Source organism: Caretta caretta, chromosome 1 (assembly GCF_965140235.1).
Source record: "Caretta caretta isolate rCarCar2 chromosome 1, rCarCar1.hap1, whole genome shotgun sequence".
Lineage (NCBI taxonomy): Eukaryota > Metazoa > Chordata > Testudines > Cheloniidae > Caretta > Caretta caretta.
This window is the reverse complement of record NC_134206.1, coordinates 63,864,695-64,441,410: the sequence shown is the minus strand read 5'-3', so window position 1 is coordinate 64,441,410 and position 576,716 is coordinate 63,864,695. Positions and strand designations below refer to the sequence as shown.

The window sequence follows — 576,716 nt, the reverse complement described above, 5'->3', positions numbered from 1 at the left end:
ATCCCAAGTGTAACTCACTGGACTTACAACAGGGATGAGTCTCATTCACAACGTTTACTGTTAGGTATTCTGAGGAATAAGTTTACTTTTAAGCAAGAGATATATTCTTCAGCAAGCCACAGACAGACCTGTGCCACACAAGTCACATTTCAATTCCAGTCCAAACTTCTCCAAGAAGAAGAGGTTTTCTGGATATCCAATTTTGGTCTGGGCACTTCTTTACTTACAGTAACATGCAGTACATTCTCAGTAAACCTTCTCTCTAGACCTTTTGTATCTGCACTGCTTCTGTCTTCCAAATCTTATGGACTGTCACTTACCATATATCAGTACAGTTCCCAGCACAATGTGGACCAAAGCTGTTTGAGGTCTGTAGGTGTTACCAAAATATAAATGTTAATAACTATTGCTTTCTGTTGCTTTCTGCTTTCATGCCACAATCCATGCAGAAAACCCTTAGATCTGATGTAATGGCAAAAGCACAGGGCTGAGAGTCAACAGACCTGAATTCTAGTGCCAACTCTTAAAATGACCTGCTGCTGACCTTGGGTTAGCCACTTACCCTCTCTGTGCCTCAATTTACTCATACATATAATGGGGATAAAATGCTACCCCCTATTATAAAGCACTTTGAGTTCTAAAGATAAAAGGCCTTATAAATGTAAAGTGGCAGTAGGCGCTCAGATATGGCAGTGCTGAGAGTTATAAATGCCAGGATTTCAGCCTCTATGTACAGTCAAAGCAACTCAAATAGCATATTCTTTACATCAAATACCTGAAGTGATACTGCCAGAAAACAGTTCATGAGCTATCCAAAGACTAAAATATATTCACACCGAATATTCATCTAATAATTCAAAGCAATTCATAAAAACTCCAGTCTATTTGAGGATAATTCACCTACAGAAAAAAGGGCAAAATCCATTGAATAAATTATTCATTACAAATGATTTGCCCAACTCTACTCTGTCAAAAGAAGAGCAAAGAAAAATTAATGCCAGAAAGGAATAGTAGTGAAAAGAGAGGACAAAAATGATCAATGCTGAGCTGATGTGAATAGAAAGTCCTTTCACCAAAACTTGAAGAGAGGTACAAAAGGACAATGAAGGTCATCCTGAAGGAAGGAATTTTCTAGATGAGGTCTTGAACCTAGGAGGCCCTTCTCCTATCCAATCTAGATGAAAGCGTGTTGTGATGACTAAAGACAACCCAGTCAACCTTGTGAGCCTAGGAGGGAAAGAGAAGGGAAGACAGGCATTCAAGAATCTTAATCCTAATGTAATGTTGACCACTCAGTCAACTATAACCTTCAACTGCTTTGATATTCATGTTAGGTCAATAAGAAGAGAAATTCATACACAGTACCTCTAATAAGAGGTTGATCTTTCTGTGTGATATTATGGAAATTATTATAATCTGTTAATAGTACTTTACTAAAAGTTTCCTCAATGTAAAAATCACTCCCTCTACTTGGGTAGCATGTAAAAGCTGAGATTTTTAAAATCTCCTCTGGTGGCTTTAAAATTAATGAAAATTGGATTGCCGACGTGGCTGTGAAAAATCTCAGTCAAAATGCATAAAATGCATATACAGTGGCCGTCTGTAAAACCTTTGCAATTTTGCCTTTCTTACATTACATTCTTCCTGCACCAGTGTCAGAGCAGAGGATGGAAACTATCTCTTCCATTCCTTTCTGTCATTTGCTGCTGCTTCTGTCTGCTCTGTGATGCTGAGATGGACTGTTCTGCTAAGAGTTCTTCTCCAGGGTTTCTCTTGGAGGTACTAATTTCTTCACACCATGTGGTTTCCACTTGACAGCTTCACGTGGGAGTCTGTGTGCTGGCATCTGGAGTACCTGCTCCAAATATGTCCAGTGCATCCTTCTGATTCTGAACAAGCTATTTGTTGGTGATTTCTTGGATCTCTTAGTTGGTGATGAAGTCTTTCCAACCAATGCCCGGAATCTTTCATCGGCATTTATTTTCAAAGGTGTCTAGTTTTCTGTGTAATATTTTAGTAGATCTCCAGCTCTCGCAGCCATATGTTAGCTCTAAGGTTACGTTTGAATTGAAAATTATCTGTTTTGTTCTGGGGCTGTGTATTGTTGATTTCCATATGTTGCTGAGTTTAGTGAATGCTGTGGATACCTTTCCTACCTTGATGTCACTTCGTTCTTGTGGTCTTCATGGGCTAATATGCTGCTGCCGAAATTGGTTAACTGTTCTACTTGTGTAGTATTTTTGCCTTCTAATGTGATGTTACCACTTGATGTCTGGGTTTCAAGGATATTTGTTATAGTATAAAGAATGTTGAGTTCTGCTTGTCCTGCTGTTTTTGCCAAGTTGTCTGTGTGTGTTTGTGTTTATTCACGGGTGTTACTCAGTAGCACAATATCATCAGCAAAGTCTAGGTCTTCAAGGCATTTTCCATTTACCCATGCTATACAAGTATTTGTGCTGAAAATACACTTCTTCATTATCCTGTCTATGGCAAGGACAAATAACAGGGGAGGTAAAATACAGCCATGTTTCACACTAGTGTCTACATCAGAGGTGGGCAAACTCTGGCCCGCAGGCCACATCCAGCCCGCGGGACCCTCCTGCCCAGCCCTTGAGCTCCTGGCCAGGGAAGCTAGCCGCCGGGCCCTCCCCTGCTGTCCCCCCTCCCCCACAGTCATGCCACCACACGGGCAGCACGAGCGCGGTGGCGAGGGAGGTTGGGTAGGGGTCCTGGGGGGCAGTCAGGGAACAGGGAGCAGGGGGCAGTTGGATGGGGCAGAGGTTCTGTGGGGGGGCGGTCAGGGAACAGGGTGGGTTGGATAGGGCGTAGGAGTCCGGGGGGCCTGTCAGGGGACAGGGGTGTGGATAGGGGTCGGGACAGTCAGGGGACAGAGAGCAGGGGAGGTTAGATGGGGGTGGGGTTCCAGGTGGGGTGGTTAGGGACGGGGGTACCAGGAGGGGGAGGTCAGGGGACAAGGAGCAGGGGGGTTGGATGGGTTGGGGGTTCTGAGGGGGGCAGTCAGGGGGCGGGAAATGGGTGGGGGTGAATAGCGGGCGGGGGCCAGGCTGTTTGGGGGGCACAGCCTTCCCTACCTGGCCCTCCATACAGTTTCGCACCCCGATGGGCCCTCGGGCCAAAAAGTTTGCCCACCCCTGGTCTACATTGTCCGGTTGTTCACCTTTACGGAGAACTTTATACCTCTCTACTTGGCCTTGATGATGTTGATAACTTTAGCTGGGATTTGGTAGGACTGATGAACATTCCACTACATATGTCTGAGGAGGCTGTCAAATGCCTTTTGAAAATCAATACAAATTGATGAAAAGATTATCTCAACTGGACCAATGTTAATGTCAAGCTGATTGGGTTCGGATATTTCATCAAAATCTGGTACTGAAGTGGGGCTGAGACTGTTGCAAACATTTTTCCATCTTTGCTTTTTATTGGCCCGTTTCCTGTTTTGAAATTTCCATACAGAGTTTTAGTCATTGGGTAAACAGCTCCATGGTTTCCTCTCATAGCAGCAGCTTCATCTCCAGTTGCTAGGTCTTCAACATATTTCCATTTGTATTGCTTGCCACTGCTTTGTCTGCAGTCTTGCGTCCCTCTGTTTCTTTTTCCAATATTGTGCTGGTCATAGCATTCAGGAGTTTTCCTTTCAGTACTTTTCTTTCCTCAGTGAGAGTCCATGTAACTTCGCATCCAGTTCTTACTCTGTCTATGATGCTTTCCAGCTGTGACTGTTGCAGCTTGAACCGCATTTTCTTTGGACCTTGCCCATTTTTCTTCAGGTCCAGTCTGTGTCTCACCTTCCTCTGCCTCTGGCAGTGCCTCAAATCTGTTTCTTAGTTCAAGTTGCAACTTCTCACAATACTATTTTGTTTTCAGTTCTGTACTGTTGTTTTTCTTTACCGGCTTCTGTTTAAATTTGATCTTTCTCAATTTTAATTTCAGTTTAGCAATGCAGAGATTATGGTCACTGCTGACATCTGCTGGCCAATATGCCCTTGTGTCTTGGAAGGATGACCTGAATCTCAAGCCTATGCAGATGTGGTTGATCTGGTTTTTCATTTTGCCATCTGGCAAATTCCATGATTCTTTGTGTATGTCTTTGTGAGGGAACAGAGTGTTTGCAAGAACTAGGCTAGACATCAAGCACAATTCAAGGAATCTCTCGCTATTTTGGTTGATAATTCCCTATCCATGCTTCCCCATTGCTCTTTCCATTCTTTAGTTGTCACATCCTACTTTAGCGTTAAAGTCGCCCATCACAAGGAGTAAGTCATGTTTTGGTATTCTGTCAATCATACTTTGGAGCCAGTTGCAGAACTCATCTTTATCCTCATTGCTATGTTCCTGTGTCAGAGCACGGCACGGTATGATTGATATCTTTAGGGATCTGGTTTCAAGTAGGGTGTATACAATTCATTGATTAATAGGTTCCCAGTTGATGAGTAATTTCTCTGCAAAATCTGTCACTATGACCACTACTGCCTCTGAGTGTTTGTAGTCACTATGACCTGAATAAACTAGCTGTTTCTTCTCTTGCTTAAAGGGCTTCTTATGCAGGGGTGCTGGAACTAAGGAATTAGGTTAGAAATTAGCTGAAGCTAAAACAAAATAAACTGCTCTTAAACCAAAATAAAAGTGTCCACAGAGGAATTTGCACCTGTTTAACTTAAATAGATTAAAAACCAAGCCAAGTTACACTAGTGCAAGTTACTCACTCAGAGAAGGCTTCACTTACAAAGCAACTTCAGAGTTCATTTGAGTTAGTCTGGCTTTTCACCTACATAACTGACAATTGGACCTTGTCTTATAGATTTAAAAGAGAGATGATCCACCCCATTCAAACCAATGGGATATTAAAGATGAAGCCTTATGAAAATGTTAAATATCAGCATTCTTAGCCATTTCACTGTTGAATGTTTCAGCAGAAACGTGATTTGATGGGGCTGTGAGTGGAGATTACGAAAAGTACCACTGCTTCCTCCCACAGGGTAACCATATGTCCCAATTTTATAGGGACAGTCCTGATATTCAGGGCTTTGTCGTAGATAGATGCCTATTACTCCCCACCCCCGCGCTGATTTTTCACACTTGCTATCTAGTCACCCTACCTCCCCACCTCCTGATTCTGACCCCGATCTACAGTAGTCTCCATACTACCCACCGCCAGGGCAGTTAGCAAAAGTATTATTCAGAAGAAGTTATAAGAGGGATGAGATGCGAATAGAATAGAATTTGGTTCCATATAGCTCTTTCCATAACTCTAGATCTTTATGAAGAGCTAGATTGTGACTTAGACTAAATGCCTGTGCAGTGGCATAAAGGAGAATAAGAATCCCATCCACCCTTTTGCCACTGTGTGGATTACCCAGTCCTCAGGTCTGATCCCAGAGGCATAAGCAGGCACTGCACCCGCCATTTGCCCCCAAAACAGGTGGTCAGGGAGTGGACAAAGAGGGGTGGAGAATAGAGAGAGTTTTGGCTCTGCTCCCAAACACCTTGATCAGCACAGCTGAGATGGACCAGGGCATGCTGTAATTCGCTGCCACCATAGGTTAACAGTTAATTACTGTCCCCAGGAGCAAGGATGAAGCAAGGAAGCATGTCACGGAGGCACAATGTGTCCCATGGATATCCTGGGGGGGATGCAGCTACTCATCACCCCCGTTTTCTCAGGGTGGTGTCTACAGATACACAGTAGCCCAAAGGAATGAGCGAGGCTCTGACAATAAAGTGACTGTGGTAGTAAAATGCAACAGCCATTATGCACTTGGCAATAGTTCTAGCCTTGATATAATAAGCTGTTTAATTGAGCCTGGGAATGTCTCCAGTTGTATATTATTTATGAGTCTAATGTGTATTAATAAAAATTACATATCTTGGCAAAAACAATGAGCAAAAGTCATCTTCAAGAACACTCTTCAGTGTGTGGGTATTTTTCTAGGGAGGTATTAATTTATTTTAAGTACCGGTGTGCTCCGTTACATAATGACACTCATACAGATAGCAGAATATTGGGAGATCCTTTGCAAACATAGGCAGAGCTCCTTTGACCACGTAGGTTTACAATTACAGTCCTAGGCCTATGTGCTTGCGTAGTGACGTTCACTTAGCTTCTGATCACTACATCTTCATAGATTTACTGACCTCTTCCAGCCCTGTACTCAAGCACAGATTCCAGCTAAGGCAGTGGTCCAAAGAAACCAAGCACTGCTCTATGGCTTTAAAGTGTCCATCCCTGGCAGAATTTGGTCCCACTCCTCCATAAAGGAAGCCGTAAAAATTGCTCCCAATTCCTTTTTATGCTTCGATGCACTGAGTACAGGCCCAAGTTCTATTGAAAAAATTACGGAAAAATAGATGTGTCTACTTCATCAATTTTTAATTGCTAGAGATTGTAAAGTCATTCTTTGGAAAATAAATACTTTACTACCTTCCTCTTACATTTTCAGTGCAGCAATGGATTTGGTTACAAGCTGTGGTTTATTAATAGCTTATTTTTTTAGACTGGGTTTTTGTTGGAGGGGTTTTTTAATTGCTTTTTAAAATGTTTGTCCCAATATTCTAGCACTGCATTACTCATGGGAAAACTTGAGAAAATGGCTTTTGTGTGAGTGCATGTGTGTGTACAGAAAGAGAGGGAGATACATCACTTAAGTGATGAGCCAATCCTTTAAAAAGCCCTGTAGTTTCTTCATGTGATGAGGTTTTTACCCACCATGCCTGGGTCACAAATATGCTGTTTAACACATTGTGTATGACTCTAGCAGCTGAAATGTAGGGCTGTGTGTGAACAGATTACCTTAGAACTTGTCTATAACCAACAGGTCTTGCATTTGAAATGGGAATAAGGCTACCTCTAGCTACCTCAGTCTGACAACTGACCTAATCTTTTTACATGTATTTGGGTCTGCAAGCCAAACATTGATAGAATTAGAAGAAAAAAGATAAAAATGCTGCATCCATAATGTAAAATTCATGTTTAATTAGAATAACTGAAGAATTGTGGCCAGAAGAAACCATGTTTCTCTGTAAGTGGTTTTGAATAACACCAAAGACAAATATAATAAGGCTGACAAATACACCTTGGGGGGCGCCTGCAAGGATAAAATTGATTTATTTAATAATTTAAAAATAGCTTCCAGCCATATCTCCCATTAAAATCTGAAGGCCATTGTATTCTATGTTTCTTTGGTCTTTTTTCTTCCTTTTAGTTATGCTCCACCAGCTTTAATAAATAAGTAATACAGTGGGGGGAAAAACACTTATCTCAAGTGCTTTGCCACAACCCTGTAGGGCTCTTTGATTCTTTCTAACTCTAAATAGATAAAGTCAGAAACAATCATCTCCCCAAAGAAGAATGATGTTTCCGGGTTAATACACCTAAATATAATCAAGGAAGTCCAAGAACTGAAATTGTTGCACACATTAGTGATTATAAGTGATCTGAGCAAGTAAATAACATATTCTGTGAAACTCAGAGCAATTTTTAGTTCCAAAGGAAAAATGATTCTCCAGCATGTAAACAGCTTCAAGAGGTTATGCGCCCTTGTATAGAAATTGGTGAAGGTGAATTATAATAATAATATTTAGTCCTTTAGTTTTTTGTTGACTCATTTGTTTGAAGTTTACTTCTAATAAGTGTAACTGTCCTGCAGTACTTTTCCTGAAGGTATTTTGAAGGTAAATGTTAAAGTCTCTTGTTTTTATACTGTATATTTCAGAAAGCAAATAAGGTGGACAACCTAGCACTATTAATCAATTAAACATTAGGTTCTCACCCTCCTTTTCATGAAAAAGCAAATGCAGTCCAGTCATATCTCTTCTGCAACTATTTTATGCAAAATTCATAGTGTGAAATCTATAAACTATTCATAAAGTCAAATATAAGTTTGAGATGGGTGCATACCAGCAATGTAGGCCAGCTTCATTTACACAAGAAAATGAAATGTAAACGTGGAATACGCCTTTTTGCCCACACAAGTTTGATAAGGCCAATAGCATGGTCAGGGGGGTCCTTTTGCAATATAGCTACAATGTGTTGCTTTCACTGATTAGAACAACTGAGAGATACATGGCAATAACACTCAGCACCCATTAAGTCTTTGCAGCCATGGTTTCCATTTTCCCTTAGTATTGTTCTTTTTAATCATTCTAAGAGTAAATAAGACAACAACCAAAGAGTGCACAGCAAAACAATTATAGAAGAGCGCACTGAATGGAAATCTTCCCAGAGACTTAAATGTACTTTGGATTAGGCCCCAAATGAAAAATTATATCAGTTCTTAAAATATACTGCTCCAAAAAGATGTCATGTTTAAGAGCTTACATAACATTCCTACATGAGTTTCCTTTAGCAGCTCTACCTCCGGTAGCACTTTACATGTTAGCTGTACCCGTGGGTGCAAGTATGGACCCTGATCCTGTAGTCTTTACTCACAGCAAAACTCCCATTCGATTTCAATGGAACTTCAGCCTGCACGAGGTCAGGAGGGTGAAAAGCACTGTAAAGCATATCTAGAGGTACAGTAGCATCCTTTTTTAGAGAGAATCCCGCTTATACACCACATACTTTCTATAATTCATAGATCCTGCTCTTTATTACTAAGGTTATTTGCATGGAAACTGGTGCTTTGTACTTGTGGAAGGTGGAAGCTGATGCTACTGCGTATTCCTTACCAGAAGTCATGGGGCCAATCATTGAGGTCAATGGTAAAACTCCATTACTTCAATGGTAGCTGGATAGGGCCCAGTGGCCTCATTTCCTGAGCCCACAATCTCTCATTTTCACACAGCTAACCATGCTGTCATAGTGTCTAATTTCAGGTACAGAAGGTAGTAGCAGGAGCTCCAGCCTAAAACGTGTATATGCCTGTTTTCTCCACACGTGAGTAATCCCACTGAATGGGTGAGCAGGGCTACTCCTATGAGTAAGACTTTGCAGCGTGGACCCTGAAGAGCAGAGGAACTCCTCAGCAACAAAAGTCCTTTTGTAATCAAAACAAAATGTGTGAAGGAAACCAAAACAGATCCCTACTCACACCAAACTGCAGACCCAGACCCACAGCATGAGGGCAGAATTGTTTCCCACAAGATATTTTAAAGCTTTCCATGAATCAACAACAGCTCTTTAGGGTTAACAACAATGCCCACCATTCCCAGGATGCTGCGCTGGACTAATAATAACATTTTGTACTTATTTAGGGCTTGATCTTGAACAGTGCAGCTGCAGGGTGCTGCACGGATAAGAACAAGGTAAATGAAGAAGCTGGACAAGGAGTGCTGAGGAAATGACCCGACTTCTAAGTGGCCCTCATCTGTTCCTGTTTGGCAGCAAAAGTGCAGCCAAAGAGGGGAGCACATAGCTAAGAGACTGGCTCACACTTAATCCCATCTCTCTTCAGACATGTCCATTCCCTGCCCCCTTTTTATGCTGCACTCTTGTGAGGCATGCAGAGGGATTGATAGTTCCTACCACTCAGTTCGAAGGACCGTGCCTAATGCTTACCTTCCTTGTGCCCACATGGGGCCTCTAATCATTCTTGCACTGGAGGGCAGAAACCTCACACTCCCTGCCATGAGAAGACTTTCAGGTTCAAGACCATAGCACTTTTCATTGGAGGATCTCCAAGAGCATTGGAAAATTACTCAGGTCTGGCCACAGATTTTATGGGGCCCTGTACAATCATCTCAAAGAAGGGCCCCACACCCTCCAGCCGGTTATGAGAACTTTTGAAGCCTTTCTTCCATCAAGCCCTCGAGAACACGATGCCGAGGGCAAGCCCCATAGACCTGTAAGCAAACACTGAAACCAGTCACTGTCTTTCTATTTTCAGGCCTCAGCAGGGAATGCAGAGAATTTAGCCTTGAAGAGAGAAATAAAATGCAGGGCTGTGTGTGTGGCTAGAAAGCCTGCTTCACCTCCTATTCCTCGCAAGTGCCCCGCTCATTTCTCTGGCCTGCTACCGGTGAGTGGTAGGGTACTGCTGGCAGGCACTGCCTCCCTGACATATTTCAGCACCAAGCCTCTCCTCTAATCCTGATTATCCTCAGAGCTGAAAAAGAGGCGGTGGGATTTTGTGCTGTGTGTCTGTGTAAAGTTGTTTCTTCTCCCTCGGCTGCGGAGGGGCCAGCTTGCTGCTCCTGTGTGTGACCTGCAGGAGCTCAGAAAGAGGGAGGGGGAGGAGGCGCCGCTGAAGCGAGCAGGGGACAAAAGTGGCTCTGCTGCTACCTAAGAGCCCCCCACGCCAGACATTACCATTGAAAAGCCATTAGGAATCTGTCTGGCATGTCCACGGCACAGATTGCAACCCCCCTTCCTCCACACACACACACACAACTGCATGGGGTGGAGGCTTTCCGTCCCACATAATGATGGAAATGAACTGGCAAGGGGATGGATTGGAGCACAAGGCCGGCAGGCCTGGGGGGAGGGGGCTATGCGAGGGGGAGTTGGTGACAAAGTTTGCCCCTTCCTTCAGGGTGCTGGGGGTTTTTTTGTAGGTTTTATTCATGAGTTGTTAACCATTTTGTTTAGCAAATCGGTTTATTCCAATGACCTTTCCCTGCTTTAATTTTCACGATGGCAGATGGCACTAAAGAAAACCCCCTAAATGCAGACCCAGACCCAGCCTGTTTGCTCACACACTGGCCAGCCATCAACATGCCAAGCACAGCTCTGCAGAGAGCTCCAGGTTTGGCTTCTTTTTTTTTTTTTTTAATTTTCAAGAGTTACAGCCTTTTCTCCGCTGCTGTCAGCAAACCCCCAGTCAGCGCTATTTGCACACAGCCAGCTCTCCAGGAAGGAAGCCCTTTCACATTCAGACCCTCAGGTCTCCATTTCAATTGCAAAGATATGAACACATGAGAGAGGCAAAACAACACCAAGTGACAGGGAGTGAGAGGGGCAACTGCAGAATGGAGGGGAGGTGGGCAGGGGAGGATCAGAGATTACAATAACCAGGCTGATCATGTGCACCTGTATGAAAATACAAATGTGAACAGCGTGTGGAAGGGAAGAAAGCTATATAACTTTTAACACCCTGTTCAGCCAATAAGCCTATAGTGTCATCTAACACCATCTGGTCCACATACTGTATAGCAAAAGAGGGCTAGACTTTCCAAAGCTGCCCTAGCCCAGACTCCTGTAAAAGGTTCTGAACATGAGAATGCAGTATGAAACATTGCCCAAGAGATTATTCCCTTTTTTTCCCTTTGCCATTAGTGTCTGAGATCTAGTCCATGAAGTTCAGGGAAATGACTGCTTCGATGAATAAATGAAATATCACTTCACTCTTCTATTTACTGACAGTTACTACATTATTTGGTAAAGTCAGGAGGAAGTGTGAAGCTACATTTCACATCTTCTATGTAATAATATTTAAATTTTCCTTGATGCAAAATATACCCTGTAACTTAATTCATTTTATTCCACTGTAATTTGGGTCTCATTGAAAATGGCCAAAATATTCCTTGTGAAAAAATCTGAAGTGATGAAAGTATGCAAATGAGAGCACTGGCTCTCAGTCATGAGTTAGTTTATACTTAAAAATAGGGCACTCTGAGTGGAACTCACATCTTGTGATGATAGCAATATTCTTCAATCGCTTATCTTTAGTGGCTTTATAGATATTGTATGACCCCAGTTCAGCAAAGAATTTAAGCACATGCTTGACTTTAAGCACATAAGTGATCTCATTGACTTAAATGGGACTACACATGTGCATAAAGTTAAGCATGTGCTTTTGTGCTATGCTGAATCAGGACCTATATAAATAAGCTTTGGCCACTTTGGTCTATGCCTATGGCAAGATTTTAGTCAATGAATTATATTCTATGGCTCTAGTTTACTAGCTAGATAGAAGATCGATGGAGCTAGGTATGGAGAGCCTCCTGACTGGTGTTGAGCAGCCTCAATCCCTTTGGAAATCAAAAGATTTGTCTACACTGGATTTGTCTATACTGCCCCACTGCAAATTGTACCATAGAATCATAGAAGGTTAGGGTTGAAAGAGACCTCAGGAGGACATCTAGTCCAAACCCCTGCTCAAAGCAGGACCAACACCAACTAAATCATCCTAGACAGGGTTTTGTCAAGCCAGGCCTTAAAAACCTCCATGGATGGAGACTTCACAATCTCCCTAGGTAACCCATTCCCGTGCTTCACCACCCTCCTAGCGAAATAGTTTTTCCTAATATCCAACCTAGACCTCCCCCACTGCAACTTGAGACCATTGCTCCCTGTCCTGTCATCTGCCACCACTGAGAACAGCCTAGCTCATCCTCTTTGGAACCCCCCTTCAGGTAGTTGAAGGCTGAAATCAAAGCCCTCCTCACTCTTCTCTTCTGCAGACTAAACAATCCCAGTTCCCTCAGCCTCTCCTCATAAGTAATGTGCCCCAGCCCCCTGATCATTTTTGGTGCCCTCCGCTGGACTCTCTCTAAATTGTCCACATACTTTCTGTAGTGTGGGGCCCAAAACTGGACACAGTACTCCAGATGTGGTCTCACCAGTGTCAAATAGAGGGGAATAATCACTTCCCTCGATCTGTTGGCAATGCTCCTACTAATGCAGCCCAACATGCTGTTAGCCTTCTTGGCAACAAGGGTACACTGTTGACTCATATCCAGCTTCTCATCCACTGTAATCCCCAGGTCCTTTTCTGCAGAACTGCTGCTTAGCCAGTCAGTCCCCAGCCCCAAGTAGTAGTGCGTTGGATTCTTCCATCCTAAGTGCAGGACTCTGCACTTGTCCTTGTTGAACCTCATCAGATTTCTTTTGGCCCAATCCTCCAATTTGTCTAGGTCACTCTGGACTCTATCCCTACCCTCCAGTGTATTTACCTCTCCCCCCAGCTTAGGGTCATCCACAAACTTGCTGAGGGTACAATCCATCCCATCATCCAGATGATTAAAGAAGATGTTGAACAAAACCGGCCCCAGGAAAGACCCCTGCGGCACTCCGCTTGATACCGGCTGCCAACTAGACATGGATCACTAGCTGTTGAGCCCAATGATCTAGCCAGCTTTCTATCGGCCTTATAGTCCATTAATCCAATCCATACTTTTTTAACTTGCTGGCAAGAATATTGTGGGAGACCGTATCAAAAGCTTTGCTAAAGTCAAGAAAAACCATGTCCACTGCTTTCCCCATATCCACAGAGCCAGTTATCTCATCATAGAAGGCAATCAGGTTGTTCAGGCATGATTTGCCCTTGGTGAATCCATGTTGACTGTTTCTGATCACCTTCCTCTCCTCCAAGTGCTTCAAAATGGATTCCTTGAGGACCTGCTCCATGTTTTTTCCAGGGACTGAAGTGAGGCTGACCGGTCTTTAGTTCCCCAGATTCTCCTTCTTCCATTTTTAAGGATTGGCACTATATTTGCCTTTTTCCAATTATCCAGGACCTCCCCCAATCCCCAAGAGTTTTCAGAGGTAATGTCCCTGCAATCACATCAGTAAAATCTCTCAGCACTCTCAGATGCATTAGATACAGCCCCATGGAATTATGCATGTCTAGCTTTTTTAAATAGTCCTTATCCTGTTCTTTCACCACTGAGGGCTGCTCATCTCCTCCCCATACTGTGCTGTCCTGAGCAGCAGTCTGGGAGCTGACCTGTCTGTGAAGACGGAGGCAAAAAAAGCATTGAGTACTTCAGCTTTTCCCACATCATCTGTCACGAGGTTACCTCCCCCATTCAGTAAGGGTCCCACACTTTCCCTGACCTTCTTCTTGTTGGTAACATACCTGTAGAAACCCTTCTTGTTACCCTTCACATTCCTGCTAGCTGCAACTCCAATTGTGCTTTGGCCAACCTGATTACACTCCTGCATGCTTGAGCAATATCTTTATACTCCTCCCTAGTCATCTGTCCAAGTTTCCACTTTTTGTAAACTTCCTTTTTGTGTTTAAGCCCACCGAAGATTTCAGTTAAGCCAAGCTGCTCGTCTGCCATATTTGCTATTCTTTCTGCACATCGGGATAGTTTGTTCCTGCACCTTCAATAAGGCTTTTTTAAAATACAGCCAGCTCTCCTGGACTCTTTATATTAGCCTCCCAGGGGATCCTGCCCATCAGTTCCCCGAGGGAGTCAAAGTCTGCTTTCTGAAGTCCAGGGTCCGTATTCTGCTGCTCTCCTTTCTTCCTTTTGTCAGGATCCTGAACTTGACCATCTCATGGTCACTGCTGCCCAGGTTGCCACCCACTTCTACTTCCCCTACCAATTCTTCCTGTTTGTGAGCAGCAGGTCAAGAGAAGCACAGCCCCTAGTTCTTCCAGCACTTGCACCATGAAGTTGTCCCAACACTCTCCAAAAACTTCCTGGATTGTCTGTGTACTGCTATATTGCTTTCCCAGCAGATGTCAGGGTGATTGAAGTCCCTCATGAGAACCAGGGCCTGTGACCTGGAAACTTCTGTTAGTTGTCCGAAGAAAACCTCGTCTACCTCATCCTCCTGGTCTGGTGGTCTATAGCAGACACCCACCACAACATTACCCTTGTGGCTCTCACGTCTAAACTTAACCCAAAGACTCTCAACAGGCTTTTCTCCAGTTTCATACTGGAGCTCTGAGCAATCATAGTGCTTCTCGTACAGACAGTGCAACTCCTCCACCTTTTCTCCCTTGCCTGTCCTTCCTGAACAGTTTATACCCATCCATGACAGTGCTCCGGTCATGTGAGTTACCCCAATCATATCATAGTTCCTTAACTGTGCCAGGACTTCCAGTTCTCCCTGCTTGTTTCACAGGCTTCTTGCGTTCGTGTACAGACACCTAAGATAACTAGCTGGTTGCCTACTTTCTCAGGATGAATTAGGAGGCCTCCCCTTTTGCACCCTCCTCCTTGTGTTTCCTCCCAGTATCCCACTTCCCCACTTACCTCCAGGCTTAGGTCACCATCCCCTGGCAAACCTAATTTAAAGCCCTCCTCACTAGGTTAGCAAGTGAGACTAGAGCGGTGCATTCTGCAATGGTGCAGAGTACCTACCCTGGGCATTCTGGTTTGGGTACACACGCAGTGCACAGAGTCCCCTCACAGCAAGTGTTCTAGATTATGTGCATTTTTGCATCTTTCTCAGAATGCCCAGCACAGATTCCTGAAGCAGTTACAGGATACCTATGGCACATAATGGCTATTTGCATGTATAAACTTCTTTTGGTTTGCTTGACCACCTGCCTCATTTGCTTCTGTCCTACCCCAGGAACTGTAAATGCAATGTGGAGACAGAGGCACACCCTGCTGTGTCCTGACACTCACCATACAGATGCCATGGTAGAGAGTCAACAGCTCACTCAACAACTATAAACCAACTCTGTAGCTGTTGGCCCAGGGTCCACTGATACTGGCAAACTGAAGGGGTTCAGAATTTGGGAGCTGTTCAGAAAATATTGCTCAGGCTGCTTGCATCCTCTCATCCAGTCGTGCTCCACCATCTCCACCACAGTATTCTGCTCCTGTCTTCTAGCCCACTGCTTCTGATTTCCAATGCCTCTATAGTTCCCACCCACTTCTCCTAAATAACATGTCATTGCAGCCATTGCCCACACCCCAGTTTATTTGCCCACTGAGCTGTAATCCTCAGCTTGGCTCCTGCTAAAGCCAAGCCCCTGCTAAAGGACTATCAATGAGGGTTCAACCCTGCAAACACTACGAAGCATGGGGCCAGACTGTCAAAAGAGATGAGCCCCCATATGAACACACATATAAAGGTCAGATTTTCAAGAGAGCACAACACCCAACATGCTGAATTCTTCTGACTATAATGGCTTCAATATAGCTGAGCTTTTTTGACAATTCTAGCCCTAGTGCTTATTGCCTGGAGTAGTCCCTTTGAACTAAATGGAAGTCACTCATGGTAGATAGAAAGCATTACACCTAATAACGTTTGCAGGATCAGACTCCAAAAGGTTCTCCTTGTCAATAGTCAATGCAAGGAGACAACATCATGGATAACTTTTAGGACATGTAGTACTTGATGCACTTATGTCATCTGACAGCACCAGCTACCTGAGGAGGAAGTACTCCTCAAACAGTGTGGTACTCCTCAAACAGTGTGTAGTTGCAGTAAGGCACCACTTGGCAGAAAGGCTGCTATATGGTTTTGTGGTGGGATTATGAACTGTGGGGGCCTCTGCCACCTGAGGATACCACTTCAGTACTGAAATAAAGGAATGAGGTTTTATTATGATGGGAAATCCCATGAGGCCTTCATTTCACACCATGCATCCTGAAAACATTGTTCTGATCATTCCATTTGGAACACTCCAGCAGATAAATTCTAAACGATGACTCCAGTCAAAATAATCACTTAAAAATCTTCCAGTAAACACAACGTTGGTCAACCTCCATGGAGACTGACATATAGATTTGTCAGCTTGCCTCAAGCCTCAACAAAATTTTAATTTCTGTTCATAGCCTCAAGTCAACTCCATTGGCTAAGGCAAATCTCAAAAATCATTTTGTCTTGTCTCTCAGATGGAAAGTTGCTTCCATCTCCCAGGGTTAATTTTGTTTTAAAATGTTGGATAGAAAAATCTTGCCATTCTCTATTTGGACACTCTTTCCAAACATCTCGAAGCCTAAACCACATTTATGTAATATTAGGCTCTTCAGAATATGGTTTCTGGTCTACTTGTATCAAGGTTGTCTTCATTTTTTTAATAGAAATAGGCTAAGGCATCTGTAGAACTTGTATTAGACATACATATTTAGTACAATTGCATATTGCCAGACTCAGCCCACTGCACTGGGGCTGCATTCTTGGTCAATGTACACTCACCTAGTTCCACTAAGGTCTGGCCCAAAGGGACATGTAACGTTAGAACTTTTTGAACTCTGATCTCAGCAAGGTTGATCAGATGGAAACTGGTTGAGACAAAGTCAAGATTATAGTAGCAGTGGTGGTGGTGGTAACATTTGTAATACTGTAGCACATAAGAGCCTCACATATGGACCAGGAGCCCACTGTGGTAGGGCTGTACAAACACAGAACAAAAAGACGGTCCTTGCCCTAAGGAGCTTACAATCTAAGTTTAAGCCAAGAGGCAACAGATGGATACAAACAGCTGAACAGAGGCGGTCAAGAAAACAGTGAGACATTATTGGTCAACATGATAGGCAGTGGTCACAATACACCAGTAGCCTAACCACTATCAATTTTTTGTTTGCATCACGGCAAAGGAGAAGTTTGAGGAGGTATCTGAAGGTTTATAGATTCGTATTCATAGATTCATAGATTCCAAGGACAGAAGGACCATTATAATTATCTAGTCTGAATTCCTGTATAACACACACCATAAAACTTCCCCAAAATAATTTCTAGAGCATATCTTTTAGACAAACATCCAATCTCAATTTAATAATTGTCAGTGATGAAGAATTCACTCTGACCCTTGGTAAGTTATTGCAATGGTTATTTACTCTCACTGTTAAAAATGTACTCCTTATTCCCAGTCTGAATTTGTCTGGCTTCAACTTCCAGTCCCTGGAATGTGTTATACCTCTCTCTGCTAGATTGAAGAACCCATTATTAAATATTTGTTCCCCAGGCAGATATGTATAGACTGTAATCAAGTAACCCCTTAACCATCTCTTTGTTAAGCTAAATAGATTGAGCTCTTTGAGTCTATCACTATAAGGCATGTTTTCTAATCCTTTAATTATTCTCGTGGCTCTTCTCTGAACCCTCTCCAATTTGTGAACAGGTGTATAATGAAGTAGCTTTGCAGATGTTTACAGAGAACACCTCCCTAGCGTTAGGGAGAAAGCACAAAGGTGCTTGTTTGAAACCTTACCAGGTTGGTGATAGAGGCTGACATCATGGGCAGAGCAGAGGCAAAGCTGTCAGTTAGAATAGGAAAGTTTCAACACAGAGAATTCACAGTTTTCTGGGGATCTCTGCACCCCACCTATTCTTAGAGTATGTCTACACTTGAGGAGCTCTGATTGAGCTAGACCACTAAAAAGACAGCGTACACACAGCAGCCCAAGCAGCAGGAGGGGCTAACCACCAGAGTACTTTCCTAGTGTCTCAGATAAGCTCATACCTGGTGTTGCTAGCCGCTCCCATGGCTCGCACTGCCATGGCTAAACTAAAGTTAGTGCACTAACTCAATCCAGTAGTGTGGATATGTCTCCTTGAGCTGGAATTTTCACTTCCACTCAAAGTGTAGACCTGCCCTTTGTTAGAATTTTCTTTTGCTTGACCCTCAAACTTGGATATTGCAAATCTGTCGAGGGGGAAGGGGGAATTGGAGATCTCTATTCCTTGGGGAATCCCTACCCAGTCAGCGTGCGGTGTTCCCTGTCCACAAGAGTGGCGTACTTACATGTGAGTTCTTGGTTTACGCCCTCTGGGGCAGGGACCGCCTTCTATTATGCATGTAGCGTGTCGAGCACAATGGGGCCCAGCCTGGTTGTAGCCTTAGGCACTACCACAATACAAATGTTTATTAAATAATAATAATATTCCCAGCTCTACCTGGCTACTCTGACTAGAACTATTTGAGTAGAGGTCATCGAAGTGGACTATATACTTGCCAAGGAAGTTACATACCACTTTCTGTGTCTAACGAAGTGCCTCAACACAACAAAGCCAGCTGCCTTCCCCTAAGTTTGCTGTGTGTCAATGTCAGTTTCAAAATGTTAAAAGAACAGTATGAATCCCAGTGATGTGACAGTCACAAACAGAGGGTACCATTAAGTCATTCACTTGATTGTTCCACAGTAACACTGCCTGAGAAATGAGTCCCAGTCATGCAGCCAAATTCAAACTGTTGGATTTAGGGTTCCCATTCAGGTCCATCTATCTCTACAGGAAATGTTTACCTAACCAAGAACTCACAACCCTGATACTATTAGATATGAGTCACTAATTTTCAGCAAATAATTTACACACAGCATGTAGTCTATTTTACTGCTCCCGCAAGCAGATTGTACTTTCCTCAGATGGGTCCATTATTCTGCTTTACTCAACACTTTTTTTTCAAATGTTTTAATTTTGGGCAGTGTTGGTCAGTTGTGATTGGTCACATCAATCATATGTAGTTACTTCTGTCCCGTGATTGGACAGAGATAAAGCTTATAATCAGAGGGAGGGCCTGAACAAGCCAGTGGGACTTTGAATCTCTCAGAGAGAGGTAGCAGTTAAGCATCATTAGGAAATTTCATTAAATATTAAAGTTCCTACTTTCTGGGCCACACAGTCCTTGCCTGAGGCATCATTCCTATAAAAGTTAAGCTATTACAAGATTTATTGCCTGGGTGCAAAGTTTAAATCTAATTTTCTTTCCTCAAACCGAAACACAATGGTTGTGTGTGAGTGTGTGTGTGGTCCTAGTTTTGAGAGGTGAAGTCAGATGCTTATCTGGCTTCTTTCAGTGCCTCTGTGCTAGGACTCTAAAGAGGAGGTTGGAGACCTCCCTCCTGCCCCCCACCCCCATCACTCTGATGTGTCAAGTACTGCCTCTTACCCTGTAAAATATCCAAGAGTACCGGATTGTACAAACTTACCATTCACTTTCGCTGGGTATTCGTGTGTGTTAGACTCAACCACTCAAATATTCATGTAAATAGATAAACAAGAAAGGGATGAGTCTGACCAAAGTGAATTGATTTTAAAAATCAAGGTAATACTTGCAAAACATCTTTTGTACTATTTGTCCAGCTCTAATTATTATATACCAGGTGGACTGTTGGCTCCATCAGTTCATATTCTGCATGACCAAAAGGTGACAATCTAAAAGGAGCACACAGAATGCAAGTTGAAGCCTCAGTCAGGCTGGAACACAGAAAGAATATCCTCCTGATAGCTCCAGGAAGGTCCTGGAGATGGGCAGAGAGACAAACACAATAGTCCTGGCAACCCAGACTGTTCCAAAATAAAAACCAACACCAACATGTAAACACCCATGCAACATAAATACCCCTTCACATAACACAGGAACTAGGGGTCACCCAATGACATTAATAGGCACCAGGATTAAAACAAATAAAAGGAAGTACTTCTTCATACAATGCACAGTCAACCTGTGGAACTTGTTGGCAGGGGATTTTGTGAAAGTATAGCTAACAGGATAACCATATTCAAAAAAGAATTAGATAAGTTCATAGCAGATAGATCCATCCATGTCTATTAGCCAAGATGGTCAAGGTCACAAACCCATACTCCAGATGACCCTAAACCTCTGACTGCCAGAAAATGGGACTGGATAACAAGGGATGGGTCACTCAGAATTGCCCTGTTCTGTTCACTCCCTCTGAAGCATCTGGCACTGGCCACTGTCAGAAGAAAGGATACTGGGCTAGATGGGCCATTGGTCTGACCCAGTATGGCCGTTCTTATGTTCTTATAATGTATCCACATGAAAAAAGGTCAGAGTAATCTGCAGTCCACACATATTGTGCTGCTTCATCAATACAAAGGATTATGATTACCACTTTTTACTGGATTAATCGCCAAAGTAAAAAACCATTACAGAACAAGGTGGAATAGTGATCCAAGGACAGACATTCATCACTCACTGACAATGCCTTCAGTGGCCATAAGTTTAACAATGTAGTAACATACTGTGCTCCAGATGGGAAAGGAGTATCTGATGCTTGGGATGGAAAAGTGTCATTTTATATGAGTCACACCGACTGTACTCAGTGAAGATACACAGACCACGTTTCTCAAATGATTCCTCAGCAAGATGTGCATTACCAAGAGCTGACACGAGTCACTTTTCCTCTGTGTTTCTCACTGTCTTCATGCAGACAGATGATTTTTCCCAGCATGCGCATGTGAGAAACGTGGGCGCATGGGAACTTGGAGTCCTGGGTCCCTTTTCATCCGATTTTAGGAGACATATGAAACCCAGACTGAATGTTTGTCCATAACCTTAATGGGACTCACTCTGTCATAGTGGTTGCACACTCGTTGTTTCTCCTTAGGATATGCCTACACTGTAGCAGGGAGTGTGCGTTCCAGCACTGTACACAGACATGTGTTCGTGTCGCTCAAGCTAGCATACGAAAAATAGCAGGGTAGCCAGGGCAGTGCAGGCGGCAGCTCGGGCTAGCCACCCAGGGGGTGTGGGCAGATTTCTACTCAGGCAGCTAGCCAAAGCTGCTGGCCATGCTACCCTGGCTACACCAGTATTTTTAGCACACTAGCTTGAGCAGACTGGGTGCCTGTCTGTCTCCGGGACTGGGAAGCACATGCCCAGCTGCACTGGAGATATACCCTAGAAATGAGATATTTGTTGTGATTGACAAAGCCTTCTACTCAGGCAGATCTGAGATAGCAGTATTCAGAAATTAGATCCTGATTCACCCTCTCTGTTACACCAACTGGCATAAAACAGAGGTCGTGGACTTGTGACTGGGGGGTGCTGGGAGTTTGAAGGCACACAAAAAATTCCTTTTTGGCCAAGGCATGCCCTCACTGCAGAACCTTTGTGTCTAACATGGCTCTGGTATGCACTCAGGACCAAATCCTGATCCCTCTGTTCATGGTGCCAAAACTTGGACTTCAGTGGGATCGTGATTCCCATCTTTCCCTGCCCTCACCCTAGTGCAATTCCTTTCGGACCAGTGTCTGATCAGTTGCACCTCTAATTTGGAGATAAATCACCATTTCTGCCATCAACCATAGATTCACTCTGCAGATTGAAAGTGGCTTTCCTCCCTGTCTGTCCCCCCTCCCCGCCATATTACAACATTTGGTTTGAAGCACATTTCTTTGCTATTTGGCTGCTTTTTTAGATTTGACAGCCACACAATGGGGAAGCAAAGCTTATGAAAATGCTACTGTAATCTACTGTTCTGGCTTAAAGCACTACAGGAGAGCGGTAGGCTGTAACTGATGCAGTGGGTATTGGATGATTGTTGTAGGACATGAGGGCATGTTTTTCTGGGGGAAAATAAGGGGAGTGGGGTGGACAAATGAAGTAAAAATGAGACAGAATTGAAAATAAATTGTATATTTTAAATACTTCTATCAGATATCAGAAGTTGTGCCAAAAAATGGTCTGAGTAAAAATAATTTTTCTACATTAAGTTGAATGACAGAAGCTGTAAAAATCAAGGAGAATGTTTCCTTACCTTAATAAAACAATGGTTGCTGCAATTACTGGTAATAACAAAAAGCTTTCTTGTGCACATTTAAATTCACAGATGCACTCCTCATTCACATTAGTCATCTTGCTGCCTTCCGTGGGACTGTCCGTGGGAGTAGGGTTTGCAGGATCAGGCCCAAAATAAATGAGAAGAAGAGCACTTATACAGCGCTTTACATGTGTACAAGCGCTGACTAATGAATTACTGATGGCAGTTCTGCTGTTGACTGAGAAAGTCCCATGTAATCTCAGCAGTAAATGAGGCAACAACACATTTAGGGCAAAAAACTTGAATGGAACATACACTAAAATACATGGGGCTACGTTAATTCCTGGTATCACTCCTTTGAAATCACTGGACCCTTCTTTGTATCCAGGAAGTTTTACTTTACTGTGAAAACTATTGCCCTTTGGATTGAAATACCCTCAGTGTTTGACACTAGTGTAGATCACCATCAGTCATTTTAACCAATAGGACAATAGTAGTTGAGTTTGTTTGGGTTTTTTCGGTCCAAACCTCAGCTCCACTTAATGGACCAAATTTAACCCTGGTGTAATTCCTCTGATTAGGCGACAGCTGCAGTGCACTCTGACTGGGTGCGATACTTGAACTGAACTGCTATGGCAAGCTGCTATCTCATTTAATTGTAATCCAATGCTTATCAGGGCTTCCAGGACTCCACTGTAGTTGCAGTGGCTACATATTTTGATAGCCTCCTGAATCAAAGCCTCCACCATACCATCAGCTTGTTTTCTTCTTCATCAGGCTGCATCCACAAGAGTGGAGAAGGAAGGGCTGGATTTGTTCTTAACATGGACAATTATCTGTTGGAGGGTGAGCATGCCTTTCAGATGAGATGTAAAACCAAAGTCCTGACCACTTGTGGTTATCAAAAATCCCTTGGTACTTTAAGCAAGTTATGACTGTTAGTCCCAGTGACCTGGTTAATTTCCAACTTGGGTAATTACATTCCACCTATGTAAAGAAATATTCACTGGGTACTTTCTACTAAATATAGCATTACTCTTCACTTCTTCTCCTAACCTGTTGTGTAGCTGTAATGAACGTCATCTTAGTCATCACTAGGGACTGAACCTCCATGGCTAAAAGAAGGCGCTTGTACAGCTAAGCATCCTAGCTGGGAACCTTACTAGAGTCATATCCTTTGTGGCTCCAGCACAGAGGAGGCTGTATAAAAACACTGCACAGTGGGCTACATAGAGTTATGATGTGCTGATAAAAAGCTGCCACATTTCACCCTAATGGTGGCTGCATTTCATGGGTGAGGGAAGTGATCCCTCACTTAGATGATGTCAAAAATAAAGTTCTGGGACCCTTTCAAGTGAAAGATGCTCTATCAAGGTAAATTTATTAGACTGTGATTTATAGATGTGCTCTGATAAGTCATCGCCAAACAAGTGAGGGTACATCTATACCGGGAAAACTAGAATTAGTGTAGATACAGTGCTGATTTTCCATGCATCTGTTCTTTTTGTGAGCCATTCCCACTATGTCTTGCTGCCCTTCTGGCTGTGTTTCTTGACTCCTCAAGCCCTGTGTCTCAGATTCCTCCATCCTGTGCTTTTTTTAGCTCCCTAACATGCCCCCACGACTTGTGTCTCACAGATCCACCTGGCCACCCTCTCAAAGCCCCAGGCATCCGAGTGTGCTGAAACACAACATGTTGAAATTATCTCTAGGAGTTTCCTTTTTAATTAGGAGACTATATCACTCGTCCCTGTTGTGCATATATGTATGTATATAGGTATACTTTTAAATGTGATTTATTTATTAGTTGTCCAATGCACCAGTGCCTCTCTCCCCTCCTTTCTTAAGCACAGCTTTTCACTTACCTACAGCTCTCTACCACTTAATGAAAAAGAATGGATTAGGTGAGCCTGATAACAGTATCATAGCATTGCTCTGTGGCATGGAAATGAACAGCTGTTTCTTGTTTTTAAAAAAAGGGTTTTGTCCTTTACAGAATGACAGAGGGCCAAACTCAGATACCCTGGCTCATGTTAAAGAGCCTCTTACCCCACAAGAAGTCCCAATGGGACTAGATGTGGACTAAGATACTGCTCAGTGTGAGTAAGGGTGTCATAATCAGGCTGTTATGTAATAGTGTTGACTCCCTCACTGCCTGTTCCACAATAATGTTACAACTTGCCAGGGGAGAAAGGTTAATCACACAACTCCATTACGCAGGAAAACACCCATTACAGACTTATGTGCAAAAGGACTGCAGAACTGGGAATAAATTAGGCTTTGGGAGGATCCTGAATGTCGCATTTTAAATGTGAGAGACGGTGGCTGAGGTAATATCTTTTGTTGGACCAACTTCTGTTTTTAATTTCAAAATTACATAGAGGGCTGACCTAAGCTCCAACCTGTTTGCACTGCTCAAGCATGACAGAACCTCCACTTCCCTCGAACCAGCCTGTCTAGAGATTGGTCACTAGCAAAGGTGAAAAACTTTCTGTCAGATGAGAAATGTTTATCCAGCTGTCACTTTACATGTAAATTCAGTATTGCATAGTTCACAATAGGTCCCCTCTCACCAGTCCTAACTGAATGTTAATGAAGGATTGTAAAACTTCCAAGGGAGAAAAGTACCAGGAAGAAGAAAACAGAGTATGTATGTGGGGAGAAACTTATTTTGAAGGGCACATCAACTGTTTGCTCTACTGTACTTGGGAAGCAAAGAGGACACCCTACCACCCTTCAAAGAGGAAGTAAATAGCGAGTTTGCTTCATGAAAGCAGGATTTCAGCCAGGCTTGGCTGAAAATGCTGGAGTGAACCTCAGATGAGAGAACTTCTTTAGACAGGAGACAAACCTGTTAGTTAAGTTTAGTCTCCAGAAAGCATGTAATGATTTTATTTCATCTGTAACCATTTGTTTCCAGTGTTCTTACTCATTGTCACTTGAATCTCTACTCTCTGATAATAAACACCCTTGTGTTCACTATACATATATCTAGGTGCTGTGGTGTTAAGCAAAGTGGTGGTCCTGAGCTGAATCTTACAAGCTGGTGTGTACAGTTCCTTTGGGAACAGCAAGCCTGGCAATTCTGTGAGTGTTCAGTGGACAAGGGGCTGAACACTACAGGGAATGTTTGGCGGGCTTGTTGGTTGGTGTGTATCTATCTCTAACATGCACAGAGGGAGCAAGGCCCGCAGGGGCCTGAAAGGTAGTGCTTATGTTGCCGGAGGCTGGTGGTTTCAGAGAGCTGATCCACATCAGACATAGTCAAGACTGCTTAACACTAATGACGGGTGGTGAGCAGGTGTCACACCAACCTGGGTATCCCTAGGAAGGGTCCCAGGATGTACATATTGCCCTTTCTAAGGTCAAATCTATCCCCCTTAATAACAGTTCATGGATTTTTTTTATTGTTACACCTTAGGACAATCTGATCTTTAATGAGCTAGTCTTTTAATATTCCATGTTCACAGAGCTGAACTTCTTAGTTTTAAGTCTGTGACAAACTCTTCTCTGCGTTTTCCCTTCATTCTGTGTTCTCATCTGGAACACACAAGTCTCATGAGTAGCATTTTTTCAAGGGACACAATGATCCTCAAACATTTTTATAATTTGTGAAGAGCTTTCTTCTCTCTCCACACCATCATCTGTATGGAATACATTGAATACAGCTAGGGCTTCTGGCCCTGCCACTCTAAAGAGCAGAGCAATCTTTGCTCATCCTCCACATTATTTGCCCAGTGGCTTTCCTATACAGCTCAAATTGCTGTTTGAACCTTTTCCAGGCATATTCAGCTTTTCCCTGGAGGTTCAGGGCTGGTGGGAGAGTAACTCGCAGATGCACAGGCTCAGTAGCAGCTATTGCAATGTTACCTCTCTAACCACGTCTTCCAGCATGCTGTGCCTTCCACTCCTGGTACCACGTTGTATCTTGCTGACTAGCAGATGGGTGTCAAGAGAAACCCTTTATTGTGATCAGAACTCTGTACAGAAATGAGGTAACAAACTTTCTACTGCTCTGAGTAGCTACAGCCTGTGAGTGCCCTGTCCTGGGCTTCTTTGTGTCCGCCCCAGCAAGAAGTGTCACAGAGAAACCAAAGATGGCATCCAGAGTGTGCAGGAAGTGTGGTATCTCTACCTGTCCTGAAACACATACTCAAAAGCATGCCCTCTGCCTGTGAGGACCTGCTCATGGAACTGGAAGTATTTCAGAGAACCTGAGAACCTCAGCCTTCTACCCAGTAGTTTAAATTTAGCTTCCAGGACCTCTCTCCTACACCTCCTACTATGTCATTGGTACCAACATGCACCACAACCACAGCCTCCTCCCCTGCACTCAGCAGACATCCGTCTAGTGGTTCTTATGCCAGCTGGGGAACCATGGGAACATGGAGCACTCCAGCCTCACCTTCTTGATCACTGATGTCTCCTACACGAGTGGAGAGCGGGCAGAAGGGTATGGCATAATGCTGAACAGACCTTATAAACCTATTTTCAGTATATGTACATAACTCCTTACATATATTTCACAATATACATATATTTCACAATGCTACTGATGACCAGAATGGCACAGACTGTTATCAGAGACCTCACATGACATGCTTTTGGTGAGTTAGAATGTAAATGCAAGACTCAGGAGCTTTCTGTGCTACCTATGCACCCCCTCTGTGTCCCTGGCCTATGGGCACTTAGAGGTTCTGGCATATCTCACATATTCCAAGCAGCAGAACAAACAGAAACACAAATAAAAAGCCTAAAGAAAGGCACAGAGCATATGTAGTTAAACCAGTAAGAGAAAAGTTCATAGAAATTAAATTGGCCAGGACAGACAAATGGAAAGTAGGAAACAGTGCCAGTATATAAAATGCCCAACATTCAGGCAAATATGTAAACTATGTAAATATGTAATAAACCTAACCATTATGCTAAATGTGTAGAGAATGCCTCGATTAAGTGCAAAAATGGATCCTAAAGTGAAGAGGCAGAGCTGTTTTTAAATACAATAATGGAGGAGGCTGATGCAAAAAATTGATTAATTAAAATGTGCACAAATGGTACATGTGTGACATACAAGACAGACACTGAGGCACAAGTAAATGTAATAACAGAAACTGAAATAGAGGGATACAGAGGACATAGAAGTGGAAGGGTCAAAAGTGCCTTTGAAAGTGTACAGTGGAGGTACAATCCCAGTGTTGGGAGAGTGCACATTGATACTTAAATACAAAGGGGAAATGATAAAACAAGAGTTCGTGATGGTACACAGACTGGCAAGCAGCCAGTTTTGGGCCTCCACACATGTGAGGTGCTTGGTCTCACTAAGAACATGTACGCCAAGGAGCCACAGAAGGACAACACAGAACCAGTATGAAAGTATTAATAGCATCATATGAAGATGCACTCGCAGAAGATGGTAGCCTCCCAATAACATGCAAGAAATGGTTGAGAGAAGATGCAGAACTTGTAATACACGCTACATGAAAAGTTCCACAGGCCCTAAAGGAAGAGGCTAGAAGAAGAGCATCAAAACTTGACAGCAAATGGTGTCTTTTAAAGACTAGAAGAATGAGCAGATTGGGTTCACTCCTTAGTCATTGTAGAGAAAAAAAGAAGGGGGCGGGGGACGCGAGGGCCGTGTATGAACCTGGGGAACTGACCAAAAACAGAAAAGTGAACTGAAAAATACTGAAAAGCGAAACGTAAACACTAGTCACGAACTGTTGTCTGAGATGGCAGGAGCCAAATTCGTCAGCAAATTAGATGCATCGGCTGTATTTGGACAGCTCCCCTTGGACACCAAGAGCTACACTTTCACCACACCATTTAGGACACAGATAGTGTGTCCTAAAACCACATTTCAGCATATGCCCAGCTCCAGAAGCATATGACTGTACAATGAGCCAGATGCTAGAGGATCTAGCAGGCGTGAAAATGTACATTGATGACATAATCATTTGGGACAGTGCTACCACTGAACATCCAGAAGAACTGAGGAGGGTACTGGAAATTGCGATAGCTAATAATCCTAAACTGAATAAGGCCAAATGTCAATTTCAGACAGAAATAACATATTTGGGAGAGAATCTGACCTCAAAAGGAATCTTGCCCAATGACTCAAAGCTTCCGGCAATACTGAACCTGAAGATAAAAGGGAATTCAAAGGCTGGTAGAATTATGTTGAATTATGTCAGCAAATTTATACCTAATTATACAGCTCACACAACTCACCTAAGGCATCACCTCACGGTCATGGAATGGGCATGGAAGCAGAACATGAAAGGGAGTTCACCGATTTAAAGCACATTCTGACATCGGTTCCGATGCTGCAATTTTTTGACCCTTTGAAAGACTTCAAATTCTCCACAGATGCATCACAAGGTGGGCTAAGAGTTGTACTGTTACAGTGTCATGGAAGGTTTCAGAGTAGCAGCCGTGTTAGTCTGTATTCGCAAAAAGAAAAGGAGGACTTGTGGCACCTTAGAGACTAACAAATCTATTTGAGCATAAGCTTTCATGAGCTACAGCTCACTTCATCAGATGCATTCAGTGGAAAATACAGTGGGGAGATTTATATACATAGAGAACATGAAACAATGGGTGTTACCATACACACTGTAACAAAAGAGTGATCAACTGATTCTTCTAAGGTTATGACAGCCACAGAGAAGATGTACTCACAAACTGAAAAACAGACACTAGGTCTGGTGCATGGATGCATAAGATTTCGTTACTTTCTCTCTAGTCGTAGCTTTAAAGCAGAAATGGATCGCAAACTACTGATTGCAATACACAAAAATTGACTTGGAGAACCACCACCAAGTTCACAACAACAACTTTTGAAACCACAGAAATATGCTGTGAACCTAGATTTCCAACTTGTATGTCACTTAGTAATGACAGGCACACTCTCAAGAGCATATGCTCCATCTGATAATACACAGCCTGATGATCTGGAACAAGCAGTAAACAAACATGTGAACATGATAAAAGCACCCTATGCTGTATCTCCAGGCATATGGGATGAACTGGAGACAGAGTCAACTCAGGATGAAATGCTGCAATCAGTGACAGAAGCAATAAGGAGGAAAAAATCAGCACTTCCCAACTGTGTATTCCCACAATAAAAATAAGTTGTGGGTGATCTAAGGAGAAGTTGTAAAAGGGACACAGATTGTAGTTCCTACAGCAAGGAGAAAGAAAATATTGGAAGAATACGTACGTGGGGATGACGAAATCAAAACAGAGCGGTAGAGAAGTTGTATTTTGGCCACAGATGTACAGTGACATTGAAGAAATGATGAGCAGGTTTGGAAGTGTCAGCAGGCATCAGAAGTACTGAGATTCCCAGCAGAAGGAACTAATAATACCGCACAAACAAATAACAATTCCACAGGACAAAATCAGAATTGACACATTCAGGCTGAGAGGACATGATCACCTGGTTATAACAGACTACTTTACCAATTTCCCAGTAGCACTCACATCTGAAGATACCACAGTTGTTAGGCACAACAGTTGTTAGGCACATTAAATCTGTAGTTGCACACCAGGGAATTCCAAGAACAGTAATAAAAGACACATCATAGTTCAGAACTAGGGAATTTCTGGACTATGTCAGAATATCTGTATGATGGGGTCTACAGATCCCACACTGAACCTGGGCAAGGAATAGAGCAATACCGGGCTAGGATGGCCTCAGCCTTCAACGGGTCCAAGGCATGTTCCCAGTGGAGGAATAGCTTAAAAGGACACTGGTAGCCCAGAAAAAGCAGGGAAAGAGTTGCAGGCTGCACCAGGAAGCAAGGCTGGTGCCAGGTGCGGTGCTAGGAGTGGCTACCGCTTTGTTAAGGCTGCTCCAGCAGCAGGGATCTGGATTAGCCCACACACAAACACCTTTAGGAGACTGATTTCAACAGTTGTTGCAGTGTTATGGTAGTCCTGTTGGTCCCTGGATATTACAGAGCCAACAATGGGTGAGGAAATATTTTTTTATTGGACCAACTTCTGTTTCAAGATTTTGAGCTGTTCTTCTTTGAACAGGACATTAAGAGAGCAAGAGGAGTCTTCTAAAACAGTGACCACACCCCAAACAGAAAAGCTCCAGTGGGGTAGGAAGTGACTCAGGGGAAAGTGTAACTTGGGGTAGATCAAAAACTGGTCTGGACACTTTGACAAACCTCCTATGGCTTTGGGTCAGGACTCAGTCGAGTGGGGGGGTCCCGGGTCTGCCTACCTTGTCGCTGCTCCTCTGTAGCAGCAGAACCCCAAGGGGAGCACAGAAGCACTCAGGAGGGATTGAGGCCTGCTGCTTACAACTTGGCTGGGATCTCCGTCTGGGATGACTAGGCCGTCAGACACTGTAAGTCTATTTTCTGACCACTAAACCAGACTGTCCTGCTACAGTACACCTTTGAGACATCTAGTGCCAGATAGCCTCAAGCCAATGTATTAGTGGAATGTGGAGTACATATAGTGAAAAACTTGTTCAAAAAAGCAATAGATGCAAGAGTACTCAACTATAGAGCCACACTGCTGCAATGGAGAGTCACCAGCTGAATTTCTACAACAGATGTGTAAATACTTCATTACCAGATATGGAGAAAAAACAAAAGATGACTAAGGAGTCTATGTAAATAAGGGAAAGACTGAAAAAAGTCCAGTCAGACACAATATTACAATAAAGGAGCAAGATCTTTTTCGCAATTAAAAAACAAAGACTCGGTGAGAATCTGGCAGGATGAGCACTGGCCAGTCAAAGCTACAGTGATCAAAGAAGGGTCACCTCACTCATACTCAGTGATCACAGATGAAGGCAAAATCTTACAGTGGAATCATAAGCATCTGCTCAAGATACCTGACAACTTTTCCAAGCCAGACGAATTGTGAGCAGACATAGAAGGTGAAAACAAGTCACAAACTGACCCTGTTATTGACCAAGAGACTAAACAGTCTGTTACAGACAGGGACTTGCCTAATGAGGGTTTGCAGTACAGCAGATTGGGAAGATGGCTGAAATGCCCTAAGAAACTGATCAAAACAGTTAATTTGAGCTAAAGAAACCTGAAGAATTGTATTTGTTATAGTTTCTTATTTTTGTTTAATAGTGTTTTAGTTCAACAATGGGGTCTAAAAAAGGGAGACTGGGCTATAGTGTAAGTTCTCCAGGAAGAGTAGAAATGCCACACTTCCAGTACACTCTGGATGCAGTCTATGTCTGCTTCCAAATCATTAATAAAAATGTTAAATATTGGATGGCTAAGAACCAGTTCCTGCAGGATCCCACTAGAAACACACCCATTTGATGATAATTGCCTGTTTACAATTACATTTTGAAACCTACTAGTCAGCAGCTTTTTAATCTAGTTAATGTGTGTGCCATTTTAATTTTATATTCTAGTTTGTTAATCAAAATGTCATGCGTTACCAAGTCAAATGCAATACAGAAGTATAAATATATTACATCAGCACTATTACCTTAATCAACAAAACGATATCAAGATATCAAGTCAGTTTGACAGGATCTATTTTCCATAAACCCATGTTGATTGGCATTAATTATATTACTTTCCTTTTATTCTTCATTAATCGAGTCCTCTGTCAGCCATTCTATTATCTTGCCCAGGAATCATGTCAGGCTCAGGTCATTCCAACGCCCCTTTTTAAAAACTGGCACAACATCAGTTTTCTTCCATTCTTCCAGAACTTCTCCAGTACTCAAAGGTTTATTGAAAATCAACATTAATGGTCTAGCAAGCACCTCTGCTAGTTCTTTTGTCTTTTGGATGCAAGTTATCTGGACCGACTGATTTTAAAAAGTCTGGCTTTAGTAGCTTCTTTTTAACATCCTCCAGAGATACTACTGGAATGGAAAGAGTGTTATCATCACTATACAATGAGACTGTATTGTCTGGTTTTCCCCAAATATAGAACAGAAATATTTATTGGACCCTTCTGCCTTTTCTGCATTATTATTGATCATTTTACCATTTCCATCTAGTACCTGACCAATATCAGTGTTAAGAGTCTTTTTGTTCCCAATATATTTTAAAAACTCCTTCATATTGTCCTTAAGTCTGATGGCTAGACAGTTCTCTCTTTGCTTCCCTTATCAATTTTCTACAAGGCCTAACTTCTGATTACATTCATTACTTACTAGCAATACCCCCTTTCTTATATTTGTGTGTGTGTGTATATATATATATATATATAATTCCAAGAATATTTTCATACTGGCAGCCTGAAACTTCCAGCGTATGTCACTCAAACTGTTCTCCCATATCATGCAGGTTTTTTTCCCTACACGTTATAGATAGATGCATAAAGAGATGATCATCCTATTCTGTAGTGTGAATTGGTGCTCTGTAGCAGACGCCAACTAATACCCCATCTTTTGCTTTATCTATTAGAACATTGATCCAGAAGCATTTAAGATCATTTTCTTCTGAGTTGTCAGTGACCCTGAAACAGTTAATGCCATATTTGACATACAGTGCTATTCCCTCATCCCTTTTGCCCACTTGATCCTTCCTAAATAAGTTATAACCATTGATTTTGTCATTTGTATAGTGGGAATCATCCCATCAGGTTTCCATAATACCAACTAGGTCTCATTTATTCTCATAAATTAGCAATTCCAGTTCCTCTTCTTTGCTACCCAGGCTCCTAGCATTGGTGTATAGGCAATTCAAGAATTTCTTTTCTTTGTGTCCTTTTTTCCTTGATTAATTTTGTTCTCAGCATCTCACTTTTGTGCTAAATAAGTGCTCAATTCTTCCTTCTTTTTACCCTCCCCTTTTACTATGAGTTTAACACTCTCCTAACTACGTCAGCCAGTCTGTCCCTGAGAAGATTGATTCCTCTTCTTCTGAAGTGGAGACCATCCAAACTACATAGCCCCCTCTCTACATAGAAGGTGGATGAATGTTCCACAATACCCAAACCCTCCACCCAACACCACCTACCACCAGTTCACTTCCAGTATCTTCTGCCCTCTGTCTTCCTTCACTCTTTGGAGAGAAAGGAGCTGTGAGATGATTACTGGGATGAAAAACTTGATATAATAAGCATTGTGGAAACTCGGTGGAATGACAAAACACAATGGTGTTAACTGTAATATCTGGTTACAGATTACACGGGAAAGACAGAGTACACTGAAGAGGTGGGAGAGGAGCACTGTGTCTGAAGGATTCTGTAGAATCTAGTGAGAGAAAAATTCTGACTGGAGAGGACCACAAAGTTGAATGTATATGGATAAAAAACCCAAGCTGTAAGAATGTAAATATATTAGTAGGACCATACGAACAGCTTTTGGATCAAGAAAAGGAAATGGAGTACACAGTGTGGAGAGAGACCAAAGAGGCAGCAAAATCCAACAAAATTATGCTAATGGGGTACTTCACCTATTCCTATATAAACTGGTCAAATAGCCCAGCGGGACAAAGCCTAGAGAAATAATTTCTCAACACTCAACACATGATTGGTTCTCGGAACAGCTAGTTCTAGAGCACACAAAAGGGGAAGCTATTCCTGACTTACTTTTAAGTAACACATCGGAGCTAATTAAAGAAGTGACATTGGCTGAGCCACTAAGTAATAGCAATCACAATATATTTGGGTTCAACATCCAAAAAGTGACTGTGACCCTGAACTTTAGAAAAGGAAACTTCAGTAAAATGAGGTTTGTCAAAAAGGCCTTAACATTTAAAGAAAAGGAAGTAAAATACTTAAAGGTGGTGGCATGGATGATACTTAAGACCACAATAACAGGGTATCAGAAGGCATGCATACCTCTGAACAAAAAGGGAACTAGAAAGGAAAGGAGTAGACAAACATGGCTACATGGCAAGATTTGAGAGGCTATTTGAGCCACACAGAAATCCTTCAAAGTTTTGAAATCTGACCCTAGCGAACCCAGTAAACAAGAGCACAAATTACAACAGGCAATACATAAGAGGGAAATTAGAAGAGCCAAAATTGATCTCAAAGAACAAATAGCTAAAGGTAGAACGCAAACAACAAGGATACTTAAGGATCAGGAAACCTGTGAAAGAATCGATAGAGTCGCTGGCTCACCAGGGGTTGAAGGGAGTAATTAAGGGGCCAGTGCAGGCAGTGGGAGTTAGAGCAGCTTAAATTATGCCAGTGGTTAACTTGGCAGTTGATATTTTGTTAACATTTAAGAGAATAATCTGGAATTGTAATATTTTCAGTGTGTTTTATGATTATGTACAGTGTTCCAAATGAATGGACAGGCTTTATAAAAACCAATTATTAAGTATTATTATTATTATTGTTACCTACATGTGTCATTGCCAAACCACTATGTCGTTATCCTAATGCTTCTATGCTGAACATTTCTTAACAATCAAAAAACATAGTGGTATACTGAACAGGGAAACATATGTTAATTATATCTAGGTCGAATTACATTCACTGCTTGAAATGATTGAATATTTAAAATATTACTATAAAAATAGCAATCCATTATTGTACATTATCATCTCCCATAGTGAAACTAAAGGTTATAAAACCTTTTACTTTCCTCAGCGCTGACGCTGCTAGAAACCATGCTAATAGCTTCATTGTTACTGCAACGCTGCTGCAATGTTTTACACATATCTACAATTTAGATATTAACCTTGGCTCATAACATTAGTTCACCAGCATATGGCCGTGAACTTTCCCTTTATCACTTGAGTTAAGCTGTCTGGCCCAAAATAAAAGATGTTTGCCAGTTTCTTGGTGAGACAGAAGAGCTCTTTATCGAAAGCATATTAGCATATTTTGCCTCATTAATAACTTCACTGCAGCATTAATTTGCTTAATTATCAGATTTAGAATTCAACATGATAGCTAATTAATTCAAAGGCTGAAAAACAAATCCAGACTTATAAAACACACAAACATATTCCTGTCTAAGCATTGCTTTGTGTGTTTGTGTTTGGTCTGCTCCCGTGCAGCACCAAGTCTATGCACATAGTAAGGCTAAGAGTTATCTTTTCAATATTTCATTGTAATGCATCAACTCAGGTTTGCCTTTTTACGCCACTTTCCTGATGAATCTTTCTTAGGATAAGCAGGATTAATGCATTCATCACAGCCTAGTATCCGGACTTCCACTGCCATTCCCTACTATTAAGATCTCGTAGCCTTCTTTTACCAGCTAATATTTTGGTTCAGTTTACTGGTAATGGTCGACAGGCATTTTAAAACCGTATCCCTGTTCACTTAAAACATGGAGCCAAACTGTAGTTCTGATCTACCCGGCCCAAAAAGAAACAGAAAAATGTCGAGACAAAATGCTCTCCTTTTTCTATGGCCTTTATTTTTACAAGCGAAAGAGATACGACTTTGTGATGAAATGTGCAAACCCCACACTAGAGAAGGGGTTAAAGAGCCCTGACTGCAGCTGGATGGCATGCCACTCTTAGAGGCAGAGCCTTTAAAAGGAAGAAGCTCAGTTCAGAAGGCCCCAGCCTGGGGATGTGGACAGACCTCTCATCCTCAGCTCCTACAAAGAAGCACAGCTGAAAGCCAAGAAGCACAGTTGTCTGGAAGCACAGAATGAATTGGGGCTTGACCCTGGGACTCACGCTCACACACACACATAGACACATGCGCCGTTAAGGATACAAGGCCCCTGAGAAGAAGGTCAATGTAGGAAGTAGCCCAGGGAGGAAGCAAGATGTCTGACCAGACGGACCTTAACCATTTGCTGGAACCCAGGGTAGAGGGGAGCTGGGGTTCCCCTGCAGCCTCAGTGGGAAGATCCCATACACAAGGGGCCAGAAGGACTATTGGGTCTGGACCTGGTATGAGGTCCTGGGACTAATAGGTAAAAACTCTTGGTTAACCCAAAATGGCTGAGGTCAAAGATGACCCAGCCAGAGGGCCAAGTCACAAGGCAAAAAGGGTACCACCAGCAGACCTGGTCAGAAGGAGTACAGAGAAAGAAACTGGCAACCCCACACCTAGCCACAAGGTAGTGCACCAGCTGGGGAGTCACTTTGCCACAAATCTCCAGAGGTGGTTTTTTTTGGTCCTCAAAAATCAAGAACCATCCTGTAGCCAGAATCAAGAGGAATGTTTCCACCACAGCAACTTTCTCGCCATTCATTTACCTGCCTTACATCTCAGCAAATAAACTTACTAACAGTAAGGTGTAAGAACGAGTCCATCACAAGCTGCCTGGTATGACAGTACTATCCCAAGCTGCCTTTCAGTCACGATTGGAAAAACTGCCTGACTACACTAGGGAAATGCAATGATGCCTTAGATGGTAGAATGAATGAATTGAAGAAACATGAGGCTACGCAAAGTGATGCAGTAGCTTAAGGTTGCAGGGCCCAGTCCTGCAAAACTTTACCCATGTGTGGTCTTTACTCATAAAAATAGCTCAACTGACTTCAATGGAGTCGCATAAATAAAGGTTTTCAGGATCTGGAAACCCAATAGCTTTTCACCTCTGGAAAGCCAGGGTCACATCTTCGATCAGGCCACAAGAGACATAATGTAGTGGCTCTCTCACCTCAGTCCCAAGGATCCTCATGATACAACTGCCACTTGTTAGCATATTTAAGGACCTGTGAAGTCTGTAAGAAGCTGGACTTTAATTCAGTGGTAAGGCTCTGGCTTCTGAAGCACTGAGATACAGTAGTCTGAAAAATGTGTGGCAGCTTAATATTTATTACAAAATGGAGGTTTGTTGAATTAAGTGAGCATCAAAAATGCAAACATACAGTACATCCCTGTGTCATTTATATGGATATTTACATTTCATTTATGTTGTACCAGCCCCTGCATTTTCAGTGTCCCACATATTTATATATTGATAATGCATAATTATATCATAAATGTTACCGGGGAAGACAAGAGGTTTTGGCATCCAAGAAGAGAGAGAGATTGGAACAGTGGAATAAACCCCCTGACTGGATGTTTCTGCTGAAATGATCAGCAGTGCATTAGTTAATTAACAGTTAGTTAGTTAATAGTGTAAACCCATTGGATGAATGGGGCAGTTCATACCTTTCCAAACTATTGTTTTAGGCTGTTTGCAGACTCAGGAAGAGCTAACTTCACCAGTTTAAATTCAGTTCATTTTTTTTTATTATTATTATTATCTTCACAGCAGTAGGAGTAGGAACTTGTTTTTAAATGAAAACTTGAGATTCTGGAGCCCAAGTCTGGCAGCATCTCCAGCAAATTCTGCAGCCACAGATCACACAATAGACATAGCTTTGTGCTTACACAAGAAAGACCCAGGCCAAGCAGAGAGCTAGAGTTTAGTTCAATTAGCAAAGAATTATTTAAGCATCTCCTTTATTGTGCATTTGTGCTGTAGCCCATGCTGTGGAAGTTTCATGAGCATAGCATTCACACAAATATTCTGAAACACACACACATACAAAATCACAGAACCCAGAGAAGATTTTTTATTTTCCTCATTTGTAAATCTTTATGAAAGAGGATCCTATTGTTTAAAATTGCCACACTGGTCAAATAAAATAAACAAAGGTACAACCGCGATTATCCAGACATCATGGATACATTTGGATAACCTAGGGACTTTTCAGAGGAATTAATAGACACCAGGAGACAGGCCCTTATTTCAGATAACTGAAACCTGGATAACTGAGGATGGAATGTACTACATTATACATGAAAACACATGTTTAAATGCTGCTAATAATGACACAATCTAACAAGACAGGAGAGTCTGTCCTTGGGCTAGTCATCCCAGCAGGCAAACTGCACCTCCTCGCACCAGCTAGGCAGGCTGTGCTCCAGGCGAGATACACCCAGTGGGAGGGCAGTTGTCTCCACCGCCACCCTCCCTCAAGAGTTCCACCAGCGGGCACACAGCTGTAGTCAGAGCTCATTCAACCAAATCGAGGGCCTCCTACTGACCCTTTCCATCTGGGGCTTCCTTCCCATGTACTCACTCCTGTAACAGCTTGTACTGGGAAGTGGCGAAGAGCAGCCTTCTGGCCCCACACTCCTGGGCTCTAACTCATCTTCTACAAGCCCTGATTAGAATTATAATTGTTAGAGGGGCTGCAGGAGCAGCAATTGACCAGGGTGGGAATGGAGGGGGAAAGAAGGGATCCAGAGGCAAGGAGAGGAAGTAAGCAACATCCCCGCAGTGGCCATGGGGCCGTAGTACAGCCTCAGTCATGGGCAGCAGCTGCATCATCCAAGCCACAGCAGCTGGACCCCTGAAACCGAGAAAGCTACCTGCAGGCAAATCAGCTAGAGGGGGAAAAACCCTGACCACCCCTCAGCCCAAACAGCAAAGCCCCTCTCCCCCTTGCCCTCACCTCTTTCCCAGCAGGAGTGTGGACATCTGGGTGGGGCCTTGGGGATAGTCAGGGGTGAGTTCTCCTCAGAGTTCACTGGATACAGCTTAGCCTGTCACTGTTTCTGTGATCTGACAGCAGAGTGAAAAGCAATGTCTTAAAACGTTTCCCCATCAACTACTCACCCAAGCACTGACCCTGCTACCCCAAGTGAAAAATACTGACAATGCCACAAAATCCACTTCCCCGACTCCATCTGTTCGATCCCCTGTCTCTTTGTGGGGCTCCTTGCTCCTGTTCCAGCCCCACTCCTGGAGTGCAGAAGGCTCTTTGACTCCTTGCTTCTCCGCCTGCACCTGAGCCCTCTGTTCTTTGCTCTTCCACTCTTAAAGAAGAAGCAGCTCGCAGGCTGTACCTTCTTTCCACAGTCCTCCTGGGCAACTAATGGTGGCACTTACATCACTCCAGTGCTTTTCTCCCTCTCCCCTCCACCAGAACCAGCAGCTCCCTGGTCCCACTAAGCTCAGTCCCCTCACGTCTCTTTCCCCCTCCCCCACCCCCAGTGCAATGTCGACTTGCCCTGAGTAAGTGGTTAGATTTCTCAAGCCTTGATGAGGAGCAGGCACATGACTCTATCTTCTAAGGGCTCTGCCTAACCTGGCTCCCCTGCCACTGCAGGCTTCTCTCATAGGATTGCTAGGTGTCTGGTTTTCGACCAGAACACCCAGTTGAAAAGGGACCCTGGCGGCTCCAGTCAACGCTGCTGACCGAGCCGTTAAAAGTCCTGTTGGTAGCACAGCGGGGCTAAGGCAGGCTTCCTGCCTGCCATGGCTCCACATGACTCCTGTAAGCAGTGGCAGGTCCCCGCTCCAGCTCCTATGCTTAGGGGCACCTAGGGGGCTCCACATGCTGCCCACTCCCCAAGCACCGGCTCTGCAGTTCCCATTGGCCAGGAACTGCAGGGAGTGGGAGCTGTGGGGTGGCACTTGTGGATGGGGCAGCACACACAGCCACTTGGCCATGCCTCCACATGGGAGCCGGAGGAGGGACATGCTGCTGCTTCCAGGAGTTGCTTGACGTAAGCGCTGCCCAGAGCCTTCACCCCTGACCCCCTCCCATGCCCCAATCCCCTGACCCAGCCCTGTTCCCTCTCCTGCCCTCCCATACTCTGACCCCCTCGTCTCCTCCCCACAGCCCAGAGCCCCCTCCTGCACTCCAAACCCCTCATCCCTGGCCGCACCCCAGAGCCCACACCCCAGCCAGAGCTCTCACCCCCTCTCACATCCCAACCCACTGCCTCAGCCTGGAGCCTCCTCCTGCACCCTGAACTCCTCATTTCTGGCCCCACCCCAGAGCCCACACCCTCAGCCAGAGTCCTCACCCACTCCCACACCCAAACCCGCTGAGCCAGCCTGGTGAAAATGAGCTAGTGATTGAGGATGGGGAGAGCGAGGGACAGAAGGAGGGGGGAATGGAGTGAGCAGGGGCGGGGCCTCAGAGAAGAGGTAGGGCAGGGGTGGGGCCTCAGAGGAGGGGCAGGGCAGGGGGTGGGGCAAAGGTGTTTGGTTTTGTGTGAGTAGAAAGTTGGCAATCCTATTCTCTCGCCCTAGCAATAATATCCATAGGCTCTTGCTGACAAACGCTGCAGTGAGGATACATTTGCACAGTACAGTCCTTGAGTGCTCTGGCCATACCAGTGCTGCGGCCAGCTCCGCTCACTCTTCAGGCTGCAGTGGCCCTCTCGGCTACCACAACCTTTCCCCACCTGCCTGCCTGCAGATGGTTCTGTAGCCATGGGGACCCATCACTGACATCAGGAGGAGGGGTAACCAGGGACAGATTAATGCACAGGCAAGCTAGGCACTTGCCTTGGGCCAAAATCCATGGGAGTGGGGCAGGGGGGGATCAATCAAAGCAATGCAGTGACCCTGTGTGCCAGGTCATACCACTCTCTCAGATTTGGCCTGGCCACCCCACCGTCATGACAGGAGCAGCCGAGACATACCTGCGTGGGCAGTGGGGTGGCCAGCACAGCTCCTCCTCACCACTGCCATGGATCAAGCTCCTGCACCAGAGCTTCCCCCAGGAGCTTGCCTGGCCTTCTCCTCCTTCTAGCCGCCCATGTCCCCTTTGGTCTGCCCATGGGACTCACTCAGAGACAGCATCAGGACCTGCTATATCAGTGGTGGGCAACCTGCGGCCCGTCAGGATAATCCGCTGGCGGGCTGCGAGACAGTTGGCTTACATCGACCATCTGCAGGCATGGCCGCCCGCAGCTCCCAGTGGCCACACCAGTGGCCACTGGTTTCCCACCAATGGGAGCTGCAGAAAGGAGAGGGTTAACTAAACAACATCCGTGCAGCAGAAGCTGGATGTGCTTGGGGTAATAGATCACTAGTGCAGCTGTGCTGGCCAGGAGAGGGTTACTATAATATAAATGCATCCATATAATGAGAGCATCTAGTTTAACTGCCCAGGAGAGGGATCCAGAAGTATGTGTTTGCCTAATGCCCAGTGATGGGTTAATCTGGCCCTGCATGTAACCTGGGACTCTGAACTGCATATATCTGAGGTCTGTGTGGGTAAAAGTTTTCAGCACCTATCCACTATACCCTTTTACCCCTGGAAACCTGGGGTTACATCTTAAGCTCTGGCCACGTCACTCCCCTCCTTGAATCCCTCCTCTGTCTTCCTCTTGAGCTTCTTGTCCTCACCTTAAAAGTTCTGCCCCTGCTTACATCTCAGTCCCTATTTCTTCCTACTCCCTTTGCCTGCACCTGCTTAGGTAACTCCTAATGTGTTTGTTTTCATTCTTCTTCCACGTCACTCATTCCTTCTCATGCCACCCTCTCTTCATTCAAACCTCTCCAAGGAAATGCAGCAATGTTAATCCATCAAACAAGGTAGCGAGGGTGGTTCAAATAATATCTGAACCTGCCTGAGAATAGCTCCATCTTCTGATAATCAAATACCTTATGGGTTTTATTCAGAGCCCAGTGAAGTCAGTGGAAAGTTACCCATTGATTTCAGTGGCCTTCAGGCCAGGCCCTAAGTGTCTTTAGACCAGACTGGCTATCTAATTTTGTGGGTAGGATCCACATCTTTCTGTGTCTGTTTATCTGCATATACACACCATGCTCATCAGTAAGGTATCTCAGCATCTTACGAGTAACTAAAACAGGAGTCTCATTGCCAAGTGTTTCTCCCTTCTGAATGGTAGTTTGACTTATACAGCAGCAAGCAAACTGATGACTCGCAGTAATAAGTAATAATGATTAATGTCCTGACTGTTGCTTGACAACCTCAGCCTTCTTAAATGCTGGATTTTCTCTTTAAAAACCATGAAAAACTACTCTGGATAAAATATTTTAAACTATGTATTATTTCCCCCAGAGAAGAGAGCTTTAAAAAACAAAATAAACACACCACTAATATTAAAATCTACCCAACGTGATAGAACAGAATGTCTCCTCTGGAATTGTTTCAATCTTTTAAAATAAGGCCCAGCCCACAAAGTCCCTGTACATTTCCAATTGTGAAAATCAAAGCTTCCCCTTCTGCCCAGTAATAGAGAGTACAAAATCAGTGTCCAAAAAGGATGGGCATATTTTTGCACTGTTGTAACTCCACACAGGACTTGACATTTTTCCATTTTCAGTGGGGAGGCAGGATGGAATTGTTCCTCGAGCCATATGCTGAGTTGCATCTTGGATCCCATTTTAAGGGCTGGGGTTTTTCAAAGAGGTACTAATATAACCTTAACTTAATGGTGTGGCTCTGCTTTATCAAAATTATCAACTGCTCCTCATCCTCTTTGTTAGTCTCTTTGTTTATCTGCCGAGAAATGAGTTCCAGCTCCCATAGCCAGAGAACAAGCCAAGAATAGCCAGATCCAGAGCTGTGAAAGATATTCTTCCAGCATCATCTGGCTCCTTGGCAGTCTCTGCAGGCAGCTGTACTAACAGCCCTGTAGTTGCCTCTGGGTATGTCATGTGGTCACGCTATAGTGGTACTGGCTGAACATCTTTGTCCTCCTGGACATAATTTTCCTTTGATTCACCTTGAATCTGAGGAATCCGTTATCTGACTGAAAATAAGTTTTTGCACAATGTTTTTTTAAAGGAGTTCTCTTACGATGATCCCTTCTAAAACACAATGATGTTGTATTTGTGCTGCAGGTGTGTATAAATCTACATATTATCTGTAAGGACCATTCACCACATAGTATAGGAAACACTTGTACTGCACTTTTACACAACCCATGAACAGGAATAATTTATAGCTGACCTGCACTAAAATAGAACAACTTTAATTTTTAAAAATTATTTCCTATATTATTTTTTGGAGAAAAATACAAAAAAACAAACAAGCAAAAATGTAATAAGCAGGCCATACTTATTGACATAAAGAATGCAAACATGCAAATCCAAATGCTTGGTTGTTTTCCACAGAAAAGACCCACCAAAGGATCATAAGATCAGCATATATTACTGACAAATGTAATCTATAAAAATGTTGTTGTTAAATATAATAATTTTCATCATACATATTATCTGTGTTCACAGGACATTTCTTAGGAAATACAGCACTCAATGCAAGGTACATTGCATTAGCACTGTATTTTTGGCAGAAATTGTATGAACTAAACAAAATCTGTCTTTGCTTCTACTAGTCTGGTCAACGTTCCTGATTTTTTAGGATACTGTAGGTAATCCTTAAACATAAGTTTGTCCTTTCAGTTGCTCTTTAAAGTTAAATTGGTTTAATAATTCATGGCATAACAAGCATTAAAATATAAGCATTTTCTACCTAAGGAATTAACAATTTGTCAACCTCAGCAATAGATGTGACACAGCTGAGCACTTGAATAAAAAAGGAGCATATTTCCATGCACTGTGACTAATGCATTTGCATTCAGGCATTTATTTGTCTGCTCCAAGTTTCGACCCGAATCCCTTTTTCCTTCTTCTTGTATTTGTCTGAATTCAATTGTAAGCTCTTCAGGGCAGTGATCTGTCTCCCTATATGTTTGTAAAGTACCATGTACACCTATGGCACTCTGCAATAAGCAATTTCCTCTATGTTTATGAATAAAAAGGGTTTTAAGAGAAAAGCACTGAAATTGAAATGGACAGGCTAAGGGCCTGCTTACATTACAAATGTTATTGAATGAGGCCCTGTGATTAACAAGGTGGGGCTGTCAATATGTTGATACACTATTTGATCTTGCCACGTGGTGTTATAGCCATGCTAGAGAACCATTCTGCTGCCATTACCCATATGTTATCAGTGTCCCAAACAATACAATGTGTGGTATTGATAGGCCCTGCATTAAACACTGTGTACAATATTATTCTTTTGACTGTAAGAGTATCTATCGTGTTTTCCATATTATTTCACACCATTCACAAGTGAGTCAGACATATTACAAAGCAAGTGAAAGACAGCATCCTTGCCCCAAACAGTTCATGATCTGGATCTGAATCAGAACACAAAAAGTGAGGATAATACAACAATGTTGGGGGGCGGGGAAATAAGGCAAGAGCTACAATAATAAGATATTCACTGTAGGCACGTGCACCTCTTGATGGCTCTGCTGTCTACTTCATTGAATTGATTTGTGTAGGTGGCAGAGGAAAGGGGAGCCCGATTGCACCTTCTTCATCCAGGCACAGAGAGGAGTCTCTCTACACTGATCTCACCCCTCCCATGGAGAAGGTAGGCTCCAGCCACCGCTGTGACAGTTTTCCCCCTTCCTCAGAGGACTCTCTGAGGACACAGGGATGGTAAAGGCACTGAGCCAGAGAAGAAGCAGGCAGGCAGGCAGGGAGCTCTTTGTCCTCTTATTGTCCCCATGGGGACTGGGGTAGAAAAGTAATAGAGACTAGGGCTATAGTAATTATGATACATGATACGATACTTCATGCTTCTATAGCATTTGCCATCCAGCCCAAGCTCTGTCCATGACAGAGCTGGGCATAGACACGATCTATTGAGCCATGCTGTCTCACCTTTTGATTTCCCATGGCTCCATTCTATGGTGGAGATTCCCTTTTAAAAGGAGTTGCTGGGGCAATTACCAACCAGGGAAGCCCTGACAATGCAGCTACAGTAGACGTCCACCTGCAGTTGTCCCTGGGATCCATGCGTAATCCCAAGAGGTCCGTGAGGTTTGGAGGCCAGCCTGATGCCCTGTCCCACCAGGTGAGACCCTAATACTCCTCCTTCTACCCTCATCCACCTGAAAGGGCAATTCAGGAGGAACCCCTGTAGGAAGAACCTTCCTCCCCATCCCCTTCTTGTTGTCAGACCATGAGGTTTCTAGGAGGAAGAAGAAGCTGGTAACTGGGAAAGAAGCTGGTAACTGGGAAAATATGTTGTAAAATCAATATTTGTAAAACACTCTTAGTAAATGAAGCTCTGCACAGCCATAGCCCCCTTTACCTATGGGACATGAGCACTCTGTAGACATGAATCCTCTTGATCCCCTGTGACTATTCTCATCATTCCCATTTCACTTAAGGGGAAAGAGAGAGAGAATGAGATTAATGCATCTTGCCCGGGACAGTTTGGGAAATCTGGAACAGAGCTGGGAAAAGACCTTACATCTCCTAGCTACCAGCCCCACGCTTTGATGCTAAGACCATCCAGCAAAGGCAAATTTTAACTGAGCTGTGACTGAGGATCACTTTGGGCTGCCTTGGGCGGCCCCCTGGCTTGACTACTATAAAGCTGAGCTCAGCTTTGCCTCAGGGCCAATCTGAGTCTTCAATGTTTGAATATTTTAGAAGGTGGGTGGGGGTGTTTTGTTTGTTAAGGGAAGCTGCTGTAACCCTTTTAACTGGGTTTAAGAGCAGATCAAGGAGATTTCTGAGCTGTGATGTTTTCAAACACCTCCCTGCTGACACAACAACACAATGGAGCCCAGCACAGAGGTTCAGTCATCACTGACGGAAGATGGGAGAATGGGGGCAGCAGATTTGTATAATTTTTGGTGGTGCCCAGAACAGGTCCAAATCCCCCCCCCCGCCCCTTCCCCCCCACACACACACACACCTGCCTACGGCCGTGGGATGGGGTTTGGGATGCGGGCTCTGGGCTGCAGCAGGGGGTTGGGGTGTGGGAGGGGTGAGGGGTCGGGCTCTGGGAGGGAGTGTGGGTGTGGGATTTGGGCTCTGGGCTGGGGCAGGGGGTTGGGGTGTGAGAGAGGGTGAGGGGTGCGACACTTATCTTGGGCAGCTCCCAAAAGTGACCCGCACGCCCCTCTGGCAGTGACTCCTAGGCGGGGGAGTCAGGGGGTCTCCGCGTGCCGCTGCCCTCAGGGACTGCCCCCACAGCTCCCATTGGCCGCAGTTCCTGGACAATGGGAGCTGTGGAGTCAGTGCTCAGGGTGGGGGCAGCGTGTGGAGACACACACCCACACCCACACCCCAGGGCCATAGAGCTGTGCCAGCCGCTTCCAGGAGTGGCACGGAGCGAGGCCAGGTAGGAAGCTGCCTTAGCCCCACTGTGCTGCTGGTGGTGGTGGCTGGGGGGCACCAGGCCCTTTTAAATCTCCCGAGGGCAGCAAACGGGGCCGGGAGATGCTCCGGGGGTGGAGCGTGGTGGCAGCAGTTGGGGCCGGGGGAGAGACCTGTCCCTGAACACTGGGGGAGCCGGGCCCCCAGGTCCTGAATATTCCTGGAGCACGGGCACCACAGGCCCATATAACTCGCCACCCCTGGGGGAGAAGGTTTCTGGCTATAAGGAAAGAGAGGGAAAGGAGGTCACTGGAGAAGAGTATACGCAGTGAATACAGGCAACCTTATTTCTGGCCTTTCCTACATTTTGAATGCTTGACTGTTCCACCTTAATAATGTCCCTTTAACTTATTTGTGTGTGTAATTTCCTAGGTTTTTATAAAGGAAACTGAAAAAACAGAAATGCCATCATGTGGCATCATATTGACTCCTACATGGTTCATTAGCAGGGCTGGAACCTTTAGATCCACAGCACAAACTTCTGCCACTTGGGCTGATGGAGTAACTGATAACAGTAGTGGGTTGTCATCCTCGAAATGGACTAGCATTAGAAGGGGCTGGGCTATTTTGCTAGTGGGTTTCACAGATATTTGCTGACAGCAGAGTGGTGAAAGTAGGTTCCATTCTGGGCTCTGGAGGAAAGTGTGCTCTAGTGGTAACTGTCTCTTCTGCCCATTCCCCCAAGCATGACCCATTCTTGCCTGTCCCCCCGAACCTCTCCCTGCCCCATTCCTCTCTACTCCCCACCCGATTCTTCATAGCCCCCTCCATTTCCATCCCCAGCTCCTAGTCCCAGTCTCCTTGCCCAGCTGGTCCCAGTCTCTCCCCCAGCTCCCAGTCCCAGTTTCCCTCTTCCCCCACTGCCAGCTTCCCATCCCAATTTCCACCCTCCCTCCCAGGCTCCTTGTCCCATTCTATTCTTCCCACCACCTTTGCAATTCTGGCACTTGTTCCTTCTGCATTCGAATCAGACAATTTAGTTTTCACACTACCTGGGCCCAGCATGGAGGGTCACTGACAGCACAGGAGAGACGAACTCCCTGCTCTCAGTTCAGATGCCTGAACCGAACATGAAGTGCAGTAGCCCAGAGCCGCAATTGCAAGGAAAGTCCTGCTCAACACTGGGCTGGAGCATGCCCAGTGCATACAGAATCTTCCAGAAATTTAGCTGTTAAAATATGTCTTTACTGAGCATGTGCAAACTGTGCTTTTTCAAAGGCCGCTAACTTGGCCAAATTTGGATGGATTTTCACTGATGGCAAAAGGCACATCCGAGATCCAAATGCCACCTCCTCCCTAGCAAATTTCAAAACCCTGCTTCACAGCATAGAGGCTCTAGGGCTTTTCAAAGAAAAGATCACCAGAGTTTTTTAACCTGGGCAAATCAATGTCTTTTTCCTAGCCTTGTTCTTGGAAATGGCTGAAGTGTTTTGGATAGAACTTTCTAAAACTTCAGCTTGAGGCAGACACCCAGCATGGCTAATTTCAACCCAAACAGTTAAAGTTTGACAAAGTTATAAGATATTGAAAACAAGGTCTTATAATGGGAAGTGTCTGGCAATCCTAATAATAGGCGGTGCTAGAAAGAAAAACTATGTAGTGGAGCAGCTATGCTAGCTAATGTCTCTGTAAATGTAGGTGTTCAGGGAAACTTCAAATTGTTATATATTTTTTTGGTTTTAACTTTTGTGGTTTTACCCATAAATCACCTTTCTCTTAAGAGCCATGTCTGACAGCACTATTCTCCACCCCTCAACCCTCAGCATCTTTACATCACAGTAGCTTTTCAGATCAGCTTGCTGCAGACAAGTATTTGTTTAGACAGCAACATGTATTCAGTACTTAGTACAGAAGCAGACATGAAAGTCACTTGAGCCATCAGCCCTCATTTTCTTGGCTAATACAGATATTATGCCAGTCTTTCCTCTAAAAGCCAATGTGTTTCTTGAGGAGGCCTCCCTCTAAACCTTAGGTCCTTCTGCTAAGTCATTCCATGCATTTATTACTGCATATAAAATGTTGTAATATTTTTCTCAAAGTGGAATTCGGTGGACATTGTGGCTAAATGTTTTTTCCAGTGATCTGGAAAGCTTTATATTTGCCATCCAGTGAATGTAAACTTACAAGACTTACATACTTTCCCTGCTTGTCATTTACAGAATCATAGGCCTCAAAAAAGACAGAAACACAGGTTAGGAGTCAAATTGGCCACAGCTTTTAGAAGCATTTAGAATAAATAAATGAGCCAACTGACCAAACCTAAAAACCAACAGGCAATTCCTGCCACACTTGATGGCCACATCATCATAAAAGCTGTGGGTGGTTTCAAGCCCATATCTATGCCACAGCATAGCCCCACTGGTGTGATCTCTTATGTATTTTCAAAGTAAACAGGTGCCACAGGTGTCCCACCTTGGAGCTCATTGACTATAGCCTAAAAATGGCCCAAAATATTATGATGGGCCTTTGTATAGATGTGTCCCACAATCATTGCTCATTTCCCAACTTGCTCATAACACTTGTGGCTCTGTATTTGGTAATGATACAATCTAATATCATGCTTCAGGACTTCATCCAGTTGCCTGCAAGAGTCAGGAAGGAACTGTTTCACCCAATGCATAATCTATAATCTGGGGGGCATTTTTTTCCTTCCTCTGAAGCATCAGAGAGTTGCCACAATTGGAGACAGGATACCAGTTATCATAAGAACTGCTATAATTGGCAAGACCAATGATCCATCTAGTCCAGTATCCTGTCTTCTAACAGTGGCCGGTGCCAGATGCTTCAGAAGGAATTAACTGAACAGGGCAATTTCAAGTCATCCATCCCCTGTTGTCCAGTACCAGGTTCTGGCAGTTGGAGGTTAAGGGATACCCGGAGCATGAGACTGCATCCCTGATGATCTTGGCTAGTGCCATTGATGGACCTACCCTCCATGAATTTATCTAATTCTTTTTTGAACCTCGTTATACTTTTGGCCTTCACAAAATCCCCTGGCAACAAGTTCCACAGGTTGACTGTGCCTTGTGCGAAGCAGTACTTCCTTTTGTTTGTTTTAAACCTGCTGCCAGGTTTGGGTGACCCATAATTCTTGTGTTATGTGAAAGGGTAAATAGCATTGGCCTATTCACTCTCTCCATACCATTCACAATTTTATAGGCTTCTAACATATTCCCCTTAGTCCTCTCTTTTCTAAGATGAACAGTCCCAGTCTTTTTAAGCTCTTCTCATATGGAAGCTGTTCCATATCTCTAATAATTTTTGTTGGCCTTCCCTGTAGCTTTTCCAATTCTAATATATCTATTGTGAGACAGGGCAACCAGAACAGCACACAGTATTCAAGGTGTGGGCATACCACGAATTGATATAGTGGCATTGTGAAGTTTTTTTTGTTTTTATTATCTATCTCTTTCCTTATGGTTCCTAATAATCTATTAGCTTTTTTAACTCCTGCTGCATACTGAGCAGATGTTTTCAGAGAAATATGTACAGTGATTCCAAGATCTCTTTCTTGAGTGGTAACAGCTCATTTCGACCCCATTATTTTGTGTGTATAGTTGGGATTATGTTTTCCAACGTCTATTACTTTGCACTTATCAACAGTGAATTTCATCTGCCATTTTGTTGCACAGTCACCTGGTTTAGTGAGATCTCTTTGTAACTTTTTCCCATCAGCTTTGGACTTAACTGTCTTGTGTAATTTTGTATCATCTGCAAATTTTGCCACCTCACTGTTCACCCCCATTACCAGATCATTTATGAACATGCTGGGGACCCTGCTATTTACCTCTCTCCATTACGAAAACTGATAATTAATTCTTACCCTTTGTTTACTATTTTGTTACCAGTTACTGACCCATGAGAGGATCTTCGCTCTCATCCCATGACTGCTTAGTTTGCTTAAGAGCCTTTGGTGAGGGACCTAGTCAAAGGCTTTCTGAAAATCCAAGTGCACTATATCCATTAGCTCACACTTGTCCACATGCTTGTTAACACTCTCAAAGAATTCTAATAGGTTGGTGAGGCATGATTTCCCTTTACAAAAGCCACGTTGACTCTTCCCCAGCATATTGTGTTTATCTATGTATCTAAAAATTCTGTTCTTTACGATAGTTTCAACCAATTTGCCTGATAATGAAGTTAACCTTATCGGCCTGTAATTGCCAGGATCACCACTGGACCCTTTTTTTTAAATTGCCATTACATTAGCTACCCTCCTGTCATCTAGTACAGTGGTTTTCAAACTTTTTTTCTGGGGACCCAGCTGAAGAAAACTGTTGATGCCCCCAGTGGCGCTGGGGATGAGGGGTTCGGGGTGTGAGAGGGGCTATGGGCTGGGGCAGAGGGTTGGGGTGAGAAAGGGGGTCAGGGCTCTGTGCTGGGGGTGCAGGCTCTGCGGTGGGGCCGGGGATGAGGGGTTTTGAGTGCAGGAAGGGGCTCCAGGTCTGGGGGGGGGTGAGGGTGGAGCAGGGGATTGGGGCGTGGGGTTGGGATGTGGACTTGCCTCCAGTGGTGCCTAGTCAGCAGCGCAGCTGGGGTGCAGAGGCAGGCTTCCCGCCTGTCCTGGCACCTCAGACCATGCTGCGCCACGGAAGAAGCCAGCAGCAGGTCCGGCTGCTAGGTGGAGGTGCGCAAGCAGCTCTGCATGACTCTCTCCCACAGGCACCCCCCGCAGCTCCCATTGGCCGGGAACCAGCCAATGGGAGTGCAGAGCCGGTGCTCGGGGTGGGGGCAAAGCCCTGTGGCTCCCCAGCCTAGAAGCCAGACCTGCTGCTGGCTGCTTCCAGGGCGCAGCGCGGTGTTGGAACAGGTAGGCATTAGCTTGCCTTAGCTGGGCAGCACCGCCGATGGGACTTTTAACATCCCAGTCAGCGGTGCTGACCAGAGCTGCTACGGTCCCTGGGTGCAGAGCAAGGTGACCCAGTGCCTTACATGCTGTGACCCAGTATTGGGTCGCAACCCAAACTTTGAAAAACACTGATCTAGTACAGAGGGTGATTTACACGATAGGTTACACAACACAGTTAGTAGTTCTTGCAATTTCATATTTGAGTTCCTTCAGAACTCTTGGGTGAATACCATCTGGTCCTGGTGACTTATTACTGTTTAGTTTATCTATTTGTTCCAAAACCTCCTGTATTGACATATCAATATGGGACAGTTCCTCAGATTTGTCTCCTAAAAAGAATGGCTCCTGTATGAGGTTTTCTGCAATGGCCTTGTCTTCTTTAATTGCTCCTTTAGGACCTCGATTATCCAATGGACCCACTGATCATTTGGCAGGCATCCTGCTTCTGATGTGCTGTTAGTTTTTGTGTCTTTAGCTAGTTGCTTTCTTGGGGTGGATCAGTGTTTAGAGGTGGCACAGAGAATCCTTTGTCATAGATGCCTGGCTGCATGGGCAGCAGGTATTAAAGGCCAGAGCAGACTAAGCCTCCCCTAACCCAGGCTGTGGCCCCACCCATGTTCCACCTGAGGCCCCGCCTCCCTTTCCCTCTCCCTTAAAGCAGAGGGGGCTCAGCTTCAGCCGGGGGCCTGGAGCTCAGGCCCACCAGTGGCCAGGAGCTGGGGCTACCCTGAGTGGCTTAGGCTGGCCCAGCAGGCTACCAGCAGGCTACCAGGAGTTGGGCCAGCAGCCTGGGGTGGCACTCGGGCCAGCCCAGGGGTCAAGCCAGTAGCTCAGGACAGCAGCTCAGGCCAGCAGCTTGGGCTGGCTGGGGTGGGCCAGTCAGTGGCTTGGGGCAGCTGGGATGGGTGGACCAGGGCTCCTCCGGTGACCAGGGGGGCCCCTCGGGGCTCCTCTGGTGGTGGGGAGGGCTGCAGGCAGAAGGGGCGGGGACGGCAGGTTAGCCTCCCAAAAGTTCACCCACCGCCCATGGCTGGCTTGTGTGTCTTGCTCATATGTTCAGGGTCTAACTGATCATCAGATCTAGGTTTCAGAAATAATTTTTCCCCAGGTCTGATTGGCACTGACTTTGAGTTTCCTCTGCAGCATGGGGCATGGTTCGCCAGCTAGGATCATCTGGCCATGTCTTCCATAATCAATTCCCTGATATTGCAGGCACTGGTGGTGCCTCTGTCTGTTCTGGTCTCTGCCTGTAGCACGCAAGAGTTTAGTCTGCTTCGGACTAAAATGCTTGGTTTAACTGAAGTCGTTGTGGTCTCAACATAGGGGTATCTGGGGGGAATTTCATGGCCTGTGTTATGCAGGAGGACAGACTAGAAGGTCTAATAGTCCCATCTGGCAGTAAACTCTATGAAACTGACAATAGCAAGCTCTTACCCATGCTGCTACTAGTTCCAAGTCCCGTCCCTGCACATGCATGGGTTGGAGGACAGCTTCTTCCCTGGATCCTGCTTTACAGTAACTCCTCACTTAGTGTTGTAGGTATGTTCCTGAAAAATGTGACTTTAAGTGAAATTATGTTAAGCGAATCCAGTTTCCCCATAAGAATTAATGTAAATGTGGGGGTTAGGTTCCAGGGAAATTTTTTTCACCAAAAAAAAACTATATATATATATACACACACACACACACACACACACAGTATAAGTTTAAAACAAACAATTTAATACTGGTACACAGCAATGATGATTGTGAAGCTTGGTTGAGGTGTACTTGAGGTGAAGCCAGAAGGTGGGGATATTTCCCAGGGAATGCCTTACTGCTAAATGATGAACTAGCACTTGGCTGAGCCCTCAAGGGTTAACACATTGTTGTTAATGTAGCTTCACACTCTACAAGGCAGCATGAATGGAGGGGGGAGGCAGCATGGCAGACAGAGACAGAGACACACACCCTGTGTGAGAGAGAGATGTGCATTGCCCCTTTAAGTACACTAACCCCACTCTAAGTACATTGCCTTTTTAAGTAGATCAGGAAGTTGAGACAGCAGCTGCGGCCAGCAAGCTCCCTCCGTCCTGAGATCTGTCCTTTCCCCACCCTGCTCTATATGGAGAAGGAGTAAGCGGGGGGCAGGAGTAGAGGAGCAGCAGGCACCCTGACATTAGCCCCCTTCTTCCCCCCTCCGCTGCACAGCAAACAGGAGGTTCCCGTGAGCAGCTCCAAGGCAGAGGGCAGGAGCAGCACAGGGCAGTGGGGGGAGGGACAGCTGAACTGCCGGCAATTGGTAGCCTGCTGGTAGCCTGCTGGTCGGCTGCTGCACAGGGAACTTATGGGAGAGGGGAGCTGATGAGGGGCTGCCGGTCCACCCTGGTTCCAAGCCCCCACCAGCTGGCTCCAACGGGTTGCTCTTCCTGCAAGCAGTGGACAAAGCAGGCGGCTTTAAGTGAGGAGTTACTGTATCTAATAGGGCCATTTGCCACATTATAACTGAGAACAAGTGAAGTCCAAATGTGAAAGGTTAGCAATGTATATGTGAGTGTTTAGAGTCTCTGGATCACCAAGGATAGACCAAGATAGAGATAGCAAGTCAAAAAGTCACAAGGGGGTACCAATTCTTTCCTTGGCCCATGATGGCAATCTGAGCACGTTATGCTAAATTCATGAAACACAGTACAGTATGTGAGCCCTTAAAATAAAGGTCTTGGGTAACATTTTCAAAAGTACCTAAATAATTTAGGAATTGAAGTCCTCCTGACCCCTTAAGTCACTTAGGTGCTTTTGAAAATGTTACCCCTTGCCTACCTGCATGACTATTAAAAGCGATGTTTTCTCTTTTAGCCAAAATTTCCCCTTCTTTCACTACTATGTGCCTGTGGCCTCCCCTACTCTGCCTCCATTTCAGGGAGTTGCATGCAGGTAGGTTATGAAGTACTTTGTAATCACTTGGGAAGAAAGACACTACATAAGTGTTAAATAGGACATCAAAATCAAACAGCAGATGGACAACATATATGGAACTCTTGCACATTAAAGACTGAATTAGTAAGAGTGGTTCTACATGGCAATCCAGCATGTGGATGGAAAAGAGAGGCAGAATCAGGTGTTAAACAGGAGAGAGGCCTCACTGAACCTGAGGACACTCCTTTCTTACCAGACCCAGGGGAGCCCTTAGCCATGCAGGAATTAGACCCTGGGCCCAGCCAATCCAGTTCTGTAGTATAAAACAAGCCAGAAATTAAATTCTGACAACAATAATAACTGGGGACCTGATCCAAAGTCCATTGAAGTCAATGAGAAAACTTCAGTTGACATCAGTGGGCTTTGGATCAACTCTATAATGCTGTAGGCACAGATGCACACTTCATCTGACCTTGAAGCAAGAGGAGGCTACCGAGAAAGTAGAACTATGGTAGCCAAGAAAAACAGGTTAATGATGTAATTGGAGAGACCAGCCCTTGGTCCTTCAGGGTCCAAAGCTACAAGCTGTTCCTTGGAAGAGGCATGCTTATGATCAGGCCCTTACTTAGTACTTGAAACAGAAAGACTGTCATCTCCCAGTTTCCCTGATTGCCTGTCTCAGGAAGCCCAGCTTGTGAGGCAGATGTGGCTGCCCCGAGCCATAAAGAACAGGTGCCAAACTCCTTCTGGTGTAAGCTGCAGAAATGGAGCGAGGAGGGAAAGATTATAAAGAGCTAGTAATGCAGGCTTCCCGGCCCTGTGAAGAATCAGGAGGCCAGCAACCCCAAACAAACCCATGGATTCCTACTCCTTCCTAGGGAACCAGGGACCTCAGCCAGAATTAGTTTGGAAAGTTCCAAATGGAACTCAGCACTCCTGGTGTATTAAGCTTAATGGGACCCATACCCAGGTCAATCAAACTACCCTCCACAACAAATCAAAGTGCTTCTGGCACTCCGCGATCTCTGCCAATGTTACTCCCTGTTCTACAGTCTCCGTGCAGAACCCCAACACTTTATGTGGGTGCCCCACCAAGGAATCCTTGAATGCAAACTTTGGGGGTCAATGGATTTTGCCTTCATCCAGCCCTCCTCAGCACTCACCGGCAAGAGTCTGCAATTGCCAGATTCCAGAAGGCCTGGATGAGCCTGGGTGCCAGTGTGTGTGATCATCTCCCACACAAAGATAGCCAAAAAGAAGGCATGCTGTGACCATGGGCACTTGGATCCCTGAATACCAGGCCGTAGGAGAAGCCTAGTCATTGTTAAATTGCTGCTGCTCATCCTGGAACATACCTTCCAATAAGTAGAACGAAGAGAACTTGCTACAAGTATTAGGACATCCCACTGCCTGGGAGCAGGACGACACCCCTATTATGCAGGAGACAACTGTCAACAAGACCAAATTGTGAGAAAACTGAGCATGGGATCTTCAGGGTTGAGCCACTCAGCCTGTGTTAGACTTCCTTTAGTGCTCAGAACTTCATCAGTCCTGCCCTATAGTGCATGCAGAATCTTCTGTTTAGCCCATAACAGCAAGGTTTAGAGAGGGAAAAAAACTCTTGCCCACTCGTCAGTAAGGAATAACATACATTCTCTAAAAGAAAAGGAGTACTTGTGGCACCTTAGAGACTAACCAATTTATTTGAGCATGAGCTTTCGTGAGCTACAGCTCACTTCATCGGATGCATTCTCTGGCAAGTGCAGCAGCAGCCTGTCTGGTCAGTTCCATTGCTCTCGCAGCCTCCTGAGCAGCAATGACATGCACCAGAGCCAGACTCTGTTCTGACTCTACAGCTGCCTGGGAGGCTATGCGTGGTAGGGACTCAGTCCTTCAGAGCTGGAGGCACTCTGCAAGAAAAAACGTATGGGGGAAGGAAAGAAGAGATGGAGGAAGAGACTCCTCTTCACTAGAAGTATTAGACTGAGCACTTGCCTCTGCTGCCCATAGGATTCTATCTTAGGGATTTATACTGATGCCCCTCACCTAAAATACTGGGAGCAATGGCAGACTCAAATTTAGCTGTGGGAGAGCGTGTGTGAAAGTAGGATAGGCTGAGGGGAGACAGAGGTGGAGTGACATTATGATTGGCCTAATCACAATATATTTGTGTGTAGACACTATCATTACATTTAAATAAATAGATTCCATCCAACTCTATATGAGCTTAGAACCACCAAGGACTGGCAGGCAGAGTGGTGCTAAGTGCTACTATAATTAGCAGTACATTAAATTAAATTAAAAAGGGGAAAGTGCGTAGTGAATATCCTGGTGAGATTTACTAGTCGGTGGAATAATCTCCCAAGGCGAATGATGGAAGGCCCATTACAATGGGCGTTTATAAGTATACAGGGCAATGCACTAGCAAATAGTGGCAGGAGATGCCTGGACCTGCGAAGTCCTTTCCTTCTCTTGTTTATATGTCTTAAATTCTAAACTCTCCTTCAGAGAGGAAGAGACTGTAGGCAAGACCACAGAGAGGGAGGAGAGAATGCAATGTTATCCCACAAGCCAAGAAACTGGAAGGGGAACTCCAAATATACCAGACATTAACACACAAGGTTCAGTGCAAAATACAAAGCACACCCCCAAGCAGTCTTCAGGAACATCATTGTAATGGAATACCCAGTGACTCCCCCTCTGCTCCATTCCCTGCAGCCAGGGCTGCGAAGTAGTGCAGGACACTTCACCAGGGCACATTCCCTGGACATTGCTGGGCCTTCACCAACAAGCTATTGTATCAGGTCCTAGCTCATATGTTTGGCTACTGGATGGTAGTAAGTTGGCTTGTATTTCTTTTCCTGCATCAGGGACTGGTGTGAGTGACTGATCAACCTATTGTGTGAGCTCCCCAAACCCTAGGTAGTAAGACAAAGAAGCTTAGAATAGGCTGCTTTAAAAGCACTTATCCCTGATGGATGCCTCTGATCCAGCCATCTCCAGCAACAAACGTGATAGGACTGGGGCACGCATCTATCTAAGGTACTCACAGTCTATAATGTATTTAACCTCACAACACTCCTTTGAGGTAGGGTGGTCCTATTATCCACATTATGCAGATGGGAAACTGAGGCAGAGAGACACTAAGTGACTTGCCCACAGTCACACAAAAAGTCTGCAGCAGAGCAGGGAATTAAACTTGGGATCCCAGCTAGTCCTGTAATGCTGGACCATCCCTACTCTCTGCTCCTCTGTGAAAAAAAAAGTGGACAGTAAAGAGAAGAGTTGGAGATGATAAAAGGGGGCAGAGGAGAGGAGGGGGAATAGTGAGCAAGGCATGGGAGAGGGCTAGAGATGAGAGAGAAAAACAGAGAAATGATTGGTTTCAGAGTAGCAGCCCTGTTAATCTGTATTCGCAAAACAAAAAGGAGGACTTGTGGTACCTTAGAGATGAACAAATTTATTTGAGCATAAGCTTTTGTGAGCTACAGCCCACTTCATCGGATGCCGATGAAGTGAGCTGTAGCTCACGAAAGCTTATGCTCAAATAAATTTGTTCATCTCTAAGGTGCCACAAGTCCTCCTTTTCTTTTTAGAGAAATGATTGCCTCCCTGCCCTGGGGGGGGGGGGGAGCGTACAGTGTGGGAGAGGAGAAGGACAGTCAACAGAGAGAGTGAGTGGCAAGATTTAAGAGGAGATTTTATGAGTGAGGGGCCAGGGATAGAATGTGGGATGGGAGCGAAACTCAAACATCGTTGACTTCTAATCAGTTCACTTTTGGTTTGTGCCTGGGATCCAGTCAAATCTTATTAGCATTTAGTACCGCCCACTTCGCACTGGGGAGCCGAGATGAACGGGGAAACTGTGAGAACCTCTGTCAGCTCCCAGGTCTGCTAGCAGCTCTGACTCATGTCTGGGGCCCACCTTTGGAATGTCCTCACTCTGGACCTGATGGAGTGATCCCTTCAGGGCATGATGCATGTACTTTGTTTAGCATTTTATTAATTGTTATGTGGTTTTGTTCTCCTTTTGTTTTCTCCTCTTGAATCACAGCCCCAGCTGCCACTCCAACAGGGGCTAGAAATTAATCCAATAAAAATCTTTCCTTGTGGAATCAAAACTGCTTGCTGACGTTTATGTGATTTATTTATTCCAGTCTATAAACTCATTTTGCATAGTCTACATTTCATGTAGCAAAGAATAACAGCCCAATAATAAGGGTGATTTATAATCCTGATCCAAAATTGCAATTCACATGAAGGTCTGCAGCCTCTGCCGTCTATAGAGTACATGGCTAAAGGCAGAAGCAAAACACTGTACACAATCCTCCAGTGCAAACACTGATAGAACAACGAAAACGTTCCTCCTATTAGTTCCAGTCTTTGTTTTCATCGGCTTTTGATCAGCCTAGCCTTGTGGGGTTTGACAGGTTAACCCCACACGTCCTCGGTTGTGATCGAAATGATTAAACAGGGCGATTGTTTAGTCCGCAAAGCGTAAGGAAGTCTTTTGTTTTTGGAGATCACTGAAGCAAGATCAGAACCCTCCACGAAGCTGCCGAGGAAAGAGGGACCATGGAGATGAAAGCAGCATTTCAATAGAGGGAGAGGGCATTCCAGTCCTCCCCAGACTACGAAATCCGGGTTGGGGTTGCTTCTGAATTCTGTGTTGGGGAGATGCGTGCGCAGCTCGGGGATGTATAAACAATGTGCTCCCTACCCACGCCTTTCAGCCAGCTCGCAGTCGAAGTCAGGTGGTTCTGCTCTGAGCCCCCCTCTCAAGAAATTAGACCAATTCTTTCGGGGCATGGCAGCAATGCATTGTTTACGTGTTGCCTGCAGTTAGGGAAAGACTCCCTGGTCTAAACCCCTACGGAGTCCCAATCTGCCTTCACACTGGCGGCATAGTGTTCCCAGTGAAGCCACAGGGTCTGGTTAACTCAAAACAGACTTTGTCAATGGCTCACTGCTCACAATATTCCCTTCTGACAAACTAACCCATTTTCCCTCCATTGGGATCATCATAGGGTTGAAGAGGTGTGGGGTGAATCTACTCAAATCCGCTTCTAGCGAGCCCTATGGAAAATGAGAGTTACAGCCTGGACCCTGTAGCGATTGTGGGGGCCGGAGTCCAGCGGAGATTTACCTTCTTTCCAAGGTTTCAGAGTAGCAGCCGTGGTCGTCTGTATTCGCAAAAAGAAAAGGAGGACTTGCGGCACCTTAGAGACTAACCAATTTATTTGAGCATAAGCTTTCCTGAGCTACAGCTCATTTCATCGGATGCATTCAGTGGAAAATGCTGTGGGGAGATTTATATACATAGAGAACATGAAACAAGGGGTGTTACCATACACACTGTAACCAGAGTGATCCAAGCGAACCTTCCTGCAGTGAAAACTAAAATTGTACAGGCAGGATTCTCACGGGAGTTTCTCCTCCGCGTAAGTGACCCGAGGCTATCCTAAGCAGTCGGCAGCCTGCCCCCCCGTGGGCGCCCTCGCCCCCCTGTGCGCTATGAGCCTTCGGGGGGCATGCCCCCCAGTTTCTATAGTGCTCTGTGAGCCAAGCCGCCAGCGGAGCAGAAAGCCCGCGCATGCTCTAGGAACCCTGACCATCGTGTCTTTCACTTGGAGGTGTATATCGCTGATGAACCAGGTAGCGTGAGCTTGTGAGTTTCACATTCAGGCCAGGGTGAGGAAAGCGCTTTTGTTGTATTCATAGGACCGGTAAAGTGGGGTGGTTTGTTCAGCCTATGCCAGGAGTCCTCTCCTTTTTTCATCTCCGACAAACAAACGTTGATTTAGCGGGTCTGGATCAAAAACTGGGGGTTATTTAAGACCTGAGTTTCTTCCGCAGTTTCTAGATTCAGGGATCTGTGACAAACAGGGTAACGGTGTGAACAGAGAATGAGGGTTTCACCGACCAACCCGAGTTAGCGTTCTTTTTGAAGAGATCTATCTATATCTAGACACACAGATATTTAACCGCAGACAGTCACTGGGCAATTTACCGGCCATCAATCCACCTTGATTGTTGGTGACACGAAATTAATGGTATAAAAATGTTTTCACTTTTTCGGAGAAATTTCTAACACCAGTCTTCAGTTTGCACTGGGTGGAATCCAGGTCCTAAAGTGTTGTGGCATAGAAACCACCACAGACAGCAGGCTTGATTTCCATATCAAAAGTGGATCGGGGAAGGTTTGGAAGCAGAAAGCTCAAGCCATCGGACATGAAGAAATGTCTGCTTCTAGAGTGCTCTGCGACTCCAAAATAATGGCTTTATGCAAGAAAGCCAGTATCTTTCTTTCTTAATATCTTGCACAGCTATGGAAAAACCTCCAGTTGCCTGCTTCAAAGAAATTATGCGGTGTGAGAATCTCTATTAGTAACAATACGAACAATTTGCAAGAACATATATCCCCACGTGAAGCAATCAACCGGTCTGGGCTGTTTAACTAATATTTCAGAGACGGGTTTTTAAAACAGAGTTTCCGTATGTTTAATTTTTTAGCTGTACACATAATTCTGCTGTAGTCTTTTAGAACCTTGTGAATGGATTATCTCCAAACTACAATACAGTACGTTTTCTGGGAAGGTTTCTACAATAGAGTGATTGATATATATTGCCCAAAATCAAAACTGGTACGAACAGACAGAAAGACATACAGACAGAAAGGATATTCTGCCTCGCTCTACTTCTAAAGGGCAGTGGAACAAAACACCCCATTGGAACTCTCTGAAAAACGATCGAATTCTGTATTAGACATAAAAATAATGCCTCTCAAAGCCTCTTCTGATTTATTCTTGATTATGCATTTAAAATACACTTCTTTCCGCCGTTTCTCTTGTGAAGTGCGTGGGAGGCAAAACATGGTTCTGTTTTATTGACTGGTTTATTTATTTGTAAAGAATAAGAACGCCTCTCCTTCTCTTAGAATAGCGCTGCCTTCTCAGCAAAGTCTAGTTTCCTTTCCTGGCAGAGCTAATCCTAATTAAAAATAAATTACATGCTGTATAGAACTTGAAATGGAAAAGATAATCCTATTACATATGAGAATATACCCTGCTTCTCTTTCCCTCTAAACTGTGGGAGATATCAGATCAAGCTGAGCCACTCATTGTAAACTCTTTGAAAACTTTCCTATAGATCTAATCCATCACGTGACGGCCATGTCAATCGTGCTGTCTGCACGCGAGTTTCACAATGCTGGTATTAGGCAGAGTCAGAGAAATCCAGCTTTTCTGAGCCCACCACATTTGCATTCCGAGAAAATGCCAACCATTGTGGCCATGTTTGTTCTCATGATCGCGAGACAGTTGTCTGCTAAGTTGCTAAGATAAAGAGAAAGGGGCTCCTTTGAGACAGCCAAAGCCTTTTGGTATGATAACAAGGCGATTTGGGGCGCTTTTGTTGGACCAGATCAGCGCTGCGCGAATTCCCCCCCCCCCCCCCCAGTGGGGATTTGACTGAGGCGCTGATGCGCTGTTTTAAATCCCATTTCCATAATCGGGTTGCTGCCCGCCAGGCTGGAGAATGCTGGCAATCCGCACGCACCCGAGCTCACTTCACTCGCGTGCCATCACACCTCTCGGGGTAATTACTCTTAACACAGCTCCTCGGCAGTAATTAGGAAGCTGGGTTTTGGGACGCTTGGCACGCCCTGCTGCTGAAAGGCAGCAAAGCGCCTTCCTAGCGCTGCTTCCACTCGTTTTAGATCTAACGGTTCGCCACAGCTTTGAGTCAGACGCCTGAATGATCCGTGCCGTAATGATTTCTTGGTAGTTTGTGCCACTCAGAATTAGGACTACTGCAGCTACGACCAGATAGGAGACTAAAGCAATGTCATTCATTGGCCAAGCACATCCCGACTTCCGGATCGCTGTGATTGTCAGATGTGGGGCCAAATTACCCTCTCATTTACACCTCCAAAGCCCCACTGATTTCAAAGAAATTACTTCGGATTTACACCAGACATATCAGAATTTGCCCAATAATTACTCCGGATTGGTAGCTGTGTAATTGAAATCAGAATCCGGACTAGCGGGAACAGATTTTGGACCGTTGTCTTCAATTCCCTTAAAAATACGCCAACTTTGTTCAATTTCCCTCTGGTCTTTTTTGCTCCAGTGAGGTCCTTTGTGTCCTCGGTTGAGGTTACGCAAAGGCTGTGAACACTGAGAAGTCGGTAGTATTAAGGCAAACTGGTAATTTAACTTGGCGATCAGATCTGGATGTCAGGAGAGGGCCTTTGTTGTTCACGTGGAGCCCGATCCAACTTCCCTTGAAATCAATGGGAGACTTGCCATTGACTTCAGGGGGGATCCGAACGGGCCCGGGGACTGGCTCATGCGCACAGCTGGAACAAATGGACAGATGTTTCTATTCACTGTAAAGTACTAATACAAGTCAGCTTTGGCTGCATTAGTAACCAGCCCTTAAAAGCTCGTAGGATGCCTGTTGTGACTAGGGCTGTATACAGCTGTACATGTAAGTACTGGCCAGTGACAAGTTCGTTGTCCTGCAGGGGTCCCACTAAGGCATGATCAGCCCCAAGGGGGAAGCTTCTGGTGACAGAGGGATTAGGGAGGACTCCAGCTACTAGAATGGGACATTCTCGTCAGACGGGCTGAGGGGATCGATGTGTGGAACGCGAGCAAAGGGGGAGAACTATCGCAATCAGCGTGAGGGGAAGGTTACTAGAGAGGATGCCAGGAGACCAATGTGGTGTTGCGGTAGATGCTTTGTATTTCCCATACACAATGCCTGCCGCAGCTGCTACGGCAATTGCTCTTTTTCATCCTTGAAATACACAGCGAAGGATACAAATAAGGGGAAGAGCACCAGAAGGCAGAGCGCTTCTGGGCAGCATTAACTCATGCAGCCTCGTATCTGTAGATGTCTTTACATTTATAGATATACTCGAGTAAGGGCTCTCTTTCTTGCACATTGTAGGAAGCTTCGAGCATGCCTCCGTCTCCCTCCCCCACCCCCCCAGTCTTGCAGCCCGATTCTGCTCTTTCTTACTGGCACGGTAACCGCTTGAAGCGCTCAACAGAGCGGATACCTTTTATACAAAGTTTACAGAGCAAAACAGTACTCAGTTCAATTTGAAGTGCATATTGTCTTTTTCTTTCACCATCGCGGTACACAAAGTCATGGTGTACCAGTTGCAACGTGTATTTCTGTTTCGGAATGTGACCTAAAACGTGGGATCCATTTAAGGGTCGGCCCCTCAGGAGAGACTATTGATACAATGTTCTCTCTTCTCCCACTGAGTTTATTTCAATGGTCTCTTTCACCAGGACCGTATCTGGGATCAGGTACGAATTCTCTTAGCCCGCTATTCCCCCACAGTGCTTAGAGCTAACATAAAGCGGGGGGGACCCCAATGAATGCACGTGCATGCGCTGTCTCAGTATCCCCTTGGACTGCAGGACTAGTAAAACTTGGTGACTCACTGCTATGTCTTCATACTTTTCAAGGCAGATGGTTTAGTTCCCCACGGTTCGTGCCAGGTTTCAACCTCATGCTGTTATTTTGTTCTTCTAGAACGAGACTAGTGTTGCTTCCCAGAGAGGCCCTATTAGGACAAAAAGAAAATCCTCTAAATAGGCGTAACAGGGCATCAGGAGGGATAGATCTTAAATGTATTTTAATATGAGCTGGGCATTGTGTGTAATTCAGCGCCCATCATCGTTTAGTCAAAGAGTTATGGCAGTGATTGGGAATGAATAGAGGGACATAATGGATACATGTGGCGTTTGCTCATTATATTCAACTTAGCCCAAGTCCTCTGTGGAAACTGTTCAACTTTCTTTCCCTTTAGCTTGTCATAGTGAAATAATACAGACATTGGTGCCTCAAATGGGATAGCCTGCCATGCTATTATATTGCTACAGCTAACGAGAGCTTCATAAGCCTTTGATACAGTCTGATCTTTGAAACCTTTCCAAATCTCCACAAGCTTATGCTAAATCCTATTTGGAATTTTTTTTTTTTTTTTTTTTTTTTTTTTTGCTTGCTAGTGCGCAAGGCTTAAGAAAGCCACTTGGTCAGTGACATGCATACTAAAGCATTCTAAGAATATCTTCTGAAAGGCAAATTACAGGTCTGATCACAGGATCTCACGCGAGTAAAGCACAATTATGTGCACAAATCTGAATAAAATCAATTTTCAGTTAATCCTTCAATCTCGTTTAGGGGCTTGCTCTGATGATCAATACAGAAATCAACGGAAAGAAAATCAACCCCCGCTATATATGCATTGCGCAGCACTTTATTAATCGATAATCATAGGCAGACACACATAATAAATACACATTCACGCGCGCGCACACAGCCCAAGCAAGCTATTTCTCTGCGTTTTTAAGTGAGTAGCTCAGAAGAGCAGATATTCACACACAAGGCACCTGTTCAACAGCAGGGTGCTGAAGTGGTACAATTAACAAAACACTCCGCGCATTTTACTCCACGCTCCCTGTGCCAACTCATTTGCAGCTAGCCTTCAAAAAAAAAAGAGTTAAAGAAAACAAAGAAGAGATTCCCTAATTTTCCTTTCTTGTTTTCCTCTCTAAGCCTTTTCCACATTAAAGGGATTTTCTGCGAGGCTTTCAGGAGAGCAGTGTGAAAAGAGCGCCTGCCATTGGCTGCTTGGCTCCGTAAAATTTGCATATCTGCGTCTATTAAAGAGCCTCAGGAGACGCAGTCCGCCTTAGAAGCTGGATAAACTGAGCCTGGCGCACCGGCATCGCTGGCACCTCTCGGGTTAGGGCAACTGTAAGCAATCGGCTCATTTGCCTTGCAGAGCAGAGCATGCATGATCTGCGCCTGGGAGCAGGAGAGTTACCCTCCCCTCTCCTCTTGCTTTAGGGGCCGACGCACGCCCTAACAACTGGACAGCCGTTTCTCCGCATCCTCAGCCCCTTTCAGGTTAGCAATTCTGTGCAGGTGACATGGGTCTTGCTAGGGACGGGCGCAGCCTCTCCTCTCCGCCGCGCCTCCTCTACCTCTGCTGGCTGCTCTCGGTCACCCTCTGCAAGACGGTGAGATACCGCACTTACGAGGAGGACGCGCCAGGCACGGTCATCGGCACTTTGGCAGAAGAGATGCACGTGAAAGCGCCCGGAGAGATAAGTTTCCGCCTGATGGAGCAGTTCAGCAACAGCTCGCTGGTGCGGGTGCGGGAGGGGGACGGGCAGCTGAGCATCGGCGAGGCAGGGATCGACCGGGAGCGGCTGTGCGGCCCGTCCCTCCAGTGCGTCCTGGCTTTCGACGTGGTGAGCCTGTGGCAGGAGCAGTACCGGCTGGTGCACGTGGAGCTGGAGGTGCGGGACATCAACGACAACGCGCCGCGCTTCCCCCAGGCGCACATCCCGCTCGAGGTGTCCGAGAGCGCCGCGCCCGGCACCCGCCTGCCGCTGGAGATCGCCCTGGACCCGGACGTGGGCTCCAACTCCATCCAGAGCTTCCGGCTCTCGCGCAACAGCCACTTCGGCATCGAGGCGCAGACGCGGGCGGACGGCGGGAAAAGCGCCGAGCTGGTGCTGCTGCAGGAGCTGGACCGCGAGACCCAGGCCGCCTACACGCTGGAGCTGGTGGCCCAGGACGGCGGCAGCCCGGCCCGCTCGGGCACGGCCACGGTGAGCGTCCGGGTGCTGGACGCCAACGACAACAGCCCGGCCTTCCCGCAGGGCTCGGTCACGGTGGAGCTGGGCGAGGACGCGCCGCGGGGCTCCCTGCTGCTGGACCTGGAGGCGGCCGACGCCGACGAGGGGCCCAACGGCGAGATCGTCTACGGCTTCGGCAGCCAGGTGCCGGCCGAGGCGCGGCAGCTCTTCCGGCTGGACCCGCTCTCGGGCCGCCTGACGCTGGAGGGGCCGGTGGATTACGAGCGGCAGCGGACCTACGAGCTGGACGTGCAGGCGCAGGACCGGGGCGCCAGCCCCCTGGCGGCCACGTGCAAAGTCATCGTGCGCCTGGCCGACGTGAACGACAACGCGCCGGGCATCAGCGTCAGCCCCCTGAGCGGCGCCCCCGCCGGCGCCGGGGTGGCCTACGTCAGCGAGGCGGCGGCGCGCGACAGCTTCGTGGCGCTGGTCAGCACCTCGGACAGGGACTCGGGCCCCAACGGGCAGGTGCGCTGCGCCCTCTACGGGCACGAGCACTTCGCGCTGCAGCGCGCCTACGCCGACAGCTACGTGCTCGTCACCGCCGCGCCGCTGGACCGCGAGCGCGTGGCCGAGTACAACCTGACCCTGGTGGCCGAGGACCTGGGCTCGCCGCCCTTCAAGACCGTCCGGCAGTACACGGTGCGCGTGAGCGACGAGAACGACAACGCGCCGCTCTTCTCCAAGCCCGTCTACGAGGTGGCGGTGCTGGAGAACAACCCGCCGGGCGCCTACCTCGCCACCGTGGTGGCCCGCGACCCCGACCTGGGCCGCAACGGGAAGGTGCTTTACCGGCTGCTGGAGACACAGGTCCTGGGCGCCCCCATCTCCACCTACGTCTCTGTGGATCCGGCCACCGGGGCCATCTACGCCCTCAGGACATTCAACTATGAGATCCTCAAGCAGCTGGACCTGAGGATCCAGGCGAGTGATGGGGGCTCCCCTCAGCTGTCCAGCAGCGCCCTGATCAAGGTGAGGATGGTGGACCAGAATGACAACGCCCCGGTCATCACCCACCCCGTGCTCGCCAACGGCTCCGTGGAGATCGGGGTCTCCAGCCAGGCACCCCCGGATTCCCTGGTGGCTCAGATCAAAGCCAGAGACGCGGACGATGGGGTCAATGCGGAGCTCACCTTCTCCTTCGTGGAGGAGCCGCAGCAGCCAGAGCTCTTTGCCATCAACAAGAAGACAGGCGAGATTGTGCTCAGGGGGGACCTGTCCAAAGAGCTGGGACAGGTGTTCAAAGTCATCCTCACCGTGACTGACAATGGCAGGCCCCCTCTTGTCACCACAGCCACAATCAACTTCCTGGTGACTGCCACGGCACCCTCCAGCAGCCAAGAGGTGGCCAAGCCAAGCTCCTGGGAGGGGAAGGCTTTGGAGTGGGACATTCCCCTGATTGTCATCATCATCCTAGCTGGGAGCTGCACCCTGCTGCTGGTGGCCATCATCACCATTGCAACCACCTGCAACAAGCGCAAGAAGGAGACCGAGATCAAGAACAACGGGCCCCTGACAGAGCAGATCGACATCTCCCACCTAGAGAAGGGGAGGCAGGAGGATAGCAGCCCCAGAGGGAATGTGTTTGAAGCGCGATCCTTTCCCAGCAAAGCTTCTTTCACCAGCCCAGCCCCTTCTCCACCTGCAGAAGAGGTCTCCTCTTCTGAGACCAGTACTGTGAATGCCTGTCTCTACGAGGGTCAGAAACGACTTAGGGCAACTAACGGGGAGGTAAGGTCGTACTGCACTCATCTGGGGGACTGGAAGGAGGTATGGGCGGTTTGGAAGAGGGGAATCTTAATAAGGTTGTGATGTTGACATATGCTTATTTCTCCCGCACTCCCTTCCAATCCCCTCCAGTCCTATGTCCCTGCTCCTAATTATAGCAAAGAATCCACCCAACCAGTGGCCATCTGGAAGGGTCATTCTTTCAACACCATATCGGCCCGAGAAGCGGAAAAGTTCAGTGGCAAAGATAGTGGCAAAGGCGACAGCGACTTTAACGACAGTGACTCTGACATCAGTGGGGATGCCCTGAAGAAGGATCTCATCACTCACATGCAGAATGGTAAGGGTTCGGTCCATTTCACAGCACAGACTGGCTGCAATGAAAATAAAAACTGGCCCAGGAGTAAAAGGATCTATCTATCTATCTAAGGTACATTGAGTTGACTGGACCAGTTTTATAGCAGTCACACCTTTTACATCTTTCCAAGGCAGCACTCACTGCAGAAGTAGCCCTGCCAGCATTTTCACAGCATGCAACTTAAGTATCTACGTGCATGTCGAGCACATAGTGCAAATTAGAAGCAGCCAGCCTATTATAAAATTCATTTTCGAAAAGCTCTTCCTGCTGACATACATTGTGAGTTAGGGCTTGCTAGCTAAATGGAATAATAATAGCTTGCAGAGTATGCTTTGTAGCAGTGTCCTGAAGTATTGTTCCTCCACCTCCCCCGCCCCCATCGTTCTAAGCTTTTGATGATCTGGGCAGTAACTCTCTGATGAGCTCAGAATTATGTGGCTGTTTCTCCAGCGATTACAGGTCTAAGGTTTTTGTTTGTATTTTTAGGATTATGGGCTTGTACTGCTGAATGCAAAATCCTGGGCCATTCGGACCGCTGCTGGAGCCCATCCTGTGGCCGATCCAACCCTCACTCGTCTCCTCATCCCTCAGCTCAGCTGTCCACCTTCTGCAAAAGCACCTCCTTGCCCAGGGACCCCCTTCGCAGGGACAACTACTACCAGGCCCAGCTGCCCAAGACAGTGGGACTGCAGAGTGTCTACGAGAAAGTGTTACACAGAGACTTTGACAGGACAATCACATTGCTGTCCCCTCCTCGCTCTGGGAGGCTTCCAGAACTTCAGGAGATTGGGGTGCCCCTATACCAAGCCCCTTCAACTAGATACCTAGCCCCCCAGACTGACACTAGTGAAAAGGTTTAATGCTGCACGCTCCCCATCCAAGCACACGCATACACATACACTACTAGGTCATAAGAGCCCTTAAGTTATTGGCCAGATTCAGTGTTGTACATATAAATATGCAAGACGTGCCTTAAAAATGAAGCTGTTGGGAAAGATTGCCAATCACATCAATACTGTTTGGTATTTGCAAACAAAAAACTGTATGTAGTTAATGTAATTTTTATGAAATGTGCAGTATTTAACTTTTCCCCTATCCTGTTCTTTTGCTTTTAGTTCACCTATGGCCTGCTATTTTTGTAGTGTTTTTAACCTGTATATTGTGTAATGTAATGTTTGTATATAAGGAAAATTTGTTATATTTTTATATAATAAAAGCTAAACAAATTGAAATTATTGCCAAAGGAATTGTCTGAAAGACACAAAATAATGATATCCTGAATTATTTAGAATCAAATAAGGGAAATTCCTCCTTCACAGCGTAATAATAACTTAAGCAACCCAGTGTATTGAAAAGTTTGCCTTGCCAACTGTGACCTGTATTTCTTGAGTCTGTGGTCAATTTCAAGTTAAATGTTATTTAATTCCATTTGGTTTCTGTAATCCGTGTCACCAATAAACACACTAATAAAGGTTTTGTGATGTGTTTGAGGGGTCTGCTTGTGGATTTCATCCTTCAAAGATTACAGCCCTCAACAGGTAAACAAAATCCATTTGTATAAAGAATTATACCTTAATGAGAATTACTGTTACACTTCCAGGGTTACCCTTTACTTGTGTTTAGTGGCACCTTACTCCACATTTAGCCCCATTGATTTCAATAGCACCACTGATGGATGAAGATGCTACTCAACAAGATCAAGAACGGTAGAATCTGGTAGTAACTTAGTGTTCGTGGAATCTGTGCCATCTCAGTGGCCTACAGCCAGATCCTTAGCTGGTGTAAATCAAGGTAGTTCCATTGAAACCAGTGAAGACATGATGATTTTCACCAGCTGAAGATCTAGCCCTTAGTCTAGCCCTTAGTCTCCCTTAAAATGGTTTAGGATTTGATCCTGCAAACACTTATCCACAAAAGTAGTTTTACTCAAGTGTGTAACTCCACTGAAATCATTGGGTTTACTCATCTGAGTACAGTGTGTGTGTTTGTAGGCTTGGATCATTGTTACAGAACATTAATATGTACACACTAGATTAAGAAGGCAAGATGGCCCAATATACATGTGTGATAATCAAGAGAAAGAAAAGTTTGAAAAAAATTATATTTCACTTTCAACACTACTCCCATGATTTGCATTCTCAAACAAACAGACATTCTTGAATCTTAAATGGAATGACATTTAAGAAATACCAGGGGTGTAGAACAAGATTTTTTTTTTCCCTAGCCAGTTGTTCAAAAATGACCTAATAGCTTTTAATACCAGTGTTAACTTTTGCAAAGGACAGTTGCATACTCTGAGTTAAGTTATACATGTACACATGTTTTACATCAAACAGTAACATTTTGTGCTAGAACATTGGCAAAAAGCAATGCATGTTGGTTTTATCTGCAATTCTTCAGTGAGAAAAGTGTAATATTAATGGCTATATTCATACTGTCTCACACAGAAAACTTAATGACCTTTGCGTTAAAGATACTAGACTCTATGACCCATGAATGCAAATGAAAAGTCCTATCTCATCAAAATTTAAGTCATCAATTTCCCTTCTCAACCTCACCCAGTTCCCTTCCAGTCCCACAGTGAACATCTCTCCACCGTCATCCTGAACAAACAATCTGTTATATGCTGACCATATAAACGTGTGTGTTTTGAGAAGTAATATAGGTTTCATGAATTACGTTGTATGTAGGTTTAATGAATTACATTGCCTTTGATTTTGCATCATTGTGTGTAAGTCAGTGAGGTGCAGTAGCAGAAGGTCTGATCCACAGCTCACTGAAGTCAACTGGAATCTTTCCATTGACTGGTTCAGCACTAGATTGTAAATGGTGAGTGTGCTGCATGATTTTCTGTAGTGTTTGGGGAAATTTATGTGAATGGGTGATATGTGTCATTGGCAAGTGTTCTAAATTTGGTAGTAATAATTATGTAGCAATTACAGAACTGAAATTTGTATTACATTATATTTAGAGTGGATGTTAAGGCTGCATGTTGGTCACTAAGCAGGGTGGAACTAAATAATTTTATTGACTAATTTTCCATAACTCAAAACAGTAATTCTGAATGTAGTGTAATTAATTCTGGTGGATATTGAATATTAATCTCTTTGTTAAAATTGGAATGCAGTCCTAAAACAGTTAGGAGTCCTTAAAGGAAAGAAACTAGATTATATTGATGTGACTTCCTTAACTCATATTTCCATACAGTTTCACTGTATATGTTGCTAATATGTGCTCTTAACTTTGTTAACAGACTACACATTTTCACCATATATTAGCTTTGTGCTGCACTAATAACCCAATAATAAACTCCTAGACAAGCTAACCCTATAAATTACTTAAAAGTCTGATTCTGTGTGTCAGATTCTCTGCTGGCATAATTCCACTCACTGCAATAAAGTATTGCCAGCAGAGAATTGGTCCCAACAAGTCTATCACCATGTTCAAGAATGGAGGACTGGATGTCCCATGGGGATGGGGATGGACTAGCTCACATCTGGTCCATTTCACTGTAGTATATTATGCTACACATACAGAAAAGATGACTACCGTACAACTGCCTTACTCTGATATATGACTTCTACATGGGAGTTCATCTCTACATGACTAAGGGATTGACCCAGAAGAGGAACTGGAGTCAGAGGACCAGCTGCTCTGCAGAACACGTCCCTTTTCAGCGCACAGGAACTTGTGATGCAAATGTTATAAGTTACTTCAGTCCTCTTTATAAAGTTGTACCTCTCTTAGAACAGATCACAGAGAGGGTAGCAGTGGCTGAAGTTATGGGGCCAGCCAACGGTCACACAGCAGGGATTAACGCTAGGCTGCCATTGATACGGGAGGTGTTACAAGGGGAAAGGCTAGGCTCTATGGCTAGGAAAGGCTAGGCTCAGTTATTCCCAGGGATCTTGGCCTTATGTGACAATAAGCAGTCTTGGCTGTGGTTGTTCAGTTCTATCAACAGCCCTGAAGCCCAGAAAAAAAATGCACCTCTCTGGATGTCTATATCTACCTTCTATATGGTTATCTATGAAAGGAACAAAACCCACTAATATCACATCTCTGACACATGCATCATCCACAAGACATACCCATATTTTTCTAACGATTGTCCTCCAACCTTGCTTTCCCAGTGTTTGTAATCACCACTTGTCACATTACGTCTTCATCAGGCCCCTATCCTGCAAACTCTTACTCAACCTAGGAGTCTCAAAGAAACCAAATTCTGCCATGGACTTCAGTGGGCTTACTAGCATGAGAACTAGTCACATGAGTAAACATTTGCAAGATGTGAATTCTTCAGATCACAGACCCTGGGTGAAATCCTGGAAAGCAATGAGACTTTTGCCACTGACTTCAGTTGGGACAGGCTTTCACTTCTGTATTTGTATTTGTCTACTAAGAGCAGTGCTTATTTATGGCATTACACATAATGAAAGCAACGTGGGCCACAGTTAGTAGTGACCAAAAGTCCCAATACCTATTCAGTGACCTATATGAGTTGGTGGGCTCAGTCTAGTTCTTAGCAAACAGCTGTTCAGCTCCCCCAAACTAGCAGCAGAGTTGGCATTTTTGTGGCAGTCCCATCAGAGAGGACAAAGACTGAATGGGCAATGAGTTTAAACACCCTGGAGATGGTCCGTCCATAAGTTAGATGAGGCACAAATATGGCCAGAGGAAGGACTGATTTGATGGTACACATTACAAGTTCTCATAAAGAGGTTTAGCTGTAAGACAAAGGGTGGGCTTGTTTACAGTGCTGTCATCTCTGGATTTCTATCCACAGGAATAAAAACCACTCAAGAGAGGGGTGTGTGAAGCACAGGGGGCATGTGGCTAGGGTTGGAGGGGACTCAGCCACCCCCTTTCTCAATCTCTCTTTTGTCATTTTCTAAGCCACGCTACCACCAGTGGGCATGCCCAACTCGAGCAGGCAAAGCCCTGTGTCTGGCAGCACCAGGGCCAGGAAGAAGGCGGGGAGGGATTGGGTAGGACACCATGGGAAGGAGGGGCCCTGCCTGTATGGGAGAGGACCTATTTGGAGGGGAGAATCCTGAGGTGATTGGGGAGAGAAAGCGGTCACTGGGAGGGGGATCCTGAGCTGATTGAGGTAAAGTGGGAGTCCTGAGGCAAGGGGAGATCCTGAGGTAACTAAGGTGGGAGAAGGGGGTCCCAGAGAAGCGGGATCCTGAGGTGATTGGGGGGGAAAGGAGGGTCTTGGAGGAAAGGGGATCCTGAGGATGTTGGAGGGGAGAAGGCGGGTCCTGGCAGAGGGAGGATCCTGAGGGAATGGGGGTGGGGGAGATGGGGTGTCTTGTAGGAGGGAGGGATCCTGAGCAAGTGGGGGAGAGAGAGTGGGTCCTGTAGGAAGGAGGGGATCCTGAGGGTAAGGAGCAGAGAAGGGGTGTTCCAGGGGAGAGGGGACAGGGCCAGAAAGGGGGGTGCAGCAGGGCAGGGCCTCCACGCTGACCCACACATCACGTGACACTGTGGCATGCTCCTCCAAATCTGTGAACAATGAGTCAATGGGCCAGAGTGGGAAGCTGGGCCCAGCCCCGCAGGACAGGAGCCCCGTTGTGCAGTTACTGTGGGCAGTGGAAGATTAGCTACAAGGTCCACAGAGCCTGTGCCCAGGGACCCTGGCCAAACGGGGGCCCCCAGAAAAAATCCCCCACCAGCGGCGGAAGCCTGGAGCCCCAGCCACCAGGCGGGTGGGGTGGGGGAAACCCTTGCGCCCTGATCCGGCTCTGTGGCATCAGTGCTGGGCGAGGGAAGCCTCCCCTCCCCAGAGGCCCCAGACCCCATCCCCAGCAGAAGTCGCAGGTTAGGGGAAGCCCCCCGGCTCTGTTGGGCCAGTTCGTCATTTTTGTTTTCACAGTTGCTGTTTCCCTCCATTTGGGTCCCCTGTTCTTGTTCATTAGTTGACGGTCTTTTTGAGCTAAGGCGGGGATAATAGTGCCAGGAAAGAGTCACGTGATATGGGTAATCTACCCGGCAACAGGAGATTATAAAGGAACGCTGCACCCAGTATCAAGGGCTGTCTGCCCCCGTGCTTGCAGTATCATCAAGAGAGAAGAGGAGAAGAAGACTTCACTGACCTGCCCTGCTACCATCCTGTTCCTGCCTCTGTTGATCCTGACCCTGTGTGGTGTCCCTCCTGATTCTGTGTGGTGTTCCAAATGGTCCTTGGTGCCGTCGTTTCCCAGTGGTTGTCTGTGTTCCAGTCATGGTCAGTGATCTGGGGTGTTTCTGGTCCCAGTGTGTTTCTGCGGAGATGGCGATGTACTTGATTATTTGGTTTTCTCTGTACCCACTTATTTGTTCTGGGGTCCTGGCTTAATGCCAGTATTAGGATGTTAATTACTGAGTGGTTTTATAGTTTGTGGTGGTTTGTTTAATAACATGCTTGGTTGTTTGTACTATACCTGCCTTTCCACTGCATTATTGGGATAAAGGCATCACCACTGGTGATAGATACAGTGGAGGAAAGACCTGTGGCAGGGAGGGGTCCTTTATAAATATTGTTTCCCCAGGTTAAGCTACTGTTCTTGTAGTTTTTTCCAGTTCACACCTCCTCCCCAGCAGAAGTCGCAAGGTGGCAGGACAAGGCGTTCCCCTCCCCCCACCTCCACCCCAAGCAGACCCTGTCCCCAGAAGAAGCACAAGGGGGGTGGTTGGGGAAGCCCCAGCACCCGGACCCCCGCTGCAGCCCTGAGACTGGAGGAGCTCTCACTCCCCGCTGCAGCCTCCAGGCCTGTGGTGCAGGGACAGAGCTTCTCAGGTCTTGGGGCCGCAGTGGGGGCAGGGGGCAGAAAGGAGCAAAAGGGGTTGTGGGGTTGCAGTGGAGGGTAGAATGGGGGGAGACCATGAGTGGAACAGGGGCAGGCCCCAGAAAAGGGGCAGAAAGGGGTGGAGCTGTGGGCAGAACCTCAGGCGGAAGGGGTGGGGAGGGCACCTCACTTGTTCTGGCCCAGGGTCCCAGGAAACGTTAATTCACTTCTGAGTGTGGGGTGGGTTCAGCCCCTCAATGAATACCTTCACCAGCCACCTATGATGTGAACGATTTCCCAGAAACATTTGTGTGTAAAATGGCATCTTTGTGAAGCACATTCAAAACAGACCATTAATTCATGGCAAGATCAGGGGGCTCACAGTGGTTTTTCCACCAAGTAAGCTCTGAGTAATAACTGCCTTTAGGAACATTCTTTAGGAAACCCATCTCCCTTACAAGGGAATCTCTCAGTAGCATATATGTAGGAAGTGATATATTTTAGAATATAGGTCTGCAGTGCTGGGCAAGGAAGGGTCCAATGCTCTTAGACACACGGTGGACACTAATTCCACTGGTTGAAATGATTTACAGTGAGTGGGATTTTCAAAAGAGCTCTACATAGATCTAATTCTGCTCCAATTGAAATCAGTGGTAAAACTTCCATTCACTCCAGTGGAGGCATTGAACATTTTTGAAAATCATGCCTAGGTTACTGTTAGTAACCTCACTGAGTACACTGAGTATACTGACAATGTATACTGACACAGTATATTGAACTGAGTATACTGACAATGCATACAAAGGTTTCTCACTAAAACTAGTGCCCAACTCATCAAGACAATATTGAATAGCACCAGGCCAGGCCACTAGAAAGCAGCAAACTCTCAGCCTGATGTCCATGCCAATATATTGCAGAAGTAGGAAAATTTACACTGAGGAGTAAGGAAACCACAGCATGGTGGAGGCAAACACCAAGCAGTAGTTTATTTCTGGCTCTGCCACAGACTCTTCCATGTGACTTTGAGCAAGTCACTGAGGTGCATCCACCCTGCAATAAAAAAACCTGTGCAATTGAATCTCAGATCCCGGGTCACTTGACTCAGGCTCACAGGGCTTGGGTTCCAGGATTAAAAATAGCAGTGTAGACGTTCGGACTCAGGCTGGACCCTGGGCTTTGAGACCCAGTCCCCTTGCAGGGTTTCAGATGAGCAAAGGCAATGAACTTTGGGGGAATATCTAGAAGGCAAAGAAGACCTACCTTCATCCTGCACCTAGGAAGTAAGCAGATAGCTCATTTGCATGCATGAAAATGGAATCTCAGCCAACCTTTTTTGGAAACACTGAAGAGGATTTTGAGTGAGGACTTTCTTTGGTCAGGAGGTTAACCCACTGTGTCATTATCTGATTAAAATATGACCATGTAGATCATTGTTGATACCTCTGTTATATAATTGCAATGAATCTTAATCAAAGTGTGTCAAGTAAGGCGTCAATAGAAAGGGTATGATTTGCTGGTTATGATTATGCTATTTGCATGCATGTACCATTTTGATATTTGAAGTTATGACTGTTGGCTCTATACCTGTATTTCAAAATGTTTGCTCCTGGGTAGCACCCACAAGGTAGTTAGCCAGCACATCTTGGAGGTACTATTCAAATTGAGTGGCCTATCAAAAGAACATTTAACTTACAATGGAAGACACCCACCTACCCTGAATGGACTTTCCTGTGAACTTGCTGGTTGAAGTATAGGTAATGACTTCTACTGTGACTAAGCAGAATCATGCATAGACATGTGACTTGCCCATGTGACTCCAAACACCATCTTGTCACCTGTGATTTTCCACTGGCTGTGCTGAGGGCTTCATTTGAAACAATGGGTTTCCCTCCACATGGCAGAAGCTATAAAAGGCCCTGGAAACACCTCCATTTTGCCTCTTTCCTGCTACAGACTCTGGACTTATACTAATGGGAGCATTCTAACCAAGGGATTTAAGACCTTCCAATGATTTGGAAGCAACCAGAGCCTTGACTTAAGCCAGCAGTTGATTCCACCACTGCTACAAGCCTGATCCAAGAACTTTGCAATTGTTGTATGTATTTGATTCCTTTAACCAATTTTAACTGTCACCTTTCTTTCTTTCTTTTTTATAAACAAACCTTTGGATTTTAGATACTAAATATTGGCAACAGCATGATTATTGGGTAAGATTGGAGTGGTATATTGACCTGGGTGTGTGGTTGGTCCTTTGGGATCAGAAGAACCCTTTGTTTGATGAAACTGGTTTTAAGGAAGCATTCATCTGTAAGTCTAGTGTTTTGATGGTGATACAAGGACTGGAATAGCTAAGGAAATTGCTTTTCTGACTTCTTGTTAGCCAGTGTGGTGAGAGAGAAGTTTACTTTTGTTGCTGGTTTGATATATCCTATGGGAAATTAACTACCAGTTTTGGGGTGTATCTGCCCTATTTCTCAGCAGTTTGTCCTGAATTTGGCATTCTCGGTTGTGACCCACTGAGGCATGGTTACACCCTCTAATTAAGTTTAGTCTCCAGAAAGCATGTTATGATTTTATCTGATAGGTAACTATTTGTTTCCAATGTTCTTACTATCTCCTGAATCTCCAGTCTTTGATCAGTCATTTATTCTCATTGTCACTATAAATATACCCCAGCTCTGTGGTGTTAAGCAAAGCACTAGTCCTGAGATGAATCTTACAACCTGGTGTGTACACTATTTAGGGTGACCAGATGTCCCGATTTTATAGGGACAGTCCCAATTTTTGGGGCTTTTTCTTATATAGGCACCTATTACCCCCCAGCCCGTTCAGATTTTTTACACTTGCTGTCTGGTCACCGTAACACTATTCCTCTGGGAAAGCAGGCCTGCTATTTCTGTGAGTGTTGAGTCGATAAGGGGCTGGACACTACAGGAAACATTCAGAAAGGGTTCAGGGGTTGGTGTGTGCCATTCATTGAACTGCACACAGGAAGCAAGGCCTGCAGAGATCTGGACGCAGTGCGTGTGCTGCCAGAGGCTGGTGGTTTTAGGGAGCCAAGCCACAGCAGGCACAGACAAGACTTCTTCATGCTAAGAACAGGAGGTGGTGAGGTGCCTGAAAACCTGGGGAGCATCACAGGTAGATGTCAACAAGAAAAGACCAGGAATCACTGGGATTAGGAAATGGAAGAAGAGAACTGAGCAAGAAACAAGACACGACATGAAGCCACCAGGCAGACTTGAATTTATTTGTGTTGATGTGTGTTACCTCTCCCTGGCAGACCTCCTTTAAGATGAGATAAAAGGGATTGGTAACTATTCTGACAATCACTATTGCTGCCTACTCTAGATTCTATAGTTAAAAAAACTGGAGGCAAAACCCAGAAAAAATGGCCTGATATTCAGCAGAATGTACACAATTCCACTCCAGCAGCTGATGGCCTAAAGGCCCCCAGCCACCAATATTATTTGGTAGAACTGTCCCCTAAAAATAACCCTCAAATGTTGTCAACTTCATATGAACGTCAGCAAAGGCAGTGAGGCTCCATTTCTCCTGCAACAAAGATCCTTCTTCCTTTTTATTCAAAATGAGTCAGTTACATTTGGGGAAGTCAGAGAATCCTCAATCTGACCCTTCCAAAAACCCTCTGACACACCTTAAAAGCAGCTTTGCTTAACAACTGACTAAAGGACAACATCAAAAAGCAGTAACAAACACTGGTGCTTGCCCAGAGGCCTGGTCCTGAAATCTTTTTGCATGTGAATCTCCCACTGGTTTCATCTCAATTTCTACTTCTGGAACAACTGTGCAGTCAGCATTTTCCAACTGGCCTACAGTGAGATTGTCCAGAGACTCCAAAGATCCCTCCAAGATGTGGCACATGGAGCACAGATCCATTTGATCTGTGGATTTAAGACTTGATTGTGCAAGGACACAGCCTCAACAGAACCCACGGATCTATCAGGGAGGCCAATCACTGGGGAAAATGTGGGGCCAGGTGACATGGGAAGTAGGATTCTGCTGGGGTTGATGCCAGCTACCTTCTGTTGACTTCTGTGGATGAATTCAGCATGCTGCTGAGTTATGCATGATGAGATGAAATCTGATACACCGCATAATGCAGAGCATGGCAGCATGCTAAATTGAAACACATTAATTAATAACACCTTCGTCTTACATAGCACTTTTCATCCATAGATCTCAGACCATTTTGGGTTAATATTGTTAACCTCACTTTACATGGGGGGAACACTAAGACACAGGAAGGTGAACTGATTTGCCCAAGATCCTACAGTAGGTCTGTGACTAGAACCAAGGTCTCATCACTTACAGGCCAACACAGTCTACTGGACCACAATACAGCCACAACCAAGGATAGAGACAGCTGGGTCCCGCAGAGAATTACAACATGAAACAGTAGCAAAGGGGCTTCCACCTCTTAATATGAAGGAAGAAAAGACCATTCCCCATAGCATAGTCCACCCCAGCCAAGAGGCCTTTCCTCTCTGCTTCTCCTTCTGGCCCTTGGCTTTCCCATCTGATGCTAACGGTTTAGTCTAGACATTCAAACAGGTTTATAAATTCTGCTCTGGATCCCACTATGGTTAAGGCTTTGTTAGCTCTTATTACCTCCACATGACCTGATTTTTATTGGAGGTTGTTTATTTTTTTATATTTTATTTAACTGCACAACTGATTATCCATGTAACAACTTTAATCAATTATCTGTGGCAAAGAACTTCTATGCAAGTTAATTAGCAACATTCTTCCCTGACCTAGCAATATCTGATTGCATCATGGAAGAGCTTAACTTTGAAATGGCAATACACTTCATTAAAAATAACTAATAGCTTCAGGGTTTAAAGATGTAAATGTTCATTTTCTTAATGAGAAAAAAAGGAGAGGGGGCACACACAGAATCTACCTGTCTATATTCATTATACTATGAACACATGGGATGACTCGCATTTGCAAAACGCAAGTTTAATTAACAGGCTTATTTTACAATGATATTTCTCATTACACTAAATTAAATGTTTAAACAGCCAGTGCAAACATTTTGATCCCAGACAAAAATGCTTGCACGGTGCTAGTCTAAGCATTTAATGTATTATAATCCTTTCCATAGGAAATGCCTTAGAAGTTGGTTTTTGCACCATGAAAGCCATTAGTATTATTTCTTCTGGTCATGTTTAATCCAAGACCATCAAAAACATTAGGCGTGAATGAAATTGGACTGGAAGCAATGGTGATAAATGAGATAGTAAAGGAATTTTCCTTCTTCACTGGCTGCTCTGGAGCCTGCAGCAGGTGCCAGTTCTGTAGCTAAACTAAGCTCTGTCAGGCGGCATTGTCATTAAGAGATTATACAGAAATTAATCAAATAATGTGTGTGAGTCCAAAGCATGTTTTCATTCTGTGATCTCTTACCTTCACCGCATCTACCCTACTTCTGCTCCCTATGGGGACAATTTCTTGAGGAGATCTCATGCAATAAGTGTGCTTTATTTTAAAACCCTTTAACCACCAAAAATTCCCCTAGGGATAATTTGATAGATGTAAATCCCAATGAGATAAGAAGCGCAAGAGAGCAACATCCCAGTGCTGTGGGTTGCCTGTGATGAATAATGTGGCCTTTGGACTGATGGAAAAACTCCAGTATAAATGCCCCTCTCCCTCCTTTCCGGGACAGGGAAGCCACTAGGTGGCGCTGTAGTTCTTGCAATCTTTGACCTGTTTGACAGGGACAGTCCAGGACACAAAGGAAGTGAGTGGATTTTTAACTTACAAAAATAGTAATAAAGATAATTTAAAAAATGAATTGAGGCAGCATCATGATACTTCTGCAAATCCTGCTACATGAAAGCTGAAAAGCGAAACCATAGGTTATGCTGTAAGAAAGAAGAAAATACAATATTACAAAGCTTTAAAATTAACTTGAGTTCCTTTTAATTTTATTACATTTCTGCCCTTGATTGAATTTGTGTGAGATGCTAGGCGTGTGGGCAGGCCCCATGTCCTATTCCGTAAAAGCAGGAATCTCCTCCACCCCCTACATTGGAGGAAGTCAGCAAGAGAGTCCTCAAGAGCTCCTTCCTCATGAAATTTCTGCAGGAGAGGGTGATTTAGATCTTACACTGTAATGTTCCATTGGACCAACTTCAAGCCATAGCAGTGTAAATAGAAAGAATAGTGTCATTTATCAGCTTTCCCATGCAGAGAGGGGTAGGTGTACAGAGGTGAGAAAATCTTGCTAAAAGTCAATAGAGATCTTATGTGTAATTTATTAGACATCAGAGCAGCGTGAAAATACCATGGAATTAAACCTGCAGAAAGAGAGAGAAATGCAAAAGAGGATTTGGGGTGCTGTTTTGCTGACGATCTCATTTTCTGATTTTCTATCCCATTTACTATTTTTATTCAGTTTTACAAACATAGACCATGCAATATTATGCAGCCATGTCAACAGAATGACACCAAAAAAAAAAGAATGATCAAACAACCAACTATGAGATGCTATTTTTCCAATAAAATATTAAACCGAGATAGTCAGACAAGTGGAAGCAAACAATCCAGCCTTCCTTTTATAGGAAAGATAATGGTTTTGACCAGCATCATTCATTCATACTCTCTCTTTCTCCTACAATATAAAGCCACAAATAGACTGGCACTGATGTAAATAATTGTAGTATTTTGGTGCTGCATAAAACTTGTCGAATTTGCCTGCATAGTCACTCAAGTTTAGCACATTATTAAAAGGTGAATAATCAAAATTAATAAGTAAAGCCCTTTAGGAAATCTAATTATGTTGCAAAGAGCACTATCAAAATGCAAGTTGTTGATCTATTTAGTCAGGTGACAATGAACTAGAAACCAGTCAATGCAGTGACTGATTCATGCTGAATTAGTCCTCAGAGAAGGAGAACCAAATAAATCTTTCCTGGCTTTACGTTAGTTGAATGATCACACACCAGATTGTTGGGTTTGTTTGTTTGTTTTAAACAGACATCTTAAATATTCAGATACTAACTACTGAAGCTACCCAAACTGCAGAATTAAACTCAGGGTCGGCTTATGATCTGACAAATATTCTGCCAGCAAATCTCCATTTATTTTTGGTTTCTTTCTGCTTCATAAATCACTGCTTTTACAAAAACTAAGCAGATTAACAAGCTGATCCCTCTGCTTAACTAATTGCCAACTGGGAACAGCAAAAATTCATTCAAGTTGGTAAGATGGTCATTACAAAAATATCAGCTGAGTTTGGAAACTGAGGGTACAGTCTTTTTCCTAGGATACTCAAAGGGCAGCTTTATCTAGGCCACAAAAGGCCTTAGGTATTTCTTAGCGCATTCAGGTTTATTCATTTATTGTTTCCTTAGTGTAGATATTCAGTATATCTTTCCAGCAGGCAAGAAATTGAGACTTCTGAATACAAAAAGAAAAGGAGTACTTGTGGCACCTTAGAGACTAACAAATTTATTTGAGAATAAGCTTTCGTGAGCTACAGCTCACTTCATTGGATGCATTCTGTATACAAGTTTCATCTGCTGAGACTGTGAAAAAAAAATCCCATTAGTTCATTCTGGTACAGTATGTACCAAATATGTAGATTTAAAAATAAAATACAAAACTCTTTCTTTCCTAAAAGGGAGTTGGGGAGATGAGTGGGCTGCAGAAGGTCTAGACTTTGATTGTGGAGATGTCTAAAAAGAAATGGTGGCCTGGGGTCATTTTAATCAGGTTGCATGTCAGCTTGCAAAATCTCTAAATTAGCTACTGCTCGAGGAAATAAAGATGTTTTTATTTCTTGAAGAATGCAAACAGATTGCTGTGACATGTTCTCAGTCATTATGACAGATCAGATCCACTCTTTGTGCTGTGAGTTTGGGGAAAAAATCAGCCACTCTGGTGATTCCTACTGAGATTTGGATATCTCCCAATTTGTAAGATACATTGACGGAGTTTATAAAAATCCTTCTGAAAGTGAAGTTTATATGCAAAGACTCTGATAAAAGAGATCGACCATAATTGGGTATCAAGTTTCTTTCACATTTTTAATAACCTCTGGGCCTTCATAGCAGTCTGATGAAAGGGAAGTTGTGAAAAGAAACAATCTGTATTTATGCAAAAAAACCTCCTATCATATCTTGAGTTGTGCAGAAAATGACAAGAAACCAACTCAGCCTTTAAAAAGAAGGATTCATTTGCCATTTTCTTACTGACTTTTTAAAAACTAAGTCTCGTGGGTGAATGTCAAGGGAGCTAGGATAGATTAGTTGGTAGATTAGCCAGTCTCAGGAGTCAAAAGACCTACATTCTATTGTAGACTCTGCCCCTGGTCCAGTGTGTAGCCACTGATTTTGCGTGCTCAATTTTGGGATGCCCAACTCAAGAACCTTAGGCCTATATTTTCAAAAGTGGCCTATGACTTGGGGTGCCCAATTTGATGTCTCAAGTTGAACACCCAAAAACTGAGGCCATTTTTTAAACATGTGGCCTGTGTCTCAGGTCCCCCATCTGTAAAATGGGGCTGATGATACTTACATACCCATACAAAGAGCTTTGAGATCTATGGATGAAAGGCACTAGGTACATGACAAGCATTAACATTTGTTATTATGTATTTGAGTTTTCTTTTGGGTCACTCCTTTCACACGTTGCAGTTCTGTCCGTGTGTAGCTTCCCTACTATTAGCAGGGAAATAATGAGTTGTGAAAAAAACAAATCAAAAGAAGTTTTAATCACAAAGGGCAAGGCAAGGAGGAAAGTCAGGAATGGTAGAAGTGGCTATTTTTAAGTGTACTCCTAACAGACCACCGATGGAGCAACTGAGCGTGAGTTCAGGATAACAGACTACAACTAGTTAACCAAGGGCTCAGTTCTGACTCCAGCTATGCACCTGTTAAAAGGAATAAGAACCTCTTTCTTTATGTCTCTACACAGGCTACCCAGAATCTGGTTTTAGGTCTGTAGGCCTCAACCCACTTCCCCAATTACTCTCTTCCCGGAGCAGCTAGGTTGGGAGGTGCAGAAGTGAGTGGGGAATGAGTGAAGTCTTGGCTCCACCCTCTATCTGGTGGCCAGGGCAGTTTGAGTCAATCTGTAAGGGGATAGTAACTTACTATTGATGTATGTCCTACGTATCTTCCCTGGGAAAAAGAAAGAAGCAGGAGAGGAGTTGTGATGCTGAAGTGTGTCTGAAGCACAGTGCATCCTAGTGCAGCTTCCACACCACCCTTTGCACAGGGCTATGTGAAGCTACAGTCTAGCCCCAAGGATGTAGAAGAGTTATTTAGAGTGCTACATGGGGATAGAATTAGAAGTAATTGGGTTAAATTAAGAAAAGAAAAACAGGATACCATGAAAAAGTCACATGCGAGTGAAATGTTTGCATTCAGCTATCAGAGTCATACCAAAGAAGTGGAGTAAGCATCATCCCTTGGGACTTTTAAAACTAGATTGGATGAGGCGCCAGAGGATGTGTTGTGGGGACAAGCCCACGCTGGCAGAGCAATGGTCTAATAGGTTGTTTGCTAGTTTTTCCATTTCTATGATTCCACAAGTGAAAAGAAGCCGAGATTGTTTCCTCCTGATGCAAACTGCCACTTGCTTTCTCCCAAAGGCCCTGCCAATGACAGCAGAAAATCCTCATCTTCCATGTTATAAGAGCTTTAGGATTTTTCTTTGGCTTTCTGCGATCATCTCTTGTGGGAACCCAGGGCAATGAGGTGGTGCCAGAGCCTAGATGTCATTAATTCATTAATTCCAAGGGACAGTCCCCTGGGGTAAGAATCTTGCTGAAAGTTCTCCAATTAAGAGGCTTACCTTATACTTTTGCATATCCATTTTGGAAGGTGAACCTAACATATTTTAGTCATTGTGTCTTCTAGTTAAATTTAGTGGAAAGCCTGGGATGTGAGTGTGGTGCTATTACTGGTTATACAGAATAGTCAGCACACTGACTCTACTTGATTTTGCTGATGAAGTTGCAAGATAAATCTTTTGACTCTGCATTCTTCTTTCACCAGCATTAGCCCCATGAAGCCCTCTGATATCAAAGTCTAGTGATTAGAGCAAAGGTTTGGGAACAAGCGTCCTGAGTTCAAATCTTAATGAGTCTCCTGGTCAATGTATTAGACCTCAGGCACTTGACCTCTTTGTACCACAGTCAACTCTGCTTTAAAACTGGCTAAAGGATCGACCTCACGGAAACCAGATGCTGCATCTCAGTTGAGCCTGAAGTCAAGTTTTTGTGGGTAAATAGATTAAAATTGTTGATTTTTCTTTTTTAAGTCTGTAGCGACTCTGATACAATGTCATTATAATGTCAGCTTTTGCCATTTCAGTGACAGTCTCTGGGGGGCCCCCGTTTCAATGTCAAAATAAAATTACGTGCTGTCAGAGAAAGCTATATTAGAGTAGAAATAATGTCACATAAAACTGTACAAAGAAAGCCACACAGCACCCTGAGCTTAGGCACTCGTGTGCCTCGGCATTTCAGCACAGACAGAGCTGAGTCCTACCCTGGCCAATGCAGAGATGAGGAGCAAAGACGGCATGAATCCCAACAGCTGGGGGAAAAGATCCCTCAAAGTGAGCCTGGGGTAGAAGCTCAGGGGCATACTTTGCTGCCTCACTTCATTGCTCTTACTGGTCTCCTGTGATCTGCATCCAACCCCTGGTTTCTGCCTTGCTCCTGCTCCATTCCTGATCCTTGCCTCATCTCTGGCTCCCGCCCCTGTGCTCCACTCCTGACCATTGGCTACCAATCCCGGCTCCGATCCTGGTTTGTCTTCTGGCTACTGACTCCAACTTGACTCCCGAGCCCTTATCCCAGCCCTTCTATTGGGCCAGACTGCCTACGCCCCAGATCCTAACAGTAAGTTGCTGCCATGAGAGGGTCTGACTTTGTCACTGGGTGGTGCATTTCCCTGCAATATTACGCAGCATCCTTTTCTTCAGGATTCAAGGGTAGGTCCCAGAAGGGCAGTTGCATTAGGGCCAGACTTACAACTTTGTGGGCCCCAAGCAAGAGTGAGGCCCCAAAGCTGCCAGGGATTTGGATCAGGCCATGGATGCCTCCTATGTGGTTCAGCTGCCAGAGCTGGGTGTGTCTGGCAGTGAGATAATTCTTCTGCCTTTTGTCGTCCTGCCAGAGATAATGATTGGGCAAATGGCATGGGATGTGGGTCATGCCAGTGCCCATCTACTTTGCTTATGCTTAAGATTATTCCCAAGTTTATTTACCTCGCACATGGAGAGAGCGTCTCTTACTAGCCGTAGCTCATTGCTGATCAGTATCTGCAGCTTCAGTGTTGGTGACTGCCCAGATTCTGTCCTTTCCTGGAGGTGGGTGGCAACAGCAGTGATAGCAGGAGAGATGTATTCACTCCATTGCAGTCCATCAGCCCAGCCCTGTATCAAACCAAAGCAGTAAAGAAGTGAGCTCCATGTTAATTGCACAGGGTCACAAAACAGCTCAATGCAGAACTGATTAATACTGTAATTTTTAAACCTCTCCGGGGGCCCCTTTGCCATCTGCGTAGGCCACTTCCCTATAATGGCCAACCTGTTAGACAGCCATCAGGGCTATGTGTGCTTAAAGAACACATCTGTTTAGAGAACAGTAATCATTCTCTTTCAGTACCTAGGGCATATTTATTAAATACAGTCAGCAGTCTGTGCCCCTGGTTAGCACGTGTTGCTCCTTAACAGATGTGAACAGGCAGCTAGTTCTCTGGTACAGCTTGCTTCCTATTTAACACCTTCTAGGGTTGCTGGCAGAGAAAGTGAACAAGCCATCAGGCAAGAAGGGTCCAACACCTGCCCACTCCAGACTCCAGATCAGGATTTTTTTCCCCTCAAAGTAAAAAACTTGTTAAACATCATGGGCCAGATCTTGATCTGCTGTACATCAGCCGATTGACAGCAGTTGAGAATCTGGCCCCTCTACTGTTCAAGAAAGCAGAGACAGTTCAGCATGCATCTGATTCTACACCCGTGGAAGTCAATGGGTTATTGACTTCAGTCGGTGCAGGATCAATCCTTATTTCAAACAGCTGTCTTGTTTGTTTTTACATTTTTGTTCTGGAAGTCATCAAACTTAAGGCCAGAAGGGACCACCAGATCACCTAGTTTCACCTTCTGTATATCATAAGCCACTAAACATCATCCAGATCAACCCCCCAAAACCAAGCCCAGAAACCAGAATTAGATCAAAGTATTACTGCCTTCAGGAGACTAAACTATTGTGCGCCACAGGCAGAGAACAAGAGGGACCAAGGTACACAAGTGCCCAAGGCCCCTGCAATGGCAGGGAATTGACTAAATGAGATACACCCAGCTGGTCCAAGCAAGTGACCCCACACCCCCTGCTGCAGAGGAAGCTGAAAACACTCAAAGCTCCCTGCCAATCTGATGTGGGCAAAATTCCTTGCTGACCCCACATATGGTGATCAGTTAGACCCTGAGCATATGAGCAAGTCGCACCAGTGAGTAATACTTCACAAAATATTATTGACAGAACAATGACAGTCAGATGAAACAGACATGTTAGCTCATCTGCCTGCCAACACTGGATTGTTCCCTACAATCCATTCTCTAGTGCTTTGTCATAGTCTAGTATTAGTTGGGTTGGGTTTTGAGGTGGTGTGAGTAAGTTCTCTATTTTAATAAACCTCCTCCATAGCATGCACATACCAATTACACCCAACTTATTCACTGAGAACATTTAGGCATCACAGAGAAAGTGGGTCTTGAGGAGGGATTAGAAAGAAAACAGGCAGGGCTATGTCCCATATGCATCCTTTGGAGTTGGAAAGCTTAGTGTTTGCCCTGATTTTTCAGCCTGGAATGAAAAAGGATCAGTGTTCAGTGCTCGTGTGCAAACTAAGTCCCTTGCCACATAACAGAGAGCTCTATTTCTGCTGTAAGGATCCTTCTGCAGTAGCTTTACCCTCCCTCAAGGAAAATATTTTATCAAAGTTTAAATAATTAAACAAATCGTATAACATGAAAAACTCAATCTGATCTTTAAAATGCATTATCTGAAGGAGCTGAGAAAATTCTTTCTACTGCTCAGCACTTTCCACTTTCTGTGCCCCATACTGACATTAACTAATGAATTACATAAAGGAAAGGGACCACCCTGCTGTATCCCAGAACCATCGGATGAAGAAGAAACCAGTTACATCAATCTCTCAAACCAGTATTACCACAGCTGGGGGCCAGGTTCCTTCAGAGTAAACAAGGGAATGCAGAGAAGGAAACAAAGCCCTTTTCATTAAACGGAGCTGGTTTTGTAAAGGGCAATTCATTCACACAGGGGCTCATTCTGCTTTTAGGCAAAGGGTAGGTTTCACTTAGTCCATTTAAGGACCAAACGCAGCCCTGAGGTAATCAAGTGTGGTTCCTTCCAAAAGACTGAATTTAGCTCTCTGGGATTCTTGTAAATGGGGAACTCGACAACCTTAAGCTACTGCTGTCTCTGCTGTAGATGCAATATTCAGTGTAAGACTACAAGGAAGACCATAAAGAAGCTGGGGGAGCAGTTCTATAAGGCCCAATCCAGAGAGCTCAATATGGTCACTGATTTATCAGGTTCTTTTCCGAAGCAACTCCCAAAGCTACCCAAATATAGAACTTCACTTGTCTCTGTTCAGACAGCCTCTAGAAAGAAGAGCATGAGCCACTTGAGACAACATCTCCAGTTAGTGTCTGGAACAGCTACAGGGGGGCTATTGTGCTTTACGGTCAAATCCAGAATTAATTCCCCCATTGTCTGGCCGGCCACAGCACCCCTAAAATCTCACTGAGGTCCAGTCACCTGGTGTTTGTTCATTTGAGCTTCCAGTACTCCAGCAAAGGGGAAACCATGCAGGATAGCCACTGCTCCCCCTGCTGCAGTTAGTTTGGCCGCATGTCGGCATGTTTTCCACTCCTTTGCTCCCTTTCCATGCCATGCCAGGGCCCTAAATAGCCAGTTCTAAAGGCATTTATAAAATGTGATAAGAATGTAAGAGCTGCCATACATGGTTCAGCTTTCCCAGTATCCTGTCTGCGGCAGTGGCTCGTACCAGAGCTTCAGGGGGAGTGTACAGAACAGGGCAATTATAGTGTCATAGACTTTAAGGCCAGAAGGGACCATCATGATCATTTAGTCTGAGCTCCTGCACATAGCAGGCCACAGAACCTCACTCACCCACTCCTGTAACTTCTGGCTGAGTTACTGAAGTCCTCAAATCTTGATGAATGGACTTAAAGTTACAGAAAATCCACCATTTACTCACATTCAAACCAGCAAGTACCTGTGCCCCATGCTGCAGAGGAGTGATTATGGAGTGATTTACCCATCTTCCACTCCTGACTTCTGGCCATCAGAGGTTTAGGGTCATCCTGAGTTTGGGTTGCATCCCTAAGCATCTTGGCTAACAGCCATTGATAGACTTGTCCTCAATTAACTTATCCAGTTATTTTTTTAACCCAGTTATACTTTTGGCCTTCACAACATCCCATGGCAATGAGTTCCATAGTTTAGTACTTTTTGTTTGTATTAAACCTGCTGCCTGTTTCATCAGGTGACCCCTGGTTCTTGTGTTGTGGGAAAGGGTAAATATCACTTTTCTATTCACTTTCTCCACACCATTCATGATTGTATAGACCTCTATCATATCCCCCCTTAGTCACCTCTTTTCTAAGCTGAACAGCCCTAATCTTTTTAGTCTCCCCTTGTATGGAAGCCGTTCCATACCCTTGATTGTCTTTGTTGCCCTTCCCTGAACTTTTTCCAGTTCCACTATGTCGTTTTTGAGATGGGGCAACTAAATTGGACACAGTATACAAGGTGTGGGCACACCATGGAGTTATATAGTGGCATTATGATATTTGCTATCATATTTTCTATTCCTTTCCTTATAGTTCCTAACATACTGTTAGCCTTTTTGACCACTGCTTAAAGTATTTGACAATCTCCCTTGAATGATCCAAGAATGTCCCGGAACTACAAACTTATCAAAAAGCCCTGGAAAAAGTCCAGGAAGGTAGGCCTGTGCAGCGGATCTCCCCGGAAGCTGAGGTGATGGAATCCTCCCCAGGGAAAGGAGCACCAGCTCAGCTGCTACTTTAGCTCGTGGGCTGCAGTAGTAACCCACTATGGGCCCTTCCTTTCACCCCCTTTGCAAGAGTTTAGGCCAGCGATTCCACATTGTTGTGAAATCATTGGCCCTTTCCCCACTATCCTCCTCCTCTGTGCCCAAAAATCCTCCCTGCTGTTCCCCAGCTGGAGGGGTGCAGATTCCTCCATGTGGCCTCTGTACTGCCCACCTCCTCCCGGCCCCTGCAATGGAACCATATGGTTCTGTTTAACTAGGACCACCTGCTTCCACAGAAAAGGAGCCATATTCAACACCCAATAGCTAAATGTTTTTTTCTTGCAAGACCAAGACAATGTACTGATAACTGCTGGGTTATTACAGTTAGAGAGGAGATAGCAAGGAAGAATTATATCGCTGTGTCCTCCTCTCATCCCTTGCCTCTCAGAAGCTGGCCATTGAGAGATAAAGAATAAGCTATAGGTTCTCAGGTAATAGAGAGTGGGGTCTGGAAAAGCTGGGTGTTAAAGCTGATTTTGGAGGGATTAACTGAGAGTGCAAAACAGAGAACAGACTTGGAGTGAGAAGTGACACGATTTGGAATAATGATTAATCACAGCCTGTCGCGCCCCCCCCCCCCTTCACCATCATCTCTCATTCACTATCAAGCTGTTGATGCTCACCTCCAATCAGCCTCAATCACACATTTGTTACATTTTCAAATGGGCACCTTCGTGCTTTCTCCCATGCAACCCCACATACTTGGGAAAAGCTCCCTGTAAACATCTGCAAAACGAACTCATTAGCCTCCTTAAAACTCTCCTTTACCATGATGCCTACAAAAAGCTTGATAGTGGCTGGTGCACTCAGACCACTGCCTAGCATATTGACCAGTGCCTCATAGTTTCCTTGTCTGTCTGTCTATATCCATCTGTTGTCTTTTGTCTGATACTTAGATTGTAAACTCTTTGGGGGCAGAGACAATCTTTTTGTTCTGTTTGTACAGTGCCTAGCACAGTGGAGTCCTGGTCCCTAACAATGGCTCTTAGGCATACAGTCATGTAGATAATAAATAATAATTCTTATTTATATAGTGCTAGTTGGAGAGCAGCCATCCTGACCAATGCTGCAGGGATTGAACTAGGGACCTTCAGACCTAAAAAGTTTAAGTTGATATAGCCTGAGCTAAAGAGCCTGGCTTTGTAAGTAGGAGCAGGGCTGTCATATACTAATATCCTCTATGGATTGGGCATAGAAGGGACACATAGGTTACATCAGCACTGTGCTGAGTCCTTTCAGACATGTGGCCTCTAATTCTGTGTGACTTAATTTCACTGCCTAGGGCCTGATTTCGAGAAGTTCTGAAGCTCTCATTGACTTCAACTGGAGTTGTAGGTGCCTAGCATCATCTGAAAACCAGGCCCTAGCTGTCTAGAAATGTAATCACACAAACTTAACAAAAAGAAAAGGAGTACTTGGGGCAGCCATCTTTGAAAACCAGGACCCATACAAACACAAAAGAAGGGATGTGAAATGACAAAAACTTGTGATGGATGTGAAATGAGCTGGGACGTTTAGCACACAGTACCTCTGTGATTTTTCACTGGTTTCTTTTTTTCTCAATTGTCTAGTGTCTTAATTCCCATCTGAAGGAAGTTATTCTGGAAAACCATGTATTTTAAGGAGAGACATGAAGGACAAAGGGATGGAGGAATGGCAGTGAGAGCCTGGTTAAAGGAGCTGTATGAAAGAGCTGAGAGAAGGAGAAAAGAGAGAATAATATACTGAAATCAATGGCACAATGTGTCACAGAGGCAAAAAATACTTCATTGGTGTTCGGAATTGCAAGTACAATATACATTTCAGGAGACTGCATTTGTGAAAGATATTCTGGCATTGCAAATGGCTCATTTGAAATATTGTTTTGAGTCTGGTCATCAAATTATTAGAAGAATAGTGCAGAAATCAAAAAGGGGAACAGAACTGATTCATAGGTGCCTTCTAATGAGAAAAATAGCCAGACTTGGCCTGTGCTACAGAGAAAAAAAGAAACTTAAAAAGTTCTCCTCAAAGTATAAGAAGCCTCCGGGAAATGAGCAGATTGATACCACTAAGTTGTTTGAGATAATAACTACCTCCCAAGAACAAAAACAAGGTTTGAGGTTAAGGAGGAGACTAGCCTACAAGCAATTTACACAGAATGGCTAGCAAACAGAACACATTGCATATTGTCAAAGGCAGGAATAGAAGCATGCAATGTCAATCAGTTATTTTATTTTATATCTTTGGTTCAAGGAAAACAGAAGGCACAGCTACTAGCTAAATTTGGGGACATAAGATGACATATGGGTTGCTTTGATTCAACCTTGGGGAAAAACAAATTAATCTTCAGTGTCTCAGGGTTATGAAGAGCATACTTTGATGGGCCATATGTCCTTATCCTGTTCCATGAGATGAGAACAAGTTTTCAGGTTTCTAACTGTCCTGAACCAATATCTAGGCATCTCTTACTTAGCCAGTACTTTAGAATGTTATTACTACAATATATTGCAGCTTTTGCTGGAGAATATTTGGATCTATTGTACCTCCAGAGACTGAACCTTAGAGAGCAGTTCTACTCAGAAGAGCAACAGTAACAATAACATTTTGTGGATCTCTCAGTACCCTCCACATCAATTTTTCTCAGCTTATAAGTTAAAAAATATGGGTTTTTTTCTAACTGCCAGCCCTGCCAACACAGCTTGAGATCTGACAGCCAGGCTAGGTTTGCTCAGGTTTCACCACCATAATCCTGATCCGAGCAAAGTGCATTATAATTGTATGCTCCACTTGCACCTTTACACTTATAGTACATGAAGCTTACAGAAAGAGAGACAAAGGAATACAATCAGAGCAAAAGGGGGCATGAGAACACTGGGAACAATGGTAGAATAAAGGAAGGGCAGCAAAGGGGAAGACATAACCTAATATGGGAATTAGTAAAGGGGTGAACAGGAGAAACTGAGGTTAATAGAGAAGAGGAAGAAGGGAGATGCTGATTTTCAAAAAGAAAGAAAGAAAGAATGATAATAAAAGAGAGTTACTCTCTGCATCTCTAGACATTGCAATTTATGTATCCTTTCTCACCGGGTTTTACTGCATGCGGCAATCTTAAACTTTCCTTAAAATCCTTTGTACTGTACTGTCTAGGCACAGGAAAGATAAAAACATGGAGAGATGCTCAAGCCAGAATTTTCTTATAACTAATCATATTTTCCCTAATGAAACTAAATAGTTTATTTTTGAAGTAATATTTGTAGATGACACAAGTCCCGCAGTAAATGTGGTCAGTTCTCCCCATCAAATGGATATTTTCATACACGTGGCTTGCTTGGCTATTGACAAAGCTTCCTGAAGCATATTTTATGTCCCTCAAATACCTGAGGAAATCATTATAAGGTCATAGCTTTTTGCATCTTGCCAGTCATTCCAAGGTTGGTTCTTGAATTACCCAATTTGCTAAGCACCTAGAGCAGATAAGGAACTCTGGCCTATTGCAATAAAACTGTCGCTGAGAATCACAACACTCCTGAGAAGATTAAATTTGTTTATCTTCTTTGGTAAAATATAGGGCCTACATCAGCATTGAGTTACTCCATATTTATGCTGGTACAAAACCACTGGGTAACAGAGTGATGAATCACACAGTCAGTGTCGTTATCTCCTGGAAATTTTTATTATCTAATGTAGATTTTAAGCATACATTTGGCACTTAGAAAATCAGCAGTAATATAAATGAAGCTACAACAGAAATATTGAAAGATTTATCTCATCCAACTTGCAGGACACTTGTCACCATATATTTCTCATGTGTTACCCTTCTTCTTCCTCTAAACTTTTTATAGATCTGAAGAAAATAGGAAAATATGTTTCCTTGAGACAAGTCAAGTACTTTCAAATGAGCAACATCACATTCATTGTTACATTCTAAATACTCTGGAATGCTTTTCAAGCCAGGGGGTAATGGTGTTAGGCTATCAAATGTCTCATAAAAGACTATTATTACAACTGTTAGTCTGAGACAGTTGGTTTAATCCAGCTGAGCATACACACGATTTAGAGAGAAGACTACTTTCAAACATCAGTGTCATTACCTTCTTTATTTCAAGTGAAGGATTCACCAGTGAAGGCAAGTCACGTTTTTGTCCTAACCCCTGCAAACACTGCCTGTTACACTAGTCTTTATATTCCACAGAAATCATTTGGTGTTGCTGAATGGTAAGCCATTTGTACTGCTTTTATATCTGTGCAAAATCCTGTTTTATCTGTTGTCACCTAATCAGTCAAATGGCAAAAAATGTGTTCCCTTTACCGCTCCATGCATGAGCACATGCAAACGCACACACAAAAGACTTAGCATTTCAGAGCCATCGTTATAAGGCTTGACTAGGGATGGTAGACATTGGGACCTACAGTTATATTCCTTTATCTGCTTGAAAGATGTTGCTAATTTTGATGTGTGTGAGTCTGGAGGTGGGAGGGAAACTGAAGGAAACAACCAAACAAGTCAGTGTTGCTTACATTATTTAAAAAAAAAAAAAAAAAAAGACCCCAAATTGTTCCTCGATGTGAGGAAAATGTGTGCAGAGAATTAGAAACTCTGCAAGGTTCCCCTCCAAGAGTTGTCGTTACATTGCTCAATCAGGGAGGAGGGGGTTCACACACCTGCAGAATGCAAACTTGCAGCGCTCCCAAGGGAGGGAGATTTTGGAGTATGGAAGGAAACCTGAGGGCACAGAGAGAGTCCTGGCCACAAGTTTTTCTCCCCAACTCTGGTTCCTCCAGAAAATGAAAATCCCTTTTAAAAGGGCTATCTATAGGCCTTCCATTGTTGGAGCTGAAGAAGGGCATTCCCAGTCAGGGTCAGGAGATGTGGCCTGCACATTTATGTACATTCACTTTCTGAGCTAGCAGTGACATCAAGCATCCTTCATTTCCCTGGGCAGATTATTCCTGCCCCTAGCAATAGATCATTGTGAAGGGCTGTTGCCTTGTCTGTAACTTTGAATCTAGAGCCTACCTATGTTGTTCTGGCCAAACACTCTGCTCCTTCCACAATGCTGCTGGTCCCATCTGCCACAGGGAATCGGGCACAAATTAATTCACTCAGAAGGAACCACTGATCTTCCAAGTGAAGTTCTCATTCCCCAAACATTTTTACACAGGAGATGAACATACGGTCCTTAAAATAAATCTGTCAGTTTAAACCAGAGTCTAATGGAAGTTCAAGATCAAAGCCTGGAATTCTCACATTTTGCCAAGATATCAGTACACAAGATTTTGGAGTAACAAAATGCTTGCTAATGAAGATCATTATGCTTATTATCAGAACTGACCTTCAACAGTATATCATCCAAGAGAAGGTCAGACTATGCCCTAGTTTTAAAATCATACATCATACTTTGCTTTTGATCTAATGAGCTCTGATTATGTTTATTTTCAGCACCATCTAGTCTTCTTAATATTTTTTTAATCTGATTGTTAATGACAGAAATTGACAGCAAGGATCAGCCTGTATTTAAGGAAAGGGAAAATTCTGATCTAGTCTCTAAGATTCATTTCTTAACAATATGGTGGCATAATGCCCAATAGCTCTTGACAGGTTTCAGAGTAGCAGCCGTGTTAGTCTGTATTCGCAAAAAAAAAAAAAAAAAAGGAGTACTTGTGGCACCTCTCTAAGGTGCCACAAGTACTCCTTTTCTTTTTGCGAATAGCTCTTGAGTTTATTCTAATTTTGGACAACTTGATATTTTTTAAGCTACTGGTCATGGCAGTGATGGGTTCTGAAGAAATGAGAAAAGACAAAGATTTGTGCATTTATGGAGCAAGATTCAGAAGAAAGAGAGGTTAATTTTGGAGGGCCAGATCCTGCTGTACAGAACTGCAGGCTACAATGGGATTTACAGGCATGGAAGGGTCTGGCCTCGGGTGTTTTGATTGGCTAAGAGCTTAGAAGGTTAGGATGCTGCAGTGTTGTTTGACAGGAGGTTGATTGTGCATGTCATGGAGCTTCTATAGGAGATGGCGGGATGAGGGGGCTCATCTTTAACTGTGGAACTAAGAGCCACCAGAGACCTCACCAGCTTTCATTCCTACTGCAAAGTGAATTCTTTTTTACCTTGCCTTTTGTCGTATAAACACATCGCACAGTGTTCATACCATAATAAAAGCCCATCCTGCACCCACTATTTTTCTCCTTGGGAGAGGATGAAATAGAGTGAAAGAATGAACCACACAAGACAGATCTTAGTCACATCACTTAATGCACTACTGGAAGGCGCTCAGATATTACAGTGCTGTTGGTGGTCTAAGGACCAGTACATAATGGAATCTTCTTGATCAGGGGGATTATAATAATGTTCAATATCGCCACTGCTGAGGAGGTTAGAGATAAGAACTAATCAAAGGAGAATGCATGTTCATACATGTTCTATGAGTAGGAAGGGAAAGGATGGGAGAGATTAAAATAAACTGAGAATAACAGAGTGGTATATAGTCAAAAAAACAAGTTGGAAGATGCACGCGGACCCAAGCGGGACCTGTTGAGAAGAAGCTTCCAGAGTTTCCCATTTGTGATCTCTTTTAAATCTGGCTCCTCCTGAAATTGGTTTTGTTTGTTTCTGGCTCTGTGAGGGACACTTTACACTGGCCATGGGCTTGTGTTTAATGATAGTAATATCAAAGTTGTCATATATAATTTATTTTTCCAGATTCAACAGAATGGGAGCGGGAAGAGAGAGAGAGAGAAATGATATGGGGTATGTCTACACAGCAACTAGACACCCGCAGCTGGCCTGTGCCAGCTGACTTGGGCTCACGGGGCTGGGTCTGAGGGGCTATTTCATTGCTGTGTAGAAGTTCAGAAGCCAAGACTTTAGGACACTCGCACTGTTTGTGCCAATGTCATTAATGAAAATGTTAAATGTTAAATAAGTGGTCCCAAGATTGATCCCTGAGGAACTCCACTAGTAACCTCCCTCCAGCCTGACAGTTCACCTTGCAGTATAACTTGGTGTAGTCTACCTTTTAACTAGTTTCAGAGTAACAGCCGTGTTAGTCTGTATTCGCAAAAAGAAAAGGAGTACTTGTGGCAGCTTAGAGACTAACCAATTTATTTGAGCATGAGCTTTCGTGAGCTACAGCTCACTTCATCGGATGCATACCGTGGAAACTGCAGCAGACTTTATATACACACAGAGATCATGAAACAATACCTCCTCCCACCCCACTGTCCTGCTGGTAATAGCTTACTTTGGATGAGCTATTACCAGCAGGATAGTGAGTTTGTGTGTGTGGTTTTTGGAGGGGGGTGAGGGGGTGAGAGAACCTGGATTTGTGCAGGAAATGGCCCACCTTGATTATCATGCACATTGTGTAGAGAGAAAAGGAGTACTTGTAGCACCTTAGAGACTAACCAATTTATTTGAGCATGAGCTTTCAGTGAGCTGTAGCTCACGAAAGCTCATGCTCAAATAAATTGGTTAGTCTCTAAGGTGCTACAAGTACTCCTTTTCTTTTTGCGAATACAGACGAACACGGCTGTTACTCTGAAACCTGTCATTGTGTAGAGAGTTGTCACTTTGGATGGGCTATTACCAGCAGGAGAGTGAGTTTGTGTGTGGGGGGGTGGAGGGTGAGAAAACCTGGATTTGTGCTGGAAATGGCCCAACTTGATGATCACTTTAGATAAGCTATTACCAGCAGGACAGTTGGGTGGGAGGAGGTATTGTTTCATGATCTCTGTGTGTATATAAAGTCTGCTGCAGTTTCCACGGTATGCATCCGATGAAGTGAGCTGTAGCTCACGAAAGCTCATGCTCAAATAAATTGGTTAGTCTCTAAGGTGCCACAAGTACTCCTTTTCTTTTTACCTTTTAACTAGTTCTTTGTCCACCTTTCCATTCTCATTTTAATCCTGATCTTCTCCAATTTAACTAATAATTTTCCATGTAGAACTATATCCAGTGCCTTACTGAAATCTAGGTAGATTAAAAAATCAGTTATTTTCTCGAAGAAAGAGATCAGGTTGGTCTCGCACAAACCATTTTCTGGAGTTAACGGAGCCACATTGATTTACACCATCTGAGGATCTGGTTCATTAGCATTTACTTTGCAACCCTATTGTCTGTCAGACTGATATAAAAACTCCTCTCTCCCCACCCTACACCACTCCATCCAAACCACAGGCATGGAAGGGCTGACCACAGTCATGTCACATTCAGCTTGAACCTCTGCACTAGTTTCCATTTTCTTCCAAACTCTGCTTCTCATTCTCCGTAACTTATTTACCAATAACTAAGACTATGCCATGGAGGACACGGATTCCAGGACTTCCAGAGACCTCAGCTCTCAGCTGATGCGGGCAGCGGGGATACCCGAAGCTCTGAGCCACGGCTGGGGGCACCCGCAGCTCCAGAGGAACTGCAGAGCTGTCAGCCACAGAGTCGGTGGGTGCTGGACCACCCCCCCACTCCCCTCCGGCAGCAGGACTTGGGCTCTCATCTCCCCATCAGACCCATTTTGTCAGTTATTTTTTTAATAAAAGTCTGGGACAGGTCACTGGCTTCCATGACTTTTTGCTTGTTGCCCTTGACCTATCCCAGACTTTTACTAAAAATAACCGTGACAAAATCTTACCCTTACCAATAACCATCCTCTTCCAGAGAGGGGAAGAGGGCTCAGCTTCCCTTCACCCATGAGGCTCCCCAAGATCTTGAGGAGCTTTCACCCACCTCTTTCCTTTTGATCATTTCTCCCCCCTGATTCCTCTTCCCCATTTCCACGTCACCTAATGGAGGAGCTGAGAGGACAGGCACCGCCTGGGCAGAGTCATCCTACCTCGGGCTCCGGGCAGCTGCTCAAGGAGCCCCCCAAAGGTGTGAAACCCTAAGGTGTCTCCACTGCTGAGGATCGCCAAGCACCCGCAGGTGGCAGAGCCGGCGCCAGGCAATTGCTTAGGACTCCAAGCAGCTCCAGGGGCCCCCTGCTAATTATTAGTATGTGTTGTGGGGCAGGCGGGGGTCTAACGTATTCCTGCTTAGGGCCCCCAATGGGCTGGGCACTGGGAGGCGGGCCTGGGCCAGCTGTCAGAGGGCTCCCCATTGCACCTGGCCGTGCCGGCCAACACACCCACGCTTTGGCGGCTCTCTCCTCCGCGCGGAAGGCAAGAGCGGCGGAGAGTTACTGCCCGGCGGGCGGACGGCAGCAGCCGGGGGGCCCGGGAGGTGACTGAAACCCTGCTCGGGTTGAGGCCGGTCGCTCCGGCCCCGCGGGGCAGCAGCGTTCAAAGGGGGCCATTGTATCCCGAGCCTGGCGCTCCGGCTGGGGCGGGGAGGCGCGCCTGGGGGCGGGGAGGGGCTGCGGGCTCCACGCCTCTGTGTGCAGCCGAGCCCGGCCGTGCCTCTCCCTCCGGGGCCACAGGAGCTCCGGGTCCAGACGTGCGCGGGCAGCCATGGCCGAGAGCGCGGAGAAAGTGCCCATCGCCCTGGCGGGGCCGGAGGACGTGGAGCGGAGCCTGCCGCCTGTAAGTACCGGGGCAGAGAGAGGGAGTCCCGGCGCTCGGCCCCAGCTGCCTCGCGGGGCAGGTCACCGCTCTGGTGAGGGCGGGAAAGTGGCGGGCGGCGGCGGCGGGGGTCCGGCAGGGGCTGGCCCCGCCAAGCGCCAGCGCTGCTGCTTCCCTCGCCCGCCCGGCTCGGGGCTGAGCTCCCGGGAGAGCTGGGCTGTGAGGCGAGCGGGCTCCTGGGCTGCCTGTCCCCCTTTGCTGCAGGCCTACACGGCGGTGCCGGTGACACCCGCCAGCCCGGGGCGGCTGCTGAAGATCGGGGCCGTGGTGCTCATCGCCGGAGCCCTGCTGCTCCTGTGCGGAGCCATCGGAGCCTTCTACTTCTGGAAGGGGAGCGACCGGCACGTGAGTGGCGGGCGCGGGGCGGGGGCGGGCCGGCCGAGCGGACCTGGTGGAGAGCCGGCCGCAGGTTCCTTGGCTGAGGGTCCGGCGGGGCTGAGGGGTTCCTCTGGCTGTGAAAAGCTACCCCAGGCGCCCAGGCACCGCAGCGGGAGTGGGCGGGACAAGCGCCCGCGCAACGCCAGCAAGGGGGTCGCTGGGTGGCACCCTGTAGAGGAGCTTGTGGGGAAAGTCGGCTGTGGCCGCGCTGCTCAGGGACCAGTCAAGCGCTGGTCCCTGAGATCTCCCTGACACCCTGTAGGAAGGCAGCAAGTTGGTCCCTGTTACCAGAAAGGTTGAGAAACACTGGTCTAGCGCATCTGTGGCTAGCTTAAGTCGTGCGCCAGCGGCTGGGCTAGACGCTTGCTCAGTTTGAGAGTTAAGAGCCAGCACTTTCAGCTGCAAAACATGATCCGAATTCTAAACAAGCCATTCTTCCCCCGCCTCCCATCCAGAATGCTTGGTAAATATTCCGAAGTGGTTGGAGCACAGAAAATATAGGGGAACAACAATCAGAAAGATCAATCTTGGAGTAGTGGAAACTGGGTCACCGACTGTACTTAGAGTATTGCTAACTGGGACAGGCAATAATTAAACAAAGGTGGGCAGGAGGTGTCAATTCCAACAGTAAACCCATCTGTTTACCAAGCTGGATAGTGATAGTCTTGTAAGAAGGTATTGCACTGAAGTTTTTAAATCTGATTTAAATCTGAGTGAAACAAAGACAAGAATTATGAACCCAAGTATTTACATTTTGGAAACAGACATTTTTCTATTAAACCAATTTTTAAATTAACTGCTTGAATTTAATGAGAATCACAACCACACTGGAAACATTACTTGACTGGTTGCCAAGTTCTGTAAGTAGCATACCTCTCTCCCCCATACCTCAGTATAAAAATTCTTTTCTTTCCTGTCCATTTGGTGTAGCATGATGGAAACTGATTTCAGGAATAAACATAAAATGTATCCTTGGGATCACAGACAAAAGCTACATCTACTTTTGCTCATAAATCTTCAAAGCATTCACTGTTTCCCCCCATCCTTTCCCAGGAGATTCACATAATAAGCAAATTTCAAGCATCTGGACAAAATGGTGGTGAAAGAAATGCCACGTCATCCCAATGCTGATTGCACATCATACTTTGACACTTAAATATATGGTGCACCAGACTGTATTTAGTCTACTCATAGGTTTGATTAAGGACCAAAATTATTTCACTATGTACCTAGTAGTTTAAATGTGTGCTGAACATGGACACAAAAGCTCGTAGTATATTAGTTGCAAAATGATTTTAAAAATCTTGATAATTTATATTTGGGTGGAGAGAACTTTTCTCAATTTAGGTTACATGACAAAATCCTGTGTCAAAAGGGACAGAGATGAAAACTCAGGGGTTAGTTTAAAGAAGCAAACTTTCAAGGAATAGTGATCATCAGAATAATTCTAAATATTATCTTTCCTTTATGTTTTCAAAGATTTTTAAAATATGAAATGCCAGATATGTGAATTTGATTTTCATTTGCTCATCATTGGGGGGGAGGGATAGCTCAGTGGTTTGAGCATTGGCCTGCTAAACCCAGGGTTGTGAGTTCAATCCTTGAGGGGGCCATTTAGGGATCTGGGGCAAAAATTGGGGATTGGCCCTGCTTTGAGCAGGGGGTTGGACTAGATGACCTCCTGAGGTCCCTTTCAACCCTGATATTCTGTGATCAGTGACAAGGAGAATGAGTCTCATTGAATTTACCAAGGAGCCTTTTCTGCACTCCATGCTCAGGCAAGACTCCTATTTACTTCAGCAGGAGCCTTGTCTGAGTAAGGAGTGCAGAATCGGTCCCTTAATTTGTAGGGAAAGTGTTTCAATATGATATACATTTTAGCCTGTAGGGTACAACTGCTTGACATTTAATATTTTTTTAAAGACAATTTATAGCAAACCCAAAATCCAGAGAGAAAAGAAAAAAGTTACAGTAAAAGCTGTGTTATCCAGCACTTTACCAACCGTAAAGCTCTAGAAACTGGCATTTCTGATGTCTCCTAATACAAATCTTCAGTAGAGTTGCCAGGTATCCAGTTGGCTTGGGGCGGGCAGCTCCCTACCTGACTCCGCGTGGCTCTCTGGAAGCGGTGACATGTCCCTGCTGTTCCTAGGAGGAGGAACGGCCACAGGGGCTCTGTCCACTGTCCCTCCCCCGCCCCACCCTGATCGCTGGCTCCACGGCTCCCATTGGCTGGGAACCGAGGCCAATAGAGGCTGCATGGGCAGCGCCTGCATGCTGAGGCAGCACACAGAGCCACTTGGCTGTGCCTCCGCCTAGGAGCAGCAGGGACATGTTGCCACTTGCGGGGAGCGGCCCAAGGTGAGTGCTGCCCAGATCCAGCACCCCAAAACTGCTCCAGTGCCCCAACCCCCTGCCCCGAGCCCCCTCCCACACCCAAACTCCCTCCCAGAGCCAGTGCCCCGAGCCCCCTCCCACACCTAAACTCCCTCCCTCCATTGGTAAGTATAACTCTTAGTTAACTAAAAGAAAAGGAGTACTTGTGGCACCTTAGAGACTAACCAATTTATTTGAGCATGAGCTTTCGTGAGCTACAGCTCACTTCATCGGATGCATACCGTGGAAACTGCAGCAGACTTTATATATACACAGAGAATATGAAACAATACCTCCTCCCACCTTATCGGCACCCCCCCATTCCCTTAACAGGCCAGATAACGAAGCTTTTCCTTCATAGTAAGAAGACAGGCTGCTTCAGGACTCAGTGTAAGAGGGGCCTGAATGGGAGATGGGCCAGAGAATGTGTAAGGTGTTAATAGTCCAGTTTGCACTGATGGTTTTGATAAATAGATAGCAGATCAATTATAGGACAGAGTCTCATTTTTTGGTCTGTTTAGTTTCGCAACACTTGCATTATTTTAGCGTATTTCTGCTTTTTGTTCAAACAGATGCATTAAAAATATCTTTTTTAGTAAGTGGGTTTCTTTTCCCTTACCTAAGGCTCTTGTCCCATCTCAGGAAGCTGGTAGTAATGCCATCAATTAAGAACTGAATCTTTTTTTAAAAAAGAGTAGAGTGTATTCTGATTGGTACAGAAATAGATAAAATGTAAACCTTAAGCTGCAGAGTCAACACCCAACACTAAGCTATTGTTTCAGACTTCCCTCAGACTCAGGAAGCCAACGCTTTGTTGATTCACATTTGGAAGGTTTTCTTTGCAACCATAAGACTTATGATTTTTTTAAAATAAAAATAAACTCGAATTCTACTGCAACGAATGGGGCTCACAAAAAAGTGTTATCATCTTATACCAGCTCAGTCTATATACTTTGGATATGGAATTAAGTACTATCTATATAGACCCAGTCTTGCATTTCTCATGCAAGAATTCAGTGGAAGTCTTGGATGTATGAATAATACAGGATTGAGTCTCTATTTGTAAAAGACAATCAATTACGTTTAGCACCTTAATTTTTTCCCTAACAAAGAGTTGCAAGCAGAAAAAATTGATTTCTAGACTAATACTGTGAACTTTATTGAAACTTTGTTTATATACAGACTTTTTAAGAATAAAAGTAAACTCCTTCTGTTGGTACTTATGGAAGTATTGATATTTAAACAACGCTCACCCCACTCAGAGACAGCTACATGCAGCTTGCTACATTCAAGAGACTCTCTTTCTAAGTACCTAAACAGTATCTAACTTCTCCAAGCAAGAGTCCCAACAGATCAAACTAAGGAGTACAGTGGGGATGACCTCTGGGGGAAATCAGCCTTCTTCTGATCCTCCCATACAATACGATTTAGACCAGTTCCTAAACCCCATGTAACCTTGGAACCAAATTATTCTACATTCAGTGCATATGGATGTAAAGCTGGCAGGATTGATATTGCCTGAAACCATCAACGTCTGTTTTATTAGTATGGTCTTGACTGCTGAGGATTCTGTAATAAAAGTGTAAGTATGGATAAAAGCCAGTAACCTGAAGAGGGACATGACAATCAGATTGGCACCACACTTGTTCTTGATAAAAGCTAGGAAGATACAAAAATGCGTGCTAATGTTCTTTATTCAATTACAGATTTACAATGTCCATTATACTATGAGTATTAATGGAAAAGTACAAGAGGGATCAATGGAAATAGATTCTGGGAACAACCTAGAGACCTTTAAAACTGGAAGTGGAAATGAAGAGGCTATAGAAGTTCATGATTTCCAGATAGTAAGTACATTTGACAGATCTTGCAGATAAGACAATCTCCAGTGTTGGATTCTAAAGACATGTCTACAATGCAATTAAAAACCCGTGGCTGGCCTGTACGAGCTGATTCGGGCTTGGGCAGAGGGGCTGTTTAATTGTGATGTAGACGTTCAGGCTCGGGCTGGAGCCCAGGCTCTAGGAGCCCTGTGAGGTGGGAGTGTCCCAGACCTCAGGCTGCAGCCCACACCCGAACATCTACACCGCAATTAAGCAGCTCCTTAGCCTGGGCCCATGTCAGCTGTCACGGGCCAGCCATGGGTTTTTAATTGCAGTGCAGACATAGCCTAAAAAGGGGCCCAGTCCTACACCTATTGAAGTCAATGGCAAAACTACCATTGACTTCAAAGGGAGAAAGGTTGAGCCCTAAATGAGATAAATGCAGCATCTAGAACAAAAGAAACCATTAGTTCCAGGTAGGGTTGGTGAGGGAAGCAATGTGGGTCTTTCTGGCCCTGCCCCTCCCCATCTGTTGGTTCCATGAACGAGGCGGAGATAACTGGGCCTCCCTGCTTTTGCGCAGGCCAAGGGAGATCCATGCACATACACGTGGGATGCATAACCCCCACATCATCTGAAAGCTGCTCTTCAGCCCCTTGTGAAACTTGTGGTAACATCAACCTTACAACTTTGTTGGCAACTGAATTAAAATGCTGATGATAAGCCTCTTGTCATTTACCTTCACTATTCCACATCTGCACAGCAGTCCCAGCTCAGTGGAGAGTCCATGAATTCTTCCATCCTTGGACCCTCATGACAAATATGAGCTGCTGGGTAAGTGCAGCCAAAAATACCCACCCCAGAGCGGTTGTGACAATGTGTTGTGCATCTAGGTTGATGAGGGTGGTGGAAAAACTGGCGCCAAAAAATACCTGCCTTCAGTTATTGAGTGCCAAGGGTCAAGCTCCAGGAAAGCAAATGGACCAAGCCAGTTAGGTTTTGACCCTGCAAGGAGTGGAAACAACTTGAAGTGTAAGCTGGAAAGAATACCAAGGAGATAGAGAAGTACCTGTTGCAAATGCCATATACTAGGAACTCTGGGATAAGTTGGCATGTGAACCTATTTACACATTTGGAGCAATAGAGTTCTAAGCTAGGCAGAGCTGTGACATGGAGATGGCTAGGTTATGTATATCACTAAGGTCAAGAAAGTCCCCATGTGTTAAGTGATGCTTTGATCACTGGAGCAGGATCATTGAACAAGGCCAGGGTGACCATTTTAGGAAAACAGCCTGCATCCTGGGTGACAGGAAGGTATCACAGAAACATATCTTGACTATCTCAAAGTGGCAGAGCTACATCCTGGGGGGCCTACTTTTTCTCAGCCTCTCAAGAAAAGAATGACCCCAGTGACATTGTATATATCCATCAATAGTCAGCAGAAGGGCTCTTGTCATGCTGTAGCTTGTACATAAAGATCTGTTCACCTATTTCCTCTGAAGCGAAATAGAACAAAATGGTGGATAGACAAGACAATTGCTGAAATTACAAGGGTAGGCTCTCTGTGTCCTGTAGGGAGAATCAAACCCACATGGCAGCACAGAAAATGCTACATTTGAATTGGAGGGAGAAGACTTAAGAAAGGCTACCCTGTAGTTACCATATATCAATGAATGGTCTCTAATGTCAGTATGTTTGAAATACAGGGACTTTTTGTGTCATTTATTTAGGATTAGAAACCACATTACATTTATTTATTTATTTATACATTTATTTAGGATTAGAAATACATTACAACAACACTGGAATTCTGTCTTGGTTATCATTTCATTATGAACTTCTGTGCATAAAAAGCATCATGGTATAGAAAAAAAAAATCAAAGTTGTATGTCTAAACTTAGGCACCTACATCCATACCTATGACCTGATTTTCATATCTTTAATAGTAAGTGCCTCAGATAAGTGCAGAGGTCTGTCTAGACTGGGAAAAAGTTACTAGGTTATAATACAAATGGCTAACATGATTTTAAGGATGTTAAACTGCGTCAATATTAGGTGCTAAGTGATGTGTCAAATCTTGTTAGCTAACTTCTTTTTCCCTAGTCTAGACAGGCCCTCTCCAATAGAAATTGCAGATGCTCAGCACCTCTGAAACTTTAGCCACTTCTTTGGGTACCTAAATTAGGTGCCTTCATTTAGGAACTCAAGATTAAAATTTCACCTGGTTTGTTTAAATGTTTACAGCTAAAATAGTGATACAACAGAATTTGGGTCAATTTCAGAGTGGACTTTTGTTTTTAAAAAATCAAAAAACATGTTTTATTGTCAGTTTTTTGTTGTTTTTTTAAAAAAAAAACAGGAACTCTGAAGTCCCCAAATTCAGTGAATACCTTAATGTTATATGAACAGAGTTTATATTGTTTTGTTTTAAGCAATTGGGTGACATGTCCATGCATGTAACCACAAAAGGTCTATTTTGTAGGGCATCACTGGAATCCGTTTTGCTGGAGGAGAGAAATGCTACATTAAAGCACAAGCTAAAGCTCACATCCCCGATGTCAATACTATGACTAAAGAAAGCCTCTCGTTTGATCTGGTAGGGAGCAATTTAAAAAAAATTCTTAACTCTATATAAATAACGATTTTAAAGGTCATTTAAATATACATATCAAATGATCTCGTAGGTCTTTTGGGGTCCTGGAAGGGAGGAGTGAGCGCTTCTGGCAGGCACTGATGGGCACTGCTTCTACTGTTGCTGGGATGGGTTGCATGAGAGAGACTAAATGTCTAACAGAGACTCACAGAAAAATCATCCCCCCACCAAAACTCCTGCCTCATCATCAGGACAGGAGAAAATCGTGGTGTACAAAAATTGCAGAACTTCCAAAATGAGGATGTCCCAACTCTGCCTATTTGTTGTAATCTAGAATATGCAGTAATACATACTCATTTACTTAAAAAAGAAAGAGAAAACTCTCTCTAAAACCAACAAGAAAGTGCCATGAGTCAGATCCAAAGTCCACTGAAGTCAGTGGGAATATTTCCAGTGACTTCAGCAGGCTTTGGATCAGCCCCCAGAGGTAGGTACCGAGATCGCCTCTACCCTCCCTTGTTATTTTAAGGATGTATGGACTTCATGGCCTAATTGGAATAATTTAACATAATTAAGCACAGGCAATTTTTCTTTTTATTAAAAAATAAAAGGACATTACATTCATCCAGTATTAAATTTCCACTGTTGAAAAAATGTCAGGTTTGCAAAGTTAAGGTTCCAATTCAGTATTAACTTGGTCACATTACAGATGTGTAGAGTGTTTTGTTCCTGCTTTCTGTGTACTGTTTAAAAGATGTATTATATGAATTTTGCTGTTTCTGTGATAAAACATATGCATCAAATAGATGGGATGGGCAATCCAACGCAACTTAATGCTACTGTTAGAACATTAAACTTCCTTTGCTGCCTAATTTTTCTGATCAAGTGTGCAACCGAAATGTTGAGTTAGTCTTCACATTTATTTTTTTTTACTATAAATAAATTAAAAATTAACTTGTTTCTGGTCTAATACATATTTGATCATGACCAACACTGAATACAAAATGGTAAATTAAAGTAAGTTTATTGCTACTTAAAGTACATTTGCCCACAAATCTGGGGTAATTTCATTTAAGATAAACAATTGGATTCTTTTTATCTTCAAATGTTAGCTCCAGTTAAGTTATTTCAGATGCTGACAAAAGCCCAAGTGGGAGAATATAAATGATGTGCTGCTCTCACTGGATAGTGAATTTAGATGACTCAAGACATCCTACAAAAATCAATAAATACATTAAAGGAATAACTTGGCAAAATAAATTGATCTAGTGGATTATCAATCCAAATATCAGATACTTATATGGAGGGAATTCAGAAGTTTTACTTCAAAATCATATTGATTTTCTTGATGAACAAGACTTTTTGAGGATGTTTCACTGCTGCTAAGAAATAGCTAACATGTTTTATGTAAAATAATACTTTGAACTAAAAACTATAAAGAATAAATCACTGGCATTTTCCTACATTACTTTGAAGATATGAAACCAAAACCTGCAGGGTACACTTCAAAATGAAGGCTCCTTTAACTTCTAGCTTTTGGGCAACTGAATTGCTGTTATTGAACAAGACCTTTAGTCAGACCCATCATATTAACTTAAAATTGTAGCTGTATGCAAACTAAAACTTTCACTAACTCTCAGGAATATGTCTATTATGGAAGTGCCCTAACATTTCTATGAATTCAGAACAATGCAAGCAAACACACCTAAAAAATTATGGGCCAGATTCTTAGCTGGTATAAATCAAGATAGTCGTTCTGAAGTCAGTGGATCTACACCAATGTACACCAGCTTAGAATCCGGTCCTATGGGCTGACTATTAGCCCCATTAAAGACAAAGGAAGTGAAATCCTGGTAGTTTTGCAATTGATTTCAGTGGTGACAAAATTTCACCCCAGGAGTCTTTCCATTGATTTCAATTGGAACAAGATTTGGCTGTGTGCGTGTAGTACATAAAACAACATTTCATATCAGTTCCAAGCGAAGCTTCTATGTTTGGCATTTGGCTATTAACAGAAAGCTGCATCTACCGAATACACAGAACCCCTGTTCATTGAACTAACAATGGATTTTATGCTGCCTACTTACAGGAAGATGAAATCATGCCAGTTAAATTTGATGAAAATTCCCTTATCTGGGTGGCTGTAGATCAGCCGGTTAAGGATAACAGCTTCCTAAGTCCCAAAATTTTAGAGCTTTGTGGAGATCTTCCTATTTTCTGGCTTCGACCAACATACCCAAAAGGTAATTTTTCTTTCACTTAAACACTACCCTCCCTTCCTCCCCTCTCTCCCCCAATAAACGTACACCAGCAGGGTGTCTAGCTAGTAGAGCTGCACAGTTGTGGCCCTCATTGCTCTTCTCCCATGTAGGCTGGTGCTGAAACCCCCTACCCAGTACACAGAGAATGCTAAGGTCTCCATGTGGAGCTGCTCAGCCTGGGCTCCCCCCCTCAAACAGACCCACCACACAACTTCAGTGGAGGGGAGGGCTAAAGGGTTTAACACCTCAGGGATGGCCAAGGCTGGAGATGGGACATTGGACAGAGCTCTGAGATGGCACTGCACATTCTCTCTCTCAGGTGGTTGGTTCTTGCTCACCCGTATGTGAAGTTGGGAAGGAATTTTCCCCCAGGGCACATTGGCAATGACCTTGCGTGGGGGGCGGGGGGCTTTAACTTTCCTCCACTGTATGTGGGTGCTGGTCAATTGCCAGGATTATCTGGGTATATCTCACTTAATCATTTCGCATCATGGGGGCCTTGGGCACTGGTTACATCTGTGGCACCTAATACAGTAGGAACCCATTTATCTGAGCCTCCATTATCCGGCTCTCCGTATTAACCAAACCACCAGCTGCCCAGGGCTGACAGTGGTGGAGCTCAGGCTCTCAACCCCAGACAACTGGGGTTTGGGCTGTCAGCCCTGGGCATGGCAACAGCCCGAGCCCTGCCATACGTGGGGCTGACAGCTAGAACCCAACCAATTCTCCGGTTTATCCAGATTTTTGGTTATCCAATCTGACCCTTTTCCCAATGAGAACTGATAACCGGGGTTCCACTGTAGCCTAATCTCCTGTGGGCTGTAATATTTTGGTCTCATTTGGGTTGGTGGGTGAAGTGTGTGGGTGGTGTTGGTGGCCTGTGGTACAAAGGAGATCAGGCTAGATGAATTAGTGGTCCTTTCTGGCCTTAAACTCTGACTTCTAACTTCCTAGGATTTGTAGGTGGCCTGTGGGGGATTGAGGGCATATACTTTGCTAGGGAGACCTTGTGAGATTCGCGAGGCAGGGCCAGCAGCATAAGAGGAGGTGGGCAGGGAATGTGCTGCTATACAGGAGGCAAGGGGTGGTGTTCAGGCACTTGCCAGGGAGATTAGCAAGAGGGTCCTCATTTAGTTCAGGGGAGGGAGCAGGAGGAAGGGATTCCTCCCCAGGGGTTGGAGGAAGAGGATGAAAGGAACCAGAGAAGAGTTTGCTCCCCCTTGGTGGTCTAAGGGTATATCTACACAGGTGCTGTGAGCTGTACTTCTTAGCTTGGGTAGCCATCTGTGCACTACCTCTGCTCAAGCTGCTGCCTAAAAATGGCAGTGTGGCCACTGCAGCATGGGCAGCAGCTCAGGCTAGCTGCATGAATATGTAGCCAAGGGGTGGGGCAGGACTGGACTCAGGTGGCTAACCCAAGATGTTGTGGCCACACTGCTATTTTTAGCATGATAGCTTGAGCAGAGCTCGCGTATGTTTGTCTATCCAAGTTGGGAATTATACCTCCTGGCTGCTGTGTAGCCGTACCCAGAGATTTAATACTGATATACAAAATACAGGCTAGAAAAATGAAATAAGTGGCAACGTTGAGTATTTTGGGGATGAGAGTTGCTAATATTTTTTCATGACTAATGGGAGCCAAATTTGCTAATTAAAATTTCCCACTGTTTTCCTGTGGCCTTGCACATGGCCATTATGCATCAAAAGAGTATTGTCAAAGTTGGCCAGGAGTATTTTAAACAATGTTTACAATCAGGTCATTTGGAGCTGGACACAAGTCTGTCTCCTTCCAAATGTTTCTTTCTATCAAAAATGCACAGTAATGACATGAAGATAGTTGCTCTGGTTGACTGCTGGCATAGCTATTCATTCTCTTAGCATCTCTGGCCACTCACTGCGTCCAGAGGCCCTTCCCCCATCCTGTTCTTTGGGCCAGCCATCCATTTGTTTGGGGAAAAAAAGACAAATCTCTCACACATATAGACAGAATGATATAGACTGTGTATGGAATGGGTGGAAGGACAAGTAGCTCCCATTTGAAGCCGATTAATCTTTGCAGTACAGCTATGCAATCACACTTTCATGAATGGGTAACAAAATACGGTCCTTGAACTAGTGGAAGAACATGTTTTAAACCACCTATGTACTCCTATGACTGTTTCTGCAGATAGCCAGAGAAAGAAGCGAGAAATCAAGAGAAAAATACGTCAAGCTCAATCAAACTTTGATCTGGACCAAATTGAAGCTACTACTGGCATAGTAAATACCAGGTCACCTACTACCCAGACAGTTCAAAAACCAGAACGCCAATCTAACGCTACTGGTCCCAGTGAGCAAGATTCTAGTTCAAACTTTAATCCAGAAAATCCATATCATGTGAGTACATATCTATTTGCCTTAGAATCCCCTTCAGAGCATTTGATTTTGCAGGTAGGTATGTAACTTTATTAAGTACTCATTTCTAGTTATCGATCCATTTCAAATGGACTTAAAAAAAATTATAACACCAATTTGTCGATTCAAACTTTCATTCGATAGTGCAGTTATTTATAAATTCCATTCACCAGAAGTAACTAATATAGTTTTTGTTATCATTAGTCCCCAAAGTATGGTGAAGAAGTAGATACTGTGCTTAGGCTGGTGAATTTAAGATAATTTTGCAAGACTGCTGTAGTGAGTCCAGTTTAATACAGAAAACTAGATACATCTGATACAGATAATGCATTACCATAACGACAGCAAATTTAATCTGCCTCAGGCAGATAGTTGACACTGATCATTAACTGATAAAAAGAAAACAATAAAAATGCAGAGTCAGCTAGTTAGAAACTAGCTTATTCATGAAACATGTAAGAGTATGTGTGTGTGAGAGAGAGTGTGAGAGAAAGAGAGTGTGCATACAACTTTTTGGATAAAATGCATTGTGACTAGCCACACCTGTAATGGGACAAGTACTGTTGCCATTGAAGTCAATGGAAATTTTGCCACTGATTCTTCAGAAATCAGGATCAGGCTAAACTGTGGCTGTCAGACAGTTCACAGAGCCCTTTCTGGCAATCTGCAGAATGGAATCCTTTTAAAATAATGCAGTGAAAGAACTTGGAGAAAGATGGGTCCAGGACAGAATCTTATTTTCTCTCTCCTATGAAGAGATCAACAGAATGAAAATGTGAAGAGTCCCGTTTCCCTAAGCCCATCACAATACTGCAAAACAATTAACTGTACAGCAAGCCACTTCCACTCTACTGCACCAACATCAGACAATTTACAGGACTGTTTGGTACAGCAGGGATAAAGTTATTTTAATAGAATGTTGTCACAAGATCAATGTCTCCTGCTTTGAAAATAAGTCACAGCTTTGTCCTGACATTTATGTAACAGCAGGAGATCGTTATCCCGTGACAGTGTTCTACTCAGTTGACATCTCTTAATTAGGCTTAAGCTAATCACTCCAAAGAAGAACTAAATTGACTTTATTTCTTATGAATTCAGTTAAGTAGAAGCAGCATTGGTCCCAAAAGCAGCATCAGAACTAAACCCTGCCACTGAAGGGGAGGAACTATCTGGGATAAGAGCCATAGAGATGAGACAATGGGGCCTGAGAAGTAGAGCCATTATCCCTCTGGAGAGTGGGAGCAGTACAGTTGGTATAGGATCCCCTGCAGAGCTCTCTCTGACAGTCTCTCTGACAGTCTCTTCCTGCCAGTGGGAACCTGTGTTACCCCAAAACCAGATTTTAGGTGCTCCCCAGAGTAGCTCACCTAGTGCCTCCTTCTGGATTTACCAAAGGCTCCCTCAAAACAGCTCACCTGTTAACCAATCTTTTCTCACCAGGTCTGGGTCTCCCGGGTGGCTAAGGAAATAACTGGAGGACACGGATACAGCCTTTTGATAAATGATTGTCACAAGCAGTATTCTTTCCAAAACAAGGCACCCCTTTATTGGTGCAAACACAAATCCTTAACACAGTAGCACAAATCCCCGACACCACAGGCTAAGCATCCCAACCCACAGGAACATAAAGTTAACGTGATCCTAAGTGGCTGTGCCCCCCTTCAGATGGCCAGTCTTGCACAGGTTGCTGCAGCTGACAGGTCTCATCTTTCTCTGGTCTCTGCTTCTTCTCTCTCTCTCTCTCTCTCCCCCTGCGTGTCAGTCTCTACACTTCTCGCACCTTCTCCTCAGCTGTCTGTGTCTCGGACACTCTTTACATACTTTGCTGATAGGCTTGATTGACAGTTGTTTTGCTTACTTTTGCTAATATTTTCCTGTCAGAGTACTGCAGACTGCATACCACACAGCACCATTGTTTCTAATGTACCCAAACTCATCCTCAACAACTGCCTCACCACTGCTTTCACTGCTAATTTCTTAGTGCCACAAGCTCCAGTTTTCAGCTAATGGTGGTGAAGTGGTACCTCAGTGATGTACTTGCCCAACACAAGATGGAGGCAAGGAAACAAAATAGAGTCACTCAAGATCTCCTGTATCATCTGCTCATTTGGTGTAGGATCCCCTGGAAGATGGTCTCCAAAATTTTCTTTAGGCACTGGGAATCTACACCACTGGTTTACCAGATAGATGTGTAGTCTTAGCCTTAGCTGAGCCATTTTCATTCCCCACTCCCCACTTCTTCCCTCTGATGGGGAAGTTTGGCACAGTGCATGGTGGGCAACCTTGAGCAAGTTACTCCACCTCCCTGGGCCTCAGTTTTTCAATCTCTAAAATGAGGGAAATGCTATTTACCCCCTTCATGAAGTACTTTGAGAACTGTGGATGAAAAGAGCAATGCAAGAGTGAGGTATTCTTGTTTGATTTGCCCTTGTTCTTCTCCTCTAATCCTATTGAGAAAGCACTAGAGAGAAAGAAAGAACTGGATTCAAAGAACTGAGAACTCAGCTCCATGTTTTCAGGAGAGGAGGCAAAGAATTTTGAGAGGCTAGTCTGCCTTTAGATATCCTCTGCCATCCACTGTGTGGTAACTGCTTCCTCGTCAGATGGTGCTACAATGCTAGTTGTCTAGAATCCATCACACAATGGGAAAAGAGGTGGTTAAAGGAAAGGTAAATTTAATCTGAATATCCGGAAAGCCAACAGTAATAGGCTGTGGAACAGTCCTCTTGGGAAAGAGGTGAAAGGTCCATCACTTGGGACTTACTTAAAATTAGACTGGATGGAACAGAGGTGGGCAAACTACGGCCCATGAGCCACATCCAGCCCATGGGACCATCCTGCCTGGCCCTTGAGCTCCCAGCTGGGGAGGCTAACCCCCTGGCCCCTCCCCTGCTGTCCCCCATCCCCCACAGCCACGCCACCCTGCGGGCAGTGCGGCTGGCTCCGGCCGAGCAGCACGGCTGCCAGTCCTGCCGCTCTGAGCGGCATGGTAAAGGGGCGGGGAGCAGGGGTGTTGGATAAGGGGCAGGGGGTCCCAGGGTGCAGTCAGGGGATAGGGATGGGGTCCTGGGTGGCCTGGCAGGGGTGTGGATAAGGGCCAGGGGATAGAGAGCGGGGGGGTTGAATAGGGGGTGGGATCCCAGGTGGGTGGCTGGGGAGGTGGGTCCTGGGAGGGGACAGCCAGGGGACGAGGAGGGCGGGCTGGATGGGTCAGGGGTTTTGAGGGGGGCAGTCAGGGGGAGGAGGCGGATAGGGGGCAGGGCCAGGCTGTTTGGGGAGGCACAGCCTTCCCTACCCAGCCCTCCATACAGTTTCGCAACGCCGATGTGGTCCTTGGGCCAAAAAGTTTGCCCACCCCTGGGATAGAACATTAGACAATGCAAAGTAGGGCACAGTCCTGCAGATACAGGCAGATGGACTGGATAACCCAGGTTTTTTCCGATTCTTAAGTTTTACTGTTATTAAACTCTCCATAATTAGAGCTTTCACAAAAAGTTGGGAAAGTAAAATAATGATGAAACTCAGACAGCCTGATTCCCCATTGTGTTCCTCTAGTTTTATAACGGAGAGTCCAGTGTAGATGTGGAGTAATGCAGTGGCGAATCAGGCCACTAAAAGCCTGGCCCTCTTGAAGTCAACAGGAGTTTTGCCATTGACTTCAGTAGGACCAGTATTTGACCTGTTATCTTTTACGGAGATAATATGAATGCAGGGAACTTCATCTTCTCTCATTTTGTATTTTACATTTCAGCAACTTGAAGGCGAAGGGATGACTTTTGACCCAATGCTGGACCACGAAGGTGTGTGCTGTATTGAATGTAGACGAAGTTACACACAATGCCAGAGAATTTGTGAACCTCTCATGGGCTATTACCCATGGCCCTATAACTACCAAGGATGTCGTTCTGCCTGCCGAATTATTATGCCCTGCAGCTGGTGGGTTGCCCGTATCTTGGGTGTCGTGTGAGATGGAGTATTCAGATCATTGATGAAATAAGCAGGAGTCCAACAAACTGATAAAAGACTACAGCCAAAGCCGCATTACCAATCTCAGCTTTTAAAACACTAAGTGTATGTTAATGTATCAAAATGAGGTCAGTCATTCTAGATGTAAATAAATAAAACCTTTAATTAATATTTCATTAGCTTTACAAATGCTGAGCATAATTTGCATTCTTCTAGAAAACTGTACACTAAAACCTATTGAAATGTGGAATTTAAGACTCCCCAAAACAGATTATAGTAACTGTGCTTATGATTTAGTTGAGCAGTATAGACACTTGCTTATAAATTCAAATTCAGCATCTCATGACATAGCCCTCTGTTCTGAAATAAGTGTGAAAATTTACATCCAATTACGTGACTAGCTAAACTTGTGCTCTTGGGAGAACCTTTCAACCATGTAGCGCACTTAAATAAATCACAAGTGAAGTTGCTCCCTGTTGTTCATGCAGTGTTCCCAGATCATTATGAACAGTTATAGACCAATTACAGCATACCTTTCCCACAAAGCTGCCCTGGGGGATGGAGGAATATGCACATTATGTCAGAACCAAAAACAAATGGCAAGGAAAAGGGGCTGCTGAATGGAATGTGCATGGTGAGGAAATCAAAATGCTTTGTGCATCAGCACTTCAGAGTAGCCTTAGTGTCAAAAATCTTGTATCGTTGGTACTGTCTAACAAGTGTCAGCTCTCTAAGACTATAACATAATTACACATAGCTGTGGACCAAATAGCCTCAAGGCACAGTATAATCAGAACCCACAACAGCCACTATACGTATACATCCTCAAACTATAAACATTCAGGGCCACGCTGTGAGCCCTTTATCCCCCCTAGGGGAGCAGTTTCTCACACAAGTAGTTCCATTGGCTTCAGTGGGACTACTCATGTGAGTAACTGCTCGCCACTGGAAATAAAGGACTCACTGTCTAGCCCTCGGTGTTTGAGTAGGCAGTAGGCAGTGATGGGGCTTGCTCCTGCATGGTGCTAAGCATCTCCCTATTGAAGTTACTGGGAGCTGAGACATTTGCAGGATGGCTAGTGATTTATGATTTTTACCTTTAAATAACAGGTCAAATTATGCCTTCCTTACACTGGGTAGGACTTGAACAGTCCTATCAAAATCACAAAGTACTCCCTATCACGAAGAAGGGGGGCACAATCTTGCCTTGAATTTGGAGGCTGAAGTGGTTGTGGTTGCAAATGCACCTATTCTGACACGTAGCTAACCTGCTTCTAACACTGCTTGCCAGGATCAGAAGAGGAGGAATAATTTGACATACTGATGGTTAAAAAAAAACAATAAAAAAAAACATTGCATGAAAAATAAGCAGCCAATCTAAAAAGCAAAATGTTAAATGAGGAAGGTAGAATGAGTGCAGAATAAATTTTATATCTTATTAGCTATTCATATGATCACTTTTTACATTAACTCCCCTCCCCTGCCTTAGTATGGGAAAAATAGAACTTTTTTAAACAAATTCTGCTTTAAAGATATAACTGAAGATTCTTTGATGGAATTTTAAGGTCTGTTAAACTTGAGATTGGCTTTTAAATCAAGATCTAACCCTGATCATTGTGTGTGTTTTAAAAGCACAGCACTTGTACGCTGAGGCATAAAGGAAAGGTGGTTTCCCCCCCACAAATAAATAATTTTTATTGCAGATTAAAGAAATGTGTAAAAAATGTTCCTCTGTTTTCTGTGCTTGTTTAAATGTAGTGTACTGAGCAGTTACCGCCAAATGTGTGGTCAAAAAATATAGGAGGATGGGGAAGCAGCAAACTGAGCACCGGAGGGGAAGAGCAGAAGGCACATACTGTGTATGAAGTGCAAGTTGGTAGCTATGCTAGAGAAGAATCTTAGAAGACTGGGCAGGGATGGTGTCCCTAGCCTCTGTTTGCCAGAAGCTGGGAATGAGGAATGGGATGGATCACTTGATGATTACCTGTTCTGTCCATTCCCTCTGAAGCACCTGGCACTGGCCACTGTCGGAAGACAGTGGGCTAGTGGATACTGGGCTAGCTGGACCTTTGGTCTGACCTACTATGGCCGTTCTTATGTTAGATTGGAGGGACAAGTAGAGATGCTGTTGAAAATTAGAAAAGCAGAGGCATTCCTAGACAACCAGGTTCAGGAAACACCCGTACCCCAGATTCAAGGAAGAAAAAAGGTAGGAATCAGAGAGAGAGAGAGGAAGTCAGACAGGAGTTCCATCAGAGTTGTAACCATCAGAGGCAAGAGGTCACTGTGGTGTTTTACATGGCTTCAGAGAGACAAGGATGGGCAGGCTGCAGCCACCAGAGAGAAGAGGACCAGGAGGAATTCCACAAAGCTAAAAGTTTCCAGTTGACACCAGGGCCTCAACATGGAAACTGTGAAAGATACTGTGACACTCTGTATCTCAAAGAGCACCATGGACTCCCATATTCACCACTGTGATAGTACTGATTTTTTTTTTTTTTTTGTACAAAGTATGACTTGTAAGGTGTCATTTTGTAAGTCTTGACCTGTTGAACAATAATAACCTGTTGGATTGTATGTACTATCATTGTATGTGACATTATGAAGTATTGCTATGTGTGTTACTGAGATATGTTGTGAGGTTAGGAACACCTACAACCAGCCTTTCAGTTACAACAAAGGAGTAGCCATCAATATCCAGATGTTCATTAATGGCTCATCAACACACAATCCACTATCCCAGAGGCTTCTTGGAGAATACTCATACACAATGGAGACTGCTTGACTAATGGGGACCCCCATGTCACAACAAGGATCTTTCCAGCAGCTGGAAGAAGGTATAAAGAGAGAGGAATTGACATCTTCACTTGGCCTCTCCTTCTCCCCCCCGCATATCTCAATACCTGGAGGAACGTCTGGAGGAAAAAGACTTAACTGGGGAAGCATGTATTGAAGAACTGTAACCTGCTTGTACCATCTGTCAAGTGAGAAAAGCTGTCCGATTCAACTCTTGCTTAGACTAAAAGTTTAGGATTTAGAAAGCGTGTTTACTTTTTATTTTCTTAAGGTAACTCTCTCTGATCTTTATGCCTACCACTTATCACTTCAAATCTATCTTTCTGTAGTTAATAAGCTTATTTTAATATTTTATCCTTACCAGTGAGTTTGTTTAAAGTGGTTGGGAAATCTGCTCAGGTTACAAAGGCTGGTACATGTCCACTTTCCTATGAAGAAGTGGCAAACTAAGTAATGAATTTACACTGGTCATGCTTCTGACCAGTGCAAGATAGTACAGTTCTGAGGTGCAAGACTGGGGAACTGGGGGAATTGGCTAGAGCCTCTCATGTTGGTTCATGAGTGTTTGGCAGACCATTCACGTAACTCAGTTGGGTGTGTCCCTGTCTAAGTGCAGTGCCTGTCAGAGGCTCATAGCTTGACTTTAGCATCACAGTGTGAGGGATACTACACCAGGCTGGTGGGTTTTGGAGGGCTCTGCGGTCCCACAGTCCAGGTTGCACCGCAAGGACCCCATCACAGATACCCCCTCAAGATACAGCTGTTCCAAGGCAATGGAGAGATGTACAGGAAACAACTGTGGATGAGAACTTGGCCCAGCGTGTGTGGGAAAACTTGATTTTCTTAAAGAGTTCTCCAGCCATCCAAGGAAGACAGATGATCCTCGTTGGGGATTCAATAATCAGAAGCATCAAAAGAACATTCTGCAAGGGACAGGCAGACAACACGATAGTATGCTGCCTTCCTGGATCCAAGACGTCATGCTAAGTTTAGATAGGCTTTTGGAGACAATGAGAAAGGATTCTTTGGTGATGGTTCATATCAACACCAATGACACTGCGTTGCGGGATATCTTACAGATAGTAGATGGCTTCAGGGGACTCAGAAGGGTGCTGAAGAACAATCGTCTCTGAAATCCTTCCCCAGTCCCACGAGCAGGACAGAAGATTTTGAAAGTGAAAAACCTACCACTGGGTAGGTAAGTGGTATAATGTCAGTGGTTTTGTGGGACACTGATCCACTTTCTATGAGGAGAGCAAGCTATATAGTTTGGATGGCCTCCACCTCAGTAGAAGGGGGCCAGTCTTCTCAGGAACAGACTGGTTAGAGTAGTCAGGAGGGTGTTAAGCTAATAACAAAAGGGAAGGGTAAAAAGAAGGAAGATATGAATACTCAGCACAACAGCGAGCAGTTGAGAACAAAATTAATCAAGGAACCAAAGGACATGACGAGACCAATGCTAGGAGCTTGGTTAGGGAATATGAATGGGGATTGCTCATTTATGAGAATAAATTTGATTTAGTTGGTATTACTGCAACCTGGTGGGATGATTCCCATGACTGGAATGTTAAAATTGATGGTAAAAATCTATTTATGAAGGACTGAGAGGGCAAAAGGGGAGGGAGAGCAGCACTCTGTCAAAAATGGAATTACCTGTTTCTGAGGCACTGATAACTAGGAAGAAAATGATTTTGAATGCTCACAGTCCAATCTCCTAACAGATAAAGCAAAAGATGGGCTATTAGTTGGTGTCTGCTACACACCACCAAATCACACTAGGGACAGGATGACTTGCTCCTTACACACCGAAGTGTAAGAATAAAACCTGAGTGCTCATGGGGGACTTCAATTTGAGTGACATATGTTGGAGGTCTTGCTGCCAGTACAAAAACATCCTTAGAATTTCTAAATATTATAGATGACAATTTCCTAATTCAAAAATTGTTGTATCCAACACAGGGGAATTCTATATTAGACCTTGTCTTGATAAAGAGGAACTGACCATAGAACTAAAAATTAACGGTAACTTAGAGACAAATGATCATGCCTTGATCACATTTATAATGTGAAAAGAAAAAACAAAAGGAGTACTTGTGGCTAGTCTCTAAGGTGCCACAAGTACTCCTTTTCTTTTTTCTTTTTGCGAATACAGACTAACACGGCTGTTAAATGACAAGTTTCAGAGTATCATGTGAAAACAGAATAAAGTCCTGTAGCCTGATTTATAGCTTATGTATTCATTATATTTATTACTTTGAGGGTTGACAGGTTCTTGTCGCAAGATCAGAATTACTTAAAAATTAATTAAAAATTACTATATAGTTGGGAACCCTGATATGCCTAGCTGCAACACACACACTATAGAACCTCTTCTATATTTACAAATAGTTTATTAATACATTTAGCAAAGTCACAAACACTCTAACTCAGTGAGGTAAACAGAGAACTACAGAATGTCTATCTGAACATCCATTTACTCACACCATCCTGTAGAACAACCTGAAATGTTAGCCATCGTCTTCCTCAGCACCACCAGTGGCCACCATTTTGGCACCTCCCAAGGGCTACATCTCTCTCTCATACTGTTCACAGGCTGGGATACAACTTTTACAATATGTCTAATGTATATTCAGTAGGAGTATTTCCCCTCTTCCTTATTTGTATTTCCTCAATCTACTATGTTGAGGTGTCCTTCTATAGTTTAGTATACTGGTACATGTAACTATCATTTCAGCTCACGATCATACCTGTCACCTCTTGCTTCAATGGATTTTCATGTTCCTTGCAGTAGCACTTAATGGAATATTCTACCTCCTACCATTGAGCAAGTTCTCCTTAGTTCCCAAAATCTAAAGGTAACCGTTAATTTATGCCAAGGTTATGCCCTACTTAACCATACTTATGATAATTTATGCTTCAACTAATATCTTACAGAATACAGGCCTGTAGGTTTCTCACGTTATGGCTGAATATAATGAAAGCAGCTAAATATAATGAAGGCAGGGCAGTGAATACAGTAAAGGCAAGCTAGCCCTATGGGCTACAGTCCAGACCAGTGATGTATATACTTGGTGCTTTAAAAGGACAGTTTCACAAAGATGAAAATGATTATGAGCCAGTTCAGCAGGGAGGAAGAATTTAATCAGAGAAATGTGAATAATTGGGAATTCTTTAAGAAAACTTTGTTTAGGGGGCAAGTGAAGATAGCTCTAAAAATAATATATAAGAAATGGAAGAAAGGGGAAGTTGACAGTAATGAATATAAACAAGAAGCTAGAAAATTGTAGAAAACTGATAAGAAAAGCAAAGGGGCAAAAGGAGAAATCTGTGGCCAGCAGAGTTAAAGACAATAAGGAGTTTTTAATGTCTATTAGGAACAAAAGGAATCCTAGCAATGGCACAGGCCTATTATGAGATGCAAATGGTAGAATTATCAATCATAATGCAGAAAAGGACAAGTGTTCAATACATATTTCTGTTCTATATTTTGGGAATAAACACACATGATGTAGTCATTTTATAGGACAGCACTCTCCACTCTACTTGAATCTCTGGGGGATGTTAAACAGAAGCTACCGAAGTTAGACATTTTCTAAATCAGCAGGTCCACATAACTTCCATCCAAGAGTTTTAAAACAGCTGGCTGAGGAGCTCACTGGACTAATTAGTGTTCATTTTTAATAAGTCTTAGGACATTGGGGAAGTTCTAAAAGACTGGAAGAAAGCTAACATTGTGCCAATATTTTAAAAGGGTAAACAGGATGACCCAGGTAGCTACAGCCTTGTCTGACATCAATCCCAGGCAAGATAATGGAGTGGCTGATGCAGGACTTGACTAATAAAGAATTAAAGGAAGGCAATAAAATCAATGCCAATCAACATGGGTTTATGGAAAATAGATCCTGTCAAAAGAACTTGATTATCTTTTTTTTTAAATGAGATATCTAGTTTGGTTGATAAAGGTAATAGTGTTGATATAATATATTTAGACTTCTGTATGGCATTTGACTTGGTACCGCACAACATTTTGATTAACAAACTAGAATATACAATTAACATGTCACACATTAAATAGGTTAAAAGCTGGCTAACTGATGGTCTCAAAATGTAATTGTAAACAGAGAATCAGGGGTGTGTTTCTAGTGGGGTCCTGGTTCTTAGCCCTATGATATTTAACATTTTTATTAATGACTTGGAAGAAAACCTAAATTCATCACTGAAAACATTTGCAGATGACACCAACTGGGAGAGAGAGTGGTAAATATTGAAGAGGACAGGTCACGGATACATAGTGATCTGGATCATATGGTACGCTGGGCTTCAGAGCCCAAGCTCCAGCCTGATTTGCAACATCTACACAACTATGTATAGTGTGCTAACTCTGCTACCATGAGTTTGCGGACCTGGGCTAGGAGGCTCACTCCCAGATTCAGAGCAGACATACCCTTATACACTCCTGCAAAGCTCCTCCCACTGGTGCTACCATACATATAAGATGTGCAGCAGGGGTGTCTGTCATTCAGCTGGTGTTGCAACAAAAAAGAGAAACCCATACAAATTAGAAGACTGAGCCTGTTTGTGGTACCTGATCTGATCAGTGGACTTTCTACTAGGGAGGAATGCAATTGTCAATTCCTTATGCACAAATAAAGGCAGATTCTGGAGAGCTGCTGTCTGGATTGGATACCCTCCTATTGTCTTGCCAATCAAGTAAACTGGGAAAAATCTATAATCCATTTTCTCACTTTAGAAAGATACAAATGGTATTTGGGCGCTTTTTTTTTTTTTTTTTTAAAAGACCAGGTGTCATATAGGGCAAAAGTAGCAATCTGCTAGCCTGATGCAATGGGGGTTGCCGGTGTTGCTATATTCTTATGGAACAAAACGACCGAAGACACTTACAGAGGGTTCATTTGTCTGTACTCCGAGCCACACGCATGTAGTATCTTTAGCTCTACAATCCTAGCTCACAGAATTGAGCTGGATGGGAGCGTTATACCTTGATCAGTTACAAGTTTTACCCTGAGGCTAAACCATTATACTTGCATGAGTCAAGGGTGTATAAGCACCAATGCATATTTCTTTTTTTGCCCTAAGCTAAGAAAGTGAATTAAATCCTAAAGTGGTGAAATCGTACTTGGCTAATGCAGAGAACATCTTAGAGGCTCCTGTCGCTACTTTCATTTAATGAAAGCCTACAGGAAGGTTTTTATCAGACAAAACCAGAAATGTCTTGAAACTAAGTACTGGAAAAGGACAACTTGACTTGTAGGAAAAATCCCTAAATTAACTTTTTTGCCTCAATTTTTAAGAGCGGATATAATTTATTTAGCTTTTTTCTTAACAGCACCTACCAGATTCTCTAAATGCATTTACAAGGGTTATAAACAGCCCATATGTAATACACATTAAGAAGACATTCAAATATAATAAACCTCCTACAAGACCTTCCTCCATTGTCCTGCCTAACCAATCTCCCATCACCAGACAGACTAGGAGAACAGGTGACCGTTACGGTGGGCCCTGAAGGTCACCACATCCAGGATCTGGGAGATTTAAGTGGAAGAGTGAATTCCAAAGCCAAGGACCGCTCTGAGATCACCCTGCTGTCAAATCTATTGTTATAAGATGGTACATCAAGACCACCTCACTTACATCTGTGGTAAGACATGTAAGCCAACTTCAGTTCATTCCCACACAATATTTGCCATATTCCAAATAAAGTTCTCCGCATAACTTTAAGAAACGTTACCGCCTCTGTGCACTGTCACTAAGGCCAGATCGATAGTAGGAAAAAACATGTTTTTACAACATATTAGCAAACACTAACACCATCGTAAATTGCAGAAACCCCCCAAACAAACAAAAACCACCCACACCTTATTTCCTCATGTACACATGGCTGAGAGTTACGGGTTCCATGATCTATGTCATTAGAGTCAATTGCTATGTCAGTATTGGACTCCTGAACATTTTTTTCTGTTAAGATGCCTATTACACTGCTTCTCTTCAATGTGTATCATTGCTTCCAATCCTGCTTGTGCAATGGGACAGTTTACCCAGTATGAGAATGGGTTATGGATTAAGGTAGGGCGTGCACAGGCATTTAAATATGACCGCTCTTGGAGGGGTACATTAGAGCAGTGGCTGGGGACTGGGTCAGTGGCCATGGCTGGGTCTGGGGTCAGCACAGCAGCTGGGGCAGCGAACAGCGGTCAGCTGCCGGGGGTGGAGCAGCGGCTGGGGCTGAGTTAAGGGCTGGAACAGAAATACATTTTTTAGATATTTGGGAGAGGCCGTGCCCACACTCCCCATGCATGCCCCTGAAGGAAGGGCAAATTGGTTGAGACTCAACCTAGATAAGGCTGTGATAAAGCTTATAAAACTCAGGGAAGCAAGCAAAATAAAATAGCAACATTTTATCAGCACCCCATGCTTAAAGGGGTTGGGGGTGCTTTGAGTTGGTTGCCAAGGATTGCAACACAAGGTCTTTTTGGCTCCCTGGATGCTTCTGAACAACCAGGAAATAGCTGTTGCCCGACTTGGCAAGAAGATTGTATCAGCTCCTTTCAGAGGCAAGACTTCTCTTCTGCATATGGCTAAAATGTCGACCCTGAAAATGTACAAAAGGCAAAGGTTTCAGAGTAGCAGCCGTGTTCGTCTGTATTCGCAAAAAGAAAAGGAGGACTTGTGGCACCTTAGAGATGAACCGATTTATTTGACCATAAGCTTTCGTGAGCTACAGCCCACTTCATCAGATGCATGCAGTGGGGAAAAAAACAAAAAACAAACCAGAAACAAAGCTGATCTTGATTTTTTTCCCCCACTGTGGAAATTTTTGATAAAAGCAAAACCTTTTAATTTTTGTCTACATTTTCCATTCAAAAAAGTTTGATTTTTTAGACAAAAACAATAATATTTTGGCCAAAATATTTCAACACAAAAAGTTGTCCACAGAAAACACGACTTTTGCAAAAAAAATTTTGTTTAACCAGAAACCTAATTTCCCATCCAGCACAAAGTTTTGATGGAAAATTTTTGACCAGCCCTTGGTAGCTGCACCACATACACTTCCGTACGTGTGATTTTATAGAGCAGTCACGGGAGAGCACCCTACTTACTAACAACAAGTTTTCATGGCACGGTGGTAGAAATATTTGAGCCTTTTCTCCAAATAATGGCTTGGCCCTGGTACAGCAGCTGTATTAGTGGTACTAGTTCTGACATACATGTGGGTCAACAGACACTACCATGAACAGTTCTGGCTCATGGCGCACATGCGCTCCCACAACTGGAATTCACAGAGGGACTGTCGTTCAAAGAAGTTGTTCCCATTGCAGCAGCAATAATGGGTACGCCTGTGGGGTGCAGCAGCTGCTTGAATTCACAAACTGATGGCTCAGCCCATTAGGGCTGAAAACTCTGAAAAAGCAGAGCCTGCCACAGCATTCTAGGGAAGGCTTTCAAAAGCCTGGAATCCCCAAACAGAACCGTTTCCTACTCACTATCCTCACACCACAATGCACCCGGCTTGCCTGAGGATTCTGAAGAGGGTTGGACGGGTTACGAAATGTCCCATACATAATGGTAGACTCATTTTCTACAAGGCAGGGGAATTTTTAAATCTGCTTCTGCTGTGGATGAAAAGCCCAGGTGTTTGTTCCTTTAAATTCCGGCAATCTTTTCCCTCACCCGATTCCTTAGAAAGAAGTTGTAAATGATAGCTGAGACTTCCCTTCATTGGATACAATGGGGCAGCTCAATTAACAAGGCACTCTTAAGAGCTGCCCTTCACCTCTGTGCAATGTAAGTATTTACATATTCAGCGTGCCGGGCACTAAATGGGTGAACCCTGCTGATGTGCACTAAAAGTTCCCTAGTGCGCACTGATGTGCCACTGATTCAAACAAAAATCCTCATATGCCTTGGATTATAGAGTGTTGTCAAGCACTGATAAAGACAGCAGCTGTGTCCGACTGAAGCAGCTGCGTCCGACTGAAGCAGCTGCGGCATTGCCGTGATGGGTGAAGTCTCTCCCATATGTATAAGCCAGTTCTGCCCTTAATTACATCTTCAGTTGAAGCAATGGGTGCTGCACTTGTGAAAAATGAGGAATACAGTCCTACAGCTTAGAACGAAAATTGGCATACCACACCCATCACCGTCCGCCAAATGCCTCTAGCAGCATGGAACAAACATTTGTCCATTCATCTGTAACAGACCCACCAGTTAAACCAGTACAGGCTCCGTACCATAGCCAGCCCTCTAACTGGACTGACCAGGGTCAAGAAAATCAGACACATAGGTTTTGAGTGGGGATTTTTTTTTAAAAAAAAAAATCACCTTCTTTAGACCTTTCCCCACAAGAGGAAGATTAGAGACTGGGCAATAATTGCAGAGAATATCAATGTTAAGAGTTTGCTTCTTGAGCAAGTTCCTAAGAATTTCTTCTTTAAGAAGCATGTTTATTCTGAAGTTCCAACAATCTAGATCTTATAAAAGTTGCAATATTGAAACTTCACAGATGTAGCAAAAAGAAACTAGACTGCGTTTTGGCATTATTAGCTGGATATGAGAAAATCGGTCTCCCTCACCCCAAAACTGTAGCGGCCTGGGTACATAAATTCAGCAGTGATGGGTTCTTCAGTCCCCACACTGTAGCGGGCAGCGTCATATGTTTTTGATTGGCTGGGCTGACTCTCCAGGTAACTCCTCCCACTGGAGAACCCCTCCAGAGAGTCACTTCTAAAGATAATAATTGTCGTAGCTGAATAAAACATTCTTTCAAAATGCACTAACAGATAAAACTGCCCATCATTAAGTAGTAATAACTGTCCAACCTGAGGGGAAAAAACAACATATACAATGGGATGATCCCAAGGGGCACTGATTAAATATAAGATGGAAAAACTATCAGCTCTCCCTAAAAAGAAGGAAAAATACACAACACTTTTGAAAATTAACCCCCCTAAGAAGGAAATGAAAAATATGGGAAGAATTTATGGACCCAACCCCCTGCTAGAACTAAACAATGTCAGCTGATGCACATTTCCTCATTTTCATGGGTCCATACGTTCAGCAGTGATGGGACTTTTGGAGCAGTACTCCTCCCTTCCCCTGTTACTATCAATTATTGGGTGGGCTAAGAGAGAACTGCCAAAGGCTGCCTCGCCTGACTGAAGTCTTATCAATCTGAGAGACTTTTGTGAATGAATGCAGGGACCTCTCGCCAAGTTGCTGCCCTGCACATTTGTTCATCTGGTGTAGTGGACCTGCCACCCCCTGAATTTGCCGTTACCCTTGCGGAAGAGGTTTTTATCGTGAACTGAGTTTTCCCCTTGGCTTTATATGCCTCTAAAATTCCCCACCTAATGTATCTCGATATGAAGGCCCTGAAGGCTCTCTGTCCCTTCCCTCTGTGGTGTATTAGAACAAATCAAGCGGATGTTTTTCTGTAGGTCTTTGTTCTACTATAGATATAAATTTGCCCTCCTGACATCTAAGGTGTGCCATACCCTTTCTTTCAGGTGGGCTAGATTTGGGCAAAAGAAGGGGAGCAAAATCTCCTGGGACCAGGGAAAAAAAAGAATTTATCTTTGGGGTGAATGATGGGTCTGTCATTATGGAAAATATGATTCTGAGGGACAACAGAGAGGGCTCCCAACTCTGAGAACCTTCATGGGGATATTCTGACCACTAACAAAGTAACTTTAATTGTCACAAAATACACACAAACTTTGGACAGGGGTTCGAAAAGTGAACTTGAGAACTTATTCAATACTAGGAAAAGAGCCCATGGGGCTACCCTAAGAATAGGAGATGGTCTGATTAGTTCTGAGGAATTTTTTGATGTGAGGGTGATGGGATAAGGGAGATCAACCCTCAGCTGCCAGAACTGAATATAAAGAACCACCGCTTGCGTTCTAAGTGTGTTGTACTGCAGCCCCAGAGACAGACCTACTTGTAAGAATTCTAGGACCAATTTGATTGAAGTTGATCCTGCCATATATCCTCTTAATGTGCACGAAGAATCATATCTTCTCCATAATACTGTATAATGAGAATAGTTAGAAAAATTTCTGGACATCAGTAGGGTTGAGATCACAGCCTTCGAGTATCCTAGGTTATATCTCAAAATCAAGGCAGTCAAGTTCAGGGATGCCAGGTTGTGATGAAACAGACAGCCCTGAGATAAAGTAGATCATAGTGGTAGTGGGGGCGCTGTGGACAACTCCACGAAGTCTGAAAATCGGGGATGTCTGGGCCAGTGTGGTGCAATCAGAATCACGGTAGCCAGTTGTCTCAGTACAGGTTGGATGGTGTTATCAGGGCTTTGGAGATGTGCTCCGGCTCCACTCCAGGCAAAAACCTGTAGCTCCACTGCTCCGGAGCTGCTCCACGCTCCAGCTCTGGGCTCCGCTCCAAAGCCCTAGGTGTTATCATAGGAAAAGGAAGAAATGCATATAGCAAAGCCTTGGGCCATACCTGTGAGAAGGCATTGATTCCCCTGACCCCATGGTTTCTCCTTTTGGCATAAAAGTTTTTTGTTTTGGCATTGGAGCTGGATGCAAAGAGATTGCATGCTGATTTCCCAAAACACTAGACTATGCAATTGAACTCCCTCTGATGGAGACACTGTTCCCCGGGTCTGTGATTTTGCAGCTGAGCCAGTCTACCATAGCATTGTTCTTTGACATGCATGGCTCAGACTGGCAGGACATCTCTCTCAACCCACCTGAAGGCAGCTGTGGCTTCTGCTTGTAACAAGCTTGACCTGGTGCCCCTTTGTTTGTCTACGTATGCCACGACAGTAGTGTTCTCTGTGAATCCAAGTATCCATCTGGAGTTTAAAGGTAGGGAGGAGTGCCTGAAGGGCTAGGCTAGGCATATCACCCACAGTTCCTAACAGTTTATACAGCAGTGAGATTCCATCTGCAACCACAGAAATTGTACTACGTGCCAAGTTGCGTGAGCTTCCCAGCCCTCTAAGCTAGCATCTGCCTTCATGGTATGTCTCTGTGATATCAAATGAATACTGCTCATGAATCTTGTCAGAGGTCATCGCCATCCAAAGAAGGGAAGTCTTACAGCGAGAGACTGAATTGTGATTGCAAGCAGGGAAGCTCAGCAGGTAGTACTGCAGACACCTGAGATGAAACTTCACCCATGCGAGTAGGTATATGCATGAAACTAACATGTCTAAGTACACAGTCAGTCCTTCACATGGGAACGTGGACTGTGAAGCATATGGATGCAGAATTCATGCCAGTCATGTCTGTCTCTGGAAAGGAAAGCCCCGTGGAGTGTGGTTTCAAGCCAAATCCCCAGGTGTCCTATTGTCTGTGTAGAGCTGAGCTATCTTTTCTCCTGATTGAGTATAAACTTAGGTTGTGGCTTGGGGGAGGGGACCGTCCATTGCCTGTTCCTGACTGACTTCCATAGGGAGGGGACTTATTAGGATGTTGTTGAGAAAAGGGTACAGCTGTACCCCTTTCTAACACTGGAATGTCACTATTGCTGCCAAGATCTTTGTGAATAGCCGTGGGGTAGTGGCACCGCCAAAAGGGCTTCATACTGCATGTGCCAAGTACAAACCTCCGGTATAGTCGGTGGACTGGAATGGTGGGAATGTGGAGATGTTCCTCCTTCAGGTCCACTGGGATTAGGAAATCCCCCTGGGTGATAGCCACCATGGTGGTCTGAGCAGTCTCCATTTTTAACTTGTGGGAGTGGATTGATTTATTGAGAGTCTTGAAATCCAGCAACACCCTGTCCTCCCAATTTCTTGTGAATCAGAAAAACCAGGGAGCATAAGCTCTGACATCATTCCTGGTTTGGGATAGGTTACACGGCCCTGACTTGATGATTGATTTGCCTGAACATGGTCTTCCTCTTGGAGGGGCTGAGGGAGAAAGGGAAAATTTGAAGTATGGATCCTTTTGAATGCTATGGTGGACCTTTGGAAATGTCTCTTACCCATTTGTCTGTGGTAGTCATGATTTAACATCTGTCATTTTAGATTGGTAAAGCAGACACCATTTCAATTTATGTCCCTCTTACTGTATAAAAGTGGAATTTAATTTAATTTTAGACTATAGCCAGAACACTAAAATAGTTATTCTGTTTTCAAACTTTTGTAGACAATACCCAAGACAATTTGTAATTGCCCAGTAAGCAATCCTGGAGTTGAGTTAAATGCAGTAATTTATGTACAATGGGAGATTTAATACTCCAACACTGACATGGAGGGATTTTTTGGAACATGGTGATATTCTGTTTTCTTCACTCATTCAACGGTCCACCATCAAAGCCTATCCACCTTCAGAGCTTGTCAATAGCGCTTCATGCAAGAGCTAAAGAGCAGTAGGACATGTTTCTTCCTTATTTTGTAAGTGGCATCATTATTGTCTGGTCAAATAATAAAGGATCAAATTGACATCTTCTGCGTGGTAGCATAAAACACTCCCTGGAGCAAGCTGTTGACCAAGCCCCAATAATGGAAATTCAATGTACGTGTATCGTATATGGGTTTTGTAAGTTTCCCTCCAGATGCTTAGTTTCATTTGGAACTAAATTTTACATGGAGGAAAGTACTGATGAAACATGCCTCCATAAGACAAAAGTAGAAGAAAATTCATGTGCAATTTTACTGCTTTGGCTTTTTTTTTTATTGTATGCCCATCTCCTTTCACGCAGGTGTCTTGAAGATATCTTGCTAATTTAGAATGGCAGGTGAGCAGCAGTTCTGTTCTCCATAACCTTCAGAGAAAGCATGCATTTACATAGTGTATCATAGTTTAATTTTTGGCATATTTGCTGGCTCAGTGGATGGGAGGGAAGCAGTAGATGTGATATATGGTAGGTAAGGCTTTTGACAGTCCCGCATTACATTAATAAGCAAATTAGCGTGGTGTAGGTGGATGCACAACTGTTTGAATGACTGTACTCAAAGAGTAGTTATCAATGGGTTGCTGTCAAACTGGGAGAACATATCTAGAGGCATCCCACAAGGGCCAATACTATTCAATATTTTCATTAATGACTGGATTATGAGTGCTTACAAAATTTGCACGTGACACCAAGCTGGAAGGAGTCTGCAAGCCCCTTGAAGGTCAGAATTAGAAATCAAAATGACCGTGACAAATTGGAGTTTTAGTCTGAAATCCACAAGATGCAATTCAATAAGGAGTGCAATTACTACCGTAGGAAGGGAAAAAAATCAAAAGCACAACTATAAAATGCAGAATAACTGGCTAAGTGGTAGTAATGATGAAAAGGATTGGGGGTTATAGTGATTCATATTCAGTTTGTAATTCAACAATGTTATGCAGTTACTAAAAAGGCTATCATCATTCTGGGGTGTATTTACTGGAGTGTCATATGTAACACATGGGAGGTAACTGTCCTGCTCTACTCAGCGCTGGTAAGGCCTCAGCTGGAGTACTGTGTCTAATTCTGTTGAGTAAAGGGTCTAAACACTTTAGGAAAGATGGACAAATTGGAGAGTCCAGAGAAGAGTAACAAAAATGACAAAAGATTTAGAAAAACCTCACCTAGGAAGAAACGAACTGGGCATGTTTAGTCTTGAGAAAAGACGACTGGAGGGGAGACCTGATAACAAGGGTTAAGACAGGAGTAAGTCAATAGGTGGACCATGGGCCAAATCCAGACTACCAGACATTTTTGAATGGACAGTGAAATCTTTTTACTTACCTATTATCACTCTTGTTATTGTGGTATGAAAAATGTTTCTCTGGAGTCTATACCTTGACTATATCTTGACCAAGAAATTTGGACCTTCACAAATAATAATTGACCACCCCTGTGTTAAGGGCTGTTTACGAATACAAGGATGGTCAACTGTAGAACATGTAGTAATGGTCTTACTCTGCAGCAAGGGAGATTTATGTTAGGTATTATAGAACACTTTCTAACTATAAGGGTACTTAAACTTTGGAATAGGCTTCCAAGGGACAGTGTGGAATCCCCATCACTGGAGGTTTTTGAGAACAGGTTGGACAAATATGTTAGGGATGATCTAGGTTTACCTGGTTATGCCTCAGCCCAGGGGGCTACACTAGATGACCTCTTGAAGTCCCTTCCAGCCCTACACGTCTATGATTCTATTACACTCATTATAAAAGCTTTATTTTACGGATATGTTTCATTAGGAAAATTCGTTTTTCCCCACCACCATTCTGATCAGTTTCCCCTTCCCACCCAGACTACATGAAACTTCTACTATTTTGGTGAACTGTGCTTGCAACAAATAGTTAACAGATCAAAAGAAGGACACCTCACCAATTTTGGCAGCTGCTGGCACAGGTCTCAATGTTGCAGTGATGGAATAAGGCATGAAAAGAGGGATAAGAGAACACATTTATATCCCTTTGAAGGCGCACAGCCAGCCAACCAAAGTGTGCATGCAGAGATAGGATGGGGGCTCATCCCAGAGGATTCTGACCCCCATTTCTATAAATATCGCCTTTTAAAACTTTATCAGGATGGAAGACCTGTATTGGTATAGACCAAAAGTGAAGGATGCTGGGGCTCGTCTCTAAAAATACTGAAACACAATGCAATGTCCTGCATTTTAGAAGATCAATACAATCAGAAAGAGATGGTAAGCAAATCTGTGCATTATTGTTTTTCTACTCCCTTTCCTCATGAGTAGAAACAGAGGACTGGCAAAGGACACATCTGCCTATAGAAGAGGCAGATAGAGCTTTTCCAGATCTAGGAATCCTCTTCCCACCCCACCCTCCCACCCATCCGGTGCTGCAGATCCACCCACAGGTAGGAAGGATGGGAGCCCTAGCAATTCCTCAATCCTGCTGCTTCTACTTCAGATTTCCTTCTCTGGTGATTCCTCTCCCTCCAAGAAAAGAACAGGGAGCTCATTCTTCTTTTAGCAGAGCAGGAGTCTTGCTCCTATGTACTTGCAAGTTTGATTCCCAATATCTGTACTACTTAGCTATGACTTCTCCAAATGTAAATTTTGACTATGTTTTTTCTTCCATAGCTGAGTTTTCAGACTTAAAAAATAAAATGAACCAAACTTCTTTATGGAAAAATGTATATTTTACAGTTTTATTCTTAAGCAGAGTTAGAGAGCAAACAATTAACACTGTAGTTGAAAAGTGTGTTTACCCAAAGTTGCCAGAGCTAATAAATTATTCAACAGCAATACTGTGAATTAAAAATAAGGCAATAATCCTAAACAGCCCATTAAAGGTCTCCTCATCCCCCAAAGTACAGAACTGATAAAGCTAGTAGAAAATGTGTATTTATGACTTAGTTCAATCTGTTTCTGAAAACTCCTCATGGACAGGAGGGATGAAAAATAGGCTTCCATTCCTGATTAAACCTTAATACCTGCAGTCAAAGGAATTACTAAAGCACGCAAGATGTAAAGACGATAATTCCGATCTTCAAGGGAACATTCAGTGTCTTAAATCCAAGAATGCTATGTCCATACACAATGGTCAGTATGTGAATATGGGCAACACAAAGATGCCAAATCAACAGATTAGAATTTTTTCCATTCCATGTCATCAGGAGGATTTACGTCTACCTTTCTTTTCCCCACATCAGACCAGTTGGTGCTCAGAACAGTCCCTCCAGACTCCATCTGCAATATGGAAAAACATCTGTTTAGTCTGCCAAAGTTAGTTATAGCCAGTCATTTAAAATAATCCACAGTTTTTATAGCAGATTAAGTTCTGCAAGACTAGTGCACTGTTTCCTACAGACTCTAACTCTGAAATTCTCCAGACCTTCTCAAACCCTTCCCTATATACTATGTGCAATTATGATTATATTAAACGAAGATGACTTGATCTAGACATAGGATGTGCACATGATCTTTGTATCAATCTTCGCATATTTTGCACATAAGACTTCTGACATTAAAATTTAATAAAGCAATAATTTCTGTTGTCATATGTCCACTTTTGACATGATTAAGGCAAATAAGTAGTGACACTGCTTCAATATACAGTAGCCTCTAATGGTCCAATCACGCATTCTTGTGCACTCAAACTCCTATTTGAAAATTAGCAATTGACAGAAAAATGAGGAGGAGTTAGGTTCTCTCCTCTTATGACCAACCAGGAAGTGGCAAGTTGCTCCCACTGACATTAGTATAGACTCAAACAAAAAATGAGCAAGGATGGAGTGCAATCTTTGTGCTCCAAGTCTAAGCTCACCACTCAGAATTAACAATACGGAGAAATGCAACTCTTCCGATTGCCAGTACATAAAAATGCTATCATAGCAACATCACTGGATCATTTGTTTTCATACTCAGTAGGGGCTGAGTTTCCAAATGCTAGAGACTCTCATATATAAGTTCTTGTGCATTTATGCATTTTACCACAATTGCAGGTGCAAACAGAGAAATGTCTTAATATTTATTTGCCTTCGATTACCGCATTTGTATATGCAAATGACTTGGCCCACAAGATCTGGCCTCAAGGTATTTATAGCATTCACAAAAATGTAAGGATAGACTGAAGTCTTACGAAGGACTTGTTCATGGCACGTTTCACTTCATCTGTGCCATCTGAATAGATTTGCTGAAAGAGTTTATTTAAAGCAGCGTCCCCCTCTAATTTTTCATTCTTTTCTTCTTCTTTGATCTCAACCACCAACTTATCCCAGTTCCTTGTATAATGAGAGGATGACGGATATAGGTGTTTGGAGTCTGGAAAGAACAGCTGCAGTAAGTTAAATCGGCATTTTTGGCAACATTTAGAGCATGAAATAAATAACCCCACCCAGAATTGAACAAAAAGTACCATGGATCTGTAAGTACAGATCTTGCCAGACAAGCCTGATTGCTTTTTTGGACAGAATTTTAAAGCTAACAAATGAAGGGAATTGTAGGAGGTGGATTTTCTGGTGGATCATCTGATACAGCACAATATCCTATCTTGTAAAATTCAGTCTGATTGGGTTGAATAGGAGCCAAGTTTAAGGATTAAAATGGGCTGAACATCATGAAAAATCATGAACTGGCAATGTATCCATATGTCACAAGGTAATTGTCAGAGCTGGTGTTATTCAAGATCTTAGGACCTGATCCAATGACCAGTGAAGTCATTGGGAGTTCTTCCATTCAATGGGTGTTGGATCCAGGGCTTTCGAGCTGTGCTCTGGCTCCGCTCCAGCTCCAGGCAAAAACCTGCTGCTCTGCAGGCTCTACCCCAAAGCCCTGGTTGGATCACAGTCTTAATGATCTCTGGAAGGCTAAGTAATGGTCACATTAAAATATCTTGCAGTTCATACTAAAAATCAGGAGGCATTGCAAACATCAGGGAGGGCAGGCAAAAAAGGAACCTAAGCAAGGCTGAAAACAAGGGGAGAAATGAGGATCATCTTGAAAAGTTATCTGAAGCAAAATACAGTGGGAGGCAGAAACCAGGAACGCAGTAATGCTGAAAAGCCCTATATGATATAAACAGAGAAGCTGAGCTTGCACTGAGTGTGGCAGCAAAAAAAGCTAATGCAATTTTGGGCTACATATGCAGAACCATCACAGGGAAGTGACATCCAATACTCTACAAATCTGAGACTGCAAACAGAATAATTCTTTCAGGTTTGGATGCCTCAACAAAAATATGGAGGTAAATCAGAAGGAAGAAGATGAACATGACACCAGGGATTAGGCAGCTATAGAGACTTATTTATAAGGAAATATTAATGAGCGCAATATGTAGCTTGGCTAAGCAATGATGGGAGTGGAGGAGCGCAGAGCATACCAGACATGTAGAAATGACAAATGTGAAAATGAAAGGGGAGAGTCATTTTAGATGGTACAAGGGGTATAAGTAATGAGCTGAAATTAAAGGAAAATTAAGCCAAGTATCACGAAAATCTTTTGATGTATGTGAGCGCTATTAAACTAAAATTTTCTCCAAAAGATGCAAGCTCCTCTCAATGCAACAAAGGAGAATACAGTTTAACTAGGCAGCCCAGTAAAACGATAAGCTCCCAGAGAAACCCAGATGACAAGCACGCATCCTGAATAATCCCCTCAGGTGGATGAAAGCCACGAGCAGAGTGAACAGCTGAATTCTTAGGGCTTTACTACCAATCAGAATCCATTCCCACTACCCATGAAGTTCATGAAATTAGAGTATCAGAATTACATGTTTACATTTACTATAGGTAAACCTATTACTACAAAAAGAAAAGGAGTACTAGTGGCACCTTAGAGACTAACAAATTTATTTGAGCATAAGCTTTCGTGAGCCACAGTTCACTATATCGGACGCATTATGCTCAAATAAATTTGTTAGTCTCTAAGGTGCCACTAGTACTCCTTTTCTTTTTGCGAATACAGACTAACACGGCTGCTACACTGAAACCTATTACTACAATATATCATATGTATAAGATGTTCTATGTAATTGGAAAGAATGTTAATAGGATAATATGTATATTTACATTAAATGCTAAATGAGGTCAAAAAAACAAACCTACCTGATGTGTATTGTTTTAGCTTAGGAGAATCTCCTTGCCCCTCCAGCTTCTCCCATCTTATAGCCTCTGGCTTCTTCATTTTTATCTCAATCTATAGAACATACAAGATGTATAAAGACCAAAACCTATAATTCCAGATCACAATAAATAGTTTTGCAGATTAAAGTAGGCTAGGTTGCAGAACAGTCAGAGGTCGCAGATACTAATTTATGAGTAAAAAATCTCAAATCTATGTCATTCAGTTACACAAAAGTTAACCTCTGCATAATTTTATTACACTGATTCTCCTCCCTTTTTACTCCCTATTGTTTATTATTCACTTGAGTCTTGTTTCAAATTAAGATTGTGAACTCTTGGGCAAGGACTGTGTCTTTCTGCATGTCAGTACAGTATCTAGCAAAATGAATCCCCATTCTTAGAGCCTTTGAGCACTATAGCAATACAAGTTATTCAGAAGAACGAAATGCAACTTTTACATCGATCAGAATTCAGTAGCTTACCTCAAACTTCTCTTATATCTAAAGGTTTAGTATTTGAAGCACAATACATAATTACAGACCTCGCAATAGCCTGAAGCTATTAACAGTTTCCAGAAGACATTAAAAACTCTATGGTGTTAGCTGGTTTCGTGGATAAATAAAAACCAAGTCTTTAAGACTGCTGGGGGAGAAAATGTCTGGTATTCATTGCATTTATCGTGTCCACTCTCACTGCCAAATTTGGCATCTAAAACAGCTCTCTAAACAGCCATATTCAGATGCCTTCTCACAGTTGTTAAACTTATATTTTTGCTTTGCAACTTTGTAACTCAATAGCCAATGGGAAAATCCAAAACAGATACAATTTTCCTAAATGCTACAGAAGTCAGTATTTACATTTAAGACAAACTTCACCTCAAAACAGAATTATACTGTTCACTTACAAGAATGCAGTTAGTACAATGCTACAGTACCTTAAATTGTGTCTTAATTATTAAAAATTCCCTATTTTGTCTGATCAGAATACATAGTTTTACCTAAAGCCACTATAACCTGGGGATCCCTGCAGACCTAAGAACAAAGAGACCTTTATAAAATGCTAGCCCCAAAGCTCCTAGCAACAAGCTGCTTAAACACCATCATGCTGATCAGAAATTTGAACTTCTACCTCATCCATTCATCAAATCATCTGCAGGTAAGCAATAATTTAAGATGGTTTTTAAAACAGGAAGTAAACTCACAGTCATTTGTTCAATCCCTAGGTTTCTGCTTTGAAGTCCAGCATATTCAAAGCTGTATGTTGGGTTTTAAAATGCATGAAACATTCAATTATCCCTGCATTTTCTTTGGGTGGGCTGCACACCATCATTTCCCTTTCCTACATAAGTTTACATAGAGATTTACTTTGTTTACCAACAACCTGGAAAAGTGAAAAAACACGGAACTTTAGTGGTAAGTGATGAGAACACCCCCAAAAGAGGCAAGGACTTCAACAGATGTGTTTTAACATACTCTCTGGTCTAAGAAGATCAGCCCAAAGCAAAACAATGCTTCCTCCTCCACCATATACTGTGATCTCAACTGCTGTTCCTAAGCGCAGGAACACATTGCCTCAACAGCTTCTTATGATGTCACCTCCTCCCACCAAGTCAATATTCAGAAAACTTAGTACAGTATCCCCCTCTATTCTTGTTATTTGGGAGTGTGCAGCACCTTACTGCAGCAGTTTCTGAAAAATATTTAATTCAGTTTCTTTTGAAACTTTCTTTTCTAAAAATGAAGTCACTTGCTATTGCTGCGGTCTGCATTTCTAGCAGTAAAGCCTACAAAATGAAACTATCTAGAAAATGCTATTTAGTAAGTAACATTAGTATTAGTAATCAAACAAGGCTATTTGAAACTTAGCTGGTGTCACTCCTGATCAGAACAAACTGAAGAATACTGGTGGCCTTGCGATTCCTGCTTCTGCACCACCTTACACAGAAACCAATCTTCAGTTTTGAAGAGACAGAAGAGGAGAGAAAGGAGCATGCCACAGAAAAACTAGAAGTCTTAGGTGAAGCACTTAGGTGAATCAGCACCTTTTTTTAAGCATTGCAGGCCCCAGCAAAGAATTTTGGTACATCTGTCACAACTGAATTCTATTTTCTGAAAAGGGGGTAGAACTAAACTTCGATTCTAGAAGCTTGTTGGTGTGTGTGATGCTCAAGAGTAGTACAAACTAGTATTCTACATAAATCTTAGTCCCAAACTGTTTCCCCGCTTTAACATTAAACTACATTTGCTCTCTGCTGGCCCAATTACCTACGTGATGCAAGTCCTTTTGAACTTGGATGCACTGTTCATTTGTTCTGCTACCAAATTTAGGAACTACACATTGAAGATGTTTCCCAGACCATGTCCAAATACTTGAGGTGTCAGAATGAAGTTCCCCTACTTCCTCCTTCCCCCACAAAATATAGACCACGGGTATACTCTATAAAACATGGAGTTTTATGGCAATCTTTACCTTCTGCTCTTAGAAAGTCTTTTCTCCCCAGCACCTATATGTATTTTACTTCTTCCATTCTTCTAAATTAGGATTTCCAAAGAGTCTGACAAGGTTACAAATCAGAACGAAATCACTAAGTGTTTTACAGCGCATCAACTGATCCTCTTTAATAGCTAAGGGTGCCTCAGTTACAGAACTAAGAATAGTCAGAAACTGTTAGGATATAGATATTCAGGCCTGTCTGTATTTTAAGAATTTAGGTGTATTCTTATCACTTGGCTAGTTATAGAGATATTAAAGAATCAAAATCACTGTCTGCCGGTGTAAGGTCCTTCTCTTACTGTGACAGTCTGAGGCCCTGTTCTTAGGCTAAGGCCTTTGGCTAAGCAGCAGAGGCAGCCATAAGCTGGGAAGGACCGGTCACATCCACACATTCCAAACTAGTCACATTGAAATAAGGTGCTACTGGGCTCTTAGGAATACAATCCTGTCCTGATAGTGCCTATCACCTCCAGAGAAAGGGAAGTGCCTAGAAGATGGAAAAGGAAACTTAGTTTGATAGCATCCTGTCTGGCAAGAACTCACTTATCAATAGCTGGGATGTGAAATCTCACTTCTGTATTGTTTTGTCATTATAGTTCCCACTTTGCTATTTCAGAGTAACAGCCGTGTTAGTCTGTATTCGCAAAAAGAAAAGGAGTACTTGTGGCACCTTAGAGACTAACCAATTTATCTGAGCATAAGCTTTCGTGAGCTACAGCTCACTTCATCGGATGCATACTTCCCACAGTATGCATCCGATGAAGTGAGCTGTAGCTCACGAAAGCTTATGCTCAAATAAATTGGTTAGTCTCTAAGGTGCCACAAGTATTCCTTTTCACTTTGCTATTGTTTGTCTGTATAATCTGTCTGATTCTGTGATTGTTTCTGTCTGCTGTATAATTAATTTTGCTGGGTGTAAACTAATTAAGGTGGTGGGATATAATTGGTTACATAGTCATGTTACAGTATGTTAGGATTGGTTAGTTAAATTTCAGGAAAATGATTGGTTAAGGTATAGCTAAGCAGAACTCAAGTTTTACTATATAGTCTGCGGTCAATCAGGAAGTGAGTGGGTGGGTATGGGGAGGGGAAATGGGAACAGGGAATGGGGGTGGGGAAATTGGAATCACGTTTGGCTAAGGGCAGGAATGGGAACAAGGACACAGATGTAAGGCTCTGTGGTGTCAGAGCTGGGAAGGGGGACACTAAGGAAGGAAACTGCAATCATGCTTGCTGGAAGTTCACCCCAATAAACATCGAATTGTTTGCACCTTTGGACTTTGGGTATTGTTGCTCTCTGTTCATGCGAGAAGGACCAGGGAAGTAAGTGGGTGAAGGAATAAGCCCCCTAACAGTCACCCTTCCAGCTGCTTAACCTGTCATTCAGGAAGAGAAGTCTGTACTTGAGTCTAACCTGATCATGAAGAACCAATAGTGAAATTCATGGGGGAAATGTCAAATTTAAAAAGTTATGGAAGAATGGAGGAACGGGGGGCAGTCAGGGAACATCCATGATCTATGCCAATATGACTAGCCTTCAGTAAAAGTCTACAATAGTTCTAAGTAAGATTTGGAAAGCAGATAAGAGGAGTGTCGCTAAAAACAGACAGACAATCACCACACTTTTCGGTTTTCAGACATTAAAACTCACTAATCTATAGTTTTGTGATTAGTTTTAAGATAATTGTAAGGTCTGTAGAGCTCCATGTAAGTCATGGAGAGATAAAAAGGCTTCTATGCTGCCAGGTGTGGCAAGTCACACCACCTCAAAGAATGGCTCAAATGTCAATTAATAAATTTGAAGTGCTCCTTACCTTCTAAGCTTTCATAATGCTGGATTGGGTAAAGTGAGTAAAAAGTTTCCCCTCTAGTGATATTAGAACAGACTAAACCAGTCATTTAACTCCCTGCTTCTTCAGCTGTGCAGAACTTGATTACAACATCATTCTACATCCTCCCCTTTTCTATTACACCCTTCTGCACAGACTGTGAAAAGACAGTGGCCCTTCCTCTCACACTATAAATAATGACTCTCCATCCTTACTGCTAAACCTCTGTCCGTGCCCTAAGCATTTCACCTTGATGGTTGCAGCCTCTTCTGATACGAATGGGGACCGGAGGGTGGGAGAGACAAGAAACCCATTTAACTGAACCCTTCACTGTCTTCATCTTTCTTTATATTTCACATTCCCTGCCACAGTTTGTCAATGTTGGCTTATGCTTTAATTTACCGAGACGAAGTCTACATTTAAAAGGCTGCAGGGGCACAGCAGGAAAAGCCTTCCCATCAATGTAGTAAATCCACCTCCCCAAGAGGTGGTAGCTAGGTCGACAGAAGAATTCCTAGCACTATCTATATGCGGATTTAGGTTAGCTTAACTATGTTGCTCAGGGGTGTGGATTTTTCACACCTCTGAGTGACATAACTGGGTCAGTTTAATTTTCTAGTGTAGAAAATAAGATCACCTTGAGCTCCTCAGGTACAGGTACTGTGTCTTCCTTTACTTGTCAAGTGTTACGCATGACTATGCCACTATACAATTGATATTGTATAATACCATTCCATTAACTCATGTTAGCCTGCGGCCTGTTAGTTTGCTTTGGCTGTCTGGCAGACTTAGATCCATATTCTTAAATTTTTATTGTAGGCCTTTAGAGTTTAACTTTAGTTCTTATTTTTGAGACCTGATTCAGCCAGTAACAGAGTAAGTGACTAATGTACGGCCAATCACCACTACTATTTGTACAATCTAAGTATTGTACTTTTGCCTATTTAGTTCCATTGTGCAGAATTACCTAACTAGATATTTGTACACTAGGCAATTAATTTGAGCTAAAACTTTACTTCTAACAACTGTTATGTTTACACTCAAGAGTAGAACACCTTTTAAATTAGGTACATATGCTTTCTTCTAATTATTATTTTTGAAACCGAAATGCTTTCCCTTTCCAGCATACCTCGACCTCATGGATTCCTTCTGAAGGTCTTGCCTGCCCATCACAGTACTCTCCCCATGCTTCAGGAAAATGCAAATCAAGCTTTACTGTTGTTTCTGCTCCACTGATACCGGTATTTGTTTGTAATGTTGTAGCTAATTCTTATTACACTTCCCTCTACTGCAAATGGCCCTGAGCCAGAGTCTTATTATATGACAATTATCCCTGAAAGGTGGTTTACAAAACAATACCTAACACATAAGATGCAGCCTTCTTAATCTTTAAATCTTTTCAATAAAAGCTGACTAAAAGAAAGCTGACTAAAAGCTGACTAAAAGAAAGAAAGATGAAAACATTTGAGCGAGAGTAGTGATAACATGGTTAGACCTCGACTCAAGTCTCCTTCCATTGGAGTAACTCATTAGCTAAAGCAGCAGGCAGGAACAGAAAGGAGGGAAACGTGCACACTATCACCATACAACCACACTTTCTAAAAATAGAAACCTATGAACTTGGGAAAGAATTTCTTGAGAGCTTGAGAGTTGATCTGATAAACACTCTTGTGAACAACACATCACTATTTATATAAATAGGATTTAAATGTGTTTAAAACAAGCATTTTTTAAATGAATGCTGCTGACTGACAGATTACAGACTAGAGTCTTGGTTTCTGACAAACACCATGTCAGATTGGATTTTCACTGCCTGGACAAAGGTGAACACATTTTACAATTTATTTTCATAGATTCCAAGGCCAAAAGGGATCACTGTGATCATCTAGTCTGACCTCCTGCATAACACAGCCACAGACCTTCCCCCGCAAATAATCCCTACGTCCTATCTTTTAGATAAACATCCAGTCTTGATACAAGAAAAGGAGTACTTGTGGCACCTTAGAGACTAACCAATTTATTTGAGCATGAGCTTTCGTGAGCTACAGCTCACTTCATCAGATGAAGTGAGCTGTAGCTCACGAAAGCTCATGCTCAAATAAATTGGTTAGTCTCTAAGGTGCCACAAGTACTCCTTTTCTTTTTGCGAATACAGACTAACACGGCTGTTCCTCTGAAACCAGTCTTGATACAGTAACTCCTCACTTAAAGTCGTCCCAGTTAACATTGTTACGTTGCTGATCAATTAGGGAACATGCTCGTTTAAAATTTTACAATGGTCCCTTATAATGTTGTTTGGCAGCCGCCTGCTTTGTCCACTGCTTGCAGGGAGAGCAGCCCGTTGGAGCCAGCTGGTGGGGGCTTGGAACTAGGGCGGACCAGCAGCCCCACTATCAGCTCCCCTAAGTTTCCTGTGCGGCAGCCACCCAGCAGGCTATCAATTGCCAGGCAGTTCAGCTGTCCCTCCCATCACTGCCCTGTTCTGCTCCTGCTCTCTGTTTTGGAGCTGTTCCTGGGAGCCTCCTGTTTGCTGTGCGGGGGGGGGGAGAGAAGAGGAAGAGGAAGAGGGGTGCTAATGTCAGGGTGTCCCCCCCTCCCCGTTACCCCATCTCCACAGAGCAGGGGACATGGACAGACACACACACACACACACACCCCAGGGCTCAGGACAGAGGGAGCTTGCTAACAACAGCTGCTGTCTCAATTTGCTGATCTACTTAAAAAACAATGTACTTAGAGTGGGATCAGTGTCCTTAGAGGGGCAATGCACGCCTCTCTCTGTCTCCCCTCCCTCCATTCGTGCTGCCTTGTAGAGTGTGAGGCTACATTAACAACCTGTTAACCCTCGAAGGCTCAGCTGAGTGCTAGTTCATCATTTAGCAATAAGGCATTCCCTGGGAAATATCCCAGACTCTGACTTCACCATCTCAACCAAGCTTCACAATCATCATTGCTGTGTACAATATTAAACTGTTTGTTCAAAACTTATACTGTGTGTGTGGCTTTCCCTGGAACCTAACCTCCCCCCCCATTTACATTAATTCTTATGGGGAAAATGGATTTGCTTAACATTGTTTCGCTTAAAGTAGCATTTTTCAGGAACATAATTAAAACGTTAAGTGAGGAGTTACTGCATATATATGGTCAGTGATGGAGACTCCACCACAACTCTTGGTAAATTGTTCCAATGACTCATTACCCTCACTGTACAAAATTTACACCATATTTCCAGTCTGAATTTGTCTAGCTTCAACTTCCATCCACTGGATCATGTTATACTTTTCTCTGCTAGACAGAGGAGCCCATCATTAGATATTTGTTCCCAATGTAGAAACTTGTGGACTGTAATCAAGTCACCCCTTACCCATCTCTGTTAAGCTAAACAAATTCACCTCCTTCAGCCCATCACTATAAGGCATTCTAATTCTTCAATCATTCTCATGACTCTTCTCTGAACCGTCTCCAATTTGTCAACATCATTTTTGAATTGTGGGCATCAGAACTGCACACAGCATTCCAGAAGCGGTCACACCAGTGTCAAATACAGAGGTAAAATAAACCTTTCTACTCCTACTTGAAACTCCCATTTATGCATCCCATGATTGCATCAGCATCACATTGGGAGCTCATGTTCATCTCACTAGCTACAACGACCCCCAAATCTTTTTCAGTGTTACAGCTTCCCAAAACAGAGTCCCCCATCCTCTGTGTATGGCTTACATTCTCTGTTCCTAGATGTATACCTTTACATTTAGCCATATTAAAATCATAGTTTGCTTACGTCCAGTTTGCCAAATGAACCAGATTACACCGAACCCATGACCTGTCCTTTGTTATTTGTGTGTCACAAATATTATCCATGATGATTTTATGTTTTCTTACAGGTCACTGATAAAAATGTTAAAGAGCAAAGGGCCAAGAACAGATCCATATAGGATCCTACTGGAAACAAACCTACTTCCCAGTTATTTTCTGATTTCACATTTATAGCTGATAAAATTTATGTTTGTGCACTCATACCAACTTCTGCTGTGAAGTTCTAATTTTGTGCTTGTAACAGAGGATGTTATGGATCTTACTTTATCAATATTAAACATTATCTAAATATTAATATTTATTCTAATTAACTGGTTTTCTATTTTGCTTAAAAGTTAGACACTTGAGAGAAAGTACTTGTACCTCAGATTTTGTTTCAGTAGGACTGCAATATATTAAAGATCAATTTATTTTTGTTTCGACACATATTCATAACTTAAGAGCACAAGAGTAGTTTCTTGACAGGTTAACTTTAAGTGCTGATTACAGTATAACTAAATCCAGTTTGTAGCCCATTAGCAATATGAGTAGCTCTCAATATCATTTAGGCCCCCAACCTACCATGGTTACTCCTTGGTTAATAAGTGCAGCAGCTAATTACATATTACTGTCCATAGTCACAGCACTTGATCTATAGGTCAGATTCACGTGCAGTGAAGGGAGGGAAAGAGAATAAATCGGGAGTTTAACAAAAATAGAGAAAGTGGAATTTCAAGAAATGTTTAACCTATACTAGATGTATACACACTTCTGTAGGTCAAGGTTACCCTACAGCAGGGACTTCCCCCAAACTCTTTGTCTGCCACACTCCTACCTCCCTCTATTTCAGGGATTCCCTACAAACCCACTCACCTCCATTCCAGGGGCTCTCTGTTCCCCCACCCCCAGGCCCTTCCTCCTGTTTTGCCCCTCCCCTCTATGTCTGAGAGACATTTCATTCAGGATGTCAATATTTTAAACTCTATTAGGACAATGGGCAAAGCCAAGATGGTGGGGTGTTATGCTGGAATTCATTAGTGGATGCCACCTTTATTCTATAGACAATAAGAGGTCTGATTGAAGCTGATGGTCTTCTAACCAGATGTCAGGGGCTCCAAGGGTACCATTTTTTCCATTCCAGTTTTGCATTTTTCACAAAAATGAATAGGGTTTTGCCTATTGATATCTGTAACAGTCCCTACATTTGGAAATTGATTAGATGGCCATCCAAAAGTTATGTTACAGACAGATACCATCATGTTGAGTCTAGCGCCTCACTTTGTTCAGCTAAAAATTCAATTAACAACTTCCTTGGAAGTAAACCGCCCCCCCGCTTCCCGTTAAAGGCCCTTTTTTAAGGCAAAAAGGCTTCACCTGGAACTCCTAACTGAAATCTAGAAGCTCTAGGTCCTAGTCTGGGCTGAACTAATCTACATTAAATTTCTCAAAGAGGGATAGGCCCTCTGGACTGGAATAAGCATGTCATAAATATAAAGGGAAGGGTAAACCCCTTCAAAATCCCTCCTGGCCAGAGGAAAACTCCTCTCACCTGTAAAGGGTTAAGAAGCTAAAGGTAACCTCGCTGGCACCTGAACAAAATGAGCAATGAGGAGACAAGATACTTTCAAAAGCTGGGAGGAGGGAGAGAAACAAAGGGTCTGTCTTAATGCTGCCTTTGCTGGGGATAGACCAGGAATGGAGTCTTAGAACTTTTAGTAAGTAATCTAGCTAGGTACGTGTTAGATTAGGATTTCTTTAAATGGCTGAGAAAAGAATTGTGCTGAATAGAATAACTATTTCTGTCTGTGTATCTTTTTTGTAACTTAAGGTTCTGCCTAGAGGGAATCTCTATGTTTTGAATCTAATTACCCTGTAAGGTATCTACTATCCTGATTTTACAGAGGGGATTTCTTTACTTCTATTTACTCCTATTTCTATTAAAAGTCTTCTTGTAAGAAAACTGAATGCTTTTTCATTGTTCTCAGATCCAAGGGTTTGGGTCTGTGGTCACCTATGTAAATTGGTGAGGCTTTTTATCCAACATTTCCCAGGAAAGGGGGAGGGTGCAAATGTTGGCAGGATTGTTCATTGTTTTTAAGATCCAAGGGTCTGGGTCTGTAGTCACCTAGGCAAATTGGTGAGGCTTTTTACCAAACCTTGTCCAGGAAGTGGGGTGCAAGGTTTTGGGAAGTATTTGGGGGGAAAGACGTTTCCAAACAGCTCTTCCCCAGTAACCAGTATTTGTTTGGTGGTGGTAGCGGCCAATCCAAGGGCAAAGGGTGGAATATTTTGTACCTTGGGGAAGTTTTGATCTAAGCTGGTAAAGATAAGCTTAGGAGGTTTTCATGCAGGTCCCCACATCTGCACCCTAGCGTTCAGAGTGGGGGAGGAACCTTGACAGCATCTATAGCTAGAACACATTTCTGAGCTAAGCTGAACTCCCAGGCTTAAGCAAACTTCCATGATACACCAAACTTCCAACCAGAGTGAGCTTCTAGGCTATGACACTTTCCTGACTAACGTATATTTCTGAGTGATGCTAAACCCCTAAACTGGATAGCTCATTACAGCTGGAGCAGGCTTCTGATTAGCCTGAGCTCCTAAACTGGAGCGAGCGCCTTCCTAACAAGTTCTGACCAATCAACTCAGTGCACCTCACTGAAAATGAAGACACTCAATAGCAAACATGCAGCATCTTCCAGTACCAAAAGAAATCACATATTATCAGAAAGTTTATAGTCTAATTTAGGGCTGTCAAGCGATTAAAAAAATTAATCACGATTAATTGTGTTGTTAAACAATAGAATATCATTTATTTAAATATTTTTGGATGTTTTCTAACATTTTCAAATATATTGATTTCAATTACAATACAGAATACAAACTGTACAGTGCTCACTTTATATTTATTTTTCATTACAACTATTTGCACTATAAAAAACAAAAGAAATAATATTTTCAATTCACCTAATAGAAGTACTCTAGTACAATCTCTATCATGAAAATTGAACTTACAAATGTGGAATCATGTACAAAAAAATAACTGCATTCAAAAATAAAAGAATGTAAAACTTTAGAGCCTACTAGTCCACCCAGTCCTATGTCAGCCACTCTCTCAGACAAACAATTTTGGTTACATTCGCAGCAGATAATATTGCACGCTTCTTGTTCACAATGTCACCTGAAAGTGAGCATAAGCATTTGCATGGCACTTTTGTAACCGGCGTTGCAAGATATTTACATGCCAGATGCACTAAAGATTCGTATGTCCCTTCATGCTTCAACCACCATTCCAGAGGATATGCATCCATGCTGATGACAGGTGCTGCTCGATAATGATCCAAAGCAGAGCGGACCAATACATGTTCATTTTCATCATCTGAGTCAGATGCCATCAGCAGAAGGTTGATTTTCTTTTTTGGTGGTTTGGGTTCTGTAGTTTCTACATTTGAGTGTTGCTCTTCTAAGACCTCTGTACCCCAGAGTTCAGAGTGGGGAAGGAACCTTGACAATCATCATTATGGAAGTACGTCCTCTGGAATGGTGGCCGAAGCATGAAGGGGCATATGAACCCCCTGTTTAGCATATCTGGCACGTAAATACCTTGCAACGCCAGCTACAAAAGCGCCATGCGAATGCCTGTACTCACTTTCAGGTGACATTGAAAATAAGAAGGGGGAAGCAGTATCTCCCGTAAATGTAAAGAAACTTGTTTCTCTTAGCATGGCTGAACAAGAAGTAGGACTGAGTGGACTTGTAGGCTCTACAGTTTTACATTGTTTTGTTTTAGAGTTCAGTTATGTAACAAAACAAACAAAAATCTACATTTGTAAGTTGCACTTTCATGATAAAGAGACTGCACTACAGTACTTGTCTGAGGTGAACTGAAAACTAACATCTTTTGTTACTCATTTTTACAGTGCAAATATTTGTAATAAAAAATAATATACAGTGAGCACTGTACACGTTGTATTGTGTTGTAATTGAAATCAAAATAGTTCAAAATGTAGAAAAAACATCCACAAATATTTAATACATTTCAATTGGTATTCTAAATGCTTAACAGTGCAATTAACTGTGATTAATATTTGAGTTAATTGCATGAGTTAACTGCGATTAATTGACAGCCCTAATCTAAAATCTCTATTTCATTAGAAGGAAGCCAAAACCAACTCTGCAGTTGGGTTCTACTTTCCTCTCTTTTGGGACTCATTTAGGAATTAATACATACATTTGACACTTTCAGAAACCTTTCACCTGAGCCTCCACAATCTCAATTCTCAGCTCCCTTACCATTATTGGCAGTTTAAGTCAGCCCATAGTTATCCCCTTGTAATCAGGGTAAAACCTATTTTTCTGAGTAAACAGGATCACCTGACCACATCTGTGTACCCAGGTTGTCCTGTGCTCCTTCTCATCTCTCCACAGGCCATCCAGAGCACAATGCCCTACATACTACTACAGTAGACAACTGTTAGTAGCAACATATTGGTGCTGTCAAGGTTCCTTCCCCACTCTGAACTCTAGGGTACAGATGTGGGGACCTGCATGAAAACCTCCTAAACTTACTTTTACCAGCTTAGGTTAAAACTTCCCCAAGGTACAAACTATTTTACCTTTTGCCCTTGTACTTGATCGCTGCCACCACCAAACGTCTAACAGATATGTAACTGGGAAAGAGCCCGTCTGGAAACGTCTTTCCCCCCAAAATCCTCCCAAACCCTATACCCCCTTTCCTGGGGAAGGTTTGAGAAAAATCTTCACCAATTTGCAGAGGTGAACACAGACCCAAACCCCTGGATCTTAAGAACAATGAAAAAACAGATTCTTAAAAGAAGAATTTTAATAGAAGAAAAAGTAAAAGAATCACCTCTGTAAAATCAGGATGGTAAATACCTTACAGGGTAATTAGTTTCAAAACATAGAGAATCCCTCTAAGTAAAACCTTAAGTTACAAAAAGACACAAAAACAGGTATCTACATTCCATTCAGCACAGCTTATTTTCTCAGCCATTTAAAGAAAACAGAATCTAATGCATATCTAGCTAGATTACTTACTAATTTCTAAGACTCCATTCCTGTTCTGTTCCTGGCAAAACCATCACACAGAGAGAGAGAGAGAGAGAGGCTTTGTTTCTCCCTCCCCACAGCTTTTGAAAGTATCTTGTCTCCTTATTGGTCATTTTGGTCAGGTGCCAGCGAGGTTATCCTAGCTTCTTAACCCTTTACAGATGAAAGGGTTTTTCCTCTGGCCAGGAGGGATTTTAAAGATGTTTACACTTCCCTTTATATTTATGACAGGTGCCGTTTTGCTATGTTGTGTCTGAGTGGCTGTTGCTGTTACGGGGATAGTCATCTGACCAAAGGCAGCCTGCTTTTTCTGATCAGTAAAACAGCTACAGTACATGCTAACAATCTATAGTTGTAACAATACCATGTATGTTTATTATTCCTACAGTAATATATTAGTATACATACTGTACATTTTAAACACGTGCTTTGTTAGGCATTTGTAGCCTACCACCATATTGTATCAAAACAGCGGTATTAACTGATTTAATGATATAAAAATATTGAGTTTTATTTTTATGTTTTAAGAACAATAAAACCTCAACCATGACCACAAACACAACCTCCTGATCTCACTTGTAAACATTTTTTGTACTTGCACTTAACTGTAATACTTTGTACATACTGTAAGTCACCCGGATAAGGTGTCTGTTAAACAAATAATGTAATAACCTAAATTAAAATATTCCACATCAGTGTATTCTATTTATACAGTAAGTATGAACTGTTTGCAAGCATGGCTTTGATTTTTGGCTAGGGAAAGGCCCTGTCATCAACCAAGTGCCTTTTGCTGGTGCCATGGAATTCCATTCAGATTTGTTAGAGTTAGAGAACTGATGACTTTCATCAGTTTACGCTACAGTTTGAATCAATTGCTCATTGATTTTGACAGCATTCCAAAACTCCCTAATGTTCTAAGGCTAGGGCCTACCAGCTGCAGTATACACTGCACTGAGAACCACCAGGAGAATAAACTCAGCCTGGCTGCTGCCAAAACCGACATAACAGCAGGATGGAAGGAAGAAAGCATGCACTAAGCTGGCCCCCTGTCCAAAACGTGGGAACCTGCAGCACATGGCCTCAGTGACCCATCCTCCCCATCAGTGAGCACCACCTGGGGCAAGAGCACCCCTCTTCTGGAGGCAGAAGAGAATCCCTGAAAATGGAAGTAGTAAGAACCAGGAGAAAAATGAATTCTAAAATCACTTCTGCTGACTCATTCATTCTCTACCCTTCACGGCTATTAAGAAATGCCTTATATCACACAGAAGTTCCGAATACAATCTAGCTCTGATTTGGCATACCCAAATCCCATACACTTAGCCACACTGCCTCGGTGTCCTTGTCCTTTTCTATTGTATGCGTAAAACTGGGATAGTCATGCATAGGTAATCCACTGTTTCAGTGCATTGTATATAATCCTCCAGTGGCTGGTTCAAGGAGGATTCAGCAGGGCGGGTTGATCCACCTCAATCAAGGGAATTTAAATCATCAAGTGGAAAGCCTCAATTTAATTCACTGATTTTAAACAACTTTTCCATTTGTGCATCAGTTATTTTCTAAAGAAAGGTACAGTCATTGGTTGAGACAACCATTAAAACATGTTGATTTACAACTAAATAGAGTCGTTACCCTAGATTTGGTACATATTTTTGCTACCTAGGAGGATACGTTATAACTATATACATTTATTTAAGCAATGATACAACTTAATATTTTCAAATTCCTATTAATTGTACGTTTTTAGTATGTTAGAAAATGGTGAATGATACATTCTTTTTTTTACTACATAATTAACTTTTTGTCCATGGTTTTGTGTCATACTGCATTTGAAAGGTAACTGGAATTTAATTAAACAGACAAAACAGTATTTATTTTTTACTTAAATGTTTTAAGAGATAAGTTTAGGTCTAAGCATATTAAAATTAAAGCAGAATATAAAACATTGACAGAAATTATATTTCAAATAAAAAAATCTAATTTTAAATCAAAAATCCCTTTTTTTTCCATTTGATTTTATACAACTCAGATTAAAACCTTCTCCTGCCACCAGCTAATATAGTTATTTCTATAGCTCAGGTGGCAGAAAATTCAGGATGCAAGCCCTGATAATGATGCAGGCAGGATGGGGCCTGATGACAATTGCACAAAAACAGAAATTTTTTTAACCTTTTTCCTTTCATGCATTCCATAATTTAAATAAAATTTCTTTTAACAGTTTCTTATATGCAAGTTGGTAAATTCTTAGTCTCTTCCCACCACATTTGTTTGACAAAGAAGAATCAAGAATCTTGACTAACATCCAATTAATATACTCAGCACAAAGAATATTAAGTATTTCTTTATTCTTTCCTGGAGAAAGAATGGTGAATAAGATTACTTTTTGCCCATGAAATTTGAGAGAACCATATAAAGTGGAACTGTCCAAGTAATACAAGTGATCTAGACATAAGCACTGCATTTTGGCTCCCCCTGCTGGAAATAAGTCTTTAAAACAACTGATGCTATTAATGCAGTTAACTCTCCTTCACAATTCTCCCACAAAAGTAAGGAGTGAGTAACTAAGTTTGTGGCTCTAGCCACCAAAGATGCATGACCTACGTTACTACAATTAACAGTTAAAGTGGTAATCTGTAACATACACAGCACCTACCTATGCATTTCTCAGATACCTGATTCAAAAATTTTGTATTAGAAATATGAGCTGGTCTGATGTCTATGTACTGATGCCATTAAGTATATATACACACACAGTAGAACCTCAGAGTTACGGACCCCAGAGCAACGAACTGACCAGTTAATCACTCACCTCGTTTGGAACCAGAAGCACACAATCAGGCAGCAGCAGAGACAAAAATAAAAACAGCAAGCAGTACAGTACTGTGTTAAACAAACTACTAAAAAATAAAGGGAAAGCAGCATTTTTCTTCCGCATAGTAAAGTTTCAAAGCTGTACAAGTCAATGTTCAGTTGTAAACTTTTGAAAGAACAACCATAATGTTTTGTTCAGAGTTATGAACAACCCCAATTCCTAAGGTGTTTGTAACTCTAAGGTTCTACTGTATCTGTATGGTGGCCCACAATAACGTGTTCAAATAAACAAGCTGAGGGCTATTAGGGAAACAGTAGTTTCTCATTACAGGTATGCTAAATGGAGGAGGAGGCAAGTGGATAGCTTCAGATTACATAGTTTACACAAATGCTCTTTGCAAAAGGAAAACCTATTGATATACAGGTATTGGAGGATATTAATGGCAAAAGCTAGAGACCAAATTGTGGTTCTGCTCCCAAGAATGATTATGCAGAAATGGTACCTTCCTCAGCAGATCTGTTCTATGTATATTCAGTCAGACGAGTTCTTCCAAAAAATTGTTTTGATATTTCATCATTATCACAGCAGAGCCAACACAATTCTAGAAAAAAAAACTATATTCTTTTCTGAATCCAGTACCAAAATTGTTTAATTTTGATTGCAGAGCCTTTATTGCTGGCTGTGAACAAGCCAGAAGATAGTTTCACTTTCAGATCCCAGGTACCCTTTGCAGATCTAGCAGACTGAGTACACTTGCCCAAGCCAGATCAGGCTACATAAGACAAGAATTCTGGTTACAAGCACACATGGGACAAGGAAGCTGTTTAAGAGAAGACAATTTTGCAGCAAATGGTGTAGAGAATTTTCTTTCATGTAAGACAGATAAATATGTCTGAAACAAATTTAATACCAAACACAGCTCTCTCTAATAGTCACCTAGAGATTTAGGTTTTTCTGTATTGCTATAAAGTTACAAGTAATATTTTAAAACAACCTGGATCAAGTCAGAAATATTAGGATAGTTTGAAGGACAACAGGAGAGAAATTCTGACCTTGGAGGAGTAAGAAGTAGGTAACAGTTTAAGTTCTAGGAGGTAGATGCCACAAGAAGAGATGGGTACCAAACACTGGGCACAAGTAAGTGTTACATACACTGAAAACTATTTGTATATGCAAAAAGAAAAGGAGTACTTGTGGCACCTTAGAGACTAACCAATTTATTTGAGCATGAGCTTTCGTGAGCCACAGCTCACTTGGCTCACGAAAGCTCATGCTCAAATAAATTGGTTAGTCTCTAAGGTGCCACAAGTACTCCTTTTCTTTTTGCGAATACAGACTAACACGGCTGTTCCTCTGAAACCTGTCATTATTTGTATATGGTTACCCAACCTTCCAAGAGGTCAGCTCCACACCAAGAGAGAATGTCAAACGGCCAGAAAATTAGATTGGTAAACGACAGTAGGATATAGATGAGTTTTCTTTCCTCAGAGATGTGGAAAGGACAGAAGCTCAGCATTGCTACCTTCAGAAAAACCTATAGCTCACTAATAAGGAAGCAGTACTGGCAATGACTTGAAGTTATTATTTGGTTGAGAAAATGCCGTAACTACTTATAGCCAGATTATGAGAACAGTGGGAGTTTTCAGAAATGCGTGGCACCCAGCCAGAGTTTTGCTCCAATTGTGAGTGTGCTGCTGTTTTATTAAATCTGGGACTTAGTCTCCCAAATTTTGGTGGCCTGGATTTTCTGCAGGACATAGATTGTGGGAGAGTCTGACTGAGTTTAAAGAGTCTGAACTGCTGTAGCCATCAAGGAAAATGGTAGCTGGAAAAAGTATTCCTATATTCAGAGTTGTTATCAGATATGTACTTTGAAGCCTGCCCAAAGGCGATCAGTTGGGACCCATATTAGTGTTGAAACTGTTTAAGAGATTTTTTTATGTTTTCATCACACTTTTGTTGCGTCTAGACAATATTCACAGAACTAAAAAAACTTCATACCAAACTTCAAGATTTTTTTTCCCTACTCAAAAATGAGCTATATACAAGTAATACACTCCCAGTACATGTTCTCTATTCTTGCACAATGTCCGAGATATTTGTATAAATTAGACATATTATACTGTCGGCTCCATTACCAAAAGGACACATACCAGAAATCCCAGCTTTAGGGTGTTAAAAGTTAAATCTACGTAAGATAGCTCTGCTTTGTTCTTTTAAGACAGTTCTCAAGCAGCATGAATTAGGAAGTTTCTCAAGATAGAGCATTACAAATATGAACCTCTTGGATAAAAGACAGAGGTGTTCTAGACTCTCAGACACTAAGATCAGTAATTTAACTACTACTGAAGAAAGTTACACAGCTCATGTTTTACTTGCTGCAGTGGTACCTGCATAGTTAGCATGTGACCCACGTTCTACACAGTTGTCATGAGATACATAGACTACATTTGTTTTCACCTTTTTAAAACAGCAAAAATAAATTACAGAAGTTGTATTTCCTCTCTTATCATGCAATATTAAAACAATTGTAAGTGCCAGTCAGATGTTGGCACCACACAAGAAGGTAGCATCATCCAAACCACATTCTGACCTTTCCACAAAATCAAATATTTATATTAGTGTGCGTCTAACACTTAAGCTAAGTGTACAATATCACCCTATTGGAAGAAGTCGGCTCTGGTTTTGAATATTAAAAAAGCCAACCTGATGCTTCTTAATTGCCCACAATGGTTAAAACACTACCTTCAAACAAACTCACCTAAATCAGGAAATCCATCTAGGAAAGGTCTTGAATATGGTTATTAAAAGAATTAAAAAACAAAAAGTGCATTTCTAGCTAAAAATAAAATCCACTGGGAGGCAAGACATCATTTTAAAAAAAACTAGGAAAAGCCAGGAGTAAGCTATCAAGCATTAATCAGTATATTACAAAATCTTAGCCTCAGATTTTCTTTAGCTCTATAGGATTTAAGTTTTGGGGGTGGTTTTAAACTTGACTAACAAGCTAAAACCAGAGAACCATGAAAGTGGAACTTGCAATCACTGTAAACTTCAAGTGTTATCTGAGTACAGCTTCACTTTAATAAGGCCCGAAACGTGTGCCTCACAACCCTTGTAAATTCCATATATTGTGCTATCAAAGCTTATAACTTTCACTGAAATCACGAACTTGGTTTTGTTCATAATGCAAACTTGCAACATGCACCTCTCCCCATCTTTCTTAACTCCATCCTGAGAATCAGTTCTCAATTCAAGCTGCATAGCTTGTAACTCACAAACAGAGGTTTTATAATTAAATGTAAAGTTCGCTTAGTCTTTCCAATTTGAGGATAAGCATGAATACATTTTGCACTGTGAGAGATGTAATTCCAAGACTGAAAAAAGCTTTATTTAGATGGAGTTAAAAAGAGCCTACCAACTTGAAAGGAGTTCACAATTCCATCTAAAATTTTGTATCTGCCATTGTTTCAAGTAACACTTAGAATAGCTATCAGATTAGTAAAAATTTCAGTAAGTTTGTTTACTTTGCATTTGTCAGCATTTTGTGTACAATTAGTTTTATTCATGGTGCACACACTTTAGGCCTTCCAAAACACTGTTTATCAGTAAACAGCTATAGCTGAGCTGAAAAACTTAAATGGCAGCAAGTAAAAATATAAACAAAAGTGGTGAGAGAGGTGGTAGTACTGGGTATGTTCTTAGGACTGCTGTAAGATTTTTAAAAATAAAGCAGGGAAGAAAACTTCCGATTACATTTTTTTAATGGAATTTAAAAATATTCAGGTTATATCAGGCCAATGTTTTTGAAAGGTTGCTCTAATAGTCAACATTAAAAAAAATCTAATGACAGAACCATTTAAGACTAAGAATGCATTACCTTTTAAAATTCAGTGGTACCAACTCAGAAAAATTCAATGTAGTTTCAGAAACGGTCTTCACTCTGCACCTATACCCACGGATTATCTGAAAACCTTCACCAGTGACAAACAAAAATTAATTCTGCCCTCTTAAATATATGAATTCCAACAATACCAATGTTGACTATTTCACTGTTGATCATATTGACATCCAGTTTATTTACTTATCCCAAAATTTCAGACTCTCACCTGACACCATCCCTAATCTCAAAATGCCCCAAATCTCCTTTAACTGCCAGAACCTCTAGCTTCTCCATTCATCCCCCTGTATAACTTTTGACAGAGTTATGCATATTCCTAGAAGATTCTGAATCAGCCTCAAAGTTAAAAATTTAGGGGCATAGAAACATTTCATATTATATTCATTTTAACAGAATATGCTACAATGATTTATTGAATTAAATGAGAATGAATACAAAGCCTCATTTCTTAGCATATATGAAATTGCCACAGAATCTCCAGTTTGCTGCAAAGAGCACTACAAAAACTACAAAATTCAAGCTTGCCATTGAGTACATGTTGACGAAGTGGGTATTCACCCATGAAAGCTTATGCTCCAATATGTCTGTTAGTCTATAAAGTGCCACAGGACTCTTTGCCGCTTTTACATATCTAATCAGGGAAATTGATGCTCTCAGCCCATAAAGGATGGGATAAGGTAAATTGGGCTCTCCAGCCCATACTGGAGGTGGTTGTGATTTCTGGACATCACCAGAAGGGTAAGATGCAAGATGTTGTAGGCTGTGGTCTGTAGCAAGTATGAACACTTCGGTCTAAGTGGTGGTTGACTTGCTGAGTCAGCATGTAAAATAACAGTTGGAGCAGCAGTTTGTGCTTCATATAGTTAGTGTGAGTGGTTATCAGCAGGAGTCAGTGTTAAAGCAGTGCTGAAACGTTAACTGAGACATCAGAGTTTCAGGTGTTTCAACAAAAAACTCAAAACACACCCGTCTTCCTAAAAACATCTAATATTTTAGGAGACAAAATAAAATACTCTGCCTTAGTTTTTGAAAGATTTTGTAAGGGGTTTTTTTTTTTTTTATTAAAGCAACTACATTTGAGACTAAGCTACCTTACTGTGTTTAAGACCGTTCAATTCATTCCAGTTAGGCTCCACCAGCTGGTCAAAACTTATAGCACTGATTTCAGTTATCACAAACTTCAACTTAACTTAGAGTTTCGTCACACTTCAAGAGGGCACACTTCAACTATTATCTCCACAATGAAAGATTCGAGCAACTAACTACCAGAATAAAGCTGAGCAGAATAAGAATTTCTGCCATAATGCGGATAAGAATCAAGGTTGTACAGTCTCAGCGTACTCAAGTGGAGAAGAAAAGGAATTGCAAGATACCTAAACCAAAACCTAGAATGGCTTTAAAGTCAACCAAAGAGATTATGGATTGCTCAACTCCAAACCAGCCAACTCAGATGAAATGCCTCCACATGGGGCTGTAGATGCCCACTTTATCTTTTAAAAAGTTACTGTTATTTTTATAGTGCTCAAGAGCATGTGAGGTGCTTTGCAGAACAGATACAGTGACACAGTTCCTGCCTCAAAGAGCTTACCATATAACTTCAGACATGATACAATGAGTATAATACTAACAGTAAGGTCAGAAAGGACAAGGGGGTCTCCCTCTCACTCCTCTCCTTGGGCCTACCTGCCCCCCCCCCCCCTCGACACAGGTGTTATCACAGCTCTAGAGCTGCAAGTTTATCCTGGTGTTCCCCGTCTCTCATCTCCCATGCCAAAACAGCTCTAATGCAGAGTACTGCTTAGTTCCTCCATGCACCCGTTCACAACAGCTTGGCCACCCACAGAATTGCTCCGAACACTGTGGAACCAGTGTAAGTAGAAGTAAAAGGCCAACACACCCCTCTTTCCTACATAAGGCCCTTCAGACTTTGGACCTACAGGGCATGTCGACATGGCAATTAAAAACCCCTGGCTGGCCGGGCTCGGGCTGTTTAATTACAGAGTAGACACTGAAGCACAGGCTGCAGCCTGCGTTCGGGATCCTGTGAGGTGGAAGGGTCCAAGAGCCTGGACTCCAACCTGAGCCTGAACAGTTACACCACAATTAAACAGCCCCTTAGCCTGAGCCAGCTGGTACAGGCGTCCAACTGCAGCATAGACACATCCATAGATAAATCTCTGCGTGTATTAAGGTAAAGGTTCAGGCTTAGCCCTATGAGTAAAACTCTGCTTGTATTAATGAAAAGGGGCTAAGATACTAACAGTCATACTGACGACCTATACTGATCACTGAAAACCTTCAAAAAATTCCTGAAAACATTTTTCAAAAGCAAGTATTTGGGTTTTTATCTATTTAAACCCCAATTTTTCATGTCCTGGATCTCCACAGACTTGCTCCCCCCCACACTCTCAAGAGTCTCTGCCAGATGGTTCAGCGTACCTGTACAGAGAGAACAAAGAGGGGAATTGCTGACCGGCGGCTGTTGCTGCTGGCCAGTTGGGGAAGCAAGACAGGTAGGGAACCTGGTCCTGATAGCAACAGGACTGCAGGGAGCAGAGCACAAGGCTGCACCCAGTGAGTACTGGCCCCCCAATTGCTTCCCCTGCCCTTCAGCATGGCCCAAGGGAACAGAGCCCCGTTTGCTTTCCCGTTTGCCACAAGTGTCAGGCACCTCCTCCCCTCATCTGCTGCCTCCCCCAAGAGTACTAGGTACCCCATGTCCTCTGTCCATTGAGAATACTGGACACACCTTCCTCCTCCTCCCATCCACAGTACCTCCTCTTCCCCCCTCTCCGCACCATGAATACCGGGCACCTTCTTCCATCCCATCCAGAGTGCTGGAGTCAGGGACACCCATCCGCTCTCCCTGCCAGACAGAGCCACCCCTCCAACTCTAGCTTGTCTACGGAGCTGAGAAGGTCCTTCATTTCCTGGGAATTTATGAGTGTATTACAAAAATTGATAAACACTGATAAATTCCCAGGAAATGAAGAGCCTCATTTATACACAAACTATGCTACTGCATAGACTACCTCCTTGTCTCTTATACTGAGATTTATCAAAGATGCTGAAATCATGCTGCCTTCAAGTGCTTAAACACTGTTTCAAGTATAGCATGGATTCATGAAAAGCATTCAAGAGTTAACTACATGGCAATTTTTTGCAAGCAGTCATCTGAAGAAAGCCTACATTAAGAATGCCTAAATTACTGCAACACTTAGGTTTTAAGTCAAGTCTTGTTTGCTGTATCTACATAAAGTTGCCTCGAATGACAAGCAACCTTTAACTCCTAAAAGTTTAGGAAAGGTTTTGTAAGAAGTTTATAAACGTATAAAGAGATGAGCACCACAGTGCTAGTGGTAGGTAAAAACATCCACACTTTATAAATGAAGTCATTTGCACTTAAGTAAAAGCTATCTTAGATTTTGCTAGCTTCTGATATTTACAAGTCTGTTTAGAAAGTCTTCTGTTGGCTGAAGGGCACCTTGAAAAAAAAACAATTCTGTATGAAAAAAACTAATCATTATGACTGTCAGTAGGAACACAAGACAAAAGAGCATAAATGTTTTCAACACCAGAAATATTCAAAGAAATAATTTACACTTTAAAAGCTTACCTTTGTTGAAAGCACTTTAAATGTACTTTGCTCTGGTACTATGGAATGCAGAAGAACAAGCTTCAAGTTGTAGTCTTCTCCGGATGGAAGTCTCACCAATGCATTCAGCTGTTAACAGATAAACATCTCTTTGTGATGACCACAGAGTACACTAGCTGCAATTTTCGATCTTAGCATTAATTTTAATCCTCCACTGACAACTTTCAGCGATTAAATGAATGACTCTTCACTTGGAATGTTTTAATGAAATGTCAAGCACAAGACAGGAATTTCAAACTGCACTATTTCTTACTGCATTATTCAACAATGATTTCAAAGTGCACTAGAAAATAAATAGGAGATTGTTGTTCCTAGCCTCCAACTAGCTACTCAAAAAGGCTGTTATCTCATCAGTTTGATCTGCATTCTTTAGGAAAGTGTTGCATGACAATAAGAAGATAGCAAAACATTAACAATGGAACACAAAGATTATGCAACTTCCCTCTTCCCACATACTTCAAACATTTACTTATGAAGTGAGATGTGTGCATGTAATCTGGACTGAAGTGAGCTGTAGCTCACGAAAGCTTATGCTCAAATAAATTGATTAGTCTCTAAAATGCCACAAGTCCTCCTTTTCTTTTTGTGAATACAGACTAACATGGCTGCTACTCTGAAACCTGTCATTAAAGTAGATACTACCTGAACATGTATGGTTTTGTTCACCAAGAATTAACAGTTAAGCAACACAAACCCATGTCTGGTGTCAGAATCAGAGAAACCTAGATTAATACGGTGCCAGTAATATACTGAACACAAATATACTGATGCTAGATTGCAATGCTTCATTTAAACTGGTTACCTCATGTCATGATTGTCAGAATAGATCTGAGGATACCAAAAGCATGGGAAGTAAAATATCAACATGCACTTTACACCATGTTCTCTACAACTTCCTACAAGAATGTTAACACTTTATTCTGCCTTTTTCATGGCAATTGAATGGACTGAATGATGCGATACAGAATGTCTGTATCAGCAAATAGATGTCCTGAAAGATAGAGATGCATATCAACTAAGAAGTTATTTTTCAGTGAACTCATAATGTAATCACCTCTTTCTCAGAAAATTGTACACTGATGTCATCCTTCTGTGCGTTCTTGATCATGAGAGTTACAATTATTTGAGATTCTGTTTGGTACCAGTCATACCTTTAAAAAGAGAAGGACATCAAAACTAAGTTTTCTTGCACGTGGTTCAAAAACATGTAAGTGAAAAATTCTCACAGTGCGAGAAAATACAAGTACTGTAGACCACAGTAACATTACAGGGTTTTGTGTTAATTGTTTTGAATTTACACAGCACAAAAGTCTGAGGTTTAGCAAGCAGAATGAAGTTATGAGTAGATTTTCCCTTCTTCCCCAATAGTTAGTTCAATGCACTTGAGCAAACAAGAACTGCTGGTGGAACAGAAAAAATGTACAACTGCTCTACCAAGAAGCAAAAATCTAAATAACTAATTTAGACACTTAAGTCTTCAAAAAAATCGATTTATTTAGAGGAAGAACAGTCTTATGCAGCAAGAGAGCAGGCTGGGTGGCTTGATGGTGGAACGTAAAACAAAAGGGACAGAGGACTGACTGCAACTGTCTGCAGAGAACTAACTCCAGAGGAGGGCAAATTAAGGTAAAATTTGGGGGCTTAGACAAATGGACAGCATCCCTTTAAAATTGCAGTTCTTAGACTTCTAGTGCTCTGTGTTCTTTCACCATTAGACTTCCTATTTAGCCTCTTCAGAACTGAAGTCACTTTTGAGACAATAAGTCATGAACATGGACAGCTAGTGAACTAGCCATTGGCGGGAGTGGGTGGGGGGGGAGAAAGAGCCCCCGGTCCCTCCCCTTCCACCCTGTCCTCTCCGCCCCCATCCCCTGCAGGAGCCCAGAGCACCCTCACTGCAGCCCCTAGCCCCAGAGTGCCAGGCAGCGTGGTCCCAGCACCCCCAGTCCCGGGCGGTGCTGCCCCGAGTTGGCAACAGACCGGCTCTCCTCAGCCCCAGACAAAGCCAGCCTGGGCCATGGGAGAGTTCTGGAAACTGCAGGAGGCAGCCTGGGGCCAGGGCCACGCCAAGCTGTTTGGGGAGGCACAGCCTCCCCCGGCCTATAACACCCATAACATGTGGTCTGGCTTAAACCTTAAAATGCAAAGAGAATGACCCAAAACCATTTTATTACAAGCAACATATAGCAGTCAGTCATCAATTACCACAGTGGTACTAGTTTCACCCTATACTTAATATCAGGGAACAAGTATCTGTCAACTATTACTACAAAGTTCACTTTTTCATCAATTTATATTGTATGAAGCATATATGAGAATCTCTCTGTTCTGATGCCTAAGCAATACCTAAGGTAGGTACAACTGAGAGGCACTATGTTTTGCCCCAGTTGAACATCAGTTGGGATACCTAATCCCAAATCCCTAGATATGTTCTGTGAGCTGATCATCTTCAGTGGAGAGTTCTTGGCTTGACAACAGCCTGTGTACATGGACTTTTTAGGACATACTGAAAAGCTGATCTACCAATACATTTTCTGAGAGGACGGGTTGGGGAGTTTAGTGTTGACATGCTAAATAAAGTCATTGCTTCCGAAGATTCTGAAGCTTATACTCGGAGGACAGGCACACTAAGCATAGCTAAATAAATTAATATATTAATACATTAATAAATAATGTAATAATACCAGGTTAAACAGTCTGAAGTTTATGATACATTAGGGCTCCTTACCGCTTCAGAGAAGATTTGGTATTTACCCATATCCAAACCATAAACACAATCAGCAAACATATCTGATCCAGTGTACAGAATTTAGTTTTAACATGTGCATTACAGAACAGACTAAATTTACAATTTGGAATAACGGCTTAATACAAATGCTATATAAAATGATTGTTAAATTATGTAAAGTGTAATAAAGCTAAAAAAGACTTACTTGATTTTTGATGGCTGAGTTTGCTGTTGTGTAGTCTGATTGTGGCATATGACATTTGAAAGACATTAAAAAGTTAAATTAGTATAGTTCACTGTATCATGATGTACTTTTCAAAGAAACATTCATAACATTATATACACACATTGTACATTAACAACTAAATTGCCTTTTTCTCCTCTTGATGCACAGTGCATTAACAAAGTTAAACAAACATTTTGAAAACAAATCTCCTGATTAGTCCCATAACCATTTATGTAGGAACCAGCAGAAAATAAACAACTGGAATGTGCTGAAGTCAAAGTGCTTTATAAATAGTAATTCAACTTCTCAGTTCAGCCATCTTCTCAGGCAGTAAGTATTACATCCATTTTGCAGCTAACGAAAGAGACAATGGTTAAATGGGTAACCTAAAATCACAAAGGAAATCTACAGTAGAGCTGGGAATGTAACCCAGAGTTCTTTACTTCCAATCTTTTCCTTTTAACCACAAGGCCACTGTCCTTGTGTATAACACTACTCTTGTCAGACTTTCCACATAGTACCTGTTTTCAATATGCATAAGTTGGGAGTAGTTTGAGAGTAACAGTCTCAAGGACCAACATAAGTTTCGAATGCCAGATACTATTGATACTGTTTCTAGAGACACAAGTTCAAAGGTTTTACCATGGTGCACAGTAGGAAGAGGCAACTGAAAAATGAACTAGAGCATCAGCAGAATAAAAATCTGCTTAAGTAACAGTTCATGCACTTTTAAGGCACTTAATAAATTACAATTAAAAGCAATTAGAATGCTTAAGTGGAATTGATTAATCTTGCAAGATTAATCATCCATTGTCCAAAGGAAAAAATTAGACTTGCTTTATTATAAAACGTATGCACATTGATATAACTGCTAGAACTGTGTGCTCGTTTAATCCTTTGTAAGAGCCTCCATAAGCCTGACATCAACAAAGAGCAGGACTTTAGGCTAAAGTTAACCCCCCACAAAAAATGCTATACAGTAGGAAGGCTTAAGTTAGTTAGTTTTAGAGCCTGTTAATATGAAGCAACTAAGAAAAGTCTCAAAACATGCTCTTGTTTAGTGCCACAATTAAGAGTAAGCCGCAAGTATGTTAAGGAAAACGCCTTACCATTTCAGTCTGTGATCCTTCTGTAGGGACAAAAACAAGTTGCATTTTTCAGAAAAGAGCAACATGTTTAATTTACAAGGTAGATTTGCTTCTTTCAACTTTCTTCAATTATTCAGAAAGATTCTGTATTTGTATCATAACACTATTTGTATCTACGGATTTAATTTCAAATGTTCAATTTCAAAAGTCATGCGAAAGGACAACTGCAACAAAAAGTATGTTCTGATTAACAGAATGATTGCATCTTCTGATCAGTAGTTCCTAACAAGTGAAGATGTAACAAACTTCTGTTATGACATGACGGCTTTGGCAAATCAGCACATAAAGCTTTGGTTTAAGATCTTTTACAATAGTTGGTACCTTGTTATCCATACCCTAGACATTCATGCTCAAGTTTGTAAGATAATTCTGATAAGGACTCTAGTTTCACAGAAGAGAGTGATGACGTTTAACCAACGAAGAGTTAAAATTATTTGGGCAACCTTAACTGTGCAATACCATACTATGAGAATTTTTTCCATACAAACCTTACAAATTTTTTTTTGCCAGAAATTCTAATTTAGAGATATTTAAGGTTAGTCCCTCTTTCAAGAAGTGAATAGCAAAGCAAAAAAATCACTGCTTTTTGCTTCTTTATAATGCACGAGGGTGCCTCAAAGATTGTTTTAAAGAACTCTGCTTTACTAACATTAAAAATACCATGTTTTGAATTCTAATTTTGCTAGAAAATCCTCTGGAGAATAGGTAAAATGACATCACAAGATGACTAAAACATGAACAGCTGAGAGGGGAGAAAGGTGTTTAAGCAGATTGAGTAAAACAGGGACAAGAACAAGCTCAATACTTGGAAGAAAAGCTTGGTGTGGCATATGACATGACATCCTCTCCCCTTCGAGAATGGAAAAAAACTCCAACCACAGTCCAAAGTGTTCCTCCAGCAAAATCAAGACAGCCAAGACTTGATATTCTTGTTATTTCTTCAGCAAAAGAGAGAAACCACTGAAAAATCTTGAGGCCATCTTTATATGATATAAATAGGGCCCTACCAAATTCATGCCTATGAAAAACGCATCATGAACCGTTAAAGGTGGTCTCCCCTCCATGAAATCTGGTCTTTTGTGTGAGCTTTTACCTATACTATACAGATTTCAAGGAGGAGACCAGCATTTCTCAAATTGGGGGTCCTGACCCAAAAGGGAGTTGCGGGGGGTGGGGGGGTGTCCACAGAATTATTTTAGGGAAGTTGCCGTATTGCCACCCTTATTTCTGCGCTGACTTCAAAGCTGGGCGGCTGGAGAGCAGCAGCTATTGGCCAGGCGCCCAGCTCAGAAGGCAGCACCTGTCAGCAGAAGTAAGGGTGGCAATACCATAGCATGCCATCCTTACTTCTGCGTTGCTGCTGGTGGTGGCTCTGCCTTCAGAGCTAGGTTCCCAGCCAGCAGCTGCCACTCTGCAGCTGCCCAGCTCTGAAGACAGCGCCACCACCAGCAACAGTGCAGAAGTAAGAGTAGCAGTACCGCAATCTCACCTACCTTGTGGCCACCCCACAACTCCTTTTTGGGTCAGGACCGCTAGAATTACAACACAGTGAAATTTCAGATTTAAATAGCTGAAATCATAAAATTTACGATTTTTAAAATCCTATGACCAGGAAAATGACCAAAATGGACCGTGAATTTGGTAGGGCCCTATAAAGGATAAGTACCAGACCGACAAAAAGAGTTATGTTCCTCTGCTGTTTGTTGTTAAATTAATATCAACTTATACTGCCCCCACTGATCTTTCTTTCCCAGTGCACACCAGGAAGGGAGTAAGTCTGCAGATAAAGTCACAGTGGAGGAGAAAGTAGACTTATGAGCTACTCCTTCATATCCACAGGCAACACATCTATGAAGCCCCTGGGCAACTTAGGAAAAGTAAGCTGTGCCAAAGTGCGGGAAAAGCTGCACTAAGTTGCATGCTCTGTTAGACTGGTCAACCCACATGAAGAATTAGTAAAAAGTTGACCACTGCTTCAGACAGTGCTCTCACACTGAACACTACATTACTACTCCAGATCAAAGCTGGTCCCAGCAACTAGTAGGAGCATGGCTATTGTTACTTTATCATGGTGTCACAGCTAGATGGATGAGAATGGTTCTTTTGATGAAGGAAACAGCCTTCAGAGAACTGGAGGCCCAAATCTTTAACTCTCCATTGTTTTTTTCCAGTGCCGCACCTATCAATCTTGCAAGCTTCTATTTTGGGGTACAGAGCGCAAGACATGCTCCAACATCACTACAGAGCTCTTACATTAAGTTCGTCTCCATGTACTTCTACACAAGGGCAACAGGAGTCAAAACTGTGTGGCTCCTAATATAAATTGGATTTATTTAAGATTATGTTCATTGGCAGATTTACCAACACAGGATTTGTATTAAAACTATGAAAGTTTCTGAAATATCTGGATTTTTGTTCTTGAAGTCTGAACTTGAAATAGGTACTTTTCCCATCTGCATGACTAATTCTCACATGGATTTTTTCCTTCAAAAATCTAAAGAAACATTTATAAAAGTTAAGCAAAAAAAGTCCTCACAGAAACAATTGGAGCACCTAGTAGTTTATTGTAAACAAAGACAAGTGCTATAAAGATTTCAGATTTTGAAAAAAAATGTTTAAAAGCATGGCAAATATCAAAACAAGTACAAAATAAATGAAGCCACTCTTACTGTTTAGTGTTTCTTCGCATCTTTTAATCCAAATAGTAAAAGAAGTATCCACATCTAGAAGAGATTGAATATACAACATTTCACTATCTCAAATCTACTACTCTAAAAATGGGTACTATTACTTGTCATGAGGATGCATAAAGGGCAGACTTGCAACAATGGAACTGTTTTGTTTTGATTCTTAAATATAGAAGGCTAGATATTAAGTGTCAGGACTCCTTCAAACCAATTATACTATGTTTGATATTAGTGTTTAATTACATAACTAACTCCCCAGCTTTGTTGGGCTGGATGTTAATACACTTAGAACTAACTAGTAGTTCAGTTAGCAAGTTAAATTAAGTTTGAACTGACCCAAATCTAGTATTCAGCTCTCAGGCTTCTTCACCACTTCCATTTAACTGTTCCCAAAGATGGTAAACATCTCTCCTCTGTTCTTAGAATGATCTCCTCAAATACTCATCCACATGAATTCCACTTGAACAAGTACAGAAAAGCCACTCTATTTGAGGGTACTCCAAAATTGTGAAGAAAAGTTTACAGATGACCCACAATTTAATGTGTTTTTCTAGGGGTTTCTAGTTGTATTAGAAAGTAAAGAGGGAAGAGAAATCAAGATTCTAGCTCTCTATTAAGCAACAATAAGACAGGGAGAGAATTTGCTAGAAGCCCCAAATTACTGGGTGAAGTCACTGGTGATTAGCAAGTAGGGACTGGGGTGCAGCTGTGGATTACTAGGCCTGGTCTTCACTTAACAGTTTTGCCAGCATAGCTAGGTCACTTAGGAGCGTAAAAAAACAAAATCACAACCATAATTGACATAGTTATACCAGCAAAAGCCCTAGCATAGACATAGCTTATCTTATTCAGGAAACTGGGTTTTGCTGGTATAAGATGTGTCTCTTCTAGGAGTGTTTGCCAGCATAGCTACACTGGCAAACCCTTTCTAGCATATTCAAGATCTTAATGGGGCTTTGTTTGCTAGAATCTAGCAACATCTTGAAGGTGGCAGGGCATCCTATGACACAATTCTATATAAAGCTGGCTAATATTTTTCTGTCTTTACATGGTTGAATATACTACATGATTAGTCTTTATGATTTTAGTAAAGGTGAAATTTGCAAATAGGTGATTAATTTATATTACTACTGTAAGACCACTTGCCTAGAGTTGAAGTGGTTGGAATATAAGTAACTCAATAGAATAAAGATCATAATAAGTAAAACAAATACTGTCAAGAGTTGATAGCGACAACAAAACAGAATTTATGATCATCTCACCAAAGGCTGAAAAAACCCAATTAATTGAAAATCAAGTCCACCGTTAAACAAAACTTTGTCTGTTGATATGAAACAACATAACGTGGAGCCTACAAGCAAGACATTTTCATGACACCACTGAAACGTACAGTAACGCCTGCAGGTTGAGCCATTGAGCTTCATGATTATAATCTTTCATTCTGAAACATCATTCAGATCAGAAGTGGATGGACCATAATACTGAGTTTCTTCCTTCTTTTCTCACATTTAAAATTGAAGATCCAGATTTCTAAAACAAGTCTGTTTGCAAAGGAGGTTGTATCAGTTAGCTGCATGAAAAAGGTCAAAAATGGTGCAAATACAAAAATCACAGAAGCCAAGACAGCTAAATTCAAAATCTCATCAATTTTAAAAGGGACTTGCACTCACTTCCAGTCAGATTAATATCAAGTGCGATCTTAGCATAACCTGATTGGTTTTGAAGAAACTCTATAGAGAATGAAAAGAAAATCATCATTTAAGGGAAAATCCAAAAGACTGGCAGACCTACCTAGTAAGCCAGGGACTCAAGTGTATTCTTTTAGGACAGTGTGCACATTTTGTGTTTGAATAATACATATGCTTACAAAGTAAATCATATTTGCAAAAGGTGTAAGGAATAAAGAGATTCTGTAAGTATATCAGCAAGTACATCATAAGCAGGAAGCCTGTGAAAGAACTGGAGGATCTGCTATATTACAGGGGATTAAAGGAAGCAATTAAGGAAGATAAGGTCATTGCTGAGAAGCTAAATGACTGTTTTGCATCAGTCTTCACTTCAAAGGGTGTTGGGGAGATTCCAATCTTGGCCCTGCTCTTCTCTTGAAATAAATGAGGTATTATCAAAGATTAAAAAGAGATGCTAGAAGAAACTGATAATTTAAGAGAGAAATAAGTCACTACACCCAGATGCTATACACATTAAAGTTCTGAAAGAGCTGTGCTAACAAAAGTATGAAATTTAACTATAAACCAGCCCTCTGGAACAAGAGTGATATAAATGCTGTACCTCTATTTTAAAAAAGTCTTAAGGGGTAAACTGGAGAATTACAGACCAGTAAGCCTTACATCTGTACCAGGCAAACTGGTTAAAACTATTATCCAAAATACAACATACCTGGAAGGTGTTATATGAGACAAGACCTAACCAGCATAATTTCTGCAACAGAAAATAGCATCTCACTAGTCAATAAAGTAGAGAGTAAAGGAGAACAGGTTTACAGTTTATTTTAGACTGGTTTCCAAAAGGCCTTTGACAAGGTCCCTAGTCTCACATGAATAAACAAAAAAAAAAGTTAAGCCGTTACAGGGTGAGAGAAGGGGGGGGGGGGGGGGAAGGAGGGGACTAGTGAGATAACTCTGACATCTGCAAATTTTGCTATTTAGATTAGCAAGGATCAGAGAAGACTGTGAGGGAACTTCAGAGACACCTAAACAAGCCAGGTGAAGCTAGGCAACATGATGGCAAATTAAATTAAATATCTGTAAATTCAAAGTAACGCATGCCGGAGAAAAAAATTTAAACTACTCATACACCTTAGGGGGTTCTAAATTAACAATCTGCTCAGGAAAGGGACCTGGGCATTATTGTGACCAGATCAATGAAGACCCCTGCTCAATATGCCACTGCAGTCAAAAAGTTTGAATTCATAAGAATGGAATGGAGAATATAATACCTTTATATGCTGCAATGGTATCGGGAAGGCTGTGTACAGTAATGATCACCCATCTCAAAAAGAATATTGCACAATTAAGTAGAAGGAGTTCAGAGAAGGGCAACAGGAAAAATCAAGGACATGGAAAAACTCTCATAAGAAGAAAGATTGCAAAGATTGGAATGGGTTACTGTACAGAGAAGATAAATAAGAGGGGACACAATGAAAGTCTATAAAAATAATGAATGGCATACAGAAAGTAGATTGGGAATTTCTGTTCTCCCTATCTCATAAAACAAGGAAACACTGAATGCAACTGAAAGGTAGAAAAGTCAAAACTGACAAAGAAAACATTTTTTCTCCCAGTGCATAATTAGATTATGGAATTCCTTGCCACAGAAAGTCATTGGAGGCTGAAAATTTAGCAAGATGCAAAAAAAAAAAAAAAAAAAAAAAAAAGTTGGAGAAAAGGCCAGTTTTTCAAAAGCTCCATACTTCACCGATTTAAGAGTTCAGGAATCCAGAGATTAATGTATTAGTAACTCCATATGACAGAAAACTAGGCCCTTAGCCCAACCAAAAAGTAAGTTAAGAGATGAAAAAAACAGGGGATATTAAACACTCTTCTGTAGTTTTCAGTATAATCTAAGGTAAGAGAGTCACAAACATAGTTTATGAGCTCAGACATATATCTGGAGTTGTGTAAATTCCAAGAAACTGTGCAGACAAAGTTGTGTTTTACTTAGTTTACAACTTCACCTTGTATAAGAGGAATTCAGTCTATTTGTAGGCTTTTCCATGATGCTCATCACCATAATACCAGATCACCTCAAACACCTGAATTTATCCGCAACGTATGTCTGAAGCAGGGAAATATCCTCATTTAACCCATACGGAACTGAAACACATGGGCTTACATTTTGAGAAGTGACTACTGATATTTTGTGGCCAATTCTAGATGCTTTAAAAGGGCTTGATTTTTAAGTGAGGGGGTGCTCTGTGCTTCCCAAAAGTTACGCCTGTTTCACACGAGTCTAGCTGGGTATACAAAAGTTGCAGCACCTAAGTCACTTCTGAAAATCTTGTTCTTCAATTTAACCTGAGCCTCATATAAAACCTTTTAAATATTTACTGATTAGTGTGCAAAAAGAAGTGTAGTTTCAATACTTACTGTCCAATTTCTGTCCTTCTTTGAAAGACTCTAGAGCAGAAGCATAGTTTTTGCTATGGTATTCACTTATCCTGACATGCACACAGGAAAAACAAGGGCACAGTAGTTATGTTTCCAATCGAATTCACACTTCCGCTAAGCATAGTATATTTTACTTTACACTGTATCTGGATGGAAAAGTAGTACATGACTTATTAAATTCGCTGTTAATAAACAAAAGCTACAAATTTGCCACAACTGTAATTTATAAGTTACAATTAACTGGGATGCTAAGAACAGAATAACATTGTAAAGGTAGAAATGTGGGGGAATTTGGCACATTGTCTAATAATACAAGAGCTCTATTACAGATACTTATAAAGATCCAAATGATTAAAGCTATGAATGCTCCCCCCACCCACTCCTCGAGACTGACCCTCACTGCATTAATTTATTTAGTCTGCCTTCTATAAAAGGGCAATTGAGACCGCAATCTGATGCAAACTGTAGTAGAGCTAGAATGAGTACAATATATTTCAAAAATGGAAAATGGAAACTTTCTGCCTGTGGCTTCTTAAATGGTTACATACCCTTTCCTGAGAAAAGCTGTGGCATTATTGGGATTGAGTTCTAGGGACTTCTTTGCATCTGCAACAGCATCTGTAGGAAGTCAATTTTGCATGTTAGTCTCTTAAGAATTGCATTATTCCAGTTACGTATCTTAAAGTAAAGATCTAAAAGGCAAAGTGACAATTCAGTCCCACCTAAACATTTAGCCATAATCTCACACCTTCAAAAGTATGGCAGAGATCCTACAAATAAGCAGTCATGTTTTTTTAATGTAAAGTACATTACTCTATTCTAGAAACACTAAAGGCATTGCCTAAGTGAACAAGTAGCTTGGGCTTAATGCTACAGTTAGATTCCTGAGCTCCGTTTTCACATCTTAAATGAAGAGTGTTTAGTATTAGTTTTCTCAGTTTATGCAGAAAAATTTATTGAACATGCTATTGAAGTACAGAAATTATCTTATAATATTTTCACCACTCAAATCTGCTACAGCTACTCACGGGGGAATTCTGCACTACTGTGCAATGCAAAATTTTGAGAAATTAATGTTGGGCACACAGAATTTCCCTTTTTCCCTAAGCAGTGTTTCCCAAATTTACAGCAGTTGTGTACCCCTTTTGAGACACTTGTCTTACTGGCATACGCCTTCTCCGGTGAAGATAATTGGGGTGAGGGGTTTGGTAGCCACATTTTTATAACACACCCCTAATTCGTTTCATTCTGGATTAAATGAATATTAGAAATAAATACAAAATTATATTACATGCAGTTGAAACAAAAGATTTTAATAGAAATAATAAGTACATATAGAAAGTACTATAAATAATTAAAATAATAGAAGCGAATCAACAGTCTGGCAGAACAGCGTGTGTGTGTGTGTATATATATATATATATATATAAAAAAAAGTGAATGTGTGTCATTCCGAAATTAAAATACGTTGGTTTGGTTAGGTTAGTCAAGAAAGCACTAGTTTTAATACTTACTCTTTAAGTATTGAAAAATTTTCAGTACAAACCAAACTATTCAGTGTGAGGGATGGAACTGCTTTTGACCAGACACTATTGCAGCGATATCTGCGTCGATGTTTGTGATCTTAAGACAAAGATGGGGCTCCACGTCAATAAAGACAATTTTGTTTTTTTGTTTTGATGCCCACCAGCGCACAGAATCCAATCTCGCACAAATACGAGGTCGGAAAAGGCAGAAGATACTTGACAGCTTTGCCCGATAGAGCTGGATATTCAGAGCTAACCCCCAACCAAAATGACGTCAGTGTATTTTGCTCAAATTTTGTTTTCAGGAAGCTATCTGAAGCCAGCTCCAAGAGCTGTTCTTCTGAAGCAGAGAGGTTATTTGGCAAGGTTTGAACATTGATGATAAAAGGGTTCCTTATCCATTCAAAGATGCCATCCTGTTCAAGGAAATACTTACAAAGATCTGTCCGCAAGCTTTCCAAATGCTGCTTCATGATTTGCAACACATCGTTATCAAGTTCGTTAGTCGAGTTTATTACTAAATCATGAAGAGATGGAAAGGAATCCAGTTCATGACGACTAAGACGTTTATGCCACAATTTCAATTTTGTGACCATGGCATTCACTTTGTCTTGAACATGGAATATGGACATGAGTTTCCCTTGCAAAGATAGATTGAGGTTGTTTAAATGAGCAAAGATATCTGCAATATATGCTAGTTTGCATAGCCATTTCCAGTCGGGTATACGGTTTCGCAGGTTAAACGTTTCATCTAAAAAACTTGCAGTTCTTCTCGCAGCTCAAGCAGGCGATTCAGAACTTTTCCACACGAAAGCCAGTGCACTTCAGTGTGAAATAGGAGTTGTGTGTAATCACTGCCCATCTCATCAAAAAGCTGAGAAAACAGCCAGGTGTTCAGAGGGCAGACTTTCACAAAATTGATTATTTTCACAGCTTCATCCAGTACTTGCTTTAGATCTGCCTGCATGTTCTGGGTGGCGAGTGCTTCCCTGTGAATGTAATGAGTCGATTTTGCTTCTACACGTGCAACAGCTCCTTTTTTCGAACCAATCATGGCTCTGGTGCCATCCGTGCTTATTCCAACACAACGACTCCAATTCAAGTCATTGTTTTTGATAAAGTCATCAATAACTTTAAAAATAGCTTCTCCAGTTATATGTGTTGGCATAGGTTGGCAGCACAAAACATCATGGACTTCATTATTCAGTTCGTATCCGACAAATAACAACAAAAGATTAGCTAAATTCACAATATCAGTGGATTCATCCACTTGCAGTGCATAGTAGCGACTCTTTTGTACTTTTGACAGTAATTTATGTTTTCGACCATATCTGTGATTCTAGGATGAACAGGGTTACTTGAGAGGGGGACACAACCTATAGCTTTGCTAGCCTTGTCTCCAATCATCACTTGCACCATTAATTTGGCTGCAGGTTTTACTAATGTCTCGCCAATCACTTCAGCAGCTCCGGACTTTGCAATTAAGTATGCCACACGATATAAAGCTGCCAAAGCTTTCATATTTTCACCTCCCATCACATTACAAATTGTTTTCTGGGACTTTTGGAGATCTTTGCGCCTATTTTCGAAGAATTCTACAGGTTTTCCCTCGTATTCTTTGTTTGCTATCAAAATGGCGTTTTAAATTGAATGGTTTCATACTTTCATTTGTGAGAGTCTAGTAACAAATCACACATAGTGGAACAGGCTCTACCTCATCACCAGTCCACGAAAATCCCAGTTTAAGATATTCTTCAACATATTTGCAGGCTTTTTTCATTTTATTTACAGCTGATACGTTCAATAAACTTACAGACGGTTCACATGGTTCACTAATTTTGTTGTCACAATTGTCTGATGTAGCATTATCACTGCATTTTCCAGTATAATTATCACTAACATTCGTATTTCCTTCATAATTTTCTTTTGTACGCTTCAAACTTCCCATTTTTAGCCAGCTATCCATTGTAAATGGGTTTAACAAAAACAGAAATTTTGTATATTAATACACACCAAGTATGTACTTGCTATGATCTTTAGATTACTACGAGTAGTTATTCACTTTTATCTTTTATCCGTCAGTATGACTTCTGCGCATGCCACAAATGCAAGTGTATTGCCCGAGCCGCGGTAATGCGCACACGTGGTTTGCGTCGGCTCTGCTGTGCTATTAGATGTTACTGAACGTGTTATCATAATAATTACAATGTAAACTTGTGTGCATTTCTACTGTACAAATGTATACCATTCTTATATATTAAATTTTAGTGAACTGTTTTCTGCTGCTAAAAAAAACCTATGATAAAGTAAAATAAAAAATTCTGCCGTGTACCCCTTGAAACCCTTTCACGTACCACCAGGGGACGCATACCACACTTTGGGAAACACTGCCCTACAGAAATGGGCTGCAGAGATGTTGGCCGCCACTAGGGGCCACAGGAACCAGCAGATCCCAGTTCACAAATAGAAGATAAGGCCAGGGGGAAGGAAAGGAGGGTTCCTAGCAGCTGCAGTTCCCAGCATGACCTGAAGGAAGGAAGCGGTGGCACTGGCTGTTTCTCCCTCTGGATCCCGAAGATCTGGGGGGCGTAGGGTCTGTGAATGTCCGGACCGGAGGGGTGGGGAGGGGAGGGGGTGCAGCTGACCTCTTGGGGGGCGGTGAGAGTGTCTGGGTCGGGGAGGGGGCCCATGGCTGGGCTCTGAGGGGCGGGAGGGGAAAGGGGTGTGAGTGTCTGGGCTGGGAGGGGAGAGGGGCAGAGAAGCAGGAACTGGGTTGTCACAAGAGTTTCTTTAAACTTTCTACTCCTGGGGGAAATTTTGTGTGTGTCTGTATTGTTACAGACATACTTGCTGACAGGTACCCTGAAATAAATTACCAAAATAATTGAAACTGGTGTGAATATAGAGTGCTATCTTGACAAATAAATTTTGCAGAATTTTAAAATGTGTGCAGAATTTTAATTTTTTGGCTCAGAATTTTTAATTTTTTGACGCAGAATTCCGCAGAAGCATACAGCTAGTCTATCCTTCATTCTGCAGCTCTGCCCCCTAAGTGCAATGGACTGTGACCTTCAGTCAGTCAGTCAGGGCTTAAGCTGTTTGTTCCAAGGCCAATTCTATTCAAAATTTAAGGTTTATTTTTATTTTTTTAAGAACTGGATCAGACACAAGGAACCATTTAGAAAGTGAAACTTTTCTCAAAACAGAACATATTTGAAGTGTTACGTCACTTTTAATAAAATAAGGAGAGGGTTTAAGGCCTATCTGAAATCTAAATATAGTAACTAAAGTAACTAAACAATAAATTGAAAGAATGGGTTATTCTTTCATTAGTGTACTCAACACACTAAATGGAAAGTTAGAACTGGAAAGCTTCCATGAGAGACCAGAAGTAATCAGATACCGGAAGAGCTATATTAGTGTCAAATGTGGGTTGCTTTGCTTAAAAATGACAAATTTCTAGAACTATCATTATCCTTTGCTTGATTTAAGACATCTTTCTGTAAGGAATGTCATAATGTGGTCTTAAAGGGATACACAGTATAGTTTAAGAGATGTTACCCCAGTAGTTCTGTAGAAGAATATGAGCATAAGCTCTTTGACAGTAATACTCTGCATCATCTGGCTTCTGTTCCAAGGCCACTGTCAGCTTCTGCAAATCCAAATACAAAAATTTAACATGACAGTTTCTGTAAATCCCTCTAACAATAGAACCCAGTGAGTAGCCCACAGTGAAATGTGTTGCTGAAAAAAAAAAATCCAAAAAAAAAAAAAAAAAATCAACCAACCACCAATTAGCACAATTTTGCTTTAAGTGAAATTACACCAGAACTAAATATCCTGAGCTCACGGGAATGCCTGGCTATTTTGATCCCCAAAGCCTTTACCTTAGAGCTAACAAAGTCCAAAATATGATTGACTGATCCTTATATGCAAAAAAGAAAAGGAGTATTTGTGGCACCTTAGAGACTAACCAATTTATTTGAGCAGAAGCTTTCGTGAGCTACAGCTCACTTCATCGGATGCATTCAGTGGAAAATACAGTGAGGAGATTTATCAAATAAATTGGTGAGTCTCTAAGGTGCCACAAGTACTCCTTTTCTTTTTGCGAATACAGACTAACACAGCTGCTACTCTGAAACCTGACCCTTATATGTTTATTCAAATGACTTGTGAAAAAGAAAGCAAACATGTTTTAAATAAGTTATAGTACACCCATTTCCACGATGTGTGCTCAGCACAGACCAATTTATAAATCCCCAAAATGAGCAGCAATAATTGCTCCCCATGCTAGATATGCACTTCGAAATAGGTGCCTCTGGTTTACTTACACCTTACCAGGTAGACATTTGGCTAAAGAAGGTAAGTCTTGTACTGCTTTCTGAAACTATTAAAATAAGGGATAGTTACTCTCAGTAATTCTACTTCCTGAGTTACCTCAGTGGATTCCTACTCTCACATCTCAGCTACTTAGCACATTAATACGCAGAAGCTTTCAAAGCCCTCAAAGTTCTTCAGTCTTGAGGAACAGAAAGGCCAGTATCCATGCACACTAAACACTCTTTGAAGAGTAGGAATCCTGTCAATATGGTATCTTTAGTAGCATTTACACTGGTACGAGTATTTCCTTCCTACTGGTGCAAAACATGAACTAGCAAACAGGAGCAGGGAGATAGCAAACAGGAGTAGTAAATGGGAGTTTTGCAAGGGAATTCTTCAGGTGAAGGAGAGATAATGAGATCCTTGGGGTGAGTTAGTTTGTGTGCTTGCTTGCTTGAAAGTTAAAGTGTGGTCTGTTTTGGGTAGGCTGAGATCTTACTAACGAGGTTTTAGCCTGCTTTCCTTTGATTCCTAACCCTTTTGAGATCTCTTGACAATAGGGCAGGGCTAACCCAGGGACAAGAAGGGTTTAAAAAGCCAGCTCTTAAATGACCAGAGGCACTATCGAACATTAACAGGCAGCAGGTTTAAACCAAACATAAGGAAATACTTCTTCCTGCAGCACACAGACAACCTGTGGAACTTGTTGCCAGGAGATGTTGTGAAAGCCAAAACTATACCTGGGTTCAAAAAGCATTAGATAAGTAGATGGAAGACAGATCCATCAATGGCTATTACCCAAGGTGGTCAGGGACACAACCCCATGATCCGAGTGTCCCTAAACCTCTGATTGCTAGAAGTGGACAACAGGGAATGGATCACTCAGAAATAGCCCTGTTCTGTTCATTCCCTCTGAAGCATCTGACACTTGCCACTGTCAGAAGACAGGACACTGGGCTAAATGGACCATTGGTGTGACCCAGCATGGCCATTGTTATGTTATTACGTGATGCCATATTAAAACCTGTACTTAAGAACTGTTCAGTCAGTGGTCTATAGAGATTGTACCAAGATCAGATGCAGTAGGACTCCCCAGCTAAAATGCGTCCTGGCTAACAAGAATTCTTCCTGGGCTTCCAAGGAATACAGCAGCTCTGCCAACCTGGGAAAGAATGAGGTATGCACTACCTTCCAGAACCAAGCTAACTCTTTTGGCCAGTGCACTTTGATGTAGGGGAACAGCCCCACCGTAATGCCACCTCTCTGTCCTTTGAGGCCAGAGCCACTATTGCACTAGAAATGCACAGTGCTTGCACTCCTCAGCCACTCTGTGCCTGACCTCTGCACTGCATCTCACTGTCTCACCTTGCCCACCTGCTCAGGGTCAGCCACCATCCATCCCTTCAATTTCTTTCTTTTTTTTTTTTTCTCCCCTCCAGAGACCCACTTGAAGTGCAACTACAGAGAGATCACAATTTGAGGCAGACAACCATTTTCAGCTAATGCATAGAGATGGAGATTTAAGTCTTGAACAGTTGCTGCTCAGGTGAGTACAGTTATAAACTTCCATTTTTAAACTGATTACCCAGATTTCTCCTATGTGAAAATTAAGAAGATGGCAGAATAGTACAACATATGCTATACACGCCAACAGAAACGACGTTTTTTCTGTATTTGTGTTGTTGCAGTGCTCAAAGAACACAATTAGGATCAGGGCCTCATCATGCTAGGTGCTGACAAACACAGAGGAAGATGTAGCCCTTGTGCAAAAGAGCTTACAATTTAAGGTTTAGACAAGCCATATAACTGAAGAAACAAGAGGGTGAAAGAGAACTACAAATTAAGTATTAGAAGTTTCAGCCAGAGAGGGCCCAATTGCTCACATTTCTCCTGTAATAAAAAGCAGAAAACTGATAAACAAAAGGTGGATCAAGGCTCCTTTCGCAGGCTTAAAACAGCCAGTAGCCCAACCACGGATCTGAGGATGGAATCCAGTACCATGCATAGAATAGACTAGCTCTTTACTGATTATGTTGTGCGTTCTGCTATGGACTACCTGCATTTAAATGAACAAATGAATTCTAAAGAACTATCTACAGTGCCTCAGGAGGGAATAGTGTCCAGAGGACATGCACACCTGGCAGCACAGGCGGCAGTGAACTCTGGTGTACCTCAACAAAGAGAGCTAGGAGAAAGAAGGACAGACCAAGCATGTTACACAAAAAAAGCAGAATTTGATCTGCTTACATGAATGCCCTTCTAAGAATTCAGTAGATTCAAAAGTAGCAGTCATGAATGCATTTATAACGATAAGAGGCATCCTCCTGCCCTTCCGGGATAGGATAGAATGAAGGCATACATGGAAAAAACTCCAGCTAGTACAAAATGCAACAGCCAGATTGGTTAGCTACATGATTCTGAACAGAACACCCTGGTGCTTCGTTCCCTGTACTCAATGGAGAGCCAACAGAAATTACAATTCAGTGTGTGTGTCCTGACTGTCAAAGCCCTCCATGGGACTGGCTCTGGTCTCTTGAAAAACTGCCTCTCCCTCCACCTACATGGACTTCCCATAGCTGCTACATTCCACCATAATACTGAAAGTATAGATCAGAAGTAGGAGGCTTGCAAGCACTGCAAGTCTTTCACAGAAAGAAAAAAAAAAAGACGTGCACTACAGAGCTCAAACCCAGAAGAGCGACCACAAGATTTTCAAAAACTAAATGCAAAATCTATTTAATTGACATGGCTCTCTCTTCAGTATGTTCCTCACAAATGACAAACCATCTGCATAAATATAAAGAAATTAACTAATTAAGCCTTTTCTCCAGGAGGCTCGGAAGAAAGATAGCTATTTGTTTTCAAATGCTTTAGAGGCAGGTATTCAGATAATATGGCCCCCTTTGCTATACAAGTACTTAGCTTTAAAAAGGCAGCCATGTGACAACGAAGGAAATACATGATTAGCTGCCAGAGTTAAAATGAAGAACACTTGCATATTGTTTTACTAACCGTTATAATTTTAGCTCAAACAGATTTGGTGCTGTATCAAATCTTCACAACTTACATTTGCAAAGCATTTGGTAAATTTTAAGGAAAAAAATATAGGCTGTGCACCACAAGAACTCTCATCTAATTCCACAATTTAGGAACACACAGATAGGAGATAACTATATAAAAACTTCAAAATAAAGGAATGATCTCTTCATATAACTTTAGGCCAAGGTTTTAAGAACCAAGTTCCTAAAGTTAGGTTCCTGAGTCTATATTTACATGTGATCCTTCAAATATATTGGACCCAAGCTGAAGTGTCTAAAAATGAACATAGTAGCTGTTTTTTAAAATCTTGGCATTGAAGTATGCTCTTACTTTAATTTAAGTAGTCCACTGCAGACTATTTAAGAGCACCACTTCAAATATGCAGTCTTGATACAACAGTGTACCTTGAAAAAAAATGCAGTGGCTTTTAACAAAGACTTGCTTAGGTAAGATAGCCTCTTCTAGTCCTACATTAATGAAACCTGACCTAAGGCATTTGTATAATATCAGATCAGATTCTACTGACAATTTCTTTTAAACAAAATGATTCTTAATAATTGCACTCACCTGTAACAAACACTTAGAGCTTGGGCTCACACACAGAAAAGGCTGCAGATATGTGTGTGGCTATTTTGTGATATTTCCATAGATCATCTTTAGTTTAAAAGTGGAAATCATCTCCACAATTCATCTTTTCCACTCCATTCTTACTATTAAGATCTTTGCATGGGCCCCAAATCTCTAAACTTATTCTTTTCAATGAAATGATTGCCAGAGCATCATTTATCTTGGCCCACAATTCCAGTTACATCTAGCCCCTCTCCAAATCCTTCAGTCATTCTTCCTTACCTCGACACCCACTTGAAAACCTTCGTCTTTGCCCTCAAATTATTGTACAATTTCATATCAGTATCCTAAGTACTTGTTTTTCATCTTCTCTTTTGCTCCCTATACTACTCCTGAGGGAATTCTGGGCCAAAAAACTAAAAATTCTGCACACAATATTTTAAAATTCTGCAAATTTTGTTTGTCAAAATAACACTACATAATCACACCAGTTTCAACTAGTTTGGCACTTGTGTGGAGTTTCCTGTGCGCCAAACCTCTCCTTCCTTGAGGGTGTGCTGGGAACTGCAGCTGCCAGGAACTTTCTAGCTCTTCCCCGCCTCCCCCAGGACAGTGTCTTCTATCACAAACTAGGCTCTGCCGGGTCCAGTGGCCCCTAGTAGCAGCAAGAAGCACTGCAGCCCATTTCTGTGGGGGAAAGGAAATTCTGTGCAAAAAACATTAATTTCTGCAAAATTCTGCATTGCGCAGTGGCGCAGAATTCCCCCAGGAGTACTATACCTGAAATCTATTCCTTTGCTGCCTGATATGGTTCTACCCTCTCTTCAAAAATAATTTATTCCTAACCCAAGTATCTCCTTTGAAAGAAACAGTTATGGTGTAGACTAAGAGAAAACAAAAACGATTAAAGTCATGCATAAAACTTTTCTGCTCAGTCAATCTGCATCTTTCCTTGCAAAACATGCTTCATCTGTATGTTATTTAAACTGTAATCTACTCAGAGCTGGGATCCTGTTTTTATCGTTGCCCATAATGCTCTTAGCACACTTAGTTAGCACATTACAAAAATGCTAGTGCTGAAACTAGCTACTTGAGGCAGCCTCCATAATAACAAACAGTCCCATGGAGAGATATTATGGTCTAGTATTAGAGAGAAAATGAGGTCAAGAAATCTGGATTCTTATTCCAGCCCTAACACCAACTCAGCCAGGCTGCTGGAAAATCACTTCAGGACTCTGTGTCTCCATTTTCACAGCTCTATGACACTTTTCTACCTTGTGTAACCCACACACCTTCTGAGTGTGGTGTTGTGTCCCATCTAGTGGCAACGAGACTAGTGAGAGAGAGAAATAAAATGAGTCTGCTCTACAGCCTTAGCTCACAGCCAGTTGACTTTTAGCTCATGCACTAAGCTCCAGAAGTCCCACATTCAATCCCACCCACTGACGACCAGGGTCTGTGGGCGTTATACTTACAGAGACTTTGAGGCTCAGTTTGTTAGCTCCTAAAGGGCTCAAAGGTGCTCTCACAGGAGCCACAACAAAAACGCTAACCATACGCTAATGTTAACGTGTTTTAAGTAGAGAAATTCGACATAGCCTTAACTACTGAGGCCTTGTCTACACTACCCACCGGATCGGCGGGCAGCAATCGATCCAGCGGGGGGTCGATTTGTCGCTGAGCGGTCGCCCATCGACTCCAGTACTCCACCCGAACGAGAAGCGCCAGCAGAGTCACCGGGAGAGCGCCAGCTGTCGACTGACCGCAGTAAGTAGACCTAAGCGCATCGACTTCAGCTGCGCTATTCAGGTAGCTGCGTCTCCTAGAGCGACCCCGCCACGGTAGTGTAGACAAGCCCTGAGCTGCATCAGCCGCGCCCCGAGCTAGGGCCTCGGCTGGTGGCTCGGCCACGCGTGTCTGCAGGTGTGACACACGTGGCCGAGCGACCAGCCGAGGCCCTAGCTCGAGACAAGCCAACACGCGGGTCCAACTCCCGCTGAGGACAGGGGTGGTCCCTGCTAGGGCAGCGCGGGCGAGGCTCAGGGCACAGGGGATGCCCAGGCCGCTGCCCCGCCCCGCGGGCCCCTGTCAGTCGCCCTCCCGCCCATCGCCGCGCCCGGCCTCTCACCTGCGCCGCCGCCCCGGGGTCCTGCTCGACGTCACCGTCCGGGAACCTGGCGAGAGAACAACACAGCGGCGCGCGGTTAGAGGGGGGCCGCGGCGGCTCCGGCCGGGGCCGCGAGGCGGGGGAAAGGGGAGACTCACCGCGGACGGGCCGGGTCCAGGGCCGCCGCCATGATGCTGCCCGCCTGGCCGCTGTGAGAGCGGAGCCACGAACCCGCCCGCAGTCCCGCGGCGCACGCGCGCGCACAGAGACTGAGGGGACCGAAGGGGGTGGAGTGACGTCACTCTCCTGCGTCCAGTAACCGCCGCGGGTCAGCCCCACGTGACGAAGGGAGGCCGAGGCGGTCGGCCCCCCGTCGCTGCCGCTCGTTGGTTGCTAGCGAGCGAGTCGAACGCCCCTGCGGGCAGGATCCTCCCTCGTGCCCCCTAGCGCGGGAGGACTGGGAGCGAGGCGCGCTCAGCCGGCTCCTGCCCCGCCCCGTTGTGGCTGGCATGGCAACGCTCACCGAGCCTCCGCGGGGCTGGGGGCAGACGTCCCGCCCGCCCCGCTCACGGGCCCTGCTGGCTCCCGGCTCGGCAGCGGGACCCCAGCCCCTGGCCAGCGAGGCCTCCAGCTGCCGCAACCTGTCCGTCCGCTGCAGCGTGGGAGGCGGGCGGGAGCGGGCCTGGCACGGGAAGGCCGCAGATTTAACCCTGGGGAAAGAGGCACTTGTGTGCAGGGGCTCCCCGCCCCGGGCGCGGCGGCGAGGCAGAAGTCATGGCTGTCGTCGCTGCTAGCACCTCCGCACCCCCAAACTCTGCCCCCCCCTCTTCTTCCTGCGGCCTAGGCCGGGTTCCCGCCGGCAAAGGGGCGCTGCCTGGGGTCTGCTGCTCCAGGCTCGGTCCGGGCTGGAGAGGCTGCCCCCAGCCCCCACCCGGGCGGCGTTCCTCCCCTGGAGCGGAGCCAGCTGCTCTTTCTCCTGCTGGGCGGAAGGGTGCGCTCCTGTGAATTTAGCCATGAGCAGCTGCGGTTGTGAAATAACCAGCCCCTCTTCTTCAGCAGCAGCAGGCGGGCCCGCCCGCGGGGTGGTGGCTGCTGCTGTTCATACTGCTCCTTCCCCCCACCCCCTCCCCGGCTGTCAGAGCAGCGGTAATTCAGACCATCCCCATTCCTCCCCAGCGCTTTGGGTCTTCCCCAGGCAGCAACAGCAGAGAGGCCCAGACCGCCACTGGGGGGGGAGGCCTCCTTTCCTGGCTGTTCCCCTGGCATGTGGGGAACACAGGGTTGGCACCTAGCTGGTTTTTGAGTAACAGCCGTGTTAGTCTGTATTTGCAAAAAGAAAAGGAGTACTTGTGGCACCTTGGTCCTGGTGCCATTTAGGGTTGCCAGGTGCTCGGTTTTCAACTGGAAAATCTGCTCAAAAAGGGGAGCTGGGAACCCTAAATGGCACCGAAACCGAAAGTCCAGTTACCAGGGGGAGGCATGGTGTCATTAACCCGTGCCAGCCTCTACTCAGCTGGGACTGCCTCCTACCTGCAGGCAGGCAGGCGCCTTGAGACAATCCAGTGAGGGGGGAAGGAAGGAGCAACAGGTAGGGCCGTTGTGGGTAAGACACAGGGCCTAAAGGGTGCAGTTACCAGCAATTACAAAGGTGTTAACCCTCTTGGAAGAATAATGCTGCCGCATCAGTGGTTGCTTGGTTTTATCACCTGATTACAGCTTGAAGTTGGCATCATTCATTCTGATTGCCAGTGCCATGGACGCAACTAAGGAAGGCTGCAGCAAGATGGTAGTGGGCGGGGGGAAAAGAGAGAGTTCAACATCTGGCCCTAGTCAGTCACAATTCAAGGCCTGCTGTGTGATTTTCCTGTCTATCACTCCAGGGGCAAGAAGAGTTCAGTGTACTGAAGCAAAAGAGTGAGCAGAATAGGGGAACAAGCAGACTGGGGCACTAGGATATATATGGGAAGTGGGAGGGTGTGATACAAAGGCCCGTGGGTATCCGCTTGGAAAAGGTTCATTGTTCTGTGTAACAGCACCTGACCTTATAGATAAATACTATGAAAACCGTATGCTATGTGAGATCTTAAATGAAAGGCAGCATCACACTGATCCTCAATTGTTGTGTGATGTATATATAGATTATATTTAAGGAGTTGTGTGTATGTACTGAAAATATATTTTAGAATCTGCGTCCGAGGCAGGGTTGACAAACAAGTTTTGCCAAAGGTATGTACCTGTCTGCATAGGTTCATGTGTCAATTAAGCATTGTAAGCAGACACAGTGGGAGCTCATTTTGCATATGGAGTCAGTGCAAGTATGTGAAGATAACTTAGAGCAAGAACACTAGGGCAGGAACCATGGGGGTCATCCTGACTCTAGGGACAAAACCATGAGTTTTGGGAAATACAAGGAGAAGCAAAATGATATTTTCTTATCCATCACTGAGAGAGCAAAAAGGACAAAACTTTTTGCATTCATGAAAAGTGGATCCCAAGCATCTTGGTTAGTGAAGCTTGGAGATTGCCTTACATGAGAAACTACTTTAGACAAGGATTTTAGCCTGTTAAAGTTTGCACTCTAAGAAGTGTGTTATACTCTGTTTTATATGTAACCGTTTGTTTCCATCATTTTGCTTAACTCAGTATCTCTTAAATCTTTGATAATAAATTTGTACTATAAATATATATCAGTGCTAAGATGTTATAAAGGACCTGATCCTGAGTTGTACGAGTCAAGGTGTGTGTAATTTCTGAGAACGTCCAGTGACTGGTGCGAGATACTACAGGGAGATGCTTTCAGAGGAGCTTGGGGGCTGTGGTATACCTACTGTTAACCTGCAAGGCGAAGGCAAAACAAAAATATCACAGATAAAGTTTGCAGATGACACAAAAATTGGGGAAAGAGAAATAATGAAGAGGACAGGTCACTGATTCAGAGCAATCTGGCTCCATTGGTAAACTGGGTGGAAGTAAACAATATGCATTTTAATATGGTTAAATGTATACATCTAGGAACAAAGAAAGTAGGTCATACTTACAGAATGGGGGACTCTCTCCTGGGAAGCAGAGATGCTGAAAAAGATTTGGGAGTTGTGGTAAATAATCAGCTGAATATGAGCTTCCAATGTCACACTGTGGCCAAAAGAGCTAATGCAATCCTGGAAGCATAAAAAGGTGAATCTCTAATAGGAATTAGGTTATTTTAGCTCTGTATTTAGCACTGATATGATCACCACTGGAATACTGTGTCCAGTTCTGGTGCCCTCAATTCAAAAAAGATATCGATAAATTGGAGAGGGTTCAGAGAAGAGTCACAAGAATGATTAAAGGATTAGAAAACATTCCTTACAGTGAAGCAGCTCAGTCTATGTATCTTAACAAAGCGAAGGTTAAGGGGTGATTTGATTAGAAGTATCTACATGGAGAACAAATATTTAATAATCAGCGCTTCAATCTAGGAGATAAAGGTATAACAATGCAGTGGCTGAAAGTTGTAGCTAGATTAATTTCAACTGGAAATAAACTAAATTTTTGACATGTTAATTCACCATTAGAACAATTTATCCAGGATTTTGGTGGATTTTCCATCATTAACCTTTTTATAATCAAGATTGGATGCATTTCTAAAAGATCTGCTCTGGGAATTATTTTGGGGAAGTTCTGTGGCCTGTGTTATACAAGAGATCAGGCTAGATGAGCACAATGGTCCCTTCTGGCCTTGGAATCCATGAAAGTTTGGACTGGCAGGCCCTGAGGAGATCGTTTGGGTAGCTAACAGACTGGGAGTACTGTATCAGGAAGCCGACATCCAGTCAAGCACAAACAAACCTTCTTCTTGCTGGAGGCAGGAGATAACAAGGTGACTGAGTCACAGAAGGGAATGTTTTTTAAATATCACCTCAGTTTTTCTTGTATTACTAAATATTTATATTGTGGCATACAGGCCCAATCAGCAATCAAAGCCCCATTTTCAGTAAGGTGCCTAGTCCACCTTCACTGTAAGGATTTCAGGATGGGGACTATTGTGTGTGCGGTTACAGTGCCTACCACATTTCTGCTGCTACTTTGTTATAAAAAAAATGAAATTTATGCTAATACTATAATTCACAGAGGTTTCAGTTATAATAGCAATGTTTTCCTAAGATTTATTTTATGTACAAGTGCTTTTTAACCACATAGATTGATGGAAGCAGTTAAGTATTAGAATTATTCTATCGAGTACTAAATCCAATGAGAGGATGGATTTTAATTTTTTGAACCAAACCATTAACAATCCTGAATATTCAGTTCTGAATCCATGAGCTTTTTACCTGGTTTTCACATTATGCATAATATAATTAGTAGAATTTTATTAATTTTAAGTATTTCCCTCCCTGAAAGAACTTGCAATACTCTATGTTATGAACTTTTTTGCAAAAATACACAAAACTTCTCAAAATACTTCGGATTTGTTTAACACAAGATAATTAAAATTCAAATAGTATACAAATTCTGTCAAACTTTCACTCTGATGTAAATTAAAATGGCCAAGAGCTATACCTCCTTGGTAAAGGGGTTTGCTATGGAAACCAATTGAACTTTAAAGAACTGCGAACTAAAATTAAAACTGAATTAAGCCTAGAAAATGTTTCTTTAAAGTTCCCAAGAAGAGATATTAGGATAATGTGTTTTAAGCACCCTTTCTCCTCCCCATATACTTTGCGAAATCATCCAGTACTTCTGTGTTCTATTAAGACAATCCAGAATGAAACATGTTGTGGTATCACTGATCCCAGAAGTCCTATGCAATCTGTTGTATCAGTGATGTCCCAGAATTATGCATTTGTGGATTGACAGAGGCTTTCACAGGTGAGTGTAAGGGGACAAAGTTTAAACCATCTGTGCCCAATGCCACATCAATGGACCTGTTTAGCACATATTTCTGAACTTAGCTCATTCTTCACCTTAACTGCTGAAGTTCACCTTTTCCTATAGCAGTACTGCATAGTGCTGTCACATCCTCAGACAAACAGCTTGAGAAGCAGTTTCTCATCCTGAGTTCTCCTGAACTGATTCGTAAACTGCTCATCTGCTAATGTGTTCCAAATCACAGACCATCACTAATTAATCATATTGCTCTATTTCTCAATACAGTTCAGATTGCCAGAAACACTATATTCATGTATTGGTAAGAAAACTCTAAAGTAAATACAGAAAAAAATTTCCACTTGATTTATTTTCATAATAAACCAATTAAAAATACAAAAGACAAAGAACCCAGGTTCAGTAGGGTTCCATCATTTAAAAATTTGTCTTTAAATACAAATTCACTCTGTAATATGAATACATATAACATTAGATCTCTAAACATAGTGATCTTATTTGTATCTATCAAAAATTGCTCTATGGAAACAAATTAGCTGAAAAACTTTTTTGTGAAATTAAATGTACATTATTTACAATTGAAAAAGAGTCTCAAAAGTATTTATCTCACCACACTTGCATAAATTGTATACATTTCACTTTTCCCCCATACAAAATAATCTGAAATAGAAAGCAAGATTGTTTAACTTCATAGCCACAAAATAGTATGAAATAATTGCACCCGTAGCAATGCCACTAGTTTCTGTAATTAAGTATATTTGATGTGTGTATATAAACACATATAGATCTGGCATTGTCCATTATTGGTATATGTAAATGCTTTATGTATTCTCTTAATGGGAGTGTATTTTTATTTTGCACACCCAAACGACTGTGCTGCAAAAATGCAACAAGAGGAAGCTTGGTTGCCACTATCCATTATTCAAAGTAAAATCTGACATAGTTCATTGGTATGCAATAAGTATTTGGTAAACTTGGTAAGATTCACACACATGGAATGAAAATGCTGTTCTGTAGAAAGTAACGGTTGTTTTAAAAGTTAAATGACACATTTACAGATTAAATAGAAAATGTTATAATATGGTATTGCAATGTAAATTAGCAAAACTGAAAATGCATAATATGTAAGAAATTTGGAACTTTTGACAAAAAAATCAGCAAAGTCTTCATAGTATAAAATGCATGTTCCTTCATGCTTGTGTTTTGAAAAATGAGCACTACATAATTTTATATTTTTATAACATTTAGCAATTAACAGAAAATCAAAACTCATTCTAATGCATGACTTCTAACAATTAACTGTAGAAATTAAGTAGCTTTGTAACATCTGCTTCAGAATCAAATCATATATATACACACAACTGTAAAGGTCCCATCACATTTATGAAAATAATCATCCACAGGGATTTTTTTGTTTATTAATATAAATTGGATTCCAACTGTTCACTTTCCTGTTTCACTTGCATGTTAGATGGAAATCCATTTGAATTGGATACCACCATCACAAAAGGCTGCTGCTGGAACCTCTGCTCTGACTGCTCAGTATCATCTGTTGTGTCCTCTTCTACCTCCTCTTTCATCATTTCTTGTATAACAGTCTGTTTAGTTTCTGGTGCTTTGATAACTGAAGTGATCACTGTGCCAGATGGATGAGCAACCATCTGTGAACTGCTCGGTGAAAAAGTTACCACAGGAGTAGTAGCACTGAAGGATGAAGATGAAGCCATGTTGACTGTTCCATTACAAATGGTCTGCACATTGCTGGTGAGAACCTGTTGAACTTGGGCTGGGCTAAAGACAATAGATGAAGAAGAGGAGACTGGCTTCTGAGACTGCAGCATGACATTTTCTTTAAGTACTGTCATTGGCTGCGAAGTAGGAATGGCTTGGAGAATAAATTTTTGGGATGTTGTTGCTGATGCTGGATCTGTGCTGGCTATCACTGTTGTAAGAGGCACTGTCTGGAGTGTTACAGTATGCAACTGCTGGTTTCCAGGTGAAACAACCACTGGAACTTGGGCTGGGGTCTGTAAAGTCCTATTAAAATTAGAAAACAGGAAAATGTTAGAATGTTCCCAGATCTATTACTGAATGAGTGTTTTGCAACACAGGGTACTTAAATTATTAATTTGGAGGGGAAAGGCAAGGAGGACTACTGTCCTTCCAGCACAGAAAACTGGACTTGACTCCAGTTGAAACCCATCAGCACCTACCTTCTCTCCTCATACATACATAGTAAGTAAAATAAATTTAAATCCATCCAAAACGTGAACTTAATTTAACTGACACTGCAGCTGTTGGGCCAGCACTGTGGGAGCAGCTACTGCTACTGCATTCTTTGCCAGTAGACGGAGTTCTACTCACTTTTTCTCCATTCAGAAACAAAGCAAGTGAGCAAGCATCTACAATGGCCCTTGTTGAACCCTCTCAACTCAATCACTCTGTGTCAGGCTTAGGTGGCTGAGCCCAGAAGATTCTCTGGGCAAGCCCTGCCTCAGGCCATTGCAGCCAGTCTCCACTCAAGCAGTTCCACCCCTCGACATAGCCTTCTCTCCTTTGAGGGAGGGAAGCAGTGCCAGTGGCTCCTTCCCTATGGACTTGCCTACACACTTTTTTGTAAACCTTTACCATTTGTACAGAAAACCACAAAGTGATGTGTCTTGGAAGGAACATTTGGGGATGCACCCTCACTATCTTTCACGAAGTGAAAATGCCTACAGTTCATGCCAGCTAACTCAAGGTAAACTCTAGTGACCACATTTCAAGAGCCCCCAGCAAGCACCTCCATGGAGATGAGGGATGTGGCACTGCAAATGGAACAGCTCAGAGGAAAGGTGCTGGCACATGCCATCAGGAAAAGACTTAAAATCTGACAGAGGGTAAGGCACTGAGGCAGCTGCTACCACCCTGAGGAGACTACTCCTGGGGGAATTCTGCACATCTGCGAACATGCAGAATTCCTCTGTCTTGCATAATTTTGTATTTTCCTGCACAAAAAATATTTTGCCTAAGGAATGCTGCAGTTTTTGCTTTTGCCTCTGTATTTTATGTGAGAAAATACAAAATTCTTTGCCCAGTGCTGCAGAATTTCCCAAGGAATAGAAGTTCATCACAGAACCCTACCTGCGGATCCAGGTTAGGACAGAGTGGGACGTACAGGGCTGCTGTGGGGGTCACAGACTGGGGTTCAGAATGGCTAGTGGGGGGAACAGACGGCATGGACTCAGGAGCTAGTGGGGTGAGAGCGTTGAGCCTGGGGAGGGGGTTTGCAAAGATCCACAGGGATGGGGAGTGCAGGGACGGGGCAGACGTGCCTGACTGAATGGGAGAGGCTTGGGGTCAGACAAGGTCCGCATGAGGGAGGCTTTCCAACTCTCTAACAATTCCTGCCCTGCAAAAAACCTTCTCACACCCAACACCCTCCAGGTTCACTCCTAGGCTCCTTCCCTCTCCTGCAGCTCCTCCGTTACCCCTAACTTCCCCTAACTTTGCACTGCTTCTGACATATGCAGGAAATACAATTCTGTACTGTAATTAAAATGAATTACACAAAGTTCTGTATTAATATGCCTACTAAGGAATCTATTTGTCAAAAAAAAAATTTACCAGAATCTTTTTTTCTTTTTGGGGCTATATTGTTACAGATGATGTACTTGCTGACAGATATTTTGAAATAAATTAGCAAAATAACTGAAACCAGCATCATTATATTGTGTTATTTTGACAACAAAATGCAGAATTTTCAAATACTGTGTGCAGAATTATTATTTTTTGGCACAGAATTCCCTCAGGGGTAGGAGACCCCACTGGGATGGAAGGGTTAAGGCAGTCACTGCAGCTTTGAAAGCTGTTGTTGAAGTTAACATCTGGGCTCCAAAACATCCAATCTGTGGCCATAAATGCAAAGTAATGCACATTGAAAAACATAATCCCAATAATACATATAAAATAATGGGGTCTAAATTAGCTGTTCCTACTTAGGAAAGAGATCTTGGAGTCGTGGATAATTCTCTGAAAAACATCCACTCAATGGGCAGCAGTAGTCAAAAAAGCAAACAGAATGTTGGGAATCATTAAGAAAGGGATAGATAATAACACAGAAAATATCATATTGCCTCTATATAAATCTGTGGTATGCTCACATCTTGAATACTGTGTGCAGATGTGGTCACCCCATCTCAAAAAAAGATATACTGGAATTGGAAAAGGTTCAGAAAAGAGCAACAAAAATGATTATGGGTATGGAACGGCTTCCATATGAGAAGAGATTAATAAGATTGGGATTTTTCAACTTGGAAAAGAGATGACTAAGGAGAGATATGATAGACGTCTATAAAATCATGACTGATGTGGAGAAAGTAAATAAGGAAGTGTTATTTACTCCTTATCATAACACAAGAATTAGGAGCCACCAAATGAAATTAATAGGCAGCAGATTTAAAACAAACAGAACTATTTTTTCCCCCCACAAACGCACAGTCAACCTGTGGAACTCCTTGTCAGAGGATGTTGTGAAGGCCTAGACTATAACAGGGTTCAAATAAGAACTAGATAAGTTCATGGAGGATAGGTCCATCAATGGCTATTAGCCAGGATGGGCAGGGATGGTGTCCCTAGCCTCTATTTGCCAGGAGGTGGGAATGTGTGACAGGGGATGGATCACTTGATGGTCACCTTTTAGGTTCATTCCCTTTGGGGCACCTGGCATTGGCCACTGACGGAAGAAAGAATACTGGGCTTGATGGATCTTTGGTCTGACTCAATATGGCTGCTCTTATGTTCTTATACATCATACTAGCTCTTCTCTGAAGCTACTACTTTATTCTCCAGAATTTCAGCTTCCATTTAAAATAAAATAATAAATCTCCTAGTTGTTATGCTTGCAAAGAAAAACTCAGCTGAGTGTTATCCATACAAAGATAAGACCACAGAGAGCCTGGAACAATATCTTTGAAGAATGAACTATTCTGTTCATTTCAGTGAGATGTTAACCGTAACACGCAGCAATGATAATTTAAAACTCTAATGTTGTTAAATTACATTCCTCAAGAAACAAGGAGGGTACATATGTGCACTGTAACAGCTCATTTTGATACCAAAAGTGGGTAGCCCTTGGGAGACACCATGACTTATATTCTTCCCCAATCAAGAGGCTCTAAGTGCCACATGATTACATTTTGCATATCTACACAATCGACTGTGAGCAGCATCCATTTTAGTGACATACATAGGCAGAGCATATTTTATGGGCAGAACTTGAAAGAATTCCATCATCTTTTTTCCCCAAACTGACCCTTGGTTAATAGATTTGTTGAGGCAGAAAATAATCCATGAATGGAAGAAAGAAGGGAAGTTTAAAGGATGGAGATGACCAATTATGAGTTAATGGAGTAGTGATCAAGTCAGGATGATGAGCAGTAACAGAGTGGGGAGAGGAATGAATGACAGTGAATTGGGGTGTATTTGACTAAGTCACAAAAGGGAGAAAGAACCACACTGCAAAAGCCTCATTGCTTAATGCCCTTCTGGAGTGCTGAGATATTACACTGGGCACTGTGAGAACCTGAAGAGAAAGATGGAATGTGGGATGCTGGGAGGGAGGGAGCCAACCAAGTAGTGAGTGAGGTAGGTGCGCATGCTCATGCAGTGTGTTTTGTATGGAATTGCATGTGTTGATGTTTACAGTAAAGATGGGCAAGTAGATTTTGTTCCTGGCCAGGGAACCAGCCAATTTAACAAGGCTGATTTAGACACAGAAGTCTACCAGCCCTGACTAAAAATTTATTTGACCACCTTTACTGCAAATAGTACTGAAAAGATAAGGACATTTTACTCATTCAACAAACCCCACCTCCCAAACTACTCAGCCAAAACCCAGGCAGCTAGAATTTTTCTAGACTGCTCTGTTTTCTGTTATGTTTTGCTCTATTAATAATTTTGCCATTTCTACTATACTTCTTGTGCTACTGCACAAATCTGTGAGTGGTGCCCTATCAAGAGTCTTTCTGAAGCTACTATTTTTAAAAAACAAGACTATTGAGCAATATTGGCTAAGAGGAAATACTGCTGAAAAAATACAGGTTCTGATTACTACTGAGGAAAAGATGAGACATGTTCCCCACTAATTTCAGCCTGCTGGCAGGGAAATGATAAAAATCTATTTACTGGTTCATTGGGTGTGGTTATAATCTAGTGTTGTGCAACATCACAGTCACTGATCTGGAGATGAATAGTGATGTTGCAAACACTAGCTGACAGGTGACAGAAACAAGTTTATTCATAGTGATTTACTTCTGAAACTTCGAAAACGCAAAAAAGGGGAGAAAAATCCTACAAAGGTCTTGAAGCTACAAACCAAGTTAAGCAGTGTTTAACAATATACTAAACAAATTAAATAATGCAAGATAAAGAAAAACAGAGAGAGAGAGAGAGAGAGAGAGAGAGAGACGAACTGAGGAGAATTCATTCCCTAGCATAAAAGTTACTCAACATACAGATGTAAGAACAGATAGTTTAAGAGGGAAAAGATTTCCCCCACTCATCTAATTGATTGATACAATGTAAATCCAGGAGGACTAGGGAGGTGGAATGCACATGACATGCAATTTAGAGCCAACTTCAGGTGCAAGAGTTAAGATAGATTCACTGGAGTAAATCCACTTGTACAAGTCATATCTAATGGGAAAATCTTGCTGGCATGTAGTGCATCCCACACCAGTGCCTCTAATAGACTGGCCTAAGACCTCACATCCACGGGATTCTCTCTGGTGGTCACCAGACCCCTGAACACATAGCCAGACACACTGGAGCTGCTGATCTGCCTAGGTACACAGATAATGGTGGGGGAAAGGGGCACGGGATACCCTTATACTGGGCCTTAACATCCCCTCCTCCAAAGAAAGGTCAGAACCTTCCCCTTTCTTCTCTAGCAGCTAAGGTCATGTATTAAGTAAATGGTAGAGCCACAAGGCTTGTCTATATAAAACAGCTAGTGCACAGAAAGCTGGGGTGTAAATCTATCTCACAGTACCCAGCACACACTCCCTGTCCATGCTGGCCCTGCTACCACACATTAAAAATTTGTTAGAGTCCTTTGATCTACTCTCATTTCAAAATAGAGTAAATCAAAGACTGCTAGGGAACTTTTAGTGTGCGGTCGCAGGGTGCACATAGAGAGTTAGTGCGCAGCAGGCTAGTGCGAGGCAGATTTACACTATAGCTTGCCGAGCACTAACTGCTCTGACAGACAAGCCCATAGAGAACCCAATTTTCCTGACTCCCTATTTAGTGCTATATCCATCACGCTCTTCAGATGTACCATCCTTTCCCATGCTTTGTTGCCACAAGTAACCTTGACACATGAAGTCAAGAAGTTTGAGTTCAGATGACAGAAGACTTTGTGAACCCAATAACTTGTGCTGTAGCTAAGTGGTATATCTAAGAAAGCCTCCTCCTACCCTATAGTACCTGCTAACATGGCCAGCAGAACTGTCCTGGAAAGAAAGGCAACTAGATAAATCCAGACTGCTTCTGCACAACCAAAGACTCCCAAAGTGGTATCTCCCACTGCAAAGAGCTCTGATCCTACTTGCAGAAGAAATGAAAACAAACAGCAAAAGAGTCTGAGACAGTCTTTTCCCAGCTCCAGGAAAATCAGTCAGAGTTGAAAGCGATGATCATAGCACCCTTCCTGATGGCATTTAGCCCAATCATAAATGCATTAAGAAAAACCTGTGGTATCACCAGCAAAAAGAATTTATGACCTTTTTGGTGAAAGCCTGCAGAGATCACATCAGCCCACTGTTGACCAATGCCTTCCTCAAGAAGGGGTTTTCTCTGCTACCTTTAAACATGGGACATAGTCCAGCATGTATTTAACAAACAAACAAAAACCACCTGACACAGCCACTCTTCGCAACTACTAATCTGTCGCCTATCTTTAATCTCTCTTTTTTGGGGAGCGTTATATCAGTGGCTATTTGATCACCAGTATTTTAGACTCCTAGCTAAGTTTCTGTTTGGGATAGGTCAGAGACATCACTGATTGCAATTATGGAGGATTTCCTTAGGCCAGGAACAGAAGCAAAGTACCTATGCAGAGGCCAGTTGATCTAACAATGGCTTGTCACATCAATCAGCAGGTGCTGTTGACCACCTTCAAGACATCAGCAAAGGTGGTCTAAATCATATTAAATTTGCATTGTTCATTTCTTCTCACATGTCCCAGAGGGCCCTGATGGCCAGCTGCTCCTCTTCCCTGAGGATACTCACCTGTCACCACTCTTTCATTGTCACATAAATGTTGAGTAAGGGGCTGATGTGAAATGCCACAGTCTACAATGACCTCAGTGTGCTGACTTCATCCAGGTCTGCAGCTCTTTCATATTCATCATAGCCAGGGCTGTTTCCCAGCTGGCTTAGCATCCAAAAGAAACAGGAACCTGTATGGAAAGCAGCTGGCTCACACTAAATCTGGGCAGGACAGTGCCAGGTTTTTCATTGCCCTCACCTTGGATAGTCATTTACACCTGAGCAAAGTGAGTATAAAGTGGGTTCAAAATGCTACCAAATCAGATTCTTAGCATTTCCACTTTGCACAACTATTAATGACTGCACATGGTACAATAAGCATGATGTGCAAAATATTTTGATGAATTATAACCCTCTATAGGTAAGTCTACAACAGGCAAACCTGCACCTGTTTTTCAGCATCACTGTAACTGCACTCATGCTACCGGCAGTTAAGGTGTACTGTAGACTGGGCACTGGCATTTTTATCACCATGTCATTTTATAATGAAAAAGGCCTACAAAGTTTGGGTAGTGTAGACATTTGAAAGGTTCCTGCCCTCTTCAGGTCAAGGCAGTGCACTGTCTTAGGTCCTGTTGAATTATTCACTGCTCCTGAACTCCTTGAAATAGTGGCTAGAAACAACATCTTTCATCTTTGGCTAGCAGGAAACTGTGCCCTTGTCTCGAGAATGACCTAGCCATGGTGATTATGACTCAGTGACTTCTTGAGGCCAACTGGCAGAGCGCTATGGGGTGCATAAGATTTTACAGGGATCCCCTGGGTCGGATATGTGCCTAATAATTTACAAAAGGGTGGCATGTGTGGTCTGAGAACCAGTAGCCCACTAGTCATCATGGTGAAACTTATGTAGAGATAATATTTAAGGAGTTATGTCTCCAAACTGAAAATTATATTACTAAGGCAGGTAACAGGTTCCTTTCAGGCAGAGGGTGGCGACGCACATCTCTCTGTCTCATCATTGTGTGCCCCACAATGCAGGCCTATTTGCGTGCTGAGCCAGATGCTGATTAAGAGATTGCAAAATCTACAAGAAAGCGATATACAGGAAAAAAACAATCATCAGGGGGAATCCTGCTTATGAATAAGGACAATGAATTGTTTTGATATATCTGGGGGTACAGACACCCTGGATCTTTCACTGAGGAGGCAAGCTGACAGCACGATTTTTCTCATGAATGGAAGATCACAGCCAAGCCTGGCTGTAAAACACTTGAAGAACTTTGGGTGATCATTTCTCTTCTAAAAGTCTCAGAATTGGTGTTATGATTTTTATATGTAACCATTTCTTTCCAATACTTCTACTTACTATCACTTAAATCTTTATACCTTGTTAAACAAACATTTCGTTTTTTTCTCTATAAATATATCTCTAAGTGCTGTGTGTCAAGAAGAGTGGTGATGTGAGGTGAAACTGGTAAGCTGGGGTATGCTGCTTCTTTGGAAGCAGCGAATCTGTGAGCATTGTGATTGTCCAGTGGAGCAGGCACTGGACTCTCCAGGGAGACCCCCAGAGGCCTTGAGGGTTGGGGTGTGCCAATTGCTAACTTGTACAGTGACAGCGGGGCCTGCAAGGCCTAGAGGGGAGTGCTTGTATTGCCCATGGCTGGTGGAGTCAGAGTGCTCAGTCAGGACTCAGTCAGCCGGCACAGACAAGACATCCTGACACTAAGGGCAGGTGGTAGCGAGGTGCTTCACAACTCTGGGCACCCCCAAGAAGCATCAAAGTGATCATGTTCATGTCAGCTCCAAGCTGGACTACTGCAACATGCTCTACCATGGGGTTACCCACAAAGGTCAAGCTGCATGATGAATCAGCTTCAGCTTTTATCAGCCCACCTAATAACTCAGGGGGTCAGCAACCTTTGGCATGTGGCCCATCAGGGTAATCCACTGGTGGGCTGCGAGACATTTTGTTTACCTTGACTGTCCGAAGGCATGGCCCCCCGCAGCTCCCAGTGGCTGCGGTTCGCAATATGCTCATGATTCCATTCTTTGTACATTAGTAACATCAGAACATCTCTCCTCCGTGTCTGAAATGTTATGTCTGAAATCACTACTGCTTAAAGATTAAAAGTAAACTGAAATCATTGTATGTGTCTGGGTCTATGACTGTCTACTTTTACCATTACAGGTCCCCAATTATTCCTTCAAGTGCCTTTGTACACAGATACACAAGGATTACAGTAAATTATTCCAGTTGAAAATGAACATAACTATTTTACAAGTGTTAAACAGAGATTCATGTGAAAACAGATTTTTCTTAAGTGACCAATATTTTATTGAAAAAGATTTCTAATTAGAATGCTGATCCACAGGAACATTTATATTTGTGTTTAGTCATTGCAAACAGCTCGTGCCAAATTCTGTTCACGATTACTTACTTCCATTGTATCAGAGAAGAACTTGGCCCATGGGGTTTAGGCATTAAAATCACATAGGAAGTCCTTCCATTAAGAGAAAAGTAAAATAGGTAAAGCAGCAGTTCAAACAGCTTGAACTAGTCAGAAAAAGCTCTATTCTCTTTAGGCATAGGCTAAATTAGATAAGATTTTGGTGCACTTTAACAATTTTTTCCCTCCAAAAGCTTCCACACCTAACTCTTTCCTCACTGCTCTGTTAGATTTCTGTGGGCAAGACAGTGTATTGTCAGTCTTGCAAAAAGCTGTTTATGAGATGCTAAGAATTCCCTAGGGCATCATTCTATGCTGTTGCTAGTTTATTACTGAACACTAATGTAACAAAAAGGAGCTATAAATGATGATAGAGAATGTGAAGTTGACTTAGTCTGCCTTGCAGCTGGTGCAGTCATTTACACCTATGCAACGTGGGTGCAGGGGTGCTGGAACAATTTTTATAGCGGGAGTGCTGAGAGCCATTGAACCAAACTGTAAACCCTGTATATAATGGAAACCACTTCAAACCAGGGGGTGCAGTAGCACCCCCAGGACCAGCACCTATGCGCAGGTGTAGAATGCTATCAAATCTGAATTTTTAACTCATTTACACATTTTATACCCATTTTCTACAAGTACAAACAACAATATTGCCTTACACCTTTGGAAGAATTAAGCCCTATGTTTTTAACTGCACTTCAGTTTGTAGTATCTACTTTTCTTGGAGAAAATGGAAAAGGTCATGACAGAAGAGCTGCAATCCTGTCCCTGAAAAGTTCTGTCCTCAGCTGGGAAAAGAACGGACTAGCTACAGCCACATTTAAAAAAAGGTCGGTCAGGCACAAATCTAGTTTGACAATAGTTTTCAAACATGATTGTAGCTAATATAACTATCATGTCAAGTGTAGGCCGTTTTCTTTTCTTAAAATAAACCCATTAGCAGAAACGCTGCATGCTACAGACTACTGCTCAGAAGGCAGTTGGAAAATATTAAAGAGGCCAGGTTTCAGAGTAGCAGCCGTGTTAGTCTGTGTTCGCAAAAAGAAAAAGGAGTACTAGTGGCACCTTAGAGACTAACCAATTTATCTGAGCATAAGCTTTTGTGAGCTACAGCTCACTTCATCATGCATCCGATGAAGTAAGCTGTAGCTCATGAAAGCTTATGCTCAAATAAATTAGTTAGTCTCTAAGGTGCCACTAGTACTCCTTTTCTTTTTATTAAAGAGGCCACTAATTTAAACTTTAAAAAAGAAAAAAAACTTTTCTACACAACAGGTAGATAACCACATAGAATTCTTGCCAAAAAATATTACTAAAGCTAAGTGCTTAGCAGGATTCTAAAGAGGATGAGACATTTATGTGGATAACACAATCCAAAAGTTACATTAGACAGGATAAAGAAATTAAAAAGAATAAAACCCCTCATGCTTCAAGGTATAGGCCAACCACTAAAATGTAGGGCTCAGAAAAACTTCCACAGAGTAGGTTGTGTTCATTATGGAATTCCTGGCACCTTCCTCTTACTGTCTGTTGTATGTGGCATGACACTAGACTACCTGTAGATCTGATCCTTTATGGAGGTTCCTACAAGGAAATGATGAGTATGGGTACAAACTGATATAGCTATAAATGTATCTGAAAAAAACAACTGTTTTGAACCTTACTAGAGAGAGACCCTAAAATGTACATTTCAGAAAAAAATTAAATGTTTTCAATCTCATCAAAACTCCCAAGACTGCCCTGGTAAAACTTTACAAGGACATTTAGTTTTTTTGAATTTGGACCTGAGATATATCCTAGATCAACTGTAACCAGCCAGGAACATCCAGTGAATTTGTATGGCCCATCAGTAAGGCTGCGAGTTTGTCACATTGGTCACTGAAGTCACGAATTCCGTGACTTTCCGGGATCTCCGTGACTTCTGCAGTGGCTGGTGCACCTGGCCCGGGGGCTGCCTGAGCAGTTCAGGCAGCCCCTGGGCCAATCGCACCAGCTGCTGCTAGGGCAGTCTCAAGCCACTGAGCTCCCCCTCCCCTCCGTAACAGCAGGAGTTTGGGTGTGGAAGGGGGCGGGGGTAGGCAGTTGGGGCAGGAGATGGGGTGAGGGCTCTGGGCAGCACTTAACTCCAGGGCTCCCCAGAAGCGGCGACATCCCCCTCCCTTAGGTCCTAGGCAGAGCCATGGCCAGGCAGCTCTGCACGCAGTTCCCGGCCAATGGCAGCTGCAGGGCCAGCACTTGGGGTGGAGGTAGTGCGCAGAGCTCCTTGGCCATGCCTCCGCCTAGGAGCTGAGGGAGGGGGATGTTGCCACTTCTGGGGAGGCAGGTAGCCAGGTAGGGAGCCTGAGCCAGCCCCACCAATGCTCTTCCCTGCCCCCCCCAGCACCAGGTGGGGTCCTGGGCCACACACCATCATCCGCCCCCACCCCAGAACCAGTGGGAGTCCTGCAGCGCCCCCGGGCCACCACCCCCCAGCACGCTTGGTGCCCCCTGGGATCCCCCCCTGCCCCAGGATTTAGTCAGGGGTATATAGTACAAGTCATGTACAGGTCATGGGCTGTGAATTTTTGTTTATTGCCTGTGACCTGTCCATGACTTTTACTAAAAATATCCGCCCCTCAATTTACAGCTTACCTAGTCCGCCATTGTCAGATGGAAACTTTTAAAATGTATTTCTAGTGTTGATCCCCCATGCACCTCTGCAGCTAGAATACTTGCTTTTTTTTTTGGTTATCAATTACTAAACCTGTTACAATTAATTATGTATTATATTGACTAGACCAGATCATTTTTCCCTTTAATCTGAGTGTCTTGGATTTGTCATTATATCTAGCAAAGCATAAACCACAGAAATGTTTCTACATTATGCGTAAAAAAAATAAAAACAGCTGCCCATCATTGTAATATGGGAGTCTAAGACAGAGTTTAAGGGCTCTGTTGTTTCATTTGAGCTTCATGCTAGTGTTACTGCTACTTCCTCCTTTTCTCCTTTAAAACTACTGCCCACAGTCCAGTTGTGAAATATTTTAAACACAACAGGATGTTGAAATAGCAACATGTAGTTTTGCAACTTTTGGATGCATTATTGTCTTTGCTTCCCTGCCCTCCTGATTAAATCTTGCAGATTGTTCAGGAAGTTTTTGCTAGGTAATCCTGAAATGGCTCAGTATGGGTATCCTTCTTACTCTACAAATCGCTGTACTGTTTCCCTATTAATGTTTCATAGCATTGTTCTCCTGACTTAGATGTCACTGCATGACCTCAGTCATTTATTTCTTCATCCATTTGCTTCCTCTATATTATCTGAGTCACTTTTTGAGACTGATGAATAATTAAATCCTTAGTTATCTCTGAAGTCATATTGTTATACAGCATTTAATGGCTTTGCAATTAGGCTTTAAAGCTCTTTGGTGTATGAAGGAATATTAAAAACACAGCACTAAGAGAGACTAACTTTAAATTGTCTCTCACTTTTATGCTAAATGTTAGTGTTTAATTCAGTTCAAAACTTCATCTTATATGGTATAAATAAACTTCCCTCAGAAGTTGCTTTGTCTTGTGGAAAGCAAGCAGCCATCTACTTTTTTTTAAATCTACTTTCATCAACTTTCTTTTTTAAATCCTGCCAAATTCTCCATGATTACATTTATCTAAACTTCTGGATCACATGTACCTTTTCTCTCCCTTAAGTACATTTTGAAATGGTTCTAACATACAAGCTTCACCGAAATTAAGAATGAAAAAGAGTGTTAAAATGGATAGCATCAACTTGAAAATCATAATTCTGTTTTTATTCACTAATTTTAAAGATAACTTATTAATATAACTGAAATATCAGAGAAAAATGTTTTTTAGATTTGTTTACTTTGTTCATTTGACAACCCTTTGGAGATAGTTTCACTAATTGCTGTTTCCCCTACATAGTCCATTGGCTAGTGAATTTCCCCTGATTTATGTGGGGTTTTCATATAGCAACATGGGAGAGAAAACATTTTATAATTACATTTCTTTTAGAACAATTAGCAGCGAGATTATGGATCATGTGTATTACCTAAAACTACGTTTATTCCAAGCAAACAATAAGTAACATAAAATCATTTTTCTGGTTTGAGACTATAGTCGTGGTCTGCCACTTCATATATACATATATGGAAAATCCACAGTTTTCTGACTATTCTCTGTGTCTCCTTAAAACTTCTTATTGACTCCTTTATATTCTATTAGTTTGTGGGGGCTGAACAGCCCAGCTGTAGACATCAGTGCTTAAAAACCTGGCTACTCTGCCACTCAGGATGCAGTCTCTCCTCCTTTTAGATCAGTGGTGATTTCATTATTGTTTACCTTTAAAAAATCCTTCTCTCAGCACAGAGAGATGAAAGAATAAAATCATCTTCTTGAAACTGAGAAATGGAGTTGTGATCAGATTAATGTTACTGATTTAAATTTGTCAGAGTTCCATGCTTCAGTCGCAGAGAATCATGTGGGTCTATTCATGCAAATCAGAATTTGATAAGATGCTTCTGAATAATGTTTTTAAGGGGGAGAGAAGAAAAAAGAGAGGGAAATAGCACTAGTGTCACTTAATGGTAAAATGTGGACTAAAGTGCTGGGGACGTTTCATAATATCGAATTTTAAACGAGAAAAAAATATATACACCCAACTCAATATTGTTCTTTTAAAGATTTTAAGTAAGACGGTTCCTTCCTTGCAACTCCAGAATTACAAAATAATCTTTCAGTGTGGTATAGCTCTAAGTGATTGTTCTTGAGGCATCTCTAGTCAATACACCACCAATGACTTGAAGGTGCAAAACAGTAACATAAAGGTACTTGATTAGTGTCTAACTTACCAGTTAAGGGCTGCACTGAAATGTGACTGTCTCCCCCAACATTAGTAAACACGTAAAAGTCTCAGAAGGCCATACTGATAACTATCTTTTATAAACAGAAGAGGTATGGAAGCATACTGGGTGCTGTTCCAACAATGACAGTGGGGTGCCACTTTAGTGCTTTGCCCTGTTATCTCTGTTAATAGGTGGAACAAAAAGAGGAAAGAGACGACACACTACAATTTATAAGGCGATGGGTATGTCAAGAATGAAATTAAATCCCAAGAAAATTCTTTTTAAAAAGTATTAATGTAAAACACACATTGTTTGGGTTAATGTTGAAAATGCTGAGTAAAAGCAGAATTAATAAACTTAACAGTGGCACAGGAACCAAATAAGAGAAATCAGTGTTGTCAAGAATGTTAACTTTTTTCTGCTTTCTTCTCAAAGTCCTAAAGATTCTTTGCTACTGTAATGCTGCAGAATTAAGATTTGCAATTTTCTTCCCTTTCCTAAATATAGTGTCTTAGCAGAGTACCCATTTTACAATGTAACAAAAAAACCAGACCAATTTATTGATCATTCACACTGTCTTCATATCACAATAACTGAATTAAGAGGAGAGCAATGTGGCAAAATAGAAAACAGCCACATTGGATCGTGAAAATGTTCATAAATCAACTTCCTTTACATTTTCTTACCTTATATTCTGAACAGAGGAATGTAATGTTTCATCCTGCATGTTACTAGCTACAGTTGCATGTCCTTCTGCGATGGATTGCACTGGCTGCATTACATGAACTGTCCGAAAAAGCTGAGTTGGATGTATTGGCTGTGCAGATTGCATTGTCCTCAAAACATCAGTTGTAAAACCAGGTATCTGCTGTTGTACAACTTCCACGGGGTCCTTAAGTTTAGTAGACTTAGAGTTCCCTGTTGTTTTTAGAACTGTGGTGGATCCTCCTCTTGTTCCTGTGTTAGAAGATGCTCTAGATCTGCCTGATTGGTTTCTATTAGTCACAGTTGTTGACAATAAAGAGGAATCTGAAGACTCGGTACTGGGACTCGGATCCTCATCATCTATGTAGATAAGATCTTTCGGCATTTCTTTAAACTGATACACCAAACGCTGACCTTCTACTTTAGCCAGTATACCTCTTTGGTAATAGTATCTGTTCAAAGCAGGCACATACATCAACAAGTTATATAGCATAATTGGCTATGAAAAAAGACAAATCATCATCAGCAATGAAGTGGAGGGGTTTTTGTTTATAAATCTAAATAACAATCATTGCCTACTGACATTTTCTGTTACCCTTCTTTATGCTCAAGGAGGGAGACATATTATATATCACTCAAAGCAACTTGCACTTCACGATACCAATATTATTATTTGTTTTATCACAATGCCTAGTGTTAAATGACACTTTGATAATCCTGGTAAAATGGCAATATCTTGCCTCAAATTTCCCATCTCTGTCAAATATTCAAATTCTTTCTTTACTATATAAAGTGCATAATATATAGACTATATAAAGAACTAAATTACATATCACTATAAGGTTCTTGTAGAGCAAAGGGGAGGGGATAGGGAAACATTACTTTCCATTGTGTTTACAAATTGACTTACAATAAAGGTGCAAAAATATAGAGGGTTGGGGTGGGGAGAGTGCTTTAAGCAAATTTTTTATTACAGTAGTGCTTAGAATCTCCAAACAATAGGGAAAATGTTTTAAAATTAGGCTTGCATCCATATATGGTTGTGCAATTGCTCACCTACTTTGCACAAACTTTTCTGTATGAGCAAGTTTCCAGTTTGCACAAGTACTCATATATGATTAAATCCTTTTCTAGTCATCTGTACATGCAAATTGGGGAAGTATGCACAGACCTGAATTCTGCTGGGGCAGAACACCCTCATAGCTTGGATTTGAAACTGGGTCATTTGGCACATATTAAAGTTAATACAATTAGTCCAAATAATTTGATGGTCATCTTTAAGTTTAGTTTACGGAAGTTTGTTGTAAAGGCTTGTCACTCAGACTTTTCAGTCTCCTGAAACTGCCTGTGCTTGGTCTTGAGGAAGTATTGGCTTCTCAAATCATCCTACATTATTAACTACTGTGGGAGATATATCAGTTACCAGTAATGCTTTGGGTAACTGACCATGGAAATGATTGTATTGAATTTATTAGTTTTACAATAGTTTTTACAATAGAAGTGAAGGTGCTTCATTTGCAATGGGCGTCACTAATTTTTTTAGGTTAGGGATGATTTACCTCTATTTCTTTAAATGTGCAAAGCATAAAAAACCACACTCCATGCAAGTTGTACAGCTTACTATACATAAATCAGATATTTTGCCTCTTCAGTAAAGTTGCATTCATTTAAAACAATCAATCCAATATTATCCATATTAAAGAAGTGTAAAAAAATCTAGACCCAATAAAAAAGAAAGCTCTGAATTTGCAGGATTTCTACAGAATTACATATACTTGCACTTTAAGCACTTTGTTAACCCCACAAAACAAATTTCTGCCAATAAAGCAGATTCGTCATTGGACATCAGTATATATCCTAATCTTTTTTTAATCTTCTACTGTATAGTTTGCTCTGTAGAAACTTCAAATTATGCTTTTAACTTTTAGATTTCTTTAGTCCTCCCCGCCACCTCTCCCTCCTTCCCCTGCGCCCCTGCCCTCAAAAAAAACAGCTTCATATTTCAAAAACTGGAGCTCATCTTAGGAAAAAGCCCTTCACAGATGTTAAACAGATTACAGCGAGCTTTCAATATATGAAAATGTTGTGACAAAAATAATCAACTATTAAACACTCACATACCTGAGAGCTCTGCCCATTGTTTCATAATTCATATCAGGTTTGTTTTTGTGCTTTCCCCACAATCTGGACACAGCCTTGGAATCTACCAGTTTAAAAATGCCCTTTTCTCTCTGAGTCCATTTGATATATTTGGGACACGTAGCTTTGTCCTGGAGCAGTGCTAAGAGAAACTCCCAAAGATAAATTGTATTTCCTAAAAGAAATAAATAAAGTCTTTCAGGAGATATAAACTCCCCCAAATGCACAGTTATATTAATTTCTTAACTTTTATTTAAGTCACAAATACAACAAAGCTCCAGGAACTGAGTGCCTGTTACTTTCTGAACAGACTGTAATTTTGGGTTGAGAATTCCTACACGTGACTATTCTTCCATTCCAACTGAATTATTTCTTAACAGAACATTATTATTTTGCCATCTTTGGCTCTGAATCAGCAAAGAACTCAAGTCCAGTCCTGTTCAGCAAAGCAGTTAAATATACACTAAATATACACTCTACTGACTGGGAATTAAGCAGGTGCTTAAGTACTTTGCTGAATTGGGGCCCGCAGGATGATTCTTCACAGGTTCAAGATATCCTTACTTTCATGTTTTAACAATTACATATAATATGTGCAGTAAATAATAGCTTATGCCATGCCAAACAAGAAAACAACTGAAGAATATTAGGATCCATTGGCAAAAACAGGATGATTCTGATGAATAGTTTGCTATAAAATAAAATGATTCATGCTATCAAATTATATTCTCTGTTAGCTGTTGGTTTTGATTTTATTAATGGGAGGTGGGCGAGAGTTGAGATAGCAGAAGAGGGATTATCAGGGAACTTTCTGTGACACCTTTCTTCTGGTGGCTTCACTTTTTTCTTAAACAAGAGGACTGCTCTTCCTGCCACCCAACTGTAAGCTTTGATTATCTCCTTATGCAGATTTAGAAACAGGCAGATGAAAAATGTTTCCAAATATCAGCTGTTGATGCAACAGCATCCCAAGAAACACTACTACAATGCAAAGCATCCCTCTAGACTTGACCTGAAACAGAGAAGCGTTTGTGGGGGGTTGAAGATCTCCCAAGATCCTGTTAATAAGCTGAAGAATGGATTATTCCTCCCAGGAACTGAGTATCTTCCAAAGGGATTTTCTGCACTTTTCCACCCTCTCCCTGCCTCCTCTCTGCTTTCATAGAAGGTGGCAACCATGTCTTCTGAGTGCGTGGCAACACAAGATTTATTTTTGCATACTGAGAAAGCTGGTAGGCTTCATTCTTATGTTACCCAGATTCAGTTTTCAATTTAAAACACTGAAGACAAACATTCTACTCAAACCATCACACTTACCCTTTCCATCTTTGTTTTTCTTTTTCACTGATATGTTTGGAGTTGTTGTAGGGGATTCAGGACGAGAAGATTTGGACTTTTTCCCTGAAATGAAACCACTATTACATAAATTTCAACATAAAAATGTGATCTGGAAAAGAACATTAACTCATTAAAATCTTTGTTTTTTTATATTTCCTCCCCATCTCAACACTTACATTTCTTCTTAATGGCCCATTCCTGTAAAGTGCTGAGCACAGTCAATGCTTATTGACGCTAATAGGTATTGAGGGCACTCCGCATAGCGCTGAGCAATGTAACTGTTCTTGCTTCAAAGATTTTACCTATTTTTCCAAAGCTAGATACATAAATTATATACTTCTGCTTTGAAATCTGTATATTTTTTTGTTCATTCTAGGGCACCTAAAGGCAATTAATAGTAGTTTAATTCATCTTTTTTAACTGTATTTTTTTTTAATTAAAAAGCTAGATAAAATACACAGCACTGTCTTGTCTAGCTAGCATCGAAACTTAATTTAGAGACAAAACAAGATTCTTTAGCTCTTTAATATACGAGAAGAAAGCTCCATTGATAGCCAATGTGAGGGAAACATTCATTTTCAATCCTAAATTCTCACACATTTGGCCTGCAGTGGCTAGAAATACAAAAAAGGAGGGTAGAAGCAGCTCCCTTTCATTGCCTTGCTGCCATCAAACAGGGAGTGACATTAATAGGTTCTGAAAAAGCATCACATCCTTTTTTAGCCAGAAATATGGTGGCTGTGTTTCAAGGCCCCATTGAAGAGTGGGAGGGAGGGAGGGAATAATTACAGCTCCTGACAAGAATGAAGAGCATTCCTTTGAAAAAATTAGAGATCAGCTATTCGAGTAGGATCAAAAATGAAAATCTCGCATATGTATTTCTTAACAAAATCCAGAATCTGTTTCTCTATTGCTCCCCATTCATTTAGATGTCAGTTTTTATAGCATTGTGTTTTGGTCCTGAACCCTCAAGACTGAGTTTTCTGACAAATACTAAGCAAATCAGGTATCCTAGTTACCCTTTGGCACTTTGGCAATGTCTAGACACAATGAGGATTTTATTTTACATATTATCTCTGCTCTGTTGAGAAGCAGCATAGTCCAGTGGACTACTCTACTACTAGTAGAGTAGTCCAGCTCTACTACTGACAACATGCATGACCTTGGGCAAGTCATTTCATGGTCCCTCTATTTACCCTCTGACCCTTTCCCAAAGAGTTGGTCTTGCCTGTGTAGCATGCAAGCAATCACCTGCACATTGCCTAGCACAACAGGGTCCATTCTTGGTTTGGCCTCTAAGTGCTACCATAATACAAATAATAAAATAACTCCGTTACAGAGTCAAGATTTTCTCATTGTGAGGAATTTTCATATTACTTCGTCATTAAACCTACTCACTTCTGGACTGACCTGTCAGTTTTATAGTACCAGAGCAATATCTTCAGGGTTCACATGCTCTGCAATTCAGCAAATGCTGCTCACTGAGGTTTTGTAGGAGCTGAGGAACTATGAGTTTTAGCCTATGAAATAGAACCTCATCCTTTACTGGTTGGTGAAGGCCATCTTGGCCTTCTGTTGGCCTGAAAAGTCAATATCCCCTTTGGCAGCGTGGGTAGGCAGGATACCAGCTGGGGTTTTTTGGAAGGCACTGCAAGGCCTCTGCTCAGGCAGCCATCTTTTGACACTGACAATCTTTCTAAGTATCTATATCTGCATGATCTTCCTTCTGGAAAAAGCTTTGTTGAAGCAACTGTGGTGAGGCAACTCTGGCAATGTTTGTTTTCTTCCCCCCATTCACTTAGGATTCAGGGCTGGTTATGGGGCAGAAACCGTACTGATCATGTTGGCCAAGGACGTCATCACAGCTATCAACAAAGGTAACTCTTTCAGTCATGGGTTCTTGACCTTGGGGTCACAACCACCCTTCATTTCTTTATGGCTAGATGCGGGGGGGGGGGTGAAGTCCTGAAATATTTCTGTTGTCACATGCGGTCAGTATATAACAAAGGTAGAGACCCTTTTGTTTAGATCTTTAATTTAACTGACCATGAGGGATTGCTGAAATGTCTGTGGTGCCTACCAGGGTTAGATGGAGTCATCTTGAATAGCTCAGCTACTTTTGTGCAAGAAGTCCTATAAGATTGTTTTGGGTGAAGGCTCTTCTGCCCTGAGGGCTCAGTCAGATGGGGTGCTGAAGGATTCCATCTTGTGTCCCTGCCTGTACGAAATGCATGCAAGCACATTGAGAAGGAGAGCGAGGAGACATAGACTGCAGTGCCTTTAATAAGCTGAGAATGCCAGTTCCACATCAACAGTGGTCTGACTTTGCCAGGAATTAATTAAATTAGGGCTTGAGTGAGAACTAGGTGGTTGAGGTTCAATCTAGTCAAGACTGAGGTAATGTCTGGTAGTTTAATGAAACAACCAGAAGAGCTGACCGTATCATATCATAGCACCTCTGATAGAGGGCAAATCTACAATTTGTTTAAACAGGTTAGCAATTTAGGGGGTCTCAGATCCTTGATTGCCCTAACAGTTTTAGCCAAGAGTGCTCCCTGCTGCGCTATGTCCTGTTCCCCACATCTACTGATGACAGGAAGGCTGCGGCCTTGAATTTTGGAAACAAACCTTGCTGCTAAAATAATCCATGCCTGTCTCATCTCAAGCCTAGACTATTGCAAGGCATTCTACTTGGACGTGACTATATCACAAGACCATCTGGAAACTGAACTTAGTACAGGACACGGGTCCTTGCTTAGTGAATGATATATCACACAGCACACATAACACTGGTACTCTGTAATCCAGCCAGGTGGAGTTTAAGATGCTGGTTTTAACCTATAAAGTACTAGTTTTCTGAACCACATTACTCCAAAATTGATGTCTGACATCATCAACATTGCAATCAGTGAAGACACTCAAGCCATCATTCCCCTGGTCAGTTTCCTAATGCATCCTCAGCTCTGGAGCATATGCCCCTCTAGTTCAACAGTCTGAATTTGTAAGTCTTCAAGGTATACTACAAAGCTTGATCAGATGTTGGGTAATTGATATTACTGTGTTTCTGTATAGGCAGTTCAGTATATATGTGTTATTTTTATTTTTGTAACTCTATTTTAACAGCTGAACAAGCACCTAGATCCAGCAAATTAATAAGAAATTTAAAACAAATTAAACTACAAATTCCATTCAATCAGTTTTAACAACAGATAGCCCAATGAAGCATGCTGCTTTCCCCATTTAGATGTTTATTTAGCTGGACAGATAGCTTACAGAGTCTGCTAAGCAGCCTGCTATCTACTGCAAACCATGTTGTGATAAATACACAAAAACACACAACTATCGGAAATTGAGACTATTAAAACTGCTGTGACAATCAGGCTTTCACAAAGAAGACAGAAACTAAGCTCTTTTCTCATTTTCTTAACAGAAACATTCTTCAAGGCAAACACTTCTCCAATAGCTTCCAGCAAAGAGTGCAGGGTATTTGTAATCTAATGCTAAATAAAACAGAGTACTTTTTTCAAATCTGTCTTAGGGCTTGGCTATACTTGCGAGTTAGAGCGCATTAAAGCAGCCCCTGGTGCCCTATCTCATGACGCATCCACACTGGCAAGGCATGTAGAGCGCACTGACTCCGCGGCTAGAGTGCTCCTGGTACTCCACCTTGGCGAGTGGAATAACGTTTGATGCGCCCCCGCTGGAGCGCCGCAGCACCAGTGTGGATGCCCTGGCCTGTTAGTGCGCTCTGATGAACCTCCAGAAGTGTCCCACAATGCCTGTTCTAGCCACTCTGGTCATCACTTTGAACTCTAGTATCCTGCCCTCAGGTGACCTGCCCTTTAAATTCTCTGGGAATTTTGAAAATCCCCTTCCTGTTTACTCAGTCAGGCGTGGAGTGCTCTCAGCGAATCTTTCCAGGTGACTATGCCTCCACGTGCCAGGCGATCCCCAGTGTGGAGCAATGGCGAGGTGCTGGACCTCATCAGTGTTTGGGGGGAGGAAGCTGTCCAGTCCCAGCTGCACTCCAGCCATAGGAATTACGATACCTACGGGCAGATATTACGGGACATGATGGAAAGGGGCCATGACCGGGATGCACTGCAGTGCAGGGTTAAAGTGAAGGAGCTGCAGAATGCCTACCGCAAAGCCCGTGAGGCAAACAGCCGCTCTGGTGCTGCCCCTGCGACCTGCTGTTTCTACAAAGAGCTAGACGCAATACTGGGGGGCGACCCCACCACCATTCCAAGTACCACCATGGACACTTCAGAGCCCAGTTCAACAAGGGAGGAGGAGGAGGAGGCAAGTGGAAGAGAGGGTGCTGAGGAGGAGGGAGACACCCCAGCATCCCTAGATGCATGCAGCCAGGAGCTGTTCTCAAGCCAGAAGGAAGGTAGTCAGTTGCCGTGGCAGATGCTTGTGGAAGGACAAACACCAGAGGAGGTTCCCGGTAAGTGGCTTTTATTTTGAGAATGAAGTTATTCGGTGCGGGCTCTTGGGGTAAGGAGGTTTAGGGCATGCATGCTTACATGTGAAATAGGGCACTGATGTGCTCTCTCACATCGCGGTAATCGGCCTCAGTGATCTCTTCAATGTCTCATCCAGAACCTGGGCAATGCGCTTGCGCAGATTTCTTGGGAGAGCCACTGTGGTCCTTGTCCCAGTCAGATTAACATGTCTGCGCCACTGTGCTGTGAGGGGCGGGGGGACCATTGCTGCACACAGGCAAGCTGCATATGAGCCAGGGCGGAAGCCGCATTGTATTAGAAGACCCTCCCTTGGTTTCAAGGTCACCCTCAGGAACGAGATATCTTCCAGGATGAACTCTTGTGGAAAATGTGGGGAGAGTATTCAGTATAGGGGCTCCCTGCAGCTGCTGGCTCTCCCCAAAGCACAGAAACCTAGAGGACGGTATGGCTGTGAAACAATCAGCCCCCCTTGACGCAGTACTTACTCACCATTTTGGGGCTCCCGTGGGTTATGTGCGCTCGCTTTGGGGCAGGCAAATTATGCTATTGTGTAGACTGTGCTTGCCCTTAAGTACGGGGGAATCATTGCTCTGTCTGGTGTGAACAATGCTGCCTCTATTAAGTGTTGCATTTTGCCTTTACAGATGTAACCTTGAGATCTCAGCCGTCCGTGTTATCACCGGCCGAAAGACTCCAATGAATTAGGAAGAGGTCATGTAAAAGCAAAGAAGACATGCTACATGAAGTCATGCAGCAGTCCCTTAACGAGAATCAAAAATTGCAGGAGTGGAGGGAGAGTGAAAGGAGGATCCGCCAGCAGAATGAGGAACACCGGCACAAAAGCGTGGAGCTCCAGCCGCAAAGCATGGAGCGGCTGATAAGCATCATGAAGCGCCAAGTGGACTCGAGCCAGGCACTCATAGCCATACAGGCGGAGCACTCCCGTGCCTACCCCCCCGTGCAGCCCTTGTCCCAAAACTCTTTCCCTTGTGCCCCCATGTCACATCCAATCCACTATCCCCAACATCCAGGTTCTTATCGCCACCAGCTGCCTCCAACACCTGTAGCTTCACCACCCAGCACTGAAAACTACGACCCTTACCCGCTGCACTCAACCCCATCACCATGCATTATAGCCATCCCGAAGTGCAACACTCATTGTACAGCACTCCAGACATGAAGGCTGAGTATGATAACAGGACATATGCAAATCTGTGATTGTACCATTCCCCACCCCACCCCCTTGCCCTTTCTGTTTCCCAAGCAGTTGTGTTTCTTTTCAATAAATGAATTTTTTGGCTTTGAAAACATTCTTTATGGTTTATTGCATAAAGTAAATGATACCTTAGCCCAGGAAAGAAACAGGCACTGCAAGTCAGTGTAGCAAACACAGATTCCTACTAACATTGGAACCACTGCATTTCACTCCCGTGCAGGGCACCAAACATTACTGGTGGCTTACAGCCTCAAATTGCTCTCTCAAGGCATCCCTAATCCTTGCAGCCCCATGCTGGGCCCCTCTAATAGCCCTGCTCTCTAGCTGTTCCAATCCATGCTTGAGTGAATCTTTAACCCTTCCCTTCACAAATGTTATGGAGCACGCGGATATAACCGCAGGGATGCTGTCATCCACCAGGTCCAGCTTCCCATACAGAGAGTGCCAGCAGCCCTTTAAACGGCCAAAAGCAAACTCCACAGTAATTCTGCATCGGCTCAGCCTGTTGCTGAACCGCTCCTTGCTGCTGTCAAGGTTCCCTGTGTAGGGTTTCATGAGCCATGGCATTAAAGGGTAAGCAGGGTCTTCAAGGATCACAATGGGCATTTCGACTTCCCGTATGGTGATCTTCTGGTCTGGGAAAAAAGTCCTGGCTTGCAGCTTCCTGAACACGCCAGTGTTCTGAAAGATGCATGTGTCATGAACCTTTCCAGGCCAGCCTGCGTTAATGTCAATGAAACGCGCATGGTGATCCACAAGCACCTGGAGAACCATAGAGAAATACCTCTTCTGATTAACGTACTTGGAGGCTAGGTGGGCTGGTGCAAGAATTGGAATATGCATCCCATCTATTGCCCCTCATGCACGTTACCCCGAGTCATGGTTCTTCTGAGCAGGATGTGATTAACAGCCCTGCAAACTTGCATCAACACGATTCCAACTGTCGATTTTCCCACTCCAAACTGGTTAGTGACTGATTGGTAGCTGTCTGGAGTTGCCAGCTTCCAGACAGCAATAGCCACCCGTTTTTCCACCATCAGGGCAGCTCTCAATCTCGTGTCCTTGTGCTGCAGGGTGGGGGCGAGCTCATCACACAGTCCCATGAAAGTGGCTTTTCTCATCCGAAAGTTCTGCAGCCACTGCTCATGATCCCAGACTTGATGGGATGTGATCCCACCACTCGGTGCTTGTTTCCCGAGCCCAAAAGTGGTGTTCCATGGTGGTGAGCATGACCGTGAATGCCACAAGCAATCTCATGTCATATACGTTACTTGAGTTGATATCATCGTCAGAGTCCTCACTGTCAGTTTGGATCTTAAGGAGTAACTCAACTGCCAAACGTGACGGGCTGGCGAGACTCGTCAGCATATTCCTCAGCAGTTCAGGCTCCATTCCCACAGACCAAAAGGGAAGACAGACCGCGCAGTATAAAAAACGTTGAAAGATGACACCAAGTGTGGACGGAAGCACAGGGATTGCTGGAATGCGAACCGATGCATCACAGGGCGTTGGAACAGGACCCAGAATGCCCCGTAACCCCCACCCTCTTCCCACAAGCCACACCGCCAGAATGGGAAAAGGTGCTCTGTGGGATAGCTGCCCATAATGCACCGCTCCCAGTGCCGCTGCAAGTGCCGCAATGTGGCCATGCCAGTGCACTTGTTGCTGTCAGTGTGGACACACTGCAGCGCTTTCCCTACTGCGCTCTCCGAAGGCTGGTTTAACTCAAAGCGCTCTACATCTGCAAGTGTAGCCATGCCCTTAGGTAAATGAACTAAATTAATAGTATAATGCTTGAGCTACTGAAGAAGCAACTACTATAACACTTAAATGACAAAGGCCTTACAACTTACAGTGTGGTTCTGCTTTGAAGAGTGTCTCTATAAAGATGGCATAACAAAGATCCACATTTTGTGGGGTATGATGATTCCATATTATCTATCCCAAGTACTTTTAGAATCTGAGCACATTTGCTCAGTTTATAAGTGTTCTGGAGTCACAGGGTCTGGTCTATAACCCAGCCTGTTACCAGTCTCCTGAAAGTGGCCTCTTTAGTATACCAGCGCTTAAGGACTCACACAGTTTCACAGTGGCAGGCCCGTGGCCTCCACGACTCCCAGACTGGGCCTTTGGCACCCACAATCCCAGTCTCTCTGTGTGGAGCCGTGTAGTGAATCCAGCCAACCAAGAGTCCTATGGGAGGCTATACTCTACCCAGGGCCCAATGCTCTCAGTGAGCACTTACAGTGACACAGGCGACCTTTTCAGAACACGGTAACCATTTATTACTATGGCACACTGAATCTGAAAGTTGTTAGGTTAGCACAGAGAGACAGAAGTTAAGCCATAGTCCATCTTGGTCAAACCAGTGCCACAATCAGATAGCCAATCTTTGATGTACTCAATCTCTGGCTCTCTCTTTCTCTTTGCTTTGTCTTCCCCAGTACAACCTCCTGAGCCCACCATTCTTCCAGTCACCTGACACTTTGTTCTCGATCGCAGTTCTCAAGTCCTGCCTGCTGGCAGGTGTTTGTTCATTTCTTGGGACATCATCTCTATCTTGCTGGATTTGAGTCAGTCTAAGCCAGCTCTTGCATGACTGTATTTATTCCCCCCAGACAGCAAGGCCACACACATACACACACCTCCTGCGCTGTTCCAGAAGCATTGTCAACCGAGGAACAATGCAACATACAAAGGGAAACTGAGGCTTCATAAAAATACTAGATAATTCTCACTTTGTCACAACAAATAAAAAGTACTTTTCCCGTACAGCTAGCTGAGTAAGCTTAGTTTTTGTCTTGATGCCCATATGTAGCTCCTACTAATGTTGAAGAGCTGCTATATATACACACAAGGAGAAGAAAGCATACCTCTAAGCACTTTCTATTCCAAACTCGCATATCCTGTGAACATCTTACCTTTCTTCTTCTTAGGCTGCTCAAGTTCTGGAGTGTCTGATGATTCAACATAAGAGTCTTGAACTTGGTGAACCTCTACAACCTCAGGGATCCCATCAAGTGTGACAGATACATGAGTAACAGGAGCAACAATAATTTCATCTTCAGATGTACCAAACATATTTGCTTAGGGAAAAAGAAGACTACATTATCAATGCTTTTTACAGAATTAAATAAACTTTTAAAAAACACTTCCAATTATAAGGGAAAATTTCAGTAGGTCAAGTACAGCCATAATAATGTACATAAAATTTATTATTATAATTAAGGTCTTCACAGCAGAATAGGTCAGCCCACAAATGAACAAGTCTGTTCATGTGGTTTGTACATGAGCACACATCATAACATAGTGTAGAATAATTTAATACTTGGAACAGAAGCGAAGGTTGTGATCACAACAGAACATGACATTTTCATTCATATCTAAGGTAACCTGCATTCATTCAGTTACTTTACCAACGTGAAATACAATACCCAATAACCACATAAATTGTAGCATTTCAGCATGATATTAGATTTAAAACCTCACACACACATCCTATTTTATTTCCCTTTCTTTCATGACCTCCAATGTCCAACTCTGAGACTGATCAGCCTATGCTTATGTGAGTCCCTAAGCTGACATGTTGCATGTTGAAGCTACCAACAAAGCCAGCAAGTCTCACCTACCCACACCTTTTTATATTATTTTTATACATATAGGAAAATCCACACTATATTGAATTTCTTCAGATTTGACTTATATTCTTCAATATAAATTTGATTTACTACTGTTAAACTCACTTATTCTTTTTTCATCCAACATAGGACCAGGGGAGTCCATATTGAGAAGTGCCTCAGCAGCTTCAATAGTTTCCATGGTTTCGTCTCCATTATGACAAGATGCTTCAACTGAAAGCAAGACAAAACAAATAATTTGTAACAAGGTGAAGCCTGGTCTGAAGCTTTACTAGATATTTGTTCCAATGCATTTTTTTTTAACCAGTATGTCATATCCACATTTAGCTACTACACACTATTTACAAGGGACATAATCATTGGGGAGGAAATACACATTAGAAGTATCTTCATATAGTTAAAGAACTACACTTTTAAAAACAGTTTTTATAAACTATGATATATTCCGCTCCAGCTTTGTCTATACCATCTTCACCCACTGATGAAGTATGTGCAATAAGTACTCCCCTGGCTATCAGCTCTGAAAAGAACTAGAGCCGTGGTTTTCAAACTTTTTTTCTGGTGATCCAGTTGAAGAAAATTGTTGATGCCCGTGACCCAACGGAGCTGGGGATGAAGGGTTTGGGGTGTGGGAGGGGGCTCTGGGCTGGGGCAGGGGTGCTGGAGGGGGTCAAGGCTCTAGGATGGGGTCAGGGATGAGGGGTTTGGTGTGCAGGAAGGGGCTCCAGGTTTGGGGGGGGCTCAGGGCTGGGGACTGGGGCATGGGGTTGGGATGTGGGCTTACCTTGGGCGATTCCCGGTCAGCGGCACAATGGGGGTGCTAAGGCAGACTTCCTGCCTATCCTGGCACCGCTGACCACCCTGCGCCCCGGAAGCGGCCAGCAGCAGGTTTGGCTCCTAGGTGGAGGCCCACCAGCAGCTCCGCGCAGCTCTTGCTCGCAGGTACCTCCCCGCCCCCCAGCTCCCATTGGCCAGGAACCGGTCAATGGGAGTGTGAAGCCGGTACTTCCGGGGTGCAGCATGGTGTAAGAACAGGCATGGACTAGCCTGCCATAGCTGGGCAGCACCGCCAATGGGACTTTTAATGGCCTGGTCGGCGGTACTGACCAGAGCTGCTGCAACCCAGTGCTTTACATTCCACGACTTGGTACCAGGTCGCAAACTGGGAGCACTCTGTATTGGAAGTGAACTGTAGGAATCATCTGTGTGCTCGGTGTATTGAGATATGGAAATATGCATCTTGTAGGTCGAGGGCTGAGAACCAGTACCCTCATTCCAGCGCCGGTATTATCATGCCCAACGTGACTATTCTGAATTTTTGGGAGCAGGTGAATTTGTTGGGTTGTCGCAGGTCTAGAATGGATCGCCATCCTCTGCTTTTCTTCTGGATCAAGAAATAGTCGGAGTAAAATCCCTTCCCTCTGTGTTGTCTTGGAACTCATTCCACTGCACCTAAGAGGAGTAGGTGAGTTACTTCTTCCCGAAGCAGGTGTTTGTGAGAGGGGTCGCTGAAGAGTGACGGGGAAGGGTGAAGAGTAGGGGGCCATAAAGTAAATGGGATGGAATAGCCCAACTGCACTATTTCCAGGATCCAGTGATCCTGTGTGATGTTTCGCCAAGCGTGGTGGAAGCAGTGGAGGCCATGGCCAAAAGGGCAAGTAGGTGCTGGTGGTAAGGAGTGGTCACTCAGACCTTTGACCAAGACTTCAAAATTGTGGTTTGTTGCCTGACGGGTGGGACACAGGTTGTTCCGACTGGGTTTTTCGACGTCTGTTAGGCTTGCCACGGGACCTCCCAGTATCATACTGCTTGGACTGTGCAGTTGTATTGCTTCAGGCAATAGCTCTGGTAAGGCTGGTATCTTTATCTCTTGGAAGGAGGGGTGTAGATCCCTAGTGTTGGGAGGGTAGCCCTGGAATCTTTCATCATGTGGAGGACTTCATTGGTTTTCCCAGAAAAAAGTTTGTCTTTGTCAAACAGTAAATCCTCCACTTTGGTCTGCAGCTTTTTAGGGATGCCAGATGAGGAGAGCCAGGCCATACGTACTACCACCGCAGTAGCTGTGGTGTGAGCTTCGGTGTCAGCCATGTCCAGAGATGCTTGAAGTACTATTCTGGATACTAGCTGTCCCTCTACAAGGACTGATTTAAAATCCGCTCTTCGGTCCTCTTTGATGTCGGAGGTAAATTCAAAAAGTTTGTTGTAATTATCAAAGTCATAGCTAGCGAGAAGAGTGGTATAGTTGGCAATTCTAAATTGGAAAGGAGAGGATGTGTAAACCTTGCGACCTAAGAGGTCAAGGCGTTTGAGGTCTTTTTCCTTGGGTGTGGACCGGTAATGAGGTTTTTTAGCCCTTTGGTTAGCTGCTTCAACCACGAGGGAGTTGGGCTGCGGGTGTGAGAATAAAAAGTCCATGCCCTTGGCTGGGACATAATATTTCCAGTCAGCCCTTTTACAGGTTGGCAGGATGGAGGTTGGTGTCTGACAGATAGTGTCAGTCGGTTCTAATATGGCATCGTTTATGGGGAGTGCAACTTTTGAGGATGCCGAAGGTTGGAGACTCTTCAAGAGTTTATGTTGATTCTCCTGTACTTCCTCCAATGGAATGTCCTGGCTGATTGCAACCCTCTTAAATAATTCCTGAAATTGCTTGAAGTCATCTGTCATAGTTGGTGGAGGTAGCATGACAGCTTCATCAGGCGAAGAAGAGGAGTTGCGTTTGGGCGACTCCATGTCAGATGCTGGCTCTTCCGCCACTTCCTCATGTGACTGCTCAAAGGCTCTAGCTGCGGATGGCATTGGCGATCCAGGTGGAGAGAGGATCTGTGCTCTATGGGGTGAGGAGGTGCAGGAGTAGTGGGCCTTCCAGGGTGCCCATGGGTCCCAAGACGCCCATTGCATGGGGTATGGTAGTTGAGGTCCCATCCATGGGGGAACAAACCATGGGAATTGGGGTTGGTCCTTGTGATGCACATTCCTGTGAGGTGGTCTTTGTTGTGATGGAGGAGGGTCGGGTGGAGAAAAGACTGTGTCTCTGTGGTCATCGTCATTGCTGTCTGTGAAGACAAAGCATTCAGCAGGAGAGGGTGGCTGGATCAAGAGTGAGCCCTCCGTACTGAGCAGAGGCGAATCTGGCACCAGGGCCACTGAGATGTCTTAATGTGTTAGAAATTGTGTCTGTGCCAGAGGGTGCGGCACCGAGAATTTAGAGTCAGAAGCCATTGGTTTAAGCAGTTTGTCTTTGGTCTTGGCTGGGGCCGGTGGTCCAATGATGGCACTGTCAGCCAGTGCCGGATGGTGTGTCAGTACTGGTGGAGTCGCCAGTGGCAACAGCATTGTTGTTGCTGGGCCTATGTGCGCAGATGGCACCGAAGCCAGTGTGGGTGCCAGGGCCTTTGGTGCTGGCCGTTACATGGTCTTAACTCCTTACTTTTCTGCACTATATGCCCGGTGCCAGGAACATCGCAGGTGCTGATCCTTAAGGCAGTTGGCACCGCTGGCAAGGCCCTCGCTGGGGACTGTTTCTTTTTGCCCGTTTCCCTGTGTGGGGAGGTCAAGGCTCTCTTCCTCTTCTTGTGGGAAGGTGGAGCTGTGCTCTTGGTCGGTTCCGACCTGGTTGGAGAGCAGCTAGGAGAGGGTTTTGTTCTGCCTGTCTCCAAATCAGGTTGGAGGGATTTCTCCATAAGAATCTCCTTTAAATGGACACCACTCGAAGATCATCATCTTGTTCTAGTGACTTATTACTGTTTAATTTATCACTTTGTTCCAAATCTTCCTCTAATTACACCTGAATCTGGGACAGTTCCTCAGATTTGTCACTTAAAAATAATGGCTCAGGTTTGAGAATCTCCCTCACATCCTCAGCTGTGAAGACCAATGCAAAGAACTCATTTAGTTTCTCTGCAATGGCCTTATCGTCCTTGAGTGCTCCTTTCGCATCTCGATCATCCAGCAGCCCCACTGGTTGTTTAGCAGACTTCCTGCTTCTGATGTACTTTTAAAACATTTTGTTATTACTTTTTGAGTCTTTGGCTAGCTAGATGATCGAGATGCTAAAGGAGCACTCAAGGATGATAAGGCCATTGCGAAGAAACTAAATGAATTCTTTGCATCTGTCTTCACAGTTGAGGATTATATTTTTACACTTCACTTGCCAGATTTTATGCTCTTTTCTATTTTCCTCAGTAGGATTTAACTTCCACTTTTAAAAGGATGCCTTTTTGCCTCTTACTGCTTCTTTTACTTTGTTGTTTAGCCACGGTGGCACTTCTTTGGTTCTCTTATTATGTTTTTTAATTTGGGGTATACATTTAAGTTGAACCTCTATTATGGTGTCTTAAAAAAAGTTTCCATGGCTTCTGTCTTTTCTTATATCTTCCAAAGTTCAATGACTTTATTCCATGAGGCAGGATGACCTCATTCTGTTCTTCCCTTTCTGTGGGTTTCCCATCCCCCTGTATGTAAATGAGTTGCCATTGTTTTGATTCCACCATGCTTTAATTTACATAGGAGACAGGTAAATAGCTCCCTTCTCTCAGCGGGAGAGAAGATGTTTTTCCCTGTTTAGCCAAAGACTTTAAAGCATATCATCATTAAATATCCATATTTCCACATATAGTGTTAATGACATTTTAGAAGAGACTTCACTCTATACACTTTAATAATAAAGTAAAATTGTATACAGTCAGTTGATTCAATTGCTTATCACTTGAGGTTCAGCCCCCGTCTTTACAGACCAGTACATCTTTTAAATGAATTCTGCTGATGGTTACCCACCCCCTCCAAAGTAACGTTTATTCAAGCTGTGAGAAAGGCAACCTAGAGTTTGGTGGTGAAGGAAGCTCTACACTCTTTCTTCCCCCCTTTGTTATCTTACTAGCTTTGATTATCTATTATGTAGAAATGGACCTTTATTGCCTTTGCCTGAAGACTGGGCTGGTTAGAGAATCAAATATATGTTTCTTTGTCTAAAGCAGACAACTCCCAACTCCCCCGGTTTAAATACACTTTAATCATAATTCCATCTTATATCCATTACTCATTAATGCACATCACATACATACATCACGCAAGAATATTAATGATCAGTGAGATAGTAGTTTTCAAATATACATCAGAAGACAAATTTTGTACAAAGATTATTACAATAGTGCATAGGGTGTAAATATAGGAGTGCTTAGGGTCACAAAATTACCCTGCTATCCACCTCCACTAAGTTCACCTCCACTAAGGGCAGACAGCAAGACGTTCCACCCAGTCACAGCTTCCAAAAGAGAGCATAGGTAGTCTTGAGACATAGTTTAATCCTAGACCATTCAGAGCTTTTGAAATTATAACCACACCTTGATTTGTATGCCTCAGGAGCAGGGTGAGAACCAGTGCAATATAGAATTAAATAAGCAATGCCAAAACAGATTTTTAAACAAATTTGGTTAATGGCATATCTACTACTACTGACCGGTGACTTGGCAGGAACTAGTTCTCGTAAGCATGGCCATCATAGACTTCAGTCACCAATTGAAAAATAAAGGGGCTGAATGTTTACACACATATGTGTGACCGCGCACACAGATAATTGTCTAACCTCTCCACGGGTCTTGAAATCACAAATCAATAAGAGCTTTGCCACCTGAAACAGTTTTGGGCTCCATGAAGTTCAGGCTCTGATCTGGTGGGCCCACCTCACACAATTCACTGAAGTCAATGAAAGAGAATTTGAAATTGCAGGCCCTCAACCACAATGTTCACAGGAAGCCTGAGCAGAGCACTAGTATTCAATCTAATGTAAAAACAAAAAGTTTGACTGCATCACTTGAACAAGAAAAATACTAATAAGTAGTGAGGAAACAAACAGACGTTTAAAAAGTAAGATAAATCTAACTAGCAGGGGAAAAAGTAGGAAGAAACAATTAATTTGAGGGTCTGACTAAACCCATAATGCAAAGTTTATTGCAATTTTGCCCTCTTACACTGCAAACCAAGGGACTGGAAAAATAACTCAGCTGCTTACAGATCACTAATGAAAGCAGCTTTGCAAGACAGTACCTGCCCAGGAATAGAATTTATTTTGACAGTCAAGTATATTATCAATAGTTTTTTAATGATCATTGTGGTAGAAAGCTCATTTGGTGCTTGATCTGATAAAATTTCATAACAATTTTGCAACACTCAACTGGAATAATTTGGATAATTTAATGTTATCTTTTAGGAACTACTGCCTATTGGATGGGGTCTATAGCAAAGGCTTAATTAATCCTCTACTTCCAAACTCAGACCTGTACTGGGGAATTCTCTTACATTCTTCTTCCCACTTCCCGGATTTGTCAAAGTGATAAAATATTTGCATTAGTATTTCCCTCCCCAGGGCCCCAAACAGCCCTTACTTTTTCAGTTCTGTAATTAACCTCATTCACACTTTTCCTCCACTTTTACTTGGATGCGGTAATCAGTAAATATCACTAAAAGAAGGGGGAAAATAGGCAACACAATACATAAGTACAAGAAAAACTCTTTTCTTCCATAAAAGCAAAATATCTGAAAGTATTTGAAAGTAGCAGCATTTATACTATTATTTGTATTGCAGTAGCACCAAATGGCCCTAGTTCCATTGTGCTAGGCACTGTACAATCACATAACAAAAAAAGATGATCCTTACTCAAAATGTTTACAATCCAAGTGGCAATACTATTGCAACACAGATCACTCAAAAATACTGATGTAATCACTTGCTCTTCAGTTCTTAAAATATATTTTAATTGAGTTTTCAATTTTTAGCTACCACTATATTGAAAAAAAAAAACACTCCACAGTGATAGAGTCATCCTAAATATTATAACTACCATGAACATAAGTTCCAAAAAGCAGCTTTTGCCAGCTTACCTGACAGGGTTCACATGGAAACAGTCCTTAAGCACAGTGAGTGTGCTGCAACTCAGTGGGAAAGGGACTTGTGTTGGAAGAACGTGGTCTCCATTGTAAGGGTCAGATCCCCAGCTGGTGTAAAATGGTCAAAGCTCCTTTGAGTTCAGTGGAGCCACAACAATTTATACCTATGATTCCTATATTCTTATCAATACATTCTGAGGAGGAAAGATTTATTTCTTCCTGGATAATAGTTTATTCTTGTGCATCGAAGCAACAGTCATAGCAGAAAGTATATCGATGTCTCCTACTAACTGAACATTTTAATCTTGAATCCTAGTAAGGTGAATTCTCTATTAGGACCTCCAAAAGGCAGAAAGGTCATAGCTGTGTTTTCTGTGTAGTGGTACAGCATAAAATTTATGAAACTGAAGAATAAAACAATTGTTTACTCTAGAGGCTTTACACTAGATCACTCTGTAGACAGAAAAGCCTACCCATAGAGTTATAGGAACTGTCATACTTCTAAAAAACTAGCTACCCTCATTTTAGTGGAGTTACTGTTGATTTACTTTAGTGTAAGTTAAAGGAGAATACTAATATACTGCATAGGTATAAAAGTGAATTTTAAATCACCTGTAACTTAAAATATATTTCAGACTTTTCTTGAAACTGTTCCTCAGTAAGGACTAGCCACATGTGATGTTTAGTACTTAAGGGTTCAAGCTTTGTTGTTTTTATGATCAAAAAAGTCTTAGGGAGAAGTCTAGTTTTTAAAATGGGAGCATTGACCACAACTGCCTAATACAAAAAATGGCTAAATAGAATATGCACAAACTTTCAAAGTAAAATAATATGCTTCTGTGTTAACACCGAACATACAAAGTTAAAACCCAGAGGAATATGTCAGGGAAAGTAAAAAGCAACTGAAAAACAGACCAAGTTGTTACTTAAATGAGATCAGGAGTTCTGAAACTGGGGGTCGTGTCCCCTCAAGGGGTCACAAGGTTATTACATGGGGGGTTGCGAGCCGTCTATCTCAACCCCCAAACCATCCTTTGCCTCCAGCTTTTAGAATAGTGTTAAATATAAAAAAATGTGTTTTTAATTTATAAGGACATCACACTCAGAGGTTTGCTGTGTGAAAGGAGTCATGAAGGCAAAAGTTTGAGAACCACTCAATTAGATGCTTGCATTTCACACCCAGGCTACTGAAACGTGCGGAACATGGTTTGTCCTTCTTAACACTTGCAGTTACACGGTGCTGGGCACCAATACAGCTGCTCCCGTTGCTGACACCTGTCAGCAATAGGTAGATTATTGCTAGTGTGGAAAATACAGCAATGAAGGATAATGCAGGGTCAGGAGGGAGCAGGGACACACACACACACACACGCTGACCCCAGAGCAGGACAGAGCAGGAATTCCCCCGCGCAGGTCAGTGTTCCTTGAAGCCTGCTATCTGCTGTAACTAACCAATCCAGTGGGGAAGGCTATGGCCGCTTCCTCGGCCAAGCCCTGTCCCAGCACTACCCTGGGGCAGGGGACCTGGCTGCAGCTAAGCACAGAGCTAGTATAGCCTGTAAGGGCGGGTGGAGGCAAGGGGTAACCTCCCTACAGTACCCCAAGAGGGAAGGAGGTAGGAGCAGGGAAGCTCCCGCCCGGCGCTGCAGAGCTCACTAGTCCCAGGAGCTGGGGCATGAGGAATAGTTTGCAGTTCTGTCCTCCTGCGAGGAAGGGAAAAGTATGAAACCAACTCCCAAGGTGAGCCCAGTCTCAGCCCTCCTCCACCGCCTTTCCTGCTGGGACTGCTGCAGGGGTCCCAAGAGCACTTCCACCCCCGCAATCCTCACTACTTAGCCCGAAAACCCCCGCTCCCTGGGTCGTCTCCCCTGGAAGCAGTAACGGGCCAGGAAGGCACTACCGCTGACAAGAGTGAACAGAGTTTGGAGCTGGTAAGGTTGCTGAATCTTATATAACATTCTCACGCTGTCAGACACAGTCATATTGCTGGGAAAGAAACTCCCTAATTCAGGGTCAAGAAGGAGCAGGATTTCCCCCCCCCCCCGACCTGCCCCACATGTCATACCCCAAAGATCCCTGTTTGATCATTGTGTCCTGAGGACCGGTGTTGCACAGAACACAATCTGGTAAGACAGTTATCAAATTGCAAATAGAGTCATTTATTCTAGGAGTAAAACTACCAAACGTACAACAAATCCAAAATGAGATTTTTTTTGAGGGAATTCTGAGCTTTGTACCCTCTGCATTACAAACAAAACTCAAGTACTGTAGTCATTTCCACTGAGCCAAATAAACAATTTGCGTAGTAGCTAGTGTCTTGTGAACAGAGAAATAACAAGTTAGCTAACCTCTACTTAAATTCAATAATCTGCTCAGCATCATACTACTTTTGCCTTTAAGGCAGACAAGAGTACTTGAAATACAATGAATGGTATTAACAACTATGCTAGAACTTCTCCCATTCTATCAGTTAAATGGACTGCCTGTTTTCGCTCAGTCTGGGGAGGCACTATCATAGCCTCATATAGTATTTATTACCTCTCATTAATAATTGAATGAGCAATAAATGTTTACATAAATGTTCACATCAACAGTTTCATGAATATTAGTGCAGATACATATTCACACACAAATATTAATTAAGTATGGATCCACACAAACATTCACAGCCATTTTAAATGCTCTTTGTGAGTTTAGGAGTCAACCATTTAGGAAGAAAACCACTAGATGACCAATTACACAGTGTGAATAACTCATACAAATAGCAAGGACTTAAAGCAACAGTACTGCCCTCTACTCTGGGTTCCAGCCCAGGGACCCTAATGGTAGCAGCTGTTGGTGGCTTTCCCTTCACCACAGACACTGCTTTGATTCCCTGGGCCACTTCCCCCATGGTTCCTTTTTCCTAGCTTCACCCTTATCTCAGGATTCAACAATGCTTCTTCTCCTCCAGCTCCTTTCACCTCAGCCTCCTCGAGGGCACTGGAAGGAGAGCTTTTAAACAGTATAAGTGGGACCTTGATTGGTTCCAGCCATCTCTATTAGCCTAACAGCCTTAACTGGTTAATTGGCGTCAGGTGTCTTAATTGGCCTGGAGTAGCCTTTGTTTGGCTATCCAGGGAACAAGGGCCTGCTCATTCTGAAGGCTGATATACCTGCCTTCCAGCACTCTTATATTCTTCGAATCTGTCACAGCACATACATCCCCTACAAACAGTTTGATGGCAGAACGAAGAACAAACTCATTTCACTTGTAACCTAAAATATTTTAGGACAGGTCTTCAATATTTAGCAATATTAGACTATGACTATAGAAACAAGGTTCAAAACCATGTTCCGATTGGTAGATTAGGCTTTTAAAGTGATGTTATTGGCATTCACCAAGTCCTCAAGATACATGTCTGGGACCTCACCACTGAAAGAAGAAAAAGAAACAGGCACTACTCATACCTTAATCTAAATTCCAGCAAGACATCCACCCCCTCTGTGCCTCACAGATACATGCTGAAGGATTACTTTGCATGACTGGTATACTCAATATCTTCCTGTAAGATTTGAGCTACCTGTCCTGTTGCAAATAACCCTTTCGCTTAAAAGACCGACATTTGTTTTCTCTGTTGCTTTCTGAGCTATTCTTTTCTGGCATAATTCTATATAGAACCTCTGTGTTTTCAAAGTGAGGTATTGTTAGTGCTCCAGACTGACTTCGTAGATTTCTAAGCATATACTTATACCAGTAAGCCACACTGGCTTAAGCATTTCAAGGCTATTAGTGCATTCTCAGGTGGATAAAGGCATTCAGAAGTATATATATGCCAAAAGGCTAATCACATCGTGCCACAGACTATTGCTTTTATCTAAAAACTTCCAAACAAAGCCCAAGAACCCAGCCGTAAGAAGGAACAAAAACTTTACAAAAATAAAAAGCACGAAGAAAAATTTCAACGCTGCTTTGAGTGAAACCTTCCAACTAGAGCCCTATGCAGATACAAAAAGTGTATATATATCCAACATAAGAGCCGCACACATGGTCCACGGATAGCCTCATCTGCGGATGCAGATATGCATAGATACAAAGTGGATATGCACAGATTTGCAGGGCTCTATTCCTTGTGATGTACCATTTGTCTAATTTAGACTATAAACTTGTAGGGTATCTTGAAAGTGTGTGTGTGTGGGGGGAAACGTTACCTACCTCTTGTAATGTTTGTTTTTCAAGATGTGTTGCTCATGTCCATTCCAAATAGTTTTTTGCGCACCGCATGCACAGTCGCAGAAAGGTTTTTCCCCTAGAGGTACCTGTTGGGTCAGCTCAGGCACCCCTGGAGTCGCACCTTCATGGGCCCTCCCACCTCTCCAGTTCCTTCTTGCCAGATTACTCTGACAGAGGGGAAGGCAGGTAGATCTTGGAATGGACATGAGCAACACATTTAGAAAAACAACAGTTACGAGAGGTAGGTAACCGTTTTTTTTTCGAGTGCTTGCTCATGTTGATTCCAAGTAGGTGACTCCCAAGCCTTACCTAGAAGGTGGGGTTGGAATTCATGGACTCACTGATTGAAGCACCACTCTGCTGAATGCTGCATCATCCCTGGCATGCTGGGTAATGGCATAATGAGAAGTAAAAGTGTAGACTGAGGACCACATCGCCACTCCACAGATCTCCAGAATTGGGACCTAGGCCAGGAATGCCGCCAAGGAGGCCTGTGCTCTAATAGAATGTGCATCAGCGCAGGGGAAGGGATCTTTACTAAATCATGATATGCTCGGACACAGGACGTGATCCACGATGATATCCTTTGAGAGGACAGCTGAAGGCCCTTCATCCTGTCCGCTACCGTGACAAACAGCTGGTTCAATTTACAAAACGGCTTTGTTTGCTTGATATAAAAGGTCAATGCCCACCGAATGTACAGGGAGTGGAGCCTCTGCTCCCAGCAGTTAGCCTGAGGCTCAGGGAAAATGACTGGAAGAAAAATGTCTTGATTGGCATGAAATTGAGAGATGACTTTAGGGAGAAAGGCTGGATGCAGCCAAAGCTGCACTTTGTCTTTGTAAAAGATGGTATAAGGAAGGTCGGATGTGAAGGACTTGAGCTCAGACACCCTTCTAACTGAAGTTATTGTGACAAGGAAAGCCACCTTCCATGACAGATAGAGTAATGAGCATGTTGCTAAGGGCTTGAATGGAAGCCCCATCAGCCTCGAAAGCACCAGATTAAGGTCCCAAGCTGGGGTTGGTTGCTGAACTTGCGGGTAAAACCTGTCCAGTCCTTTTAAGAAAACAACCCACCATCGGATTAGCAAAGACTGAGCGGTCTGCCACTTTTGGGTGGAATGCTGAAATGGTGGCAGGGTTACAAGCTGCTTTAAATGTAGCAGATAGTCCAAGATAAAGGGAATTGATGATTGCATTGGAGAGGTACAACTCTGCGAACACCAGATCAAGAATCTCTTCCACTTGACCAAGTAGGTCGACGTCATGGATGGTTTCCTACTGCCAAGGAGAACCTCCCTAACAGGATCTGAGCATATGAGCTCTACCAGGTTTATGCAGCTTCCAAGCCATGAGGTGGAGAGACTCGAGATTGGGATGCTGGAGCCGGCTGTGGTGCTGGGTGATCAGGTCTGGAAATAAAGGCAGGGTGATTAGGGTGTCCATTGACAGCTCCAGAAGCATGGTGTACCAGTGCTGGCAGGACCAGGCTGGTGCTATGAGTATCACTGAGGCTCCTTCCCTCTGGATCTTGAGAAGAATCTTCTGGACAAGTGGGATAGGTGGGAACACATAGAACAGGTGGTCCTTCCAGGGAAGGAGGAACGTGTCTGCACGTGAGCCCAGACTGTGATTCAGGAAGGAGCAGAACTGCAGGCACTTCCTGTTGCTCTTTGTGGCGAACAAGTCGATCTGGGGAACTCCCCACAGTTGGAAAATGTTGTTCACCGTGTCCGGGCGAATGGACCACTTGTGCTTGTAGAAGAATCTGTTGAGATGGTCTGCCAGCTCATTTTGAGATCTGGGAGTATTGAGTGAGCTATGCAGAAATCCCAGAGCTTTAGAGCTTCCTGACATAGGGGAGAGGAGCATGCTCCACCCTGTCTGTTTATATAAAACATTGCTGTTGTGCTGTATTGTCTGTCAGGATTGATATGCATCTCCCTTTCAAATGAGCTTGGAAGGTCTGGCACGCCAGATGAATTGCTCTCAGCTCCCTGACGTTGATGTGAAGCGATAGCTCCACTTGGGACCAGAGGCCCTGAGTTCTGAGCTCTCGCAGGTGCACTCCTCACCCCATCACCGACATGTTGGTAACCAGACACAGCGAGGGATACGGTTTGGAGATGAGGATCCCTGCACACACCACTCGCGGATTGAGCCACCACTAAAGAGACTTGAGCACCTGCAGCGAGAGTGTGACGTCCGCACTGCGATAGAGCTCTCTGGCCCTGAACAGGCTCGTCCATCTGAGGCGACAGAGAGATCTCCATGAAAAGGACTCCTGGTTGAAGCCAGTGCGCTACACACTGATGCTGAAGTACCCAGTGCCAGGTCCATGAGGCCGACTTTGACTGCGGCCGCAGGGCCTGTGGTCCTTTTCCTTCTTAGTGTGGAGGCAGAATCCTCTGCAAATCTTGCATCTGTCTGTCTGGTGGGATTCCCCCAGGCACTTTAAGCAGGACCTGTGTGGGTCGCCCTTTGGCATCAGCTCTTGGCAGACCCTACATGGCTTAAAGTTCTGGAACTGAGGCATGCCCCGCCCCAGGCAGGAGAAGGGAACGGAGAAGAGAACCCCGGCTAACAAGGGGATGAGGTTCAAACACTACACTACACTCTACTAAAAACCATTAACTAACCGTTGAAACTAGTTTCAGGTAGGAACGACGAGTACACTAGGGGATCATTAGAAAACAAGAGAGAAGAGAACGCTCCAACGACCATCACTGGCAGTAAGATGGAACTGGAGTTGCGGCGGGTTGGTAGCACCCTATATGCGGGGAAAATCCAGGGGGCGCCTGAGCCGAGCCGACGGTACCGCTAGGGGAAAAACCTTCCGGTGACTGTGCACGCTGTGTGCACACACCTACTTGGAACTGACCTGAGCAAGCACTCAAAGAAGATGTGTTCTTAACTTGGGTTAAAATAGCAGTCAAGACACAGCAACTCAGCTCAACAGCTCAAATTCAAGCCTGAAGAGCAGCCTGAGCTAGAACTGCAGCTACTAAACTGAGGTAGAAGTTGAGTTACCATGTCTGCATTGCCACTTTAACCAGGATTAGCTAATCTGTGTTACAAACACAGATTTTTTTTTTGCAGCGTAGATATACCTTAGGGGGTGGTATCTGTGTTGTCTTCTTTATACTGTACAGCATTAATAGCACTCAATAAAACAGTATTCTAGTTTAAGAAAATCTTTTCTACTTGCTCCATCTCATGTTTTCTTGATGCATTTTGCGGAACCAGAGTTAACAGTATTAAGTGGTTGGGGGTAAGGGGCGGGGTGCGGGGGAGCTTTGCTGCTTATTTTTCCAACAGCATCATAACTTTGCCACACTGAGTACATCCCGTGCTCTCTGTTGTTGTTTTCCTGGTAAAATGTGTAGCATCCATCTGTAAAATGCAAACCATAAGACACACAACAATGTGTAACAAACAATGTGGGGTTACCCCTGTTGCTAGAACCTTAAACTTTTTAATTTCCTTACTCTAACATGGCTCACTGCAATTTTAAAATTGGGTATAAACAACTTTTTGCAATTCATATATTTCAAATAAAATAAAATCACTGTCATTTTTAGAATACTTTCACTGGAGTTTGAAACCACATTTCTGGGGCTTGTATTTGTACTATTGTTCATTTAACGCAGGACAAATAAACTTTAATCAACCTTTAATATTAGAAAGTAAAAGACACTGAATATATTGCTAAATTGCAACTCAAAAGTGCTTTCTTCTCAGTAATGTGGCAAACAGAACTGATTAAAAAACATTTAAGCAGAAATTTAAGCAGAAAGTCCAAAATTTTCCACAGAGAGCAGACACATTTTCCTTAAGTTGATAACCCATTTTTTTGTCGAAATACAATTTAGACAGAACATTGTTTACTTTATAACAAAGAACATAGTATAGTTTTATACATTTCTTCCTTACTTGGTATGGGCAGAACTTTGGTTGATTTTGCTCTTTGTCATGAAAACGTTTGTCACCGTAAGCCTCTGCCACACTATACAGAAATATTTCTGTAACAAACCTGTAAGGGTGATGTCATCATCTTCTATTATTTGCTCTTCTGCAACATCCAGGGAACTCTCAGTAATCATGTCACTGGATTCATCAACGCAAGCTAAGCCAGAATAATTGTGTAGGAGGTCTGCACTAGGAATATGTTCCACAATGACAGCAGGGAAAATGGATGGATCACCAAGCTATGAAAAAGGAGTATTAAAAGAAAACTGTTTAGATTGTTTCAGAACTAAATGTGTGTCTATCTGGAATATTTCAATCTTAACACATCTATAAAGTGTTACTAGAACATTAGGTTGTCAGGAACAAATATCAATCAACCAGCAATCCTTCAACATGCTAATTCGCACAGCTGCAGAAGGTGGTCACATAGCAAAATAATCATTAGAATTTCTAAAAGGATTACTTTGTACTGAGCAAGCATATTTATTACAGACATAATTGAGAAACAATTAATGTATATCCCCATGAAAACATTTTTACAGAGTCGCATCCGATGAAGTGAGCTGTAGCTCACGAAAGCTTATGCTCAAATAAATTGGTTAGTCTCTAAGGTGCCACAAGTACTCCTTTACTTTTCAGAGTAAAACTGTACTTAAAAAAATGGTCGGGGCAGAGGATTAGAAAACATTGTAGGGTATAACTGCACTGGCTGGAGGAGGAGAAGGGAGGGAGATGTTTTCCAATTAATTCCTATGGTTCTATTAATTTGAAGCTGCTCTGTCCCTCCCTCTCCACTGCAGTATCCACTCTGTCATCACCCCACCCTCTACATTTTTATCGTGTCAGAAATAAAAGAAATGAAGCAGCTGGAGAATCAGAAACATATCAAGCCAAGCAACAATAATTAGAAGACAAACATTCTTTCAAAAGGCTGTCCCCCAACAGGAAGAGGTTTTCAGAAAGTGAATGTTACAACAGAGAAAAGTTTTCTACAGCTAATCGTCTAAAAGGTCATCTGCAGGAAGAGATTCACTAGCTGATGGTAGCACAGTTTGTTACAATTACGCCAAGATTTTTTTCAGCAATCTCCATAGTACAAAAACATAGAACACTATTAATTTGACAAATTAAAAGAAAGGTTCTGTGAGTGGGTCCTTCTGTAAACAAAACAGTGTGGGTGGACTTAGGGCTAAAATACACTTCAGAAGAGTAGAGTATGTAGATTTGTACCTAGTTCAAGCCATTTTTTTAACCATTCAAGAAAAAAATCTTATGATTGAGGTCATAATCTGATCACTGCACACAGTTCAAGTGCAAGAAAAATAAAATATATTCCAAGCCAATGGTTCAATACAGATGATGGCTATAAGGTCAAGTACCTCTCAGCAAAAATCCAGGAAGGGAATTATTGGTAGCACCAGGTGCCATTAAAAGTTTTGAAAGGCAGGAATTAGTATTTTAAGTCATTCAGTAGTTTTTAAAAACATGTTCCAACAACAATTGTTGTAAATGGGTAATAAGGCTCAAATTAAATAAAATGCCTAATATATTTCAGTGGGCTTCTACAGTGAGTTAAGAGTTCAGGATACACAAAAGCCCATTATGGAAGTTCAGCAAGTAAGTTCCTCAAAATACAGGAATCAAAATAAAATAACTTCTAAAAGACCAATAAAATAGTCAAAAAGGAGACCTAGGTAAGGCCCCTCTGGCAGTTCTGCAAAAATTAGGAAGTGAACAGGTTAGAGCTGAGGAGAGGCAAGTCTGAACAAGAGTGACTCCAAGAGAGAAAGGGCACAAAGTCATAGCATCAGAAAAGATGACTGCTGCTAAGCAGTTCAGTAGAATAATGAGCTTCACTAAGACTTATTAATGAACCCCAAAGGTGTGCTCTCATGTGAGTCAATCAGAATCAGTCTGCATTATTAATATTATATCAAAATGGCTCACAAAACTATTATCCCATTTAAGAACCAAGTCAACTAATTTTCTTAATTGCACAAGACTCTATATAAACTAACCAGTAATCTACCCTGCAGGTTCTCAAACTTTGGCCCATAAACCACTGTTGGTCTTCAGAGATCTGGCTGGTCACATGGTTTTGGGTCTATTTGTTTCCACAACAGATATGAGGGGAGTTGAAATGAAAAGCAAAAAAGACAAAGGGACAAAATAACATATGAAAAAGAGGTAAAGTCCAATTCTTTCTATGAGTTTGAAATTGCTTTATTTGCCCCAGGGTGTTATGTGATCATGAACCAGAGGGTAAATGATCTCCAAGAGACAATTGCACTATTAAAATGTGGTCCAGGATATGAAAAAGTTTGAGATTCCCCAATATAACCAATACCAAGACAGAAACGTATTGTGAAAAAATGGTGAAAAAAAATGTTAAGAGTATTAAGGTTGAAAAGTCAAGCACTCAAAACATTTAAAATGCCAGAATAAGGTTGCCTGACACAAAGGCATCCCCCTCCCACATTTCAAGTCTGTGACCCAAAGCGTGAGGTATCAGAGCTTTTTAAAGCAAAGGCCATGAAAACTTTTTAACATGAGCAAATCAACTTATTTTTCCTTCATCTCATTCTCGGAAATGGTTGAATCATTTGGCTGAAATTAAAAAATGAGTCCAAGGCAGACACCCAGCATGGAAAATTTGAGCCCAAAAACGTAATGTTTGGAAAAGTTATAAGTTAGCTTGGCAGAATTCAAAATTTTTTTTATATCGTTTTGATGGATAATATCAATGTTTATTTTTAAGCATTTTTCCATATATTTATCTATTTAAATTTTCCAAGTTGTGAGAAATTATGGCGGGGATCAAAAAATAGGGAGTCAGATAATTATTTAATGACAGCAGGCACTGAGATAAAAAAAGTTAAACTTTTATAGCCTTTAAAAACAAAAATTTCAATATCACATGTCAAAATATACAAAGTAAATATCCTTAAACCAAGCAGGTTCTCAAGCAGCATTTTTCTTACTTTGCCGATCTGTAAATTTCAATTATTAAAAATGGAAATATTTTTTCATCGATCTGTGTGTGTAAAGTGAAATCGACAGCTACCAACAAAAATCTAATCCTTCCAAGCCTAGCTATAAGCAGCTGAAAACAGAGCTTTGTAGTGAGAAGTGTGGCGCAACCTTAATAATAGACAGTGCTACCAGTCCCACCTATAATATATATAGTGCAATATGCCACATCCTCTCATATCATTTGCTAATTCTGAACATTTCAATGGTTAAACGTAAACTCCTCCTAAATTATCAGGATTTGAAGGTCATGCCATGTTTACAAAGGAAAAATATTTTCTCTCGATTTGAATGAAAGTCTTGGATTACAATTTTGAAAAGTAATGCATGAATCCCTAAATTATGAAGTGCCACCTACATTCAAGGGAAACTATGTTAGCTAGAATAGCTTCTAAACGTTCTTCCCAGAGTAGAGCTTATATGTTTTCAACATTGCTGAGTAGGCCTTATGAATGTTGCGACCCCCAAACCAAACAAGGGGGAAGCTCAAGATGCTGGAACGGGGATGGCAAGAGGGTGAGGAGGAAAAAAAGCCTTAAACAGTCAGTCTCCTCTTCCAGTCCTGTTAGAAACAGATTCTTTGCTAGTGAGGTGTTCATTTCCTTAGGGTTCTGCTGTTGCACTAGCTTGGTAGCTGAAAATGTTGCTTACTTTATTTGCCCATAAAGCCAGCCCTTCTCATTAGCACCTTTCTCTATAAAAATGGTTCTGGCTCAACATGCTCTCTCTCTAATGACCTAATTTTGTGCCACTACCTCAGCCTCCTCAGAAACAGGAACTAAGGCATCAGTTCTCAAACTTTTGTATTGGTGACCCGTTTCACACAGTAAGCCTGTGAGTTTAACCCCCCCTTATAAATTAAAAACACTTTAAAAATATTTAACACTATTATAAATGCTGGAGGAGAAGCGGGGTTAGGGGTGGAGGCTGACAGTTTGTGACCCCCCCCCATGTAATAACCTCGCAACCCCCTGAGAGTTCACCACCCCCAGTTTGAGAACCCCTGAACAAAGAAAGCAAGTGAACTATATTGTCATTCTTCAAGGGAGTAGGTTTTAAATAATTACTTCGCTTCAGAAGAATAAATCCAAAGAAACACTTTTTACTAAAAACAAGGAAGAGCGTTTACAATTTAGAAACAAGTTTTGTGTAAATGAAATTCTTGTCCAGAGCTTTCTAAGGTCCCATCTACACTGCACAGCAGAAGTAAAAGTGCTGTGGAACTAGATACAATAGGTCAGTAATCTGTTCATTTTTAAAACATCTTCAGTCTTGCACTACCAACACGACTGAATCATATTTTGACAGTGTTACTGAACTGTACTGCAGCCTTGAATTTTATCAATCTGTAGGATTGCTCAGGAACGTGGTTTAGCACAACCTACAATTGTGTTCTGACCATGCCTGGGGACTACTGTCCTGAATACACCCACCATGGTAGTTTAACTAAATATCCCCAACATCTCTGTCACCTATAGAAGTTGCTCCAATAGAAGATATTACCTCACCCACCTCTCTCAAATATCTTGGGATCGATATGGTTACAACTACAGTGCATACCCCATCACAGTAATTTATACAGTGCCAAAAGACACTATTAGGATAATTCTTAGTTTTGCCCTATGCTTAAATAACTATTTGAGGAGCTTAGTGACATACGATTCAGGGAGGAAAAGGTGAACATAATGAAAAAGTGACCTGGAGGATACAGAAAATTATTAGTAATAGCCATGTTGTCATATGGTAAGTGAAGCTGACTTAAATAAATTATAGTCCTAGAAGAGTAGGAGCAAAAATCAACAGTTTTAGTGGCATTTAAAAAAAACCACGATCAACACTTTTTGGGTTTGCATACTCATAAGATGCAAAGTAAAGGTTTTCTTTCCTGCAATATTAAGAATAGAAAGCCCACAGCAAATATTCTGTAATTACTCACAGAAAATATATGTACACTTGTAGGCTTTAAGTGAAAAATGAAACTTTGTAAAAAGAGTCTTTTGTTATTGCCAAAACTACTTTTTTACATAGACTGCACTTGCAAATTTCATCAATAAAATTTCGTCCACCCCACACCCAACGAAGCTTCTATTGAAATAAACTGATATGTAAGTGACAAGAGAAAGAGGCAATTTTATTTCAGATTTTACATACCTGTCTCAATAATATAACTGGAGGAAAAGTACTTGGATCCCAATAGAATAGAAAATTGAGACTACTAGTAGTTGTGTTATTTTAGTCACAAGAGCAATCTTGTACAAATTATGAATGGCAGAAGAAGTCTGATAGAATTACTAAGTCAGAGATCCTCTCCTTCCTTGATGGAGACTGCCTGTGAAATCAGAAGAGTGAGCTTCTGACAAGGTGTCCACCACACCTCAGCACATGAGAGATAAAAAGGTCTCACAGCAGTTTCTCGGGAGCAGATAAATGCAGTGTGCTCCCCATGGAACCGGAAGCCCATGAAGGGAGACCTGAACCATGACTTCCTAGGAGCTTTCTGAATATGGGAGTCCTCCTCATTCAGAAACTGACTTCAGTTCCATCAGCCCTGTCAAAGACAATCCATCCTTCTAAACTGACCCAAAGCCAGATCATCAGGAATGTGGGAAGGGGACTGAGAATCTGTCTGAAAGATACTCTGCATGGAGATAGAGAGTAACATTTATTGCCCGATCCAGAGGCCCTCTGACTCTGGAGTTGAGAGGGGAGAGAGGAAGTGGCCATCCACAAAGCAAAGGAGACTACTGAAGGCAGACTGGAATTGGGCCAAAAGGTGGAGAAAATAAGTCCCCACAAACTTGACTGCACTGTTCTGTGAATCTGTGCCATGGCATCTCAAAACAATTGACAGGCCAACCCTCTGAGGTCTTCCCTTCCTCTTGGAGGAGTGTGAAGGGCCAAAAGTGGCAGTCAGGGCATAAAGACCCTGTCAGGGATAGCACCAGGTCTGATCCCCAATCACTGCCAGACCTATATACCCTTGGGAAAGTACTGTGGCCGCTAAAATGCAACTGTTTCAAGGATGGAACTTCCTAACCAATTGAAAGGCAGTGAAGGAATGGGGGGAGGGAGGAATTGAGAGAGAGACAGAGAGAGAGAGAGGAGTCATAGAGTAAGACCAGAAGAGACCAACATGTCATCTAGCATGGTCTGTGCCATACAGAAAGACATCACCATGACCCAACAACCAAAATTAGACCAAAGTATCACAGCCCCTGGGAGACCTGACTATTATGTGCCACAGGCAGGAACTGTGCTAGGGAGTATATCTGCCAGAATTGGAGCCTCTAGGACAGGGGTGGGCAAACTACGGCCTGGGGGCCACATCCGGCCCTCCAGATGTTTTAATCCGGCCCTCAAGCTCTCGCCAGGGGAGCGGAGTTGGGGGCTTGCCCCGCTCTGTATGTGCCGTGGAAGTAGTAGCATGTCCCCCCTCCGGCTCCTACACATAGGGGTAGCCAGGGGGCTCCGCACAGCAACCCCACCCCAAGTGTCACCCTCACAGCTCACATTGGCTGGGAATGCTCGCAATGGGAGCTGCAGGGGCAGCGCCTGTGGACGGGGCAGTGTGCAGAGCTGCCTGGCTGCACCTCTGTGTAGAATGAGGGACATGCCGCTGCTTCTGGGAGCTGCCTGAGGTAAGTGCCACCTGGAGCCTGCACCTCTGACCCCCTCCTGTGCCCCAGTCCCCTGCCCAGCCCTGATCCCCCTCCTGCCCTCAAACCCCTCAGTCCCAGCCCAGAGCACCCTCCTGCACCCTCAACCCCTCATCCCCAGCCCCATCCCAGAGCCCACAATCCCAGCTGGAGCCCTCACCCCCTCCCGCACCCCAACCCCAATTTTGTGAGCATTCAAGGCCCACCATACAATTTCCACACCCAGATGTGGCCCTTGGGCCAAAAAGTTTGCCCACGCCTGCTCTAGAAGGTGCAGCCTAGTTTCAGACTGATGGTACTCCATGCAAAAACAGAATCATCCCTATTTAAGCAGGATCTGTTCTGTGTAGCAACAGAGTCTGTAATCCTATTAGTAGAGTAAGCACAGAAGAAGTTTTTATGTTATTTGTGCATGGTCACACTTGCACACTCCAAAAAGGGCCACTGAGAAAGCAAAATATATATATCAGTATTTCTTAAACAGAAATGGACAAAGCTGGTAAGGGAAGAAATCATATTTCCTGTTCATGTGGAGTAATTCAAATCCCACCTCTAGCACCATCTGACACTGGCTGAGCTGGATTAAATTTGCAAATAGATGACTCATAAGTTGATTTTAAGAGCTGAAGTAAGACAATAACAAAAGAAAGAAAAGAAGAATGAGTTAGGACTTCCCAAAAGTACTGAAAACAGCCAGAATCTAGATACTGAAACTTTCTCTGAAACAGTCTCCCTCTTTAAATTCCAGAAAGAAAATGGTCTCTAAACTACATGTTAAGAGCTATTAAAAACAGGAAAGTTCCTTATATTGTTTCAATCCTAAATTCTAATTTTCAAAAACACAGCAAAAATAATTTTAAAAAAATTAAATTGGGTGAAACCAATACTCAAAGCTCAGCTAGAAAAAAGATCTTTGTTAGACCAGTAAAAATATTTTCAGGGCTACAACTTTCTAGTTGTCAGTTCTGGACAAATAAACAGAAATATCAATTTTATCCATCACAGAAATCAAAACCCTTAACAACTCTGTATAAAATTAACTACCTCCCTGGTCTTACCACATGATCCCTCTGATTTATACATTCTAATACAGCATTTTTTTTTTTGGTAACAAAAATAATATGACACGCCCATATTCAATTTCTACTTTAACCACTCAGACATTTTTCCGAAGAAGAATGTCCCTTTTTATAAGATTCATTCTCATAAATCAGCCACCTCTAGATTTATCCTCATCTCTTGCAATTGAGCTAAGATCCCCCAGGTTTGGAAAGAACTTGGAGCAAGGTATTCTCACTGAGTGGTCCTTGGCGTTATAGAGTTCACTTTTTCCCATTAGTCTGTCACAGCCTTAATTGGGTTACTTTTAGGGCATGCGATAAGACTGTTTTCCTAGGCTTTTTCTAGAGTAGGATTTATTGGGCTTCCAAAATGAATGCCAGGGAGGCATTTGTTCTGAGGCTGAAGAACTCTTACGGGAGGTTTATACTGCCCTCTTGAAATATTTGATCGTGTTCTTTATATTTTATGCCTATTGCCATTTGTCTAAATAAAAACATATCTAAACAGAGCAAAAACATGTTAGATTAATTTCTTCTCTATGAAGTTGGAATGAAGCATCCTTTACTTTCTAAGCATTCTCCTCTCCCATTGGCTGGGAAAGTGAGAACAACAATATATAATGCTAATAAATAAGGCTTGCTTTCCACTAAGTTTATGGAATTCCAATATTTGAATCCCTGGGCTGTCATGAACTCTGAAAAAATACAGGGAAGGAAGTTACATTGCCAGAACTTCCACCCAAAATTGAGTAAGCAGTTCACATTCAGTTTCATTGGAAGCATGTGATAGTAAGTGACAGCAGATGTTAGCCAATCACAGCCCTTTAGGTAGGTCATGTTAATAAAAAAAAAAAAAAAAAAGCCAGAAGCATGATTACAAAACCAGAAGTATTGTAGAAGGAGAAGGGATAGGTAGGTGCTTTTCACACAAAAATTTTAAAAGATATTATGACCTGGACAGACAGTTACTGTGTTCAGCAGCATTTTGAAAACTGCCTCCCTGTAATACTGCATTGCTAAATTTCTTACTAACAAATACAAAGCTTACCTTTAACAGGCATTTGAAATCTCTTCAGAGCAGTTGCCCTCATCCCTCCATAAGCATGGATTATTATCATTTGCATTTAAGGAATCCTTCACGATAGTGTCAAGGCACATTTTACATCATTTAGACACAGGGCCTGGCTTAAATAACTAATTGAGAGAATGGTTTGAAGGGGATGGAGGGGTTTTTTTTGGTAATGTGACAGACACTAGCCTAAATAAATTATTGGAGTTTAAATCGCTAGTTGCATTTTTGAGTAGCTGACAAAACCCTTTAATGATACAGTTCAGAAAACAACCCGTCAAGAACATACGGTATCCAAGATAACCTCCTGGTAGTGTTTCTGGCCATCTGTGGAGTAGCAGACTCCCCATATTTATCATCTTACCCAAGTGTATTGGAAGGGTTAAAAAGACTGCTAAATACTAGGGCTTTGGAATTCTGCATCGACCAGTGGGATCTACTGGCACAGATCTGTTAACAATGAAGAAATGGTCTCTTCAATATCACAGAAGTCACAAGGCGATGACCACCGAGCGCTTGAGCTATTTTCTGCTTTGTTCACACACACACACTGCATGAAGCAACAGTGAACTTTCGAAACAGTGCAAACATTTTCTGTGGTAATAATGATCTCAATGCTTAGCTTAAAAAAAAAAAAGGCGACGTTTTTTGATATTTTTAGAATACGTGCATCACTGACAAACTAACATAGCTTCTTTTTTTTTTTTTTTTTATCTCATACCTGTTGCTCATCCTCCATGACGTTGCTGGCAAATTCAAACACGAGCTCATTCTGTTGTACAACTGCTGCCATAATAAAGCATTCCCAGGTCTCAGTTCCACAAAAGAAAAAAAATGCTCTTAAATGTAAAGGAATGGAGACGGTTTCCAAGATCCAGTCAGGCAGGAAAACAAGATTATGAAATGAATCAAGTGTCTGGGACAATAATTCCTGGACAGCCAATCTTCCTGGGTTCTTCCCTGCTCAAAAATAAACAAACCCGGGGAAACTTTTCCTGAAATGTGTCCTCAGATAGATAACCTTTCACCCCTGAAAAACAAAAATATTACAATGAATAAGCAGTTGCGTTAACTGTACAGCACAGCCATAAAAGTTTGTTCAGAGTGATAAAGAGATCCAAATCTACATCACATAAAGTCAGACACTCCCATATCTTTAGAGATCTTATTTTTACAGATAAGAACATGTTTAATTTAGTGTGCTTCATAAACCGTTCAGTCTGCTTCACCAAGTTGGACATTAATTTCAAAGTGTATCAGATTAAAATAAAAATAAGAGTAGTATACTGAGAAGTAAAAACAAAAAAGATTTAAATACAATAGCTACTGACATTTTATTTTTCACTTGATACACAGCATTCAGCTCCCATACTTGTTAATGAACCCATGTATCTAAGAGAAAATTCAAGGCAAATATACAATCCTAGAGCGATCTAATAAGTTATTGAATACATCAGGTACTATTGTTTTCTCCTCCTCATTTGCTAGTCCAATTTTGAAAAGTTGTTATTTTGCCAGTTAAATGGATGATTCACTGTATCTTGGTTAACTCCTGAAGCATAAACTACATAAAACAAATACATACTCTTTTTTAATTAATCCTTCTAAAATCCAGAAAGCCCTTGAGTTCTCACACTAAGCAGCCTCTCTTTTTAAAATGTACTGTAAATGTATCCTTATCTCTAGCACAGGCTTGCAAGCTACAGGAAGGAAACTGCACTGACCACGTCATGGCAAATTAGAACATGCAAAGAACTGCACGCTACAATAGCAAAAAAACCCGAAATGCAACTTAGGAATGTAAACAGCTTCATTGGAGGGATGTGCGCTTACAACTCCCACATTCTAATTTATTCAGCAGCAATAAAAGGTAAAGGCAGCTGAAATGGACTCAAAGTGATAAGCTGTATCACACATTTTTTCAAATGGGAAATAAAATGTGATCTTGTTTGTATGACTGATATATTCAGTAAACTGATAAGAAAAAGCTGAGAAACTTTTTTAAAATATCAGCCAAGATTTTCAAGAAATAGGTGTCTAAAGCTAGATGCCTAAGTCCACATTTAGGTGATTACATATGGATTTAGGACCTAACTTTAAGCACCTATTTTTGAAAATAGCCCTTGGTTCCCCACATTGCATTAAATTCAGATCTCCTAAGGCAGTTTTCTATCAGGGTACCTGTACCCCTGGGGGTACGCAGAAACCTTCCAAGCGGTATGCCAACTCATCTTATTTGCCTAGTTTTACAACAGGCTCTAGAACCCTGAAGCAGGACAGGGATCCCCCATGTACCGCTGCGATAACAGAGGAAGAGGGATAAAAATTCAACAAACCATGTCAGAGCGGGTGGAGTGGGTATTGCAGGGCGAGACAGGAGCAGGATTAAAAAAATAGTCCTCCCGCACGGCAAACAGCATGAATGCCCCAGCTAGTAGCCCCCAATTTCCAGACGCCCAGCTCTGAAGGCAGCGTTGCCACCAGCAGTAGTGCAGAAGTAAGGGGGTCACAGTATGGTATTGCCATTCTTACTTCTGCACTACGGCTGGCAGCAGCACTGCCTTCAGAGCTGGGCAGCCAGAGAGTTTTTAAGTGCGGTGAAACTTGCGGTACACAAGACAAATCAGACTCCTGAAAGGGGTACAGAAGTCTGGAAAGGTTAAGAACCACTGTCCTAAGACACAAGTTATACATTAGTCATATAGCAATCAACTGTGAAATATACAGTTTGAGCCAGCCAGATCCTGTGCTCATTAAAGTCAAAGGCAAAATTTCAAAATGACTTGAAAGGGAACAGGATTTGGTCATTTCTGATTATTAACAACTGTGTTTATATACAAAACTGACTTTGTTAAAGGGAGGGGATACAGATTCTTTGGTTTGTTTTTACAGTGGAATAAGACAGGGAGAATGGAACTGCCCCTCTATTTCCCTAGCATCAAGAAACCTAATTAGGGAGGAGATGACATGTACTATACCTTCAGGAAATCCAACAGCTGGGTCTTCTTTTCTCAGGGGACACACTGTCTTTTGTAGTATTCCCTAATTAATGAATTACAATTACATGCTAAAAAAGGGTTTAGTATAAAGCACTTAATCCTCCTCTTCCAAAATCAGGAAACCCAAGATTGTACAAACATGAGAACCTCCCCAACTTCCAAGTTAAATTCCCCATGAGAATAATCACAGCTCTAAATAAAGGGCATATATTCATCCGAGTTTTCTTAATGGAAGCCACATGCATGAATATATTTTTAAAAATATTTGTTTAATTTTTCAAGCTTAAAACTATTTATTTTGTAAAGCACCTATAGTATTTGTGAGGTTCTCCATGTATCCTCAGAATACACATACAGGTTGCAGCAGTGCAACGACTCTAGGTTGCCTCTCAATGTTTCTAATCTTTAATCTTGAGGGACCACTTCTAACCTCCCTTACCATTTATTTCTTGGCCTCTCTTTTGAGAAAATGGGAGTGCCAGTATGCTCACTAATCTCATTTCACGTGGCCACCTAGCAGCCTGTTTGCTGATATTCAAAATGAAGGATACAAGAGCAAAAGTAAAGTAGTTTAAACTTTCCCCAATAGATAAATTAATACATTTTCATTAAGATGAAATATTTTGTTTGCACTTTCTCTAACCAAGGAACAGCAATACCAATTTCCAAGCATCACAGTCCAAACACTATGAGCCTACAGACTTGAATTTTTCTATCAATGAAAAAAAGTAGATATATTAACAGCAGCCATTCTAAATTAGGGTAAATGAACAAACTCAGACACATCCTGACCTGTGGAGTGCGTAAGATACTTCAGTACTTTAACAATACTTAGCACTTCTGAAACTTCCTTTCATCCAATGATAAAGCATTCTGCAAACATTTAAAGCTGCACAGTACTGTACGGCAAATAATACTGACTCCATTTTTACAAATTGGGATATGGAAGGGCAGAGTTGTTAAGTAAGTCACTCAAAGTCACAAAGAGAACTGGAGGCAGAGCCTGGCTGGGGCTCATGCAGAAGGGCTGACATCACACGGGAGGCGGGGACAAAGGGGACAGCCAGAGCCCCGCCACCTGGGCTTGGGCACTCCTTCCCCCATCCCCTCACCTGGAGACGGTGGGGCTCTGGCTGTCAGCCCTGGGGTGGCAATGGGGCGCTAAGTCTACTGCGAAAAGTGATGACAAATATAGCTTCTCACATTGCCTCCCTTACTTCTGCTGCTGCTGGCGTGGCGCTGCTTTCAGAGCTAGGCGCCCGGTCGGCAGTTACTTCTCTCTGCTCTGCCTTCAGAGGTGCATAGTGGTATATATACTGGGGGTGAGAGGGAGCACATAAACGACTACAGACACAAAGAAAGGCGGCCTGATCAAATAAGTTTGAGAACCACTGCACTAGACACATTCCTTAGAAAGCTAGCATAAGAGATTTATTCTTCCATTGATGATAGAGCATAATTCCCCATAACATGAAGAGCAAAATTACCTGTGACCATTGATGAATAACAAGGTGCTTATAAGTTTCAACTTTTACTTGAGTTTTTACTTGATCATTAAAAATACATTTATCAGAGTTTATCTTTTAGTTTCAAAAATCTTTATTAAATCAAAAATGGTTACCTGTATTTAGGCCTCAGAAAGATTGTGATAAGGCATAAAGAAGAGTGCTCTAAAAAAATGTAAAACATGGATACATCAATATTACACACACATTAAAGAATCATATTCTTTTTTTTACATGGAAGGATCAGGTGTTTGTACCTAGGAAAGGACCTTCTCTACCTACTATGGGCATCTGTCTTCCAGAGCCCCATCATCATCAACATTCTCAAGGACAAACAAAGAAATATATGTTTCTAAAGAGACTGAACATAAATATGCTGCATATTTTTAAAAACAAGAGAAAATGAGTTTTAAAAACAAATTACTTTACTCCTTATATTTTTCATTAGCTATAAACACATTTTTTATGGTAGATATCATACTGTGTAGGCAAACAGCATAGACCCGATACCCAAAAGCATATGCTGTAGCAACAAACGATTAAATACATTTGAACTAATGAAATAAAGTAGCTGGGTCAAAATTAAGTTTTGTATTTATTACACCATTTAAAATGTTATACCAGTGTTTCCACTACACAACTTTTTTTAGGGAGTTGAGAGTTTAATCATAAAAGTAAAAACTGACCAAGACCAAGACCAATGACCAAGTCATTGATTGCTAAGTGTCTCAGCCTGAACGCGTTTAATAAAGAAACTAAGTTTGAAACAGAATCTGTGCAGTCTCCATCAAGTTGGCATAAGAATAGTAAAAGACAGAAACATCTTTGCAGATGTAGAATTGTGCTTCTATGTCTCAGAAATATTTAAATAGAACTTTTTCCTGCATCAATCCAGAATATGGACCTATATCTATACTTTGGAAAGAAGTTGAAAATAATATTGCTTTTCCTCAACCCCAACAGAACTCTGCACAAGGGCATTTGGTAAACATGACAGCTGGATTATATAACTAGAATTGTCACAGTCTACGTTGTTATGCATTTGATATGAATTATAGACTTATGGCTGCAACAGTAGTAAAATGTTTATCAAATTATGCCCTGATCCTCCAAAGGGATTAATAGAGGTGGACTCTTACAACTGATCAGAGAACCACTGACATTAGTGGGACATGAAATTACACATATAAGAAACAAGCTTTAATATATGTTTGAAATAGGTTTTTAGATATTACATCTATCAGACTACAATGGTACACAGTTTTATGACAGATTGTTATAAAATGAGAAACAGAATGTAGATATCAAACAAACTGATTTTTTTTGTTCATATTAGAGCAGGGGTTCCCAATCTTGGTTCGTGGCTTGTTCAAGGTAAGCCCCTGGCAGGCCATGAGACACTTTTTGTTTACCTGAGCATCCGCAGGTACGGCTGCTCACAGCTCCCAGTGGCCGCAGTTCACTGTTCCTGGCCAGTGGGAGCTGCAGGGACTGGTGTCCTGGCTCGCACCGCTTCCCGCAGCTCCCACTGGCCGGGAACAGTGAACCACAGCCACTGGGACCTGTGAGCGGCCGTACCTGCAGACGCTCATGTAAACAAAGCGTCTCGCAGCCCACCAGGGGCAGCCCCGAACCAAGTTTGGGAACCCCTGTACTACACGAAACAGTCACATAACCAAAACACTATGAGCCTAATCCAAAAACCACTGAAGTCCATGAGACTTCAGTCTGGTCTTCACTACAAAGTTAGGTCAACGCAAGGCAGCTTACATCTACTTAACTGTGCGCGAGTCTCACTTAAATTTGGCCTCTGCCGATGTAAGTGCCTCGCTGCGCCAACTTAATAACACAACCTCCCCGAGTGGCGTACAGTCATGGTCGATGTAGTTAGGTCAATGCAGTGGAAGTGTAGACACTGCGTTACCTACATCGACCATTACTGGCCTCCAGCAGCTGTACCACAATACCCTACACTGAGCTCTCTGTTCACCACTGTGACCTCTGCTGCCCAGGGGTCACATAGACTAGAAGTCCTCCTCCCCTTTAAAGCCCTGCAAGTTTTTTAAATTGCTTTTCCTGATTTCCCAGCTTGGTGATCACACCTAGCAGCTCTCCAGTCCATTGTTGAGTGCAACTGCTCAGCTGACCATGCCAACTACACCCTCCAGACGCACTCCTGCCTAGAGTACACAGGAGATATTGGATCTCCAGGGCCTGTGGGGAGAAGATGCTGCATAGGCTCAGCTCTGAACCAGACATAGAAACATGGACATCTCTACAAGCAGATTGCTCAGGCGATGCAGGAGAAGGGCTATGACAGGGACCAGCAGCAGTGCCACATGAAAGCAAAGGAACTGCAGCGGCACAAGAACGCCAAGGAAGCCAACAACTGATCCACAGTCACAGACCTGTGACTTTTACAAAGAGCTGCATGCCATCCTCAGTGGAGACCCTATCACCACCCCCAACAGCATCATGGATACTACCAAGGAGCTCAAGTCAGACGCCCTTGCCATAATCAGTGAGGAGTATGAGAAACAGGCAATCCAGCTGTGCAACGAGCCAAGATCTGTTTCTGACTCCACCTCAGTCCAGTCAGTACTGCAAGTTGAGCACAGGAGAGCCCAATGCAGGGGCCAGAACCTCCAGTAAGTATGGAGTTTATTTTGAAATTACAGGGATGGCACCCCAAAGCAGCAGGATACGTATGTTGATTTACTCATCTTGACTTGTGCTAGAAGAGGTAGTAGAACAACCAAGAGATATAGAGCTGCTATCTGCTTTTTAGTCTCCTCCAATGTTAGACAGTGGAAGCCACAGGAACCAGTTTACGTATGTATACTGGGATGTCCTGTGAATCCTCCATAGAGATCTCGATGAAACTTTTGAGGAGGTAGTCTGCAATCCTCTGCTGAAAGTTTCTGGGGAGGGCTGCCTTATTTCTCCTGCCACAGTAGGACACTTTCCCATGCCATTCAGCAATAACTTCAGCAGGCTCCACTGCAGTCCACAGGCCAGCAGCATACAGACCCAGGGCAGCATTGGGATGCCAGTACAGGTTGTGCTCTCAATGCCTCTGTTACCCTCAGGAGTGAAATATCAGCTAAAATCACTACTGCTTGTAGAAAACTGTGCCAGTATTCAGTTCTGTTGCCTTCTACAACTCGAAACATGAAACCGAACTACTTCCTCCTCATTTCCTCAGCCCTGGGAGGGCTACACTCACCATAGCTGGTGCTGTGACTGGTGCCATAGTCCATCGATCCCAAGCAAAAAGTAAGAATGTAGTACTTATAACTTGTGTGGAGCAAGGGGAGTGAATTCACTCAGCATCTTAAGTTTCGACTTCCATCGTGAATACACCGACAATGGTACTTCTGTGTGTTATATCTGCATCTGCTGCCATTGTGGCCTACAGGGTCTCCCCCTCTACACATGTGGAATGCCTGAGCCAAATACGGAGGAGAAAGAAGAGGACTCAGGATAACATGTTCCACGAGATTCTGCAAACCAGTGCTCCATCAGAGAATGAGCACAGGGCCTAGAGGATCACCACTGTAGACACTGGAGAAAGATAGAGTGGAGAGGAGAAAGGTGCAGGAAAAAGACAGTGACATAGTGTAGAAGATGTTTGCACTTCTCAGGCAGCAAACCCCTTGATGCAGATTCTGGTGGACATGTAGGTTCAACAATCCCATGCTCATCTCCCTCTAGAGCCCATTGAGAACTCAATATCAGGACCTCCCTATAGCCGCCCCCGCACTCCCCTAACATTTCAAGTAGCATCAGGTGTCAGTGTACTGCCCTTACCACTCCACCCCAGGGGACATTAAAGACAAGTACAGCTTCACATACACTGACCTGTAAAGTCACGGTTCGTATATGCGTAACCTGAAATGAACATGATTGTTCTTTCTCCTTCATAAGTTCTGTTCGCTTAATTTATTACATTTGATTAAGTTTTACATGTTTTTTATAAATTGCCTGGTTCATGTCACAGAACAAAATTCTATTTTTTGGAACATAATTCATCTTTATTAGTCCACAACATATGCTGGCTGGTGCTGAGCAGTTCTGAAAGCAAACAATTAATGGAGAGCTGTGCAGGCTCCATGCTTCTGTCAGAGATGGTGGACAGTGAGGGGGGCCACGTGGGTTTGTGGGATTTTGAAAAGAAGACATGAACATTATGGGATGCAGATGAAATTATGAGATGGAAGACACTGCATTGTGGGAAGTTGACCCCATGCGACTTGTATCAGCCCTATCTGGCATTGCAAAGTCTTCCCAAGAGACACTCGGATGGATAGTGGTGAATTGCACAGTGGGATACCTACCCACGGTGCATTGCACTCTGCATCAATACAAGCACTCCTGGTGAGTATGCACACTGCCGACACAAGGAGCCAAGTATACACACGCACAAGTAATGAATTAACCATGGCAGTTGAATGTCAGTGTAGCTTAGGTTGACATAAGTTTGCAGTGTGAACATGGCTTTTGTTTTTATTTTAATGGTCTTTTGGCCTCTTTTGCTGTTATAAACATTGAGCGCTTCGTGAACCATCAAGGAAAAATGTTTCACTATTGCTTCTTTTGTGATACTGGGTGGAAAACAGATGGTTCCTAAAGCTCAAGGATGTGTATGAATCAGTTACAACCGTAACAAAACATGAAATTTGTATTAACACACACAGCAATTCCCACTTTATAAAACCAACCACATGCAATTAGTCCCGAGAAAAACATGATGTAAATAAACTTATTTCTAACACTCAAAACTACAGGCTAACTTACCAGGGTAGCAAGTAAAAACAGAACTTTATATACAGTAAACTAATGAAAAATGAATAACCACTTACTAATTCTTATCTAAAATTGAACAATACATGAATAAACACTTTCTCAGTCCCCCTGGAAATCCTCTTCTACTTCTTCTGCTATGTCTCAATAACCCTGAAACTCCTTGATGAGCCTTCCAGAAGATTTGGTTAGCCAATTTACACCCTAGAAATATATTTTCACTGGTGACCCTGCAGGAAGACCTGAGCAACCTGGGACTCCACACCTTTGCTAGAGTCCTACTAGGCCCTCCAACTTCCTCCACATGAAATCCCACCCCACTGACTGGCAGCATAACCTCTCTGCTTATAAAAATTTGGTCAGTTCAGTAAAGCTCATAAGAGATCCCTTCAGAACTGGCACTCCTGGTTTCTAAGGAGATGCTGCACCGTTGCCATACAGTGCTCTCCTGCACAGGGCTAAAGCTCCAAATGTCAATTACATATACTAACAAGTTCATGATTATTATCTTATATAGCCCTTATGGCTTTGTCATTCAAGTACTGATGCAAAACATCAACTTGCTACCAACAATAGGAAGCAGAGAGTGCATCAATGCTGCTCACAGCGGTAGTTATCACCCATCAAATTGAGCAAAACCAAAACTTAAGAAAATAACTACCCTTAACACTGTGCTCTGATGGCTATTAAAAGACACTGTCAAAACACCCAGGGCAAAATGTGCCAAAGGCATGGGCCATCTGCTTAGAAAGCTCTGCCACCAGTCTTGGGGAATTCAATTCTTGGGACTAACAGCAAGAGCAGCCCAGTTGAAACTTGTGGTAAAATACAAGACGAGAGAGGAAATCTCTCTCAGGCTGCTGGTTCCCATCCCAGGCAGGGCTTTACAGAGCATCACAAACACCATGAAATGACCCTAGAAAAATATAGCCATCTAGGCCCAATCTAGCAAAACATTTAAATATGTGCTTAACGTTAAAACACATAAGTAATCCCATTGATTTCAATGGGAATACTTGTGTTTAAAGTTAAGCACATGCATAATTTTTCTGGTGTGGAACTGAGCTCAGGTGTTATGTTCTAAAAATGGCTCAACCCACTTAGAACAGGGACAGCTGCATTATGTATTACCTAAAGTTTCCAAGTGGTTTTCAAATGTAGTCTTAAATAGAGCACATTATTTTGATCTAGTCTGGAGATGACAAAATTGTCAAAAGACAATAGAAACAAAAGGCTGTCACCTCTTGACCGCCTTTATCCTCTCCTTGGAGTGAGAAGGGGGAAAAGACGCTATAGGGCATTGTTACCTGGGAATTTAGGAAACAAGAGGCCACAAACCATCCTGGCTGAAGTCAGGCAAACACACAGATGGTAATGACACCACTCTCCAGGCCTTTTTAATGTTTTCTTCTGCCAATAGGCATCACTTCTGTCTTACCAGGACTGAGCCAGATCCAGTTCACTGCATTCAGAACCACATCTCAAACAGAAAAAGTAGTGGGAATGTAATAGCTGAGTGTGATGAAAAGGAAACACAGAGTTGAGAGACAAAGCAACCCAAAATGCTTTATGATCTCTCCAAGTGTGTTTAGGCACTGTCCATCCTGTTAGCACCTGCTCCATGTGGAAGACTATAGAAACTCACATGCAAGAAGAACAAGCAAATGCCCTCAACTATTTTCAGTGTTTAGCAGTGAGGAAAAGGGGAACCAACTTGAGACACTGTGCTCACCCTCACAAGATTTCTGAGTTACTTCATGATAAATAGTGACAATAGCAGCAGATCTGACAGCTGTAACCTGAGTAGCCTTTTCTTTGTTCATAACTAAAGAAGCTTAAACACCACTAACATCAATCGTATCTGTTCCACAGCCTGGTCTGAAACCAGGCTGCATTGCCAGGGACTATAGGCTCACTTTAGTGCAGAAAGGAGGACAGAAATCGGTCAGGTTATTCTGTTTTATCAAAAAAGTAACATTTTTATTTAAAACTTGATAAAAAAATTGACTGAATCTCTTGGCATAACATTCGGCTAACAACTACATACTCTAAACTGGATTCCAGGCAGCATGGACACAGGTCATAAAAAGTTCCTGTTGGCACCAGGTAATCAAACCTTCCATTAATAGCAGTCTTTGTTAATCTGAATATTTAATATTAGGCAGGATTCCCTTCCAGAGTATTAAAAATAAGGAATTAAACCTTGTTTATGCTATAACCTTTTTCTGACTTTAATTCCTTCACTCCCTTTTGCTGCAATCTGTTGAAAAGGCTGAGGGGTGGCGGGTAAAGGGGTTGAGGTAACCTCAAAACAACACAGAAGTGTTGGTTTACAAGATAAATGGTTATCTGACTTTGCAAAATACTTTCATAGAGTTGTTCAGATGGCAATTATGGGCCAGATGACCTAGTCTGAAATTAGTGAATTAAAAGTATGAAACAGAAGGGGCAAATTTTCAAAGTCCCATGACTTAGGAACATACATTCCCAAGCCACTTTTGAAAATGGGACTTGAGCTCCTAAGTCCTTGTCTATCCATGAAATTTGTACCACTTTAATGAAACCAATATAGTTAAAGCCGTACACACACACACACACATTTATGCCAATATAAAAGTGCTTATTCCATATGGGGCAGGGAATAAGTGATACCAGTAAAATTATTTAATTAACAAATAAACAAAATCACACTGCTCACCAGCATAATTATAACGGTACCAATTCTGTGTGTGATTCAGGCCTTAGGCACTTTTGAAAATTTACCCCACAACTAAGCTGTCTCCACTGGTTTTCCTGACCTCTCCATACGACTCTCTGTTTCAGGGGTCACTGACAAGTACTCAGTCCCTCTCAGACTATCTCTGGATTTATCCTGGTCTCTCCTCTCATCCTCATAACCACTGAATCTTCATCATTCTTAGACTATACAAAGAAAAGGAGTACTTGTGATACCTTAGAGACTAACAAATTTATTTCTTTTTGCAGATACAGACTAACACGGCTGCTACTCTGAAACCATTCTTAGACTATGCTTCACCGGAGCTTGCCTCCATTTTATTATATATATATGGTACACAGACGGAAAATAAGGTCCTCCTATTTACCCCTTCTTATAATACAAGAACAGACAGACACAGAATTGAATTGAAAGTCAGCAAATTTAAAACTGACCAAAAAAAATTAAAAATTCAGCCTATAAGGAACTGGAGGAACTCATTGGCACAGACACAGTAGAGGCCAAGAGCTTAGGAAAGTTAGTGACATGTACATGGGTAACTGGAGCTTAAGAATAGGCATACTGGGTCAGACCAAAGGTCCATCTAGCCCAACATCCTGTCTTCCGACAGTGGCCAATGCCAGGAAATGAACAGAACAGGGCGGTCATCAAATTATCCATCTCCCGTTGTCCAGTCCCAGCATCTGGCAGCCAAAGGCTTAGGGACACCCATGGGGTTGCATCCTTGACCAACTTAGCTAATAGCTATTGATGGACCTATTCCATTAACTTACCTAATTGTTTTTTGAACCAAGTTATAGTTTTGGCCTTCACAACATTCCCTGGCAAGGAGTTCCACAGGTTGACTATGCGTTATGTGAAGAAGTACTTCCTTTTGTTTATTTTGAACATGCTGCCTATTAATTTCATTGGGCGACCCTGGTCCAAAGTTACAGTAGATATGATTTTAAAAAGAAAACAAGTTTGGAGTGGATATAAACCATCATGCTTCACAGCACAAGCCAAACTCTCATAGATGTGAATTTCAAACAAGCGTCTCAGACAGGCAGGATTTCCTCCCCCCCCCAATAATTGCCCACTTTGGGACTCGTGCATTTTCCTCTGAAACAGTTGGTACTGCCTACTGCCAAGGTAGGACAGATGGAATCTGATCTGGAATGGCAATTTTTCCAATTACATGGGATAAAATGCCTATTACAGTTCATCAAGCCACAAGATTTTGCATTCAAATCCTTCGCCTAAGCAAGTCTTTAAAGAGAGGAAAATAGAGACCAGTAAATTATTCCCTCCTCTAGAATATCCAGTGTACCTTATCTTTTATATTGTAAACTTTTGAGACAGGGACTATCTTTGTGTATTGTACTATAGTGAGTAAAATGTTGAGCATACTGTCAGCATAACACAAATAAAGGAAGTACATTTGCAAGAGTTCTTAATATTAAGATTTAATTGCCTTTTAAAATCTGGCTAAACAAAATCTAGTGACAAGGATTGATTTATTGAATGTAAATTGTTAAAATCCCAGAACTAGTTTAAGAATTCATGTAAACCAAATGCTTTAATTTTTTGGAATACAAAAGGAGTAAATACATTCTCATTTGTTTAATACAGTAAAGGCACTTGCAAATAGTTTTGGTGTCTAATGGCCCATTTTAATTAGGAAGATTAAATACTGATATGCTGTTAAGAAATCAGGTCCTCATGCCGCAAGAAGCAACATGCAGGCAGATGCTTGGAGCCATGTCAAATCACACTGCCTTCAATGGGAAGGAGTATGCCAGTGGGGTTTGAAGAACTGGAGCCTGAGATAACTAACTCATTGGTAAAAAGTATCATCTGATAAATAGAGTTCAGCGGAAATCTTGTTTACTAAAATAACAAGATACATAAAACTGCGATCCTTTCTGAATAGAGGGTTATATTTTAAACTTAAAAGGGAGTAAATCGTAGATCAGAATCAAGAGTTGGGATAGGACAGTGTTAGTTATTCTGGTCAGGTGAAAAACTTCACAAGTTACTGGTAGCCAGCCTCCACCAAATTCTGGTAAAACTGCCAACTGACCCATAAAATTACCAGGCACACAAACTCGTAACGCAAATTTTTACCACCTGTAGGCAGCTATAGAAATCTACCTCCAGTGGTCAAATCAAACGTTTCTCATTCAAGGCAATCTTTGTTGCTCAGGCCTAGGTAATTCTAGAACAGCCACAGCTTAACAGAAGGGGAAATATTTATTTAAAACTGGAACTAAGCTAGGTGCCATACTTCCAAGCTCATCCATTCTATGTATGAAGAAAGACAGGCCTGTAAAAAACATCAACTTATTTGATTGTTTTGCATCTTAATGGTCTTTGCTTCCTGCTATCTCAATTCCCCCCCCCCCTTATTGTTTTGCTGATGCATTCTAACTGATTACAAAGAGCATGCTGTTGAACAAAATAAAATATTCTTCGGAGTTAAGCATTTTATTCTGCAATGTATATTCACATTAATATTACGTATGCAGATTCACTGTAAATATAGTGTCATGCATTCAAGCTTTTGGTTTCACTTACGTACACCAGTTAAAAAAATAGGTACAAACTATTCTGAGCAAAAGTTGTGTAGTTTCAACATTAACAAAACCCTTCCCTCTTTGCCTCCCTCCCCACCATTCTATTCACATCTTGATATTTTATAGGCCTCTGGCATACTTTCATCCACCATGGAGTTCCCAAAGAGACCTCTGCAGGTCTCAGAAATGAGACCTTACCTTTGGTAAATGATCTTACCTTTATTGAGACCCTAAGGGATTGATACGACAATAGTGTAATCTATGGAATATTCCTCTTGTTTGCCTCTCATTTGCTGTCATCTGTGAGCAATATGAATAGTCTCAACCTTACTCTGGAACAGACTGCTATTACTCAGCTAGACCTGAAATTCCAGTTCTTTTACATTGCTATCTACTTTCCTTCATTAGTTTGCCAGTTCTACCCCGGTATCAGATTACACAGAGCCAATATTTATAGCACCTTGCAAAACAGTCATACATATCACATACCTACATCTGCCTATACCTGTTGCCCTCATATTTAACCCTTTTTAGCACTAAAGCAAACTGTTATATGCTCAAATTTGTCATTTAAAAAAAACTGGCCTCAGGAGATATTTTTTCTCTTGCCTGTCAGCTGAAAGAGTGTGCCCAAATACCTCCAAAAAGTGATATGGACAATTGTTAACATAACTTCAAATAATTTTATAATCCTGTAATTTAATTTTATGAACCTCCCCTGTATGGCAATGTATGTCACAGACAAAGATGCTGAAATGCCCATAACAGTGAATTTATTCAGACTGCAAGAAGCAACAAGGCTTACTGTAAAGCAAAACAAGGATTATTTTATACAAACACCTTTACCCTGCTATTTTTTATTTTTAGCATCTCAGAAAATAACCTTCATAGAAACTTAAAATACAGCATTTGGAATTTAAGATGATCAGCTCTACAGTTTAAATATGCAACCCCACGTCTTCCCTCTGACTCCACTGCTGCCAAGTTAGAGAAGGAGCTAGCCAAATCTTTTTAAACACGTGACTGGCACGGTTATTACAGATGGAATTTCTGACCCACAACTGTTTCAAGGCTGTTCCTCTGCCTTGAACACATGGGACTGCCTTAGGCTTGTCTCTTGCTTGCCTGCTTGTGATAATTCTTATCCCACCTTTCCTTTCTGGAGAGGACTCCATTAATTCTGTTTCATCCAGAGTCTGTCTTACATATTTACTTCCATTAAATATGAAGTGACATGTTAAAAACAAACCAATAAACAAAAAATATAAAACCAGGTAATTTCTCACTCAGACACCATGATGTGGCCTAGGCATTATACATGCCACACATGTGAAACTTCAACAGCGACTCTGCGCTTTTTGGCCAAGGCAAGGCATTTTGTGCATTCCTATATTAGAGGTCCCATGTTATATGTCTATGATGTGCCTCAGAAATGAAAGATATGTATAAATACATTAATTCTTATGAATCAGATCTGTACAGTGTGCTTCTAGCTTCAGTGAATGGATTAACTTCAGTGAAATGGACAATATACGATAAATATGACCCTGCCGTTTACATGTAGCTGTGCTGGTCCTAGGATACTAGATAGAGTAGGCGAAGTAATATCTTTTACATCACCCACCTTGTCCCCCTGCCATTTATCATCATTCAACTGGGCCAACTCAAACAGTACAAATGAAATGCACAGGGGGAAAGTTCTATTCATTTGTTTCTTTAAGCTGAGTTCACTAATTCAACCCTTCAGACAAGAATCACAGACCAATCAAATTGCTTTTCTTTTAGAAAGTATTTGCTGTTTTTGCTTTAAGTAGTATCACAAGTTTAACCATGAAAAAGGACAGCTTCAACACCTATCAGTGTCCTTATTAAGTGGCTTTGGCTTAACAGGCATTTGATTCTGCCATGAGCAGAGCACTCTGGCCCTGATCCAGCAAAGCACCTAAACATGTGTTTAACTTTAAATTAACACTATAGTTAACAATGAGAGACAGCTGATTTTTTCCTTGAACATATTAAACAGGGCTGTCCAGTAATTTGGTGGGAATAATACATGTTTCCTCTTCTAATCTATTACTTAGCTAAAACTCCTGTCTTTTCACAGATGTATCTGAAGCTTTATTCATTTAATCTTATTTGCACTAACAAGTCCCACTTAAGTTTTTTCATATAGGTTGTGACTGAAGTACTCAATATTCTTGCATGTACATTGATCCTCTTATTTTACCACTGGAATTCAAAACTGGAAGCTCCTCAAAATAAGCAGGAAAGGATCTGCCTTCCCTGTTTTGAAACAGATATAGTAGGATCTCTATTTGCTGCTCTTGTAAACAAGGTTCTTAACATGCTTATGTGCCTCTGTTTTGCCTACCTATTTTCAGATATCATGAGTCTCCATTGGAATTAAATATTTGGGGTCACATTCTTTTGAAAGATTTTTGAAAGGTGACCTATGTAGATGAGTGGACTATGCTAGATATATTGTACTGTGGAATCCAAATATTTTTTAGGGTTTTAAAGATCCAGCATCATACCATTCCTGCAAGGGTTTATAATGAGGGAAGGCCAAGGGAAGAGACATGAAAGGCTCAGCCAACAATCTCTTTAGAAAAGATGATCAAACAACATACCATATGAAATTCACCAGGATTATACAGAAAACATTTATACTGCTTCAAAATAACAATGGGATAAGCTCATTACCTTTCATGAGTAGAAATACTTGAACTACAAAAGCCTGTAGAAACAAGAATGAAAGGTAATATAGGGAGAGGCGCAGAGTACTGAACAGTACCAGCAACAATATAGGTTGATACGAAACATTGGTAGATAAGGAAGGGAGTGGGAGATTTCAGAGTCTGACTTCATGAATGTCCTCCTTTTGGGAAAATATTTAGCAATGACTTCTGAAGACATTCATTAACTTTAATTTAGTGTAAAATAAAGATGTTTAATGATGCATATTTTAAACAAAATACATAGAACTCCTTCTTTTATTACCTAAACAGAAATACTAGTTTCTTTGAAATTATAGGTATTTCAGAGGACATAAAGAAAATGTATAACAGTAGAAAAAAAGTAAAACAGAAGAGAATGAATCAGTCATCTTTTTGCTCTAAGGTGGTGTTTACTGTCCGTCCCCCACCCCCACCCAGTGTGTAAAGTGATCTGAAAAAAGTGGGGTGCCTATCATAATCTGGGAGCAGCAGCTTTGAGTACTCTCCTCAGCTACCCAGATCAATTTTTTATTTTTTTGCCAGGTCCACGATACTTGCGACAACCTCGCCTCCCCCGCACGCGTCTGCCCCCTATACACACCCTTTAATCATTGTTCCCACCCCACCTGCTTTTTTAATACAAAGAAATTTGAGATGGCTGTGTTCATTTTTGTTTTTTGGGATAATCTTATTCCTTGTTGTCACTCAGGCCCCAAGCACAAGAAGTGTTTTCCTATTTCAGGTTGCTTTCCTGAATCAGGGCCTAAATTCATAACTTTGTAAGTTTATAAACCGAGTTTTATTACTGGTTCCAAGACCTGGTTATTAGACCACAAAGCTTATCATCTTTCTTGAATTAGCGATGGTTACATTATTTGAAAGAGTTACACAATTATTTTTTTATGAAAATGATATAGCAGGAAAGTTGGACTTGACAGGTGGCTATATCTGTACATTTCAGTTATAATTTTGTGTAAAATTATTCTGAACTTTTATGTACCTTCTGCATGGATAACTTGTATTTGTGTTCCTCCTCATTCAGGGAGAGGGTAAGGAATAAGAAAATAGATCAGACTTGCTTAGGTAGATGTGGATTAGGTTAACAATCCGTCCTTGGGTGTTGGGGGAAGAAAGCAGATTCACTCACCAAACAGGTTTGTTCTTAATTGAGGGAATGTTTCTCAAATGTTAATTGGAACCTGAACTTGAAACTGGAAACTGAACTTAGAAAACAATAAAAAAAGACAGGTGTAGTCCTGGTTAAGAAAGGTAAGCACCACACATCCAGAGAGACTTTATAAATAAATGGGTCTTGCTACAACTTGCAGGTAGTACAGAGATTGCTTTCTAGCAAGACAGCCAAACTTTACCAAACTGAGGGATGGCAGAGAAAGAACTTTGTAGACAAGCTATTCTACTAATCCTGTCTATTTTAGGCAATTATAATGCTCCTGTCACCATAGTATCTAGGACAGGGGTTCCCAAACTTGGTTCGCTGCTTCCCACATCTCCCATTGGCCAGAAACCGGCGAACCATGGCCAATGGGAGCTGCGAGCAGCCGTACTTGCGGGCGCTTAGATAAACAAAGTGTCTCACAGCCCGCCAGGGGCTTACCCTAAACAAGCTGCGAACCAAGTTTGGGAACCCCTGATCTAGAAACAGATACAGAAGAGTCTCATTAAAACTGTCTGTAAAGAACCTTGCTCTTTATCATTCCTATGTTCAGACACTAGGGCTGTAAATGTAAATAAATTTAAATTGGTATTCTATTATTGTTTACCAGTGTGATTAAAACTGTGATTAATTGCAACTTCTTTTAATCTTGTGATTAATTGCGATTTTTTAAAAATCTTTTGACCACCCTATCAGACACTATTTTTCCATCTTCTTCTTCCCTTTTCTTTCTTTTTTCTTTCAAATCAACCTGCTTTTTAATTAATATGAACTGAATTTGAATTTAGGTCTTGTTTAGACTAGGATTTGGAAGTTGTTAGCTATTATTTGTTGAACCTGACAAGATTAAACATGTGGAAGGTACACTACTTTGTCTATACTGGGCTTTGTCTACACTATTAATGTTTGCTAACCGTGTCCAAATCCTGGCCTAGACAAGATCGTAGGACACTTTAATTGGAGTAAAACATTCTCAGGAATCCCTAAGTGAAAGAGATACATTTTTGGTTAAAAGAAACCATATGCTTCTCCTTTGAATAGTCAGGTTCACTGTTTCCACTATAGGTGTTTTTCCCTCTGCTGTGCAGATTTAAACTTTAAGTAAAATTTTCAAAAGTACTCATTTTCAAAAGTGACTTAGGCAGCTAAGGCCTGTCTTAAAAGTTATGTCACTTTAACTATACCAGCATTGCTAAAGAGGCAACACCCCCTCGTCTCTCAATACAGTTATGCAGGTATAGATTATTTCATTTTGGTGAAACAAAATAAGGCTACACGGTATAAAGCACCTTATATCAGTATACCTGAATCTACACTATGGCTTTAACCAGCATAGCTATGTTGGTCAAGGGTGCAATTTTAAATCAACATAGTTATTCTATTAAAATTTTTTAAGCGTAAAACAGGCTGAAGTCTCTTTGAAAGTCAATGGGACTTAGGCCTGATCTACACCTAAAAGTTAGCTCAGGGCTCTGAAAAATTTCATACCTTGTGCAATACAGTCAGGTTGACCTAACTCCCACTGTACATGCAGCTAAGGGCATAGCTACACTTGCACATGTAGAGCGCTTTGAGTTAAACCAGCCTTCGTAGAGCGCAGTAGGGAAAGCGCTGCAATCTGTCCACACTGACAGCTACAAGCACATTGGCATGGCCACAGAGAGCAGTGCATTGTGGTAGCTATCCCAGCATGCAAGTGGCTGCAACGTGCTTTTCAAATGGAGGTGGGTGGGTGGAGTGTGACAGGGAGTGTGTTGTGTGTATGTGGGGGGAGAGAGCGTGTGTTTTTTTGGGGGGGTTGAGAGCATGTCAACATGTTGTCTTGTAAGTTCAGACAGCAGACCCCTCCCTCCCCTCCCGCCTCTCTCTCACACACACACACAGCATTCCACAGTAATGGTTGCTTTGTCTTGGAGCAGATAAGCATGCCGGCTGTCAGAAACGGCGCTTTCAAAGGGCATATCCATATTCCTACAGCGAGTTCAAAACAATGAGAAGAGTGGCCACTTGACTTAAGGAGATTATGGGACATTTCCGGAGGCTGATCAGAGCGCAGTAATGCAACACCTCGTTCACACTGACGTTTCAGCCAAGGCGCAACAAGCGTTAATCTTCTTGCCGAGGTGGAGTACCAGGAGCGCTCTAGCCATGGAATCAGAGTGCTCTACGTGCCTTGCCAGTGTGGACAGGCGCCCGAGGCTGCTTTAATGCGCTCTAACTCGCAAGTTAAGCCAAACCCATCAACGATCTACATAACAGCACTACAGTGGCACAGTTGCAATGCGGTAGCAGTGCTGCTGCAGCGTAGTAATACCCATAGGCTCCAAGTCTGTGAGTCAATGGGACTTCAGTGCTTTTGAGAATTTTATTCCTTGTCTAGAAACTGGGGTGTGATATTAGATCAAATTACCCAGTTCAATCCAAGCAGTTTAGCACATGCTTAACATGCCTTGACTACAGTTTAAGATGTTAATAGTTTAAACCTAGGTAACGCAATCTAACATCATACCTTTAAATACTAGTTTAGATAAGACTTGAGAGTGCTTCTAGAGCTGTACTGTGGGGGAATATTAGTTCAACCACAATTAAGGTTAAGACTATCTTCTTGTTTAAAATAGACGATTTTTCTAAATGCTCTAAAAAACCCATAGTGAAATATAAGTCAGGGACCAATAAAGTTATTATAACTAAGCAAATATTTAGACTCATGAGATATATGAATAAGCAATAAAATATAGTGAAAGTAGCGTCTGTATGTCTCATTTTGTGATGTCTGGGGAAATGTATGAACTGCAGCCCAAGTAGCTGGTTTACAAGTCTACTCAGGAAACAAGTCTTCTTTCCCAGTTTGAAGCTTGTTTGAAACTGATTTAGGAAGGCTGAAACCTTTAGATTTATAAGATTCCCTGACACAGAATTTTAGCCTCCTAGCAATGAAGAGTTTTGGTCTAATCCATAGACCTCCTGAAAGCTTTTGTCTTTTTGAGGTAAATTCAGAGAACTCCTTGCACATCCACTGTGTGCCATAACTATCCCTCCAGATGAAGAGTGCCAGGGAAGTGGAATGAAAGTGTAACCTTCTGAACAGTGGACGACAATTTGAGGATGAAGGCCAAGTCTTGGTGAAGCACTACTCTATCTGAGGGCTTGTCTACACAGCCTCACAGTTTGGACTACAGGGTGTGAACAGCAGTGTGCACCCAAGTGCTGAGCTTTAACTCCCCCCTGTGGGAGCTGCAGGCACAAAGTAAAAGGTTCCTAGTTCATGTTAACTTAGCCCTCTTCAAACAGAGCTACATTAATTTGAACTAGGAACCCTTTAGTTTGCACCCCATTGTCCACATGAGGGAGCTACAGTGCACCTCTGTGGTGCATACTGCTATTCACACCCTGCAGTCCGAACTGTGGGGCAACGGAGACATAAGTGGAGTGAAAGATACAATATTGAGTAAAATCCCATTGACAAAACTCCTGGCTCTGAGATTTGTGGAGATAAGTAGTGCCACTCTGAATGTATGGCTAAAATTGAGGTTTATTAAAGCATTCTTTACAAGGTTAAATTTGCAGGTCACTCTAACTTGTGAGGGTCAGGGATGAATCACTTGACATATGGACAGGACAAGCATCTGCAATTTCCAGCAAATAAGAATGCTAGATATAGCAGAAGCAGGTTTGTGCAGAGTGATCACCTTTCAGCTAAGAGACAGGCCACAGAGAAAGTCAAAGATGGAGAATTTGAGCTGAACTAATTTAATGGGCTTGGCTATGAATAATGCATTAAATCCTTCCAGAATATTCTGATATTATAGAATTTTTTTTTCAGGATGATAGGAGAAGGAATGCAACTCAGAGACCCCTTCCCCAATGGCAATGACCATTAGCTCCTTGGAGCAGAGACCATTCTTCTTGAGTCCTTGGGGAAGCACCAAGCACACAGTGAGACCTAGAGTAAATAAATAATTATAATGATTTAAATAGAATCAATATGTTAGGGATCCCAGCGATTGGTGGTCCTCATTTTGCCTCTCTCACCAATGGGCTTACTCCTAGTGTGACGCTGCACTCCATAATGTTTTATGGAAATATGCTTATGAGTGTAAATATGATGTAACTGGAATATGCTTTATGCAAAAGGTCTCTTGTAAGGTATTATTACAAAGCTTATAATCTACTGAGTGTGTTCTTTCTATTTGACAGGTTTCAGAGTGACAGCCGTGTTAGTCTGTATTCGCAAAAAGAAAAGGAGTACTTGTGGCACCTTAGAGACTAACCAATTTATTTGAGCATGAGCTTTCGTGAGCTACAGCTCACTTCATCGGATGCATACCGTGGAAACTGCAGCAGACTTTATATACACACAGAGAATATGAAACAATACCTCCTCCTACCCCACTGTCCTGCGTGACCAGAGAGATTGAAGTGTTCTCTGACTGGTGTATGAATGTTATAATTCTTGACATCTGATTTGTGTCCATTTATTCTTTTACATAGAGACTGTCCAGTTTGACCAATGTAAATGGCAGAGGGGCATTGCTGGCACATGATGGCATATATCACATTGGTGGATGTGCAGGTGAACGAGCCTCTGATAGTGTGGCTGATGTTATTAGGCCCTGTGATGGTGTCCCCTGAATAGATATGTGGGCACAGTTGGCAACGGGCTTTGTTGCAAGGATAAGTTCCTGGGTTAGTGGTTCTGTTGTGTGGTATGTGGTTGTTGGTAAGTATTTGCTTCAGGTTGCGGGGCTGTCTGTAGGCAATCTCTGGTCACGCAATCACAGACATGAAGGTCGCTATCTTAAAACAAAAAAACTTCAAATCCAGACTCCAGCGAGAAACTGCTGAATTGGAATTCATTTGCAAATTGGATACTATTAATTTAGGCTTAAATAGAGACTGGGAGTGGCTAAGTCATTATGCAAGGTAGCCTATTTCCCCTTGTTTTTTCCTACCCCCCCCCCCAGATGTTCTGGTTTAACTTGGATTTAAACTTGGAGAGTGGTCAGTTTGGATGAGCTATTACCAGCAGGAGAGTGAGTCTGTGTGTGTATGGGGGTGGGGGGGGTGGGGGGGTCAACTTGATGATCACTTTAGATAAGCTATTACCAGTAGGACAGTGGGGTGGGAGGAGGTATTGTTTCATATTCTCTGTGTGTATATAAAGTCTGCTGCAGTTTCCACGGTATGCATCCGATGAAGTGAGCTGTAGCTCACGAAAGCTCATGCTCAAATAAATTGGTTAGTCTCTAAGGTGCCACAAGTACTCCTTTTCTTTTTGCGAATACAGACTAACACGGCTGTTCCTCTGAAACCTATCTTAAACCTGGTGCTTTTCCATTTAGAAGGATGGGTGGGCATCCAGAGAGACAAAAGATTCCCCCTTGTGCCAAAGCTGGAAGAGAACAAAGGGGGCTGCCAGAAAACCCCTCCTTACCACCTGAGCTGGAACTAACAAGGACTGTACCGGGGAAAGGATTGGGCCCAGACTAGGAAGGAGTCTGTGAAAGAAGCTTATTGGAACATCTCTGAGGGTGAGATATTACCTGTATCAGTTTCTTAATGTACTAGGCTTAGACTTGTGTATTTTTGCTTTAGTTTGCTTGGTAACTTACTTTGTTCTGTCTGTTATTACTTGAAACAACTTAAATCCTACTTTTTATCCCTAATAAAATCAGTGTTGTTTATTAGTAAACCCAGAGTAAGTGATTAATACCTGGGGGAGCAAACAGCTGTGCATATATCTCTATCAGTGTTATAGAGGGCGGACAATTTATGAGTTTACCCTGTATAAGCTTTAGACAGAGTAAAATGGATTTATTTGGGGTTTGGATCCCATTGGGAACTGGGTGTCTGGATGCTAGAGATAGGTGATCTGCTGAGCAGTTTTTGGTTAAAGTCTGCAGCTTTGGGTGCGTGGACCAGACCTGGGTTGGTGTCGCAGCAGGCTAGCGTGTCTCGCTCAACAAGGCAGGGTTCTGGAGTCCCAAGCTGGCAGGGAAAACGGGCTTAGAGGTAATTCCAGCACGTCAGGTGACCGTCCCAAGGGGGTCTCTGTGACTGAACCTGTCACACCTGGCTCTCAGGCATTAGCAATCTCTGCAAGTACAACTCATTTAGATGAAATCCCCATTGCCCCATAGTCACAAAAGCATCGCTTTTTCCCCATGCCTTAGCGGTATGGGAATACAAACAACAACAATACAATCATGGGCCAAGAGTTAGTCCTTAGAATGCAGCCATCAAGCATAAACTCACCCATACCTCTAAACAGAGAAGCCCTTAGTGACAGATACATTATAAAGCCCAGATAAGGATGAGTTTGGAACACATGAGAATCGCTTTAGCTACTTCCTACTTCAAGAAGGAATTTTCTAACTAGGGGTTTTCCCATGCCAATTCGGCCCATTCAGGTATTATTTTTCCACAATCTTCAATGGAGCTGATCACACTTAGTTAAGTTAGGATTATGTGCTCACAAAAATTCATACACAACCTTAAACATAGAAGCTATTGTATTGAGAGAGGCAAGTTCTGCCTGTCTGGGTTGTGGTCGTGAACACTGAGTCCTCAAGAGATTGGGAGGCAGGGAGAAACACCAGAGGGCTACTACTAGTCTCTCTCCTCCATGGTTGGGCGAGCCCTTAAACTACATCAAAAAGCAGAGATTAAATTAGTACTGTGTCTAGGTCAACAGTCCCACTAGATCTATCACACCCATGCTTCTCTCAGCAAGAGAGTCAGCTCACACACAGTCAGAATGGGATGACAAGTGAAAACTGGAGTTTAAACTGGAAGGTGAATTGCAATCTTAACATTTTTCCCAGTCCAAATTGTAAAAAAAACTGGGAGGATATTTTTAATTCTAATCTAATTCAAACAAACATACATCACTTTTCCATCTCTTTTAGACTTAAGATTTGATCTGAATATTCAAAGCATCAGTTTCCAACAGATTGTGGTTTAATAAAATCACAGCCACAATATAAGTTTGAAATTAATTTTCTGGGGTGAAGTGGGTGGGAGTAGAGGCAAAGGCTTTATCACTTTTTCTGATAAGAGTTTATGGATGGTACAGATAACCTGTTGATCACCCAAGCAAAAGGAACATCTAACATAGTTGATTAGCCAATTCTGAACTGCTAAAAGATCTTTAGGGGATTCACACTGTCTGCACTGGGGCGGGGGGGAGTAGCAAAATCAACTGACAGATTAATCCATGTATGCAGTGTTGTTGTAGCAGTGTTGGTCCTAGAATATTAGAGACGGTAGGTGAAGTAATATCTTTTACAGGACAGCTTTCCTGGTGAGAGACAACAATCAACTTTACACAGAACTCTCCTTCAGGTGTGCTAATCCAGGTTCATCCAAATAGTTTCGAATGACTAGGAGGATGTAGAATCCATAGTTTCCCCAGTTTGAACCTGCTAATAATTATCTTTTATTCAGCATGAGAGGTTGTCCTCAAGAAATTTCAGACTATTTTACAGCATCTTAAACCACAATTCACATATCCAGACAGGATGAAACAGTGTCTTGAATAAAATAGCTCCAAATGAACATCACTTAAAAAAAATTATTGGAAGTACCCCTTCCAGCATGAAATCCTACCACACAAATAATTTAAGTAAATTTGCATAAGGGACTACTCCAATTAAAGACAGAATAACTTGTTTTATTAATGCATAGTTAATACATAGAGAAGTGGAGATCATACTCAATATCCAAGCTACAATTTTGATAAACCATGCAATAATAATATATGTAAATTAACAATTCCAGCCAACTGCAGTGTTCAAAAATCATAAATCAGGCCCTCAAAATATGAGATTTGCTTAAAAATAATGAGTCTTATTAAAAATAGTAAGTTTTAGGTGCTTTTTATTTGTCTGCTGGTTTTTGAGCCTTTAGGATGTATTTATGTTATGATTTTCCAACTTTTCTCCACTACCATGAGAGCTTTTTTTTTTAAATTGAAGCATAGAAGCAACTGAACACAAGAGCTGGGCTTTAAGAAAACACCTCATCAAATATCACTGGACCTGGAGATGAAAATCACAAGATTTGGCAACACTGCAATTCTTTAACATCGACGAGAATTCACAGATCCTGAGATTTCAAGTTACCCTCAAATGGAAATAGCCCTTTGCATATTTTTTAGTATCCTCTAGGAACAGCTTACTTGCTAACTCATCACAAGTTTCTGTCTAGATTTAAAAGAACTACTGTGTTAATACAGTAGAGCAAGTAAATATCATACTTTAGTTCTGTTATTACTTTACTGACAACTCCTGAAATTACTGTTTTACAGTTATTCTGCAATCGTTCCTCTCTCTCCAATTACTGGCCAAATTCTGATCTTTAATCTTAGAAGTCTAAAAATATAAGGACAGACTGATAAATGGAAACCAAATATATTTAATAAAATTTGCTTCAGGAGGCTGCTTGTTACACAATTGCTGTCCGTGACGGAAACTAGAGTAGAGTCATCTCTTAGTACATCTGTTCCTCTGCTAGTGGTTTAACTGACAGGAAGCAGAAACAAAGATATGGAGTCTGAATGACAAGTGTTTCCTGCCTTCACAGCTACATCTTTCTTTTTTACTTGTCATAAAATAATCCACTGGTCCTTAAGTGTGACAGGCAAAGATACAAGTAGCAGCATACATAGCGAGATGAATTTCTCCTAAAACTTAGGACAAATATTTTTTTCAAAAAAGGAGGGCAAAAAGTTATTCCCACACAGAAATATAGTCAATTTGATATGACATAACTAGTCCAAGTTTATTGGAACATGGTTTCATGAGAATCACAAACCATAATATTAGAACTGTGATCATATCAACTCTTCAACTGTATCCCAGTACTACACACATCAGTACTACATAAGTTTTAGTGTGTGGCCTTCTGTAAAGCAGCTACTAGACAGCAGAGCATCCTAGTATGTCAAACACTCCGTATCAGATAAACAGAGAGAAACAGAGGTTAACCATAAATATACAGCAGCCAATGGTGGAAGCCACATTGCTCAGAACTTTCAGTAGTCGTCCAGACATTAAAACATTAAAAATATATGCTGAATGTAACAATTTTCTACTGGCATGGGATTAGATTAGGTGACCGAACAGGTTTTTTTAACTGTAGTTTCTAGGATTCCACCATAAAATAATGAAGGTGTATTTAGTTCACTACGGGGGAAAAAAAAAAGGCACAGTAAGAACTACTATAGAGTTGGCAAGCAAAGGATCAGGGGACAGACAAAGCAAATTTTCATTAAAAAAAGCGGCACAACTCTGTTACAGCTGTAACCAGGGTCCTCAGGTTCTAATGACTATATATTCAAAAAGCCCCTTTGATCCCCCTAGTATGTTATACCTGAAGATCTCTGTGAGGTAAAGTCATCCACTTGCTTCCAGACTCCCCGCCAAAATCTAGGCCATCAGAAAGTTTCATTTTCTTAGTCAGCCAGCAACCTAAAAAAGTTGACCACATTGTTTTTAAGGAAAGAGGAGGAACGGAGAGAAATTGTTTAAGGTGGTCCTAAGAAGTGCAACTAGGGGTGGATAAGAAATGCCATACAGGATCTTCTCGATTATCCTACTTCTGTCAGTGGCCAGTTGTCTTGATTTAATGATACAAAAGAGAGGGAAACAAATTTTAGGCTGGATATCTGGAAGGTTCACTAACAGTCTCCAGGAAAGTATTGGAAGTTACATTATTTAATTGCTTTAAATTAAACAGAACAAAGCTACTGGAAATAATAAATGGCATCTATCTTAGAGTTTTACACTGCTGCCCTCACTGTAGCATCTGAGCTCCGTCCATGTAAAATCAATAGCAACAGCAAAGTGCCTGGTGTACTTCATGGTGTCTCTGGCACTTCTACCCCAAGCAGAGTTTTCACCCCATAAAGGGAGTTTTTTTGGGAGAGAAGGGAGGCAAGAGGGGTTGCTGATTGAAAGGCGGTTGGGAATAAAAAGGGTGTTCAACTTGTGAGTGTCACTTCCTCCACAGCACTGGACTCGGGTCACTTGCTGGTTTAACAAGAATAAATGGCAGATTCTCCGTAACTTGAAGTCTTTAAATCATGATTTGAGGATTCAGTAACTCAGACAGAGGTTGTGGGTCTATTACAGGAAAGCGTGGGTGAGCTTCTGTGGTCTGCATTGTGCAGGAGGTCAGACTAAATTATCACTCTTTTGGACTTAAAGTCTTTGGTGTAAAGGCTTTCTTCAAGAAGAAAGTTTTTGCAATGTTTCCTAAAGATGGCCAGACTCTGGATTTGTCTGATCACCTCCCAAAATTGTTCCGCAGCCAGATCTCCATAACAGATAATGCTTTGTCTCCAGTTCTTACATGAAAAGAAAGGAATACTTGTGGCACCTTAGAGACTAACCAATTTATTTGACATCTGATGAAGTGAGCTGTAGCTCACGAAAGCTCATGCTCAAATAAATTGGTTAGTCTCTAAGGTGCCACAAGTATTCCTTTCTTTTTGCGAATACAGACTAACACGGCTGTTCCTCTGAAACCAGTTCTTACATGCTTAGTCCTGGGCTTTGCAATTTGCATTGACCCAGAGAAGCACAGCTGTCATGGTGTTTCATAGATAAAAATCCAGGGCTTTGAAAATTAGGAGCAAGGCCTTCAAATGGCATCGAAAATTGACTGGGAGCCAGCGGAGGAACTTAAGCACAGGCTCATCTCTACACCTATGAGAAAAGTAGCTAGCCACTGTACAGTATCAAAGAAACATGGTTCAGGAACACACCCTTCACACTCAACTAACTCGTAACATTCAAACAAATCAAAAAAATACAAAACAACGTTTATTAAAAAAGCCATGCAGCATGCTCTGAAGCTTACTAAATTTTGCTGAATTGGCAGAGAGGTAGAAGATGACTGAAAACGTTTTTTCCATCTCAGATTCCTACAACAGTATTACACAGGCAACAACATTTTATAGTTTTGCCTCTTACTTTGTAAGTCACATTGGTCATATCTCTTGCAACATACATTGGCAGCATTCAACGTTTTCCGAGGAAAACTGGGATGGCAGAGATGTTGACATTGAGCCAGAATTGGTTTACATGGGACTCAGATATTCTTTTTAACCCTGGAAGTTCAACTCTGTTCCACTTACAGAGTGAACATTTTATTACAGCAAAAGCTTTCAGATCGTAACTACATATTTTCACAATGTATTACTAAGATTTCCTGACTGCCACATGATACAAAAAGGAATGTTTACAAGCATAATAGTTTCTAGTACACTTGTATGTTACAAAATTAGGCAATCAAACTAGAACAAGCAAAATATTTAACTTGACACAGAAATAAAGCTGTGAATAAATGAGATTTTTTGATACAATCAAGAATTTGGCATCTTTCTAAAGACGAATATTTTACCAAAAATTAAAAATGAAATGTCATGATATTCTACTGAGACTGTTACTGATTTAAAATAAAAAAAACCATTAACTCTGATCTTTAAATTCTATTAAAACTGAAGATTTATCCCTGAAACTAATTACTGTGTCACTACAGTGATGCGCTGTTATATTTTTAGTAGCCAGTCTTTATCACTCAACTGATCTGGTTAAAACTATTATTGTTGTTGTTGTTATTTGCTATCAGGGACCCATTGTGCTAGGTGCTGTATAAACATAAAACAAAACGATTGTCCCTGTTCCAAGGAGTTTACACTCTAAGTATAAGACAAGAAACAACAGATGGATACAGATAGAAAGGGGAGTACAAGGAAACAATGAGACAATATTGGTCAGCATGATAGGCAGTGGCCTCTGCACACCAGCACCCTCGCTGTTATCACATTCTTTGTAGGCATCAAGGCAAAGGAGTATCTTGAAGGTAGATATCGAGGTAGTTTTGTGGATGTTTATGGGAAGCTTCTCCCAAGTGTGAGGGGCAGCACAGGAGAAAGAACAAAGGTGCTTATCTGAAAATTTAATAAGGGGGCAATGGAGACTGGCATGACTGGCCAATCAGAGGCAAGTATCAACCGCTCAATAGCAAGTGAGAGATGATAGGTAGGGCAGGAATTGGCCATGAAGAGCCTTGAAAGTGAAGACAAGCAGGACTGAGTGGTCTCCACGCAGCAGCTTTTTTCTACAAAACAAATCAACTTATTTGGTGTATCCAAGCCTACCAACATACCCGAATAATTTTATCAGGGCATTTTAGAAAAAATGCACCTTAGTGCCTCAGCAGGGAAACCTACACATTGCAGCACTATACTAGTGTATGAAATTCCATGTAAAACCAGAAACAAAAGTGAAACTGACTTAGTCTGTGTCCATTGTTCAAATGAACAATGTAGGGCACGAAATAAACTGCATTAATGGATTTGGTGTATTTTAATCTGTTTTAATAGGTAAGGATTATGATTTTTAACCCAACAGTGTTCCTTTAACAAACATCCTGAACAAGGCATTTTCTAGATAACCAGGGAGGGGGTTTTTTTGTTTGGGGTTGGTTTTTTTTTTTTTTTTTTTTACAATGTTTACTTAACAAGCAGATCACAATAACTAACTATTCTGTTTGCAGTAAGAGGCAGTACAGTGCAATGAGTTAATATTTTATCACAGAATTTGTGCAGGCAATCGCTAGCAATCAACTTTTAAAATTCTTTTTAGTTCTTATATTTTTCATCTTATGAACAATAAAACATTCTTTAGAGTTCCTCTACTTTTCTTCTCAGTTAGAAGAAATTTTAAGAGGCTTAATCTCCCCTAAAGTCTGCTTCACTCATTTGTCTCTTCAGATTGAGCGCAAAGGTCATCAATTCATTTGAATACCCTGCATTAGCAGATGGGAATAGCTAGTATATTTTTATTGTAGCAAAAAGTAAACATTTTAAAAAGTGATAGCAACCCATATCTTGTCCTTATGTCTCCTTCCCATACTCCTCAAAAAAAGAAATTATTATTTTTGTTTCTGCACTTTTAGGACTTTGTTTGCACCTGCTTCCCCACCCAAAAAACCCATTACCTTCCCAAGTTTTCTATTATCATGTTTATTTAAACCAGTCCTTATTGGAATCAGACTATTAATGGTCCCAGTTCCATCTAGATTACATTGAAAAGTCCCGTGTTGTAAAAGGGTGTAGAAAAAATATTGGGGGTGTGATTCAAAAAAAGGTTAAGAACCTGTGATCTAAACAGATGTAAGAGTGGCCATGTACAAAGCTCTAACAGTTTAATTAAATCAGTTTATATCACGCCTTTAGTTAAATTGGTGCAAACAGGCCTAGTCTAAATTTAAGGCTTATTCCATCATAATTATGTCAGTTAAAAATCCCCAAAAACAAAAGACACACCACACCTTAGCGATATAGCTATGCAAGTATAAGGCCTAGTGTAGATGCACTTCTGCTGGCTTAAAAGTGTTTTTGCCGGTATAGTTTATGTTTCTTGGGGAACTGGTGTAAGCTATACCAAGAAAAGGCACTTTTATGCCAGTGCAAATTGCATCTATACTGGAAAAGTCTGCCGCTCTAGCTATGTGAGCGAAACTTTTGTAGTGTAGACAAGGCCTGCTTTTAGACCAGACCATAGGGAGACCTGCAGCTGGGACAGCATGAGAATTTAACAGCGGGATTCAGATAAAAAGATGTGTGGAACAGTCTAGATAGAACCTGGATCTAGTGTTATTACCCCTCCAGTCCATAAATACAAATGCCAAATTTCTTTTGGATAGATATTATAATCTGAGTTCTGTATATATTCTAGGCTATGTTAGACCTTAGAAGAATACACTGCAAGCAAGCTGGCAAACGTCTCAGTACAATGCATATAGGATTTAATTCACTTCTCTGTTTCTGAGTCCCAAATATTCTACAGATACTTGTTTGCAGCAACAAAAACGGAGTCTGCACATTTCCTGACTCATGAAGACTTCCATTCATATTTTATTGAAATCTAGTACAATATATATGGAACCAGTGCAGTAGTTTCACCAGCACGGGATCCTATCCATAGTGATGATTCCATGGACAGTTCTCAAAGAGTGAAATGGCTATTCCCTAATCAGACAGGGACTGTCTTTTCATTCGGTGTTTGTACAGCGCCTCATATAATGGGGCGCTGGTGCATGACTGGAGCTTCTAGGCACTACGATAATACAAATAATAACAATTTAGTTATTACCTTAGTATTTTCTCCCCCCATGGATACACGTATTTTCTAACATGACCATATTAACATAATGACGGCATAGTCTTGTGCACACTATAAGGATTCTTGGCAGTGCTAATTAAAACAAAGACTTTCCAGTACTGCTGGATGTAGGCCAAATGTTGGATGCCTAGAGTACTGAGATACAAGCAGGCATCAGAATTCATATAAGCAATACATTGTTAAACAAATAGTCTCTGTCATCACACAACCTTATATTACTAAATCTCTCCTGCAAACCTCAAGATTCCCCTATTTTATCTGAGCACTTACAAGTTTGGACTCTTATTGTGTCATTTGGCTGCCAGCCTTAACATTGGCAAGTATAAGAGAAATTAATTCCAACCCATTATTGCTATAATTATATTAAATACAAGCTAATCAGAGCATAATATTAAAGGTCCACTTGGCTTGTATTTAATCCAATATATTAACTCTTGATTTTAGAGGAAGACAGTTACAGTAGCATACACACATCTTCTAGAAGTAAATATTTAGGGGAAATTATAACAATAAGGATTTTTCTTGCTAGCTAGAATGTTCTATGAAGGGTTTTACATTTTAAACGTGTTATTAAGTAGCTGCTTCCTAAATTATGGCTATGTTAGACAAACTAAAATTTCACTTCTTGTTGTCTGGATTTTTAAAAACATAATTATTTCAATGTTGGCTTTGGCTGGTAACCAGAATAAATACACTTTTTGGATAGACATAGTTTAGAATTAGTGAGAACTCCATAAGCATTCTCTTATAGTCAAACAAATAGTGCCATGGAGTTGCCTCTCAATACAAAAGTGTTTCATTTTCGTTTGTACTGTAAGTCCAAACAGGCAGGAAAAAACCCCCAACACCACACACATGATACAGAAACTTCTATGGTTCTATAGTTCCTTATTTTCTCCTTTTGAAAAAAATGTACATTTAAAGAAAAAAAGAATAGCATTCATTTAGTCAATAACATGAGTTGGAAAGTGCTGCACTCCAAACTGCATCATACAAGATCCTGCATAGGTTCTCAGAATTCATTTTTGTGTTGGTTTCAGAGTAACAGCCGTGTTAGTCTGTATTCGCAAAAATAAAAGGAGTACTTGTGGCACCTTAGAGACTAACCAATTTATTTGAGCATAAGCTTTCGTGAGCTACAGCTCACTTCATCGGATGCATACTGTGGAAACTGCAGAAGACATTATATACACAGAGACCATGAAACAATACCTCCTCCCACCCCACTCTCCTGCTGGTAATAGCTTAAGTAAAGTGATCACTCTCCTTACAATGTGTATGATAATCAAGTTGGGCCATTTCCAGCACAAATCCAGGTTTTCTCACCCTCCGCCCCCCCCCCCACACACACACAATTTGTGTGTGGGGAGGGGGGCGGAGGGTGAGAAAACCTGGATTTGTGCTGGAAATGGCCCAATTTGATTATCATACACATTGTAAGGAGAGTGATCACTTTACTTAAGCTATTACCAGCAGGAGAGTGGGGTGGGAGGAGGTATTGTTTCATGGTCTCTGTGTATATAATGTCTTCTGCAGTTTCCACAGTATGCATTCGATGAAGTGAGCTGTAGCTCACGAAAGCTTATGCTCAAATAAATTGGTTAGTCTCTAAGGTGCCACAAGTACTCCTTTTATTTTTGTGTTGGTTCAAGGCCTCTAAGAATCCATAGCATGAATTCTTACAATTTGTATTAACTGACCACTCTTTCCACAGGACAGCTTGCAAATTTTGGCAAAATTAACTATTTTTCTCTTTCTAGCTAATCACATCAACATTGAACATTATTGGCCACACTATATCTCTAAATGGATGATACAACATAGTTGTTTGCTGTATTGTAGCCGTGTTAATCCCAGGATATAAGAGAGACGAGGTGGGTGAGGTACTGCCTTTTATTGGACCAAACTTCTGCTGAGCAACATAGGAAAGAGCTCAGTGTATCTCAAAAGCTTCTCTTTCACCAACAGAAATTGGTTCAATAAAAGATGAAGTGAGCTGTAGCTCACGAAAGCTTATGCTCAAATAAATTGGTTAGTCTCTAAGGTGCCACAAGTACTCCTTTTCTTTTTGCGAATACAGACTAACACAGCTGCTACTCTCATCCACCCTGTGTCTCTCAACAGTTAAACCGCCTATACTTTAAGTTTGAACCATTATAGTTATAGGCATAAGGTTCATAGGAGCAATGTAGAAAATCTTTTCATGAACAGCAAATACACAGGTAGCATGGCACTGGACAAGAGAACAGGCTCCTCTAAAAGCTTTAGGCCGTATTTTCCCCTTAAATACATATGCACGACTCCTAATTACTTCAAAGGCACTATTTTCAAGCTTACTTTTTAAAGAGGAGCCACTTTGTGTTGGAAAGATGGCCTGCTGCACCCAGATTACAATAAATCATGCTAGCACATATTTGAAAGATTAGAGATGTTAACTCCAGAGCATCAATTCTTCCACACATAATGTCCACAAGTAGGGAAAACTTAATAGAAAATTTAAAATGACATGATCAGCATTTTCTGATATACACCATCCCTGGTTAGCACAAGCAGTAATTGTGTTTTCACAGTCCCGTTTTACTATGTTTTTAAACATTTCTTTCCCTTGTTGCAGTGTGAAAGATCCACACAAACAAAAAGATAAGTAGGCACCGGAACAACAGTGAAACAGACATAGACAAAGTGTTTTCAAATCACAAAGTTAACAATTTTTTAAAAAGAGCGAAAATTATTTTTCCTTTAATCTCTTTCAGTTATATTACTATTTATCTGCCAAGCAGCCAATTAAGAACATAGGGGAGATCTAGAGAGAAAACTTTTAGTGATGAAATAATATGTATAAACCACAAAATACATGTAACATCCTTACCAATTTCCTTGAAACTGTCAAGAGCAGTTTGAATCACTCAAGCTCTCACTCCTTTCTCCCCATCCTAAGGGAGAACCAACACAACTTAGTAGTCATCTCACTACTTATCATTAGGTAAATTAGACAAACAGGAAAAGAGTAAGTCATGACAGCAGTTAGTTCACCTGCTGAACAGGTACAAAACAGGTAAAGGGATGAAGGATGCAAAAAAATTACGCCTGCTAATTAAGATCAGATGCCAAGCTGACTCCTGGTTAAACAAGGTTTTTAAAAGTAATTTAGACTTAAATCTCGAAATACAGAAAACACAGAGAAAATACTATTCAAGCCATCCGAAAACATTCCTTCCAAATTGTCAACCTATAGGTTTGGCATTTCTATTCCTGACAAGTGAAGATAACAACTTATATTTGTCCAATGTAAGGAAGAATTTCACATAAAAACTTGAGGACTTCGAAGTCTCATTTTGAGGCTACCAAAATGAATGCACTTTTCAGATTAGAGTTCTAATCCTGTATGACATGAGATGGCTGATCTCTTTAAGGGCAAATTCTCAATTAAATGTACCGAGAGTTAGTGATACAATTCCTATCATCACTAAAGTTAGTTATTGGGTAGTTAAATCCTAACAAACATCAGGGTAAGAATGCATAAACTTTAGTCCTTATCTCATGGTATCCCATTAGCACAAAGATTGAGCACAGTTGGTAGCTTTGCCTTAGGACAGGCCCTTAGACAGAATGATATTGAGGAATAGATTATTTCAACAGATGAGTCCCTTTATGTCAGGAGAGTGGGAGTATCTAGAGGATTTCACACTACAGCTGCAGACTACTGATAAGTAAAAGACTTCAAATTTCAGTGCATATAGTCTCTTAAGAACAAATATTTAAATGTCCCTCCCCAGACACAGTCAGATTTAACAAAGCGAGTTAGCTCTAAAGCGTATCAATGGTATCAAAAGCATAAATGTAATGAGTAAAGTGTAAGTTTACTTTTAGGAAAGTCATGCTGCTTACAGAGTGGATCACAAACAAGACCGTACATCTATTCCCCCTGCCCTGTATTTAATCACCTCTCAGAAAGGAAGTCTGTGCTCTTCTCATATCCAACAAAGTTCAAGTAGAAAGTACAGTATTAAAATTATCAGTGAAAGTTGCCAAATGAAAGCCTATAAACCTTTACTTAACGATCAAAAAGTGAAAGCTACTTTGGAGATCAAAGTCTTCCCTCTGGTATAAAGGGAAATCCCACATTTTTGATACAAACAAACACTTTCAAAGGCATTTGGATCAGTTCACCTGATTTGGCTCTACTGTATCTCCCCACATACAAATTCAGCTATTCCAGACAGAAGTGAAGCCAGGTAATTCTTCATCCCAAGAAGCCTGAGAAGAGTAATGCACCACTGAACTAACAGTTTCCACAGACATCAGAGGCAATTACAGTACCTGACCAACTACATAACATACACATTTATTTCTCTCTCAATCTTGTATCAGTGACAAGTGTGGGGACTCACCAAAACTAAATTTTCAACAGAGAAGAAAATAATACTTGGAGAACCTCAGATGAAAAGGAGCTCTAGAAGTGCAAAATGTTTGCAAAGTATGGCTGCAGGCACATTGTCCAAAGTCTTGTGTTCCTGACTGGCTGGTTGGCCTACAGGACGTTGTCACCGACACACATCAAACTCCCAGCAATCAGAATTGGGACCTTGGCAATAAAAAAATATGTCGAGAGAGAGCACTGCACTGATCAGGACTAATGGATGTATAGAAAAATCACCTTTACTTTTTTTGAGACACATATCATACCACACCTACACTTCGGCTGGAAAAATCAGTCAGAGCCTATAACCACCACCTTTTCTCTTCCGGTCCAGCTATTTCGCTGCTTCTCAGTGGGAGGTCTTTGACGTTAATCTTTAAAAGGAGCAACTGGGAGTCCTAAACCAGTTACTCAACTCATTCTAGTTTAGTTATAGCATCTGGTTCTGCTCTCTTTAGGTTCCTGTACCACAGCCTCGCCATGGTATCCACGAGCCTGGACACACAAGAGCTTTGCTGTAGGACAAAGAGAGATTTCTCCTTAAAGAGGGGCATGAAAAAGAACTAGCAACAGCTGCTTACTCTCCAGCCCTACAACAGCACTACAGAAGCATCCAGCAATTTGGGAGCTGTTTTGGGACTGCTAAGTCAACTTTATAAGATTAACTCTTTAAAAACCTTTAGCTACCTCGCAAGAAAAGTAAAGGAGGGGAGGGAATGGAGAGAAACCAGGGGTCTCCTCTGTTAGTTCAAGTTTAACACTAGACAGTGAGTTTAAGGTGGCTACCACAGACCAAAACTATAGCTAAAAGGACATCAATGCTCATGGGAAAGTAGGAGGAGAGAAAAGGAATTCAAATAGTCCAGCAAATCATAAATATTTTTAAACAAACAAAAATCTTCCACAACACATTCAAAATTGTGTTTTCAATCTGTTCCCTATTACTTATCTTATGCTTCTACTAAAGATAATTTTTCTCAGGGGAAGGATACATTGCATACCTTCTTGAAAAACCTGGGATTTAAAATGTGTTAAAAATGAAACCTAAAATTAAGAGACAATAATAATAACAAATAAGAAGAAGAAGAAGACGACATGCCAGGATACACAAGGTAGCTATTGGCAAACACTGCAGATGGCTAAAAGCAAAAGGCTGTTGCACCCGAAGTGTGCACTATTAGCCTAATAATTTCTTCCCTCCCTCCCTCCACTGTAGATTATTACTATATTAAGCAAGACTCTACAACACCCCTGTGAGGTAGGTATTATACTATAGTGAACAGTAAATGACACTGAAAAGTATCCCCTATGTACAATATTACAAATAATTTCATTCTCCTAGTGTGTGAGCTTTCAATTTAGAAGAAATTCAATTTTATTTTTAAGAGAGTTTTGTTTTTAATTGAAAAATTAAAATACAGAGTTGAAGGCTACTGTCCTCATTCAGACAAGATTCCAACGGAAATCAAAGTTAATTGTGTTCAAATAGGAACTACAGGACCAGGAACATACTTAACACCAATTCAAAGTGTGTGTGTGTGCATGTGCGCTCGCGCGCGCCCACACACACAGGTCATCATGAGTTACACTTATTTTAGTAGCAAGTGTATTTTTCCCCACTGAACATTTAAAAACAGCCTTTGAACACTGCATATTTCCCCACAACCTTTCTTGTGCAGATGGCACTAAACCTAGTCCCTTTTACACACTGTCTTTCTCATTGTCACATACAAAATCCTAAACTCTGAGGACCAGAAGTATGAGGATGACTATATATCCATTTTTTATTTCATGAAAGCAGTTAAACTCTTGTTCCATTTTAAATTACACAGTGTGACAGTGGGTTTTTACAGGATATTTCAGTAGAAACAGACTCTCAGGCCATCAATTCTTTGAATTACAAATCCACCATATTTACAGCAGCTCAGAATCAAACCTTAGCAAGTATAACAAAGCAAATGCAACCAGAGTGCTATTAACTAATACTTTGCCCGAATATCCTTCAGAAATTCTCTACTACATGACAAACACATCATTAGAAACGTGTACCCAGCTCTAGAAAAGACTAATATATCCTACAATCAACTGAGCCATGTTTAAAGCAGTGAAACCAGCAGCGCATCTGAAGCATTAAATATTAACACATTTTAAGAATAAGCATACAACTGAAATGCAACAACATTTAAAACATTGTCAATTTTTAAGGCTTACTTCAGGTGTATTGTTTTCAGGAACATAGAAACAATATAGTCCACTTAACATTTTGAAAAACACACAGCAAAAAACTACTTTACACAGCACTTAAATATTAAATAATCATTTTTACGTGAAGTGCAACAGAACTGACTATTTACTAAACTATAACAGCAAGTTTTCTTTTTTTCAGTCTTACTCTCATGATACGTCTGAGGAATTTCTGGTATACAAAAGATTTTTAGATTTTAAAAGATGCTTTGCCCTCAAGGCCAAAACCTACAAGAACTGACATTCTTTGTTTTCCCCTGGTAGTTAAGTGCAATCGAGCATGTGACTGAGTTCATACATTAACAGAGGTAAAGAACATACAGCCATGTTTCTTCAACAGGTACACCTACTGTGCTATTAGAATTATCACTCCTATTTAGATACTGTACCACAGCAAGACAGAAACGTTACCTTAATTTGTTTTAAGGTGTTTGCATAGTCCCAAGAGCCAGAAAGTAAAAAAGAAATCCAGCAGTTTTATGCAGTTAAAATGGCTACTGTAGATTGGGGAAGTAGTGTCTGTGCTTCAGCTTATGAGTCATACATGAAACTAAGTGTTTCTCAGGGAGGCACGCCCATGTTGCTGTGGGCCCAATTACTCTGCTAGGTCAAACATGCAAATCTGCAGGTAAGAAGGGAAAAGAGAACAACCTGAATCACCCAGCCCCACCTTAGCTAGCAAGAGCAAAGGCCAAATAATCTTTGCAACAAACTAGAATGCAGAGTTAGTGCAACATGCACTACTGGTTGTTTAAAACCACATTTTAGAAAGCAACTGAAAGGCATTCACTTTGTAAGAAAGCACTTAATTTGTCAAATGCTAACGAAACAAACAAATAATGTTTCATGCTTTTTCCCTAACAGCAGAGAATAGAAAAGTCACCGTGCTGTCGATTGAAGTTGTTTAAAAAAAAAAAAAAATCAAACAGGTGCATTAAAGCTTGTTATGTTTGGAAAACAATGGACAAAGAAGGGTTGGAACAATTTACATAGTGATATTAGATATGTCTTTCTGTGCTACTTCTTGACTGAATTAAACCTAATCTTTGTATGTGCAAAGAGACAATAAACTAATTAGCCTTTTAATGTAAAACATTTTAATGTAACATTATAAAGAATTTAAAACACTAAAATATTAATAAAAAATTCAAAAATGATTCTGTCTTCAGATTGCATTATCTAACATTCTACTCTTTAGAAGACAATGGTTGGGGATACATAAAATATACAATTACATCTTACTATGTTCTAGTGACAGATATGGCAATTTCCTGCAATATCCTTGAAAAATCTGAATGAATTAAGTATAAGTAGCTTTGCAGTGCATTTTATTAAAAAATGTAAAGTTTATGTATTATTGTGGAATGGCATGTAGCCCTAGGAAGTGTTATTCTGCCAGACAAGAATGAATTTATGGGACAAAGTGAGATGGGTTTCCCAGGGGGACATGTATTCAAATATACCTCTTCTGGTTATGCAAGAACTCAGCCTTTTTAAGTTTCAACCTGAGGAGGGGACCTTTAGACCAAAACTGTATAAAAGAATGACTCACAGATTAATGGGTGTTCTTGTTCTAAACTAAGAGCTGTTAAGAACTTGTGAAGACAGAAAAACACCTTGACGGAGTTTGAAGGACTGAATCCTACCAGAGCTCTTGTTGGAATTGGGGGTGATCTCTGATAAGTTTATAAGTAGGGATGTAGATTCTTTTATTGTTATTAATATGTTTTCTCTGTAATGCTTTTACCCTAAGAATAAATGTGCTTGCTTATAAAGGGCTATGTGGTAACTTTTAACAGTGGGCAATTACACTGTTTATATTCTCTGAGGGGAACTCAAGGCAGGCCTGTTTAGGCAGTCTGACTTGCTGGGGAACTCAGTGTAGGGAGGGAACTGTGCAGCCTGGAAATATCCCAGTCAGGAGGGAGCCGTGTGTCTCTGCCCAAGAAAAGTGATGGCTGAGGAGACAGAAGCCTAAGACTGGGTGCCAATGGTGGACCCGGGAGAGGGGAATTCAGGTGAAGTTGCCTGAACTTTGATAGTTTTCTCCTATTTTTCTAGTTGAAATAAAACATCATTTGTCCCTCAGAAGTTATTTTCAAAGTTGTACCACCTGCCCTAACCAATGGGAGAAATATTTAAATTCTTAGGACCAAAATCTGCCCTATCATATACATGTGTAATTCCTACTGAAGTCAACTGGAACATATATGTATACCAAAGGAAAAAATATGGCCTTTGAAATTCTCAATTTTCAATGTGCTATTTATGTGATTAAACTAATGTGATAAATGACAGGGGGGGGGGGGGTGGTAGGGGGAAGCTCCCTTTTATGGGCACCCAGCCAGCCAGTTAGCTATAAAGTCTCTCTTGGTGGCTGCTTGCACTACCTGTAAAGGGTTAAAAAGTCCCCCAGGTAAACACCTGACTAAAAGAGCCAATGGGAAGGCTAGAACTTTTTAAAATGGGAAAAAAACCTTTCCCTTTGTCTCTCTGTTGTGTTATCTGGGCTGTAGAGATGGGGGAAGCTGAAATGCTGTGTAAAGTTTGAAAATTCATCATCCATACCTAGAAGAATTCATTGGGACAGAGAATGTTTAGATAGATGCGATTAGGGTTACTTATTTTATTTTCTGTAAGGCTTGTGGATTGCTCTGTGCTAATCCCAGATGCTCTTGTTTGCTTGTAACCTTAAAGCTGAACCCCCAAGAAAGCTATTTTGGGTGCTTAATTTTTGGAATTTTTTTTTTTAAGATTTAGCAAAAGACTAAGTTCCAGATGTATTTTCTTTCTTTTTTGTTTTTAATAAAATTTACCCTTTTTAAGAACCTGATTGGATTTTGTGTCTTAAAAGGTCTGTGCATATGTTTTTCAATTAGCTGGTGTCAACAGCTGGGTTTCCCTTTTGTTTGTTTTCTTCTCAGCTTCCCCGAGGGAGGGGTGGAAAAGCCAAGGGGCCTCAGGGAAAACTTCCCAAGTGAGTTATTCCAGGATTTGAAAGAGGCAGTTTTTCACTTGGGTGGTGGCAGCATTTACCAAGCCAAGGTCAGAGAAAAGCTGTAACCTTGGGGGTTTAATACAAGCCTGGAGTGGCAAGTATTAACTTTTAAAATCCTTGTGGGCCCCTACCTTCTGCACTCCAAGTGCCAGAGTTGGGAATCAGCCTTGACAACTAAATATTACTATCTACTCTTTGTTGAACAGTGTGGGTTTTCTTAGAGCTGTACAAGACACAGATAAGGACATTGTAGAGAACTTTGTGACGGGGGCTATGATTATATAAACACACAGACACAAAGGACTGACAAAATTTCAATCAGAACAAAAAAATAGGGAAGCAACGGTTGTTTTTTTTAATTGGGAAGATGTTAGTGTAGGCTTGATAGTGGACTAGAATTTGTACCTTTGAGGATAAAGAATCAATTCAAGAGGGATGGAGTCCAGTGCACTGGATATGGAGATCATTGCAAGCATACAGAAAGGCACAGGAAAGGCACAAAGACCACAGGCACAACAGAAGACAAGAGCAGAAAAGTAGGCAGATGTCTTTAATGCTTGCACAATACAACAAGGATGAGAAACTTAAACTTAATTCAGGTTTCAGAGTAGCAGCCGTGTTAGTCTCTATCTGCAAAAAGAAAAGGAGTACTTGTGGCACCTTAGAGACTAACAAATTTATTTGTAAAAAGCATAAGCTTTCGTGAGCTACAGCTCACTTCATCGGATGCATGCAGTGGAAAATACAGTGGGGAGATTTATATACACAGAGAACATGAAACAGTGGGTGTTATCATACACACTGTAACAAGAGTGATTAGGTAAGGTGAGCTATTACCAGCAGGAGAGCGGGGGGGGGGGGGGGGGGGAGAGGAACCTTTTGTAGTGAGAATCAAGGTGGGCCATTTCCAGCAGTTGACAGGAACGTGTGAGGAACAGTAGGGGGGAAATAAACATGGGGAAATAGTTTTACTTTGTGTAATGACACATCCACTCCCAGTCTTTCTTCAAGCCGAAGTTAATTGTATCCAGTTTGCAAATTAATTCCAATTCAGCAATCTCTCATTGGAGTCTGTTTTTGAAGGTTTTTTGCCACTTTTAGGTCTGTAATTGAGTGACCAAAGAGACTGAAGTGTTCTCCGACTGGTTTTTGAATGTTATAATTCTTGATGTCTGATTTGTGTCCATTTATTCTTTTACGTAGAGACTGTCCAGTTTGGCCAATGTACATGGCAGTGAGGCATTGCTGATATCTGCTGGGAGAGCAATACAGCGGTGCACAGACAATCCAGGAAGTTATTGGAAATTGTAGGGGACAATTTCATGGTGCAAGTGCTGGAGGAACCAACTAGGGGCAGAGCTCTTCTTGACCTGCTCCTCACAAACAGGAAAGAATTAGTAGGGGAAGCAAAAGTGGATGGGAACCTGGGAGGCAGTGACTATGAGATGGTCAAGTTCAGGATCCTGACACAAGGAAGAAAGGAGAGCAGCAGAATATGGACCCTGGACTTCAGAAAAGCAGACTTCGACAACCTCAGGGAACCGATGGGCAGGATCCCCTGGGAAAATAACATGAGGGGGAAAGGAGTCCAGGAGAGCTGGCTGTATTTTAAAGAATCCTGATTGAGGTTACAGGGACAAACCATCCCGATGTGTAGAAAGAATAGTAAATATGGCAGGCGACCAGCTTGGCTTAACAGTGAAATCCTTGCTGATCTTCAACACAGAAAAGAAGCTTGCAAAAAGTGGAAGATTGGACAAATGACCAGGGAAAAGTATAAAAATATTTCTCTCGCATGCAGGAGTGAAATCAGGAAGGCCAAATCACACTTGGAGTTGCAGCTAGCAAGAGATGTTAAGAGTAACAAGAAGGGTTTCTTCAGGTATGTTAGCATCAGGAAGGAAGTCAAGGAAAGTGTGAGCCCCTTACTGAATGAGGGAGGCAACCTAGTGACGGAGGATGTGGAAAAAGCTAATGTACTCAATGCTTTTTTTGCCTCTGTCTTCACGAACAAGGTCAGCTCCCAGACTACTGCACTGGGTAGCACAGCATGGGGAAGAGATGACCAGTCCTCTGTGGAGAAAGAAGTGGTTCGGGACTATTTAGAAAAGCTGGACGAGCACAAGTCCATGGGGCCGGATGCGCTGTGTCCAAGAGCGCTAAAGGAGTTGGCGGATGTGATTGCAGAGCCATTGGCCATTATCTTTAAAAACTCATGGCCATCGGGGGAGGTCCCGGACGACTGGAAAAAGTCTAATGTAGTGCCCATCTTTAAAAAAGGGAAGGAGGAGGATCCTGGGAACTGCAGGCCAGTCAGCCTCCCCTCAGTCCCTGGAAAAATCATGGAGCAGGACCTCAAGGAATCAATTCTGAAGCACTTAGAGGAGAGGAAAGTGATCGGGAACAGTCAGCATGGATTCACCAAGGGCAAGTCATGCCTGACTAATCTAACTACCTTCTATGACGAGATAACTGGCTCTGTGGACGAGGGGAAAGAGGTGGACGTGTTGTTCCTTGACTTTAGCAAAGCTTTTGACACGGTCTCCCACAGTATTCTTGCCAGCAAGTTAAAGAAGTATGGGCTGGATGAATGGACTATAAGGTGGATAGAAAGTTGGCTAGATTGTCGGGCTCAACGGGTAGTGATCAATGGCTCCATGTCTAGTTGGCAGCCGCTATCAAGTGGAGTGCACCAAGGGTCGGTCCTGGGGCCGGTTTTGTTCAATATTTTCATTAATGATCTGGATGATGGTATGAATTGCACCCTCAGCAAGTTTGCAGATGACACTAAACTGGGAGGAGAGGTAGATACTCTGGAGGGTAGGGATAGGATACAGAAGGACCTAGACAAATTAGAGGATTGGGCCAAAGGAAATCTGATGAGGTTCAACAAGGACAAGTGCAGAGTCCTGCACTTAGGATGGAAGAATCCCATGCACCGCTACAGACTAGGGATGGAATGGCTCGGCAGCAGTTCTGCAGAAAAGGACCTAGGGTTTACAATGGATGAGAAGCTGGATATGAGTCAACAGTGTGCCCTTGTTGCCAAGAAGACCAATGGCATTTTGGGCTGTATAAATAGGGGCACTGCCAGCAGATCGAGGGACGTAATCGTTCCCCTCTATTCGACATTGGTGAGGCCTCTACTGGAGTACTGTGTCCAGTTTTCGTCCCCACACTACAAGAAGGATGTGGAAAAATTGGAAAACATCCAGTGGAGGGCAACAAAAATGATTAGGGGACTGGAACACATGACTTCTGAGGAGAGGCTGAGGGAACTGGGATTGTTTAGTCTGCGGAAGAGAAGAATGAGGGAGGATTTGATCGGTGCTTTCAACTACCTGAAAGGGGGTTCCAAAGAGGATGGATCTAGACTGTTCTCAGTGGTAGCAGATGACAGAATGAGGAGTAATGGTCTCAAGTTGCAGTGAGGGAGGTTTAGGTGGGATATTAGGAAAAATTTTTCACTAGGAGGGTGGTGAAACACTGGAATGCGTTACTTAGGGAGATGGTGGAATCTCCTTCCTTAGAAGTTTTTAAGGACAGGCTTGACAAAGCCCTGGCTGGGATAATTTAGTTGGGGATTGGTCCTGCTTTGAGCAGGGGGTTGGACTAGATGACCTCCTGAGGTCCCTTCCAACCCTGATATTCTAGGATTCTATGATTGCTGTCACATGTTGGCAGCATCTACCAATGTGATATATTCCACCATGCGCCAGCAATGCCCCTCTGCCATGCACATTGGCCAAACTGGACAGTCTCTACGTAAAAGAATAAATGGACACAAATCAGACGTCAAGAATTATAACATTCAAAAACAAGTCGGAGAACACTTCAATCTCTTTGGTCACTCGATTACAGACCTAAAAGTGGCAATTCTTCAACAAAAAAACTGCAAAAACAGATTCCAACTAGATACTGCTGAATTGGAATTAATTTGCAAACTGGATACAATTAACTTCAGCTTGAAGAAAGACTGGGAGTGGATGTGTCATTACACAAAGTAAAACTATTTCCCCATGTTTATTTCCCCCCTACTGTTCCTCACACGTTCCTGTCAACTGCTGGAAATGGCCCACCTTGATTATCACTACAAAAGGGTCCCCCCCCCCCCCCCCCCCGCTCTCCTGCTGGTAATAGCTCACCTTACCAAATCACTCTCATTACAGTGTGTATGGTAACACCCATTGTTTCATGTTCTCTGTGTATATAAATCTCCCCACTGTATTTTCCACTGCATGCATCCGATGAAGAAAGCTGTAGCTCACGAAAGCTTATGCTCAGATAAATTTGTTATTCTTTAAACTTAATTCAGTTGCTGAATGGAAACAATTATATGGAAATACAATTATAGCTAGCAGTAATTAAACAACATCGACAGGCAATTAAAAAATAGTTGAACAAATAGCCACTAAATAAAATGGATTATTTTTATGGAAGTTACTATCTCCACTTGATTACTAGTTATAGTTATATTTAGTAATTAAGATTAAAGTTTTATTTTTACTTGCACCCCTATGATTTCAGTGGGATCACAGCGGATGCAAGACAGGGCTGAAGTTGGCTCTCAATTTACAGTTACTAGTGCAATTATCCAGATGATTTTATCAGCTATATTTTATCAAGGTATTTTCCAGCCTACATTAGGAAAGGATGTGAAACAACAAGCTGATCAACAGTAGTTGGTTTACCACTCACCAAGTAAAGGTCACCAATGTCATTTCCCTCTAGTTCCATACCAAACTATACATTCATTTTCATTTCTTAGCTGAAAAAGGCCACAGTAGGGGTAACATTATGATGTCATTTTAGTCAGGGCATATTATCCAGCTCCTGGGGGAGGTATATTGTATTCTCTCTCACTTCATCCACATAATTCTAATATTACCCTTCATGTGCCCAGATAACCAGAAAATGCATTTTGTTCCTGCACTGCAGACTCCTGAGCAGAGTGAAAACCCTGATAAATTTGACTCCGATGCACCTGGGTCTGTTTCTTTTAGAAATATTGTCCTATAAATTAGATTTCAGTATTTTGGATATACAGAGAACCTATATGGCATTTTAAGTCTTTTTTCTATGAGGTGGATAGTTAATTCTGCAACTGAAGTTACATCATTTTCCCTTCCAAAGAGCAGTTTTGCTCCAAGACATCATGGAGGAGAATCAATTTTAAACCATATGCAATCCTAACAGGGAATTTAACATTTATTACAGTAACTGTAACATATCTGTATATATAAATATATTTTATCGGACAAACCCTCTCTCTTATTGTTATTCAACTATGGTCAGAAATGACTTTGCAGTCAACCATGATCGTAAACTATGCCCAATTTTCTCAGTGCCTCTAATTTAGTTGTGTTGGCCATGTTTTTTAAAAAGCATATATAAAATGCATTCGTATTTCATGTGAGGTTAAGCAGATGCATATTCACCATTACTGCTGCATTCGTTTTCTTCCCAATTACTAATGATCATTTTGGGCTCAATTCGATAATAATTAGCTTTTGCACTTGTTCAGATGAGGATGTGACAGACTGGTATATTTCTATATCAAATTGTGAACTCTATTTTGTATTAGAAAGGCAGTGTATGCTATTGCTAGAGCACTGGACTGACACTCAGCAGACCTGGGGTCCAGTTCCAGCTCTGCCACTGGCCTGATGGGTGACCTTGGGTAAATCATTTCACTGCTCTGTGCCTCAGTTTCTCCATCAAAATGGGGATAATGACCAGCTTTGTAAAGGATGTTAAAATACACTTGTGAAAAGCTCTATATAAGAGCAAGGTATAATTATTACTATGTACTGAACATTTTGTCTAAAATTGCACAAGGCAGCTTAGTGTACTGTATTGAATTGCAGGCAGTACCCTGCCAAGGCCAGATACATGAGACCTCACTGAAGCACAATCTCTGAGAAACCATGAATCTAGAGTAGGCAGACTATGGGCCAAATTCAGACTGCCAGACACTTCTGAATGGACTTATTATCATTTATTAATTATTATCATCATTTTCTCTGGAGTCTGGACCTTGACCAAGAAATTTGGACCTTGAGAAAAAATAATTGACTACCCCGATCTACAGCCATTGACGGATTGTCTGTCAAGAACTGACCAATCTGGAATGATGGACTTTTGACACAGGGTGGGGGAGAGGATGATTCAGGGGAGGAGCCTGAAGCATTGCAGGAGTCAGGGGATGCACAGGACAAAGAGAGACAGAGTCAGAGAGGATGCTGCTCTAAGCAACCATTGCCAAACCTGAAATGCTGACAAACCTTGGACTCACAGAAGGGGTGAGATCAGACTAGGGAAGGGTGTGTCTCAGGACTTTTGTTATTGTACAAGGCTCTGTAACTCCCAAAGTTTTTAAGAGTAAAGTGGTTGTGGTTAGCTATCATTTGTTAAGCCAGTATTCTTTGCTTTCCAGTCACATTGTCGCTGAAGGGTTAAACTAAAACCAGAAGGCGAGACTCTGAAGGATCATCTTTCAGTGACTTGGGGGGACAGCTCAGGAGATTTGAAGCAATGGTTTTAGAATCTAGGGTGACTGGAATGCAGAGTTCCGTGTTTTAAGGAAGGGTGTTGGACAAGAGGTCAGTCTGGGAGAGAGAGCCCTATACATCCAGAGCTAGAAACAGTGACTAGTTGTGATGGAAGTAGGAACTGTCTCTCCTATTTTTATGAACTATCTTTATAACTCTATCTTATCATGTTGGTATAAGCAGAAGACATGAGTGGAAGACCCTACAAAGACATTGGAAATCCCAAGGACTGGGCAACAGACACTCATCAAGGACAGGCTCCCAGCAAGCTAAACATGTGAACTCAGGATAGCTTCACAGGATGAGAAAATGGGCGGAGGTGACAGGAGGTGGTGATTACAATTGGGCTCACAGAGACACCGGTCTCCAACCTAAGACGTAGGCTATATCTACACTACCACTTATATGGCAGAAACTTATATCATGCAAAAAAAAAAAGAGAAAAAAACCCTGAGTGACGTAAGTTTTGCGAGCATATGTGATAGTGTGCACAGTGCTATGTTGGCGGGAAAGCTTCTCCTGCCAACATAGATACCACTGTTCCTGGAGGTGGTTTTATTATGTTAACAGGAAAGCTCTCTCCCATTGGCATAGAGCAGTTACACGAATTATATTACACTAGCACAGCTACATCAGTACAGCTGTGCCACTGTAAGCTCGCTAATGTAGGCACGGCCTAAGACAAAAAGGAACAGGGGTGACAGGGCCAGGCTGTGGGTGGTCTATGTACACTGGTCAGATACCAAGTTGATGTCAGGAGAGAAGTAGCGGGGTGGAGTTCAAGCCGGGTCAGGATGCCAGGGAGTCAGTCAGGCACCAGGTTACAGACACAAGGCAAGTAGAAAACTCAGGGATGAACTGGGGTCAGAAGACAGAGTCTAGGGTCCACAGCAAAGCAAGGTCTGGAGCCGAAGCAAGCAGACACTCTGCATCATTGCTCAGACAGCTCCCTATAAAGACTTCCTAGTTTATATATCAGCATGAACCAATCAGTGGGCTGTGGGGGGGGGGGGAGGGGTGGGCACTAGTCAGGTGCTGCTGGGCAGTATTTCCTGCAGTGTCTAGCTTCACAGGGTCCTCCAGCAGAAACCCAGCAACCCAGAACCCCCCTGCAAACCAGGTTCTAGTTCCACAGGCTCTTACAATAGGGCTCATCTACACGGCCCCACATTTCAACTATGGGGGGTTCGAGCTGCAGCATGCACTGATGGGCTGTGCCATAACTCCTCTCTGTGGATGCTGGTGGCACAAACTAAATGGTAGGGAGTTTGTGTTAAAGTAGTCTTTCAAACAGCTCTATGCTGATGCGAATGAAGTACCTTTCAGTTTGCGCCAGCAGTGTTCACATGAGGGAGCTAAAGCATGCTTGTGTGCACTGCAGTTCACACACCCATTGTCTGAACAGTGGAACCATGTAGACATAACTTGAGACAGCGAAAGGAAATGAAGATGGATTTTACAGAACCATGGCTCATGACTAAGACTACGTTTTAGTCACAGGTATTTTTAGTAAAAGTCACGGATATAGGTCACGGGCAAAAATAAACAAAAAGAGATGGCCTATGACCTATTCATGACTTTTATTATATACCACTGACTAAAACTTGGGGGGTGGGGGGGAGACGGTCCGGGGGGGCACCGCAGGTGCTTGTAGTGGGGGCGCTGTGGATGCTCGGGGGGCATGTCTGGGGTGGGACGCCACACATACTCCGGGGGGTGCACCACGAATGCTGGGGGGGAGGGTTGGCAGTGCTGGGGCAGGCTCCCTACCAGCTCCTGAGCTCCACGTGCTGTCTCCGCTCAAGCCCCAGTTCTGCACCTACCATTGGCATTGAGAGCTGCGGGGGCCGTGCCTGCCAGCAGAGGCAGCACATGGAGCTAGGAGCTGAGGGAGGAGAGCCCCCCCTCCAGATAAGCACCACCCCGCACCCCAATACCTAGCCCCGAGCCCCCGCCAACTCCTGGTGCATCTGGCCCAGGGTTCTGCCTGAGCTGCTCAGGCAGCTCCTGGGCCAGATACACCAGCCGCTGCAGAAGTCCTGGAGATCACGGAAAGTCCTGGAATCCATGACTTCCAAGACCTCCATGAAAAACAGGGACCCTTACTTATAACAGCCCTGGCTTTAGCCAATGTGGGCTATGTCTTAACCTCTGCTTCTCTATGGTAATTTAGGGACTTCTTGATGCTGTATTCCAATCAACTACTAAAGCCTACTTGGATTTGCAAGGGCTACATGGAATGACTTCAGATACTTGCTGAAGTGCATTGACCCCTGAAAGGAGTACAAGTCTCTGTACAGAAGTCCACAACAGTGGGACTCACAGGACAGACTTCACTATGAGTAACATGAGTGCTGGAACCCAAGGCTCAGACTAGGAGGCATTTAGGACACTTTGCTACATGGAGAGGCCAAGTGGGGCTCTGTCACACTGAACAGATCCTCCCAAGGGACTGCTTAAAGACTGGAGCTTAACATAGATCTTGTAAATACCTGACACTACTCTCTGCCCAGACCCAGTTATCTTAGAAGCACGTGGAACCTAGTTCCCTCTAAGCTGCACGGCTGCCTATTAAGCGCCGCACCGGAGCTCAGGGCTGCAGCAGGGAGAGATGCCTCTCCCCAAGCCCTTGACCTGGTGTGGTGCCCCTCCCCCGACCTGGCTTGGGGACAGGCGCCCCTCGCCCAGCCTGGACCTGCCGCAGCCGGGCGAGAGACACCTCTCCCTCCCAGCCCTGGTGCTGCTGCAGGGAGAGAGAGCTGCAGGGAGGGGGGAGGAGGAGAGTCCTTTCTCCCCACTGTAGCCCCAGAGAGCCCTACTGCACCCCAAACCCCTCATCCCCAACCCCACCCCAGAGCCCGCACCCCCAGCCAGAGCCCTCACCCCTCCCCACTCCAACCCTCTGCCCCAGCCCTGAGCCCCGTCCCACACTCCGAATCACACATCTCCACCATATTGGTGCACATAACAAAATTCATTCCGCACATGGGTGGGAAAAATTAGAGAGAACCCTGTGTGGAACCCTAGCAGACTGGGTCCACTCATGACAGACTGATAACTATAAAAACTGGTCCTGGGACAGGATGCGACAGGAAGAAGCTCCTGGGTTCTGCCATTTAAATATAATTGTAAAGCAGCTCCCCTCTTTGGCATCTCTGGACTGTTACATTACACAATGATCCTCACCTCTTTCAAATTAAATCCTTGGCTGTGCCTAATCCAATTGCTGTGTATGATCACCAGGCACTTGATAATTGTTTCAGAGTCCCTCAGAAGGCATAAAACCCAGAGGGAAAGGTTCTTCCTTAGCTGGGATATGGACCTTTTCTTGCCATCACTAGGGATATATAGCCATATATTTGTATTTGCTTTTCCCATCAATTAGAGGCTGAAACCCCAATATTTAGTACTGAAAAAAATAAAAAAATAAAATAAAAAATACAACCAACCAAGGGCATGAAGCCCGTCCAATGGACAGGTTAACTCAGATATGGGCAAACTACGGCCCACAGGCCAGATCCGGCCCGTGAGCCATTTTAAGCCATTTTAAGCCAGCCCGCAAGCTCCTGCTGGAGAGCCGTATCGGAGGTCGCACCACGCAACTCGGCCCTGCTCTGGTGCTCCAGCCAGGGCGCCAGGTCAGGGGCCGCACCACGCAGCTCGGCCCCACTCTGAGGGTTGCGGGCCTCTCCACACTTAGGAGCTGGAGAAGGGACGTGCCACTGCTTCCGGGAGCCGCTTGAGGTAAGCGCCGCTCGGAGGCTGCACCCCTGAGCCTTCACACCCTCCCATACCCAAAGTCAAATTTTGTGAGCATTCATGGCCCACCGTACAATTTCTGTTCCCCAATGTGGCCCTTGGGCCAAAAAGTTTGCCCATCCCTGGGATAACTGCTGCCTGCCCTGGTCTCAAAAATCTATGGTACTTACATGGCTCCCATTACTGTAGTATCTGAGCACGTCATAACACTACCGTAAGGTAGGGAAGTTCTATTATCCCTATTTTACACAAGGCACAGAGAAATTAAATGACTTGCCCAAGGTCACACCAGATGTCTGTGATGGATCAGGGACTTGAACCCAGCTCTCCCAAGACCTAGGCTAGTACCTTAACCACTGGCCCATCCTTCTTTTCTGTACTTAATAAATAATAATATTTAAAACTGCTAAAACACTATTATTTGTTTGTATAAGGGTAGCACCTAGGAGCCCCAGTCATGGACCAGGAGCCCAATGTGCTAAGTACTGTAAAAACACAAAATAAAAAGATGGTCCTTTCAAAGTGCTTTACATGTATTAACTATCTGATCCTGAACATTCATGTCAGTTAAATAATTATCCCATTTTTTACAGATGGGAAAATGGAGACACAAATTGTAAGTGACCACAAGTTGTAAGCCACAAAATCCATGTCAGAGCCTAAATTAGAACTCAGGACATCCTATGCATCTAGATTCTTCTATAGATCTCATCATCATAGTATCCTAGCACATAATCCTGTACTTAGACCACACCCCACTCTTACTTTTAAGGTAGTTTCAAGTATTTATAGAGCCTCTTCTTCCCCTCACTTCCAAAGATTTTAGTACAACAGGATCTAATACATAGATCATGGAATTTGGGGTTCTGCCAAAGACAGCACGCGAGCCCATTTTTAATGGCACGCTGCTGCCTGCTGGGGTCCCGGCAGGCAGCAGTGTGCCATTAAAAATCCAGCCCGGCCCGCTCTTCTGCCCCCGCGGGAGGGGGCGGGGAGCGGAGGGGACAGAAGTTTGGTCCTGCCGGCTCCCCTGCCTCTTCCCACAGTGTGCTGGGTTCCTGCCCCTCCTCCCCCTCCTCCTCTTCGTCCCTCCTTCCCTGCCGGCCCTTGCAAGGAAGGGGGTAGAGAGGAAGCAGGGGCAAGGCCTTGGGGAAGCGGGGCATATCCCCTCCAGCCCCCTGCTGTGAGCACCCAACGACCCCAGCCCACACCCCCAGCCCTCTGCCCTGAGCCCTGCAGCCCCGCACAGCCCCAAGGCCCCTTCCCTGAGCCCTGTACCCCCCTCATACACCCCCAGCCCTCTGCTTGACTCCTTCACCCCCCCAACACGACCCCAGCCCTGACTCTGGCACCCCCATACATACCCAGGCCCCCCACACGCCATGCCTGACACCTGCACCCCCTCATATGCCCCCAGCCCTCTGCCCTGACTCTTGCACCCCCCACACCCCATGCACCCCCCACACCCTGAGCACCAAACGGGAGCTCCTGCATCTCTGCCCCCCCCAGATTCCCACCTGCACCCCTCCCACCAAATGGGAGCCGCCCAGGTAAGTGCTCCACACCCAAACCTCCTTCCCCCTCCCTCATTCTAGCTCCTGGCCAGACCCTACACCCCAACCCCCAGCCCTGTGCTCAGTGCACTCCCACCCTCAGCTCAGTGCAGAGAGAGAGAGAGAGGAAGAGAATGGCCAGAACCAGGGAGAAGGTAGGTACCCACTGTATGTGGGCAGGGCCGGGACCCCAGACCAGCAGTGGGCTGAGCGGGTCTGGCAGCCGGGATCCCGGCTGGCAGGAGCCGGCGGATGGAACCCCTGAGCGGCAGCAGGCTGAGCCGCTCAGCCTGCTGCCGGTCTGGGGTTCCTGCTGCCAGCCCCTTGCCAGCCGGGGTCCTAGCCGCAGGCCCTGCTCAGCCCACTGCCGTCCTAGGTGAATGGAATCCCAGACCAGCAGCGGGCTAAGCGGGCCAGCGGCATAAGATCAACATTTTAATTTAATTTTAAATGAAGCTTCTTAAACATTTTGAAAACCTTGTTTATTTTACAATATAACAATAGTTTAGTTATATAATATATAGACATATAGAGAGAGACCTTCTAAAAAAAACATTAAAATGTATTACCGGCATGTGAAACCTTAAATTAAAGTGAATAAATGAAGACTCGGCACACCACTTCTGAAAGGTTGCCGACCCCTTCTTTAGGAGATGAGTAAGAGTGTTTCCGTTTAGAAAACGATGCAAAAAAGTTATTTCACAAGTCTACAGTTAAGCAACTTGTAGCCCTTACAAATTAATTGTATGTCTGTAAGTAGTGGTGGTGGGGTGAGGCAGATGTTTAAACTGACATAAATTGACAACTGAGGACTAAACTAGAGAGAAAAGTTCATCCTGTCTATACATTCAAGTTGGTTTTGTGTATTTCTAAAACTTCTTCTGCACAAGGATTTGCTTTGCAGTTGACTTTCATAGATCAGCCTCCCATATAGTCCTAATCATGACTTTGTACAGCCTTGCACAGTACAGAACATTTTGGGAAAATCTCTCTTGATTGGAGCTAAAGGATTTACACTTCATTTTTCAAAGTCATATTACAGCTGATTTGCTCTCATGTACACATATGCACATCAAGGCCAAAAATTTTTGAATGTGCAATCCTAAAATTACATACCTAAATAAATGTCCTAATTTTCAAAGAGTGCCAAGTACTAAATTCCCATTGTCTTGTCAACACTCAGCAGCTTTACCAAAATATTCCCACTGATTCAGTTGAACTATGTTAAAACTGGGGAAAGCCATAGGGTAGACAAGACTCCAGAGGCTGGAACTGTTTTCATTACCATTTTAGTAAAACCTTCTAAAAAAAGTTTAAAATCAAAACTGCGGCAAAAATGTTTCTAACTGTACTCCATGCTTCTCACCAATTTTAACAGCAGTTCAGCTGAAGCAGTGTTAATTGTTTCAGTAAAGTTTCACCAGTGCAGACAAATCCATTTACTTTAATGGATGATGTGGTTCCTCAGCATTTCTGAAAACAAGGCTGCTTAATTTTAGGAACCCACACATGAAAATCTCAAACCAAAATATAGCAGTATTTGTAAAATTCAATTTCCAAGTAAGTCAATGCCACTTTATGTCAGGGAATATTTTAAGACAACATAAACTATATTCCTATGGGGGGGAGTAGGAAAAAGGGAAGACACATTAAAGCAGTGGTTTTCAACCTTTTTGGCCTCAGGAGCTATTTGTAAACGTTCATGGCCTGTCACTACCCAGTAATTAGTCTAGGGTTGGAGGCCCTGAGATGGTTTCGCTCAGGTTCTGCTCCCCTGGGAGGTTGGGTCCTGCCCAGCACTCACCCCACAGTGGCAGCTCCTGAAGCTTCTGTGCTGTGGGGCTGGATGGGCTTGGCTCTGTGCGTTGCAACCTCCAGGGTTGCAGCGCCGCTCAGGTTTGGCCCCACTTCCCTGATTGAACCAAATTTGTGTGAATGGACTTGTGTCCTGGCTCATGGGGTTGCAGTGCCACTCACTCAAATTTGGCCTACCCAAACTCCCGTGATCATGACATCTGGGCCAAACCTGAGTGGCGCCGAGACCCCAGAGGTTGCAGTGCCAGGAGCAAGGATGCGTGCCCAACCAGCCCTGCAGGACAGGAACCACAGGAGATGCCATGCGACCCTTTGAAACGCTCTGGTGACCCAATTCTGGATCCCAACCCATTAGCTGAGAAACCCTAAATTAAAGGATATTTTTCCCTAAGTTGCGGATGTGGTTTTAGTTGTACAATTCCCAATTCTCTGAAAAGTATCCCTAAGCATTCATATCCCATGAAATTGCTTTAAAGAAACAAGTGGGATTTTCAAAGTGCTCAGTGTGGTGGAAGTGGGGCTACTCTGCAATAATTTATGAATAATGTATTGTGACCTGGTAGCTGGGGCATTTACTGTAGGACTATGTTGGTTTAGTTCAGTAGCAGATTGTGAAAAAAACATGCAGGAAAAAGGACAATGACTCCAGATACCTACCCATCCATCAGCACTTCGGGGACAATACAAGGGCCTTTTGCTTTGACGATCTACCTCCAACCCCCTACAGAGCTCACAAAACTCTTTTGTTTGCAGTGTTGTTGTACCGGTGTTGGTCTCAGGATATATGAGAGAGACAAGGTGGGTGAGGTAGTATCTTTTACTAGATCAACTTCTGTTGGTGAAAAACAAGCTTTCAAGCTGCACAGAGCTCTTTGTCAGGTCTGGGAAAGTGGCACCAGACCCCGCCATAACAACAGATGCAAAACTTGCAGATATGTTGCTACTGCTATGATGATCATTACACCCTCCCATCTCCCTCCACCTCCCCCAAGACCCCTTTCAAGATCCATTGGTACTATACATGTCTATCACAACATGTGTTATATCTCATCGACTGCATCAAATGCCCCAAGAACTGTATGGGTGAAACCAAACAATCACTAAGTTCTTGAATAAACTCATCTAGAAAAAATGATAAAAGACAAAACTATATCATCTGTGGATGAACACTTCTCACAAATGACAGGTTTCAGAGTGTGTTAGTCTGCATCCGTAACTTCTCACAAAGCTATCATTCTACACCTGACCTCTCAGTTCTTGTCCTCAAAGAAAACCAGCACAAGGCTTTCAAAAGATGAGCCTGGGAGTTTAAATTCCTAACTTTGCTAGATGCTAAAAACCATGGACTCAATATACACAGTGGTTTTATGTCTCATTACAACAATCTGTAACCCACTAGCTCTCCTTTGTCCTATGACTGCAGCGGTGTTAACGGCCCACTTCACCTTGAATGGCCTCTTCCAACATGTGTTAACTCCTTAGCCTTAATCTGTTCCACCTTGTATTTAGCTATGACACAATGATTTCCCAAGATTATCCCTTTCACCAACAGAAGTTGGTCCAATAAAAGATTTTACTTCCCTGTCTCCCTCAAACAGGGGTGAAAGAGGGCTGGTACGGGCCAGTACAGTGTACCAGTAAGGAGCCAGTACTGGCCTGTACTCAGCCAATGTTAAAGCACCACAGCGGCAAAGGACCCTCCTTGAAGCCTCCTTTAATGTCGCTGCCCCTTCCCTCCTGTCGGCGGCCCTGCCGGCAGCGCTTTAACGTCATTGCCCCGTTTGCGCCTGCCCGGGCTGCCGACAGTGGGGGGCAAAAGGGGCAGCTGCCCCAGGGCTCGCGATTTAAAAGGGCCCAGGGCTCACGGCTTAAATAGCTACTGGAGCTCCGAGCGGCACAGACCAGGCAGCACGGATGGGCTGGCTGCGGGAGGCTGACCCTCAGCTGGGCCCTCATACCGGTAAGAATTTAACATTACTTTCACCCCTGTTCTCAAACTTATTTTGGGCAGCAAGGTCCAAGCTTGAGAAGCTGAGAGCAAAGACCCTGACTAGTTCAGAAAGAAAAGGAGTACGTGTGGCACCTTAGAGACTAACCAATTTATCTGAGCATAAGCTTTTGTGAGCTACAGCTCACTTCATCGGATGCATACTGTGGAAAGTGTAGAAGATCTTTTTATACACACAAAGCATGAAAAAATGGGTGTTTACCACTACAAAGGGTTTTCTCTCCTCCCACCCCACTCTCCTGCTGGTAATAGCTTATCTAAAGTGATCACTCTCCTTACAATGTGTATGATAATCAAGGTGGGCCATTTCCAGCACAAATCCAGGTTTTCTTCCCCCCCCCCACAAGTTTGGATTTCTCCCCCCACTTTAGATAAGCTATTACCAGCAGGAGAGTGGGGTGGGGGGAGAGAAAACCTTTTGCAGTGGTAAATACCCATTTTTTCATGCTTTGTGTGTATAAAAAGATCTTCTACACTTTCCACAGTATGCATCCGATGAAGTGAGCTGTAGCTCATGAAAGCTTATGTTCAAATAAATTGGTTAGTCTCTAAGGTGCCACAAGTACTCCTTTTCTTTTTGCGAATACAGACTAACACGGCTGCTATTCTGAAACCTTTAGTTTTAATGTAATGCTTCCTGGTGCTCCTCACACATGAAACACTAACCTGATCTGCAAGACCACACCCCCTTGCACACTCAAATCTTTCCTCTAGGCCAGCTTCAACCATGACACTCTGCAAGAGGTTAGTCAACTAATGGGAAGGTTGAGGAACAAATGAAGATAGATATCTAAAAAATAAGAATTCAATATCAAGAGATAGGTAATCACCACCTTGACCACGTTACTTGTATTTTATATCTTTCCCCTACTTCTCGTCTGAAGAAGCTTACAATATAAGAAGACAAACAGGTAATTTGCTTTCCCTCTCATTTTAGGTACTACTGTAATTGAATTAATAAATGCATTATTCTAGTTAATACTATACTACCATTACATGGTAGTATAGTATTGATGCTTTATTAACAGGAGACGTCACTATTACATATTTGCTGATAAATGGTACAAAGTGACCTGATATTTTTGTTAGAATTATTAGGCATTCTGGGAAATTAGTGAGGCTCTACAGTAATGGTACATTTTTGTGCTGAATTCTCAGGTGGTAAGGATAAGAGGAGCAGCCTGCACTGAAAACGATACAAAATGTGCTTTACTTGTATGTTCTGTGTCCTACTTCATTATCTTTGCAACTGTGATCCAATACACAGTAAGTGGATTTTGTTATGTTTGTTGCCTTTTAAAGGGATCCAATAAAGTTGTAATGTCAGTTTAAAAGACTAGTTAAAACTACTAGATGCCCTGCCCATATTTTTAAGTGTTCTTTTCCCTGTAGTGCAAAAGGCCCATATAAATCATAGGGGAAATAAGTGTGGAAGTGAACCTGACTTTTCACAGAGTACTGTCAAGTGTACCTTGTAAACAGAATGAAAGTGAAAAATCCTACATTGTGACAATAGTAGTAAAATTTTTTAGAAAGATGCGAGTTAGATGGTAACCCTTTAAACAGAACACTGATATGAGGATAGTCTCTAGCAGGACAAGTTTTAGGGAGCAAATTTTCTATGAGATCAAACAAATGTTCTGTTGCTTTAATAGGACATTCATATTTGCTCAAGATGCTTTGCTGGAACGATATTCAGTATCCATGCCTTGTCAATTATAGTTAGAGTTATTAACATGGCAGTTAAAGGTCACTCATGGCTCTCAGCATTCACACTCTGCCTGTCTCACACAATGGCAACCTGGAAATATTTAGAAATGTCTTATTAATTTTTAAAATACTGGTATTTTATAATCACTAGAAAAATGAAGGAAAACAAGTCAAGCGAAAGCATTACTAAAGAAGTGTACAAAATGAAACCATGTTACATATACAGGTGATTACATTAAGTAACATTTGGATACATTTTGTTTAAAACAGAATTGTTGCTTAACCAGAACGTACTGTATTGCAATCAATCTGTCCCAATTAAGTTGCTTCCATTTTACGTTGCACACATCGGTACCACAAGGTGTCCAGTACATTTTTGGATGTTGAAAGACATTAACAAATAATAAACACTTCCTGCAATCAAAATCAAGTGTCCACAGAAGAATTCTTCACAATTAGATTTGTCAGTATAAAAATCAAATCAAGAATGAAGCTTATGTTTGTCAAAGTTCATATGCAAGGAATGCGATTATTCATGGGAGAAATATTTAGTACAGTCTGAGACAAACATACAGATATGCACTGAAGTTACTGCATGGCAATGTTAATATTACTATTAGGCCTTTTAAAAGGGGGTGGAGGAAGGGGGAAAGGATCAGAATGTTCCCTGTCAAACTCTCTCCTAAGGGAGAACAGTAAGACTCGACCACAACTAAGAAAGTCTGGATCCAAAGTTGAAAAAAAAAAAAAAAAAGCCTTTTGCAGCTCAGTCCTTTTTTATTTAGACAGACAGGCCAGGATGTGGAAGATCCAACACTCCAGAAAGTAGGCCACATTGCAGGAGATAGGTGCTGATACACAATAACAGCAATGATTTATATTGACACTTGTTTTAGAGGGCTTGTCTACGCTACAAAATTAGGTCGACTTAAGTTAGATCAACCTACAGCCACCGCAGTAATTAAATCAGCTGTTGGTGTTCACACTACCCTCCTTCTGTCGGTGGTGCGTGTCTTCATCATGAGCATTTAAACCGACTGAAGGGGAGCATTGTGGGGTACCGACAGCTGTGCAGGGCTCACAGCTGGACACCTCCCCCCACGGCTGATAGCACCAGCTGTGAGCCAGGCTTGGGGCTCAATTTCACAGCAGGGAGCCTACCAGCAGTCAAATAGACATTCTTGTCAATTTTATAGCTGCTATTATTTCACATTTCTCTGTAGTGTAGACCAGACCAGAGAATGATCATTAGCATCTATTGCATATATGAATAAGTAAGTATAATGCTTAGAATGAAAGGAAATCCAGTTAAAAACATAATTTTTTTACAACACTGAAGGCAGTTTTAATAAATATGTTTAGATGTTTCTGAGAGAGCAATGAATTGATACAAAAATCTTCCTGTACTATTCACGATGTAAACACAAAGGGAGAGAGAGAAGTGTACTTATACCATATATACTCGTTCATTAGCCTATTCGTTTATAAGCTGACCCACCAAGATGGATAGGTAAAAATAGTAAAAACTGTATGACCCTTTTCATAAGTTGACCCTATATTTCAGGGTTGGCAAACTTTGGCTCCTGGCCCGTCAGGGTAAGCCGCTGGTGGGTAGGGACATTTTGTTTACCTGGAGCGTTCACAGGCACGGAGCCCCTCAGCTCCCAGTGGCTGTGGTTTGCCATTCCCAGCCAATGGGAGCTGCGGGAAGTGGCGCACCACTTCCCGCAGCTCCCATTGGCTGGGAAAGGCGAACCGCAGCCACAGAGAACTGAGGGGCTCCATGCCTGCAGATGCTCCAGGTAAACAAAATGACAATGTATTAGATATTCAATTCAATGATTTCATAGGAGTTTAAAATCATCACATTTCGGTGTAGACCCGTTTATAAGCCGACCCCCACTCTTTGATGCATCACTTTTTTACCAAAAATATTCAGCTTATGAACGAGTATACATGGTAATTGGTCTTACAACTGCTTTGATTACTGACAGTAGATATAAGCACAATATAAAAAGAGGAACAAGAAAGAAAAAGCATGTGGAAAAGTAAACTGGTCTACAATAGAGAGAAATACTTTCATAATGCACATATTGCAATTCCGTTTGAGAACAGACCATGAACAAACCGCATCTGTAGAAAGTTAGCTTGTCACATGTAATGCTTGCTTAAACAGCACAGGAAATATTTAGAATGTTTTCAGTATAAGGAAACACCGGTACAAGTATAAGCTAAATTAATTAGTCCATTGAGGAGCATTAATTCAGGCTATTTTCATTTGTTTTCTTTCTGTATTAGTATCCTTATAATAGAAATGGTGAAGAAGAGGTCAGAGATGGGATGGGGGAATAAAATAAAGATTAGGGGGAAAATAAAAGAGAAAGTAGGGAGTTTGGGGGTTGAAGTTAAGGATACTGTAGGCTTGAATGACAAAATTTTGACCTATCAGCTGTAGTTCAAGTTGGACATTTGCAAATGCATCTCTTGTGTTATGGAAAACAGGAAGATTAGTACGTACAAGATTCCAGTTCTGTGATACAGTCTATGAAATAGATTCTTCACCTCTACTATGTTATCTGCCCATAAGAATGAAGCAAAAGAGGCATACCCTAAAAGATATCTTGACACATGCAATCCCAAGATTGTGGAGGAAGCAACCACCCTCAATTTGTTTGCCTAAAGCTGTCCAAGAGTATAATTTTTATTGCAACGGAAGACTTCTCTGGGGGCAGGGTGAACAATATCATGAAGCAGATGTTAAGAGTGAGAAAGAATATTAAGGTAGGCATAATTTTGCACGAGTGATTTTTCTCCCACTTCCCATTGACTGAACTCACTCATTTTATAGATTTCAGAGTAGCAGCCGTGTTAGTCTGTATTCGCAAAAAGAAAAGGAGGACTTGTGGCACCTTAGAGACTAACCCATTTATTTGAGCATAAGCTTTTGTGAGCTACATGATGTATATAATAGTACTAAGCACTGCTAGTGCTTTATTCCAGCCACTCCATACACATTCATTAATAGATCACATTAGTATGTACTACAAGTTTGACTATTACAGAATAGACATTTAGTCCTGTTCCCTGTTCTCCTCCAAGTTTATCCATCCTTGAAGAGTCCTTCAGCTTCAGAGGCCTCTGTGCTGTGGCAACTGTCCCTCTGGCTAAGTGAGAAATAACTCCCCAGAACGTAGATGTCACCCCCTCAAGCTATCCAGGGTGGGTGAAGGTGCTCTCACCCCAGGGTGGTACCACTTCCTCTAGAGAATTTTTACTCTGCTGCTAACCAAAAGGTTTTTATTTCCTGAAGTTTTATTTTCAACTTTCCTCTTTGGCGTTGAGCACCTCAGATATGTAGCCAGTTTCATATGCCCAGCACAGGTACACCACCACCATCATCTATGGTCAAAGAAATCTTTTCCTGTCAAGCCTCTTTAGACAAGAGTAACAGTGGGTCAATTCCTTTTCTTGATACAGTATCCAGTAAACACTCTCCCTTTCTGTGGAAGGGGGAAATGAGAATTTCAGATAAATAATTCCCCCCTTTCTCAGAACAGTAAGCAAAACAAACATAGCTTCTTGTTTTCATTCATCTGTCCTATCTCACCAGTTACATGTCTGCTCTGTTCCAGGATACACCCAAAAACCTCCAGCAACCATTCTCTATTTCCTTTTATCTCTGATCCTTAATTGTTCTCTGCAGACTGCTTTCTTTCCTAAGAGATCCCAGTTGGTTTCAGCTGTTAGACCCTGCCTCTCAGCAATGCCCACAGGGTAGGACAAATTCTCTTCTCTCAACCTCCTTGAAAACTGATCTTAGCCCCTCTACCCATCCATGGACACGTCCTTCTAAGTGCTTTTTCAAAGCTGCATGAGAGTACAGTATTGCACATCTTCACAGCATGAAGTGAATAGCAGGACTCATGCCCACAGGTGTGGAGATTGTGTATCAAAATGCAAGCAATGTGGCCAACATTTAACCAAGATTGCTTCACATGAACACACATTCTGAACAACAAAACAACAAAAATTCCACAGCCAGAGTATGTACAAACTGAAAAAATATAAACCACTGCAGCCAATTTTGATACACACTCACTCCAAAGGATAAGAATGCAACCCTTTTTGCAAGCAGTGTTTTTATTTACAGAAAGTATAAAGCACAAAGGGAGTTTTGGAGCCCTAAGAGTACACAGTTGAAGAGCTTGCAACCTAAGCAGATAAACTAAAGGTTAAGGCTAACGGAAACAACATGAAAGCAAAAGACTGAGCAGCTACTTTTGACATAGGTCTTACTACACCCTAGTTTTACTATATTCTTTGGAATTTGTACTGATACTAGAGAATGTAAGATGGCCACCTCCTTCCTGGCCCCATATCTTTTTCTTTTTAATTTTAGCCAGTCTTCCTCCTTTTCTACCTCCTCCCCCTACTATGACACCCACTTCAACAAGACTGCCTTTCTCCCAGAGAAATATTGCCACACTTAGAATCAGTGAAAGCACTTGTGCTAAAATCTTTCAGTTAACAGAGGTTGACAGTAGAGCAGCAGTTCTCAAACTGTAGGTCAGGACCCCAAAGTGGGTTGCAACCCCATTTTAATAGAGTCGCCAGGGCTGGCATTAAACTGGCTGGGGTGCAGGGCTGAAGTCAAAGGCTTCAGTTTCACCTCTGGGCAGTGTGGCTCAGGTTACAGGCCCCTCATCTGGGGATGAAGCACTTTCACTCTACCCCACGCCCCAGGGAGGCGGGGCTCGGGCAGGCTTAGGCTTTGGTCCCCCCTCCTGGGGCCGTGTAGTAATTTTTGTTGTCAAAAGGGGGTTGTGGTACAATGAAGTCTGAGAACCCCTGTAGCAGAGCATTCTCCATGAAAGGCCCTCAGCTTTGGATCCCCTAAATCCAAATTAACCCAGGGCTTTTTGATGTTTAGAAGATGCTGCAAAACCGATTTAAAGGAGAACCTCAGAGATACGAGCTTGTTCGTTACTCTGAACAAAATGTTATGGTTGTTCTTTCAAAAGTTTATAATTGAACACTGACTTAATACAGCTTTGAAACTTTACTATGAAGAAGAAAAATGCTGCTTTCCCCCCCCTTTTTTTTAATAGTAGTAATTTACGTTTAACACAGTATTGTACTATATTGGCCTTTTATTTTTGGTCTCTGCTGCTGCCTTATTGTGTACTTCCGGTTCGAAGTGCAGTGTGTGGTTGACTGGTCAGTTCGTATCTCTGGTATTTGTAATTCTACTGTACTTCAGCTTTTCGGGAGCTGATATTTGTGGGTGAGGTTCAGTTTTGCTGGGGTCTACTCTCCCAGCGCTCTAAAAAAACCCCACCTCCACGAGGGAAGTAGCTACCAGCGCTGGTGCACTGTCTACACTGCCAATTTACAGTGCTGAAACTTGCAGCACTCAGGGGTGTGTTTTTTCACACTCCTGAGCAAGAAAGCTGCAGCGCTGTAAAGTGGCAGTGTAGACAAGGCCTTAGCCTGACATAACTTACAAAACATTTGACAGGTTCCTAGAGTAACTGCTAGGTGCCTTTTTGTATATTAGAAATGTAAATAAATAAAAACTCCCTTCCTTTTTCCTGATGAAATAGAGTGAAAAAACATTATTTTGTACAAATACAACCAACTGTTACTAGAACAGGAGGCAAAGAAGAGTGAAACAAAAACAATTTTGAATAAGAGCATAATCAGAATAATGTAAGTGTGGTAATTAGAAAGTAGATCGGTTTAAAGACAGATAAGTAAGCACAGAATAGTCAATTGAGACGCAAACACAAATGGAAGTTAGTTAACCTTTTGACTCCAGAAATCAAGATTTTCCAACAATAAGATGCACAATATGCAGCCATGTACAACATGGGACCACAGTACCAGAAAATGAATGAAGCCAACAGCATACTGATGGAGAAAGACGAGTCATTATAGAAATAAAGAAATTAGACTGTTTTTAACTTAAGAGTAAAAATACAAGCCAGATGCTTGATTACATCTCCAATAAATAAAATATGGAGCAAAGAAGATGGAAATTAACATTTTCACAATGGTTCAATTTAACTACAGCACTATTAGAACCAAACAGTCCCAACCAACAATGGGAACCTGGAGCTTCTCTTACCAAAGTACAGCCAAATTCTGTAATAGCAACCCACTACTGGCCCACAATGTTCATCCTACCTTATGCCAAGGTTCTGCTTGTCCTTTCCCCGTATATGAATTAGCATCTCCAAAAATATCTCCACCAGAAAAGCCAGGTCCTATAACATTCAAAATGCAAACAATCTTGGTACGTAGAAGGCTTCTTCTTGCAGGCCAGCTGAAATGGACTACTGGCCAAGACTGTTTTACAAACTTTTATTTAAAGAAAACAAGAGGTATAAGGGACAGTAATAGAGATAGGATAAAAGACTGTGAAGTGGATTCTAAAATTTAGTATTCATGCAAAACTCCTCTTGACATCAGTGAATATTACATAAGTAAGGCGTGCAGGATCAAGCTGTAAGGGTGAAATCCTGGCCACCATGGAAGCCTGGGGCAAAATTCCCATTGACTTCAGTAGGGGCAGGATTTCACCTGAGAGGTAAGGAAAAGGAAAATGGCTGGAAAGAAGAACTGAAGGCGACAGAGAGATGGGCAGACGGAACGTTTAAAAAAAAAAAAAAAAGTTAAATGCTAAATAGAGGAGGAGGAAAATAGCAGAGAAGGAAGGCAAGTATAAGTCTTTAAAACACCGATGAGACAAAGATATGTTTGGGTGTTGTTGCCCTCCTACTCTGAGGCTGAACATGCATGTCAAGATCTTGTAATCAAATTCATGCAGGTGGACATGTGCCTGTGTGAAGCCCTACTGATTTTGTAGAGGAACAGCCTTACTTGATCAGATCAATGGTCTAGTCTTCTGTTTCCAACTGTAATCAGTAGAAGATGCTTCAAATAAAAGTACAAGAAACATCATAATACGCAATTATGGAATAGCTTGTCCTTAAAGGAAGTTTAGTACAGGCTAGAAAAAGGTTGTGGGGTGGGGGGGGAAACTTATCCAAAAATTTAGGTTTTCCAATAAAAATGCTCAGCCAATCAAATGTTTGTACTTTTATTAAAATAAATAGTAATTTCTACTTTATTAATCCATCCTCAAGATAAAATTTTCTAGGGTACTTGAGAGAAAATTAATTTCAGCCTATTCCAATCCTGTCAATTTATTCATTTTTTAAAATTCAAAATAGCCACTACATTAGGGAAATTTTACAAAAAAATTACAGCTTGTGTTTGCACTTTCATGCTCGTCGAAACAGACCCAAGTCACAAATATACAAACAGGTATTTTATGTATATTCAGCCTATTAAAGGCATACAGAACATGTGATGATACACACCCACTAGTGTGCATGCTGGAGGGGAAAATGTTAACAAGACACTTTTGGGAGTATAGTCAGCATCTGTAGTTTATCTTAGATACTGTTATTTCTGCAAATCAACGGCTTTTCAAAGACACTAAAATATCTTGATCGTCATCAAAGAATATGGTAAATATACAAAGGGATGGTAGAAATCTGAAAGCCTAGAAAAATGGAAGCTAACACGTAGAAAAAATAATCTGAAACACAGATATTTTGTTAAAGAGGTACCTGGAATGCAGTCATGCCAAGAGAGATCTTGGAATGATACTAGACAGCAAAATAAATATGAGCCTGCAGTGGGACATACTGAGGCGGAAAAGTTATTTGGGGGTTTAAATAAGCCTATGTATTTTTACAGAGAATGAAGCAATATTCCCTTTCCCCAGTCACAGGGAGAAAACCACCCGAGTTGACTGCAGAACATGCCAATCTAGAATTTTGCTGCCTCTAGAGGACAGGTATTCCTCCCCTCCCACTCAGAACAGAACCAGCTCCCACTTTGTTTTACATTTTGTGTCTGTTCTGGTATCTATTTTTACCTGACAATCACTTTTTCATTTCACATATCTGCTAGACTTGCAGAGCCCATTTTTCTTAGTCTGTGTTAACAATATTTATCTCTCTCAAACCTTCCTCCATTTCTATCTCCTTCTTCCCTGTTCTAGTTTCTTTTCCCCATTTTTATTTCTCCTTTTTTTAGTATTTCCTGACTCCATACACTGTGCCACAATGAATATTTTTCATCCATCAGATGCACCAAACAAACAAGATACTGATCAGAACACTGAGGCTTAAGCAGTTTGATATTGCTATGGCTCTACACAGAGAGAAAGCAAAGTGCTTTTTCAGTTTGAAGCTGTTTGAATCAGCATCTGCATGCTTGGTAATAATCCATACATCTTCATTTTTGATGTTCCTCAAGCTAATAAGAAGTAAAGTTACATTTCCTGGAAGAAGCAATGGGACATCGCCATTAATAAGAGTTGTCCCAGAATGATGAACCAATTGCTTGTGATTTCTGTCTGTACACATCTTTGGTGTAAACAAACGAAAAACAAACAAAAAATCCCTCTGAAAAATATGTTTTAGGAAACAAAGGCTAAGTGAGAAATAAAGGGACAAAAGAAGGAGACAAGTAGCGTATCCATGGAAGCCTCCCTTTCACTTCACTCCTCCGGATTTCTTTAACACAATAAGTTGCTAAATTTCCCCCCTCCCAGCCCCACCAATGCTTCCCACTTGATCTTGAAATGGCAGTATGTCTATATGTAGGAGATGAAACTCTAAGTACTAAAATAGTCTTCTAGAGAGAAGAGTAAAGTCATATATTTTCTCTCTTTAAGCCAGACATGCCCATAATACATTACTGAATGTATTACTGAAACAAGGTGGGTGAGGTAATATCTTTTATTGGACAAAATTCTGTTGGTGAAAAAGACCTGCTTTTGAGCTTACACAGACCGCTTCTTTGGGTCTGAATAACTGTCCATCTTTAGCAATCTATAGTCAACAAATAAACTGAATTATGTGCCCCTTATTCAACACCCAAAGGAAAAAATATGCACAATGATTCAAATATATGTGAATGAAGATCAATTTTAGCAATACCAAATTACATTCAAAGCTTTCAGTGACATGCTCCTTTAACTTCCTGCAAATAGACATTTGTTCCAGTACCTGTAAACACTCTTGATAGTACATATTTTCTTATGCCTGAGCATTTATGTGATGGTAAAAAGAAAACTGAAGTTGAAAGTGATTTGTGATAGCGTTTTGTTCTGCCAAACATTCTTTTCCTACACCTAGAACTTAAATGAACTTTATATTTTCAAATGACACTTTACTTTGCCAAGCATCAGGATACCATTCTGATACCCTAAGGGAGAATGTGTGAGCATTACCTTTAGAGGGTTAGAGAACTCAGAAGAATAAAATGAAGTACCACTCTAACCAAACATGATTGATTCACCGACTTAAAACTTAGAAAATACTTTTTGTACATTCAGGTGTGTGAGCAAACAAACATTAATAATACAGTCTATCAGCTGTGTAGCTGGCTTTTTCCCCCCAAAAAACAAGAAGCAACTTCCATTCCTGCACTAACCCTATGTGTACATTAACAACTAATATAGAAGAGGTTTGTACAGCACTTAGCACAACAGGGTTCTGGCCCACGACTACTGGTCTTAGGTGCTACAGTAATTCAATTAATAAGTAAGTGAATATATAAGAATGACAATAGAGAAACTCCAAATTACGGGTCTGGTCTCGCAGTCCTGATGGAAGAGAGAGATTTCTATGGATTTCAAAGGGATATAAGGACTGCAAGATGAAGCCCACAACTCAGATTACAGAGTGAACGCTTATTCTAGAATAGGTTAATTTAAGGGTTCTTTCACAGGAGAAATACGCTGAGACCTCTTAAGCAGGCAACAGCCTATATAAACTTTGCTACTGTTTAGCTATCGGCCCTCATTTTCAGAATGCCAGAGAAACTACTCCCAGAGGTGAAATGAGAATGTGGGTTATATCTGTCATATATTTTCAATAATTTACTTAACATGATGTTCACCACAGAGGACATAAACAATCCCTGAAAAGTACTGTATATCAGTAGCAAGGAAAATCCAAAAATTTAGTAATAAGAAAATAAAAATGGTTTATTTAGCATGCACTGATATATCCTGGCAAGTCTAAACAAAGCGAAGTCCCTACCAAAGACAGAAGAATGCATTTATGGCTTTCTCCATCCCATGTGAGATCTATTTATGGTCAGAACTGAAAAGCCAATTCACTATTAGTGAAAATATACTAGTAATGTAAAAAAAAAAAGCTTTAATAATAGAAAGAAAGTCAAGAGGATGTTCAAGATGAGTAAACTGATGCTCTGAGACCTACACTCAAATAAATTTGTTAGTCTCTAAGGTGCCACAAGTACTCCTTTTCTTTTTGTGGTGTTACTGTGGCTTTAAGAGAATGAATATAACCTTCGGAATCTGGGAGCTGACAGTGGGAGGAGGCTGTTTTGTTTTGGGTTAGACTGAGAGATGCTCTTTATATATGTTAACTATGTATCTAATAAAGACTGTTGTTAAGTTACTAGCAACAAATTTCAGAATAACAGCCGTGTTAGTCTGTATTCGCAAAAAGAAAAGGAGTACTTGTGGCACCTTAGAGACTAACCAATTTATTTGAGCATAAGATGCATCCGATGAAGTGAGCTGTAGCTCACGAAAGCTTATGCTCAAATAAATTGGTTAGTCTCTAAGGTGCCACAAGTACTCCAACCAATTTATTTGAGCATAAGCTTTCGTGAGCTACAGCTCACTTCATCGGATGCATCTTATGCTCAAATAAATTGGTTAGTCTCTAAAGTGCCACAAGTACTCCTTTTCTTTTAGCAACAAATTATTATTAAGAGTAGTGAATTACTTGAATATAAAACAACACATAGATGATTCTTCATGCAATTGTTTATATTGCTACAGAGCTGCTGAATATCAGTACACATACAGCTCTTTCTGCATTTATAATCCTGGGTCCTGGATTCAAAATATCATCCAGGTCTACGAATGGAGGAACAACATCTTCTTTCCTATATTCCCAAGTGGCTACATAGATTGGTATAAAGAAGTAAATGCTGAAGCAAATTTGAGGTTGGAGATGTGTTAATGCTACATTCCACACTTCTTACTCAAGCTAAGAATCCATTCTCTGTCCAGGCTCCACCATACCTGAGCACTCACGTGCAAATCCACCAATCCAGTGAAATCTCCTGTATGGCCACTCCTGTAACACAGTGTTCACAATGGGAAGTTCCTGCCTCTTACTGTAATTGTGTCTCCAACACTTAGTCTAACAACGCTTAACTTGGGGAAAGGAGATTTCCTGTTTCTTTGGAGCCATATCAATCAAACACTAGCCATTAGCCCTGGTGGTTATGTGTGGCTTGCAGATGGTCCTAGCATATACGTGCACAAAAAACAAACCAGGGAAAGCACTATACAAGGCGTCTGATAGAAGGACTATATTATTTGACTAAAGTAATTTTTCTGAGTACAGACTAACACGGCTGTTACTCTGAAACCTTTCTGAGGTATGTACTTGTTTGGAATAATTATTGCCAAAAGCGTTTGAGCACTGTACTTTTTTCTGGAATCTGGCAGCTGCCTCATTTGTATTGTGTTCATGGACAGTAAAGGAAAAAGAGGAGGGAAGGGAGGAGCTCCAAGAGTGGTGCCAAGAAGGTGTTGGAGCTGAGTTTCCTGATGTCATTTATATTCACTCCAAACGGTTGCATGGACGCAAGGAATGCTCTTTGATTTGGGGAAACTAAATAAAATAGCTTTGAGAAAAATGATTTTGATGCACATGTTTACACAGTCATCTGTATTTGGTAACTATGATTTACACATTTTAATGCTTAAACAAGTCACTGCCCACAAAAATCAAAGTCCTTCTGAAACTGCTTTGGGCTGTGCTCTCCTTCTAGTATCTATTCTGCTTTCTATAGCATATTGTTTTCATTTCATGTTGGATTAATAAATGGTGGTACATAAATGCTAACCAGACTCATAAATTTTAAAGCCAGGAGGGGTCATCAAGAGCATCTAGTCTGCCTGCCTGCACACTGCAAGCCACAGTACCTCACCCTCCCACTCCGTAACCTCTGGCTGAGTTACTGAAGTTCTCAAGTCATGAGCTAAAGACTTCAAGTTACAGAGAATCCAACATTTACACTAATTTAAACATGCAAGTGATCCATGCCCCATGTTGCAGAGGAAGGCGAAAAACTTCCAGGGTCTCTGTCAATCTGACCTGAGGGAAAATTCCTTCCCGACCCCAAATCTGGTGATCAGTTAGTCCCTGAGCATGTTGTCAAGACACACCAGCCAGACACCTAGGAAAGAATTCTCTGCAGTAACTTGGAGCCCTCTCCACTCAGTTTCCTTTCTCTGGCCATCAGAAATACTTGCTACTAGCAGTCCTGTCCCCTGCCACACAGTGATTTACCTCTCTGCTGGCTGCCCTGGGCACCCGATACATACTGCGGGGGAGAGTCACATGACCACTTGTGGCTTCCCTTTGCTTCCCATCAGAAAGTCATTTTTTCTGTGGGGAAGCAAAGAAATCTGCGGGGGCACAAATTCTTCTCATGCACAGTGTCGCAGAATTCCCCCCGGAGCAAGTTTGGCAGCTCAGTCATCCTGTGATCGACCAATACACCCATGTCTTTCACCTCCTCAGCCACTTCCAATTGATACCCCCAGCTTACAGCAAAAATTGATGTTAGTCCCTAACTGCATGACCTCGCACTATTAATTTTCATCCCATTTCTATTACTTCAGTAAGGTCATCCAGATCCTTGTGTATGCTATTCTGTATCTGATTTCTAGCTGGAAGTATTGCTGTACTTCCTGCTATGTGACAGCAGTATTCACTATCATGTATTTTACATAATTGCAATTCCTGCATCAGCAAATAACATAAATACCCTTTCTTCTTCCACAGCTTAAAAAAGCCTGCTTAAATGTATGAGACAGACTCCTCCAATTCCTTTCAAAACAAGTTTTACCCTCTCCATTCTCTTGACTAACACCCAGAAATCTCTCAATTTCTGTCTGAATTTCCCCAACCTCTCTTATACAGCATCTCTTACAAAAATGAAAAAGGAAAGAACAGAGTTCGGGATCCCATTCAATACCCATATCTTCTCTGCAGGAGATCTTCCATGATCCACATCAGGATGTAGAATTCTACAACTTTCTGTGCCAGCAGTTCTGTATCTTGAGGTAGAAAATCAGGCTTTCGTGTTGTGACGGTGCCCCCCATAAAGCTTTATGGAAATATACTTATGAATGTATATATGACATAACTAGAATATGTTTTATGCTACGTATACCATGTAACATATCTCTGTAAAGGTTATGATCTACTGAATCTATTAATCCTATATGTATGCATATATCATTTTTGTATTCACAGGTATGAATATTGGCTGTATACTTGTCTGATTCTAAGTGGGTTTTCGTGAAGCAATTGGTCAGCCTCCTGAGAAAAGACTATTCTCAATAAGTGCCTAACCAAGAAGCCTATAAGCCAACAATGAACTTGGAGATGCCAATCCACACCTGGGCTTTCCCAGGAATGTGGCTTGGCTGGTAAGGAACTCAGTCATGCATGGACATGGTGACTTGCCCAAGCGAGTCCAAAACTCCATTTTGTAGCTGGGCTTTGCATAGGAGAGAGGAGGGGGTCTCTACCCACAAGAGAAAGTCTATTTAAACCTCTGGGGGACCCCTCCATTTTGACTTCAGCTAGCTAAAGAGAGAGCCTCTCCACCACTAAAGATACCTGAAAGAAACCAGAAAAAAGGACAGTAACTACAGGGGGTGAGAGTGATTGCTGGACCCAGACTAGAAGAAGATTAGACTGTAAAAGAAAGCTTACTGGAACTGGTGAGGTTTTTAGCTGTATTCAGTTTTATTACCGTACTAGACATAGACTTATGTGTTTTATTTTATCTTGATTGGTAATTCACTTTGTTCTGTCTGTTACTACTTGGAATCACTTAGATCTTACTTTCTGTATTTAATAAAATCACCTTTTACTTATTAATTAACCCAGAGTATGTATTAATACCTGGGGGGGGGGGGGGAAGAGAACAGCTGTGCACATCTCTCTGTCAGTGTTATAGAGGGTGAACAATTTATGAGTTTACCCTGTATAAGCTTTTTACAGGGTAAAACGGATTTATTTAGGGTTTGGAGTTGGGCATCTGAGTGTTGGAAGACAGGAACACTTCTGTAAGCTGCTTTCAGTTAAGCCTACAGCTGTTAGGGGACATGGTTCAGACCTGGGTCTGGGTTTGCAGCAGGCTAGTGGGTCCAGCTCAAACCAGGCAGGGCACTGAAGTCCTAAGCTGACAGTGCAGGAAAGCAGAAGCAGAAGTAGTCTTGGCACATGAAGTGGCAGCCTCCAAGGGGGTTTCTGTGACCTAACCCATCACACCTGTCATCCTTCTGATGAGCCCAAGGGGCCCCCTAACATATCCCATGCATGCTTAGTGGCACAAGCTAGTGAGGATATCAAGGCAACAGCTTCTCCCAGGGCAGCGACAGATGTTGAAACAGAAGCTGCTGCAGCAGATACCATGTGAACAATTTTCTTCTATTGGGACCCAATGTGTTCAGTTTCCAGCTTGAATACACTATTCATAAACAAGTCATTAAACAAGGTCAAGCAAAAATTTCACAACTGCAGCTCCAGTAATGACATTAAAAGAAAAAAGTAGGGTTTGCTGAAAGAAGCAGCTTGCTAAAGTTCACTTAGATGCTGGTGCACAGCCATGTACTTCAGGCATTCTAATTGCTTAATGCAAGACCATGGGGGGGAAGGGGAGGGATGGGGAGGGAGGAGGAAGAGTCTCTATGTGCATGTACAAAACAAAATCTACAACAGAACCTTTCTGGAACTTTGCCGCGTTTAAACTGCACATGTGGATGTAACCAGCATACTTACGGCAGGGGGGAAGGAGTTGCCACATTCGAATATAAATAAATCAGCAATACCAAACTCATTCCGTGGAATGGGCCGGATTACATTTTCAAGTACGGTCCATGGCTACATTTATTCTGTGAATCACGTTAAAGAAGTGGCCCTGATGTTAATGGGAAGTCAAAATTGAGCTATTAGGTGCTCAAATTAGGGATGCATTGTGTGTCTGGGTTATCTGAAAATCTGGCTCTTAAAATGTCACCATTAGCCTTAGGATTTGATAGTCCATTAAGATAATGGGGGTCATTTTACACCTCTATGAACCGTTGTCTTAGGCTAAAACTGCGTGACATCAGTTAGCAATCATAAGGGCTATAAATTTTTGGTTTAATGAACTGACTCTAGTGTAAAACCTTAGCAACATTCAGGCAGAATATGTATGGAATGTATGACAAGTCAGATATGCCAGTCTGTTGATGACAAGAGAATCTGAGGTTACTGTGAAGGTTTTGCGCTAGAGTACAAGTCTGATGAAGTTGAGGTACATATTGCTTTTCACTATCTGTTGGAGAGGTGTAACATAGTGGCTTGCCCATAGGGGCTGGAGGGCCTATGGCAGAGGTAGTCAATTATTTTTTGTCAAGGTCCAAATTTCTTGGTCAAGGTCCAGACTCCAGAAAAACATTTTTCACACCGCAATAAACAATAACGATAAGTAAATAAAAAGATTTCAGGGTCTGTTCAAAAGCATCTGGTGGTCCGGATTTGGCCCATGGTCCACCTATTGACTACCCCTAGTCTAGCATTAGCCAACCCTGAATAGGAAGGAGCCACAGCTGGATTGGATACGGTGGTTTCACTATAGAAGCAGCAGGAAGTAACAGGGGGGCATAAGTTGCTGGGTCTGACAAATAGCTGTGGAAGAGATGCTTCTGAAGACAGAGCCTCAGGCCTTATCTCTGTCAAGAACCAGGGTGTGGGCAGTCATGTCCAGTGGTTAGAGCCATAGGTGGTCAAGCATGAGGGATCAAGTCCAAGTCTGTAGCCAGGGTTCAGAGCCAAGGGTTTCAAGTCTGCACTGCTATTTATACCTGTGCTGAGCGTGCAGTGTCTGTACTCCACACGACCCCATACATGTAGAGCTTTCAATGGGAACGTAATGGAGAGCCTTGAAGGGAGAAATTGTTAGTAGTACACTGCAGTCACCCCTGAAGGGGAGGGAGCCTGGGAGACAGCTGATCCCCCTACAGGGGGAAACTGAAAATTGTATGGGGTGTTGTAGTGTTGTAGACAGCTTGGCTTAACAGTGAAATCCTTGCTGATCTTAAACACAAAAAAAGGTGCTTACAAGAAGTGGAAGATTGGACAAATGACCAGGGATGAGTATATAAATATTGCTCGGGCATGTAGGAATGAAATCAGGAAGGCTAAATCACACCTGGAGTTACAGCTAGCGAGGGATGTTAAGAGTAACAAGAAGGGTTTCTTCAGGTATGTTAGCAATAAGAAGAAAGTCAAGGAAAGTGTGGGCCCCTTACTGAATGAGGGGCCCCTTACTGAATGAGTGACGGAGGATGTGGAAAAAGCTAGTGTACTCAATGCTTTTTTGGCCTCTGTCTTCACGAACAAGGTCAGCTCCCAGACTACTGCACTGGGCAGCACAGCATGGGGAGGAGGTGGCCAGCCCTCTATGAAGGAAGAAGTGGTTCAGGACTATTTAGAAAAACTGGACGTGCACAAGTCCATGGGGCCGGATGCGTTGCATCCGAGAGTGCTAAAGGAATTGACGGATGTGATTGCAGAGCCATTGGCCATTATCTTTGAAAACTCATGGCCATCGGGGGAAGTCCCGGAAGACTGGAAAAAAGCTAATGTAGAGCCAATCTTTAAGAAAGAGAAGAAGGAGGATCCTGGGAACTACAGGCCAGTCAGCCTCACCTCAGTCCCTGGAAAAATCATGGAGCAGGTCCTCAAGGAATCAATTCTGAAGCACTTAGAGGAGAGGAAAGTGATCAGGAACAGTCAGCATGGATTCACCAAGGGCAAGTCATGCCTGACTAATCTAATTGCCTTCTATGATGAGATAACTGGTTCTGTGGATGAAGGGAAAGCAGTGGATGTGTTATTCCTCGACTTTAGCAAAGCTTTTGACACGGTCTCCCGCAGTATTCTTGTCAGCAAGTTAAAGAAGTATGGGCTGGATGGATGCACTACAAGGTGGGTAGAAAGTTGGCTAGATTGTTGGGCTCAACGGGGGGTAGTGATCAATGGCTCCATGTCTAGTTGGCAGCCAGTATCTAGCGGAGTGCCCCAAAGGTCGGTCCTGGGGCCGGTTTTGTTCAATATCTTCATTAATGATCTGGAGGATGGTGTGGATTGCACCCTCAGCAAGTTTGCAGATGACACTAAACTGGGAGGAGAGGTAGATATGCTGAAGGGTAGGGATAGGATACAGAGGGACCTAGACAAATTGGAGGATTGGGCCGAAAGAAATCTGATGGGGTTCAACAAGGACAAGTGCAGAGTCCTGCACTTAGGACGGAAGAATCCAATGCACCGCTACAGATTAGGGACCAAATGGCTAGGCAGCAGTTCTGCAGAGAAGGACCAAGGGGTGACAGTGGACAAGAAGCTGGATACGAGTCAGTAGTGTGCCCTTGTTGCCAAGAAGGCCAATGGCCTTTTGGGACGTATAAGTAGGGGCACTGCCAGCAGATCGAGGGATGTGATTGTTCCCCTCTATTCGACATTGGTGAGGCCTCATCTGGAGTATTGTGTCCAGTTTTGGGCTCCACACTACAAGAAGGATGTGGAGAAATTGGAAAGAGTCCAGCGAAGGGCAACAAAAATGATTAGGGGTCTGGAACACATGACTTATGAGGAGAGGCTGAGGGAACTGGGATTGTTTAGTCTACGGAAGAGAAGAATGAGGGGGGATTTGAGAGCTGTTTTTAACTACCTGAAAGGTGGATCCGAAGAGGATGGATCTAGACTATTCTCAGTGATAGCAGATGACAGGACAAGGAGTAATGGTCTCAAGTTGCAGTGAGGAAGGTTTAGGTTGGATATTAGGAAAAACTTTTTCACTAGGAGGGTGGTGAAACACTGGAATGCGTTACCTAGGGAGGTGGTGGAATCCCCTTCCTTAGAAGTTTTTAAGGTCAGGTTTCACAAAGCCCTGGCTGGGATGATTTAATTGGGATTGGTCCTGCTCTGGGCAGGGGGTTGGACTAGATGGCCTCCAGAGGTCCCTTCCAACTCTGTTGTTCTATGATTCTAGTGTATTATTGATCGTGAGTAGGCAATGTGAAATGGAAGGCAAGAGACTTTTCCCGTAACCTGTTATTTCTGTGCTTTTCAGGTTTTAAATTGGTGTGTCCTGATGCAACTTTTATGGTCACTAAATGAAATCTGTGTGTTTATTTCCTTTTTTTTTTTTTTTTAAAAAAACATGGTTTTCATGTATCAGTGAGTAGGTTCCATGGATCAGGAAGGAGAGAGGGTGAGATGACAAATGACTGAAATGTTTAACTCCTGTATTTTAGTGTCATGCTATAATATATAGATTATAATAATTGTTGTGTGTTACAAGATGTCCTCTCATTGTGTAATTTGTTTTAAAAACGAAAATGTCAAAAATAAGATGTGTCACTCACAACCATAACATCCGTTTACATGGGTCAACGACAAAGATTTAAACAATGGCCCTTCAGACCCCCAGATCCGATCTCTATTACTTGAGGTATAGGAGTATTTGCAAGTCTCTATTTAGTTCACCAATAGATGAGACTTAACTTAACTGGATAGCAGTCACATACAGGAGACAGTTATGTCCCTGATTTTGGGAGAAGTGTGTTATTTAGTGGTCAGAGCTCATCTAATCCAGCTCTCAACTCTCAACTTTTCCAGACTACTGGACCCCTTTCAGGAGTCTGATTTGTCTTGCATACCCCAAGTTTCACCTCACTTAAAAACTCGGGATTTGGTTTCAGCCCCATGCAGCAGGGCTTGGACTTTCTGCCCTGGGCCCCTGAAAGCCCAACACTGGCCCTGGCGACCCCATTAAAACGAACTTGCCCACAGTTTGAGAACCGCTGATATAGTATGTAGAGCAGTACAAAACAAATAATTGTCTGTGTGAAATTTTAGTTTGTACTGATTTTACTACTGCTTTTTATGTAGCCTATTGTAAAACCAGGCAAATATCTAGATAAGTTGATGTTCCAGAACCCTTGGAAGACTTCTATTATCCCTGGTTAAGAACCACTGATCTAACCGAAGCATGCTCAATATGAAAGGAAGCATGGCTAAGAAGTTAAGATTTGGGCCTACCGCGCTGGACTAGGCCCTTCCTGACTAAGCCTGCAGTGACTCTGTGAGAGAGACTTGAGGCTGCTACGTAATGTTATGAACACAGTGTGACAGATATGACAAGATTCTCAGCAAACCTTATGGAATTAAGTTAAACCTTATTGAATTACATTTAATACCTTTGAGGTCCATTGTATTGAAAATGTGAATGTTTGTGTACTATTGGGAGATTTTATGGAACTTCTCTAGGAGGAAGAAGGATTAATGCAATCTCTGGAAGATAACATGACCTCCAAAAACTATGCTGATCAATATAGAAGACAGTTGATCTTTTGGGACAATGTGTGTGAAGTAGAATTCTTAGAAAATACTGGGTAGGAAGAGATTACAGGCCCCCACCTACAATTCAGCCTTTGAAGCTTTGCTGGGGGTGGGGGAGGGAGGAAGACCTTTTGTCTGCAGATCGCCTGTGATGGGAGGACAATTCAAAGACCCAGTCTGGATTCTCCAGGGGCCAATAGACAAAAAAGGATTTTTAGATAAATAGCCTGGTCCTAAACAGGCTCAGGGCTTTTGTTCTGATCCCACAAATGGACCAGACCTCTGGTTCACAATCCTTAGGGAAGGGTTTGAAAGACTAACAGTTGGAACAACTAACACCAATCAGAGCCCTTGTGGAGACTGGAGGGGGGGTTGATCTCTGTCAAGACTATAAGCACGCATGTATTTTACTGCTTTTAAACATTCACTCTGTAGTACTTTTACCTTAAGATTAAAATATGCTTGCTTAGAAAGAACTGTGTGGTAACTTATAACTGTAGCAATTACACTGTGTACTGTCTGAGAAGAGAAGCAAAGCAGGTCTGCTCAAGAAGACTGTCTTTGACTGCAAACAACACAATTAAAGCAGGGAACTGTTCAGCCTGGAAACACCCTGGACAGAAGGGAGAGAGATGAGAGACTTCACGCAAGAGAGGCAACGACGAGGGAGCCAGAAACTTAAGAGTGGGCATCCTTACTGAGCCACTGACGGGAAACAGCTGCAGTTGTCCTGAACTGTGACACTAAGGTCTAACAACTGTTTGAACATTGTATGCAACTTGGTCAATGCAGGGAAGTTATTGTATATTTGGATTGTAAAACTTTCCTCTATAAATGCATTGAATCTATCTTAATGGGGGGCTGTGGGAGAGAAAACAGGGAAGCAACACAAGTAGTCCTAAGCACATACTTGGAAGACAATGGGGGCAGCTGTTAACTTTAAGGAGCCTGTCTCCACCAAGTTGCAAACTTTGTTTTGCCAAAGATGGGATTACTAGATTAAAAGGCTACAAACAGTTAAAAAGTGTTATGATTCCTACAAAGTGGAATGAGTTGCCAGGGGCTGTCCAGGGAGCATCAGTGAGTTCTGAAAGGGCAACAGACAGAAAAACAGGCTCTGTGGAAGAGACTGTAGGGAGCTAGGCCTACTATGGTCCCCATGTAGAATATGGTTAAACACCTGGTAACCTAGACATGCATACACTGTTTTTTTATTGTTTCAAGTTCTGTTTTCTCAAATGCTTTTATTTGAAATAAATGATACATGGTTTTAATGAGACTATTTGGTCACTGATTACCACTGTCAGTGCCCCAGAGGGAACATAACTGCATGGTCGAAGACAAGGGTAATCAATTATTTTTTGTCAAAGTCCAAATGTCTTGGTCAAGATATAGTCAATGTCCAGGCTCCAGAGAGAAGAATGAAAAACCCAACAATAACTATAAGTAAATAAAAATATTTTGGAGTTCATTCAAAAATGTCTAAATCAGAAAGCCTAAATCAGAGCTGCTGAGGCAATCACAGTTAGTACCAAAGGACTGCCACCCAGGAACTGGCCTGAGAGTGGGAGAATCACATGATTCCCCCACAAAGCTCTGTTAACTAACTTGTAAAATGAGTTAGCAACTCATACTTAACTACCTTCTCAGGTTGGGATTCATGGCATTGGTCCCTAATAAGTGTGAGGCGGTGCATGGGAATATAAACCACACTCAAGCTATGTCCACACTACAGACCTTACAGTGGCACAGCTGTGTCGCTGCAGCTGCGCCACTGAAAGATCTCTGGTGTAGCCGCTCTATGCAGGCAGGAGAGAGCTCTCCCATTGGCATAATTAAACGACCCACACTGAGCAGCAGTAGCTATGTTGGCAGGAGAGCGTCTCCTGCTGACATAGCACTATCCACATGAGTGCTTTTCTAGGTGAAACTTATGTCAGTCAGGAGTGTGCTTTTTTCCACACCCCTGATCAACAAAAGTTTCACCGACAACAGTGCTAGTGTAGACATAGCCTAAATAGACATGAAATTTGAACTCATCTCCTGTTTCCCAGTTCAACTTTCTCCTAAGTTATGGGAGAGTTAGTCTCAAGTTTTTGAGATTTCTTGCAAAGGGTGTCCCAAATAAACCTATGAAACTGATATTGCCAACCGCAAGTGCTCAAAAATCATGAGTTACACCATTAAAAAAACATGAGATTAAAAAATAATTAAGGTAGGGTTCTTCTTTGCCTTCTTGGGTTTTGAGCCTTTAGGTTCATGTTTTCAAGCTTTTGTCGGCAATGATAAGGGCTAGAAACTTCCTTGTTTTCCAAAAAAAAAAAAAAGTTCCTGTGTTCAAGTCTCTGAGCTGGGACATCACAAGAACACACCAAATATTGTGAGACTCATGATAAAAATCACAACAGTTGGCAAAACTGCAATGCATGGAAAAATTTCAAAACAGGGATCATGTTGAAACTCTTATAATCCTGTCAATATCAACCCAATTTTCACCAAATCACCATAAAAGATTCAAATAGTACTCAAAGTTTATTTTCTGTTTCACTTTTTGCCATGTCAAATGAGATTTTTACAAAACAGAGGTTTAAAGCTCCTGTTACACTGAAAATTTCTGACAACCTTAATTTTTATAATGTGCTAGATCCTTACCCAATGGATAGCACAGTATCATCCATTTCATTGTATATAGAATTAGGCCATATGGGCTGAATCCTACAAACTTTTACTCACTGGGATAGCCCCAACACACCCGGGAGTTGACAGGGCTGCTCACATGAGTGAAGCCCCAAATCTTGCAAATACTTAACAGTGAGACTACTTACACGCTTTCAATGGAAGTGTACATATGCACGTCTGCAGGATCAGAGCTGAACTTCTGCCAGCATGGCTATATTGGTCAAGGGTATTAGGAGGTGGGATCCCTATCTGGTGCCCCCAGCGCAGTTATAACAGCAAAACTGCTTTTACAGATGCAGTTTGTTTTGTTCATAGCTGGTGATTTTATTGTATTGGAACAAAGCATCTTTGCCAGTTTAGCTATGTCCACACTAGGGGAACTTTGCCAGTACAGCACACTGGCATTCCCATACTGGTAAAGCATTCCCAGTTTAGAGATAGTCTGTTTCATTGTAAAGATCTATCTTGTTTATCATCACCTAATTTGACTTCTCCAGTGCTCTCTAAATGAGGGGGGAAATGGGAAAGCAACTGGTAACTTCACTGTCTACTGAAATACCACTTATTTAAAAATCCACATGTTAAAAACTAGTACTGTATTAAAAGTGTGAACCAAGAAGTCCAAAGGTAAAGCCGTTAACTGGAGAAATGGTGCAAGATATCAGAGGCATCAGCTCAGGGCATACATATCACTTACTATTTATACTACAACACAATAGGCACAAAAGAATGATTTAAGGATGGAGTGTCCTTCCTTAACTTTAATTATTTTTTTTTTTTTGCTCAACTATGGTATAGAAATAGATTTGTGTTACAGTAAAAAAATGACAGGTTTCAGAGTAGCAGCCATGTTAGTCTGTATCCGCAAAAAGAAAAGGAGTACTTGTGGCACCGTAGAGACTAAGTACTCCCCCTTTTTTTTTTTTTAGTAAAAAAATGAAGAAAGTATGGAACTATAAACATGATTTCATAAATATCTATGACTCAAGTGCAGCTCCCAAGCCAAATGAAACTTTCACCTTTAATATGGAAGCATTCTCAAGGAGACTACAAGTCTTTGTGCCCAATGCTTTAATTTGATCTGAGCAGACAGCCAGCTGGAAGTCTGTTCCAGTTTATGCAGTTTAGGTGCAGCCCCAAGGCTGCTGATAAGAAAGCAATACAGTCCCTGCTCAACTACAGTCTGGTTTACCTACCTGATACAAAATAAAAAGACCTCAAGAAAGATATTTTTTTTTAAATGGCTGCCTAAAGTTAGGCTCCTGTGTTCATATTTAGGATTCTAAATAAGCAGCCAGATTTTCAGAAGTGCTGAGCACCCAACATCTCCCTCTGACATCTATAGGACCTTTTGAGTACTCAGCACTTTTGAAAAATCAGTTCACTTTTGAGGCATAACTTTTAAAAATATATATATATATCTTGGCCCAAATGTGGAAAAAACTTATGCCAAAGACCATTAGACAGACTTATGAAGCAGCTCTGCCAGCTTTTGTGGTACTTAGTCTATGCTGGCTCTATGGCACAATTGTTTTAGGCACGCACTTCACTGCAGGATTAATAGGTTTCTGAGGCACACAATATGGTGAGTCTACCCTAACAGTATAATTTATGAACAGTTTATGAGCTTGGAAGGTATGGGTTTCTAGAACTCACAACTTTGGGAAGCAATTTTCTGCAGCTCCTCTATAAATCAGTTCTCAGCAATTGTTAAGGCATCTTGAGACAGATTAGGAACATGTAAACCACTGCTTTTATTTATTTCAGAGGGTCCACTTTAATGTTCTCCTCACTAGTAAATTAAATACTGTGAACTAAATAAAAGTGGGGTGGGGGGAGAGAAAACCTTTTGTAGTGGTAAACACCCATTTCTTCATGCTTTGTGTGTATAAAAAGATCTTCTATACTTTCCACAGTATGCATCCGATGAAGTGAGCTGTAGCTCACGAAAGCTTATGCTCAAATAAATTGATTAGTCTCTAAGGTGCCACAAGTACTCCTTTTCTTTTTGTGAGTACAGACTAACACGGCTGTTACTCTGAAACCTGTGAACTAAATAGTGCAAACTAAAAACTCTTATAATTAAATAAAAACAGTTCTGAATTGACTTATTCTACATGTTAAAAATTCTCTAAACCAAATTAAATTGTTATTAAACTGCATTAATGTTTCAATGTAAATAAAAATAAATGTTTGTATAGTATTGAAATTTGTCCATTGGGTGGCAGTCATGTTTCAAAAAAAGAAAAGGAGTACTTGTGGCACCTTAGAGACTAACAAATTTATTTGAGCATAAGTTATGTTTGCAGATACAGGCTAACACGGCTGCTATTCTGAAACCAGTCATGTTTCACTGAGCCAAAACACATACATACACACAAATTAAGCATCAAAAATATTATGCCTATTACATGTCTGGAAACAAAAAACAGCAGTTAAAAGGAACAATAAAACCATCCCACTGGGCTTCGGTACATATATCACTTAGCTTGCTCCCCGTTTTAATATCTTCACTTTGGCTTCTGGTTTGTGCTACTATGGATTTTAACACGCTGCGCTGTTTGCACTTAACACTCTGCAGGAGGTCTATAGCTCTGTAAGACTTTGCATCATTTCACTGAACATGCAAAGATTTAGCCAAGTTTCTTAATACTAATTCATAGCAATACTGTAACAGCTTCTTCAGAGAGGTTATGGTGGAATTCAATTTGGGATTTCTAAAGCTGAATGCATAATAGTTATGAAGATCAATTATTTTACATACAAAGGAGAAACTTTTAGACATTAGTCTTTTGACTATTTCACTTTAAGGAAAATATTAAAAGAAATGTTGGTCTAATAGTCAACAATATTCCTTTGTAAATATAAGTTTTAAGTTTAGAGGAATACCAAGGAAGTATAATAAAACCAGTATGCTTTTCCCACCACATTCTCATTAAGTCATCTTAGCAGATTCATTTCATGGTTTATTTTAACAACTATTTCCAAAGGAGAGTATGTAGACCAAGTTTCAAGCCAGTGAACATCTGATAACTAAGTTGTAAAGTACACAAAAATGGGGGCTTATAATGGAAACGCTGACAGATGTATAACTACTGCAGTTAGCTATGACATTCGGACCACACAGCCTCCTTCAGAAAAAAGCAAAATTACTTTCTTTTTTGTAGTACGTTCTTTAGGAAGCCTAAGAGTAAAAAAGTTTGTTGCTATCTTTGTTTTCTATTTTTGTTGTGAATGTAAGATAACGTTTTTGTTCCATTTACAACTCACTTTTTTTTTCTTTTCTTTTTTTTGGGTAACAAACAATAATGGCCTCTGTATTCAATGAAAGTCTGAAATGAGTCATCAGACTTCTTCCTCCTCCCCTGGATGACTATAGCAAAAGCTGTCAGTTGTGATTACCCCCCTTACGCAAACACTTGGATTGTGTAGAAAGAAAGAAAACCAATAAACTCGGGGGACCAGGTTCCAATAGTATGGGGGCCACAAGGAGGGGAGTGTTAAGACCTTTAAACTTACTCTGAGCTACTTCTCCAATATACAAATAATGATGATTGTCTGCTCCATGTTTAAGATGATTTCCAGCCAACTTAGTGCCTAAGAGTCATAGCTAAGTGATAAACATCATCACCTCCAGATGCAGAAACAGCCAATCTGGGGCTGACATGTAGCTGCATTTAGAAAGAGGCAGCAACAAGCTGCTGCTGCAGTGAGTACGTACACACACACACAAGCAATCACAGGGCACATGCACACCTTGTATTTCTCTGAGCCCAGCCCGGAGCCCTTCATTACAGGACAAGACCAAATAGTGTTGAGTGCACAGGTGCGAGTGTATGTAACTCTGCAGAGCTGCACACACCACACACACTGCACAGGCAGAGCAGCTACCTGAAACTCCCCCAGTCCCTCTAACACCAATGCCAGTTCAGAAAGCCTGCCTGAACCAGGACAGCTGCCATGGGGGTTAGAGAAAGGGGTCCTGGTAAGGGGCAACATAGGGGGAGAGGATTAGGGGGGAGAGTCCCGGGCGGGGGGCACAGAGGATCGGGTGAGGGGGAAGGGAGAGTCGGGGGGGGGGGGAGGTGGCAGAGAGAATCCGTGAGAGGTAAGGGAGAGCCTGGGGGTGGGGAGAGCACCCCGGGGGGGGGCACAGATCAGGTGATGGGGGGAGGAGAGTGCCCCGGGGGAGGGCACAGAGGATTGGGGGAGGGGACAGTCACGGGAGAAGGGGCACAGAGGATCGGGTGGGGGTGGCAGAGCCCCGGGGTGGGGGGGGGTCACAGAGGGTCTGGTGAGGGGGGGGGCAGAACGACCCAGGGGGTCGAGTGAGCGGTTCTGGTGAGCAGGCGCATGGGGGAGCCGAGGGGGTTGGGTCTGGTGATGGGGGGGAGCTCAGGTTCTGATGAAGGGAAGTGTGGAGTGGGGGGTCTGGTGAAGAGCGAGAGAGCCGGAGGACAGGATCTGGGGAGGTGAAGCCCAGGGGAGGAGCAGCGGCGAGGGGCAGTACGGGGAGCGAGGTCTGCCGAGTGGGAGCGTGGGGGGAGCCGGTGAGAGGGGAAGAACGGGGAAAGGGGGGGTTCCCGGTGCGGGATGTGGGGGAGCACACACAGAGCGGGGTCTGGTGACAGGGAGCGAGGGGATCAGGTGAAAGGCAGCACAGGGGAGCTGCGGGGTCAGGGGCAGCCCGGTGTGGAGGGGGCCGGAGAGAAGGCACCGGGGCGGGGGGGGGGGCGACAAGCAGTATCAGTTACCGAATGCACGAGGCTCAAACTCCACGGAAAGTTGGCGCAGCCGCGTGGGTCGCTGCGCCGCGCCCCGGCCGGGCTGCGGGCGCCTCGCGTACAGCCGGGACGAGCCGGAGCCAGGCGCTCCCGTCCGTGTCCCCAGTGTCATTCGCCCCACCCCACCCCCGCGCCGCGGGCCGAGTCCCGGGGGGGGGTTCCCCGCCCCGCAGCGGGACTCCCCGCGTCACGGGGCGAGCGCAGCTCCCGGCCCCCGCCCGGCCAGCCCCTGGGGGGCAGCGCCCCCCGCCCTGTAGTTCCGACGAGGCGGGCCCCGCGCCTCCCCCCCCAGGTGCGCAGGGAGTGTTGGCACGAGGGGAAGGGGCGTCAGGAGCAACCTGTAGCGCGTGCGAGTCACTCACCGAGTCGCCGCGGCTCCCTTGCTCAGCGCCTCCCCGCAGAGCGCTGATGACTGACTCTTGGGATGGGGGGGGCGGGGAGCGCGGCTTGAGCCTTCTCGGCGCCCGTAGCTCCAGACCGTGTGACGGGCCAGACTGTGCCTCTGCTGAGCGCAGCAGCTCGGGCCGTTCGAAGGGGCCCGGCGCGCGGGGCTGGGAGCAGGGCGGCGGCAGCCGGAGCAGGGCGGCGGCGATGTGAGTGTCTGTGAGGGGCCATCCCAACCCCCCCTGCCCGTGTGTGTGCGTGCGCGCGCGGGGGGGAGCAGGGAGCCTCTCCCCCTGCCGTGTGCGTGGAACGGATCCTCCTCCCCGTGCCGCAGCCAGCAACCCCGTAATGCAGGGTAGGGGGCTGCCGGCCCCAGCATACGCGCTGCTGGGGGTTTCCCGGCGGTGCACGTGCCCCCCTGGGGAGCAGCTCGCTCCCAACAGGGATCTCCACGGTGCAGCCCCCTCCTTACCCCGGGGTAGCAGAGCACCCTGGCTGCCTAAAACCGTCAGTGTTTCAAAATAAATCCCTCACCTGTGCCACTAATAACACCCACGGTGATGACCGACGAGGATTTGACAAACTTGATTCACATCTCCCCCACTTGGTGCTGTTTGTTTTGTGTCTGTGACTCTGGTCTTAGTCTGTGGGAAGCAACCTGGGCAGCTTCACTTTCTGTTTCTCTTGAACTTCACTTTTTTGTGCTGCAAAGTGCTGCAATCTTTGGGTGGTAAACACTGCAGAGGAGCGTTTACATTTCATTCCCTAAAACAGGACTCCTTGAGTGCCTGTGGCTCTAGATAGAGTTGGTGTTGAAGAAATCAATATAGATACATAATTTTAATACTCTTTTAAATGATTGGAAACAGTAATATTTAATTTTAGCTGTTACATTTTGTCTTACAGTATTTAAGTTTTGGCCTTAATCGACTTCACAATAATGAGTTAAATAGTCATCGTACATCAGGTGAATAAGATTTGTTCTAGTGTCCCTTTAATCTCCTTCCTTTATGTTTCTGCAATTTGCATTATTTGCTAAATATACTTAAATGCAGTGCTATTTATTTCAGTCGGCAGTAGCAATGCTTTTGTATGGTTTCCACAACCTGTTAGGATTTCACAAATTAATTGTTCACGCAACCTGAAACAGACCAGTACTTGGTTTAGAGTTTTTTTCCTTCCCTGTTACTGTATGATAAGGTTGCCACAGTTCAGAGCAACTAAACCTGTATTCCTGCTCCATGGTCCAGCAAGCGAAGCCATGCTTGGCTTCCAGCTCCTCAGTCATCACTTCACTTGTGCAGAAACTTGCATCTCTCTCCCTTGAAATTGGAGTTTTTGCAGGCTGCATGGTTCCCTGCTAACACTGTGTTATTCCCAGCAAACCTGAATGGCTAAACAGGTCAGAATCTATGCTTTGCTCAGAGGCTATTAAAAGTGTAATTGCCTAGTTATAAGTTACCACACATCTCATTCTAAACAAGCTCATTTATTCTTAAAGTGATAGCATTACAGAGAAAACATATTAAAAACAATAAAATAACCTACATGCATGCTAATAAGCTTACCAAAATCACTCTACCCCAGATACACAAGTGCTCAGGCAGGAAGGAGTCAATCCTTCGCACGCACAGACTGGGTAAATCAGCCTATGTCTTTATACAGGTTGGGCCTTTCACCTACAGTCTTGATGAACGGGTAATCAGCATACAGAGTTTTTTTCCTCAGGGTATAGCTTCAAAAGGTAAGGTTCACACACAGTTCAGCCAATCCAATCCAATAGTTCAGTCCTTTGATCACAGAGGCCCGCAATAATTCATAATCTTTGCATTTAATGTAATGGACTCCAAAGGTACTTAAATTTAATTCAATTGCGTATCGCAGGAAATGAGTATTAGATGGTGTAGGTTGTAACCTGGGCCCTGTCTTCATTAGTATCAACCATGCTAGCTACAACTGTGATTAATGGCATGTCTATACCTATGGCTAAATTGACACTGCTGCAATCGATGCAGCGGTGTCGATTTAGCTGGTCTAGTGAAGACCTGCTAAGTTGATGGCAGAGTACTCTCCATCGACTTGTGTACTCCAGCTCCCTGAGAAGCATCTCCCATCGACACAGCACCGTTTAGACACCTCTGTAAGTCGACCTAAGTTGTGTTGACTTCCATTACATAACGTAACTGAAGTAGCATAACGTAGGTCAACTTACAGCTTTAGTGCAGACAAGCCCTAACTGTAATTATTGCTACCATTGTTATTGCACAGTTCCCCAACCATTGTGCACTGGTTTATTTTTTGTTTGAGAAGCAGGCCAGATCCTGTTACTCAGTGGAATCCCTGTACTCCCACAGAGATCTAGTGACTTCAGTGGAGCTCCACGTGTGTGTACAAGGATACGACCGCACTGATTCAGTTGTGAATTTCATCTTATGTACTGCTGTAGATGTTTATATTGCTTTACAAAATAGAAAAACTGATTTTTTTAAATAATTTACAATCCAAGGCCCTAATCCACACAGATAGACCCTGCACCAGTCCAGACCCATTGTATGGGCACATGCATCAGCCTATGGAAATTGTCTTGCAGGGTAGGAGCCTGTGTTATTTTATTTCTTTGGAATTATATAGTAATAAAAAAGGGGGCGGGGGGAATGTTGAATGGAAACAAATTACAGCTAAGAAATAAAATTAAATAGTATCTTATCCCAATCAGCCTGCAGCAAAACACAAAACTCCCCTTTCCTATGCAGTTATAACCATAATCAAATCCCACCCTCTGCCACAGCCCACAGAAATTGATGCATCTTGCAGCATGCCTGAAGGCCAACAGATCCAGGGTCATTTTGGACAGGGGTGGGAACTGGGAGCTTGTTCCTAAGCTGTTGTATATGGAAAAGGCTCAACCATCAGCCCCCCTCTCTTTTAAATCAAGGGATATCCAGTTGTAGGACTGTCTGCAGGTTTTTAGTAAGTGATACAGTGTTCATGTCTTTTCCCAGGGAAAAGGCTGGGTAATCTTTAGTCAAATAGCACTGTGAATTTAGAATTATTTCTGTTAAAGAAATGAGGCAAGTTGGGATAGATGTCACATAAAGCTCCATTGGTGCCTCCTAGTTTTAGCATCCTGAGCAGGTAAGCCTGTGTTCTCACCTCAGCTGTAAATTCAGGATACATACATCTATTTGCATTGAAATGAGAGAAGGATTTCAAGGTGAGACTAGTACACAATAGGTGAAATCCTGACCCCCTGGAAGTCAGTGTCAATGTTTCCATTGACTCAGTGATTTTTCACCCCATGTCCTTGCTTGCAGGTCCCAAGACTATGCTTCTTCTGCCATTTTGAGGAGCAGTTATTGAGTGAAGATGCTGTGAAAGCCTTCCCTGGGGGTGGGCAGTTGTGGCCATTGACCTGAACCTCTGTTCACAGTACCAGGAGAACTTGTTCCCTGCTGGCTTCTAGAGGTCTGGTCAGCCCTAATTTTAAAGCCCAATCCAATCCTGACTAGACCACAGCCAGTCCAAATCTGGGCTCATCAAGTTGTTTTTATACCCGACCCAACCCGAACCTTGTAGTTGGGTGGTCCCGTCAGGTCTTGGCTGGATTGCAAGCCTCTACTTCACTCTCTGCCCTCACTCCAGCCCACGGCTCCCCACAGCAACTGTGCCAAACTCTAGGCCTGGGAGCCCTGCACCCCCTGTCCTGTCTGTAGTCCTACACTCTGCTGTACCCTGCAGGAGGCTCCATCAATGCCACTGCTGGGCACAGACATTTCAGACTCCACCAGGGCTCCTTCTTGCAGGACTGGGATGGCCTGTCCTAGGTGTGCCCCTCCAGGGAGATTGGCCACCAGGCAGCGGCTCTAGGAAGCCCAGCACCTCTCCCCACAGGGCTTTCTGTGGGCAGGCAGTGGGGAGGTATCAAGCCCACATGCCCAGCCAGCTGGGTCTGCATCATGCTGTGCCTGCCATGCTGCAGTATGTGTGTGTGGGTGTTCCACTCTTACCCCCTGCAGGGCAGGGCAGTGGGGGTTACCTGCCTGCTCCAAGCTTTCTCTGTATCCTGGCACTGCTGCACTTCCTTTTCAGGAAGACAAAGGCCCATTCTCAGCACAGCCAGCCCGCTGTCCCACTGCTGACTCCTCCAGCCCGCTGCCACGACCTCCACTGGGCTCTGAGGACAGAGAGCCAGATCCTTTCCTTGCTCCCTCCATCCTAGTACAAACCTAGCCCCCTGGTGGTCCAAATTCACCCTGACCTGAGCTCAAGAGTGTCAAGTTCTTTTTATACCCAATCCAACCTGAAGCAGACACTTGCAAGCCTCTACTGGCTTCCTCTCCCAATCCTGCAAAAACTTAGGGCTTGTCTATGCAGAGAAATTGACCAGAATAGCTATATATATATATATATATATATATATAGGAATATCTATATAGCTCAGGGGTAGGCAACCTATGGCACGCGTGCCAAAGGCAGCCCACAAGCTGATTTTCAGTGGCACTCACACTGCCCGGATCCTGGCCACTGGTCCGGGGGGCTCTGCATTTTAATTTAATTTTAAATGAAGCTTCTTAAACATTTAAAAAACTTTATTTACTTTACATACAACAATAGTTTAGTTATATATTATAGACTTATAGAAAGAGACCTTCTAAAAACATTAAAATGTATTACTGGCACGCGAAACCTTAAATTAGAGTGAATAAATGAAGACTCAGCACGCCACTTCTGAAAGGTTGCTGGCCCCTGATATAGCTAATAGTTTATTCTGCAATAGCTCCCCATGTGGACACTCTATTCCAGAAGAAAAGTGATTTTAGTTGCAGAGTAATTACTTCACTTCAGAAGCACACTGATTATTATGCAATTAAAATCACTTTTTTTCTAAAATAGAGTGTCCACATGGGGAGCTATTCCAGAATAACTATTCAGTTCAATAGAACTACTCACATGCTTAAAGATAAACACGTGCATAAATCTTTGAAGAATTGGAGCCTTAGATTGTATAGGCATTTGGGGCAAGAAACTTGTCTTTAAACAGGATTGCAAAGCAGTAATTTGACACTGTATAATCCCCCCCAAAATAATAAAAGAACATTAAGATTACAAAGTCAAGTGCTCAAAAGTTAGGAAATGCTGAAATAATGATTGCTTGTGCAACTGTAACTCGCCATTTTATGTGTGCATTATGATACAGCTTTTAATTACATGATCACAAACTATCTTATCTACCGTCCAACCACAGCAGACTCTGAAAGCAGTGCCTCTTACCTCTCTTGGCTCTATCCAGTCACTTACACGGAGTTCCATCTTGGCTGGGGTCACTCGGGCTTCTAGTTCAGCCCCTTCGGAGGTGACGTGACAGGAAAGTAAGGAACACAGGCTTAGCAAAGGAATTTCTTAACCACAGTCACTTTAATCTTAAAAGACACAGAGAGTTATAGATCTCTGCTAAATAACAAAAGTTCTGAGACAAACCCTCCGCTGGTTTGGTCTTACTCTTACCCCTTCTATGAGTCTGAGGTTTCTCAGTGTTTCAGGCTGGCCAGAGACCCCCCTCCTGTCTTTTCTATCCTGCACATCCCGCTTCCTGGGGTTGACCCCACCTCTGAGAAATGCCACCCCCCCAAATACAGTCTCTCATGTCATGTGCCCAGCTGGAGAAAGTGCAGATCTACAAGCCATGTACAAAAAACATTGTTCATTGGGGCTGGGCAATTGAGAGACAGTTCATGGCCCTAGGTAGCTCTATGTTGGCTTCTCAGTTATAGTTCTTCAACAAGGCATCAAACACCTTTCCTGTGCAGAGTGGCTGTCAGGAATTCATAATAATAGACTTGCCTTGGGCAAGATCAAGCCTGTTTAGCACATAGCAAAGAATGACGCTTATAATACAAAATGGAAGTTACGTGACAAAATGGAGTATACAGTTTGATGCAGACATATCCCACTCTGTTGAATTGTTTAAAGCAGTGTTTTTCAAATGCGGCCACCATGACTGCATGCGGCCAAAAGGGGCTTTTCTTGTGGCCAAAGACTCCTGGGTGGTGGTGAGGGGAGGGGCAAAGCAGCGACCACTTCCCTGGGGCTGCCAGCAGTGGTTGGGTCCTGGCCACCTCTGGAGACAGAAAAGCTGGAGGAGCGGACAGCCAGTGTGTGTTCCCCACCTTCCCAGGGGTGGTGGGGTTGGGCTTCAGCCCTGGGGTGGTGGGTGGAAGGTTCCACCCATGGGGCTTTGGGCTCCATCCCTGAGCCCCATCCCCTGTACAAAGGGCTTTGGGTTCCATTCCCGGGCTGTGTGGTGATGGGTTCTGTCCCCGAGCTCACCCTCCCCAATCATCCCTGGCCCATGCTGCCTCCCCCAGTGCCCCATCACCTTGCTGCCTTCGTAACCACTTCCCCATCCAGGGCTTAATTTGTCCCTGGGCTTGCTGGGACTGAGTGAGTCTGCTGTGAAAAGTGATATTTATATGTTTGTTAATATCACATTCCACAGCAGACTTACTAGCAAGCAAGTTTTAAAAAAAGAAAAGCAACCCCCCACCCAAAAAAGCAAAAGAAACAATAAGAAAAAAGACAAGAATGTGAGAATGTGCAAAGCACCTTATTTGTGTTTCTGTTCTGTTTAGATCCAGTAAGGAGATAATTGCACGTTATTTTTGTTCTTGAGTGTGCAAAAAACCCTACATAAATAAATTACAATGATTTGGACATGAATATGTGCATATTTATTTGATTTTCCTAAAGTTAATTAAGTATTTTAGGGAAAATGGTCAGAGCGGCCACCAGCAAGAGTTGGTGGCCACACTCTGAGGCCACCAACACTTTTTTTGGTGAGAACCCAAGGATTTGGGGCCTGGAAAACTCAGTATGCTATCAGCAGTTTAGCAATGCGTACTTTCGTTTGGCAGTGAGAAAGCTAAGTCTTCACATGTTTGTCATGCTAGTCCATCTGTTATATCAAAGAACTGTGGGAGCTTATCCCAGAACAGATCTGCCTGATTTACATCTTTCTCTTACCATATTGACCATTTCTGTTTCAAGTATTATTTTAACATATATCCAATTATCTTTGATATATGATCATTTTTTAATGTGGCATGTTTTAAAAAGAGAATAAACTTGCCTTCATGTAAACAACTTAACACTTGGCAAATGTGCACAGTGCTTAACAAATTTATGCCCCAATCCCACAAACAGCTAAGCATGTGCTTAACTTTATCCACCATGGGCTTGTACCGAGCATAGCTCAGGTACAGTGGAGAGGCGTGGTTCTCAGGGAGCTGCTCATAGTTCCCTGGTTCTGGTGCCTGGCTCAAGTGCAAGCTGGGGCCAGCCTTAACTTATTCCACTGACATGAGGTTCCTTAGGCCTAGTCTACACTAGAAATTTGTACTGCTTTAACTATCCCAGTATAGTTACAGTGGCATGATCCCACTAGTGTGGACACAGTTATATCTGTGTAAAGGTGCTCTTCACCAATATAACTGCATCCATACTAGTGCATGTATCAGTGTAGTATATCGATGAAAATAATCACAGTAGATCAGGCTTAAACAACCTTTTGCCAGTGGAGAGTTGACCATACTGGAGCCCCACTTCAGCATCCCTGCCGTGTCACTCGCAGGACTCTGACACACCCCTTCTTGCTGTTATTCCAAATGCGGGAAGGGTTCCCATGTTCCACTGCTCCACCATCTTTAAGATGGTGGAGATTCTCCTTACATGGGGGATACTCTCTGGTGACAGTCTCAGTTTCCTTTAAGCGGCGTGAAATTAGCTTGGTGGATCAGGGAATCTGCCCCTTTTAGTAGTCCCCTAGTGGGACTACTCAGTGCATGAAATTGAGCATGTGTATAAGTCTTCGGAGAGTTAGGACCATAGTTTTCACAGTTAAAATCACACATGAAATGAAATAGTATTAAAGTCTGCAGCATTGCACAGCCACATCCTTTATGTTTGTTATACATTTAACAACATGGGGTGAAATCTTGGCTCTATTGAGGACAATAGGAATTTTGTGTTTGACTTCAGCGAAGCCAAGATTTCAGCTGTAAATCCCACCCTTAAATTTGCTAGCTCAGACTCCAGTGCCTGTGCAGAGCCCCATTGACTCCTACGGGATGTAATGGCAGAATGGAGTCATGTCCGGTAACCTACTAAATGATGCATTTATTAAGGAAAACAAGAATAAAATATACATACATGTAATGTAGCAGAGTTAACAGCTTAGGAATCTCACCTCTTTCATTTCTTGACTTTTGGTGACTTTAGTACTTTTTTGGATTTTTATGTATTTTCTTTTTTAGAAGATAGAGAGTCGCACATGATATACTACTTGAAGTTTTATGGATGTGTAATCCTTTAACAGTGCTATTAATACTTGTTCACTTCAAAGAATACAGCCTTAAAAGTGAAACTGTTCCTCTACCTGTGCAAAGGGCTTTGGGGGGGAAGGGATAGCTCAGTGGTTTGAGTATTGGCCTGCTAAACCCAGGGTTGTGAGTTCAATCCTTGAGGGGGCCATTTAGGGATCTGGGGCAAAAATTGGGGATTGGTCCTGTTTTGAGCAGGGGGTTGGACTAGATGACCTCCTGAGGTCCCTTCCAACCCTGATGTTCTGTACCTCTCAAAAGTTAACCAGGGATTACCATGGGGATTCACTTTCCATTTGTTAAAAGAGTTAGAGATGGCTTAAGAACAACTTCTCAACTAAGAGAGAAGGTCCAAGAGGTGCTGTGGACCTGCTCTCTAATTGCCTATTTCAAATTTTCCAGTCTTTGGTCCAATACATTTTGGGACATAACCTAGAGTCTATTCCAGATCTGTTCCAGAATCCTTTGCACAGTTTTGAGTTATCCAAAAATATACCTTTCCCTTTCCCCAAAATAGTATATACATTTTTTATTTAAATTCTTTGTGTTGTATAGCCAAGGTACGTATTTATGTTATGTTGATAGTTTGAAAACTATCAAAGTGTACATTTTTATTGCAGATATTGTGAATTGTGCATTCCCCAGTATTATATATTCAATAAGCCTAACTACTGCAGCTGTTAATAATTTGGAAGGTTAGCTGACTACAAAAGCACCAAAAACATAATTTCTGTTGTAAGTGAAGGCTTTGGGTCTGTAGAAATTTTTGCAAAGCCACAGGTAACAGCCTGATCTATTTTATCAAACACTGCAGTTGAACTCATTAATAAATCTTGTTTTGGACCTAGAATAGCCTCTCTAACCAGTCCACAAAAACTTGTGCAGAAGAAAACCTTGATAGCACAACCAAGCACCATGGTAAGGCTGGACTTGGTTTCTAATGCTCTCTGTTTCAGAACTTTTTGCTTTGGTTATTTTGTTTCTGATTGTGCATAAATCTACCTAAATTTTTTTCTAATTTATTTATTTGTTTGTTTATGTTTAGGGCTGATTACTGGAAATCCCAGCCAAAGAAATTTTGTGGTTACTGCAAGTGCTGGATAGCAGACAACAAGCCTGTATGTTGGTCTAGTTAGTGTAATATTACGGATTCTGAAGTACTAGAATTTGAATTGTATATATAATATATTAAATGTTATATTTGAATATTTTTTTCAGTATTGCTTACTGACATGTAAACTAATGTTTACCTAGTGTTTATTTGTTTGTTTTAAATATGCCTTTGTAAGCCATGTTAGCTATAAAACTAGGGGAAAAAAGACTTGCAAATTAAGACCTGGATCCTGCATTAAAAATCTCTTGTACTTCCATGGACCTCAATGCAAGACTGGAGCCCTAGGGCTTGATTCTGCATTCCTCATCCATGTGTAAAAGGTCTGAAGAATCAAGTTCCATTTTCTCAGGCTCCATAATTTGAATTTTGCTCCACCTTGAAGCAAGGTTGGCCATTTCCTGGGAAACACTAGCCTGGACAGGACACTGGTAAATACCGGAAAAATAAAATAATTATTAGAATATACTAATGAAAATTACTGAAAAATATTTCGCAATATGATAATAGCTTTGCAGTATATATAATATGTATATAATACTGAAAACTGAAATATGAGTTGACATGTATAATTTCCTTGAGAAAATACTGAACCAATATGTATACAGACATTCCAGAGTTCAGAATTATATTACAGATATTAGTATTGCGCCTACTGCAGTTCTACTTTTTATTTTTACAACCCTAAATTAAGCTCCAAATCTACTTCCTTATTTAATTTGATAATTTGAATATGTAACTAAAGTGAAGTGTAATGTGGTATGCATTAATGAAACAGTTTTTAAAACAGAAAATGTCTTGAATTGGAACTAACTAGTTTTTTCTGGTGCAGTAAAACTATGATTTTACCTAGTAAAAACCACCCAGGTAAATACCATGCCCATCATTGTCTTGAAGCTAAGCCTCTGTGCAGATCTTCTAATGTCAACAGCAGGGGTTCTCAAACTGGGGGTTGGGACCCCTCAGGGGGGTCGCCAGGTTATTACATGGGAGTCGCGAGCTGCCAGCCTCCACCCCAAACCCCGCTTTCCCTCCAGCATTTATAATGGTGTTAAATATATAAACAAAAGTGTTTTTAATTTATGGGGGGGGGGTGTCGCACACAGAGGTTTGCTATGTGAAAGGGGTCACCAGTACAACAGTTTGAGAAACACTGGTCTACAGGACCTGCTGTGGACCTTAGAATGTCAATAGGATCCACAAGCGCACAGTAGCGTTGCCTCCCTCCTGCAGGCCTTCTAAAGTTGGTGCTCTAAGCACTTAAGACCAAATTGTCACTTTGAGGATGCACCATTTGCCATGTTGGTACGCCAGGCCTCCAGAAGTACTTTTGAGCCTTGTTTGTTGGCAAGTGCACTAGCACCTGGATTAGGAGGTGATTCCTACAACTCCAAGAGCTCCTAAACTCCCCACCACTTTCCCACCACACCTCCCTCAGTGCTCCTGCAGGACTCCTAAGCTCTTCGGGCTTCTGTTTTCCCTACTCTATCTGGCAGCCTTTTTGGTTTAAAGGCTCTCCAATTGGCTTCCTAAATTATCCACATCCTACTCCCAGTCTGCTTGATCTCCTAGGTTACATACCTGGATTTCTGCTCCCAGTCTCAGATTTGCTTAACTGCAGAGTTTTTAAAGTCTGGAAGAGCTCAGTAGATCTTAATATGATCTTCATGAGGCCCATAAGTTCCTACTGATCCAGTAAGGTCTATGGTAAGTCCTATAGACTTGGAAGGTAAAGGGGAGTGGAAATCGAGATATGAATCCTGGGGGCATAGAAGGAAGCTCGAGAACCATGGACCATGCAAAACCCCCAATCTACACAGGGCTGCCTGCTCTTTAATTTGTTTAATACATTTTTTTTAAATTAAAACTGCATACAAACCATCTTATGTCATTGAGATCCAGTCAATATAAAACTTCACCATGCCATTTTTCAGAATATAACTGCATTTCCATTCTTTCTACTGCTGGGTTTCTTTTATGTTAAACTTTACTTTGTATTTCCTAAGTTTCTAATGGTTGGATTTTTCCATAACAATTTTTACCTATGTTATTGTTAAGTACATTCAGTTTTAAGTCCAGCTAAGTTTTTCTTCTTGTCTGGGTATATATTTGTGGTTTACCAAAGGAAATAAATTTCCTGCAAATTATTTTTTCACTGTATTTTAATTTACTTTTTTCCTCTTTAAGAGCATTGAATTTCATGAAAGGGGAAAGAACCATAAGGAAAATGTGGCAAAGAAAATTAGTGAGGTAAATTGAATTTTTCCTTTTTTCTCTAAACACTTAACTTTTTCCCTTTTATTTATGACTTTCGTCTATTTCTTCTCCCCTCCCTCCCCTTTTTTCTAAAAAAATTGTAGATTAAAAAGAAAAGTATGGAAAAGGCAAAAGAAGAAGAAAAAATGTCAAAGGAATTTGCAGCAATGGAGGAAGCTGCACTGAAAGCATATCAAGAGGATCTGAAAAGGCTTGGAGTTAAGTCAGGTAGTTCCTATAGCTGCCAGAAAAGGCTTAAAGGCATCAGTAAAGAGAATATTGAACAGGACTTTCTTTTTGTATTAGTTTTGTAGAAACTCCAGGATTGTGTTTACATTGGCAAAAATGGGACATATAATTTGCCACAGTGTTAGCAATAGTGGAAGCTGTTAAGTTGTGTAAGCAGGGTTTTTACCATCATGTCTTCTAACTCTCAGGACAGTTCAGGTGGGAGTTGAGGTTAAACATCATGGTAGAAAAAGTGCCTAAGCATTATCTACTGTACAGTTTCTATTATTACATTTACTGGTGGAGCTGCACCAGTCATTAATTATGGGTCCCAATTTTCCCAATGGAGACAAGTGCATAGCTAATAGTTGAGCTTTCACCTATCACTTAACTGAGTCCTTTTTTCTTCTTTTAATCTCCTCCCATTTTAAAGCTGAGCAGGTGCTTTTGGTCTGTTAGCATGAGGGTAAACTACCATTTTTTGTAATTTAGTCCTGTTAGTTTGAACCCTCCATGGAGACTGTCTCCTCTGGTTTCTAGCTTCTGTTGACTCCATGCTCAATAGCCCTGAGGTAATCCTTGAATTTAGATTTTTCAGCTTGTTGTTTCTCCTGGTGATTCTTAGACTGATTCGTAATAGTATAGCCTTACACTGAAAAGCTTTTGGTATTTAGTATATCATGAAAGAAGAAACTACTTTGGACTAAGTTGATATTTGCTGTTGCCTATATGAGGAATGCCCAATAAGTAAATTCTGATTATAACACTGAAAAAATGGGTGTTATTTTCTTTAAGATTCTATAGGTCCCAGTTCAACACAAAGTAAACAGGAGGAAAAGAAAGAAAAGAAGGAAAAGAAAAAAAAGAGAAAAGACACCTCAGAAGCACCATCAGATGAAACAAAGGAATGGGTGCAGGGACTTTCCCCTGAGGGTTACATGTATTACTACAATACTGTAACCGGAGGTAAATAATGGCAAGGAACAAATATTGATCTAATTATTCCCTCTAACCAAAGCAGGGCGCCGTACACTTTGCTAGCCTTCCGTTATCTGTGTTATTAGATTAATTCTTAGTGTGTGGACAATTATATAGAGTCCACGTATTATTATAAATTCATGACTTTTATAATTATGTGAGAGTGCCCAGAGCTTAAGATGGGCCCTGTTGATATTTTATTAATCAATAAATAACAGGAGAACTCATGGACATTCCTAAAAGTTCTTGACACCCTACAAAGTTTATATTTAAATGCACAAAAGGGCAATCCCATTTCCACCCCCAACCCAAAAAAAGGCAATCAGAATCCACTTTATCAGGACTCAGGTATAAAATGAGTAATTATTTGAGTACCAATAGTATCTCAAGGATAATGAGATTAGACTATGATTACTGGGTTTCTTGTTTACCTGCACAGGATTAAACTGATCACCTTATTTGGGGTCAGGAACACACTGTGTTGATAGGGCCTTAATGAATGTGTTTGCTGTGGAGCACTGAAGGGGTCCTATATTATGATTAGATGGGTATATTACACACGGTTTCTTGCAGGCACTGACATTGGTGTAATTCTCAGTCCTTCCTAATTTCGAAACCGTAAAAATCTTGTGTTTCTCAGTCTCTCCTGGCTGATTGTCCTATAAGAAGATATTTAAAATGTACTATAACTATATATCAGCTATAATGCAATAGAAATTTACAAGTCATAGTAGGCCAGATTGTCATATTCTTACTCCATAGTCTCAGTTACTTCAGTGGGACTACTCTTGGGTTACTGTTCAGAGGAGTAAGGGGATCACAATCTGACCCAGTGTGATTTCTTTTTAGATGAGTAATACATATATTACTCATGCATGCGTATGCATACACATCTGCAATATGTTCTAGTTGACTATTTGTCATAATGATTGATAGTAAAAATTGAAATGGTTTTATAAATAATAAATGAAATATGTTTCTGTTTAAAGAATCACAGTGGGAGAAACCTGAAGGATTTCAAGACAACTCTCGAAACTCACGAACGGTAATCAAATGTTATTTGTACTACTTCTTTGTTCTTATGGCTTTCTTTACAAAACTTTTTGCTGCCTACTTGGCTTATCTCTCATGTATTATTCACAATATTGAATTCAAACAACCTATATATTGTGGATCTTAGAAAAATATATTGTAGCTTGAATAGAGCTGTGAAACCTACGGTTAAGGTTAAAACTCAACTTTCATTACCAATTCCTGTTTTCAGTTGCAGATAACTTTTTAAAAATTATTCTTTTGGAGTCAAACTTTTGATGCTTTGTTTCAGCCAAAAAAGCTGAATCTTTCTGGAAAAAATCAAGCAAATCCTGTTCCGCCTTTTGCAAATTAATCAACACAGGAAAAAAATTATGTGTTCATATTTTAAAATAATTCATAAGATTCCTTTGCTTGGAAATGGCTAATGTTTTAAACTTTTTACATGTGGCTAGTTCTCCTTTAGGAAACATTATTTGGAGGATATACATGCAGTGTGTGTGTGTATGTATATGTATATGTGTGTATATGTACATATACATATATATATATACACACATGCACCTAAAAACTATGTTAAAAGAATGTTAATGTTGCAAAGTCAAGTACTCAAAAGTTAAGAAATGCCAGAATTAAGTTTGCCTGAGCAATTCCAGCCCTAAGCAATTTAAAATTTTGCTTGTTTCTTTTATGCACATTAAATAACTTCTATTCGTTTTTTGAAACATTAATTGCAGTAAATGCTATGCAGCTATGTCGTGCAGTATTTGTGGAACTCCATAGTGCTGCATATTTGTGTTTCTTGCAGCTATACAGTTGCAAAATTGTGTTTTTAATTCAGCTCCCTGATTTTAGGGTTAAGGTTTTAGCATATCTAATGTAGTGTTGCAGTTTATGGAGTTGTGCAAAACGCTGCAGAGTTGTTATTTTCTTGTTTAAACTACACTGAGGAAATTAAATGGAAAAACTAATAATAAATAATATGTGTTAAGATTGCAAACATAAGCAAAAGAAGTAGGAAATACTAAAAGCAATGGTGCCTTCCCCAGGGTGTATGTATGCTGGATTACTACACCTCTACCCTGATATAATGCGGTCCTTGGGAGCCAAAAAATCTTAGCGCATTATAGGTGAAACTGTATTATATTGAACTTGCTTTGGCCTCGAGCATTTCCATTATTAATAGTCACTTCCCGCCCCCTGACTGACCCCTCAGAACTCCCAACCCATCCAAACCCCCCACTCCTTGTCCCCTGACTACCCCCTCCAGAGACCCCCCCGCCCCAACCACCCCTCCCAAGACCCCACCCCCGTTCTAAGCCCCCCTGCTCTTTATCCCCTGTCCGCCCCCTCCAGAGGCCCCCCAGTCCCTAATCACCCCCAGGACTCCACCCCCTACCCAACCTCCCTGCTCCCTATCCCCTGACTGCCCTGACCCCTTTCCACACCACCGCCCCCTGACAGGCCCCCGGGACTCCCACACCCTATCCAATGCCCCCGTCTCCTGACTGCCCTGCTCCCAGAACCTCCGAACCATCCAACCCGCCCTGTCCCCTGATCGCCCCCCGAGACCCTCTGCCCCTTATTCAACCCCTCGGCCCCAGCCCGGCGCCCTTAACACGCCACTCAGAGCAGCGTGTCGGAGCCAGACACGCTGACGCAGTGATCTGCCGGAGCGCGTAGCCCCGCCCCCCAGAGCTCTGCTTAACCATGTTATATCCAAATTCATGTTATATCAGGTCGCTTTATATCAGGGTAGAGGTGTAATTAGGTTCAGAGATTCTCCTTGCTTTACAGGCAGCAGAAAGTTAACTTCCTGAAGAAAGAAGAGCTCTGTGTAGCTCGAAAGCTTGTCTCTCTTTCACCAACAGAAGATGGTCCAATAAAAGATATTACCTCACCTACTTTGTCTCTCTGTATGTCCATCAGCATTTATATAACTCTTACCACTGTAGTAGCTAAACTTCAGAAAGTTAACTTTCTGCTTAGACCTCACATAAACATACCGGGTGGAGTAATAAACCAGTGTTGTATACTGAAGTTTAGCTACTACAGTGGTAAGCGTAATATAAATGCTGATAGACGTACAAAGAGAATATCTTGACAGTTGGCCTTAAGGGGTTCTTGGGTCATAACATGCTTAAAGTTAAGCATCCGCTTAAGTGCTCTGCTGGATCATGGGTAGAATGCATTGCATAGCTTTAATAGATCTGTGCTGTAATAGAAAGGGCCAAGTTATGCCACAGGCTGTTTTTTGTTGTCTGCTTTCTAGTTATGCAAAGCAATTTTTCTTTTGTTTCCTTTTATTTAAACTAATGCACTGTAAAACTACAAGAATAAAACCTTGAGGAAGCATGTTCACTAGGGGCTGTTTTTCTTCTCTGAATCAACTGATTTCATTTCACCAGCATATATACGAAGATTTCTATATAGCAGGGATCGGCAGGGTTCCTGGCTGCTTCCCGCAGCTCCCAGTGGCCGGGAATGGCCAACCGCGGCCATTAGGAGCTGCGGGGAGCCGTGCCTGCGGACGGTCAAAGTAAACAAAATGTCTTGCGGCCCACCAGTGGATTACCCTGATGGGCTGCGTGCCGATGGTTGCCGACCCCTGCTATATAGTTTGTGCAAAAATGTTACGAAGAGAATCTTAATTTTTTATTTTCTTGACTTTTAAAAAAAATGCAGTCTAGCATTGCATGAAGTCAAGACTGTTGCATATGTGATTAATTATAATCCCATATACAATAATGTAAAAATAACATTGTGGGCTAGATCAGTGTGCAGCTTAAGGGAAATTTCAAAGGTTCATGTCCAGTATGCACTTCTTAAACAGTCATGACTTTGTTATTAATCTAGTGTGAAAATTAATATATTTTCCAAATAAGCAAATGCCTTAGTCCTCAGTGAGGACTATGTCCATGTCAAGTTTCAGTCTTCAGCCATTGTTGCTAAGCCCTGTGTTGGAAGGAAGGAAGACAAGTGTTGGCTTAGTTTTGTTTTCAGTTTGGAGTAGGGTTTCTTCAAGTTGTTTTTCTCCAACCCTCACAAAACTTTAAATCTGCTGGATGGATTTTTCTCAGACTTTCTGAGAACTTTTCTGTTAACTTTAGGTCAGAAACCAACTATGGAAAATGTCAACTCAAGCAGTGAATGTTTTGGAAAGCCACAAGCATGTGAAAATAATAATGGGTTAAGTTGTAATTTCAACTGTTTGGCAACCTTAACTACAGTGATTGCTACTGAGCAGCCGCTTTTTAAAAACTAACTATTTGTATATATGTGTGAAATATGTGTACCTGTAGAGTGTCTGTGTGCATTCTTGCGCAAGTATTACTTTAAGTTATAAGGTCCCTACCTAACTCCCAGCAGAGTCAATGGGGAATTTTTCCAAAAACTTTAATATGAGTTAGAGCAGGCCCTAAAAACATCATAATTACCATGACAGGAAAGTACTGGAGGGCTGAATATCTTTATAGTTTGTCAGCAATTATTTGGTTAGTCATTAAAATTCATTCCACTAATTCAATTTCTGTGTGTTTTCATTAGACAGGAGCATGGGTGGAAGGAGTCAGTGAAGATGGTCAGACCTACTATTATAATATAGAAACAGGAGGTAAGCAACATCGTTTTCACAATTAAGCTCTGTCTGGAAAGAGATGGTTTGTTTTGTTTTTTCGTAGTAAAACTTTGTTAGAACTATTTCAAACGTTTGAATCTTTTGAAAATGTAGTAATGGCTAAATTATGCCTGTTGTTTAACTGAGTGTTTCCCTCAGCTGAGAATCATCTGATGCTGTATGCTTTGTTAAACCACTCCTAGTTTTGCTGGCCTACAGGCAAACTGTTGCATACAGATGAATGGTTTCTTCACCATTCTGATGGTATGGAAACATAATAATTTCATATACGTCTACGCATTCAGTTTGTAACTGTGAAGTATGGGTAGTCCATATACATAATGTTATTTTAAAAAATCTTTGTTTGGAAACCAAAGAGGAACAAGCGCTTGTGTTTTTTTTGTGTGTTTTTTTTTGCTGTAACTTTAGTGCTGCTGTTGTTGTTGTTTGTTATTATTATTATTTATATTATAGTAGTGCCTAGGAGTCCCAGTACTTCATTGTGCTAGATGCTGTACAAAAAACAGTCCCTGTCCCAAGAGCTTACAATCTAAGTGTAGGACAAGAGACAACAGATGGATACAGACAAACCGATGGTGGAGTATAAGGATACACTGAGACAGTATTGGTCAGTATGATAGGCTGTTGTCTCAGGATGCCAGCAACCTAGTTGTCAATTTTTTTGCAGGCTTCCTGGCAAAAGAGTTTGAAAGGGGATTTAATTCTGTGGTTTTTGCGGGGAGATTCTCCCAAGCATGGGAGAAAGCATGCTGGTGCTTATTTTGAAAATGTAACAAGTGGGCAATGGCTGCTGGCATCTTCAGCCGATCGGAGGAAAGAGTCAATCATTTGATACTGAACGAGAAATGATAGGAAGGGCGGGGATAAGTTGTGAAGGGTCTCAGAAGTGAAGACAAGTAGCTAATGTTTGATTTGATAGAGAAGGAGAAGACAATAGAGGGATGAAAAGAGAGGGGTGACATGGTCAAAGCAACAGGCTAGGGAAATGATCTTTGCAGCAGCATTCTGAATAGATATCAGTGAGGCAAGATTGTGTGTGTCAAGGCCAGAAAAGATAATGATGGAGCAATTGATGAGACACAAGATCATGAGAGCCAGGCCAAGTGCGTTAGCTGTGTGGAAGGATAGGAAAGGCCATATTTTAGCGATGTTATGCAGAAAGAATCTTAGACGTAGCCCTCGTGTGAGGACCTAGAGAGAGGTCCCAGCTGAAGATGATGCCTAGGTTATGGGCCTAAGTGACAGGTAGGATGTTGATGTTGTCCACAATGATTGAGAAAGGAGTCGGGGGAAGAGCTTGCAGGTGAAGATTAAGAGCTCTATTTTAGATATGCTGAGCCTGGGCTAAACCTCCACCAGTAGATGTCAGAGAGACTGGCTGCGATATTAGTCTGGACAAAAGGGACAGATCTGGAGTAGAGAGGTGGATCTGTGAATCTTCCACACAGAGATGGTACTGAACTTGTGTGTATGGATGAGATTACCGAGAGATAAGGTATAGATAGAGAAGAGAAGGAAAGCAAAGACAGAGCCTTTGGAACCCCCACAGACAGTTGGAGGGCAGATGAGGAGGCTCCTCCAAAGAGCACACTAGAAGAATTATTAGAGAGGTAGGAGGAAAACCAGGAGAGGACAGAGTCATGGAAGCCAACGGAGAACAAGGTTTCAAGAAGATGATCATGGTAAACTGTGTTAAAGGTGGCTGAGAGGTCAAGGAGGATGAGGATGGAGTATGGTTCTGAGATTTGGCTAGGAAGAGGCGAGAGCAAAAGGTCAAGGAGTGGAAGCCAGATTGGTCAGGGTCGAGGATGGAATTGGAGAAGAGAAGCTTGAGACAGCGATTGCAGATAGCATGTTCAGTGAGTAGGGCTCTACCAAATTCACATGAGAAACATGAGAATTTGGCATGAGAAACACATCACAGACTGTGAAATCTGGTCTTCCCCTGTGAAATCTGATCTTTTGTGTGCTTTTACCCTATACTGTACAGATTTCAGGGAGGAGACCAGCGTTTCTCAAATTGGGGATCCTGACCCAAAAGAGAGTTGCAGGGGGGTTGTGGTATTGCCACCCTTACTTCTACGCTGCCTTCAGAGCTGGGCGGCTGAAGAACAGCAGCTCCTTGGCTGGACGCCCAGCTACGAAGGCAGCGCCCTGCCAGCAGCCTCTCAGAAGTAAGGGTGGCAATACCATACCATACCACCCTTACTTCTGCACTGCTGCCTTCAGAGCTGGGCAGTTGGAGAGCGGCGGCTGCTGACTGCGGGCCCAGCTCTGCAGGCAGCAGTGCAGAACTAAGGGGAGCAGTACCACAACTCCCCCTACAATAACCTTGTGACCCCTCCATAACTCCTCTTTGGGTCAGAAATTAATCGAAATTTCCGATTTTTAAAATCCTGTGACCATGCAATTGACCAAAATGGACCGTGAATTTGGTAGGGCCCTATTAATGAGCTTAGAGATTAAAGAACGGAGATGGGGCATTAGTTGGAGAGGCAAGTCTGGTCAATTATGGGTTTTTTTAAGATAGAAGAGACTGAAGCATGTTTGTACTCTGAGGGGAAAGAGCCAGAGGAGAGTTAGCGGTTAAGAAAAAAGTAAGGGGGGAATGAGAGTGGGCTATCTTCACTGATACACTTTACATACTCTCTCTAGCAAGCTTAAATTTCCTAAAATAGAATATATACAATTTGGGAAATTATAGAGTAAGATTTAGATTTGAAAATAATCCAGCCAGTGAAGGTGAACCAATTTCCCCATTACTTCAGTAGTGGATTGAATTTGATATTTGACCAGTTATTTTATTATTGATCATACATGTATAATTATCTGACATGAGTGTAGGATCAAATAACAATAGCCTGGATTGTTTCCTCCTACAGAAATGCCAGTGGGAGAGATATTGCAGATATCCTCTAAGAGTTTTTCTTAAACTCTTTTCTTGCATAATGCAGCTTTCTGCACACCCCCTCAGAACAGGCAACTGTTCTGTCTCTAAACCCTACTGATCTTTGCGACCCATAGTAGGATAGGACTGGCCATGTGCAGATTCTCTGCTTTTGTCCCAACTGTGGGGTCCCTTTGTGCTCCCAGGCAGTATAGCTACAATCAAGCCATATTGCCAGGGACTCCTGAGCCATTAAGCTGTTCTTAAAACTCCACCTTAAAAGGCAATCCCCAAGTCCAGAGGGAAGGATAGAGTGGAAAGATAATGCAGCATAGATACAGAGGTCTGTGCTCCAGGCTTGGGTTGGGTCACTGCCCTCTGAACTGGGTCCTGCGGTACCAGTACCCAAATGTTTTGATGGAAACCGCCAGAGGTTCAGGGGGTTCCTGAACCAATTTCCTCTCTTTTTTTCCACCGGCCAGGCCAGGGTGGGACTAGTGATCAGTTTGCTTGCTGGAAAAGCACTGGATTGGGCTTCCCCGGTGCTGGAACAGGACGGCCGGGTGTTAACAGACAGGAACACCTTCCTGCGAGCATTTTCTGCATGTTTTGATGACCCTTGTCAGACTCGCCCAGTAGAAGCCACACTATGAAGGCTCCAGCAAGAGCAAGGGTCAGCTGCCTCATATGCTGCCCCATTCCGTCACCTCATGGCTGACATTGAGTAGAATGAGGCAGCCCAAATTCAGCCTTTTTGGTGTAGGCTAGGTGAGGAGGTAAAGGATAAGCTAACCTAAATTGAGACCCCAACCCACTTGGATGCTTTTATTGACCTCTTTCTCTGCATCAGCAACCAACTGTGTGAGAGAAAGGAAGAGAGGAGGTGTACTCTGCCGCCACTTTGTTCACACCCCACACCAGAAACCCCAGGGTCCAACTGTGAACTGATGCAGGTTGATCTAGGTCACCGATGCTTGACCCTGGAAGAAAAGAAACAATGACCACACAGAAACCTATGCATTTATTGCGAAGCATGAGGACATGCCATTGCCTCTTGTCCATTATGGACCTCAACCGACAAGGAATTGGGAAATGAGCAAGCCCAGGCCCTATGGTTGGGAAGACGCGGCCTGGGCACCATCAGGGCTCTGGAACTGCTCCCCAGTCCTCAAGAGAAACTTGAGGACATGCAGGTCCTCCCCACACTTCCAAGTATGAGTAAAGTTACATACCATGAATGTGGCCAAAGTGATTCCCCCTTAGTGGGCTCTGATTGACTCCAGGGCTACCAGTAACATCGTAGACGATAAAGCTGCTTGAGCACTACAAATCCCTCTCTGTTTAAAGCCTACATCAGTCCTTGTAGAGGCAATAGATGGATCCATCCTGTCCCCAGGACCAGTAACGCAGGAAACAGAACCCCTAGAGGCAGTAATCCTAGCCCATTGGGAAGTGCTACAGTTCAGTGTGAACCTTTCAACTCTGCAACCTTTCATCTCTGCACTGCCTCCTAATTCTTGGCATCACCTGGTTGGAGCAGCACGACTCTTGCATCTCCTGGCGAGAAAAAAGGGTCAGCTTTCCCTGGGAATACTGCGGAAGAGTCTGCCTGCGTGCAGCTGGCTTCAAGCCTCCAGTCCCCATTTCCTGTAGCCAATTGGAAACGACAGCACCTGTGGGGGAATGCAAGATGGTGGCGGCTAACCAGGAGTGACTTCCAAGCCTGAATTCCCATCTCTCTGAAGAGTATTGGGATTATGCAGATATTTTTGAAAAGAAAAATGCAGACACACTACCTGTGCACCAGGACAACAACTGCCCCATAGACCTGCAGCCTGGGGCAAAGATAGAAGAGACTGAAGCATGTTTGTACTCTGAGGGGAAAGAGCCAGAGGAGAGTTAGCGGTTAAGAAAAAAGTAAGGGGGGAATGAGAGTGGGCTATCTTCACTGATACACTTTACATACTCTCTTATGGACATATTTATGTGACGTCCAAACTAGAACTGGCAGCCCTTTGTGTGTGCGTCCAGGAAAACCTGGCCAAGGGCTTCATCCAGCACTTCACCTTCCCAGTCCCTCCCACCTTCGGTCCTTTTCATTAAGAAAAAAGACGGAATGCTAAGCCTTTCTGTAGACTATCGGGCCCTAAACCAGGAGGTGGTCCAAAACTAGTATTCCCTGCCCTTAATATCAGAGTTACTAGGTCATGTGTGGTCTGCCAGAATTTTCACCAAACTGGACTTCTGGGGTGCTTACAACCTAGTGTGCATCAGGGCAGGAGTTTAATGGAAGATTGCCTTTCAGACCCTGCTATGGGTACTTCAAATATTTAGTAATGCCATTCAGGCTGACAGATGCTCCTGCAACCTTTCAACACTTCATGAACAACGTATTTTGAGACATCCTGGACCAGTATGTAATCATCCATCTCAATGACATACTTGTGTTTTCAGATAACCCTGAGCAGATTTGTTAGCACATTCATTCCATCCTGAAAAGACTGCAGAAGCCTGGCCTTTTTGTGACATTGGAAAAATGTACCTTTGACCAGCCCTCCACAGAATCATTTCCCCAGAAGGAGTCAAGATGGACCCCCAAAAGGTAAAGGACATCCGCAATTGGGCAGTGCCCTATTCTCTCTGGGAGTTACAGTTCTTCTGGGCTTTGCAAATTTTGCCAACTGTTCATTACAGGTTTCTGAAGGTAAATAGCCCCCATAACCAACCTACTCTGCAAGGCCATCAAATTTGTTTGGACACGTGAAGCTTGCCATGCTTTCAAACAGCTCAAGGCTGCTTTCACCACTTCTCTGCTACTTGCACACCCAGACTCAGCCCAGGCATTCATAGTGGAAGCCATGCCTCCAATGTAACCATCAGGGCCATACTGTCTCAGAGGCTCACAGCACGTGTTGCACCCCTGTACTAACCCTGAAAACTCACCCCTGAAGAATGGAATTATAAGATAATAGATAAGGAACTACTCACAATTAAATTAGTCTTGGAATACTGGCACCATCACCTCGAGGGAGCCCGACACCCAGTGCAAGATTTTTCTGACCTTAAGAACCTTGAATATCTGTGGAAGGCTCAAGCCTTGAACCAAAGATAGCTCAGGTGGGCATTATCTTTCTCTCAGATCGATTTCATTATCACCTATCACCCGGGAATCAGAAATGGGACGGCCAATACCCTATCCCAAAAGGGGAATACTACCAAGAGGGCAAGGGGCCGGTAGTGGGGCGGCTGCCCCACTCCTGGAGGACAGGGGTTGAAAGCAGCCTTGGAGAGGGCTGTAGCTCAGAAAAGGAGTGAAAGCACCTGAGTGAGTAGCTGACCACAGGTGTGGCCAGCTCAATTAAGGGTCAGCTGGCCCTGAAAAGAGGGCTGGGGGCCAGGAGCTGAAGGAGTCTCACTCTAGTCCTGGAGTGGGAAGGGCTAGCTGCCTGGGAGCAAGGTATCTGAAGCAGAGCAGTGCTGGGGAAAAGGGCAAAGAGAGCTGGGGAGCTTCAGCCTGGTAAACCTCCAGGCTGCAAGCCTTGGTGAAGGCCTACAAAGGTACTGGGTCTGCAGAGGTACAGCCTGGGAATAGGCAGAGACAGCTCCTTGCCAATGATGAGTGGCCATGACAGACTGCAGTCTGCCCCAGTGAGTGGGGGCTAGATGATGACTGGCAGTAGCCACTGAGGCAAGACCCTGGGGAGACCCAGAGTGTGGGGGTACTGTGGTGGGCAGAAGTCTAGAGCAAAGGGCACCGGGGTCCAGGAGGGACACGGGGCCAGCGGCAGACGAGACACCAGCCTACGGAGGGCGCTCCGTATGCTGGAAAAGAGCTAATTCCCTGGATGACCAGCAGGAGGTGCCATGCTGGTGAGTCATCACTTCGCTACAGGGCCTAATCAAAAAACACCCCATCTTCTGAAAACTCTCTAATTCCTTAGTGCCACAATACACCAATCACAGTTTTAATTACACTGTTAAACAATATTAAAATACCATTTATTTAAATTTTGGGGGTTTTCTATACTTTCAAATATATGGTTAGGGCTGTGGGCTCTGGGCTTCAGCCCAGCTCAGGACTTTAGCTCCCCTTGGGGCTCAGGGTATCTACTCCCACAGGTCTCAGAGCTTCAGCCCTTCTCGGGGCATGGCGCAGGGCTTCAGCCCAGTTCGGGGCTTGGAACTTCAGCTGTTCTCAGGGTTCGGGGCGCAGGGCTCCAGCCCCCTTGCTGCCGGGGAAGCTGCAGGCTAGAGCTGCTTCAGCCCCTCCACTGCCCATGGAGCTGCGGGCGGAGGCTTCAGCACCCCCGCCCTCCCCGCTGCTGATGCCTTCTGCCCCGCCAACAGGCATGTGATTAACACGTTAAAAAAATTAACTCGTGAATTTTGCTTTCAATTAATCACAGGCGTTAACTGTGATTAATTGACAGCGCTAGTTTGCACAGGTTTCCAAATTTCCAAAGTGCCAGGGGGTGCTCAAGCCCCGGCTCTGCCCCAGACTCCGCCTAAACTCCATCCCTTCTCCCAAAGCCCGAACCCTGCCCCACCTTTTCTCGCCCCTGCTCCACCCCCGCCCAAGCATGCCGTGTCCTCGCTCTTCCTCCCAGAGCCTCCTGCCTGCATACCGCGAAACAGCTGTTCATGGCAGGTGGGAGGCACTGGGGGAGGGGGAGACACTGATCCATGGGGCCTGCAGGCAGGAGGCAGTCTGCGGCGGGGGGGAGCTGATCAGGGGGCTGCTGGTGCGTACTCAGAAGCCACCATTTTTTCTCTGTGAGTGCTCCAGCCCCGGAGCACCCACGGAGTCTGCGCCTATGCTAGTTTGAATCTTTAACAGAGAACTTTTTTCCTTGCATGTCAGAATTTTGAGTTAAATACGTGGAAATAAAGAGGTTTAAGCAATCTAACTTAAAAACCCTTCTTCACCTGCAAAAAAAATGGAGCTGCATCCTTCTTTTCATTCATTATGATGTATGAAGAAGATTTGAAAGGATGGCTTTGTTTTTTTTTTTGTTGTTGTTTTTCCTTCATATTAGAAATTCAGCACTAGTCTAGGCTTGAAAAAATTCTAGGATGGAGAACTAGTGAAATAATGCCAAAAGAATGAAAGTTAAGGAAAGTGATTTTAGTGATTTTAGTCAATTTCTTGTAAAAACTCTTTGCTTTTTATTTGTTTGTTGTTAACACCTATTTAACTGTAATAACTAATCAACATTTTGGAGAAATAAATTCTTTCCAAATGATTAAAGAACCTGCCCTTCACTTAAATCTTCAGAGCATAGAAAAGACAACATCTGAGACTACTGACGTTCTCCAGAAAAAACAGGGAAAATCAGACTTGGCAGTCTTGATATTTCTAAGGAAGCAGAAAAATAACTCTTCCCAGACCTTTATGTGGCATAAATATGCAAAAAGATGGGTTTTGGTTTGGGGTTTTTGTAGGTTTGTTTGCAGGTCATTTGTCAGTGTTCTCTTTTAAATTCCAGTTTGTATTTTATCATTTGTGTTTTGTTGCTTTTGACAGTTCTACATAGATGTGTAACCTTGAACAACTTCTTTGTAACTATTTTGCTTGGTCTTATTTTATACCTGTCGGATTTTGAGTTACCATTCCCTGTGACCATCAGACAAATATTTGTGATTTTAATTTTCAGTGCAATTTAACTCTCTTGGAGTACATGTCCTCTTAGTTAACCCTGTGTTCTAAAGAAGGGACATTGTCAACAAAAGCTCTGTTTTGTTGTTAAGAGCTTTGAAGGCCACCAGATGTCATTACAACACATCTAAATAAGAAAGCTTTTGCTCTTTGAAGATAATAAATCTTAGAAGTGCATTTGTTAACTGTTTTTAATTAATATGTCTAAAATATGAAAATGTCAAAAGTATGATAGTTTTTATTAATTTGAGTGTTCCTTTCAAATAATTTTTTGAGAGTCAGTGTGCTTTCCAATGTTATAAAACTGATTTGGCTAGTCAAATAGAATCTGTCTGTGCAAACTCTTCAGCTAATTGCCAACTCTTCAAATGAATGCTGGAAATTACTTGGTTTTTAACTTAAAAGTGGAACATTTTATTAAAAGCAGTGCATTTAAAGCAATTAAGTGATGACATTGGGATTTTCAATATGATGGATACATCCATCACACCACCTTAGTCAAGAAGTTTACTGGAACATCATTGTTTAATTGAAAATAAGGTCATGTCCCTCAGCTGTTTGAGGGACTTCCAATAAACCAGGTTTGGATATGTAAACACTGCTGTTTAATTAAAGAGCCTTAGTTCTACTGTATTCTATTGAGTCAGCTAGCACTGAGGAAACCGACAGACTTTCAGTCTGCAGATAGGGATGCTGGCTTTAAAATCTGTGGGGAGGGCTGGGACACCATATCTGACTGTGTTACAGTAATGAATGCAAGAGATGGCGAATGCATGGTCAAAGGTATTTTTGTAGTGGGGAACAGTGTGTTATAGCTGTGTTCATTATGTTCACAGTTACATGCCAAAGAATCCTAACCCATTATTAGGGTTGTTATAGTTAAATTATCCAATCTGAAAGGAGAAATAATGTTATGAAAAGTAAATAATTTATAGTAGGTTGGACAGGTTTAATTGAAGTATTTCTACTTTAAGGAATAGAACAAATGCATAGTAGAGGACAGGATACAGCAAGTCTTGTCATAAGTTGAGTGGAACTGTCATGAAACTTGTGTTTAAAAATAAAACATTGAAAAAGTAATTTTGAGAAGTCTAGAAAGAAAACACGAGAAAAAAAGAAAAGTGGAAGGGCATATGCTAAATTCTTTACTGCATTTTTCACATCGAGCACATGGTACTGCTTAAGGCTAATGTTGTCAAAGTGGAGCTCGTGTAAGGTCAGAATTAAAACATGAATAATGTGACTGTCCAAATATGTTGAACAGTATCAACGTGGAAGAAGCCTGATGGTTTTGTTTCACCTTCGTATGAGAGCAATAAAGATGACAATCATCCTGAAGAACATACCACAGTAGATTCAAAGAGATCTGAATCAGATGCTGAGATGGGTGGTAATAAAAGTGAGGTACAAAAGCCAAAAACACACTTAAAGGTAAGTTGTTGTTTTTTTCCATCAGATTTACTTTATGTACAATATTAATGTTCCGGAATAAAGTGATTTCATCTTTCTGGGTGTCTATATTTATTGTAGTTAGGTTAAACCTTATTGACGTCGGTAAGAATTAGCACTTCATAGTGCTTGAAAAGCAAAATAAATAACTGGTCATCTATTGGCACATCAGCAGCCCTGTTACACCATGGAAGGTAGACTCTTCAATGTAGGTGACTTGGATGTAGCTAGAGGTGCTCATGGTTTCCAAGGAAGGGCATTGGCCTCCCAAGTAGATGATCCTCAGATTGATATTGACTTCAATATAGGGCTACAAAATTTTTGGCCCATATTCTTCAAAGGTATCTGCTTACAGTGGGACACCACAAGATCATGGCTGTTGTCTGAAAATTTGACACTTACAGGCTTTCCCATTAATTGTCTGTCAAGACCAACGGTAGGATAAAGGTAGTGTCAAAACTAGATGTTATGTCTTCATACTAAAGTTCACAATGAGGGCTGTAATTTTAGGTGTGGGTAGATAAAATTTTTCCAGTGCCTTTTATTTTGAGTCCAGAAACAGCAACTTGGGCTTCCCAAGATACTGTTTTCATTTAAAATGTGAAAATACCCAGATACAAATGCTTTAAGGTATTATTCCAATTTTCTTCCCCACTGTGTGCAAAACTAGTCAAAGTTCTACCAAATGTTATCCATAAGAAAGTATGCAAAGAACATTTAATTAAAAAAAGAATTAAAAGCATATATATATATATATATATATATATATATATATATGAGATACACATTTACAAAACAAATTTCTATGTGGTACTCCACTCATTTTCAGCTGTGTGAGATGGGAACTTTTAACTATGGCTTGTTCTAATGATTGTTTTTCTTGTGTGTGTATTGAATGACTGTCTCTTTCTGAATGAAGTAAGACGCTTGTGGCAAAAAATATTAAAATTCTACTAAAATATTGTTTCTTTATTGCTTTTGGTTTTCCTTGGTTGAGAAGTATAAATAATAGATGTGAAAAAGAGCAATATTCTGTTGTTTCATTTCGGCATTTTTGCTGAAAGTGGGGTGTTTTCCTCCTTAGATGAAAAGAGACAGCGATGACGAAACAGAGGAAGAGAAACCCCCAAAAGTTAAAAAGATAAGCCCTTATGGAGAGTGGCAGGAAGTTAAACAAGAAACTGATGTTGCTCAGGATGAGGCCCCGTCAGTTCCACAAGCTACCTCCCACAATGTATCTAAAAAGACAAACCCTTATGGTAACTGGGAGGAAGTTACAGAAAAGGAAGACCCATAGTAAGTGTCCATTTACCATAAGTATTTATAAGATGTCTGTCACCTTGCTGTTCCAGAGCCCTATCTATAGGGCCAAAACCTGAATTCCTCACTCGGGCAATATTAACACTCAAGTCAATGGGAGTTGAGCCTGAGTAAAGATTTAAGGATTTTACCCATGGTGAGTATTTAAAAAGTAATTTTCATTCTTTTTTAATGCTGAAGTTCATTATAATCACAGGGTAAATTTACCAAATTGCTGGTGATGGTGGTTTTCAATGGATTTAGCATTCAGATGCCATGGGCCAGATTTTTAAGTGTAGTTTTGTAGGTCGCATTCTGGGTGTGAATGCAAATTGGCATGCATACAATTTTTTCACCTTTAAAAATTTGGCTCTGTGTATATATTTCCTAAAATTGAGTAATATTTGATCAGAGAAGCAGATGATGCTTGTTGAACTCTCTCTCTCTCTCTCTCTGTAAATTATAGGTTAAATCCTGCTACACGGATTGCTACATAACTAGTAAAATCAGTTATTCTGCTTGCTTACACATTCATTAGCTAAAACATGACCATGTGGACTCATGTATTGGAGGACATGGTCGAGCCTTCCCATGTTGCTTCTCCACAGGCAGCTAGAAATGGAGCTTGAGCTTTTCAGATAGCTGCTGTTGTTTGAGTTTCCCATATGATCTTTTTATAAATGAATTAAAATAGTGCATTTTACTAGAGTAAAAATAGTCACTTATTATTAGTACAAAAATATCTTTCAATATTAGTAGTAAACAGATTTACTAGTTGCTACAAATTGCTTGTGTCATCCTCAAACATATGGGAATTTGGTACTTAGAGCAAGGCAATTGGGAGTCAAGACTACTGGGTTCTTTTTAATCCTGTTATGACAGAGCCCATGGAATAAAGTGACTCTTCTGATTTTTTTTTTTTTTTTTTTTTTTTTAGTGTAATGACAGTTATTTATGCATGCATGCATGCATTCTCCGTGACTTCTGCAGTGACCTGGGGGCCAGCTGCTTAGATGGTCCTGGGGACAGCCACACCTGCTGGTGCTGGAGCGGCTCCGTAGCCAGCTGCACCAGCACTGCTGGAGTGGCCCCCAGAGCCAGCAGCACTGACTGCTGCTTGGGTGGCCCCAGGCAGCTGGCCCCAGGGACAACAGAAGCAGTGGCAGGTGGGAGGCCCTGGGGGCAGCCAAAGCAGCAGCTGCTCGGTGGCCCCCAGCAGTTGGTGCTGCTGGCCCCAGGTCCCCCATCGCCAGAGCAGCATCCCCCCCATCTCCCTAGAGCAGCGGCCCACCCCTACCTACCAGAGAATAACCCCCTCCTCACCCGCTAGCTAAGATTTAGTCAGGGGTATATAGCACAAGTCATAGACAGGTCACGGGCTGTGGTTTTTTGTTTATTGCCCATGACCTGTCCATGACTCTTACTAAAAATACCTGGGACTAAATTGTAGCCTTATTTATTATGGATATAACATCTTTGAGGCTGTGCAGCAGGAAAGCTGTACCAAACTAATTACAGTTTTTTTGTCTCCAAGGGCTTACAGTTTAGTGGGGAAAGCTGGAACTGTGTGGAACAATACAGAAACAGTGGCAGCTGATGATTGCAACTCAAACCTTTATATTTCTTAGTTGTTAGGTTTAAGGTCTTATCCTGAGGACTGCTGGTTACCTGCAGCTCTGGTTGACTTCAATGGTGGGTGTAGCTGCTTGTCCACTGTTCAAAGTCAAGCTCATGTGACCTGATCCTGTGTACATTGGCAAAACTCCCTAATCATGTACCAAAAGATTGTGCCCTTTGATGTTGATCCTGCAAACACTTAAGCACCTGCTTAACTTTACACATGAATAACAATGTTGACTGTTCTAGGAATTACATGAGCAAAATACTTACATGCTTGAGTGTTTGCAGGATTGGGGCTTTAGTTTGCTATTTGCCAGCTCACCCAGGGAAAATACAATATTTATTTTAATGCCAGATTATCATGGTCATGATGAGGATGGGCAAGTAAACTTGTGCCAAGATTATAAAATTTCCTAACAATTTTGTCAGGCCGCTATGAAAATAAAAGTGCTGTCTGCCATCTGTGGTGCCATTCTTGTTCTGTCATCTAGCCATTATTTTTTTTTATCTCCTCTCCTAGTGAAAAAGTGGACTTAGAGCTTCCCAGTACAGAGAGTGACTATCTCCCTCTGCCAGTGCTCCAGGTTCCAGAGGATGCAAAAATGATATTTAAAGAAAAAACAGTCACCTCCCTTGGAGACCTGACAGAAGAGGTGCCGATCTTCAAAAAGAGAAAATTTGAAAATGGAAAATCAAGAAATTTACGACGAAGACCAACTGATCAGTAATAATTTAACAAAGCATTGTAGATGCTGTTTAAACTAGCGAGGGTCAAAAGTTACTATTTTAAACAAGCTTTTTTTGAGAAAATGTTGGTTAGAAATTAAGAATTTATGGTATTCAAAAATGTATTGACCATGGATTGTAATAAATTTTTTATTTTTATGTTAATGTGATTATATTTTGTTTTCTGAACGGATAATTGCACAATTTATGCAGTGGTGTAAATGCATTTATTTTTTATTTAACCCTGTTATCTGAATTCAATTTGCTCAGTGTGTGCTACTTAAAATACAATATAATATATAAGATTTTGATTCCTCTCCTAGATATATAGGAATACATTCATGCATAACTTAGAGAAATATGGTACAGAGCATGTGTGTGAACACAAGGAGTGGATAAGTGGCAGTCCACTAGTACCCATGTACTAGAAAGTAGAATTAAGACCCAATATGGTATAAGCAGAGTGGCCTTCCAGCAAATATGCTTTGATTTAATGGTTACAAAATTGAAGGTGATGCAAGTGCAACCCACCGCAAGCATAGCTTGAGATTTTCAAAAGAAAGGTAGGGGAGTGAGCCACACAGATGCCATTTATTTCAAAAGCGAGTTTAAAAACTTTTGAAAATCTCAGTCAAGTTTTCTAACTTGGATTCATGGAAAGCAATACTGTACATACATGATAAATATATTGCAAGTATACAGAGATTCAAACCTTGTTCTGATTGATCTGTTTTTCATGATACCATGGTAAGTCCCATCTCTGTGTCACACCTCTTTCTATGGTATCTTCCCCATTGTGTTTTTTACTATATATTTGTGTGTCCATGATTTTTTCTCCAGTTATTTGGAGGAACATTTATTTTCTTTCTTCTCTCCATGTTTTCTTTGTCTGTTTCCTTGCAAGTCAGGAATGGTCACACACTAGTTTCATGAACAAGTCCTTCAAAGTTGGAGTCATGCTCCAATGCACGACACTATTTTAGTGGCTGTTGCTTGTGTGAATTGTTCAGATGAGTGCACTGCCTAGCTACACAGTGCCAGATTACTGATCATAGAATCCGGAAGGGACCAAGTATATAGTGATCCCAACATGTGGACGTATGTTGGGAGAGGAAAACAGAAGGATGATGGACATAATTGATTGCAGGACTGTCACAGAAAGCTGCAGCTTGGAGTCCATGACGTAAATGATTAAACACTTTCTTAAGGTTAGTGTTCTAAAATTCACAAATGGAGTTGATTTCTATTTTTTCAGATGATAGCGTGGTCTGTGTTTAGCATCTTCAAAGGTCCACAGACTGCAAAAGAAGATGGCTATACATCGTGCTTCCCAGATTGTTGGCTGTGATCCACTGGGTGCTCATGGACTTTCTAATGAAGAGTTACTGTGGGTTCATAATGTGTAGTGATGCCACTTTTAAAATCATGAGTACCTCATTAGAGAGAGTCTCAGACAATTATAGAGCAAGCGTACAAGCTATGAAGTATTTCTGGGCCCCGATACAATGTGATGTACCTTATAAGTGCTTGCCCCCTGCATTTCTTTACTCTGGCAAAACACCCATTGATTCAATGGGCATTTTACTTGAGGAATGGCAATGTCTTTGTGGCCCTGCAGTTCAGCCTACAGGGGGTATGAATTGCAGCATGCAGTAGCGTGTTGTGCTGTCACTTCCCTGTGTGAATTCTGCTGGCATGAATTAGGAGATACCCAGCTCACGTTAACTTAGCCTCTTTCAAACAAGTTTGTACGGCAGGGATGTGTAGACAAACCCAAAGAGTGCAGGATTGGGGACCTTGACTGTAAATTACAATAGGGAGTGTGATTTTTTTTTTTTTTTTTGAGCTCTGTGATATTTTCTGTGGATGCAGAGAGGAATTAAATGATTACAGATTCAGCCCCTTGTGTGCTGCTTGTGTTTGTTTATTGTGGTACCTGCCACGCTGTGAGAAATTTCAAGGAGCTGTTTAGTGTCCACTCAGAGACCAGCCCACATAGGAGCAACTTTTCAGGATGTTCTGAATGGTCTTGTGGTCATAGGTCAAGTAATGGTTACATTTATTCATCGCTCACATGACCAATAAGGAAAAGTACTATGGAGGCAGTGGCCTAGAACACCTGAATTGGTGTGATTATGTAGAAAATGTCTAACTATAGCTGTATGTTGTTTAAACAAAAAAATCTTAAAATGAGAAGTTAAAATGGTTAGAACTTTTGTTCCTTGCTCCTGAAAAAAGGCAACCAAAAATCAAAGACATTTCAATATGCTGAGTTTAATAGATAAATCTTTTAAAAAATCCAAACACTTGGTTTTTTTAGTGTGAAAAAGGATCAGAGGTTTTCTTTATTCACCACTGACAGTCTCTTTTCTCCCTGGTGGTTCTTCTGATTTTGTATGTAATGGCTACTAAAGAAGACAAGTTGAAAAGCCTCTACCCCATAACTTATTAAAAATTCACAAATTGTTCCATCAGAAGTAAAATTTACAAACTAAGCCAACATGAGGTGAGAGTCACGGTAAAGTTGGATTAGGATCAGTATGGCCACTTTCATTAGGCACATTTGTATGATAGTAAGTGTGGTTTCTAAAACTTACTTTCTACTTCATCTGAAATGCATCATTTAATGCATTCCTTCCCAAAAAGCACATTCATAATTATTGTCGGTATTGTGTCTTTTTAAAGTGTAATCTGGGCTCTAAGAACATCAGAATGGCCATACTGGGTCAGACCAAAGGTCCATATAACCCAGTATCCTGTCTTCCGACAGTGACCAATGCCAGGTGCCCCAAAGGAAACTAACAGAACAGGAAATCAGAAAGTGATCCATCCCCTGTCGCCCATTCCCAGCTTCTGGCGAAGCATGAGAAGCTTCATATTTAGATAGGCATTGTTGCCTTTGGACCATGCTCCAGCATTTTGGCAGCTATTTCCTGTTGCATACCTAAACTAAATATTTTCTGATCACATACAGAAGTTTTACCTCATCTAAGAATTAGCTAGGGATACTGATACTCCAGGGCATATTTACTACATATGCGCTGATCACCTCTCTTCCCAAACTCTCATGCCTTTGGCACTCAGCACCCGAGGGGATTTTATGGTAACTAGTTATGCTCTGTAGTTCTAATCCTTTTTTAAATTGCACTTCTTTAGCAAGTCCTATTAATGTTAATTTGTCAAAGAAATGTTTTATGTTTAAAAAGAAACCTGCGGTGTTTTCTGATCAGTCAGTTTTCTCATCTCCCGGTACATTTTGTATCTGAATTGTATTGTTTATCTGCCTAGATTGTAAGCTCCTTGGGGCAGGAACCATATCTTCCTTGGTTTGTACAGAGTCATGCACTCTATTAGCACTATTGTGCAGCAATGATTATTGTAGAAAGAGAAAGGTGCTGTGATCCAATATCCACAGCACTGGAATGGGACTCAGGAGATCTGATTTCAGACCCAGGTTTTGCTACTGTCTGGCTCTGTGACCTTAAGAAAGACCATTCACTACTGTATTTTTATTTCCCTTTCCACCTTTTGTCTGCTTAGTCTAGTTAGACAATAAGCTTTTCGGACTAGGACTGTCTCTTACTATATATTTATACAGTGCCTAGCACAATAGGGCCTGATCTTGGTTGGGGTCTTTAGATGTTAACATAACACTATTTATTTGTGGTTTGGCTTGATGTGGAAACTTGTCTGCCAGGAACTGCACTGAGACCACCGACTTTTCACTTTGTGACTAGCTGACAGGAGTTTGAGTCTACACCCTGAGGTCTGAACACCTCAATTTGTTTGAAATCCACACTTTTCCATTTTGAGCAGTAGTTGTGTTCACTGTTTGTATTTGACACATTATGGCCCTGCAAACTCAAATCCAATTATACTGTTCAGATTTAGGGATTTGGTCAAATCTACCTCTGGTCACAACCTGAGTTAGATTCAAACTGATTAAAATTTTTTTTAATTTTAATTAATTTTATTTTTTTAAATTCTCACTAACCCCATGAGTCTTCAAGTCTCCATTTTATTCTGTAAAAGTAATTTTGAGGGACCACATTTTAATATTATTTGGCTTCTAAGAAAGGGAGAATCTCCTTTATTTCCTCTTTCAACTAAGCACCTGCCCTTTGCTACCATTATTTAAATAATTGGTGTCACCCTTGACCTAGAACTGTCTTCTCCAGTGTCTCCCATTTGTGCAAATATATGCACCACCAAATATGCCACAATACCAATGTACATCTTTACCCTAACCCTTACTACTGGAAAATACCCACTGATGCCTTCATTTCCTCTCAGCTTGACTGTTATAGTTCCCAGCTCTTCAGACTCCAGCAGATGCAGTATGCTCCTGCCAGGCCTGCCTCATGAATACAAGAAGCACAACCAAATTACATGTATTTACAAACAACTTTCTAGTCATTTCAGGATTGATTTCAAGGTACTCTTTGATCCAGTTCACAATTTCCCTCCTTGAGACAAATTTAACTCAGTTAGTTACGCTGGTATAAATCCAAAATAACTTAATTGCAGTTAATCTTTGAAGTTCACTAAAATCGAAGGCGTTACTATGGATTTACCCCACAATGTGACTCCTTACGTTTAAAACCTGACATGGACTTGGTCTGTCTTAGCACATCTGCTCCCATACCCATTTCTTCCATTAGACTCACTGCCCCTGTGTCCTTTCACACAGTCTCATTACAGTTGGTAAAGAGCCTTCACCTTTATAGCTCCTGCCATCTGCCTTCCTGTGTTTCTATCTCAAACTCTTTGTCTGCTCCCTTGTATCTACCTCATAATTCCTCTTTCCCTCTACCTGCTCTTTAATGTTTGAATTGTATTATTTCTTTCTGTGATTATATAACCTAGCTGTGTAAAACATTTTGGGATATAGTTTGTATGAAAGTTGCTATACAAAATAAAGTAATATTGTATTGTAAATAAAGTAGTAACCTCAACAAATTGGAGTTGACACATGTAGTTGCCAATCACAATTTCCAGAAAATGGTATGAAACTTGTATCAAATCAAACTGGTATCAAATTTGTACTTGTCAGTGTAGAAATAGTCTCTATAATAATGTTTTTTGTATGTGCCAAAATTATACATGCCAGCTTTACAGTTTATTTGCAGTCAAGTGTTTAAATGGATACACAGTGGGGAACAATAGAACTGTTAGAAATTACGTGTTTGTTTTTTTTTAAATTCATTATTTGCCAGGCCAACTGACCATTCTCATTTTATAACTCCTCCATTCCAAGTACAGAAATTGCCAGCTGCTGAAGTGGAGCAGACCTGAAAATGCTGAATAAAGATTAAGAGGTAAGCAATTGCTGATACTCTTATTCATATTGTTAAAGATTTTTAAGGCAGCATAAGAGATTTAGACACACATCTTCCATTAAATCTGAGGATAATGGTAAATATAAACTAAAAGAAGTGTGTTACTACAGAACTGTTTATATGAAATTCTGTTCTATCTAAGTTCTTATACCATGTTCATCACCATAGTATCTGAGCGTCTTCCAGTAGTGCGTTCAGCAATTAATAGAAATTGCTTTACCCAGTGCAACAGTCACAAGTAACAAATGACCTTGGGTTAAAATTGTTAATTTTTAAATTTTTAACAGAATGCAGTTGGGGTTTGTTGTAGTTACTACTTAGCAACATCCAAAGTATATATCGGAAAGGCTGTTTTTCATTTAACAGATTATCATAAAGTGGTCTTCACAGTTATTGATCTGGGTGAGAAACAACTTAGAAACATTAAGGTTAAGATTTTTAAAAAGGTGGGTAATACAAGCAAATATTTTCATCAAGTTTCTTTGAACAAGAAAATCCTGTTGTAAACTTGTTTGGGAATTTCTTTTCCAGAAAGCAGAGCCACTGTTCAGCTGCATAAGGAGGACAGAAAAAATAAGGTAATGGCCAAGCGAACAGTTTTGCTGGTTATGAAATTTGGTTTATCGTGATTGGGGAGGGGGGAGGCTATTTCTGGGAATTAACTGTATTTATTTCTACTTCAGTAAACATTCATAATCCTAAAAATACTAAAGACACTGATTAACAGAGACTTAAGTCAAAGAAACAAGCTTCATTTTTGTAATATGGTTAATAAGAATAACTTGTTGGTTTTCCAAGTGACTGAATTCATTCATAGCTGCAGGATCACTGAGAACTTTGCTGATCTATTTTACAAGTGACTAAATGAAGGCTGAATTTTTATTAAGAGTGATATTTTTATACTGGTCTAGAAAAAAAATCTGTATTTCCACTGTCTTGCCCATCACTCTGTTATGCTTACTGGTTTTTCTAGTATTTCTTCCTAAACTTATGTTTAACCCATGCACATCAGAAATGTATATATAATTTAGCAATGCTGTGAAAGTACTGTCATACTTAGACACATGAGAAGTCATAGACTTTAGCACATCTTACAGCGATTCCTGCTGATTCATTTAGGAATATGTTGCTAGGCTACAAAAGGAATATTCGCAAAAAGAAAAGGAGTACTTGTGGCACCTTAGAGACTAACCAATTTATTTGAGCATGAGCTTTCGTGAGCTACAGCTCACTTCATCAGATGTATACCAATTTATTTGAGCATGAGCTTTCGTGAGCTACAGCTCACTTCATCAGATGTATACATCTGATGAAGTGAGCTGTAGCTCACGAAAGCTCATGCTCAAATAAATTGGTTAGTCTCTAAGGTGCCACAAGTACTCCTTTTCTTTTTGCGAATACAGACTAACACGGCTGTTCCTCTGAAAAGGAATATTGTCCTGTTCTAGAAGTCAGGGGAAGAAGGAAATAGGATCAGAATGATTAAAATTCATGTTTCATTAAAATATGGACATGGGAATACCCGACACAGCAGCCAGAGGCTCTGGACAACGTATCCTCATGAAAGATTCCCTTTATGAATTCTCAGCCTACTGAAAGAAGTGTTCTGCCTCTGCCTGCTGGGATGTAAACCACAGAGAAAAGCTGTGTACGAGGAGCTACATTTTCAAAACTATGCTCCCGATATGCACACGGTAATAAACTGGCAGCATTTGCCTAAAACATCCTCAACCTGTTAGCATGTGTTGACCCTGCTGAGAAAGCTGAGTCATTGAGGCGTATGCCTCATTATTCCAACATAGATACAAAGGAAACGGGAGTGACTCTGTGGAACAGAGGTTCCAGGGAGTGGGCTGAGGGGAGACAGCTTAAGCAGGATTTTCTGTGATCTTATTGTTAATTGATTTCTGTCAGTAAAGCCAAACCCCAGGAAAGGTCAGTTTGGACTCCATATAGCGCGCAGAGCAGTGTGGGAAAGTGCCTGTTCGCACACAACCAAAAATAGGGAATGTGCATAAAAACGAATGTATAGTCGTATTACATGTTCACGTTGATTTCGTACTGGGCTCTAATTTGCACATGCATAAGTATGTGGACAGCAGCGTTTGTTTTGGTTTTAATTTTCATGTATCATCTCAAGCATTTAGTATCAATGAAATGTTGGGGGACCTGGCTCAGAAAATCACAGTGTTCCATTAGAGCTGTAAAGAGGTGGTGGAACAGCAAGGTCAGGAAACGTGGGCACAAGAAAAGGACTCTGCCGTCTCTTATTTCCTGCCCAGATCTGATGGGGTGAACAGCTGATCAGCTTTCACCTGAGAAGTATCCCTGAGCCATCAGATGGGCCAGTAGCCTGCATGAAGGCACCCTTAGGTTTTGACACCATGGCCTCCTCCACAATGCATTCCCCTTGATTTTCCCCATCACAGTTCAGGACAGACCTGGATTTCAACAGCAATAAAGAGAGCCCAGAAGAATTGACACCCCTCTGTGACAGGACCTGTGGAGTATTATCTACTGCTCATTTGCATCTCTTGGCTTTTCCAGGGCAGTTAGAGGAGCTGATGCTGTTTAAACAGTAAATGCCATAGGCATGTAAGAACTATTAGTATTGATACTTTTGGAAAGTAATTTGTGAAATATAATTTCTGTGAAAAATACTATTGCATTATATCTAGTTGAAAATACTTATCTTTCTTATTGCCATCCCAATGATAGCTGCTACATAGAAAGTAAAGAAGTTTTGCCAGATGTTCAAGTGGAATCTACATTAAAAATGCCAAATAAAGCCCAAGAGGTAAACAAAATGTACACTTAATCTTCAGATAAAGGGGTGGTTTTATTTGTTTGTTTTTGTCGCATGGCATATTCTCCGGAAGTGTTTCAAAGAAGCCAAAATTATGCCTCCAGCTCCAGTGTAGACATATCCAAAGCTGCATTATAAATGCATTTTACTGCATGATTCCACCTTTTATCAAATATGTACCACCACCAAATATGTAGTATTTGTGCACATCTATTTGCCGATATATTATGTGTATATAAATCCCTCCAGGCTTTTTATTACTGTTATTTGTGTGGTTACACATAGGAACACTAGTCATGGACCAGGACCCCACTGTGCTAGGCACTGTACACATAACAAAAAGATGATCCATTCTTTACTTCAATACGTATATGTCATAGGATCATAGAAATGTAATGCAGGAAAGGATATCGAGACCATCTAGTCCATCGCATTGTTCTTGAAAACCTCCAATGATGGAGATTCCACAGCCCCTTTTGGAGGCCTATCCCAGTACTTAACTACCCTGACAGTTGGAAAGTTTTTTCTAATGTTTAACCTAAATCTCCCTTGCTGCAAATTTGATTATTTCTTGCCCGTTTTCAGTGGACATGAAAAACAATTGATCACCATCCTCTTTATAATAGCCTTTAATATATTTGAAGACTGTTATTAGGTCCCCCCTCAGTCGTCTTTTCTCAAGACTAAACCTGCCCAGTTTCATTAACCTTCCCTCATAGATCAGGTTTTCTAAACCTTTTATAGTTTTTGTTCCTCTCCTCCAGACTGTCTCCAGAATGTCCACATCTTTTTTAAAGTGTGGCACTCAGAATTGGACACAGTACTCCAGCTGAGGCCTCACCACTGCCAAGTAGAGTGGGACAGTTACCTCACATGTCTTCCATATGACACTCCTGTTAATATACGCTAGAATGATATTAGCTTTTTTCACAACTGCATCACATTGTTGACTCATATTCAATTTGTGATCCATTATACCCCCCAAATCATTTTCAGCAGTACTACCCACTAGCTAGTTTTCCTCAATTTTTAGTTTTGCGTTCAATACGTTAAACAATGTGAATTTGTTTGACTACTAGGATGCTGTGATTAACCTGAAATCAGTACAAGAACTGGGTAAGCAGCTGGGTTTTGAGTGGACAATTGTTGCTAATGAGCTGGGATTCAGCAGAGCAGAAATAACCCAGTTTCACTCAGCTAGCACAGAGAAGAAGACTCAAGCACAGAAAATGCTGGAATGCTGGTAAGTAGCTCAAGCTGAGAGAGGAGTGCAAAGTCCCTCATCCTTTCAAATAAATAGTTGTATTAATCATTTTATACTTTCATCCACATCCTACAGTTAAGATAGCCCTGACCTATGGGGCTACTTTTAGCTTATTCCTATTTTTTTTATCTCATTCAAAAGAAATGTTTATATGATACTTGTCACAACCTGACCCACTATTCTTCTGTATGGTCAGCAGTCTGTTGCAAGTAAACCCACTTGTTGGGTCCCATGTGCTTCCAAGCTAACTCTGTCTGGGTAGAGTCTCGTCACTGTTTCTAGTTCTGGGACTAAAGAGCACACACTCAGGTTCAGATCTCATCTGGCACCCTTCTTCAGCATGTGGCAGACTGACGCCCAGCTGCCCTAAATCCTGAAACCAGCGTCAGACCTCTCAGTCCCCTCCCCACACATGGTCCCCCAGAATCCCACCTATGCTGTGGTCACTCTGAGCTTCTATTTTAATCCATTTGCTGGGACAGATTGGCAAGAACGCTAGAAACACAGACTTAGCAAAGGAATTTCTTAATCAGAGTCACTTTACACTTAACCTACGCGGGGAGGGATAGCTTGGTGGTTTGAGCATTGGCCTGCTAAACCCAGGGTTGTGAGTTCAATCCTTGAGGGGGCCATTTAGGGAACTGGGGCAAAAATTGGGGATTGGTCCTGCTTTGAGCAGGGGGTTGGACTAGATGACCTCCTGAGGTCCCTTCCAACCCTGATATTCTATGATTCTACTCAAGACTTACAGATTTTTGAAAACAAGATAACTGCCGAAACACACCCTCCCCCGGTTTGATCTTACAGCGTCTGTGAGTCCCAGGTTTGTCAGCAGTGTTTGAGGCTGGGTAGAGTTCCTCCTGCAGTCTTTCTCCGTCACGTCCTTCTTACATGTGGCAATGGTCAGTCCTCCAGCACAGAGCAAACATTGCTCTGAAGTAAGTCGCTCCTGTGCCATATGTTCCACGGGGAAGATCCAGCTCCCTCCCCCAGTCATGCTTGCCCCGCCTGTGTAGAAAAAACTTGAACCCTGGGTAGGACCAGTAGTTGATATAATAAAATTCAGTCACTTTAGACAGCAGCCTTGATAGCTTCTCAGTGATAGTTCTTCAATGAGGTATCCATTACCTTTTCCAGGTAGGGCAGCTGTATGGTATGCAGTAAATAGGCTGCCCACCAATAAGTATAGATATGTTCAATACATAATACAAAGTGGAGTTCATACTTTGATACAGACACAATGTCAAAATATTCATTAAAGTTTGTTAGAATTGTAGCAGCAAAACTTCGGCATGTCCAAGAGGAGATAGAAATGTTCTCAGCGTACAGATGAGACAGTTGAGTTGTGTGCAGCATGAACAAATTCCTCTCTTTAAAGTTATTTATTATTCATTTCTCCACCTTTATTATTGTTTCTGTAGCAATCTAAATGTGCTTATTGCTGAATAGGAGGTAAACTGTGCCAGACAAATAACAGGGTGCCTGCCCAAAAGAGGTTAAAGCATAACCATGTACAAATACAATATCGCTAGCTTTGTATTCTTACACACCCATGGATGAATCAGATATTAAGCAAACTGTTGAGATGACCTCTAATCCCTGTCCAGTCAACTAGCCACACAAAGCAATTTGGTGGATATTTTCAATATATTAGATTTTTGCAGTCACTGAAATAATCCTTATTGCTAAGGCCACCTTCCTGGATCCCTCTGTAATATTGAGTGCTATGACCCCTTTTGTATTGTATGTTAATTCAAACAATCTCAAATGAGGCAGTTTGTGTCTGGCCCTTGCTTGAGGCTGCAAGTGTCTCCTGTTGCACCAACAATTCCTTCCCCCAGGCAGTCTCTGAAATTCTGGGTGCAAGAACTGCTCCCTGCTACTGCCCATAACTAGACACAACCCCACCTGCTCCAAAACAGGTAAGAAAAGATGGTGACAAGACAGGTCTATAGTCCCCATCTGCACAACAGCCAACAGAGCTTCTAGCTGGGGAAGAGAACACACAGCTGACTATAAACCCAACATAGGTCTCTGTCTCAGTGGCACTTAATCTGGTCTAGTATGTTCACCATAGCAGTGCATCATCGTACTAACTTTCAGATACCTAGGAGAGAAGAGTGGCGGAAAGAGAAAGAGGCAGAAAGGAAAAGAGAGGGATAGGAAATAAAAAGTGAACAAATAGAAGTTTTGGATGGATATTTAGAATTTGATTAGCTTTGTTATGGTGCATTTCACTGGGACTGAAATACAACAGCAGACTGAATAACCCAAAGACCAGAACCAGAGACTTCAGAAATAGGTATTTTGCTTTTAGATTCACAAGAGAGAGTGAAGATCTGTGAATCAACAGGAGTGAAAGTGGGAAGATAATTATAGGACTATTAGCCTGATATCAGCGCCGGGCAAGATAGTGGTGCGACTGATATGGGACTCAATTAATAAAGAATTAGAGGAGGGTAATGTAATTAATGCAATATGGGTTTATGGAAAATAGATCCTGTCAAAAACTTGATACTTTTTTTTGGTGAGATTACAAGTTTGGTTGATAAAGTTAATAGTATTGATGAAATATACTCAGACTTCGGTAATGTGGTTGACTTAGTAACACATGGCATTTTGATTAAAAACTAGAATGATATAAAATTACCATGGCACACATTAAATGGATTAAAAACTAATAAGTCTCAAAATGTAACTCTAGACAAGGAATCATCATCAAGGGGTTCTGTTTTCAGTGTGGTCCTGCAGGGTTTGGTTCTTGGCCCTATGCTATTAATATTTTTGTCCATGACCTGGAAGAAAACATAATATCATAACTGATAAAGTTTGTAGATGGCACAAAAATTGGGGGAGTGGTAAATAATGAAGAGGACAAGTCACTGTTTTAAAGTGATCTGAATCACTTGGTAAGTGGGGGGCAAACAATATGCATTTTAATATGGCTAAATGTAAATGAATACATCTAGGAACAAGGAATGTAGGCCATACATACAGAATGGGGGACTCTGTCCTGGGGAACAGTGACTCTGAAAAAAAATTTGGGGGTTATGGAGGATAATGAGCTGAACATGAGCTCTAAATGTCATACGGTGGCCGAAAAAGCTACTGTGATCATGTGATGCATAAATGGGAATCTCCAGTAAGAGTAGATAGGTTATTTTATCTCTGTATCTGTTAATGGTGCGAGTGGTGCTGGAATACTGTCCCCAGTTCATGCCACAATTCAAGATAGGTGTTGATAAATTGAAGAGGGTTTGGAGAAGAGCCACAAGAATGAGTAAAGGATTAGAAAACATGCCTTATGATAGAATCCAAGAGTATGTCTACTCTGGAATAAAACACCCATGGCTGGCCCGTGTCAGCTGTTTGGGCTTGGGCTGGAGCCCAAGCTCTGGGACCCTGCAAAGCCCAAGATCCAGCCCACCCAAACTTCTGTGCTGCAGTTTTATAGCTCCACAGCCCAAACCTTGAGAGCCTTTGTCAACTGACCTGGGCTAGCCATGGGTGTTTTATTACAGTGTAAACATACCCAAAGAGCTCAATCTATTTAGCTTAACAAAGAGACGGTTAAGGAGTGACTTGATTGCAGTCCAGAAGTATCTATATGAGAAACAAATATTTAATAATGGCCTCTTCAACAGAGTGAGTTATAACACAGTCCAATAGCTGGAAGTTGAGGCTAGACAAATTCAGACTGGAAATCAGGCATAAATTTTGACAGTGAGGGTAACTGACCATTGGAACAATTTACCAGAGGTCATGGTGGATTCTCTATCACTAACAATTTTCAAATCAAGGTTGGATGTTTTTCTAAAAAGAAGCTCTAAAAATTTTGGGGGGAGAGTTCTGTGGCCTGTGTTATACAGAAGGTCATGATCACAATGGTCCCTTCTGGATTTGGAATCTCTGAAAAAGTATTGCCTAATAATGATTACCATTGTTATACCAAAGTACCAGGTCGGGATTATACACAGTCATGAGTATTGAAGAAAGTGAGAGGTAAAGCAGGTATTTGATTTGTTTGTTACAATTTTTATTTTACAGGCAAACTTCAAACTATAAGGCAATAAGGATTACTGTACAGTATAGTACTTTGGTTTAATCTGTACCTGCTTTGTTCTACAGGGATACAATGAGCAACTGTATTCTCTCTGGGGTGTATTTCCTCCCATTATAAAAGGCACTTTTCTTTCCCTTTTAACATTGTGGTTTGTCATTAATACCACTCCCATAAGTAGGTTTAGAATAACATCCATCTGAGGACTATTTCTTGGTAGTGATGATTTTTGCAAGTGCTGAGCATCCAGCAGCTTCTATTAAAGTCAATGGGAGTTGCTGGTTGCTCAGCACTATGGACAATCATGCCCTGTTTTAAGTACTTAAATGTGGACCAAAGACCTTAAATTTAGGGTACCCAATTTTGCAAATGTTGGCCATGGGAAATTAGGACCAGTAATTCACAACGGGTATAGCTCCACCAGTGTTGATTTTCTTACTGGAAGTGCAGACCCAGGAGCTTAGACTACTTTCTGCTACAGTGTCCCTGCTCTTATCTCCATTGCAATCCTAGGATGGCAGTAGATGTTAGAAGGAAAATAAGGCCTCAAACAGTATCTTTTCTGTTGGGGGGCGGTAAATAAATACATTTTTATAAAATATGGCATAGCAGTTAGAAAAGGAGGACTTGTGGCACCTTAGAGACTAACAAATTTATTTGAGCATAAGCTTTCGTGAGCTACAGCTCACTTCATCGGATGCTCATGCTTATGCTCAAATAAATTTGTTAGTCTCTAAGGTGCCACAAGTCCTCCTTTTCTTTTTGCAAATACGGACGAACACGGCTGCTACTCTGAAACCTGGCATAGCAGTTGGTGCACTTCAAGTACAAATGGGGATGACGTATATCTTATATTGACTGATCACGATGCTGTAATGTTTGATGTGACAAATGCAGGTATGAACGATCATGGAATAAACTTAACAAGACAAAGATCCTTCAGGATGCCCTGGAGCAGGCTGGAAGAAAGGACCTGGCTGATAAACTTCAGTGCCTGCACTGGGGACATCAGAAGTTAAGCAGCAGAGTGGAACTCCCTTCTGCTTTCCCTTTTCTCATCACCGTGCACAAAACGATCAACAACAAGGAAGGGCTTAAGAAAATTAACCAACTTAGTCGCAAGTATCCCTAAGGTGCTGCAGTTGAAACACTGCGGAGTAAATCTCTCTTGCACGTACACACTAGAAGTGAGGCTTCGGGTTATTGTTTTTTAGCACTCTGATAGAGCTTTTTATCTTTGAGTACTTTATAAGGTTTAACTAATTAATTCTGGAACTGGAATGTAATATGATGAAATACCCACCTTCTAAGAAAACCTTGTATGTTGCTGAAGCTGTGTAATTAATTGGTGAAGTAATTTGTGTTATTTTTTTTAAAACCTCTTATTCCCACCTGAGCTGACACACACATACTAGAGCTGATCAAATTATTTGTGAATTTGTTGGATTTTCCTTTATTCTCTTTGAATACTGTTTCCAGATAGGTTATGAATTGTGTAGAAAGCCACATCGCCAAAATACCGAGGAAGAGGGCCCACCTGATGGTCAGAGACAAGGTCTGCCACACTGGTAGCCTTGGCCTTCCATGGCTTCCTAGCAATCTTCCAGGTTTTGGGTATTTTGGGGGGGGCAGAGTGAGTGCCCTGCCCCACCCCTTGATGGGATGATGTGTGGATATCTTGGGAGGGAGGGGAGAGCTTGCAGAGGTTTCCATTCCTACAGCTCCTGCCAGGGGGTTTAATTTGAGAGGGGATGATCTGGGCCCATGTTAAGAAGTATTGAATTTACTATAGAATGAATTTAGGGGAACGGGCTGGATCAGAGCCTTCAGGTATAGGTCTACACAGCCCACGGGAGTGAGCCTCCCATGCCAGGTTTACAGACTCAGGCTTCCAGGGCTCGCTCTAGCGCTCTAAAAATAGCTGTGTAGTCAGTGCTTTGAAGTTGCAGCTTGGGCTGGAGCTCAGGTCAGAAGCCGAGGGAGGAGGGTGCGCTTCAGAGCCTGAGCTCCAGTCCGAGCTGCGACTTCAAAGCGTTGTCTACACACAGCTATCTTTAGAGCACTACTGCAAGCCCAAATCGGTCAGTCGGCCTGGGAGGCTGGCTGTCCTGGCATGCGTAGATGAGCTGTTTATTACTGGTTTAACCCCAGTCAGTAGTGACTGGAAGTTGGTGGTGGTCTCAGCCCTATTCTCTTGGGACACATCTAGATTGCAAAGCCACCTCCACAAATGGAATTACAGAGCCAAGGGGCCCAGGACTGAACAGGCATAGAAACGAACCTGCACTCTGACTCCTTCTTCATCAAGGTTCGAGACCCCCTGAGAGGAAGCCTGCATTGCCTAGCATAGAAGATTAGGGTTGGAAGACACCTCAGGAGGTTATCTAGTCCTTAAGCCCAGTTCCCTCAGCCTCTCCTTGTAAGTCATGTGCCCCAGCTCCCTAATCATTTTTGTTGCCCTCCACTGGACTCTCTCCAATTTGTCCACATCCCTTCTGTAGCGAGGGGCCCAGTATTGGCGCAATACTCCAGATGTGGCCTCACCAGTGTTGAATAGAGGGGAATGATCACTTCCCTCCATCTGCTGGCAATGCTCCAACTAATGCAGCCAAATATGCCGTTATCCTTCTTGGCAAAACACTGTTGACTCATATCCAGCTTCTCATCCACTGTAATCCCCAGGTCCTTTTCTGCAGAACTGCCACCTAGCCAGTTGGTCCCCTGTAGCCTGTGCATGGGATTCTTCCCTCCTAAGTGCAGGACTCTGCACTTGTCCTTGTTGAACCTCATCAGATTTCTTTTAGCCCAATCCTCCAATTTGTCTAGGTCACTCCAGACCCTGTCCCTACCCTCCAGTTTATCTCCCTCTCCCCCCAGCTTAGTGTCATCCGTGAACTTGCTGAGGGTGCAATCCATCCCATCATCCAGATCATTAATGAAGATATTGAACAAAACCGGCCCCAGGACAGACCCCTGGGGCACTCCACTTGATACTGGCTACCAACTAGACATTGAGCCATTGATCACTACCTGTTGAGACCAACGATCTAGCCAGCTTTCTATCCACCTTATAGTCCATTCATCCAGCCCATACTTCTTTAACTTGCTGGCAAAAATTCTGTGGGAGACTGTGTCAAAAGCTTTGCTAAAGTCAAGGAACAACACGTCCACTGCTTTCCCTTCATCCACAGAGCCAGTTATCTCGTCATAGAAGGCAATTAGATTAGTCAGGCATGACTTGCCCTTGGTGAATCCATGCTGACTGTTCCTGATCACTTTCCTGTCCTCTAAGTGCTTCAGAATTGATTCCTTGAGGACCAGCTCCATGATTTTTCCAGGGACTGAGGTGAGGCTGACCAGTTTGTAGTTCCCCGGATTCACCTTCTTTCCTTTTTTAAAGATGGGCACTATACTTGCCTTTTTCCAATCATCCGGGACCTCCCCCAATCACCATGAGTTTTCACAGACAATAGCCAATAGCTCTGCAATCACATCAGCCAACTCCCTCAGCACCCTCGGATGCATTAGATCTGGCCCCATGGACTTGTGCATGTCCAGCTTTTCTAAATAGTCCTTAACCTGTTCTTTCACCAGTGAGAGCTGCTCACCTCCTCCCCATACTGTGCTGCCCAGAGCAGCAGTTTGGGAGCTGACCTTGTCTGTGAAGACCGAGGCAAAAAAAGCATTGAGTGCTTCAGCTTTTTTCACATAATTTGTCACTAGGTTGCCTCCCCCATTCAGTAAGGGTCCCCAACTTTCCCTGACCACCTTCTTGTTGCTAACATACCTGTAGAAATCCTTCTTGTTACCCTTCACATCCCTTGCTAGCTGCAACCCCAGTTGTGCTTTGGCCTTCCTGATTACACCCTTGCATGCTCGAACAATATCTTTATACTCCTCCCTAGTCATCTGTCCAAGTTTCCACTTCTTGTAAGCTTCCTTTTTGTGTTTAAGCCCACCGAAGATTTCTCTGTTAAGCCAAGCTGCTCGCCTGCCATATTTGCTATTCTTTCTGCACATCGGGATGGTTTGTTCCTGCGCCCTCATTAAGGCTTCTTAAAATACAACCAGCACTCCTGAACTACTTTCCCCATCATATTAGCCTCCCAGACGATCCTGCCCAGGGGATCCTGCACTGTTCTGTGGATAAACTGAAGATTTCAGTTTGCTCTTAGGCTGGCACCTTTCACTAGTACTAAATTCTACACAAAAATAACAAAAACAAAGCTGATATGCGAATATTTTCAAAAGCCATGTTGCACCATTAAAAAAAAAATACAACTTCATATTTGACCACAGAATATGGGAAAGAAAGACACAGATTTTATCAACATCTGCCATCTAACAAATACTTCCATTTTATTGTTCTACAGAATTACAAGGACTGGTGTTGTATTTAGTACAAGACCTATATCAGCCTCCTCCTTCTAAAGATTTAAAGTTTTCTAAATGTTCAATTAGGGCTTCCATCTCTGCAGATTCCAACAACCTGTTGATTAGCTCATCCAGTGCCCCCTCACCACAGAGAAATTCCTATAAAATGAAAGAGAGAAGCATTAATGATTAGTACAGACCAGCATTTTTTGAATGCTGATCAATCAAGAAAAATTCCTGGAATAATATTTGCATGAATCCTGATCTTTATGCATCAACCCATCAATTTTGCATTACTCCCCTGGTGTGACATCAGTTTTGGGTGGTGTAAATGAGTCAGTCGAAGGCATGCTGCTGAAGAACAGCGTACGGTTACAAAGCATCTTCTTGGCAATAACAAAAGGAAATACTGGCAACATCTTGTATCTGTCAAACCCCATTGCCTAAAAGAAGTTAATTAATCTAGCAAGAATGGATGGGATGTAGGATATTGTAATGAATAATGACCAAATTCTGGTACTTTTACTCATGCTGAGTTGCAGCTTACTCACAAAACTTTCCATTGACTTCAATTGGACAATTTCTGGAGTACGGGACTATTCAATGTGAGTAAAGGTATCAGAACAGGATCCTAAAAAATAAGATGAACAAGTAAATAATCTAAATTGTCATGAGATCTTATTTATTGAACCTTGTCTAATTCTCCCCCACACTGTTATTTTTGTAATGATCCTCACTTGTATGTCACATCTTAACATATTGTAAATATTCAAGGGCAGGGATCTGTGTTCTCTAAGGGGTCTAGCTCATTGTTTGGCACAATTAAGTACATGCTATTTGCTCTGTGACTGCAATAATATTAAATCTTAAACCTGAGCAATAAAATTTAAATCTAATCCTAAAATGTAAATCCAAATCATAGAACAAACTCAATCTTGAAACCCATCCTAAGAGTTAAAAATCAATCCAACACAGACTAGCCCAAAAGCTAAAACTATTCCAAAATCTACCCATAAATTGAACTCATACAGAATACTAGCATATCATGTATTTGTTTGGCACATTCAAGTGAAAAAAATATAACCATATATAGAATTTTACCAAGAAATATGTCAGATAACCTTAAAAAGAAACTTTTCTGTTTCCTTTAAAGGTGACCTGCAAAGAAAAAAAAGCAAAACAAAACAAAAAGTTTTAAAGGGTGTGTTTTTTGCCTCTATACCATATAAAGACAGACTGGAAGTTGTGGGTTGGAGCAGTCCATTTGTTTTTCAATTTTTAAACAAACAACTTCTTGCTTTTTTACCTTACATATATCAAGAATGTCAAGTCTAGTCCTCCCTGGTTTGGTGAAGGACTCACTAAATGTCTCAGGTGAGTACTGTGTGCTTTATCAGGCCTTCTTTATACAATAGAGAAACAAAAAACAAAAGAATGGGGCTAGTGATTTTCTTTTGTATCTCACCTTTAATAATATATCACAAAGGATGGAAAGAAAGATATAGGCTTTCCCAACCTATAATGATGTTCAGTAGTTAGTGGCATTTAATGGTACTTCACAATTTTTGTCCACTCTTAGCTTCCTGACAAATTTAGTAATTACTTTCACAAGATTAACTCTGGCTAGTGATATAAGAAGAATGTATATAGGTACATACACACTGTCTCTCTTGAACAGATTTTACATGTATTATCATAACATAACTACCTTGATATTGCGGACATCATATGAGATCCTGTGGTCAGTGACTCTGTCCTGGGTGAAGTTATAGGTACGAATTCTCTCTGACTGGGCTCTTGTCCCTATCTGTACAACAACAACTTCTATTATTTTTTTGAGTTTTAATAACAAAAACCCTTCAAAAGCAGCACATGAGCACCCTTAAACTAGATTGAAATAGATCAACCTGTTCTGTAGATACATACAGTACTGAATGCATCCGATGAAGTGAGCTGTAGCTCACAAAAGCTTATGCTCAAATAAATGGGTTAGTCTCTAAGGTGCCCCAAGTCCTCCCTTTCTTTTTGTGAATACAGTACTTAAACACACAGATTATTAATCTGATAACTGCCTCTTACACATTTTGGTCTACTGTATAAATATAAATTTTGCCAAGGTTTATGACATCCCTCCTCCCTATTTCTGCATTGGCTTTGTAGTGATAACAGGAGTTGTTGAATAGTTTAAGAAGCCAAAATTTATGCAGGTGAGTAATTTCACATGTAAATAGCCTCATATACCTTGCATAGTTGCTCACGTGCATAAGTGTTTAAAGCAGTGGGCTTCACTTAGTATCCATTGACTTTGATGGGCACTTGATAGGCCTGGAGGGCCAGAATTTGAAAGGTATTTAGGTGCTTAGGAATCCTGAAAATTCTAATAGGTGCCTCATCACCTAAACAAACTTTTCAAAATCCCACGAGTCACCTATCTGCATCTTTAAGTGCCTAAATACCTTTCAAATTCTGGCCCTCGGTCACTAAAGAAAATATAATTACTTATAACTTTTGCTGGCAAAGAAAGCGATGGTTGAACTAGTCGAGCAGTTTCCATTATAACCATCCATTTCTAAAGAACACTCAAACTTTCTGAATAAACATTTTTTCAGCTGAAATGTTCCACAGTTGATTTCAGCTCAAAGATGCATTTGGGGGCAATTTGAGAAGAATGGTGTAGAGCTGTTCTTCAGTATCACAAGACTGTGAAAATAGCTTCCCATTTTAAAAGTGAGAAGCCACCAGCTGGTGCCAGCTCAGTTTAAATCTCCCGTTCTGAATGGCTACTATCTTTACAAGGCAAGTAACTTTGCTTAGGACTCTCACAGTCCTAGCCAGATGAATCTGTAGGGCTGCAATTCCCACTAATGATAATTAAAGTGGCACTTCTAATTACATAATCAGCAAACTCAAAATGTACTCCCTATAACAGAGGGATGGTGAAGGAGCCATACTAGAGTATGGCTCAGAAAAATGAACACAAGCAAAGGAATAAACAGAGTATTTGTGATATAGGGTGTCTTCTAGTGGTGACAAGATGGAGTTACAAACAAATCTGAAAGTTTCAAAACTGAATTTCAAGTAGTTTGTTTATTTTTTTAAAATGGAGGGTGAGATATTGAAAAGTGCCTAGGGAAATAGGTGCACAACTTCCATTTAAAATCAACAGAAATTAGGTGCCTAACTCGCCTAGGAGATTTTGAAAATCTCACTTGCAGCCACGTTTATATTTCCAAACAAGAAATTGATTTAATGCATTGTGAAACATTAAGGGTGGGAGTTTCACTTTGGATGTCCAATTCCCATTAATTTTAATCGGAAGTGCACATCCAAATCCCTTAGGTAGCTTTGAAAAATCTCAGCCTAAATTCCAAACGAGATAAAGGTTTCATCAGCTGTAGTGACTGAGTTAATTTAAATTCAATCTGCAATTAGTGGTTAAATAACTCACTTGGAAGCTTGTAAGTACTGAAGCTTTTTTCTTTTTTTTTAATTGCTTCTGCCCACTGAAGTTCATGTTGTAAAGAGCAAGATGCTCAGAGCAAGAGAGAAGAACGGTAGTGTACAGCCGGGTGGACGGGGGGGAACCTTACAACTTAACTTCGTCTGTAAGGTTAACTTAAACTAACTTCAGTTACTTAAAAGTTAATCAGTCTAAATTATTTCTTTCTCAATAGTTTGGCTAAACTTCCAAAGACATAATAAATTATCGTATGGCTCTAAAGTGGCAAGATTTTTGGTATCAAGCACGTTGTTATTTTTCCCTCCACTCTGCAGGATCCTAGCAATTATTGTATTTCAGAATGTGACTACCAAAACTCACTGGACCAGATTCTCATTTACACAAAAGCTCCTTTAATCGCTTGTTAGTGTAAAAGAGAGTTAAAGTGGGTGTAAGTTACATGCAGTTATGAAGTTAAATTTGGTTAATTATATCCACATTAAGGCCCCCCGTACATTGCCAAACCAGTGTAAACCGGCCTTGGTGGTAATTAAGGGCCTGATTCTTATATACATTTACAAGCACATGCTGTCCTTTTTACCTACATCCGTCTGTACACACCTCGCCTACTGCCCACACACACAAAAAAAGGGGGAAATTATTGTTGCTAATCCTGAAAGCTCAAAGCTATGGCATAATGTCATCTCCAAGTTTCAATAAGGAAAACCTGTTCTCACCTGCAGTTTTCTAGCATTCTGCCTTTTGCTGAAGTCTTTCTCAATGATTTCCTGATACAACCTAGCTCTCAGTGTCCGCAAAGCTAGTTCCTTGTTCATTTGCTGAGATCGCTCCTGCTGACACTCTACTGTTAATCCTGTGTAGAATTCAAAAGAACACTGAAAAAGACCCATTATAACAAACAACAAACAGGATTAATCCTAAAACATTAGTCAAATGAAACCTTTCGGACATCCTGCTCTTACTCTAAGGGCCTGTTCATACTAGGATAAAAGGTGTATTTTTAAAACATTTTAGTTAGTATATTTTAGAACTGTAGTGTAAATGGGACAAGTTTTAACACAGCTGGTAGAGGTGAACTTGAGGGGTTTTTTATTGAGGTTCATTGGGTCACTTTTAATTATGGTGCTGCATCTGGGAGTCCAGGGTTCATCTAAACCAGCTAACGCAGGGGTTCTCAAACTGGGGGTCGGGACCCCTCAGGGCAGAGGTGAGCAAACTTTTTGGCCCCAGGGCCACATTGGGGTTGCAAAACTGTATGGAGGGCTGGCTAGGGAAGGCTGTGCCTCCCTAAACAGCCTGACCCCCACCCCATATCCACCCCGTCCCACTTCCCGCCCCCTGACTGCCCCCCTCAGAACCCCTGACCCATCCAATCCCTCCTGCTCCTTGTCCCCTAACTGCCCCTTCCCGGGACCCCATGCCCCTAACCGGGCCCTGGGACCCCACCCCTATCCAACCCCCCTGCTCCCAATCTGCTGACCCCTATCCACACCCCCGCCACCTGACAGGCCCCCCGGGACCCCACGCCTATCCAACCCCCCATATTCCCTGTCCCCTGACCACCTCCCCTACAGAATCATCCAACCGCCTCTTGCTCCCTGTCCCCTGACTGCCCCCCAGGACACCCCGCCCCTTATGCAACGCCCCGGCCCCCTTACCATGCCACTCAGAGCAGCATGTCTGGCAGCCACGCCGCCCAGCCAGAGGTAGACACGCTGCCGCTCTGCTTGGCAGGAGCTCACAGCCCCGCCACCCAGAGTGCTGCCCGCGCAGTGGCGTGGCTAAGGGGGGACAGCAGGGGAGGGGCCGGGGGCTAGCCTCCCCAGCCAGGAGCTCAAGGGCTGGGCAGGACAGTCCTGTGGGCCAGATGTGGCCCGCGGGCCGTAGTTTGCCCACCTCTGCCTCAGGGGGTCACGAGGTTATTACGTAGGGGGTCGCGAGCTGTCAGCCTCCACCCCAAAACCCGCTTTACATCCAGCATTTATAATGGTGTTAAATATATTAAAAAGTGTTTTTACTTTATAAGGGGGGAGTGGGGGTCGCACTGAGGCTTGCTCGTTGAAAGGGGTCACCAGTACAAAAGTTTGAGAACCATGGCGCTAACGTGTTCAAATATAATTTGCCATTTCTACATTAGGATGTTTAAAATAATAATATAGGGTTACATTGTGTGTGTGTGTATGTATGTGTGTGTATGTACATATATACACCTCTACCCCGATATACGCAACCTGATATAACACAAATTCGGATATAACATGGTAAAGCCATGCTCCGGGGGGAGGGGGCAGGGCTGCGTGCTCCGGTGGATCAAAGCAAGTTCAATACAACACGGTTTCACCTATAACGCGGTAAGATTTTTTGGCTCCCGAGGACAGCGTTATATTGGGGTAGAGGTGTATACAGTTATATAATAATTATATAGCACTTTTCATCAACAGATCTCAAAGCACTTTACATAAGGAGGTACTTATCTCAGTCCTTTGTTTACATAGGACCTGATGCTGCAAACTGTACCCTCAATTGTCATTAACTTTAATGAGGGTTGAGGGTCCTCAGTTTACAGAAGTTATTTACGTCTTCCACGATGTTCCTGTCTCACCCCAAAATGTGGTCCATTTATTAAGTTTGTCACATTGTAAAGATAAAATTGACCATGCAATTTTTGACATAAACAAACACACTCCCCTGCAAAAAATGAGAAGGGCCACCTGACTTTCTCTGTACTGGCTGCAGTCCTGCCAGCTGCAGACAGACCCTAGTGCCTAAAGTGACGCAGCATGCAGGATCAGAGCCTTTGATTTTGGGATCTAGGTTATGTGCATCTATGCACTAAAAGGCAAAGGTTTAAAAATACAAAATCCAAGACACTTACCAGTGGGAATATGAACTATTCTCACAGCACTGTCCGTTGTGTTAACATGTTGCCCTCCTGCACCTTTGGCCCTAAAAGTATCTATACGCAAATCCTTAGGATACACTTTAACATCTACCTAGAGTCAAAGAAAATTAAGTTACCATCTGCTTATAACCATTTTAAAGAGACACTATCAGTTTAAAAACACCACTTCTGTTCAAAATTTGCTTGCCTCCCATTGTTACCAGTAACACCTAGGTGACTGTAACTGAAAGAAATTAGTAAACAAACAACATTTCTGTTCTTTTCAGTTTGTTTACTCTGTGCCTTTGATAATTATTTGTGTGTAGTCAATTTCACGGTTTCCCCTGTGTAATCGGTCAGTTCCCCTATTTGTGCAAAAGCTTTCACATAGCAACAGGGGAGAGAAAAATCTTTAAAGAATAGGAAAATGTTATTGTAAAACCACAACAACTGGCAGGGAGACTCAGAAGCAGATGTAGTACAAGAGACTACTTTTGACTTCTTTCCCACACTTACACACCAGTGTGGATCTGTGCTACACCAAAAGGCCCCAATCCTACAAACACTTATGAATGTGCAGGTTTCAGAGTAACAGCCGTGTTAGTCTGTATTCGCAAAAAGAAAAGGAGTACTTGTGGCACCTTAGAGACTAACCAATTTATTTGAGCATGAGCTTTCGTGAGCTACAGCTCACTTCATCGGATGCTTAGGACCCAACACTCTCACAAGTCTTGGGAGACAGGCCAGTCCTTGCCTACAGACAGCCCCGCAACCTGAAGCAAATACTCACCAACAACCACATACCACACAACAGAACCACTAACCCAGGAACTTATCCTTGCAACAAAGCCCGTTGCCAATTGTGCCCACATATCTATTCAGGGGACACCATCACAGGGCCTAATAACATCAGCCACACTATCAGAGGCTCGTTCACCTGCATATCCACCAATGTGATATATGCCATCATGTGCCAGCAATGCCCCTCTGCCATGTACATTGGTCAAACTGGACAGTCTCTACGTAAAAGAATAAATGGACACAAATCAGATGTCAAGAATTATAACATTCATAAACCAGTCGGAGAACACTTCAATCTCTCTGGTCACGCAATCACAGACATGAAGGTCGCTATCTTAAAACAAAAAAACTTCAAATCCAGACTCCAGCGAGAAACTGCTGAATTGGAATTCATTTGCAAATTGGATACTATTAATTTAGGCTTAAATAGAGACTGGGAGTGGCTAAGTCATTATGCAAGGTAGCCTGTTTCCTCTTGTTTTTTCCTACCCCTCCGCCCCCCCAGATGTTCTGGTTTAACTTGGATCTAAACTTGGAGAGTGGTCAGTTTGGATGAGCTATTACCAGCAGGAGAGTGAGTTTGTGTGTGTATGGGGGTGGGGGGGATGTGAGAAAACCTGGATTTGTGCAGGAAATAGCCCGACTTGATTATGTAAAGAGTTGTCACTTTGGATGGGCTAGCACCAGCAGGAGAGTGAATTTGTGGGGGGGGGTGGAGGGTGAGAAAACCTGGATTTGTGCTGGAAATGGCCCACCTGATGATCACTTTAGATAAGCTATTACCAGCAGGACAGTGGGGTGGGAGGAGGTATTGTTTCATATTCTCTGTGTATATATAAAGTCTGCTGCAGTTTCCACGGTATGCATCCGATGAAGTGAGCTGTAGCTCACGAAAGCTCATGCTCAAATAAATTGGTTAGTCTCTAAGGTGCCACAAGTACTCCTTTTCTTTTTATGAATGTGCCTAATTTAAATCCCCCGTATAGTCCCATTGATTTAAGCACATGTGTAAGTGTTTGCAGGCTAAGATCCTAAAACTGCTGAAGAACAGAGAAAGGTTACTATTTATTATCTGTGTGGTGGCCACACCTAGAGGCAGGCCCATCGACAGCAATTCTGGGCCCCAGGGCAGAACAGTCAACAGGCCCCCTAGAAAGGATGGGCACAGCCCCTTCGCTTCTTTCCAGTCTCCTACTGTCTGTGTTTCTGTGGATCATTTTCTCTAATACACATTTACCAACCACAGAGATTCTAACTTTCAGCTCTTCCCCATGGGTATCCATCCAGCTGCCTTTCTCATCCACCTGGGACTGCTGCAAGCTCCAGAGCTGCTTCAGAATTTGTTTGTTTCTCAGATACCACCCAGCCCCTTCCCCATTATATCACCAAAGCAGTTTCTTCTCATTGGCCTTTGGGAGGATGAGGCAGAATAAACTGCAGTTTTTGTAATTGTGTCACTACCTGAAGGCGTTGCGTCTGGAACTTGCAGTGCAATGTCTCAACACTGAAGAATTCCCTCTCCCCTTCCTTCCCCAGGCCAGGGGTAACCTGATGCTCTAGTAACCAGCCTAGATCTGCCTTTTTTTTTTTTTTTAAAAGGTGTTTCCAGAGAACCGATCCAAAAACTAGGAACGTATCCAAAGGTACTTGAGCATGCAAATGCCATAACTCAGATCCAAGTGGGAAACCATTACAGCTGTTATTATTTATGCATTTGTATTACAGTAGCACCTCTGGGTCCCAACTGAGATCAGGGCTCGATTGTGCAGGGTGCTGTACACACTCATGGAGACAGTTCCCTGCCCTACAGCGACTACAGTCTAAACAGACAAGACAAACAAAGGCAGGATTGCTATCACCATTTTACAGATAGGAAATTGAGGCCCAGAGAGATTAAGTGATTTACCCAAGGTGGCATTCTATCCCCCCCTTCCCTGAACCAGAACCAGCCCACAAGCAGCCAGAGAATCCCCCTGTCATGGGCACTGCATGCCTATGCAACAATCTGCAAAGGAGGCCAAACTGAGGTTCCTTTAAAACTGAGGTTCCTTTAAAAATGAGGCCCTTTATGCCTAAATTTAGGGAATACTTAATATAATATTGCCTTAAAGGTTAGAGCAGGACACTGGGTTATCTCTGTCTGTGCCACTGATTCATTGGGTTTCCTTAGGCAAGTCATTTAATCTCCCTGAGCCAAATTCATCGTGGCATTGTGTTCCAGCTAATCCTCATCCCTCTGCCAATTTCCTACCCAGCACATGAAGGAAAATCTCAACTAAAAGTCTGTCTGAAACAAACAGAGTAGTACTATATGGGAGAGGGAGGGTCCCAACATTAACCAGTGACCTAAATAATGATTAAATTTACCTACTGTGCACTAATGGGCTTTATAAACCTAAAGCTGTGGAAGTATGAAAATTCTCACAATAATCTCCCAATGCTTGTATGTCCCTCTTTGACATATTACTCATTCACCAGTTGAAACTCTTTTTGGAGCGTTACACTCTTATTCATAGATTCCAAGGCCAGAAGAGACCATTGTGATCATCTAGTGAGTCTGACCTCCTGCATAACAGAGGCCACGGAATTTCCCCAAAATAATTCCCACAGCAGATCTTTTAGATCTTGATTTTAAAATGGTCAGTGATGGAGTATCCACCAGGATTATTATTAGTGAACATAAATAAATCCTCTGGTGAGGCTCTACAAGAGTCCCAACAGCAACACATCCTCACCCCCAACTACCAGCCCCATCTCCAATCATCCCATCACTCCCAAATACCAGTGATAATCCCCAAATGAGATCAGCCACATAACCCGAAAGAACAGCCACCAGCCCAAATCAAAATACCCTTAAACACCACCCCCACCACCAGCCTAGCGCTGTCACTAAAACACCCTCCCATCCCGTTTCCCAGACCCACCCTGCCCTTCTCCTCCCTGGCGGACCCCAGACAAAGCCCGACCAGTGCCCAGTGGGGTGCTGCCAGTGCCTTTGCTACAGATGTTGGATCAGCGGCTGCTGGATCCTGAGTCCAATCTCAAGTCTGCCCCCCAGCGGTCCTATGCCCAGCTCCTTCCCCCGAGCCGTCCCTGCCTCCCCTGTTCTGCAGCCCGTGGTGGGTGCTGGGACTCAGGAGCATGCGCCTAAGAGCCCTGGAGCCCAGGCAATTTAAAAGGGCCCGGGGCTCCCAGCTCCCACAGCAGCAGCCCCTGGGGCCCTTTTTTATTGCCCCAGCCCCTGGGCAATTGCCCCCTTTGCCCCCACTCCGTCAGTGGGCCTGCCTGGAGCCCATGGGCTCCATTGTTCAAGGCACTCTACAAACATGTACAAACTCTATCAAGTTAATGGTTCTTAGTTTACTAAACTGTCTTGGCATTTTTGAAAATTACAGCTTAGGTACAAGTTTAATTTTAAGCACCAGGTTTGAAGATTTTGGCTGAGGTCTATGACAGGACAGGGTTAGAGATAGGCCACGAAGGGCCTTAAAAGCTAAGACAAGTAGTTCATACTTGATATGGTGAATAAGGGGGAGCGAATGGAGGGATCCAAAGAGGGAAGTGACTTGGTCAAAGTTACAAGCCTAGATGATTTTTGCTGCAATGTTTTTAATGGATCTAAGTGAAACAAGACCAAAAGGGAGTTTGCAGCCATGGAGATGCGAGACAACGAAGGCCTGGATCAGCTTCAGCTGAATGGACTGAGAAGAAAGGCTGGCTCTTGGAAATGTACAGAAATGAGTGGCAAAATTCAGACACAATTTAGATGTGTGGTAAAGCGCTGAGCTGAAGGTGATACCTAGATTTAGAGTGTATCTAAGCAGAGGAAAGTACCAAAAATAAGATGTGTGATTGAAAAGAAAAAAGAATATTCCGAAAGGTTGATTGTGTCATACCAAACTTTTGTCTAGATGTACTCCCAAGCCTCAATACATTATTTAATTTAGAACTGGTTTTACTCCTAGTGAGTCAGTTTTGTGAATGCCAGGAGCTGGAGAGCTTAACAACATTAACTTCCATAGAATCACAGAAGTGTAAGATTGGAATGGACCTCGAGATGCCATCTAGACCAGTCTCCTGCACTCAAGGCAGGACGATGTACTAGACGATACCTGACAGGTATTTGTCTAACCTGTTCTTAAAAACTTCCAATGCCAAATATTTCACAACCTCCCTAGACAATTTATTCCAAGGCTCAACTACCCTGACAGTTAGAAAGTTTTTCCTAATGTCCAAACTAAACCTCCCTTGCTACAATTTAAGCCCATTGCTACTTGTCCTATCCTCAGAGGTGAACAAGAACAATTTTTTGCCCTTCCTTGTAACAACCTTTTATGTACTTGAAAACCGTTATGTCCCCCCTCACAAACCCAATTTTTTCAGTCTTTCCTCATAGGTCATCTTTAATCATTTTTGTTGCTATCATCTGGACTTTCTCCAATTTGTCCACATCTTTCCTGAAATGTGGCTCACAGAATTGGAGACAATACTCCAGTTGAGGTCTAATCAGCGGAGTAGAGTGGAAGAATTACTTCTCGTATCTTGCTTACAACACTCCTGCTAATACATCCCAGAATAATGTTGCTTTTTTTGCAACGTTACACTGTTCACTCCTATTTACCTTGTGATCCACTATGACCACCAGATCCCTTTCCGCAGTACTCCTTCCTAGGCAGCATTTCCTATTTTGTATGTGTGCAATTGATTGTTTCTTCCTAAGTGGAGTACTTTGCATTTGTCCTTATTGAATTTCATCCTGTTTACTTCAGACATTTCTCCAGTTTGTCCAGACCATTTTGAATTTTAATCCTAACCTCCAAAGCATTTGCAATCCCTCCCAGCTTGACATCACCTGCAAACTTTATAAGTGTACTCTCTATGCCATTATCTAAATAATGGAAGAAGATATTGATCAAAACTGGGCCCAGGACCAATCCCTGTGGGACCCCACTCAATATGCCTTCCAGCTTGACTGTGAAACACTGATAACTACTCTCGGGGAATGGTTTTCCACCCAGTTATGCACCACGGTATAGTAACTCCATATAAGCTGTATCTCCCTAGTTTGTTTATGAGAAGGTCATATGAGTAGCAAAAGCCTTATTAAAGTCAAGATATACCACATCTACTATTTCCCCCCTATCCACAAGGCTTGTTACCCTCTGAAAAAAAGCTCTTAGGTTGGTTTGTTCTTGACAAATCCATGCTGACTGTTACTTATCACCTTATTATCTTCTAAGTGTTTGCAAAATTATTGGTTGGTTATTTGCTCCATTATCTTTCTGGGTACTGAAGTTAAGCTGACTGGTCTGTATCCTTATGCCCTTGAATTGCACTGTATCTCAGGCAGTAGTGGATTTCTAAAAAGTTGCTTTTGAGGATCCAGTAAAGTTGGTAGGGAATCCTTTAGCCAGGTGCTGAGCCAAGAGTTACAGCCTGGCACAGAAGAAAAGCTTGTGTATCCTTTGTCTGGACTTGACAATATAGGTTGGCACCCATAAAATAATAGCAGTAACTTGGCTTAGCCTTTGGGGTTTGTTGTTTTAAATATAACACACTCAAATGCCAAAAAGAAAAGCCAGGAAGACACTTCAATTTTATTCTGATTAAAGGTTAGTTTACCTCCTCTGGCTGAGGTAGGACAACAACTGACATTGTCCCAGTGTGAATACGCTGCATTCTTGACGAGAGGCCAGTCTCAGGAATTCGCTGAACTCTGTGAGTCCCTCCCTCATATTTTAAATACCTGTAGACACAGTCTCCCGAAATATGAGCAGCTGCATGATGCAATCCACCTTGAAAGACAAATATTGCATAAGAGGTACAGTCCAAAGACACAGCTTTAACTTAGTCTTGTTGGCAGAAAGAACAGAACATTATCATACCAATCTCAGCTGGTGTGTAGTTCAGAATGTCAAAGATCCAACATTTGTAATCTGCATAATTCTGGTACATCTCAAACATTTCTTTGGTGAACTGTTGGCAAATGTCACCTACAAAATTAAATATTTAGACAGCACAACATGAAATATAAGTTTATAGACTCTTCCCTCAAAATTACCAATTTTTAGCATTAGCAGTAACTCTAAAGATCATTGTCGTTGGAGATAGTGCTTTATGCAGATAAATTAATGCTCATCTCTACAAAGTGCCATTTTACATTATTAAAATGTAAGAGAAACAATTGAAGCCTTTAGCGTGGTAGCCATGTTAGTCTGTATCAGCAGAAAGAACGAGGAGTACTTGTGGCACCTTAGAGACTAAGGAATTTATCAGGGCATAAGCTTTCATGGGCTAAAACCCACTTCATCGGATGCATGCAGTAGAAAATACAGTAGGAAGATATTTATACACACAGAGAACATGAAAAAATGGGTGTTGCCATAGCAAGTCTAACAAGACTCATCAATTAATGTGGGCTATTATCAGCAGGAGAAAAAAAAAACTTTTGTAGTGATAATCAGGATGGCCCATTTCAAACAGTTGACAAGAAGGTGTAAGTAACAGTAGGGGAAAAATTGGTAAGGGGAAATAGTTTTTAGTTTGTGTAATGACTCATCCACTCCCAGTCTTTATTCAAGCCTAATTTAACGAAGCCTTGTAAACCTGGATGGAGGTTTGGAGTAACCTTTACTTGTGATGACTTTGCTGACCTCCAGTGGTTCTGCCCGATGTCACCTCTAATATAACATCACTTTCATCATGTTTCTCCCTTGGCACTATATTCTGGAAAAGCTGAAAAGAAAGAAAAAAAATATCAGTATTTCCCTTCCCGATCAAATTTACAGCCAGCTCTCATGGTTGCATCAGTCTGAACATGCACAAACCCCAGACTTTGAAATTTTGGTGTGTTAATGGAGGCTAATTAAAAATTTAACTCCACAATGCCAAGCATGAGACCACCAAATCAACCACTGCAGCCTCCCTTGTGAATATAATGATACTAGCCAGGAAAGTCAGTTTACACTGACACTGACCTTATTTTTCCAAAGATTCTATTTCATACAATCAGATTATCTTAATTTTCTAAAATACAAACACTTGATTCACAACATAAAGCCTTCCACTGGATTTCTTTCAGCTTCTCTTACTATAATTATTTTCACACACTGGTCGCATTCAACTGAAGAAAATGATAAAGGATTGAAAGTTCCATGAGGATAAAGCCTTTCAAGACATCTCTGTACCCTCTCTGCTGCCATGAACAACTGGCGGAACCCCATGCCATGTCTTCGTAGCATAGTAGTTCACTGTGTTACAGACTTTTCAATGACAGCAAACAAACAAGCACACATACAAAAAGTGTCTAAAAGAAAGAGCTTCTAAGGTGCATTTGGCAGTAGTGAGACTTTCTAACAGTAAACATTTCCAGGTCTTTTCCAATGAGAAAACAGAAGCTAGACCTGTTTCATTAACGGCAAGTGTTATAGTCTGTTGTTAAAAAAATCTTGTCTGGTACAATAAAATTGCGTGGCTGTATGAAGACTTGTAAATGAAGATGTCAAGAGATGTTCATCTTAAAGACTCTGTACCTTCACCTCTAGCTCACCTTTTTGCAAAATGTGTTGATTTTTTGGTTAATGATTTCCTTCTCTTCCAAGGCAAGTTCTAGCATCTGTTTCTCAACTCTGCTGTCTAGCTCTAAATTCCAATGATAGAAATAAATGTTAACCAATCTATTTAGTTTAGAGCAAATTGTAATACAAATGCCAAATTACACCTATTACAATAGATAATCGTTTCCATTGCAGGGAATTGCTTATTCTCAGCATGAAATACCAAATAACGACAGAAGCATAAGATGATGTACATTACTAATTAAATGTTCAGATCTTCAGGAGTCCTGGATGGCTCGGGAGACTAGAAATGGGGAACACAGGATTTTACCTCTATATCTCCAGTTCAAACCTAGCCAAAGTCAGTAGCAGCTAAAAGTCATTCCCTATGCCACAGCTCTTCACTGGCACATATGAAACAAACTGATAATCTAATTCCTACTAAAACTAATAACTATTTACAGTAATTGGCAAACTTGTTGGCAGCCTCAACAGTGAGACTATGGACTGAATGGGCAGGGATCCTGAACTATCCCCTTACTGAGAATGAGTGGGGTCCCAATACATCAGGATTTTTATCTGTGTGTTTGTTTTTAAAAGTAAATTTATGGTGGATCAACAACCCTGGAGACCAACATCCTCTATTTTACCAAAGGAAGAGGAAAAGCAAGGGCAGTGGCAGTCTAAGCTTTCCTACCAATTTATCTCGTCCTTGATCTAGCGGCACCACTAAGGCCTAGTCTACACTACAAAATTAGGTCGACTTAAGGATTTTACCTCAACCTAATTATGTCAGTGTACACGCTACAGCCTTGCTGTAATGTAAGTGCCCTATTACACTGACATAATAACTCCACCTCCACGAGAGGTGCAGGGCTTATGTCGGTGTAGTTAGGGCGATGTAGTGTCTGTGTAGACACTGCATCCCTTACATTGGCTTTTGGCTGCCATTCGAAGTTCTCCCTGCTCTACGTTCTGTTGTCTCTTGCTACTAATTTACTACCCATTAGTGTATGTAGTACTATCAGTGGCTACTTTCCTTATTTAGTGTGTGCATTACCTTACACCACATACTCGAAATTTCACTTGCCAGTGTTGCACAATTACCAAATTTGTAAGCTCCATTCTTTGCATTTCTTCCTAGTCCTAATATTAATAATGGTATCATCAGCAATTTCTGCTACCTTGCTTTCTCCCCCGCCACCCACATCTTCCACATCATGAGTCAATATGTTGAAAACCACTGGGCATAGTTTTGATTGTGGGATAACTATTTGTTTATTTCACTCCACATGAGAATTCTCAAATATCTTCAAGGAACTAGTATTTCACATAAGATTAAACTGAAGCCTGACAATTCAGGGTTTGGGATTGAGCATCTCGAAGAGATGTGCAAAGCCCATAATTTAATAGATATCAATGAACCAAACACCAAAATCCAAATTTAAATTACGATGTCAAGTCTGATGTACTATAAATCACCCCCCCCCCAGCCCAAATAAATTAGCCTTACCTAAAATATGTCCCTAGGAAGAAAACTGTCATTAGCCCTATGAAACAAGGGCTACAGTAGTCTTAAAAACAAAGCTTTCTAGAATATTTCAGCTAAAGACAGCATTCACGTGACTTTGAATGTGTAATGTACATGACACTGGCCTGCTCTGCAAAATTGGTCACTCTGAGGCCTCAAGAGTAGGTGTGGTGGGGCTAAAGCAAAACGAAATGGGAGGATCTAGAAGGCTTTAATAGGGACACGGAGGACCCTCAGGAAAATGTATGTGCCTAGTGTACTGCTCCCTGAGTGACTTGTTTCAAATTCTGGGTAATAAGGCATATTGCATCATAAAAAAAGCTGCTTTGCGTAAACAGATGCATTTTACTTACTTGTACACATGGATTCTATCTCTTGAACTTCTCTTTCTGCCTCTTGTATTTCTTGAAATGCAGCTACAAGGGTGGATAAATGATTATGTCTTCTGCTCAGAGTGCTTCGATCATACTCATTCATTGAGCCACTATTTAACAACTGGCCAACCCGCTGGTATTCTCTGTTTAAGGTCTCTAGATATTTTTCCACAGCTTCATGCTTCCACAGTGCTCTAAAATCCTGGTGATATCTCCTTGACCAATCATTAAGTGACAGAGTAGGTTTAACTATTTTTAATAAATAATTGCGCCTAAAGATAGATAGTTCCATCATGTGACCTATCCTTTTAACAAGAGGAGAGCAGTGATGGTGATAGCGATGAAAACAATTAGCAAGCAGACTTCTAAAAAGCCCAACGCCACCGTGAGGTTTCATCTCAGCTTTTACTGTTCAGCACCTGAAATTTAAAGCAGATACAATATGGGCCACTTTTTCATTGGCTTTTAAAAAAAAATGTATTTTAAAATGCTAAATAGGGGTCTAATCCTGCTCTTAGTTGCATCAATATAAATGTAGTAATGCCATTCCACCTTAGATGGAACCATCCCAGATTTAGGTCTGGACCACACTAGAAACTTTTACTGGCATAGCTATGTTGGTTAGCAGTGTGAAGAAAGTCACATCCCAATTAACATAGCTATGCCGGCAAAAGCCGAAGCATAGACACAGTTATGCCGGCAAAAGAGTCAGTTTGCCAGTATAGTTTATTTGATTTGGGGAACTGGTTTAAGCTATTATACTGGCAAAAGAACTTTCTTGCTGGTATAAGCTGCATCTACAGTTGGGGAGGTTGCTGGCATAGCTCTGCCAGTATATCTATACCAGCAAATCTTTTCTAGTGTAGAAAATCTTACACTAGTGTAACTGAGAGCAGAGCATGGCCATGAGTGTATTAGTAACACTGGTCCTGATCTTGCAACAGGTTAATTGGCAAGACTACTGACATGCATCAGTGTTTGCAGGATTGGTGCCATTGCAACAATGCTACATAGCCTATTGTGCATATATTTCCAAATTAAATTTACAAATAATTTAATTTAATTAATTAAAATAATTTCAGTTAAAAAAAAGTCTTACAATAATTTCAATAAATAAAAAAAAAGCAGTCTTAAGTACAACTAATTTGTCTGAACTATTCTACCGTGATGCAAGAACAGTAACATAGTACTTATTCCTTTTGGAAATTATGGCCATTGTTCAGGGAAAGGTCTTTATTTCTTCACCAGTTTGTACATTTCACATCACAGAATCTTTTCCAGTTTGTAACAGGAAGTCCTGCTGTTGTGGCCTATCAAGGTGCCTAAACCTGCATTCCATATTCACATGAATAGTCCTTACTCTGACAAGTAGTCCTATTGACTTCAGTGAGACTGTGACACAAGAAAGGATTCGTTATGGAACTAAGGGTTCCTACCGCCTCTGCCAATACTGCGAGTCCTTTTGTCTTTGTCCATATTTTCTCATCCTTCCTGTGTCAATTTGAGAGGAAACAGGCCACCTAATTTTGGTTGGCAATCCGCCATTCATTCAACTAACAAAACTTTTTTTCAAGGCATTGGTTCAAGAGAGGTCATTATTTTTAAGTGTCTTGATCCTGAACTGCAACACAATTAAAGTAAAAAGTGTATGTGTTTTTGGGTGACCTGTTTCAAAAGATGCAGGTAATTCCATTTTAGGAGGGGAAAACTCAAGCTTCTACTAACTTGTTTGAAAAAGTTTTAGCGTTTCTTGCAGAAAGAAAACAAAATACTATGTAGGAATGGATTAAGTCAAGTGGAAATTCCATGAAGTTCCCTGCAGTTTCCTCTGCATCTCTTCCGCAACAAGGAGAGGTTTGGAGTTTGTGGAGGAAGTAGGAGACACTGCCTGGAAACCAACATAAAGAGCATCCCAGATAATTTTAACCACTGCAGTGGATTATAGGGGAAGAGATCCCCTCTCAGATAACCACATGCTAGGACTTTTCAGAGAAAGAAATCTGAAGAATTGCACTGCCTGAAGTGACAGGGTTTGGAGAGCAAACAAGGAACTCCCTCTCCCACCTTGCCTCAAGAAAGTAGGAAGAAGAAATAGTCACCGTCTCACTACAGAATAACCATGAAGGATAAAGTCCTCGTATTTATTTCTGAAGGCCTGATTCTTTAGCACTTTGCGTCAGTATTTACATCTGTGAAAAATGCTATTATTCTGCTATGGTAACATTTTACACCTACTTCTCAGAGGTGTGATTGATATAAAGTGCAAGGCTCAGAGAATGAGGGAAGGAACCTTCCCCCGCAACAGTCAAAATTCTCAAGACAGTTACAGAAGACCAAGAGATTTGTTTTAAATAAATTCCATGTTATTTATATTAATCTCAGTGGGAGTTCTTTGTCTCATCTTCTATTTTTTAAACTCATGGAGACAGAAATATTTTTACAATTAAATAAAATTCAGGGTCATTTTCTTTTAACACCTTAGACACAGATGTGGGCAAGTAGGTATATGCCATATATGTCACAGTATGCCAGTTTTAATTTCTTGATATCATGGTTTCTTTCAGGTCAGTAGCAGATATTTTTTGTTCACCTTCAGGCCTTTTATTAACACACCACTTTAACTCTCTAATTCCATCCACTGTGTCAGCGAGCCTATCATGGCAAGAAGCGGAGTATTTCAAATTGTTGACCTAACTGTCAAGTGTCACAGGCATTGACGGAATCAGGAAGAATTCCTTTGCACCTCCCACTATTCACAAGCTGGCTAGGTCGCGCCTAGCCCCTGGTACAAATTATAGCAACCTGAGGGCTGCTCTAATTGACACTTGGCTGCTGATAGCCCCAAGGGGTTGTTCTACACATCGTTTTCCTTGCCCATATCTTGACATGCTTCTGTTAGAACAATGCACAATCAGGTCAGTCATCTACAGCCCTGGACTTAATTGCACAGCCCCAAATTTAGACTTCACTTAAAAAGATGCGATTCATTGATGTCAATAGAGTTTCAGCTGCTTATGCCAGGTCAATTTGGTCCACAGTTTTCTATGTTGACTCAATTAACCGCATTATAAAAACAATATGAAACACCACTAAGAGAGTCAGAGTACCTGATGTTCTGAAAAGCATAAGTATTCAATAATTGTTTTTAATACAGCCTCACCTGAGCTCTTCGGAAATTAAAAACAAACAAAAACGGTTATTTCATGATACTTAAACTACTGTGTGGTTCAGACAAACTGGGCAGGTGCATTGCCTAGAAATAATTACACACAAATAATTATCTCTCTTAAATAGATGTTGTCAGATTAAATTTGTCCCAAAATGTAAGTATTTTGAAACCAAACTTTTACAAAACTTATGGCCAAAACATTTGTTTCTATTAATTTTTTAAAAATTTCAATTAAGCTTTCTCCTGCAATGTTTGCAATCAAAACACTGCAGGCTTGTAGGTAGTGCATCAGAACCAGAAAATGAAACTGATGGTGAAAAAATTGAGATTGGACAGTGAATATATACTAGTCAATCAGAGAGCTAATAAAAAAACAAAGCAATAAGTAAATTAGATTTTAAAATATCTTTCAGTTTTAATAATTAAAGGCACTATTAGTAACAGAAAAATGTAATTCTTAAAAATAGTTTTAACTTGATGGTTTCAGTTAAGGTTCATTTATTTCAACTTGAATAACAACAATTTAAAACACACCTATCCAAGGCTTTAGGTGCCCTAACACACAACTAACAATACAATTAAATCTCATCAGCATGAAAGTGATCAGTTCAGCAGGAATTCAGCCAGCTAGCTACTCCCTTCCACCCCTTCATCATTATAGGAATATATGATATTTGTAAAGCTGAAAAATATATTTGTTAAGTTAAAATCACTATGCAGTTATGAAATCCCAGATGCAGTTACAGTAAATTTTCCAGTTAACCCCTTTGCTCTTTATTCTCCATGCCACCTTCCATACAGCAGCTCTCTTCCCAGGGCTAACATCCCAGCACTGCTAGAGGTGATACCACCTTCGGAACCAAGGGCCCTCCTCGAGGGGTATTTTACCAACAAAAAATGGTAGCACAGAATTTTAAAATAAACTTGCCCAGAGAAGAACAGACGGAGACAGTACCTTATAACATGCAGCCATTACAGAGAGGAAGAGAAAGGCTGAAAAAGAACTACCACTCCCAGGATTCTTGCTAAGCACTACAGCTCCCAGAATGCCTCAGTCACAGAGCTGTTAACCCCTTTTTTCATCATAAGCCTGAAAGGCAACACACTCATAGATGGAGAATATGCAATTTCTAAAAATATTATTTATGTTTATTATTTACTTTTTATTATTTTATTTTATTTTATTGTGGCACTGATCAAAAGCCCCCAGCCAAGGTCCTTATTGTGTAGCAGCTGGCACAACAATATAAATAAATCATTTGTGTGGAATTCAATATTGCCAGATGCAACTATTCAAAAAACATGAGTCAGGGCCTTAAAAATCATTAGATTGACTAAAAATCATGCATTTTCAAAGAATAATCAATTTCAGGTTTTTTATTTGACTTTTTAGTTTATGGGTAGTGCAGGTCAGGAATTTTTTGAGTAAATAGTTTTTCCACCAGAAACTGCCAATTCTGGAAAGGGATTCAGCATACATTTGTATCTCACCGAATTTGTCCTCCTAAACCAGGGGCAGGCAAACTTCTTGGCCTGAGGGCCGCATCACGTTTCTGAAATTGTATGGAGGGCCAGTTAGGGGAGGCTGTGCCTCTCCAAACAGCCAGGCATGGCCCGCCCCTACCCCCATCCAACTCCCCTGCTTCTCGCCCCCGACGGCCCCTCCGGGACTCCTGCCCCATCCAACCCCCCCGTTCCCTGACGGCCCCCCGGGGACCCCTGCCCCATCCACCACCCTGCTCTCCGTCCTCTGACCACCCCCAGACCCCCCCGCTGCCCCATCCATCCCCCCTCCTTCCTAACTGCTCCCTGGGACCCCTGCCCCATCCAACCACCCCTTCTCCCTTACTGCCCCCAAACCCCTTGCCCTTAACTGCCCCCTGCTCCTAACTTCCCCCCACCACCCCATTCAACCCCCCCTCCTTCCTGACTGCCCCCCGAAGATCCCTGCCCCCATTCAACCCCCGTTCCCTGCCCTCTGACCACCCCAACCCCTATCCACGCCCCCAAACTCCCCTGCCCTCTATCCAACCCCCTCACCCTGCTCCCTGACCGCGCTGCCTGGAGCACCAGTGGCTGACAGCGCGGCTGCACCAGGAAAGACAGCTGTACCGCGCCGCACAGCACAGAGCACTGTGTCAGGCCGGTCTCTGCAGCCTAGCTGCCCAGAGTATTGCGCCACCCAGCAGCATGGCTGTGGGGGAGGGGCTGGGAGTGAGCCTCCTGGGCCAGGAGCTATGGGGCCGAGCAGGACGGTCCCACCAGCCGTAGTTTGCCCACCTCAACCCTAAACTCATCGGAATATGCCTTAGACACTGATGATCTTAAATCATCAAATTATCTTCTCGCATTAAAATATTATTTAACGCTTAAAATCTTGGACAGGTAAATAATGGTTATTATTAAATTATATGAAAGTCACAAACAGCTCATGCACTCAAATGTATAAATTACTAAACTGGCTTAAAAATCAGAAGTAATGCCAGTGGCAGCCAACAATAGTTATTTACATCTGAAGATAGTAAACCTTTGATTAAAAGCGAACATGATTCATTTATTATTAAGCCTGGTTGACAAGGGGAAAGTAGTATAAAAAAGGTAAACATTTTCTTTATGTAATATAAAAAGATGCCAGAATATGTTTAATAGATAATTATATATGGTGTCAATTTTTCCATAGGCATTCATGAGCCCCAATTACTGTAAATGGAAATTAGACATGTACTAAAAGAAACATAGATCTCTGTATGCTTATATACCTTATAGCAGTGGTCCCCAAACTTTTCAGGGTTGCGCCCCCTTTACCTTTGTCCACATCCCCCTGGAAGCCAAGTCCAAGAGCAAGGCCGCAGCTCCCGTGGCGGGAGACACAGACAGGGTTAAGGGGGCTGGGGCTGTGGCCACAGCTGGGCGTGGTTCTGGGTCTGGGAGCTGGGCAGGGCCGGAAACGGAGCCGCTGCCAGGGGCTGAGGCTGGGACTGAGAACGGAGCTGGGTGTGGGAGTGGGGGCAGGAGCGGAGCCATGGCTGGGATCCAAGGCTGGAGTCAGGGGCTCAGGTAGGGCAAGGGCTGAGAGCGGAGACATGGCCAGGCCATGGCCGGGTGTGGAGCCGAGGCTGGAGGCACGGCCAGGAGCCAGAGGCACAGCTGAAGGCGGGGCCGGAGCAGAGCTGTGAGCAGGGCAGGGCTGGGTAGTACTCCCTCCCCAATCCCCATGGGGGCTGGCCCGAGCCCTGCCACGCCCCCTGAACGTTCCTTTGTGCCTCCCTAAGGGGCGTCCCCCACAGTTTGGGGCCACTGCCTTGCAGTCTCAGTGAATTAGAGAACCCTTCTCTTTCTGCTGTTGTCTAGGCACTGATGTAAAGAGTTGTCTCACAACTTGTTCTGATTTGGTGGACTTCTGTGTCTCCGCTGAGACCCATTGACATCAGTGAGGCTCCACGCAAACACAGGTGTATAGCCATACTTCATCATTTATACAGATACTGGTTTATGTTTATATGTTTTGAAATCAAATAATTCACCAGGCACAATTATAAGTTGGAAAAGAGGAGACTAAGGGGGATATGATAGAGGTATATAAAATCATGAGTGCTGTGGAGAAAATGAATAAGGAAAAGTTATTTACTTGTTCCCATAATATAAGAACTAGGGGCCACCAAATTAAATGAATGGGCAGCAGGTTTAAAACAAATAAAAGGAAGTTCTTCTTCACTCAGCGCACAGTCAACCTGTGGAACTCCTTGCCTGAGGAGGTTTTGAAGGCTAGAACTATAACAGGGTTTAAAAGAGAACTACATAAATTCATGGAAGTTAAGTCCATTAATGGCTATTAGCCAGGATGGGTAAGGAATGGTGTCCCTAGCCTGTGTTTGTCAGAGAGTGGAGATGGATGGCAGGAGAGAGATCACTTGATCCTAACCTGTTAGGTTCACTCCCCCTGGGGCACCTGGCATTGGCCACTGTCAGTAGACAGGATACTGGGCTGGATGGACTTTTGGTCTGACCCAGTATGGCCATTCTTATGTAAGTTTATTATCATTTATATATTGTTATAATACCGTTACCTCCTTTTGATCAGAGCAGTTAACCAATATTTGGGGCCTTGTGGGTTGTTTTCATCAGGTGGAGATATTGATGATAGAATCAAGTATTAATTGATGCAATCCTGTTTATTTATAAAGAATGTGTACAAAGTCCTGTTTCTCTGAACACAGTAGGATCAAATGATAGGAGGTAATAGCCGGAGAGTCCGGTTTTTGGCTTCTTTGTCCGGGTGCCATTTAGGGTTGCCAGGTGCCTGGTTTTCAACTGGAAAGTCTGGTCAAAAAGGGGAACTGATAACCCTAAATGGCACCTGAACCAAAAGTCTGCTTACCACGGGGTGGGGGTAGGTGCTGGGTCATTAACCCACACCAACCCCTGCTCAGCTGGGGCCACCTCCTACCTGCAGGCAGGCTCCTTGAGACGATCCAGGGAGTGAGGGGGTAGGGGGAAGGAGATGTGAGCAATGGGGGTGGCTTGGGGAAAGAGGCAGAGCAGGGTGGGGCCTTGTTTGAAGTGGCAGGGCAGGGTAGGGTGTGAAGCCTTGAGGTTCCCATTACCAACAATTCAAGAGGTTGCTTGCAACCCTAAACAAAATGCATTTAATTGTTCCCTCATTTAGCCAGAAGAGAAGATGGCTAGCATGTCCATCAGCTTCATAGATTAAAGATATGCTTTGATAACATGATTGGTGTATGCTGTAACATTAGTTTCCCAGACCTCTGAAAAGCTCAAAAGCTTTGTCTTTCTCACCAACAGAAATTGGTCCAAAGAAGATATCACTTTACCCACCTTACCTCTCTAATATCCTGGGACCATCACGGCTACAACACTGCATACAATAATGGAAGATATTGAATTTTGCCATCTGAAATGGAAACTCCACAACATGAGCAGTGACACTGATTTAGTTTCCCAGACCTGAAGAAGAGCTCTGTATAAGCTCAAAAACTTGTCTCTCTCACCAACAGAAGTTGATCAAAAATATATATATATATATATATATATATTACCTCGCACACCTTGTCTAACTAAATGCAGTAATTCTGGGAAAATGGTATTGTACATCTGACTTAAATGGTACCTGTCTCCAAGCTATTTTCACAACATCACTTCATTGTTGGTAGTCAGTTAATGTAAACAGAGTTTACTAGCAATAAATGTTTTACTAGACATCTATATTATTAGAAAATAAATATTTATTTAAAACATAGCAATATATAGGATATATATATTAATAAATAATAATACTAAGGAACAGTAAGACATTATTGCAAATGGAACTGGTAGCATGGCCTATAGTTAAGGTGGCTTAACATTTTCCATTGTAAAACTCTGCTTTAAGTTGCTTATACCTTTGCCAGACTTTAACTGTTTGAGCTGAAATTTTGCTTCTGGGTGTCTGCCTCAGATTGAATTTTTGAACGTCTTTCCAAGAATGAGATTAGGAAAAAAATACATTGTTTTGCCCATATTAAATTTTTAAAAACATTTAATTGAGAAGCTCTAGTTATCATATAATTAAAGAAAGTAGCATAATGCATTCCCACAAATGGGCCTAACTAAAGTTCCATGGGCAAGTTAATTCTTCATTTACTAACCTTTGTGTGATAAACTTTTCAACCTTAACATTCTTGTAACATAGCTATTTTGTATACAATTTGAGTTAAGTCTCTTTTCAAGCAATCTGATGTAAAGGCATATGCTAAAAAACAACAACAGTGGTTCAAAAATGAAAAATAAAAGAAAGAAAAACAGGCTTTGAACTAAAATAAATCTAAATCCTAGTTCCTTATATGACGAAGTATATAGCTCCTTTAGCCCAGACCGTCAAAGGAATTTAGGTGCCTGTTAGGGGGCTTATTCCTTCACCCACTTACTTCCCTGGTCCTTCTCGCATGAACAGAGAGCAACAATACCCGAAGTCCAAAGGTGCAAACAATTCGATGTTTATTGGGGTGAACTTCCAGCAAGCATGATTCCAGTTTCCTTCCTTAGTATCCTCCTTCCCAGCTCTGACACCACAGAGCCTTACACCTGTGTCCCTGTTCCCATTCCTACCCTTAGCCAAACATGATTCCAACTTCCTTACTCCCATTCCCTGTTCCCATTTCCCCCTTTAGCAAAACATGATTCCAATTTTCTTACCCCCATTCCCTGTTCCCATCTCCCTCACCCACATGCCCATGCCCATGCCCACCCCCACCCACACCCACCAAAGCAACAATCTAATCCCCCAGAGCCATCCCAAGGCTCAGTGTTCCCATCATTCCTCCCCTTTTCCTTTTCTTTTACCCATGGGAGGAATGATGGGAACACTGAGCCTTGGGATGGCTCTGGGGGATTAGATTGTTGCTTTGGTGGGTGGGGGTGGGCATGTGGGGGTGTGAGATGGGAACAGGGAATGGGGGTAAGAAAATTGGAATCATGTTTTGCTAAAGGGGGAGATGGGAACAGGGAATGGGAGTAAGGAAATTGGAATCATGTTTGGCTAAGGGTAGGAATGGGAACAGGGACACAGGTGTAAGGCTCTGTGGTGTCAGAGCTGGGAAGGAGGATACTAAGGAAGGAAACTGGAATCATGCTTGCTGGAAGTTCACCCCAATAAACATCGAATTGTTTGCACCTTTGGACTTCGGGTATTGTTGCTCTCTGTTCATGCGAGAAGGACCAGGGAAGTGAGTGGGTGAAGGAATAAGCCCCCTAACATCTTGGTGCCGGTGACTCGGATGCATCGCATTGGATAGGTGAGTGGCAGACTGTAAGTCCCCCTCCCCAACAGTCCGCGCAGCTGCTTGGAGGGGGTATCGCGAACTCTCGTGATGGTAGTTGCAGGTTCTGGCAAGCCAGGGTAAAGGATTTTTTGCATAAATGGATAAGGGAGAACCAGGGCCTATACCAGGTACAGGGGTCAACCTGGGATGAGATTAAAAAGGAAATGGAGGAAGTGTTAGGGGACCCAGAGGGATGGGGGGTGGCTGAGGAGCCCACCCTCCTTGGTACATGGGTAGTGGAAGAAGGTCCCTGCCCATGGGAACTGAATGCCTTCCAGGGAAAGGAGGCACTTCAGTCTGCTTGTGAGAGGTTTGAAGTAAGGGCAGCGTTATGGGAAGCTGCCAGTAATCGTTCAAGTTTGGTGCTGCTTCAGCAAGGGCTGCTGAAGGGTTGTAAATTAGTTAGGGGTAGTTAAAGATGATTTGGGATAAAAGGGTTTAAAGTCAAAAGCAGAGTTAACAGACTACCTTTAGAGACTGGATCTGAGACTTGGTCCTGGGGGAGTGGAGAAAAAAAAAAAAGTTTCAAGATGCAACCTGCCTTTCCACACTCTTTTGTTTTTCTGAAGTTTTAATGGAGGGTACTTTGGCTACTTATGTGAGATGTCAAGAAAGAAGTTTTGTTTAATGATAAAACCCAGTTATATACATGTAACTGTATGTGCAACTCTGTGCAGTCACATTGGATGGAAGCTTGGTAATTAAATTTTCCAAGGGGGTCAGGTAGAGTGGCTACTACCACCACTGCGCTTCTGTCCACAGAAGCCTTTACAGCTATTCTGAGGGAAAATGGGCCCTTTTCCCACAGAAATGGTCTATAAGGGACTGCTGCAGGCAGCAGGCAGAGAGAGAATCTGATCAAAATTATTTGACTTTTGGGTAATGTAATCAAAATCACTAAAGGATGGAAGGGGTTTCTTTTGGAACTTAACTTGGCTGCCCCTGGTTGTGTCTAGTTGTACAAGATGGAAGTGTAATCGGGGTACAGTTGTGTAAAAAGAGTAATTACAGTGCAAGGGATGTTAGGCAAAACAGAATTTTGTGTGTGCGCGCACAGGTAAAAGAAAAGGAAAAGGGGAGGAATGATGGGAACACTGAGCCTTGGGATGGCTCTGGGGGATTAGATTGTTGCTTTGGTGGGTGTGGGTGGGGGTGGGCATGTGGGGGTGTGAGATGGGAACAGGGAATGGGGGTAAGAAAATTGGAATCATGTTTTGCTAAAGGGGGAGATGGGAACAGGGAATGGGAGTAAGGAAATTGGAATCATGTTTGGCTAAGGGTAGGAATGGGAACAGGGACACAGGTGTAAGGCTCTGTGGTGTCAGAACTGGGAAGGAGGATACTAAGGAAGGAAACTGGAATCATGCTTGCTGGAAGTTCACCCCAATAAACATCGAATTGTTTGCACCTTTGGACTTCGGGTATTGTTGCTCTCTGTTCATGCGAGAAGGACCAGGGAAGTGAGTGGGTGAAGGAATAAGCCCCCTAACAGTGCCTATCTCCCAAGGAAATGAATGGAAATTAGGAGCCTAAATACCTTTGAGAATCTGGGCCTTTAAGACTCCAGAACAGAATGGTCCTTTTTCACAATGGAGTGAATCTGTCCTGGGTCCTGTGCTCTTCAACAAATTCCTAAATGATCTGGAAAAGCGGGTGACCAGTGAGCTGGCAAAATTTGCAGACTATACAAAATTACTCAAGATAGTTAAGTCCCACGCAGACTGCGAAGAGTTGCAAACAGATCTCACAAAACTGGGTGACTGGGCAACAAAATGGCAGATAAATTCAATGTTGGTAAGTGCAAAGTAATGCACATTGGAAAACATATTCCCAATTATATATACAAAATTATTGGGTCTAATTTAGCTATTACCACTCAAGAAAGAGCTCTTGGAGTCATTGTGGGTAGTTCTCTACTAATGTACAGTGACAGTCAAAAAAGCTAACAGAATGTTAGGAAACAATAGGAAAGGGACAGATAATAAGACATAAAATATCATAATGTCACTATATAAATCCATGGTACGCCACACTTTCAATACTGTGTGCAGTTTTGGTTGCCTCATCTCAAGCAACATATATTAGAATTGGAAAAGGTACAGAGAAGAGCAGCAAAAATGATTAGGGGTGTGGAACAGCTTCCGTATGAGGAGAGATTAAGAAGACTGTTATTGTTCATCTTAGAAAAGAGATAACTAGGAGGCTATGATAGAGGTTTTTAAAATCATGAAAGGTGTGGAAAAAGTAAATACAGAAGTGTTATTTACCCCTTCACGTAACACAAGAACCAGGGGTCACCCAATTAAATTAATACACCACAGGTTTAAAACAAACATAAGGAAGTATTTCTTCACACAACACATTGTCACCCTGTGGAACTCATTGCCAGATGTTGTCAACGTATAACAAGGTTCAAAAAAGAATGAGTAAGTTCATGGAGGATTGGCTCCTCAGTGGCTATTACCCAAAATAGTTAGGGATGCAACCCCGCAATCTGGGTGTCCCTAAACCTCTGTCTGCCAGAAGCTGGAACTGCATGACAAGGAATGGATCACGTGATAATTGCCCTGTTCTGCTAATTCCCTCTGAAACATCTGGCACGAGATGCTGCCTGACCCAGTATGGCCATTCTTATGTTCCTAATGACCTCAGACCAGCTATTTTTTTTGAGGGAGGTTGGGGTGTATGTGGAACGTAACTTGTGGAAATGAGGAAGAGCTGACTGAGTCATTTGGAGTTGGTGAAATTTGTTAACCCTCTGGGTGAGCATAAAAAGGTTGAGCTCACCTCCTATAGGGAATGTCTATGTGCTGAATAACTGTAGAGGGAAAGCATAGCCGTATGGCTTGCACTGTGGTTGTTTCAGAGCAGTCTCTAAAGAGTATAATAAATAAAAATTCCCCAGGAAAAGGAATATTTTATTATTCATGTATGACCGATTCATAGTGTGTATCTTAATTCTCTTCTAGTTTTATACAAAATATACCCCATATTTTCTGCAATCCCTAGAAATGCACTCACCCCAAAATTCCCTCTTCTTCTCTCCAGAGACAGAAATATACATAGCATAATCCTTCCCAGTCTTCGGATCCAGAGCCTGTACTGCCCCATAAGGGCATTAACAACCTAATGATGCACCCATCTTAGGTGCAACCCCTCTATGTTGACAGCCATATGTCAGAATGGACAGGTTAGCTATTATGCCAGCATTCCAGGCTACTAGTATGGTCTTTGGCCACTGTAGGCAAACATCAACTCTAACTCCTACTTTGGAATGGGGGTTGCAACCTCTGAGTGCAGGTGAGTAAGATATTGTACTAGGGTGTGGAAAATGGAATTTTTTTAGCCCATGGCCTAGTTCTTTGGAAAACTGTACTGATTATTACTGTGTTTGAAGTGTATGTCAAAGTATTCATCTTCTTTGACAAGTTGGAAAAAAATCATCTTTATATAAGGGATGCCAGCCAATGCAGAGAATGTGGGTTTTATAGTTCTGTTTTTGAACGTTAATTTATGAAGAGCTCTATGTAAGCTTGTCTTTCACCAACAGAAGTTGATCCAATAAAATATAGTACCTCAGCCACCTTGTCTCTCACAAAACATAAGAAGAATCACTTTATCCTTCAGATGGTTCCTTTTCCCTGGAAATCCTGGACGTCCCATCATCTCAAGCATTGGCACCCTGGTGGTTCTTGCAGTGCATCTTTGATGACTTCTACATAGAGTGCTTCCGCCGACGTGCACAGGCTGAAATTGTGGAAAAGCATTATCACTTGCCCCATAACCTCAGCCGTGCAGAACACAATGCCATCCACAGCCTCAGAAACAACTCAGACATCATAATCAAAAAGGCTGACAAAGCAGGTGCTGTCGTCATCATGAATAGGTCAGAATATGAACAAGAGGCTGCTAGACAGCTCTCCAACACCACTTTCTACAAGCCATTACCCTCTGATCCCTCTGAGGGTTACCAAAAGAAACTACAGCATTTGCTCAAGAAACTCCCTGAAAAAGCACAAGAACAAATCCTCACAGACACACCCCTGGGACCCCAACCTGGGGTATTCTGTCTGCTACCCAAGATCCATAAACCTGGAAATCCTGGATGCCCCATCATCTCAGGCATTGGCACCCTGACAGCAGGATTGTCTGGCTATGTAGACTCCCTCCTCAGGCCCTACGCTACCAGCACTCCCAGTATCTTCCAGACACCACTGACTTCCTGAGGAAACTACAATCCATCGGTGGTCTTCCTGAAACCACCATCCTGGCCACTATGGATGTAGAAGCCCTCTACACCAACATTCCACACAAAGATGGACTACAAGCCGTCAGGAACAGTATCCCCGATAATGTCACGGCAAACCTGGTGGCTGAACTTTGTGACTTTGTCCTCACCCATAACTATTTCACATTTGGAGACAATGTATACCTTCCAATCAGCAGCACTGCTATGAGTACCCCCATGGCCCCACAGTATGCCAACATTTTTATGGCTGACTTAGAACAACGCTTCCTCAGCTCTCGTCCCCTAATGGCCCTACTCTACTTGCGCTACATTGATGACATCTTCATCATCTGGACCCATGGAAAAAAAGCCCTTGAGGAATTACACCATGATTTCAACAATTTCCATCCCACATCAGCCTCAGCCTGGACCAGTCCACACAAGAGATCCACTTCCTGGACACTACAGTGCTAATAAGCGATGGTCACATAACCACCACCCTATACCGGAAACCTACTGACCGCTATGCCTACCTACATCCAGACCACACCACATGATCCATTGTCTACAGCCAAGCTCTACGATACAACCGCATTTGCTTCAACCCCTCAGACAAGAGGCCAACACTTACAAGATCCCTCTCAAGCATTCTTACAACTACAATACCCACTTTCTGAAGTGAAGAAAACAGATTGACAGAGCCAGAAGAGTACCCAAAAGTCACCTACTGCAGGACAGGCCCAACAAAGAAAATAACAGAACGCCACTAGCCATCACCTTCAGCCCCCAACTAAAACCTCTCCAACGCATCATCAAGGATCTACAACCTATCCTAAAGAACGACCCATCACTCTCACAAATCTTGGGAGACAGGCCAGTCCTTGCCTACAGACAGCCCTCCAACCTGAAGCAAATACTCACCAGCGGCCACACACCACACCACAGAACCACTAACCCAGGAACCTATCCTTGCAACAAAGCCCGTTGCCAACTGTGTCCACATATCTATTCAGGGGACACCATCATAGGGCCTAATCACATCAGCCACGCTATCAGAGGCTCGTTCACCTGCACATCTACCAATGTGATATGTGCCATCATGTGCCAGCAATGCCCCTCTGCCATGTACATTGGTCAAACTGGACAGTCTCTACGTAAAAGAATAAATGGACACAAATCAGATGTCAAGAATTATAACATTTCATAAACCAGTCGGAGAACACTTCAATCTCTCTGGTCACTCGATCTCTGACCTAAAAGTTGTAATATTACAACAAAAAGACTTCAGAAACAGACTCCAACGAGAGACTGCTGAATTGGAATTAATTTGCAGACTGGATACAATTAACTCGGGCTTGAATAGAGACTGGGAGTGGATGAGTCATTACACAAAGTAAAACTATTTCCCCCCCCCCGCCCCCCCGTTCCTCACGCGTTCTTGTTAACTGCTGGAAATGGCCCACTTTGATTATCACTACAAAAGGTTTTCTTCCCCCCTCCCCCCCCGCTCTCCTGCTGATAATAGCTCATCTTAAGTGATCACTCTCCTTACAGTGTGTATGATAACACCCCTTGTTTCATGTTCTGTATATAAATCTCCTCACTGTATTTTCCACTGAATGCATCCAATGAATTGAGCTGTAGCTCACGAAAGCTTATGCTCAGATAAATTGGTTAGTCTCTAAGGTGCCACAAGTACTCCTTTTCTTTTTCCCAGGAAAGTCTGAGAGACACTTGCATCTGTGATGCCACTGAAGTTACAGGCAATTCCCTACTCTACACCTTCAAGAGAAGCTACAGACTTCAAAGAGCAAAGTTCTCAATGTGGAAACAGGTAACTCTTATTATGTCAACAGCAGCAAGCCATTCAAGCCTCACACTTTACTTGGTAAAGGAACCACTGCCAGCCTAGGAACAAATACTAACTCTTACAAATATTTATGAGATGGCTAGGAAGCTTTACATAGCTAACATTTGATGTCAAACACTGAAAAATGAATGAATACATTAGATGACATCCATAGGTTATAATCATAATTGTCTGATTGCTAGCCTGCCATTCACTCCTTAAATTCCAGCCAGATCTTAGCAGCCACAAACTTGGTAGCGTAGAGACGAATGCATTGTATCTCTCTTTGAAAGCAGGGATTCCTGGCTCTCAGATTACGTGGTTCTAGCACAAACAGTTCTTCAGACACAGGACGCTACGGCAAAGAGGAGGGACGGTGGCAAGAGTGTAATCAGAATAATGGGATTTTCCATCCTGTCACATCCCACAGGTACAGGTCAAACCCCGCCAATGCCCCTCCGCAGCCAAACACCACACTGCACTGCCAGCCCCAGGCCTCCACGGAGCCACCCACCAGGCCTTGAATCTCACAGCTCCTCTGACTTGCCCTGGGGTGGTGCCTTGTTGGGGGAGAGAGGTTCCCCTCGAACCACAAGCGCTACAAACGGGGTAAGGCTGACCTCCTCAGGCACCAAATCCCAAGATTTATAACATCATCGCGAGAGTTGGTGGCAAATCTGGGCGAGGCCAAACTCAGCCCGCTACCTCCTGGGATGCCTCCCGCCGCCGGGGCTCCAGGACTGGCAGCGGGGGCGCTGCTCCCTTCTCACCCCGCAGGCTATAGAGCAGGATCTGCGCGTGCGCCAAGGGGGATCCCAGCGGCCATTTTGCAGCGTCAGTGGGGAAGCGAGGCCTCCCCGGCAGCTGCGCACAAGGGCCGCGCTCGCTCGCCGTGATTGAGGGGAGCCGGCCGGCCGGGCGGCGCAGGCCAATGAGTTAAACCGCCGCCGCCTGGCAGGAGCCGCGTCTTCTCCGCGCCGCCCGGGCTGCCCTCGCGCACCATGCCGTCCGTGCTGCTGCCGCCCAAGGAGAGCAACCTCTTCAAGCGGATCCTGGTCAGTGCCCGCCCCGCGCGGCCAGGCCCGCCCCAGCTCGGGACACCCGTCCTCTCCCAGCCCGTCAAGCCAGCTCCCCCGGGGGCGCGGGAGCAGGTGCGCGGCCCTGGCCCCGTGCGCTGGCTAGGCTGGAGCTCCCGCCGCCTCCGGGCTCTCGCCCGCTTCCTTCCTTTGTCCCGCGGGAGCCCAGGGCAGAGCAGGCCCGGCAGCCGCTTCCCATGAGGGGCCCGCCTGACCCCCCGGAAGGGGGGTGTAGCGGGGCCGCCGCAAACGGGCTGGCGCGCCGCTGTTGTGCCCAGCCGCCTCCGCTCCCCATGGCCGGGGCGCGCCTAAGCGGGATGCAGGGTCCCCGGGGAACGCTGGTCGCCACAGACGGCTGCGAAGCCTGAAACCAGGTTTGAGGCACTTTCCCCTTGCGCCCCCGCCCTCCACGGAGGGGGGCAAAAAAAAAAAGTTTCGGCTGCCTGGATCTGGGGTTTTGGCTTGGCCCATTTGAAACACACCGCTGAATTGTGAGAGCCTGGTCTGGGTTCAGATTTCAAACCTCTCTAGAACTGGGGATGTCTGTTCAGGTGTGTGGCTAATAATAATATCTTACACTTAAACAGCACGCTCAGCTCGAAGGAGGATCCCAAAGCACTTTACAAATGTAACCGATGTATAGGGGCTCTCACCTCCTCTCTGAAATGCAGCCATCTCTTGGATAGCAACTGACCAAGAACACATGGTATAGAGGGACTAGATTTAAGATATTAAAATGCAGGAAGATTTTTTCACTTAGCCACATGGCTGAGCATGACTGGCAGCCTAGTAAAGCAGAATTGGGTTCTCCGCAACATCATTAAAGGGGTTTTTTAACGTGTAAGTGGTCAGCCCAAGGACTCAGTTTATTTACTTAATTGATCAAGTGTCTAAACTGCCAGAGGTTTAATTTGTGTTATAAATAATCCATTTCTTGGGTCATCCATTGTAGTTTGTCTGAAATATTTTCTTGGTCTAGGTTATTTAAAAAAAAAAAATCCTTTAGGCTGTTCTGTGTATTAACTATTTTATGAAAAAAATCTCACTCGATGCAGCTCCATGGGTGATTAGTAGTGAAGCTGTAGAGTATGTCTACACAGCTGCTGAGTGATGTGATTCCCGTTTTGGGTAGACATTAGGGTTGTTAACTGTCTAATCACACAAATCCAAACACCCTTACCCACCTCCCAGCCCTGCCCCTTCTCTGAGGCCCTGCCCCACTCACTCCATGCCTCCGGTTGCTTGCTGTCCCCAATACTCACTCACTTTCACTGGGCTGGGGCAGGAGGTTGGGGTGTGGGAGGGGGTGTGGTGTGCAAGCTCTGGGAGGGAGTTTGGGTATACGAGGGGACTCGGGGCTGGGCAGGGCATTGGGGTGTGGGAGGGGGTGTAGACTCTGGTTGGGAGTTTGGGTGCAGGTGGGGGTTTGGGGTGCTGGCTCCAGGAGGGGTCTCAGGGCTGGGGCAGAGGGTTGGGGTGCAGGAGGGGGTGGCCAGGAGGCTCTCACCTCAGGTGGCTCCTGGTCAGCAGCGCAATAGGGCTAAGGCGGGCTCCCTGCCTGCCCTTGCACTGCTCCAGGAAGCAGCTGGCACGTCTCTGTGGCCTCGGGCGGGGAGGAGACCAGGGGGCTCTGTGCTCTGTCTGTGCCTGCAGGCATCGCCCCCCCAGCTCCCATTGGCCCAGTACCCGACCAATGGGAGCTGTGGAGTTGGCGCCTGGGATGGGGGGCAGCATGTGCATACCCCCTGCCTCCCCTCTTCTTCCCCCGAATGGGCTGCAGAAATGTGCTGGCCCCTTCCAGGAGTGGCGTGGGGCCAGCACAGGCAGGGAGTCTGTCTTAGCCCTGCTGTATCGCCAGACTTTTACCGGCCTAAGATCTCCCTGTTTGGCTTCGCTAGCCTCCGGGAGATAGAGCCCAATTTTGGGAGACTCCTGGCGAAGCCGGGAGGATTGGCAACCCTAGTAGATATGCATGTGCAAACTCTGTTTGAGCTAGCTCCTAAACATAGCTGTGTAGCTGTGGCAGCACAGGCTGCAGCTCAAGCTAGCCGCCAGAGTACAGACTGCATGTGCAGGGTTCTACTTGGGCAGCTAGCCTGAGCCTCAGACTGCTGTGTCCAGACTTACTTTTAGTCACCAACGCTAGGTCTGCTCAAGCATATGTGTCTCCATGAACTGGGAATCCCAGCTGCTGTATAGACATACCCCCAGTGTGAACAAAGCTCCAGGAGTTTTAAATTACCTTGTCATCTATACCTGCTCAGAGGAGGTCCATGTGTCATGGTGGTAAAACTACTGGCAACCACTGGTTCATTATTTGCTCCTAGAGCATCCATCTTGCTACTACTGGTGTTAATAATAGTGAGGATTTTTTTTTTAGGGATAAGTTGAATTTAGCAAAGGCCAGAGTGCTTAATAAGAACACAAATCTAAGTGTCTAAGCTCAGATGTGTGCTGTTGATGTGTACTGGCAGGTGTTTCTTGATTGGTTTCTTTTGTTGGCTTTGGGCAGCATTTAGATTTGAAGATTTAATAGTTCTTAATAGCAATTTGCTGCTTACTGTATGGTTATGGTATGCATCTTACTAAGTAATCTAGCACTCCCCTTGCTCTCTGCTATAAATAAATTACTAATTTTAGAACAGATAAGTGATTATTCTTACTAGGAGCAAACAAGTTCATAGTAGCAGTCACTTCCCAATATATCTTGTATAATTAACATTATAAATTTATAGAATTTTTAGGCAAGTGCATTTTAGGCAAATTACCACCATTTTATCTTCAAATGTCTAATTATAGATAATCAGATAAAAATAATGTGGCAGTTGAGTGAGAATGAATGTTTACCCTTTGTGAAAGGTGAGTTAATGATCTACATAGGGATTAATAACTGATTATTTCCTGAATTCTTATCCATATGCTGCCATTCACTTGTCCAATTGATCTTAATGTACTGAAAGAAAAAAAATCAAGTTTTAAAATTTCTCAGTGTTCGTTTTTCTGTTTTATCCTTGCAGTTGTTCCCAACTAATTCCCTGAAGTATTAATGTCTGCATAGCTTATATTCTGTACCTTTTGTTAATTGGCTTTATTTTAGTATATGCCTAGAAACAATATGTGTATGTGGTGTTAAAAAATATTCTTACAGGGTATCTTGGTCATTATTCTTAATTGCTCTGTTTGTTCTAGTAGTACGTGTGGATTCTATCCTAGGCTGCTGCTTTTGTATATGGGCTTTTTGGTTTAGGACTACTTGTTTCTTCTCAAATTCCCTCCTGACCTCTCTCTTATTTATATATTACCTGCAATAGCTTGCTACATTATATAGGATTCTCTTGGGTTGGAGTTCCATTTTCTGGAGGATATATCTTTGGCTCAAATAACATCCTTGAACCTTGTCATTTAACCATACTACATTGTGTCCTTGTCTTCATACTTCCTCTATTTCTGCATACATACATCTTCTGCAACTCTGCTCAGAGGGTACTTGAGAATATGAGGGTCTAGGGTTGCACATGTGACCTATCCAAAAACATTTGGTCAGTTGATGGATCAAATAGTGTCAATTGTCAGGTTATTTTAACGCACTAATTTATTAGTACAGTAACAAACAGACAAAAAAAGAGTAAGACTTTATGGTCTCCAATAAGCATGACCTGAGATACTTACTTATGCATAATTACAAAACGTTACTTAACTGCATTATTTTAACAGAGGAAAAATGTGAAACACAGTGAAATGAAGTTCTGAAAGAATGGCATCATGATGCAATCAAAAAAAGTAGGCCAATACCTACATCAGGGCATTCTTGCTAGAGTATTTGATGGAGCTCAAATTATAGCTGGTCAGTTGACATTTTAACCAGTCAGAATTTTGGGTTCTTCACTTGACCTGTGATTGGTTGATTTTTTTTTTTGCTATTTTGTTACTGCTTCCTCTTTTCTCTTTTTAATCCCCTGAAGTTTCGTTTCACAGCATTATTTTTTGGTAGGATTCCTTTTCACATACTGCATCACAGTCATAGTTATGTAATGGTTCAACTCTGGTTACTACTTGAACTAATTCCTACTTACCAAGGCACAAGGGCTTGTCTACTTTGGGAAATTTTATCAGCATTGCTATACCAGTATAGTTATCAGTGTAACTTACCATGTGGATGCTATAATTTGCAATAACAGTGGCCTTTTTTCAGTTTAGCTTAACTTGCTTCAAAAGGGAATTAAGTTAAACCTAAAAAGTCCACTGTTGTAAATAATAGTCCACTTGGAAATATACCAATATAATTATAGCAATTAATTTTTCTATGTAGACAAGCCCTAAGGGGAGAAACTATTAATTTGTATGCTGTAGAATTGTATAAAGAAGCAGTTGTTTAAATGGTTGAGAAATTGCTGAAACTTCTCAGGTGGTGACTTTGTCCAGTTTATATGCTGGTAGTCAAAGTCCACTATTAGTTACATTATGTACCAAAAAAATTAAAATTCTGCACACAATATTTTAAAATTCTAAAAATGTTATTTGTCAAATGTGGAGGCTCCAGCATGGCATTGGGGAGCCCAGGCCGTTGGCCACACAGAGGTGGGAGATCACTGTGCAGCTCATCGGGGCGGTTCTGAGTGGGGGAGAGGGGGATGCTCGCCTGGAGGGTCTGGGTATGAGGAGGTCTGGATGCACTGTGGGTGGGGGAGCAGCTCCTTGTACAGGGATCCCTCTCCCCGCAGCTGCGGAGCAATGGGTCCTGGAGTGGGGAAGTTTGTAGAGCTTCCTGCAGCAGGGGGAAAAATCTGGGGGTGGGTCAGTTTGACTTGGCCCTGGATGCAGGGGAAGAGGAAGTACTGTCCTCCCCCAGGCCAGCTGGGACTAGCAGCTGAGCCCAGCACAGGGTAGGAGCCACCAGCTGGGTCTTCCCCAGTCCTGCCTCCTGCCCCACAGTGATTTACCTCTCTGCTAGCTGCCCTGAGCGCCCAAAACATACTGCTGGAGAGGGTCGCATGACTGCTCTTGTGGCTTCCCTTTGCTTCCCTGTCAAAGTTATTTTTCTGTGGGGAAGCAAAGAAATCGGCAGGGGACATACATTCTGGGCATTTGCAGTGGTGCAGAATTTCCCAAGGAGTAATTAGACTTAGTTGCCTCTTTGATCTCCCCCCAACTTTGTGCACTCAATAGTTTTCTGATCAGGACATTGATACCTTGTCTCTCATAATTGCAGACTCTAATGTGCACTCGGTGATCCAATGTCTTAAGTACTAATGTGCTCTAATCTTTTTCAGTTTTAGTGTTAATCTGATGCCCATAATACTGATGGGCACTCTAAAAGTGTGTTTAAATTAAATTCAGAATTTAGTCTTAATTTAGGACTTGTCTACACAGAATAGCAGTGTGTACTACAGGATGTGATTTCTAAAGCACACTAATATTGTACATTAATTGGTCCAGGTAGACAGTACTACATTAAAGCACCCTAGAAATATTGAGTTTGCACCAGTAGGGTGGATAGGCCCTTAATGTTTCTTATTTAGAAAACAGTATTTATTGTAGCTTTTTTTAAAAAAGTGTATTTTAGGATTTCTTTAGATAAGAATGTTAATACTGTTTCTTTTGGGATTCTGTTATTGGGCTGACTCATGAGAATCACTGGCTAATCTCTTTTAAAATTCTTTTTTAGTATATACTACATTCACTTGGAATTCATGCTCTAATAAATCATGCATCAGAAAGTGGACTTGTTTTGCAGCCCAGTTAGAAAACTGAAATCATAATGGCTACATAAATCTCTCTGCATGGTCACTTATTACAATAATTTGTCAATGGCTTTGAGTTTTTTTTTTCATTTTTACTTGGTTATTTACGAAGCACATCTTCAAGTTTCATCAAATGTTCTAGCTTAATATTCTTGTTTAACTGCCTTATATAGGTATTGCCTACCAATAAATGTAGATGAGTCATTTATCAGCCTAAAAGCACAAATTATTATAGACCATTATTTTCTCTGAAGTTGCTAAAACATGTCATTAAGTTACCACAGTATTATAGAAATATTACATGTGTTAATAGGAATGAACAGCTTGTATTTAAAGCTGCACCGTGTAATGCATGTTTGTAGAATAACTTTTTGACGTGATAAATTTGCATGTGATACTTGGTTTAATGTTAGTGATGGCATGGAGAAATTGGATTACTTTCTGTTTAAGTTCAGTAGTAATCCTACGCTGGTGTGATTACTATTTTGCAAGATGAATGAATCAAAAAGTTGAGATGGCGGTGTTAGTTTGGGGCTTGTGATGTTCAAGGACCGTAACAATTCACAGGTGTTTCACTTCGTAATTGATGATTTGGGCAGACTGATAATATCCTGGATAAATGTTATGGAATTAAGATAAACTTTACTGACTTCAGTTAAACCTTATTGAATTAGGTTTAATGCCTTTGGAGTCCATTGAATTAAAAATATAGTTGAGCACGTGGGCTTGTCTACACTACCTGATGGATCGACAGGCAGCAATCGATCCAGTGTGGGGGTCGATACTAGACGTGATAAATCGACCGCTAAGTGCTCTCCCATCGACTCCAGTACTCCACTAGAACGAGATGCACAAGCAGAGTTGACGGGAGAGCATTACCTGTCAATTTACCGCGGTGAAGACACCGCAGTAAGTAGATCTAAGTATGTCAACTTCAGCTACGCTATTCATGTAGCTGAAGTTGCGCATCTTAGATCGACCCCATGCAGTAGTGTAGACAAGCCCTGTGTTTGTGGAATTGCATCCGTCTCCTCCTAGAGGAGTTACGTATTTAATGTAATTCCTTTTAGTTATCAGGCCTTTTAAATTTACTCTCTGGAGAGAATTGCATATATGGATTCAAACTGGATTTTTCCAGGGACCAACAGAGAAAGAAAAGATCTTTGGATAAATAGCCTGGTTCTAAACAGGCTCAGGGCCTTCTTCATGATCTAGCAAACAGACAGGACCCCTCGTTCATGGGGGGACGCAATCCTTAGGGAAAGGTTGGAAGAACTGACCCTACTGAGGCCGCATAAGACTCTGTGTGTGTGTTCTTAAGCTATGAGGAATTTGAAACAAGGAAACCCTTTGGGTGGGATGTAGAAGGATGGCTCCAGCCATAGCCCATGTTGGGGTGATCGCTCGTCAGCTTATTAGTCTTTGTGTAGATTTTTTTTTAAAACTTTTAATGTTTTCTGTGTAGTATTTACCTTAAGAATAAATTAGGCTTGCATGGGAAGTGCTATGTGGCACCTTATAACTGTGGGCAGTCACACTTAATTAACCATCTGAGAAAGTAAGCAGGCCTACTTGGGCAGCCTGTCTTTCCTAAGAATAATGTAGTGAAGGTAAAGAACTCTTCGGCCTAGAAATACTCTGGTCAGAAGGGAGAGAGACATATCTCCATCTAAGGGAGGTGATGGGTAGGGGAACCTGAGTGGGTGCTCTTTCTGCCCCATAAAGGGGGAATACAGATGCCGTTGCCCTGCACTGTGGCAATGACCATGCTGTTCTGAATCGTAACTACACTGGGAAATGTTGCTCTGATTGGCAGGGCCATTTCACTTGCTGTATAATTCTTGCAGGATGGTAGGTGGGAAGCGTAGCGTGCATGCTCTTCATGTGACTACGCTTTTAATGCGTCAGCCCTATTTTGAACACTAAGAAATAAGTCTGCCTTTTAGCCACTTAAAATTACCAGTGTTAGTCGTATGCTTGCTTTGAGTTATCAGAGTGCATAAATAACTTGAAAAAAATCAAACTTCTGTTAGAATGGGTGAAGCTTAAAAATCTTCCTTTTTAATGGATTTTATACAAGCTCATTTGTTCAGGTGTGCAACACTGTTTCATAATAGTGAAACTGCAAGCACTTACAGCTGGCAGTGTGAAACATAGCCATGAGTTTCGAGTTCTCAGTTAAAATTGTGTTTTCAAACAGTTGTTTGACAAACAGTTTGTCTTCTGTCAATTTGCAATTAGAGTAGAAAAAACGTTATTTGTTTTTATATCTTGCTGGTTTTCTGATGTAATATCTAAGATCTATATCCTGCAAAGAAGTGCACATATGCATAACTCCACACACATTATAATAGTCCCATTGAAATCAGTGGATGAGTAAAGCTGTACACATTCACAAGTATCATACAAAAAAAGTGGCACTATTGTCATGCTGCTTCCTTGCTTTTAAAAAAGCAGTATCTGTGCAAGTAATAAAGATGTGACTTTCATGGACTCAGTGTATACAGAATACCACTCTTAATACCTGATGAAGTTTCAGATTCAAACAATGTTATCCAGTTTTTTTAAAAGTTGAAGTTACTCCAGCATTGAACAAACGGTAACAAGCACTGCCAGTGTAATTAGTTAGGTAGTATTCAGTGTATATATTCTACTAAATGTTGTCTCCTAAAGTCTAATCAAACTTTTATATAATGTTTGATAGACACACATCTAAAACAGACACTACTAAACAAATGCTCTGTGAATCAAGTTCTACTTATAAATTGTCATTTAATGTTGGAACTTCTAAATATTTGTCATGTCAGTACGCTAATGTTTCTGCATTGTCTGTGAACAGTATGTATTTGTGACTAGAGTATATGCATTCAGCATAGCTAAAGGGCCTCTAAGCACTTACAGCCAGGAGAAGCTCCCAGAAAAAAGATATGGTGATTAAAAAGTGGTTTAGAAGTTTTTGACAGAATTGTTTCTAAAAGTCTCTGCAGGTTTGAACAGGTTTCCTTTCTCACTGCAATTTCATTAACTAGACACTAATGGTGGGTTTTCTCCTACCACTTCCATATGCTTGTATTGACTCTGGCTTTTTTTCTATGTCTGGATAATAATCTCTGCTTTCTGGTTTTAGACTCTCCACTTCCAGCCTTACAGTGCATATTATGCTTTGTTTCAAATTGTCAGTATTATGCAATAGCATGAGGTCTATGAGAATTAAATAGATAGGCCATAGAGACACTAGCTTGGAATCTAGCCAGTTTAAGAAGTGGACTAAGGTATAATGTGCCCCTCTACTGGCTTTTGTGTCTTTAGTCTCATTTTCCTTTTCAAAATGTTTGTATACTCTGTTGCTGTTTGAAAGACCCACTCATTCCAAGAAACTGTGACTATACAGAAAGTGCTACAGGATCCTCAAAGGAAACTGAAAATAGATTACCATGTTATCTTTCAGTTACAGGTGTCTTAAAAATACTACCCACTAATATTTTTATTGGTGATGTCCCTTTAACTCAAGGGTACAGTATATAAACTTATTTGTCCAACAACTTAAATGTAGCTGAACTTGTCTGGGTGCCTTTTTTCTTTTTCTTTTCTGGAATCTTGACATGTCACTGTTTACACAGGATGTCAGTGCTCAGACAGAAGGGCTCACTAATTAAGTGCAGGCTGCTCAATGCAGATATCAAATTAGCCTCTTGCGTAGCTTCAGGGTTAGAAATGAGCTGAGTGTCCAGTTGGTTGGATTCGGTGGTCCTTCGATCTTTCAAAACAATGTAGCAAAACTACTTATATTTTCATCATTTCACTTTATTTCCATTAATTGGTATCTAAGCATATTGAAAGTTTCATCTGGTCACATCATATTGAGTGTATAATTTCATATATGCTATGCAGCTTGTTCACAGCAGAAGACTATCTGAAATGTTTGACTGACTTCTGGCAAACTCCAGTTGTTCAAGAAAGGTGGTTCTTGCAGTGCATCTTTGATGACTTCTACACAGAGTGCTTCCGCTGACGTGCACGGGCTGAAATTGTGGAAAAGCATTATCACTTGCCCCATAACCTCAGCCGTGCAGAACACAATGCCATCCACAACCTCAGAAACAACTCTGACATCCTAATCAAAAAGGCTGACAAAGCAGGTGCTGTCGTCATCATGAATAGGTCAGAATATGAACAAGAGGCTGCTAGGCAGCTCTCCAACACCACTTTCTACAAGCCATTCCCTCTGATCCCTCTGAGGGTTACCAAAAGAAACTACAGCATTTGCTCAAGAAACTCCCTTAAAAAGCACAAGACCAAATCCTCACAGACACACCCCTGGAACCCCAACCTGGGATATTCTGTCTGCTACCCAAGATCCATAAACCTGGAAATCCCGGACACCCCATCACCTCAGGCATTGGCACCCTGACAGCAGGACTGTCTGGCTATGTAGACTCCCTCCTCAGGCCCTACGCTACCAGCACTCCCAGTATCTTCCAGACACCACTGACTTCCTGAGGAAACTACAATCCATCGGTGATCTTCCTGAAACCACCATCCTGGCCACTATGGATGTAGAAGCCCTCTACACCAACATTCCACACAAAGATGGACTACAAGCCGTCAGGAACAGTATCCCCGATAATGTCACGGCAAACCTGGTGGCTGAACTTTGTGACTTTGTCCTCACCCATAACTATTTCACATTTGGAGACAATGTATACCTTCCAATCAGCAGCACTGCTATGAGTACCCCCATGGCCCCACAGTATGCCAACGTTTTCATGGCTGACTTAGAACAACGCTTCCTCAGCCCTCGTCCCCTAATGCCCCTACTCTACTTGCGCTACATTGATGACATCTTCATCATCTGGACCCATGGAAAAGAAGCCCTTGAGGAATTCCAGCATGATTTCAACAATTTCCATCCCACCATCAACCTCAGCCTGGACCAGTCCACACAAGAGATCCACTTCCTGGACACTACAGTGCTAATAAGCGATGGTCACATAAACACCACCCTATACCAGAAACCTACTGACCGCTATGCCTACCTACATGCGTCCAGCTTTCACCCAGACCACACCACATGATCCATTATCTACAGCCAAGCTATACGATACAACCGCATTTGCTCCCACCCCTCAGACAAAGACCAACACCTACAAGATTTCTCTCAAGCATTCTTACAACTACAATACCCACCTGCTGAAGTGACGAAACAGGTCGACAGAGCCAGAAGTCACCTACTACAGGACAGGCCCAACAAAGAAAATAACAGAACGCCGCTAGCTGTCACCTTCAGCCCCCAACTAAAACCTCTTCAAGGCATCATCAAGGATCTACAACCTATCCGTCACTCTCACAGATTTTGGGAGACAGGCCAGTCCTTACTTAGACAGCCCCCCAACCTGAAGCAAATACTCACCAGCAACTACACACCAGGCAACAGAACCACTAACCCAGGAACCTATCCTTGCATCAAAGCCTGTTGCCAACTGTGTCCACATATCTATTCAGGGGACACCATCATAGGGCCTAATCACATCAGCCACACTATCAGAGGCTCGTTCACCTGCACATCTACCAATGTGATATGTGCCAGCAAAGCCCCTCCGCCATGTACATTGGTCAAACTGGACAGTCTCTACGTAAAAGAATAAATAGACACAAATCAGACGTCAAGAATTATAACATTCAAAAACCAGTCGGAGAACACTTCAATCTCTTTGGTCACTCAATTACAGACCTAAAAGTTGCAATTCTTCAACAAAAAAAACTTCAGAAACAGACTCCAACGAGAGACTGCTGAATTGGAATTAATTTGCAAACTGGATACAATTAACTTAGGCTTGAATAGAGACTGGGAGTGGATGGGTCATTACACAAAGTAAAACTATTTCCCCATGTTTATTTCCCCCCTCCAACCACTACCCCACTGTTGCTCAGACCTTCTTGTCCACTGCTGGAAATGGCCCGCCTTGATTATCACTACAAAAGGCCCCCCCCCCGCTCTCCTGCTGGTAATAGCTCACCTTAAGTGATCACTCTCATTAAAGAGTGTATGGTAACACCCATTGTTTCATGTTCTCTGTGTATATAAATCTCCCCACTGTATTTTCCACTGAATGCATCTGATGAAGTGAGCTGTAGCTCACGAAAGCTCATGCTCAAATAAATTGGTTAGTCTCTAAGGTGCCACAAGTACTCCTTTTTGCGAATACAGACTAACACAGCTGCTACTCTGGAAAAATGTAAATACTGTGAATAAAGATTCTAGACTTGATCCTTTAAATATTTCTATCCATTTAATTGGCCTGTTTCAGTTCTTGGCTCATAGAAACAGGAGTTATTTAGGAAGTTAGCAGCGACTAACATCTTGGGTAGGGATAGCTCAGTGTTTTGAGCAGCATGAGGTGTTTGCTCTAACAGTTCTCAAGATTGTGGCCTTTAAATCAGGTTAGAGTTAAAGTGTGTGCACAGGGGATGAAGTGACACAGTAACATCGACATGATGTGAATTTCCATGTCCCGTATGTCATGAACTGTTATGGATAGAAACACATGCTACTTAACCTTAGAAACATGGAATGCATAGTCCTTATAGTTCACTGTATATCTAACAGTAAAAGTAGACACTGGTTTTTCAAATCAAAAGTGGCATTTGACAGTGGTCCAGGCCTTGAAGTCAAATATCTCAGGCTGATATAACTCCCATCTTTCGGTATCCAATAGGAGTCTGAGGATACATGTACATTTCTAATTGTGAGAGGTTTCCGAGTAGTAACCGTGTTAGTCTGTATCAGCAAAAAACAACGAGGAGTCTTTGTGGCACCTCAGAGACTAACAGATTTATTTGGGCATAAGCTTTCGTGGGCTAGAACCCACTTCATCAGAAAATACAGGAGCAGCTATAAATACATGAAAAGGTGGGAGTTGCCTTACCAAGTGTGAGGTCAGTCTAATGAGACAATTTAATTAACAGTAGGATACCAAGGGAGGAAAAATAACTTTTGTAGCGGTAATGAGTGGCCCATTTCAAACAGTTGACATGAAGGTGTGAGTAACAGGAAGAAATAAGTATGGGGGAAATTAGGTTTAGGTTTTGTAATGACCCAGCCACTCCCAGTCTTTATTCAGGCCTAACGTGGTGGTGTCCAGTTTGCAGAACTGGAATTAATTTGCAGTTTCACGTTGGAGTCTGTTTTTGAAGTTTTTTATTGAAGAATTGTCACTTTTAGGTCTGAGTGTCCAGGGAGATGGAAGTGTTCTCCTACTGGTTTTTGAATGTGATGATTCCTGATGTTAGAATTGTGTCCATTTAGTCTTTTGCATAGAGACCGTCCGGTTTGGTCAATGTACATGACAGAGGGGCATTGCTGGCACATGATGGCATATATCACATTGGTAGATGTGCAGGTGAATGAGCCCCTGACGGCGTGGCTGATCTGGTTGGGACCTATGATGGTGTCCCTTGAATACATGTGTGGACAGAGTTGGGCACCGAGGTTTGTTGCAGGTTTTGGTTCCTGAGTTGGCATTTTTGTTGTGTGGTGTGTAGTTGCTGGTGAGTATTTGCTTGGACTTTTCCACTAATAGTGGCCATGTGGAAACCTCTTTCAAAGTGTCGTGGGGAGTGCAAGCACCCTCGTGTGGCACAAAGTGCATTCTCCAGTCACCTTAGTTCCCTTGCTCCCTCTTTAGCAAACACAAAGGGCCCACTCTTTTAGCGGTCAGACTTCTAAACTTTAATACAGAACTATTTTCTTAAATAAATAGTCCTTAGTTCAGTAGTATAGTTTAGGTATAGAGAGAGCTTAAATTCCCTTTTTCTCATCTCCGTCAGGATCACTGGGAACAATATCTGGCCCTGATCCTCAAACTGGGTTGAGAAACATGCTGGGTCTATTCCTGAATTTGATGTCCAGGACAGAAGTTTAATCTGCCTGTGGAGAGCACCCAATACTAGTGTACTGTGTGACAAGTGCTTGTCCCTTGAAGTTCATGGGAATGTCACATCCAACTTCAAGCACACCCAGAGCCTATGGGTAGATGGTAATGCTCCAGGTCTGAATTCAGCAGAGAAGCTAGAACGGGGTAGCCAGCCTGAGAAGGAGCCAGAATTTACACATGTACATTGCCAAAGAGCCACAGTAATATGTAATGATTGTATGTGTGTGTATACACATCGTTATATAATTTGATAATGTGTATTTTATACATTTATAATATATAGTCAACGATGATAATAAAAACTTATCCTTTTACTTAATGGGACTTCTGGCAATCCTTGCTTTCAGCAATTCCCTTAAAGTTTGGTTTGTGTTCAGGTGTGCTCACATGCAGCAGTTCTCTTAACTGACTGACTGGCTGTCAAAAACGGATCGGTGCTCGGACACGTTTGAGTGTCGAGAAAACAGACTCACAAAGATAGGTTGAGGCAAACATCGAGATTAAATTTAGGGCTGCATCTCTGATGTTGGGGTATTTGTCCTTTGGTACAGATTTCCAGAAAGTAAGGATACCCCTATGTCTTCTGAACAGATTTTAATCTGTCATCTTCCAAAAGTTCTATTATTTCCACCTGGGAAGTTGCTTCATCAGTTACTAAAGGGGGTTCAGTCAGCTTCAGCACTAAAAGGGTCAATCAGAAATCTGAATTGAGATTTTCCACTGCAAATCTTGGAATCTTTCCTCAAAACTGTCCTTAAGATCTTTAATCATGCTCACATATCTAGTTGTGCTCCATTTTAGGGGTTCTGCTACATCTTCTTTTGATCTGGCTTGTAGTTGTGACATTAAGGGAAAGTGTCAGCTCTCCCTCAGGTATTTCTGTGAAACAACTGCAATTCGTTCATGAACACAAATACACTTTGCAGTAGATCAGACAGCAACCAGAATTTTTCTTGTAAATCCATTTTTATTTTATCCAAATGCAGCAATATGTCTGCAAGAAATGCAAAATCTAGAACCCACGAAGAATCTGTAAGCTCAGAGTGTATTCTGTGCTTCTCCTCCATAACCAATTTTACTGATTTCAGGAGCTTGAAAAAATGTGAAATAACTTTACCTCTTGAGCCATCAAACTGCACAGTGAAATGGCAAATAGGCAGGGGGAGTAGTCTTCATTCAGTTCTTCTTCAATTAGATATTGTCTGTGATTGAGTGCATTTGTGAATTTCATTCACTCATTGTGCAAGAAAGATTTCATGACGTGATCAAATGTGAGGGTTTCTTTAAAGATACCAGTTGCTCCCGATGAGTAGTACAGAATTCCACCAGGAGTAACATTTGTACCAATGTAGGTCTGTGGTGAAAGAAATTGGAGGCATCTAGATATTGAGAATGATCTTACCCATAATTAACCTCTAACTCCACAGGGATATATAGACATCGGATGATAAATTCTTGAGGATACACTGTATCAATGTTTCTTTAATTGAAGCTGGTAGCCTGCCTTCTTTAAGGGAAGAACTGACAATCCCCATTAGCAGTGGGCCCATCTCCACTGACCATCAGTCATGGCCCAGGTTGCAGCACAATGTAAAGCATTTGTTTCTGCCTCCTAAGATGTTGCCCTGCCTTTACAAACGGAGACAGTTAGATCCAAATCTGTACTACTTTGTCCCTAAATCACAATTTCCTCCAAACAGAAAATACTCAAATCATTCACCAAGTAGAAATAGATTTGGCTATCTATGACATGAAACAAATCCGCAGATTAAAATTTGGCAGATGTTACTGTGGAGTAAACAAATGTGTCCTTCCAAATAGTAAGTCTTGGGTGTATCGGGGTGACTTAAATCAGAACTGGTTTTATTCACCTGCTGTTCAGAATCTTGTACAAGATGGACACGCTATATATTCAATCCAATTTTAAGGGAGGAGGACTTGTACTTCTGGAGAACACCCTTCTTCCCCCCCAAATTAGTTCATGCCCCACTGAATATGGATGTTAACAGCTGGATGCCATACAGTTTTGTCTCACTGTTTTTTGATAAAATCCTAAATGGTGGAAACCTTGACTTGGACTTTCTGTTAATCAATATGAACTGGAGAGTGGAATTCTTGTTTTCTGATACGCCAGGCTTTTGAGAGATGATGATGATAATAGGTAAAATCAGTGGAACTGAAATCAGGAACAGGTGTATGTTTAAAATGCCTGATTCTCTTCCTGCTTTGTTTCCCCACTGCACACTCCCACAGAAATATTCTCAAAATGTAGCGGTATTTTTCTACCATCTTGGTCACCCTGAGGTGACAATGGGATGCATTTCCAGGATATGCAACAGTGGTAGTTTTCAGGCAGTAATTAGCCCACTCAACAGTTGTCCCTGATCCCAACATCCCTGCAAAGAGAACTTTTTTTTTTCCTCCTGGGTCCATGTGCAGCTTCCCAGGAAATAAAATGAAGGTACATGCCCACACAGTCATGACTCTTCCTGCTCTGAGTGTTGCTCCAGTACACCCATACTTGCACTCTGCCTCTGCTTACACCTGTCCTACGCTAAAATAATTAGCCTGCTCCACAGAATGAATACCATAGCTACTAAATTTTACAGCCTCTTTGTCCTGAGGCGCATGATGCCACATAGCATTATACTTTCACTTGCCCATCGTTAAGCAGACAACACTCCTCTCCAACCCATCTGTCTACAATCCCCATGGCAAGAAGACCCCTCTTGGCCCGCTCCTGGCACAACAAAAATCAGTGTTGAAATAGGCATATTGGCTCTCTCAAGCTACACATGCAGCTTTTCCCTTTGATCTCTCTCACCTGGGATTCAGGAGAAAAGCTCAGTGCTCCCCAGAGAGGCATGATCCCTCCATATCCCCTCATATCATAGTGCTATTTAGAAGATCTGTGATTAACTAATGCCTCTATCATTCGGCATAACTCCACCTAACACACTGGATGCAGTTGCAGTAATTCTCAGTAGTTATTGCCAGCTCCGAGGGGGCAGAGTTAAGGTTGCATCACCAGCTATATTTGAACTGTTTCCTGGCTTTTGAAGTTTGTGTTTTGATTAAGTATTCTAGAAGGTCACAAGATACTACTAGGTAGCATTAACTCTGTGCAAATGGTGTTTATTGTCGATGAATAATTGGGAATCTATAAACTCTCTTCCACATCAAAATCCATCTGCACTCCTACTTGCTTTTCCTGTACCCCTGGGAATACTACAGCTACACTCTATCATATTACTTTCCAAAAACCTATTTTGTGTTCTGGCAGCACCCATAATGATACGCAGTGTCCAAACACACATGCAGGCACTTCCCTAAATATCTTAGAGAAACATACAACATGTCAAGGGAGCGGAATTCAACAGAATTTTCATTAGTGGTCTGATCGTTGTTTTGTCACTGAAGGATCTGGTGCATTATTTTGTATTCGTCTATTTTGATGGACTACTCTGTTTCAAAAGCACTTTCAGTAGTATAATTTGAGCCTCGTTTTTTTTCTAGAAATGTTACGAACAAAAACAATACAAAAATGGGCTCAAGTTTTGCAAGATGATCCTCTCCAACCCGAAGTTTGCTGAACATGGAGGTAATTGCATGGCTTGAAAGACTTATTCTTCTTTTTTCCCCTGCTGTAAGTTATAACATCACTGCTTGTGTTGAGTTGTATTCCTTAATTAAGCATTGTATTACTGATACCATGAATTATGACATGGAAGGCGGAACCTAAAAGTCCATATTTTGGCATGTATCGTAGAAACTAGAGGTGGAGATGTGTGGGTTCCTCTTTTCCATGCCTGTCATAGCTCAATAATTCCACATAGGAAAATTCTGTAATTGTAGGTGTGCTACAAGATGGAACTTCTACTGTTTGCCTTGAGAAAGATCACTGTTCTTTTCTTTTCTTTTCCCCCTCCTCCCCATGACCCCCTAAAATTCAATGTAAATGTTCCTTTTCTTAGTTTTGGGCTATTAGTACTGTTAAACCTACTCAGATAAATACATTTCTTTTAAGTATTTATACCCTTCATTATTTACAGCTTGCTGTTGTATCCGTGTCCCAGTTGTCTTTGCATAAATATGTATATTTTTAATTTTCCATCATCTCAGCTCCTCCTACTGATATGACAGCATCTTCCATATAACATGGTGTGCAGGTCTAATTGCATTATTCCTGTCACTGTCACAGCAAATTTTTACAGACATCTGTTGTCTTCCCAGCTCCATGGCATGATGCATTTGTATTTAAAGCACAGAATCACACTTGTCTTTTATAGTTCTCACACTATAAATTTGTTTATTTCCTGTCCATTGTTGCTGTCCTAGGGGTCTCTTCTTACTGGTTCTCAAGTTTCTTCTTTTTACTGATTGTGATTTTTATTGTCCTAGAACAGTGGTTTTCAGCCTGTGGTGCGTGGATTCCTGGAAGTTGCAGACTATTTTGAGCAAAAAATTGTTAGCACAGAATGGTGGTGGTTCTTTGAGTACTTGTACACGTCCATTCCCATGTAGGTGTGTGTGTGTGCACCGAGCATAGTTACTGGAAAATTTTCCCCCAGTGGGATCTGATGGGTTGGCTCTGGTGCCCTCTGGGGCTGCATGTCCATAGTGCCAGTATTAAGGGCACCGCTGACCCCACGCCGCCTCAGTTCTTTCTTACTGCCCATGACAATCACTGGAAATGGTCTATCCTGGCTCTTGCAAGTCTTCCTCTAAGGACTTTTTCTCTGTATTTCTGTACATAATTCTTGTTCGTAGTTGGTTAAGTTTCTTTTAGAGTTAGTTTCCTCCATTATCAGCAGCGTTTCCTCCACTCTGGTACCAAGGCATGCCTCGGTTTCCGGGCTTCAAGCCTCCTGCAGAAAGGCTATACCTCTGAGTGACCCACAGTCCAGTTGCCTTAAGTGCTTGGTGGAAACTCACGTTTGGAAGCACTGCAAGATTTGCAGGGACTTCAAACCCCGTACTAAAAAGGACCAGGACACTAGGCTGAAGTCCATCTTGATGGAAGTAGCGCTCAGACCTCCCTCGGAGCTGGGCCATTCAGAATCTGGATTGAGCACCTCGGTGTCAGTGAGGAGCATGCCTGCCACTGTCCAGGAATCTTGGCACTGTTCACCGTCTCCAGTGCCAAGGAAAAACCAAAGACGATGCCTGCCAAATGAGACTATTCCCCAACCCTGAAGATGGCCAGGCATGGAGACTAGAGCAAAGTGCAACCCACATCAGGCCACTTGGGGGCTCCAGCAGCTCAGCTGGCACAGTTAACTTTGCACGTGCTGTTGAGCCCACCACTGGACCATCCATCTGCACCCCAGTATGGGTGGCACCGCCAAAGTGTCTGTTGCTGCTGAGTGAGAGCAGCAGGGGCTATAAGGGGTGACCCCCAAAGCAGAGGACACAAAGTAGACCTGTTCGGGAGGAAGGTCTACTCAACTGGGGGTTTGCAGCTCAGGATCATTAATAAACAAGCATTCCTGAGAAGATTGGACTTTAATGCATGGGACTCTGTTTTAAAGTTTAAAGATTCATTGCCCAAAGAGGCCAGAAGGGAGTTCTCTTCGGTTGAGAAGGGGGAGATGGAAGCAAGGACTTCCCTGCAAGGGATCCTGGATGCTGCTGCCTAGTCCATGGCCTATGCCAGGGGTGGCCAACCTGAGTCTGAGAAGTAATACATCCAGTATCAGTAATACATCAGCAGCGCCCATCAGCATCCCCACCCCCAGCACCTCCTGCCCATCGGCAAACCTGCTGATCAGTGCCTCCCCCTCCCTCCCCGTGCCTGCTGTGATTGGCTGTTTTGCAGTGTACAGGAGGCTCTGGGGTGGAGGAGGGAGGAGCAAGGGTGCAGAAGAATCAAGGGAGGAGGCGGGAAGGGGTGGGAGCATTGGGGTTGGAGTGGGGGCAGGACCTGGGGTTGAGCAGTGGAAAGTTGGCACCTATAGCTCCAGTCCTAGAGTCAGCACCTATGCAAGGAGCCACATATTAACTTCTGAAGAGCCGCATGCAGCTCCGGAGCCACAGGTTGGCCACCCCTAGCCTGTGCAGTGGTCATGTATAGGAGTTCTTGGGTCTGATCGTTGGGCCTCCCACATGAGGCTTAGGAGAGCCTCCAGGATCATCCTTTGAGGGCACTTAGCTCTTCTCAGAGTAGACAGAATCCAAGTTCCATGGCCTCAAGTATTCCAGGCTACTCTGAAGTCCCTGGGCTTATACACCTCAGTAACTTCAAGAAAGCATTATAGGCGTCAGTAATCCTCTTGGTTCTTCCTTCGTCCTGCCAAGCTGGAGGATCAGAGAAAGAGGAGCAAGGGCTTTAGGTGTAGGCCTTCACCTGTGTCATCCTATACACCAACGCCTGCCCCCCGCATGCATTCAGGAGACTCTAAGCAGGTATTTTGATGGGGTGCTCAAGGATGCCATACCCACTTTAGAAACCTCAGATCCAGCTTACCCTTTGTTTTGCAGACCGCTTGTCCGACTTCCTCTGGGCATGGTCCCATATTACCGTGGACCACTGGGTTCAGAGCATGGTGGAAGTGAGAGATACAGTCCAATTAAATTCTCTCTCTCCCCCGGTCCCTCTTCAGGGACCCCTCTGACAAGCAACTTCTGGCCCAGGAGGTACAGTTGCTCCTACAGGTGTGAGCAGTGGAAAAGGTTCCACAGAATCTAAGGGGTACGGGATTCTATTCCCATTATTTCCTAATCCCAAAAGCCAAGCAAGGTCTCAGTCCTATCCTTGACCTGTGCCAATGTAAGTTACCTCAAGAAGCTGAAGTTCTGCATGGTCTCCTTGGCTTCCATCATCCCCTCCCTGGGTCTAGGGGACAGGTATGCTGCCCTCGATTTGAGAGACATCTGTTTTCACATCTTGATTTTTCAGGGACACAGAAGGTTCCTGAGATTTGTCATGGATCACATGCATTACCAGTTCATGGTTCTGCCCTTCGGACTGTCGGCTGCCCCATGAGCGTTTACAAAGTGCATGGCAGTTGTAGCGGCCTTCTTGAGGAGGCAAGGGGCTGGTCAGGGGACAGACCAGGGCTCAAGTGGAGTCCAGCTTACACCTCATCCAGTCGACCTTCCTGGATGTTGGTTTTCTTATAAATATGCAGAAATCCACCCTTACCCTGGTACAGAATTTATTGGGGCTGTGCTCAACTCTGTCCGAGCCAGAGCCTTTCTCCCAGAAGGGCACTCTCAAGCAATCGTGGTGCTCATAGCCCACTTCAAGGATCACCTGATGACAGCTTGGAGTTGCCTGAGACTCTTGGGAGCGCAGTATGCCTGAGACTACACTTCAGACTGCTCCAGGAGTCACTGGAGTCACCAAACTGCCACTATGTGGACGTGGTCCTTATGATTCTTTCCCCGGTTCTTGCCTCACTCAAATTGGTGGCAGGACCCAATGGTGGTTTGTGGGGGCATTCTGTTCTCGCGGTCCTGCCCGTTGCTGTCCCCAGTCTCAGATGCATCAGCACTAGGCTGGGGAGCTCACTTGGGTCCTCTCAGAACTCAAGGCCTTTGGTACCCAGAAGAACTGTTTCTACACATCAATGTCAAGGAGCTCAGGACAGTCTGCCTGTCTTGTCAGGCATTTCAACTTCATGTTATAGGCACTAATGTCTGTTCTAACAGACAACACGACAGCCATGTTCTATATCCCTGCTCTATATCATGATATAGAGCAGGGAAGAGCCTGTGTTGGGAGGCAGTTCAGTTGTGGGATCTTTGCTTAGCCCACTTGATTCACCGAGAGGCCTCCTACCTACCAGGAGCACAAAGGAGTTAGCAGATCACCTCAGCAGATCCTTCTCCGATCAGCATGAATGGTCCCTTCACCTAGATGTCCTGAAACTTGTTTTCCAGCAGTCAGGGACTCCCCAAATCAGTTTGTGACAAGACAGAAGAGGAAGTGTCAGCAGTTCTGCTCTCTGGGTCACAGCCTTGGGTCACACTCAGATGCTTTTGTTCTTCCATGGATGGGTCACCCTCCTATTCCGCTTGTGCACAGGTCCTGCTGAAGATTAAACTGGACTGAGTGTGGGTCATTCTGATAGCTCTGGCTTGGCCCCGATAGCGTTGGTTCGCCGCTCTGCTGGCCCTCTCAGTAGTGTCACCAGTCCCGCTTCCTATTCATCCAGACCTGATCTCTGAGGATCATAGTCATTGTCTGCTCCACCTGAACCTTGGATCCCTCTACCTGATGGCCCAGACGCTCCATGGCTAAACCTTGTAGAACTAGCCTGCTTGGAGCTGGTCCGTGAGCTTCTATTAGGAAGCAGAAAGCCCTCTTCCAAGGCCACTTAACTGGCAAAATGGAAGTGATTCTTTCTCATCTTCTCAGTGTGTTTCATCTAGAATGAATGGCAGCGACAATCGCATAGAGTATTTGCAACACTTAAAACAGCAAGGTTTAACAGTAAAAAGAAAAGGAGTACTTGTGGCACCTTAGAGACTAACAAATTTATTTGAGCATAAGCTTTCATGAGCTACAGCTCACTTCATTGGAGGCATGCAGTGGAAAATACAGTGGGGAGATTTTATATACACAGAGAACATGAAACAATGGGTGTTAGTGTGTATGGTAACGAGAGTGATCAGGTAAGGTGAGCTATTACTAGCAGGAGAGCCGGGGCTGGGGACCTTTTTGTCGTGATAATCAAGGTGGGCCATTTCCAGCAGTTGACAAGAACGTGTGAGGAACAGTGCGGGGGCGGGGAATAAACATAGGGAAATAGTTTTACTTTGTGTAATGAATAAAGACTGGGTGTGGATGTGTCAAGCCTAAATTAATTGTGTCCAGTTTGCAAATTAATTCCAATTCAGCAGTCTCTCGTTGGAGTCTGTTTTTGAAGTCTTTTTGTTGTAATATTGCGACCTTTAGGTCTGTAATCGAGTGACCAGAGAGATTGAAGTGTTCTCCGACTGGTTTTTGAATGTTATAATTCTTGACGTCTGATTTGTGTCCCTTTATTCTTCTACGTAGAGACTGTCCAGTTTGGCCAATGTACAGCTCGTTCACCTGCACATCTACCAATGTGATATGTGCCAGCAATGCCCCTCTGCCATGTACATTTTTCCCCCCAGCCTGTGGACCTCTGGAAGTCCACAGACTGCCTAAGATTTCCAAAAGGGTCTGCACCTCCGTTTGAATTTTTTTTAGGTGTCTGCAAATGAAAAAAGGTTGAAAACCACTATCCTAGAGCAGTACGACTGTCTGTCGGTCATAAAGGTCTTCCAGCCAGGGTGGATAAAAATCAATGATTTTTTTTTTAAAATCAGTTTTTTTATAGGTTTTTTTTCCTCAAAAGTATGTTATCTAAAGATAGCTTTAATTAAGATACATTATAGTTCAAAGATGTCTCCTCATGGAATAGGGATTATAAATTCTAATTTTATAGTATGAGACAATATATTCATGTAAGGTTTAAGAAAAGTTTTGTAAATGAGTTCCAATAGTTCATGGATTAGAGACCCAATTTCAGGGGGTTCCAGGAGCTTCTGTATAGATTATTTAGATTAATCTTTCTGTCTACTCAATGGGACTCAGTGCTCAGTCTAGAAGATACCATCAGAGATGCTTAGTTTTGCAGTTCTCAAACTGTGGATTTGTATCCAGAGATAACATGCTTGTTAATAGCAAAAATGTATTTAAATAAATATATAGAGGTGAGAAATAACAGACCTCAACGCTACTGTCCTGCAAATTTGTTTACAAAGTCAATTCCTTACTTCTCTCTAAAAGTGCAGTTTCAGAAAGTTCAGTGAATAGAAGATTGTTCGCGGCGGAATAGATCTGGACAAGGAGAAGAAGTCTGGAGATAAATGTGAGAAGGGAGGGACAGGCAGTAGAAACAAAAGTGAAACTGTTTGAGCAGCATATTCTAGAAGTCTTGAGGTCTTTGAGTGTAGCTTTCATTGATTTGAGATCTACCATACCATTCTCTCACTAGAAGAGAGAACCTATCATGGCAGCAGGCCGTAAAAGAGATCCAGTTTGGGAATAAGAACCATTTAAGCAATATATGTTTTCTGACAATGTTTTAAAGAAAGTCACACCAGTGAACTGGTGGAAGTCACTTAAGCACTTAGATTCAGAGACTGTTAAAGTGATGATCTCACTTTTACAGCAGTAGCTTCTTCTGCTGGTGCAGAAAGACTTATTTTCTGCGTTGGGACTAGTTCATTCCAAATTGAGAAATCATTTGGGACCTGAAAAAGCAGAAAAGCTTTTTTTTTTTTTTTTCCCCTTTTCCAGATTATGAACAAACAGGAAAATGAAAGTGAAGTTAACTGTGTTAGCTGCAGAAGCCAATATTTTAAGTTTCTCATGTTGACCTCGCTGACAGTCTATTTTAATTTGTTTTGTTTTTAAAAAAAAAATTGGCTTATGAACGGTACATCTATCTCCGAGGTGTGAAGAATATATATTAAGGTTATAACAACCAACAAGAATGCACTTTTATGTAGAAATCCATGATTAAATAGTCTTTCTGACTAGTGATTAAATCAATTTGATTTAATCCAGATCCACCCTGCTTCCAGCTTCTGATCTCATGCTTTAGAATCATAGAATATCAGGGTTGGAAGGGACCTCAGGAGGTCATCTAGTCCAACCCCCTGCACAAAGCAGGACCAATCCCCAATTAAATCATCTCAGCCAGGGTTTTGTCAAGCCTGACCTTAAAAACTTCTAAGGAAGGAGATTCCACCACCTCCCTAGGTAAGGCATTCCAGTGTTTCACCACCCTCCTAGTGAAAAAGTTTTTCCTAATATCCAACCTAAACCTCCCCCACTGCAACTTGAGACCATTACTCCTTGTCCTGTCCTCTTCTACCACTGAGAATAGTCTGGAACCATCCTCTCTGGAACCACCTCTCAGGTAGTTGAAAGCAGCTATCAAATCCCCCCTCATTCTTCTCTTCTGCAGACTAAACAATCCCAGTTCCCTCAGCCTCTCCTCATAAGTCATGTGTTCCAGACCCCTAATCATTTTTGTTGCCCTTCGCTGGACTCTCTCCAATTTATCCACATCCTTCTTGTAGTGTGGGGCCCAAAACTGGACACAGTACTCCAGATGAGGCCTCACCAATGTCGAATAGAGGGGAACAATCACGTCCCTCGATCTGCTGGCTATGCCCCTACTTATACATCCCAAAAGGCCATTGGCCTTCTTGGCAACAAGGGCACACTGCTGACTCATATCCAGCTTCTCGTCCACTGTCACCCCTAGGTCCTTCTCTGCAGAACTGCTGCCTAGCCATTCGGTCCCTAGTCTGTAGCTGTGCATTGGGTTCTTCCGTCCTAAGTGCAGGACTCTGCACTTGTCCTTGTTGAACCTCATCAGATTTCTTTTGGCCCAATCCTCCAATTTGTCTAGGTCCCTCTGTATCTTATCCCTGCCCTCCAGCATATCTACCACTCCTCCTAGTTTAGTATCATCCGCAAATTTGCTGAGAGTGCAATCCACACCATCCTCCAGATCATTTATGAAGATATTGAACAAAACTGGCCCCAGGACCGACCCCTGGGGCACTCCATTTGACACCGGCTGCCAACTAGACATGGAGCCATTGATCACTACCCGTTGAGCCTGACAATCTAGCCAACTTTCTACCCACCTTATAGTGCATTCATCCAGCCCATACTTCTTTAACTTGCTGACGAGAATACTGTGGGAGACCGTGTCAAAAGCTTTGCTAAAGTCAAGAAAAAATACATCCACTGCTTTCCCTTCATCCACAGAACCAGTAATCTCATCATAGAAGGCGATTAGATTAGTCAGGCATGACCTTCCCTTGGTGAATCTATGCTGACTGTTCCTGATCACTTTCCTCTCATGTAAGTGCTTCAGGATTGATTCTTTGAGGACCTTCTCCATGATTTTTCTGGGGACTGAGGTGAGGCTGACTGGCCTGTAGTTCCCAGGATCCTCCTTCTTCCCTTTTTTAAAGATTGGCACTATATTAGCCTTTTTCCAGTCATCTGGTACTTCCCCCGTTTGCCACGAGTTTTCAAAGATAATGGCCAATGGCTCTGCAATCACAGCCGCTAATTCCTTTAGCACTCTCAGATGCGGCTCATCCGGCCCCATGGACTTGTGCACATCCAGCCTTTCTAAATAGTCCCTAACCACCTCTTTCTCCACAGAGGGCTGGCCATCTACTCCCCATGCTGTGATGCCCAGTGCAGCAGTCTGGGAGCTGACCTTGTTCGTGAAGACAGAGGCAAAAAAAGCATTGAGTACATTAGCTTTTCCCACATCCTCTGTCACTAGGTTGCCTCCCTCATTCAGTAAGGGGCCCACACTTTCCTTGGCTTTCTTCTTGTTGCCAACATACCTGAAGAAACCCTTCTTGTTACTCTTGACATCTCTTGCTAGCTGCAGCTCCACGTGCGATTTGGCCCTCCTGATTTCATTCCTACATGCCCGAGCAATATTTTTATACTCTTCCCTGGTCATATGTCCAACCTTCCACTTCTTGTAAGCTTCTTTTTTATGTTTGAGATCCGCAAGGATTTCACCGTTAAGCCAAGCTGGTCGCCTGCCATATTTACTATTCTTTCGACTCATCGGGATGGTTTGTCCCTGTAACCTCAACAGGGATTCATTGAAATACAGCCAGCTCTCCTGGACTCCTTTCCCCTTCATGTTAGTCCCCCAGGGGATCCTACCCATCCGTTCCCTGAGAGAGTTGAAGTCTGCTTTCCTGAAGTCCAGGGTCCGTATCCTGCTGCTTACCTTTCTTCCCTGTGTCAGGATTCTGAACTCAACCAACTCATGGTCACTGCCTCCCAGATTCCCATCCACTTTTGCTTCCCCCACTAATTCTTCCCGGTTTGTGAGCAGCAGGTCAAGAAAAGCTCCCCCCCTAGTTGGCTCCTCTAGCACTTGCGCCAGGAAATTGTCCCCTATGCTTTCCAAAAACTTCCTGGATCATAGGACCATTCTTCTTGCCCTAATTATCTAGAGCATATATATATTACTTTAAACTCTTGTAAAAATTACTTCAGGTCACTTAATCTTAACTGCATGAAAGCAAGTCAGATTTTTGCTTGCAGAAGGACAAATAGAAAATACAAAGCGTATCTTAGTGAGGCATTGGTATTGGCTATCTAAAATGAGGTCAGGAATCAAATCACTTCTGTAATGCAGTGCTGAGCACTATTAAGCCTCTGCCCTGATCTAAACTAGTCTCAGTGCACTGATTAACTTGTTACTGAATTAAATTCAAAGCATCTTGCATCTTTATCACTTGTCACCTGTGACAATCCAGAGTAATGAGCAGCTATGTCACCCTTGCCTGCAGGCTCGGGTGCCTCACAATGCCATGGTGAAGGAGCTCTCCCCCACCCCCCCCAGCTTTGGTTATACTGCAGGGTGATTCCAGACAAGCCAGGGTCACTGCTGCACCACTTGAGGCATTGAAGTAGGATTTTGCAGCAGTATACAAGCTATATACTGTCATTTCTTTAATAGAAATAATATGCACACAGCTTGCCTCCCCTATGGAGTTTCCCAGACACTTCAATTTAAACACATTGGATTAAATAAAACAGTAGAACAGCAACTCCCCAAAATAGTGCTCCACAGCAAAGAGACAGACAGGAGAACTCTAACAAAGGGTACAGGAAATCCCAACAGCAAGCACTGGCAGAAGGAGCTTGAAATATGTTTGATTACTTCCGCTGCACTATACTCACTTAAAATCTCTAAAGAGAGGATTTTAAGTGAGTATAAGTAATGAAGCATAAAGATCATAATGGTTACAAGATAAAATGCTACTGACACCTGACTTAAACTATATGTTAATTCAAAGCAAAGTTCTTACCATATGCTTCCAGCAGTCTTACTGACCAAACTCTTTAGGTCAGGGCCCCTTCTCCAGTCCAATGGTCGCTACTTTTATCCCTTCAGATGCAGTGAATTGATGGCCAGAGAGAGAGGAGGTGGTGTGGGGCCTTGTCCCTCCTTTTTATGGTTTTAGTCATCCTCCCCCTTTGAAAAATATTTCCAGTTAGGTACCAGGAGACGACAAATATTTGGGGAAATATTTCCGTGCTGCGTTCCTCTCAACAATTTGAGCTTCCTTTGTTTTCCCTTCTAGCTTAATGACTCTGTTTACTGCTTAAATGCGAATTAAGCAGACCAAAGCACATTCCTTTGTTTAGGACAGACTTGTTTGCCAACACAGGTTGGCATATGTTAATACAGTAGATCCTCAAGAGTTACTAACACCAGAGTGATGAACTGACCAGTCAACCACACACCTCATTTGGAACTGGAGGTACACTTTTGAAAGAACAATCATAATGTTTTGTTCAGAGTTACGAACATTTCAGAGCTATGAACCATCTCCATTCCCGAGATGTTCATAACTGAGGTTCTACTATAACACCGTACATTGGAATCTTATAACTTCACATACAGCATTGCTACATATATTTTATCAGGACAGCATTGACCAGCAAATTATGAATTTTCAGATGATGCCTTAGAAGGCATACTTTTTATAAAGATTATTAGACTACTGTGTAGGCTGTGAGTACAGAGTATAGTCCGTTACAGTCACCATAAATGGTAGGTGTACATTTTGATTTCTCACATTCACAAGTACAAAATGTTTTCTACAGAGACCTTGGCTATGAAAGGACTGACCTTGAACAGTTTAGGGAAGAAAGAAGAAGCATACGAATTTGTTCGTAAAGGACTTCGTAATGATGTAAAGAGTCATGTCTGTATCCTTTCTAATGGTATAATTTGACCTTTTTTTATACTGATTGTCTTTATTTTGCACAAATAGCTCTTATGTATCAGAGGTCCAATTAAAAAAAATCTGAAGTCCATAAAGTGACCTTTTAGTATATTCTTTGGATTTCTTTAAAACAGACCTTATTTTATATTGTGAAAGGAAAAGTAGTAGGAAATGCTTCTCCTGTAAAAATTTGCCATGTGTGCAAGGTACCTGCATTATGAAAAGGGAGAGAATTTGATGGGAAAAATTCTGATTCAGGTAGATGCAAGACACTGCAAAGCAGTCCTACTCTTCGTTAAAAACAAATAAAATTCTTTGCTGACTAAAATAAAAACAAGGGTTTTTTAAAGTGTTTTTTCCCCCCCATTTGGATGCCTTCTCCCACTTTATTGTGGGTATTTCATTGTTAAATGTTTGCTGCAAATTGGAAGTTGTGCATATAAAATCATCAGTGTCATTTGCTTGTACAGTACAAGAAATCCAGATTTGATCAATTTTTCAATGCTGCAGCAAAAGTAGATCGTACTGTAAAGTAATGCTGGTTAGAATTTGACTAGATGGACGCATGTAACAATGAAACCTTGGGAGACAACTTCCTTCATGGTGAGCAATATCTTTTTAACTGACATAGCTGATATTCTTAAAGCTCTAGCTTCTGTTTTAGAGCTTGTCCACACAGATGTAGTGCATGGTAAGCTGGGATGTGACTGTACGGTGTGTTAGCGTGATGTGCAGTAAAAGTTCTGTAGTGCGTTTTCATGTACAGAGTAGAACTTTTAGGGCCTTGCAAGTTACTTCTTAGTGAGCTGTACATTCACACTCTAGCTTGACATATTCTGAGGGTATGTCTTCACTACCAGCTGGATCAGCAGGTAGTGATAGATCTGTTGGGGATCGATTTATTGCATCTCATCTACATGCGATAAATAGATCCCCAAATCGACACCTGTACTCTACCTCGGCAGGAGAAGTAAGTGGAGTTGATGGGGGAGCTGCCGCGGTTGACTCGCCGCTGTGGGGAAGACCAGGTAAGTCTAACTAAGATACTTCGACGTCAGCAACGCGAATAGCATAGCTGCAGTTGCGTATCTTAGTTCGAACCCTGCCCCGGTGTAGCCCAGGCCTAAGTCTCTGTGTGGACAAGCTCTAACTTGTTAGAGCTTCTGCATTTATTTAGATTTGTTCAGTGCTCTATCTCGGCTTTGTACAGGGTATTTATTTTTTACACTTAGTTGTATTCTACCATTTTAAGGCATTTTTCAATCTTTCTTTTGTTTTGTGCGATGAGCTAACTCTTTTTGGGGGGGAGCAGTTGCTTCCCACTCAAAGAAAATTAGCCAAAATTTTCAGAGAACTCCTACCCCTTCACAGGCAGTAGTCTGTCCTACTCCACAAGCTATTTGTGCCACCTTTTGCAGTCAACAAAATGGTTAAATAAAGGTACTGCGACCTCAATCCCACAATACTTGGAACCCACAAAGGATTGTGGGATATGATGTTCATGGGATAACTTTTGAGCAATTTTTGAGTTGCAGACCAAAATAGTTGAGAATTACTAATCTAGAGGCTGCTGTATCAATTAGCAATGTCAACTTGAGAGTTTTAAAGAATCAAACCAGTTTGACAAGGTCGTTCCTTTATTTGCTAGAATTGTGAAGTTAATGACTGAAGTGACCACACCAGATGTAATATTTGGATTTTTTTTAGATTATTTCATAGTATCATGCCTTGAGTTCAAAGACTTTCACAGGGTAAAAGAGGAAGGGGCTCTTAAAGGAGAAAAATAGAAGTCCTCACTCAAGATCACCAATGTCTCGAAGCTAGAAGAAACCTAAGGTATTACAGTGCTGACAGTCAAACTTGGTCAGTTGGAGATGCACACATACTGGAAGATTTCTTCGTCGAATGAACTATACTCTCCCTTATTTAACACAGCAGTTGCCAGACTGGTTAAATATTTTATATTAAATTTTGATTTGATATGACTATCTCTTATTTTTAGTAAAACTGTTAACTTTAGATTATTTGGCTCTTAGACTGTTACAGTGTAATTTACTGCAGTTTTCTTGGAGTTAAGAAAAAATCTCCTGACCTGTAGCCCTCCTTCAGAAGTACAGGACAGTGGCTTGCCGATCCTCAGCAATTCAATGACGGTTGTAAATACACACTAAATAAGCCTGCTGGCAGTAAAGGAGGACAAGAAAGTGTATAGCATAAAGATTGAGAAGAGTAATTATACTTAAATAGCATGGAAGATTCTCAGAGAGAGAGATCTAGTTTTTTGGTCAGTAAAATACATAGACAATGTAATTACCTCCAGAAAAATGTGAATGTCTGTCACTTTCCTTAACTTGTATTAGGTTGGCATGTGTACGGACTCTTGCAGCGTTCTGATAAGAAATATGATGAAGCCATTAAATGTTATCGAAATGCTCTCAAATTAGATAAAGACAATCTACAGATCCTAAGAGATCTTTCATTGTTGCAGATCCAAATGCGAGATCTAGAAGGATACAGGGTAAGTATTTTATTTAAATTTGTATGTTTTAAAACTACTGATTTTTAGTTTTTGTATCTGGTAAGTTTAACTCAAAAGTAGCAAGTTATTTGAGCTGCTGTCTAGGAAAGACTGAGCAGTGAACTACAGCAGTGGTGCACTTGGTGTATTGAGAGGATGCCAGCCATGCTACTGTTACTCTGTATTAGCTGATCCACAGAGCCATCTGTGCTTCTCAATTGCCAAACATACTCTAAACTAATGTTCACCAATTCACTCGTGTATATTTGTTTTTTCTTAATACTGTGCACCCATTTCACACCTTACATTTTCAAAGCCTGATAAGAACATGAACTGCTTACCTCAATTTATGGATGATGCCTACCTTCTCACCCTCCACATTACACCTGTTTTTAATGTCTTTGAGGATTATTGGGAAACTTTTTTTTAAGATGGCCAGTAGCCACTCAGCCTTTGAATCCATCCTGGGCAGAGGAAGGATTTAGGGCTGTTTGCTTTTCTGTTCAGAAGAGCCCATTTTCAAGTACTAATGCTGTCCTTAACTTTCCAAGGGCTAATCCCATGTCTTCTGAAACCTTCATTCAGCACTAGCACTGGCTGCAAGATATATTAGGAAGCACTGTATGTTAAAGGCAGATGCTGCTATGTTTCCTCCTCATCTGCATATAGCGTGAGCATGGAAGAGACTATTCGGTATTGATCTTTAATACCAGGACCTCACTTTGTCTCATTATAAAAATTGCCAGAGGAAAGAGTGGAACTAGGTGGTAAGAAGACCAAAGGAAGAAATGGGGAGGTATGAAAATGAAAACTCTAATTTTATTTCAGAAAAATTGACAGTTCTTCTTCTTTGAGTGATGTCCCTATGGGTGCTCCACTGTCATGCAGCAGCGCCCTCTGCTCCTGGGATCGGAGATCTTAATCAGCAGTGCCCACCGGTCTGAACATGTGCATTTCCCCCTTCTCACGCTGGGAGCGGGGCATATATGTAGCACTGTGCAGTACGACTGCCCCCCAGTTCCTTCTCTACTGCCTTTGATCTGGGACGGAATCTGCAGCAGAGCCACTGCAGTGTATTCGCTGTCTGTGAGAGGGACATGTCCCACAAAAGTGTTCTCACTGCCATGGCTTGACTGCTAGGGCCAGAAAAGACCATGACATTTGGTTGTGACTTCTCCTCATGGAGAAATCAGTGCATCCAGCATCAGACCCAGGCCTGGACTCTTCCCCCGTGCAGCTTTCACCCTTGGCCAGGTCATCTGCCGATCACTGCAGTCCCATAAGAGAAAGTTGTCCCTCTCTCACTCTGATGAGAAGAAACTGGCTCCCTCCCCATATTCTGAGGCACAGCCTGCCCTCCTTCCTTTCCCCCTCCTCCCCCATCCCTTGTGAGGTCAGTTGCCTCAACATCCTCTGACAGGGGACATAGCTCCGGGGACCATCCAAGTACCTCTGATACCAGCACGAAACATCTGTCTAAGGACCTTAACCAGGCAGACCTACAGCCCTCTGCACTCTCTCTTGGTTCTAGAGACCAAGACAGACGGACTTCGGGAGCTACAGACCGACAAGATCATTGGCACCCATCAAGTTTTCAGCTCCACTTTCTGATTACTCCTGCATGTGTCCCTCGGCACTGAGTCCTGCTCCAGTACTGATGATGCTCCTTTCTCCACCACAGGAATCCAGACATTCTAAAGACCTACTGGTATACGACATGCCTGAGTCACCTCTGCTCAGCCACAACCTCACCCAACTTCCACCCTCCTCTCTGGACTCATGATGTTCTTCCCTTTCTCCTCCGAGGATGTTGCCTCCCTTCCCCAGTGACAAGGAGGAAGATGAGGAGTGGGGCTCCATCGTGCCCTCTTGTTTGAAACCCATGCAATCTACTTCATCTACATATCCTCAGTATGTGTAATCCACACCCGGACACAACCCTGGTATGGACCAGCATGGATGCAACTCTATGTTCTGCTTCCCCCACATTGGCTATATTGGGATCCCTGGGCCATGTACACGACATAATTGAGGAAGCTTGTCATGCAGCAAAGTTGGAGACCTACATCTTTGCCTTCTCCATCAATCTCTTGCCCACCAGAGATCGAGCCTCTCTCCGAATGAGGTGAGGAGGAAGAAGTTTCACCAACACTATTATTTCTCCTCTTCTTCCCCGAATATGGCTGTCATGCCACAACCTACTACTACTGAATATGACTTCAAACACTTCTAGGAATAATTCCGCAGGATTTCAGACTCCCTCCAGCCGTATTTCTTTTGGAAATTAATGAGAGGTTAAGACATGAATGTGAGAACCTGGTAGTTCCCATGCTCATGAGTCTGTTTTGCTCAAAGGGAAACTTATTTTATGTTCCTTGACTGTAAAAATCCAAATTCTTCTTCAGCATGCAGAGGCTGGGTAAAATGTTCCGAAGTGCCTATGTGACTTAGGAGCCTGTCTTATTTTCAGAAGCAACTTAAGCAGTTAGGCACCTAAGTATAATTAAAATCAATTAGACTAAGTCACTTAAATGCTTTTGAAACTTTTATCTTGATTTTAAAATAGATTTTAGGCTTTATGTCAGGAATACTACAGTTAGTGTAAATCCCACTTTCCTGTAACTCAAATGTAGTACTGTTTATCATTTACTTTGTTAGAATTGCGTCTTGCTTTTTAAGAATGTCCAGCTTCCAGTAATATTCAAGATTAAAATACTACTAGTAGTGTATCACAGTTGTGATTCAGTGAGATATTTTAGAACATCTTCATTGAAGGAACTTTCCTTTTTATTAAAGGAGACAAGGTATCAGCTACTTCAGCTGCGTCCAACACAACGGGCTTCATGGATTGGATATGCTATTGCATATCATTTGTTAAAAGATTATGATATGGCCTTAAAACTACTGGAAGAGTTTAGAAAAACTCAACAGGTAAGACATATATACTGTTTCATAATAATGAATAATTCTCCTTAGATAAGCAGAATTTGAATAACTACAAATATTGAAGGAGGAAATGGCTATTGTTTGTACAGGTTTGTTTTTCACTTAGCGTCTTGGGACCTATTTCAGTAGATAATACCATCTGTGGCTGCTAATCTATGGACCTTTTACTCTTGGGGGAATTCTGCGTCAAAAAATTGATTTCTGTATATTTTATTTATCAAAATAATGCAATATAATCACCCCACTTTCAATTGTTTTGGTAATGTATTTAAATTACAATACAGAAAAAAAGTCACACTAGCTGTTCAGCATTTCCAAAACACATGAAACATGACCTACAAGGAAAGATTGAAAAAATCTGAGTTTGTTGAGTCAGGAGAAGAAAAGACTGTGTGTGTGTGTAATGTGATGACAGTTTTCAAGTACATAAGAGGTTGTTATAAAGAGGAAGGTGATAAATTGTTCTCCTTAACCACTGAGGACAGGTCAAGAAGTAATGGGTTAAATTGCAGCAAGGGAGTTTTAGGTTAGACATTAGGAAAAACCTTCCTAATTGTAAGGGTAGTAAAGCACTGGAACAAATTACCTGTGGAGCTTATGGACTCTGAGTCATTGGAGATTTTTAAGAGCAGCTTAGACAAATCTGTCAGAGATGGTCTACTTAGTCCTGCCTCGAGGCATGGGAGTGGACTAGCTGACTTACTGAGGTCCCTTCCAGTCCTACTTTTCTGATTTCTATGTTTGCCTTTTAGTTCCCCCTGCAGTTTGAACTGAAGACAATATTTTTCTTCCTGCCTTAAAAGGTTGTATAGCTTTACTGAACAATTTTCAGTAGTTGCTGTGTTCCACCTTTAAGGTTCTTGCATTTCACTAGTAGCTAATAAGGTTTGGGTACATAGTTTAAGATCATTGTGATCTCCCAGCATGAAAGGGGTCCGACTTGAACGTTCTTACTGGAAGGGAATTTCTCTGACTTGGCAAGGGCTGCTGCTCCTGTGGGTGGGTGACTGTTTCACTGTAGCTATAGTAAAGTTTCCATGTGTTCTGCAGTTCAGTTGGTAGTGGATCTAAAGGGGATAGCCTGTCTGAGAATTTCCAGAGCAAGGAATGGTGGGGAGAGAGGAGAAGGTGTGGGTTTTTTGTTTTGTTTTTAAGTGTAGGGGCCTACCAAATTGATGGCCTACATAGGGCCCTACCAAATTCATGGTCCATTTCGGTCAATTTCAGTCATAGGATTTAAAAAATTGTAAATTTCATTATTTCAGATATTTATAACAGAAATTTCATGGGGTTGTAACTGTAGGGGTCCTGATCTTACTTCTGCCTTCACAGTTAGGGTGGTAGGGTATGGTGTTGTCACCCTTACTTCTGCTCTGCTGCTGCTTGCAGGGCACTGCCTTTAGAGCTGGGTGCCTGGCCAGAAGCTACTGCTGCTCTCTGGGACGTGGCAATACCACAACCCCCCTACAATAACCTTGCAAAAAAAAAAAAAACCCCCACCACAACCCTCTTTTGGGTCGGGACCCCCAGTTTGAGAAACGCTGGTCTCCCCTAAGAGATCTGTATAGTATAGGGTAAAAGTAGACAAAAGACCAGATTTCACAGGGGAGACCAGATTTCATGGTCAGTGACACATTTTTCATGGCCATGAATTTGGTAGGGCCCTACCTATACACTACCTCCTGTATAGTAATAGGCATCCAGTGACCAGCTTCAGTTGATTTCTTCTTAACTAAATATTTGAGACTTTTACATCGTGAGGTCTACATTTCAGTGTCCCTGCTGACTGAGTCTTAAAATGCCTTGTGTACAATTGCACACAGCCTAGTTACAAGTGGTAAGATGCATGCTAATTAACCTGTCTTTTACAGATTCCTCCTAATAAAATAGATTATGAATATAGTGAACTGATCCTATATCAGAACCAAGTGATGAGAGAGGCAGATCTATTTCAAGAGTCTTTAGAACATATAGAAACATATGAGAAGCAAATATGTGACAAGCTTGTTGTAGAAGAAATCAAAGGTAATTTTTTTTTCTCTTTGTACTCACCTTTACCCAAACTAGAAGTATCTGCTGGCTTTTAACCATATCATATAAAATGAGGGTTATATGGAGACTTTAAATTGTTGTATAGATAAATTTATTAATATCAAATCTATAATTTGGTATTTTAAGTTTCTTTGACAAAGTGGAGTGTTGGTGGGGTGACATTACTTTGATATGGAATGGAAATAAATTTGGAATGAAATAGCATTCCTTATTATTAGAGGGCCATTCACAGATACAGAGTATATCTCAAAGACTTACGAGTAGTCTGTGTACAGTAGGTCAAAACTAGTAACCCACTCATCTTTACTTAGCTCTGCAAGTTAAGAAATGTAATGCCCTGTGTGTAAGAAATGTTAGTTTTCTGCTTGGAGCATCAGGTTGTGGTTTCTTTTTAAATGCGTCAATGCCTTTTTGTATTATCATACAGTTTTTGAAAAAAATATGTATTCGGTTAAAATTGATGCATTAGGGTTTTATAAAAACTTGGACTGCTGAGGTTCTGAATATGTGCAACTTTGTGACACAAACAGATTTCATATATTCCTTAATTGACCTTTGTGCTGGGACTCTCTCTTAGGGCAATGTGCCTGTATCGACCAGCTTATTGCAATTAGTGTAAACCATAAGTATAATTCTGTGTCACTTATAAATTTTTATAAACTATTTTGCAAGACGTTTATCAAATTGCCTATATTAGTTGTGTCCAAATTCCCTTGAAAATATATTCCCTGAGCTACGTCCTGCACAGTTTAAATTGAAGTGTTTGAATCCACTGTGTTGTTACTGATATGAGTTAGGAGCACTCTGAGCATGCTGCAGCTGCTTTGCAGCAACCCCAGTGGCCACCTGCTGCCTCGCTGGGAGGGAGGAAAGAGTTGTCCTGATTGCTATAGAATCTCAGAATATTAGGGTTGGAAGAGACTTCAGGAGGTCATCTAGTCCAATCCCCTGCTCAAAGCAGGACCAACACCAACTAAGTCATCCCAGCCAAGGCTTTCTCAAGCCAGGCCTTAAAAACCTCTAAGGATGGAGATTCCACTAGGTAACCCATTCCAGTGCTTCACCACCCTCCTAGTGAAATAGTGTTTCCTAATATCCAACTTAGACCTCCCACACTGCAACTTGAGACCATTGCTTCTTGTTCTGTCATCTGCCACCACTGAGAACAGCCTAGCTCCATCCTCTTTGGAACCCCCCTTCAGGTAGTTGAAGGCTGCTGTCATCTCCCTCCTCACTCTTCTCTTCTGTAGACTAAATAAACCCAGTTCCCTCAGCCTCTCCTCGTAAGGCATGTGCCCCAGCCCCCTAATCATTTTTGTTGCCCTCCGCTGGACTCTCTGCAATTTGTCTACATCCCTTCTGTAGTGGGGAGCCCAAAACTGGATGCAGTATTCCAGGTGTGGCCTCACCAGTGTCAAATAGAGGGGAATAATCGCTTCTCTTGATCTGCTGGCAATGTTCCTACTAATACAGCCCAATATGCTATTGGCCTTCTTGGCAACAAGGGCACACTGCTGATTCATATCAAGCTTCTCGTCCACTGTAATCTCCAGGTCCTTTTCTGCAGAAGTGCTACTTAGCCAGTCGGTCCCCAGCCTGTAGCAGTGCATGGGATTCTTCTTTCCTAAGTGCAAGACTCTGCACCTGTCCTTGTTAAACCTCATCAGATTTCTTTTGACCCAATCCTCCAATTTGTCTGGGTCACTATGGACCCTATCCCTATCCTCCAGTGTATCTACCTCTCCCCACAGCTTAGCGTCATCTGTGAACTTGCTGAGGGTGTAATCCCATCCTCCAGATCATTAATAGAGATGTTGAACAAAACCAGCCCCAGGACTGACCCATGGGGCACTCCGCTTGATACCGGCTGCTAACTAGACATAGAGCTGTTGATCGCTACCCACTGAGCCCGACAGTCTAGCCAGCTCTCTATCCACCTTACAGTCGGTTCATCCAGTCCATACTTTTTTAACTTGCTGGCAAGAATACTGTGGGAGACTGTATCAAAAGCTTTCCTAAAGTCAAGATAGATCACATCCACTGCTTTCCTCATATCCACAGAGCCAGTTATTTCATCATAGAAGGCAATCAGGTTGGCCTGGCATGACTGTTCTGTTGCCTGTTTCCCTACTGGATATGGGAAACCTAAGAACAGCAAGGTAGGAGCTTGAGTGGCTGTGCCTGTCAAGGGGAGTACCTACAAAAATTGAGCCCTTTACCAATACCTAAGGTGGCTTCTCTAGCTTGTGCCAGCTGGCAACAGCTCCTTAGAGACCATCCATAAGCTGGAGATAGCCACTGTGTAGCACACACTTCTCCTCCCTTCCCCTGAAATGTCCCCTGCACCAGGAACTATGGGGAAGAATGTGTAGGGAGCAAGCAGAGGATTTTGTGGGTGGTTTTCACTCCATGTTTGCCACTTGAGCCGTGGAATGGGGCAGATAATCTACCCCAAAGTGTTTGATTGTAGCCCCTTAACCTTCTTGAAAGAAAGAGTGGACAACATTGGCAGGAATACTGATATAAAATCCCATTGCAAGGTACATACAAAAAGAAGTAGAGTTGAGGTTTCTGTGAGAACTTTAACTCTAAATTTTCTGAGTATGGGCCAGTAAAATTGTAAACTTAATGTTTCATCAGTGTTGCTTGCATTGAATTTGAAATGCCTCCTTTGGCTAGCTAATACAAATCCACTAACTCTTGTCATTTTTTCATACCTGGATAAGTTGGTGTCATAAAGTCGCCCCCCCCTTCCAAAAAAAAAGGCATCTAAACAACCTTATTTTTCAGAATTGCTGAATGTTCACAAATCCCATTGGAAGTCACTGTGAGGTAGTCATTCAATGGGATTTGTGGGTTGGAAAACACCTCTGAAAATCAGCCACTTTTATTTTTGTTAGATGCTTAAATATGCCTTATGGAACTAGTTTTAAGTACCCAATTTTGAAAATTTGGCCTCAAGCCATAAATATACTTTCATTTAAGTCCATATTGATGTTTAACTGCATTGTTTTAGGAGAAATGTTGTTGAAGCTGGGAAGACTAAAAGAAGCTGGTGAAATATACAAAGAATTAATTGATCGGAATGCAGAAAACTGGTATTATTATGAAGGCTTGGAAAAGGCCATACAACCTAGTAAGTAATGCAGTGATGTACTTTAATTTCCTCCTTTCTATTTAAACAGTTGGTGTCTGATAGAATGTTACAATATGAAATTGGAACATCCCAATTCAGCTGAAAAATATTTGTGTATCTTCTGAACTTGAGCAATTTGTAGTCAGATTTACTCATTTAAAAATTAATTGAAACATCTGTGCATGTAGTACCAACACTGACTCTTTCTTTAAAGGTCAGAGTTAAAGCGGACCGTTTGTTTCATGCTTGCTAGCCCAAGGAGAGCTCTTCCCCTGCACACCCTCTTTGTAAAGGGAGTCGTCATCACTGGCTGACTTGCACAGTAATTTGTTTGGATCAAATTACAGGATTGCCGTTTTCATAAAGCTGTCAATTTCAGATTTCATGGGATAATAGCTCTTTAAAAAGGAACAGTGTCTTTTTGTTAAACTCAAAGGCAGATTAAATATATTGCTTTAATTTCTCTTGGATAGGACCCTCTAAAGGCATATCATTTTAGCAGGGACTAGCTTTCCTGTGGAAGAGAAGAAAAGATAAATAATTGAGGATTTCCTAAAAGTTAAAGCTCACTCCTGGTACAGTTATTTTGGTCTTCCAGAAAAAAATAACTAATAGTTTTTGAGGCATACAATACTGGAACAGCAGATACCTATGACCAAGAAATGGAATCTTAACTTTCCAAACCTTTATCTTAAAACATTAATTTAAAAACTGTTTTCTCAGTTATTCTTCAACAACTGTAAAAAAAAAAAAAACAAAAAAAACAAAAAAAGAAAACCCCAATGTTCCACAGTTTAATAGAAAGCAGAAGGGTGGTTTTTTTTATTCAATTAATTCGGATAGTATAAAACCACAAGAATATTACTCATAGATGATGTTGTCGTAGTAGTCGTATGTTTTTAATGCAATTTAGAATTTCCCATGTTTAAGGAAATAGTTGACACCAAAAAGGTGTCAAACTGTTAAACGCTCTGCAAATATGACTTGAGGTTGAGTAAAAGTCTATAAATAAGTTGTTCAAACATATTTATAGACTAGGGTTATCTGCTGGGTATTTGTTACATTGTATCCATGGAACTGGTACAGTAGTTGATATTGCCTAAACCAATTTACTATTGTGGGTCACACATGCAGTGCTCTGTGTTATGTGGGCCACATCCACACAATATATATACTACCTGTATGGCCCTGAGGAAGTCACATGTGCCGCAGCTGTGTACTGATTGGGCCACAAGTGGCCTGTGAGCTGCAGGTTGAGAATCACTGATCTAAGCAATTAAACTAGTCAAGGGGTTGACTCTATTCGGTTTCTATCTGAAACGTTTGGAAACCCACATTTATAATTATTAATAAAGAACAATTGTGTATATGTAATGTACATTTCACATAAAAATCCTATTTGATTTAAACTGTACTAATTATTAAACATAATCTACTTTATTTTTTTTAGGTGGTCTTAGGACTATTTCCTCCCCCATGGTAAGTTCTGGAGCTCCAACCTGTGACTTCATATAGGGTTTTTATATGCTTTAGTTCCAATTTTAATATTTTAATTTATGACTCTTAGAATTATGTATACCCTGGAGCCAGTGGGTAACATACGTGTACGTGTGTGTTTGTGTACATATATAAATATTTCCCACCACCACCATCAGATCTCAATGACGTGAGGCTTTTTACATATGAAACAAATGTGAGAGTATAACTACTAAGCATTTTTCATGCTATATCCTTGATCTTAACTTTCAGAATTAAATAATTTCACCAAGCAATTTGACTTTTCCACTAAATTCACTTATGAATCTGAAAATAGCATTTCAAAACCAATAGATCAGTTTGTTTTAAAGTTCTGACCACATTGGAGCTCCAAAGCATATTATGGGGGAAAGGGGAGGAGTGGGAAGGAGGTCTAAAGAAAAGAAAACTTCTTAAACTTGATGTATTGACAGTCCTGCTGCTAAGTACATGTATAGTTAGTATTAGGTTACTTTCATTGCTGTAACTTTTGTAATAAAAGGCTCGTTTGTATATTTTTAGAATACTTTTAAACGATTAAATGGTAGTTCTTAAAGCAGTTGCCCTAAGTGGATTCATATTGATAGACAGTTTGCATACGTTATTTGCAAATGTTGAAGTACTGTTTTGTGAATGGGATTGTACAGTATGTAGTTGTAAGAAAATAAACACAATCTCCCTGTGATTGGAGGCACAAGGTAATTACATTGTCTGCTGTTTAATTACTTAAACAACTAATAACAAAAGATAGGGTCTATTATATGTACAAAAGATTGCAACACACTACCTTCTTCCATAGTGTGTATGATTAAATAAATGAAAAATTTCGTGTAAATTTTTCCACTGTTGTAACTAAATCTGTACCTTCTGGTAGGTTTAGCTAATTAAAATCTAGAATTATAGTTTACTTTTAATATCTTTTTTAAAATAAGAATTTAATGCAAAAATAGATTTTTCTCTCCAGTGTTTCTTACATCTCCTATATTTACTGATAATAGGCACTTTAGAAGAGAGGCTTCAGATTTATGAAGAAGTTAGTAAAAGACATCCCAGAGCAGTTTCACCTAGAAGATTACCTTTAAACTTTGTTCCAGGTAATAAACTGCATATCTGTTCCATATTGCTATTAATTTTTGTTCTTTTTATTAAGGTGTCAGTAATTAATTTTGTCCTATATTTTGAACATCCATTTATATTTATAAAGGTGCATAAAGCTTGGTTTCAACTCTTGAAGACTATGCATCTCTGTAGGTATGGAGAAAAATGTCAGTAGTACACTACAAAGGCTGATAGCAAAAGGTCCTTCATGCTAATATTTTGCCTTTACTGATGTGGATAGCTGTGTATATATTGTAAGAATAGCAAGATGTATATAAAAATGCCTTTGTTCCTGTGCTGTGTGCTAGGTGATGTCCCCAGATAAGAGTATGAAGTGTGGTACGCTATTGTGTTAAGGGAATAATAAGTTTCAGCTTTTTGTTTCTTTAATTGTTTATACACTTTGATAACATTCCTCTCTAGCCTCTTAGAGGAGAAGTCCCCTAAGACTGACTTTATATTCTTGACTGTTAGAAGAAGTTTGCCGAAAAGCTAGCAGGCGAAGAAATTGCAAGCTCTACTTACAGTTCATGTATTGCACAGAAAATTACAGTAAAGTTTTCTCTGTACTGTTTCATTGGCCTGGAACCTAGTTGTCAGCAACTGCACCGTCTGGGTTAGAAGCTTGATTTTTTTTTTTTAATATTTTTACTTTTCTTTGGGTGTCCCACGCCCTGCCCTCATATCTCCCTGTATTTTATAAGCTGGAACAAATGCTGATAAATGTATATATCATTCAGCTGTGAAGTGGGCCTGATTTTGTTCACAACTGCAAGTTAACAGTAGTGATGGTGGCTTTCCCAAGAAAGCTCCCAGCCTACCTCAAAGAATTTTATGCTACAATGTAGTGCAGTGTTTTGTCTTTACATTAGAGATTAAGTTAAAATTTTAACTACTATTACCATGCTGTACCTTGCCAGGTTATCTATAGCTCAAAACTAGGTTTGCAGCATTTTCCAGTAGGAAGTTTAATTGTAGAATCATATTCAGCAATGCTATAGTTAACTTTTTTAATGAGTTTGTTATAAGTGCTTTATTTTGAGGAGTTTATTACACTTAAACAAATTTAAAAAACCCTCTATACTGAAACTTGGCACATAAGTGTTCTCAAGTCTGGAAAAATAATAATCGAAAAAGTGGTTCTTCCAGTGGTTGCACATGTGCATTCCATTCTTGGTATGTGTGCACCCTGTGCATGCTTGTCAGAAACTTTTCCCATTAGTGGTACCAGTTGGTGTGGCTCAAGTGATCTCTGCCTCATGCCCCTGTGAGCAGGCATAGAGGGCAGAGCTGCCCGTGACCCCCACAGTTCCTTTTTACTACCCAGGATGGCTAATCGGTTGGTCTTGCTTTAACAAATTCTCTCGGTGTCTCTTATTTTTTGTAGATAGTTACCCATTTTTCATACTATTAGTGATTTGCTGTTTTTTTGGTTTCCCTACTTGGTATTCGATTTGTGATACCGAGGAATGCCTCAATTACTGTGCTTCAACCCTGGTTATTTTTGCTCCAAAATGAGGTCTGTGAGTGACCTGCATTCTAGCTGTTTGAAGTGCCTAGTTGAGTCTTGCATATCCGACTGTTGTCAAATTTATAAGGACTTCAGGCCTACGACCAAAAAAGATAGATACTAGACTGAAGTTTCTTTTGATGGAAGCTGCTCTGAGACTACCATTGGAGCTTTCCTGCTCAGAGAGTGGGACCACCTCTTCAGCTTCAGTGACAAGTGCTCGCCAGTTTTGGCAGAGTCCTGGCATCAGTAATGATCTCTGGTGCCAAGGAAGCATAAGGCTGCTAGGGAAGAGGCTGGAAGAAGATAATTTCTGGCTCTTATGCCCGCTGAGAAGGGTGATGCAGGAATGAGTAGATCATCGGGTAAGGAGGCACTGTTGACTCCAGCACTGGGTCAGGCACTATCCTCAGGAAGGTCCTCACCCCCACCTGATGACTTCAAGACTCATCAGGAACTTTCTGAAAATGGTTGCCTCAGCCTTGGATGTCTACGAGAAAGAAGATAAGGAGTTGTCCCATAGTCTTGTTGACATTTTTACAGCAACTGGCCCCCTTGAGTGGCCTTACCAATTAATGAGGTGATTTTAGAGCTCAACCAATAACCTGTGACAAATTTCCTCCGACATCCGAGAGAATGAGGATTGATACTACTGTATGTTCCTTCACAAGGCTTTGAGTATTGCTTTTCACATCCCCTTCCGGTGGTCATTGGTTGTTTTGATAGCTATTGAGAGGGAGAGAGGGAGCGCTAGGGGCAGCAGGCTGCCACCCCTAAATCACAGGACCTCAAAAACTTGACCTGCTTGGTAGCAACATTTATTCTATGTCTGGGTTACAACTTAGAATTGCTTTTGTTAAGGTGTTACTGAGTCTCAGATATTCAAGTCATATCAAAGCTTAAGGACTAGTTACAGGAGGACCTGAAACAAGAGTTTCTTTCACTGGTAGACAAAGGAAAGCTGATGGATAGAACATCACTCCAGGCCAGTTTAGATGCTGCTGACTCAGCTGCTAGAGCCATGGCCTCTTACAATACACAGGTGTTCATGGCTGTAATCTTTAGGGCTGCCCCAGGAAATCCAGAATACCATTCAGAGCCTGCCATTTAAAGGACATGTTCTCAATGCAGATAGATGACAAACTGCATTGTTTTGAGTCACCCTGGAATCTTTTAAAGTCGCTGGGTATATGTACACCTGCCCTCACTAGAAAGCACTTTTGTTCACAGTAGTCCCGCCAATATGCTACTTTTGCATTTCAGCAAGACCTATTAGGGAAAAAGAGTCGGGGTTATAGATGCAGACCACCCCCTTCATCTACTGCAACAGCTCCTAGTTCATTGAGGCACCCTGGGGGCTCTAAACAATCATTTTGATGGGTTAATTGAGGCTGTCGGGCCAGTGTCCAAAATTCCAGCCCCTCCTTTCTGTTTGCGGTCAGCTGTCCCACTTCCTAGCTGGTTGGTCCCAAATCAGTTCAGACCAGTGGATTCTAAACACTGTGGAAGTGGAGTGCACCCTTCATTTTATTTCTATACCTCCCTCCTTCCTTGTCCCTCTTCTTGTGAGAGTGGTCACTGGAGGTCCTCTTCCAGGAGGTGTGTTCTTTGTTTCAGTTGGGAGTCATAGAAGAAGTTCAGCAGTATTCCGGAGGAACTGGCTTTTATTTCTGCTATTTCCTTATTCCGAAAGGAAAGAGTGGTCTCAGACAAGTTTCAGACTCCATCAATTCAACAAATATCTGAAAAAGGTAGTTTTGCATAGTCTTTCTGGCCTCTATTATCCTTTCCCTGAATTCTAGAGATTGGTATGCTGTTCTCAACTTACATCACCACATGGAAATACTTGTCCAGTATCAGGGCCATGGGAAGTATTTAAGGCTCTGGGTGAACCATTCTCCCTACAAATTCAGTGCTATCCTTTGGCCTGTCTCCCACTCCCAGAATTTTTACAAAATGTATAGCATTGTTAGGTGCATTTATGAAGAAGTTGGGTGTGCAAGTGTATACATAACTGGATAACTAGCTGGTGAGAGGCTGATACAGAGTTCAGATACTATCCAGTCTTTTATGCAGTCAACCTTCAGGGCTCTGGGACTGTTAATCAATACACACATCTATCCTCTCCCCAGTTCACTTGACTCAAGCCAGAGTTTTCCTTCCATGATCAAGATTTCAGCCAATTCAATCCATCATTTTAGATCCTGTGGCTCAACCAACTACAACAGAATGGAAATACATGTGGCTTCTGAGGCACATGGCCTTTTGCAGGTACATAGTCCAACATTCCAGATTGTGCCTCAGGAACTAGTCTTGGCTGACCTCCATATTCTCTCCAAGTCATCACCCTCTAAGCCTTGTGGTGAGGGTAGCCTCTCAGGTTTTAGCCCCTCTTGGATGAACCTTGTAAACATGTATGTAGGCATTCCCTTTGTAATGTCTCCGCCTTCATTGACACTAGTGATAGATGCGTCTGCTCTGGGTCGGGGGGCTCATCTGGGTTCCCTTAAGACACCGTCCAAAAAGGACTTTTTTTAACACACAGATTTCAGGGAAATGAGCTATTCAGCTGGTGTCAGGCTTTCTCTCCCATATCAATGGGAAAAGCTTGCTCATTCTCACAGAAAACACAATGGCAATGTTCTGCCTCAACTGGCTGTGAAGGACGTGCTTATCCTAGCTGTGCCATGAGGCAGTCTAACTCTAGGATTTTTGTATTGCCAATTCAGTTGACCCCACAGTCTCTTACTTTCCAGGGGTGCAGAATGAGCTTGCAGACCGCCTAAGCAGATCATTTAAGGCCCCATGAGTGGTCTCCACATCCAAATGTAGCCAGGTGCATTTTTTAGCTTTGGGGGACTCCCTAGCTAGACCTCTTTGTAATAAGAACCACAGGAAGTGTAAGCACTTTTGTTCCCTTCAAGAGCGTAGTCAGGGTTCCCTCAGACGTTTTCCTAGGCCCTGATATGGGCAAACTTCTGTATGCTTTTCCACCAATTCCACTCCTTCCAGAATGTTGCTAAAAATCAGACAGGGTATGCTAGAGTCCTACGTATAGCCCCAGCTTGGCTTTGGCAGCACTAGTTTTCTCCTCTCCCCCTTGTAAGTAAAAGCTCTGACATTGCTTCCTTTGGCCCCACGCCTAATTTCTCAAGACCATGGTCAGCTATTCCACCCAAATTTGCAGGTTCTTCATTTAGCAGCCTGGATCCTGCATAGCTAGACCTTCAGGAATTGTCTTGTTCAAAAGAGCTTTTAAATAGTAGGAAGCCATCTATATAGATCTATCTACTTGATGATGTGGAAGCAATTCTCTCTTGTCCGAACAATCTGGAGTCTCGCTGTCACATTCTTCGATCCAGCATATCTTGGACTATCTTTTATACCTAAAACAATAAGTGGTGGCTGTTACCTCTATCAAAGTCCACCTAACAGCTATCTCAACTTTCCACCCTCAGGTTGATACTTCTTATTTTCTAATAAGATGTCAATAGGATTTTTGAAAGGCCTGAAGCAGTTATACCCTCACATACAAGATCCTGTTTCCCCCCCCCCCCATGTGACTGTAACTTGGTATTGTCAAAGCCTGTGGGACCTCACTTTGAGCCTCTAGCTGCCTACTCCTTACTTCATCTTTTGATGAAGGTAGCATTTTTGATGGCCATCAGTGCTACTAGGAGGATAGGTGAACTACGTGTATTAATGCTTGGCTCTCCATGTAAAATTTCCTTTAATAATAAGGCTTATCCGTGTCCTTATCCAAAGTTTATTTCACAAATGATATAACTTCCATATCAACCAAGCAATTTGTTTGCCTTTGTTCTTCCCAAAGCATCACTCAAATGAAGATGAGCAGCTGCACAATCTAAATGTCAGAAGAGTGTTGGCTTTCTACCTTGACAGATCTAGGCAATTCCACTTGTCTTTGCAGCTGTTTGTGGTGGTCATGGACAGAATGAAAGGGCTCCCAGTCTCTTCTCAAAGATTTAATCTTAAATAGCTTCCTGTATTCACTTGTGCTGTGACTTACCAACTGCTACTCCATTAAACAGAATGACAATACATTCAACGAGATTGCAAGCGGCGTCTTCAGCCATTCTTGGTCAAGTGCCTGTCATAAGTATTTGTAGAGTGGCAACTAGGTCTTCAATTCACGTTTGCAGCCCATTATACCATCTCTCAAATGCCAGATTTGGGCGAGCTGTCCTCAGTCTTTGTTCAGATACTCTGATCCAACCTTCTGATTTCATAGCTTGAGAGTCACTGTGGAATGTACATGAGTGGAATGTACATGTGCAATCACTAGGGGAAAAAAATGGTTACTGACCTGTTCCACAACTGTAGTTCTTTGAGATGTGTTGCACATGCTCTTTCCATGACCCACCCTCTTACCCCTCTGCAATGGAGTTTCCAGCAAGAATCGACTGAGAGGCATCGGGGTGGATCTGCCCTTTATGCCTGCTCAAAGAGCACACTGCTTGACCCGCTCTCACAGATACCACTGAAGAAAGTTTCAACAGCCATGCACAGGACACCCACACAGAGTGAAATGGACATATGCAACACATCTTGAACAACACTTACGGAACAGGTTAACAACTTTTTTCTTTTACTGTGCTGTATTGAAGTCCATGAGATGTTGCATTTAAGTTAATAAAAATTGCCATCTTATAAAAAAGTACAGGGTGGAAAACTTGGACATCTTCACAGAAATGGAAAGGGTTTGATACCATCAATTAGGATCATAAATATTCATGTTTGTTCAGTGCCTTGGAGAGTAAGGGTTTGTCTAGATGGCATGTAAAAACCCTTAGCAGCAAGGCTCAGAGCCCAGGTCTACAGACTTGGGCTTGCACTATGGCGTGAAAATCAGCAGTGTAAACATTTGAACTAGGGCTTTGAAACCCAGGGGGGGGAGTAAGGCTTCAGAGCCTGAACTTCAATATCTATACTGCTGTTTTTAATGCAGTAGTGTGAGACCAAAATTGTAGACCTGGGCTCTGAGACTCACTGTTGGAGGTTTTAAAACACAGCATAGATGTACCCTCTAAGAGCTATAAGAGTTGAGTACTATTATAATTCTAGAAACCAATGTAGATATGTCACCTGATGATGAATTTGCATCTCTCTCTCATATGAAACAAAATCTTTTCAACTCTGCTTCTGTGTGGCTGTCACCTTCATGGAGGAGCTATTACTGGTCTCAAATATACACCATATTCACTCTCCTACTTACCTTAAAATTAGCTCAGGGAAGCCCCAATGGTGTTTGAAATTGTGATTCACACTGTCCTGAGGACTAATGAATCCATCAATGAGATGGACATTAACAATGCACCTCCACTCTTCGCTTGCCTCTGAATGGCCTTGATACACAGGGTACATCTACACTGCAATTGGGGGAGCACAGGTAGGCATACCTGAACTAGAGTGATTGAACTCACTAAAAATAGCAGCGTAGCCTAGTTACCCTAGGGTCCCAGCCAGGATTGTATTTGGGTGGCTAGCCCATGCCACTGTGGCTGTACTGCTATTTTTTATCAAGCAACAGTGGTCAAAGTTAGCTTTGGCACATATGCTCCAGTTGCTGTATAGACATACCCACTGTGTGCTCAAAAAGGAGTGCATTAGGTTTATGCTCTTTGGCAAGCCACAACTTGAAGCTTTAGATTATACGGAAACTAACAGGTATATTTGTAATGCTAACAAAACTTTTTCAAGAAAGAAATGCAAGAAAGAAGGAAACTGGAAGAGTGACTGCACATATTCCTTAAATTATCTTTAGATGAATACATTTTAAGATCAGTTCACTTGTTTAGCACACTGTGATCATCCCTCGAAGCAATGGGCCAGCCTGAGTTTAGTCCATTTTTTTCTTTTGCTCCTGAAATCTACTTTTTTTTTTTTTTTTTTTTTTTTTTGGTGTGCAACTTCAAAATTACCATTGCTTCACAACAGATCAAGCCAAAAATTAAAGGATGCTGTTCATGCCTCACTTAAATCCCAGGTGTTTACTTCAACTGATTCTTTTCCGGATCATAGTCGCCTTTATGTTCTGCTTGATTTTTAAGCAGTTCATCTTGTAAATTGATTTCTGAGCAGCTACCTGACAATTTACCATCTTCAGATTAAATGTTTTATTTCCATAAATAGAAAAACATGAAAATAAGGGACAAACCTTATTGCCTATTTTTATTACTAGGGATAATTTTCAATGTGGATGTGTTGGTTCTGGAACACTTTATAACACTGTAAGTCTGTATTGTCAAATATATTCATTTCCATGGGAAGGGGTGTGGTAATAAAAACTAGTTGCCCCATTCTTGAGCAGTACTTGAAATGAAAGCAAGATAATTCACACTTAAATGAGAGCCATGCAGAGTGTCTCACTGGGTTACCTTTCCATGCCTTTTCGTAACAAACAAGGTATTTTAGTTACTCTAATTTCTGTTTTTCTTGGTCTGTCAAAAGTATTTCAGTTTGTAAATACTCTAAGCTTGGTAGCTATTAAATATTTATACAACCCTACTGAGCATATGGAAAGTATTCTTATATCTGTATCACGTGTCTGTCCAGTTGACTCATCAGAATTCATGGAAGTATTAACCTAAGATGCTTTCAGACATCAGTGTTATAAAGGTTGATTTGCTTATTAGTTACTTTCCTTTCTTAAGTCTCTCCCAGAAATCTTGTCTCTGCTAATAGAACGATATCATAGCACAACAAGTACTGTGGTTGTGCCCACAAATACATTCAGATAATTAAGTATTTCAGTAACCTCCTCCTACAATATTTTGTTAAAGATGTGGGGACTCTGCCTTATGAAACCAAGTCTCCCAATCAGTTTCAAATTCTAAAACTGATTTTAGTGTAGAAAGTCATGGTCACATGTTAGTTTCCCCAAACATAAACATTTATTTATGGGGGAAAGATGTGAATCTTCTGTTTTTCTTTTTTAACAGGAAAGAAATCAAAGCATTAGACCACTTTTCTCTTTGTTATTGGTGATAATCCATAGTTGTATAAATATAAGCACTGATCAGTATACAGCACTCACAAACATTAAAATATAACCAAATACACTTTTGTTTCTAGGTGAAACATTTAGAGAACTAATGGATAAGTTCCTGAGGGTTAACTTCAGTAAAGGCTGCCCACCCTTGTTTACCACTTTGAAATCTTTATATTACAATACAGAAAAGGTAAATTTTAGTATTTATTCAGTTTTCATATAATCTGCTGTACTAATTTAATTTGTAAGTGTATTATATAGATTCCTCTGGAATTTACAAATGACTGTTATTCAACAATCTCCTACTTAGTAGTTAGTGTACTGCTTTCACTGCAGAATTACTAGGTGGTTACTCATCACATAGTAATATGTACATATCTGTATTAAATTTGATGACTTTGACATTGTCAGAATCAGATACAGATATGTACAGAAGTTTGACAAGTCAAGAATAAATGAAGACTAATCTACTAAACTGTATTCTTTGTCCTGGGATGAAAATGTGTCAGGGTTGATTCAATTTGTGGTTTATGATATCGCTAGAAATCTTTATTATAAAATAGACAACGGGTAGTGTTTCTGAATTGTGATAATACAGTATTATATATTACAGAGATATTTGTTCCATATGTCAGTCTCAGTCTAAAGTTTGTGTAGTACTACATTTGAGCAGGTCTAAAATCTCAAGGTATGTTTTGTTTTGTACTAAATCTGCTTTTCTAGATTTAATTATTGGTTTTAAAGCATCAGGTGTGTGTGTGTGTGTGTTGCTAAATACACAAAATGTATTCAATATATAATAATGCAGTTTGTATGAAAAATTGTACATAGTGAAGTTGAACTCAAACTGTGATTTTAAAAACTTTAATTTGTCTGCTTTTTTGAGCTGTAAATAAGCAATAAAGCAGTTTTTTTTCCACTTGATTTTTGCAACTGTATGGAGAATCCAAAAGTTGGAGATGTTCAGGAAACTGATATGGATGACATGAATTGTAATGACAGGTTTCAGAGTAGCAGCCATGTTCGTCTGTATTTGCAAAAAGAAAAGGAGTACTTGTGGCACCTTAGAGACTAACCAATTTATTTGAGCATAAGCTTTTGTGAGCTACAGCTCACTTCATCGGATGCATAAAAGTGGAAAATGCAGTGAGGATGTTTTTATACACACAGGTCATGAAAAAATGGGTGTTTATCACTTCAAAAAGTTTTCTCTCCTCCCACCCCACTCTCCTGCTGGTAATAGCTTATCTAAAGTGATCACTCTCCTTACAATGTGTATGACAATCAAGGTGGGCCATTTCCAGCACAAATCAAGGGTTTAACAAGAACGTCTGAGGAACGGGGGTGGGAGGAAGGAATAAACAAGGGGAAATAAGTTACTTTTTATAATGAATCAATTTCCCCTTGTTTATTCCTTCCTCCCACACCCGTTCCTCAGACTTTTTGTTAAACCCTGGATTTGTGCTGGAAATGGCCCACCTTGATTGTCATACACATTGTAAGGAGAGTGATCACTTTAGATAAGCTATTACCAACAGGAGAGTGGGTTTCGGGGTTGGGGGGGGGGGAGAGAACCTTTTGAAGTGATAAACACCCATTTTTTCATGATCCAATTAAGTGTGCTACTGCTCACTTCAAGCTTATGCTCAAATAAATTGGTCGTCTCTAAGGTGCCACAAGTACTCCTTTTCTTTTTATGACTTGTAATAGAGAAAGTTCTTCACCAAGGATGGCAAAATTAGGTGGGTTGGGAAGTGCTCGGAGTAGGCCAATGTGTAATATATAATGAGAAGAAAGGGCTAGTCACTGCTTCCACTATGGCAAGTTTTTACCTGAGCAGTTTTCTTGCCACCAATCAAGTTGGGAACATGAAATCAAAACTTTTAGGATTGCCAGTTTATTCAGAGGGACTAACCAATAATTTGTATGCAGAGACAGAGGCAATTATTAGACGGGGAACACAGGATTTACATTTGTAGAAATACTTGGGTTTTTTCCTGGAAAGGGGGAAGGGGGAGGGTTTCTTCAAGTTTTTTGGTTTTTGCATTCACTCATTTATGTTTGTGGAAATACCATATTTCAAAGGGTTTTGAAACCAGAAAATTGGCTCTAATTTCAGTCTGAATAAAATTAACTATTTCAAAATTAAGTGAATTGATGAATGTCAGGGATGTTGTTATCCCTGTTACAACTTTCTAGAAGCTCGGGGTGGAAAGGAATAGTTACTTACATTTTGAGGAAGCGGCATGTCAGCTTGGTAGAATCGACTGTGTCTGGATATTGAAGACGAGCTGTGAATTGATTATAAGGTCTTGGTTTGAAAGAATCTTCTTGCACAGGGCCTCTGGTAATACATGATTCTAGGAAAAACTAAAATCAACATTGATTGTTGATAGAAGATGGTTGGTTGTGTGAAATTACCCTGTAATGGCTACAAGCATCTGTACTCGGGGAAAATACACTTCTACTCAATGTGACAAATTCTGTGTGTGGAAAAAGAAAGATGTGAAGTATTGTGTCCAAGTTATGAAGATGCCATACAAAAATGCAGAGAAAATTAATGACAAATTATGGCTTTGGTGTTTGATCAGACAATGAAAATAAAAATAACTTCTCAAGTGCAGTAACATGAAATCTTTGACATAATATGTAACACAATCCTGAAGTACGTTATAGATGTTGGACTATTTCGTCATGGCTGTCATTCAGTTTCATGATTGGTTGGTTGATAGGAAAAGGATTGATTTCCAAGTCTTCCCTGTGATATTCAGTGGAACTCCCAGGAAGATTTTGTGTCTCTGCGTCCAGATCATATGTGTAGAAATTAACAGAACTTTGATCAAAATATACCAATAATTTTCTATTAAAAGGGGCTCAACAGAGAGGTATTAAAATTATAAACATGAGATTTAATGGCTGATAACACTACTGTTGCAGTTTCAGGGGAAATCTGGTTGAGCTAAATTTACAACAAAGACAGAGAAGGACAAAATCAAGTAAACAAAACAAACCGAGGAAAGCTATGGAACCTATTCCTACTTATCCAACTTAACCTTTGTATTTGGGATCAGTGTTGTTGGTTGAGCCCTGAGTGGGAGGAAGAAGCTTGAATTGTGGTTCATGAAATATAATCCTGTGTACATTCCTTCCCTTCTGCTACAAATGTGGTTGTGGAAGTAGTTTGGAGCAATTCACGGCATTAAAATGGTGGGAAAATTGTGAAAGTAAAATATCAGGAGATAGAACTTTGAGTTCAGCATTTTGTCCATTTTTAAAAACCGCTACTCTTTTTTGTCAGCGCAACATCAAGTAAGCACATTTTAGCACAGTATGATTGGTTTGGTCAAACTACTTAACTCAGGTGCTGAAAAAAGTACGTTGACACGTGTTTAAATATCTAAGAGTAGATACAAGAGTGGTAGGCCTAAGTGAATAGATTTGTGGACTCAAATATTGTGTTCTTGTGTTTAACTTACAAAATTACAGGCTTTTCTTTTTTATCAAAATGTGTGCCTCTTTCTGTTTAGGGAATAAATACTGGCAAAGCAAATCCCCTAGTATGTATTTTACGTTTCATTTCATAGACCAGGGATGGGCAAACATTTTGGTCCAAGGGCCACATCAGGGTTGCAAAACTATATGGAGGTCCAGGTAGGGAAGGCTGTGCCTCCCCAAACAGCCTGATGCCCGCCCCCTATCTGCCCCCTCACACTTCTCACCCCCAGACTACCCCCCTCAGAATCCCTGACTCATCCAACCCCCCCTACTCCTTGTCCCCTGACCCCCCCTCACGGGACCCCTGCCCCAACCGCCCCCACGAGATCCCAGCCCCTATCCAACCCCCCCCTTCTCCCTGCCCCCTGACAAGACCCACAGGACTCCCATGCCTATCCAGTTCCCCCTGTTCCCTGACCACCCCTCCCCCACAGAATCTGTCCCATCCAACCGTCCCCTGACTGCCTCCTGGGGACCCCCCGTCCCCTTACCATGCCAGAGCCAGCCACACCGCTGCACTGCCTGGTAGGAGCAGCAGACAGCACAGCGAGCTGAGGCTGCAGTGGAGGGGGGAAGCGGGGGAGGAGCCGCGGGCTAGTCTCCCCTGCGGGAGCTCAGGGGCCAGGCAGGACAGTCCTGCAGGCTCTAGTTAGCCCACTTCTGTCATAGACTTTGTGAGTTTTCCAGTGTGTTTATTTCAGGAAAAAGTGTGTGGATATTGGGAGGGTGTGTCAGTGTCAGATATTTCAGAGGATGGTGTACAAAATGCATAGTAAATCTAATTCAGCAACTGGAGGAAAGTAATTTCCCTGACAGTATAATAACTGATCATCGTACGCTTGTATAATGTTTATTATCTTGAAATTAGAAATGTTAAAGATGGGTTAGTCCTGTTCTTTCCTCCTTCCACTAACTAATTGTACCTACAGCAGATCTTCTGAATAGTGCTTTATACAGTCCAGTATTAAATGCCCCAAGTTATGAGGCTTTGATTTTCAAGGCTATACTTCAAAATTTTGTTTTCCTGGGTATATTCCTTCAGTTGCACCACATGAAATGTTTCTCCATCCTCGGTGTTAAGAGTCCTAGTACCCATGGGAGGATTTATTTAATACCAGCCCAGATTCCCTCGGTCTGTACCTCTAAGTAGAAACTGCAGCACTTCCCAAGACTCTTTTGGGTACCTGTGTACCATTTAGCCAGCATCTGTTTTCTCTTCCCCAAGGAGAGAGTCAGTCAGCACTTTGTCCCTCATTGTTAACACTTGCTTTTAAACAAAATACTGTCCTTTTAATAGAAGAAAAAGTTGAATAACAAACATAAAACTAAAACAATCTGTAAAACTTCTCACCATGATTGGTGCTGAAGACTATATAGATATCAACGTTTTTTCCATAATAGACTACAAAATGAATATTCCCAGTTTCTAAGAAGTTTCTCCATCATGGTACACTCTTGTACTAATTCTTAAGATGGGACGATTTTGGCAAATAAGTGAAATTTATAGCATGTTTTGAAAATAGTTAGATTTTTCCTTAGTCTTATTTCCTGTAGCTTGTGCTACAGCAGGATTCCCTTAAATGAATGCCCTGTGGCTCTTGCAAGCTTTTTGAGGGCTTTTTTACCTGCGTTGTTCGGGAATAGCCCAGAAAATCGTAGAATAGATGACGCAGTTATCTTTAACATATCCTGGTCCTGAACTGTTCATAGCCTTATAGTATAAGGCTGAGGCCTTGAATTGACATTGGAAGCGAACTGGGAATCGGTAGACGGTGCAGAGCACCAGTTTTCTGTTCTCTGTGGCTTATCCCAATGAAAACTGGGCTATCAGACTGAAGCTTCTGAGTTGCTTCTACCTTCATTCGCTGATGCATAGTGTCTGTCCCACTCTGTCACCCCAAGTGCAGGAAGTGGGGACCTGCAAGGATTTTAAAAATTAATACTTGCCACTCCAGGCTTGTATTAAACTCCCAAGGTTACAGCTTCTCTCTGACCTTGGCTTGGTAAACACTGCCACCACCCAAATGCAAAAAAAAAAACCCTCTGAATCCAGGAAGGAGCACTTGGGAATTCCTCCCTGTGGGGTACCCTCAAGCCCTCCCCCCAGGAAGAATCATAGAATATCAGAGTTAGAAGGGACCTCAGGAGGTCATCTAGTCCAAACCCCTGCTCAAAGCAGGACCAATCCCCAATTTTTGCCCCAGATCCCTAAATGGTCCCCTCAAGGATTGAACTGCCAACCCTGAGTTTAGCAGACCAATGCTCAAACCACTGAGCTATCTGAGAAAGCCACAGCTAATCCCCTTTGTTTTCTATCAGCTAATCAAACATGCACAAACCTCGTAGGACACCAAATATCCAATCCTGTTCTTAAAAAAGGTAAATTTTATTAACAAAAAAAGTATATATATATTTTGAACTTAGGCTTTTGCTAGATTTTAAAAGAGCAATTCCAAAAATTAAGCACCCAAACTAGCTTTCTTGGGGGTTCAGCTTAAAGGTTACAAGCAAACAAAAGCATAGGGTTAGCACAGAGGAGATCCACAAGCCAAAATAAGAAATAAACCTGATAGCGTCTGTCTAAACATTCCCTATCCAAGTGATTCCTTCTAGGTATGGAAAACACTTTTTTTCATACCTGGTTCAAACCTTACACTGCATTTCTGCTTATAGCATTGCTGCTCCATGTTCTTGCAGCCCAGAGAACAACAGACAAAGTTTCTTTCCCAATTTTAAAAAGTTCTATCTTCCCATTGGCTCTTTTGGACAGGTACCCCTACAGGTAAAGCAAGTAGAGAACAGACCAAGAGGGATTTTACAGCTAGCTGGCTGGCTGGGTGTCCATCAAAGGGAGCTATCCCCCCTTATTTATCACACACGGATTAAATTAATTTAAAAATGTGGAAATGACACATGCGAGGGTCAGTCTGGTCTGATCTTCTGCCAAAAGAAAGGAGCATAGTCTCTTAGCATGGTGAAATAAAAAATGTACTGTGTCAAGCCTTTCCTAACAAGGTTAGATGGTTTAGGTCAAAATCAGAAACTGATGTAGTTATTTTACTGGTTAGTCCATGGCGTGGTCTACACTTACGCTATATATCGGTGTAGCTGCATCAGTCCAGGATGTGGAAAAAACCATACCCGAGTGACTTAGCTATGCCAACAAAACCTCAGTGTAGACACAGCTTTGTCAGCTCAGCTAGCGTTGTTGGGAGAAGTGGTGTTCCCACACCAACAGAAGAATTCTTGTCAATGTAGGCTCCGTTTACACTAGGAAGCTATGCCAACAGGCTCTGTAGTGTAGACATAGCCCATATCTACTACTTTACTGTTCCCCGCCCCCAAGTTTACACTATGAAGAAGGCAAGAGCAGAGACTTTTTTCAGTCAATATGCCATTTTAGGAGGGGGACTTTCCTTATTTAATGGTGGTCTGGTCTTTTTTCTTTCCAAAAGACCCTCTGGTCTCCAATTAGCTCATGATATTACTTCAATGCACACCTGATGGTACTAGTCTGGGCATGTGAGAGCATTTCTTTTCCTCTTCCAGGCATTTGTCTGAACAGAAACCTACAGTTTCTCCCTAAAGTAGCTTTACTGCAAATTTCAAGTGAATAAGAATATATAAAAACTGATCTCTCTGTATATGTCCAGGCATAGCTGCTTATCACAGTATCCTTTAAATGTGTCTTCTCTGTGCAGCCCCTCCTCCATTAGACACTGCTCCCCTTATGAAGCAGTCCCTCCAGTTCCCTAATAAATAAGTTCAAAGAACACAGTCTAGTACTGAGATGCCCAGAAATGGACATAGTATTTCAGGTGCTGCTTCACCAGAATTTACTAAAGTCACAATCTCTTGTGCTCATTGATCCGGTTCTTCTATATAAGCAGCCCAAAATTGCATTAACTCATTTTTGACCACCATATCACATTGAACACCTATTTTATGTGCTATTGGCATTTCCCCAGATGTCTTGGTATTACTACTTTCTAGGTTTCTTCTTTGTGGAGTGATATGGGAGATAAGTTTTAGAAGGGAAGGACACTTGAGTGTTGTGTGTGCGTGCGGGGGAAGGGGACGAGCACTGGCTGCTAGTTTGGCACATTGCATATATTGTGTGGCATTGCCTAAACCAGTCATGTATAAGTATAATGTAGATCTTTCCTGAAAGGATATAACCAATTCAGAACTCTTCAATGGATGTGTCGTTTAAACACTACCTTCTAAGATGCATTGCCTAACTTCTTGTTTTCTAGTTTTAAATTGCTCCAAGCCTTAATCATTTAAGTGGAGGGGGGTCTGTTTCTAGATTTCAGTATAAAATAAAAGCATGAGGCCGTGTGGAAAAGTTATGCTGAGTCTCTTATTACAAGGTGTAATAAGTTGCTGTCTTTGATTTCCCTTCCAACTGATAGGGACTTTCAAATCTACTACTTGATGAGAATGGACTGTTTGGCAATATAAATTAATACTAAAAAAAGCTTCACTGGGAGGTAGGTGTAAACTACTGTGTAACTGAAGATCCTGCCTCAGCCATCCAAATGAAAAACTTTGACTTCCATACTGAAATTTTAAACCATTTATCTTCATGTATCCAAGATTTGCTTAATTTCCAACTTAATGGAAGAAGGAAGACCAATGTCTTAAATAAAATCCTTTTCTGTAAGTCTTCCCTGAGTCTTAGGTGCTGTTAATCAGTAGCTTATAGGTGATTAATTCAATGAAGCAAATAGTACCTCTTGTTTAATATGTAGTCACATTCAGTTTATTAAAATTATCAAAGCCAGTTAAGGGATTTAGACCACTTCCATTTCTCAACAATCTCTTTTCAATCTTGTAGCAATTATTTCTTATAATTAATACCGAGATTACTTATTTTCCTTTTTAATCATACTGAACATAACATGCTGTTAATAACTAATCCATTCAGTTAATACATTGTGTTGTAGATTTTGTTTCTGGATAGTCAGTAAATGCAACTTCTGATGTTATAAAACCTCTCCTTTTAGTCTTGTCATTATATGTCCATCAGTGCTCTTTGTTTAGGCTTCACTAAACCTGGAGCTGGACAGAGTCAAAATTCCTCCTCAACTTTACTGCAAGACTAAACATTTTAATTCAGTCTGCAGTACCACAGCGAACCAAAAGAGATTTATAAAGGTTAATCCCCAGGTAATTCAGTAACTGAACCTTCTATTCATAAGTGTTTACATAAGTTGAAGAGTTGCAACAGAGAAGCCATACATAGTCTGTTTTTAATTACAGTATTGTTATCAAGATGCACTTCATGTTCTCAAGAAGGCTGAGAGGAAGAATACAGTACTTAAGTGGATTCCATTATCCTGCTCTTGGGAACATAGTTTTGTCCCTTACCTGTTACAGATTTTCTTGTTCTGTTGGTTTGAATACCTACCATTTGGTCCCTCACTGAGGGTTAATTAACTACAGGATTCTTTATGCAAGGTAGCTAAAGACAGTAGTCCTTTTTTGTTACTTAAACATAAGTGTTGTTTTTCCTTTTCTTGGAATTTTAAACTTCTCTCTAACCTCAGATGATGTTGGTACTCTGCAGTTCCATACTTTAGTAGTTTTTGCTATTTCTTCCTATGTCAGAAACACTTTCAAGGGATTGATTAATTAAAACAGTACTTTTACTGTCTTATTAGTGGTGTTTCTACACTGCAACGTAAGTCCAGGGTTAGTAGACCTAAAGTCAGTGAACTGTGGTTTTGTGAACCCAGGGCTTGAGCATCTATGGTGGTTGCTGACACCTAGACCGAATTTTTGAACCAGGGCTCCAGCATCCATAACTGTGGTACACAGGTCTGAGTCCGTCCAACGATATCCAAGACTTCCTAGTGCCTTCTTGAAATATGGCTGCTCTAGCTCTTTGTGGTCACAGGAAGTTTGAGCAGCCTGCTGACCCATCTTGCTTGGGCCATCCTTTTGGTCAATACGGCTCCAGCAACCAGAGCCAACAATGTGGAGGAGTCACCATTTGAAGAACTCACGCTTTCACTCCTGTTTTAAGGAGATGGCAGAGCTGCTGTGAGATGCTGGTGGACATACCGGTGGCCTTTTCTGACCCACCAAAGGCAACTAACAGACTGGCTGCTGCTGCTCATGACACTTTGTATGGCCATTGATACCCACAATGTAGCACTTCTGGAGAAGGGCCAAAAGCACAGAGTAGTGGGACCACATCGTCCTGCAGACCTGGGATGACCAGCAGTGAGTCCAGAACTTTTGCATGAAGAGAGCTAAATTTCTGGAGCTTTGTGAGCATGTTGCCTTGACCATCCAGCTTTGAGACATGAAGGTGGCTGTGCCAGTCTAGAAGTGGGTTGCTATAACCATGTGGAAGCTGGCTATCCGAGACTGCTACAGGTCCATTACCAACCAGTTTCGTGTTGAGAAGTTGATTGTGGGTCAAGTGGTGGCAGGGGTTTCTTAGACAATCAGGCATGTGATTTACTGAAAGGCAGTGGCATAAAAGATACTCCTGAAGTAATTACTGGCTTTGAGAGAATAGGGTTTCTAAACTGCACCAGGTCCATTGATGGAACTCACGTACCCATAGTTTTGCCTTCAAGGAGCACCAGTAAATAAACCAGAAAGCGTACTATTCCATTGTTATCCAGGCCAGTGTAGACCACAGAAGCCAATTTATTTACATTAACATGGGCTGCACTGGAAAAGTTTGATCCAGGATTTTCTGCCAGTCGAGAGTCTACATTCAAGAACCTGCTGGGACACTGTTCCTACCAAATGACATTGTCATAAATGGAGTTAGTGTTTCCACTGTTGTTGGGGATTTTGCATGCCCCATTTTGCCTTGGTGTATGAAACCATATCCTGATCTCAGAGGCCCTGGCAAAAGAAGGTTTAATTACACTCCCAATAGGTGTAAAATGGTGGTTGAATGTGCATTTGGCAGATTGAAATCCTGCTGGCACTGCCTGAAGACCCTATTTGGATTCCACTGTGAACAGTGCTCTTTGCATTACTGTGGCTTGCTGTGCTCTTCACAATCTTTGTGACACCAAAGGTGAGCCATTTTTCCCCAAATGGAATGGACAGTGATCGTCTGCTGAAGCAGTAAACTCAACCAGAGAGTGCAGCTACTGGAGCTGGATGCACCCAGGCATCAGAAATTAGGGATAACTGTGCTCACACTTTATAGACTTGCATGGGCCAGTGGTAAAGATAGTACCTTTATGATGTGCTTGTGCAATGCTTACAGTACACTGGGTAAGGGTTGGGGCTTGACTGACATGCATTGGACTTATGAATGACCTATTCCCACTTATGAAATGGAATGGAGGTGCACAACTGTGGACTTAGATATCTGTATTGAGAAATAGTGTTAGCGTACAACTTCAAAAGTTGTCACTTACCATGTGTTTCTTTTAAATATATATAGGATGTGATGTAGTGATGGTAACAAAACTTCTTAATAAAATATTTTTGTTTGAACATTTATTAGAAAAGTATAATATTAAATCATTTCCAGGCAGGCTGGTTGACATTAACACACCAAACATAAACCATAAACCAAGCACATGAATAAAATGCGAACAATGGAACAATTTCCAAGATGGAATCCTGCTACTGTGGCATATAACCTGGCCCCTCCATTCTCCTTTCCTTCCACATTTGCTGCGCACTGGGTGCGGGGGCAGAGGGGCAGTGGAGTGTCCACTGGGGAGAAGCTCATATGAGAGACTGCATGGGATATCTGTTCCATGGAGGACTCAGGCCATGGGGCTGGTGCAGCAGCAGTCTGCAGTTTTGCAGCCATTATTAAAAGCAGCCTCTCAGCGCACAGCAGAAAAAACTATCTTCATCCCTTAACTGCTGTTCCTCTTCCAGGAACTGTGAGGCAAGTATCTGAGCTCTTACTGAAATCTGTCTTCAAGCTGTGAAACCAACCTGAGCCTTTCATCTTGTCTTTCCGCTTGCTGTAAGTCCCTCTCTTTTTGGTACTGGACTGCTTGTTGGCTCTGCTGAGAGTGTCAACCGTAAGTTCATCACAGAAATGATTCCTCTTGCACCAGTCCGTGATGGTACGGTGATCCAGTCTTCTACTCTAGTTGTGCAAGTTGTCAAGAATACTATGATCTGCAGAGGTTGATGTTCCTGGAAGAGGGGAAGAAACAGAAGGTTATTGTCTCAAGTGTGTCAGTACATGAGCACAAAAATTCCTTTTGGAATTTCAAGGCCTTATATGTTACTTTGTAAAACTGTACTTCAGTATATTGTCAGAGGGATGCTTCAGACTACAGAAGTTCCCTAGACACAGCTGGGTTAAAAAGAGGTGCTTAGTTAAAAATCACAACCACTTTTTTCTAAGAATTGCAGACCAGTTTGGACTGTGGAGGAGGGCAGTTCATAGAATCATAAAATATCCGGGTTGGAAGGGACCTCAGGAGGTCATCTAGTCCAACCCCCTGCTCAAAGCAGGACCAATCCCCAATTAAATCATCCCAGCCAGGGCTTTGTCAAGCCTGACCTTAAAAACTTCTAAGGAAGGAGATTCTACCATCTCCCTAGGTAACACATTCCAGTGTTTCACGACCCTCCTAGTGAAAAAGTTTTTCCTAGTATCCAACCTAAACCTCCCCCACTGCAACTTGAGACCATTACTCCTTGTCCTGTCCTCTTCTACCACTGAGAATAGTCTAGAACCATCCTCTTTGGAACCACCTCTCAGGTAGTTGAAAGCAGCTATCAAATCCCCCCTCAGTTGCCATCTACATAAGCTGTCTGTCATTTGAGGCATTCCACATTTTGGAGGACACGACAGTTCTGGTGGTTCCCAGATGCAGAGGTTTATTCCAAGCTACTTATGGGGAAGCCAACTGTTTATGCCACCGTGAAACACACATCTGTGAGTGGAGTGGGCTGATGAGCTACTGAGGTGCCCTGAAAAATGCGCCCTTCCCTGAAACATGACTACCTATCTGGAGTTCCTGCTACTGAAAAAGTTTGCAGCCATCAGCACCCAGGATGGGGTCAAAATTCATGAGGGAGTCAATAGGATGCTGTGTTAGCATCTGCATGTATTCTGGGGTCTTCAGGTTAAGATGTGCTACCATTGGTTCCAGGCTAAGCACAGTACCCAGCACCTGGTCAAAGCCCTCATAAAACAGATGTGACGATGACGGCTTCCGATGTAGCCTTTTTGACTGCCTGCAAACACACAAACTCCACTGGCATCCCCTTTCCCTCTCCTACCCCTCAGTAAATTTCTGGACTGCATTCAGACCTCCAGACCTATTTCAGACACATGATTTCATCACCCATGGAGCACGTGGACTACATTTAACTGAAATGACTGCATTTCAGTCCCGTCCCGTGTCGTCCCGTCCCCCCCCATCCTCCTCTGCAGTTCAGGATTTGCAGGTGGCTTGTTACTTCATTGACTTGATACGGCGTGATTGCAGGATGGGCAACGTAATGTTCTCACTTTTTTACAAACCAGCATGTCCTAGCACAAAAATAAAATTGCCCATTACTAGTAAAACATGACTTTTGGAGGCTTGTCACATTTGTGCTTCCTGATATCCATTTTAAATTCCAGGTTATGGGGGGTGAGGTGGGGGATACTGAGGAGCTGGCCTGCAATCCGCCATTGGCAGATACACTGCTGCCCAGGGCTTGCACTAATTTTTGCTTTGGTTCATAAAATGAAAATCCTTTCCATAGCTATAAATTTAAAAATGAAGCCAGAAACTTCCCTAGCTATGAGGAGACTTCTGCCTGTGTAGTTTCTGCTGCTGGTTCCATGGTGAGTCGCTTCTCCAGGGGAGGTTTTCAACAAAAAGCTCCTCTGAGTACAGTCTAAGGATGTGCGGCAGCTGCTCCTGCGACAAACCCTCTTCCAGGACTCGTTTCATCACCAGAGTCACTTTGTTGGTCTCATCTGGAGCCTGCTGCTGGCTCCCATCCATTCCCATGCTAGATTCTGGGGTCCGCAGGTCATCGTGAGCTACCGTTGGTTCCATGCTAAGCATAGTACCCAGCACCTGGTCAAACCCCTCATAACAGACATGATGATGGCGAAGTCTTCTTCGAGCGATGGTTCCTATTATATTTCACTGAGGGTTTACATGCAACATGCATCCGGAGCTGGAGAATTTGAAAGTAGTAGTGTCCATTGGTTCACAAATCTTTTACCTTTTTAATTCGAAAATGGACGATTCCGTCCACATCCTGAAGGATTCAAGAGCCACACTTTGCTCACGGGGTATCTGTACACTTTTGTGCCCAAGCGTAAATTCTGCTGCCCACCACCCACAAAACAATAGTACAGGACTTCCCAGTTTTTCCACCAGAGGTCGTAAAAACTACCACACAAGTGCCAAAAGACCGAACCATCTCACCCCCTAGGTCCACCTTCACAGCCTTCCTCTTCACAAGTGCAACCCTCTCAGAAAAGATACTTCTGAGGAACACTAGAGAACTGTCCTCCACCTTGTTTACTGCCATTCAACCACACCACCCCCTTCAGGGGTCATCTAGCATTCTTTGTACCAGCTTGGAGTGCAATAACAACGGACAAGTTGGTGTGAAATGTCATCCACTATGGCTGTACAATAGAGTTCACCACACTACCTCATTCACAGTCCCCTCCCCAGTCCTTCCTCAGGGACCACACTTACAACAGCATCCTCACTGTAGAGGTGGACTCCTTACTACAAAGAAGGGTGATAGTGCAGATGAACTGCTCTATCAAGGGGTTCTAGTCAACCTACCTCCTGATACCCAAAAAGAAGGGCAGGGTGAAGACCAATCCTGGATCTCCATCTCAATCACTTCATCCACACACCCAAGTTTCATGTGATCATCTTAGCCGCTATCATCCTGTCATTAAAAGATGGCATGTGATTTGTGGCCTTCGATATGCAGGATACCTATTTTCACATAGACATCCATCTGGCCCACAGACAATTCCTGAGGTTCATGGTAGGCCAATAGCCCTTTCAATAAAGGGCTTGCCTATTCCTCCTTGGCCGCATGGCATTGTGCATGTATGTCACCGCCTTCGCTTGTCTCCACCTCCTTCTCTGCCTCCAGATGTGGCTCCACAGTGTCTACTCACCTACATGACATGCCAGATAGCTCCCCCTGAGGTACTTTCGTCCATCTAGTGGTGGACAGACCCATGACAGGTCTGTGTCCTTTCTCCCATCCTCCCCAGACAGGACAATCATCACAATGCATCCCACGTGGAAGGGGAGCGCACATGGGAGAACACATGACACAAGGAAAGTGGACCCCACGGGAATCAAGGATGCACATCAGTGTTCTGGAATGTAGGGCTGAAAGGGACCTCAACAGATCATCCCGTCCAGTCCTCTGTGCTGAGGCAGGACCAAGTAAACTTTGATAATTCCTGATAGGAATTTGAACAACCTGTTTTTAAAAGCCTCCAATGATGGAGCTTCCACAACCTCCCTTAGTAGCCTATTCCAGTAATTAATTACTCTCATAGTTAGACAGGGTTTCTTAATATCTAATATAAATCTCCCTTGCTGCAGTTTAAACCCATTACTTCTTGTCCTACCTTCAGTGGATATGGAGAAATATTGATCTCAGTTTATTTTATAGCAGCCCTTAACATATTTGAAGACTTATCAGGTCCCCAACTCAGTTTTCAAAAGTAAACATACCCAGTTTATTAACCTTTCCTCATAGGTCAGGTTTTTAAAACTTTTTATCATTTTTGGTCCTGCCTCAGCACAGAGGGCTGGACTTGATGACCTGTCCAGGTCCCTTTCAGCCCTGCATTTATATTCTTTGATATTTCTGGAGGCAATAATTAAAGATTCATTTTACTCCTGTTCTCTTTCTGTAATCCCTCCCTCCCCCATCTTCCCCAGTCCCTTGTGGAGGTGGGATTTTATTTCTCTTTGTTATTCTATTAATAATTTGGTCCAAAAACATACTGATATTTGTGCCTCAGCAATAGAGAAGTGTGCTATCCCTGGTGATGAGGCAGTTTCATTTAAGAATGCATTCTTGCCCTACTTATCTGGATCTTTTTATCTTTATACTACTGAATTATTAAGAATTACAGACAAGTTTATTTTCCTAAGATAGCTAAACACAAGTTTTTTGTATTAGTATCAGTTTAGAATATAGTAGCAATATTAACTTACTTAATATTGAATGAAAAGGCTGTCTTTCCATCCTGTAGCACTGAAATTGTTTCCTATTAACAGGATTTCCCTTTCCTTTAGCAATTTAATTCTCGTCTAAACAAAACTTGGCTTTAGAGATAAGGATGTTATAGGATTTTTACTTCCAAGTAGCGTTATATGAAAATAAGTTTTCATTGTTGTATAGAGCATCCATAGACTGCCAATTAAAGAACATACTTCAAAAATTCTTATACAATAGTAAGTGCTTGAAATGTGTAATGACAGATGCGTGTGTCTACAAATGAGTTTGGTGGTGGCACTTGCAGGGAAAGATAATGTCTGTACAATTTTCAGAGTAACAGCCGTGTTAGTCTGTATTCGCAAAAAGAAAAGGAGTACTTGTGGCACCTTAGAGACTAACCAATTTAAAGCTCATGCTCAAATAAATTGGTTAGTCTCTAAGGTGCCACAAGTACTCCTTTTCTTTTTGTCTGTACAATATATGTTGTGTGTGGATACTGAGTATTATATCTGAAAGTTTGGAGGGACTTGTTTACTTGCTGATGGCTTCTTCCTGGTTTTTTAGGGTAATTATGCAGCTATCGTGTCATTTTTTCAATTAATATTTTTAGTTGTAGGTTTTATTAATAGTGCAATGTTGGTGTCTTGGCAATTAGTTTACTATCAAGACTTTTCTCTGCAGTGTAGATGCAACTCAGCAGCTTCAGAAGCCTAACTGCATTGTGTTTGGAGGGTACTAAAATTGTATCAGGCTTGCCTTCACAAAACTAATGATGGTATAGTAGCAGACATGTATCTAGGCATATTTATACAATCTTTGGCCTGATGGCATCTGAGTGCCTAAATATAGCGCTAAGCATGACCTAAAAGAAGCTGCACTTTTTCCTTGATGTCTCCAAGACGAAAAAATTCTGCCTAGTAATCCTAGTATATTAAACATGGAATTTGGGGCCTTTATATGAAGTTACCATTTCTACATGAACCTAAGCCTTAAGAGTAGCTCTTAGCAGTGTGATTTTGCTGCACGTAAATGACTGACTAGAAATGACACGTTGAGATGTAAGAATTTTCATACTCCATGGGCTGCTCCACAAATGTATTTGTAATAAACTCTTTAACATCCCCATCTGTTCCCACTATCCCCTAGCAAAAGAGAGAACAAAATCAGACACTAAAACAAATTGCAAGTTTTTAAATTTGACTGACCAATTTTCAGAACTCCTCTTTGGGTCCCCAGTCAGTGGTGCTCTATATCCATGAGATTAAATCCAAAGAGTGAAGACTTTCAATTAGTCAAGGTTTGCGTCGATTGTGTTGCAGGTGCGTTGATTCCATTGAAGCGCATGTGTCCTATTTCTGTGTAACTAAAAACATGGAGGCTCTATGAGGAAATACTGGATGAGAGAAAATGTCTGTCTGGAAGAAACCTCAGAAGTCTCAAAAAAGATATAAGGCTCTCTGCACAGGAAGGTAGGCTGTCTCCCCTGAAGCCCTTTCTTTTCCTCTTACAAGAAAGATGGCTTTCTGTCCTTGATTTGGATAGCTATAGACACGAAAGGGAAGCTGTGACCAAGTTTTGTAGCTGGGTGCCCTCCATGAATTAGTGGTAGATCACATAAGGAAGTGAAGGACATTTTAATTCTATTCTGATTATCTCTACATTTTAAGATAGAGTAAAAGGTTAGCAACCAGGGGACTCGGCCGCCTTTTTGTTCATGTCTATCTCGTTAGGTTAGTTTTAGAGAAACTGTTTACTCCCTTGGTTAGAAAGTTCTCTGGGTTAGAAGTTTAAGGATGGAACTCAGTGGTAGGTGGGCTTATAAATCATATCCAAATATTGCTGAACATTCATAGCAAAATGTAAAAATCTTTGATTTTAGAACTATATTCTTCATAAGAATGAGAGAATTCCAAAAAGCGTAAATAGGAAAGTAAGAAATTGTGCATTAAGCAGTACCAGAATTTGATGATCAGCTAATATTTGCCCCTTCTTCTAATGTACAGAGTGCTTGCTCATTAATAGCGCTATAAAGTACATAAAATTATTAACCCCAGTCAATAGATGAGGTAATATTTGAACTTAGTCTGCTAGTTTTCAGTGCAATGCCACTTCCCCTAGGTTGGAAGGGTGTTCAGAAAGGAAGATCAGGAGAAAGATCTTGTCTGTCTCCATCCAGTTCTGTATGGCCGTTTTAGAACAATGGAGAAAAAAAATCAGTGGTATCTGGGAGCATGCATATCTTAGTTGGAACATTGAGAAATTTAAGGAGAAAGCCTCTAACAAGTTCTACAGCTCATATGCAAATGGGATTTTTCCCCCTCGCAGTTTATAATTTGACCAAATCTGGAAGGGTTTTCATGGGGACAGTAATACAGTAAAAAGCACCAGTCTGACCCCCGGCCTACCCCCTGCAAAATTTCAAGTTACTGCATCATGGCACAAGGAAGAGATGGTGGTGATTGTTAAGTCTGAACTTTTTTTACAATGCAAAACTTTTCAGTAACCTTCTTGGAAATTGCTACACTGTGTGTGGTTGAGTTTTCAAAAAATAAATTGAACCCCAAACATGGAAAATCCCAACCTGATTAGTTGAGGTTTGCTAAAATTATAAACATTTGAACCGTTTTTTATAATGGGAATTTTTAGGCAGCCTTAGAATAGGTGTTTCTGCTTCACGTATGATGCATCAGTAATAGTTAGCCTCTGTAACTATGTGAGAGAGTCTGTCTACACTACAGGTATCACTGTAGAGCTATAGTGTAGATGATTCCTACACTGATGGGAGGGATATTTCTAGTAATATAGGTAATCTGTCTTCCCCGAGCTGACAGAAAATTTTTTTTTTTCTACCTAACCATATCTCTGCTGGGTGTTCAGCTTAACTACAGCACTCAGGGATGTGAATTTTTGTCACACCCTTGAGCAATGTAACTAGCAATGTAACTAGGTCAATCTAAATTTTAAGTGTAGACCAGGCCTGAGCATAAGTACCAGTGATTAGTTACAATATTCTAAATTAAATGATTTTTCAAAACTATTTAGAAACCCCAGTCACATTTTTCAGTGTTTTCATAACTAAATGATGCTGGAGACTCTCCACAGGAACTGCCATTTTATTGACACTACCCAGGAGGAAGTCCAGTCTTACGAAATTTAAGACACTAGAAATACTGTTCAGAATCTGAATGAACCCCGCATTTCAGAGTCCGCTGGGACTTCTGCTGGACAGTATCATAACAATATGACTCCTGGAATTGCTGATGTAAACCAGGCACGAGTGATTTTATTACTGTTGTCTGTCCACACTATCACTTCCAACCATTCTAATACCAGTGGAGTGTTGCCTGATGGTAAGAAAACTTGTAGTGTCCAGTAATAGGAAGTGCTGAGAAACTTAAACCTTCTCTATGCCTCCGAGTTATGTAGCCAGTAAAGTCTTGTAGAAATGGCTTTGTGTAAGGGATATTGCCTAAAATACAGGCACAAGGAGTGAACCCCTATGACATGTGGGGAAGAGCATGTTGATGTCTTCCCACACAGATACCTGAGAAGAAGCCAGACTGGCTAACCCACTTACATAGACCTAATTAATGGTACAGTCTGCATCACAAAATGTGTGCGCTAGGACTGACTTACACCACAACACTAGTGCTAGACCTTGCCTGTTGGCAAAATCTGTATGAAATATTCAAACTTTGTTAGGCACCGCGTCTTAATTGTACTGTATGTTGGCACAAACCATGTTTGGAGACAACAGTGTCTCAAACTGATTACAAGCACTAAAAATTGTAGGGTTGATAGGGTCTTAAAGCTTGCAATTTTATTTCTTCTTCTATCAAAGGAATAAAAAGCGCATCACGCTGGATAGGCACATGACCTGGATGTTTCAGCTAAGGCCAATAGTAATGAAATGTCTTACGTTGGATTCTGAGTGTGGGAAATCCACACCTCTTAGACTTGTTTCAGACTGTCTACATATTCAGTGACGTTGTGTACAATAGAAAATGTACCTGTTTTGCTGGTATACCTGTACCAGTGGTATCCCCAGTGTGTTAGAATAAGCAGGACATAGGTGTTCTAGCACTGTCATAAAAACTGGCTTAGAGCAGAATTAGATGGCATGGTGGTTAAAAACATCTGCACCCTATGTAAGAGCATTTGTGATGTTGCCAGAAAATTAGTACAAAATTTCCTAGTATTGACTCACATCATGGGGTAAGTCTTTCAGGTCTCCTATGTTGAAGAGGATGTCATAGATAATTCAGTGTGTTTCACAGTGTTAAAATCGAAGTCTCTGACTGCACTGGATGTATTCTGTAGTTGGAAAGACTTTGGAGTCGGGCTTACTGAACAGGGCAGTCACTTGTTCATGAACGGGAGTTGTAAGTGGCATAGAGTTAAAGAACTAACAGTGCTGGCTTAGTTGCATGTTGTTTTCCAGGCGTAGAAATATTAACAAATTAAATAGAACATGGGTTCTCAAACTTCTATATAGTGTGGATCAACTCTTGATGCAGAGATTGTTGTAAACTCCATTCCCTCCCAGTTGTGACATATATCCCAATATTTTACATTGGAAAGAAATACTAGGCAAGTATTAATTTCAGAGGTCTTTTAATGTGACTTAGTAGCTGGAAACAAGGAGAGTGAGCATCATGTGACCAACCAGGTTTGTGGACTACCAGCAAGTATTTTGTGAAATATCTGTGGTCACCAACCACAGTTTGAGAAACGCTGAAGTAGAGCTAATACCTAGCTTTGACACCTAGGACAAACTTTAATTAAAAATAAATGGTAAAAGTTCTTTTCTACAAGCTGTGCTAGGATCACTAATAAGAATTAACAAGCTGACTAAGTGTTTATGGCAGCGCTATTGGTATTTATTCCTCCTGCTCAAAGGTATTCCTTTCTAGGATAGCAGTGAGTAAATATCTATTTACAGCCAAAATGATTGTTTTACAAATCAGTTCAAATAAGTAGGAGCTCAGACAAAATAAATAGGACTTGTTGGATAGAGAAAATTCACTCATTGGGGCTGGCAAGGAAAATAGAGCCAAGAAGGCTTATTATAGAGACAAATTAGGAGTCTCTGCACTTCCAAGTTTCAGAAGACGGTTTAGAAAAGACACCAGCAAGGAAAAGTGTGGAAAAATCCATGCCCTTCTATTCCATTCCAGCTACTTTCCCTTATTTCTGCTTGCACAGCAACAAGTTGTAAAACTTCTGCTGCCTTTTGTGAGCAGATTTGTCAGCCACTTGTTTAAGGCATAAACTATGGAAAGTCTTCCAGTAGGAGCCAGAAAACTCTCATAATGGAACACCTAAAAATAAATAAAAACGAGGTGGTTCTTTGAGAAATGTCCCTGTGGATGCTTCACTTCAGATGCGCATGTGCCTTTGATCAGAGACTTTTGGTAGCATTACCTGTTTGGTCCGCATGTGCACCCTACTTATCCTTATACCCCTTACCAACGGTACATAGGGCAGTGTCAGAATTGAGAGCAGTTTGTCCTTTTCAACTGCGTTGGCCTGAGACCGAGCAAGACTTGAGGTCCCCATTTCTTAAAATAGCTTAGCTGTCCTGTGTAATTTATTGTAGGTGGTAATTTTGTTGTTGGTTTACTAGTTCATTTAGTTCTGCATATAGTTTGGGGGACCTTTTGCAAGTTTGTTAATTCTCGCACAGACACACACACACACTGTTCCTGAGAGGTTGTCTTCTTTTCTGAAGTTCATTTTCCATATTCTGGAATATGCCTAATTTTCCTGGGGTTAAATGGTGCCTAACTTGTCGGGAGTCCATCCATGTTAGTGACTGCCACTCTAGCTGTCTTCACTGCCTGGGGACACCCATATCCCTTGTAGGTGTCGAGTTTGTATTGGGTTCAGGAGTAGGTCTAGAAGGAATGGGAAAATAAAGCTTAGATTTCTCATGATAGTGCTCCCTGCAACCTTGATCAGACACATGCTCAATACCCCCCTCCACCCCCACCCCCCAATGGATCTTTGGTAACAAAAGTGCCCCTTCACCCTCCACTGTAGCCCACTCAACTGTTACTCCTACTGAAGAAAAGACTGGAGAGAGGGGGAACTCTAAAACTTCTACAGCAACAAAAAAGCTCTAGATTGCTTCACGGAATAAGCAGAGGTCTGGGTCACCTCGGAGGCCTGCTATTTCAAAGACCACATGTTCTAAAAAGAGTACAGCTGAGGCTTCAGGTTCTTTCAGTATCAATGGCCTGTACCGACCAATAAGACTCTGAGACCCACAGTAACCATCACGGCTTGGTACCACCAGCTGACACATGCCTGGCACCATCAAAACAACAGAAGAGACTTCAGAGCCTCAGGACTACAGAACCTTCAGCACCATCCATATCCTCTACATAAGCAAGGCTACCAGGCACCTAGATTGCCCCGCACTCTGAGACCAGAACGCTGCTGGTACTGACACCACTTAGCTTGGATTTTTATCACCCTCCTCGTATTCAATTGACCCCAGTACTACAGGAATTTAGGCTCCCTGAACTCTTCATTTCTGATGAACCTGAGTCCCTTCTGCTCATGAGTACACAGTATCTTTCAGTAACCCACTTGTCCCCACTCTCAAAGCACTCCCTGGTATACCCCTTCCCCCCAGGCAGAAATGCCTTTAATTTCTACTCCATCAACTTCCCTTCCTCTGGACTATGATGAGGGCAGTTATTCAGACTAAAACATTTGTGTATGGTTTGCTCAGTTACCAACCAGAGCTCTGGATGTTGGTCTGTGATAGAAACTCCAAGATACAGATGTGCACAAGCACCCTGGTTTTGAACCCCACTGGGTGTCCCCTGCTTCCAGTATGGCCCCCCTCAGTCATTCTGGGATCCCTGGAAACCCTATAGGAAACTGTACTCTAGTACATCTAGATCAGGGGTAGGCAACCTATGGCACTCACACTGCCTGGGTCCTGGCCACTGGTTTGGGGGCCTCTGCATTTTAATTTAATTTTAAATGAAGCTTCTTAAACATTTTAAAAACCTTATTTACTTTACATACAACAATAGTTTAGCTATATATTAGTCTTATAGAAAGAGACCTTCTAAAAACTTTAAAATGTATTACGGGCACACGAAACCTTAAATTAGAGTGAATAAATGAAGACTCGGCACACCACTTCTGAAAGGTTGCCAACCCCTGATCTAGATACTCATTCAATGTGAGAACTAGCAGAAACAAATGTCTATTCTTTCTGATTCCTCCTATCACTGTCCTCCTCAGCAGGAATTCTTTGAAGGACAAGAGATGTGAGCAGATGTGGAAGCTACTCCTCAGACTAACATATCTTCCTCCTCTGTGCTCAGACAACTCTAGGCATGAAAAGAATTGCCGATTCCCTGAAAATCCCTTTGTAGAGATCTGAGAGACCTTACGCAAGCTAGTGGATATCCTCTCTGCTGTCTCTCCTGGTAGGGTAGCTTTACCCATAAATGAGTCCTCTAGTCGAACAAGCCAAGGTGATATGGCAAACCTTGACTACTGTGCCCCCAACTTGTGAAAGGATGGACAGAGAGAATTTTATTACATCTAAAGGTTCTCAGTACCTATTCTCAACCCAGCCCCTGGTTTTCTGGTGGTCAATGAATAAAATAGCACCATTTCAGATCCATACTACCTCAGGATCAGAAACAACTCATTCGCAAAAGTTATTAATCTGCTACATTGTAATTTAGTATTGCTAATTATCAAGCTTTAATAGCTAAATATAATTAAACAAACTACCCCAAATTCAATTCCTTTATTGATCATCGGCCTCAAGAACAATTCCGAACTATCAGCTCGAAATAGCACAAGGACAGCATTGCAAACATCTTTTAATGAAGCTGACAAGGCAGTCCAATCCATGTCCACAGCAGTTGTCATGGGTTGTGCCCCCTGCCTATAATATTCAGGAATCCCAAGAGAGGTCCAAAACACCATCTAAGATCTCCCCTTTGAAACTGTTTAATGATTCCATTGATGAGTCCTTGCACTCTTTGGAGGACTCAGGGCCATCCTCCATTTGCTTGGATTGTAAACCCTTGCAAACGAAAGAAAATGTAGCAGGTCACAGACAGCACAGAGATCTTGCTGTGTTCAGTTTTTGGTCTGTTGCAGATCATTGGAACCCCTTAGGAAAAGGCCTCTGTTCCGAAAGAGGAGGCCTCCAACCTCTGCTGTGACAGCCTTTGTCTTTGGGCAAGTGTGACGTTCCTCTCTGGTGTTGTCTGGACTAGTGATATGCTAAGCCACTCCAATCCTTGACTCTGGGAGCCAGCCTTACCCTGCTCTGCTGTGAGAACCCCCACTCCTGGGCTGTTCACGCACAGTCTCTGGCATGTAAGCTGCTCCCAGCTACTTGCAAGCGAACAACACTTGCCAATATCTCCGGGCCCAGATACAACCCTAGGAACCTCCATCTTGCAGTGTCCGGTAATGCCCGCTGGATGCTGCAAGCTTAAATAAGTTTGTCTATTTAACAAAGAAATTGATGTGTACCAGGCTTGTTATCCCAAAGGGAGTCTCTGACACACTTCAAACCAAACATACTATTTCAGGTAGAGTAAACAAACAGATTTAAGTTAAAGCATAACAAGTTAGATTTGGTCAAATGAAATAAAAGTAAAATGCATTCTAAGCTGATCTTAACCGTCTTAGTGTCTTTAAAAACTTAGATGCATCTCACCACAGGCTGGCTGGTTACTTTTCAGTCAGACTCTCCCCTTTGATCAGCGTTTCAGTCGCTGCGTGGTGGTGATGCCTATAGATTTAGGTGGAAGAGAGAGGAAGAGCATGGCAAAATGAAGGGCATCGCAAAATGGGGAAGAGATGGCCAGCCCTCTGTGGAGATAGAGGTGGTTAGGGACTATTTTGAAAAGCTGGACGTGCACAAGTCCATGGGGCCGGACGAGTTGCATCCGAGAGTGCTGAAGGAATTGGCGGCTGTGATTGCAGAGCCATTGGCCATTATCTTTGAAAACTCGTGGCGAACGGGGGAAGTCCCGGATGACTGGAAAAAGGCTAATGTAGTGCCAATCTTTAAAAAAGGGAAGAAGGAGGATCCTGGGAACTACAGGCCAGTCAGCCTCACCTCAGTCCCTGGAAAAATCATGGAGCAGGTCCTCAAAGAATCAATCCTGAAGCACTTGCATGAGAGGAAAGTGATCAGGAACAGCCAGCATGGATTCACCAAGGGAAGGTCATGCCTGACTAATCTAATCGCCTTTTATGATGAGATTACTGGTTCTGTGGATGAAGGGAAAGCAGTGGATGTATTGTTCCTTGACTTTAGCAAAGCTTTTGACACGGTCTCCCACAGTATTCTTGTCAGCAAGTTAAGGAAGTATGGGCTGGATGAATGCACTATAAGGTGGGTAGAAAGCTGGCTAGATTGTCGGGCTCAACGGGTAGTGATCAATGGCTCCATGTCTAGTTGGCAGCCGGTATCAAGTGGAGTGCCCCAAGGGTCGGTCCTGGGGCCGGTTTTGTTCAATATCTTCATAAATGATCTGGAGGATGGTGTGGATTGCACTCTCAGCAAATTTGCGGATGATACTAAACTGGGAGGAGTGGTAGATACGCTGGAGGGGAGGGATAGGATACAGAAAGACCTAGACAAATTGGAGGATTGGGCCAAAAGAAATCTGATGAGGTTCAATAAGGATAAGTGCAGGGTCCTGCACTTAGGACGGAAGAACCCAATGCACAGCTACAGACTAGGGACCGAATGGCTAGGCAGCAGTTCTGCGGAAAAGGACCTAGGGGTGACAGTGGACGAGAAGCTGGATATGAGTCAGCAGTGTGCCCTTGTTGCCAAGAAGGCCAATGGCCTTTTGGGATGTATAAGTAGGGGCATAGCGAGCAGATCGAGGGACGTGATCGTTCCCCTCTATTCGACATTGGTGAGGCCTCATCTGGAGTACTGTGTCCAGTTTTGGGCCCCACACTTCAAGAAGGATGCGGATAAATTGGAGAGAGTCCAGCGAAGGGCAACAAAAATGATTAGGGGTCTGGAACACATGAGTTATGAGGAGAGGCTGAGGGAGCTGGGATTGTTTAGCCTGCAGAAGAGAAGAATGAGGGGGGATTTGATAGCTGCTTTCAACTACCTGAAAGGGGGTTCCAAAGAGGATGGCTCTAGACTGTTCTCAATGGTAGCAGATGACAGAACGAGGAGTAATGGTCTCAAGTTGCAGTGGGAGAAGTTTAGATTGGATTTTAGGAAAACTTTTTCACTAAGAGGGTGGTGAAACACTGGAATGCGTTACCTAGGGAGGTGGTAGAATCTCCTTCCTTAGAGGTTTTTAAGGTCAGGCTTGACAAAGCCATGGCTGGGATGATTTAACTGGGAATTGGTCCTGCTTTGAGCAGGGGGTTGGACTAGATGACCTTCTGGGGTCCCTTCCAACCCTGATATTCTATGATTCTATGTGTCTCCTTTCTTTCCTCTTGGCTTTGCGCCCCCCCTCTCCCTTTCGAAGTCAGGTGAGCATTACCTCATCGCAGTCCCAAACTGCCCAAAGGAAGTTGTTGCCGAAGTCAGTGTCCATTCTTCCTTGAGGCTGGGCTGGGTTCGTCCTGTCCATGCCCTGACAAGGTGTGAACTGTCTCTGTTCTTGAAGAATGTTTGCATGGGCTTGCTTTAAGCCATGAGGATACATTTTCAGCTTCAAACTATATACATGAAATTATAACCCTACTGTAACAATTACTATAACATCGCTATAACAACCATGCTCAGTGCATTATGAGCCTTCCGAAAACACTCCACATGACAAACTTTGCATTGGATACCACACAATCATTTTATAAAGTTGAACATGGGAGTGTAGGGTGTTCCCCCGAGGTACAGAATGTTACAACAAGCAACCATTTTGATTACTTTTGAGGGTTGCAGATCATCAGCTGCATTGTTCTACCCACCTACTCCAGCCCTTTGAAAACATCTCATTTCTTTCCATTTTGGGAACTAATCACTTCAAACAGGTGGGTTGTGGAGGTTGTAACATTAGATTACGGCATATGCTTTGTTTCCATTCCCAATCCCGTTCTCTGTCCCTCTTAAGGGACACTTCTGAGACAGGAAGTTGTCCCTCCTAAAGGTATGGCTAGAAAGCTAGTTCTTACTCCTGGGAGAATTCTGTGCCAAAAAGTTAAATTCTGTACACAATATTTTTAAACTGTTCATATTTTATTTGTCAAAATAACACAATATAATCACACCAGTTTCCGTTATTTTGGTAATTTATAGAAATGAATAGAAATTGGCTGTTCAAGAGCAGGAGAAAGTCATCTACTAGAAAAACATACCTATAGAAATGGAAAAGATTCCAACACTGGTGCACTTAGTGGGGTCTTTCCCCTCTTGACTACATTCAGTCACACATTTTGAACTGCTCAGCTTTGAGTTCTGTTAAAGTTCATGTAGCTGCTATTACTGTCTTCCATTCTCCAGTGGAAGGATTTTCAATATTTGCTCACCTACTAATCTTGATTAATTGAAGGCTTTGCATCTCTTTCCGTATATCACAGAACCTACCCCAGCATGAGGTCTGAACGTTGTCCTCAACTCCCCCATGAAACCACACTTCAAGCTGCTAGTCAAATGTTCCCTGTTAAATTTGTCTGAGAACTGCCTTTTTAGTGGCAATATCTTCCCTTAATTAGGGGCCTTAATGGCTGAACCTCCCACAGTGTCTTTTATAAAGAAGGGTATTCCCAAGGGTCGGTCCTGGGGCCGGTGTTGTTCAATATCTTCATTAATGATCTGGAGAATGGCGTGGCTTGCACCCTCAGCAAGTTTTCAGATGACCCTAAACTGGGAGGAGTGGTAGATATACTGGAGGGTAGGACAGGGCTGGCATTACCATGAGGCAAACTGAGGCGGCTGCCTCGGGTGCCAGATTGTTGGGGGGGGCGCCACTAGGACCCAGCGTGTAGAAAATTGTCTGCTGCTGGTCCATATGTATTCTCTCTGCTCTGGATGCACAGAGATGGTGGAGTGCTGTGCTAGAGGAAGGAGGGCACAAGACATAACGGGTAGGCAGGAGAAAAGGTGAGAGGGAATAACAGAAAGCAGCAGGATCTGCAGGGAGAGAGAGGAGGAGCCTCTTATGTACCTCTTTAGCACCCCCAGGAGCCTGGACTGATTAACACCAGCTTCTCAGGGAGCTTCCTGTTTCCTGCTGCTTCCCTGAACATACTTGAGGAGAACAGGCAGTCAACTGAAGTAGTAGGAGCCAGTTAGGCCCTTAAGACGCTGATATTTTCCCTCACTCAGGCCCTGCTACCAGTCTGCTTATTTGTCCCCTTCAATTGAGTGTTGAGAGCCATTATAGCTGGCACAGAACAGCAATCATGAGTGAAAGAATAAAACTCCCCTCTGGGGCAGCATTTAGAAAAAGATAGAAAAGCTTCTTTTGCTTTCTATCTAAGCAGGAAGGAGCTCTCCTGAGATAGACACAAATGTTCACGGTGAGCCTTCCGGCCCCAGTGAGGATGTGAGTGGTGAGGAGATGCCTGATCTTCCAGTTAGTCAGAGTGCAGGTGACCTGGCAGCTACTGCAGCATCCATATCTCCATCTCAAATGGATGTAACCATGCACATTCCTGAAGAAAAGTGTAGATCAGAGAAGAGTGCGGTGGAGGCGCAAGAAACAGCTGCTGCTGAGTTTAGTTCCTTAAGTCTAGATGATCCAGGACTGTGGACCCACTTGAGCAGTAGCCTGAGGGACTTCCTTGTACTGCTTGGGCCACAGCAAGTGAAAAACTTCATGTTCCCCCAAAACAATGAAAATAGAAGTTTCCAACCAACACATTACTGGAGTGAAATCCCCAATTGTGACGAAGTGGAGAGGCCATGGCTTATGTACTCAAACCCAGAATGCTGCATACTGGTTTTGTTGCACACTCTTGCAGTCTCATGTTCCAGCCACATTGGGTCCTACAGGAACAAAGGACTGGAAAAAGCTGGCTAGAAATCTGGCATGCCACGAGAAGGCAGAAAATCACCAGAGAGCATTCCATAGGTGGAAAGAGCTTGATATGAGACTAAGGTTAAAGGCCACCATGATCAGCATCAAGAGAAGATTGTATCAGAGTCTCTTTACTGGCAAAATGTTCTGAAAGGGCTCATTGCCATTGTGAGAATGCTTGCTACCCAAACCTACCACTGTGCGGCACTTCAGATCAGCTGTATGTGCCAAACAATGGAAACTTCCTTAAAATTGTGGAGCTGATGGCGGAGTTTGATGCTGTACTCCAGGAACATCTAAGAAGAGTCACCACCCAAGAAATGTACACACACCACTACTTTGGAAAAACCATTCAAAATGAGATTTACTGGCAACAAAAGTCAAACAGAAGATTGTGACACATCAGAACAGAGTAATATCTTGCTGACTTCAGGTCTGCACAGCTGACATCAGCCATATGGAACAAATGACTTTAATGGTGCGTTTTTGTAACAACCACAGAACATAGTGAAAATGTCCCTGCAATGGTGACTGTCGAGAGCATTTTCTAGAATTTATTGACATTGATTGATGATACTTCGGGACCTGGTATGACAAATGCGCTTCTTAAAAAGCTAGAAGATACGGGGATTGCGATAGCTGACATGAGAGATCAGGGCTATGATAATGGTGCCAACATGAGGGGAAAGAACAGAGGAGTACAGACATGGATCCCATGGGACAAAAAGAGCTCGAAGAGTTAACTCTCGGATCCATGTCTGCATTCATTGAACTTGGTGGTCAGTGATGCAGCATCAGCTTCTAGTGAGACTGCTGAATTTTTTAATGTAATTCAAAGTATCTATTTTTATCTCATCAACGGCAAATTTTGAAGTAGCATCTGGGAACATCCTCTCTGACACTGAAACCACTGAGTGCCACACAATGACAAAGTCAAGTGGAGGCGATTAAAGCCTATTAAACACAAAATTTGGAAGATAGATGATGCCATAGATGCCATTATGGAGGATAATGCTATGACAGGAACTGTTCGTGGGAGAACAGTGGCAGAGGGAAATGGAATCACCAGAAACATACGTAACTTCAAATTTCTGTGTGGCTTAGTGTTGTGGCATGACACACTGTTTGAAATAAATGTTGTAAGCAAGAGACTTCAAGATGTTGATCTTGATATATCGGGAGCAATGGCACAACTGGACAAAGCAAAGTCGTCCCTAAAGTCTTACCGGTCAGACGAGGGATTTCAAAACGTTCTGAAGAGTGCACAGAAGTTGGTAGAGGAACTTCAGACTGAAGCTATTTTCTCACCCATTCAAGAATACAAGAGTCATCGAAGACATTTTGTTACAAGGCATGGGATAATCCCATAAGAGGCCCCAAACAACAATGCAAAGTTGAATTCTTTAACCAGGTGCTAGATTGCTCAATACAGTCAGTTGAAGAACATTTCATGCAGCTCAAGGAACACAGCAGAATATTTAGGATGTTGTATGATATTCCAAAACTCCTCACTATACCTGAAGACCTACACCAGCAGTGCTGGGCACTAGAGACAGTGTTGACACATGACATGCATGATATTGATGTGAGTGATTTAGGTGATGAACTGAAAGCCCTTTCAAGATAAATTTCAGCAGGATCAACTCCAAAGGCTGTTCTGGAATATATGTGCACAAATAAGATGACCACCCTCTTTCCAAATGCTTTTGTTGCTCTGCTCATACTTCTAACACTTCCTGTAACAGTTGCCAGTGGAGAACACAGCTTCTCCAAGCTGAAGTTAATAAAAACACATCTACGCTCCACAATGCACAGGAGAGGCTGGTCGGCCTTGCAACCATCTCAATAGAGCATGAGCTGACCCAGACTGTGGACCTTCAGGAAGCAGTTCAAATCTTTGCAACCAAGAAGGCACAGAAAGCGCCACTTTCATTATTCAAACAGATAAAAATGCCCGTGTGTACTATGCAGACAAGAAAAGTGACATTTGCTGTTCAGGCATTTGAAAGTTAAGCGTTACTTAAAATTTTTGAACAAAGCATTTGAAGTTTAGTTCTCCTTTATTGGGATAGGTAGCAGAGCAGTACCAAGAAGAAGGCAGAATTGAGACCTTTAAAAGTTTTGGCCGAAGCAAGGGGGCATAGGGGTGTCATTTGAGCTCCCCGCTTCAGGTGCTAAAATATTGTGGGCCAGCCCTGGGGTAGGGATAGGATACAGAGGGATCTAAACAAATTAGAAGATTGGGCCACAAGAAGTCTGAGGTTCAACAAGGACAAGTGCAGAGTCCGCACTTAGGATGGAAGAATCCCTTGCACTGCTACAGACTAGGGACCGAGTGACTAGGCAGCAGTTCTGCAGAAAAGGACCTAGGGGTGACAGTGGACGAGAAGCTGGATATGAGTCAACAGTGTGCCCTTGTTGCCAAGAAGGCTAACAGCATTTTGGGTTGTATAAGTAGGAGCATTGCCAGCAGATTGAAGGAGGTGGTTCGTTCCCCTCTATTTGACACTGGTGAGGCCTCATCTGGAGTACTGTGTCCAGTTTTGGGCCCCACACTACAAGAAGGATGTGGAAAAATTGGGGAGAGTCCAGCGAAGGGCAACAAAAATGATTAGGGGCTGGAGCACACGACTTATGAGGAGAGGCTGAGGGAACTGGGATTGTTTAGTCTGCAGAAGAGAAAAATGAGGGGGAATTTGATAGCTGTTTTCAGCTATCTGAAAGGTGGTTCCAAAGAGGATGGACCTATGCTGTTCTTAGTGGTAGCAGATGGCAGAACAAGGAGTAATGGTCTCAAGTTGCAGTGGGGAAGGTTCAGGTTGGTTATTAGGAAAAACTTTTTCACTAGGAGGGTGGTGAAACACTGGAATGGGTTACCTAGGGAGATAGTGGAATCTCCTTCTTTAGAGATTTTTAAGATCAGGCTTGACAAAGCTCTGGCTGGGATGATTTATTTGGGGATTGGTCCTGCTTTGAGCAGGGGGTTGGACTAGATGACCTCCTGAGGTCCCTTCCAACCCTGATATTCTATGACTGATTCTATCTACCAGACCACTTCCTTTTTTTTTTTTTCCCCCCTCTCTCCAAAGTAACCTCCAATTTCCATAGCAATTTAACATTTAATTCCTGGTCTTTTACTGCAAGACTCACTACTCCAGAGAAGAAGCCACGCTTCACACCTTAGACGTTAGAGCATTGACTTTCTATCTAGAGAGAACTACATCTTTTAGGGCTTCTCAAAGATTTTGTTTCTTTCACAGACAGTTAAAGGAGGCCCCATCTGAACCCAAAGCCAGATGAGTTTCTGGCTCTGTTTATCTTATGAGGTTTCTAATTCTTAACCCCCTCCAACAGTTACAGCCTGTTCTGCTGGATCACAGTCTACATCTGTAGCTCTTTTGAAGAATGTTTCATTTGTAGAAATCTGTGGACATGCCACATGGGATTCAGCTCACACCTTTTCAGACCATTGTTCTCTGGTTCATGTCTCAGGGGCAGATGCTGCTTTTGGAACTGCTGTTCTTCAAACAGCCTTAGGGCTTGTCTACCCTGGCACTTTACAGCGCTGCAACTTTCTCACTCAGGGGTGTGAAAAAACACCCCCCTGAGTGCAGCAAGTTTCAGCAGTGTAAAGCGCCAGGATAAACAGTGCACCAGCTCTGGGAGCCACGCCTCTTGTGGAGGTGGGGTTTTTTAGAGCGCTGGGAGAGCTCTCTCCTAGCACTCTGTCGTGACTACACAAGCCACGTTAAAGCTCTGCTGCGGCAGTGCTTTAGCCTTGCCAGTGTAGCCTAGCCCTTACATTGGGCTTCAAAACACCCCCCTCTTATAGGAAGTATTGCTTGGGAATCCACCTATAGTGGAGCACCCACAGGGATGTTGTCTGAGGAAGGAAGGAGCAGTTACTTACAAGGTAACTGGAGTTCTTCGAGATTTGTGTCCCTGAGCATGCGCCACTATCTATCCTCCTTCCCCTTTGCTTTGGAGTCTTTGCCGTAGCAGTAGAGAAGGAACTGAGGGTGGTTTATCAGGTACAGGGCACGAGGCTAGCTAGGGCACATATGTAGATCAAATGGACAGTGCTACCAAAAAGCTTCTGATCAAAGGAAAAGGGGCTCATGAATGCCTGAAGTGTAGCACTCATAGGGACAAATATCTCTAAGAACTCCAGTTACTGTACAAGGTATGTAAAAATAAAGAGATTAATGTGTACTTATTACATTGTTCATTATGCTGTGGACTTAATTTATAGGAATGATGTAGTAGGCTGTGTAATGGAAGCTTTACAAGTGAGACAAAGGAAACTTAGCTGTGTACTGATTTCATCACAGTCGTGTCTCAAGTCAAACTTGACTGTTTCAAGTAAATACTTTCATACCCTGAATGTTCCCTCCTTTACACTGTTGAATCCTGCATATGTCATCTTGTATTTTATATTCTTCAGACTGTTAGATGGAGAAAATGAGGATTGGATAATTCTGAAATGCCCTCTAAGTGTTTGGTGAGGCTGTAAAAAATTAAGACTCAAGGTGTAGTATAGCATCATGAGCTCTGCAGGCAAGTTCTTTCAGTCCTCCAAATCTCAAACAATTTACGGTTTACAGAGGAGGAAGAATTGAAACTGCTGGGACCTTAAAGCATTTTTATTTTTAAAATTTTTATTTCTTATCTCAAATAAGACTAAGAAATGGAGTTACGTAATGTCGCTCTTCAGCATCCCACAGAAAGCATTCGGCATCATTTGTTATCTGCTACAGGAAAAACACTTTAAACAGGCTGGAATCTTGGGGAAAAAGATCTTTGCTTTACAGAGTTTGGTGAGAACCAGAATGCATAAAGTATAGGCTTCTGTGTTGGGAACAGAAAATTGGTAGACAAGTTCACTCACTTTTCTACAGTGCTGTCTTTAGAGTCCTCTAGATAAGTAATATCTACTTAAGTCTTGTATGGTGCTTTTATATGCTTTATCATTAACCACTGAAAAATACAGTTTATCTAAATTACTAAAACCAGTGCAAAACAATGAAGAGTTAAATTTTAAATACATGAAATCTTAGTACACTTAAACTTCAAATATCAAAATAGATTCCAAAATGTGTGATTTCTAGGTATTCATCAAGGAAAAGGTCATGACCCAGAATTGCTTTGCTAAACCACCACCTCCTTTCATGCAAAAATTCCCACAAGACTGACCCACTTTAATTCTTGTGGCCATGAAAAGTAAATAAAGACTGTTGTTTTTATTTATTAATCATTTAATGCATACACCTTTATAGTTATAAAATCAACTATGATTTGCACACGCCTTTGAGTAGCCGTATGATCTGGCTGCTGTATCTAGGGTGACCAGATGTCCCAATTTTATAGGGACAGACCCTGTATTTGGAGCTCTTTCTTATATAGGTACCTATTACCACCCACCCCCGTCCCGATTTTTTCCACCTGCTGTCTGGTCACTCTAGCTGTATCTTCTCCCTTTCCCTACTTGTTTAGTCTCCTCTTCATTGCGTTGTCCGTCTAGGCAAGACCATATCCTCCCTGGATATGTCTACTCTGAAAATTTTGTGAGAATTCTTCTTCACTAGTGCACACCTCTTCTCCCGCCACTGTAACAGCAAAAGCCATAGTATGAACAGGATGCAAATGTCTTTATTATGATGTCATTAAGCCCTGCTCAAAGCAGTACTCGTGGAGGAAAGAAACATTGACAAATATTCTTAATGTAGAAGAGGCCTTTGTGTTTGCTTGGCTGTAATCACATGTTCATGTGTTCAGTTAATAAATAATTAACAAATGTGTTTGTAGAATTTTTTGTGGCCTTTAATTGTGAATCGCAAGACAGATTCAGTCCTCCTAGAGATTTCACAAAGTATTATGCAGAAATCAACGTACATTACCTTTAAAGAATCTCAGTTACTTTTGTTCCAGGTTGCTGGGGCTACCATACAAGAAAATAGAACTGAACATAGTTAGTCTTTCTAAGAAGAAAATGTAGATACATCTGCCCTATATCCTACAAAATCAGAAAGTAGTGCTTAAAATCTATGCTAAAATGTTAATTGTGCTGATTGTTTCTGAAAATTATACTGAGTAAAATATTTAAAACTTTATTTTTTGTATTCATAGGTTTATACAGTAGAAATACTTATTGAGGTTTTATTTGCTGTAAAAAAATTGAAAAGGTATTACTTAAAACTGGTGGTCATAACTGATAAACTAGTATTGTTTAAGTAGTTAACAAAATGAAATGCTAAGTTATACAGTATGGTAACATTTTAAAAACTATATTCAGTTTTTCTTCTGTTTGCTCTTGTTTACAATTTCATAAAGTAAAATATTGAATAATTTTACTTTAATATATTAGTCATTTAATTTGATGATTTAGTTAACCATCTTGAGTGTTTAGCATGATGTAATGTATTTTGACTAACTGCTGTAATACAAGATGTAATTAACTCAGTATTCAGCAGATCGTTTTATCAATATTTTAACATGTCATAGCAATCTCTAAAAATGGAATTGGATAGTTTTTGTGCTTGTCTCTGAAAGGATTTATTTAAAAATATTATTGTCTGTCAAACTGATGAGTTATCACACTAAGAAGATGAATTTCCCCCATGCTACCTCTTACTTAAGAGAACACAGTTTATTTTTCAATACTATTCCACTCAGGAAGAGCTATTTATGTACAAGAATAAAATAATTAAGAAAATGCATTTGTGTGAATTTTTGGAAATCCGTTACCTATTCATTTATAACAAATAACTTATGACTTTAAGGTGCATACATGTTGTTTGCATTTAAGTTTGTACGATAAAAATATATATTTGAGAAATACAAACAATGCAGAATTTACTTAGGATATAATTGGGTTTTGCTTAGCTTCATAATTCAGTGCTTTCATTTTCAAATGTAACCAACTCATATTTTGACTGAGTAGTACCTGTGAAAACGTGCTATATAAGTTTCATGAGAGCAGGTGCTTTGGAGGCCAGAGAGGTAGTTATCCACTCTTAAGGTTTTTTTTTTTTTTTTTTTTAATCTACAATTAGTTCAGACTGTGGCAATCTGCTTTCTTAACTGTGGCAGCTGTTTGGAGCATGTTACACCTGTCAAAAGCCTGCATTGGCTTGATAATGCTTCCAGATATAATGCAGGGTACAAACGCTGACCTGTAACTCTGTCTGGTCTAAGTCCTGATTACGAAGAAGGCTACCTGTTGCGGTAAAGAAGAAAGGGTACTTCTGCCTAGAGCCCTCACCTTTAATCTCTCTGGGGGACCAGAGGCAAGGGTGTTCTCACTGGAGGGTCCTCAGTTCTGGAACTGGCTCCACAATTATCCCAGTGAAGCCTGAGTTTTAAGTCATGGTGGCCTGCTTCTGTAACCTTTTGTCTGAGGAGCACAACTGTGTCAAAGAGATGAACATTTCCTTCTAAACTGTAGGTAACATGGTCATATTTGAGGACTTGGACTGAGTAAAGATGAATCATATTTGCAGGACATTAACTTTGCCTTGAAGTAGCAAGTACGCCAAATTGAAAATTGCATTAACTTATTAAATCTGAAAGCCCATTACAAAATCTTAAGATGAGATATTATGTAAATGTCAAAATGAGTATTGAGTTGGAAATATGTTTAGATATATTTTTCTAAATTATTGGTGTTGCTGTAAGAGATTAAATAAAAATGGTCAAAGTGTGTGAGAGAGAAGGAAAAATGGATTCCCAGTGAATGTATACCCATAGCAAACAAAGGTTACACTTATTTTCATCTAAAGAATCTTTGGAATAACATCTATAAAATACCTGATTTACAGAGTAACTTCTTTTTTGCAGTTGTTTCCACTGAGTTCTTCAAATATTACTCTTGCAAATTTATCATTTAGATTGTTTTTCAGAATTAAATTTCCATTATACTTCCTTGTTTTATAGAAACAGAACTCAGTATACAATACTGAATGGGGAAGAATTTAACATCCTGTTAAAGAGCGAGTGCAGTTTAGTAGAATCTGTGTCACTTTAGGAACCAGACAATGCTCAAATTGGTTCATAAAGCATGTTTGGTATTTCTGAAGTCAGTATGAAGATTTAATTCCTCTTGACATAAATAACTCTCAAGCTAGTAAAGCTTCTTGACCACAACAAAAATTATCTGATTTTTTCAGTAGTTAAATGAGAAGAATTTAAAGTCTGGGAGCGCTTCAGATGAGTAATGAAAAGCACTAAGGAAAGGTGGCTTGTTCTGTTTTGTGTAGTGTAGCTATATACCTTAAGCTTGCTGCTTAAGGGGAAACTAGTATTTTCAGTATTTTAATATTCTCTTAAAAAAAGAAAAGGGTTGTATAAGAGGTTTTCTACTGGCCCTTTAAAGGTCCTTTCAACAAATGGAAGCAGGTAGGTCTGAGAGCAATATCAGATATGTTTCTCTCCTTTGTCTACTTGCCTATGTGGCTCTTCAGCACTTTTTCTCCTTTGTTAAAATTTAGGTCTGTGGGGGGGGGGGGGAAAAGGGCTAATATGTAAGTGCTAAGATATTTATTTTATTTTTTACCAAAAACATGACTTCTGTTGAGATTTTTTTCAAAACTCTTTTTATGCCCATTCATAAATATAACCCCTTTTGAAGAGTTCACAATGGCTTCATGGCATTTAACAGATCCAATGTGAAATAATTTACTTTGAAAAATGAGACTTGGTATTTCCTGACACATTAAAGTGTGTTTACTTAAGATAAGCCCTTCTGACCACTTCACTTAGTCTTCTAGAGTGACCTTTAGTTTTTGTGTTGTAGTTCTCATACTTTTAAAAGTATGTTTTCAAAATGTTGCATATTTCATTAGATTTAAATCTTGCTAATTTTGCAGGGTTTTTGCATCATTTCTTCTTTTAACTTCGTAATTATTTTGTTTTATATAGAGAAGATTGTGATCACCAAACACATTCTGTGTGTAACAATCCAGATTTTAACTTACATCTGTAAGTGGTGAAAAGCTAATGCATTTATGTAACAGGTCCATAGAGTTGTCCCCTCCCATATGCACCATGCTCAACCCAGATTTTAAATGCATTTGAGCATGTACTGTATTTTGTACACATTATAATTGTTCCTGTTCATCTTAATTTCTAGTCTTGTTCCCTTGAGAAGTTGGATACTTGCTAGACTTGAAAGGCAACTTTAATCTCCGTTAACCTAGCTACAAAACAATGAATTGTACTAAAAGAATTCTAAAGCGTTCAGGAACAGATGTATTGCACTACCAAGTCATCTGCTCTAGAATAAAATCAGTTGGTTCTTATGATATTACACATAACTCTTTACAGAGAGTGTTTGTGTCAAGATTGTACAATGCAAATTTCGGATTGTAGGCTAAATTTTCAAGAGAGACTATTGATTTCAGGTGCCTGAACTTTTGGGTGACCAACTTTAGACATTTAAGGGGCCTGGTTTTCCACAAGTGCTGAGCATCAAAAATCAGGCCTCTTTATTTAGATTTAAAAATCTAACTGCCCTAGCATCATTAATAACTCAGTTAAAATGCCAGCAGCGTTCATGTAGTCATTTCACAGGGACTCAGACAGAGACCCCTTTCCACCCTTCATCCTTATGAGAAGCATACTTGCAGCCCTCTTCAGAAACCAACCCTCTTCAAGTTGTCTCAAGCTGGGCATTCAAAAATCGAAGTACCTAAAATATTTACTAAGCAACACTTGGGAGGGGGTGACAAATCAAATACATTTAATTGAGTTTTGATGGCTAATTTTCAAGAATATATAGTGGGGGGAAAAAATGTAGAACAGCTACCATGGATGAACACAAAACATCTTGTGAAAGTGATGGAACAGAAATTGTTGTTTCTAGAATACACATATGATCCATCCAATATTTTCCCCAGTTAAGTATCTGTTTATTTTAATGTAGTTCCTTAAACACTGCTTCACTGTATTTTTAGGTGATGTGATATAACTGTAAAAATGTTAACATGAGCCTATTTCCAACATTTATAGTATTTTAAGGCAAACGTTTAAATTTATATTTTTCCATATATAGGTAGAAATAATTCAAGAACTTATTACTGGTTACGAAGCCTCTCTGAAAACCTGTGACTTTTTTAGTCCATATGGTAAGTTTCAATGGACAGGTATTAAAATTACATTTCAGTTACTAATCCCTGTATTGACAGTTATCAATAATTGTTGGAGTGCTGCTGCCTTTTGCCAGAGAATAGTTATATCTCTACCTTTTTGCAAATGAAAACAATTTAGCAAATATTGCTCAATTTATCAAGTTTTTTTTGTGTTTTTCCCCAAATGAAGTCTTCAACCTTATTGGCCACTGTAATTTTATATCTGTTTTGTTACAGAAAATGGAGAGAAGGAGCCCCCAACGACACTACTTTGGGTTCGTTATTTCCTGGCACAGCACTTTGACAAACTTGGCCAGTGTTCATTGGCCTTGGAATACATTAATGCTGCAATTGCAAGCACTCCAACATTAATAGAACTGTTCTATTTAAAAGCAAAAATTTACAAGGTAAAAAAGTTGAATTAAATATGTCTAATTTTAGGCTGAGAGGTCCCTTACTCAGTTGAAATTTTCATAAGATTTGATAATGTGATTTTCTGGTTTGGGGCATGATCATTTGCTCTGTTTTTTATTTGACACTCTGTTCTGTCAATCAGAAAATGTAAACACGCTTTCCAGTTTGTTTATACTATGGAGTAAAGCATCATAACTTACAATGAGTGGTCACTTTGGATAGTCCACAGGAAAAAAAGACTAAAATCTACCTTTAACATTTCTACGGTGCTTATAAATCCTGGTGCCAAAGTACTAATAGCTATAAAATGTCTATATTTAGTCAAAAATTTATTTAAGAATGAAATATAACGCACTTTTTTTTTCCATAACAGCATGTAGGTAATCTCAAGGAAGCTGCCAAATGGATGGATGAAGCACAGTCTTTGGATACAGCAGATCGATTCATCAACTCCAAATGTGCAAAATATATGCTCCGAGCAAATATGGTGAAAGATGCAGAGGAGATGTGTTCCAAGTTTACAAGGGTAGGAAATATTGTTTTAAAGAGGGGGTTGGTAGTATTTTCAGTTGGAAAATCACATATCAGATGTAATTATCTGATACCGCATCTCTGCCAGAGTAACTGATTTGAGTGATAGCAGAAATCTACCCATTAGAGATATTTGTCCATTGTTAGGGTATGTTTGCCTGTGTAATTATAACTTAATATTAGTAATAACTAATTTTCTAGTAGACTATGATGTAGCACAGATGTTACTCCAGAAACATTCGCAAAAAGAAAAGGAGTACTTGTGGCACCTTAGAGACTAACCAATTTATTTGAGCATGAGCTTTCGTGAGCTCATTTCATCAGATGCATACCGTGGAAACTGCAGCAGACTTTATATACACACAGAGATCATGAAACAATACCTCCTCCCACCCCACTGTCCTGCTGGTAATAGCTTATCTAAAGTGATCATCAAGTTGGGCCATTTCCAGCACAAATCCAGGTTTTCTCACCCTCCACTCCCCCACACAAACTCACTCTCCTGCTGGTAATAGCTCATCCAAAGTGACCACTCTCCCTACAATGTGCATGGTAATCAAGGTGGGCCATGTCCAGCACAAATTAATGAAACATTAATGCATTGCCACGCATACAGGAGTAAGTCCCTTTGTGGAACACACTTGATAGCTGTCATGTCTTGGAAAATTGTCATTGTCAAGCTATGTAACTTGGACTAATGGTTTAAGAACAAATCTGCATTTCAAATTGTTCATGCTGAATCCAAGTCATTTCAATAAGACTTAAGCCTGGTCTACACTACGAGTTTAGGTTGAATTTAGCAGAGTTCTCTCGATTTAACCCTGCGTCCATCCACGTGACGAAGCCCTTTTTTTCAACTTAAACAGCTCTTAAAATCGATTTCTTTACTCACCCCCGACGAGGGGATTAGCGCTGAAATTGGCCTTGCCGGGTCGAATTTGGGGTACTGTGGATGCAATTCAATGGTTTTGGCCTCCAGGAGCTATCCCAGTGTGCTCAGTTGTGACCGCTCTGGACAGCGCTCTCAACTCAGATGCACTGGCCAGGTATACAGGAAAAGGCCCACGAACTTTTGAATCTCATTTCCTGTTTGGCCAGCGTGGTGAGCTCACCTGCACAGGTCACCATGCAGAGCTCATCATCGCAGGAGACCATGCAGTCCCAGAATCGCCGAAGAGCTCCAGAATGGACCGAATGGGAGGTACAGGATCTGATCACTGTATGGGGAGACGAATCCATGCTGGCAGAACTCTGTTCGAAAAGACGAAATGCCAAAATATTTGAAAAAAATCTCCAGTGGCATGAAGGACAGGGGCTATAACAGGGACCCACAGCAGTGCCGCGTGAAAATTAAGGAGCTCAGGCAAGCCTACCAAAAAACCAGAGAGGCAAACAGCCGCTCTGGTTCAGAGCCCCAGACATGTTGCTTCTATGATGAGCTGTATGCCATTCTAGGGGGTGCAGCCACCACTACCTCAACCCTGTGCTTTGATGCCGTCCAAGGAGTGGGAGGCAACACGGAAGCGGGTTTTGGGGGCGAGGAAGATAATAGCTCACAGCAAGGAAGCGGAGAAACTGGTTTCCCCAACAGCCAGGATCTGTTTATCACTGGACTCAGTACCCCCCGAACCTATCCAAGGTGGGCTCCTGGACCCTGAAGGTGGAGAAGGGACCTCTGGTGAGTGTACCTTTTGTAAATATTTATACATGGTTTAAAAGCAAGCGTGTTTAACAATTAATTTGCCTTGGCATTCGTGGTCAGTACAGCTACTGGAGAAAGTCTGGGAATGGAGCGGAAATCCTCCAGGGACACCTCCATAAAGCTCTCCTGGATGTACTCCCAAAGCCTTTGCAAAAGGTGTCTGGAGAGGGCAGCCTTATTCTGTCCTCCATGGTAGGACACTTTCCCACGCCAGGCCAGTAGCACTTAGTCGAGAATCACTGCAGAACAACGCATTGCAGCGTATGGTCCCGGTGTTTGCTGGCATTCAAACAACATCCGTTCTTTATCTCTCTGTGTTACCCTCAGGAGAGTGATATCATTCATGGTCACCTGGTTGAAATACGGTTGTTTTAGTAAGCAGACATTCAGAGGTGCCCGTTCCTGCTGGGCTGTTTGTGGCTGAACAGAAATCAGGGTTAGTTGGGTTTCCGCTGCATGTGAACCTGGAAACTGCAGCCCCTCCTTTTAAATTGCCAACCCATTTTAAATGGCCAACCCAATGGCTACTTCATATGGGAAATGAGGGTGCTGCTGTTTGAAACCATTCCCACATGTTATGAAGATTAAAGAAGCCAAAAGACTGTGGCTTACCATGGCTGCCTGCAAGCCGAATTCTGCTGCCCGGCCCTGCGTGAGTGATCTCTCACACCAAACCGGCATATCCTCAATAAGAGGCACAATGTGACCTTGTAATGAAAGCACATGTGCTTTGTAATGTTAACAGCAGGATTTACTGTGAAAGAGTCTACCCATTGTTCTATAAAATGTCTCTTTAACTACTACTTTCCCTTTTTTTCCTCCACCAGCTGCATATGTTTCTCCTTCCCAGAGGCTAGCAAAGATAAGAAGGCGAAAAAAACGCATTCGTGATTAAATGTTCTGACCTCAGGCTGTCCTCCCACACTGACAGAGCACAGCAAAATACATGGAGGCAGACAATCTCAGAGTGCAAGAAAACACAATATGACCATGAGGAGAGATGGTGGGCTGAAGATGTTAGGTGGCATCAGCTTGCTGAAAGAAGGCAGGAGTCAATGCTCAGGCTGCTGGAGGATTAAACTCATATGCTCCAGCATATGGTTGAGCTGCAGAAAAGGCAGCAGGAGCACAGACTTCTGCTACAGCCCCTGTGTAACCAACTGCCCCCCACCCTAAGTTCCATAGCATCCTCACCCAGACGCCCAAGAACGCGGTGGGGGGGCCTACAGCCACTCCACCCCAAAGGATTGCCCAAGCAACAGAAGGCTGGCATTCAATAAGTTTTAAAGTGCTGTGTGGCCTCCACCACCCCTCCTGGGCTACCTTGGCAGTTATCCCCCTGTTTGTGTGATGAATTAATAAAGAATGCATGAATGTGATGCAACAATGACTTTATTGCCTCTGCAAGCAGTGATCGAAGGGGGGAGGGGAGGGTGCTTAGCTTACAGGAAAGTAGAGTGAACCTGGGGGGCGAGGGAGGTTTCCATCAAGGAGAAACAAACATAACTTTCACACTGTAGTCTGGTCATTTCTGAAACTGGTTTTCAAAGCTTCTCTGATGCGCACTGCGCCCTCCTGTACTCTGCTAATCGCCCTGGTGTCTGGATGCGCGTAATCAGCAGCCAGGCGATTTGCGTCAACCTCCCACCCCGCCATAAACATCTCCCCCTTACTCTCACAGATATTGTGGAGCACACAGCAAGCACTAATAACAATGGGAATATTGGTTTCGCTGAGGTCTAAAAAGAAAAGGAGTACTTGTGGCACTTTAGAGACTAACAAATTTCGTTAGTCTCTAAATTGCCACAAGTACTCCTTTTCTTTTTGGGAATACAGACTAACACGGCTGCTACTCTGAAAGCTGAGGTCTAATAGTCAGTAAATTGCGCCAGCGTGCTTTTAAACGCCCAAATGCACATTCTACCACTATTCTGCACTTGCTCAGCCTATAGTTGAACAGCTCTTTACTACTGTCCAGGGTGCCTGTGTACGGCTTCATGAGCCATGGCATTAAGGGGTAGGCTGGGTCCCCAAGGATAACTGTTGGCATTTCAACATCCCCAACGGTTATTTACTGGTCTGGGAATAAAGTCCCTTGCTGCAGCCATTGAAACAGACCAGAGTTCCTGAAGATGCGAGCGTCTTGTACCTTTCCCAGCCATCCCACGTTGATGTTGGTGAAACATCCCTTGTGATCCACTAGTGCTTACGGCACCATTGAAAAGTACCCCTTGCGGTTTATGTACTCACTGCTTTGGTGCTCCAGTGCCAAGATAGGGATATGGGTTCCGTCTATCGCCCCACCATTGCAGCAAAGCCATCCACTATGACCTGCACATTTCTCCGAGTCACTACCCTTGATATCAGCAGCTCAGTGATAGCGTTGGCTACTTTCATCACAGCAGCCCCCACAGTAGATTTGCCCTCTCCAAATTGATTCCCGACTGACCGGTAGCTGTCTGGCGTTGCAAGCTTCCACAGGGCTGTTGCCACTTGCTTGTAAACTGTGAGGGCTGCTCTCATCTTGCGCTTCAGGGTAGGGGAAAGCAAGTCACAAAGTTCCATGAAAGTGCCCTTACGCATGCGAAAGTTTCGCAGCCACTGGGAATCGTCCCAGACCCGCAACACTATGTGGTACCACCACTCTGTGCTTGTTTCCCGGGCCCAGAATCGGCGTTCCATGCCATGAACCTGCCCAATTGACACCATGATGTGCACATTGCAGGAGCCTGTACTTTGTGAGAACTCTATGTCCATGTCCTCATCAGTCTCGTCACCACACTGCAGTCGCCTTCTCCTCACCTGGTTTCACTTTTCTTGCAGGTTACGGTTCTGCATATCTTTATGGATAATGTGCGCGGTGTTTATAGTGCTCATAATTGCCACAGTGATCTGAGCGGACTCCATGTTCCCAGTGCTATGGCGTCTGCGCTGAAAAAAAAGGCGCGAAACGATTGTCTGTCTTTGCTCTGGCTTACAGGGTTGGCTTACAGGGAATTAAAATCAACAAAGGGGGTGGCTTTGCATCAAAGAGAAACAGAGTGGTCCCATCAAGGATAGAACTCAGAACCCTGGGTTTAGCAGGCCATTGATTTCACAGAGAGAGGGAGGATAAAATGAATACATTTAGGAAAAACTTTTTCACTATGAGGGTGGTGAAACACTGGAATGCGTTACCTAGGGAGGTGGTAGAATCTCCTTCCTTAGAGGTTTTTAAGGTCAGGCTTGACAAAGCCCTGGCTGGGATGATTTAACTGGGAATTGGTCCTGCTTCGAGCAGGGGGTTGGACTAGATGACCTTCTGGGGTCCCTTCCAACCCTGATATTCTATGATTCTATGAATACAAAACAAATCTGGTCTATTTCTTGTTTTGATCCACTTCATCTATCTTTATACATCTTGCTGGCAGCATACGGGGCAGTATGACTGCTGGTCATCGTCGTCTCCTGGCTGCTTATTAGAAGACGGTGCAGTAGGACTGCCGGCAGGATTGAATCACTATGGGACGAAACTTAAAAGGGAAATGACCTGGCTGAGTCACTCCCATGTTTGCCCAGGCGCCCCTGACTGACCTCACCGAGGTCAGCTAAAAGAGCACCCGGAGTATGGCGACAATGGCTACCAGTCATACTGCACTGTCTGCTGCCAAAAGGCAATGAGCTGCTGCTGTGTAGCAATGCAGTACCGCGTCTGCCGGCACCCAGGAGACGTACGGTGAGCTGAGTGGGCTCCATGCTTGGTGTAGTATGGCGTCTGCACGGGTAACCCAGGAAAAAAGGCACGGAACGATTGTCTGCCGTTGCTTTCACAGAGAGAGGGAGGGAAAGGGGTGCCTGATGATATGTACCCAGAACCACCCGCAACAATGTTTTTGCCCCATCAGGCATTGGGATTTCTACCCAGAATTCAAATGGGCGGCGGAGATTGCGGGAACTGTAGGATAGCTACCCACAGTGTAACGCTCCAGAAGTTGACGGTTGCCTCGGTACTGTGGACGCACTCCGCCAACTAAATGCCGACTAATGCACTTGTGTGGGGACTCTCACAATCGACTGTATAAAAACGCTTTCTACAAAACCAACTTCTATAAATTCGACCTAATTTTGTAGTGTAAACATAGCCTTAGGCTTCTAAGGGCCAGTTTTTCAAAGCTATTTTGGCACCTAACGATGCAGATAGACATCTGTTACTATTTAGGTGCTTTTGAAAATCCTGAGCACCTAATTCCCATTGATTTAACTTGAAAATGGGATTTAGCCTCCTAAGCCACTTTTATGCACTCCTGAAAACTTAACTTGTAGCCCCCTGCTTATAAAGTCCACGATGTCTGCATTCACGTGAGTGTAAAAACTAAGGTCGTCACTGCAAAACAGTTTGTATAATTCCAGAAATTTAAGCAGCACTTCAGAAATACCATTCTTCTACCTAAGGTGCTCACTGCTTGTCAGTTTCCAGAAACTGTAGAAATCCACAGTGTAGTCTGGTGATTCCTATAAGCAGAGAACTTTTTCACTAAGTGCAGGTGAGGGAGGATCTGGTTTGATTTAGTGTGCCATTTAGTTTTTGTATAAAGTTTTTTGTACTGTGGAAAATAAGATGTCTTTGTTTTCTTAGAATATCAATGGAAGTCTTTGTTGACTCTTCTGTTGTATCATCTATGAAAGTTTTGATCTAGATGTTTGTTATTTTTATCAGCTGACATTTATATTTTCACATATTAATGGAACAATTGTAGTATTTTCTTCAGATGTAGTAATGCAGTCTATCTATAGTTTTTGATACAGAATTAAGACAAAGATACATTTAAGTGTTAAATAATTCATATGTCAGAATTAGATTATTTAGTAGTGTTTTCCTTTCCTCTTAAGTGTTTTGATAATTTGGTGGCAAACTTGGTTTCTTGTATGTCATTATTTTGATAGGTTTCAGAGGAACAGCCGTGTTAGTCTGTATTCGCAAAAAGAAAAGGAGTACTTGTGGCACCTTAGAGACTAACCAATTTATTTGAGCATGAGCTTTCGTGAGCTACAGCTCACTTCATCAGATGTATATTTTGATAGTTTATGCAGAACGTGCCTTCCAGTTTATTCAGTAGTTTTTATTGATCTAAAATCTTGAAATTTATATTAAAAAAAAATCCTACACTCCTCAATTTTTATTTGTTTTTAATTCCAAATCCAGAGTATAAAACTTTGTTTGGGATCAGTAGAGGTACTAGCAACAAACCAGTAAATATACCTGTTGGTTTTAAACTAGCAGGTGCTTCCTCTGATTCAGGCAAAAAAGAATAAACGAATCCTTCAGAAACTTAGATTCTCATAAAAATGAGTCTGATATTTCACTGCCTCTTTATCTTAGAAGAGGGAATTCTCTCTTTTCTTGTTTGAATTTATCTTCAAAAAATAGAGATATTTTTCAAGCATATTAATCTGTGCCCATGTGGCTTTGCAGAAGTACAACTTAAAGAAACAAGGAGGCTGGAAGAAGGATCAGTTTGAGCAGGAGTGATTTTTTTTCTTTTCAGAATGTCAATAACTATTCAATAAGAGAGGTTTTGCAGTTATCGCTATTTTTTATTGTATTGCAAGTGTGTTTATAGATGAGTGAATGGTTGTTTAGTAACAAAAGTCGTGTGAGGAAAAGGGTATACAGCAGTTGATAAATTATTGGTTTCACCAGTTATGAATATCTTCATTTTAGGAAGGGACATCTGCTATGGAAAATCTAAATGAGATGCAGTGTATGTGGTTCCAGACTGAATGCGCTTCAGCTTATCAGAGACTAGGGAAGTGTGGTGATGCTTTGAAAAAATGTCATGAAGTGGAAAGGGTAAGTAGGTAAAAAATTTGGTCTGTTCCTATATAAATTTTTTCATAATGCAGTGTAAATATTGGTTGCCTCAGTCAGTTCAGCATGGCATTCTTCACATTTAAAACTCTGGATACTGCAGTTTTTAAAAATGCTGTATAATCTGTGTGTTAATTAATGGATAACAGATCTTGTTCTTTGTTAATGTAACTATTATTAAAAAAAAAGGTAAATGAAAAGTCCAATAACCATAAATCTTTTTGACACGTTATCTAAAACTATTCTTACATTGCTTTGTGCCATCTCTCTTCTACCTGTTCAAAAATGTATATATTGTTTAAAAACAAAATAAAATGGTATAGTATTTTCTGATGGACTCGGAACAATACAAATTGCTGTTCACATCAACGGGGGCGGGCAGCGTTTGTTTTTTGGGTAAATTAAGTTAGCTTGCTTTTAAAAGAGATGGAGGGAGGATTTCTCTTACCTACATTTTGACAATAAATGATTGTCTCTTATTTTCTGTGTTAGATATGTCGGGGTTGCAAATAATGCTACTTGTTACTCCACTTTGTATCTAAATGGTAATGAACAGAAAATTGGTGAAAGGATTTAAGTGTGATCTTGGTTTTTGTTTTTTAGCATTTTTTTGAGATTACAGATGATCAGTTTGACTTCCACACATACTGCATGAGAAAGATGACTCTTCGGGCCTACGTAGACCTTTTGAGATTGGAAGATGTTCTCAGAAAACATGCCTTTTATTTCAAGGCTGCTCGATCAGCAATTGAAATCTACTTGAAACTACATGATAATCCTCTAACCAATGAAAGCAAAGAACAAGAAGTGAATTCAGGTACCTAGGCAGTAATGGAGGCCAACATGTGTAAATAACACAAATTAAAACTTACTTAGCTAAATAATATTGCAGGCTATAAAATTATTATATATTGTAACATACAGAAGTTTTCATTTTCTGTCCTTGAATGTTTGATCAGTAACTGAAAAGAAATAGTCAAGAATAAATATTATGACAGACAGGCTTTTTTTATCAAACTACAAAACTAGTAGATGAAAAAAAGACAGATATCGGTTGAATTTAGTAAAGCATTTGGTGTATATAAAATATATTCTAAAAATTCATCTTGTTTTAGATATGAACACCATTACATAAATCTTAAACCAGGAAAATAATAAATGAAGAGGTAATGATAAAACAATCATGTATTGAGTTTAGGGGAAAGTAGTCAATGGATTGCTGCAGTAATTGGTGTGAGACCTAATGTAGTTAATATATTAATAATCTAATAGAACTGGTAAACACCACAATACATTTTGTGTGCAAAATACCTACCACTGTGCCTGGAGAAAACAGACAGAGAGACCTAGAGATGTTAGAATTATGTACAGGAAATAAATTGAGCTTCAACTTGGCAAAATACAAGTGAATACATTTGGGAAATAATTTGAAAATGGTATTCATTTGGAAAAATATTTTCTCAGAAAGTGTAAATGTGAAGGATCTAAGGGGGGTAGTAATGGCGAGTAAATTAGTTATGAGGTTCTTCAAACACAGTATGCCTGCAAAGCATCTAAAGATTGTACTTCCCACCCATGCACCAGTGATGCTGCAAGTAGAATATTTCATGTATCCAGAGCATCTTAATGTTGAGATAGCATTGATCAAGGGGAAGAAATTCAAAGATAATAATTTAATTTTTTTAAAGGACAGGAAGAATCGACATATGTGAGACCAATAAATCCTTGTCCTCCCTTCAGAGTATAATAAATTACACAATACATCATGACAGGTTTCAGAGTAGCAGCCGTGTTAGTCTGTATCCGCAAAAAGAAAAGGAGTACTTGTGGCACCTTAGAGACTAACAAATTTATTTGAGCATAAGCTTTCGTGAGCTACACTTACTTCATCGGATACAATCAGATCCGATGAAGTGAGCTGTAGCTCACGAAAGCTTATGCTCAAATAAATTTGTTAGTCTCTAAGGTGCCACAAGTACTCCTTTTCTTTTTACAATACATCATGTATAACAAGATGCACGTTTTACAGCACAGCTCAATGCACTTACGTCACTTTTTCTTTTCTCCACCAAGTTGTCTGTCTGTCTATAGTGGAAGCTTCTCTTATGTTCTTATGAAGCACCTAGTACATTAGCTGTACATAAATTATTTATGCTATATAACAGTTAAACTTACTTTAGAAGGTAGTATAAGTCTATGCACTTGAAGGGTACAAACACTCCAGTATAATATGAATGTTTTAGTTGGTTTCCAGTAGATATTAGCAAGAGCATTAAGATGATATTGAACTAAGGGTAACAGGTGAATTTAAGTTTGGTCTCCAAGAAAAATGTCATCCAGCTTTTGTTGGGCCACCTGAGATCTTTGGATGAAAGACACGGTATGAGTACACAGTGGTCTAATAATGTCCCAGGATGCAAATAATAATATAGGATTTCCAAACTTCACACTTCATCTGACTCATGGTTTAAATAAATATTTCTAAGTTTCTGGACTTTCATTTTTATATTATTTATATAAACCTTGGCATTTAAGATTACAAAATGTTTTCTGTTGAAAGTGTAATGTCCAGTAATATTAGACTACATAGTAATTGGTGCATTTTACTGATAAGTGAAAAAGGTTTCTTTTTGAAATTTCTGTACAAATACATCTCTCCTTTCCCTATATGAAAAGTCTAGAGATGCCCATATATTGTTTGAGGAAAAACCAAGATTATTATTGAAATTCTGAGTCTGTATAAATCAGATGTTAATTTAAACTTATTTTATTTTATCTATAGAAAACCTTTCAGCCAAAGAACTGAAGAAAATGCTGAGCAAGCAGAGAAGAGCACAGAAGAAAGCTAAACTTGAAGAGGAGAGAAAGCATGCAGAAAGAGAACGACAGCAAAAGACTCAAAAGAAAAAACGAGATGAGGAAGAGGAGGAAACTAGTGGTCCCAAGGAAGAATTAGTTCCTGAAAAACTGGAGAGAGTAAGCATTGTGTTACTTGTTATGTAAAATTTATGGCAGTTCATCTTGTGCTATTCTTTGGCCACCCCTCCCCCACTCCCATCCCCACACACTTCTGGAAGATTGTAACATTGGAAATCTTTTAAAGTGAGATTTAAAAATCCTTTTAAAGGGACAAATCAATTTAAAAATTATTTTTGTACAAAACAAATTTGCCGACCATTTTTATAACACCTATAATTAAATAAAAGATTACAGAAAAAATGGTAGTTCACTTTTTCTCCAGTATGTTTAGTTTGTGCATTTGATAGCACTTTGTTGATAATTGTGTGTTTTTTTTAAAACAAACACACACACACACATCCCATGGTCTAAAACAGCAGGTGGAATCAGAGGGAGCACCAGGAAACAAATGAGACGATGCTGGTTAGCATGATAGGCAGTGGTCTTGGAACATCAGCTACCTAGCCATTGTCAGATTTTTGTAGGCACTATTCTTCTGTACAGCTGTGTCCCCTGTCGTTTATATAGGTCTTTTCCACAGCTAGAGAGTAGAGGAAAAAGTAGGAAAATGTGATTGACAGCCACAAAATTTGGCATGAGGACTTAAGTACATTTGTTTGTAAACATCTGAAACTATTTTTTAATTATGAATTAGTTCAGATGTTTATTTTTGTTACCACTATGATATTAGTTAGAAGGTACCCATCTGAAATACATGGCGGTAATGCCACATGTAGCTATAGTCAAACGGGGGTCAACTTAAAATGGTCAAAAGACAGCAGTGATATGTAAACTGTTTATTCAAATACATGTTTCTTGGTTCAGTTTACTTCAGACAGGTGTCATCATGGTTTACTGTTTGGCTATGTGATCTCTTAAGCTCTATAGGTAATGCGTTCTTGAGTATAAATGAAGATTTTTCTGTTTTGTGCCAATACTCTAGAAATCAGATAGGTGATTGAAGTACTCTTTTCCTTGCTGTGCATAGTGGGACCAGGACAGGCGTGTGTGTGGTTTTTTATTTGTGTTTTTGTTCAAAAAAACAAAAGGGCTAATCTGTCACTGCATGGTGGTTGAAATTCATAGAAAGCTTAATCTTTTAAAAAGATTTTATATATATATATAAAATGTGATAGATGCCTCCTTTTTACATAACCTTAATTTCGTCTTCTATTAAAACAGGTCAAAAATCCATTAGAGGAAGCTATTAAGTTCCTTATGCCACTTAAGAATCTTGTTGCAGATAACATAGAGACACATCTGTTAGCATTTGAAATATACTTTAGAAAAGGTAAAGTATATGCAAATTTTAATTTTTTCTCCAAATGTTCTAATCCTTCTTCAACTTATTTTTATCCAGCTGTAGTCTATGTTTACTAACTTACTGAGGCAAGAGTTTCCATCATGCCTAGCATTGATGGATAAATATTACAGAAAACTTAATGTATACCATGTCACCTTTCTTTGGCAGCACATAATTTGTTCTTAAAACTGACCTTAAGAATAAAGGAATTATATAAAGACTATATGCTAATGAGATATGGAGGAAAAAATATTTCCAGTTGTAATTCTTCAGCAATTAAAAAATTAGACTAATGTACCTGATGCAATGTTGCTAATAACTGTGAGCAGCAGCTCTTCTATAATGGAATGAAGTTAAGGGCTACCACAATGTGTTGTGTATTTGCGTATTGAGAGTACAGATATGACCATTCTGCATAAGATTTGGTGTTTCTAATATTTGCATTAGATTTACTAATGAAATCACAAAGGAATTGGGGAGATAACTTCCTATAAAAGCTAGACACCTAAATATTAGACTTATTTTTACATGGTTGGTGGGTTTTTCAGAAAACATTGCTGTTATCACTCTGTAAAAACACTGATTTTTTTTTAAATTTCTGAAAAGAGAAGAGTAAAAATATGCCTAACATTTTTTTAACTAAATCTAACGGTGTTTGGCATTTTGGGGTATATTTATGAGAAAGTTAAAGATTTGGGTCAGTGTCTGCATTGAAATTTAAAGGAATACAAAAAGTTAAAAGGAAGTGTGTATCTATAACCTTGGTTTTGGTTTTTTGATTCTTGTTTTTTGCACAGGAAAGTTTCTGTTAATGTTGCAGTCTGTCAAGAGAGCTTTTGCTATCAACAATAATAATCCATGGCTACATGAATGTTTGATTAAATTCTCTAAATCTGGTATGTACAATGAAGCAGCTGTAGATATTTTAGTGTCTAAATACTATAGAAATACTAATATATTTAAAATAAAATAGACACACGCGGCAAAAAATTGCATTATTTATATACAAAGTGTTCAGAATTTCATCAGAACCTATTGAAGCCCTCTAATATTTTGCTGAAAATCAAAGATGGTAAAATACTGACTTCTGTAATACTGATTTCAACCAGTGTGTGTGTGTGTGTATGTGCTAAAGTGGTGTATTACTAGACTTGAAGTTTATCTGGACCAATAGCAGCAACGGTAACTTTCTGCTTTTCTTTTTTTTTTTTTGTAAAGTATCTGATCATAGTAATCTCCCAGAAATTGTGAACAAGGTCCTAACTCAAGAAATGCAGAAAATCTTTGTTAACAAAGATTTGGAAAGTTTTAACGAAGAGTTTCTCAAACATAATGCTACCTCCATTCTGCATCTGCTCTCAGGTTTGTTTATTTTGATGCTATGAAAATGTTAAATGATGGTAAATAATCACGTTAATATAACAAGGAGTTCTTGTTGCAACTTAGAGACTAACAAATTTATTTGAGCATTCTTCTTACTGTATTTTTCACTCCATGCATCTGAAGAATGCCCAAATAAATTTCTTAGCCTCTAAGGTGCCACAAGGACTCCTCATTATTTTTGCTGATATAGACTAAAACGGTTATCACTCTGAAAAATCAAGTTAATGTCTTTCTCTGTTCTTCATTCCAATTAGAATATGCCAGAGGCTCAGATACAAATTATTTTTTAAATGTCCGTTTGTTTGAAGGGCTTTAACAATCCTCTTGTCCACTCACTGCCTCATGTGGGAAGCTTTCCATTTCTACAGGATTTATTTTTAAAAGAAAAATAATTTTCTATCCCTTGTGGTCTCAAAAAACCTTTGTAATGTAAACAGTCCTCCCTCCTTATTTTCCACTTAGCTGGAGTGCCTCTGCTTCTGCTCATAGCTTTTCAAAGCAGCAGCAACAGAATGAAAGAACAAGACTAGTAACTTTCACCTCTGCTATTCACAACACTGGGTAATGACGGAAAAGTCAAGAATTATGTCAGTTTTACGCTGCTCTTGTTGCTGCTGCTTAAGAGTGGTCAATTAAGATACTAAGTGGCAGCAGGACACACAAAACAACTTGGGGGTAGGGTAGGGTAGAGTAGAGGAGTGGAGTGGCCAGAAGGCTCTGGATAAAAATAGTTCAGAATAGAAATCTCCTCCTCAGGAAGACAGCGGCATGGGTGAGAGAAAATAAAACTTTTCCCTTCCAGCAGCTTGAAGGTGAGAAGAGTCTTCACATTTATCAGACATTTACAGTGGGATCAATGAAGGGACTTAAGCATTGCAATATTGAGCATCAGAGCACCTAACTTTTAGATGCCTAGAAAATCACAGCAACACTGCATTCCACAAAGCCAAGTTAAACACTTGGGCTCCTATACAGTGAATGGGGACAGATAGGTGCCTAAGAATATGATCCACAAAACCCAGCATGCTAGATGGGGAGCTGTGTAGGCAAGCCAATAGAAGATGCTGAGGAGAAGCATGTGGGCTAAACTCTGTCCCTCTCATGGAAATAGGTGCTTCCCTGCAGCCAGGACTCATGTTCCTATCTCTGCTTACAATCCACAAACGGGATCTCATTGCCTGGAGTCAGGTGGTGAGGCACCTAAGTGACTTCTTCCAGGAATGAGTTAGATGTCTGCCTCATTCCACACAAAACAGGAGGAGGAAGAAGTGACCACCTTTATAACTTCTAGCCCACTGGTTACAGCATTTGCCTAGGAGGTAGAAGACCCCGGTTCAATTCCCCCGTCTCTTTCAGAGGGTGGAGGAGATATTTGAACAGGGGGTCTCCCACCTCTCAGGAGTGTGTGCTGACTACTGAGCTATGGGATATTCTGATGTGGGGCTCCCTCAGTCTACCTTAGTTGAAGCTGTTCCACTGTAGATAAATAATGAAAGAGTGACTAAAGTAAGGGGACTGGACCCAGGACCTCCTGGGCAGGTGCCTTAACTCCTGGACTTACAAAATCATATTCTCTCTCGCCTAGTGACTGTTTCACTATGGATAAGACTGTTTAAGTCATTACCAGTCCAGTGGTTAAGGTATTTTAAGTGGCTGGAAACCAGTAAATCGAGTATTGTAGTGGCACAGATTAAAATTAATGGTTTATGGAGCATTACAGTGTGTTCAGTACTGTTAGCAAGAATATTTAGAGGATAGGATTGTTGGAGAAAAGGATGGTCCTGGATTGTAATGTAGATTAACTTTGTGTGACTGCATCACGCTGTCACCTGTTTCAACATAATCAAGTTTGGGTTTGCCTACAGACCTTCATTGCAGTCTACGTCTCTTATAATTGCCAGTCCTGCACACCCAGTACTGGAATCTGCAAGGCAAGCTGGATGGTTCTTTCTTTCTTTCTTTCTTGGGCATTGTAGGCTGGTGGGCTAAATCACCATCCTGGGGCATACAAGTGGCCACACACAGTTCAGTTTCTAGCCTGTGCTTGAGGGTTGTGTTTATTCTCCAACATAAAAAAAAAATTGAAACATGAAACAACAAAATAACAGTCCTGTTCCCTACCTATGTTATGGGGTCCTCTGACTCATGGCAGCTTATTAGTCAGGGCTTTCCCAGTCTGGGGAATCCTCAGGGCTACTTGCCCCCACACAGTCCTCTTCTGCAGCTACAGAAGAGTGTACACTGAGCCCTCTCCTTGTCCCAGACTCTCATGTGGAGTCTGGGTTCCTCATTTATATCCCCCAGCTGGGAATCATCAGCCCCAATCACTTGATGCTGCCCAGCTGGGTTGGCTGATTCCCACCAGCTACCTACTGGACTCCTCTCTAGAGCAGGGCTGGTTGCCCCAGGCTGCCCTGGCTCTTTAAGAGGTAAACCACCCTGTTATGGGCATCATCACTAAAAAGATTCTGCATGCTAAATTAAGTCTTTGATGACAGCCCTGTGCTACCTCATAGTCTTCATTGGGCTTGCATTTAAATTGGTTACATTTATTTAATGAATAATTATTAATGATTCCACAAGACAGAACATATTCCAGTTCACCCCTTCTTAGGTGTTTAGTTCCGTAGAGCAATCAGAAATAAAAAGCTATAAAAACTTACTGAGAAAATAATATAGTAAGCAAATATGAGACTGAATTACAGACAAGGCATAGATCTGAGTAAGATGGTGCTGCTTTTATCTAGTTACTGTTTAGGTCAAAACCGTATTTTTTTTTTTTATATATTTTTCCTTGCAAGTAGGTTATGTGCTTATTTAGTTTCTATGTGTTCATATTTGGGAGGGGGCAATGTCTGTTCATGCCCTTGGATTTATTCAGGTAGGATGCCAAATTAAGTAAATTTGTAATTCTTCTTTTTCTTATAATTCTTCTTAAAGGCCTGTCATACCTGCCACATGATTAATTATCATTATTCTAGCAGCTCACCTTAACTCCAGAGCTTTTTAAAAATTCACAATAGTTCTAAAAAGACATCTGCCAGTTCCTTTATCATTGTAGGGTGCATCTCAACTAGCATGCTGACTTGAATGACTTAGTTATCTAGATATTGTTTCCCTATTCTGCATGTTGACCTCTTTCCTTATTAACTGTTGCCTCAAGCATCCTATTTCTATTAACATTTTAGTGAAAATTTGAAGCAAAGTTTCTAGTGAGCATTTCATTTTTGTCAGTAGCAGAGCTACAGCTTTACTTTATCCTTATGCTCTTAATGTACTATCAAATATTTGTGCTGTCATCGCTTATAATAAGTAAAATGTGAAAATATAATTTTCTTATATAAAATATAATGGATGGAAAAATTGATATGTTCTAAAATCTGTAGAAAGCCCCAGTCCACGATATCTTTCTTTTTGTTTTTGGATTGTTTTCTGTATCAGTTTATAATTTTACAATAAATCAAGTACTTTACCAAAGAATGTTGTCAGTGTCTGATCGAATGTCTTTTTTTTTTTCTTATGCTTAAGGTGCTAAGATGATGTATTTCCTGGACAAATCAAGACAGGAGAAAGCAATTGCTATTGCTACTAGATTAGATGAAACTATGAGAGACAAAAATGTGAAGGTAAGCTAATTTAATTGTAACCTCTTTGTATATTTAGGGACAAAGTAGGCGGTCTTGAGCATGTTATACGAAGCACAAGATACATGTACCCGGTTAATTTTTCTGAATCTTGATTATTAATACTAAAAGGAAGATTTTTATTTTGGTTAAAATTATATTCTCGATGTCAGACTTCTGTAAACAAGGACAATGACACTTATTGCCAGCAGAGGGCACTGCATTCATTAATCATGCAAGCGAGATTTACAGAGCCCCATGTTTTCTTTGGTAATAAAATAGTCTAGACTAAATTTAACTGTTCTTGTTTCTTTAGACTTTAACAAAGGTTTTCGAGGCACTGCTTGATGGCAGCTTCGGAAGCTGCCATACCCAATATGAAGAGTATCGGACAGCATGTCATAAACTGTTTCCTTTTACGTCTGCCTTTATGCCTGCCACAAATGAGGATGACAGTAGCTTTGCATCAGTGAACCATACAGCCGTTAACCATGATGTGCTGTCCAATGAAATTTGAAGTCGTGTACAAATAAAATATTTGACTATACCTACAGACTGGTGGGATGCAGATCAGGTTTACTTTTCCAGGATTCAGTTTTTATATCTTACAGGTATAAAATGAAATATTTGGATGCTTAAATGAAAATGGAGTATGCTGTTAGCGTGTGTTTCATCCAACAAGAACTGCCAATGTTTATGTAAACATTATCTCTAATCAACATTTGTCATGTTTATTCTTGTACTGTTTTAAGTCTTTTAACAACAAAATCCCCAAATTATGGACATTAAAGACTACTTTCACCTAAGTGTTGTTACATTTAGAAGTACATATAATAATTTCTTGGTGATGAAATTATCCGTTGAGCAGATTTTAGCAAATTAGAACTGAAAAGTGCTGCTTGTATCAATCCCCGTCATCTTGTTTTGTTGGTTTTGGTTTCTTTAATTTTGGTTCTTCTGGTTTCTTTTGAAGCACATAACTGTAAATGTTGGCTGTTTGCATGTTTCTTGTCAATTCTGTGTCTTATATGGAACTAGTGCTGGTGGATATGGAGGTTTGGTTAAAAATAGATGGTAAGAGTTTTCAAAAACTCTTTTCTATCTACCTTTGTTCCATAGCTATTGTTTCCTTGCATTTTTGAATGGTTTAACATTTTAAAAAACAGTTGATTACATGTAGTTCCTTGAAATAATAGTGAATATGATACGGTTTCGATACCATTGTCTGTCTGCCTGTCGTCTTTCTTTTTTCATTGCCATTTATTGGTTTGGAAAAGCTACTCCAGTTTTGGGCAGATGCATAAGGTACAATAATGGGGAATATGGTTCTCCTCAGGATCATAAAAATTCACTGGTAAGTTTACTGTATACCTCCATTAAAAGTCTTAGGTGTGGACTTATAGCTGATAAATTTAATACTTCTCTTGCCTAAATACTATTGCTTTAAGTGCTACAAAAGCAACTAGTAGTTGAGGAGTGCATTTTATATTTAAAAATTATTTAAGGGAGCACAAATAGGCTGACTACAAATCACAATGAACCTCTTTCTTATTCTGTGTTCTGGTGCATTAACTAATAAGTGCATAAAATATACAACACATCAGAATGAAAGTCTGAACTTAACATAGCTGTTTTAAAGCATAATATTGCAGGACAAAATGACTACATATGACAGCTTTGCATTCTACAAGAACTGCTATCAAAACCTAAATATACTGTGGCTTGTACAAAAAAATACATTTTCTGGAAACTGCAATGGAATCATTCAGTCAGATTTGTTTTTATTTCACTGTAGTGTAAATATTTTCAGTAATATTAACTAGCCCCTCTAAGGCTAATATAAGTTCATGAAGGGGGATTTTATTAAGACAAATAAACTGTTCTAATTAAAATGGTCTCCTTTGTGTGTCATCTGTTTAGATTCAAAATTGTTGAATGAAAAGCTCACTGTAAAATAATGCCAACATATGTTATGCTGTAATAAATTATTTTGTACACACTTGCCTTTGGTTTTAATTTTTTGCAGATTCTGTGGCCACACAATTTTAAAGTAGAAAATCCATTTAACACACATTAGTTTTTCTCTTTGAATGCTCCTAGCCTCAATTCCACAGTCACTGGCAGTTCCACATTGAAACCTGTGTAAGTTGTGAAAAAATAATTCCTGCACCCACAACCTCATAGATGGTTTTGTAACTGATTTCTCTGAGAGACCTCTACAAGTAGCTTTTGTCTCATCAGTCGTCTTGCCCCAAACTGATGTTCATAATGCCTTTAGGTGGGAAAGTAGCCTACGTATAGATGACTCAAGCATAAACAGGGAAAAGCATCTGACTGCAGTTATGTGCCATTGAGCCAAAGCACCCTTTGAATCTGTTTGCTTCTGAAGCAGCCTAAGGTGTAGAAGTCAGTTAACTCACCCCGCATCCACTTTCAATATTTGGTCTGGAAACTGGTGTCCAAATGGATGAAGGTGTAATCCAACACCCAATAAAGGCAGAAGTACTATAGATACAGGTATGGCGTGATAGGAATGCCACTGGGATCTGCTTTTCATCTTGATCTTATAAATCTTGAATAAAGCCTAGCCTTACCCCCAAGACAGAATATTCATAGCACCATGTCAACAATCTGTTACCTTGAAAGCAGTAGGAATATATAGTGTAAAGAACAAACATCGTTGGCAGGTAGATGAACTAGGTCTGTGGCTTTCAAGCTTCCAGAATGGTCGAAGCCCCTGTGAAAAGGGTTTATTAATTGTAACAATTGAATCCCTTCATTCCTCTCTGCTCTTTCTGGACCTTCTGTAGGGGCTGAGGCTGGCTAAGGTCCATGGCTGGGGTCACAGGTTCAAATTGGTCTTGTATAATCGCTTCTGACCATCCTACAGACCACTGCAGAGGAGGTCTAGGGTGATGTACGAAGGAGAGTACATCTACAGAGGTGTCAAGGGGTGGATCCTGTCTGAAAATGTGTTTGGAAATGCATGCTACTTTTGCAGTAATTCTAAAGACAAAAATGTCAGGCTTGGCAGGGATGGTAGCAGCCTCCACAGAGGGGATGTATGCCATCAAAAGCTGTTGCACATGAACTCAATGTTTATGTACAGAGAATTTTATATAAAATATATATGTGTGTATATATGCTAATTGTATGTATTCTATTGCAAGTTTGCCTCAGGTTTCTACTAAATTCTAAAATGTTTATTATAGTTTTGCTCTCCTTTCCTTTTCCCTTCATTTCTCTTTCTATTGTGTACTTTTTTTCATTCTTGCTTCCCATGTCCCTCCTTTCGCCTATTTCTGTTTCCTTCTCATCAGTCTCTTCTTTGCTTTTCCGTTCTTTTTCCTCACTTGTGCGACTTCACTCAAACTCCACTTATTACTCCACGATCAATAATCTCTAATCCTAATTCCCTTCTATCCATTTATCCCACACTACCTTTCTTCAGCAATCATGGCCTTCCAGGAACCTTGGGGTAGTACAGCACCAGCACAAGGTCTATGAATACGGTTCCTACATGCTGTGACGATAGAAATAAACAACTGGATTTCTCCTTCCTATAGTAACACTATCCACAAAGATCTGCACTATACCCTCTGGGCCAGCTTATTTGGCCTTCCTATCAAACTTGAACTGAACTCTGACCCTCACAGATGGCATCAAGTCCAGCAGCCTCAGATTACCCTGCCCCAAACCATTCTCTCGAGTCCAACAACTCTCCCCAAGATTTACCTCAAGCCTCCCCTTCCCTTCATTTTGCCTCCTCCAAGGCATATAGCTGATCTCGGATTCAGAAACACTCTTTTGAGACATGAGAGGCGGCTTCTCAGGTGAGGCAAGAACTGAGATCAGGGTAACTCCTAGTTTCCTACCTCTCCTTTACTGAGGAGCAGGAGCATGTGGAGTGTGGATTTAGCTCTTGTAGCACACAACTCTCAGCCATTGTTGTATGTCATATACTATGCGGCAAACTCAGTCTATATTCTGCTGCAAGGCTCTGGCAAGGTCTGTGACACTGGGGCAACAGACAAAAGATTCATTTAAGAACATAAGAATGGCCATATGGGGTCAGACCAAAGGTCCATGTAGCCCAGTGTCCTGTCTTCTGACAGTGGCCAAGGCTGGGTGCCGTAGAGGGAATGAACAGTACAGGCAATCAAGTGATCCATCCCCTGTTGCCCATTCCTAGTTTCTAGCAAACGGGCTAGGGACACCATCCCTGCCCGTCCTGGCTAATAGCCATTGACAGACCTCCATGAACTTACCTAGTTCTTTTTTGAACTGTTAGTCTTGGCCTTTATATCATCCATCTTCACAACTTTCTTTTAAAAGCTTAGTGATATAAATATGAAAAGGAATAAGAGAGTAGTAGCTTCATACCAGCTTGTGCTGATGAAGTACTGTTGAGGATTTTAATATTACTAAGGCCTTCCTTATGTTGGGAATTTGTCATGGTTACATCCATCTGTGGCTAATCACCTACATAGCTGCACTAGTACCAACATCTACTTGTGAACAGGTTAAACCAAGTTTCAAATAATATAGTTGCATGTCTATTGCAGGAATTCAGACGTATGCATTTGCACCAGGACTTATAATCAAGGCAATTCCCCAGTTCAGGGATTTGAACAGCTCTCCCAGATGAGAGGACCATACCCTAGCCACTGAGCTATGGGGTATTCTAAATTGAGTGTTGTTCTGCTGTGCACGTCATAGTGACAAGTCCTGGTCATTCATGATAATGAATAGTCCTTGTACCAGGAAGAGAGCCCAAGCAAATGACTCTACAGCCTGATGGTTAGGGCAGTCACCTATGATGTGGGGACTAGTTCCTGCTCCAACTATTTTTCAGTTATTTATATAAAGTGGAGTTGCTTCAATAGCAGAGCCCCACATCAGAATACCCCATGGTCCAGTGACTAGGGCATTCTCCTGCAGCACAAAAGACACACATTCAAATCTCTTCCATATCATGCACAGGGGGAGTAGCAGTGTGGCTGCAGCGGCTTGGGCTAACAACCTGAATATGTACCACGGAATTGCGGGGTGGAGTTGTCCATGGGAGGCTAGCCTGAGCCTCTGCCACACTGCTATTTTTAGGTACTAGCTGAAGCAAAGCTAGCATCTGTGTCTGTCTGAGCTGGTAATTACACCTCTTAGCTGCTGCGTTGCTATATCCTTAATGCCTAGGAAAGGAGCCCCCAGTTTACCTCCACCCGCTTCACATGCGTTCAAATATAGTTTGCCCTTGTCTACACTCAGATTTTAATGTGTGTTAAAACACCTTTTCCCCATGTAGACAGACTTTGAAGATACGCCTTTACTGCACAATTAACCCAGGAGATTGGCACTCGGGTCAGGGCACCCAGGTTAACCTAGCCCAGGTGTCCACATTCTCACAGCAAAACCCTACCCATGTTCATGTGTCTTCACGGTTTCTTCACTTGCATGTATCCCAAGATTATTCTTCAAGCGATGGTCCCTATGTGTATTCCACCTGTGGAATATGCATGCACACCATGAGCTTGAGTCCTGGATTTTTTTGTTAGCTGTGTCCACTGGCCTGCGCATGTGCCATAGCACTCCTTGTGCTGTGAACTGAGGGCATAAAAGTTGGTGTGGGCTGATGCCTTTCCAGTTCCTTCTTACTGCCGCATGCTCTGAGCTGGAAACTTTGGTATCCTTGGCTCCTTTCTTCCCTGTGTCATTGCTGTAAAATGTCGTATATAGTTTTTTAGTAGCTTTAGTAGTTTTTTATAGTCTACATAGTATAGTTAGTATTTTTCTCTATTATTTTCCCAACCAAGAACTTTTTCCTTGCAAGAAGTCCAAAATGATCCCCAGGGTTCAAACACTGTGTTTTCTGCCCTTGCTCCTTTTTAGTGTGTGACTGTAGCGAGGCGCAGCTGAGTCCCTGTTGCTTCTGCCCCTACTGTCCTCACAAACCTGTCAGAGAAGCCTCAGGTTGATGCAAGCACCAGTGTATTTTGAAATCTATTTCCCACCATGACCTTACTATCTATATACAGGATTTTACAGCCAGGTTTCACAAGCAGCAGACCAGAACCATCAGGCCCTCACAGCCTCTGGCCTTTCCCTTTTCTCCCCCTGGCTTCCTTCCTCCCAGCCTTTATAGCCCCTGGCTAATTAGGCTGGCAGCTGTTTCTAGTCGCCAGTCTTCATCTTTGCTGCCTACAAGCCTGGCTTCTCTCCAAGTACTCTCCAGAGAAGGGCAACATAAACAGCAAGGTGACAATTCTGCCCAAAGTTTCAGACTCTCATCTGGAGGACAAAACCAGAGAAGATTTGGGTGGGGCTTCCTTTCGTCACACCAAATCCTGAAGCTACCACCGTTACCAACACCACTCTCTCTTGGCCTGGGATGCTCGCATGGGCAATCATATGGCACAGTATGGGAGTCCAAAATGCATATCAATTTACTAGAACTCTGGGTGATCCCTCAAGCTTACAATGCCTTCATCTCACTCATTTGATCCAAACACGTCCAAATAACAGTGGACAAATTACAACAGTATTTTATATGAAAAAAGGGAGGAGATCTCTCCTTTTGTCCATGGGAGCAGTCACCCTCTGGAATTGGTCCATCAGCCATCACCTAACCCTATCAGCAGCATATTTGCTAGGCTGAAAAACTCCCTAGCAGACTGCCTGAGCAGACATTTTCCTGCAAATTATGAATGGGAGAGTCACAATTGAGTTTTCAACAATATATGTTCCCAGTGCCAATCAGGGACATTTTCACCTCTCAGTCAAATAGGTAACTTCCATGGTACTGCTCCAGATCAGCCCTGGGAAACAGGTTGATGGGAGATGCCCTACCGGTGTCATGGAAGGGTCGCCTGGGGAATGCTTTCTCTTCCTTTACATTGATACCACAACTTCTGCAGAAGAGTCACCAAGACAGAGCTTGAGTCATCTTGATTGCACCCAACTGGACAAGACAGTGTTGGTTTACAGATCTGCTGAAGCTGAAGTTCAACCATCGATGAACATCTCCACTTTGCCAGATCTTCTAACACAAGACAGGGGCAGGTTCATGCACTCCAATCCAGGATCACTGCAACTCAGAGCCTGGTATTTGGATGGCAGAAAAGACTCAATGAGAAGCTGGTACTCAGCAAAATGGAAGAATTTCTCCTCTTGGGCTCATCAGCACAACTTGTGTCCAGAATGTACTGGGATCCCTGCTATCTTAGAGTATCTACTTACCTTTAAGTCTTCAGATATTGCAGTCAGGTCTCTGCAAATGCATTTAGCAGCAACCAGCACTTTTCATCTTATGGTGGATATCTATACAATCTTCACTCATCCTGTCACAACTAGATTTCTGAAAGGGATTCTCAGATCCTTTCCACCACTGGTGAAATTTGCACCAATGGGACCTCAACTTTTGTCCTATTTCCTCTGACTAAACCCTCCTTTGAGCTTCTAGCTACATTCTCTGTGTTCCATTTGTCCACAAAGGTGGTCTTTCTAATAGCTATAACATCAGCCAGAAGAGTCAGCAAGCTGGGAGCACTCATGGCGTACCCACCATATACTACCTTCTATAGAGAAAACTCTCATCACAACCCCACACTAGATTTGTTCCTAAAATAATTTCCAAGTTTCATGTGAGTCAGACAATCCACTTACCAGTATTTTTTCCAAAACCTCAGATGAAGAGAGACATCTGCATTCTCTGGACAGCTAAAGGGCTTTGGCCTTTTATCTGCAAAGAACAAAGGATATTAGGAAGACACCTAAACTATTTGTTACCATAGCGGAGCTATCAAGGGGTCAAGCTATATCTGTGCAGAGACTTTCTGAATGAATCTAGGGATGTAGTATCCTTTGTTACCAACTAGCTTATATTCTCTCTCTGGAGAGGGAGAGGGCTCTTACCACTAGAAGGTAAATTACTTCGGCTGCATGGCTGAGATGTACTGCTCCTAGAATCATAGAATATCAGGGTTGGAAGGGACCTCAGAAGGTCATCCAGTCCAACCCCCCGCTCAAAGCAGGACCAATCTCCAACTAAATCATCCCACCCAGGGCTTTGTCAAGCCTGACCTTAAAAACTTCTAAGGAAGGAGATTCTATCACCTCCCCAGGTAACACATTCCAGTGTTTCACCACCCTCCTAGTGAAAAAGTGTTTCCTAATATCCAACCTAAACCTCCCCCACTGCAACTTGAGACCATTACTCCTTGTTCTGTCATCTGCAAACAGTCTAGATCCATCCTCTTTGGAACTCCCTTTCAGGTAGTTGAAAGCACCTATCAAATCCCCCTTCATTCTTTTCTTCTGCAGACTAAACAATCCCAGTTCCCTCAGCCTCTCCTCATAAGTCATGTGTTCCAGTCCCCTAATCATTTTTGTTGCCCTCCGCTGGACTCTTTCCAATTTTTCCACATCCTTCTTGTAGTGTGGGGCCCAAAACTGGACACAGTACTCCAGATGAGGCTTCACCAATGTCGAACAGAGGAGAACGATCACGTCCCTCGATCTGCTGGCAATGCCCCTACATATACATCCCAAAATGCCATTGGCCTTCTTGGCAACAACGGCATACTGTTGACCCATATCTAACTCCTCGTCCGCTCTAACCCCTAGGTCCTTTTCTGCAGAACTGCTGCCTAGCCATTCCATCCCTAGTCTGTAGCGGTGCATGGGATTCTTCCGTCCTAAGTGCAGGACTCTGCACTTGTCCTTGTTGAACCTCATCAGATTTCTTTTGGCCCAATCCTCTAATTCGTCTAGGTTCCTCTGTATCCTATCCATACCCTCCAGCGTATTACCTCTCCTCCCAGTTTAGTGTCATCTGCAAACTTGCTGAGGGTGCAATCCACACCATCCTCCAGATCATTAATGAAGATATTGAACAAAACCAGCCCCAGGACTGACCCTTAGGGCACTCGGCTTGATACCGGCTGCCAACTAGACATGGAGCCATTGATCACTACCCATTGAGACCAATGATTTAGCCAGCTTTCTATCCACCTTATAGTCCATTCATCCAGCCCATACTACTTTAACTTGCTGGCAAGAATACTGTGGGAGACAGTGTCAAAAGCTTTGCTAAAGTCAAGAAATATGTCCACCATTTTTCCCCGTATCCAGAGAGTCAGTTATCTCATCATAGAAGGCAATCAGGTTGGTTGGGCATGACTTGCCCTTGGTGAATCCATGTTGACTGTTCCTGGTCACCTTCCTCTCCTCCACGTGCTTCAAAATGGATTCCTTGAGGACCAGCTCCATGATTTTTCCAGGGACTGAGGTGAGACTGACTGGTCTGTGGTTCCCCAGATTCTCCTTCTTTTTTTAAAGATGGGCACTATATTTGCCTTTCTCCAATTGTCCAGGACCTCCCCTTATCACCACATGTTTTCAAAGATAATGGCTAATGGCTCTGCAATCATATCAGTCAACTCCGTCAGCACCCTCGGATGCATTAGATCTGGCCCCATGGACTTGTGCATGTCCAGCTTTTCTAAATAATCCTTAACCCAGTTGTGGGTAACCTGCAGGCAGCATGCAGCCTGTCAGACTAATCTGCTGGCTGGCCGCGAGGCGGTTTGTTTACATTGACTGTCCCCAGGCACGGCCACCCGCACCTCTGAGTGGACACGGTTTAAAATACAGCCAGCTTTCCTGGACTCCTTTCTATCTCATAGCCTCCCAGGGGATCCTGCCCATCAGTTCCCTGCATCACAAACAGCACTCTGAATACAAGTTATTTTTATAAAATAGAAGCTGGAAATAGAAAATGAGCATATGGGTAAAGTTTCTGCTATAGATCCTCCTTCAGGCTGGAAAACTAGAGTATTGTTTAGTTGGCTTTAGGTTTTTTCCCCACTGTGACTTGTCACAAAAAATATTCTAGGGTTGAGAAAAACTGGCAAAAACAAAAACTCTCTTTTTGATTAAACTGAAATGCAATTGTCTAAGAACATCAGAGAAGAAGGCTGGACATCACTGACCCCAACTGTATGGCTATTTCTCATTTATACAACTCTTGGATTAGCCAAGGGGTCTGCTTTGCAAAATGACGGCATGGTTATTTCTTAATGCCAGACATGCAAATCCCTGTGCTCTGATTTACTGTGGGTTATTTAGTAGCTAATCAAAGACAATAATCTTTTTGTTCTGCTTCTCCAGTGCCTAGAACAATGGGGTCTTGGTTCCTGCCTGGTGCTATGGCAATACAAATAAATAAACAAGTATTAGAGTAAAGACAGTACAGATATTTATTGATAACTGTAGAATGCAAATCCTTTGGCTACTGCTCTCATGTGCACAACCATGTGCCCACACCAAACAGGCTGCCTCTGCTTCTCCCTCCCACTCTGTTATTGCACATTGACCTGGTTCGCAGCAGTAGCCCTGGTCCTGTTTCTCCTGATGAAATGTTCCTCCTCCTCCTTCTCCATTATTTTGAAAACTCCTGCGTCAGTGACTGGTGCATGCTGATAGGTGCAGAATCCAGCCGTTCACTCCTTCCCACGCTCCCTGTAACCATTCTGGTTTTAGAAGGCTTTGAATGGACACAAGATTTTACACATCTGTACAAGGGTAAAAACAACACTTTCTTTGTTCCAGAAGTGAAAACATAAAACGAGGGACTGCTGTAGGGTTATTACAGTCTTGTAATACAGCAGTTAAAATTAGTTTTATATTGCACTAACACACAAATGTCTTTTGTCATAGTGTTTTTTGTTAGTCCCCATTTTAGCTGAGTGGTTAGCAAATATTTGGGGTCTTGTGGATTTTTTCCAGTAGGAAAAAACACTGCCAGGTGCCTTCAGACATGGCTAAGGACTATTGACACCCCAAACATAGAATCATAGAATATCAGGGTTGGAAGGGACCTCAAAGGTCATCTAGTCCAACCCCCTGCTCAAAGCAGGACCAATCCCCAATTAAATCATCCGAGCCAGGGCTTTGTCAAGCCTGACCTTAAAAACTTCTAAGGAAGGAGATTCTATCACCTCCCTAGGTAACACATTCCAGTGTTTCACCACCCTCCTAGTGAAAAAGTTTTTCCTAATATCCAACCTAAACCTCCCCCACTGCAACTTGAGAACATTACTCCTTGTCCTGTCCTCTTCTACCACTGAGAATAGTCTAGAACCATCCTCTTTGGAACCACCTCTCAGGTAGTTGAAAGCAGCTATCAAATCCCCCCTCATTCTTCTCTTCTGCAGACTAAACAATCCCAGCTCCCTCAGCCTCTCCTCATAAGTCATGTGTTCCAGACCCCTAATCATTTTTGTTGTCCTTCGCTGGACTCTCTCCAATTTATCCACATCCTTCTTGTAGTGAGGGGCCCAAAACTGGACACAGTACTCCAGATGAGGCCTCACCAATGTCGAATAGAGGGGAACGATCACGTCCCTCGATCTGCTGGCTATGCCCCTACTTATACATCCCAAAATGCCATTGGCCTTCTTGGCAACAAGGGCACACTGTTGACTCATATCCAGCTTCTCGTCCACTGTCACCCCTAGGTCCTTTTCCGCAGAACTGCTGCCTAGCCATTCCGTCCCTAGTCTGTAGCGGTGCATTGGGTTCTTCCATCCTACGTGCAGGACCCTGCACTTATCCTTGTTGAACCTCATCAGATTTCTTTTGGCCCAATCCTCCAATTTGTCTAGGTCCCTCTGTATCTTATCCCTGCCCTCCAGCATATCTACCACTCCTCCTAATTTAGTATCATCCGCAAATTTGCTGAGAGTGCAATCCACACTATCCTCCAGATCATTTATGAAGATATTGAACAAAACCGGCCCCAGGACTGACCCTTGGGGCACTCCACTTGATACCGGCTGCCAACTAGACATGGAGCCATTGATCACTACCCCCCGTTGAGCCCGACAATCTAGCCAACTTTCTACCCACCTTGTAGTGCATTCATCCAGCCCATACTTCTTTAACTTGCTGACGAGAATACTGTGGGAGACCGTGTCAAAAGCTTTGCTAAAGTCAAGAAACAATACATCCACTGCTTTCCCTTCATCCACAGAACCAGTAATCTCATCATAGAAGGCGATTAGATTAGTCAGGCATGACCTTCCCTTGGGTGAATCCATGCTGACTGTTCCTGATCACTGTCCTCTCGTGTAAGTGCTTCAGGATTGATTCCTTGAGGACCTGCTCCATGATTTTTCCAGGGACTGAGGTGAGGCAGACTGGCCTGTAGTTCCCAGGATCCTCCTTCTTCCCTTTTTTAAAGATTGGCACTACATTAGCCTTTTTCCAGTCATCCGGGACTTCCCCTGTTCGCCACGAGTTTTCAAAGATAATGGCCAATGGCTCTGCAATCACAGCCGCCAATTCCTTTAGCACTCTTGGATGCAACGCGTCCGGCCCCATGGACTTGTGCACGTCCAGCTTTTCTAAATAGTCCCTAACCACCTCTTTCTCCACAGAGGGTTGGCCACCTACTCCCCATGCTGTGATGCTCAGCGCAGCAGTCTGGGAGCTGACCTTGTTCGTGAAGACAGAGGCAAAAAAAGCATTGAGTACATTAGCTTTTTCCACATCCTCTGTCACTAGGTTGCCTCCCTCATTCAGTAAGGGGCCCACACTTTCCTTGGCTTTCTTCTTGTTGCCAACATACCTGAAGAAACCCTTCTTGTTACTCTTAACATCTCTTGCTAGCTGCAGCTCCAGGTGTGATTTGGCCCTCCTGATTTCATTCCCACATGCCCGAGCAATATTTTTATACTCTTCCCTGGTCATTTGTCCAATCTTCCACTTCTTGTAGGCTTCTTTTTTATGTTTAAGATCCGCAAGGATTTCACCGTTAAGCCAAGCTGGTCGCCTGCCATATTTACTATTCTTTCGACACATTGGGATGGTTTGTCCCTGTAACCTCAACAGGGATTCCTTGAAATACAGCCAGCTCTCCTGGACTCCTTTCCCCTTCATGTTATTCCCCCAGGGGATCCTACCCAGACACAGTCTGTCCAAATGCATCACAGTACCTCCAAAAGTTCTGGAATCTCTCTCAGGTGATGGAAGGACCCACTGAAGGTCTGCGTGGGAATACGATTCCCACATTCCTCACCCTCCAAGATCTTCTCAATAGGTGCCACCCTTTTTGGATGCAGGGCTCACCTCCACAGGGTTACAGCCTAGGGCAAGTGGTCTACACAAGAGGCCATGCTCCACATCAACTTCCTACATCTAAGAGTAGTTTGATAAGCTTGCCAATACTTCCTTCACAACGTACAGGGTCACTTCTTCAGAATAATGCTGGACAACAGGGCAACAAACTACCAGGCCTCTAGAGTACAGTTGCAGACTCTCCAAACAGGAACTTCCACCCGGACCATGAATGGGAGCTCAATGATTCGGTCTTCCACAGCATCTGCTAGAGTAGGGGATTACCAGATGCAGACTTCTCTGCTAATCCAATCAACACAAAATGTTGCCCCTTCTGCTCCAAGGAAGGATACAACCACAACTCACTGGGAAATGCCCTGATAATACAGTGGCCACATACCCTGCTATATGCTTACCCGCCTCTACCTCTAATTCTCAAGTCCCTGCTAAAACTGTGACAGGGAAGAGCAAGGGTTATCTTCATAGTACTGTCCTGGCCAAGACAAGTGTGGTACTCAAACCTTCTTCACCTCTCTGTGGCAATGCCTTGCAGCCTTCCCCTGAGGAGGGATCTCCAGCCACAGAACTCGGGGATCCTGATCCATCCCAGCCCCCCTCCTTGAACCTGAAAGCTAGGTTCTTGATGGTTCTCAAGCATGAAGCTAACCTGTTTGGCTAGACTAGTGGGAAAACTAGATGACATCATAGGAGACTCACCACTCACTACCTTCTACAGAGATAAGGTTTCACTATGTTTCCACCCTCACTTCCTCCCTAAGGTCTCAGGAAATCCAGGTACCAGTGTTCTATCCAAAGGGCTCTTGCCTTCTTCCTTGACAGGACTAAGATCTTCAGGGCTTCTGCAAGACTATTTGTGTCTTTTGCAAAGAGGATGAGAGGACAGCCCATTTCCACACGAAGACTGTCAGAGTGGGTGTCAGGTTGCATCTTAATGTGCTATGAGACTGCTGGAATATCTTGGATCTGCTTCCTCAGCACCCACCTACATGTTAAGTTATTGGCTGAGAGTATATTACAGGGGAGCCCCCATAAGGGCATATACTTGAAGAAGAATGGGAGGTTACTTACCTGTACATTAACGTGAGTTCTTCAAGATCTTTTTTCCCTAGGGGTGCTCCATCTCCCGCCCTCCTTCCTTGCCACTGTGGAGTCTCTGGCTTTGTGGCTGAGAACGAACTGAGTGGCGTGGGTCCATGCCACCCCATGTGCCCTTGAATGGGAACACGAGGAGCTGCTCTGTGCCACCATGGGCCCATGGACAGTGCTTCACAATCTCTGCTCAAAGTATCTATAGTGACAAAACACCTGGAAGAACTCAAGTTACTGTACAGGTAAGTAACCTCTCCATCTCTGATTTGCAGAGACAAATAGTGAAACTAGACAACCGACTTCACAATCTGCAAGCACAAATACTTGTGTGAATCAATTTTAGGGTTCTTCTAAATGTAGGTACATAAAGCTGGGAGCCCACATGTGTGTCAAAAGCACAGTAGTACCTTGTGGGAGCCTTGCTATTTGGCAACAGAAGAGTGCCTGCTAATATTTTTAAATTCTTTGCCTGCTATATCCTTTACAGACACATGCCAAATCAGTAGAGCTGCTTCAACTAGCTGTATGGGTCAGCTTGCAAGGTTAAAAACGTAATAGAAAAACATAGGTTGGATTGTAAACACTGTATCATTGGCTCACAGGGAGCTGGAGACGCTGTGGCGAATGTTCAGGAACGAGTACGCTTTAAATACACATTGGATTGTTCCTTGGAAGAAGGGAGGGGATTCAGTAGTTGAGGTTTACATTACAAGTCATGTGTTGGATATTTCTACTGAAAACAAAAACTGATATACTTGTCAGTCTGCAAAGACAAGTACAGAGGCTATTAGCAGACAGCCAGATTTCCTTTAGAAGCCTTCAAACTTTTATAAAATCCTTGTTTAATATCTGCTAAATTTTAGGGTTAAACCAAGTTGACAGTATCCCCATAGATGAATGTTTTCTTTAATTCAGCTATACAGTATTTAAAACTCTGACATTTTCCATTGTAAGTCTCTTATTTCTTGGGTTTATAATGCCTCAGTAAAAAAAATTGTGTCAAAAGAAATATATTTTTGATTGCAATATATATATTCACTTCAAGCCAGGGGGTGCTGCAGCCCCCTCCCTACTCCTAGTTCCAGCGCTTCTGTGGGGGTGTCGCCGGGGGTGTGTGTGGCTCAGTCTCTCTCTGGGGGAACATGGGGGTGTCGCTGAGGGAGGGTTGGGTCGGTCTCCCTCTTGTGCTCCAGCCCTGCTCTCCGAGGGTCTGGGGGATTTTAAGGGTGTCCGTGTTTCTCGTTAGGCTCCGGTGACAGTATGTATATATATATTCTACTCAATATATATATATATATTCTACTCAAATCTGGGGAAATATACTCATATATATATATATATATATATATATTCTACTCAAATCTGGGGAAATTCTACAATGGAATTTTTCTTTTTTATTCTACCAATTTTACCCTGACTTTAAAGGCAAGAGAAGTATCTTTCTTAGGGTGTGTTTTCATTGCAGTTACCCCAAATGATCAGCACCTGGGTCTGAGCACCCAGGTTAGTCTAGCTTGGTTGTGAGCAGCCACATACCTCAACACTAGTGCTGCACTTGCCTGTGTGAGGTGCTAGGACTTCTGAGGGCATATCCCACAATTCTTAAAACTGCAGTAAGCTGAGCCTAGGGCAAGTGGTCTACACAAGAGGCCATGCTCCACATCAACTTCCTACATCTAAGAGTAGTTTGATAAGTTTGCCAATACTTCCTTCACTCTGATTCTTTCCCAGTGAACTTTGGAAGAACTTGTCTGCCCCTCTGTGCACATAAGGGGAAATATGGAAAGGCACTGGAGTGTTTTAGCCTGAAAAATGTGCTGGGTTGCCAGCTGGAGATAGGGAGTACTCAGGCTTTAACCTATATCCTGGACAGGCTGGCTAGCTATGTTGAAACTGATCTGAAAGCACCACCGTATTTGGGGAGAGGGTTGTGTGTGTGAACATGAGTTGAGTTAGGGACAATACATGAGTAAGAGCCAGAGTTAACTGCAGTGAAGACAAGCCCTTATTCAAATAGCTCTAAACTATTTCAAAACATTCCCGATGGTCATCTGATTTATTCAGCTCTTTGGATATTCAACGCTTTTCAGCCTTTTTCCCATGCAAATTCCTTTTGAAGGAATGAAGCATCACCAGCAGGTAAGTACCCTGAGTAGGTGCAGTAGTTGGATGTTTATTATACAAGAAGCAGAAGTGAAACTGCTAACATTGTGCTGGAAATGGCCCAACTTGATTATCGTACACATTGTAAGGAGAGTGATCACTTTAGATAAGCTATTGCCAGCAGGAGAGTGGGGTGGGGGGGAGGTATTTTTTCATGCTTTGTGTGTATAAAAGATCTTCTACACTTTCCACACTATGCATCCGATGAAGTGAGCTGTAGCTCACGAAAGCTTATGCTCAAATAAATGTGTTAGTCTCTAAGGTGCCACAAGTACTCCTTTTCTTTTTGCGAATACAGACTAACAGGGCTGTTACTCTGAAACCGCTAACATTGTTACAGCATTTAAATAGCAATAGTGATAATGAGGCCATAACATTAACACCCATGTGATAAATGAGGGACTTTCCCACTTTCAGTGTGGCTACAGCCTCAAAAGCATTGCATTTAGGTGCTTTCTGAAAGTTATCTTCATGGCTAAATGGGCTACCCCTGTGGTAAGAATTGATAAAAATGCCTTCATTTTGTCTAGACAACAGTTCCCACCTTGGCTATGCTATTGGAGCTGTACTGGTGGAGAATTACAGGACCCAATTTACCTAGTGTAGATTCAGCCTTCTAGTTTTTTCCTCTCCTTGGTGCTTTCAAGCCTTTTTTGGCACTGTCTTGCTAGGCCGTGTCCTGCTGGAGTGACTGTGCCTTTACCTGGTGCTGCTGCTGCAGGTACATCATTACTAGACTGTAAGCCTCCCTAGAGCTCTGCTGACACAAATGCCCCCACCAGAGGAAGTCAAAAGGCTGAGGAATATTCCATCATTGCTCTGATTTTATGGAACATGAAATGCCTTAAAGACTAACAGATTTATTTGGGTATAAGCTTTCCTGGGTAAAATAAAAAACACTTCTTCAGATCAAATAAATCTGTTAATCTTTTAGGTGCCCCTGGACTCCTTGTTCTTTTTGTGTATACAGACTAACACTGCTACCCTCTGATACCTGAAATTTCTTGGCTCTCCTCTCGCCACTACCAACCAGAAGATAATGTCCCAGGGTGAAGGAGTGCATGCTGCAATACCTCTTCTAGTATGAAGTGTGCTGCTGAGTCACTTCATATTCATCCACACCAGGGTTCTTCAGCTCATTCCTCCCCCCCCCCCTGCAGTAAATCAACATTTAACAGGTTTTGCCTTGATTTTACAAGAGCTAGATAATTTTTTCTATTTATCTGTTGCTAACAAAAAGGCCCTGACTCACTTGTAGCTAAATTCTCATTGTTCCTGCTGCAGCCTCATGTTGCTTTCGGGTAGCAAAAGGAAGCAAGACAGGTCTTCTACTTTGTAGCACAGGGTTGTAGCCCAGGCACTTGATTTGCTGTTAGGAAGCTGTGCCCACAAACCACACTAATTCAGACTCGCGCTCAGGCAGTGCCTGTCTGCTCCGGACGTCAGTGCGTTGCCCCACTCCCCCGGGAGCTGTGTTTTTCTAACAGCACGTTGTCCCCAGCCAGCAAACGCCTCCCACCCAGCACTGCAGCGTACTTCGCTGGTGGGACCTTGATGGCATTTTGCTGGGGGAGGCCGGTACAGACCGTCTCTCTCGCGCAGTCTCTGCGGGGGACGCAGGAGGGAACCCCTGCCGCGCACTGACACGTGTAGCCCGGCGTTCAGGGGAGAAACGCCCGTACCCCCGCGTCAGGGAGGCTGGATTGGGGGTGCTCGGAGCTCCCGCCAGTGAGAGGCCCCGGCCCGGAGCTCTCTGGGACCGGCTGCGGAGGCAGGGGGATAATCCAGCCCCGCCGGCGGGCCGCGTCCTTCCCACTTCGCCGCCCCAGCGCGCTAGCGGCAGCAGGGCGCTGCCGTGCCCCCTCCCACGCCCGCCTCCTTCCACGTCTGGCGGCGGCGCTGCGGCCGCTCCCCGGGGCACCGGCTAGAAGAGGCTCCGGCTGGGGCTGGCGGCAGATGCTGGCGGCACAAGGCGGCGGGGAGGGGTGGGAGCCTGCGGCCATGAAGTCCCCGCAAGCTAAGAGCGCGGCCGGCAAAGGTGAGCGCGGCCGGCCCGGGCGCTCGGCTGCAGCCCCCTCGCGAGAGCCGCCGTCGGCGCGGGCGGGAGGGGAGGAGGCGGCCGGCGCCGGGCTGCGGGGTCGGTGCCCTTCGCCTCCCGCCCCCAGGCCAGGCTGTCACAGGGGCCGGGCGGCGGTCGCGGCGGGGCGCGCTCAGCGGTGCAAACCCCGGTTAGTGCCGGGAGCAGAGGCGGCCAGGACCCGACCCCGGCCCGGCCAGCGACCGAGGCTCGGCTGCTCCCGGCTCCCTCCCTTTGCTACGGTCTCTCTGCTCTCGGGGGGGGCCGGTCTCGTTGGGGGGGTACGGCGGGAGGGGGGCCGGTCTCGCTGGGGGGAAACGGGGGTGCAGGGGCGCTGGAACAATGTGTGTGTGTGTGTGGGGGGGGTGCTGAGAGCCATGTAAACCCTGCGTATGATGGAAACCACTTCAAGCCGGGGGTGCTGCAGCCCCCTCGCTAGCCCTAGTCCCAGCGCCTCTGGGGGGGTGTCGCCGGGGGGCGGGGGTGGCTCAGTCTCTCTCTGGGGGAACATGGGGGTGTCGCTGCGGGAGGGGTGGCTCGGTCTCCCCCTTGTGCTCCAGCCCTGCTCTCCGAGGGCCCGGGGGGTTTTAAGGGTGTCCGTGTTTCTCGTTAGGCTCCGGTGACGGTCTCCCTCGTGCTCTCCCGTCCGACCCGGGCTCGGGCCCTGCCGCCCTGCGGGCGGATGCCGGGGAGCTGGCGGAGGTGCTGGGCGAGTTCGATGCCGTGATCGAGGACTTCTCCTCGCCCGTCAGCAAGCGCCACTTCCAGTACGAGGAGCACCTGGCGCGGATGAAGCGGCGGAGCAGCGCCAGCGTTAGCGACAGCAGCGGCATGAGCGACTCGGAGAGTGAGACACCCCCGCCCTTGCCCTGCCCTCCCGCACGCTTCCCTTTCCCCCGTCCCCTCCCTCCTGCGCAGCGGGCACGGGCAGCTGGCCCCCAGTTAGAGTCTCCTGCACCGCATCTGCATGCAGTTCAGTGTTGCTTTGGCTAGCAAACCAGTTGTTTCACAGCTTATTCCTGGGGGAGGACCTTTCAGAGCTGACAGGTAAAAATAGCTTTGACTTCTAGACACTTGACAGCTCTCCCCACCCATCACAAAGCAAAACACTGCTTGGCTTTTTCTTTTTTTTTTTCCTTCTGTCCTTGTATTTTGGTGTCTGGAACTTAGGTCTTTTCAGTAGCATTTGGGGAGACATTGTGCCAGTTTCTATGATCTAAACTAAATGTACATTTCTTAAAAAACGGGTCTTAGTGTTACAAAAGGCAGAGATTATCTAGCACTTTTTATACTGTTTACTTTTGTCCCCTGCTTGCCACAAATTAAAAGTATTATGCATTTAATTGTTCCGTCTTCTCCAAGCGTCCTGCATGTGACTCTCCTTTGTTCCTTCCATCAAACAGCTTGTTGAAGGTGGTCTGCAGAGAATATTTTTTAATTAATTTGTGTCCTTTTCCCCCTTCCCCCCATCCTTTTATGATACATAAAGAAATCTGGAAAGATTTATGTTTTTAAAATAATTTTCTTATTTTTTCCCTCACAAATATCAAGAATGTCAAGTCTGGTCTTCTCTGGTTTTGTCATCTTGGAAGTCTCAGACATTTCTTGTTAATTCTCACACCTTAACTGATCAATCATAAAGATGCAGACAAGGACAGACGCCCTTTTCTCTTTTTTTTTTCTTTCTCCTCCTCTCCCCCGGGTTTCCTTAATGTTGATGATTGCTGGGGAGAATCTTGCTATGCTATACAAAAGTGAAAAGTCAAAGAGAATCACAATGGTACTTGGGGTGGATAAGGTCAGAGACTGGAAAATAAGGTGTCAGAGAAGGAAGAGTTCCCAGCTGGCTGGTAGAAGACTATAGAGGCACTCGATTTTTTTAGAAGCCCAAGAAAACTCTAGTCCATTCTAGCAGGAAGACTCCTGATGACCTCATCATCTTGTAGCTAACTAAATATTTACTAAACAAGAATGTTGTATTAAAAGTATTTTCACAAGAGGTTTATAGAAATACTGGAAACCACTTCCTCCTCTTCCTTCAGTGAATGGTGCTGTTTTCTAGTTTTGGAGGTTGCTGTTTTAAAGATAATTTAAATCACAAGTTCCAGTTTGAGGCAAAACGTTATTTGCAGAGTGCAGAAAAAGTGCTAGTTGTACAAAGGAGTATTAAATTTAATACTGATAGCATACATACAAGCAAAAGATATGGAATCAAGAATGTCCAAAAGCAAGGTAATTGAGAAATAAAGTTTAGCATACATTTGTTAGTGCTGTGATTTTTGTTCAGATTTCTTTAAAAAATTATATTTTGGTGGTTGTTTGTCAAGGAGAGTGTACCAAAATTAATAGTAATTAGGAGGACTGAAAGAACCTGCTTTTCCATTAAAAAGCCATGGAATCAATCTTTAAGTTGTCATAAGTAAATTTAAAAAAAAAATCACACCACCAAAACCTATTTTTCTAAATTGCTAACTTCCTCTCCTCAAAAAAATTCTATAGAATTTGCCTTATAAAAACTTTCTGATTTTCAGTGATTTCTAGTAATGAAACTGTTTCTTTCACTAAAATGGTAAATTGTGACCAGATACTTAACCTAATTAATATTAACAACAAAGGGGAAGGAACACAAGCCAAAATAGAGAAAGAATGGGTTAAAGACTATTTAGACAAGTCAGTTGTAGTCATGTTGTCAGAACCTGATTAAATGAATCCTAGGGTACTTGAGGAACTAGCTGACACGGCTGTTACTCTGAATCTTGGAACTGTTAGTGATTCTCTTTAAGAAAACATGGAGCATGGGTGAGGTCCCAAGAGGACGGGAGAAGGGCAAACATAGTACCTGTCTTTAAAAAGGGGGTGCAGGGTGGGGAACCAGTCAGCCTAATGTCAACACCTGGAAAGATACTGGAACAAATGATTAAACAATCAATTTGTAAGCACCTAGAGGATAATGGGTTATAACAGTGGTTCTCAAACTTTTGTAATGGTGACCCCTTTCACCTTTGAGTGTGACCCTCCCCCCCTTATAAATTAAAACTCTTTTTTTTTTAATATTTAACACCATTATAAATGCTGGAGGCAAAATGGGATTTAGGGTGGAGGTTGACAGCTTGTGACCCCCTGTGTAAGAACCTTGTGACCCTCTAAGGGGTCTTAACCCCCAGTTTGAGATCCCCTGGGTTAAATTAATAGCCAACATGAATTTGTCAAGAAAAAATCATGCCAAACCAACTTAATTCCCTTCTTTGACAGGGTTACTGGCCTTGTGGATGGGGGGGAAGCTGTAAATGTTACATATCTTGATTTTAGTAAGGCTTTTGACACAGTCCCACATGACAATCTCACAAGCAAACTAGGGAAATGAGGTCTAGGTGAAATTACTATAAGGTGGGATCGAAACTAGTTGAAAGACTGTACTTGGAGTAGTAATCAATGGTTTGCTGACAAATCAGGGAGCATATCTAGTGGAATTGTGCAGGGTCTGTTACTACTCGCTATTGTCATTAACATCCGTTAACGAGTGGAGAGTATGCTTATATAATTTGTGATAATACCAAGCTGGGAGGGGTTGGAAGCACTTTGAAGGACAGGATTAGAATTCAAAATGACCTTGGCAAGTTGCAGAATTGGTCTGAAATCTACAAGATTAAATTCAATAAAGACAAGTGCAACGTATTACACTTAAGTAGAAAAAAAATCAAATAGAGAGCTACAAAATGGGGAATAATTGGCTAGGTAGCAGTACTGAAGAAAAGGATCTGGGGCTTATAGCAGACACAAACTGAATATGAGTCAACAATGTGATGCAGTTGCAAAAAAGGCTAATATCATTCTGGGGTATATTAGCAAGTGTCTTGTATGTAAGACACGTGAGCTAATTGTCCTGTCCTTGGCACTGGTGAGGCCTCTGCTGGAGTACTGTGTACAGTTCTGGAAACCGCAGTTTAAGAAAGACATGAATGAATTTGAGAGTCCAGAAGAAAGCAACAAAAATAATAAAAAGTTTAGAAAACTTGACCTGGGAGGAAAGGTTAAAAAAACTGGACGTGTTTAGTCTTGAGAAAAGAAGACAGAGGGACCTGATAAATCTTCAAATACATTTAGGGCTGTTATAAAGAGGATGATCAATTGTTTTCCATGTCCACTGAAGATAGGACAAGAAGTAATGCGCTTAATTTTCAGAAAGAGAGAGTTAGGTTAGATATTAGGATAAAACTTTCTAATGATAAGGATAGTTAAGCTTGCCAGGGAGATTGTAGAATCCCCATTTTGAAGGTTTTTAAGAACAGGTTCCACAAATACCTGTAAGAGATGATTTAGTTATATTCCTCAGTGCAGGGGGCTGGACTAGATGACTTCTTGTGCTCCTCTCCAGTTCTACATTTCAATGATTCATTCATGCTTTGCATCATCAGTTTGTCAATATGATAGTTTTGTATATGAGTTTGTTTTTATTTAACACTTTAAAATGTTAGCAATATATTCTTCATAACAGTTAGGCTATTGGTTATATTATAAAGGTATTTCTTTCAATCAGTTAGGGTGTAGATATTGCTGATGGGACACTTAAAATACATATAGATTACCACAATGATTTCATATACTTCCATTTGTATTAAAGCATCAGATCTGAGCTGTATATACTGCACTCTCTCTCTCGCTTTCTTTTTTTAAGCTGCTGAAGTCTGTGTGTAGTTTGTTCTATAAGCCTGTGACTACTTCTGAGTCTTCTGGCAATAGTTTCCCATCCTTAATAACAATGGTACAGTTCCACCATTAATAGTCATAGTAGGAGCCCTACTTTAGACAAAGTTTCTGAAGTCTCCAGCATTTTGAATACAATGTAATCTAACTATGTTCTGATCAAATTTAAAAGACCCCAGTGTTAAAACACTGGTAGCTCATAGCGGCAGGAGCCTTGTCCACACTAGCATTCTCACTATTTTTACTACCCATTAAATACCCCAGTGCTAGAGTTAAGCAAACTTTGGTACAAAAAATTAGTTAAATGTTATTTAATTTTTTTTCATTAATCTTTAATCCGTAAAAAAAAAAAAATTCTCCACCATTTTCAGATTTATTGCAAGCCTGCAGTCAGGTAGTTCAGTTTACTTGGAGACCTGTCTATACTGGTATGTCCTGCCTGGATTCTTTTTCCTTGACTCTCTAATCTAGTTCTCGTAAAAATACTCAGCAAAACTTGCTTCTCTTTCTGAAGACATCATTTAATATAGTAAATCCCTCTCCAAACCTCCCTGTACCATTTTGGTGAAATCAGAGACAAATGGCAGTTTTTAATAAAGACGGTCTTTCATAATCAGAGAGAGGCTCAAATATCAGATGTAAAGATAAATCCAGTTACACTCCCCTTGTCTTTCATAACTCCTCTTACTATGTGTGTTACTTTCCAAGCTATTTCTATTCAAACACAGGCTTCTTCTCTCAGCCCAGCTTCTCGTCCAAATTAATCTTTTAGTGAGGTTGTAGTGACCTCACTATTCCCGTGGCAACACTTGCGTTAAATGTAGCTGGGCTGTGTGGGGACAAATTCTTAAAACACAAATCTGCAACAACAGCAAAAGAAATGCTGACTGTTTTTTCTGAAAACTGCTTTTGCTGAAAAGTGTAATTCATATAAACTCCCTCATCTTCATAAATCTGTCAATTCCACAGCCATTACTGTGTGTATAAGAGCTACAGGATCATGTTTTTATGGTGTGATCCTACAAGTGCTTGTTATGGGCCATTGTACCATGAATAAGGTTAAGATTTTGTCACAGTTATTTTTAGTAAAACTCCAAGACAGGTTGCAGGCAATAAACAAAAATTCACAGAAGCCTGCGACCTGTCCGTGTCTTTTACTAAAAATAATGGGGAGCAGGGGGGAGCCCAACATAGCTGACAGCTGCAGGGCTCGCAGCTCATAGCTCTGGGGTTCCCGCCTACTGCTAAGAGTTGCACGGCCCCTGCTGCCCACAGTGGCTGATGGCTCCAGCCCCAAGGCACGGGGCTGAAGCAGAAAATGTCACAGAGATCTCTGAAAGTCACAGAATCCATGACCTCTGTGACAAAATCTTATCCTTATCCATGAACCACAGTTGGCTTACACCAAGATATAAGCAAGAGGGCCACTGATTTTTGTGTACTTTGGTTTTGGGGTGCCCAACATGAGACATCTTGGGCTGATTGTCAAAGGTGCTGAGCCACTACAAGACTCAGCACGCACAGGCTGGTCATACCAAAGCTGAGCTATCCAAAATGAGTGGTACTTCTCAAAAATTGTGAGTCTATTAGTAAGTGTTTGCTAGGGTCAGGCTCAAAGATGGAAAAAGACACAATGTAGTTACAGCAATTTTTGCACTATTGATCTACTTTAACATTCAATGTACCTGGCAACAAGTATCCTCCTCTGAAAACTACTGTTTTGTAGTAGGGTGTGCAAATCCCTTCCTCTTTCTAGAGCTTCTGCCAGCAGGATAAGCCACTTTCCTTTTGTAAAAGCTTGCATTTCAGCTCTTACCCATAATGTCTTGCTAAGACAGAAAGCAATCCTTTACACATTGCTTCTGTCTGAAAAGTCCCCTTTTAAGGAAATGGACACCAAAGGGGCTAATTGAAGATCTTATACTGTATACGGGAGGCTTCTTGAAAACTTTAGAATTAGAGTCCAAAGATATTTCCCTGTCTAGAAAATTCTCCCATTTTGTGATCTTTGTCATGGTACTTTAGATAGTATGGTCTTTGGCACAAGGTTTATCTCTAACTATGACTATGTACGGAACTTAGAACAATGGACTGTAGAGTCTACTATAATACAAAGAATTCTGACCTGAATAAACATTAATCAAGATCTTAGGCCTGGATCCACAAAGGGACTTAGGCACATAAAGTCCCAGTTTTAACTTAATTGGGTCTGTGCTGGCATTCATTACACATCTGGTGGCTTAGTGTCGTGTCAAAGCTCAATTCTTTATTCCCCATAGTAATAAAGGGGACAAATATTGACTAGTTGCTGAACTACTGGGATAAATAGTGCCTACATGTTTCGGCTGAAGCCCTCAGTGGGGTCAAAGTACAAGTATAAAAGCTCCAGGCATTAGGTGGTAGTTCTTGTAAAGTTGGTACTTACAGTAAAACTTCTAAGGCCAGGTCTACCCTACAGACTTTTTTCAGCATAACTCTGTTGGTCATGGGTAGGATGATACGTATCTGTGACTGATATAGCTGCGCCAGCAATAGCTCCTAGTGTATCATAGAATCATAGAATATCAGGGTTGGAAGGGACCTCAGGAGGTCATCTAGTCCAACCCCCTGCTCAAAGCAGGACTGATCCCCGACTAAATCATCCCAGCCAGGGCTTTGTCAAGCCTGACCTTAAAAACTTCTAAGGAAGGAGATTCTACCACCTCCCTAGGTAACGCATTCCAGTGTTTCACCACCCTCCTAGTGAAAAAGTTTTTCCTAATATCCAACCTAAACCTCCCCCACTGCAACTTGAGACCATTACTCCTTGTCCTGTCCTCTTCTACCACTGAGAATAGTCTAGAACCATCCTCTCTGGAACCACCTCTCAGGTAGTTGAAAGCAGCTATCAAATCCCCCCTCATTCTTCTCTTCTGCAGACTTAAACAATCCCAGTTCCCTCAGCCTCTCCTCATAAGTCATGTGTTCCAGACCCCTAATAATTTTTGTTGCCCTTCGCTGGACTCTCTCCAATTTATCCACATCCTTCTTGTAGTGTGGGGCCCAAAACTGGACACAGTACTCCAGATGAGGCCCCACCAATGTCGAATAGAGGGGAACGATCACGTCCCTCGATCTGCTCGCTATGCCCCTACTTATACATCCCAAAATGCCATTGGCCTTCTTGGCAACAAGGGCACACTGCTGACTCATATCCAGCTTCTCGTCCACTGTCACCCCTGGGTCCTTTTCCACAGAATTGCTGCCTAGCCATTCGGTCCCTAGTCTGTAGCTGTGCATTGGGTTCTTCCGTCCTAAGTGCAGGACCCTGCACTTATCCTTATTGAACCTCATCAGATTTCTTTTGACCCAATCCTCCAATTTGTCTGGGTCCCTCTGTATCCTATCCCTGCCCTCCAGCATATCTACCACTCCTCCCAGTTTAGTATCATCCGCAAATTTGCTGAGAGTGCAATCCACACCATCCTCCAGATCATTTATGAAGATATTGAACAAAACTGGCCCCAGGACTTACCCCTGGGGCACTCCACTTGACACCGGCTGCCAACTAGACATGGAGCCATTGATCACTACCCGTTGAGCCCGACAATCTAGCCAACTTTCTACCCACCTTGTAGTGCATTCATCCAGCCCATACTTCTTTAACTTGCTGACAAGAATACTGTGGGAGACCGTGTCAAAAGCTTTGCTAAAGTCAAGAAACAATACATCCACTGCTTTCCCTTCATCCACAGAACCAGTAATCTCATCATAGAAGGCGATTAGATTAGTCAGGCATGACCTTCCCTTGGTGAATCCATGCTGACTGTTCCTGATCACTTTCCTCTCATGTAAGTGCTTCAGGATTGATTCTTTGAGGACCTTCTCCATGATTTTTCTGGGGACTGAGGTGAGGCAGGCTGGCCTGTAGTTCCCAGGATCCTCCTCCTTCCCTTTTTTAAAGATTGGCACTACATTGGCCTTTTTCCAGTCATCCGGGACTTCCCCCGTTCGCCACGAGTTTTCAAAGATAATGGCCAATAGTACTTGTGTAGATCCAGTTATACTAATAGAACTGCTTTTTTGGCTGGTATCTGGTATAGTTTGTTTCATATCGTGGTTGGGTGGGAGTGGAATAAACTATGCTGGCAAAAACACAATTTGGCTGGTATAAGCTGCATCCACACTAAGAGTTCTTTGCCAGTACAGTACACCACTATTGCTATATAGGCAAAATCTAGTGCAGACCTTGCCTCTCTCTCCTTTCATTTTGCTTCTTTAAAGTCTTGACCTTAATTAGGAGCTTGAGAATAGAAATGTTTCACCATAACTATAGCATTTTATGCACCAAAAAAACAAAACACTTTTTACAATATAAACCATAATCCGCTATCCCGCTCTGGCTACAATGTTGTAACTTGATATCATTCTTGACTTAGGGAGTAAACTTCTTTGTCAATCAACTCTTAGCTTTCAAAATCAAATCCCACTCATGCTTCTGTAGCTTTATTTATTTTATCATTTTAAACCCAGTTAATAATGCTGTATTCATCATGAAAAGCCAGCATTCATTAGCAATCCTGCAGTAACAAACCAGTATGTGGATATGGTGGAGAAAAGTATTCTAAAGAAATAGTTTGTTGCCTCAAACCTACAACAAGATATTACAATCAGCAGAGAGCAATAAAATGACTAATGAAAAATACCTTATCACTTCTGGGTTTGTTCTGCCCTGCACTTGCCCCTCCTGCATACCACTTTCTTTTACTTTCACTATTTTTGCTCTAGGAAAAAGAATCATCATTAAACAAGAGAAGGTTTAAAGTAAAAATACTGCCTCACAACTAGCAAGATTGATGGGGACTATATGGGAAACATGTAATGAGAAACCATGATACACACTAAAAATTGCAGCTACTGGTTTCCCATGATCCCTTCCTGGTATCTTCCAGCCAAAGAGTTAAAGGAGATTTGGAGCACTTCAAATCTTGAAGCCCAGGTTGTGCAAGCTGTCTCAGGCTGTGCCTCCCACCTTTTTTTATTTTGTTTTGTTTTTTTGTTTAGTGTCAGCAAGTGGAGCAGAAGGCTGATAGAGTAAACAATGCAGTAAAGTGTGAGCACGTTTATGTCCAAAGTAAATAGTGCTCTCTCTGGTTGTGACAGCTCTATTTATTTCTTCCAAGACTTTTAACATTCATTTTTTAACTGCAGCATTAGAACTATTTAAGTATTTGACTTCTTGATTTTTTTTTTTTTTAAATGGACTTCTAGAGCAGTGCTATTCAGAGTGGTGGTCCACGGCATTGGCTGCCGGTCTGCGCGCACATTGGAAAAATAATTGCCGGCCCCCCACATCAGATAGCTTGAGAAGAAGAAGTGATCTAGAGCACTTAATGTTAAGTAGGAGTTGAGCTGTGCAGTCTGTGAGTAAAAGTTCCAAGCCTTTGAAGAATAATAAATATATGATTTAAAGAGGCTTTAAAATGAAGCTTTAAAATTTCCCCTGTGAAAACTTTAGGGATGAGATTTTCAAAAATGTTCAGTGTTGGTAAAAAGTCCCCTTGATTTCAATGGGAGCAACACTAGGCCAACACTAAACACTTTTGGAAAATCTTGCCCTAAGTTGCGTCTTCTAGAATACGATGATGAATATTTTATTAAAATATTCGCATATATCATTGCCTGTTTTAAAAGGGAAGGTCTGAAGATTTCCTTTTTCAGCTAATTACTATCCAGAAAGTTTCAATTGTTTAGCTCATGGAAATATTGTATATTTCCATGGCCTTGCAGTGGGTTTTATGCTTTGAGGTTTAACGTTGTTCTGGGACAGCAAAGGCCAGTGAGAACCATGAATTATTTCACCAAAGTACAACCCACCCATCTTTACTCCAAACCCTTCATTTTGTAGCTATTTCTTCATCCTATTCTAAGTATATCAACTGAACAGACTGACTTGGGTTCAGCTGGCAGCTTTATAAAATGGCAAAGGCTTTTACCGGGTTACTACTTAAAAGATAGTCTCTCAGGGATCATAATTTAACAAACACTGGTTTGCCAGAGGAATAAAACTAGAAAGCCATAATAATAATTAATAATTTAGTGAGAAGACTGATGTCACAGCTAGGAGTGTGTGGCATGGGTAGGGGCATCCATGTGCTAGAACTTTGACATCAGCCTCTAGCTAGTGGGTATCAGGATGCGTTGGGAGTGTTGCTTCTAGGATGGTGGTGGTGGTGGTGAGGATTTTAAGGCTTACACCCTTTCTGGAGTGTGTCTTTTGAATGATGCACAAAATACACAAACTGCCCTGGACAGGATGTTTAGAGGAGGGCAAAGATTGACGCTTCATTGTCCCAGCCATTTCTCTATCCTACATCCAGACTAAACCAAGGCTGATATTTCATAACATAAAAATAATACATAACAAATAGAAGAAATGGGAAGTTGATTGTAATAAATATAAATCAGAAGCTTAGAATTGTAGAAAGTTTATAAGAGAAGCAAAGGGACACAAGGACAAATCTATGGCCTGCAGAGTGAAGGATCGTAAGGAGTTAAGTATATTATGAACAAAAAAAATCGTAACAATGGTATTGGTCCATTACTAGATGGAAATGGTAGAATCATCAATAATAACGCAGAAAAGGCTGAAGTGATCAATAAATTTTTCTGTTCTGTATTTGGGGGAAAAACAGATGATATATCATATGATTATGATAACACCTTTTCCATTCCCTACTATCTCAGGAGGATGTTAAATAGTAGCTACTAAAATTGGACATTTTTAAATCCGAAGGACCAGGTAACTTATCTGAACAAGAGTTTTAAGGGAGCTGCCTGATGAGCTGGCTGGATTCTATTGTTGATTTTTAATAAGTCTTAGCACACTGGGGAAGTTGCACAAAACTGGAAGAAAGCTAGTGTGCCAACATTTTAAAAGGGTAAATGGGATGACACAGGTTAATTATAGGCCTGTCAGTCTGACATCAGTCCAAGGCAAGAGAATGGAGTGGCTGATATGGGACTCAATTAATAAAGAATTAAAGGAGGGTAATATAATTAATGCCAATCAACATGGGTTTATGAAAAATAGATCTTGTCAAACTAACTTGATATCTTTTTTTCATTGAGATTACAAGTTTGGTTGATAACGGTAATAGTGTTGATGTAATATACCCAGGCTTCTCTACTGCATTTGACTTGGTACACATGACATTTTTATTAATTTTACACAATTCTAGATTTTTAACATGGCACACATTAAATGGATTAAAAACTGGCTAACTGATGGGTCTCAAAATGTAATTGTGGACAGGGAATCATTATCAAGCAGTGTGTTTCCAGCAGGCTGCTGTATGGATCGGTTCTTGGCCCTAGGCTATTTAGCATTTTTATCATTGACATGGGAGAACACATAAAATCATCACTGATAAAGTTTGAAGATGATACAAAAATTGGTGGAGTTATAAATAATGAAAAGGACAGGTCACTGTTGCAGGGATATCTGGTAAACTGGGTGCAAACAAACATGTGTTTTTAATACGATCAAATATAAATGTATACATCTAGGAACAAAGAATGTAGGCCATATTTAAGGGATGGGGACCCTATCCTAAGGAGTAGGGACCCTGTAAAAGATTTGGAGGTTATCGTGGATAATCAGCTGAACATGAGCTCTGTGTGATGCTGTGGGCAGAAGGACTAATGCAATCCTTGGATACTGTAGTGGAGTGTACTAGACCTTTTAAGAATAAAGGGGTCCAGAAGGCCCCATTCCAGGTCTTGGAATGAACAAAAGTCCAGAAAATAGCATGGTCGTGGAAGAGAGGAAGCTGTCTTGGGGATTTATGAGTTGGACCCTGGGTGGGAGGTGGAGGGCAGGGGGCAGAAACCCCAGGACACTGTTCCTTTAAGGGCCCAGGATCAGGAGCCATGTAGTGTAGGGTGGAGCAGGGCTCCCCTCTCTTCCAGCCAGTCGAAAGGAGCTCTGTGGGGGAGTGCAGTATATAGACTGTCTTCTTCCTCAGAACAAGGGAGACCCTGACAGGAGAAGGAAGCCAAACCAAATGGGCTGAGCTCCAGTGAAAAAGTGCTAGGACTTGTGGCTTTAGGTGGAGCAGACTGACAGAGGAAGAGCTCTGGGTGTAACAGCAGAACCAGAGCTAAGTATGAACTGTTGAATTACATAAGAATGGCCATCTGGGGTCAGACCAATAGTCCATCTAGCTCAGTATCCTGTCTTCCAACAGTGGCTGATGCCAGATGCTTCAGGGGGATGAACAGAACACGGCAATTATCGAGTGATCCATCCCATCATTCAGTCTCAGCCTCTGGCAGTCAGAGACTTAGGGACATCCAGAGCATGGGGTTGCATCACTGACCACCTTGGCTGGTAGCCACTGATGGATCTATCCTCCATGAACTTATCTAATTATATTTTGTACCAGTTATACTTTTGGCCTTCGTAACATCCCTGGCAATGAATTCCACAGGTTGACGCTGTGTTGTGTGAAGTACTTCCTTTTGTTTGTTTTAAACCTGCTTCCTATTAATTTCTTTGGGTGACCCTTGGTTCTTATGTTATGTGAAGGGGTAAATAACACTTACTTTCTTCACACTGTTCATGCTTTTATAGACCTCTATCATATCCCCCCTTAGTCTTCTCTTTTCCAAGCTGAAAAGTCCCAGTCTTTTTAATCTCTCTTCATATGAAAACTATTCCATATCCTTAATCATTTCTGTGACCCTTCTCTGTACCTCTTCCAATTCCTGTACATCTTTTTTGAGATGGGGTGACCAGAACTGCACACGTTCAAGGTGTGGGCATACCATGGATTTATATAGTGTGATATTTTCTGTCTTATTCTCTATCCCTTTCCTAATGATTCCTAACATTGTTAGCTTTTTGACTGCCAGTGCACCTTGAGCAGATCTTTTCAGAGAATTATCCACAGTGACTCCAAGAGCTCTTTCTTGAGTGGTAACTGCTAATTTAGACCCAAGCATTTTGTATGTATATTTGGGATTGTTTTCCAATGTTTTTTTACTTTGCATTTATCAACATTGAATTTCATCTGCCATTTTATTGCCCAGTCACCTAGTTTTGTGAGATCCCTTTGTAACTCTTCACAGTCTGCTTTGGACTTAACTATTTTGAGTGGTTTTGTACCATCTGCAAACTTTGCCACCTCACTGTTTATTCCTTTTTCCAGATCATTTATGAATATAATATATTGAACAGCATTGGTTCCAGTACAGATCTGTGAGGGATTCTGCTACTTACCTCTCTCCACTGTGAAAATTGACCATTTATTCCTCTCCCTTGTTTCCTATCTTTTAACCAGTTACTATCCATGAGAGGACCTTCCCTTTTATCCAATGACAGCTTATTTTGCTTAAGAACCTTTGGTAAGGGACCATGTCAAATGCTTTCTGAAAGTCCAAATACACTGTATCCACTAGATCACTCTTTTCCACATGTTTGTAGACCCCCTTAAAGAATTCTAGTAGAATTCTGAGTATGAACTTGATTTTGGGGAGTCCTTGAGGAGTGTTTGGATTATTTTGCGATTAAGGACTCTGAAGACTGTGTGAACTCTATTTGATGTTAAACCATCCCCAGTGAGGGGTGCTGTGAGCCACAACAGAAACTGTGTGAAATGCTTAAGGGGCCTGCAAGAGGAGGCTAACAAGGTCAGGATGCCTGCAAAGTGATTGTGACAGATCTCTGGGTACCCAGGACTGTGGGTCACCTTGTTAGTCCCTGCCCCAACATGAGGGATTAGTAACAGGGTATCAGCCCCCTAACACCACCAGCCTTTCAGCCATTCAAGTGCTCTCCATTGGGCTATGCTAGTCATGTCTATGCCTTGTGGGTTAACAAGAGCTTTCTGTAGATACCTTAATGATACCCCCTGTGGATAAATACTCTGCAAGCCATGTTTGGTGTAGTGAGTTTGTCATGTCTGAGACAAAATTGTTTACAAAGAACAGGGGACCCTTTGCCAAGGGGTCTCTGTGTCACAGTGACCAGTGCTCAGTAAGTGGCTATTCTGCTATAGATACATAAACAGGGGAATCCCAAGTAGGAGTAGAGAGGTTATTTTACCTCTGTGTTTGGCACTGGTGTGACTGCTGCTGGAATACCTTGTCCAGTTCTGGTGTCCACAATTCAAGAAGGGTGTTGAAAAATAGGAGAAGGTTCAGAAAAGAGTCACAAGAATGATTAAAGGAATTAGAAAATATGCCTGATAGGAGCTCAGTGTATTTAGCTTAACAAAGAGAAGGTTAGGGAGTGACTTGATTATAGTTTAAACTAAGCATCTATATGGGGAACAAATATGTCATCATGGGCTCTTCAGTCTAGCAGAGAAAGATGTAAAACACAGTCCAATGGTTAGAAGGTGAAGTTAGACAAATTCAGGCTGAAAATAACAGTGAAAGTAACTGACCATTGGAAGGTTTCAGAGTAACAGCTGTGTTAGCCTGTATTTGCAAAAAGAAAAGGAGTACTTGTGGCACCTTAGAGACTAACCAATTTATTTATAAATAAATTGGTTAGTCTCTAAGGTGCCACAAGTACTCCTTTTCTTTTGACCATTGGAACAATTTACCAGGGAGTGTAGTGGATTCTCCATCACTGACCATTTGTAAATCAAAATTGGATGTTTTTCTCAAAGCTATGCTCTAGGAATTATTTTGGGAAAGTTGTTATACAGGAGGTCAGACTAGATGGTCACAATGGTCACAATTCTGACCTTGGAATCTGAATCAACACAAGTGAGTATTAGAAGTATTCTTTTAACAATGCTTTGCCTAAAATGGCTAGGATGGTTTTTAAGGTAGGAGAAATGTACTCCTCTGGCCAATAACTTGATTTTCCATCAGTGAATGGGCAAGTGTATTTTCGCCTACTGAGAATGATAAAACTTGAACTCTTTAAATGGAGAAACAAACCATGATAGTACTTGATATAACTGGAGGATGACCATTCCATTTTGTGGCAACTTTTTAGGTTTAAAATTTTTTGCTTTTGCTCTGCTTGGGAATAAAAACAAAACCCTTCAAAGGTTTCTGCAAAATCTCTCTCTTTGCGCTGGACCTCAAACTCTTAAAGCTTTGTAGAAACCAATACATCTCCATGAAACAGCATATTTTAGTGAAAATGTTCCAACTAGCTCTAGTTAGTAACCATTACAGAATGGGTTGTCAGTACTTTGACTGCTTGGAAAATGGGAAGAGAGAAAACCACAGTAATTGTTTTATAATTTATCAATCAAAGAGGGTTGTTAAAAATTCAGATCAGTATATACTTATAAAGAAAAATAATTGTGTGAATAGCCCTAGATCAATTTACAAACTACTAATGCTATTGCTAAATTAAAGCTTGCTTAATTTATTTAAGTTGCCCTTGTAAGTATTCAGCAAAAGGGGCATGTTATTCGATCTAGTTACCTATAAACTGAACAGAAGCTTGTGAGTTGACATGCTTTAATCCCTGGTTTGAAATATAGCATCCTCTATCATTGTATGTGGTGAAAAGGGTACTACAATGAGGACTGTTTGAAAAATACATATCTCATTCAATTCAGCTGGTTCTAAAAGCTTTAAAACAGAAAATTGCTTGAAATTAGTTATGTTCTTTCCAATTGTAGTGTACTGAAAGGATTGGTATTTAGGCATTCTTCTTCACCAGTGTGTCAATGGACAAGACTCTTGGCCTCAGCGCTGTTTATATGAAGTGCTGTGAGTTGTTTGACTTTATTATAATGCCGGTGTTTATGCTGCCATAGTTAAAGTTGTCTGTATCTTCCATTGTTAATATCCTATTCATGGGGCACATAACTCGGCTATAAAGATGTTGTTTTAGTTGAAACTTGGTCTACAGGCTGTTCTCAGGAGGAAACATGTAATGTTTTTAAATGTGACTTACAATCTATTGGGCCTTACTTGATGTACAGTACAACACCAGGAAGACTCACATAATTAGAGGAGCAATGTCAATTGGAATGTTTTTTAGATTAGATAACTTTAAAAAGGTGTCGGATGGACCACCTTTTAAATGGTGCATTTAGAATTTTGCTGCAAGCATCTCAGAACTCTTCTCTAATCACAGCTGTGACATTTCAAGTGGATTGCATTTGATTTCATAGAATCATAGAATCATAGAATATAAGGGTTGGAAGGGACCCCAGAAGGTCATCTAGTCCAACCCCCTGCTCAAAGCAGGACCAATTCCCAGTTAAATCATCCCAGCCAGGGCTTTATCAAGCCTGACCTTAAAAACCTCTAAGGAAGGAGATTCTACCACCTCCCTAGGTAACGCATTCCAGTGTTTCACCACCCTCATAGTGAAAAAGTTTTTCCTAATATCCAATCTAAACCTCCCCCACTGCAGCTTGAGACCATTACTCCTCGTTCTGTCATCTGATACCATTGAGAACAGTCTAGAGCCATCCTCTTTGGAACCCCCTTTCAGGTAGTTGAAAACAGCTATCAAATCCCCCCTCATTCTTCTCTTCTGCAGGCTAAACAATCCCAGCTCCCTCAGCCTCTCCTCATAACTCATGTGTTCCAGACCCCTAATCATTTTTGTTGCCCTTCGCTGGACTCTCTCCAATTTATCCACATCCTTCTTGAAGTGTGGGGCCCAAAACTGGACACAGTACTCCAGATGAGGCCTCACCAATGTCGAATAGAGGGGAACGATCACGTCCCTCGATCTGCTGGCTATGCCCCTACTTATACATCCCAAAATGCCATTGGCCTTCTTGGCAACAAGGGCACACTGCTGACTCATATCCAGCTTCTCGTCCACTGTCACCCCTAGGTCCTTTTCCGCAGAACTGCTGCCTAGCCATTCGGTCCCTAGTCTGTAGCTGTGCATTGGGTTCTTCCGTCCTAAGTGCAGGACCCTGCACTTATCCTTATTGAACCTCATCAGATTTCTTTTGGCCCAATCCTCCAATTTGTCTAGGTCCTTCTGTATCCTATCCCTCCCCTCCAGCGTATCTACCACTCCTCCCAGTTTAGTATCATCCGCAAATTTGCTGAGAGTGCAATCCACACCATCCTCCAGATCATTTATGAAGATATTGAACAAAACCGGCCCCAGGACCGACCCTTGGGGCACTCCACTTGATACCGGCTGCCAACTAGACATGGAGCCATTGATCACTACCCGTTGAGCCCGACAATCTAGCCAGCTTTCTACCCACCTTGTAGTGCATTCATCCAGCCCATACTTCCTTAACTTGCTGACAAGAATACTGTGGGAGACCGTGTCAAAAGCTTTGCTAAAGTCAAGAAACAATACATCCACTGCTTTCCCTTCATCCACAGAACCAGTAATCTCATCATAGAAGGCGATTAGATTAGTCAGGCATGACCTTCCCTTGGTGAATCCATGCTGGCTGTTCCTGATCACTTTCCTCTCATGCAAGTGCTTCAGGATTGATTCTTTGAGGACCTGCTCCATGATTTTTCCAGGGACTGAAGTGAGGCTGACTGGCCTGTAGTTCCCAGGATCCTCCTTCTTCCCTTTTTTAAAGATTGGCACTACATTAGCCTTTTTCCAGTCATCCGGGACTTCCCCGGTTCGCCACGAGTTTTCAAAGATAATGGCCAATGGCTCTGCAATCACAGCCGCCAGTTCCTTCAGCACTCTCGGATGCAACTCGTCCGGCCCCATGGACTTGTGCACGTCCAGCTTTTCTAAAAAGTCCCTAACCACCTCTATCTCCACAGAGGGCTGGCCATCTCTTCCCCATTTTGTGATGCCCAGCGTAGCAGTCTGGGAGCTGACCTTGTTAGTGAAAACAGAGGCAAAAAAAGCATTGAGTACATTAGCTTTTTCCACATCCTCTGTCACTAGTTTGCCTCCCTCATTCAGTAAGGGGCCCACACATTCCTTGGCTTTCTTCTTGTTGCCAACATACCTGAAGAAACCCTTCTTGTTACTCTTGACATCTCTGGCTAGCTGCAGCTCCAGGTGCGATTTGGCCCTCCTGATAACATTCCTACATGCCCTAGCAATATTTTTATACTCTTCCCTGGTCATATGTCCAACCTTCCACTTCTTGTAAGCTTCTTTTTTATGTTTAAGATCCGCTAAGATTTCACCATTAAGCCAAGCTGGTCGCCTGCCATATTTACTATTCTTTCGACTCATCGGGATGGTTTGTCCCTGTAACCTCAACAGGGATTCCTTGAAATACAGCCAGCTCTCCTGGACTCCTTTCCCCTTCAAGTTAGTCCCCCAGGGGATCCTGGCCATCCGTTCCCTGAGGGAGTCGAAGTCTGCTTTCCTGAAGTCCAGGGTCCGTATCGTGCTGCTTACCTTTCTTCCCTGTGTCAGGATCCTGAAGTCAACCAACTCATGGTCACTGCCTCCCAGATTCCCATCCACTTTTGCTTCCCCCACTAATTCTACCCGGTTTGTGAGCAGCAGGTCAAGAAAAGCGCCCCCCCTAGTTGGCTCCTCGAGCACTTGCGCCAGGAAATTGTCCCCTACGCTTTCCAAAAACTTCCTGGATTGTCTATGCACCGCTGTATTGCTCTCCCAGCAGATATCAGGAAAATTAAAGTCACCCATGAGAATCAGGGCATGCGATCCAGTAGCTTCCGTGAGCTGCCGGAAGAAAGCCTCATCTACCTCATCCCCCTGGTCCGGTGGTCTATAGCAGACTCCCACCACTACATCACTCTTGTTGCACACACTTCTAAACTTAATCCAGAGACACTCAGGTTTTTCTGCAGTTTCGTACCGGAGCTCTGAGCAGTCATACTGCTCCCTTACATACAGTGCTACTCCCCCACCTTTTCTGCCCTGCCTGTCCTTCCTGAACAGTTTATAACCATCCATGACAGTACTCCACTCATGTGAGTTATCCCACCAAGTCTCTGTTATTCCAATCACGTCATAGTTCCTTGACATCACCAGGACCTCCAGTTCTCCCTGCTTGTTTCCAAGGCTTTGTGCATTTGTATATAAGCACTTGAGATAACCTGTTGATCGCCCCTCATTCCCAGTATGAGGCAGGAGCCCTCCCCTCACAGACATTCCTGCCTGTGCTTCCTCCCGGTATCCCGCTTTCCCACTTACCTCAGGGCTTTGGTCTCCTTCCCCCGGTGAACCTAGTTTAAAGCCCTCCTCACTAGGTTAGCCAGCCTGCTCGCGAAGATGCTCTTCCCTCTCTTCGTTAAGTGGAGCCCGTCTCTGCCTAGCACTCCTTCTTGGAACACCATCCCATGGTCGAAGAATCCAAAGCCTTCTCTCCGACACCACCTGCTTAGCCATTCGTTGACTTCCACGATTCGACGCTCCCTACCTAGGCCTTTTCCTTCCACGGGGAGGATGGACGAGAACACCACTTGCACCTCCAACTCCTTTATCCTTCTTCCTAGAGCCACATAGTCCGCAGTGATCTGCTCAAGGTCATTCTTGGCAGTATCATTGGTGCCCACGTGGAGAAGCAGGAAGGGGTAGCGATCCGAGGGCTTGATGAGTCTCGGCAGTCTCTCCGTCACATCGCGAATCTTAGCCCCCGGCAAGCAGCAGACTTCTCGGTTTTCCCGGTCAGGGCAGCAGATAGATGACTCAGTCCCCCGGAGGAGCGAGTCCCCGACCACCACCACCCGCCTTCTCCTCTTGGGAGTGGTGGTCGTGGAACTCCCAACCTCAGGACAGCGCATCTCATGCCTTCCAACCAGCGGAGTCTCCTTCTGCTTTCTCGCCCCAGACATATCATCTGGTCCGCTCTCCGCAACGATACCTGTGGAGAGAACATGAAAGCGGTTAGTTACCTGTGTCTGTGTTACTGGAACCCGGACATTCCGCTTACCTCTTCTGGAGGTCACATGTTGCCAAGCTTCTTCACTGGCCTCTTGGCTCCTCTGTGCAACCTGCTCTGTATCTGTAGAGCTTTGTGCCCCTAGAAGCCTATCCTGAGTTTTGTCCAGGCAAAGGTGGGGTGGAAGTATAGGAGTGAAGAAGTCAAACTGGAATCATAAAAGAGGGCTAGAGATGAGCAACCCTTTTGAAGTGAAGGCTCTGGGGATGATCCAGGATCGAGAGGAATTTTTACTTCAGCTCCTGCGAGGCTCCAGTTTTAGGTGTGGCAGGTAATGCACTTCTGTGAGGGTCTCCCAGGCACAGTGAGTGTCTGGCCATTGCAGGAACTGACTCCTGGCAGGATAGGCACTGCTTGGAGCAGAGAGAGCCAGGCAAGCCCCTGGGCAGAGGGTATTATCCTCTAGCAGGAAGGAATATGCAGAAGAACATCATCTTTACTTTTTTTTAAACTGCAAAAGAAAATAATTATAAGTCTACTAGATGTGGGGGGGAGAATGCTCCCAGACAGGGAAGGAAAGTGAAGTTCTTTTCCTTTTTCTCTTTTCTTTTTAAACCAAAGGAATAAAATAAAACACTAGCCTGAGTACTTTTAGGGAGAACAAAGGTAACAAAACAAACACTACTTATGCTCATGACACAGATAAGGAAGGGACAACTGCTCATTCGTCAGAGGCCAAAGGTACACAGAAGAATTCTTATTCGAGTAGTGTCCCTATGGGTGCTCCACTTTAGGGGTCTGTGTGCCCCTGCACCTCTAATCGGAGATTTTTGGTAGCAGTGTCCCATTGAGCTTGCGCATGTGCTCTCCCTCCCTCATGGTCTGCCTGGAGGCTATTTAGCACTGCATGGGCGAACCCCCCTCACTTCCTTCTCTATCGCCTTTGGCCTCTGACAGAACTGAGCAGTGTCCCTTCCTTATCTGTGTTATTAGCATACGTAGTGTTTGTTTTGTTACCTTTGTTCTCCCTAAAAGTACTCAGGCTAGTGTTTTGTTTTATTTTATTCCTTTGGTTTAAAAAGAAAAGAGAAAAAGGAAAAGAACTTCACTTGCCTTCCCTGTCTGGGGGCATCTAGTAGAGTTATAATTTTCTTTTTCAGTTTTTTTTTTTTAAGAAGACAATGTTCTTCTGCATAGTCCTCCCTGCTAGAGGATGACACCCCCTGCCCAGGGGCTTGCCTGGCTCTCTGTGCTCCAAGCGGTGCCAGGAGTCCGTTCCTGTAATGGCCAGACACTCACTGTGCCTGGGAGACCCTCACAGAAGTGCTTTACCTGCCACACCTAAAACTGCAGCCTCACAGGAGCTGGGAGCTGAAGTAAAGATTCCTCCCTATAGAGAAAACACTTCAGTCTGCAGGGGACTCTGGTGGGCATTGACCTTCAAAAGTGGTGAAGAGGAGAAGAGAGAGAGAGAAAGAAGAAGCAGCCACCATCAGACTCCCCCGGAAAGGCTCCTCCGAGCAACTAGCCAGTCAGAGGGGTGTTCCCCAGTGTGGCCATCTCGGCACCGATCCCGAGTACCTGGCCAGCCAGTGGGTCTCCCCAGAACGGGCACTGTTCCGCAGGAAGCTCTGGAAGCTGAAACCTGAGAAGGGGCTTCCTGCTGTGAGCTCTGCCCTGCTCTGAGCTCTGCTCTGCCCACCCACAAGGGGCTTCTGTAAGCTCTGTGCTGCTCGGAGTTCTACTCTGGGCAACTAATGCATGGAGAGGGCACAGTTACCGTACCATGTCTAAAAGAGCGACACAGAGAAGCCTTGCTGTCAGCTCTGCTTTGGCACCCAGACACCAGAGGCTTCCACCCTCATGCTCTGAGGCAACAGTACTGTCCCCTAAGGAGAAAGTTACCATACCATCTCTAAAAGAGTGGCATAGAGAAACCCTTTGGTACCAGATGCAACAAAACTCCCATCTAGGAAGTGTTCTGCACCTTCCCAACCATTGATACAGACTACAGACACTCCTCTGGGGTTCCGGATGAGCCCATGGTAACACAGGTGCTCTGATACTCTGGAGACCTGTGGCCTCAGTACCCAGGGAGAGACCATTACCATACCATCTCTAAAAAAAGTGGCACCAACAAACTTTTTGTACTGGGCAAAACTCTCATTTAGGGAGTGCTCTGCCCAACTATCGGTACTGACAATGTACCACGGACCCTCCTCTGTGGTACCAAATGAACTCATGGTCCTCCAGGGTACCAGAGCTCATGCAGACCCGATGATTGGGGAAGAACCACAATCCCCATTACTTGGTACCAGGATCCCAGTATTGAGCACATCCCAGCACCCAGAATCGCTCTTAGCACTGGGCTGTATACTGCCAATACCCCAGTCAGTGGCACCTTTACCCATTGATGAATCTGACACTGGCCAGGAGGAGATCATTCCCTGGCCCCTCACGGTGGCCCACCACCACACTGCAAGGGTCCTCCCCAATTCCATCACACCAACTGCCTGTGCCTGCCTTCCTACCTCTCCCTCCCAAGGCCATATTGTAACTCTTCGGATGTATACACACTCATGGCACAACCGTCTCCGGTGTCTCTCAGGGAGAGTCTACCAGATGGTTTGCTACAGCCTGGCACCTGAGCCAGGGCAGGAAAGCACCTGAGCCAGGACAGGAGAAAGCTTTTTCAGAACAGGAAAGAAGGAGGAAGAAAAAAACAAACAAAAAGAACCTGAAGAGGAAGCTACCTCTTCAGCACACTTCTCCTCATCTCTCCCAGATGAGACTGTGCTGCCCACCCCTCATCACTAAGTGAAGATTTAAGAACTTTCTGGATCTTACCAAGAGGGTGGCAGACAAGCTGCAGATTCCCTTGCAGGAGGTGGCAGATACACATCACAAGTTGGTGGAAATTCTGCACACTACCTTTTCATCTAGAACTGTCCTCCCAATTAATGAGCTGATTCTAGATCCTACCAAAATCATCTGGCAGAGTTAGCCTCCATCGCACCAACCAGCAACAGAGTATAAACAAAAACAACCCTACATCTTAACCCAAAGAGGCAGACTTTGTTTTCAACATCCTCAACCCAACTCCATCATAGTGGATGTGGTTAATGCATGAAGCAAGCAACATAATGCCAAGTCAACAATGATCAGGCTTCGCAAGATGGCGTATTCGTCGACAACATTACTGTTTAGAGCCATAAATTACCAAATTGTCATGGCCAAAACAATTTTGTTAATCTTGGGAATCCCAGGATGTTTCTGAAACATTACTGGAAACACAAAAAGAACAGATTCAGACCATTCTTAGGGAAGGTCAGTTAATAGCCAGACCAGTCCTAGAGACACCACTGGATGTAGCTGTTACAGCTGCCCGCCCAGTCTCCATGACAGTGGTACTGAGGTGGGTTCTTTTTTGTTCACTACACCTCTCTAGATTGGAAGTCTGTAGCTCTTTGGACAATTTGAAGGGCCAAACTCTTTGCGGAGAAGACAGATTTTCTCTCCACATCATGAAGGATTCTCGGACCGAAGAACACTCCGTAGGAATCTACACTGTGGAACAGAAGAGAAGCTATACCTCTCAACCACACCACAGATCACAATCTTCTCAATACTCACCATCTCTGTGCTGTTATGAGCTACAGTGTAAGACACCCAGGGCTCAAAAGTGAGAACAGTCTGCACCCCAGTCCATGACCTCTCAAACGGCCTCTTATAAGCCCTTTGATGAGCTGGTCGGGGGCCTGAACAATGATACCTTACAGCATCAGCTGCCATCTATACAACTGTCATGCCACTCAGAAGTCACCTTACGTTACTTCTCAGCAGTTAGGACCACCTCTAGAGCAAAGAGATTGATTTCTAGCCCTGAACCTACAGGTGCCTACTTCCATATCTCAATACAATCATTGTACAGGAGATTTCCTACTGCTTACCTTTGGGGCAGGATCATTATAGGTACAGACTGCTCCACACAGGGTATTCTCCAAGGTTCACTTCATTGTAGTGACATACTAACCCCGATACAGTGACTTTATCAGCACCAACCTGATGCAGTACAAGCGAGAGCGCTCCTCTCACTACCCACATTCACCACCTGGGGACACGTGTCTCCCTAATATGCTACACAACAACAAGGTTCAGGACAAATGGCCTTCCATATCACTCTTTTGGGGCTAGGGGCTGTCAGGAGTGCCTGTGCACAAACTCTGCCTTTCATCAAAAACAACACACAAAGGTTATGATGGACTTAATGTGACCTGTATGTTTTGTATAAACTGCCAAGGAGCTGCCAGATCTCCCTCCATCTGCAAGACATCATTCAAACTTTGGAATTGATGCATCCATCACAATGTGCTCATCTCAGCTGTCTGTCTACAAGGGATACAGAACGGGGTAACCAACAGTCTCAGTTGGAATTTTCTCACGACAATGAGTGTATACTGAATTCACAGGTGCTTCAAGCTATAGCCACCCCTTGGAGAACCCAACCTATGGATCTCTTTGCTACTTATTGGAACAAGAAAGGTTCTTGTTACTGCTCCGGGGCCGGCTCGGGGAAACATTCACTGGCAGTTGCCCTCATCTTTCCAGCGGACAGGGCCCATTTGTATGTCTTTTCCCAGTTTCCTACCCTATCCAAGAATCTGTTGAAAATTCAACAAAACAAGTGAGAGTTATTGTGATTGCCCCTCTTGACTATGACAAGTCTGGCTCCCTTACCTGATGCAGATGGCAATATGCCCTCCTGTTCCTCTGATGTCAGCCCATTCCTCACCCTCTCTCTCAAAACAATGGGCTGACCCTTCACCCCAACCAATGGGTCCTCCACCTCCAGGCTTGGATCTTTTTGTTCCAAGGCTTAGAAGCCGAATGCTCTGACAAGCTGAAACACATGTTGCAACACCACCACAAGTTGACCACTCCACATACCTATCTACAAAATAGAAACAACTCCAAGTTTGTACCATTCCAAATGGATAGACCCAACCTCATCTTTCCTCCCTTTTTAAACTCTCACTCAGCTCCCTTATGGTACATCTCATGGCAAAAATGGTTTCCCACTTGGAGTTTGCTCAACTACTAATGCATAGACTCTTTAAGGGCATTGGGACTCTCTCTTCCCCCATGTGACACCACCCACTCCAGCCTGGGACTTTAATCTAGTTCTCAGGGCTTGGACTAGACCTCCCTCTGAGTCCAGGGCAACTTGTTCTCTCTCACACCTGTCCATGATGACAGCATTTCTAATTGCCATCACCTCAGCTAGGCACGCAGGAGAAATAGCAGCACTATTCATGGCCTTTGTCTTTTAAAAAAAACCAAAACAAAAAACCAAAACTCTAAGGCCATATTCTAAGTTTCTCCCTACTTTTTCTGCACTTTCCATATGAATCAACAGATCCACCTCCCTGTTTTTTCCCAAAACCACATTGTGACAACTGGGAAACAATAGTGCATATAATAGAAGGACATGAATATTCTACTTGGACAGGACTAAGGACTTCAGGAAATCCCCTAAGCTCTTCCTTTCATCCACAGAAAGGTTCTAAAGCTCTGTGATATCTCCTCAAAGACTATCCAAATGTGTCTCTAGTTGCATTAACCACTTAGCAAGGGTGCAACTTGCTCCCGTCCATACGCACTCCATGAGATCAGTTCCTACCTCAATCTCCCCATTCTGTAGAGCAATGTTTGGGGCCTCTGTCCATACTTTCACAGAACATTATGTGATCACTGAAGATTTGGCCGCTGACACCATTCGACTCCACAGTACTCTCTATAGTAAAAGACTCCGCTCTGAAGTCCCAGCCTCCAGTGGTGGGTACTGCTCCGGAGTCACCTAAAGTGGAGCACCCATAGGGACACTACTCAAAGAAGAAGAGGAAGTTACTCACCTTGTGCAGTAATGATGGTTCTTCGAGATGTGTGTCCCCATGGGTGCTCCACAACCCGCCCTCCTCCCTTCTACTTCGGAGTTCTCTATAGGGCTCTGTGGTAGAGAAGGAAGTGAGGGGGGTTCGCCCGTGCAGTGCTGAATAGCCTTGAGGCAGACCACGAGGGAGGGAGAGCACATGCGCGGGCTCATTGGGACTCTGCTACCAAAAATCTCCGATTAGAGGTGTAGGGGTACACAGACACCTAAAGTGGAGCACCCATAGGGACACACATCTCGAAGAGCCATTGTTACTGCACAAGGTGAGTAAGTTCCTCTTCATGGGGTCTTCTAGTCACTACCTCTCAAGAAGGTGGATTTACTACAGTGACATAAAAACCCTTTCTGTTGCTTTAGCAAGTGTCTTCACTACAGCAGTGTAGGTGCAGCAGTAGCACTGTAGTGCAGTCATGCCCAGGGAAACACCAAAAAACAAGCACAACTAAATCATCTGTAGGCATCCCGCCTAAGCAGAATCCCCATCACCATCAGCACTGAGCAGCAGCCATTGCGGTAAAGCATAATGAGGTTTAAACTTGTCTCCTGGGAGATGTCCTAATTAAATGAAGTGCATTATTGAATTCAAATTCAAATTCAAATGTTAGTTTTGTAGAACTACATTTTTCAGGTTGTTGGCTCCTAATGTGGGAGCTGGCAGCTCTAGGTATCACACAATAACAACTCTTCCGTTCACTGGAACTGGGACTAATACTTTTCAAGAACTGGGTGTCATGGGGCCATTATTATGAAAAGAGGCACAGGTCCCCTGGCCTCAGAAGTGTTGAATTTTTTGTCGAAAAAACCTAAAAGCTTTGCCCCACATCCCGAACCAAATAACATTTATGAGGGGATTAGACCTATTGCTTTTCCATAACACATTCAGCCTTTCTCCACAAGTCCTATAAAATAAGAGTGCAGAATATCATCTCTGTAGGAGGTATCATGGGCTGGCATCTCAGAGCCCTGTATAAAAGAACTATATTAAAAAAAATTATCCAAAGACACAAGATCTAAAAAAGCAGAGGGAGTGATATCAAGAGTTATAGGCAAAGGAAATGAGATTTTGAAGAAAGGTAGAGTAGATTAGGCAGAAAGAGGGAGGAAAAATTTGTCAGAGGTAGGAACAAATGACGTTTCACTCCCCTATGGTGGTCAGATTGTGTGAAGTGTCAGAAGCATCTGTTGCTAATAATAGTGGCTGATGTGCATCTCTGTTCTCAATGTAATTTTGCATACTGCCTTAGATTATCGCACGTTGTATTTATTCAGCATTGACATTGCAATTGCAGTGTTACACCCTGACCCTGCTTTTGTGGGGCTATGTTTGCTACAAGTTTTTAAATGGTATTTTAAAAACAGTTCAGTTTAACACATTTTGTCTTGCCATTGTGAATCAGGCAAGGCACATAAGGACTTCAACTGACGTGGGGTAGCTACTGAATTTGATGAAATTACACAAGGGATAAATTTGGCACACTGTGACATTTCTCTCTCCTGCGCTTATTCTGGAGGGTGTCTGAGATTAAGCGCTTTCTAACATATAGACATTGAAACACTGGTTTTGAAATGATGGATGATCTAATGGTCCCTTTTGGCCTTAAAAATCGATGAATCTGTTCTATAACCTTTCAGGCATTCTGCCTGATGCTTCTTGCAGAAATTTTTTGTCTGAGGGTGCAGACATTTACCATACGTGTAGTTTGACTTCTGTATTTAAGGAGGGGCCGCTCCAGTCAGGCCAACGGGGACGTCTGTGTATGTGTGTGGCATATTCCATGCCTGCCCACATGGATGCTATTTCAGATTTTTTGGCAGGGGGAGGGAGATGGTCAACTTTAATTGTAATTCTAGGGGCTGACAACTGAAAACTCTTGTTTTTTGGCAGATAACTTAGAAATTATCTGACAGGAGCACTGTATCTAATTCCTATATCAAGAAAGAAAAATAAATAAATATTAGACCCTCTCAGCTCTAATACTAATGTGTTCTGACCAGTGTTCCCTCAAATTTTTTACATCCATGTGTGGAATGAATTTTGTTATGTGCACAGATATGGAGGAGATGTGTGACATATCACCTTCATATTGATGCACATAACAAAATTCATGTGGTGGGGGTGGGGTCGAGGGGTTCAGAGTGTGGGAGGGGGCTCGCGGCTGGGGCAGAGGGTTGGAGTGTGGGGGGATGAGAGCTCTGGCTGGGGGGGTAGGGCTGGGGATGAGGGGTTTGTGGTGCTGGAGGGAGCACAGGCCTGGGGCAGGAGATGAATGCTCCAGCTAGGGGTGAAGGCTCTGGGGTGGGTCTGGCGATGAGGGGTTCAGGGTGTGGGAGGGGGCTCGGGGCAGAGGGTTAGGGTATTGTCTCTGGGGTGTAGCTGGGGATGAGGGGTTTGGGATGCAGGCTTCCCTGGGGCTGTGGAGGGGGGAAAGGACTCCCCCACAGCCCTCTCCCCGGCTGCGGCAGCTCAGGCGGTGCTGGGCTGGGCTGAGGGAGGGGCTCCTCTCTCCTGGCCATGGCAAGTTTGGGGCAGGTCCATGCTGGGGCCAACGGGGAGAGACATCTCTCCCCGCCACAGCCCTGAGCCCCTGTGCGGGGGTTAATAGGTAGCTACGCAGCTGGTTCTGACATCTTGTGGCAAGTCACTTAAGGGACACTGGTTAGCTTTAAAACTTTAAGGTATATTCTTTCTCAAATACTCTTACTAAAGTCAGAGGGGACCATCGTGGTCATCTAGTCTGACCACCTGCACACTGCAGGATACAGAACCTCACCCACTCACTCCTGTAATAGAACTGTAGCCTCTGGCTGAGTTACTGAAGTCCTCAAATCATGGTTTAAAGCAGGGGTCGGCAGCCTTCGGCACATGGCACATCAGGGTAATCTGCTGGCAGGCTGCGAGACATTTTGTTTATGTTGACTGTCTGCAGGCACGGCCCCCTGTAGCTCCCAGTGGCCGCGGTTTGCCGTTCCCAACCAATGACCAACAGTCATTGGGGATTTTTGCTACAGGCAGTCACCAATGGGCCACATGCATTGTAGGCAGTCCTGTCATACCATCCCCTCCAGAAATTTATCAGGCTCAGTCCTGAAGCTAGATAGGTTTTTTGCCCCCACTGCTCCCCTTGGGAGGCTGCTCTAGAATTTCACTCCTCTGATGGTTAGAAACCTTTACCTAGTTTCAAGCCTAAACTTGTTGAAGGCCAGTTCATATCCATTTGTTCTGGGGTCCACATTGCAGTGCTTAATTTAAAGAACTCCTCTCCCTCCTTGGTATTTCTCCCTCTGATGTATTTATAGGGAGCAATCATATCTCCCCTCAGCCTTCTTTTGGTTGGGTTAAACAAGTCAAGCTCTTTGAGTCTCCACTCATAAAGTAGGTTTTCCATTCCTCAGATCATCCTAGTAGCCCTTCTCTGCATCTGTTCCAGTTTGAATTCACCTTTCTTGAACATTGGAGACCAGAATTGCACACTGTATTCCAGATGAGGTCTCACCAGTGCCCTGTCTCATGGTACTAACACTTCCCTGTCTTTACTGGAAATACATTTTCTGAAGCACCCCAGGACTGCATTAGCCTTTTTCAAGGCTGAATCACATTGACGGTTCATATACATTCTGTGATCAACCAATACACCCAGGCCTGTCTTGGTCCTCCGTCACTTCCAACTGATAAGTCCCCAGCTTATAGTAAAAATTCTTTTTGTTAGTCCCTAAATGCATGACATTGCACTTTGTACTACTAAATATAATCCCATTTCTATTACTCCAGTTTACAGTGTCATCCAGATCATCTTGTATGATATTTCAATCCTCCTCCATATTGGCGATACCTCACAACTTTGCATCATCCACAAATTTTATTAGCACACTCCCACTTTTCGTGCCAAGGTCAATAATAAAAATGTTAAATAAGATGGATCAGTCTTGGGATCCCTGAGGAACTCCACTGGTAACATCCCTCTAGCCTGACGGTTCATCTTTCAGTATGACCTATTGTAGTCTCCTCTTTAACCAGTTCCTGTTCACCTTTCAGTTCTCATATTCATCCCCATCTTTTCCAGTTTAACTAATAATTTCTCTTGTGTAACTGTATCAAATGCCTTACTGACATCCAGGTAGATTAGAGCTACTGCATTTCTTTTGGCTAAAAAAATTAGTTATCTTCTCAAAGAAAGATATTAGTAACTTTGTCAAGAATCAGAGGGTAATCATGTTAGTCTGTATCCACAAAAAACAACAAGGAGTCCGGAGGCACCTTAAAGACTAACAGATTTATTTGGGCACAAGCTTTCGTGGGTTTAAAAAAAACAACAACTTCAGATGCATAGAGTGAAAATTACAGATGCAGGCATTATTATACTGACACATGAAGAGAAGGGAATTACCTCACAAGTGGAGAACCAGTGTTGATGCTACCTGTCAGTTCTGAGTCATGCATGGACATGTGACTGGCCCATGTGACTCCAAAACTCCATATTGTAGCTGGGATTCTACACAGGGGAGGGAGTGGTGTCCACCCACAAGAGAAAGTCTATTTAAACCCTGGGGAGACCCCTCCATTTTGTCTTCATCTGGCTCAAGAGAGAGCCTCTCCACCCCCAAGGATACCTGAAAGAAACTGGAACAAAGGACAGCAACTACAGGGGGTGTGAGCGATTGCTGGACCCAGACTAGAAGGAGACTAGTCTGTAAAAGGAAGCTTGCTGGAATTCCTCTGAAGGTGAGGTTTTTATCTGTATTCAGTTTTCTTACTGTATTAGAAATAGACTTGCATGTTCTATTTTATTTTGCTAGGTAATTCACTTTGTTCTGTCTGTTACTACTTGGAACCACTTAAGTCCTACTTTCTGTATTTAATAAAATCACTTTTTACTTATTAATTAACCCAGAGTATGTATTAATACCTGGGGGGGGGTGCAAACAGTTGTACATATCTCTCTATCAGTGTTATAGAGGGTGAACAATTAGAGTTTACCCTGTATAAGCCTTATAGTGGGTAAAACTGATTTATCTGGGGGTTGGACAAGTCCAGACAAGCTATCTCACCCCTTCCCATGGGGCTGGATGCGTTGCATCCGAGAGTGCTAAAGGAATTGGCGGATGTGATTACAGAGCCATTGGCCATTATCTTTGAAAACTCATGGCGATCCGGGGAAGTCCCGGATGACTGGAAAAAGGCCAATGTAGTGCCAATCTTTAAAAAAGGGAAGAAGGAGGATCCTGGGAACAACAGGCCAGTCTGCCTCACCTCAATCCCCGGAAAAATCATGGAGCATGTCCTCAAGGAATCAATTCTGAAGCACTTAGAGGAGAGGAAGGTGATCAGGAACAGTCAGCATGGATTCACCAAGGGAAAGTCATGCCTGACTAACCTAATTGCCTTCTATGATGAGATAACTAGTTCTGTGGATGAAGGGAAAGCAGTGGACGTGTTATTCCTCGACTTTAGCAAAGCTTTTGACACGGTCTCCCACACTATTCTTGTCAGCAAGTTAAAGTAGTATGGGCTGGATGGATGCACTACAAGGTGGGTAGAAAGTTGGCTAGATTGTCAGGCTCAACGGGTAGTGATCAATGGCTCCATGTCTAGTTGGCAGCCGGTTTCTAGCGGAGTGCCCCAAGGGTCGGTCCTGGGGCCGGTTTTGTTCAATATTTTCATTAATGATCTGGAGGATGGTGTGGATTGTACCCTCAGCAAGTTTGCGGATGACACTAAACTGGGAGGAGTGGTAGATACGCTGGAGGGTAGGGATAGCATACAGAGGGACCTAGACAAATTGGAGGATTGGGCCAAAAGAAATCTGATGAGGTTCAACAAGGACAAGTGCAGAGGCCTGCACTTAGGACGGAAGAATCCAATGCACCGCTACAGACTAGGGACCGAATGGCTAGGCAGCAGTTCTGCAGAGAAGGACCTAGGGGTGACAGTGGACGAGAAGCTGGATATGAGTCAACAGTGTGCCTTTGTTGCCAAGAAGGCCAATGGCATTTTGGGGTGTATAAGTAGGGGCATTGCCAGCAGATCGAGGGATGTGATCGTTCCCCTCTATTCGACATTGGTGAGGCCTCATCTGGAGTATTGTGTCCAGTTTTGGGCTCCACACTACAAGAAGGATGTGGAAAAATTGGAGAGAGTCCAGCGAAGGGCAACAAAAATGATTAGGGGTCTGGAACACATGACTTATGAGGAGAGGCTGAGGGAACTGGGATTGTTTAGTCTACGGAAGAGAAGAATGAGGGAGGATTTGATAGCTGCTTTTAACTGCCTGAAAGGTGGATCCAAAGAGGATGGATCTAGACTATTCTCAGTGATAGCAGATGACAGGACAAGGAGTAATGGTCTCAAGTTGCAGTGGGGGAGATTTAGGTTGGATATTGGGAAAAACTTTTTCATTAGGAGGGTGGTGAAGCACTGGAATGCTTTACCTAGGGAGGTGGTGGAATCCCCTTCCTTAGAAGTTTTTAAGGTCAGGCTTGACAAAGCCCTGGCTGGGATGATTTAGTTAGGATTGGTCCTGCTCTGGGCAGGGGGTTGGACTAGATGACCTCCAGAGGTCCCTTCCAACTCTGATATTCTATGATTCTATGGACCCCATTGGAAGTTGAGCATCTGAGTGTTAAAGACAGGAACATTTCTTAAACTGCTTTCAATTAAGCCCACAGCTGTTAGGGGACGTGATTCAGACCTGCGTCTGGGTTTGCAGCAGTCTAGTGGGTCTGGCTCAAACCAGGCAGGGCACTGAAGTCCCAAGCTGGGAGGGCAGGAAAAGCAAGGGTAGAAGTAGTCTTGGCACATCAGTTGGCAGCCCCAAGGGGGTTTCTGTGATCCAACCCATCACAGTGGCCATGCATCTGAAGAAGTGGGTTTTTTACCCACAAAAGCTTATGCTCAAATAAATCTGTTAGTCTTTAAGGTGCCACCGGACTCCTTGTTGTATTAGTAACTTTGTGACTACTTCCTGAATACAACAACTGAAACAACTGTAGAAAAATCTACGATTACTTTCTATCATTTAGGCTACTTACTTTTTGCAGTTCACCAAACTTGGAACAGATCATTTAACTTTAGGAAACATCCTAACAGCCCTTTCTTATCATAATCACCTGTTAATCACTGTGTTTATAAACAAAATTCTGACTCCCTGTCTCAGGGTCACAAGCTGGGAGCAGCACATCTCTTGTCTCCTCTGTGGAACTCATTCGATTGCACACTCAGGCTGCCTCCCCATACCCCCTCCCCCCATACCATTCCCAAACTCCACCTATGATGTTTACATTTTTTGTTTTGTTTTGTTACTGTTATAAACTTGCCATGGGCATTGGTTTTAATTTCTAATGCTTAGAATTTGTTTTACAGGTGCAGATTCACTCTACAGAAATAGTTTTAGCTTCAGTGATGAAAAACTTAATTCTCCAACAATGTCAGTTCCAACTCCAACTTTACCATCTCCAGCAGTAACTCCTTGTAAAGGTAAATCTCATCATAATTTTATTTTAAGTGTTTCTTCTGAACTCTGAGTGGTGCAGACTCATCTCTGTAAAATGTTAATCTACTGATATTTAAGATGCAAACAAACTCTTGAGTGTTAGTATTAAGACTACTTCAAACATAAGTCCTACTAGTATCTATGCTAAACACAATGGCACACTAGGTGTAATGTCTGCAATAACCAATGGTTCACAGGTGGGCCTGCCAACTCTATTAGCTATGAATCTACAGCATTAAAGAAAACATTTAGTTTTTGGCTGATCTAAAATTGTGATGTGTCTTACTAAACAATTCCTTGAATGGGTTTATTTTCATTGTAGAGTTAACTCATAGTACAACTTGAATGTTGTCTAAGTCATCCTGTGCACACAAAAATGCTCGAGTGCAGGGGTGCTTTTAATGTGAGTTGGCTGGCCTGTCAGGGTGGATAGGCTACAACTTGAATTAGCATAACTTGTCAGCTGCTGACACAATTCCTCTTTGCAGTATCACTGCTCTCACTTGAGCTAGGCTAACTTGAGAGGCCTTAACTTGAGCGCAGATAACTTACGCCTTTTCTGAAGAGTGATGTCTGCACTGCAGCTGGGAGTATGCTGTATTAGCTCTGCTTGTGCTAGCATGCTAAAAATAGCTGTGTAGCTGTAGCTCACAAAAGCTTATGCTCAAATAAATTTGTTAATCTCGAAGGTGCCAAAAGTACTCCTTTTCTTTTTGCGAGTACAATAGTGTGTAGGGTGTCAATGCAGAGGTGCTTAGGGTCACACCTACCCATATGTGAACACACATGCTGACATGCCATATATTTAATTTAAATTCCTTACATAACCTAAGCTAAGGCAATATTAAGGCTGTGCAATTGAGCACCCATTACAGGGAATGTGGAGGGATTTACTTAGGAGGAAAGATTAAAAAGCTACATATCTACAGTTTGATTAAGCCATCTAAGGGGAGGTGGGGACATAACCTTACAAGTATCAGAAGAATTAACTATTTACCTTGGTACTAGGGGGGGTAATAATGAGGAGTAATGGGATCCAATTAAGTTGGTAGCGAGACTTAGCAAAGAATTAGACTGACTGTCCGGAAGCTATTTCTGAGAGCAAGGTTTATTTAATTGTGGAATAGTCTCTAGAAGGAAGTGATAGAAGCCACTTGCAATATTAAAAAACTAGATTGGACAGAATACTAGAATATATACATAAATAACAATTCTTCACTATCAAGGAGTGGACATCTAAGAGTGATGGAAAAAGCTTAACTTCTAATTTTTAAGGAAACAAAATGAGTTTTGCTCTAATGTCATCATGTGACTAACTCCCTAAAATAAAGGAATCAAAATTTTAGGCCAGATATCAGGACAGTCTTTTCTCTGAAGCATTTGGACATTGCAGTAGGACTATTAAAGGAAGAGGTCAAGGTCAGAGAGGTCTCTGAAGATAATCAAGAAGAGGTGAGATACTACTGGGAATAATGTTGGGAGTTGTCCTTCAAAATTCAAGTGGTTTCTAATGGCCTTTATTTGCCTCAGTGACAGAGACTTACATTTTTCACTTATAAACAGTGCTGACCTTATTCTTTTATTTTGCAGCAAAGCTTGGAGACACAAAAGAACTAGAAGACTTTATTGCTGATCTTGACAGGACATTAGCAAGTAAGTAGATTCACTTTGTGTGGTACCTTAAAAATGATGGAAGTCAAAGTATTTACAATGCAATACATCAGCGGAGATGGCGTTGTGGGGTGGAAACAGTATTTTTACAAAATTTCCTTTAAAATATTAGAGTTCTTTTTGTGTCTTTGTTGTGGGAGAAGTAATGGGGTAGAACATGGGGACAGATCTGCCTTTGTCCATGTATTTGTACTTTTAGGTCTCTCTAGTCTGCTTTTCCTGTCTGATAGTGTGATCATATGCTACATAGATGCGCTCATTTATCCACTCCCCTCCCTACTTGTATATATTCCCATATTTTAGCAGCCAAATGCAACTTGATTTTGACTAACACCTTCTTACATATAGCATTTTTGGGACATAAAACAAACCAAATATCATGAAGTTGCTTTGATAGTGCACCTATTATGCAAGCAAGAGTTCTTCAAAAACTGATTCAACACTGTGAAAAACAGGCTTGTGTCTCATAGTCCTATACGTCTAAATAACTGGCCAGTAACTATGAATGACTGGTATAAATGTAAGTATTAGACTGCTGTCATTGTCTTTACAAAATGATTATGGAATGGAAGTCCATACCTTATACTTTAAATTTAAAAAAAAAAAATCAGTTGATCTAGTCTCCATTAAATACAGACCAAATTTGTCACTACCTGACAATCTGTTATTCAGTTGCACTATTCTTTGGCTCTTCATCAGACTATGGAAAAACACTTCTCTTTTTAAATATTGTGTTATATCTATTCCCCTTCTCACCATTTGCCTGTGCTGTTCATTTGGGCCATGGTCTTGTATTCCTTTGCATGCAAACAGAGTGAGCCCACTGGGCCCTAAATAAGCAGTACAAACAAAGAATGAAAGGAGTAATACAAATTGATGGTGGGTTTTTTTTTTCTTTTGTTTTCCCTTCTTTGTATTTTTTAAGCCTTAGTTGATTTGCCTTGAGTTTAACTCAAGATGACTTCTTTTATGATCGTAAACTTGTGTTATGATCTGGCTTATTGGTGTTTAGCCTTTGCTGTCTTCTCACTTGTATCTTAATTCTGGCCTAGTTTCACTTATTTTAAGTATTTTCTTATTTACTATCTTTTGCAATGGATTCATTCTAGAGCTATCCATTCTTTACCAGTGAGATTAAATTTATTAATCTGTAGACCCTTTTCAGAAGGGCAGAGAGTCAGGAGATTTGGTATTCAAGGAAGAGCGAAACCCAAAAAGGAGAGTCTGATACAACCTTTTCTTTGGGTTTTTGCTGCTAGGGCTTTCACAGCTGTATTGCAGGTGACTTTTTTGGGCTGTCTGTTTCATACTGACTTCATAAGATTGTCCATTTCATAATGCAGGGCAAGTTGAGAGATTGAATGCCACCTGCTGCTGCTATAGTGGATTCTAATAAGACAATGGTCCATGGTTTTTCAACCCTGTCTTATTCATTCACAATGTAACTGCCTCTACTTTCACATACCAACTTTATATTTGATTCTGTAATGCAGTGAAGAAGACCAACTTCAGTCTTATATTACTATCACATATTTTGAGTTCTACTATATAGTTGGGATTATGTAACAGCCTACACTTACTTGTGCAGATGCCTTTTGGTACCTAAGACACACACTAGAGCAGTGATTTTCTTAAACCATTACAACTTCACAATCTTTATAACTTTTTGGCTTCTCTATATATTTTTTGGCTTTCTCCCCTTTCATGTCAGTTAAACAGCAGAGAATTTAAGAAACGGGACATCAAATATGACATTTTGTAAGTGAAATGTAATCTTGCTAAGTGTAGCATTTGGGATCTCTCATCTTTCATGTTTATAGGTATGTGAAGCAAAGGGATTTTTGGCATCATCCCTGTCTACAGATAATTCCTTGAAAGATGCAATGAAGACCTAGTGTGTGGATCACTGAAAGCTGCTGCCATGTCTGACAACTGTCAACTTTGCTATCCAGCATATTCATCTTCTGAACATAACAATAGTCACCTTCTCTAAGCATTTAACTGATGACATCAGTTTTGTTACTTTGCGGCAGGCAGGATCAGATAATTTAAGTTACTATATTTTTTTCTTAAAAATATAGCTTAAATTTTAATTTAAAATTGCTTTTATGAAAATATATTTGTAATTTTATATAGTTGGAAACTTTAATGCTTTTAATATATTTTTGTATACAAATAAAACCTGAACTGAAATCTAGCTGTCTAAAATCTCTCTGCAGGTTTAAGAAGATTGAAACTTAATAAATTAAACTTATCTCGGTTCCTGAGAACATGCATCAGCTTTTAAAATGTCTGATAACTTACTTCATGATAGGCAAAATAACAAAATGCAGGCTTTATGCAAAACTTTACATTTTTCTCAATTAAAGGGCCAAAGTTGGTAATTGTGAGTATTACATATTATTTTAAATACCTAGGGAATAGAATAAATTGAGCCAAATGCTGATCTCACAGTAGAATAAGTCTTGTATAATTCTGCGGACTTCAGTACCCCTTAGATTTGTGTGTGTAAGAGCTTTCAAGCCCTATCTAAGAGACCCCTTAATGAACTTCCAAGCTTTGGTGGTGTCATTTAAATGTTAATAATATTGAATGAACCATTCTAAGTCAAACACTGATTGGGAGCCAACACACTTAAGGCCAAGTTATTTAAAGGTGCTTAGGCCTTGCAATGCTGAGCGGAGCATTCAGTGATCATCCCATTGACTTTCAGTAAGATTTAGGCTCCTACGTACATAAGTCACTTTTCAAAGTGTGACTTAGCCATGTAAGTCACTTTGGGTCAGAGCCACATAAGTTTTTAGGTAACTGTCTTTTTGGGAGCCTGTGCCTGCCAGTGCCTGTAGGCACCTTAGTTTTTGGCTTGTCAGCATTTGCAAAGCCACCTAAGCATTGATGCTGTGCCACACCTAGTGAGCTCTTACTGAAGAAGAGGCCCCATGTAGGATTCTCAAAGTAGGTGGGGGAATCTGGGTTGGCATTATGACATAGCAATTGCCCAGGGCCCCACACCACATGGGGCCCCCGCAAAACTAAGTTACGAGTGCGGGAGGGTGGCTTGGGCTCAGGCTTCAGCCCCAGGTGGTGAGGCTCGGGCTTCGGCAGGGTGGGGACCCACTCCTTAGTTTCTGCCTTGGGCCCCAGCAAATCCAACGCCGGTCCTGGGGGGAATGCCTGTCTTGTCAGCAGGGCCTGATGCTTTACGCATGCTCAGAGCATGCTGAAAGCATTGAGAGAAAGCTAGATAGTAGGGCTGTCAAACAATCAGTAAATTTTATCGTGCAATTATGCAATTATTAATTGCAGTTTCAATCACACTGTTAATAGAATAGCATTTTAAATTTATTATAAATATTTTTGGATGTTTTCTACATTTTCAAATGTATTGATTTCAATTACAACGCAGAATACGAAGTGTACAGTGCTCACTTTATTATGTTTTATTACAAATATTTGCACTATAAAAAAGATAAGTGCAATCTACAAGTTAAAGCATGAAAGGGTAAATGAATGTTTAGCTTATCTCGCACGTTAATACTTTGCAATGCTGGCTACAAATGTGCCATGAGAATACCTGTTCTCACTTTCAGGTGACATTGTAAATAAGAAGCATGCAGCATTATCTCCAATAAATGAAGACAAATTTCTTAGTGGTTGGCTGAACAAGAAGTAGGACTGAATGGACTTGTAGGCTCTAAAGTTTTACATTATTTTGTTTGAGTGCAGTTATGTGAAAAAAAATTTTACATTCGTAAGTTGCACTTTCACTATAAAGAGATTGCACTACAGTACTTGTATGAGGTGAATTGAAAAATACTATTTCTTTTGTCTTTTTTACAGTGCAAATATTAGTAATAAAAATAATGTAATGTGAGCACTGTGCACTTTGTATTCTGTGGTGTAATTCAAATCAATATATTTGAAAATGTAGAAAAACATCCAGAAATATTTATAATAACTGCAATTAATCACAATTTTTAATGCAGTAAATTTTTTTTGAGTTAATCACTTGAGTTAACAGCGATTAATTGACAGCCCTACTAGATAGCAATCTTTTCAGTATGTAATCTTCCCTTCTGGGGGTTAGGGCATTTATGTGAGAGACCCAGGTTCAATTCCATTGGTTGTGTGATTTGGAACACGGACTTGAATACCATGTTTGCTACATTTCAGTTGAGTACCTTAAATGCAAGGCTGTTCTAGGATAGATGTCTCTTGATCTCTCTTGTTGAAGTTGTTCTACTTTAATTATTTATATAAACATTTGTTGGGCCAGATAAAACTAGAGCTGACCTGATGCTGTAGCCCTGTGGTTAGGGCACTAACTTAAGATGTAGGAGACCTAGGTTCAAGCGCTCTTCCACAAAATATTTAGCTATTTATATGAAGTGGAACAGCTCTAACAGACAAAGTTGAGCAGAGCAGCCCAGCTCAGCCTTCACTGCAATATGGCAGACCTGAGTTCAAATCCCTTCTCCCAGTAACCTAAACACCAGGCTTATTGATTAGGAGGGAGGTGCCTACCTCTCAGCTAGCTGGAAAAGACCCAGATCAATGGGAGTTAGGCACCTAAATACGTTTGAGGATCTGGACCTAAGCCCCTCCCCTTTCCTCTTCATTTCAATCCCAGTTAGCTTAGTTGGCACCCTACTCAGCTAGTTGGCTTTTGAGGATCCCTTCCTCAGGTGCCTATATCTCCCCGTGTGACACTTAACTCTGGGCTGAGGATTCCATGAGGTGGCAGGGACACGTCTAGGCATTGCAATGCTGAGTTGAGAAATGTGTAAGTACCTTTAAGTATCAGGTCCTTACAGTACTTACAACGCTGAGTGGAGCAATACCTTGAAAAAATCTGAATGTAACTTTAGAATCAACTTCAGTAGTGTGATGTTTCTCCATTATGAAAGCAAGAAAGGGGCTGAAAAGTCACCCTAATGACTTCCTTTCCTGGACTTAGGGGGCTACTGGCAAGCACAGACCTGGCATGGCTATCTCAAACATCTCATTTGCGGCAGCCCATGAGGCAAATGGCATATCAGGGATGTTTTGTGGGAAGGAGGGGATATGGCCAGGATGCGTAGGCGATAAGTGGCTAATGGGGGCTCAGTCTCCCACACTCTATTTTTCTGAGTCACGCTGCCACCTGGACGCATACCCAGCTCAGCAGGTAAAGTTCTGCATCCAGTGGTGCCAGGGCCCTGGAGGGTAGTGGGGCGGACAGGCCTTCATGGGAAGAAGGCCCTACCTGCAAACTTGATTCCTGGCAGACGATGCTGGCTCCTAGCTCCTGAGTGGCGCATCCCAGAAAGGTTCACTGGGATGGGGGCAAGAGTCCAGGGAGTGGGGAGGTCCTGAGGAGACTGGAGAGGAAAGGAGAGTCCAGAGGGGATGGGGGGGTGGATCCTGAGGTGACGAGGGAAGGGAGTCCTGGAAGGAGGGGGGAGATTTGAAGGTGATGGGAGGAAGGGATAGAGGAAGGGGAGAAGATCATGAAAGGATTGGGGGATAAGGAAAGTTCCCAGCGAAGGGAGGCGGGGTGAGTCTGAGGTGATGGGGGGAAGTGGAGTCCTGAGGGAAGGAGGGATTCTGAGATGATGAAGGATGGAAAGGGGTGTCCCAGGGGAGGAAGGGGAGTTCTGAGGGATGGTGGAGCTCCTGAGACCCTGTGTTCAGCAGTACCAGGAAAGGGGATGGGGCCTAGCATCCCAGGGATATGACCCTGCCTGCGTGTAGAGGCACAGGTCAGGTGATCCTGGCAGGTTCCTCTGAATCTGCAAGTGTTGAGAGCCAATGGTCTGGAGGGAGAGCTGGGCCCAGTCCAGCAGGACACGAGCTGCCACTGTGGGGCAAGTGGAGGGCAGGCTCAGCCCCAGCACCTCAAAGAATATTTTCACCACCCACCTTTGCTAGGATGTTCTTATATCTCAATTTATTCCTAGTGGTGGAAACGGGCCCACAGATGCCTTTGCAGGTTGGGGGTGCCAGTTAAGGTGCAGGCTGGCTGCTCTTTCTAAACTGCACTGGTGTCCAAAATGGCCCCTGGCAAGTCCCAGGACAGGGAAGATGTAATCTCTGCTTCAAGCTCAGCTCAAGAGGATGGATGAACTGGTCCCTTAAAATCGA

The 576,716-nt window shown here is 42.3% G+C and overlaps 8 protein-coding genes and 2 long non-coding RNA genes across 25 annotated transcripts; 7 read left to right on the top strand and 3 right to left on the bottom strand.

The window, feature by feature from the left end:
• Positions 1-64,364: 64,364 nt before the first annotated feature.
• PCDH8 (protocadherin 8) lies at positions 64,365-68,902 on the top strand. Its single transcript, XM_048851562.2, has 3 exons — positions 64,365-67,057; positions 67,187-67,394; positions 67,899-68,902. Exons 1-3 carry the CDS (start codon positions 64,613-64,615, stop codon positions 68,270-68,272), a joined length of 3,027 nt encoding a protein of 1,008 aa, XP_048707519.1. The 5' UTR covers positions 64,365-64,612; the 3' UTR covers positions 68,273-68,902.
• Positions 68,903-98,669: 29,767 nt separating this feature from the next.
• On the top strand, positions 98,670-116,395 carry CNMD (chondromodulin). The gene is made up of 7 exons (XM_048851538.2): positions 98,670-98,839; positions 99,083-99,223; positions 103,339-103,479; positions 105,938-106,051; positions 108,138-108,291; positions 110,477-110,685; positions 114,455-116,395. Exons 1-7 carry the CDS (start codon positions 98,768-98,770, stop codon positions 114,668-114,670), a joined length of 1,047 nt encoding a protein of 348 aa, XP_048707495.1. The 5' UTR covers positions 98,670-98,767; the 3' UTR covers positions 114,671-116,395.
• A 16,129-nt stretch (positions 116,396-132,524) lies between these two features.
• On the bottom strand, positions 132,525-182,304 carry SUGT1 (SGT1 assembly cochaperone of MIS12 kinetochore complex). The gene is made up of 13 exons (XM_048851520.2): positions 182,158-182,304; positions 182,021-182,066; positions 175,528-175,618; positions 170,989-171,058; positions 170,420-170,490; positions 166,296-166,349; positions 163,588-163,607; positions 162,458-162,492; positions 160,579-160,675; positions 159,486-159,593; positions 135,952-136,042; positions 133,989-134,170; positions 132,525-133,096 (listed from the first exon to the last, which is right to left on the bottom strand). Exons 1-13 carry the CDS (start codon positions 182,187-182,189, stop codon positions 132,995-132,997), a joined length of 999 nt encoding a protein of 332 aa, XP_048707477.1. The 5' UTR covers positions 182,190-182,304; the 3' UTR covers positions 132,525-132,994.
• A 4,891-nt stretch (positions 182,305-187,195) lies between these two features.
• Positions 187,196-327,481, bottom strand: ELF1 (E74 like ETS transcription factor 1). Of its 13 annotated transcripts, none has more exons than XM_048851412.2 (13): positions 326,514-326,661; positions 267,662-267,759; positions 244,420-244,468; positions 242,778-242,841; positions 240,521-240,829; positions 231,048-231,222; positions 216,020-216,127; positions 215,198-215,362; positions 208,672-208,809; positions 206,571-206,654; positions 205,236-205,428; positions 203,096-203,566; positions 187,196-188,899 (listed from the first exon to the last, which is right to left on the bottom strand). In XM_048851412.2, exons 5-13 carry the CDS (start codon positions 240,590-240,592, stop codon positions 188,281-188,283), a joined length of 2,025 nt encoding a protein of 674 aa, XP_048707369.1. In that variant the 5' UTR covers positions 240,593-240,829; positions 242,778-242,841; positions 244,420-244,468; positions 267,662-267,759; positions 326,514-326,661; the 3' UTR covers positions 187,196-188,280. The 13 variants fall into 13 exon arrangements, with proteins under 13 accessions (XP_048707369.1, XP_048707319.1, XP_048707335.1 ...); XM_048851362.2 differs by lacking the exon at positions 326,514-326,661 and adding an exon at positions 279,560-279,668; XM_048851378.2 differs by lacking the exons at positions 242,778-242,841; positions 326,514-326,661 and adding an exon at positions 279,560-279,668.
• Positions 326,937-373,007, top strand: WBP4 (WW domain binding protein 4). The gene is made up of 14 exons (XM_048851490.2): positions 326,937-327,136; positions 336,348-336,420; positions 338,601-338,663; positions 338,774-338,897; positions 339,693-339,863; positions 340,865-340,920; positions 344,454-344,520; positions 354,352-354,518; positions 355,621-355,832; positions 357,976-363,499; positions 364,052-364,098; positions 366,239-366,317; positions 367,406-367,569; positions 372,548-373,007. The coding sequence occupies exons 1-10, from the start codon at positions 326,952-326,954 to the stop codon at positions 358,181-358,183; spliced, it is 1,326 nt and encodes a 441-aa protein (XP_048707447.2). The 5' UTR covers positions 326,937-326,951; the 3' UTR covers positions 358,184-363,499; positions 364,052-364,098; positions 366,239-366,317; positions 367,406-367,569; positions 372,548-373,007.
• A 2,978-nt stretch (positions 373,008-375,985) lies between these two features.
• Positions 375,986-396,821, bottom strand: MTRF1 (mitochondrial translation release factor 1). 3 transcript variants are annotated; one of them, XM_075128783.1, is made up of 11 exons: positions 396,752-396,821; positions 392,607-393,046; positions 390,716-390,807; positions 389,820-389,901; positions 389,052-389,159; positions 388,789-388,961; positions 382,360-382,477; positions 380,201-380,337; positions 377,733-377,831; positions 376,576-376,655; positions 375,986-376,183 (listed from the first exon to the last, which is right to left on the bottom strand). In XM_075128783.1, the coding sequence occupies exons 2-10, from the start codon at positions 393,022-393,024 to the stop codon at positions 376,593-376,595; spliced, it is 1,290 nt and encodes a 429-aa protein (XP_074984884.1). In that variant the 5' UTR covers positions 393,025-393,046; positions 396,752-396,821; the 3' UTR covers positions 375,986-376,183; positions 376,576-376,592. The 3 variants fall into 3 exon arrangements, with proteins under 3 accessions (XP_074984884.1, XP_048707415.2, XP_074984885.1); XM_048851458.2 differs by lacking the exon at positions 376,576-376,655; XM_075128784.1 differs by lacking the exons at positions 376,576-376,655; positions 377,733-377,831.
• A 1,872-nt stretch (positions 396,822-398,693) lies between these two features.
• Positions 398,694-401,722, top strand: LOC142072211 (uncharacterized). Of its 2 annotated transcripts, none has more exons than XR_012668621.1 (3): positions 398,694-398,853; positions 399,148-399,248; positions 400,600-401,722. It is a non-coding gene; the product is annotated as an uncharacterized LOC142072211 (long non-coding RNA). The 2 variants fall into 2 exon arrangements; XR_012668623.1 differs by having other exon boundaries at positions 398,843-398,968.
• A 7,784-nt stretch (positions 401,723-409,506) lies between these two features.
• NAA16 (N-alpha-acetyltransferase 16, NatA auxiliary subunit) lies at positions 409,507-518,547 on the top strand. Its single transcript, XM_048851339.2, has 20 exons — positions 409,507-409,746; positions 426,959-427,043; positions 438,096-438,200; positions 440,578-440,735; positions 443,532-443,666; positions 445,553-445,706; positions 448,750-448,869; positions 451,383-451,478; positions 460,088-460,194; positions 498,711-498,783; positions 499,024-499,193; positions 499,574-499,726; positions 507,135-507,263; positions 507,885-508,098; positions 510,064-510,257; positions 511,422-511,530; positions 512,340-512,438; positions 512,761-512,904; positions 516,454-516,551; positions 516,865-518,547. The coding sequence occupies exons 1-20, from the start codon at positions 409,693-409,695 to the stop codon at positions 517,063-517,065; spliced, it is 2,598 nt and encodes an 865-aa protein (XP_048707296.2). The 5' UTR covers positions 409,507-409,692; the 3' UTR covers positions 517,066-518,547.
• LOC125637253 (uncharacterized) lies at positions 500,047-502,812 on the top strand. Its single transcript, XR_007356877.2, has 2 exons — positions 500,047-501,409; positions 502,261-502,812. It is a non-coding gene; the product is annotated as an uncharacterized LOC125637253 (long non-coding RNA).
• Positions 518,548-534,436: 15,889 nt separating the features above from the next.
• Positions 534,437-572,790, top strand: RGCC (regulator of cell cycle). Its single transcript, XM_048851325.2, has 5 exons — positions 534,437-534,972; positions 535,625-535,858; positions 568,793-568,906; positions 570,513-570,575; positions 572,414-572,790. Exons 1-5 carry the CDS (start codon positions 534,891-534,893, stop codon positions 572,419-572,421), a joined length of 501 nt encoding a protein of 166 aa, XP_048707282.2. The 5' UTR covers positions 534,437-534,890; the 3' UTR covers positions 572,422-572,790.
• Positions 572,791-576,716: the final 3,926 nt, after the last annotated feature.

Excerpts from the sequence above, each read along its gene's own strand:
- PCDH8 (XM_048851562.2), top strand. The coding sequence starts at position 64,613 with ATGGGTCTTGCTAGGGACGGGCGCAGCCTCTCCTCTCCGCCGCGCCTC. Across the intron at positions 67,058-67,186 it reads TTAGGGCAACTAACGGGGAG|TCCTATGTCCCTGCTCCTAA; the intron begins GTAAGGTCGTAC and ends AATCCCCTCCAG. Across the intron at positions 67,395-67,898 it reads CATCACTCACATGCAGAATG|GATTATGGGCTTGTACTGCT; the intron begins GTAAGGGTTCGG and ends TTGTATTTTTAG.
- NAA16 (XM_048851339.2), top strand. The coding sequence starts at position 409,693 with ATGCCGTCCGTGCTGCTGCCGCCCAAGGAGAGCAACCTCTTCAAGCGG. Across the intron at positions 427,044-438,095 it reads GAAGTTTGCTGAACATGGAG|AGACCTTGGCTATGAAAGGA; the intron begins GTAATTGCATGG and ends TGTTTTCTACAG. Across the intron at positions 499,194-499,573 it reads TAAAAGCAAAAATTTACAAG|CATGTAGGTAATCTCAAGGA; the intron begins GTAAAAAAGTTG and ends TTTCCATAACAG.
- CNMD (XM_048851538.2), top strand. The coding sequence starts at position 98,768 with ATGGCCGAGAGCGCGGAGAAAGTGCCCATCGCCCTGGCGGGGCCGGAG. Across the intron at positions 103,480-105,937 it reads AAGTTCATGATTTCCAGATA|GGCATCACTGGAATCCGTTT; the intron begins GTAAGTACATTT and ends TCTATTTTGTAG. Across the intron at positions 110,686-114,454 it reads ATCCAGAAAATCCATATCAT|CAACTTGAAGGCGAAGGGAT; the intron begins GTGAGTACATAT and ends TTTACATTTCAG.
- MTRF1 (XM_048851458.2), bottom strand. The coding sequence starts at position 393,024 with ATGAAACCTCACGGTGGCGTTGGGCTTTTTAGAAGTCTGCTTGCTAAT. Across the intron at positions 380,338-382,359 it reads AATAGTTCATATTCCCACTG|GATTAACAGTAGAGTGTCAG; the intron begins GTAAGTGTCTTG and ends AATTCTACACAG. Across the intron at positions 377,832-380,200 it reads AGAATGCTAGAAAACTGCAG|ATAGGGACAAGAGCCCAGTC; the intron begins GTGAGAACAGGT and ends GTTGTTGTACAG.
- SUGT1 (XM_048851520.2), bottom strand. The coding sequence starts at position 182,189 with ATGGCGGCGGCCCTGGACCCGGCCCGTCCGCG. Across the intron at positions 159,594-160,578 it reads TACAATTTTCTGAGAAAGAG|CTGAATGCATTGGTGAGACT; the intron begins GTGATTACATTA and ends ATCTGTTAACAG. Across the intron at positions 133,097-133,988 it reads GTGCCATGAACAAGTCCTTC|ATGGAGTCTGGAGGGACTGT; the intron begins GTAAGACTTCAG and ends TCCATATTGCAG.
- WBP4 (XM_048851490.2), top strand. The coding sequence starts at position 326,952 with ATGACTGACTCTTGGGATGGGGGGGGCGGGGAGCGCGGCTTGAGCCTT. Across the intron at positions 336,421-338,600 it reads GGATAGCAGACAACAAGCCT|AGCATTGAATTTCATGAAAG; the intron begins GTATGTTGGTCT and ends TTCCTCTTTAAG. Across the intron at positions 338,664-338,773 it reads TGGCAAAGAAAATTAGTGAG|ATTAAAAAGAAAAGTATGGA; the intron begins GTAAATTGAATT and ends AAAAAATTGTAG.
- ELF1 (XM_075128772.1), bottom strand. The coding sequence starts at position 240,592 with ATGGCAGCAGTTGTACAACAGAATGAGCTCGTGTTTGAATTTGCCAGC. Across the intron at positions 216,128-231,047 it reads TGATGACATCACCCTTACAG|TTGAAGCATCTTGTCATAAT; the intron begins GTTTGTTACAGA and ends TCTTGCTTTCAG. Across the intron at positions 215,363-216,019 it reads GTTGGATGAAAAAAGAATAA|CAAATATGTTTGGTACATCT; the intron begins GTGAGTTTAACA and ends TTTTTCCCTAAG.
- RGCC (XM_048851325.2), top strand. The coding sequence starts at position 534,891 with ATGCTGGCGGCACAAGGCGGCGGGGAGGGGTGGGAGCCTGCGGCCATG. Across the intron at positions 534,973-535,624 it reads TAAGAGCGCGGCCGGCAAAG|GCTCCGGTGACGGTCTCCCT; the intron begins GTGAGCGCGGCC and ends GTTTCTCGTTAG. Across the intron at positions 535,859-568,792 it reads CGGCATGAGCGACTCGGAGA|GTGCAGATTCACTCTACAGA; the intron begins GTGAGACACCCC and ends TTTGTTTTACAG.